Source organism: Cervus elaphus, chromosome 2 (genome assembly GCF_910594005.1).
Source record: "Cervus elaphus chromosome 2, mCerEla1.1, whole genome shotgun sequence".
Lineage (NCBI taxonomy): Eukaryota > Metazoa > Chordata > Mammalia > Artiodactyla > Cervidae > Cervus > Cervus elaphus.
The window spans coordinates 35,996,619-36,573,334 of NC_057816.1; the positions used below are offsets into that span (position 1 = coordinate 35,996,619).

Genomic DNA, 576,716 nt, shown 5'->3' on the forward strand with positions numbered 1-576,716 from the left:
TTTATACACACCTGACCCCAGGGATATCGTGGAGCAGGGGCAGACTAGGATTGTAAAGCATTGAGCAAGTTATACAGGGGTGGGATGTATCATCAGGCCACCCAAGATGGCTGTTCTCTTGCTCACACATCCCCTGCTCCACCAGGGCCTGCTTCACCTATACTCACCTTACAGAGCTCCCTACACACTTGACTCCGGCTCCAGCTAGTGTTTGCTCTGATCTTTGGATCAGAACGTCTCCACCATGAGAGTTTACCAAAGAGGTGGTGAGGACCATATCCCTCTGCTAGTTTCCCTGGTAACCAGTGAGCCAACCTGATGTCAGTTCCCCATATGACTGATAACTTCCCTCGTCCCCCTGGGGGTGAAGGCTGCTTCCATGTCCTGCTCCTGATCCACCATATGTGTTGGGTGGTCACTTCAGGACTTTGTTTCAGATGTATAAGCTCTTGCATTAAACCATTGATGTCTCTGTTGCTGACTCTGGGCTCTCTCTTCGGTCCTGAAACTGAATGTGTACAAGCCTTGCAGGCCTGTGGGATGTAGCCCAATGATATCAAATAAAATAACATTTTGAGACTAATGGTTGCTTTGTTATGAGAATTACATAAATAGTAACTTGTTTGAGAAGGCTAACAAGTGATGGGGTACATTTGATAGTAGTAAGAAAATTCCAGAACATTATAGCTTTGATAGAAAGATGGTAGTTGGAAAATCCAGAATGTTATATAGCTTGAACAACATGATTAAAGTAAAGGCTGACACATGTTTGAGAAGGATTGCCCAGAATGAATGGAGCTTAGAGTGCATTGGGGTCTGTGGGAGGAGATATGTGGAAAGAAAGATGGTGAACTTTTTTGAAGGAACCTGTATGCCAAGTAAGAGAACATACACTTTGCTCTGTATGTATTGAACAATTAAGAAGGTGGTAAAAGTGATATGTCATGATTAGAGCTACTCCTATCAGAATGTGGACTTAAATGATGCATAAATTGGTACAGAGAAAACTCATGGAGAGAAATTGGTTAGGCTCCTGTTCTAATGACACATGGGAGAGAAGAAATGGTCATCCATGAGTCTGAAATGAAAATGGGTAGTTGGGAGTAGAAAGTCTGCATGAGGTGCTGGAACTTGGTGAACAGATTGGAAGTGAAGCACAAGGGATAAGAAAGAGGCAAAGATGATTAAGGTTGGTATCTGAGTACTGAGCTTTGATTAGGAAAAGAACATCTTCCTTTCTGATGAAACTAGGTCCACGTAGCCTCTTTAGTGGAATAATGAAAATGTTCTAGAATAATTTGTATTGGATGCTTACAAAGAACCATTTCATACACATTATCGCATCTTAGCCTTATAAAAACCTGACAAACTTAATATTGCTCTTCTCATTTAAGGTATTAAAAGGGTGAGTGGTGTAATAACTTTCTCAAGAATATGCAATAACAAGGTCTGACTGTAGTCTAGAATTACTTGATGTTAGAACTTAATATTCTTTCTAATACTCAATTGTGCATCTCAAAGAATAAAGTGTAGCATTTTACAGGTAAGTGTTTCCCTGCAGGTCTGGGTGAATATATTGAGGAGATTATCCTAAGGACAAAGGGAGTCATAATTTTCTATGATATGTTAAGTTTAAGTTCCCCCAAAGCACTAACATAATTTTAATAACTCCTATACTGATATAACATTTTGTAGTTTAAAAGATTGTTTACACTTATAAAATCAATATATTCTAATAATAGTCCTGTTAGATAAGCAAAGCAGGTAGTATTATCAACATTTTGCAGGGGGTGATGCTGGGGCTTGTAGAGAGATGACAAATAACATCCAAGCTCGTGCATTCAGAAAATAGTAATGTTGAATCTAGAAGCCAGTCTCTAAACCACTCCCAATGCTGTTTCCTGTATTTCAAATTGTTGTAAGTAAAAGACAGTAACTTATCATGTCACAAAAAAAAAATCCAATAAAAGAATTAATATCAGAAAGAATTTGTAGTTGTTCAGCCACTAAGTTGTGTCTGACTCTTTGCAATCCCATGGCCTGGAGCATGCCAGGCTCCCCTGTCCTCCACTATTTCCCAGGATTTGCTCAGATTCATGTCCATTGAGTCAGTGATGTTATCTAACCATCTCATCCTCTGTTGCCCCCTTCTCCTTTTGCCTGCAATCTTTCTCAGCATCAGGGTTGGAAAGCGTAGATATTCTTTATACATAGCATTTTGACAGTAAGTTGAAGGAGGGGATATGGCATGAGACATTTTTCCTTTCTGTGTTGCAGTAGTCAGACTCCGTACAAAGTGTTCTTGGCATCAGTGGTCACTACCATTATATTAATACTTTCCTGGGGGAGATTTCTCCTCCAGTTAAAATAGGGTAACAAAATTAGATTTATCTTTCTTCTTGGAACAATAAACACATTTTCCGAACACTGGAAATAAGACAGAGAAGGATAGTGATATCTGAGAAACGGAAACAAATGATATGAGTTCAGCTTAAAGTCTTGAGATAATTGTTAAGCTGCTGAGTAGTGAAAGGATACTGAGGCATAGCCGAGGAGACTCTGTGAGTTCAGGAGATTGGAATAAGGGTGTAAATTCACAGGATAAAGTATGAAAGAGGAAAAAACTTCAGAATGAGAAATACAGATTTCTTACAAGGTAACTCACAAGAAATCAATTGCATACTGATTAGGGCATAAGTTGGGGAAAAAATACACAAAACTGGGAAAAATTATCCAAAATCTTAGTGCCTGGCATTGACAGAGAACCAGGAATAATGCCAGTTCCCATCAGACTCATTTGGTTTGGGGCGGAGTACGCAAATGAGACTTGGCTGAGTAGAAGGGAGAAATTAGCTGTAGGATTGGCACTGTTTCAGTCCTACCTAAAGTGCAACAGCAAGATGTGAAAGGGTAAAACTACTAACAACCTAATGAGATGTGTTCCAGAACAAAGCTCAGAATATCCATATGACTATGTAAATTATCCAGGACCAAAAAGGTAAAATCGCATCCAATTAAAAATTATCAGTTGTGCAAAAGAAGCAGAAAAATAGAAGCTTTCATGAATAACCAAGTCAACCATAACTGACATAACTATTAGAATTAAGGCAGAAGGAAACTCAAGAGAGTTTTATAATTACATTACAAACATAAGTTTGGAAACTTAAGAGACTTAGATAAAGATGACCAAGGTTGAACTCTGGTTATGAAAAACCTGCAGTGTCTGAGATGGAAATCTCATGTATAAGATTAATGGCAGGTTAACATTAAAGAAAAGATGAGTGAACTTAGAGACATAAAAACAAACTATCCAAAATAGAGAAAAAGGAATAATAAAAGCAAATGAGCAGACCATCACTTAGCTGTAGGATGATATGAAGTAGCCTAATACACGTGCAATTAGAATCTCTTATGGGAATGCCAAAAGATACTTGAAAATATAATGGTCAAAAATTATACACCCATGAATGCAAAAAACTCAACCTCAAACACAAGAATATTAGGAAAAAATTTTACCAAAATATATCATAATCAAATTAATCAAACCCAGTGATAAAAAGAAATCTTTAAAAAGAGCTTAAAGAATATATTGAAGTATAGAGGAACCAAAATCACGATTATAGAGTTACAGCGTATTTTCTTATCAGAAATAGTGAAAGTGATAGAGAGTGGAGCAAATCTTTGTAAAGTATTAATATAAAAAATAACTTCTGAAAGTTCTAGCCATTTAGTAAATATATTTTAAAAGGCATACAAATTGAAGTAGAATTGAAAACGCTTTATTCACAGATGACATCAGTGTTTATGTAAGGAATCCAATATAAGCCAAAAAAATCTAGTAGACCTAAAAAAATCAGTCTAGCAAGGTTGCAGGATATAAGATCAATATTAAAAACTCAGGTGTATTTCTGTATAGTAGCAAAAATAATTAGCTGAATTTTTAAAATACAATTTGCAACAGTATTGAAAATTTGGAACACTTATAGATAAACATGATGAAAGATATGAAAAACCTTTTCAAGTGAATTCTATAAAACTTTGTTAAGAGAAGCTGAATAAGATACAAGTTGAAGCAGAGCTATATCATTTTCATGGGCTTAAAGACTCAGTATTGTTAAGATGTTAGCTTCCCCTAAATTGATCTGAAGATTCTATGCAAGACGAATCAAAACTCTAGTACTTTCTTAGAAATTTGTAAACTAATTTTAAAATTCATATGAAGATGCAGAGGACCTAAATTAGTCAAAACAACACTACAGTCAAAACAAGAGTCCATACATAGTCTCACTTAAATGTGTAACATAGTTTCAAGGAAATTTTGGCAGTGGTAGTATGTTCATCACATTAGTTATCATGATGGTTTTCTCAATGTCAGATTTATCAAATCAAACAATTAGTTATACACAACCTACTTTTTCGATTATACCTCAACAAGCTGTTAAAAGTGTATGTCTTTCTGTACATAAAAAAACAACACAAACGGTAATTTCATGTCCGAATCTATTTTTCTGTGTTTCTCCCTCTAGGCCTCCTCCCTCCTTTCTTCTTTTCAATCCTTCATCCTCCACTGAAGCTTCTTTTTCTCCATTCTATAGCTTCTGAAAAAGATGAGAAGATTTCATTTGATTCCTTCCTATTGCCGCTATAAGTGATTGTTCCCAGAGCCCACAAGGCCAAATGCAATAAGCACAGGCTTTGGGATTTGGATGGCACTGAACTCAAACCCCTGCCTTGTCTCTTCCATCTGTGTGATTTGAAGCAAGTCACTTATTCTCAATTAACCTCATCTGCAAAAGAATATTTATAGATATTCTGTGAGGATGATATATGGTTTACACCTAGATATTATGTCCCTTGAAGATTCTTTATCTCCTTGAGCCTCAGTTTCCTAATCTGGGGGAAAATCAAGGACATAGGGGAAAGTCCAGCTATTCTCTTAAAGACAATATAGGGATTAAATACAGATAATGCATGGTAATGTTTCTGTCTCTTAATTCTAAATATCATAACTTATCTTCTTTTTAAAGAAGAGTCTCTCCATTGCATCTCTCCAAGAAGATATGGCACTAGTGTTCTCTTTTGTGCAAAAGTAGAGTTGAGTTGAAAGTTACCTTAAAGATAATTTGGTCTCAAAACTCATATTTCCATGATGGTAAAATGCTACAGTGCACAAACCCCCAAAAAAGGAATTGGGTAATTCAAGCCTGCCTGGAAATTTCTGTGGCTCTCAAACCATTATTCTTTGTGCCATGAATTGTGTATTGCATTGGCCAAAAACTTCATTGAGGTTTTTTCCATAAGATGTTACAGAAAAACCCAAAGGAACTTTTTGGCCAACCTGATATAATTAGTAGAAACCTCCTTTGCTCTCCAAGAGTTCAACTGTGCTAATTCTTCAGGAAAGCTGTTTATGACTATTCCTAGGCTATTTCATTATTGTTCCTTGCCTTAAGAAGCCAATTCTTCTCCCCTGCTGCTCTTTTCCAGTCTGACTGCTCAGAGTAATGAGGTCCAACTGGAAGCCCCAAGTTTTTCCTGTCATTGTAACTTTTTATTTGAGTCTTTGCCTGAGCTACCTTTTGTCAATAGAAATCAAGTTGAGAGCCATCGTTTCTAAGCAGCCCAGCTAGGCTCTACACTTTTAACGACATCATTTCACCAGGAATTGAACAGATTCCTGATTGAGCTGGATAAATTGTCGAAATAGAGTTGAACTTTTGTCACAAGCTGATGCAACCTGCTGGGGCACTCATGAGGGGGAGAACAGTGACTCTGCTTCCTACAGGGATCCAGAGTTAGGGCTATAGAAGAGCAGGCCTTGGTCTCCCTTCTCCTGGAGTTAGGATCTGCATAACCCCCTGGGGCCTCTCACCACCTGGAATTACATCGGCATCTTCAGCTCTGCACAGCCTAAAGAAAGCATGTATCTTCCCCTTCAAACTTGTTCTCTGACATCTCATTACCACTATCTCAAGTCCTGTTACAGGACTTGAAGAGACACTGAAGTCTGTGTGGGCAAATATAAGGGGAAGAAATCATGGAAGGGAAAAGTGAAAGGGTCTTGTCTGAATTAAGACTGGTCAGGAGACTTAACAATTACGATATCCTTTAATCATCGAACAATCCTTTGCGATAGCATTATTCCTATTCCTCAGAGAAGGAAACTGAGTTTTAGAGCAGGAGCCCCCAAACCCTAGGGTTTAATGCCTGATGATTTGAGGTGCAGCTTATGTAATAATAATTGAAATAAAATGCACAGGAGTTGTATGTGCTTAAATCGTCTTGAAACCATCCCCAGTCCGTGGAAAAAATGTCTTCCATGAAATCGGTCCCTGATGTCGAAAAGGTTGGGGATTGCAGTTTTAGAAAACTTCTGTGACTCAGTGAAAGGCACAGACCACATGAAAGTAGAAACATTTGAGTTTTCATCTCATGAATGACAGTGTAAATATATATTCATTGCCAAATACATATTTATTCATATGTACATTAGGAAGCATTGTTAAACACAGTGAAGGACAAATGGTAGCATGAAGTTCTTCTACATGTAAATTATCTTTCTAGACATGATCATTATAAGGTCTTTAACACCCTAGCAACTTGACTTTTTTTTTTTAATCCATTTAGTATTCAAGCAGTTCCATTTAAGGTTTTTCATGTCCCTTTCATGTCCCAAGCTTTAGACTTCCAGTTGCTTCAAAACTTCAAAACAATATCAAAGTTGAGTTCAGGGACTAACAGGGAGGACTATAATGCATAATTCAGAATAAAAATTCTTCTTAATTGAAATGACCAACATTTATGTAGTACATTACAAATTATCAAAACTACCCTTTTAGATGACTTTATTCATCCTTAGAAAAGAAATTCTATAGAAGAATATGTTTTTTTCTGGTTAAGCTGAAGCTTTAGAAGAGGAAAAGTGCCTTCTAATATATCTAACCCTTACTTTTAACAAACTGATATTGGGTACTTACAGAATTTAGTCACTCAGCCAATAGACAACTAGGCAAGACACCTGCTGGCTTGATCTGACTCTATCCATGTTCTTTCTGCTAAAACATTTTGCCTCTTTTAAAGTAATCAATTGACTAATACATCACTATTAATTTCTGAGCTCTCTACAAGCTTCATAAAACCTGGACTATACCCCCTTTGGATTCCTTTCATCATTGGAAGCATTCTTGCCCCTTAAATTTAGCTAATATCAGTAGCTGACATATTTCAATTACAATCAACATAGTTTGATCAATTTGTAATAGAGGTTATAGTAAGACTGCAGAAATAGCCACAGATTATCCCTTAGCTTCCATGGCCTTTGAAAATGCCCTCTCACATTGATACTGGGATGGCCTTGTCACCTGTTTTGTCCAGCAGGACATTACTAGAGTGAGCAAACAGACTTACAAAGCACTCATATGTGAGGCTTACTGCTGTGGGAACTCTGCCACTACCACAGTATGAAGGAGACTTAGCCTGTGAATTATCCCAGGAGGCTCTTTCATCCTGAGTGTCTGAGTACCAGACTGAAGTGAGGTCATCCTTGATCACCTAGCCACCAGCCAACTGCCAGTTGCCTTGAAATAGATGAGTAAGTCCAAACGAGATCTGCCAACTCAGACCAGAACTGCCACACGTCCCACAGATCATGCTTTGTCTAAATGGTAGTTGTTTCAGCCGCTGAATTCAAGAGTGTGTGTTAAATATCAGAAGTGAACTAATATGAAATGTCTCTACTTACAACCCCATACGTATTTGCTACTAAAGCGTGCTACATTTTGAAGCCCTCTCAAGTTTGAAGCACAGGCTAAGTGGGTCACTGGTCTCCTCCTTCTAACATTCTTCTTAGAATTCTTCAAGTAGAATATAAATCTGTTGATTCCAGCCCTCATCTATTTTCTTTGTCACAGAAAACTAGACTGTGCTATGTTGATCTAAACCTTGCTACAGTGTCCTTAATTGTTGATTTTGCTATTGTATGGTGTTTCTTTGTATCTCACCTCAAAGCTTTTGACTTCAAATAATATGTACTCATACAGGTATATAAATTGCTCTTTATGTGTTATGTGAAAATATATAAGTTTGTTTTGGGAGGTCAGTCCAACATGTCTCAAAAGTCAGTAGTTTTCCTCTATCAACTTATTTGCATGGGTACTATGGGGTGACTCAAACCACAGGTCATCTCTTGGAAAAGTTGCTACTTCTTACATAGGGCACCCTGTATAGTTTGCTCCATGATGACTTTTAGCAGTTATTTATGTTTGGGCAGGCCAGTTAATATATTCTGAATCTACTTTCAACTCTAGACTAATGTCTTTATTCTCAAAACTCAGTAAGCAGCATGAAACATCATCAGCAGCCTAGCATTGTGCTTAAGGAGGTGAGACTTATGTCTGCCTAAGATCAAGTGAGTCATCACCTCCCTGGAGATTTACTTAATATTTTATGTTAATAACTATCCTTTAGTGCTGTTGTGAGTGCTAAGTCAGACAGTGATTATAAGTTGCATAGTCTGCATCTAACATAAAGTAAACCTGGGCTAGTGGCTCAGAGGGTAGAGAATCCTCTTTTCAGTTCAGTTTCTCAGTCATGTCCGACTCTGTGATCCCATGGACTGCAGCACGCCAGGCTTCCCGGTCCATTACCAACCCATGGAGCCTAATCAAACTCATGCCCACCACATCAGTGATGCCATCTAACCATCTCATCCTCTGTCCTCTTCTCCTCCAGCCTTCAATCTTTCCCAGCATCCGGGTCTTTTCAAATGACAGTTCTTTATATCACATGGTCAAAGTATTGGAGTTTCAGCTTCAGCATCAGGCCTTCCAATGAATATTCAGGACTGGTCTCTTTTAGGATGGACTGGTTGGATCTACTTGCAGTCCAAGGGACTCTCAAAAATCTTCTCTAACACCACAGTTCAAAAGCATCAGTTCTTTGGCGCTCGGCTTTCTTTATAGTCGAACTCTCACGTCCATACATGACTACTGGAAAAACCATAGCTTTGACTAGACAAACCTTTGTTGGTAAAGTAATGTCTCTACTTTTTAATATGCTGTCTAGGTTAGTCATAGCTTTTCTTCCAAAGAGCAAGCTTCTTTTAATTTCTTGGCTGCAGTCACCATTTGCAGTCATTTTGGAGTCAAAAAAATAAAATCTCTCACTGTTTCCATTGTTTCCCCATCTATTTGCCATGAAGTGATGGGACTTTATTGACTATGCCAAAGCCTTCGACTGTGTGGATCACAATAAACTGTGGAAAATTCTGAAGGAGATGGGAATACCAGACCACCTGACCTGCCGCCTGAGAAACCTGTATGCAGGTCAGGAAGCAACAGTTAGAACTGAACATGGAACAGCAGACTGGTTCCAAATGGGAAAAGGAGTATGTCAAGGCTGTATATTGTCACCCTGCTTATTTAACTTAGATGCAGAGTACATCATGAGAAATGCTGGGCTGGAAGAAGCACAAGCTGGAATCAAGATTGCTGGGAGAAATATCAATAACCTCAGATATGCAGATGACACCACCCTTATGGCAGAAAGTGAAGAGGAAATAAAAAGCCTCTTGATGAAAGTGAAAGAGGAGAGTAAAAAAGTTGGCTTAAAGCTTAACATTCAGAAAACTAAGATCATGGCATCTGGTTCCATCACCTCATGGGAAATAGATGGGGAGACAGTGGAAACAGTGGCAGACTTTATTTTTTTGGACTCCAAAATCACTGCAGATGGTGACCACAGCGATGAAATTAAAAGACGCTTACTCCTTGGCAGGAAAGTTATGACCAACCTAGATAGCATATTAAAAAGCAGAGACATTACTTTGCCAACAAAGGTCCATCTGGTCAAGGCTATGGTTTTTCCAGTGGTCATGTATGGATGTGAAAGTTGGACTGTGAAGAAAGCTGAGCACCAAAAAATTGATGCTTTTGAACTGTGGTGTTGGAGAAGACTCTTGAGAGTCCCTTGGACTGCAAGGAGATCAACCAGTCCATCCTAAAGGAGATCAGTCCTGAGTGTTCATTGGAAGGCCTGATGCTGAAGCTGAAACTCCAATATTTTGGCCACCTCATGTGAAGAGTTGACTCGTTGAAAAGACCCTGATGCTGGGAGGGATTGGGGGCAGGAGGAGAAGGGGACCACAGAGGATGAGATGGCTGGATGGCATCACCGACTCGATGGGCATGATTTTGAGTAAACTCCGGGAGTTTGTGATGGACAGGGAGGCCTGGCGTGCTGTGATTCATGGGGTCACAAAGAGTCGGACACGACTGAGTGACTGAACTGAACTGAACTGATGGGACTGGATGCCATAAATTTAGTTTTCTGAATGTTGAGTTTTAAGCCAACTTTTTCACTCTCCTCTTTCACTTTCATCAAGAAGCTCTTTAGTTACTCTTCACGTTCTGCCATAAGGGTTGTGTCATCTGCATATCTGAGATTATTGATATTTTTCTGGAAATCTTGATTCCAGCTTCTGTTTCATCCAGCCCTGCATTTCATATGATGTACTCTGCATAGAAGTTAGTTAAGCAGGGTGACAATATACAGCTGTAAGTACTCCTTTTTCCATTTGGAACCAGTCCATTGTTCCATGCCTGGTTCTAACTGTTGCTTCTTGACATGCACACAGATTTCTCAAGAGGCATCTAAGGTGGTCTGGTATTCCCACCTCTTTAAGAATTTTCAACAGTTTCCTGTGGTCCACAGAGTCAAAGGCTTTGGCATAGTCAATAAAGCAGAAGTAGATGTTTTTCTGGAACTCTCTTGCATTTTCTGTGATCCAGCAGATGTTGGCAATTTGATCTCTGGTTTTTCTGCCATTTCTAAATTCAGCTTAAACAACTGGAAGTTCTTTGTTCATGTACTGTTGAAGCCTGGCTTGGAGAACTTTGAGCATTACTCTGCTAGTGTGTGAGATGAGTGCAATTGTACAGTATTTTGAACATTCTTTGGCAATGCCTTTCTTTGGGATTGGAATGAAAACTGACTCTTCCAGTTCTGTGGTCACTGCTAAGTTTTCCAAATTTGTTGGCATATTGAGTGCAGCACTTTCACAGCATCATCTTTTATGATTTGAAATAGCTCAACTGGAATTCCATCATCTCCACCAGCTTTGGGGTTTATAGTGATGCTTCCTATGGCCAACTTGACATCAGACTCTAGGATGTGTGACTCTAGGTGAGTGATCACATCATTGTGGTTATCTTGGTCATAAAGATCTTTTTTGTATAGTTCTTCTGTGTATTCTTGCCATCTCTTCTTAATATCTTCTGCTTCTGTTAGGTCCATACCATTTCTGTCCTTTATTGTGCCCATCTTTACATGAAATGTTCCCTTGGTATCTCTAACTTTCTTGAAGAGATCTCTAGTCTTTCCCACTCTAATGTTTTCCTACATTTCTTTGCACTGATCACTGAGGAAAGCTCTTATCTCTCCATACTATTCTTTGAAACTTTGCATTAAGATGGGTATTTCTTTCTTTTTCTCCTTTGCCTTTAACTTCTCTTTTTTTCTCAGCTACTTGTAAGGCCTCCTCAGACAGCCATTTTACCTTTTTGTATTTCTTTTTCTTTGGGATGGTCTTAATCATTGCCTCCTCTACATTGTCATGAACCTCTGTGCATAGTTCTTCAGGCATTCTGTCTATCAGATCTAATCCCTTGAATCTGTATGTCACTTCCAGTGTATAATCATAAGAGATTTGATTTAGGTCATACCTGAATGGTCTAGTGGTTTTCCCTACTTTCTTCAGTTTCAGCCTGAATTGGCAGTAAGGAGTTCATCATCTGAGCCATAGTCAGCTCCCGCTCTTGTTTGTGTTGACTGTTTAGAGCTTCTCCATCTTTGGCTGCAAAGAATATAATCAGTCTGATTTTGGTATTGACCATCTGGTGATGTCCATGTGTAGAGTTCTCTCTCATGTTGTTGGAAGAGGGTGTTTGCTATGACCAGGGTGTTCTCTTGGCAAATCTAACTTAGCCTTTGCCCTGCTTCATTTTCTACTCCAAGGCCAGACTTGCTTGTTATTCCAGATATTTCTTGACTTCCCGTTTTTCCATTCCAGTCCCCTATGATAAAAAGGCCATATTTGTTTGGTATTAGTTCTAGGAGGTCTTGTAGGTCCTCATAGAACCGTTCAGCTTCAGCTTCTTCGACATTAGTGATTGGGGCATAGACTTTGATTACTGTGATATTGAAGGGTTTGCCTTGTAAATGAGTAGAGATCGTTCTGTCATTTTTGAGATTGTACCCAAGTACCTCATTTAAGACTCTTTTGTTGACTATGAGGGCTGCTCCATTTCTTCTAAGGGATTCTTGCCCACAGTATTAGATATAATGGTCATCTGAATTAATTTGCCCATTCTTGTCCATTTTAGTTCATTGATTCCTAAAATGTCGATGTTCACTCTTACCATCCCCTGTTTGAGCACTTCCAATTTGCCTTGATTCATGGACCTAACATTCCAGGTTCCTATGCAATAGTGCTCTTTATAGCATCGGACCTTGCTTCTATCACCAGTCCCATCCAAAACTGGGCATTGTTTTCACTTTGGCTCTGTCTCTTCATTCTTTCTGGAGTTATTTCTCCACTGATCTCCAGTAGCATATTAGTCACCTACGGACCTGGGGAATTCATCTTTCAGTGTCCCATCTTTTTGCCTTTTCATACTGTTTATACAGTTTTCAAGGCAAGAATACTGAAGTGCTTTGCCATTCCCTTCTCTCATGGACCACATTTTGTCAGAACTCTCCACCATGACCTGTCCGTCTTGGGTTGCCCTACACAGCATGGTTCATAGCTTCATTGAGTTGGACAAGGCTGTGGCCCGTGTGATCAAATTGGTTAGTTTTCTGTGATTGTGGTTTTCATTCTGTCTGCCCTCTGATGAATAAGGATAAGAGGCTTATGGAAACTTCCTGATGGGAGAGACTGACTGTGGGGAAACTGCAGCTTGTTTTGATGGGCAGGGCCATGCTGAGTTCAGTTCTCTTCAGTCGCTCAGTCGTGTCCACTCTTGTGACCCCATGGACCATAGCACGCCGGGCTTCCCTGTCCATCACCAACTCCCAGGGACTGCTCAAACTCATGTCCATTGAGTCGGTGATCCCATCCAGCCATCTCATCCTCTGTTGTCCCCTTCTCCTCCTGCCCTCAAGCTTTCCCAGCATCAGGGTCTTTCCCAGTGAGTCAGTTCTTCGCATCAGGTGGCCAAATTATTGGAGCTTCAGCGTCAGTCCTTCCAATGAATATTCAGAACTGATTTCTTTCAGGGTTGGCTGGTTGGATCTCCTTGCAGTCCAAGGAACTCGCAAGAGTCTTCTCCAACACCACAGTTCAAAAGCATCAATTCTTTGGTGCTCAACTTTCTTTATGGGCCATGCTCCGTAAATCTTCAGTCCAGTTTTCTGTTGATGGGCAAGGCTGTGTTCTGTCCTTGTTTTTGGCCCAAGGCCAAACTGTCGACCCATGCCTCCATAAGAGACTCTTGGACACTCACAGGCAAGTCTGGCTCAGTCTCCCACTGGCCTCCAAATTCAAATTATCTGGGGTTCTCAATCCCTGTGCTGGACCCCAGTTTGGAAAATCTATTGTGGGTCCTAGAACTCTCTTAACAATGTGAGAATTTCTTTGGTATAATTGTTCTGCAGATTGTGGGTCATCTGCTCGGTGGGGCTAATGGCAACCTCTTCCCAGAGGGCTTATGACCCAGGTCTGCTGCAGACAGAGCCCCTGTCCCTGCAGCATGCCACTGCCAACCTGTGCCTCTGCAAGAGACACTCAAACACTCAAAGGCAGGTCTGGCTCGGTCTCTGTGAGGCCTCTGGGTCCTGGGGTGCATTAGTTGGATTAGTGATGCATTAGTTGGATTTATTATCTATTCTGTAGTTGAGGATATTGAAAGAAAGTAAATCAGTTGAAAGGATGATCTGAAGCATTCTTTCAGGAGGAATCTCAATTCCTTTTTATCCCACCTATCAGACAAAACTCCAGTTTTGGCTCATATTTAGTCTGTTGTCTCTCTGGCTCATCTTTAGTCTATAGTCTCTGACCAGAGTCTAACCCTCAATGTGAATTGGTCAGTATAGGGTAGAGATTAACACCATAGGCTCTGAAGTCAGACCACTTGGGTTTAAATATTGACTCAAGCAGTTAGTCATTATTAACTCTGGGAAAATTAAAATATCTGTGATAATTTCTTTGTCCATAAAATGGAGATATAATAGTATGTTTTTCATGTTATTCTTGTGAAAATTAAGTGAAAATATAAATGAAAATATAAATGTGAAGTGTTAAAATCAGTACTTGACACATAATTAAGCACTCAGTTTCTATGACTGTGATTAGACCCAGGTTGCTGATGCTACTGATAAAATTAACTAAAATATCACAAACTGTTGCAGAGCCAAGCATTCCAAATTCATTTGGATGGAATGATTCTTCCATTTTACTTAATTTTCTCTAATTTTCTAAGGATTAATCCAATAGCATCATGAAAAAAATATGGATTAGTCAGCTAGCCATGGGTTTATTTATATCCAAGCTCTCTCATTTTGCTGGATGTGTAAGTTTGAACAATGTAACCTCCGTGTGTCCTACTTTATTCATCTGTAAAACTGAGTGGTAAAATCAAAGTCCTTGGATTGTCATTAAATGAAACGTATATAAAATATCTGGCACAGATATTCTTAACAAATATAATGCCTTCAATTTTAGTTAGATCTTCTTTTGATAGTCAACAAGTTAAAAATTTAATAAAGTGGTAAAAATTTGATAAAGCTTTATTTTAATAATAAACTCTTCACAAGTTTGTGGAAAATGGCTTTCTATTAGTGCGAATCAGATTGGTAGTATTAGTGACTAGTGTCATAGTAACCATAGCCTAGCAACAAGAAAAAGAGATGAGAATACCTGTTGTGCCATCATGATGCTGCTACATTTATATTTTCACTCAGTAATATTTCAAGATTTCTGTTAACTAGATCAAAGTGGTGGTTAGAATTAAGATAATGCTGCTTTTTAGGCACAATGAATTGCTCTATTGTCTATAACCCTCCACTGCCCCTGATTTTATTTTAGTAAAAGTAGCTATTCTCTAACTCCTTCTATAGTGCTAGTGCTCAAAGCCCCTTTCCAGAAATGCCTGAATATTCTGTGTCACATTAAGAGTGCTGAGCTCTGGGGACAGGTAGCAATTTCTATAAATGTAAATATCAGGGCAGTAGGGGCCAAAGGTAACTGAAAAATCTATGAGGTCTTTTGATCAGCAAGGGAAAAAGAATGTTGCTATCTAAAAATTATTAAGAGGCATAAAAGGCATGCTTTTCCTGCTTGAAATATATCCATTTTCATACTTGTCACACGTAGTTACATGGGCTCCAATATCTAACAAAGTCTTTGATCTTAGGCATTCATTTATTCACTCTCACTGGAATCTACTATTTTGCAGACACTTAGCTGGGCTTGTATTAAAAAGAGATTGATAAAAAATATTCAAATTATAATTCTGTCATTCTTTAACAAATTAAATAATCAGGAAACTAAGAAGTATCATTTTTTTTCAGTTGTAAAAGAGCATGTATCACTATAAATATTCAAATAAACACATATAATAACTAATACTATTGTGTGCACTGATGATAAGTACTCTTCTAAGCACCTTGATAAGTAACCCATTAATCCTTCTAAAGATTATGAAATGGATACTATTTATCCCTGCTGCTGCTGCTAAGTCACTTCAGTCGTGTCTGACTCTGTGCGACCCCATAGATGGCAGCCCACCAGGCTCCCCCATCCCTGGGATTCTCCAGGCAAGAACACTGGAGTGGGTTGCCATTTCCTTCTCCAATGCATGAAAGTGAAAAGTGAAAGGGAAGTCACTCAGTCATGTCCAATTCTCTGCGACCACATAGACTGCAGCCTACCAGGCTCCTCCATCCATGGGATTTTCCAGGCAAGATACTGGAGTGGGGTGCCATTGCCTTCTCCAATCCCTACTTTATAGAATTATGAATATTATAACTAGTCCCATTTTGCAGGTGAGAAAAGCAGAGAGCTTAGATAACTTACCCAGAGTTACACATCTAGTAAAATAGTGAAACCAAGTTAGTAACCCAGGTGGTCTGACTATAAGGTTCACATGCTTCTTCTTAGTCAATATAGACCTTAGAATATAGGAGTTACTGAATCAATGGCCCTCATCCCCTAGTTTAATGCCTAATGATCCATGGTTGATTATCTCTAGTTACACAGAAGCATTTATTTTCAAACAGGAAAAAGCCCAAGGAACACCCAGTCTTACTTGTTTATTGTACACATGAAGCAACTGAGACACCAACAAATGTGGTTTTCTCAGTCACGACGTGGGGGCAGAACTATAGCCCCAATTCTGGTCTCTAGACACCCAGAATGGATGGTTTCTGTTATATAATACCCAACTGCTACACTCAATCATATCACTTGTTTTAATACATACAATTCAGCAAAAGTCATGAGTCCAGAACAGGGGATACAACATTTTCAATCTTACTTTGTCCGTATATTTATCCTCACAAATGCATTCAGTGCTATATCTCAGCTGCCAAGTTCATTGCTTTTGAGTGGTGCTGATTTCAACCTGGATCAAATTTAGTGGCATTATCTGCAAACCAAGAAAATAAATTATATCAAAGGGAATGACCACTGGATCCTTAACCACAACACAGCCTCCAAATACCCCTGTGTGTCAGACTTCTGAGCACACCCTGAGTTTGATTCATCCATCAATGGAATGCACATTCATCACAGTTGCCATTCTAAGGCTCTTTATTATACTACTGCTTTCTTGTTTTTGCTTTCATTTTGATTTGAGAAGGTACTTTATTCTTCTCCCATTCTGCCTTTATAGGACCTTCACCTTCTGTGCAACTAGCTCAAAACTGGAAATCCCTATGGTCTTTATTTGCCCTCCTCCTAGGATACCAATAAATTCTCAATCTGCATTTTAAAAATTAATATTGGTATGCAGATTGAGTGTAAAAATGTTTCTAAGCAAGTTTAAAATAAGCCTTAGTGATTCCATTAAATCTGCTTAACAACCCCGTCAAGCCAAACCACATGTTCTCAAAAAAGATGACCTACAGTATTTTTCCCAAATAAATATTTGATTTTTTAAGGAAATAATATAAAGCTAAAAAATTAGACCATTACTTTAAGACCAAATTATTTAAGATAAACTGGCTCAGTTTCTTTGTGTAAGCATTTAATTCATGTGAATATTTTAACATAGAATAAGGAACCTAACTTTGGAGACTTGTTCTGCAAATCATTGATTCACAAAAGAACTCTGTTTCCTGGCTCAAGAGGGATCTTTAAAAGTTGCAAGTTGGAAAGAAGTGATAATCTGGAGTTTGAATTCTGCTGTCTTGTGATTGTAATCAAAATCCTTGAACAGAACTGTCAAGAATCTATAGACATCTGAAGGGCTAAGAATCTTCATGGATTATTCATGATTTTTCTACAATGGGTACATCTAATCAATGGATGAATTGAACCTTCCTTATCTGGGTTTTAGTATGTGAGATATTTTAAATAGACTTTTATAGAAAGTTTTAATATGTGGAATATTTCAAATATACTTTTATAAAAAGTCATCAGCAATTCACCCATGTAATTTGAGGTAGTAAGCGTAAACTTGGTTTTACCCAGTGAATATTTCAGAGTAAAATGTGAAGATGGACCCAAAGAGAAGTGATGATAACTGGAGGAAGATGTAGAACTAACTCTAAAATTTCTGATTTTCCTTTCATGAGGATATGGAAGATTTTTTCTAATTAGAAGCAAAAACATTGAAATGCTGTGTGTAAAAATGGAGAAAAGATGAAATAAAGAACATAGAAACTAGAGTGGAGAAGGCTGAGTATAGATCAGTTCAAGAAAAATTTACTTGGCATTTATATTGCACCTGGCATAATCCTCTGTGTTAGGCATAGAGAATGTACAGGTACTGAGGGCAACAGAAATGTAAATAATTATGATCCAGTATGACCAGTACTATAATAAAAATGTATATAAAATGCTGAGGGAACACATAAAGAAAGGGACTCACTCTACCATGATAGAGCTCATGAGAAGAGGTAATATTTTAGATTCTCTTTAAAAACATATTTTTACTTTTAACAAAACCTTTAGTTACCATCCCTACTTTGAAATTCTATTTCTAGGGATTTTCAAACCTTTCAACAGTTTCCTCTGTTCCTAATTTCATTATTCTAAATACCACTGTGTGTGTGTGCACATTTTTTTTAATTTTCAGTATTACAAATTGAAAGATTTCTGTTCATACCCTTCTGCCTATTTTATTTTATGTAGGTAAAACACATTTTTATGACTCTAAATGTCTGAAAGATACTGAAGAATCCAATTGAAAACTGATGAAATTGAATTTCTTTTCTTTTTTGGGGTTAATCTTTCATTGAAAATGCTTATCTAGATTTTGCACTTCTTTTGTTTGTTTTATACTTATCAAGTTATAAAATTCTTTGAAATGTCCCTTAAGAACTGTAAAACATTTGTTAACATTATTTTCTAAATATTCTAATTCCTCAGGTACACTACCAGATTTTTGTTGTTGTCATTGTTGTGTTTGTTGAATTGAGTTTGTCTCTTTGCTTATTGCCTATAATTCTCCCCAAATTCTCTCTCCTCCTGCTCCAATATAGACTTCCTGCTGGGTAGAGAGCCATTCTTCTGATTTTCTCTTTAACTTCGCCCTAAGACTCCTCTTCTCTGCTTCCTAATATTAATCTCCATGTGTAGTGAACATTTGTGATTCTTCTGGGTGCTAGAATCTAAACCTTTCCTATGTAGGTGAAGTTATACACTGTTTGAGCCAGACTCTCATTATAGAAGTTGAAATTGGTGGATAAAGAAGTCTTTAGCCTCCTTTGCAACAAGGATATGATCACTTCACCTGGTTTCCTGAATCAGATCCACCTCTTTTGGACCTTGAATTGCAAGCTTTGACCCAAATAGACAGGAACCAGTTAGTTCAGTCCAATGGTGCCGGTGGCAGCAATGGCAGGGGTTGTGTGATAACTATCGCAAAATGTGTCTGTTGCTGATTGTCTTGGCAGTACCAGCTGCAGTGTTTATATGCCCAGCTAGCTGAAGCATTGTATCATCACAGATCAGCTTGGAGGACTGGTCATAGGCATTATTTTTCACTTGTGCTTACCTTTCTGGAACTTCTGTTAGTATAATGGTGAGTCACCTAATTTTCTTTCTGTCCAATTTTTGGTATTTTTTCTTAAGGTTGGGGAGGTTCTACTTTCATAGATTTTTCTCAGCTTCATCCTGCAACCTTTCTATGATTTCTTCTTTAACTTTCACCACTTTTATTTTTTATCTTCAAACAATGCTTTTTGGTTTCCCATTGTTCTTTATGACTAATACCTTGGTGTTGGTACCATGGTATTGGTTTATGTACATGATTTCTTCCTTTAACCCTCTAATAAATGTCTTAGCTATAGTTTCTTTCATTTAAATTTTTTCTGCTCCCCTACATTGCAGGTGAGTGACCTTGTACCAGGGTCCATGGGTGGGCTCAGCATTCGGGTCTGCAAGCTAGCAGGTCTAGGTTCACAGACCCTGGCAGGCCTGGAAAGAGGGACTGTAGTGAAGTCTGACAATCACTTGGTTGTCTTTCCTTCATAAGAGAACTTCGGGGCTGAGGGGCTCTCTCTTGGTCCTGTAATGCATAGGCTTGGAGGAAGGGCGATGCAGATTAAGTAGAACTGGGTTCCTCCTCTCTCCAACATGTCTTTTCTCATTTCTGTGCTGTTTTCAAATGCCGTAATCTCTCATGTGGATTTTGGTGCTCTAGTGAAAGTATTTGCTCTATGAATGGTTGTTAAATTGGTTTCTTAAGGACAATGAGGCCTGGAATATCCTATCCCACTATCTTACTGACATCACTAGCTGATCCACTTCTATATTGTTACCTTATTTAAGTATTTCATAACTTACCTTTCACCTTTCTTCCCACCTTTCTCATCTTCAGATATCATATATCATTACTTACATTAGAAAAATAAACAAAACATAAATGTGTGTATATATATGTATGCATGGGCTTCCCTGGTGGCTCAGACAATAAAGATTCTGCCGACAATGCAGGAGACCCGGGTTCAGTCCCTGGGTCATGAAGATCTTCTGGAGAAGGGAATGGCAACCCACTCCTGTATTCTTGCCTGGGAAACCCCATGGACAGAGGAGCCTGTTGGGCTACAGTCCATGGGGTCACAAAGAGACATGACTGGGTGACTAACACTTTCACTTTCATATATGTATGCATATGTATACATATATACATATACATACATACATACATACATATATATATTTATATATTGTCTTTGTCATCCTCTTTGTACAAACCTTCAAAATATTGAGTTTCTAAATGCTAATCTCTCTTTTCACTCCTACACTATCTAGATTTTCTGTTTAGTATGGTCATCAGCAGTTACAGGAAGTTAACTTTTAACTAAAGAAAGTTAAAAATAAAGTTCCTCAGCCACATTAGATATATTTTATGGACTCAAAAGCCACATGTAGCCAATAACTACTGTTTTAAACGGCAGAGGCACAGAACAATTTAAGCATTGCAGAAGGTTTATTCAAAAGCACTGATCTAGATGCATGAATCTCATTCACTCCTATAACTTTAAATATCATATGCAGAAGATACCCAAATCTGCTTCCACAGTTATAGCAGGTTGTATAGGTAGGCTAATCAACTCAAAATTCCATTTCCTTTCTATCCTGTCTAGCTCTGTTTTAGAGGCTATAGAAGCAAATATTTACTTTCCAACCCCCGATTCAACTAAAGAAATGGGGAAGACAATATGCTACAGTTTTGGCCAATGGGAAAAACCAAATGCACCCTACCCCCTTCCCTTTCCCCCCCCCTGCTTTGTCAGTAGGTCATGGCTAGAACTGGGTCCATCATCTGATATTCAGGAAGAAAGATAATAAGTCACATAGATGCAGACCCTGAACCAGAGCTGAGACTTAACTACTCACATCGTTTTGTTATATGAGAAATAAGCCACTATTTAGGCACTGTAGTTTTGTTATTCCATTGTCTGAAGCCAAAGAACATTTCCAATACATATTCCAGCTAAATCTGCTATATAGTAATAGATATTTTTCAGGGGAAAAAAAACTATTTCTCAATCCTACTACCTAAAAATATTTTCCTACACCACCTCAGTGATAATCAGTCATAGAACTGGCACTGTTTCTGTCCTCTCTGGAATGTAGGCTGCATGACCTGACCTGTTTTCTCCATCTCTGTATATGCAGTGTCTAGAATAATGTCTAGTAGGTAGTACTCAATAAATATACCTTTAATAAAACATAAATAAGACGTATATTCTTAGGAGGCAAAATAAATCCAGACATAAAGACCCTGAGGAAAACAGACTGTGAAATTAACCTCAGAAGAGTCACTCAGCTAAAACCACTTCAAAGAAAGTGGAAATGTCCTGTCCCCTTTAGGCTGGGAGATGGTGGTTGTACCTATGAAGGACAGTGGTGAAATGGTCTTCTTCCATGCCTTTGTAAATTTCAGGAGACGTTCTTTTGTTTTACTGTTTTAAATTTGTTTGACCTAACTGTATGGTGGAAATAACAGAGGTTGTTCTAAAAATGATAATGTCTAGTAGAATCTCTGCCCTATAAATGCTCCAACTCTACCTGCCATAACATTTTGACTATGATTAAAACAGTAATTTTCCTCATTTCATAAGTATACCGACGTGTTGAGAATTTGTGCACTATTTATGTACAGTAATATTTACAGCCCTTTAGAGTCTGTGCCAATCCTGGGACAAATCATTGCCCAGAGGAAGCAGTTTTATTAGTCTCATGACATCAAAATATGCATTGCAAATTGTTCTTTATGACTATAGTAAATTCACATCTTTCCTCAGAGGCTGAAATATTTTGAAGATCAGTGCTAGAGAGACACACAGTTGAAAATGTTTGTCCTGTTGTACTCTGATTTATAGTAAATTATTATAGTTTGCCAGGTAGTCATAATTTTGCAATTTGTATGATATAGTGAAACTATTTAGTTCTCTGTGATGGGGAACTGATCTATTGCCAAACGTTAGCTGTCACCTGAGTTTCCCAGTTTATCTGTCATTATTAGTCATCCTGTTTGTGTTGGCACATGGCTCAAAATCTAGTACACACAAAATTTTAAATTACTTCTTAGACAGTAACCTTATTGTGTATTGCTTTTAAATGTATTATGTGTACCTTTTAATTTATCTACCTGTCTATCAAGATAAAAAGACATATAATTCAATGGAAATACAATTAATTCAGTACTTGCCATGAAAGATCCTCTAAAAAATGTTGCAACAGGAAACCAAAATTTAGTAATTGCTCTCTACCCCCTTCCAGCAGAAGGAATTAGGCATAGAGGAACAAATAAAACTATGCTACAATGTAGAATTGTATAGCCAAATAAATATAATAATTTATTTCTATTGTATTAAAATAATAGATATGATTTCTCATCCATAAAAACTTTTGATGGTTTATTTTGAATGAAATTTTGAAAGAAATACACCTGTGTATGTATTAATGTGTATATCTATATACATACCTACATATAGATACAGATACATTTCCCAGATGGATATTACAGGTTTGCCATCTGGGGAGCATTTTTCAAAGGTTTCATGGGAGAGAAACTGTAAAAGTAGGCATTAAAAGATATGACACATAAAATTGTAACAGAGAAATAATAGAGAAGGGTATAGCCCTTGTAGATAAACAGCTTTGGGTTTAAATGTAACACCAGCCTCTTTGGGTTGTGAGATTTGGGTACAACACTTGATCTCTGTGAGGTTGTTTCTTTACCTTGCAAAACGGGAGATAATATTTGTCAAACAAAGTAGTAAATAGGTTAAATTGTGAGAAATGTATAACACAGGTCATAACATTGTCATTTTCAATAATTGGTTAAAAAAAAGGCTATTTACAGAGGAATATTGGGCAGAGATAAAAGTTTGCAAAAAATGACATGTCATTTTATTCAGATTTGTTGCTGGTTCTAAAATTATATGAAAAAGTACATATTTCATTGTATAAATAAAATGCAGATTATTGATCTAGTCCACTTGAGTTGTTTTCAGCTTTTTGCTATAGCAGATATTGGTGCTCTGAACATGAACTTCTGGTGCACATATCCTAGTGTTTTGCTAAGAGGGGAACTGCATGGTCATTGGAAATGCATATCTTTAACTTCGCAAGATAACACCTAATTGATTTCAAAGTGGTTTAATGATTTGTGTTTCTGTCATTAGTGTCTAAAGTTTGTTTTGTTTCTTAGTTTCACAAGTGTCTGGTTTTTGTCTTGCTTCTTAATTTTGGCCACTCAGGAGGGTAGAAAGTGCTATTACATTTGATTTTCATTTTTATTTTTTTGATTACTGTTACATAAAAGTATTTCATTTATTGAATATCAAGGCTTCTCCTTCTGTGAAAAACACTGTGTGTGACCTTTGGCTGTTTTTCTATGAGGTTATTTTGCCCCTTTCTGAAAACTGACATGTAGAAGATAGGTATGTATCTAAATATGAATCCTTTGACAGTTCTATTTCTATAGACTGAAAATGTGTGTCCCCCTCAATGTTCTTATTTGAAACCTTATATCCAGTGCGACCTTGATTGGTGATGGGACTTTGGGAGTTGATTGGAGAGCATGGGTGGAGCCCTCCTGAATGAGGTCAGTGCCCTTATGAAGCAGACCCAGAGGGATCTCTCCTCCTTTCTGCCACAGTGAGAAGATAGTCATCTGTGAAGCAGGGAACATGCAGGCAGCAGCCACTGAATCCATCAGTGCTTTCATCTTGGAATTTCCAGTCTCTTGAACTGCGAGGAATACATTTTTATTGTTTTAAGTCATTTAGTCTATGGCATTTTGTTATAGCAGCACAAATGGACTGAGACACATATATTGCAAATATCTAACTATAAAGTAAATTCTACAAGGGGGAAAAAAAAAGTTTTGTTCATTGATGTGTCCATAGCCTCTAGTACAATGACTGGAACACAGAGTACTCAAGGAAAATTTGTTGAGTTAATAAACAGAATTTTACATTTATTGCATCCCTTCATAGGTTGCACATTTTAAATCTTATAATGAGAAGTTCTTCATTAGCCTGAGGTCATAAAAATAGTTACATATATTCTCTTCAAAAAAGTTTACTTTTCCTGTTCACATAAGTTATTTTCTTTCATCTACCTAGAATTGAATCATGTACATGATAATTAATTGTCCAAGCATAATTAATTTATAAGCCTATCATTCCCCAGTGATTGGCAAAACAAGACTTTTTTTATATATCAAGCTTTTATATAATGCTGAAAATATTCTTGTGTTCTCTACTATTTTACATGGCTCTTTTCTCTTCCCAAGCTACTTATTTCTAATTCTTAAGTAATATTTTAGTTACTGTAATTTTTTTATTTATTTTTGATACCATGCTGGATATATATCTTCCACTTTCTTCTTCATTTCCTTCAGAAATGTTTGATGTTTCTAGCATCATTCTTATTATATAATCCTTAAATAGCCCTCAAGTTTCTTTTAAAGAAAAACTTTGGGAGTGTTATTAGAATTTTATTGAAACTAATGATTCTGGATGTAAAGAAAAAAATCTACAGAATATTAAGTCATTTTATCCAAGAGTAAAGTATATTTCCACACCTCTTTTGGTCTCTTCATAAATACCCTTCAATATTTGTTTTTCAATTTTGAGGTTCAATCTTGTACTTCCTTCATTAATTATATTGCTATGAATCTCACATTTTGTTACCATTTTGTAAATTGTATCATTTTACAAACAACAGTTTGCATTTGTGGCTGCTGTGTAAAATTTCCAATGATTTTTATATATTGGTTATATATCTAGCTACCTTGGCAAACATTCTTCTTCATTCTAATAACTTGCAGATTCTTTGAAGTGTTTATTTTAGATAATTTTATCTGCAGATATGCTTGTGTTTCTTGTTTCATGATCTGTAAACATTTAACTAAGTTTTTCCCTTATGCATACTCCAATGAAAAGAATCTCAGTCCAACAGAAACCATTCATGAGCATCTTCTTTATTTTAGTAACCAACTTTGCTGTAGGATTTTGTTAAATAATATCTAGAAGACTGAGGAAATTCTTTCTATTTTCATTGTTAATAACTAAGCATCTTGAATGAATGTTGATTATTATCAGATACTTTTCTCTGCATTATGGAAAAAAATCTTTTTTTCCCTCTTTCAATCACTTAATGTGACAATCTTCATCATTAGATTTTTCACTGTTAAACCTACCTTGCTTGTCACAGATAAGCTTTACTTGCTCATGAGTTATGATCTCTTTTATATATTGCTGAATTTAGCTGGCTCATATTTTACTGAAGGTTTTACAAATTTATTCATGAGGTGATTTACTTGTAACATTCCTCTTTTATACTACCATGACAAAGTTTGTTTATCAATATTATATTGGCTTCATAGATTTAATTGAAGAGAGTCCTTTTTTTCTATACCTTAGGAGATTTGTTTAAAATTTCAATGATTTGTTGTATTAATGTTTTGTCATATAGTCCTTTAAATCATAAAGCTTGGTGTTTCTGTTTGGAGAATATTTTGAACGTCTATAAGAAACTTAATTTCCCTGATGGAATTTTGGTTTTCACCTTTTTCAAGAGAATTTCAAGAAATTTGTTGTGTGTGTGTGTGTGTATATGTACACACATATACACATATATATTGATACATATATATAGTATGTGAATGTGGTCCATTGTAGAAAGGGATGGCAAACCACTTCAGTATTCTTGCCTTGAGAACCCCATGAACAGTATGAAAAGGCAAAATGATAGGATACTGAAAGAGGAACTCCCCAGGTTGGTAGGTACCCAATATGCTACTGGAGATCAGTGCAGAAATAGCTCCAGAAAGAATGAAGGGATGGAGCCAAAGCAAAAACAATAGCCAGTTGTGGATGTGACTGGTGATAGAAGCAAGGTCCAATGCTGTAAAGAGCAATATTGCATAGGAACCTGGAATGTTAAGTCCATGAATCAAGGCAAATTGGAAGTGGTCAAACAGGAGATGGCAAGAGTGAACATTGACATTCTAGGAATCAGCGAACTAAAATGGACTGGAATGGGTGAATTTAACTCAGATGACCATTATATCTACTACTGTGGGCAGGAATCCCTTAGAAGAAATGGAGTAGCCATCATGGTCAACAAAAGAGTCCAAAATGCAGTACTTAGATGCAATCTCAAAAATGACAGAATGATCTCTGTTTGTTTCCAAGGCAAAGCATTCAATATCACGGTAATCCAAGCCTATGCCCCAACCAGTAACGCTGAAGAAGCTGAAGTTGAGTGGTTCTATGAAGACCTACAAGACCTTCTAGAACTAACACCCAAAAAAGATGTCCTTTTCATTATAGGTAACTGGAATGGAAAAGTAGGAAGTCAAGAAACACCTGGAGTAACAGGCAAATTTGGCCTTGGAGTACAGAATGAAGCAGGGCAAAGGCTAATAGAGTTTTACCAAGAGAATGCACTGGTCATAGCAAACACCCTCTTCCAACAACACAAGAGAAGACTCTACACATGGACATCACCAGATGGTCAACACCGAAATCAGATTGATTATATTCTTTGCAGCCAAAGATGGAGAACTCTATACAGTCAGCAAAAACAAGATCAGGAGCTGACTGTGGCTCAGATCATGAATTCTTTATTGCTAAATTCAGATTTAAATAAAAGAATATAGGGAAAACCACTAGACCATTCAGGTAGGACCTAAATCAAATCCCTTATGATTATACAATGGAAGTGAGAAATAGATTTAAGGGACTAGATCTGATAGACAGAGCGCCTGATGATCTATGGACGGAGGTTTGTGACATTGTACAGGAGACAGGGATCAAGGCCATCCCCATAGAAAAGAAATGCAAAAAAGCAAAATGGCTATCTGGGGAGGGCTTACAAAAAGCTGTGAAAAGAAGAAAAGCGAGAAGCAAAGGAGAAAAGGAAAGATATTCCCATTTGAATGCAAGGTTCCAAAGAATAGTAAGAAGAGATAAGCAAGCCTTCCTCAGAGATCAATGCAAAGAAATAGAGGAAGACAACAGAATGGGAAAGACTAGAGATCTTTTCAAGAAAATTAGAGATACCAAGGGAACATTTCATGCAAAGATGGGCTCGATGAAGGACAGAAATGGAATGGAGCTAACAGAAGCAGAAGGTATTAAGAAGAGGTGGCAAGAATACACAGAAGGACTGTACCAAAAAGATCTTCACGAACCAGATAATCACGATGGAGTCATCACTCACCTAGAGCCAGACATCCTGGAATGTGAAGTCAAGTGGGCCTTATAAAGCATCACTACAAGCAAAGCTAATGGATAAGATGGAATTCCAGTTGAGCTATTTCAAACCCTGAAAGATGATGCTGTGAAAGTGCTGCACTCAATATGCCAGCAAATTTGGAAAACTCAGCAGTGGCCACAGGACTGGAAAAGGTCAGTTTTCATTCCAATCCCAAAGAAAGGCAATGCCAAAGAATGCTCAAACTACCACACAAATGCATTCATCTCACACGCTAATAAAGTAATACTCAAAATTCTCCAAGCCAGGCTTCAGCAACACATGAAGTGTGAACTTCCAGTTGTTCAAGCTGGTTTTAGAAAAGGCAGAGGAACCAGAAATCAAATTGCAAACATCTGCTATATCATCGAAAAAGCAAGAGTGTTCCAGAAAAACATCCATTTCTTCTTTATTGACTCTGCCAAAGCCTTTGACCATGTGGATCACAATAAACTGTGGAAAATTCTGAAAGAGATGGGAATACCAGACCACCTGACCTGCCTCTTGATAAACCTGTATGCAGGTCAGGAAGCAACAGTTAGAACTGGATATGGAACAACAGACTGGTTCCAATATATACATATTATTTTATATATGCATATGTCTATAAAATATGCATTATAAGTGTATTAGACCTATGTATATTATATATACTAGAAGTAGTATTTATAAATATGTAAATAAATTTACTTATTTGATCCTATTTTATTAGGTTCATAAAAGGGAATACTTGTTTATTCATCCTGGCAATTGAAATTGCTATTTTTTCATATAAATTTGTTAGTTCCTAGTGATGTTTCTTCTAAATAAGTATTATTGTACAACAATTTTAGATATCCAGAAAAATTATGAAGATGATATGAGTTCCTATATTCTATATCTAGATTCTCTTATTATTAAAATATTGCAGTAGTGTGGTATATTTTTATAATTAATGATCCAGTATTTATACAATATTATTATCTGAATTTCATTCTTTTTCAGAGTTCCTTAGAGTTTACCTAATGTATTTTTTCCCCCTGTTCCAGGATCCCATCAAATATACTATATTAGGCTACTCTTAGCAGTGACATTCAGTTTTCTTTGTTTGTGATGACCTTGACACATTTGAGGAATTCTTATCAGATATTTTGGGCCTGTTGGAATTTGTTGATGTTTTCCCATCAAATGAATAGACTAGGGTTATGAGTGACTGGGAGGAAGACCAGAGATAGAAATGCTATCTTCATCATATTGTTCTCATGGGTACATACTATCAAAACAGCATATTACTGTTGACCTTGGTTACCTGGATGAGGTTGTATTTATCAGTTTTCTCCATTTTAAAAGTACTTTCCTCTGCACTTTCCTTCTGTTGCTGAGTCATTCAGTCATGTCCAACTCTTTGCAGCCCCATGGATTGTAGCACACCAGGCTTCCCTGTCCTTCACCATCTCCTGGAGCTTGCTCAAACTCAAGTCCATTAAGTCGGTGATGCCGTCCAACAATCTCATCTTCTGTTGACCCCATCGCCTCCTGCCTTCTATCTTTCCCAGCCTCAGGGTCTTTTCCAGTGAGTCAGCTCTTTCCATCAGATGGCCAAAGTATTGGAGTTTCAGCTTCACCATCAGTCCTTCCACTGAATATTCAGGGTTGATTTCCTTTAGGATTGACTGCTTTGATCTCCTTGCAGTCCAAGAGACTCTCAAGAGACTTCTCCAACACCACAGTTCAAAAGTATCAATTCTTTGGCACTCTGCCTTCTTTATGGTCCAACTCTCACAACCATACATGACTACTGGAAAAACCATAGCTTTGACTAGATGGACCTTTGTCTGCAAAGTAATGTCTCTGCTTTTTAATATACTGTCCAGGTTGGTCATAGCTTTTCTTCCAAGAAGCAAGCATCTTATAATTGTGTGGCTGCAGTCATCATCTGCAGTGATTTTGCAGCCCAAGAAAAGAAAGTCTGTTACTGTTTCCATTGTTTCCCCATCTATTTGCTGTGAAGTGATGGGACCGGATGCCATGATCTTAGTTTATTGAATGTTGAGTTTTAAGCCAGCTTTTTCACTCTTCTCTTTCACCTTCATCAAGAGGCTCTTTAGTTCCTCCTTGCTTTCTGTCATAAGGGTGGTGTCATCTGCATATCTGAGGTTACTGATATTTCTCCCGGCAATCTTGATTCCAGCTTGTGTTTCTTCCAGCCGTTTCCATAGTGTCCTCTTTGAAAGGAAATCATTTTGTGCATCCAAAGGAGATATGCTCCACCTTTTTAAGGGAAAAGTATCTATATAAATTATTTGGAACATAAACAGATTTGTGCCTACTCTCTCACTTCTTTAATTACTCATGTTTATATTAGTATGTAATCTGGATATTTATTTTATACTTTGGGATATAATTCAATACGGCTTTACTAGAAATATTTGCTCAATTTTTTTTTTCAACCTTGACTTTTGGAAGCTCTTTCAGTTATCTCCTGTGTCTTTTGGACATACCTTTTGGACATTGTGGATATTTTTTGTTTGATTAAATTTATTTTTGAATGCTTCCCTACTTTATTACATCTGAAAATGTGCCTGGCTCATATACATATTTTTGCCCCAGTCCTAATATCAGACTTTTTCCCAAGCATCCCTCTTTCCTTTTATAGAGGAATGATATTAGATATCAGGATCTTTACTTCTTAGTGTCTCTGCTGTAGTCCTCTGAAGTGACAGAGTAAGGGACTCCATGCTTGTCCTAACCAGTGAATATATACATGCCTATACATATTTCTGCTTCCCAAGTAGCTCAGTAGTAAAGAATCTGCCTGCCAATGCAGGAGATGTGGGTTTGATCCCTGGGTCAGGAAGATCCCTTGGAGAAGGAAATGGCAACCCACTCCAGTATTCTTGCCTGGAACATCCCAAGGACAGAAGAGCCTGGCAGATTATAGTCCATGGGGTTGCAAAAGTGTTGGACATGACTTCAGAAACAAATCCATATTTCTATATATAACTATTAAGCTAAATGTGAGCTTATACCACTGTCTCTAATCCACTTCCATGTTGATCACTGTATCCTCTTCCTTTATTTTAACATCCTACTCCAACGATGGGAATCCTGACTCAGTCATGAATTATCCACTTACCTAATTGTCCAGTCCAAGGATACATGAATAGTAATATTAAAATAGTTAATTCATACCTCCAACCTCATACAATTATATCTATGTACAATTTCTTATTCTACTTTAATAGACTTCACACATTGCCCAATCTGCTTAGTTCAGCATTTCTTCCCAGCCCCTTCTGTGAGATGCTAAATATATTTGTAATACAATTTGATTATTTGTCATCGTCTGCTCCCCATGCTTGTATCCACTAACCTCCTAAATGATACTTATAAAAGTGCATAACTAAGGGTTCACACTTTAGTAAGTTTTGTGAATTTTTGAAAATACGTAGTGTGAGATATCCACCATTATGTCATGTGTAATAGTCTCACCGCCCTAAAATTCCCCTGTGTCCCTCATATTCAGTTCAGTTCAAAGAGGAGAAGTGTGCAGGTAAGTGACTGCAGTGACTACAAATGGAATTTAAGTCTGTTTCTAGCTTCTCACACATATTTTGAATTTTATATATTTTAATTTTTTAAATATTTTAAACTTTGTTATTGTATATTCTACGTCTGATCATTTAATGTCTGTAATCATTGGTGATCTAAAACAGCTATTTGCTGTTTCTACTCACTCCTATTCAGAATAGTTTATTTCCTCATGAATAAAGTAATTATTATTATTTTGTATTGTTATAGTTAACTTGTTTTATTTGTGGGGTCCTGAGGAGCTTGAGTTGCAGATCCCTTCCTCCTGAGAATTCTGCATTTATTTGCTTTGCCAGCAGATGCTACATGACTAGAACTTATTTAATATGATGAATATGTTGGAGATTTCCCAGACTTCATGGGCTGTGCATGTTTGAATTCCATATCTGATTAGACCAGGTCAATGATTGCAGTTCTCCACAGGTGATACTTACTATATCATGAACTATTCACTTCTCTCATTTTGTTAAGATTCCTTTTGGAGGGAACACTTGGGCTTTTTCTTATTTTGTTCATCACAAACAAATGATTTTAGTGTTTTTTGGGCAGATTTTTTGTCATTTATATAGGATCAAATTATACTAAATTACAGGAGATAGATACCTAGAATATTTTTAATGACATATTTCCAGAAGATATCCCATTAGTTCAGTTTTAGTCATGTGGGTGATAACGAAGCCATGGAACATTTAAGCTGGCTTATCTAGTAGGCATAACAAGATAAAAATCAGCCTGAAGCTCTAATTTTGAGAGTAATAGCCACATAGATGAGAATTGGATTATACAGTTCAAAGTGACCACTCAAGGGGCATTCAAACTACAGGGAAGTGTGGAGGCTGTTCAGTGTCACATATACAACTAAGTATATGTGCTAGGTGAAATGGGGACATAAAGTGTGTTTATCCTTTTTCCCAGGGTGAACAAATCTTTTTTGTGTTTGTTTTGTTTGATTTTTATTAGATGACAACGAATCTCTATCAGAGTATATGTCAGTTAACAATGCTTATTTCCAAGAGGGCATGTTGTGATAATAGTCCTCAAACTGTCATAAAACTATGTGCATCTTTTAAGTTTTGTATGACTTTTAACATTACTTCTAAGAAAATATTAATTTTAACGTTGAAAAAGACCCATGTTGTCTTCCATATTAAGTTTTTTGGTTTTTTTGGCCCCTTGTATGGTTCCGGCCTTAATGATTTTCTTTTACTAGTTTTCCCTTTACCAGAATGCTTCATGCATTCATTTGTCCTTGGATATTTGGGATTGTTCTTCTTACATATGTATCTGAGTATTCTGACCCATCCTACAGATATAAACCCTCAATATCCTCTCAGGTAGCAAGTTTCCACATTCCCTTTGCTTACTTGCATTGTATTTTACATGAATAAATTCTATTCTGTTTGTATGTTATCTGCTCTGTGAATTTATTCTTCAATGGCCAGGACAGTGTATAGGAATGATACTAAGCAATAAATACTTGTGGGTTAGAATGAATGAATGGATATATATATATATGATTAAACTTTGATCATACCACTTAACCTGTAGTGCTTAAGAAGCTCAGGATAAAATCAAGGCAGTTAATATTGGGTTGAACTATACAGAGTGACATCAAGCACTTGGTGGGCCAGAAAGTGTCAGTATCTGAACACCAAGTGTGATTCCAGTGACAATAGGAGATAGGTATATTTAGGAGGTCATGTCTCAAGGGGCTGTATTAGAGACTGCTTTCAGGAAAGTAACCATGGAAAGAACTGATGTCCTGAAACTGGGAAAACAGCCTATGTGCTAACACTTGCAGCCGTGAGTAGCATTTGTTGGCAATTTAGGTAGACACAGTTTATCTGACTGTGGAATATTTTTAAAGGGCTCTGTTTTCTCACTAGTTTGAGCTGCATCTCATCTAAAATGTTCCACATAGTGCCTGACATAACCTCACTGTCATAGTTTCCCCAGTGGTATAATAAGAACTTCTCCCAAAGGAGAAAGAACTTAATATTCAGTTATAGTAAATACTTCTTGAGCAGCCAGCTTTAATGAATGAATCCAGATGATAAGAGCATTTTGAAAAGGAAAAAATATATTTATTGCTTTGTATGAGTCACTATGATGCTCACATCAGTAGAACAGATATTTGAATAGAAGTAAAGCATGGTGTTTAACTTGTTAACAGACCAGGACCTATTGAGAGATGCTGTTACCCTGCACAATCCTACCCTGGGAAACATATCTCACATTTACTTAATTCTCTACACCACAAGATGGTTCTAAACACTGTTTTTAATCTACCAGGAAATAAATCTTAGACAGTTAGGATACACACTTGCAAGTAACTTAAATTAAAATCAATTATGTGTATTTTTTCCAAAGCCCATGAGCATTTTTGCAAATGTTGACAGTCCAGTTGCTGCTGAGAGATAAAGGTAGGAACTAAGAAGGAGGTCAATGCATTGAGTGATCAGAAGTCCTCTAGACACCTTTTGAGATCCTAGTTATACCACTAGGAAAGGATATTAAAACATTTCCAAAGTATTATAGACTGTTTTGTGGAAAGAAATTATCCCTGGCCCAAATATATAATAATGATGTCACCTCTTACAGCATTTGAAATCCTTTTTATTTTATTTATTTATTTTTTTTGAGAAAAGATTTCATTGTTTTAGAAACCACTAGAGCACTATCCCGAAACCAAGCGATTTGTTTAACACTTTTAGACATCCAGAAAAAGCATGCAGATGTTAAAAGTGTCCAACAAGGAGATTGTGGCCCTCAAATCTGGCCTTGGGTCTAAGGTTTGAACTCTGAAGTCATTAGGCATGAAAAAACCAGCCTGATAAATGGTAAAACAGGCTACTTATGCTATGAAGACAGCCTGGGTCTTGAAAGGTTTGTAGATCCAAGAATATGCAAGAGAGTGCTTCATATTGTTTATAGAAGAAGTAAACCATCAAATGAGAAAAACAATCATAGACCATATCATTAAAAATGGTAACCCTGGAGACCAAATGGGAAATGATTCATGTGTCATCTCTGCAGAATCAGATCGAATCTGACAAGTGGAAGACAGATGTCTTAAACTTTCATTCATCCATAGATATCTGACCTGCTTCTGTCTCCTACGCCAGAGCTGTAGTCTGGTCTCCAGATAGCTTATGCAGAATTAAAGCAGCTTTTTTTTTGTTTGTTTTTTTTTATCTACTCTGGTGACAGTTGTAAGCTGCTCTCTCACTGTGTTTTATGAATTTTCTTTCTGCCATTGCTGTACATGATCACTGGAATCAGAATACTAAAGTTTTATGTGGTATGTGAGCTATGGCAAGTTCCTTCTTTTATGTCATCTATCAAATGGAGATCGTGGCAGATACTGTGCCCAACATGTAATACATGCTTGATAAATATTCTTGAATGGCTTCATGAAATCACTTATGAAAGTATCCATTCAAAGATATTTATCAGGCATGTATCCCATGTTGGGCATGGTATCTGTCATGATCTCTATTTGATAGCCAAAATGGATCAAATTAAATGTAAAATCTTTTGCACAGCAAAAGAAACCATAAACAAAACAAAAAGACAGCCCTCAGAATAAAGTATTTGTAAATGAAGCAAGTGATGAGAGATTAATCTCCGGAATTTACAAACAGCTCATGCAGCTCAATATTAAAAAAAAAAAACCCAATCAAAAAATGGACTTCAGATTTAAATAGTCATTTCTCCAAATAAGACAAAAAGCACAACAAAAGATGCTGAGCATCTCTAATTATTAGAGAAATGCAAATCAAAATTACTGTGAGGAATCACCTCACACTGGTCAAAATGGTCATCATCAAAAAATCTACACACAGTAAATACTGGAGAACCCTCCAGCAGAAGAAAGGAAACCCTCCTACACTCTTGGTTGGAATGTAAATTGGTACAACCACTATGGAGAACAATATAGAGATTCCTTAAAATACTAAAAATAAGACCATCAAGTGACCCAGCAATCCCACTCTTGGGCATAAACCTAGAGAAAACTGTAATTCAAAAAGACACACACACCTCAATGTTTACTATTTACAAGCACACTATTTAATGCAGCACTATTGGTAACAGTCAGGACATGGAAGCAACCTAAATATCCATCAGCAAGGGAATGGATAAAGAAGAGGTTGTACATATAGACAATGGAATATTGTTGTTGTTATTCAGTTGCCAAATCTTGTCTGACTCTCTGTAACCCCATGAACTGCAGCACATCAGGTTTTTCTCTCTTTAACTATCGCCTTGAGTTTGCTCAAAATCATGTCAGTGATGCCATCCAGCCATCTTATCCTCTGTAACCCGTTCTCCTCTTGCCCTCAGTCTTTCCCAGCGTCAGGGTCTTTTCCAAAGAATCGGCTCTTCACATCTGGTGGCCAAAGTATTGGAGCTTCAGCTTCAGGATCAGTCTTTTCAATGAATATTCAGGGTTGATTTCCTTTAGGATTGACTGGTTGGGTCTCCTTGCTGTCCAAAGGACTCTCAAGAGTCTTCCCCAGCATCACAGTTCAAAAGCATCAATTCTTTGGCACTCAGCTTTGTTTATGGTTCAGCTTTTCACTGGAAAAACCATAGCTTTGACTATAAAGACCTTTGTTGGTAAAATGATGACTCTGCTTTTTAATATGCTGTCTATGTTTGCCATAGCTTTTCTTCCAGGGAGCAAACATCTTTTAATTTCATGGTTGCAGTCACTGTCCACAGTGATTTTGTAGCCCAAGAAAATAAAATCTGTTACTGTTTCCACTCCCCCGCCCCATCTGTTTGCCATGAAGCAATAGTACCAGATGCCATGATCTTAGTTTTTTGAATGTTGGAATATTACTTGGCCACAAAAAGAATGAAATAATTCCATTTGTTGCAATGTGGATGAACCTAAAAATTGGCATACTGAGTTAACTAAGTCAGACACAGAAAGATAAATATCATATGATATTGTTTATATGTGAAATATTAGAAGAGGTATAATTGAACTTATTTATGGAACAAGCATAGAGTCACAGAAGTAGAAAACAAACATGGTTACCAGGTGATGAGGGGAGAGGGATAAATTGGGTGATTGATATTGATATATACACACTACTATGTATAAAATAGGTAACCAATAGGAACCTGCTGTAAAGCCCAGAGAACTCTACTCAATATTCTGTAATGGGCTATATGGGAAAAGAATCTTAAAAAAAAGAAAAAAAAAGAGTGGCTATATTAATATGTATAATTGATTCAGTGAAAGGAGACACAAGAGACACGGATTTGATCCCTGGGTCAGGAAGATCTCCTGGAGGAGGAAATGGCAACCCACTCCAGTATTCTTGCCTGGAGTATCCCATGGACGGAGGAGCCTGGAAGAACCAGAGTAGTCCTTAGGGTCATTAAGAGTCAGATATGACTGAGCACGCACATAGCTTATTCACTTTAATGTACACCTGAAACTAACACAACATTGTAAATAAACTCTACTCCAATCAGATGTTTAAAAAGTAGCATACATGGCTGCTTCATGTCAATGTATGGCAAAAACCACTACTATATATATATATATGTATATATATATATATAAAGTTTTTCATAAGAAAAAAAATAAAAAGCAGAGATATTACTTTGCCAACAAAATAAATAAATAAATAAGTAAATAAAAAGTAGCATAAAGTGAGTAATACAATGTCTTGTGCTTATTAAGTGCTCCAAATGATAGTTTGTTAGTGTTAATAGTTTAAATATAGTAATGCAGTAAGAGAAACGACATTATGACAAAACCTCCTCATTCAGTAGTTTTAAAAATGATAAAAAGATGAGGACATAGTTATACATATAAGAAACGAGAAAGGAAGAAGTTTCATCAACATCTGATTTTTCATCCAAAATAGGCTGTTCTTTCCTCTATAATTTTTATAGATAATGACTGTAGCCACATACTCTAACTCTCCCATATATCAGGGAAACTTGCAGTTCAAAGGAAGCTAGGAAATAGATAGTCAGGTATAGTATCCTTCATATAGCCCAAGAAGAAATGGGGACCCTAAGACACTGAATAATGTTCCTCATGATACATCGCCAGTTAAGAGTTTTCTCCTGAATACTTAAGTCTGGTGCAGCTTACTGCTGCTGTCTAAGCTTGTCTTGTTGATAAGATTTTTCAACTTTCAAATATCCCCATCCAGTGAAACTGCCATTAATTCAATGGTCTTAAAATCAACTGAGGCTATCTCTGGCCTATGCTTTGATGAATACAGCATGCAGCATTTTCAAAGTGATTCTTCTCCTTGATTATGTTTTTGGAGATTATTTTGGATATATAACTCCATTCTCTCAAAGAGAGGGAGATTGCATTATGCAGTTGACTGACAAGAAATGATTTCAAATTGCTTCATAACAAGCAATTTCAAAGGAGTATTTTGAATACAATGAGCTTTTCAATAAGGGTTCGGTGATATAGAATGAAAAGAGAAGCCGTAAATTGATTATATATAGGATAAAGACAAATCAGGTATGAAAAACATATCTGATATTCTTGAATCATCTTATTTTAAAAATACTATTTTGTTGATGTTTTTAATATGAAAGTCACTCAAATATCTGTAATTAAGTGATCTACATAAACAACCCTAAGGGGCACTATGTTAATATTTTTATTGTTGTTTCTCCCACCAGCTCCCACCACCAAACTTGTAATATGTATTTTCCCTGGATTTCTTAAGAAAGCAAAGTATAGTTCAATGACTAGAGTCTTATATGTAATAAATAGAAGAAAAGAAAAAAGGATTCTAGATGGAGATAATCTGAATTTGTGCCCCAGAATTGCCATTTTCTCTCTCTCTTTTTTTGTTAAAGGTTATAGTAAACCTATAACCTTGTTTTGGGTATACTGTATAATGATTGGATATTTATGTATATTGCAAAAATGATCACCACAAGTTGCTATTAACCAAGTCAGAAAATGAAAAGTAAAACAGAAGTGGGGGAAAAATTAATTTGAAAGCATTTTGTATTTGAAGAGCTTGGGACATTTGGGTGACATATAAAATGGAAAACTTAAAATTATCAGTGCAGCATAAATTTGTGACCACTAAAATTGAACAAATGGAAGTCATGATCAGATTTGCATTTTAATTCCTGGGTACTTGGGAGAGACTAAACTGGCAGCAGAATTCAGGAGGCAGAGATGGTTGGCATCCTCCAGATGATTGAAGCAAGTGGCTTCAGTGTGGTAGTAGTGACAGAGATGGAGGAAAAAACGTGGAAGTTATTAAGATGTCATTTAATATTAAGATAAAGTGTTATAGATGAAGATGTTACAGTCACGTTTCAGTAACAAAGGCAAACAAAAGGGAGAGGAATGGCCTGTCTGCAAATTGCTACTTTAGAAGGCTGGGCAGGGATGGTATTGTAAAAGAAGGCAAGATAGGAGAGGGAGAATCAATTAATCAGAATATGTAGTTACACATGCAGAAATCTCCCTTCAAACTAGCTTATACACATACACAAATAAGATAATTCATTGGAAATGTACTGAAGTCTTTCACAAAACCAAAGGAAAAGCTATGGGAAACATGGTATCTCAAGATACTTCAAAGATTAGAACTGGAGATTCAGACCCTGTCATCTCAACTTGATTCCTTCTTTATTTGCTTCTATTGAATATGTTTTTTTTTTTTTAATGTGATTAAAAGCATAGATCCTGGAACGTCAGGTTCAGATATACTTCCTTCCATGATTCGATGGGGCAAGGAATTTTCCTCTCCCAGTTTGTAGGTGAACCAGCCTTGCTCATATGCCTGCTCTTTGAACACATTTCTGAAACAAAGGATAATTATGAATAGTGAGTGCTATATGGGCTGAATGGCCCACACTTCTAGTGGGGTTGAGGGGCCTGTGGTCCAAAGGGAGTAAGTGCTGGACAGACAAAACAAAGATTGTCCACTGCAAGGTTTGTGAAATAGAGATCATGAATTCTGACTGAGAAATACTGAGACTAAGGGAGCAGTGAGATAACTGAGTAGATTTGTGCAATGGTAGTGGAATCAGGAGGAAGTAAATGTTGGCCTTGCACTCTGGAAAGAAACTGACATAAGATGTAGTCCCCTGGATGCACTAATGGTATCCTTGATGATTTCTGTGTAGCAAACCGCTTGACAAAACTTTGCATTAAGAACGTGGACCTCTGTGTTAGGTGTTAAAAAGGTTATATGAGGGAATGAATGGAGGCAATTGAGGAAGAGTTAGAAGGCCATCAGTGGTGTTTTTTAGCAGGCAGTGTGCTGATTTAGCAAATTCATTATCTTCAAAGCATCTCATTAAAGTCCTATCCCCAAATGGAAAGGCCCATGCAGATAACTTTTGAAACCTGCTTGCAGGAAATCTGTGTTGTTTCCACATCTCATGAAGCAAGGAACAGCAGACCTGTCCTTTGTGAAGATGTTGTACTAAAGCAGTGCTAAATTTTGCTTGAAATTTGACAAGTTATTCCACTTTTATTTTCAGGACCCTCAATTCATCATTTGTAACAGATATCTTTTACTCTTTATTTTATCCCTATTTTTTTTTTTTAGTTGAGCTCTAGACCAGATTGCAAATTCACTGTCTGTCTCACACATTACTAAGAATGTTATTTCTACACAGTTGCTGCTCTTTCAATGGTATTGTTTAAATACTAGGGTCGTAGAATTTTTAACTCTATCACTGAATTCTTTCATAAAATTCTGTTCTCTATTCAAAACAAAAGATTTGAAAGCATAGCAGTATTGGACTAGAGGACTTGTTAACTAACTCTGTTCAATGAATGAAGTGTCTCCTTTTATGATAGATGTTGTGTGAGAAACATCCCATAAATGTGTGAGAAAATGAATGACTTGCCCTGTATGAAAATATGTGTAGTACTATTTCAGCCTGCCAACCAAATTCTAGCCAGTTTCCTATTGTGGACAAGTATCTTGGTACTTGGAACACAGGGAAAAATTACTATAGTGATCTTTTTATGTCCTTTTATATTTTCCATACATCAGTCTGCTGAAGACTCGAGACCAGCACACACTTGATCATCTTGAAAATGCAGCACATATTTGAGGAAAGACTCTTGCATCAAAATAATGGAATAACAACAAAAAGAAGGAATGTAGGAACGAGAGAGATAGCCACAACCAAAGAATTACTCAGACATTAGGAAAGAGGTAAATAATGAGACCCATACCTTAAGAGACATGGGAAATTTTGAGAGAACTCAGAGTATAGAGTATAGCAAACCAAAATCACAATAAATTAAATATTTTATTGATACCATTCTAAAACTCTATGAAATGGAGTAATACTAATTAGATTTCCTATACTGTTGTCTTTTCAAAATATTTTTTATTCAGTATTCATGGATTTATTTATAGGCTTCATATGTTTGAAGCAAAATCTCCTGAGATGTAATGTTAAAAATGATAATAATAACATCCTAAATAACATAAAGGAGATGGTGATAGTTTCTGAAGCACCATTATTGGAAAACAACTGACTTCTTTCTAGGCATGCAAGAATATGGAAAAACTCAACAGTAATTTTCCAAATGCTGACTGCAATCTAAAAAGTAAAAGCTGTTTTACCTAAACTGATACATATTCTTATTTCTTTGCAGACCTAAATATCTATCCCATGGTTAATACCATATTTATAATTAACTTGAAAGTAATAAAAATGTACACTTGTGTGAAGAAGATACCATTTTGTGATAGAAGAGGTCATTTAAAGCCTCCAGATACTATGTGACTCTCTTTAAGCCCATTAAAAAATTAAATCAATAAATCATGTTGTCATTCCCAATCATAATAATTATATGATATAACAAAAAGTCTTTTTTAAATTCTGAGAAAATTAATAATTTATGTCTTAATTCATATTGTGTTAAATTTTGTTCTTCACTAAGTTCTGGTTTGTAAGTATATTTGTTTACTTAAATTGAAGATAACTTTTTGGTGTTAGATTTTTACCCAAAGAGAAAAGATTTAAAGAGGACAATGCAGGATATTCCAATGTTAAAATCATATTAGATTTCAAAAATCTCTGTAATTTTAAAAAATTATAGTAAAACTTTTAGTATTTAAACATTGATGTTTCAAGATAAACTTATTTTTTAATTGAAGTGTATTTGATTTATGTTGTGTTAGTGTGAAGTGTGTAGCAGAGCAAATCAGTTTTATATATACATACTTTTAATATCTATAAATATGTATGCTTTTCAGATTCTTTTCCCTTATAGATTATTACAAAATGCTGACTATAGTTCCTAGTGCTATATAGTCAGTCCTTGTTATTTGACTATTTTATATATAGTAGTATGTACATGTTAATCCCAAATTCCTAATTTATCCCCCCTTCCCTTTTCCCTTTGGTAGCCATAAGTTTGTTTTCTATGTCTGTGAGTCTGTTTCTGTTTTGTAAATAAGTTCATTTGTATCATTTTTTTTTGATTCCACATAAAAGTGATATATGATACTTGTCTTTCTCTGTGTGATCTACTTCACTTAGTATAATAATCTCTAGGTCCATCCAGGTTGCTGCAAGTGGCACTTTTTACAGTTGAGTAATATTTCATTGCTTATATATGCACACCACATCTCCTTTATCCACTCATCTGTTGATGGACATTTAGGGTACTTGCACATCTTGACTATTTTAAATAGTTCCACTGTGAATATTGAGGTGCATGTATATTATTTTAACCCCTGTCCCATCCAGACCAGCACATAAACTAAGCAGAGTTCCATATGCTATACTATAGGTTTTTATTGGTTATTCATTTTAAAAATAGCAGTGTGTACATGACCTTGCAAAAGTCTTTAACTATCCCTGCTGCCCAGTCACCATGAGTTGATTTTCTAAGTCTGAGTCTCTTTCCGTTTTGTAAGTAAGTTCATTTGTATCATATCTTTGTAGAGTCCAGATATGAGGGATGTAGTATATTTCTCCTTCTCTGTCTGACTTCCTTCACTCAGCGTGACACTCTCTTGATCCACCATGTTGCTGCAAATGGCCCTATTTCATTCTTTTGAATGGCTGAGTGATATCCCATTGTATGTATGTGCCATATCTTCTTTATCCATTCCTCTGTCGATGGCCATTTAGGCTGTTTCCATGTCTTGGCTATTGTAAACAGTGCTGCAAAGAACGTTGGCATACATGTATCTTCCATGACGTGTTTTTCCTTGGATATATGCCCAGGAGTGTAATTGCAGGGTCATATGTTAGCTCTATTTTTAGTTTTTTTTTTTTAAAGGCCCTACATACTGTTCTCCATAATGGGTATACAAATTAAATTCTCACTGACAGTTCAGGAGGGTTCCCTTTTCTGCAGCATTTGTTGTTTGTGGATTTTTTGATGATAGGCATTCTGACTGGCTTGAGGTGATTTTCTCATTGTAGTTTTGATTTGCATTTCCCTAATAACTAATGATGTTGAACATCTTTTCATGTGCCTGTTGGCCATCTGTATGTCCTCTTTAGAGAAATGTCTATTTAGGTCCTCTGCCCATTTATGGAGTGGGTTTTTTTTTTTTTTATGATGCTATTAATTGTCATAAGCTGTTGGTAAATTTCAGAGACATCCCTTATCAGTCATATTACTTGAAAATATTTTCTCCCAATCTGCGGGTTGTTGTTTCATTTTGTTTATTTATTTATTTTTTACTTAATTTTTTTCTTTCTAAGATTTATTTATTTTAATTGGAGGATAAATTACTTTACAGTATTGTGATGGTTTTTTCATGCATCAGCATGAATTGGCCACAGGTAAACATGTGTCCCCCCGTCTGACCCCCCTACCACCTCCCTCCCTACCCTGTCCCTCTGGGTCATCCCAGAGCACTGGCTTTGGGTGCCCTGCTTCATGCATCAAACTTGCTCTGGCCATCTATTCTACACATAGTAATGTACAGACTTCCATGCTGTTCTCTCAAATCATCCTACCCTTGCCTTCTCCCACTGAGTCAAAAAGTCTGTTCTTTACATCTGTGTTTCCTTTGCATCCCTGCATGTAGGATCATCATCACCCTCTTTCTAAATTCCATATACATGTGGTAATATTCAGTACTTGTCTTTCTCTTTCTGAATTACTTCACTCTGTATAATAGGCTCCAGTTTCATCCACCTGATTAGAACTGACTCAACTGTGTTTCTTTTTATAGCTGAGTAATATTCCATTGTGTGTATGTACCACACCTTCCTTATTCATTCATCTGCCAATGGACATCTAGGTTGCTTTGATGTCCTAGCTGCTGTAAATAGTGCTTCAGTGAACATTGGTGTACATATGTCTCTTTGTTTTGTTTATTGTTTCCTTTGCTGTGCAAAAGCTTTTCAGTTTAAGTAGGTCCCTTTTGGTTATTTTTTCTTTTATTTCCATCATCCTGGAAAATGGATTGAAAAAGATGTTGCCGTGATTTTTGTCAGAGTGTTCTGGCTATGTTTTCCTCTAATAGTTTTATAGTGTCCAATCTAACATTTAGGTATTTAATCCATGTTGAGCCTATTTTTGTGTATGCAGTTAAGAAATGATCTAATTTCATTTTGTTACATGTGGCTGTACAGTTTTCCCAGCACCTTTTGTTGAATAGACTGTCTTTCCAACATTATGTAGTCTTGCCTCCTTTGTCATAGATTAATTGACTATAGGTAAATGCACCTATTTCTGGGTTTTCTGTCCTGTTCCATTTATTTATATTTCTATTTTTGTGCCAGTACCATGCTGCTTTGATGACTATAGCTTTTTCATGTAATCTGAAGTCAAGGGGCCTGATTCCTCCAGCTCCAATTTTCTTGTTCAAGATTGCTTTGGGTCTTCAGGACTTTTGTGTCACCATCCAAATTTTGAGAATTTTTTTGTTGTAGCTTTGTGGAAAATGTCATTGGTAATTTTATAGGGATTGCATTGAATTTGTAGACTGCCTTGGCTTGGGCAGCATGCCATTTTGACAATACTGAATCTTCCAATCCACAAACATGGTATGTTTTTCAAACTATTTAAACCTTCTTTGGTTTTTTTCATCAGCATCTTATAGTTTTCATATGTCTCCTTCAGTAGGTTTATTCCTAGGTATTTTATTCTTTTTGATGCAATAGTAAGTGTAATTGCTTCTTGAATTGTCTTTCTGATCTTTAACTGTTACTGTGTAGAAATGCAACAAATTTCTGCGTGTGAACTTTGCAACCTGCAACTTCACCAAATTCACTGAGATCTAGTAGTTTTCTGGTAGCATCTTTAGGATCTTTTGTGTATAGTATCATGTCATCTGGAAACAGTGACAGTTTAACTTCTTCTTTTCCAATTTGAATTTCCTTTACTTCTTTTTCTTCTCTGATTGCAGTAGCTAGGACTTCCAAACCTATTTTGAATAAGAGTGGTGAAAGTGGACGTCCTTGTCTTGTTCCTGATCTTAGAGGGAATGCTCTTATATTTTCACAATTGAGTATGATGCTAGCTGTAGGTTGTCATATATAGCCTTTATTATATTGAGGTATGTATCCTCTATGACCACATTATGGAGAGTTTTTATCATAAATGGGAGCTGAATTTTGTCAAAAGCCTTTTCTGCATCTGTTGAGATGATCAGATGGTTTTTTATTCTGCAGTTTGTTGATATGGTGTGTCACATTGATTGACTTGGGAATGTTGAAAAATCCTTGCATCCCTGGGATAAATCCCACTTGATCATGGTGTATGATCTTTTTAACATATTGTTGGTTACAGATTCATAGTATTTTGTGGAGGATTTTTGCATCTGTGTTCATCAGTGATATTGGACTGTAATTTTCTTTTTTTGTGGTATATTTATCTGGTATATTTATTTGGTATCAGGGTGAAGGTGGTCTCATAAAATGAGCTGGAAGTTTTTCTTCCTCTGTGATGTTTTAGAACAGTTTCAGAAGGATAGGTGTTAACTTACTGTGAATGTTTGATAAGATTCACCTTTGAAGCCATCAGGTCCCAGACTTTTGTTTGTTGGGAGGTTTTTAATCCCAGTTTCAATTTCAGTGCTTGTGATTGGTCTGTTCATATTTTCTCCCTTGTTCGTTCTAGGGAGACTGTACCTTTCTGAGAAGTTGTCCATTTCTTCCAGGTTGCCCATTTTACTGGCATACAGTTGTTCAGAATAGTCTTATAATTCTTGGTATTTCTGTGGAGTCAGTTGTAACTTCTCCTTTTTCATTTCCAATTTGACTGATTTGAGTCCTCTAACTTTTTTTCTTGATGAGCCTGCCTAATGGTTTATCAGTCTTGTTTATCTTTTCAAAGAACCAGCTTTTAGTTTAATTGATCTTTGCTATTGTTTTCTTTGTCTCTATTTCATTTCTTTCTGCTCTGATCTTTATGATTTCCTTCCTTCTACTAACTTTAGGTGTTGTTTGTTCTTCTTTCTCTAGTTGTTTTCAGTGTAAGTTTAGGTTGTGTGAGATTTTTCTTGTTTCTTGACATAAGATTGTATTGCTATAAACTTCCCTGTTAGAACTGCTTTGCTACATCCTAAAAGTTTTGGACCATTGTGCTTTCATTTTCATTTGTCTCAAGGTATTTTTTAAATTTCATCTTTGATTTCTTCAGTGATCCAATGGTTGTTTAGTAGCATATTGTTTAGTCACCACATGTTTGTGTTTCTTAGGTTTTTTTTTTTTAATTTGGAGTTTATTTATAAACTCATATCATTGTGATCAGAAAAGATATTTGCTATTATTTTGATTTTCTAAAATTTACCAAGGCTCACCTTGTCGCCCAGCATTTGGTCAGTCCTGGAGAATATTCCACGTGCACTTGAGAAAAATATGTAGTCTGCTGCTTTAAGATGGAATACTCTATAAATATCAATTAAGTCCAACTCATCTAAAATGTCATTTAAGGCCTGCGTTTCCTTAATGGGTTTTCTGTCTGGATGATCTATTGATGAAGTGGAGTAGTGTCGTTCTTTGTCTGTATAACAGCCTTTGTTTTGAAAGTCTGCTCTGTCTGATAGTACTATTGCTGCTCCATCTTTCTTGTGATTTCCATTTGTGTGAAATACCTTCTCCCATCCCCTTATTTTCAGTCTGTAAGTGTCGGTAGATATGAAGTGAGTCTCCTGTAGACAACATATATATGGGTCTTATTTTTGTATCAAAGCAGCCAGCCTATGTCTTTTGGTTGGTGCATTTAATCCATTTACATTTAAGGTAATTATGAATATTATTATTATAATTAATAATATCAATATCAATATAATTAATAATATCAATAATATTATTATTTTGTTGATTGTTTTGGGTTTATTTTTTGTCAGATCTTTTCCTTCTCTTGTATTTCCTGCCTAGAGAACTTCCTTTAGTATTTGTTGTAAAGCTGGTTTGGTGGCGTTGGATTGTCTTAACTTTTACTTGTCAGGAAAGCTTTTGATTTCTCTATCACATCTGAATGAGAGTCCTGCTGAGTAGAGTATTCTTGGTTGTAGCTTCTTCCCTTTCATCATTTAGAATATATCATGCCATTCCCTTCGGGCTTGTAGAGTTTGTTTTTTTTTTTTGAGAAATCAGCCTGATGGGAGTTCCTTTGTATATTATTTGTATTTTTTCCCTTGTTGCTTTTAATAATTTATCTTTGTCTTTAATTTTTGTCAGTTTGATTACTACGTGTCTCAGTGTGTTCCTCCTGCCTGGCACTCTATGTGCTTCCTGGATGTGGTTGAATATTTCCTTTTCCATGATAGGGATGTTTTCAGCTATTATATCTTCAAGTATTTTCTTGGGTCCTCTCTCTTTCTCTTCTCATTCTTAGATACCTATGATGTGAATATTGGTGCATTTAATGTTGTTCCAGAGGCCTGTTAGGCTGTCTTCATTTCTTTTCATTCTTTTTTCTATATTCTGTTTTGTACCATTGATTTCCACCTTTATGTCTTCTAGGTCACTTATCTGTTCTTCTACCTCTTCTATCTTATTCTGATACTGATTCCTTCTAGTGTCCTGTTCACTTCTATTTTTTTTTTGTTCTTTAGTTCTTCTAGGTCCTAGGTAAACACTTCTTGCATCTTCTCAAGTTTTGCCTGCATTCTTTTTTCAAGATCCTGAATCATCTTCACTATCATTATTCTGAACTCTCTTTCTGGGAAGTTGCCAATCACTTCTTTAGTTGTTTTTCTGTGGTTTTATCTTTTTCCTTGATCTGGGACATAATCCTATTTCTTTTCATTTTGGATAGATTTCTGTAATTGTGGTATTAGTTCTGGAGGTTGATGGGATTGTAATTCTTATTTCTTCTGTCTGCCCTCTGATGGATGAGAATAAGAGGCTTGTGCTAGCTTCCTGATGGGAGGGGCTGGCTGTGGGAAAAACTGGGTCTTGCTCCGGTGGGCAGGGCTGTGCTCAGTAAAACATTAATCCAATTGTCTGCTTATGGATGGGGCTGTGCTCCCTTCCTGTCAGTTGTTTGGCCTGGAGTTCAAAATGCATATGTGGGTGCAATCTCAAAAATGACAGAGTGATCTCCGTTCATTTCCAAGGCAAACCATTCAAAGAGTAATCCAAGTCTATGCCCCAACTACTAATGGTGAAGAATCTGAAGTTGAATGGTTCTATGAAGACCTACAAGACCTTCTAGAACTAACACCAAAAAGAGATTTCCTTTCATCACAGGGGACTGGAATGCAAAAGTAGAAATCAAGACATACCTGGAGTAACAGGTAAGTTAGGCCTTGGAGTACAAAATGAAGCAGGGCAAATGCGAACAGAGTTTTGCCAAGAGAACACACTGGTCATAGCAAACACCCCCTTCCAACAATACAGTGTGTATGGATGACTCTACACATGGACATCACCAGATGGTCAATACTGAAATTAGATTGATTATATTATTTGCAGCCGAAGATGGAGAAGCTATATACAGTCATCAAAAAAGAATGCCAGGAGCTGCCTGTGGCTCAGATCATGAACTCCTTATTGTAAAATTCAGACTGAAATTGAAGAAAGTAGGGAAAACCATTAGGCCATTCACGTATGACCTAAATCAAATCCCTTAAGATTATACAGTGGAAGTGACAAATAGATTCAAGGCATTAGATCTGATACAGAATGCCTGAAGAACTATGGACTGAGATTTGTGACACTGTACAGGAGGCAGTGATCAAGACCATCCTCAAGAAAAAGAAATGGAAGAAGGCAAAATGGTTGTCTGAGGAGGCCTTACAAATAGCTGAAAAAAGAAAAGGCACTAAAGGCAAAGGAGAAAAGGAAAGATATACCCATTTGAATGCATAGTTCCAAAGGATAGCAAGGAGAGAAAAGAAAGCCTTCCTCAGTGATCAATGCAAAGAAGTAGAGGAAAACAACAGAATGGGAAAGACTAGAGATCTCTTCAAGAAAATTAGAGATACCAAGGGAAAATTTTATGCAAAGATGGGCTCAATAAAGGACAGAAATGCTATGGACCTAACACATGCAGAAGAGATTAAGAAGAGGTGGAAAGAATACACAGAAAAGCTCTTAATGACCCAGATAATCACAATGATGTGATCACTCACCTAGATCCATACATTCTGGAGTCCAAAGTCAAGTGGGCCTTAGGAAGCATCACTACAAACAAAGCTAGTGGAGGTGATGGAATTCCAATTGAACTATTTCAAGTCCTAAAAGATGATGCTGTGAAAGTGCTGCATTCAATATGCCAGCAAATTTGGAAAGCTTGGTAGTGGCCACAGGACTGGAAAGGTCAGTTTTCACTCCAATTAGAAAGAAAGGCAATGCCAAAGAATGTTCAAACTACCACACCATTGCATTCATCTCACACTCAAGCAAAGTAATGGTCAAAATTCTCCAAGTGAGGCTTCAACAGTATGTGACTGAAAATTCCAGATGTTCAAGCTGGACTTAGAAAAGGAAACAGAGGAAACAGAGAGGAAATTGCTAATGTCCACTGAAGCAAGAGAGCTTGAAAAAACATCTACGTCTGCTTTATTGACTATGTCAAAGTCTTTGACTGTGTAGATCACAATAAACTGTGGAAAATTCTTAAAGATTTGGGAATACCAGACCACTTCACCTGCCTTCTGAGAAATCTTTATGCAGGTCAAGAACCAACAGTTAGAACTAGGCATGGAACAATGGACTGGTTCCAAATGGGAAAGGAGTTAATCAAGTCTGTATATCGTCACCCTGTTTATTTAAATTCTATGCAGAATACATGATGCTAAATGCCAGGCTGCATGAAGCATAAACTGGAATCAAGTTTGTGGGAGAAATAGCTCCCACAGATAATCAGATAATAATTAGATAATAATCAGATAATAATAACCTCAGATAATCAGATTACACCACCCTTATGGCAGAAAGCGAACAGGAACTAAAGAGCCTCTAGATGAAAGTGAAAGAGGAGAGTGAAAAAGCTGGCTTAAAACTCAAAATTCAAAAAACTAAAATCTTGGCATCCAGTCCCATCACTTCATGGCAAATAGATGGGCAAACAATGGAAATAGTGACAGACTTTATTTTGGGGGCCTCCAGAATCACTGTAGATGGTGACTGCACCATGAAATTAAAAAGACGCTCCTTAGAAGAAAAGTGATGACCAACCTAGACAGCATATTAAAAAACAGAAGCATTACTTTACCAACAAAGGTCCATCTAGTCAAAGCTATGGTTTTTCCAGTAGTCAGGTTTGGATGTGAGAGTTGGACCATAAAGAAAGGTGAGCACTGAAGAATTGATGCTTTTGAACTGCGGTGTTGGAGAAGACTCTTGAGAGTCCTTTGGACTGCAAGGAGATCTAACCAGTCCACCCTAAAGGAGATCAGTCCTGGATGTTCATTGGAAGGAGTGATGTTGAAGCTGCAACTCCAATACTTTGGGCACCCTGATGTGAAGAACTGACTCGTTGGGAAAGACCCTGATGCTGGGAACTATTGAAGGCAGGATGAGAAGGGGATGACAGAGGATGAGATGGTTGGATGGCATCACTGACTTGATGGACATGAGTTTGAGAAATTTCTGGGATTTGGTCATGGACTTGGAAGCCTGGTGTCCTGTAGTTCATTGGGTCACGAAGAGTCAGACACAGCTGAGTGACTGAATGGAACTGACTGAGAGTTGTCTTTTTTTTTAATGGTTTCCCTTTTTGTGAAAATTTTTAATGAGGTCCATTTTTTAAAATTTTGTTTTTATTTTCATTGCTCTAGAAGACAAATCATAAATAATATTGCTATGATTTATATCAAAGAATGTTCTCCCTATATTTCCAAGCATTTTATGGTATTAGGTCTTATATTTTGGTCTTTCATACATTTTGAGTTTATTTTTGTATGTGTAATTAGAGAATATTTTAGTTTCATTCTTTTACATGTGGCTGTTCAGTTTTCCAAGCATCATTTATTTAAAACACCATCTTTTCTCTGTTGTATGTTCCTGACTTCTTTGTTGTAGATTAGTTAACCATAACTGCATGGATTTATTTCTGAGTTTTCTGTGTCTATGTTAGTAATACCATACTATTTTGATTACTGTAGATTTGTAGTATTGCCTGAAGTCAGTGAGCCTGATTTTTCCTGCTCCTGACTTTCTTTCTCAGAATTGCTTTGGCTATTTTGGGTTTTTTGTTTTACCATACAGATTTTAAAAATTTTTGTCTAGTTCTGTGAAAAATGCCATTGGCAACTTAATAGGGGTTGCATTGACTCTTTTGACTGCCTTGGGTAGTATGTTCATCTGAACAATAGTGATTCTTCCAATCCAAGAACACTGTATATATTTTCTTCCATTTGTGTGGTCTTCAATTTCTTTCATCAGTGTCTTGTAGTTTTCCAAATTTAGTCTTTTGTCTCCTAAGGTAGGTTTATTCTTAGGCATTTTATTCTTTCTGATACAGAATAATTTATTCTAAACGTGTAAAAATTTTTTAGTCATAGGAAATAATGATCATCATACATTAAATTTTCAAAAAGCTTTACACTTTTCAAAGGACTGAGGAACATTTTCCATTGTTCTCAGGAATGTCATTTATTTATAAATGTTCTTAGATCTGGCAGGAATAGATATTTTTCAGGTGAGGAAAGAGCTTGTATTGGTTATCTGACAAACCAAGATGCAGATAAGTTTTACAACTCTGTATTATCATTTCCTTATACTATATGTTTAGATATCTTTTGATTTTTAAAAAACGTTTGATCTGAATTATATTGGTTAAGATGCAATGCATTTTTTGTTATCCTGAACATTATTTTTAAAAGATTGTAAAATATTTCCTGTCTCAAAAACATGGACATTTCCTCTGTTGTCTCCCTCCAAAATCTTTACTTTGTGGCCACATTCAAATTGGATAATAATTAGTTGTTTACACAGTTTCTCTCTTGCTAAAAGTAAGATATAAAAGATGCAGCCAGATTCCTACTGATGTCATTGGATATGTGATAAACAGGAAAATGCCACCTATACTTAAAAAACAAAACAAAACAGTTGATAGTACTCAAACCTGAGGTGACCTTGATATTACAACAATAGACATGGATTTAGAAACAGGTATCTTTGATGTCTCAGTGGTAAAGAATCTGCATGCCAATGCAGGAGACATGGGTTTGATCCCTGTGTTTGGAAGATCCTCTGGAGAAAGAAATGGCAACCCACTCCAGTATCCTTGCCTGGGAAATCCGACAGAGGAGCCTGGCAGACTACAGTACGTGGGATCACAAAGAGTTGGACATGACTTAGTGACTAAGCAACAACATCAATTATAAATATAGTCATAAACTTAAATAAACAGAATGAGTTAATGTATAGGTAATTTCAGCATAGAAATAGAAACCATAGAGAAGGCAAATAGAAAATCTAGAACTTGGAGGGACACAACAACTGAAAAATAAATCACTTGTTAAGAGTTAATGGAAGACAGAAGAAAGTATACTTGAAAATGTGTGCTTGGGTGCTAAGTCGCTTTAGTCATTTCTGACTCTTTGCAGCACAATGGACTGAACTGTAGCCTGCCAGGCTCCTCTGTCAGTGGGATTTTCTGGGCAATAATACTGGTGTGGGCTGCCATGACCTTCTTCAGGGGATTTTACCAACCTAGAGATCGAACCTGTATCTCTTGCATCTCCTGCATTGGCAGGCGGGTTCTTTACCACTAGTGCCACCTATTGAAAATAGGCCCATAGAAAATTATAAATCCGAGCAAAACAAAGAGGAAAATAGTAAACAATGAGCAGAGTCTCAAACATGGGGCATGATATCATGTAAATTAACATAAATCATATAGAGAAGAAAAACATTGAAAAAATAAAGGCCCTATATTTTTTTAATTTTGAGAAAGGAATCAATTTCCAGATACAAAAACCTAGATGATAGCTAAGAAGAAAGAAAGAAACACACATACACACACTCAGGCACATTATATACAAATTATGATTTTAATAGTGCAAGTTGCTCAGTCATGTCTGACACTTTGCAACCCCATCGACTGTAGTCTATGAGGCTCCTATGTCTGTGAAATTCTCCAGGCAAGAATACCGGAGTGAGTTGTTATCAGTTGGCTATTGTTATTGATAGCTAGATGAGGTCATTATAGAACTGTAAGACAATAGAATGGTATTTAAAAGTCTATTATTGACCTAACATAAAGCCAACATGAGTTCAGTGGTAGAGTGTAAAATAAATGTATCAAAAAGAGAGAGAGAAAAGGACATATCAGACACGACTAATTTAAGAAGAAAGAAATGTTAAAATAGGGAATTAGGCCCTTAAAATCACCTCAAGGCTTGGAGGCATATACCCAGGGAAAACCCAGTGGATGCCACAAAGCATCAGAGTTAACATATAGTGTTGACAGTGCTTTCCTAAAGTCAGATCTCAAGAGAATCCAGGTTATATTAATACAATAAAAACGCTCAACAAGTTAGTCAACTATTCCCTATGATAGGAAGCTTATTCACTTAGATTGGATTATGGCATTCTCACTACTGTGATGGAAAAATAAACTCAACTTCATTAATTAGTATGTTAATTCCTACTTGTCATAAGAACACACTGGGGGAGGCAATATAGTGATGGGTTAAAGTACAATTTTTGGTTATAGACAATAGATTTAAACCTCAATAATATCACTCCCAGCCCAGTGATGTGGTACCACAAAAACACCATAACATTATAGAAAATAATAATCTTTCTTGAGTAAGGCACTGTTCTTTTTTATTTAATAATTTTAGTTTTGTTTATTTTTTGACTGCACGGGGGTCTTCATTGCTTCACAAGTTTTTCCTAGTTGTGGTGAGTAGGGGCTACTCTCTGGTTGCAGTGTGTGGGCTTCTCATTGTGGTGGCTTCTCTTGTTGTGGAAAAGGGCTCTGGGGCACGCGGGCCTCAGTAATTGTGGCCACTGGGCTCTAGGGCACAGGCGCAATAGTTGTAGCGCGTGGACCTACTTGTTCCATGGCAAGTGGGATCCTCCTGATTCAAGGATTGAACCTGTGTCTCCTCAGTTGGCAGGCAGACTCTTTAACACTGAGTCACCTGGAGAGCCACTAAGGCATTGTTCTAAGTATTTACGTATACCATTTTATTTTATTTTGTCAGGGAGAGGGAAATTCTCCACCTCTACCCATCCTGTGGTTAGACTGATAATAAAATTTGATACAAGACAGATTAACAGGAGAAAAAAAGTTTAATTTGTGTACACAAAGGTCTCATGGAAAAAAGACCTAAGTGGCCAATGGAGGCAACTTTATATTTCTTAGACAAACAATAAATTTGAGACAAATTGAAAAGACAAACAATTCTGGGTGCTCGGTTAGTAAGGAATTTAAGCAAAGTTTGGGCTTGGGTTGAAAATTAGTAGAGAACTAACGAGGTTTGTTTATATAGGTCTCTCAGCCCTGCTTTCTCTCTTTCTGATGATGCCTTTCTACCTCCCAATAAAGGAAGGGCACCTTTCACGACAGAGATATATTTTTTTGCTTTCAGAGAGATAGCAGAGTCAAATGTCCCTTTTTCATCAGTCACTTCTTAAGTAATTTTAATTCAAAATAATCAATATGTATTGAAGCATATTTTGAAGTGGCTGCCCTTGGCCCAGTCAGTTTTCATAAAAATCGAATGAGATTTTTTTGTCCTCAGAGTATTTTTGTTATTTTCATTTTGCTGTTGGAAGACAGACAATTTAAAATTAATTCCATTAAATTTAGGGCCCTTTATCGATCATTTCAACAACAAGGTTGACATTAGGGAAACATGAGGTATTACCACCAATATTACTGCCACCAGCCTGCCTATATGCTTTAGTAATACTCCTCTGACTTAGTGACTCAGCAGTAACGACTACTACTTTTTACTATAACTACTACAACAATCACTGTACTTACCATGTGCTAGGCATTGTTACACACACTTTTATAGCAATTTCAATCATTTAGTCTTTATAAAAACTCAATACATAAGTTCTATTGTTGTTCTCATTTTATAATTCAAGACCTGACTTTGTAATTCCTCGATGTTCTACAGATAACAAGTGCTAGAGTCAGGGTTAAACCTCTGTATAAATTCACCTAGTATTTTATTAATGAAGGGTCTCTGTGGTGATGAGAATGATGATGATAATGAAGATGAGGATGAACATTGTGGAAGCTTTTTACTGATGATGGAATTTTGCTGCTTCACTTACTGACCTTAAAGTCAGGAACCTAACAATTACACCCATCCAGTATGGAATTAATAGTTGAGATATTAATTTTAAAAAGTAATGAAATCCATGCCATAACTTTTAAATACTTTTGTCAAACTGCATTCAATGCTTATTTACTGCATATTATTCTAACAAACTGAATTATGACATTTCTCTATACACAAAATGGATTAAATTAGTACTTTGTATTGGAGGAATACATGGCTTCCCTAGTGACTCGGTGGTGAAGAATTTGCCTGCCAATGCAGGGACACAGGTTCAAACCCTGGGTTGAGGGAACCCACTCCAGTATTTTTGCCTGGAAAAAAATTTTTGCCATGGACAGAGGAGCCTGGCTGGCTATAATTGAGGGAGTTGCAGAGTCAGGCACAACTTAGCTACTAAACAACAACATTGAAGCAGTTATTGTAATGTCAATAGGAAAAGAAAATGGCAATCTCACAGACAGGAAATAAAATATAGTTGCCAAAATTTATAATGCATCACAATGTATAAGCAAATACCTTCAATTAATTCAGCCATCAGTGAGGTCATCACAGTAAACCAATGGACATGCATAGTGTCCAAGGTGAGCCTTCCCAGAATAGTCTAAACTATGTCTTGAACACATTTTTAAAGACTACAACTTACATAAAACACTCAAAGATTTATTTTTCCATTGGCTAATTATCTTAACATTAAATCTTAACACAGTTTTAATACAGATAGCGTGAGTCTCGGTCTACACTTTCATCTTTGCTGACAACTATTACTATATGCTCAGGGTTTGTTCTCAGTTGCTCAGTCTTGTCCAACTCTTTTGTAACCCTTTGGGCTGTAGCTCACCAAGCTCATCTGTTCATGGAATTTTTCAGGCAAGAACACTTTAGTGGTTTGCCATTTCCTACTCCAGGGGATCTTCCCAACTCAGGGATTGAACTCCCATCTCCTGCATTGGCCCTCAGATTCTTTACTACTGTGCTACCCATGAAGCCCCAACTATTACTATAACTTTAGCCATAATACTTTAGCAATCTTGGGTATAGATTAAACTCACTCTAAAACATCTTCTGTCTCTGATACTTTATATTTCTATTGGACTTTTAGAAAATGGATAGAGATAGGAGACTTTATTTAAAGCTTGTTAGATAAATTAAGATTCTGTGTGTAAGATAATGGCCATACTCTAATGTATCACTATTGTGGATACAATAAAATAATTTGATATATTTCCAGTTATTCATCCATAAAAATTTACAGATACAGCAAATAACATTTTAGGAATCACTTCAGAAGAGGGGATTAAAAATACATTTCTTCAACCTTAATGCCTTTGAACATTATGCCTTAATCTCGAGGTTGTTGTGATTATCTACCTCCCTACTTATCTATTTATTTACTTATTTATCTGCTGTTTTCTTTGTAAACATGGGCCTGTTGCATAGCCTCCATACTCATTTATAGAAAAAATTAAAACTATAAATCATCACAACTCATAAGCTGCCTTCTTAGAGCTGAATAGCCAGCAGAGCACCAGAACTGATGGAGATTTATGAATCTCAGACAGCTGCTCTCACCCCACTTCAAGAAGATAAAGGGAAAGGAAAGATATCGAATTAATTTGGTGTCCATAGATAACACTTATATAAACAGATGGGATCAGCTACCTGGAGGGCAAAACCTCCAGGAAAAGGAGGATACATGAAGGGAGTGTGTATTGACCCTTGTCTGTTTCTACATGTTGAAATCCCAGCTCTGTATGAGACCTAATGAAGACACTTGCTTTTTGGGGTTTTATCCAACCAGGTCCCTGGTGGTTCAGTGGTAAAGAATCTGCCTGCCAGTGGAGGATATCTGGGTTTGATCCCTAGGTCTGGAAGGTCCTGGAGAAGGAGATGGCAACCCATTTTAGTATTTTTGCCTGGAAAATTCCACCGAGGCTGGCGGGCTACATTCCATGGGGTCGCAAAAGAGTCAGACGTGACTTAACAACTAAACAAGAAAACCAGCCAGTAATAATTTTCTATTTTTCTAATCTCTAGTAGGTATTATGCCTTATACTATACCCAGGCATATATAACTGCTGTTTCAGTCAGGTCGTACATTTTGGTGATTAAATAAAATTTCAAGCCTTTTAGAAAGAATTAGGAGTTTTACTTTAATCACCTAGCACACAGTATCTAGTTGTTCCAACATTTTTTAAACTTGCTGAGTCTTGCAGAGATAAGATGACTTTTAAAAACAAGTCACTCAATGGTTTTCTATTGCGTAGAAAAGTGATTTAGATTTTTTTCCTTAAGTGTGTATTTTTTCTCTAAAATATCCCTCAGAAAACATTGATTATATGAAGTAGATAAAATTATACTAAAATAAATAAACATAAAGTTTAAAAACACTCAATGCCTACATTTGTATTCATGCAATCTGTAAAGAGACAGAAAAGAGAGATGGTCTTCATCAGCAGTTGATCAGAGCTTCTTAAGTTTATGTAAAACAAAGAATTTAGTTCAAGGTAGAGAAGCAAAAAGAAAATGAAATAACAAGTTGATTTAGGTTGAAAATGAAATAACAAGTTAGTGTTAAGTCATAAAACAGGCATAAATTATGAGCTATACTATTTACCACATTTATTACATTTATTACCAAACATGTCTTGTGTTTGTTTACCTATGTGCTTATACAAATATATATCTTTTTAATCAAGGTGGTAAAAAACAAAATAAAAACAAATTAGAAACAGAAGAATTGTTGTCATTTTATAATAGATATTGAGAAAGAAAATACAAGACCTATTAATCATTGTAGAATAAATATTATAATTTAATAATTTTGCTTCAACTTGCTTCTAGCTTTGTCCTACTGGCTTAGAAATATTCTGCAGTTTTCAATATTGCTAACAACAGAAAACAAATGTATGACAAGGTATTTGAGAAAGCAAAATATATCTTAAGGTCGTGGATACTATAGATGGGATTAGATATTTTAGAGGAAAATTTATGATATCTGGTCATGATGACCAGATGATGAACAAAAAAAAGGTTGCCAAATAATCTGCTATTATTTCTAAGGGTGCATGAAATTGGCTTCCCTATTGAAAGTAACAATTAAAAGCAGTTAGAGTTTTAGTAAAAACATGATGAGGAAAACAAATGTCCTTCCCCAGGCCAGAGTAAGAGAATGCCACAGACTCCTACCCTAAATGATATGCTTTCTCAGGTGTAAAAATGAAGTGTGAGATAAACCTTCATGGAAGAATCTTAGCATAACATGGATATAAAATGTGGCACTATAAGATGTTAATCCATATTACAGAATTTAGCTCACATCATATTCACAGTATTGTTCAATAGTGTCTCCTAGTATAATGTAATAAGCACAAACAATCATCTGTGGCACATTCTTGCCAAAATGTTTATCATGAGTCTGTTCAGAAGGAAGCATCGGACAGATCCAGAATTTGCCAAGATAACTACAGTAATATGACATGAGCCAAGATAAGCAATAGGACTGATTTAAAAAGCTGAATTCATTAGAACTTAGGGGCATAATAACTAAATGCAAATGGGTACACACTGATTAGATTCTAGATTTTTTTTAAGGGTTATGAAAGATATCTTTGAGAGCATGGCAAAATAAGAAGCTTTCAGAAATGGATTTCATTTAGATAGTACTATCAAATTGTTAATTTTCTCAGGTCTGGTTATGATAGTGTGGCTATGTAGGAGAACACTTTTATTGTTAAAATATGTGTTTTGAAGTATTTAGTGATGAAGTGTTATGAAATTTGAAATTCTGAATGGTTTAGAGCAAAAAATGAGAGAGGAGAGTGGAGGGAAGACAGAAAGAATATGAAAAGGATGAATGGGAAAACAGAGAAAACACGTGGAAGTGTAGAATTTGCTCATTGGTAAATCTAAGTAAATGTATATATTGATGATCATTTAAATTTCCTTTCTATATTCTTCTACATTTGAAGAATTTGCCAAATTAGATGAGATTAGATATTTTAGAGGAAAATTGATCACATCTGGTCATCCTGATTTTAAAAAACATAGGTAGCAAAATAATCTGTGTAAATGTGATATGAAAGTTTGTGAAATTACTGTTTTCCTAATAAAAAATGAGTGTTTTATTTATAAGTGAATTTCTCAGCTCAATAGTGTTAAATATGCCTCTTTGTTTTTAAGGGCAAGAATGGGTGGAGTAGAGAAACTTGGAGTTAAATACCTCAGTGGTGACTTTTAATAATGAAAATTAATATTTACTATGTACTTATTTTGTGCTTATAATAAGGGTTTTGTACAGATTTGGTACCAGAAATGGCTCTTAAGAAACATAATTTCAGGGTGAGTCTCCTGAATTTGTTCTAGTTGCTATGGAATTGAATCTCAAATGTGACTTGATTTAAAGATGCCAGTGATTGTATTTCCAGTAGTAAAGAGAGCATGGTAGTCCAGAGAGTGATCTGGCAGTAAAACTATGAAAAATATCACCATCATTTACTCCTAATCAACCACTTACAAGATGCAAATAGCCGAGTAATTGTAAATATATTTTTGAACATTTTATCAAACTGATGAATATAATGAGATTGGATGTGGCTGGTAAAATCGCTGGACAGTGTGGGAAAAGGAAAGGATGAAATCAGGGATTTGACTTCCTAGCTCAAACACTGCACTAGTGACCTACAGTCTTCTGTATGTCTAGAAGGATAACCTGTCTCTTGTAGCCAACGAGCCAAGACTGCTGAAAATCAAGCTGAGAATCTCATCCTGTCACTGGCTGAATATCAATGCAACTAGAACTCCCAGCCTTTCAGGGTGTCTACAGTAAAGTGAGGCCATTGACTAGGAAGCAATGGGACCCTGAAAGCTGTAATGAGATGTGTGGAAAGACCCTAATGAAGCTGGGGACACTGATCCTCTGATTTCTGCAGTCTTTTTTTGTGAGTGAAAGTGGCCTTTCCACCTCATGTGGAAGTCTGGTTCTGTTTCTCTGAGAAGCCCTGGCTGATACAGTTTCAAAAATTTTTATTGAATTCAGTGGAATACTTTTCTTAACTTCTGTAGAAATGATGAAATAGTTTTCCACATGTAACTCAGATGTTAGGTAGATTTCCTTGATTTGGGGAGATGTGGTTAAAATTGACCAGTGACCCAACTCTATGCTTTCAAGGTTCACTTCTCTTTATTTCTGTCTCCCTCCTTGCTTCAGTTTTTTTCTCACAGTATCTTAATTTGGATCTGTGACAACCCAAATGCAAAATTCAGTACATTTGCTTTTTTGTAAGAAATTTTACTATTACTTAGTAATTAAAGAGTTAAAGTAAGGTTACAGAGAAATGAAATAGATTTCCTAACACATCTACCATCTTTTGTGCTTTCCTTATGTTCCTTTCAATTTATTTCTTATTCTGTTCCACCCCAGTTGGTCCTAGGGACTACACAAATAAAAATCTCCCCCATGAATAAAGATTGCGTCTTTCTTCTTTAGAAACTTTGGCATGAATATCTTTCCATGCACCAGAGGAATCACTTCCCAGTCAAAGCATCTTTTAACAAAAGAAGCTGTCATTGCTGTGGTTCAGTTGCTAAGTCTTATCTGGCTCATTGCAACCCCAAGGACTGCAACAAGCCAGGTTTCTCCACTATCTCATGGAGTTTGCTCAAATTTATGTCTATTGAGTCAGTGAGGCTAGCTAAGCATCTCATCCTCTGCCACCCCCATCTTCTGCCTTCAATCTCTCCCAGCATCAGGGTCTTTTCCAATGAGCTGGCCCTTCATAGCAGGTGGACAAAGTATTCGAGCTTTAGCATCAGTCCTTCCAATGAATATTCAAGGTTGATTTCCTTTAAAATAGACTGGTTTTATCTCCTTTCTGTCCAAGAGGCTCTCAAGAATCCTCTCCAGCACCACAATTTGAAAGCATTAATTCTTTGGCACTCAGCATTCTTTATGATCCAACTCTCACTTTATGATCCAACTCTCACATCTGTACATGATTACTGGAAAAATCACAGCTTTGACTAGAAGGACCTTTGTGAGCAAAGTGATGTCCTGTTTTTTAAAGCACTATTTCGGTTTGTTAGGTTTTAGTTGGTGATGGATAGGGAGGCCTGGCGTGCTGCAGGTCATGGGGTCGCAGGGAGTTGGACACAACTGAGTGACTGAACTGAACTGATTTAGGTTTGTTATAGCTTTCCTTCCAAGGAACAAGAGTCTTTTAATTTCATGGCTACAGCCACCATATGCAGTGATTTTGGAGCCCAAGAAAAGAAAATCTGTCACTGCTTCCACTTTTTCTCCATCTATCTGCCATGAAGTGATGGGACTGGATGCCATGATTTTAGTTTTTTAATGTTGAGTTTTAAGCCAGCTTTTTCATTCTCCTCTTTCACCCTCATCAAAAGGATCTTTAGTTCCTCTCCACTTTCTGCCATTAGAGTGATATCATCTGCATTGTGGTTCAGTCACCCAGTCATGTCTGACTCTTTGTGACCCCATGGACTGCAGCATGCCAGGCCTCCCTGTCCCTCACCATCTCCCGAATTTTGCCCAAGATCATGTCCATTGCATCAGTGATGCCATCCTGCCATTTCATCCTCTGATGCCCTTTTTTCCTTCTGCCCTCAATCTTTCCCAGCATCAGGGACTTTTCCAGTGAGTCAGCTGTTTTCATCAGATGACTAAAATACTGGAGTTTCAGCTTCAGCATCAGTCCTTCCAATAAGTATTCAGACTTGATTTCCCTTAAGATTGACTGGTTTTATCTCCTTGCTGTCCAAGGGACTCTCAGGAGTCTTTTCCAGCACCACAGTTCAAAGGTATCAATTTTTCTACACTCCACCTTCTTTACAGTCTGGCTCTCACAACAGTACATGACCACTGGAAAGACCATAGCCTGACCATACCGACCTCTGTTGGCAGAGTAATGTCTCTGCTTTCAACACACTGTCTAGGTTTGTCATAGCTTTCCTGTCAAGAAGCAAACATCTTCTGATCTCATGGCTACAGTCACCTCCACAGGGATTTTAGAGCCCAAGAAAAGGAAATCTGTCACTACTTTCACTTTCCCCTCCTCCATTTGCCATGAAGAAATGCACCCAGATTCCATGATCTTAGTGTTTTTTAATATCTAGTTTTATGCCAGCTCTTTCACTCTCCTCCTTCACTGTCCTCAAGAGGCTCTTTAGTTGATCTTCGCTTTCTGCCATTAGCATGGTATCATCCGCACACCTGAGGTTGTTGATGTTTCTCCTGCCTATCTTGATTCCGGCTTGTAACTCATCCAGGCCGACATTTCTCTTGATGTGCTCAGCGTGTAGGTTAAACAAACAGGGTAACAGTAGACAGCTCTGTTGTACTCCTTTCTCGATCTTGAACCAGTCCGTTGTTCCATACAGGGTTCTAACTATTGCTTCTTGACCCACATACAGGTTTCTCAGGAGACAGGTAAGATGGTCTGGTATTCTCATCTCTTTAAGAGCTTTCCACAGTTTATTATGATCCACACAGTCAAAGGCTTTGGCATAGTCAGTGAAACAGAAGTACATGTTTTTCTGAAATTTCCTTGCTTTCTCTATCATCCAGCGAATGTTGGCAATTTGATCTCTGGTTCCTTTTCTTTTTCTAAACCGAGCTTAGACATCTGGAAGTTCTTGGTTCACATCTTCCCATCTCTTTTTGATCTCTTCAGCATCTACTAGGTCTCTACCATTTCTGTCCTTTATTGTGCCCATCTTTGGGCAAAATATTTTCTTGATGTTTACAATTTTCCTGAAGAGCTCTCTAGTCTTTCCCCTTCTGTTGTTTTCTTCTAGTTTTATACATTATTCATTGAAGAAGACCTTCTTGTCTCTCATCTGCATATCTGAGGTTATTGATATTTCTCCCGGCAATGTTGATTCCAGCTTGTGCTTCATCCAGCCTGGCATTTCACACGATGTACTCTGCACAGAAGTTGAATAAACAAGGTGACAATATATAGCCTTGTCATACTCCTTTCCCAAGTGTGAACAAATCAGTTGTTCCATGTCTGGTTCTCCTTCTCCCCAAAAAGAATTCTGCTACCAGGGATTAAAGTATAATAATGGTAATGCCAGTTCATAGTTTATTTTTGATGTATTAATATGAATTGTTGTGTTAATAGATAGTCTCAAATTTACCATTCATTCTTCGCTGGGATAAGCTCTTTTTCCCTGTCTATTAATTTTTCAGCTTAGAGTTGAACTATACTCAGTGGTTTTTATTGAAGATATTTGATGTTGATTGGCTGGAACATTTACCCATTTACATTTAAAGTTATTATTATTATGTATGTTCCTATTGCCAGTTTCTTAATTGTTTTGGGTTTGTTTTTGTAGGTCTTTTTTCTTCCCTTCCTCTTCTGTTGTCTTTTCTTGTGCCTCTCACCTATGATATGCTTCCCAAATGATATAGAGAAGCTCCTATATAATTTGCTATAAAACTGGTTTGGTGGTACTGAATTCTCTTAGCTTTTGCTTGTCTGTAAAACTTTTCATTTCTCTGTTGAATCTGAATGAGAGTCTTGCTATATTGAGTATTCTTGGTTGTAGTGTTTTTTCCCTTTCATCACTTGAAATGTATCACACCACTGCCTTCTGGCCTGCAGAGTTTCTGCTGAAAACTCAGCAGATAGCTTTATGGGTATTCCCTGTGTATTATTTGTTGCTTTCCCCTTGTTGCTTCTAATATTTTTTCTTTGTATTTAATTTTTATTTGTTTGATTAATGTGTATCTTGGCATGTTTCTCTTTGGGTTTATCCTGTATGGAACTCTCTGTGCTTCCTGGGCCTGGCTCACTATTTACTTTCCCTTGTTAGGGAAGTTTCTGACTATAATCTTGTCAAATATTTTCTCAGACACTTTCTCTTCTTCTTCTGGAACCCCTATAATTTTGAATGTTGGTGTTTAATGTTGTCCCAAAAGCCTCTGAAACTGCCATCATTTCTCTTCATTCTTCTTTCTTTATTCTGTTTTGCAACAGTGTGTTCCACCATCCTATCTTCCACTCATGTATCCATTCTTCTGCCTCAGTTACTCTGCTATTAATTCCATCTAGTATATTTTTCATTTATTGCACATCACTGTTTGTCCATTAGCTCTTCTAGGTCCTTGTTAAGCATTTCTTGTAACTTCTCGACTGGCTGGGGCCCACTTGCTCGCTCTGGGGGGAGGGCAGTAAGGTGCAGTGAGTGGGGGCAGGAGTGCTTCCTCCGGGAGGAGCCCCTCCTGGAGCCTGCAGAGGCAGGCGCTGGAGCGTGGAGAGAGGTTGTGGCTGTGACCTCACCCTCTGCGCATCACTCAACAGTGCTGACTCACTGCTGTGGCCATCCAGGCTTCTTTGGGGAGCATTCCTGGTTGCCAGGTTCCTCACTCCCTTACCCTCAGGCCATCTCTGCACAGCCAACAGCAGTCCTTTCCCTAGGCCCACTCTCCTCACCCCCTGTTCCGGCACCCAGCCCCTGCCGGCACTGATGGACCCCCAGCTCGGGCTTGGGCACGCAGGGCTGTGTGATGGACGGTCTGTGTAAGTCTCACTCTGCCCTGCCTGCCACAGACCGTTGGCTGCGCTTTCCTCTGAGAGCCCCCGAGGCTCCCCTTCTGTCTCAGCTGATCTCCCTGCCAGTGAGGCGGCCTCCCGGGTGCTATTAACCTTTTTTTTTATTAACCTCTTTTTCATTCGCGCACCAGGGCTGAGAGTCCTATCCCATTTCCTCTTTTCTTTTTCTTCCCTTTCTCTTACTTGTCGTACCCAGTTACACAAGGATCTTTTCTTGTCCTGGGAGGTGTCTAAGGTCCTCTGCTAGTGTTCAGTAGGTACTCTGTGCAAACTGTTCCGTTTGTAGACGTATTCTTGAGGTACCTGTGGGGAGAGGTGAGCTCCAAGTACTCATAGTATGCTGTCTTGACCCCCACCCAAGTAATTCTAGTCTGTGTTTCTATTTGTTCTACCCTCCTAATTTGTTATTCGGTTTTGCCTTACTTTTTTTTTCTTTTTTTTTTCATTTATTTTTATTAGTTGGAGGCTAATTACTTTACAATATTGTAGTGGTTTTTGTCATACATTGACATGAATCAACCATGGATTTACATGTATTCCCCATCCTGAACCCCCCTCCCACCTCCCTCTCCACCTGATTCCTCTGGGTCCTCCCAGTGCACCAGGCCCGAGCACTTGTCTCGTGCATGGAAGCAACCTAAATGCCTATCTGCAGACGAATGGATAAGGAAGCTGTGGTACATATACACCATGGAATATTACTCAGCCATTAAAAAGAATTCATTTGAAGCAGTTCTGATGAGATGGATGAAACTGGAGCCCATTATACCCATTATGCTTTACTTTTTTTCTTATGGTTCTTTTACTAATTTCTTACAATGTATACTTAGTTTTTTTTTTAATACTTACTTTTTATTAACGGCGGTGTTTGGGGCTAAACATTTTCTTCTCAGAATAGTTTTTTCTGCATCCTGAAGGTTTTTATATTAAGCACTCTAATTTTTGTCTTGTTTTTACATGATACCATTCTCTTTGAACCAGACTTTACAGTAGTTATCTTATTTTTGTCAACTTTTTATAATGTATTTCTTATTTTATTGAACAATACTAGTAGAAACCACACACACTTTGTAGATGACTTAGTCCCTTTTGCATGAGTTCAGGGATCATCTACAGATAACACTAAATGTATGTTTCTATTCCTTTTTCCTTTTTAGAAATAGGCCAGTGGTTACAATCTGCAAAATGAGGTATTTCCTCAACAGCTATGACTATCCTTCTCCATGACAGACTGGGATGTCTCACAAATGGAAGTGGAATGGTGTCTGGAGTCCTATGACTGCTGTGTTGGTGCAAGAAAGTTACCAGGCTTCTGCGGCAGCCCTCCGTCTTTGTTCTCCTGGCCCCTTGCATTCTCTTTCCCTCAAGGCCACTGAGACCCATTGTGCTCATTCTGCAGTTTCTTTTCTTTTGAGAGTCAGGACAAACTGGCATAGTCAGGCAAGTTTGATGAACTTGAATCCTGGAAGCTTTCAGAAATTTTTAAGGTACAGCTTTATTTCCATATTTATTGCCATGGAGCTAATCTTCTATCTCTTGCCTGGTCCTAGATCATTTGTTTTTACCAAGACCCCAGCAAAGCCTCATTGTATATACACACAAACTGTATATCTGCCCATGGCTGCCAAGAATACCTTTACAAATGGAAGCAAATAATTTGAGATTGGGTTGAAAGGTAGCAAAGACATTAAATGTATCTGTTTTTCTTTTGTTTTTGTTTCATTGATAATTTTTAGGGTCAATATTAAGATCTTTATAATGTTTATACTATTTTTCCTTTGACAAATTTTCTTTTACCTTTTCCTTGTTGTTCAGTCACTCAGTCTTGTCCAACTCTTTGTGACCTGATAGACTGCAGCATGCCAGGCTTCCCTGTCCTTCACTGTCTCTCAGAATTTGCACAAACTCATGTCCATCAAGCCAGTAATGCCATCCAACCATCTCATCCTCTGTCGCCCTCTTCTCCTCTTGCCCTCAATCTTCCCCAGCATCAGGATGTTTTCCAGGGTTGGCTGTTTGCATCAGGTGGCCAAACTATTGGAGCTTCAGCTTCAGCATTAGTCCTTCCAATGAATATTCAGGGTTGATTTCCTTTAGGATTGACTGGTTTGATTTCCTTGCAGTCCAAGGGACTCAAGAGTCTTCTCCAGCACCGCAGCTCAAAACCATCAATTATTCAGCACTCAATCTTCATTATGATCCAACTCTCACATTTGTATATGACAAATGAAAAAGCTGTAGCTTTGACTATATGGACATTTGTTGGCAAAATGATATCTCTGCTTTTTAATATGCTATATAGGTTTGTCATACCTTTTCTTTCAAGGATCAAACATCTTTTAATTTCATGGCTGCAGTCACCACCTGCAGTGATTTTGGAGCCCAAGAAAATGAAGTCTGTCACTGTTTCCATTATTTCCTCGTCTATTTGCCATGAAGAGATGGGGCTGAATGCCATGATCTTCGTTTTTTGAATGTTGAGCTTTAAGCCAGCTTTTTCACTCTCCTCTTTAACCTTCATCAAGAGGCTCTTTAGTTCCTCTTTGCTTTCTGCCATTAGAGTGATGTCATCTGCATATCTCAGATTATTGATATTTCTCCTGGTAATCTTTATTCCAGCTTGAGCTTCATCCAGCCTAGCATTTTGCCTGATGTACTCTGCATATAAGTTAAATAGGCAGGATAACAATATACAGTCTTGTCATACTCCTTTCCCAATTTAGAGCCAGTCTATTGTTCCAGCTATTGTCTGGTTCTAATTGCTTCTTGACCTGCATACAGGTTTCTCAGGAGGCAGGTCATGTGGTCTGGTAATCCCATTTCTTTAAGAATGTTCCCAGTTTGTTGTGATCCACACCCTTAAAGGCTTTAGTCAATGAAGAAGAAGTGGGTGTCTTTCTGGAATTCTTTTGTTTTTTGTATGATCCAACAGATGTTGGCAATTTGATTTCTGGTTCCCTTGCCTTTTCTAAATCCAGCTTGTACATCTGGAATTTCTCGGTTCACATACTGTTGAAGACTGTTGGAGGACTTTGAGCATTGCCTTCCTAGCATGTGAAATAAGTGCAAATGAAAGATAGTTTGAACATTCTTTGGCATTTCCGTTCTTTGGGATTGGGATGAAAACTAACCTTTCCCAGTCCTGTGGCCGCTGCTGAGTTTTCCAGATTTCCTGGCAATTAAGTACAGCACTTTAACAGTATCATCTTTTAGGATTTGAAATAGCTCAGCTGTAATTCCACCTGGGCTTCCCAGGTGGCGCTAGTGGTAAAGAACCCACCTGCCAATGCAGGAGACAAGAGAGGTGGGTTCATCCCTGGGTTGGGAAGTTCCCCTGGATAAGGGCATGGCAACCTGCTCTAGTATGCATGCCTGGAGAATTCCATAGACAGAGGAGGCTGGTAGGCTACAATTCATAGGGTCTCAGTGAGTTGGACATAACTGATGCGACTTGGCATTTAAGGAATTCCATCACCTCCATTAGTTTTGTTCATAATGCTTCCTAAGGGCCACTTGACTTCACACTCCAGCATGTCTTGCTCCAGGGGAGTGATCATGACATTGTGTTTTTCCAGGTCACTAAGACTTTTTGTGCAGTTCTGCTGTGTATTCATGCCACCTCTTCTTAACATCATCTGCTTCTGTTAGGTTCATACTATTTCTGTCCTTTATTGTGCCTATCTTTGCATGGAATGTTCCCTCATTATCCCTAATTTCCTTGAAGAGATCACTAGTTTTTCCCATTCTGTTATTTCCCTCTATTTCTGTGCATTGTTCACTTAATAAGACTCTCTTATCTCTTCTTGCTATGCTTTGGAACTCTGCATTTGGATGGGTATATTTTCCTTTTCTCCTTTGCCTTTCAAAACTTTTACTGAACTTTTACTGAATTACTAATACTTTAAATTTTCTCTTGGGCACCTTTGTTTTAAAGAAAATTGTTTTGAGCATTAGTTTACTTCTTTATTTTTCAATAAAAATAAAAACCTCTTATCAAATAACTGGCATAGTCTGTTACAATATATTGTTCATTTTTAACACGTTTCTTTACAGTAATTTTGTGTGTTGTTTTCAATTTTAATGTTGATACATTTTAGTATAAACACTGCTAATAATTCCTAGTTTTATAGTCAAATATAGTTTTCACATCTTAGGATTGTGGGTCCTTTTGGCTAATTAGGGATGAAAATGAAAGTGTTAGTTGCCTAGTCCTGACTCTGTGACTCCATGGAATGTAGCCTTCTAGCCTCCTCTGTCCGAGAATCTCTCCAGGTAAGAATACTAGAGTGGGAAGCCATTCCCTTCTCCAGGGATCTTCCTGACCCAGGATCTAACCCAGGTCTCCTGCTTTGCAGTTAGATTCTTTACCGTCTGCACCACCAGGGAAGCCCAGTTAGGGATAACATTTCCCCCACAAATTGCACACCTATTTAAAATGAGGGGATAACCCTGTAAAAGCTTTGCCTCATTCATATTTTTCCTGCGTGTGTGCTTGAATGTGTTTAGTCACTCAGTTGTATCTGACTCTGCAATCATATGGACTGTAGCCTGCCAGTCTCCTGTGTCAAGGGGATTTTTTAGGCAAGAATATTGCAGTGGGTTGCCATTTCCTCCTCCAGGGGATCTTCTTGACCCAGGGATCGAACCTATGTCTCATGTGTCTCCTGTGTTGCAGGCAGATTCTTTAATGGCTGCCTCTTCAGGGAAGGTGATTGATGCATGTTAAATATTAATGTACTTATACAATATTATAAATATCTATATGTTTATTTTGGGCTTCCCTGGGGGCTCAGATGGTAAAGAATCCACCTCCAGTGTGGGAGCCCTGGGTTCAGTCCCTGGGTTGGGAAGATCCCCTGGAGGAGGGCATGGGATCCCCCAGCAGGATTCTTGCCTGGAGAATCCCCATGGACAGAGGAGCCTGGCGGGCCACAGTCCATGTGGCAGCAAAGAGTCAGACACGACTGAGCAATAAGCACACAGCACGTGTTTATTGGTATAATTTTCCCCTATGAATTTATTGCTTTATTTCTTAGCTTTTATTTTGTATACTTTGATATTACATATTTAATGTACAAGGATTTAATACCATTTAGTTTGCACTATTGAGTGCCAATTTTAGAATTATAAAATGATCCTATTTATCTCAGCTAATGCTCTTTGCCTTAAATATTTCCTTGTTTGCTGCTAGCATTTCCATGCTCAATTACTTTCTTTTGTCCATGAATGATAAACTTTATGCATCCTTTTACTTGAAATCTTTGTATGTCATTTTCTGTAGGTTTTAAAATTTGATTTAGTTTTGTTATTCTTCCTGAAAACATTTCCTTCCTAATAACAAAATAGTTTAAGGCAATTTCCTTTACTGTTTTCACTGTTATATGCAGCCTTAATTCTGTCAGTTTGTTTTATGTTCTCAGTTTTGTTTTTTAATATTTTTTCGTCTTTGCTTCTTGTGATTTGTCATGTAGAATCTATATTTGCTTTTTACCTTCCATAGTGATGTGAAAGGTAATTATCATTTTTTAATTCACTGGTGGGTTTTTATGCTTTTCAAAATAACATTTGACTTATTTTGTAACATAAAAATGAAGACTAACATCACACTTAAAAAGTTACAAGTCCAACCTTTTGCAAAATTAATTCCTATTTATAGAATGTTCTTTCTTGTTAGCATTAGAGGGGAGGAAGAGATTTTCTGCTGTCCTTTTAACTTCTTTTGGTCATCTAATAATTAAATTTACGTGAGACAGATTAACAGGAGAAACTCAAAGTTTGATAACAGGTATATATGGGAGAGACTCAGAAAAACTGAGTAACCAAAATGGCTGAAGTTCTCACTTTCAGTCCTATCTTCAGCTAAAGAAACAGATGATATTTGGAAGCAGTGGTTTGGGACTTTAAAGAAGAGGATTCACATGGATATGGAGGAGCCAGTGTTTAGTATACAAATGTTTACTGGGTCACAGAGAGACTCTGGGACTCAGAGATCTCTAGAGATCTCCCCACCACACCAAGCTCATATTCTTCATAGATAATGTCTGATAGCTATATTGTGAGAACAGTCCCATTATATAAATTCTTTCAGGCAGTTAAGAAGAAGGACAAGAAAAACTTCTTGAATTTTCTGTTTATTAAAAAAATTCAGCCTCAATTAATATTCATGAGGCGTTTGGGGTGGCAAATATTACTTCCCTGCAGTGTCAATATTGTATGTTATTTACTACATTTATATTCAACTTTATGATTTCCCCTTTGTTGTTGTTCAGTCACTAAGTTGTATCTGACTCTTTGCGACCCCATGGACTGCCACAGCATGCCAGGCTCCTCTGTCCTCCACTGTCTCCCAGAGTTTGCTCAAATTCATGTCCATTGGGTTGCAGATGCTATTTAGCCATCTCATCTTCTCTATCATCCCCTTCTCTTCCTGCCCTCACTCTTTCCCAGCATCACGGTCTTTTCCAGTGAGTCATCTCTGCAACAAGTGGCCAAAGTGTTGGAGCTTCAGCTTTAGCATCAGTCCTTCCAATGAATATTCAGGGTTGATTTCCTTTAGGATTGACTGGTTTGATCGCCTTGCTGTCCAAGGGACCCTCGAGTCTTCTCCAGCACCACAGTTCAAAAGCATCAATTCTTGGGCGCTCAACCTTGTTGATGGTCCAACTCACATCCATACATGACCACTGGAAAAACCATAGCTTTGACTATAGGAAGCTTTGTCTCTGCTTTTTAATACACAGTCTAGGTTTGTCATAGCTTTTCTTCCAAGGAGCAAGCATCTTTTAATAGCTGCAGTCATCATCCTCAATGACTTTGGAGCCCAAGAAAATAAAGTCTGTCACTGTTTCCACTTTTTCCCCTTGTATTTACCATGAAGTTATGTGACTGAATGCCATATTAGTTTTTGAATGTTGAGCTTTAAGCCAGCTTTTTCACTCTCCTCTCTCACTTTCATCAAGAAGCTCTTTAGTTCCTCTTTGCTTGCTGCCATTAGAGTGATGTCATCTGCATATCTGAGGTAGAATCTTGATTCTAGCTTCTGATTCATTCAGCCTGACATTTCATATGATGTGCTCTGAATATAAGTTAAAGAAGCAGGGTGATAGTATAGGGCCTTGATGTATTCCTTTTGAATTTTGAACCAGTCTGTTGTTCCATGTCCAGTTCTAACTGTTGCTTCTTGACCTGCATAAGGGTTTCTTAGGAGGCTTTATAATTTATGATGATCTTTCATACAGAGATATAGCTAGGCTGTGTTTTTTTTTTAATTAATTTTGATTTATATATCATTAGCCTATATTATTTATGTATATATTGGCTCAACTATGTATTCAGTGTGTTTTTGTTTCTCAGAAGTGTACACTGGTGGCACATTTTTGGAAATTTCACATATTTGAAAGTAGCTCCTAGTGTTACATGTGAAAGAATTTTAGTCCTAGATAGAATTCTTTAGAAACCACATTTTTTCCCAGAAGTCACTAGAAACTGCTCTATTACCACTTTTCACACACTACGGTAAAAAATTCTTTCATGAGAACACTACATGGCAGAAACCAACACAACATTGTAATTATCCTCCAATTAAAAATAGGGAGGTGGGAGGGGGGATTGGGATGGGGAATACATGTAAATCCATGGCTGATTCAAGTCAATGTATGACAAAAACCACTACAATATTGTAAAGTAATTAGCCTCCAACTAATAAAAATAAATGAAAAAAAAAAGAAAAAAAGTCAACACAATGATATCTACCTTTTAAACAAATTTTTAAGTACACGATACTGCATTGTTAAAGGGACTATGTTGTATAGAGTATCTGCAGAATTTATTCATTTGGCAGTAACTTTACATCCATTCTTTTCCTCATCCACCAGTCTGTGGCACTGTAATTCTACACTCTTGACGCTATGAGTTTGACCTTTTTAGATGGCTCATATAGGTGGACCCAAGCAACAACTGTTACTGGCTTATTTCATTTAGACTAGGATCCTTCAAGTCTACTTTATTGTCACAAATGGCAATATTTTAATGTATGCATATGCAGCATCTCCTTATCCATTCATCTGTTGATAGACACTTGGATCGCTTCGTTATCTTGCTTATTGTGAATGATGCTGCAATGAACACAGGAATGCAAGTATTTCTTTGAGATGGTGATATCAGTTATTTTGGATATATACTCAGATGGAAATGTTCGATAATATGGTAGGTTTTTTTTTTTTTTTTTGAAAGATCTCCATGATGTTCTCCACAGTTACTGCGTTATTGTTATTTTACACTTCTACCAACAGTGCGTGGGCACAATTTTTTCCATATCCTCTCTGATAGTTACTGTCTTTGTTTTTTTCCCTTTGTTGTTGTTTTTTTTTTCTTTTTTGGTAATAGTATCCTAAGAAGTTTGAAGCTGTATCACATTGTTTGGATTTGCATTTTCCTGATGATTAGTCAAGTGACTTTTCCTATACCTTTTGGCGGTTCATGTGTTTTCTTTGGAAAGATGGCTAATCAGTGTTCTTTGCCTGTTTTCCAATATGGGCTTTTTTTTTTTTTTTGCTATTGAGCTGTAGTTCAATCAAAAAATTCAACAAAGTTGAGTTGATGAATTGAAAAGACAATGTGCAGAATGGGAAAAATATTTGTGATCTCTATGTCTAATAAGGGATTAATAGCTTCTAGTATTCTTAAAATTTTTCCTTCCTAGATCTCCACCATTGTAGGTATTTACTAGTATCTAATGGGAGAGGGAAACAGGGGATGTTAAAAGTTATTATGATTTTAAGCTCCTATCCATGAATGACAATGTCATTATTTTCTCCTGTTACTAGCTGCTACTGATTCCTTGTCTCTGTTCTTCTTTGAAGCATTTCCCACTATAGCAACTTTCCTCTAGATAATCCTTTCCTGCTGCTGTACTCCCAAATGTAACCCTAATTCAAATATAATTGCTGTTCATGGAAAGCAGCATCTTCCTGGCATATTATAGCCAAAGAGTGTTCCTTCACTAGATACGTTTTGTGGAGAAGGATACACCATCAATCAGGGCCAGGTTTACACACGTGCTCAGTCATGTATGACTCTTTGTGACCCTGTTATGTGCTATCACCGGCCACGCTCCCCTGTCCATGGGATTCTCCAGCCAAGAATCCTGGAGTGGATTATCATTTCCTTCTCCAGGGGATATTCCTGACCCAGGGATTGAACCCACATCTCCTGTGTCCCCTGCATTGACAGGCAGATTCTTGAACACTGTGCCACCTGGACCAAGTATATGAAACATCTCAAATGCTAGGATGCTTTCCTATTTTAAGTACATTTATGGAGTAAGGAATAGAATATTTCTTAAAAGAATGGATGAGTGAATAGCAGGAGCCAGATATAAGTGTAGAGGAATAAGTGGGTATATTGGGAGATATAAGATACAAGTGTAGATATAAGTGTGGAGGAATATATCTATTCCTCAGATATAAGTGTAGAGGAGTAAGTGGGTATTTTGGGAGAGGCATAATGCTAGAGATGGATTGTTAGCCTAAGGGCTTGAAGAAGGGAGCTTTGTTATTTAAATGTCGAAGATCCTTTCCTAATGACCATTCAGTTCTTAATCCTGGCAGTCAAATAACAATAAACAGAATCAACAGCATAAGCACATGTTAACAATGCTGTCAAAGGAAAGCCAAATATACTAACTTACAGGAGATACTAATGGTGTGAGTGTGTTTCTTAATTGCTTATGAATTCCAAGATGCTTGGAGGAATTTACCTTATCCTCTAGTATATGGCTCAGATGGTAAAGAAGTCTGCCTGCAGTGTGGAAGACCCGGGTTTAACCCCTGTGTCGGGAAGATCCCCTGGAGAAGGAAATAGCAACCCACTGGAGTATTCTTGCCTGGAGAATCCCATGGCCGGAGGAGCCTCTGAGGCTACAGTCTATGGGGTTGCAAAGAGTCAGACATGACTGAGCAACTTCACTTTCACTTTCACTAGTATATACTCATCCTCTGGTATAAGGTAAATCCCTCCAAGTGACAGGGAAGCCTGGAGTGCTACAGTCCATGGGGTCACAGAGTTGGATGTGTCTTAGCGACTGAACAATAACAATTAGTATGGTTTTGACTTGTGAATTATTCTTTTAGCAATAATACTGAATAGCAATGATCTATGAGCTGTGCACTCTGTGCATGGTTGTATATATGTCCTTATGCGTTATTTTACAGGAAGAACATTAGGCACTAGCTGAGATAGAAATGTAGAGGCTACCAGTTCTAACTGATAGATCATTGTGACCGATTATAAGAAATAACAAAACATGAAAGTCACATGTGTCTCTATGGTTCTGATTGGGCTTCTGAAACCATAATGCACAACTAAATACAGTAAAATGAGTCAGGAGAGAAAGTAGGTTTATGGAAAATGACAGTCTAGACTGAGAGCTTTTCTAATCACCACATGTAATTTATGTCATTATTACTTCAAAAGAAGTTCTCTTAGTCACATCTCCCTTTAATACATCCATCAGAATAATTGCTCTGTCCATAAAGAATTTGACAGATACCCAAACCCACTCAGTGTGTGTAACAGCAGATTACTCTCCAGTTCACCCCCATACTTCTCCCAACACGAAAGTCAAACAAGCAGTTTCAGGTGAGAGTTGTTTTTGTTTCCAATTTCACTGTTGCCACTTGTACTCACTATTAAGTAATAACATTAAAATATGGGTGCAGAAATAGAAATATTATCTGTATATCAATGGATGACCTAGATGAAATAAAATTAAGCAACTAAAATGCTGGGGAGTATGTTGTGGAGATATTTATTTAAAATCTTTATTCTGCATTTAGATTTATTATATACCGTGCATGCTCTCACTCCAGTTGTCTTACACTGTGGTATCATTTTAAAGAATTGAAATGAAACTAGACAAGATCCACAGGCAAAAAAACAGACTGAGTTCCAATTATATGATCCATATTTAATAAAAAGTCCTTAGCCTTATAGTAATCAAAAAGTGTGACTAAAAGTGCATTTATATATTTTAAGGTAAATTTTTTTGTGTTCTGTATCATAGAATGTCATTGCTCATTTATTTGGTCTTTTCAATTAATGGACCAAGTACTGTGCCTTATCATAGTGAATAGAAGGTCTTCCATGTTATTAAGTCATCTTTGTTTGAGGAAATGGTTGCCCAGACTCACTCTGCCTCAGGAATGACTTATTCCCTTCTTGTCAGCTCCAGTTTTGTTTTTCATGTGAAGAAGATTTCTAACCTCTGAATTGTTTTTCTCTAAGTCACATTACATGGTGGAAAGTGTTGGCAAAAGGAAAGTCGCAAGTCTGCTCCTAACTCCCCTTCCCCATGCCCCCCAACTGGGTACCACAGTTCACTGTGTTGTTTTCAACAAATTTAGAGTGAAGGTATAAGATATAACCTCAAAATCAAAAACACTGCTCTGACTCATAATAGTACTGAGATGGGTAGCAATATTGAAAGCTGTTGGTGAACTGTCATCTATAGCATAAAATCTAATTCCTTTTATCTTTTATGTGTGTGTGTGTGTGTACATTAGTTGCTTTATGCACTACTGTGTCAATTTCCACTGTGTAGTAAAGTGAATCAGCCATACCTATAAATAAATCTGTTCTTTTTTGGATATCCTCTCCGTTTAGGTCACCGCAGAGCGCTGAGTCGAGTTCCCTATGGTATACAGTAGTTTCTCATTAGCTATCTATTTTATACATAATTGTATATATATATATGTCAATCCCAGTCTCCTAATTTATCGCCTTGGTTTCCGTACATCTGTTCTCTACATCTGTGTCTCTGTTTCTGCTTTGCAAATATGATCATCTTTACCATTTTTATAGATTCAACATATATGCATTTATAGATATGTATTTTTTTCTTCTTCTGATTTACTTCACTCTGTATGACAATCTCTAGATCAATCCACATCTCTGCACATGACAGAATTTTGTTCCTTTTTATGGCTGAGTAATACTCCATCATAGGTATGTGCTACATCTTCTTTACCCATCCTTTTGTTGATGGACATTGGGATTGCTTCCATGTCTATTGTAAATAGTACTGCAGTGAACCCTGGGGTGCATGTATCTTTTTGAATTTTGGTTTTTGCTGGGTATGTGCCCAGTAGTAGGACTGCTGGGTCATACTGCGGTTTTATTTTTAATTTTTTAAGGACCCTCCATATGTTTCTCCATATCAATTTACATTCCCACCAACAGGATAAGAGGGTGACCTTTTCTCTATCACCTCTCCAGCATTTAGTGTTTGTAGATTTATTGATGATGGGCATTTTGACTGATGTGAGGTGATAGCTCATTGTAGTTGTGATTTGCATTTCTCTAATAATTAGCTATGTTGATCATCCTTTCATATGTTTTTTGGCTATCTGTGTGTCTTCTTTGGAGAAATGTCTATTTAGGTCTTCCACCCATTTTCTGATTGGGGTGTTGTTGTTTTATTATATTGAGCTACATGGGCCATTTTTATGTTTTAGAGATTAATCCTTTGTCAGTTTTTTCATTTACAAATATTTTATTCTATTATGAAGATTGTCTTTTTGTCTTCTCTATGGTTCCTTTTGCTGTGCAAAAGCTTTTAAGTTTAATTAGGTCCCATTTGTTTATTTTTGTTTTCATTTTCATTACTGTAGGAGGTAGATCAAAAAAGAATGTGCTACAATTTTTTTCCCATTTATTTTTATTAGTTGGAGGCTAATTACTTTACAATATTGTAGTGGTTTTTGTCATACATTGACATGAATCAGCCATGGATTTACATGTATTCCCCATCCCGGTCCCCCCTCCCACCTCCCTCTCTACCCGATCCCTCTGGGTCTTCCCAATGCACCAGGCCCGAGCACAATTTATGTCAAAGAGTTTTCTGCCTATGTTTTCTTCTAAGACCTTTATAGTGTCTAGCCGTGTGTTTAGGTCTGTAATCCATTTTGTATTTGTTTATGTGTATGGTGTTAAGGAGTGGTCTAATTTCATTTTTTTTACACATATCCATCCAGCTTTCCCAGCACCTGCTCATTGACGAGATCTTCTTGTCCTCATTGTGTATTTTTGCTTCCGTCATCATGGATTAGATGACCGAGAGTGCATGGATTTACCTCGGGGATTTCTGTCCTGCTCCATGGATCTGCATTTCTGTTTTTGTGCTAGTACCATACTGTCTCGATTACTGGAGGTATACGGTACAGCCTGAAGTCTGGGAGCCTGAATCCTCCCACTTTGTGTTTCTTTCTTAAGACTGCTTTGGCTATTTGGGATTTTGGTTTCCGTACACTAAATTTTTTGTTCTAATTCCTTGAAAACTGCCATTGGTAATTTGATAGGAATTGCACTGAATCTGTAGACTGCTTTGGGTAGTATTTATTCTTCCAATCCAAGATTATGGTATGTATCTCTCTATCTGTTTTTACCTTTGATTTCTTTTATCAGTATCTTACAGTTTTCTACAAGCACGTTTCTTCCTTCTATAGGTAGGTTTTTCCTGGGTATTTTATTCTTTTTGTGACAATGGTAAATGGGATCATTTCTTTAAATTTTCTTCCTGATTTTCATTATTAGTGTATAGGAATTCAAGAGATTTCTGTGTATTAAGTTTGTATCCTGTGACTTTACTAAATTCATTGATTAACTCTAGTAGTTTCCTGGTGACATCTTTGGGATTTTCTATGTATATCATGTCATCTGCAAACAATGACAGTTTTACTTCTGCTTTTCCAACTTTGATTTCTTTTCTTTTTCTTCTCTGTCGTGGCCAGAACTTCCAAAACTGTATTGAATAATAGTGGCAAGGGTGAGCACCCTTGTGTTGCTCCTGATCTTAGAGGAAATGCTTTAAGTTTTTCACCATTGAGAATGATGTTTGCTCTGGGTTTATCATATGTTGCTTTTGTTAATGATGAGGTAGGTTTCTTCTATGCCCTTTTTTGGGAGAGTTGTTTATTATTATTATTATTATTATCATAAAAGGGTGTTGAATTTTGTCAAAAGATTTTTCTTCATCTATTGAGATGATAATAGTTTTTATTCTTAAATTTGTTAAAATAGTATATCACATTGATTGACTTGCATATATTAAAGAATCCTTGCATCCCTGGGATAAATCCCACTTGATCATGGTGTATGATCCTTTCAATGTGTTGCTGGATTCAGTTTGCTAGTATTTTCTTAAGGATTTTTGCATTTTATGTTCATCAGTGATATTGGCCTGTAATTTTCTTTTTGGTGATATTTTTGTCTGGTCTTCATACCAGGGTGATGGTGGCCTTGTAGAATGAGTTTGGGAGTGTTCCTCTCTCTCCATTTTTTTTTTTCCAAAGAGTTTGAGAAGAATAGGTCTTAACTCTTTTCTAAATGTATGATAGCATTTGCCTCTGAATCCATCTGCACTTCTGTTTGTTGGAAGATTTTTAATTAAATTTTCAGTTTTATTATTTGTGATTGGTCTGTTTCTTCCTGATTCAGTCTTGGAAGGTTGTGCTTTTTTAAAAGTTTTTTCTTCCAGTTTGTCTATTTTACTGGCATATAATTGCTCATAGTAATTAATTATCATCCTTTGTATCTCATGGTATCAGTTGTAACTTCTCTTTCATTTCTAATTTTATTGAGTCCTCTCCCTTTTTTTCTTATTGAGTCTTGTTAAAGGTTTATCAGTTTTGTTTATCTTCTCAAAAAAGTAGCTTTTAGTTTCATTGATCTTTGCTATATTTTCTTCATTTCTACTTCATTTATTTCTTCACTGGTTTTCATGATTTATTTCCTACTAACTTTGTTTTTGTTGTTCTCAATTCTATATTTGCTTTAGGTATAAGGTTAGGATAGTAATTTGTAATTTCTCTTGTTTCTTGAGGTAGGATTTTGTTGCTATGGACTTCCCTCTTAGACCTGTATAGCTTTCTTTATTTTTAATTGGGGGACAATTGTTTTTCAATGTTATGTTTCTTTCTTCCACACAACAACATGAATCAGCCATAGGTATATATATTCCCTCCCTCTTGAACCTCCTTCACACCCCCACCCTATCCCACCATCTAGGTTGTCACAGAGCACCAGGCTGAGCACCCTGTGTTATATAGAAACTTCCCACTAGCTCTCTGTTTTACAAATGGTAATGTATATGTTTCAGAGCTACTCTCTCCACCTGTCCCACCCTCACCTTCCCCTGCTGTGGCCACAAGTCTGTTCTCTAGGTCTGCTTCTCTATGCATGCCTTGCAAATATGTTAATCAGTACCATTTTTCTAGATTCCCTGTATGTATTAATACACAATACATGCTTCTCTCTCTGATTTCTTCACTTTGTATAATAGGCTCTAGGTTCATCCACCTCACTAGAACTGACTCAAATTTGTTCCTTTTAAGGCTGAGTAATATTCCATTACTGTGGTATATATGTACCATGACTTCTTTATTCATTCATCTGTCAGTGGACATCTAGATTGCTTCCATGTCTTGGCTATTACAGATAGCACTTCAGTGAACATTGGGGTACGTGTGTCTTAGACCTGCTTTTGTTGCATAACTTAGGCTTGAGGCCATTGTGTTTTCATTGTCATTTGTTTCTCAGTATGTGCCTCCGTTCTATTTTCCAGATTTTGGATCATCTTTTTATCATCACTCTGAGTTCTTTCTCAGGTAGATTGCCGATTTCCTCTTCATTTATTTGGTATTGTGGGATTTTACCTTCTTCCTTCTTTAGCAACATATTTCTCTCTTTCTTCAATTTGACTCATTTACTGTGTTTATGGTCTCCTTTCCACAGACTGCAGGATGATAGTTCCTTTTACTTTTGTTGTCTGCCCCCTGGCAAATGAGGTTGGTCCAGAGACTTGTGCAGGCTTCTTGGTGAGAAAGAATGGTGTCTGTGCTCTAGTTGGTGGAGCTGAATCTTTTTCCCTGTGATGAGCTGGACTGCATTAGCTGGTATGCTTTGGGAGTCTGTGAGCTTAGGATGACTTTAGGCTGCCTGTCTGCGGATGGATGGGGCTGTGTTCCTATCTTGCTGGTTGTTTGGCATGAGATGTCCAGCACGGGGGCTGTAGGCAGTTGGGTGGAGCCTGGTCTTGGTGTTGAGAAAGATACCTCCAGGAAAGCATATCCTGATTAATATTCTCTGGTCCTGGGAATTCTCTGGTGGTCCAGTGTCCTGGACTCAATGCTGCCACCTCAGAGACCCAAGTCTGATCTTTGGTCTGGGAGCCAAGATCCTGTAAGCCACACAGTGTGACCAGACAAAAAAAGAAAGAAAGGGAAAAGAAGAAAAAAGAAAACACAAAACCCAAGACAAAGAGCAAAAACAAAATAAACAGTACCACCAACGACAAACACACACATACCCAAAATAAGAATAAAGTAAATAAATAGACAAATCAAAGCCAAGACAGATGATAAATAAACAAAACAGAAGCAAACAAAAAAAAAGAGAACAATAAAAGAACTTAAAATAGAAAGCAATAAGGACTACACTAACAGAAAACAATAAGAAATGAAACAGAAAGCAAGCTAAAACAAAAGCAAAGAAAACATAAACACAAAAAAATGATTTTAAAAGTAAAAAAAACAAGCAAACACATAAAACAACAAAAAGTAAAAATAGAAAAACTTTAAAACATATATTAAAAAAAAAAATAACAGCACCATCAACAACTAAACAAAATGAAACAAACCAAAAAGAACAATAGTAATAAGAATATTTACTGTGCCACCATTTTCAGTCCCCTTCGTGGATCACAGTCTTGTCATGGCAAAGGGGCTTTCGCAGTGAATCTGTGAACCATACCATGCAGGACCCCCAAAGATGGACGGGTCATACTGAAGAGTTTTGACAAAATGTTCCCTGGAGGAGGAAACGGCAACATACTCCAGTATTCTTGCCTGGAGAACACACAAACAATATGAAAAGGCAAAAAGATGCGACACCACTAGATGAGCAGGCAGAGAAGGCAATGGCAATCCACTCCAGTACTCTCACCTGGAAAATCCCATGGATGGAGAAGCCTGATGGGCTGCCGTCTATGGGGTCGCACAGAGTCAGACACGGCTGAAGTGACTTAGCAGCAGCAGATGAGCAGGTCAGAAGGTGTCTAATATGCTACTGGAGTAAGAGTGGAGGGGAATTACTAATAAGTCCAGAAAGAATGAAGAGACTGACCAAGGCAGAAATGACATTCAGTTGTGTATGTGCCTTGTGAAGAAAGTCAAGTCTGATGCTGTAAAGAACAATATTGCATAGGCACCTGGAACGTTAGGTCCATGAATCAAGGTAAATTATACATGGTCGAGCAGGAGATGAAAAGGGTGGACACATCTATATCTTAGAAATTAGTGAACTGAAATGGATGGGAATGGGTGTGTTTAATTCAGATGACCATTATAACTACACTACTGTGGGCAAGAATCCTTTAGAAGAAATGGAGTAGCGCTCATAGTCAGGAAGAGTCTGAAATACAGTATTTGGGTGCGATCTCAAAAATGACAGAAAGATTGTAGTTCATTTCCAAGGCAAGCAATTCAACATCACAGTAATCAAGTCTATGCCCCAACCACTGATGCCGAAGAATCTGAAGTTGACCAGTTCTATGAAGACCTATAAGACCTTTTAGAACTAACACCAAAAAAAATTGTTGTTTTCATCATAGGGGATTAGAATGCAAAAGGGGGAAGTCAAGAGATACCCAGAACAACAGGCAAGTTTGGCCTTGGAGTACAAAAAAAAAAAAAAAAGCAGGGCAAAGGCAAACAGAGTTTTGCCAAGAGAATATGCTGGTCATAGCAAATATACTTTCCCAAAACTCAAGAGATGACTCTACACATGGATATCACCAAATGGTCAATACCAAAATCAGATTGATGATGTTCTTTGCAGCAAATGGTGGAGAAGAAGCTCTATGCAGTCGGCAAAAACGAGACCTGAAGTTGACTGTGGCTCAAATCATGAGCTCCTTATTGCAAAATTAAGTTTTAAGTTGAAGGAAGTAGTGGAAGTCACTATGCCATTCAGGTATGACCTAAATCAAATCCCTTTGATTATACACAGGAGGTAATGAATAGATTAAAAGGATTAGATATGGTAAAACAAATCCCTGAAGAACAATAGAGGGAGGTTCATAATATTATACAGGAGGCAGTGACCACAACCATCCTAAACATTAAGAAATGCAAAAAGGAGAATTGTTTGACAAGGCTTTACAAATAGCTGAGGAAAGAAGAGAAGTGAAAAGCAAAGGAGAAAGGGAAAGATATATCCAACTGGATGCAGAGTTCCAGAGAATAGCAGAGAGATAAGAAGGCCTTCTTCAATGGTCAGTGAAAATAAGAAGAGGAAAACAACAGAATGGGAAAATCTAGAGATCTCTTCAGGAAAATTGGAGATACCAAAGGAAAATTTCATGTAAGGGTGGGCACAACAAAGGACAGAAATGATAAGGACCTAACAAGCAACAAGAGATTAAGAAGAGGTAGTAAGAATAACTAAACGTGGCAAGAAGTATATAGAACTACACAAAAAAGGTCTTTATGAGCCAGACCTTGATAGTGTCGTCACTCACCTAGAGCCAGGCATCCTGAAGTATAGTCAAGTGGCCTTTAGGAAGCATTATTATGAACAAAGCCAGTGGAGGTGATGGAATTCCAGCCGAGCTATTTAAAATCCTAAAAATGATGCTGTTAAAGTGCTTCCCTGAATATCTCAGAAAATTTGGAAAATTCAGCAGTGACCACAGGTTTGGAAAAGGTCAGTTTTCATTCAAATCCCAAAGGGCAATGGCAGAGAATGTTCAAACTACCATACAATTGTGCTCATTTCACATGCTAGCAAGGATATGCTCAAAATGCTTCAAGCTAGGCTTCAGCAGTACGTGAACCTAGAACTTCCAGCTGTACAATCTGGGTTTAGAAAAGGCAGGGGAACCAGCAGTCAAATTGCCAACATTTGCTGGATCATAGAGAAAGCAAGGGAATTCCAGAAAAACATCTACTTCTGCTTTATTGACTATGCCAAAGCCTTTGACTGTGTGGATCACAACAAACTGTGGAAAATTCTTAAAGAGATGGGAATACCAGATCACCTGACATGCCTCCTGAGAAATCTGTATCAGGTCAAGAAGCAACAGTTAGAACTGGAACAACAGACTGGTTCCAAATAGGAAAAGGAATACGGCAAGGCTGTATATTGTCACCGTTCTTATTTAACTTATCTACAGAATACATCATGAGAAATGCTGGATTGGATGAAGCACAAGTTGGCGTCAAGATTGCCGGGATAAATATCAATAACCTCAGATATGCAAATAACACCACCCTTATGGGAGAAAGTGAAGAGGAACTAAAGAGCCTCTTGATGAAGGTGAAAGAGGACAGTGAAAAAGTTGGCTTGAAACTCAACATTAAATAAAACGAAGATTGTGGCATATACTCCCATCACTTCATGGGAAACAGAAGGAGAAAAAGTAGAAGCAGTGACAGGTTTTATTTTCTTGGGCTCCCAAATCACTGCAGACAGTGACTACAGCCATGAAATTAAAAGATGCTTGCTCCTTGGAAGGAAAGCTATTTCAAATCTAGAGAGTATATTACAAAGCAGAGACATCATTTTTCTGACAAAGGTCCATATAAGTCATGGTATGGTTTTTCCACTAGTCATGTAAGGATTTGAGAGTTGGACCATAAAGAAACCTGAACGCCAAAGAATTGATGTTTTCAAATTATGCTGGAGAAGATGCTTGAGTTTCTTGGGTGGCAAGGAGATCAAACAACTCAATCCTAAAGGAAATCAACCTTGACGATTCATTGGAAAGACTGATGCTTAAGCTGCAATACTTTGGTTACCTCATGTGAATTGCTTACTCATGGGGAAGACCCTGATGCTAGGAGAAATGGAAGTAAAAAGGAGTGGCAGAGGATGAGATGGTTAGATAGCATCACCGAGTCAATGGACATGAATTTGAGCAAACTTGGGTAGACAGTAGAGGACTGTGGAGGTATGCTGCAGTCCACGGGGTCAAAAAAAGTCAGACGTAACTCAGTGACTGAACACCAACATTCTCATGTCCCACAGTGAGCCACAGCCAAACCCGCCTCTCCAGGAGGCCCTCCAATACCTCTAGATAGGTCTGTAGACCTACTGTGGGACCAGCTCAGAGTCTGGCCAATCTCCCACATGGACTTGGCCCCAAAGTCCACCGCTGGTCAAACTAAACTTGTCTCAGTTGTGGTAAGCCTCAACTCCACAGACGCGGGATTCACTACGCCAGTTCCAAGCATTTAATCTGTAGCCTATGCAGCTGCAGGAAGAGATTTCTGTTCTCTTCCTTTGCCCCACCGCCGCTGGGCCTTGGCTTCGGCCTGGGCACTGTTTCTGCGTGGGCACCGCTCAGGTGTCTGTTGCTAGCCAGGTGAAAGGGCGTGAAAGCAGTGGCTGCCTGGGCCCACTTCCCGACCCAGGCTGGATAGGGGGATGGCAGACCCAGCTTTGGTGCGGCTGAAATGGCTATAGCTTCAGAGACCAGCAGGCACTTTCCACAGCCTGGGACAAGCTCATTCTGGGGAGAGTCCCTCCCCATGCCCTCAGAGGTAGGAGCTGGTGTGTGGGGGTGATGGCGCCTCCACCTTCGCACACCCCTCGACACTGGCGCCTCACTTGCCAGGTAAACTACCTTCCCTCTGGGGCATTCCTGGCCATGGAGCCCCTCACCCTGGGCCCCGCTGCTGTATGCACAGCCAACAGCAGTCCTTTGCCTGGGTCTGCTTAACCCCATGCCTTAGCGCTCAGCTCCTACCAGCACTGGGGGATTCCTGTCTCAGGCAGGGGTGCTCAGGGCTGATTGTTGAGGAAGCTTTGGGATGGATGCCAGTCAGGACCTCAGAGTTTATGCAGGCGGATGAGGCCTGAGCTTGAGTGCCCTTCCCGGGGCCTGAGGAAGCCGAAGCTGGTTGGTGGGGAAGGGGGTTACAACGGTTGTCCACGCCCTTTGCATGCCACTCAGCGATGATGTCTTCCTTCTATGGTGTCCTGGGCTTTTTCCACAAACCTTCCTGGTTGCAGAGCTCCTTCCTCCTTTCCCTTCAGGCTGTCTTTCAGCAGCCAACAGCTGTCCCCTCCCTAGGTCCATGCTCCAAACCCCACCTTTCAGCACTCAGCCCCCCTCCACAGCAGGAGACACAAGACTCGGGCTGGGGCAGCACAGAACCGCGACGCAAACCACGTACACATTCCTTATTTCGTCCTGCTTCATAGGCCTTCCACCATGTTCCCCTCTGATCCCTGAAAATCCCTTCCTGTGCCAGCAGACATCCCCACTGTAAGGTTTTTTTTCTTTTTTTCTGATTGTAGGACTCCCTCCTCCCCTTCAGCTTTTCACCAGAATTGCTGGTTTCTTTTTTTGATGTCTCTTTTCTTTTTATCTTTCCTTCATCCAAGTGGCTGCAAGGGGATCTTTCTTACCCTTTTAGGTATCTGAAGCCTTCCACTAGTGTTCAGCAGGTGATCTTTGAGAATGGTTCCGTCTGTAGATGTATTCCTGATGTACTTGTGAGAGACCATTTTGGTAATCCTCCTTTTCTGCCATATTGACTCCTCCCCCTGAAATCTAATTTCTTGATCTGAACTGCTTTTAATACTAAATCTCACATTTGAAAAAAGGATATTTTCTTGTGCCCCCAAACATTCACTAATTTTCTTTTTGGCTACTAAAAAGACAGAACTAAAGAAAAGCTCAACAATTGGTACTGGTGTTTGGACGTTAAAATTTGGTCATCGTGCTTGAAAAAGATAATGCTTTCTAAACATCCAAGAAAATTTATTTCATTTTTTAAATTTCCACTTCATTTTAAGGAACAACAAGTAAAAGGAAACTGTATTCTTTGCAGAATTTGAGAATCTGAGAATTTGAAAGATCTTATTTTTTTAGGTATCTTTTACATTCACTGATAGCTCAGATCCTAAATGTATTCTTTAATCAGGTTCAATGAATGATGGGAAGACACATCAATTTCATTTTGATGAATAATATGAAGACACATAACATTTCACATGCCTCTTCCTAGACAATCCTCCTCCTAGAAAGACTAGTAATATGATTTCTTTCCCCATAAACCAATTTTGCCTATTCTTCAATTTGATATTTATGGGAAAATATAGCATGCATATTTTTGTGTTCTCGTTTGCTCAGTATATTTTGAAGTTTCATTCATGTTTTGTCATTAATCAGAAGTATGTTCCCTTTTATAAATTCTTATACATCACTTCTTTTCTTCATTCTCTTGTAGACATTTGAGATCTTTCAAGTTTAGAGCTTGTATGAACAACATTTTGTGAACTTTTTTGTATGTTTTTGTGTGTGTGTGAATGTGTGTTTCTCTTTCTTTGATTATGTACATAGAAACAGGATTTCTAGGTAATAAGGCATATATGTATTTAACTTTTTAAGAAGATAAGTAAAATCTCTGAATTGATTGTACCTTTTGTGTTAGGATAGAAAAGAGCCTGTTCAGTTCTAGAACCAACCCTGAGAACTTGTGAATAAGTAACCTCATATGGCAAATGTAACTTTGCCAATGTGATTAGGTTAAATATATTGAGATGGAGAGATTTCTCAGTGTTATCATAGTGGTTCAAACATAGTCATATGAAATCTTGAAAATGAAAGAGGATGGCAGAGAGTGGGTCAGAAGTGCCATTGGAAATAGAGGCAGGAAAGATTACAAGTATGAGAGGAACTTGATCTACTTTTGCTGGATTTGAGATGAAAGGGTTCACAAGGCAAAAACTATGAGCTGCTTCTAGAAGCTGGGAATAGCTCTCAGTTCACATTCAGCAAGGAAATGGTGACCTCAGTCATAAACCACAAGAAACTGAATTCTTCCAACAACCTAAATAAGAAGTGAAATGGATTCTCATTTAGGTGCCCCTTAAAGTAACAGAGGCCTGCTAACCATATCAGACTTCTAACCTACAAAAATGGAAGATAATAAATTTGTGTTATTTTAAGCCCAAAATGTATAGTAATTTGTTACAGAAAAAAATAGAAAAATATTAGACCATTTTCAAAATCCCACCAGTAATATATAAGTCCAGTTGCTACAGATTTGATCCAGTAGTGTCTTTCTATTCCTTTTAACTCTTCTAATGAATTTATACTGGCATCTCATTTGACTTTAATTTGCATTTTCCTTATGTCTAATAATTTTGATAATACTTTCATGTGCTTATTTGGCGTTTGTCTTTTTTGTGAGATGTGCTCAAAAGTTTTGCTTGTCTTTATTGCATGATTCTTTTTTTTTTTTTTTTAATTGAGGTATAGTTCTGTAAGGGCTTCCCTGGTGGCTCAGTGGCAAAGAATCTACCTGCCAATGCAAGAGACACAGGTTGAATCTCTGGGTCAAGGAGATCCTTTGGAGAAAGTGAAAGTGAAATCACTCAGTCGTGTCCAACTCTTTTCGACCCCATGGGCTGTAGCCTACCAGGCTTCTCTGTCCCTGGGAAATTTCCCAGATTTCCCTGGGAAATCCCATGGACAAAGGAGCCCGGTGGGCTACTGTCCATGAGATCACAAAGAGTTAGACATTACTTAGCAACTAAAGAACAACAACAACAACAAAGTTCTGTAAATACTGTGGAATCACGTTCTTTATCAGATATGCTTTCCAAAAGCTTTTCCCAGTCTGTGAGTTATCTTTCATTTCTACAACAGAATCTTTAGAAGAGTAGTGACGCTTTAAAACAAATCTGGATTTAAAGTAAGACAAGCTTCATTTCCCTATTGTAATAGGGAAAAGACTGGAAATCTGCAAAGAACTCAAAATCAAGAAGAAAAATGGTTTTTCCTTTATACAGTGGTGATAAGTGAGGGAGGGGAAATGAGACAAAGGAGAGAAAATGATCAGCAGTACATGACAGGGAATGTGTCTTGGCTGTAATCAGCCAATAATTGGGATAGCTATTAATAATAAGGGGCTACATTCTCTTTTTAATATTTTCTCAGACTTAGGACAATCAGAGTTCAGGGAAGTAAAAGGAAGAAAAAAAGTCTAAGTGAAGTTTGGTTTTGAAAAGAAAAGGGTAAAAAATGGTCATTTGTGAACACTTGACCAGGATAAGCTTCCATAAGGCTCTTATCCTTATCCGTCAAGGGCAGACAGAATGAAAACCACAATCACAGAAAACTAAACAAACTAATCAGATGGACCACAGCCTTGTCTAACTCAGTGAAACTATGAACCATGCCTTGTAGGACTACCCAAGATGGACGGGTCGTGGTGAAGAGTTCTGACAGACTGTGGTCTACTGGAGAAGGGAATGGCAAACCACTTAAGTATTCTTGCCTTGAGAACCCTGTGAACAGTATGAAAAGGCGAAAAAATATGACACTGAAAGATAAACTCCCCAGGTCGGTAGGTGCCCAGTATGCTACTGGAGACCAGTGGAGAAATAACTCCAGAAAGAATGAAGAGATGGAGCCAAAATGAAAACATCACCCAGTTGTGGATGTGACTGGTGATAGAAGTAAGGTCTGATGCTGTAAAGAGCAATATGGCATAGGAACCTGGAATGTTAGGTCCATGAATCAAGGTAAATTAGAAGTGGTCAAACAGGAGATGGCAAGAGTAAACATCAACATTTTAGGAATCCATGAATTAAAATGGACAGGAATGGGTGATTTTAATTCAGATGATCATTATATCTACTACTGTGGGCAAGAATCCCTTAGAAGAAATGGAGTAGCTCTCACACTCAACAAAAGAGTACAAAATGCAATACTTGGGTGCAATCTCAAAAAAGACAGAATGATCTCTCTTCATTTCCAAGGCAAACCATACAATATCACAGTAATCCTAGTCTATGCACCAACCAGTAATGATGAAGAAGCGTAATGTTGAATGGTTCTATAAAGAACTACAAGGTCTTCTAGAACTAACACCCACAAAAGGTGTCCTTTTCATCCTAGGGAACTAGAATTCAAAAGAAGGAAGTCAAGAGCTACCTAGAGTAATAGGCAAATTTGGCTTTGGGGTACAAAATGAAGTAGGGCAAAGGCTAATAGAGTTTTGCCAAGAGAACACACTGGTCATAGCAAACAGACTCTTCCAACAAGACAAGAAACAGCCCTACACATGGACATCAACAGATGACCAACACCGAAATCAGATTAATTATATTCTTTGCAGCCAAAGATGGAGAAGCTCTATAACAGTCAGCAAAAACAAGACCGGGAACTGACTGTGACTCAGATCATGAACTCCTTATTGTAAAATTCAGACTTAAATTGAAGAAAGCAGAGAAAACCACTAGACCATTCAGGTAGGACCTAAATCAAATCTCTTACAATTATACAGTAGAAGTGACAAATAGATTCAAGGGGTTAGATCTGATAGACAGAGTTCCTGAACAACTGTGGATGGAGGTTTGTGACATTGTACAAGAGGCAGAGATCAAGACCATCCCCAAGAAAAAGGAATGCAAAAAGGCAAAATGGTTGCCTGATGAGGCCTTACAAATAGTTGAGAAAAGAAGAGAAGCTAAAGGCAAAGGAGAAAAGGAAAGATATACCCATTTGAATGCAAATTTCCAAAGAAAAGCAAGGAGATATAAGCAAGCCTTCCTCAGTGATCAATGCAAAGAAATCAAGGAAAACAATAGAATGGGAAAGAATAGAGATCTCTTCAAGAAAATTAGAGATACTGAGGGAACATTTCATGCAAAGATGATCACAGTAAAGGACGGAAACAGTAAGGACCTAACAGAAGCAGAAGATATTAAGAATAGGTGGCAAGAATACACAGAAAAACTATACATAAAAGATCTTAGAGACCGAGATAACCCCAATGGTGTGATCACTCACCTAGAGTAAGACATCCTGGAATGTGAAGTCAAGTGCCTTAGGAAGCATCACTGTGAACAAAGCTAGTGGAGGTGATGGAATTCCACTTGAGCTATTTCAAATCCTAAAAGATGATGCTGTGAAAGTGCTGCACTCAATATGCCAGCAAATCCAGAGAACTCAGCAGTGGCCACAGGACTGGAAAAGGTCAGATTTCATTCCAATCCCAAAGAAGGGCAATGCCAAAGAATGCTCAAACTACCACACAATTGTATTCATCTCACACACTAGCAAAGTAATGCTCAAAATTCTCCAAGCCAGGATTCAAAAGTACATGAACTTCCAGATTCAAGCTGGATTTCAAAATGGCAGAGTAACCAGAGATCAAATTGCCAACATCCATTGGATTATAGAAAAAGCAAGAGAATTCCTGAAAAATATCTACTTCTGTTTTATTGACTATGCCAAAGCCTTTGACTATGTGGATCACAATAAACTGTGGAAAATTCTGGAAGAGATGGGAATACCAGACCACCACCTTACCTGCCCCCTGAGAAATCTTTATGAGGTCAAGAAGCAACAGCTAGAACTGGATATGGAACAACAGACTGGTTCCAAAATCAGGAAAGGAGTACGTCAGGGCTGTATATTGTCACCCTGCTTATTTATCTTATATGCAGAGTACATCATGAGAAATGCTGGACTGGATGAAGCACAAGCTGGAATCAAGATTGCTGGAAAAAATATCAATAATCTCAGATACACAGATGACACCACCCTAATGGCAGAAAGTGAAGAGGAACTAAAGAGCCTCTTGATGAATGTGAAAGAGGAGAGTGAAAAAGATGGCTTAAAACTCCACATTCAAAATATGAAGATCATGATATCCAGTCCCATCACTTCATGGCAAATAGATGGGGAAACAATGAAAATAGTGACAGACTTGATTTTTGGGGGGCTCCAAAATCACTGCAGATGGTGACTGCAGCCATGAAATTAAAAGATAGTTGCTCCTTGGAAGAAAAGTCATGACCAACCTAGACAGTATATTAAAAACAGAGACTTGACTTTGCCAGCAAAGGTCCATCTAGTCAAAGCTATGGTTTTTCCAGTAGTCTATGTACATGAGAGTTGGACCATAAAGAAAGCTGAGCACTGAAGAAATGATGCTTTTGAACTGTGGTGTTGAAGAAGACTCTTGAGAGTCCCTTGGACTGCAAGGCGATCCAACCAGTCCGTCCTAAAGGAGATCAGTCCTGGGTGTTCATTGGAAGGACTGATGCTGAAGCTGATGCTCCAATACTTTGGTCACCTGATGTGAAGAGCTGACTCATTGGAAAGGGCCCTGGTGCTAGGAAAGATTGAGCGCAGGAGAAGAAGGGGATGACAGAGGATGAGATGGTTGGATGGCATCACTGACTTGATAAACATGAATTTGAGCAAGTTCTGGGAGTTGGTGATAGACAGGGAAGCCTTGCATGGTACAGTCCATGCAGTCACAAAAAGTTGGACATGACTGAACGACTGAACTGAAGATGTAAGAGTTCCAATTTATTAATTTTCCTTCTTCAATAATGTATCTTCTATTTCCTCTAAGACATATTTGTCTACCCTAACATAGTGATAGAGCCTCCTAAAATTTCTTCTACTGACATTGTTTGATTTTTCACACTTAACATCTGTGATCTGTCTTAGAATGATGACATGAACTTTTAGTTACTGGTCAACTTTCCTTTAGTCCACAGAAATAGCCAGCTTTGGTGCCACCAGTTGGTGAAAGTTCTCTTTTTTGCATTACTTTGGGAATCTTTTCAAAAATACTGATCATATTTGTGCTGATAAATTATAGACTCTTTATTATGTTTCACTGATTTTTCCCCCATCCTTTCACCAATATTACAAAGTATTGCTATAGCTTTAAAATAAATCTTGATGTAAGTAAGTAGTTGGTGTAACTCTTAATGTTAGGCTAGATTTGAAGAAATGATGTTTCTTTCTTTTAAAGATATTTTAGCTAGTCTAAGTTCTTTGCTTCTCCAAACAAATTTTCCAGTGAGCTTGTAAATGTCTACTTGCTGATATTTTTTATTGAGATTGTACCAAATCTATAGATGAATTTGAGGAAATTTGACCTTTCATCACACTGAGTGTTCTGATCAGAGGTCTGTTTTATAACTTAAAATCTTTTTAGATCTTATTTTGATCTTGTCCACAATTGAGGAAGAAATTTAACTTTTCATGATAAGTCTATGATATCAACATTAGGTTTTTCCATTATTTATCAGATTGAGAAAGTGTCTTTCCATTAAGGTTTACTGGAAGTTTTAAACCAAGAACGTTCAGTGTTTCTTGCCAAATGCTTTCTCTGCAAATTTTAAAAGTGTGTGTGTTTTCCCCTTTTCTCTCTTAATGTGGTAAATAAGATGGATTTTATTTCTTATATAAGCCAACCTTGAATTCCTAGAGTAAAACCCACTTGATCAGTATTTATTCTTTTTGTTCACTGTGGGATTTGATTTGGTAATATTATACATCATGAAAAGTATTAAGTTTTATAATTTTCTTCTATTGTATTATAATATTTTTATTTGCTTTTGGCATCAGGATAAGTGACTCAATAAAATGAGTTGAGGTATATTCTTTTCTCAGCTGGCATTGTAGTCTTCTTACATGCTTGATGGAATTAATCAGCAAAGTCATTTGGGCCTGGAGTTATCTTTGTGAAAACTTGTTACACTAACAGTTCATTTTCTTTTCTGGATGTTCTCTATTAACTACTCTATTTCTTGATGGTAGATCACATCTAACTCTTTGTGTGTAGTGTTTTGTTGTTGTTGTTATTGTTGTTTGGTTAATAATGCCAGCCATGAGCAGGAGACTGTGGCGGTTAATATTTAAGTCCTGAAACGTGCATGCTTCCACCCTTTTTTTTTGGTGAGCCCATGGGGAATGGGAGTTTAGTCCATTTATTTTACACTTAACCTGGGTTCCATCTTTGTTATCGTTTTGGTTACATTCAGTGCTTCAAATTGCTCCTGTGATAGACTACTTAGTATAAGGCCTGCAGTACTGAAGAGTTTCTCAAGGTCCTGCTTTATCTTAGAAAATCAAGAGGCTTTCCCTATCTGTAAAGGATCTCTTGGTACTGACACCCTTTTCCACACTGGGAGTCATCTCTTGCCTGGTACTAGATGCGAGGATATGAAGTCTTAAGTATCAGAGATTTAGAGACGGTTTTTTCTTAATTTCCTGTTCATGTCTTTTATTGAGTTGGGTTCTATGTGCCTTTACCTCAGGGGTCAGGATCTTTCAAAATCCCTGCCTGTGCTCCAGTAGTAGATGATCCCTGCTTATACGCAGGTGAGCCTTCAGGGAGTGGGCCGTTATTCTGCTCCTTTTCCAAAAGCAAACTCCCTCTGACTGCAAGTCGGGGTAGGGTCCAGACGAGCAGTACTTTTTTCATGTTTCCCCAGAGGGAGATGATCAATAGTCTGTATGTATGCAGCGCCCTGCAAGTTTCTGTTGATCTTCCTGCTTCACCCTCAAAGTTTGGAAGCACTGCCGTGCTTGTAGCAAAGATGGGGGGGTCCTCTCATATTAGACATATGACACTTTTTCTTATGCCAGGTTGTAATAGATTTTTACTGTGTTTGGGAATCCAAAGAATTCCAAATGGTCACACCAGCCATACTTGTTTAGTAATCTGCGGAGGTTGTAGGTGCTTTTTTTCTTACCCACTTTTATGTTCACTACCACTGTTCTGTAAAAGAGGGATCACTTTGTGTGTACCGCTCTCCATTGGAGGCCCTCAAAACTCTGGATATGTCTCGTTACCTTTCCACCTCAGGCTTCTGATGGACTCTAAAAGATATCATTTTGTAGACTATTTGCCATCTTCTTGTTAAAAACCAAGCTATGTACTCCTGAGACTTAATATTTTAAACTGGAACCTTGTGATGATCATAAACTTTTATATAGTTCAAATCTATTTTATTGCAGGACATGAAGCCAAAAGAGTATATGACCTGCTCCTAGACACATAATGTGTCCCTAAGAGCTTATTTCAACACCCAGACACTCAAATTCCAACTCAGTATTCTTTTTCTTAAATCTGACTTACCTAAAGATCCTGTTCTTGTTTTGTTTTCTGTTCTTCCTCCAAGCTTTATGCCTTTGTATGCAAAATCCATTTCCCTTCCTGAGCATTCATAACTACAGAGAAATCACAGCACCAGAAACCTGGGTTTTAACTCCTCACTTCCCTCTAAGCAAACCAGCGTACATATAGGAAAAAGTTTCAAGCAACCAGGAAGGGATTGTCTGTGAAAACCATGTTTCCTCTATGAATAGAGGATGCATTGCATTTTTCAAAGACTGCTGCTTTAAACCCAAAGTAACTAGTAATAAATTGCTTATATGATCATGATCTCTCAGTAATATTATGGATCTTTCTTGTACTAAATGTAATTAAACCAGTTTAAAAGCTATCAGTGCTATTATTTATTTCCCTAGAAAGCTATTTCACTTTTCATTTTAATAAATATTGCCTTAGAATTAGAAATATGAAAATATAATATATAAAAAGTATAGTAATCTCCTAAAAAAAACAAATGTTATTTGAAACAAATATATATATGTAACATTTAACTTGAAAGACAGAATAACATATTTAATCATTCTGTACTTGAATAGTTTTTTTTTATTCTCTACATCTTGTATCATAGGCTTACAACCCACTCAGTAGCATAGACAACTTAGACTTGCCAAATTAAAATATTTATTTCCAGTTTAATCACTGTCCCTTTTAGTTAAAATATTTTGTCACTTTGAATTTCATCTACTTATTAGTCTTGGCTTAAATCTTTGGTATGACTCAGTCTTTTAATTAAACTATAAGTCTTTTAAATTTTCCACATCTCGTCAATCTCTTCCTCAAGTTTGTGTCAGTACAGAGGAAGCAGAATTCTTTCTTTCTCTATGACAGTAGGGAAGAAGGATTCTTTAGATTTACTTGGTTAGAGGAAACAAAAAATTGAGAATGAAAGAAAAGGCAAAATATAGGATTAGCATTATAAATGAGTACAGATAGATCTACTTATCTGAGTCATGCAGAAGGCATTACCACAATATGATGCCCTTAAATTGTGAAGCTGGAAATCACCAAGGAGAATACACATTAACCTGATGCCATCGAATGGACAAAAGTGTACAAATAGTGCAAATGCTACTATGGAAATACTGTTAATGGAAAACATTGATAAAATGCTTGTTTTTCAAGTGAAAAGGCAATGAGCTTTCTGGTTTCACCTCTACCATGTGTAGGGCTCGAGAGTCAACATTACATTCTTACAACAGTTAAAAACGGAAGACACTGAAATCAGTGACTTTTTGTGAACCTATCAAAAAACTGACATTGCAGGGAAAACTGTCACAGGAGAATCTGGAGAAGTCACTGGAGACAAACTGAGAGGAGTTCTTAAATGGCAAATCTGACAAATAGCTATTATCTGGGTATGGACTGCATGAGAAACTCTTGGAGGCTTTAGTCTTAAAGGGACCTTACATGTTCATGGCTTTTATTTGCAGGAAGCTCACGAGATACAGTAAGAAACACCTTGTGAGGGAGAAGGAAAGAATCCTTACAGATTACCTCCAAACCATTCTCCATTGAAAAATAAAATAGGTTTATTTTTTAGAGAAAAAGATTTATTATAGGCTTTTCCTAAAGCCATAGAAGAAGGGAATCTATTTTATTCCAGTCATTCTAGCAAGTCTGGGTCAGCTAAGGAGAGGAGAGGGATAGTTGAGAAATGCCTGTTAAGATCACAGTCCTGCTCCACAGCACAAGTGAAAGACTGAGATTAAATCATAAGATTATAGAACAGTTTCCCTCTCCCATGTTTTGACACCACCATACAATAGCAGTAGATTACAGCTAAAAGAGCTGCAGGATGCAGAGTCTATTTCAGGAGTAGTTCTTAGGGAAATCCAAAGACGACAGCAAAGATAAAAACTGACATTACAAGAATTTGAAGCCTCTGGCATAGAGTTACAGGAAATATAAAATAAAACTCAAAGCATAGCCAGGTTAACATATAACCTGACAACTAGAGATCTATTAGCTCAGTTTTTATTATTCAAGTACACCATGCATGGCTTTCAACAAAAAAGTTGCAAAGCATGCTAAAAGGAGGGAAAAAAAATCACTTTCTGAAGAGGCAAAGCAAACATCACAGACTCAGCTATAACACAGAGAGCTTAAAATAAAAGACTTATAATATATTGATAAAAGCTATAAGCAAAATACTTGTCAGATGAGTAACATAATCAGAGAGATGGAAGTACAGTAGATAATCATAAGAAAATTGTGGGAATCCAAAGCATGTTAACATAAATGAAGACACAATTTCTTTCTTATTCATAATTGATCTATAGATAATTGATGTTAAAGTAATAACTGGCACAATATATTTGGTGGTTATAGCAGATAGATAAATGAATAACAGATTTCACAGGGACAGAGGGAGGAGCTGGAGATGGTCTGTCATGAGGTACCTCCATTCCTTCCACTATACTGCATAAATTGTATTTTAGGTAGTGGACACAGGTTTATCAAAAATTTTTATTATGAACTTTAGGACAACCACAAAAATCATTCAAAATAAGTGTAACTGATAGGCTAAAAGAGTAGATAAAATATATACAATGTTCATTTAAAACTAGAGAAGGGAAAAAGGAAGAAAAAATGCAGTGACTAGAACATACTTATGATAGTGCTAATCCAGCTACATCAACAATCAGTTTAATGTGACTGATATAAACACAAGTTAAAAGAAATTTGTCAAAGTGGATGAGAAAGAACAAAGCCTCATTATAGGTTCACTATAAGAAACTCACCTTAAATATAAAGACTCATAGGTTAAAAGTAAGATGATGGAGACAGATATACCATGCTAACAATAATAGAAAGCTGCAGCAGCTCTACTAAATTTAGGTACTGCAGGCTTCAAACCAAGGAAAATCAGGGGGAAATGCATTACATAATGATAAACAGTTCCACTTTCCACAAAGACATAATAATCAGCCTAAATGTCTATGGACCTAAGAATAGTACATAAAATTATGTGCAACTAGAACTCAAAGAACTGAAAGGAGAAATAGACTGCTGCTAAGTCGCTTCAGTCATGTCCGACTCTGTGCGACCCCATAGACGGCAGCCCACCAGGCTCCACAGTCCCTGGGATTCTCCAGGCGAGAACACTGGAGTGGGTGGCCATTTCCTTCTCCAATGCAGGAAAGTAAAAAGTGAAAGTGAAGCCTCTCAGTCGTGTCCGACTCTTAGCGACCCCATGGACTGCAGCCCACCAGGCTCCTCCGTCCATGGGCTTTTCCAGGCAAGAGTACTGGAGTGGGGTGCCATTGCCTTCTCCAAGACAAATCCACTATCATTGTCAAATACACTATCATTGTCAAAACCTCAACACTCCTTTGTCATTTAACTGATAGATCAAATCAGCTAAAACCACTGAGGATGTAATTCACTTCAACAACTTAATCAGCTTGACTAATTTTCATTTATAGAGCTATCTGCAAGAGCAAAATATATATTCTTTGTAAGCTCCCATGAAATGTTCATCAAGATAGACCACATTCTGAGTCTTAAAAACCTAAGTTCATAAAAATAGAAATTAGGCAAATTATATTCTCAGACAATAATGAAATTAAACTATAAACTGATAAAATTAGCTCAAAATCTCCAGCTAATCTGGTGATTAAAGAACACACTCTAAGTAACACACCACAAGATGTGTCAAGAGAACATAAAAACTTTAAATAAATGAACACTAAAAACAGCTTATGAAAATTTGAGGGATGCAACCTAAACAGTGTTTGGATGGAAATTTATAGTTTGAAATGTACATCTTAGATAAAAGTAAAGATCAAAAGTCAGTGAGATAAACTTCCACCATAATAAACCACAGAAAGAAAAAATAAGCTTGAAGTAGATGAAAAGAAATAGTAAAAATTATAGCAGATAGCAATAATTTTGAAAATAGAAAACTGAAAAATTCACAAATCAGTAGCTGCATCTTTGGAAAAATAACAATAAATTTTGTAAATATCTCACCCAACTAATAAAGAAAAAAGAAAAAAGAAATGCTATCAATATCAGGAATCACAGTCATGATTATTGATCATGTGTATCTTAAAAGGATAATTAAGAAATACTATACATAATGTTATACTCATAAATTTATAACTTAAATGTACCAAAGCATTGAAAGATATAAATAACCACATCTCGTACAAATACATAATCTAAATAGGTCTATATCTATTAAGTAAAATGAATCAGTACTTTTTTACATGTGTATTTATCCTTTTTAAGATTCTTTTCCATTATAGGTTATAACAAGATAGTATAGTTGTATGCTATACAGTAGGTCCTTGTTGCTTACCTATTTTATATCAAGTAGTGTATATGTCATATACAGTGAATATTTTATATACAGTGTGTGTACGTTAATCCAAAACCCCTAATTTACCAGCCCTCCTTGCTATTTTCTTTAGTAACCATAAGTTTGTTTTCTATGTCTACAGGTCTATTTCTGTTTTTTAAATAAGCTCCTTTGTTTCATGTTTTCAGATTCCACATATAAGCAACATCATATGATATTTGTCTTTCTCTCTCTGACTTACTTCAGAGATATGATAATCTCTAGGTCTATCCATGTTGCTGCAGATGGCATTATTTCTTTCTTTCTTACGCTGAATAGTATTCCGTTGTGTATATATAGCACATCTCCTTTATCTGTTTCTCTGTTGATAGACATGTAGGTTGTACTGGCTATTGTAAATAGTGTTGCTGTGTGCATTGGGGTGCTTGTATCTTTTCTAATTATAGCTTTCTCTGGATATATGCCCAGGGTGGGACTGCAGGATCATCTGGTAGCTCTATTTTTAGTTTCTTTTAACATCTAAAATATAAAATGAATCAATAATTAATAATCTAAAAAAGAAAGCACTAGGACCAGATAGTTCTGTTGGTGAATTCTACCAAATATTTAGGGAAAAATGATATCAATTCCACAGAAACCCTTCTAAAAAATTAGAGCAAGAGAAGACTTTCTTTTTCATTCTGTGAGGCCTATGCATGTGTGTGTATGTGTGTGTGTGTGTGTATTAGTCCACCTCTTTGCAAACCCATGGACTGTAGCCTGACCGGCTCCTCTGTACATGGAATTCTCCAGGCAAGAATACTGGAGTGGGTAGCCATTCCCTTCTCCAGGAGATCAGCCCGACCCAGGTATCTACCAGGTCTCCTGAATTGCAGGCAGATTTTTTACCAGCTGAGCTACCCTGCAATGCCTCAGACCTGGGTTAGATCCCTGGCTTGGGAAGATCCCTTGGAGAAAGGAATGACTACCCACTTCAGCATTCTGGTCTGGAGAGTTCCGTGAATTGTATAGTCCATGGGGTTGCAGAGTCAGACCTGACTGAGCGACTTTCACTTTCATTTGGAAGACAATTGGCAGTTGTTTACAAAGCTTAATATAGTCTAACCATATAATTCAGAAATCATGTCCCTAGGTATTTACCCAAACACATTTAAAACTATATTCATACAATGTTTATTATAGCTTTATTCGTACATTGGAAACTGGAGGCAAACAAAATGTACTTCACAGGTGAACAGGTAAACGAACTATGGCATATCTATACAATGGGATCTATTCAGTGATTAAAATAAATGACTAAGCCATAAAAAGACATGGAGAAAACTTAAATCTATATTGCTAAGTGAGAGAAGCCAGCCTGAAAAGGCTGCTTACCACAAAGTTGAATTCATACCACCATTCATTTTTAATACCTATGAACTATACAGCCCAAAGGAAAGGCCTTAACTTAGGCAAATTTTTAAAAAGTCATTTAGGGTGTCAAGATACCCCAGGATAAAATTAATAATGTGAAAACTATCTAAATGAATTTTTTAAAATTGTGAAACAACCTCACTGAAGGGGATGAAGTAAAAATTGCTGTTCCAACTACTTTTGGAAAAGAATCTGTAAGACTAAAGGCAAACAAAGTACTCTAGTGGATAAAGCTATTTTCCAAGAAAATATTGATTAATAATTATTTTTAAGAATTTTAATTATTTATATTTTTTGGCTACATTGTGTCTTAGTTGCTGTGTGTGGGGTTTTTCTAGTTGTGGCAAATGGGGGCTAGTCTCTAGGTACAGTGTGTAGGCTTCTCCTTGGGGTGGCTTCTATTTCAGAGCATGGACCCTAAGCATGTGGTGTGGGCTTTAGTAGTTGTAGGAAGCAGGCTCAGTAGTTCTTCTAAAACTAAAAGGTTATTTGGCAATACAGCAATGAAGCCTGTTGTACTATAGACATGCAGTGTATAGTAATTTAGTGGCAAGATCCCTGGACTAGGAGTGAGGAGACTTGTGGAGTTATCCCTATCATGCAGTGATTTCTCTGTGTAACCTTGAGCATGTCACTTAACATCTCTGGGCTTTTGATTTCTCACCTGCAAAAATATGAGTTTTGTAATAAAAGGTTTCTCTTCTTTTTAAATTATGTTTCTAATCTAACAACTCAGTTCAATAAACCTTTATACTACTTGTTTTGATTTTTTTCAAGAGGATTTGTGTCAGGAAGAAAATTCCATTACCTCTGTTTCATATGTAGGGTTCTCTTTCTATATATAAATAATATACAATGACAAGGCAATTTCAACCCAATTTCACTGTTTCTGAAAGTGTTCATAGGAACCCAAAATGTGAAGCATGTTACCAACTGGACATCTTTAAATAATTTTTAATTCTTTAATATTTTAATACCCTTTTAAAAATTATTATTCTCAGTAAATTTGTGACAATAGGTCATGGAGCCTTCAATTACTCTGAAAGATAGCTTTACAAGTATAATTTTATTATATTTCCAAATTAAGAGGTTTTTAACAAATTTATTTTATATTTGATATTCACAACACAGTAACCATCATTTTGTAGAGAAGAAAATGGAAGCAGAGAATGGCTCTATAACTATGAATCAGTTCACAGCAAGTGAGAGGTACAGTTATAATCAGGCCTCAGGCTCCTTACTCCAAGTGGGGAGATATAATAATTCTATTCAGATCACAAAATTCCAGTTAGCATAAGACTTGGCACGTGGTGGGGGCTCAAAAATATTTGTAGCATAAATAATTGATGCCACTTCTCTTCCCATTTAGGATATGGGCAAGTAGAAAGGAATATTCCTCCCAAAGGAGGAATGATGGACTAGCCAGACAATGTACAAAATCGTTGTTTTAAGTCATCAGAGATCTGAGATTATAAGACAGCCAGGGTTCTAAAATATGGCAGTTCTCTTTGAGGACAGACAAGACCCACAAACTGACTTTGTCTTCAGTGGAACTTGAAAAGATGGCAGTCACAAAAGGAGTAAGAAGAACATTGAAATTTAAACAAATTCCTGAAGTGCCAATGCTGGCTTAGTGTGCCAGTTCAGAATCCCTAGAGCCCCAGACAGACTGCATCCTCTCAACCTTTCCTTTTCATGGATCTCCAAAAATGCCCACCGAAAAAGACTGGAAGAAAAGAGGAGTGAGAAGGTCCCCCCAGGTGCAGAGGCTCAGCACACTGCCAGTTCCTGTGTTTCTTCTCTAACATACTTCACAAGCTTCTCAACCCGATTTAAGGACATCTGCAAAAATCCGACAGCTTACATCACACTTAACGGACAAAGACTGAATCCTTCCTCCTACAATTAGGGATAAAGCCAGGATGTCTACTCCTTAAACCTTTGTTCAACATTGTACTGGGCTCCTAGCAAGAAAAAGTAATATAGTACAGGGGGACTGGAAAGAAAGAAGTAAAGCTGTCTTTCTCTGAAGTTCACGTGACCCCATCTATATAATAAATACTAAAATATTTTCAAAGATTGATATAACAAATGTTATCAATGTTTCAGAACACACTTTATTTCTATACTACTAATCAACCATTGGAAATTAAAAAAAAACACCATTTACCTAAGTGCAGGGAAAGGCTTTTAAACTAAGATTCAAAATCCAGATGCAATACAATTAAATACAGATACATTTGACACAGTAAAAATTTAAAAATAAAAACTTCTGTGGTTAAAAACAAAATTAAAACACAATTAACATCTACAACATATTTCTAATATGTATCACATGTTAAAATCTAATGACACTAATATATAAACTAAGGAAATAATACAGATACAATAGAAAAATTGGCAAAAACACATGATCAGACATTAAAGGGGTATAAAAGTGAATTTTAATATTTTATAATCTCTCTGGCAAGTAGGCAAATGCAAATAAAATTAGACTAAAATGTAATTTTTTTCTACTTAGATTGTTAAAATTTTAAAAGTGGTGAATGGTGAAATGGGTGCTCTTATGCATGGCTAAGAATAACGCAAACTGCACAAAGGCCATGGAGTGATAAAAACAAACTTACATGTACATTTTTAACAAAAATATAGTTTTAATTTTAAAATTGTTCTATAATGTCTGAATAATTGTGAAGATAGTACAGGTTTTACATACTCAAATGCAGGTTCCCACATTATTAGTAGGTGTCATTATTGTGGTGCATTTATCACAAATAATGAAGCAATTTCTGACTCTTTGCAACCCCATGGACTACACAGTCCGTGGAATTCTCCAGGCCAGAGTACTGGAGTGGGTAGCCATTCCCTTCTCCAGGGGATCTTCCCAACCCAGGGATCGAACCCAGGTCTCCCGCATTACAGGTGGATTCTTTACCAGCTAAGCCACCAGGGAAGATTCTGTAGGCTGTGACAGTTTCATAGACTTTCCTTGTCTTTGATAACCTTGACAGTTTTGAAGATATCAGTCAGGAATTTATAAACTGTCTCTCAATTGAGATTTGTCTGATGTCATGTCATGATTAGAGTGGAGTTATGGGTTTAGGGCGAAGGCCACAGAAATAAAGTGTTATTCTTATCATACACATCAAGGGTGTATACTGTCAACATGACTTATGACCATTGATGTTAGTCCGGATCACCTGGCTGAGGTAGCGTTTTTCAGATTTCACCCAAGTGTGGTACCTCTTTTCCTCTCTCTGTATTGTTCACTTTGAAAGGAAGTCTTCATGTACAGCATACATGTAGGAGTGGTGAGCTATAGTCCACTTCCTGAAAAACAGAATTAAATTAATAGGACTTTTCTGAAAAGTTGGGTCTCATTCTCCCACTTTTATTTATTTATTCAATCATTTATTTATATTAGTATGGACTAATGGATGTTCATTTTACACTTTGAGTTATATCCAATGCTACTTTCTATTGTTGCTTAAAGTTTCTCCTCTATGGTCATTAGGAACTGTTATATTAGGAAATTTTACTCTTAACTAGTTTCTGAGTTCCTTTGAAATATTCCATCATTGTGTGTGTGTGTGTGTGTGTGTCTGTGTGTGTGTGTGTCTGTGTGTGTGTGTGTGTCTGTGTGTGTGTGTGTCTGTGTGTGTGTGTGTGTGTGTGTGTGTCTGTGTGTGTGTGTCTGTGTCTGTGTCTGTGTGTGTGTGTGTGTGTGTGTGTGTGTGTGTTGAGCAGTTCCCTATTTTGCTTTAGGCTCATCCCGTATATTCCCTTCCCGAGTCTTAGAGTCAGCCACTTCTCCAAGGAGCCCTGTCTGTTTTTACTGGAGAATGATGTCAGAAACTAAGATCGTAGTATTATATGTCTTTAACTTAGCCTGGAGCACCATTACTTCTAGGCACCACCAGTTGAAAGAATAAGTAAATATTTGTGTATATTTATACATGTGTATCCTTACATTCACGCATCTATAAATATTTATGTGACCAACTACATCTGTATTGAGCTAAAATGTAAGTTCACACTGACACCTCCATCTCGAATCCATTATGGCATAGTCACTCTAGCCTTCTCCCCTTCCTTATCTATAAAAATTGTTGCTCTCAAACTGCGAACTTTTGCTGCCAGAAGCCACCATGTTCTTACTTAATTTTTTATTTTCAGTATAGTAGTTCCAAATTGTTAACACGTACCCCTCTGCGTAAATTTCAGTAACTGGAGTACAGTCCTGATGTACAGTTCCTTTTGCTTTTAGTTTTACAGAGTCCTTTCATTGCCAAATGTAATTGGACAACATCTTTTCCTCCATCCACTCAAGTTCTTCATGCATTTACAATTCATTTAGATTTTTCTGTCACCTTCTGTATCACATTTTGTGATCCCTCTGTCTTCTAATGTTTTGGTTTTTTTTTGCTTTGCAAATATTAAGATCCACATTTTTGTACAATAAATTCTATGTGTTTTGAGAAATTTATAAAGTCTCATATCCACTATTACAGGATCAAAATTTGCAACCCTAAAAATTCCCCTGTGCTTCAGTCCTTCCTCTTGCACTCCCCCACCCAACCTCAATCCCCTAGCAATCATTCATCTATTTACTGTCTCTGGACTTTTGTCTGTTCCATTTTGTCATATACATGGAATTATAGAGCATGTAGCTTCTTAAGACACACTTTTATTACATGTGCCTAAGATTCATTGGAAGGAGTGTTCATTGGAAGGACTGATGCTGAAGCTGAAACTCCAATACTTTGGCCACCTGACACAAAGAGCTGACTTATTTGAAAAGACCCTGATGCTGGGAAAGATTGAGGGCGGGAGGAGAAGGGGAAGACAAAGGATGAGATGGTTGGATGGCATCACCGACTCAAAACTCTGAGAGTTGGTGATGGACAGGGAAGCCTGGCGTGCTGCAGTCCATGGGGTCGCAAAGAGTCAGACACGACTGAGCGACTGAATTGAAGATTCATTGACACCCATGTGCCTAGATGGCTTTTTCCATTATTCAATGACAATGATATCATTGAATGTATGTACCACAGATTTTTTTTCATTCACCTACTGAAGGACATCTTGGTTGCTTTCAGTTTATGGCAATTATGAAAAAAGATTCTATAAATATGAGATTGCACGTTTTTGTGTGGCCATAACTTTTCCAGTCATTTGAATAAATCCTAGGGTGTGGCTGTGGGATTATTTGGTAAGATTATGTTTAGTTTTGTAGGAAACTGCCAAGCTTTTTTCCAGGTGGGTGCTCCCAGCAGGAGGAAGGAAAGATCCTCCTTCTTTACATTTTTGTCAGCAAATGACATTGTCAGTTTTTTCAATTAATTTTAGCCATTCTAGAAAGTATATAATATGGCATTCCATTATTGTAATAGTATGTATTTCCCTAATTAAAAATGATGTTTTATTATGTTTTCATATGCTCACTTGACATTGGTGTATTTTCTTTGATGAGGTGTCTTTCAAATCTTTGCTTATTTAAAAAATGTATTCTTTCTTTTTTCTCCAGTTTTATGGAAACATGTTTGATAAATATGACTGACAAATATGGTTGAACTGGATATATTAAGGTTTTGCAAGGTAATTTTTAAGGCATATAATGTGATGATTTAATATATATGTATATTGTAAATGATTATCAAAATCAGGTTAGTTAAGATATCCATCAACTCGTACGGTTACCATTTCTTTGTGTATACTTAAGAGCACTTAAAATCTACTCCCTTAGTATTCGATATGATGCTATTAATTATAATGGTAATGTACATTAGATTGGCAGAATCTATTCATCTTATAATTGAAAGTTTGTAACTTTGACCAACATTTCCCCAATATCCCCAACTTGTTTGACCAACATCTCCCCAGTTTCCTCAATTCCAATCCCTGGTAACCATGTTCTACTCTTTAATTCTATGAGTTTAACTTTTACAGATGCAACTACAAGTGATATCAATACAGTATTTGCCTTGCTATGTATAACTATTCTACTTTGCATAATGTCCTCCACGTTCCTCCATGTTGCTGCAAATTACAGGATTTCCTTCTTTTTAATGGATTAAAAATACTCCATTATATGTATTGGAGTTTAAATTATACATCACATTTTCTTTATCCATTGATCTGTCATGAAATCTTAGGTCGTTTCCCTATCTTACCTACTATGAATAATGCTATTATGAATACAAGATTGAATATATTTCTGAGAGTTTCAGATTTCATTTCATTAATTTCATTCAATCCAGAAGTAGGATTGTTGAATCATAGAACAATTCTATTTCTATTTTTTAAGAAAACTTGATACCGTCTTCCAGAATGGCTGTACTAATTTATATACTTAACAGTAGTAAGTACCCTTATCTCTACTCTCACCAATACTTATTTTCCTTTGCCTTTTTGATGACAACCATTCTAGTTAAGTGTGAAGTGATCTTTCGTTAAGGTTTTAATTTTCATTTCCTTGGCAATTAGTAATTTTGAGCACTTTTTCATATACCCATTGGACATATGTATGTCTTCTCTGAATAAATGTCTATTAAAATGCTTTGCCTATTTTAAAAATCAGATTTTTTTTTTTTGGTATTGAGTTGTATGGATTCTTAATATATTTTGGATACTAACCACTCATCAGATATATGGTAATATTTTCCCATTCCATAGTTTGCTTTTTCATTTTTTCTTTAGATATGCAGAATCCCTTTAGCTTGATGAAGTCTCACTTGTTTATCTTTGCTTTTGTTGCTGTACTTTTTGGTGTCATATTGAAAAATAAACATAGTCAAGACAAATACAAAGAGCTTTCCACCTGTTTTCTTCTAGGAGTTTTTACAGTTTCATGTATTACATTTAAGCCTTTAAAATATTTATAGACAATCTTTATGTGTGGTGCAAGACAAAGATCCAACTTAATTCTTTTGCCTGTATATATCCAGTTTTCCCAACATCATTTATTAGAGACTATACTTCCCTCTTTGTATATCTTTGTCATTCTTCTCAAAAATTGGTTGGCTGAGTAAGTATGGGTTTATTTCTGAGCTCTCAATTTTGTTTCATTGATCTATGCCAGTAGTAGTATTGTTGTTTAGTCACTAAGTCGATTCCGACTCTTTGCAACTCCGTGGTCTGTAGCCCACCAGCCTCTTCTGTCAATGGGATTTTCCAGCAAGAATACTGTAGTGGGTTGCTGTTTCCTTTTGATTTTTATACCTTTTCAATATAGTTTGAAATCAATTAGTGTGGCACATCCCAAATTGTTCTTTTTTTCAAGATTGTTTTAGTTCTTCAAGGCACTCTGTGGTTCTAAGAATTTTAGGATTGCTTTTACTATTTCTTTGAAAATGCCATGGAATTTTAGTAGGGATTGTATTGAATCTCTTGGGCTTGAATCCTTGAATTCTTATATTGAATCCCTGGTGGACCAGACAGTAAAGAATTGGTAGATTTGTTTGGGTAATATGGATATTGTAACAGTATCAATTCTTCCAAATCATGAATATATAAATGTTTCCATTTATTTAAGTCTTTTTCAATGTCTTTCATCAATGTCTTATAGTTTTAATATACAGATCTTATACCTCCTTATTTAAATTTGTTACTAAATATTTTATTCTTTTTAATGCTATTGTAAGTTGTATTGTTTCCTTAATTTATTTTTCAGAAAGTTTGTTGTCAGTATATAGAAATAAAAAAGGTTTTTGAATATTGATTGTGCATCCTGCAACTCTCCTGAATACGTTTATTAGGCATCAGTTTTTGGTGAAGTCTTTAGGGTTTTTTACGTATAAAATGATAAACAGAAACAATTTAACTTCTTCTTTTCCAATTTGGATGGGTTTTATTTCTTTTCCTTGCATAATAGCTCTGCCTAGGACTTCCTGAACTATTTTCAATAGAAGTAGAAAAAGTGGCCACCTTTGCTTTACTTTGATCTTAGAGAAAATGTTTGCTCTTTTTCAGTGTTGAGTATAATGTAGCTGTGGGCTTGTCATATATGGCTTTTATCATATTGAAAAATATTCCTTCTATACCTAATTTGTTGAGAGTTCTTATCATGAAAGTATATTGAATTTTGTCAAAACTTTTTTCTGCATCTTTTGAAATGATCTTGTTTTGTCTTTCATACTGCTTAAGTGGTATATGAAGTCCCCCACTATTATTGTAATAATTATCCATCTAATTATTATTATCCATCTGTCTAATTATCCATCAGTTTTCTAATTATTTGATTTACATATTTAGGTGCTCTGATGTTGAATGCCTAGCCTATATATTTACCTTTTTATATCCTTTGGACAGTTGACTCCTTTATCATTATTTAGTGGTGTTCTTTGTCCTTTGTGTCAGATTTTCATAGAAAGTTTATTTTTCCTATTTATAAATACAGCTACCCTGCTTTCTTTTCATTACCAAAGGGGTATCTTTTACCATTTCTTTACTTTTAGCATATATGTGTTTTTAAGACCAAAACGAGTCTCTAGTAGATTAGATTCTTTTTTTTATTGTTCCAGTTGAGCCACTCTGTGGATTTTGCTTGGTGAATTATTCCATTTATATATAATGTAACTGATAGGTAAGGAATTACTACTGTCAGTTCAGTTCAGTCACTCAGTCATATCCAACTATTTATGACCCCATGGACTGCAGCAAGCCAGGCCTCCCTTCATTAACCTAGCTAGCATTTTATCTATTTTATTGATCTGTTTGTTCTACAAATAAATGAAATAATAATAAGTGAAAAATTCTACAAATAAGTGAACTGCTTTGTAGGTGGTCAACAAATTGACATGCCAAACCCTAGAAATTTTATACTTTTAATCTAAGTGAGACATCAAGGGAACGTGATAAACAATTGTGATGACTATAGAAAGTAAGATTTTTAAAATTTTTGTAGGCATTGAAAGCAAAATTTTATTTGACAATTTCACTTTTGTTTTATTTTTAGAGATGTTTATTCAGTATCTACTGTCCTCATGAATAATGGTAGCATCTTTGAATAATATGAGTAAAGGTCAGTGAATATATAACTACCCAGTACCAGACCGTGTTTTAATCATTTTATAGACTTTTCATTTCCTCCTCAGAAAATCCAAAATTTAACAGAAAAGAAAAACAAACGACAGAACAGTGAAATAGTATTTTTTAAAATGTGGTGGATAATGAATGGAGGATCTTGGGTTCTAACTCATATCTTTCTATTTCAAATCTTTGTTTTGTTTTGTTTTTCATTTACTTTTATTAGTTGGAGGCTAATTATTTTACAATATTGTAGTGGTTTTTTGCCATACATTGACATGAATCAGCTATGGATTTACATGTGTTCCCCATCCTGAACCCCCATCCCATCACTCTGGGGCTTCCCAGTGCACCAGCCCTGAGCACTTGTCTCATGCATCCAACCTGGACTGGTGATCTGTTTCACACTTGATAATATATATATTTCAATGCTATTCTCTCAGATCATCCCATACTTGCCTTCTCCCATACAGTCCAAAAGTCTGTTCTATACATCTGTGTCGCTTTTTCTGTCTTGCATATAGGGTTATCGTTACCATCTTTTAAAATTCCATATTATATGTGTTAGTATACTGTATTGGTGTTTATCTTTCTGGCTTACTTCACTCTGTATAATGGGCTCCAGTTTCATCCATATCATTAGAACTGATTCAAATGTATTCTTTATAATGGCTGAGTAATATTCCATAGTGTATATGTACCATGGCTTCCTTATCTGTTCGTCTGCTGATGGGCATCTAAGTTGCTTCCATGTCCTGGCTATTATAAACAGTGCTGCAATGAACATTGGGGTACACGTGTCTCTTTCAGATCTGGTTTCCTCAGTGTGTATGCCCAGGAGTGGGATTGCTGGGTCATATGGCAGTTCTAATTCCAGTTTTTAAAGGAATCTCCACACTGTTCTCCATAGTGGCTATAATAGTTTGCATTCCCACCAACGGTGTAAGAGAGTTCCCTTTTCTCCACCCCTCTCCAGCATTCATTGCTTGTAGACTTTTGGATAGCAGCCATCCTGACTGGCGTGTAATGGTACCTCATTGTGGTTTTGATTTGCATTTCTCTGATAATGAGTGATGTTAAGCATCTTTTCATGTGTTTGTTAGCCATCTGTATGTCTTCTTTGGAGAAATGTCTGTTTAGTTCTTTGGCCCATTTTTTGATTGGGTCATTTATTTTTCTGGAATTGAGCTGCAGGAATTGCTTGTTTATTTTTGAGATTAATCCCTTGTCACTTTGTTTGCTATTATTTTCTCCCATTCTGAAGGCTGTCTTTTCACCTTGCTTATAGTTTCCTTTGTTGTGCAAAAGCTTTTAAGTTTAATTAAGTCCCATTTGTTTAGTTTTGCTTTTATTTCCAATATTCTGGGAGGTGGGTCATAGAGGATCTTGCCATGATTTATATCGGAGAGTGATTTGCCTATGTTCTCTCCTCTAGGAGTTTTATAGTTTCTGGTCTTACATTTAGATCTTTAATCCATTTTGAGTTTATTTTTGTGTATGGTGTTAGAAAGTGTTCTAGTTTCATTCTTTTACAAGTGGTTGACCAGTTTTCCCAGCACCACTTGGACTTGGTAAATTCAAAAAAATTGAAATCATTCCAGTCGTCTTTTCTGACCACAATACAGTAAGATTAGATCTCAATTGCAGGAAGAAAACTTAAAAATTCAAATATATGGAGGCTAAATAACACACTTCTGAATAACCAACAAATCATAGAAGAAATCAAAATATGCATAGAAATGAATGAAAATGAAGACACAACAATCCCAAACCTATGGGATACTATAAAAGAAGTGCTAAGGGGAAGGTTCATAGCATTACAGGCTTACCTCAAGAAACAAGAAAAAAGTCAAATAAATAACCTAACTCGATACCTAAAGTAACTAGAGAAGGAAGAAATGAAGAACCCCAGGGTTAGTAGAAGGAAAGAAATCTTAAAAATTAGGGCAGAAATAAATGCAAAAGAAATAAAAGAGACCATAGCAAAAATCAACAAAGCTAAAAGCTGGTTTTTTGAAAAGGTAAATAAAGTTGACAAACTGCTAGCCAGACTCATCAAGAAACAAAGGGAGAAGAACCAAATCAACAAAATCAGAAATGAAAATGGAGAGATCACAGCAGACAGCACTGAAATACAATGGATCATAAGAGACTACTACCAGCAGCTCTATGCCAATAAAATGGACAACTTGGAAGAAATGGACAAATTCTTGGAAAAGTATAACTTTCCAAAACTGAACCAGGAAGAAAGAGAAGATCTTAACAGACCCATCACAAGCAAGGAAATCGAAACTGTAATCAGAAATCTTCCAGCAAACAAAAGCCCAGGACCAGATGGCTTCACAGCTGAATTCTACCAAAAATTTAGAGAAGAGCTAACACCTATCTTACTCAAACTCTTCCAGAAAACTGAAGAAGAAGGTAAACTTCCAAACTCATTCTATGAGGCCACCATCACCCTAATTCCAAAACCAGACAAAGATGCCACAAAAAAAGAAAACTACAGGCCAATATCACTGATGAACATAGATGCAAAAATCCTTAACAAAATTCTAGCAAACAGAATCCAACAACATATTAAAAAATCATACATCATGACCAAGTGGGCTTTATCCCAGGAATGCAAGGATTCTTTAATATCCACAAATCAATCAATGTAATACACCACATTAACAAATTGAAAGATAAAACCCATATGATTATCTCAATAGATGCAGAAAAAGCCTTTGACAAAATTCAGCATCCATTTATGATTAAAAACTCTCCAGAAAGCAGGAATAGAAGGAACATACCTCAACATAATAAAAGCTATATATGACAAACCCACAGAAAGCATTACCCTCAATGGTGAAAAATTGAAAGCATTTCCGCTGAAATCAGGAACAAGACAAGGGTGCCCACTCTCACCACTACTATTCAACATAGTTTTGGAAGTTTTAGCCACAGCAATCAGAGCAGAAAAAGAAGTAAAAGGAATCCAGATAGGAAAAGAAGAAGTGAAACTCTCACTGTTTGCAGATGACCTGATCCTCTACATAGAAAACCCTAAAGACTCTACCAGAAAATTACTAGAGTTAATCAATGAATATAATAAAGTTGCAGGATATAAAATTAACACACAGAAATCCATTGCACTCCTATACACTAACAATGAGAAAACAGAAAAGAGAAATTAAGGAAACAATACCATTCACCATTGCAACAAAAAGAATAAAATAATCAGAAATCTGATTAAACAAAAAACAAAAGACCTATAAATAGAAAACTATAAAACACTGATGAAAGAAATCAAAGAGGACACAAATAGATGGAGAAATACAACGTGTTCATGGATTGGAAGAATCAATATTGTGAAAATGACTATACTACCCAAAGCAATCTATAGATTCAATGCAATCCCTACCAAGCTACCAACGATATTTTTCACAGAACTAGAACAAATAATTTCACAATTTGTATGGAAATACAAAAAACCTTGAACAGTCAAAGCAATCTTGAGAAAGAAGAATGGACCTGGAGGAATCAACCTGCCTGACTTCAGGCTCTACTACAAAGCCATAGTCATCAAGACAGTATGGTACTGGCACAAAGACAGAAATATAGATCAATGGAGCAAAATAGAAAGCCCCGAGATAAATCCACATACCTATGAACACCTTATCTTCAACAACGTAAGCAAGATTATACAATGGAAAAAAGACAAATCTTTGTTATTTCTAACGACTTTCTAATGACGTTTCAATCATTTAGAGGAGAAATAATAAAAAGTTAGTATATTTATGGCAATATGAAGGTAACATAAGATATTGATGAGACTCAGGTTTGTTGGGCTCTCAAGGAGAGCTCAAATTTGGTTGAAAACTTATGGGTAAAAAATCTTTATACAGGAGATGATATTGAGATATTTAACAGTAACTTAGGAAAGATGGAAAATCTAGGAAATATAAATAACTGAATATTTTCTCAACATCAGAAATCGGGCCTTAGAAATCAATGATGGTAATTTTAATAATCACATCATCAGAGAGAAGGAAAAATGATAGTGTATACATGTTCTTCATTGAAATAAGGATGGTGCACCAAACATCTTGCATTTGGCTCTCAAGATCTGCTCTCCTCTCTTATGTTGCCACCTACTCCATGTTTCTCTGCCTTCCAGATGGATTTATCTAAGCCGATGATTTTATATGGCTCTCTTTCTGAATATTGGTACCAATAACTTACACTTACCCCTTTAGGCCCAAAGTTGGTAAATCCTTTGTGCTACAATATTTTTGCAGTATTCCCAACACTCAAATCCTGTAAATAATCCCCTTTAAATAAACACTCCTCAAATAATCCAATTTCAAGTGTGCCATCTGTTTCTCTTTGGAACCTTTCTTGACACAGATGGCTTTATGGGAAAAATATCCAATTTGAAGAAAGTGCAGAATTCAATAAATTGGTGTAAGAAGAGGAAAGTCCACATATGAATGTATAACCAGGGCCATAAAAAATGTGACATAGTAAGAGAACTTTGAAAACTAAAATTATTATGCAAACAATAAAGAAAGAAGATGGTCGTGACAACATTGATGACGGGAACTATCTTGAGTTGCCCAAGGCTATGATTTGGTACGAGTTTGGAACCAGAAAAGGAACAGGAATTAAAATAGGGGCCTTGAGAAAGATGATAGAAGGTTACTGATAAAAAAAAGTGTCATAAAACCAAGAGGGAATATTCTTAGTAGCTGACATAGGGGAAATATTTCTGGGTAGGAGGTATGAAATAAAATTCATATTTTATGGCAAGACAAAAAATGTTTAAACATAAAAATTTTTCTGTGCCCCTTTTCCTCCTTTCCCCCATCTAGTCTGCACTGTGTAGCTGAATTACGCATCATCCAAACCACCCATATTAGGAAAAAATACCTGCTCAACCATAAAGAAAAATATTATCTTAAGACCAATAAAACAACTCCCTTAAAGATAAGATTCCTTCTTGATCCTTTAAGTGATGCTTATATCTGGGCCATATAAACTGTCATAAACATCATCTAATGACAACGTTTAGTCTCAAAAAACTTATTTAACTGTGTGTTGCTTCTAATGGCTGGAACAGTTCTCAGAGCTTTCTGAGATGTTTCCAGTTTATAATCCTCACTTTGGCTCTAATAAAATTTTCCATTTTGTTCTTAAATTGCTTAATTTTTTTGTCAACAGAGGTTAGTATTTCATACTGACTTTTTACAAATTCTTCTGAGATTGGGCTTCCTGTAAGCTCGGGCCTGCTGTCACCTTAGTAATTCATTCTGTTTTATGGCACAGAATGGTGGTGGTAAAAGCTGAATGGGAGAGAATAACTGTGATACTGTGGTAGGATGGGGTGGATAGTGGTGGTACAATTCAGAATGTTGGTAGAGAAAGCTGTTGTGTCAGGGATGAAAGGTATGGTAAGACTGGGAGAAGTAGGAGAGGTATTCAGGTAGCTAATGTGGAACCAAGTTATAGAACCCCCACCCCCAAAATGTACTTAAGTCATTTCTATTTCTTTATAATTATAAAATCATAGAAATACAAGTTGAGTATTGTTGAAAATGTACAGTACATTGAAACTGATGAATACAGTGACACTTAACTAAGAATATAGCCATCACTAAAGTGAAAAGGCTTATATGATACAATTCCCAACACCTCATCATCTTATCTGGGTCTATAATTTCCTGCCTCTTCACTCAAAGTGGTAAGACACATCACACACTGCATTAATACTACTGAATGTGCTCTTTTCTGTTCAGCTGATTCAGTAGCTCAAACAACTTTTACTCTCTCTAGCTATGACTTGCTCAAAGAAACTAAGACCTCCTTGGAAGAATTTGTTTTTGAACATAAAATTCACAGCCTTATTCAAAATTACCAAGAGTTTCAGCTAGGTTTTAACGGTGGCATTTTTATAAGGTGACAGTTTAGAGTTGGAAACACAATTTTCTCCAAAAAAGAGAAATAAAATTAGCATTTAGCACTTACAGTATGCATTGGTCTGAGCTATTGACACTACTGGTATTATTTTAAACTTTTTAATACTTTGTTGTTGTGCAGTTGCTTGGTCATGTCTGACTTTATGACCCCATGAATTGCAGTGTGACAGGCTTCCCTGTCCTTCACTATCTCCCGAAGTTTCTTCAAATTCATATCCATTGAGTCACTGATGCCATCCAAGCATCTCATTCTCTGTCGTCTCCTTCTCCTCTTGCCCTCAATCTTTCCCAGCATCAGAGTCTTCCAAAGAGTTGGCTCTTTGCATCAGGTGGCCAAACTACTAGAACTTCAGCTTTGGCATCAGTCCTTCCAATGAATATTCAGGGTTGGTTTCCTTTAGGATTGACTGGTTTGATCTCCTTGCTGTCCAAGGGACTCTCAAGAGTCTCCAGTACTACAGTTCAAAGGCATCAATTCTTGGACTCTCAGCCTTCTTTATAGTCCAACTCTCACATCTATACATGATGACTGGAAAAACCATAGCTTTGACTAGATGGACCTTTGCTGGCAAAGTAATGTCTCTGCTTTTTAATATGCTGTCTAGGTTGGTCATGACTTTTCTTCCAAGGAGCAAGCCTCTATTAATTTCATGGCTGCAGTCACCATCTGCAGTGATTTTGGAACCCAAGTAAATAAAGCCTTTCATGGTTTTCACTGATTCCCATCTATCTGTCATGAAGTGATGGGACTGGATGCCGTGATCTTCGGTTTTTGAATGTTGAGTTTTAAACCAGCTTTTTCACTCTCCTCTTTCACTTTCATCGAGAGGATCTTTAGTTCCTCTTCACTTTCTGCCATAAGGGTGGTGTCATCTGCATATCTGAAGTTAGTGATATTTCTCCTGGCAGTCTTGATTCCAGCTTGTGCTTCATCCAGCCTAGCATTCCGCATGATGTACTTTGCATATAAGTTAAATAAGAAGGGTGACAACATGCAGCCTTGACTTCTTTCCCAATTATGAACCAGTCCTGTTGTTCCACACCTGGTTCTAATGGTTGTTTCTTGACCTGCCTACAGGTTTTTCAGGAGGCAGGTAAGGTGGTCTGGTATTCCCATCTCTTGAATTTTCCACTGTTTGTTGTGATCTACACAGTCAAAGGCTTTAGCATAGTCAATGAAGCAGAAGCAGATGTTTTTTGGGGAAATTCTCTTGTTTTTCTATGATACAGCTGCTGTTGCTACTAACTCGCCTCAGTTGTGTCCGACTCTGTGCGACCCCATAGACGGCAGCCCACCAGGCTCCCCTGTCCCTGGGATTCACCAGACAAGAACACTGGAGTGGGTTGCCATTTCCTTCTCCAGTGCATGAAAGTGAAAAGTGAAAGTGAAGTCACTCAGTCATGTCCGACTCTTTGCGACCCCATGGACCACAGCCTACCAGGCTCCTCCATCCATGGGGTTTTCCAGGCAAGAGTACTGGAGTGGGGTGCCATTGCCTTCTCCTTATGATACAGCAGGTGTTTGCAATTTGATCTCTGGTTCCCCTGTCTTTTCTCAATCCAGCTTGAATATTTGGAAGTTCTCAGTTCATGTACTGCTGAAGCCTAGCTTGAAGGATTTTAAGCATAATCTTTCTAGCGTGTGAAGTGAATGTAACTATACAGTAATTTGAACATTCTGTGACATTGCCTTTCTTTGGGTTTGGTATCAAAACTGACCTTTTCTAGTCCTGTGGCCACTGCTGAGTTTTCCAAATTTGCTGGCATATTGAGTGCAGCACTTTTAGGATTTGAAATAGCTCAGCTGGAATTTCATCACCTCCACTAGCTTTGTTCATAGTAATGCTTCCTAAGGTCCACTTGACTTCACACTCTAGGATGTCTTGCTCTAGACACATGACTGACCACACCATTGTGGTTATCTGGGTCATTAAGACATTTTTGTACAGTTCTGTGTATTCTTATCACTTCTTCTTAATCTCTTATGCTTCTGTTGGGTCCTTGCCATTTCTGTCCTTTATTGTGCCCACCTTTGCATGAAATATTTTAATATTTAAATCATGTAATATTCATCAATAGGGCAGCCATTCAAATTGGATAATGTCCATACTGCCCTGGCCATTAAAACACTTGACTATTAACTGAAGCCTTTGGAGATAGATATTAGCTTCATCTTATTATAATAATAGTAAATTACAGAGAAGCTTAAAAATATATACTAGTCATACAGGGAAAGGTTTGTGATTGAAGTAATCAGTGAACATTCAAGCCAGCCCACAAAACCTTATGTATCCCGTAGCATGGCTGAAATGTTCTCTTTAGTTTAAACATTAGTCTTTTACTCTGTTTCAAACACAATCCTAGGTGGGATAAATAGAGGTGAGAGAGAAACTCTGGCCATGGAAAATATAAAGTCATTAAAAGCAAAAACAATTATATAATTTTCAGCTGTAGAATGGATTAAATAGGCTTTAGAGTCTAGCTTGGAATAGTTATCCAATATCTCAGATTTTTTTTTTTCTAATTTCAGGTAGCCTTTCAAGAGAGGAAATGACTAGGAAAACAACATTTACTAACTGTGGCACATGCTTTTATAATTTTATAATCACTAGAATTGGACAAAGAATAAGTCAGGACAGTGCTTGTCAAGCATGTTCACATTGTGGCACATAGGAAAAAACAATATTTATGTAACATATTTGAGAAAACTGGAAGGAGTTTGAGGGCGTCTACATGGGACTTGATTTTTTAACAGGAACAGAAAATAAAATATAAAAAATTAGATATTAAACCTCAACAGTTTTCACATTTTGATTAAAAACTTGAATACATTATTGTGTACATAACTGTAGGAGGTATTTATATGTATAAAGTTCTATAACTTTTTAAAAATAATTTATGCATTAAATGGCTACATAAAATTTCAGATCAAACTATTTAAAATTAACCTTCTAAAAACCTAAAGTATGTACTTGTAAATCAAATGATGCAAATGGTTATAGAATATACAATTGTTTTCGAACCTCTATCTTCCTAACACTCTGATTAGCTCTGCCAAAGTCAAGCTCTTTCAATTCTTTTAAAGTAATGTGCTTGTGTGCTCATTCACTTCAGTTGTGTCTGACTCTCTGCTACCCCATGGACTCTAGCCCACCAGGCTCCTCTGTTCGTGGGATTTTTCAGGCAATAATACTGGAGTGGGTTGCAATGCCCTCCTCCAGGAGATCTTCCTGACCCAGGGACTGAACGCATATCTCCTGCATTGCAGGCGGATTCTTTACACACTCAGACTTTAGATATTATCTTTTGAACTCCTATTAAAGTAAATGTGAATTTATCTGTCTTAAAACTGAATCCTTTTTGTTTCCCCTCTCCATTGTCCAAATATCATTATAATTTTTTTAATTTATATCATTTAGGTGGTATTTACAAGGTTATGGAGGATTATTCATAAATTGAGCAATGTAGTTTCTTTGATTATTTTTCCTTTTTGTTTTGGGGAAAGCAAGTACTTGTCTTCTTATTTACTTGCCTATTTTGTTTGTCCTCCTTCTATGTGTACTAAAGCCTCTCAGTACAATTTTCTACTCAGTCAATCTTATTATGCAATCTGTCATTTCCTATTTTCTATTGGAGACTTTCCTCTTGAAGATTCTCTTCTCAGGAGCAGGTGCTCACTAAGCCTGTTGCACAGCCTGGCTGTCTTTTGATCACACTGACGCTGTCTGCTCTGGCCTCAGTTTGCATCAAGCTTGTGTTTATTGCTTGTCTTATGCAATTACTATCAAGTAGGACATTATGATGAGTTCCTGTGTGCCGTCACTTGCTTCCTTGTTTATGTGTATCATGTCTTTTTCTTTCTGTGCTTATATTGCTTTCCTCCTGAACTTTTTAAAGACAAAATAATGAAATCTCTATTTCAATGTTTGATATCAAAACAATTTTAGGTTCTTTAGATTCAAAATATTTATTTCTATTGGGATTAAAAAACACATGACATAAAAGGTAACATCTTAATAACTTTGAGTGAACAGTACAGTAGTGTTCCAATATGCACACTGTTGTATAACAGGTCTGTAGAATTTTTTCATGTTGCAGAACTGAAATTCTATACCCATTGAACAAAACTTCCCTTTTTATCTTCCCCCAGCTACTGGAAACCATTATACTTTCCCTTTCTGAGATTATGGTTTCTCTAAGACCCTCATAAAATTGGAATCATGCAGTATTTGTCTTTTTTGTGACTGGCTTATTTCACTTAGCATAATTGACTCAAGCTTCATGAATATAGCATATGACTAGTTTACGTTGTAAAGTTAAATAATATACCATTGTATGATACACCATATTTTCTTTAATCTTTTTTCCATAGATGGACAATTATTTTGCTTTCATCTCACCATTATTATTAATCATGTGTTACTAAGTCCAAGCCCCTACTGTTCCCTACCCTACACAATAAGCTAGGTAAAGCAAGTTTATTTGGAAAGCCAGCCACGTGAGAAGATGGTGGACCAGTGTCCCAAGAATCATCTTGCCAGAGTTTGGATGATAGTTTCTATTATAAAGGGCTTCCCTGATAGCTCAGTTGGTAAAGATATGCCTGCAATGCAGGAGACCCTGGTTTGATTCCTGGGTTGGGAAGATCCGCTGGAGTAGGGATAGGCTACCTTCTCCAGTATTCTTGGGCTTCCCTTGTGGCTCAGCTGGTAAAGAATCCACCTGCAATGCAGAAGACCTGGGTTGGGAACATCCCCTGGAGAAGGGAATGGCTACCCACTCTAGTATTCTGGCCTGGAGAATTCCATGGACCGTATAGTGCATGGGGTGGCAAAGAGTCGGACATGGCTGAGCGACTTTCACTTTCATTTTCCTTTTTTTCCCTTATAATCAGAGAAGTGGGAGATGAGGAGAAGAAGTTAAAAAGGCCTTAAATTATTGAAAATTGTTGTAACAGTTTTTGAGTATAAGCTTTGCTGGTTCTGGCCAGTCTCTCAAGGGCTTATGTTAATTTCTTCTTTCTTGCAGCCATTCTTATGTGGGCCTGGTCATGATGTTTCCTGTGAGCTTAAACAAAGGTATTTTACTTTAACACTCAGGCAATATCTGTTTAGTGATTAACTTGTAGCAGAAACAATAGAATACATCAGTTACACGCCAGGCTTCCCTGTCCATCACCAACTCCTGGAGCTTACACAAACTCATGTCCATTGAGTAGGCGATGACATCCAACCATCTCATCCTCTGTTGTCCCCTTCTCCTCCCACCTTCAATCTTTCCCAGCATCAGGGTTTTTTCAAATGAGTCAGTTCTTCCCATCAGGTGGCCAGAGTATTGGAGTTTCAGCTACTGTATCAGTCCTTCCAATGAACATTCAGGACTGACTTCCTTTAGGATGGACTGGTTGGATCTCCTTGCTGCCCAAGGGATGCTCAAAAGTCTTCTCCAACACCACAGTTCAAAAGCATCAATTCTTCAGTGCTCAGATTTCTTTATGGTCCAACTCTCACATCCATACATGACTACTGGAAAAACCATAACTTTGACTAGACAGACCTTTGCTGGCAAAGTAATGTCTCTGCTTTTTAATATACTATCTAGGTTGGTCATGACTTTTCTTCTGAGGAGCAAGCATCTCTTAATTTCATGGCTGCAGTCACCATCTGCAGTGATTTTGGAAACCAAAAAAATCATCTCTCACTGTTTCCATTGTTTCCCATCTATTTGCCATGAACTGATGGGACCAGATGCCATGATCTTAGTTTTCTGAATGTTGAGGTTTAAGCCAACTTTTTCACTCTCTCACTTTCATCAAGAGACTCTTTAGTTCTTCACTTTCTGCCATAAGAGTGGTGTCATCTGCATATCTGAGGTTATTGAAATTTCTCCCAGCAGTCTTGATTCCAGCTTGTGTTCATTCAGTCCAGCATTTCTCATGATGTACTCTGCATATAAGTTAAATAAGCAGGGTGACAATATACAGTCTTGTCATATTCCTTTCCTGATTTAGAACCAGTTTGTTGTTCCATGTCCAGTTCTAACTGTTGCTTCTTGACCTGAATACAGATTTCTCAGGAAGGAGTTCAGGTGGTCTGCTATTCCCATCTCTTTAAGAATTTTCCAGAGTTTGTTGTGGCCCATGCAGTCAAAGGCTTTGGCATAGTCAATAAAGCCGAAATAGATGTTTTTCTGAAACTCTCTTGCTTTTTTGATGATCCAATGGATATTGGCAATTTGATCTCTGGTTGCTCTGCGTTTTCTAAATCCATCTTGAACATCTGGAAGCTCATGGTTCATGTACTATTGAAGCCTGGCTTGGAGAATTTAGAGCATTACTTTGCTTCCGTGTGAGATTAGTGCAATTGTGCGGTGTGAGTATTCTTTGGCATTGCCTTTCTTTGGGATTGGGATGAAAACTGACCTTTTCCAGTCCTGTGGCCACTGCTGAGTCTTCCAAATTTGCTGGCATCTTGAGTGCAGCACTTTCACAGCATCATCGTTTAGGATTTGAAATACCTCAACACCGCCACTAGCTTTGTTCGTAGTGATGCTTCCTAAAGTCCACTTGACTTTGCATTCCAGGATGTCTGGCTCTGGGTGAGTGATCACACCACCATGATTACCCAGGTCATGAAGATATTTTTTGTATAGTTCTTCTGTGTATTCTTGCCATCTCTTAATATCTTCTGCTTCTGTTAGGTTCATACCATTTCTATCCTTTATTGTGCCCATCTTTGCATGAAATGTTCCCTTGGTATCTCTAACTTTCTTGAAGAGATCTCTAGTCTTTCCCATTCTATTGTTTTCCTCTATATCTTTGCATTGATCACTGAGGAAGTCTTTCTTATCTCTCCTATAGTAAAAGAAATAGATCCAATATAGTCACTTTTTTTCTATTACACATACTAGATTGAACATGGATAAGCAAATATCTCTTTAAGATCCTCTTTTCAATTCTTTTGAATGTGTACTGGAAAGTGGGATTTTTTGCCATATGGTAGTTCTATTTTATTTTTCGTAGGAACATACGTATTGTTTCTCATAATGGTTGCACCATTTAAAATCCCACTGCCACCATACAAGGGTTCCAATTTCTCTCCATCCTTGTCAACATGTACTTTCTTTCATAATGGCCATCTTAAAAGTATAGGTTTTTGTCTCATTGTGGTTTTGAGATGCATTTTCCTAATGATTAATACTGTTGAGTATCTTTTCATATATTCATTGGCCATATCATCTTTCAGGTAATGTCTAATCAAGCCTTTTGCCTATTTTTCAATCAGATTATTTTGTTGTTGTTGAGTTGTAAGTGTTCTTTATGAGTTCTGTATATTAACCCCTGTATCATATATACAACTTACTAATATTTCCTAAAGTGTCATAAGCTGTCTTTTTATTCTGTTGTTTCCCTTTCTGTGCAGCTTTTAATTTGATAAAATCTCATTAGTCTGCTTTGTTTTATTGCCTGTGTGTTCGTGTTGTATCCAAGAAATCAATGTCAAATTTAATGTCAGGAAGCCTCTCCCTCTGTTACATTCTAAGAGTTGTATGTTAGTATCACTCATTTGTTTCCAACTCTTTATGATCCCGTGGACTATAGCCCACCAGGCTCATCTGTCCATGGAATTATCCAGGCAAGAATACTGGAGTGGATAGCCATTCCCTTCTCCAGGGGATCTTCCTGACCCAGAGATTGAACCTGAGTCTCCTCCATTGCAGGCAGATTCATTACAATCTGTCCCACCTTTACATTTAGGTCTCATCCATCTTGAGTGAACATTTTTATCCAGTAAAGATCCAGTATCATTCTTTTGTAATTAGAGAGAGACTGTCCTTTCCCCAGTGTGTAGCCTTGGTACTCTTTACAAAAATCATTTGAACATTTGATCATTTGGGGTCTTATTTATGGGCTCTCTATTCTAATCGATTAATCAATACATTTGTCTTTATCCAGTACCATACTGTTATTTTTTATTGAGGTAAGTGCTTAGTTGCTCAGTCATGTCCAACTCATTGTGACCCCATGGACTGTAGCCTGCCAGGCTCCTCTGTCTATGGGGATTCCCCAGGCAAGAATACTGGAGTGGGTTGCCATGCTCTCTTTCAGGGGAACTGCTCAACCCAGGAATAGAACTGGGATCTCCTGCATTGCAGGCAGATTCTTTACCAGCTGAGTTACCAGGGAAGTCCTGTTGAAGTATAGTTGATTTAAAATGTTGTGTTAGTTACTGATGTACAACGAATTATACCACATATATTTTCATGTTTATAGACAGTAGTTTGTATCTGTAATCTCACATTTCTCCTTTATCCTTCCCTCTGCTTTCCCCTTTTCTAACCATAAGTTTGTTTTCTCTGTGGGTCTGTTTAGTATATAAGATCATTTGTATCATAATTTTCAGATTCCACATATAGGCAATATCATATATTTGTCTCTGTCAGACTTACTTAATAAGTAATCTCTTGGACTATCCATGTTGCTTCAAATGGCATTATTTCTTTCCTTTTAATGGCTGATTAATATTCCACTGTGTAAATGTACACATCTTCTTTATCCACAAATCTGTCAACAGATACTTAGGTTTCTTCCATGTCTTGACTATTATAAATAGTCCTGTAGTGAACATTGGAGTGCAGTATCTCTTCAAATTATACTTTTCTCTGGATATATATATATGGAGTGGGATGGCTAGGTAATAGCTTTTCTCTGTTTTTAGTTTTTTAAGGAACCTCCTCCATACTGTTTCCCATAGGGGCTGTATTCCCACCAACAATGTAGGAGGGTTCTCTTTTCTCCACACCCTCCCCAGAAATTATTTGTAGACTTTTTGATGATGGCCATTCTGACCAGTTTCAGGTGATACCTCATTGTAATGTTGATTTGCATTTCTCTAATAGTTATTGATGTTGGGCTTATTTTCTTGTTCCTATTGGCCATCTACATGTTGTCTTTGGAGAAATGTCTATTTAGGTCTTCATTAGGTGAATTTTTTGACTGGATTCCTACTTTGTTGGATTTTTGTGTGTTTTTGTTTTGTTTGATACTGAACTGTGAGCTGTTTGTATAAAATTAAGCCATTGTCAGTTACATTGTTTGAAAATGTTTTCTTTCATTCCATAAATTGTCTTTTCATATTATTTATGATTTCCTTTGTTATGTAGAAGTTTGTAAGTTTGATAATGTCCCATTTTTAAAATTTTTGCTTTTATTTCTATTGGGAGACTTATTTAAGAAAACATTGCTACAATTTATGTCACAGAATGTTTTGTCTGTTTTCTTCTAGGAATTTTTAATGTTTATGGCAAAGTATTGATATATAATTTGACAGGGATTGCATTAAATCTGTAGATATCTTTGGGTAATATGGCCATTCTAACAATATTAATTCTTCCAATCCAACAGCATGAGATATCTTTCCATTTCTTTGGATTATCTTCAATTTCCTTTATCAATGTTTTATAGTCTTGAGTAGTTAAGTCGTCACCTCCTTGGTCAGATTTATTCTAAGTATTTTATTCCTTGATATGATGTTAAAGGAATTTTTATTTCCCTTTCTGATATATTATTGTATTATAAAGAAATGCAACCAGTTTCTGTATGTTAATCTGGTATCCTGTTACCTTGCTGAATTCATTTATCAGTTCTGGTAGTTTTTGTGTGGAGTCTTTAGGGTTTTCTATGTCATGTCATCTGCATATAATGACAATATCACCTCTTCTCTTCCGATTTAGATATGTTTTCTTTGTCTTGCCTGAATGTTGTGGCTAGGACTTCCAATATTATGTTGAATAGATGTGGCAAAAGTGGGCCTCTTTGTCTTGTTTTAGATTTAATGCTTTCAGTTTTTCACCGTTGAGTATTATGTTGGCCATGGGTTTGTTATAAATAGCTTTTATTATGTTGAGCCTTGTCCCCTCTATACCCACTTTGGTAAGAGTTTTTATCATGAATGGATGTTGAATGGATGTTGAATTTTATCAAATCCTTATTCTGTATTTATTGAGGTGATCATGAAGTTTTTGTCTTTTGTTGATGTGGGCATCAGGTTACTTGGCACGCATTGAATCATCTTTGTGACTCTGGGATGAATTCAGCATGATCATGGTGTATGATCCATTTTATTTTTGTTGTATTTGGTTTGCTAATATTTTGTTGAGGATTTTTGCATCTACAAATATCAAAGACATTAACTTGCAACTTTCTTTTTTGGTAGTGTCTTTGTCTGACTTTGGTATCAGCATGATGGTGGTTTCATAGAATGACTTTGGGAATGTTCTCTCCTCCTCACTCTTTTGGAAGAGTTTAACAAGGATTGATTCAAGTTCTTTGTATGTTTGGTAGAATTCACCCCTGAAGTCATTTGGCCCTGGATTTGTTTGCTGGGAGGTTTTATTATTATTAGAGATTCTATTTCACTTGCAGTGATTGATCTAGTCAAATTATTTCTTCTTGATTCAGTTTCGATGACCTGTATTTTTCTAGATACTTGTCCATTCTTCTAGATTGTCCATTCTGTTGGTATATAAATGTTCATAGTACTCTTCATGATTTGTTGTATTTCAGCAGTATCAGTTCTTATTCTCCTCTTTTTTTTTTTTACTTTATGTGGATTCTCGGTGAGCCTAGCTAGAGGTTTTGTTTATCCTTTGAAAAAAACAGCTGTTGATTTATTGGTTTCTAAATTGCTTTTTAATCTCAATTTTATTTCCTCTCAGATCTTTATCATTTCCTTCCTTCTGACATTAGGTTTTGTTTGTTGTTGTTGTTTTCTAATTATTCTAAGTGGTAGGTTAGGTTGTTTATTTGAGATATTTATTCTTTTTTGAGGAAGACTTATACAGGCATTTAGGTTTGAAATTTTTCATGATAATTTTGGTACCAAAACTATTAATACTTATATCAAGTGGCTCTGCCATTCTTTAAGTCAGGGTGTCAAAGGCCAATTTCTTCTATCACCTGCTTTTAGATGACTGATGACCTAAAAGTGGGTTTTATCTCTTTAAGTAGTTGAAAAAATATCAAAATGAGAATAACTTGCTGATTAAATGATGACATTCATATTTTAATTTTGATAAAGCTTCACTAGAAAACCTATTTGTTACATATTTTCTGTGCTTTTATGCTAAGGAGAGAGTTTAGTCATTATGACAGATTGTCTGACCCTCAAATCCTAAAATATTTCTATTTGGTCCTTTACAAAAAGTACTTATTAGTCATTACCTTAATGATTCAGAGTTTTAGAGATTCAGGAGTTAGCCTAGAGCTGCTCAATTTCAGATTAAATTTGGATGATCAAGTCCTCACAATATCCACCTAATAAAGGAAGAGAAAAATATTTTGGGGAAAGATAGTTGCTCTTTCACTTCCCAGGAAACCTTGGCCTCTTTATGCTAATCAATGCATTTCCTTCTAAATGACTATTTTCAGAACAGAGAGTTTAGGCAACAGAAGCCAACTTTAAGTCACAAAGTGTAATTTTTCTCTAATCAATCTCAAGGCAGCTTATTTACCTAAGGGGTTTATTTTCTGAGGAATGAAATCTGCATTAGTAAGAAACATGCTTTATGCAGGCGTGTTATTCTCCTTGGGCAAGTCAAATTGACTGATAGGTCTTGATAAATATATGTTTGATAGAATTGAGCAATCCTTTGAAGAATATAAGGGAGATTTTATATATATGTATGTGTGTATATATATATATATATATTTATATATATACACACACACACCACACCCATATATGTATATATACCCATTTCATTCTACTTTCTTAAATAAGAATATAAATACTTATGAAGACCAAACTGCTGTGTCTAACCAAGCAGCAAATCATCAACTAAGCTGAGAGGCTGTATGAAATACTTAAGTGAGTTAGACCTCATAGAAATTGAGGAAAACTAATGCATTGAAAGAGTTTAGACTCTGGATTCAGATGGGTCTGAATTCCAACCTTGCCTCTGATTTAATATATAGCTTTGGACTGATTTCTTAAAATCTCTAAACTTAATTTCTTTGTCAAAAGAACAAAGTTCTTGGCTTTCTTTAGAGCTACTGTGAGGGATAAATGAAATTATGAAAATGTATAACACAGTACTTAGCACTTAACACATGTTTAATTTTTTTTCACTTCCCCTTCCATGGGCTGTAACCTATTTCCATCTGCCTTTAGCCCTGTAATTATTTTCATGAATCATAACAGAAGTCTTAAATTGGTCAAATCCCTGAAATAGCCACACAATTGGAAAAGAAATGGAATCTCACGAAATGAATCTCAGATGCTAAAAAGAAACTTTCTGGATTCTAACTCATCCAGGATGAATAGTCAGGACACAAGGGTGATAGTAGCCCATAAATATACACAAAATTAGGGCCAAGACAAGACCGGCACTTTGGTTCAAAAGTTCCAAAAGTTTGAATAGCTGCCCTAGAGGAACCAGAGTAATTGGAAGTAAATTTGACAGGAAGCTTGTGGAACAAGCCTTTTTTTAGGCAGGTATGTTAAAGAATCCCTTGTGAGAACCAACTACCTCTATGCTTATAGGTTTCAGAATTTAACCAACACCTCTGACAGGTTCTGTGACATGCAAAATCTCTCCAGGCCAAGAAAAGTTGCTGGACTTTTTCTTCCTCTTAATTGTACAGTCTCATATTTTTACTCTTAAATGACAATATTTTTATAAAATTCAACTGAACAGTCTATAGCTCTAGAAAAAGTATTGAAAACAGAAAAGATCATCAAATAAAATATTAAAATATTATGAATTATTATTTGTGCAGAGCAATACAATTCACAAAACATGTCCCATATTTAGAATCTATATCTTGGAAAGGATACAATAGCCACATTAAGTATCATTGTCTTAATTTATATTTTAAGTAAGGAGACTGAAACTTAGAGAAGTTGAAGAAATTGCCACACTAGTAAGTGACAACTGTGACTCAAACAAAATCTAATTAACTCTGACTTCGGAATCTTTTACTTTGTCCATTTAACTATCAATTCAGTAAATTTATTGATATTCAACAATGTCCCAGGTTCTGTGGTGGGTTTTTGGAATATACAAATCAAAAAGACATAGTCTTGCTTTTCAAAGAACTCATATTTTATTATGGAGATAGAATTGATAGTTCCAATAATGTATGATAGATTAAATAGAAGATTAGGTAATTGAGAAATGAAATGAATTAAATGAAAATAAATAACTTTACTTAGAATATCAAAAACAATAGTTTATTTTTAATAATGGATGTTTAATACAATGTAGAGTTCTTTACAGGCATTGTTGTTGTTCAGTCACTAAGTCATGTCCGACTCTTTGCAGCCCCATGGACTGTAGCTTGCCAGGCTTCCCTGTCCTTCACTATCTCCCTGAGATTGCTCAAACTCATGTCCATCGAGATGGTGATGCCATCCAACAATCTCATCCTTTGTTGTTCCTTTCTCCCCCTGTCCTCAATCTTCCCTAGCATCAGGGTCGTTTCCAATGAGTCAGCTTTCTATATCAGGTGGCCAAAGTACTGGAGCTTCAGCTTCAGCATAAATCTTTCCAATGAATATTCAGTATTAATTTCCTTTAGTATTGACTGATTTTATCTCCTTGCTATCCAAGGGACTCTCAAGAGTCTGCTCCAGCATAACAGTTCAAAAGCATTATGAGGACCATCTGAGAGTATTTCATCTGTGCAAGGTGGCTCCTTGCTGTTGCTGATCTAATATCTATGGAAAGACCTTAGAGCATTAGCTCTTACCTCTGGGAAGTCCAAAAAGAGAAAAAAAAAAAAAAAAAGCATCAGTTCTTTGGCGTTCAGCTTTCTTTATGGTCCAACTCTCACATCTGTACATGACTGCTTGAAAAACAGTAGCTTTGACTATATGGACCTTTGTCGGCAAAGCAATATTTCTGCTTTTTAAGATGCTGTTCAGGTTTGTCATAGCTTTCCTTCCAAGGGTTAAGTACCTTTTAATTTCATAGTTGCAGTCACCATCTGCAGTGATTTTCAAGCCCAAGAAATTAAAATCTGCCACTGTTTCCACTTTTTCCCCATCTGTTTGCCATGAAGTAAAGGAACCAGTTACCATGACCTTACTTTTTTGAATGTTGAGTTTTAAGTCAGCTCTTTCATGCTCCTCTTTCACTTTCATCAAGAGGCTCTTTCATCATCCTCTTTCTGTCATTAGAGTGGTCTTATCTGCATATCTGAGGTTGCTGATATTTCTCTCTTGATTCCATTTTGTGATTCATCCAGCCTGGCATTTCTCATTATGTACTCTGCATATAAGTTTAAAAAGCAGGGTGACAATATATAACCTTGCCATACTCCTTTCCCAATTTGGAACCAGTTCATAGTTCCCTGTCCAGTTCTAACGGTTGCTTCTTGATCTGAATACAGGTTTCTCAGGAGGCATGTCAGGTGGTCTGGTATTCCCATCTCTTTAAGAATTTCCCACTGTTCGTTGTGATCTACATTGTCAAAGGCTTTAGTGTAGTCATTATTTCATATAATCCTAACTATATCCTATATATTAAGGACTCTTTACATTTTTAGAAATGATCAAGAGAAGTGAAAATCAGCCCATGTTTGTACAATTAGTAAGTAATGGGGACCATATCTATTTGTATCCAAACCTCCATCCCATAACCATTATATACATTATCTCTAAGATAACTTACCAGGAAGCGATGTTCCATCTTGGTGCTCAAGACTGTAGGTGTTCGTCCATTAGACAACCTGGGAAGCTATTTCTGAAGAAAAGAAGAGCCAGCATCAAAGCCTTACAGGTACGAAACCAGATGTTGAGCCAAGGGAACCATGTGTAACTCAGTGTTAGTTGTACAATGTCAACTTTGGAGAGGGCGAAGTTGTGAGGCTGAAAAGAGGGCTACTGAGCACAGTCTGTCCTGGGTACGCGGCTCGGGAAGATCAGTGTGTGCTCAGCTGTGTCTGACTCTGTGCGGCCCCATGGATTGTGGCCCACCAGGTTCCTCTGCCCATGGAATCTTCCAGGCAAGAATACTGGAGCGGGCTTCCATTTCCTATTCCAGAGGATCATTCCAACCCAGGAGTCAAAGCAGCATCTCTTGTGTCTCCTGCAAAGCAAATTATTCATTACTAGCACCACCTGGGAAGCCCAGGGAGGGTAGCAATTCATAATCACTGAAGAAGGTCCAGCCACAAAATTCTTACATAGTTTAGATTGGCACTTTGGAAGAATGAAAGTATAACTGTGGTCCATTTTGCCATTCTGTAGCTAACCAAAAATTTATCTAACTAAGTATGCATTCCTACATTTCTTAAAATATGTACAGAGTTGAGTAGAACAGAACTTTAGTGGGAGGAGGAGAAGCCAGGCTTAGGTTTCAGATAGGGAAGACATTTTACCTCCTCTAATCTGTTTCCTCCAGTGTGCAACGTGGGTAATGAATACGATGTGCACTGCTTAAAAGCAACCATGAGGATCACATGTGGCTTCATTTCTTAAAGTACTTTATTGAAATATAGTTCACATAAAATACAATTTGCTCATTTAAAGTGTACAATGCAGTGGATGTTAGTATATTCACATAGTACTGCGACCATCAAAAGCTTGTTTTTACTTTCAGAAATACTTTGAAGAATGACTATTATTGTTATAATAGCTTTACCAAGCCAACAGAGTCCAGGAATGTTAAATGACTTACATAAGAACAAAAGCCTTTCCGAAGTAGAACCACAATTTAATCTTAGATTTTCTTGTTGCAAAGCTTTGTCTTGTGGACCAAAAAATTCTAAACGTGATTGACTTCGTTGTTCAGTTGCTCTGCCATGCTGACTCTTTGCCAAGTGTCATGTCTGATTTCTTTGCCACCCCATGGACTGCAGCACGCCAGGCTTCCCTGTCCATCACCATCTCCCAGAGCTTGCTCAAATTCATGTCCATTGAGTTGGTGATGCCATCCAATCATCTCATCTTCTGTTTTCCCCTTCTCCTCCTGCTTTCTATCTTTACCAGCATCAGGGTTTTTTCCAATCACTGGTTCTTTGCATCAGGGGCCAAAGTATTGGAGTTTCAGCTTCAGCATCAGTCTTTCCAATGAACACCCAGGACTGATCTCCTTGAGGATGGACTGGTTGGATCTCCTTGCTGTCCAAAGTACTCTCAAGAGTCTTCTCCAACACCACAGTTCAAAAGCATCAGTTCTTTGGCGCTCAGGTTTCTTTATAGTCCAACTCTCACATCCATACGTGACTACTGGAAAAACCCTAGCTTTGACTATAAGGACCTTTGTTGGCAAAGTAATGTCTCTGCTTTTTAATACCCTGTCATGGTTTGTCATCTCTTTTCTTCCAAAAAGCAAGCATCTTTTAATTTCACTGTCGGCAGTCACCATCTGCAGTGATTTTGGAGCCCCCCAAAATAAAGTCTGTCACTATTTCCACTGTTTCCCCATCTATTTGCCATGAAGTGATGGGACCGGATGCCATGATCTTAGTTTTCTGAATGTTGAGCTTTAAGCCAACTTTTTCACTCTCCTCTTTCACTTTCATCAAGAGGCTCTTTAGTTCTTTTTCTGATATCATATTTTCATACAAATTTGACATGATTGTTCATAGTAGCATTAATCATAATAGCTAAAATCTAGAACATACTCTCTTTTTTTTACTGACACTTCATGACATGTGAGATCTTAGTTTCCCAACCAGAGATCAAACAGGTGCCCCTTGTGGTGAAAGCATGGATTCTTAACCACTGGATTGCCAGGATAGTCACAAGTATTCTTAGTTGCAGGTTTTCCCCTTCTATCTCTTTAAATATGTCATGCCACTCCCTTCTGTCTTGCAGAATTTCTGCTGAACAATTAGCTGATAATCTTATGGGATTTCCTTTGTATGTTATTTGTTGCTTTTTCCTTAATGCTTTTAGTATTCTCTTTTTGTCATTTTGATTACAGTGTGACTGGTGAATTCTTCTTTAGTCTAATCCTGTATGAGACTCCACACTTGCTGAACTTGGATGACTCTCTTCTTTTCCAGGTTAGGGAAGTTTCAGCTACTGTCTTCAAATATTTTCTCAGGCCCTTTCTCTTTCTCTTCTCCTTCTGGGTCCCCTATAATGTAAATATTAGTTGGCTTGACATTGTACCAGAGGTGTCTGTCCTGATTTCTTTTCATTCTTTCTTTTCTGCTCAGTGGCGGTGATTTCCACTACTGTGTTCCAGCTCACCAATCTGTTCTTCTGAATCACTTAGTCTGCTATTGATTCCTTCTAATATATTTTTCATTTCAGTTACTGCATTTTTTTAATGTTTTGCTGTTCTTTATGTTTTCTAACTCTTTGTTAAAAGCTTCTAACTTCTTACTCTGTGCATCCATACTTTTCCCAGTTTTTTGATCATCTTTAAGATCATTACTTATTTATACTCTTCTTTGGAAGGACTGATGTTGAAGCTGAAACTCCAATACTTTGGCCACCTGATGTGAAGAACTGACTCATTTGAAAAGACCCTGATGCTGGGAAAGATTGAGGGCAGGAGAAGAAGGGGACGACAGAGGATGAGATGGTTGGATGGCATCACTGACTCAATGGACATGGGTTTGGGTGGACTCTGGGAGTTGATGATGGACAGGGAGGCCTGGTGTGCTAAGGTTCATGGGGTCACAAAGAGTCAGACATGACTGAGTGACTGAACTGAACTGAACTGAACTGAAAGATCATTACTCTGAACTCTGGATAGATTGCCTATCTCCACTTCACTTAGTTCTTTTTCTAGGTTTTTAATCTTGTTCCTTCATCTGGAAAATATTCCTCTACTTCCTCCTTTTGTCTAAGTTACTTATATTTGTATTTTTATGTCTGTGGTAGGTTAGTTACATTCTCAACCTTGGAGAAGTGGCCCTCTGTAGGATGTATCTTATGTATCCCAGCGGTGTATTCCCCTCTCATCACCTAAACTATATGCTCTAGGGGTTCCCCTTAAGAGAGCTGCAAGGGTCGTGCTACTGTGGTGGGCTGACTCTGTAGGTGGCTTGGTAGGCTTGTCTGCATAGTCAGGACCCTGGTTGGTTGCCACACCCTGACTTTTATGAATGCTACTGGCTGCTGTCCACTGGGCCTGTTCTGAGGTGGCTGGATGCCAAATCCTAGGGGTTCCTGAGATTCGTGCTAGCTCACTGGTAGGTAGAATGAGGATTCTGAAGACTCGGGCTGTTGCCTGCCTACTGCCCACCCACTGGAGTGAGATACTGAGGTTAGTACTAGTCTACCGGCAGGCAGAGCTGGTTCCTAGAATCTTACTGAGGACCCAGGGATCCCAGAGCTTGTTTCAGATCACTGTTGTAGGCAGCAGTTCCCATCACAGTTGGGTATGTGGTCTGGAGTGTCCCAAAGGTTGCATTGTCCTGTGAGGGCCAGAGCCCAGCTGGTCCCAGAATAGTGTCTGGCCTGTGTTGTGGGATCATAGTTTTCTTGCTTCTGCTATCTGCCTCCTCCTGGGTAAGGTTTGTCTAGAGGCTTGTTTAGACTTCCTGGTGGGAAGGACGTTTGCCTGTCTACAGGTAAGTGAAGCTAGGTCTGGGCTAGGCTATGTCTGAGTGAGTCCAAGCCCAGAGACAGCTGTGGGCTCTTCAGGCAGCTTGTCTGCTGACGGGTTGGGCTGTATCCCTGCCCAATGCATTATTTGGCCTGAAGTGTCCCAGTACTGTCACTTGCAGGCTGTTGGGTAAATTCAGGTCTGGAGCTAATGAGCTAAGATGTCACCTGCCAACAGCAGCATTCACATGGCTGAATGTCTGACATCAGTCTCTGTGCCACCAGAGTGAGCCACAGCTGTCCCCTGCTTCTTCAGGAGCCTCTCTAAGACCAGCTGGTAGATCTGGCCTACACGCCTATCAAAGTACTACTTTTGCCCTGGTTCTGATACACCTGAGATTTTGTGTGAGTTACTTAAGAGTGAAGTCTCTATTTCCTGCCCACCCCCCCACCATTCTGAGGCTCCTACAGTTAAGCCCCACTAACTTCAGAAAACTAAGATCATGGCATCCAGTTCCATCACTTCATGACAAACAGACGGGGAAACAGTGGAAACAGTGTCAGACTTTATTTTTGGGGGGCTCCAAAATCACTGCAGATGGTGATTGCAGCCATGAAATTAAAAGATGCCTACTCCTTGGAAGGAAAGTTCTGACCAACCTAGACAGCATATTAAAAAGCAGAGACATTACTTTGCCAACAAAGGTCCATCTAGTCAAGGCTATGGTTTTCCAGTGGTCATGTATGGATGTGAGAGTTGGACTGTGAAGAAAACTGAGTGCCGAAAAATTGATGCTTTTGAACTGTGGTGTTGGAGAAGATGCCTGAGAGTCCCTTGGACTGCAAGGAGATCCAATCAGTCCATCCTGAAGGAGATAAGTCCTGGGTGTTCATTGGAAGGACTGATGCTGAAGCTGAAACTCCAGTACTTTGGCCACCTCATGCAAAGAGCTGACTCATTGGAAAAGACCCTGATGCTGGGAGGGATTGGGGGCAGGAGGAGAAGGGGACAACAGAGGATGAGATGGCTGGATGGCATCACCGACTCGATGGACATGAGTTTGAGTAGACTCCAGGAGTTGGTGATAGATAGGGAGGCCTGGCATGCTGCGATTCATGGGGTCGCAAAGAGTCAGACACGACTGAGCGACTGAACTGAACTGAGCCTTCAAAGTCAAATGCTCTGGGGGCTCATCTTCCAGGTGCTGGACCCTGGGGCTTGAGAGCCTGATGTGGGGCTTAGAACTCTCACTCTGGTGGGAGAACCTCTGCAATATTACTGTTCTCCAGTTTGTGGGTTACCCATCTGGGGCATATGGGATTTGATTCTATCACAGTTCTGCCTTTCCTACTTGTCTCATTGTGGTTCCTTGTTTATGTCTTTAGTTGTAGAAAATCTTTTCTGGTAGTTCCAGTTTTGTTTTGTTTTTTTATCAATGGCTGCTTTGCAGAGAGCTGTGATTTTTATGTGCTCATGAGAGGAGGTGAGCTCAGGGTCTTTCTACTCCACCGTCATAGTTACTGTCTTCCATTATGCTCTTGGGTGGAGAACTGTGTTTTCCACATGCTATAAACTGAATGTTTATGTCTTTTCAAAATTCATGTGTTGAAAAATAACCCCAATAACCAACCTTCTGTTGGCATTAGGAGGTGGGACCTTTGCGGTGATTAAGTCATAAGAGTGAAGCACTCATGAATGGGATTATACCCTTTTCCAAGAGACCCCTCCTCCCTTCTGCCATAGAATACCATGAAAATAGTCATTTATGAGTCAGGAAATATGCCAGCACTAGACACTGAATCTGCCAGTGACTTCCTGTTGGACTTTCTAGCCTCCAGATTTGTGAGAAAAAAGTTCTGTTATTTATAAGCCACCAAGTCTTTTTGATACTTTCTGTTATAGTGGCCTGAATGGACTAAGACACATTTATGCCAAAGTTATCCACGAGGACATACAGGTAACACAGATGTGGTCTACCTAGAGTAAAGAATGAGCCAACTATGAGATGTTCAAACCCATTTTCTCAGACTCCTTGCTGCTCCCAGCTGTGACAGCATAGGCAGAAGGTTCAAGAATCTGAGAAGACAAAAAGGATGAAATGAAGCTTAACCAAGGTCCATTTCTAAACCACGCTTGTAGTGTTTTTAAACAGTCACACACACACATATAGAAAAATGATACTTAGTTGTTTGATTTACAAGTGACTCAAACAGTAAGTGCTGTACATGTAGAAAGGAAAATCAGAGAGGCTTAATCCTGGAATGTTGCAACCAGATGATTGACTGTAATAAATGACAGTGGGAAGCATTAAGGGTGAAATTCACATATTGATTTACAATGCTGTGTTAATTCCAGATATACAGTAAGGTGATCCAGTTATACATATATAAATACATTCATTCTTTTTCAGATTCTTATATAGGTTATCACAGAATATTGATTCGCATTTCCTGTGATATATAGTAGGTCGTTGTTGGTTATCTATCTTATATATAGTAGTGTGTGTATGTTCATCCCAAGCTCCTGATTTATCCCTCCCCTTCACATGTCCCTTTGGTGACCATAAGTTTGTTTTGATAACTGTAAGGCTCTGTTTTGTAAATAAGCTCATTTGTATCACTTAAAAAATAAGATTCCACATATGAGTGATAGCATATGACATTTTTGTTTCTCTGTTTGACTTACTTCAATTAGTATGATAATCTGTAGGTCTATCCATGTTGCTGTAAATGGCATTGTTTCATTTTTTATGAATAATATTCCATTGTGTATATGTACCACATCTTCTTTATACATTCCTCTGTCAATGGACATCTTGGTTGCTTCCATATCCTGGCCATTATAAATAGAGCTGCAAAGGACATTGGCTACATGTATTGTTTTGAATTACGGTTTTCACAGCGTATATGCTTAGGAGTGTGACTGCTGGATCATATGGTAGCTCTATTTTTAATTTTTTCAGGAGCCTCCGTATTGTTTTCCATAGTCATTGTACCAATTTATATTCCCACCAACAGTGTAGGAGGGTTACCTTTTCTCTACACCCTCTCCAGCATTTATTGTTTTTACACTTTTTGATGATGGCCATTCTGACTGATGTGAGCTGATAACTCATTGCCATTTTGATTTGCTTATCTCTAATATTTAGCAATGCTGGACATTTTTTAATTTGCCTATTGGCCATCTGTATGTCTTCTTTTTTGATATAGAGCTTCATGTGCTGTTTGTATATTTTGGAGATTAATCCCTTGTCAGTAGCTTTATTTGCAAATATTTCCTTCCATTCCATGGGTGGTCTTTTTGTTTTGCTCATGGTTCCTTTGCTGTGAAGATTTAAAGTTTAATTTGGCCCAGTTTGCTTATTTTTGCTTTTATTATCATTAGTCTAGGAGGTGGATCAAAAAAGATACGGCAGTTAATCGCAAAAAGATATGTGGTTTATGTGACAGAGTGTTCTGCCTATGTTTTCCTCTAGGTGTTTTAGTGTCTGGCCTTATATTTAGGTGTCTTATCCATTTTGAGTTTATTTTTTGTATGGTGCTAAAGAACGTTCTAATTTTATGTTTTTTACATGTATCTGTCCAATTTTCCTAGCACTACTTATTGAAGAGACTCTTTTCTCCATTGTCTATTCTTGCCTCCTTTGTCACAGATTAATTGACCATAGGTGCGTGGGCCTATTTCTGAGTTTTCTAACCTGTTCCATGATCTACATTTCTGTTTTGTGCTAGTATCATATGTTTAGATGACTGTAGTATTGTATGAAGTCAGGGAGCCTGATTCCTCAAGCTCTCTTCCTCAGGCTTGCTTTGGCTATTCAGGGTTTTTGTGTTTCCATACAGATTTAAAATTTTTTTGTTCTAGCTCTGTGAAAAATGCCATTGGTAACTGATAGGGATTGCAAGGCAATCTACAGACTCAATGTAATCCCTATCAAATCCTTAAATTTGTATGAAAAAAATAAAATAATTGTTCTAAACTCTCAAGAACCCCCAGGCAGTGGTGGTGGGTACACTAGTGGTAAATTGGTGGCAGTCTCAGATGATCTGAACGATCTTTATGGGTCATCCTCTCACCATACAAAGTTGAATATCTCCCTTGAATCTGGGCAACAATTGCTTCATCTAACAGATAAAGTTACGACACATCGACACCTCTCTGTCATCCACGAGGTGAACACTGTGTAAATATTTAGTCCTTTTGTCTTGGCTCTATGGCCTATATCATTGGAAAATTTAGGAGTTTGGATCGTTTTTAACTATTGATCATCAGTATATTCTGCTAAGACTCCTAACCCTTGCTCCTGTCTTCCTCTGCAGCTTCTTTTCCCTTTTTCTATACACAGAACTACTCATTCAAATCAAAACTTACATTCACTCCACTGTGCCATAGTTTCTTTTCGTCTCTGGAATTCTCCTTCCTTTTTGCCTTACTGGCTCCTAAGTTTTTTTTCAAGTTACAACTCAAATATCCACTATTCTGTGAAACTTGGTCTAACTCATTTACCATTTTTAGTAATTTATTCATTCTTTTTACAAAACAGGTATATGTTTGTGCCTTTCGCCTGTTATCCAACCTATGATGGAGCATTCATCATTGAATTCATCCTTCCCAACTTGTGAGCTCATTAAAGAAATACCTCATGCCTTATTTATACAAGTGAATAAATGCCAATGAACAAATAAAAAAGTGATAATTGATAATTACCTTAATCATTGAATAAATAACTTAAAAATGATATTAAGTGGGCCTATCTACTTCTTGGTCACAGTTTAGCAACTTTCATATCTTTCAATTTTCCCCTAGATGTCAATTTTATTGTTGTGATAACCTCATGCATCTGAAATGAAAAAAACAATAATGATGGGACTTTTTAATAAATGTGACTTGTCCAGAACATGTTTTTGTTCTCCCTGGATTTTTAAAGTGGGTGGCATACTTTCAGCAAAATATGATAAACTGCAAGATCTTTAAGATTCCATTCACATGTACCTTATAACTAGATTTCTTCTTGATCATGCAGACTCATTTAAGGACTTTTTCCCTAAGTGCTAGGATAAACATGTTTCTTGTGTTGGGGCCAGGCTATAGAGGAATTGTTGAATCACATTTTGTCTTCTTGTCTGTCTCTCTTCCTTTTTTGTTATTAAATTAGAGTTGATTTACAATATTGTGTTAGCTTCAGGTGCGAAGCAAAGTGACTCAGTTATACAAGCATATCTGTTTTTCTCAGATTCTTTTTCCTTATAGGTTTTTATAAAATACTGAGTATAGTCCCCTGTGCTATGTAGTTGATCCTTGTTGGTTATCTGCCTTATGTTTTGAATTATACTGTACTTTTTTTTTTTTCCCTTTTACACATTTTCATTGTTAACATTTTCAAGTATCTATCAGCTCCTCTTGGCTACTGACTCTTGCTTCCTCTGCCAATTTTGGCAGTACTCATTCTAGATGTGTCTAAAAGTTTGTAGTCTTACTTCCATGCACTTATCTATGGTACTTCAATAGGTACAACCTGCTCTGCTGTGGGTTCATGAATACGTGTTGTCCTGAAAGATCTAAGAGAACTCATTATGCTCATTTTGATTTCTTACTCACCAAATAGACTTCTGTTTCACTCTAGCTTCCGTTCTTATGTCTGTCTGCATGGGCAAGTGCCCATTCATGCTGACCTCTTTACTTTGATTTTTATATGGGATTATGAGCTTAGTGACTGGGAATCAGTCCCAGTGGGATGGCTTTGTTCACGGTGTGCTGGCAAAAGCAGTATTCTGAGCCTAGAAGATAACAGAGAGAACACAGTGAATTTTCACCTAACCATGTTGAAGTATATATTCATATTAGAGTAAGTTTTTGAAAAATAATACTAATTTTGTGGTTAAACTAGAAAATCAGTATGAACTCATGATCTTAATGATCACTGTTTTCTAGAACTCTCAGTAATGCCTGGCATATGTAGAATAGAGTACATTTTTATAGTATCCTGAAATTGATCTTTAAAAGTATATTCCATTCAAAGGAATTGAGACTTTTTGGAGATGATCTCTTCCATTGAAATAGGGGAAAAAATTGAGATGAAATAGCTTGTTGTTGTCAGAAATCAAAGGTGCTTTTAAAATTTTCTGAGTGGTATCTTAAAAGGCAAAGGATGTAACTAAATGTGGTTTCTAATAGATACACTGTAATAATTTGTATGTCTAAAAAATAGTTATAATTAATAAAATTGAATTGCATATGTGAAAAAACATGAGATTGTAATTAAGTATATAAACTTTAAGATAAAATTTAGAGTGTGAAAATTTAAGTAAGGTGAGTATACTAAACCATGATAAGTATTTAATGAGGCTCATAAATAGGGAAATGGTGATTTCATGTAAATACATGTCATATTTAAAAATTACTGTATGCATTTTTATATGTTTAACCAAAGGGGTGATTTCAGAGAACAGTGAGTAAGTCACATAGAATCCAACAACCTGTGACAAAATGATAGATGATGCGCGTAACCCTAATGGAAAGTTGTGTATATAAACTCAGTCCCTAATCTCCTGAGGCATGAAACTTCTGGATATCCTACTAATCATGAAATGATAATAGGGCACATTCAAGTAAAAAGAATTGGAGGTGGATCACTCTGTAACCAATATATCAAATGGCATGGGAGCAAAGCTCGATCAGTACCACACTCTAAAGTGTAAACTTGGAAAGTACAATGCCTCTTATTTAACACGTAAATTTTCATCTGAGAAGAGACCCAGCCCAATAAACCCTGACTTAGGTTTCAATCTACTAGATGTAACCAGATCCCTTGACACAATGAGGAATGAATAGGTTGATGAAATAAAATCTGAAGTATCAGCTAGTTTATGTTTGATTTTCAGGCTGATAAAATTACTGTGCATAAATGAATAAAACCATAACCCCAGGAATATATAAAATCATATGAGTATATAGATAATAGACCCACAGGATTAATGTTTTGAAGTAGATATGCTAATAATTTTTAATAACTGTAATGTTTGGTGTAAATAAGGTATTTTGAGCATTTAAAATAATTTGATATGCTAGATTTATGACTTTATTGAATTATTTTGAGATCTAATTTTATATTTAATATCTAAATGTTTAAGGGATTTTGATTTATACAGTTGATATTTAAACTTATGAATTATATGAAGAATAACATTGCTCACTAGATACACTATCTTTAAAAAGGATTCAATAAAGAATGCATAGAAAAGTGTCCTTCTTTAGCCACTGAGCCCCTTAAGCTTCTAAGATTCTACCCTGAGTGCACTGACAGATGAACCAAGCCTGAGTGATCTTTATAATACCCGGAGCTACTTTTAGGCCACTTATCCTCTCTGGTTGGCGAGGTAGCTGGGACATGGAAATATAATTTAGGACTATAGCCCACCAGGCTCCTCTGTCCATGGAATTTCCCAGGCAAGAATACCGGAGTGGGTTGCCATTTCCTTCTCCAGAGGATCTTCCTGACCCAGGGATCAAAAGAACTCGGGTCTCCTGTATTGCAGGTGGATTCTTTACCAACTGAGCCACCATGGAAACTCTAAATAATTAAGTCTGACTATTAAATAATTAGAAGCTACCTCTTAAACATACAGATTTCCCCTATGTGGTCATTTCAGTGAATTTTTGTTTGGATTTTTATCCAGTCAAAGTGATAATCATTTATTTCTCGGACAAAAGGAGACTAGTAAAATATGAAACTTTATACTTCCACCCTTGGCGACATAGATAAAAGATTAAGCAAAATTTGCAGTCCCCTAACCCAGAATCCCTCGCGCTGCACCACAGGTTCGTCCAGTGAATGGCCAGTCTTCTGTATAGCCTGTTAACGGGCTTCCCTGGTGCCTCAAATGGTAAATAATCTACCCACAGTGTGGGAGACCTGGATTTTATCCCTGTGTTGGGAAGATCCCCTGGAGAAGGAAATGCAACCCACTCCAGTATTCTTGCCTAGAGATTCCAATGGACAGAGGAGCCTACAGTCCATGGGGTCACGAAGAGTCAGACATGGCCAAGCAACTAACACGTTCATAGCCTATTAAGACAATCTCCTATGATCCTGTGTCCACATGACCCAGACTGATTAGTTAACTTCCATCAAGCCAGTAAAACTAAGACATGTAAGTTATGTAGACCAACCATATTCCCTCTTGGACATCTCTTGTAGTTCATGGACCCCAAGATGTGAAAGGTATTGGGGTTTTCAACCCTCCCCTAATTTGTTTGCACTCAGTTGACTCAATCTTATTTTAACCATATCCATCTCTTTCCATCTCCCCCACATCATGCTCACTCCCAGTCCCACAGTTTTGCTCTTACTTGTCCACCCTTAATTCTCTCTTTATAAATTTTCCCACTTCAAGTTCTTCTCCTTTGTAAAATTTTCCATGCCTACTCCAACTCTTGCTCTTTTTTAACTTCCTAAAAAGTAACAGTTTTCACAAAACAATTCTATGAGGGTAAGCAGGCAATTTTCAAATCATTAAAGACTAACAACTAGGAAGCATTTCAGCCTCAGAAATATGTCATAAGCTTTAAAGTCCCAATAATCCTAAACCTTTCCCATTGTTTCACAAGTCTTAGAGGTGGTAGTTGCCTCATTCATTTATTACCTCTATGTTATCTCATGAAAAGGCATTTAGAAAACAGAAAACTGGAAGCTGATTCAAAGAGGTAATGGATGTAGGCTGTTTTTATGACCTGTACAAAGTAAGAGGTATTCATGTGTGGACTCCCAGAAACATAAATAAAGATTTCAGATACTTAATACATAAGAAGCCAATAAGCAGCCCTCCAACGAGAACAGAGTAGCTATTAATACTTTCTTTTCAAAGATCAAAAAATTGGGGCTTGGACAAACCTCAGTTTTCCCTAGTATGTGTTCCATTTTTGCCCTGTTAGTTTACCATACTAGTCTATCCAATTGTATATGTTAAAATTTCTCTGCTAAAATAACTTGTTTGGTATAACCTGTCTGGATCCTAACTGATATATAAAGTATTTGGAATAGCAGATGAAGCCAATATAGATGTTGTCCCAATCTTGTCCATTTCAAGGGGACTCATTATTTGTGGAATTAACTTTTAACCTAATTGTGGAGACTTTAACCATACAGTCTTGAGGAAGAATAAAAGCTTACTAAACTTTCACTTTCACATTGTTTTCTTAGGGAATTTATGTGCATCTAAGGAAGACATTTTTAAATTTTGTAAATTCAAGCTTCAATCTCTATCACAAGACTGAAATAACACATCTCAAACATGTAATGACCAAGATATAGTTAAGATCATCTTGTCAATGAGCCATCCAAATTTCTCTCAGAACCAAGTGATAACTATGGAAGAGAGGAATTAAATTCCATAATTTTTTTATGTTAAAATTAAACAAGGGCAACTTCTCATACCTGGATATGTTCCCATTTGGGCATACTCCCAACACTTATAAATAATTTATGCACACTATTTCATTTAATATTGGTGAAAACTCTTGAAAGCTAAATACTATCAGAGGTTTATGGATAAGAAAACTGCACAACAATTGATTCAGCAAGTGATCCCAAACTTTACAGTTAGTAAATGCCAGAACCAAAGGTCTGATGAGGTCTGCCCTATTTCCAGTATTTTACTTTGCACCATTTTGATGAACCACAGGCTTGGGAGTAGGAATAAAGAAGGAATGGTTCATTCAGATCTAGAGAAGAGATTAGCAGTCTAGTTGACTGCTACCCTGAGGAATAAAAGAATACAAAGTCATCTGAATTAATAAAGGGAGCCATAAAAAGTAAATGTAATTACAAAGGGCCATGAAATTGCCATTCCCATTGAACAGCCTGGTATAATATAATAGGCCTGAACTTCGGCTTCAGAAAAACTTGAATTCAAATTCACCCATCAAATGTATATGTCTTACTTTAGAAGAGTCACCTAATCTTTGATAGTCATTCAATTGTGTCAAACTTTTTGTGACCTCATGGACTACAACCTGCCAGGTGCCTCTGTCCATGGGATTCTCCAGGCAAGAATGCTGGAGTGAGTTACCATTCCCTTCTCCAGGGTATCTTCCCAACCCAGGGATTGAACCCAGGTCTCCTGCATTGCAGGCAGATTCTTTACCAGCTGAGCCACTAGTAAAGAGCTAGAAAGTGAAAGTGAAAGTGAAGTGGCTCAGTCGTGTCTGACTCTTTGCGACCCCATGGACTGTAGCCTACCAGGCTCCTCTGTCCATGGGATTTTCCAGACAATAGTATTGGAGTGGGTAGCCATTTCCTTCTCCAGGGGATCTTCCCGACCCAGGGATCAAACCTGGGTCTCCTGCATTGTAGACAAACGCTTTACCATCTGAGCCATCAAGGAAGAGTTAAAAGAGGCCCACATATGGTAGATACTCAATAAATGTCAAATCTCTTCTGACTTTATAAACTCGTGTTTACTGCTTCCTTCATTTATCACCACTTGTACCTCTGTCATGACTAGTAACAGAATATCTTTAAAATTAAATGAGCCTATCTGAAATAAGACTAAAGAGGGGCTTTGAGCATTCTTTGCAATATTTTATAAACAACTATTGGTAAAGAAACACTCAAAAGGACAGAAAATTAAAAGCAGATTCAAAATTGTAATAAACATAGGCTAGGCAGTATCTAAAGGAAGATGTATTCTTAGGCTTCCTGTACTGGTTTCAGAGTCTGGATACAAAAGAAACAATGAGCAGTGATCTAGCAATTCTCCCATTGGTAAAAGGTGACTATTACTTTCATTTTTTTCATAGATGAGTAAGCAGGCTTAGACAAGCCAGAGTATCCCATAGCTCATTTAGGTTAGAAAGCTAATCTGAGCCCAGGTATTCTAGTTCCAAGTCAAATGCTGTTTCCAATATGGTGCAACATTATAAATCAATTTAATTCCCTATATTTCTATTCCTGCTTGTGGAGTTGTAAGTTTTCCCATTTAATAAAGGGAAAAATGCTGCCCTTAGAGAAATTAAGAAGCAGCAAGGAGACATGTACACCACCAGTGTCTCTCTTCCACATAATCTCTTCTAGAGGTTCCCCAGTTAGAAATCCAGTGGTCAGAGTATCATTGCTTGCCTAGGGTGCAGTGATCTCCAAATGCAAACTCCATCTAATAGGCATTCTGGATGCTCTTTGTCAAGCACTCTTATTTCTGGAACATAATTGCTTTATTCAATCAAAGTGTCCCAACCGCTGTGGATGGGAGACCTCATGATTTAGTTGCTATCAAAACAATTCTGCCCCAAGTGGAGAAGCTTGCCTGATTTAAATGAATATCAACAAAAATGATGATTTTACACTTTTCAGGGAAACAACAGTCCCAAAAGTTCTCGTGTATTTCCAGGGACCTTAACGGAGGCTAACAGATTTATGGTCTCATTATTGCCTGAAGCAATAAGTCTTCCAATAGGTAATTTTTATGCTGTGGGACAGCAGAACATATGGGAATAAATGTTCTCAAATAACGGAACTGGCTGTCAGGGTTTTCAAATACAGCCGTTACTAAAACAATAGATTTTCACAAAGAAGTGAGTTTCTTTTCTCCTTAGCTTCTCACTTATGTTTCACCATTAATCCCATCAGAAATGCTTGTCTCTTTAACTAGTGGAAAATATCACATAAAGAATTGGAAAGCAATAATACAAACCTGTAACATCATTTCAATTAGAATTTTAATAATATAATACTTTATGTTCATAATACAGTATACATTCTAATAATAATATATTAATACTATATCCTACTTCAATTAATAAGAATTCTAATCTATATGATGCTTTGCCTATTTCTAGTCTCAAACAAGACTCAATGGACCACTAATAGAAGTTATAAGAAATGTGGTTTCTTTTATCAGTACATATATTAAAACAGATTGAATGGCTATGAGTGAGCATGATTTTGGAATTAAAAGGATTTTTAGGATGGATTCGTGTGTTAGATAGGGGTTGTCATTATATATCACAGAATGTTAGGGACCTGTGAAAATGAATGAATAAAAAATGTTAGAGACCCATGAAATTTAAGGACGTACAATGAAGGAAACGAATCTTTGTCATATATTTGTTTCATGCTAGGCATTTTGCCAGTTACAGTTTTCCAAAAGTATAAATAGGAAATCTGAGAGTTTTAATAGAAGAGTTTTAATGGGAACGAGACGATCAATCTTAGAGAATGTTTTAAGTGCACTTTCCTAATCCTATATAGAAATGTCAATAAACAACAATTTAAAAAAATCTAACACTATGCCAGCATTCAGCTTTAATAAGTTAAAGGGAATAAAAGATTTAATTAACAAACAACAATGAAAATTTTTCCAAAGATTAACTTTAGGTTACACTACAGTATTGTCAGTACCTGAGGGTAGTATTCTAGCTCTGCTTCTAGGCTATCTCTATCACATCACCCTGCTACAGTGTTCACATAGCACTTATCACTACATGGAATTATCTTTTTATTTTGCTACATATTCACTGTTGCTTCTTTACTTCTACTTTGATGCTCCAAGTGCTAAAGATAAGAGTTTCCAAATGGAGTTATTTATGCTAAAACCCATGTTACCAAGCCAAGACTCAATTACAGTTTCAGCAGTCCCAGAAGTGGAATCTTACCAGTCAATCAGAAATCTCGTGATTAGCCATGGTTAGGTAATCTGCCTGATACACCTGTCCCATCCTCTGTAAGGAAAGTGACTCTGCAATAATCCCTCTGCTTTCACCTAGTTCTCTTCCTTTTTCCTCTCCCCTCTGCCTGTAAAATGCCTTGCCTTGTACCTCTCTTCTGAGTTCCCTTCTATCTGCTAGACTGTATGCTGCCTAATTCATGAATCACTGAATGAAGCCAATGTGATCTTTACATTTTACTCAGTTGCATTTTGTTTTTCAACAGAAGCAAAACAGACTTTTTTCTTTGTTCACTGCTATAGCCTCAACATCTAAACTAGCAGCTGGCACAGAATGAAGCCCCAGTGAATATTTGCTGAGTCAAAGGTAGTTTTACCACAATAGAGTTAATGTAGATGTCCCACATTAAAAAGGGTACTAATTTATGAAAGAGGCTTTCCAGGTGGAGGTGGTACAATGGTCAAGGATTTACCTGCCAATGCAGGAGATGCAAGAGACATGGGTTCAATCCCTGGGTTAGGAAGATCCCCTGGAGGAGGGGCATGGCAACCCACTCCAGTATGCTTGCCTGAGAAATCCCATGGACAGAGGAACCTGGCGGGCTACAGTCCATGGGGTCACAAAGAATCAGACACGACTGAGCATACGGGAACAGCTAACAGCTAAATCTATGAAAAAGGCAAGACCGCACAGTGGAAGGAAGGCGTGTCTGAAGTCGGTTCACTCACTGGTGCCAAGTCCATTGCCTGATCTCATCTTCACATCTTCAGAGTGAGGTAGACGGGGTTACCATTCTGAGTGTAAGGACAAAGACAAGACACCTAGAGAATTAGAGTGAATTTTACAAAAATAAGTAAAAAGTGGAACTAAGACACTTGAGTCTGAAGGTCAGGAGAGCTGTTTACCTTTACTTTTTTGCTATATTAAACCAAACAAAATAGCATAGGAAGAGGACTAAAAATGTAACAAGAAACACAAAAATTATAAAAGAAATCATGAGAGTGTTCAACCGATAGTGGAGAGAACATTTCAAGGAACACTGAAAAGTGTGGCTAAGTAGGAAAGTGGTGATAGCTAATGGAGAATTACATATATATAGGGATAAAATAATTATCCCTAATATTTGATATTATACAAATATATAAATATCCATATTTATGTATGACTAATAAGAGTTTTTGAGTTGGGAATCTTGACATTTCTCTTACCTTGAATCTTTATAGGGCAAATTTAATGTAAAAAATGGAAACTGAGGTAATCAACTTTTTTTCTTTTTTGTTAAACTTGGTATGATATGGTGTGGTGTGGCATAGTGTGTATGTGTGTGTTGTACATGTGTGTATGCACATGCATGGGTTGAAAAGAACTGAAAGATTGGTTTTATACCTTCATTCAGCTCAAGCTGCAAATTCCCAAATATAGGATATTTTTCTGAAAGTCCTCCATACAGTTCAGTTCAGTTCAGTCGCTCAGTCGTGTCTGACTCTTTGCGACCCCATGAATCGCAGCACGCCAGGCCTCCCTGTCCATCACAAACTCCCAGAGTTCACTCAGACTCATGCCCATTGAGTGGGTGATGCCATCCAGCCATCTCATCCTCTGTCGTCCCCTTCTCCTCCTGCCCCCAATCCCTCCCAGCACCAGGGTCTTTTCCAACAAGTCAACTCTTTGCATGAGGTGGCCAAAGTACTGGAGTTTCAGCTTCAGCATCAGTCCTTCCAGTGAATACCCAGGACTGATCTTTAGGATGGACTGATTGGATCTCCTTGCAGTCCAAGGGACTCTCAAGAGTCTTCTCCAACACCACAGTTCAAAAGCATCAATCCTTTGGTGCTTAGTTTTCTTCACAGTCCAACTCTCACATCCATACATGACCACTGGAAAAACCGTAGCCTTGACCAGACGGACCTTTGTTGGCAAAGTAATGTCTCTGCTTTTTAATATGCTGTCTAGGTTGGTCATAACTTTCCTTCCAAGGAATAAGCGTCTTTTAATTTCATGGCTGCAGTCACCATCTGCAGTGATTTTGGAGCCCAAAAAAATAAAGTCTGACACTGTTTCCACTGTCTCCCCATCTATTTCCCATGAGGTGATGGGACCAGATGCCATGATCTTAATTTTCTGAATGTTGAGCTTTAAGCCAACTTTTTCACTCTCCTCTTTCACTTTCATCAAGAGGCTTTTTAGTTCCTCTTCACTTTCTGCCATAAGGGTGGTGAAAGGTTGTTGCTGAATGATAAGACCCTGGGATTCTTGGCCTCCGGAGGAGACAAATTCAATCCGGGGCCAGAGATGAGGCTGGATCGCTCAGAGCTTTTGTGTAATAAAGTTTTATTAAAGTATAAAGGAGATAGAGAAAGCTTCTGACATAGGCATCAGAAGGGGGCAGAAATAATATCCCCCCTGCTAGTCTTTAGCTGTAAGTTATATAGTCACTCACAGTCTGTTAATGAAAAGAAAGGAATGTCTTAGAATTTAGAATGGCACCAGATAATTCATCCCTGGCCATAAAATGATTGACTTGAATCTTGTAGAAGAGCAGATTACCAAAAAATAGTTTCATTTACATAGATTAGGGGAACAATATCTGAGTAAGTAGGTTAGGCCATTTGGTGGAATTTAGAGTCCGGGGTAAATGCATAGCACATTAACATAGCTTAAGACAACATTTCCATAAGAAAAAGAAGTGTATTGGTTAACTTAAGGTTTGAGAGTAGTTAGCTTCAGGTGAAACCAGGTGTCATGGCAACACAGCATTTTAAGAGAAACCTTCTTTTAAATTTGTATAGAGAAGGGAAAAAAAAATATCCCTGGTTTGTTTCCTCCTGCTGCTTAAAAGAGGTAAAAATGTCTGGCACTTGCAGCCTATTCCCTCCATTTGGAGGCCCCTGGCCTTCCTGCCTGTTACCCTCTCAGTGGTGTCCTCTGCATATCTGGGTTATTGATATTTCTCCCAGCAATCTTGATTCCAGCTTGTTCTTCTTCCAGCCCAGCGTTTCTTGTGATGTACTCTGCATATAAGTTAAATAAGCAGGGTGACAATATACAGCCTTGACGTACTCCTTTTCCTATTTGGAACCAGTCTGTTGTTCCATGTCCAGTTCTAACTGTTGCTTCCTGACATGCATACAGGTTTCTCAAGAGGCAGGTCAGGTGGTCTGGTATTCCCGTCTCCTTCAGAATTTTCCACAGTTTATTGTGATCCACACAGTCGAAGGCTTTGGCGTAGTCAATAAAGCAGAAATAAATGTTTTCCTGGAACTCTCTTGCTTTTTTGATGATCCAGCGGATATTGGCAATTTGCTCTGGTTCCTCTGCCTTTTCTAAAACCAGCTTGAACATCTGGAAGTTCTCAGTTCACGTATAGCTGAAGCCTGGCTTGGAGAATTTTGAGCATTACCTTACTAGCGTGTGAGATGAGTGCAATTGTGTGGTAGTTTGAGCATTCTTTGGGATTGCCTTTCTTAGGGATTGGAATGAAAACTGACCTTTTCCAGTCCTGTGGCCGCTGCGGAGTTTTCCAAATTTGCTGGCATATTGAGTGCAGCACTTTCACAGCATCATCTTTCAGGATTTGAAATAGCTCAACTGGAATTCCATCACATCCACTAGCTTTCTTCGTAGTGATGCTTTCTAAGGCCCACTTGACTTCACATTCCAGGATGTCTGGCTCTAGGTGAATGATCTCACCATTGTGATTATCTGGGTCATGAAGATCTTTTTTGTGTAGTTCTTCTGTGTATTCTTGCCACCTCTTCTTAATATCTTATGCTTCTGTTAGTTCCATACCATTTCTGTCCTTTATTGTGCACATCTTTGCATGAAATGTTCCCTTGGTATCTCTAATTTTCTTGAAGAGATCTCTAGTCTTTCCCATTCTGTTGTTTTCCTCTATTTCTTTGCATTGATCGCTGAGGAAGGCTTTCTTATCTCTCCTGGCTATTCTTTGGAACTTTGCATTCAAATGGGAATATCTTTCCTTTTTTCCTTTGCTTTTCGCTTCTCTTTGTTTCACAGCTTTTTGTAAGGCCTCCTCAGACAACCATTTTGCCTTTTGCATTTCTTTTCCATGGGGATGGCCCTGATCCCTGTCTCCTCTACAATGTCACGAACCTCCGTCCATAGTTCATCAGGCTCTCTGTCTATCAGATCTAGTCCCTTAAATCTATTTCTCACTTCCATTTCGCAAAAAAAGGTTGATGGTCAAATAAAATATGAAGGAAATGGAGGAAAAAAAGAATAGGAAGGAAATTAGGTAAAATGAAAAAAAATGGAAACAATTATTTGCCATCAAGAAGGAAATGCAGTCTTTAATGTTATGTGTAAAAAAGTGTGGCCATGACCTCTGCTATGGTTAAACACATGGAGATAAACCTGAGCCAAACCACTCTAAAGGTTACTGTAGACTCCTAACAGGAAATTGGCATGTAAAATTAGGAAAGACAAAAGACTATACGAGCACAGTTAGGGCACAAAACCAAGAGTGATTTATTCTATTCTGTCAATCTGTAATAGTCAGTTGGAATTATCATTATTATATCAGTTTTGAAGGGGGAAATTTTACTTTCTAAGGATTTTCATTAATTTTTGTTCATTATTTTTGAATGCCTAAAATATTCATCTTTTTAAAATTTCATAGAGATACAATGCATATAAGTTTCTCCAATTTTAAGTGTATAATTCAATGAGTTTTGACAGATGTATACAGTTACAGTGGCAGAATCACCAAGACAATCATGGTATAGAATATTTCTATTGCCCTAAAACATACCCTCCTGCCCCCCCCCCCCCATTTTTTGAGATAAAATTGATATATTTTTTCAGGTGTACAGCGTAATAATTCAATAGGTCAATTATATTTTGATATTAGATGTTTAAAAGATATATTTCAGTGTGGTCCAGATTAGAGTTTATCAGCTGTTTCAGCTGTAAATTGTGGTGCTCACCATCTAACAGAGTAATTCAAACAACAGAGCTACAGCTCCTAAACCTGTGTTATTAGGAATTTTGTGGAAGGAAAACTCAAGTTATAATGCTGATAGAATCTATGAGGAAGCTAATTGCTAAAAATTAATGCCAAACACACACACACATTCAAAATTGCATCATGGTAATTAATTATTTTAATAGAAGCTAAACCAATTACACATAATTACTTACAAACTTGAGGTTAAAAATATTGATGCAAAAACTCTGTAGCTATGTAAATGCACTAATATAATGTTTTAATTATATCCACACATCTATTTAAATCAGATAATTCCCTTTTATCCACAAAGCAGTTACCTTTGTGTTTGAGCCCAAATCATATGCTCTTGTTTACTGAAAATTTTTAAAATAAGAGCATCTATTGACAAAATAAAGTTGTGATTGAAAACCACTCCAATGTATTCAAATTTATTTAAATCCAATTTATTCAAATCAGTGAGGGAAAAAGTCAAGCTGGTTATTTGCTATCATGGAGAAAAACAAAACACATTGATTGACAGGATGATTTTTGAGATAAAATAGCTACATTTTGTTGAAAACATGTAAAGATTCTGAGTTTTATATCTAATGCCTACCTTAGTATAGAAGAAAGAGCATTGACTATATGAAACATCTAGGTTCAAAGTCAACCTAATGAATATACTAGACTTTTCTGAAAAAATACATATTTATCTGGTAAATCCAGTATTAGACAACTTATTGAAAAATAGTAGTTAATACACAAAAGGTGTGGATCTAGGTGCAGGTAGAAGTGTGTGCATGCTAAGTCACTTCAGTCATGTCCACCTCTTTGTGGCCCTATAGTTTTAAAGTTACTTTCCAGATTCATAGGATTATAAACAGATCCTGCTTTGTATATTGTAAAGCACTTCACAAAATGTACTATTGCAGTAATTTGTTCCTGCCATGCGTCAGTCTCAAAAGTGACACATACCATCTCCAGATGATTCTCCCTCAAATGTGCTGTGTCTTGATTTGTCACCTAAATGATCAGGCATTCCAGAGACTTCCACACATCTCCCAAGGACTTAGCACCTGTTAGGTTCACCAGGGAGATTGTGTTAGGAGAGTACTGGGGATTCTCAGATGTACCCTTTGCCTTCCAACTTCATGATCTTTCCTTATCAGGGTCTCAAAGACCTTCCACCTGCTGACCCCGAGTTAGGAATGACTCCAAACTTTGAAAACAGGACTCAGCTGAGGACAGAAGCCAGTTGCCAAAAACAATATATCCAAGTCTCTTTCCTGTGCAATGGCATATTACAGTGTGGGGTGTGTTATTGTTTGAAGTAGAATGCTATCTCTCCCTGCTCCTTTGATTTCTATCAAGTCCTGTAAGATTGGAGGACAGATAACAACCAAGGTCCGACTGTAGAGCTCAGGGAACTACATTCAATATCTTATAAAAACCTCTAATGAAAAAGAATCTGAAAAAGAATATCAATATATATATAATCACTTTGCTGTATGCCTGAAACTAATACAACACTGTAAATTAGCTATATTTCATTTTTTTAAAAAAAAGATTAGAGGACAGATTCCATATTAAATAATAATTCTAGGTTTATTCCAAAATGGGTCTAGCCTAGACTCGCTGAATTGTGAGAACATATGTTTAGTGAGAAATAAGGAAGATTTCTATAAAATATAAGTGAAAGGAAAACATGTTTTAGCCTCAGCAAAATATCCCCACATTTTCAGAAAGTGTGAAATTTTCACTTCAAATGTACATGAAACTATCATAAAATATCCCAGAATATGTTGAAATCTTTGCCTCAGTTCCTAAGCACCTTCTCTTTTCGACACCTAGTATAACCCTGTAATCTCTCTGCCAAAGCAAACTATTTTGTAAGAAGTGTGATACAATTTCATATTTGACTTGTAAGCCATTTTCATAACTAAATGTTTCTAAAATATGATAGATTCATATAAATTAAAGCAAATATATATTTCAAACTCCCTTAAGTTTCTTACCTAAATAGTAGTAATGGCAAAGGGATAATTACCTTGACATATATTCATATATTTTAATCATTTTCTTAATCACATCTATTTTTAATACTCTGCAATAGATATCTTTCTGGAATAAAAGGGATTTTTTTTCTTTTTAATTGGACGATAACTGCTTTACAATGTTAGTTGGTTTCTGCCACACAACAGTGCGAATCAGCCCTTGGTACACACGTGTCCCCTCTCTCTTGAGACTCCCTCCCTTCCCCCACATCATCTCGCCCTTAAGGTTGTCACAGCTCAGGTTGAGCGCCTTGTGTTATACGGCAGCCTCCCACTAGCTATTTATTTTAGATATGGTAATAACATATGTTTCAGTGCTACTGAGAGAATGCTTTTTAATAAGATAATCTTATTAATTGAAACTTTGTCATAAACTTTCCTACAATCTTTATCATTGCATTTTATAGTATTTCAACTTATGTTAATATTTTTGTTTAAATATTAATATAACATTATGTTTATTTAACATTTATCTATTTATAATATAACAAATTTCATTGAAAAATATTCTTTCTGTGGGTGCCAAGTTACACAGTCAACTGAAAGAAAGTTCTGCTAAGTAGATGTTCTAGTTTTAAAATTTTGCTAATTGAAATGTATAAATATATTTGCTCAAATATATTCAGTTATTTTTGCCTCCACTTAAAGACTTTGTACTGTCATAGTTACAAGAAAAACATCACCATATAAGTAATCTTTATAATTGTTTTTAATGTTTTGTCAAATTTAAACCTTTAAATTTTAGGCTTTTTTTTTTATCTTTCTTACATTCTAGCCAAAAGTATAAACATACACAGTTAAAATAGGATATTCAATTTAAAAAACAAACGTCCCCTCAAGTTTTTATATTTCCGACTTAATTCCAACTTAAGTTTTATAATTCCAACTTAATATAAAATTATCATTGTTGATTTATATGTAAACATTTTAAGTTTTGACACCCCCAGTTTATACTTTTATCAGCTTTTTTTAATCTGATCAAGCTGCCATATTTACAAAAGTTTAAATACTTCAACATTGTGATGTACATAGTATCGCTTTCTAACAAAAGCTGACAAATTGTGTACCAACACCAGTTGTGAGTACATACCTTTTTCCTTAAGGTTTTAAATTTAATAATTTAGTGACCATTGGAATCTAGTCCCCAGGTTTACGAACTTAGTAGTTTAGTGATGCTCAAAGGAACTTTATACGAAACATCACTGCAGAAAAATTTTTATCTTCATGTTTAACTTCTTAACTGAATTTATAGAAAAATTCAAAATAATAGCAGGAATTTCCCTTTTAATAGAATTAATTTCTAAAACATTGTGTTAGTTCCATAACTGGATAAAAAATTATGGTTGGTAACAGATTGATTAATTTTCTATTTGAAACCTTGGACACAACTGATATAAGATGACATCATGTTTAACTATGTATGAAGTTCTTCTGCAAACAGAACCAATGGATTACTAGCTCTTACTACACCTTATATACATCCACAAGAATACTGAAAACAAAAATGAGCAAAATTAATTTAGAAAAACAATTGAGGTCACTGAGAGTTATACCTCACAGAGTGATATGTAAAGGCACCTTCTGCCACTGTCTGTATTAAACTGGTGTTTTCGAACAAAAAACAAATTTCAAAAAAAATTTCTAAACTAAAAAAAAATTGTAAAGTAAATGCTAACACTTCTTTAGCAGTGCTAGCTAGGTCTTCTGGCTTTCATGTGGCCATTGGTATTATTACTACAACCCTATGGTAGCAATTTAGGACCTCAAAATATTTTGTCAAAATTATATTTCATTATCAGGTTTTGAAAGAAATTTTAAATTCTTAACACAAATTATTTTGCCTTTTCAAGCTAATTACTGCTGAAAAGATTTATTTAAAATTGTGATAGTGCTATCAAGTAATAAAATGGTTACAAACATAAGTCATTCGATGAAGGACAAAATCACTGTAACAGGAACATCTAGGTAAATCTCTGTAGCAGCATGGCTCAGCCTTAATTTCCTGACATATTTAACTTTTATTAACCTGTATTTTTCTCATATTTCTCAGTTAAGCTATTAATTGGTAGCCTTTGACTTTCATGATCCCTGGTCCCGGACATCAATGTGTCCATCAAAGTCGGAACCAGCTGGCTGTCTTCAGTGTCTGCTTTTTTAGTGTGCATCATTTTTATCCACTTTTGGTCTGCTTACTGTCCTTTAAAATTACCCTGTATCTAGAAAGGTTCAGGAAAAGAAAGGCTATTTGGGGTCATATTTCAAATTTAATCATGTGTTAGGGTGAGAACTCCATATGCTGTCCATGTATTTTATACACCATTATATCATATCATGGCAGGGCTCTGAACTAACAAGTCAAAGGCTAGCCAATCATCCTGGGTAATTTTAATGCAGCCTCTATGGTGATGCTTTGTTGAAATAAATTAACGACCTGAGAAAAAGGCTAGGCTGAATATCCAAATACTAGATGCAAGAAGGGGCTGACCTATGCAACTAAGATTTTTATGACTCCACCTAAATGACGATACTGAGCTCTAAGTGTTGTATAATGCTTTTATGGGAGTTAGGCCTATGTCAGTCAGAGTTTAAGTTTTACAAAAAGTTTTTTCTTTAAAAGGTTATACTCCATTTATGATTATTATAAAACATTAGCTATATTCCCTGTGCTGTCCAATATACCCTTGTATTACTAACTTATTTATACAAAGTCATTGCACCTCTTAATCCCCTAGCCCTCACTGGCTCCCCTCACCCCTTCTCTCTCCCCACTGGTAATTACTAGTTTGTTCTCTGTATCTGTGAGTCTTTTCTTCTTCTTTATACTTACTAGTTTGTTTTATTTTTCTGGATATACATATTATACAGTATTTGTCTTTCTCTGTCTGATTTATTTCACTAAGCATAATACCCTCCAAGTCCATCCATGTTGTTGGCAGATTCCTTCTTTTTGATTCCTGAGTAGTAGTCTAAGAAGTCTTAGAGCAATTTGTCATAGAGTTAATAGTATAAGTTTCAGAGTCAGAACTTTTGCATCCAAATTCCAGCCTACCGCCTTCCAGCTGTGTAACTTTGGACAATTTATTCACTCTCTACTCTACTAACCCTGTCTACACTCTAGGGAGAAAAATAATATTGACCTTAATATTTTGTTATGAGGATCAAATAATATATGCAAAGTGGTTAGAATAGTACTTAACAAGCAGTAAGAACTCAAAAACACTAGCTGTTTTCATTATTACCATAGCATATTGAAATGATCAGTTTATATCACCCTTCCCCATTAAACCATAAGCACTGCAAGGATAGACTGTATCTTACTAATTTTTACTGAGACAACACCCAGCTGGGCTAAGTGCATATGTGTTGAACAAATTTGAAAAAAAAATGAACTGCTTCTTCTGTAGCACTTAACCTATTGTGTTATAGCTGATTGTTTACTTTTTTTTGAACCCCACTACATAGTGAGAACCATAATGTAAGTGGTCTTATTGAATTCTTCTTGTATACGTAGTGCTCTGTATGTAGCAGGGGCTCAATTAACATTTAGTGAAAGATGAGAGAGTTCTAGCTTCCTGTCTTCCAGTTCAATAATATTTGGAAAGTCATTTCTGTATCTCAGTTTCTTCATCTTCAACACATTAGTACTGTGGGGGATGGTTTGGAATAGGAGGAGAAAAGAACCGCATCAGTCTATTTTAATAGATTAGGACAGCATGTTCCTAAGTCACCACAGAATGGGGACTTCTCCTGTGTGAAGCCACAGGCCCTCCAGAATGATGAAAAGCTAATGGTAGAGATGTTGTTTAAGTCACTTGTCCCTGACATTGCTTTATTCCCCTGGAGGAGGAGGTGATCTTGCTATTACCTGGATTATTTATGAACTAGGACAGTCTGAGGTTTGTACACATTCCCATACACTAAAGTTCATAAATTAATTGGTTACGTTCTTCAAGAATGGTAACACTGATTTAGAGAATTAAAAAGTGCGGCCCCGGAACGCATGCCCTTTCAGACCTGAGGAAGTGCTGCCCTTCTTGGGTGGTGTCATAGGCCGTAGGTCTCCCACTGCAGGCCTGCCCTTTCTCTCTCCTCTCCACCTTCTTAAAGACCAAGAGAAGTTGTGCCGAGACATGCAAATTAGCTGTTAGGTGTGTATATCATGTTTCTGATAAATCTCTGTATTCTTGGTAAAATTCAGGAAGTTAAGAGTGCGGAATGTTCATACCTAATATATACATGTTCTCCAAGTTTCCATAGTCAAATATTGATACATTTGGGAAACCCAGGTTTCAGCAAGGTTAAAATGCCTGTGTATGTTTAACTGCAGAAAAATGCAAAACCTTTATTATGCTAATATGTGCTGTGAATCTCCACTAAGGAAATAGAACTTGCAGTATTTCCCAGACTTATCTGATCACGGAAAATTCTCTAGGCCTAGTATAATATGAAATGCACACTGAGAAAAACTGAGCTAATCAAGATATAATCAGAGCCTGAAACATAGTGTTTGCAGCACTTAAGATTTAGAACTAAATATTCTCCCCCTATTGTGAGGCTTCATTTTGTCCCAAGTTAGGTGCAGATCTTTTAAAGTTCATTTAGATACTTGCAGTTTCTTGCATTTAGATGCAAGTTACTTGCATTTAGATATTTGCAGTTTCTTTTTGGATAGATACCCACAGAAACATACACATGTGTGTGTGTGTGTGTGTGTGTGTGTGTGTGTATGACATATACATATAAAGAAATGATTATAAGAAATTTGGAAAAATAATAGTTGACTGGTGAAAAAGTATTTCATATTCATCCTAGTCATCCTTTAAAATATAATTCCTGTTACACATCTTTGCACTTCATTTTAGTGTTTTTGTTTTGTTTTACATATTGGAGTTTAAATATTTGATTTTAATGGTTGCATAATGTGCCAATCCTGCAATTAACATGTTGGATCAAAGAGCTTTAACATGTGTCAGATTAATTCCTTGGGATATGTTTCAGCAATGGAATTGTTGAAACTAAAAGTCTGAAAATATGGGGGCTTTTGTCATGTATAATTTCATCATTTTACCTGAGGATAGAGGGGTGAGGCGAGGTTAGTACTTGCAAAGTGAATCAACTTGTAGGATTCACAGTTGTAAAGCCTGTTGTGGTTGAAGAATGGCTTATTATATAAAATAATAACTAATGTAGTGGTATTATCATTAATGTAGCAACACTGAGTTCTTAATATGTACTAGAAACTATACTAAGTACTTTACATTTATTATCTCAGTCTTCAAGAAACTCACAGGTACTTCTCTCATTATTCTCATTTTAAAGATTAGGATTTGGGGCACAGAGATGTTAAGTAATATACCCAAATTCACTCGGCTAGCCAGAAACAGAGTCCACAAACAAATTCAGGCAGTCAAACTTCAGAGATTCCTTTCTTAACCATTACTTTTTAGCAGTTGACAGAAAATATATACATACACACAGCTCAACCACAAGTGGTTACCAACAACAAGCTCTGAAATGAACCATCCTCCTTGCATTATCAGAGTGTGAAAGAGCCTCAGGATTGTTGGGAATGGTTCATAGATGCCTTGTCCATTTCTTTCTCAGTTGTATTCATTATCATTCATTCTGCAATCTACATTACTTACTTTGGGATTATATCTCTGGCTAGATATCTTCCTGGTATCTCTGTTAATATTGTCAAGTTAGAAGCCAACATTATTTTTATAAATATGAGATCTCAGGGTAGATATCAAATAAGAGTTACAGGGGAATTAATTATACTTTCAATGGACATATTATTGGAAAACACAGAGTCACATGCACATGTCTACATAAATTTTTCCTGTTCATGGCTCTCACTATCCAGTCAAAGTGGCAAGTAACGCTCACAGGCAAGCAGGAGTTTTCATCATTGTTTGAGTGGAAAATCTCTCAAAAGTTCCAATTCTGTCTCTTTTATCCAAATCCTAGCAGCTTGCCTAGGTGACAATTATATTTCCTGGACCTAAATAATCCATTTTCCCAACCTTTAGCTTTCTTTCCATTTTGAAATATTAGAATGGGTTCAGCATTTCACTAAGGGCCAAACAGATATTTCTAATTTTTTTTTCTGGCAATATTTAGGAAATACAGTTATTCTTAATTTACTTTAAGAACTGATCAGTGTAGGATAGGATCTGGCATATCCATCTTATTTATAGAATAAAACAATCAAGTAAAATTATAAATATTACTCATACCCATAATGACTTCATAACTTCATAATCCAAGGAGAGCTCTGAATTCCTGAAATAGGTCCCCCATAAATTCCTGCCTTAGCTATGTAAAACTTTCCTTTTGCTAATTTTGCCTAAATATTCAGAATTAAAGAACTTAAAAAATAAGTTCACTTATTTTATAATTCTTTGTAGCATTTAGTGTAGTAAGTGTCTGGCACATAGTGCTTCAAAAATTTTGCACTGAAATTCAGTATCAATGAGGAAGGAGTTATATATTATTCCATAAAAATTATATAGGGGCCTGAAAACTACATCAATTATTGCCTTTTTTGTGTCACACTTGATACATTCCCAAAATTATTCCTCCCCAGTTTCACTCTTGGTCAGTCCCTAGAATCACAATTTTAAGACTAATATGATCTTTTCACTTTTGTTCACGTATTCAAAGGGCTAGCAGTGCAAAGCTCATTTATAGTAGGATACCTTGTCTTGAGATTTAGAACACTCTAGCTTTGGTCCCAGTTTACCAACTACTTCACAGAATTTATTTAACTTCTTATTCTTGGTTTCCTAGTGTATTCAATATATTCAACTGGAAGAATAGTATGATCTATTTTTAATCAAGGATAGCTTTGAGATATCTAATGAAATACGTTAAAGGAAAGGTTTAAAGTTTGTAAGATGCTCAGAAAATGTAAATAATTATGAGGGCAAAAAGCTGAAACTTAATACTCAGTATTTTGTCCAGATTTTTCCTGAATTATCCTGCTCTATAGCTGTGTGTGTGTGTTTCTTTTAAAACTAATAATCCAAATTTCTAATAGTCATATATATAAGAACAGTAGTGGCTAGCGTAGAGTACTTACCATTTAACAGACACTGGTTAAGGTACTTAATTCTTACAATTATGTGAGGTAGATTCTAATTTATCTACATAATAGACAGGGGGAAATTGAAGCTTAGAAACTTGTCCAAAGACAAATAATTATTATGTGTGGGAATCCATATTCAAAGCTAGGAATGAATGACCTCAAAGTTCATTTGATTAACCCATTTGCTACCACGCCCCCTTCCATCAACATGCACATCCTCCTTTCCTCCTCTCTCTGCATCTGCCAGTATGAAAGTGGCAGGTGTGAAAGCTTATGGGACCTCTTCGTCTGAGCAATTGAGAACTCAGAGAGAAATGAAAATTAGGCCACAAATTTAATGTAAAACAGAGGTCAGACTTGAGAGGCCTTATCTACTGAATAGCAGCCGTTTAAATAGCTTGAAAGTCCCTTCTCACCCAGAATAATCTCTGCAAATTCAATTCAGTTACATCAATATGATTATGAACTATGTAATGACTTATGGAAATTTAAATTTAGGAGCAAACAGATTGATTTGTGCTTTGCTGACCAGAGCTTATTCAGTAGAGACGGGCACAAATTTTATTTTTATGTAAATCACCTCAAAAGCAGTTCTTTCTTCTAAATTATATGAAACTGGCATTTACCCATGTGCATTATTTCCTGGGCAGCAGGAACCTTGGCTGGCACCTGAAAGCCCCATGGAAATCCAAATGTGGATGTGAGGGAAAAGTATCAGGGACAGAAGCAGTTTTCATTGTCAGTATCAGAAACTGACACATGCTTTGAGGTTTGATGTCCATTTAGTGTGATCACAGATGGTAAAGAATCTGGGTTTGATCCCTGGTTTGGGAAGATCCCCTGGAGGAGGGCACGGCAACCCATTCGGGGATCCTAGCCTGGAGAATCCCATGGACAGAGGAACCTGGCGGGCTACAGTCCATGGGGTCGCAGAGTCAGACACGACTGACATGATTCAGCACAGCACAACAACAGGAAAGTCTGGAGTTAGAGAGAAATGGGTTCTCATTTGATATGGGTGATTTTTGCCTTCTATGAATTTGGCCTCTCTCACCTCTTGTGTCTATATCTTTTTCACTTTTTCAGCAAATATTTATTAACAACTTCCTACATGTTAGTCACCTGGGTAAGACTGTGGGAGATGAGCTCCATAGAATTCCTTCCCAACACAGTTCCTACTTTAAAGACAGGATAATAGTTTGCATTCCCACCAACAGTATAAGAGGATTCCCTTTTCTTCACACCCTCTCCAGCATTTATTGCTTGTAGACTTTTGGATAGCAGCTGTAAATCCATGACTGATTCATGTCAATGTATGACAAAAACCACTACAATATTGTAAAGTAATTAGCCTCCAACTAATAAAAATAAATGAAAAAAAAAAAAGACAGGATAATATAAATTTCAGTAAAGGTCATAAGCTCTCCCATACTGGAGTAAAATGGTGTGGAGGTGAAAGGAGAATCATTAAAAAGAATCATCAGTTTTACTTCAGTAGAAGAGGCTTCTGAAAAAAAAAAAAAAAAAAAGGTAATGCTTGAGAAATGCATCTTTATAAATGGTAAATAAAGATAAAAATATGCATTTAAAGGACTGTTGTTAAGAATAAGTACAACAGTATATGGGAGGACTGATCCTAATTGTCTACATCTAAATGCTAGTTTTCTTTTTTAATATAGTATTACACAAGTGTAAAACCAGGAATTAGCTCATACTTTTCAAAACCTACTCTCTGCTGTGTTTAAACAAACAGATCAGTTATTATCAGAGTTGGCCTTATTTTGTACCCATAACTGATTCTCACCAGTCTGGAACTCCCATAAAAGGCACAAAAGCATTCCGGACACTATATCCCAATCTAAAAGGTACATTTTATCTCTTTGTTGTTGCTGTTCAGTCATGTCTGACTCTTTGCGACCTCATGGACTACAGCAATATATCTCTATTTTATTTTATCTGTATTTTATTTTATCTCTAGCAATATAAATACAGTTGAGCCATTCATTTGTACTTGCCACAACCGAAAAAAGCAAGTACCAGAGTTAGATCAGGGCACAAGAAAACTGCCCATGTACTCTTGGATCAATTATTCTGATCCTCACCTCCCCCTACCCCCCAAGCCCCCATGCACAGGCGCCTGCTTCTCCACTCAGTTCTGTTTTTGTCTCCTTGTTTTGCAAAATGTTAGAATCATTGCATCTAAAGCTGTTTGCTCTGGACACACATATTTACCAGATGTATTTTTAATTTAAATGAGTATGAATATTACTAAAGCTTAAGAGAAATAGCTCTAGTCTGTGCTTCTTCCCACCCATTTCCCAGGTATGTAGGCCCTTCAAACCTTTAAGAATATAATCGATACAGAAAAGGAAAATAAATCATAAAGGTAGAGTTTGATGAATTTTCACAATATGAGCATATGTCCACATAAACTTTATACACATCACAGATAAAATACTGAAAACACCTCAAGAGTATGCTATCCTCCTTCTCAAAAGTAATCACTATTCTAATACCTAACACAATAGACAAACTGTGCTGTTATTTAAATATATAAAAATGAGATTATGCAATTATATAATATATATATATATATACTCTTTTACTTCTGCTATCTTATACTCAATATTATGAGGTCCATCCCTTTTGTAAAATGAGGCAGTGTATTCATTCTCATTAGTGCATATTACTTCACTGTAAGACTACACCAGTATTTTATTTATGAGTTCTATTAGTAGATATGTGTTATTTCCAGATTTTGTTTTTACAAATAATACTATCATGAATATTTTGTACATATTTTGTGAACTTTTGAAAATATACCTAGAATGTGAATTGGTGGACTCTTGGATAGACATCTTCAACTTAAATAAATACAGATAGTAGTGTTCCAAAATGGTCCTACAATCATACAGACTCACAAACACTGGATCAGAGTTTTGGTTGTATTCTCAGCAACACAATACTTTTGGTCTTTTTAATATTAATCATTCTGATGGGTGTAGAGTAGCATTGATTTATGATTTTAATTTGCATTTTCCTTATCACTAAAGAGAATGATTCATTTTTCATACATTAAGTAACTATTGGGGTATCTTTACTTGTGAGGCTCCTGTTCAAATCACTGTCTCATTTTTCTAACTGGGTTGACTGTTGTGACAGGCAGAGAAAGGGACTCCAAAATGACTTCATCTTGCTGTCAGAACTTGTAAATATGTTACCTTACATGGAAAAAACAGACGTGCTTAAGGTTAAGGACCTTGAGATGGGAAAGGTATCCTGAATTATTTTTGTGGGTCCAGGTTAAGAGCTCATTGTTATTGTCGTTCAGTTTCTTAGTCATGTCTGACTCTCTGCGGCCCCATGGACTGTAGCCCACCAGGCTCCTCTGTCCATGGGATTCTCCAGGCAAGAGTACTAGAGTGGGTTGCCATTTCCTTCTCCAGGGGATCTTCCCGACCCAGAGACTGAACTTGTGTCTCCTGCATTGGCAGGCAGATTCTTTACCACTGAGACACCTGGGAAGCCCTGAGATCTCATATGAAATCTAAAAAGTGTGAGTAAAAGGAACATAAGTCAAGTCAGAGTGGTGACAATGTTAGAATGAGTTGCCATTTTGTTGCTGATTCTGAGAGCTGCCTCTAGGAGCTGAGGGCAGGCTCCAGTGGACAGCAATGATGAGGCAATCTTAGCCCTACAACTGCATGGATCTGAATTCCAACATCTGAAGGGCAAGGAAATAGATTTGTCCCTGGGGCCTGCAGAAAGGAATGCAACCCCCTAACACTTTGGTTTTAGCCCTCTCAGACCTGTAACAGACTTCCTACTTGCAGAACTGCAGCATAATATGATACTGTTGTTTTAAACCCTTAAGTTTGTGGCAAGCTGTTACGGTCATGAAAGAAAACTAATACAACAGTCTTTTCTTATTAATTTGCATAAGTTCTTTGTGATTTTGAATAGAAATTAAACATTGCAAAGGCTGTATGCCAATGGGTGATTTTCCTTTTCTTAATGGAATATTTTGATAAAAAGAAGTTCTTAATTTTAATGTAGTTCAATTTATCAATCTCTCCTGTATGGTTCATTATGTGTCTTATTTGAGATTTATCTGGCTGTCCCAAGCTACTGAAGGTATTCTTTAATCCACTTAGACATATCTTTGCATACGGCATGACATGAATCCACTTTCATTTCATGTGGGTGTCCAAATGGACACTTCACCATTTATTGATAAAGCTACTCCCCCTCCATCTCTTTTCCAGTTTACCTTTGTCATATATCAAATGTTTCTATATGTCTCTTTTTGAACTCCCTTTTCTTTGCTATTTTTACTTGCTTTGTGCCAATCCTATACAATTTAAATCAATAGTACTTTTTAAAGTCTTGATAAGTGATAATAAAAGTCATCCAAATTTGTTCATTTCCAAGTCTACAAGGAGTTTTTTTCCCGGCCTTCTGCATTTTCATTTACATGTTAGAATTCTCTCTTCCCCTACACACACACACAGATTCCTGCTAGGATTTTAACTCAGATTTCATCAAGCACATAAGTAAATTAGGGCAGACTGGTATTTTTATGGTGTGATACGCCAGTCTACCAAAATGGAATTTGCTCCTTTCTTTTCTATTCGGCCTTCTCTCAACCATGCCTTTTAGGCCTTTTCTATTTTCTTTCAATTATATGTAGTGATCTATGAAACTAGTTTGCGTGTTATTTATTAGCTTTATGAGTGTACATTTGATATTTTGTATTAAAACCTGTATCTTACATTTTATTTTCTAATTGTTCATTGCATATAAAAATTGAAAGATATTATAAGAGACTTGCTGATAAAGATTTTTCCAAGTCACTTGGATATCTATAAACTATATTTTGTTTCCCACATATATAATGATAGCATTTTTGAATGACAAGAGTTTTATCTACTTCTCCCTTTATAATTATTTACCTTTTAGTTACTTTTTAATCTTAGTTCTGGATAGGCTATCCTGTATCCTATTGAGTAGAAATGGAAATAGTGAACTTTCACACGTTATTATTGATCCAAGGGAGAAAATGTCAGTATTTTATTATTAAGTACAACATTTACTGTTAGAGTTTTTTCTATAGATACCTGATATAAAAATTTTTTTAATTATCTACTTATTTACATTTTCTTAATAATTTCTTTTATGAACATGAGTTAACTTTTAGCAACTGCTTTTCTGGTATCTATTGAGGTACAGTAATCAAAACCTTTTCTCCTTTATTCTGGTAATGTGGTAAATTACTTTGAATGACTTTCAACTGTTAAACTAATCTTGTATTCCTGGGAAAAAAACAAACTTCATCATAATAATTCAGCATTATTCTTTTACTTATTGATGAATTTGGCTAATACTAGTATATTTATAATTTATATATATATATGTTAATGGGTTAGATTAGACAACTGATAACACAGCTTTGAAATACACAGGAACAAACTTGACAGAACTACAAGGAGAAACAATATGATCATCTCAATAGATGCAGAAAATATATTTGCAAAATCCATCATCTACTCCTAATAATGCCTCATTGAACTATGACTACAATGGAGCTTCCTTAACTTCCTAAAAGGAATCTATTAAAAAAAAAACAAAAAAAACCTACAACCAAAGACTGAGTCAGCCTTCTCTCCCAAAGTCAATAATGCTTGTCCTCACCACTTCTACTTATTCAAATTTGTACTAAATGTTAGCCAATGCTAATAGGCAAGGAAATAAATACAAATACTACCCAGATTGTAAAGAAAGATGGCATAATCACTATGTGTATAATCCTATGAAATTTACAGGAAAACCTTCTAAAAGATGTTACAGAGTTGCAAAATATAAGAACAATTTATGTCAATTATATTTCTGTATACTAGCAGTGAACAATCACAATTAAAAAACAACACCAGCTATAATATCACATTATGAAATGTATAGGGGTGATTCTATCAAAAGATATACAAACTACATAGAACTTGTACTCTGGGTGGTAATGTGTCTTATCTGATTGCTATCTATTGAACATTGGAAAAGAGTTGTTTGAGCTTATGTTTCTCCCTCGGTAAACATGGAGTGAATTTTTCACATTCTCAGTGATAATGTAAAGATTGAGATGTAGTATATGAGAGTCATTAGCATAATTCCACATAGAGGGACTTTAATACATAACAATTGTTATTTGAGACTTAAGTTTCAAACTGAATTTCACTTAAAAGGATCTCTTTGGAGAAAATTTAATGAAGAAACAATTTACAGAGGAATGCTCGGGGCTTGGAGGGGTCAATCTTGTGAAAGAGGTTTGATGTCCAATGGGCAAGAAAAGGAAACAGTCTTTCTGGAGCTCAGTGAGTGCTCTTACCACAGCGCAGGAGGGGGCCAGCAAAAACACTCAGGACTGACTCAGCCACTGCCCCAAGTGTGAGACGAGTCAGGCACGGAATTGGGGGAGAAACGCTAATGGAGCATTATGATGATTACAAATCATCAGTACTGTAGTATTAGTCGCTCATTCATCTCCGACTCTTTGTGACCCCATGGACTGTAGCCCACCAGGCTCCTCTGTCAGTGGGATTCTCCAGGCAAGAATACTGGAGTGGGTTGCCATGCCCTTCTCCAGAGGATCCCAACGCAGGGACCAAAGCCAGGTCTCCTGAATTGCAGGCAGATTCTTTACTGTCTGAGCCACCAGGGGAAGACCCATACCCATCAATACAGGCAAGTGGTTCAATGGAAAAATTGCAGATGAATAAAACACAACCCATTCTGCATGATGGTACCCGACTGGAACATGTGGCTGAGCTGATCAAACAGTGATCCAAGTTACTCTTATTTACACATGTCCCTTCAAGTGGGTGCTTTTGCACACACTTCTATTTACAGCACTATTTGCTCTCTTTGGTTCCTATTGAAAACGTATCCATCCATCCACCCTTCACAGACTGACTTAATGGATACATAGGTGTATGTAGACTTTTCCAATTTCCCAACTAAAATGACACCTTGTCCCTTAGGAGTGCACTTTACACTGATCCTCTTTTGCATGGTTTTCCATCTTATCAGTAACCCCATTCTATCAACTACATTCCTCTATTTCATAGATTCTTTCCTATTCCTTCCCTCTGTCTATAACTTAAATCTGCCAACACAATCTCTACTCTGGACTCTTCAATATACAGTCATCAATAAAATTCGACTTACGATATTTTGACTTTATGATAGTGTAAAAAACAGTGCGCTTTCAGTAGAAACCATGCTTCACAGGTTTTGAATTTGGATCTTTCTCCAGGCTACCAACATGCAGTACCGCACTCTCCCATGATGGTGGGCAGTGATGGCAGCCACAGCGCCCCGTCACACAATCACGCCAGGAAACATCCAACACACTTACAACCACTCTGTACCCATATAACAATGCTATTTTTCACATTCAGTACAGTAGTCAATAAATTACACAACATATTCAACCCTTTATTGTGACATACATAGTCTTTGTATTAGGTAATTTTGCCCAACCACAGAATATTGTGTTCTGAGTATGTTTAAGGTAGCCCGGGCTAAGCTATCATGTTTGGCAGGGTAGGTGTCTTAAATGAGTTTTTAACTTACTATATTTACAACTTTCGATGAGTTTATTAGGATGTGACTCCATCTTAAGCTGAGGAAGTTCTGTATTCTTAACTGGTCTTGATCTCCTCATTCACATCTATTTTCAACAGCAGACAGACTTTCCTAAAAACAGCAATTAAACAACATCCAAAACTTCCCAGCTGCAAATCCTTTGTTTATTTCATTAGGAAGAGATTCAAAGTCTTTCAAGAACCATCCCTAACTTCATCGCCTGCCACCTTCCAGAAGCTCTTGAACTTCATGATGGAAGCTACAGTATTTAGTCCTCAATCAGTCAGGTTTTTCTTAGTCCAGGGTTTCCCTGGTGACTCAACAGTAAAGAATCTGTCTTCAAGGCAGGGGGTCCAGGTTCGACCCCCAGGGTCAGGAAAATCCCGTAGAGAATGGAATGGCAACCCATTCCAGTATTCTTGCCTGGGAAATCGCATGGACACAAGAGCCTAATAGGCTATAGTCTGTGGAATCACAAAAGAATCAAACAAGACTTAGGAACTGAACAACATTTGTTAAAATAATATGTATCTATGTGTAGATGCTTAACTCATTTTGTTTTTACAATAGTGCCCTATGTCAGGCAGTGAGGCAAACCACTTTTCTTTAAAGGAATTATCATTCAGAGAAGATAGGAAATCTGCCTGCCCTTAATCACACTGCCTACCAGAGGCAGGTTTCAAATTCAACTGTAATTTAAGACTCATCTTATTCACCTCATATATGTATCGCAAATAACAACAAAAAAGCAACAATTTTAAAAAAATCATAACATATTTGTGTGAATAGAAGAGACATTTGGAATTCAAAATGTTCATTTTAGTTTCATCTAGCTTCCACTGAGAGATTCAAATAGAATTTGCAACTCCTTATATAAAAAAATCCTACAAACTAAACACTATAAATTGTTCTTATAGCAACCAATAAAAGTAGATAATTTTGCTATCATCCCCATTTCATTGTAAAATAAACCCAGAAAAAATGAAATGACTTGCCCAGTGTCACACAGCCAGTATATGGCACAAGCATCTAACTTCTAAAGGCAGTGTTCTTTCTCCAATATAGTCTATCATGGTTTCTTCTTTTAATTGTGTAATGTATAAATGTCTACCCTTTTCAAATATTTTAAGCAAAACACTTTTTAAAAGATACATCTTTCAGTTATATAGTTAGCTATAAAGTAATTTTTGTTTTTTCTTTCTATTGGCAAGCAAAAGATCCTCAGCTCATATAACAGTTGTTAGCCTTAAAATATGTAATGACTTCCAAATTATCTAGCCAAATGAGTTCAGCAACAAACGCCCTGATGGTCATAACATTAATATAATCATAAAAGTACCATTACATTAATTAGAACTTTGTAAATGCTGTAATTAAGATATTCCGTGACAGCTGTCTTTCCTGTCCCTGAGCGTTCCCAAGAAATCTCCCAATACCACTTATTTCTGAACCATCATCTGTCTAGAGTTGGGAGAAGCCATCTGTTAGTGTATTTGAAATGTTAAGTGACAAAGGGGTTTCAAACCATTATATCCCTTAGAATCCTTAATGGGGGGGGGGGGAGCGGAAGGAGAAATACTTAGGAACCATTTCAAAGTGATTTTTTGCTAGACCTGGAAGGGAGGCCAACTGAATTTACTTATTTTTAATCTTGCATGAGGATTAAATAGTGGAGACATTCTGGAGTTCTGAGTCAGGTAGATCTGACTTTGCTAAGGCAAGTTTCTTAAACTCTCTGAGCCTCAGTTTCTTCCTCATTATGATAGAGAAACATCAGAAATGAGAGCAGGCTTGTCTATTTTTATCACTGTGAAGAATATAAAAGGATAAATGTCATGTCTGGAGTCTTATAAAATTGTCCCTGAAGGCTAATTGTATCTCAAAATATCATTAGAACGACTTTAACAGTGATACACTGCTGGTCTTTTTCTAGCTATTTTATGCAGCTTTGGAAAATGTGATTACTTTAGTCCTCAAAACTACTTTTTAGGGTGGTTATACTTATTTTTTACTAAAACTAAGAGGTTGCATAGAGAGTCTTAAAGTGTGACAAAAAGGTGTTCAATGTCTACTATAATCCACCACTCATTTGATGTTAAGCAAATCAGTTCACTGGACCCCAGGGTAGAAAATGAAGGGAAAATTAGGGATAACGTATAGTTTTACTGTTAGGAACATAAATTAAAAGAGGAATACTAATATATGACATTTCCCCCTTTTTAATCTCATCCTTTGTATTGTTGTTAGTCTGATTTTCATGAGTGTTCTGTAGGGCAGCACGGCCCATACCAGGCTAACTTTACTTTACTTACTGGTAAAGTAAAACTTACTTTGCTCCTAGTAAAGTACGCCTTCCTCCTCCGAAGCAGTTCTGTGAAGTGAGTACTGTCATTGAGACCATTTTGGGAAACAAGGAGACTGCGTCTATGGTTAAGCAACTCGTTCAAAATGTCATACAGTTAATACGACAGAACCTAGACAAAAAATCCTAAAACTAGCGCATACTGAAGTATATGTTTTTAAAACTTTTCTGCTAGTGATTTGCAATTTTGGAAAACACTACCTAAGTGACAAATATTAGTTTTATAAGATAAGAAATCAATGATCTGATTGATACTTTTTATCTCTGCCTAGGATAGAAAGGAATTTCTCACTGTTAGGAAAAATTAGTAAAGATTTAAGGAAGACCTACGATGTGTTTCACAAAAATTCACTCCATCTTCCTGATGCAACAAGGTAGTTATTGTGATTCTCCTCATTTTTATAAAAGAGGGAGAAAGTTTGAGTGTCTTGCCCAAAGTCACACTATTACATGGGAAAGTGGGTTCTGATTCAAGTGGTCTGAACTGCACCATGTTGCCTTAAGAATCACGCAGATATGTCTTCTCTCTGCTGCTTTTTATTAAAGTAAGAACCTACTCTGTGTGCCAGTCTCTTTACACATACAACTTCCAATGACCGCTATCCTAAAATCTGCATTATTTCTCTTTCCCTCCTATGTCCTCCCTCCTCCTCTCTCTCATCTTCTTTCTCCTCCATTTTCCTTCTTGTTCTACGATGCAAAGTAACTAAGTCTCAGAGATGTTCCATGGTTTGACCAAGACTTCAGAGCTAATAAATAGAAGTTCAAAAATCTCAAAAAATAGATAAATAGCAGAAGTCTTATTTGAACCTATCTTAACATAATCTGAATGCTTCTAAAGTCTGAATTCTTTCTGCTACATCATACTGCTTATAATTCAGAGATTTCCTAGATTTTAAAAGTAGCTATGAAAAGTAGCCATTTCTCAAGATAGTAACTAAGTTCTAATTGACAAAAGGATGAATATTTTGTGATAAGACTTATGTAGTAAAGACAATTGAAATCTACCTTTAGGAGAATTTTAGAAAAAACACATTATTTCCTTTTTCTTGCATAAGAGATCTTATGAGATTGTAACTGTAGGATATAAATGTAGATTTGGTATCAAGGGATTTTTGACAACCATCTCCCTTAAGGAAATAGACACTATCATTTTAGGTGGACTAATTATGTGAGTTTAGGCAAAATTGGACTTCCCTTGTGGCTCAGCTGATAAAGAATCAGCCTACAATGTGGGAGACTGGGGTTTGATTCCTGGGTTGGGAAGATCCCCTGAAGAAGGGAAAGGCTACCCATTCCAGTATTCTGGCCTGGAGAATTCCATGGACTCTATAGGCCATGGGGTTGCAAAGAGTCAGACACAACTGAGTGACTTTCACTTTCAGGCAAAACTGAAAACTTTGTCTCATCTGTGTGTCTGCAACTTAGCCATGAGGACAAAGGCCACAGTCAATTAACTTATGTACATTTCAATAGCTGTTATCTCTAAAACATATGGTAGAGTGTTCTACTTGAGGGAAAACAACTTTAGATAAGTCTTGTCAACAATATTTACATTATTTTTGAAGGGCGATCTACTTAATAATAATCACAAAGGAAGACACTTATAATTGAAAAAGCAACAAAGGTAGCAGTGAAAGTCTTAAGTGCTTACTGTTACATACTCATAGAAGAGTTATCTTCCAGAACTACTATTCAAGAGATAATTCATTGTTTAATCTTTTCCACATCTCTACCTTCAACTTAGTAGACAAATCTCAGATTGACAGTTAATGCTAGAGGCATCACTAGATGCTTACTGTTAACACTAGAGTTTATTTTTAATTATGTCCTTTAACTAACACTGTTTGACTACCTAAAGCTCTTCTGTATCAGTTCAGTTCAGTTACTCGGTCGTGTCTGACTCTTTGCGACCCCATGAATCGCAACACGCCAGGCCTCCCTGTCCATCACCAACTCCCAGCGTTTACTCAGACTCATGTCCATCGAGTCAGTGATGCCATCCAGCCATCTCACCCTCTGTCGTCCCCTTCTCCTCCTGCCCCCAATCCCTCCAAGCATTAGGGTCTTTTCCAATGAGTCAACTCTTTGCATGAGGTGGCCAAAGCATTGGAGTTTCAGCTTCAGCATCAGTCCTTCCAATGAACACCCAGGACTGATCTCCTTTAGGATGGACTGGTTGGATCTCCTTGCAGTCCAAGGGACTCTCAAGAGTCTTCTCCAACACCACAGTTCAAAAGCATCAATTTTTCGGTGCTCAGCTTTCTTCACAGTCCAACTCTCACATCCATACATGACCACTGGAAAAACCATAGCCTTGACTAGATGGACCTTTGTTGGCAAAGTCATGTCTCTGCTTTTTAATATGCTATCTAGGTTGGTCATAACTTTCCTTCCAAGAAGTAAGCGTCTTTTAATTTCATGGCTGCAGTGATTTTGGAGCCCAAAAAAATAAAGTCTGACACTGTTTCCACATCTATTTCCCATGAAGTGATGGGACCAGAAGCCATGATCTTAGTTTTCTGAATGTTGAGCTTTAAGCCAACTTTTTCACTCTTCTCTTTCACTTTCATCAAGAGGCTTTTTAGTTCCTCTTCACTTTCTGCCATAAGGGTGGTGTCATCTGCATATCTGAGGTTATTGATATTTCTCCCAGCAATCTTGATTCCAGCTTTGCTTCTTCCAGCCCAGAGTTTCTCTGGGTACTCTGCATATAAGTTAAATAAGCAGGGTGACAATATACAGCCTTGACGTACTCCTTTTCCTATTTGGAACCAGTCTGTTGTTCCATGTCCAGTTCTAACTGTTGCTTCCTGACCTGCATACAGGTTTCTCAAGAGGCAGGTCAGGTGGTCTGGTATTCCCATCTCTTGCAGAATTTTCCACATTTCCGTAAAGAGATACCCCACATCCAAGGTAAGAGAAATCCAACTTACACGGTAGGTATTGCGAGGGGGCATCAGAGGGCAAGTACACTAAAACCATAATCACAGAAAACTAGCCAATCTTATCACAGGACCACAGTCTTGTCTAACTCAATGAAACTAAGCCATGCTGTGTAGGGCCACCCAAGACGGACGGTCACGGTGGAGAGGTGTGACAGAATGTGGTCCACTGGAGAAGGGAATGGCAAACCACTTCAGCATTCTTGCCTTGAGAACCCCATGAACAGTATGAAAAGGCAAAATGATAGGATACTGAAAGAGGTAGGTGCCCAATATGCTCCTGGAGATTAGTGGAGAAATAACTCCAGAAAGAATGAACGGATGGAGCCAAAGCAAAAACAATACCCAGTTGTGGATGGGACTGGTGATAGAAGCAAGGTCCAATGCTGTAAAGAGCAATATTGCATAGGAACCTGGAATGTTAGGTCCGTGAATCAAGGCAAATTGGAAGTGGTCAAACAGGAGATGGCAAGAGTGAATGTCGACATTCTAGGAATCAGCGAACTAAAATGGATTGGAATGGGTGAATTTAACTCAGATGACCATTATATCTGCTACTGTGGGCAGGAATCCCTTAGAAGAAATGGAGTAGCCATCATGGTCAACAAGAGAGTCCAAAATGCAGTACTTGGATGCAATCTCAAAAACGACAGAATGATCTCTGTTCGTTTCCAAGGCAAACCATTCAATATCATAGTAATCCAAGCCTATGCCCCAACCAGTAACGCTGAAGAAGCTGAAGTTGAACGGCTCTATGAAGAACTACAAGACCTTTTAGAACTAACACCCAAAAAGATGTCCTTTTCATTACAGGGGACTGGAATGCAAAAGTAGGAAGTCAAGAAACACCTGGAGTAACAGGCAAATTTGGCCTTGGAGTATGGAATGAAGCAGGGCAAAGGCTAATAGAGTTTTGCCAAGAGAACGCACCGGTCATAGCAAACACCCTCTTCCAACAACACAAGAGAAGACTCTACACATGGACATCACCAGATGGTCAACACTGAAATCAGATTGATTATATTCTCTTCTGTATAGAACACATTAAACTTGGGGCTAGAAGCCCTATGTCTTTACTTATCACTCATCTTTATACTTGAGAATGGGATATTATCAACACAAACATGGGGTCAAGGGCAACTTACAAAGTTCATGTTTTGTCAAACCTAGGTCTATAGGGACATCTATTTGGGACTGTATTTGCTTGCTCTTGAGTTATATGTAACTAGTGAAAAAAAGAAGTGTAAATAAAGAGAAAGCAAATAGCCTACAGGTTCAGATGAAAAACAGATCATTGAAAGTTATTTATTACAACTAGAACATACAGAAATTCATAAGCAAATAGAAAGCTTAATTTTAAAATTCAGCAGCTTGAGGTGAAAGGGGATATGAAAAGATTAAAAGGATGAATAGGAAATTTTCAAAAGTCAAACTCAAATATGAAAATCTGCATTAAAGTTAGTAAATACCAAAGGTAATTGGGTTGAAAATTAAATCAGAATGTGAAGGATAGATTTAATACTTATAATAAACTCACAAAATGATTAAGAGTATGAAAATAAAAAAGAACAATGAAAAAACTGAAAATTAAGAGCCAACATAAGAATGGAAACAAGAATCATTGTAACAGAAACAAAAGTTAAAAACATAATGAAATAAAACTTTACTTAATAAATATACATGCAGATAAAATGGAAGGGCTCTCCAAAAGCTAAAAAAACCTAATTGTTCTTTTTATTAAATTTACACATAGTTGGCAACTATATTGCCCAAATTCAAGAGAGTATAAATACCTCAGGACTATATTGGAAGAATCTCGAAACTAAAATGAGACAATGCAGGAAAAGGAAGAGAGAAAAGGTATGATCTAGAAAATTAGACCACTGCTTATTTTTAACCAGAACTGTAATGATAATTATTTGTTTACCTTTTAAAAAGTAATCTATCACTTCATGGCAAATAGACGGGGAAACAATAGAAATAGTGACAGACTTTTTTTTTGTGGGCTCTAAAATCACTGCAAATGGTGACTTCAGCCATGAAATTAAAAGATGCTTGCTCCTTGGATTAAAAGCTATGACAAACCTAAACAGGATATCAAAAATCAGAGATACTACTTTGCCAACAAAGGTCCTTCTAGTCAAAGCTATGGTTTTTCCAGTAGTCATGTATGGATGTGAGAGTCAGAGTATAAAGAAAGCTCAGTGCTGAAGAATTGATGCTTTTGATCTGTGGTGTTGGAGAAGGCTCTTGAGAGTATCTTGGACTGCAAGGAGATCCAACCAGCCCATCCTAAAGGAAATCAATTCTGAATATTCATTGGAAGGACTGATGCTGAAGCTGAAACTCCAATACTTTGGCCACCTGATGCCAAAAGCTGACTCATTTGAAAAGACCCTGATGCTGGGAAAGATTAAAGGCAGGAGGAGAAGGGGATGACAGAGGATGAAATGACTGGATGGCATCACCAACTCAATGGAGATGAGTTTGAGTAAACTCCGGGAGTTGATGATGGACAGGGAAGCCTGGCATGCTGCAGTCCATGGGGTCACAAAGAGTCAGACACAGCTGAGCAACTGAACTGAACTGATCCTGAATACACCCCACAGAGGGTCTAAGTTTGTCAATCATCTGAGCAAGTGCTCAATTACTATAGGTGTTTTGTTTTTTTTTCCCCCATACATAACCCTGTTTGGGGAATGACAATTAAGAATATGACAATAATATCATAATTGGATGCCTCTTATATGGTAGGTGTCCTATATTAATTATCACTTTAAACCTTTACAACTGTACATTATATAGTAATCACTCTTATTTTATGGATGAGAGAGCTGATCCTCAATGAAGTTAAAAATTTTATATAGTATATCCAAAGACTTTACTGAATGTACCCAAAACCTGTTTTGAAATAGATATTATTCCTCTCACAGATAAGAGGTTAAACAATACCTCCAAGATCATCAAGTATGTACATATTGGAGCCAGTATGCAAAGATTTTTGATATTTAATTACATCTGCAGAGTCAAGACAAGGATTTAAGCTGTAGTTCTTCCTACTCAAAAAACTTCACTTCACCTTTTCAGTAAACTATTCGGGAAGTGAGACGGCAATCTTGAGAAGTTTAGTTTCACCAAGCATAGATAGCCCAAAAGACTGTGGCTAACGCTACCATATGCCAAAGAGCGAGGTTACAAACTGATATTTTAGGAGCTGCAGGTCTTTTCATGTTTGTAGATAGAGCAACCATATTTTGTCCTTTATTCCTCAAAGTTCAAGTCACTTTTTATCATTTTCTTTCATTTACTTATTATCTTCTCAATGAATATCAGAAATAGATGTGGGAATTTTTTTTATCTCTTTTAATTATAAAGGAACTGTAAGGAATGACTTTACTTATCCGTGTACTTCAGTGAACTAATAACTATGTTAATTATGAAGTGGTTAGAATATGCCAGGAAGCTCTCTAAATATTTAAAAGATAATAGAAATAGTAGGAAGAAAAATACTGGAAAAAGTACTGGAATTGGTTTCAGAAGACTGAGTTTTTAATCTCAAGTGTTACAAACTACAGAAATATAACTGAATCTCTGACCATTGGGTTCCTTATTCATAAAGTGGAGTAAAAAAATTGACCTCACAGGGTTGGTATGAAATAGGGAGCAGTCCAGTTGTTTATTTCTTTCAATAGATTGTTTACCTCTTTCAAAAAGAGACTGTTTCTCTCTTTCCATTTCAATTCTCTCTCTCAGTGTTTTGGGAATATCCAGTCTGAGCGAGAATGTGATAGAGTTAACTGACTTCAATCACTATTCATTCTTTGAGTTCAATTTGCATTCATTGTGTCTCTCCTGTGATAAAGGGAATCCCCCATGATGTACAATATGCTTGGCTAAACAATTTATCTGCAAAGTGTCCCTAAGCTTTCAAAAGTGTTCCTCATTAAGAAGGGCTTCTTAACACTGAGCCCATTTCTACCCTGGACATCATAGGATGTGTTTTTATGGAAACAAGAGATGAAAGTTTGCTTCCAGCATTCCTACCAGAGTTGAGACATTTGCAAATTTTGTTACAGAAAAAAAAAAGATCCTGAACATCTACACAATAACTTCACATCTCAGAAAGGACTAGTATCTACAAAAGAATTAACTCTTCCAAAGTCATGTACATATGGCTGGATCACAAAATTAAACCAGTATCTCCTCTCTTTTAGTTCATGTGTTTGTCCATACTGCAAGAGTTGAAATCGATCGGTAAAAAATGACAAGCTATGATGCTACTTATTTGAAAGTCCTACTCTACTTGATTTTCATAATTGATTTGAGAGTTTAAGTGCAAAAAATTCAAACTTCTTGAATAAATTCTGGAATATCTCTTGGATCCCTCAAGCTCACATGCTTGCAAACCTTTATAGGCTAGCCTTTATCTTTAACACATCCTTTAACACTCCTCCCAAGAACTTAAGGAATTATGCCAAGTCACTGCATTTGCATTTATAATTCAGATATCTTAAGTGTAAATTATATTTGCCCTTTCTGTCACCAATCATTGCTCAGTTTTTAATAACTCATTGGATATTGATCAATGTCAAGGTCATCCACCTTGAATAATTAGGCAGTTGCCATCAGATCTCTGAATTTTATCAACAAAAATAGCTTATGTTCAAGCACGTAAAATGCGGTTGAAAAGAAGGACAAAGGATTTTGTGCCTCAGAACATCCAAACATGAATATTCCCACACTGATGGATGATGAATTTCAGCACAATGTATTTTCTGCCTTGAGTCAGTGGACTGGATAAGAATTCAGGAATTTTTGGTAGAATCAGTCAAAAACCCTGTAACCTCTGATTTCACTCCAATATCTTTAGAATGATATCACTCTTTATCCATGCATCTCACCAGCTGATGAAGGAAGTTGATAGGAGATAGTGGCGTTTCACTTAAAACCTGTAAGTAATGGCTTATGGCTAAAGGTAAAGCCAGTGGAAATATTGCCTACTTTTTTCAACAGCTGTAGATGTATAGTAATAATATAGTGTGTGTATATGCATGTGCGCTCAGTAGTGTCTGGCTCTCTGTGACCCCATGGACTGTAGCCTGCGAGGCTCCTCTGTCCACGGGATTTCCCAGGCAAAATCATGGGAGTGGAGTGCCATTTCCTCCTCCACAGGACCTTCCCGACCCAGGGATCGAACCTGTGACTCCTGTATTGGCAGGAGGATTCTTTACCTGGGAAGCCCATAATATTCAGTTCAGTTGCATTGGTCACCATTTATTAGTAATCAACAATATAGTTTACTTACTTGACATGTAGGTCAGAGCTCATGATTGTGAAGTCACACAGCACTAAGGTCTCATCCCGACTCTGCCACTTGCTGTTTATATCTGGGAAGGTCACCTAACCATTCTACATTTCTGTTTACATACCTTTAAAATGTGAATAATACCAAATTCATGAGATTGTTGTGAAGATTAAATATAGAAGTGTTGTCCAAGCTCTAATTATAAGAGCATAAATATTTCTTTATTGCTAATTATTTTTATTTGCAAACTGGTCTGAAGATTACCATCATCCTACCCTCGGAGAGATTAATTTATTGTCTCCATATTGCACAGTTAGTAAGTGGCTAAATCACAGTATTGTGGGAACTTCCCTTGTGTTAAAAAAACAAAACCGTGTGTTTTTGTCTTCATATTGACACAAAAGCAATATGACATAAAATGTAACCATCTTCTTCAAAAGATAAGCATCAAGTTGGAAAAATAATTAACCTGCATTTATTCTAATAATCACTGCATCATTCGTGTGTCAAATAATGTTGACAAGTAGACAATTTGATGTATTTTGTTCAGATTTTGTAGGGTCCCTCAAATGATAATCTGCTTCTCTCTACATGCCCCAAATCTCACAATGACTTTCACTGAGCAATACACTGAATTTGTTATAAATAAATAAAACTGAAAAAGATACGTTGCCTACCCTCAAGGACCAACATTCTAGTGATAAAGAATGGCAGTTAAATAATTCCATAAACACAGCAAGTTTTATGGTAACAAAATGCACAGGGTAAATGAAAGGACAGAGAGAGACTTAAGTCACTCTTAGGTGGCAAGGTTACACAAGGAAGAGGGTTACCAAGAAAAAAGGATCCTAAGAAGAGGTACTGACTTTTAAAAGCAGAAAAAGGGAAGGGAAAAACTAAAGTTCCCCTCTCCGGTATCACCCAGTTAGCAGAAGAAATGCTTAATCATTTGGGATGGTTCACAATGACTGAAAGTCAAACAGTCTGGACATTGAAAACAGCTACAGTTCACGTAATGCCAGCACAAAGACAGCGTAGTAATATCGCCCTTGCATATTTCAGCAGTTTAATAATTCTGTTCAATTTTCTTAACTTGGTCTTTATTGGTGTAGGGCAGCTGGCTTAGCATGTGGTGGTAGGTGCTAGTAAATTGTAAAATACATTACAGAGCAACACCTTAAAAAATCAATAAGGTTATTGTATATCCTGACTCATCGTGTCCTTGTTTAGATTAGCAATGCATATTTTTACATATATTACAAGAATATCTGGGAACGTAAAACCATGGAATCAGACAGTATGGACATGGACAAATGTAATGTAAAATCGACAGAAATCACTAGGTGAACAAATTCTATGGGTCACATTTGAGTCATATTTCTAACATATATCACACGAACAAAGTATCTCATCATAAACCCTTAATATTTCATAGCCTTTGAAAGCTAATGTACTTTCACAGATTAATCTTCTTTAAGTCGTCCACCTGGTGGCGCTAGTGGTAAAGAATCCGCCTGTCAATGCAAGAGATGAGCGTTCCATCTCTGGGTGGGGACGATCCCCTGGAGAAGGAAACGGCAACAACCCACCCCTGTGTTCTTGCCTGAAAAATCCCATGGAGAGAGGAGCCTGGCGAACCACAGTCCATGCGGTCGCAGAGCTGGAAACAAGTGAGCGCACACATACACATCATATAAGGTACATAAAACCTTATAAAAGATGTCTCATCTCCTGTTGGTATGATAGCAATATACAGATTATGTACCTGATAAGTACCACGTTATTTAAAATAACATATCGTTGAACCATGTTATTCTTCCCAGGGGTTGAATTCCAACCACCAACAGAGATGTAATAGGGTGACGTCAGCCTAGGAAGTCACTTTAATACACTTTAGGAACATTTTGACAAAAAAAAGGCGGGGGGTGGGGGGGGGGGGGGACTCATTCGTGCAACAAGGATTTACTAAATATATACTGCAGTACAAAAAGAGGCTAGTTGTCAGAAATACAACAATAAAAATACAGGCATGGTCCCTCAAAGAGTTTACATGTTACTTGGGGGATGAAGCAATAGAAATAGGTGAGGAAATATAGGATACTCTGACAGCACACAGAAGAGAGACAAAAATGATTTTAATTCCTCTTAAAATGCTTACATTTTATTAAGACAACATAAAGCTCTTTGAAGGACTTTTGCAGAAAAGTAACAAAAACACTTGTTTCTAGAAAGGCCATCAAAGCTCCACAAACTGATAACACTTTTAAATGGTTAAGGAAGAGTATTCAACAGGACTTCCTTAGTTGATGGTGTGAAAGTTTATAGGGAAGAGGGGAGAGTAAGGTGACCCTCAAGTTTTCCAGCTTGTAGGCCTGAATGAAAGGTGATTTTATTTTCTAAAAAAAGAGGGACTACCTCTACTACTTTGTCAGTAAAATTTAAAAAGTGCTCTTTTACATAGAATTGTTTAAACTGTTATTACCTTACTGATACTTGTTTTTTTTTTCCTCCTTCATTTTGAGATTAGGGGCTTTTCATGAATTTTAGTAGCCCCAGAATTAGGCTGATAGTCAATAAATGTGATAGGATAAATGAAAGAATTGATAAATGAGTTAATGATAAATTGCTGGATATTACCTCATTTGACATTTACATCATCTGTCAGGAGAAGGAAAAGTAGAGGTTTTTCTATTTTATGGATAAGAAATATAATATAGGATGCATTGTAGAAACTGGTTAAGGTTACCTAGCAGGTAAGCACAGAAGCACTGGCTGAAATACAGTTCCTTTCACTCACATTCCAGTGCTCCTTTCACTGCATCAGCCTACTTCTTACTTATTACCTGCTTTTTCATTGTCTCAGTCCTAATGAAGAAGTCCACATGAGTTATGTGGTCTCCATTTCCAAATTAACCAAGAAGAAGTGCACAGAATTTCCCCTTAAAAAATGACTATATATCATGAGGCATCTCATAATCTACCAAATTACCATAATTAATGAGGGCAGGTAGTTGGTGAGTGGAGTCATCAAGCTGTTCCAAAGTTTTGCACAGCAGGTAAAAGATCAGATGCAGAGACTAATTATCAGTATCCCATGGCCAGTTTGAGAGAAACACACATACGCACACACACAGATACACACACAGCAGAGGGCAAAACCAAAATGCTCTCCTTCAATTAAAAAAAAAAAAAAAAAACACCTATGATCATTGTATTGGGTGAATGTGATTGACAGAATAAAGGCATTGCTCCCATACAGTTAAACCCAGGAGGCAAATTCAGAGTCATAGGAATTTTGTACAGAGTTCCTGAAATCTCTGTAAATAGTTTTCACAGGGCACTTGGAGAAATTAACTAAGGAAAAATGAGCATTCCAAATTTTTCAAATGATATAATGAACAGGAAAGCAATGGTTTCTAAAACATTTTCAGACTAACCACTCTTAGGAGATTCACCTTAGCCTTTCAGGAGCTTTGGAAACATTGTTCAGTTTGAAAAGTTATTAAACCCAAACTAAGTTTTGACTATCTAGGAGCTTACGGAATAATACAGAAGATGGGAGAGAAATCACATAATTAAAATGCATTTGATACTAATAGAGGTGTCCCAGTTAATGTGAAACAGGGTCAAATCAGAAAGGTGACCGTGTGAATCCTGGCCAAGCCATTATGAAGTTTTGTAGACTAAAGAAGTCATAAACCTTTTTGAGTCATACTGCCCACATCTGCTGAAAGAAAACAGTCATAGATTTTATTTGACATGTCATTAAAGAAGGAGTTATTTACTGTTGTGGAGGAATCTGCCACAGTTTGAGACTGTAGATGAGGTCTTAGCAAGTGTGGGGGAATTACATCACAATCTCTCAAGCAGCTACAAGGGAACATTTGAGATAAAGGGCACAGTGATGTACAAATTGATGACAGTGTCTGTCAACCAGTAGAGAGTCAAGTAATTCAGCAGATGCTCTGTCCCCCCTCGCCCCCCAACTCCATCTTAGCTCCTCCTCTCCTGCCCCAGGAAACCAAACTATCAATCAATGACCGAGGAGGGAATCTGTGATGTCTGCTGTCTCCCTGCCTCTTATTGTATACTCCACCATTCACGCTATCCATGCCATCAAACAAAGACAAACACCCCAGAAGAAATTTCCCTTCTCTCTGAGCCTCAGTTTACTCATGCTGAAGGTCCACATATGCTTAAAAACATTCCTGGGATACAAACTCTGGTCAAAAAGCCTGAAGCCCTGTCAGCTGTCCGGTTATTCCCTTTCCATTCTAATCTTCCTCAAACTAGCAGGCATGTTGCAGAAGGCAGTCAAAGACAGACATCAGAGAAATATGCAAAGAATAGCCATTCCTAAATACTGTGCATTTTCTAGATTAGTACAATGCTAAATGAGAAAAGAAAAGAGTACAATAGAAATACTGGTCTCTTTGATTAAGATAGGTATCTTCTGAACTTTAAAATAGTGTTTAAAAATGTCAGTGAGTGAGTCTGAAAGCACTCTGCTGTTAATGTACACAGTCTTAATGCCAATCACAGAGAAGTAAAAGCAAGCAAACAAATCAGCTTAGAAAATGAGACAGAAATAATGCAATAAATGAGGAATAAAGCAAACTGATAAGCAAGAATAATCACGACCTCAGCAATCTTATACATATGTATATTCATAGATCATATATATAATATGCACACATATATAGTGTGTTGACACGTGCATTAATTATGTATTAAAAAGAGCTTATAATACCATAAGAAGAGAGTATAAAATCACAGTGAATTCACACATGAATAAAATGCTGCACTAATTCTATAGAATCATATGTCCTTGGAGAAGACATGGAAATAGTGGTGCTGAAAGTACAGTCAAAATGACTTCTTCACATATCTGCTTATTTATACAAAATAAATACAGAAAGGATAGGCCAGAAACTAATGAGATTGGTTACTTACAGGAGGTATGTTAGGAATAGGATGAAAAGGGTACACAACAGAGGGCAGGAGAGTGGCCTGGCTCTGAGTATACGCCTCATTGTACAGTTACAACTTTTGGCACTAGGCTAAGATTTCCCATCATCTGATCAATTATTCAATCAATCAAATCAAGGAGGAGGTAAACTTTAAAATAGCGTCCAAACATAAACCTTGCATATTGTAAATCAGTGACTGCATTACAAAGGTAAAAAATGATAAAAGAAAAGAAAAAAGTGATTACTTTTTTTGTACCCAGTATTTTGATTTTATACCCTCAGGCTGAAGGCAAAAAGAACTGTAAATAAATTGTGAATGCTTGTTGGAGTTGTTTTTCTCAGCGGTATGTGTAAGCAATTCTGAAACTACTTTTTGTGTATTCAGGACTGATAAAATAAGAAATTTTCTCGTAACAAGTATAGCTGTAGGTTTTCACTGCTGGAGAAAGGTGTTACAATTTGAAAGGGAGAAGAGAACAATGAACTCTGTGGTGTTGGAATGGAATTGGAGGTACCAGCATAGGCAGTATCAAAATGTAGAAAGGTAAAGAGATCCACAGATAGATGCACAGAAATGTGTGTGTGCATGTATGTGTGTACTTCTATGCTTGTCTGTTTGTTGAACTGGGGAGCAGTGGCAACATAACAGTGAGACCACCAGATACAAAATCATGATTTCTGATCTAAAATCTCTGTTAAAAATTAAACACAAAAACAAAGATTCTGGAGAAATAGTTAATTCCAGAACTGAGACTGAAAAACAACGAGTCGTGATCATCTTGTGGGTAAAAGAAAATCTTCAAATAATCAGAGAGACGTATCTAAAAGAAATAAGAGCCAGATTGAAGAAGCTCCCACTAGCCAAATCTGCAACAGCCTGAGCATCCCAAATCTGAGTGTACAATCTAGGGAATATATAAGAATGCAAGAGCAGAAACAGATGTAAGTAAATGAATAAGTAGGTAAATGAGAAAAGAGGCAAATACCAACTGCTAATTGAGCAAAGAATGATGAAATTAGAAAATGACCAAATAGCAACAATCATAGTAATAACTGATTCCGCTATAAATCATCACAGGATGCTAACACTAGTGAATTAGAGTTTGAAGAGTAACAGGATATTCAGAGTCACAAAGGATCTCCTCATAAGTTACCCATCACCAAGAAGAAAAAAAATACAAAGTTAAAATTGAGGAATATAAAAGACACCACATTAAATAGGTGATCATTGTTAACGTCAACAGCAATCATACAAATTAACACATTATATCTGCTATTATAATGCTAGAAGAAGGAGAAAGAGGGACAAGAGGAAGGGAAAAACTTCTATGGTACTTCTGCCAGATAATATAAAATTAACAGTTAACCATAAACCCAAACTGAGGACTATTTAACAAAATATGTGCCTTGCACTCTTCAAAAATGTCAAGGTCAAAAAAGGCAAAAGAAAAAACTATTCCAGGTTAAAAGAAACTAAAAAAATTGTGACAACTAATTACAATATATGATACAAGATTAGACCTTAAACAAGGGGAAAATAAAATGTACATACACACACATTCATACATGCATGTATATAGAGGACATTCCTAGAATAATTGCTACACCTAAATAAGGTCTATGGCATTAATTTTAATTTCTTGATTAGATGATTGTCCCATGAGCACGTAGATCATGTTTTTAAGAATCACATACTAAAAAATTCAGGGGTAAAGAAGCATCATGTATCTAAGTTGCCCTCAAACAGTTCATGTCTGTGTACACATACAAGATGAGCAGCCACACTCCTATGATCTGCAGTGAATTGAGCTCAAAGGGGCCAAATGGAGAGAGTGTATTGACACACACAAAGAAAATGACTAGTGACGCGGATTATTCAAACACATCATCGTCCTAAAGGAGATGGGTCTAGACCAAGGATAGAAGAGTAAGTCAGCACCTGAGCAACAGCTCCTGAACAGACTTCCTGGAACAGGGTCTATCTATCCTGCACTAGGTTTTTATACAGTTCATTTAGTTTATTTTCTTGAACAGGAAGACACCATTTAAAGTACCTCTCCATAGAAGCTGGACAGCCATGTGTAAGATCTATGACCTTAGAACACATCATCACACCATACACAAAAATCACCTGAAAATGGCTTAATACTTAAATATAAGACATGATCCCATAAAACTCCTAGAGTAGAACATAGGCAAAACAGTCTCTGACATAAATTTCTTAGGTCAGTCTCCCAAGGCAATATAAATAAAAGCAAAAATAAACAAATGGAACCTTATCAAACAACAAACTTGTACAGCAAAGGAAACCCTAAGTAAACTAGAAAGACAATCCATAGAATGGGAGAAAATGTTTGCAAAAGATGTGACCAATAAGTATTAATTCCTGAAATATACAAATAACTCTTACAGCTCAGTTACAAAAAAGATGAACAATCCAAATGAAACATAGAATCCAAAGAAGACATGCATATGGCCTATAAACACATAAACAAATGCTCAACATCACTAATTATAGAGAAATGGAAATCAAAACTACAATGAGGTATACCTCACACCAGTCAGAATGACCACCATCAAAAAAATCTACAAACAGTAAATTCTGGAGAGGGTGTGGAGAAAAGGGAACCCTCTTGCAATGCCGGTGGGAATGTCAATTGATACAGTCACTAGAGAGGCCAAGGGATTCCCAGGTGGCACCCAGTGGTAAAGAATCTGCCTGCTAATGCAGGAGACATAAGAGATATGGGTTCCATCCCTGGGTTGGGAAGATCCCCGGAGAAGGGAATGGCATCCCACTCCAGTATTCTTGCCTGGAGAATCCAATGGACAGAGGAGCCTGGTGGGTTACAGTCGATGGGGTCACAAAGATTTGGACATGACTGAAGTGACTCAGCTTGCACTATAGAGGACAGTATGGACATTTCCTAAAAAACTAGGACTACATCTACCATATGACCCAGCAACCCCACTACTGGGCATGTACCCTTAGAAAGCCACAATTGTAAAAGACACATGTACAGAACATGGAAGCAAGCTAGATGTCCATTAACGGATGGATGGATAAACAAGATGTGGTACGTATATACAATGGAATATTACACAGCCATGAAAAGAACGAATTTGAGTCAGTTCTAGTGAGGTGGATGAACCCAGAGCCTGTTATACAGAGTGGAGTCAGTCAGTCAGTTAGAGAAAAATTAATATAGTATATTAGCACATACATATGGAATCCTGCCATTGGGCTTCCCAGGGGACACCAGTGGTAAAGAACCCACCTGCCAGTGTAGGAGACACAAGAGATGCAGCTTCGATCCCTGGGTTGGGAAGATCCCCTGAAGGAGGGCATGGCTTCCCACTCCAGTATTCTTGCCTGGAGAATCCCAGGGACAGAAGAGCCTAGCAGGCTACACAGAGTCAGACACGACTGAAGAAACTGGCATGCACACATATGGAATGTGGGAGAATGGTATTGATGAACGTATTTGCAGGGGAGGAGTGGAGACACAGATGTAGAAAACTGACTAGTGGACACCTGGGGAGGGAGAGAGTGGGGTGGATGGAGAAAGCTGCATCCACATCCGCACATCATCATGTGTAAGGTGGGTGGCTGGTAAGTTCCGTGAAGCACAAGGAGCCCAGTCTGGCAGTCTGTGATGACCTGGAGGGGTGGGATGGGGGAGCAGAGGGGAGGGGTGTGTGTATCATTATGGCTATTTCATGTTGTTGTATGGAAGAAACACACACAATGTTGCAAAAATTAAAAAACGAAAAAGAAAGGGATAGAAAACCCTAAATAAACATTTCTGCAAAGAAGACATACAGATGACCAATAAACACGTGAAAAGATGCCCAACCTTGCTATTATAGAAATGCAAATCAAAACTACGATGAGAGGACTTCCTGATGGGCCAGCGGTTAAGAATCTGCCTGCCAATGCAGGTAACACAGGTTGGATCTCTGGTCCAGGAGGATCCCACATGGCACGAAGCAACTAAGCCTGTGTACCACAAGTACTAAGGCTGTGCTCGAGAGGCCACAGCCACAGCCGCTGAAGCTCAAGCATGCTAGAGCCTGGCCGCACGGCAAGACAAGCTGCTGCGATGAGGAGCCTGCGCGCCGCAGCTAGAGGGGGGCCCCTGCTCACAGCGACTGGAGAAAGCCCACACGCAGCAAAGACGACCCAGTGCAGCCAAATAGCTATTTAAAGAAACAGTGAGATACCACCTCACACTGGTCAAAATGGGCATCATTGAAAATTCTATGAACAATAAGTGCTAGAGAGGGTGTGGAGAAATGGGAATCCTCCCACACTGTCAGTGAGAATGTAAATTGGGACAGCTATTATGAGAAGCAGCACAGAGGTTCCTCAAGAAACTAAAAATAAAGCTGACATGATCCTGCAATTCCATTCCTGGGCCTATATCCAGACAAACTATAATTTGAAAAGATACATCCACCCTAATGTTCATGGCAGAAATGTTTACAATAGCCAAGATATGGAAGCGACACAAATTTCCATCAATAGATGAATGGATAAAGGAGATGATGTACATATGTACAATGGAATATTACTCCACCATCAAAAGAATAGAATAATGCCATATGCAGGAACATGGATAGACTTGGAGATTATTAAGTGAATCTGAGAAAGACAGATATCATATGATTTCACTTCTACGTGGGATCTAAAATATGACACAAATGAACTTATCTACAGAGCTGAAACAGACCCACAGACATAGAGAAGAGTCTTGTGATTATCAAGAGGGAAGGGAGGCTGGGGCGAGATGGATTGAGAGTTTTCAATTAACAGATGTAAACTATATACACAGAATGGATAAACAACAAGGCCCTACTGTATAGCACAGGGAACTATATTCAATATCCTGTGATAAACTGTAATGGAAAAGATAATGAAAAATAATGTATACATATATATATTTAACTGAATCACTTTTCTGTACAACAGAAATTGACACAACATTGTAAATCAACTATACTTCAATAAAAAAAAATTTTAAATAAAGTACCTCTCCCTGGCCAAAATTTGTTATTTGTAGACTTCTTTCCTTTGTCTATTATTATTATTGTTATCATTATTATTATTTTTTTTTACAGTAGGTCCTTGTTGATTATTTTAAGTATAGCAGTGTGGAGACTTCCCTGGTGGTCCGGTGGTTAAAAATCCACCTGCCAATGCAGGGACACAGGTTCGATCACTGGTCCAGGAAGTACCCACATGCCTCAGGGCAACCAAACCCTGTACCACAACTACTTGGCCCACATGCCACAACTACCAACCTTGCGAGCCAAAACTACTGGGCCTGCATGCTGCAATTAATAAAGCCTGTGTGCCCGAGACCCCTGCTCCACAACAGGACAAGGCACTGCAAAGAAAAGCTCATGCTGGAACTAAAGAGTAGCCCCGCCCACCACAACTAGAGAACTAGCTTGTACACAGCAATGATGACCCAGTGCAGCCAAAAATAAAAAAACAATATATATATACACACACACACATAGATATTTATATATATAGCAGTATGTACATGTCAATATCAAACTCCCAATCTATCCCTCCCTTCCCACCCCACATAACTACAAATTCATTCTTTAAGCCTGTGTTTCTGTTTCTATTGTTTCTGTTTTTTAAAAAGTTCATTTGTATCTTTCTTTAGAGTCAATATATAAGAAATGTCATATTTATCATTGTCTGTCTGACTTACTCCAACTAGTATGACGATCTCCAGGTCCCTCCATGTTGCTGCAAGTGGTACTATTTTTTTTTCAAGGTTGAGTAATATTCTCTCGGATATATGTATCACATCTTCTTTATCCATTCATCTCTTGATGTAAATTTAGGTTGCGTCCACATCTTAGCTGTTGTAAAAGTGCTGCAATGAACGCTGGGATGTACACATCCTTCCAAATCATGTTTTTCTCAGGATATATGCCAGGAGTGGGTTGATGGATCATATGGTAGCTCTATTTTTACTTTTTTAAAGAACCTCCGTACTATTCTCTATAATGACTGTACCAGCTTACCTTCCCACTAACAGTGTAACAGGGTTCCCTTTTCTCCACACCATCTCCAACATCTATTGTTGGTAGATTTTTTGATGATGGTCATTCTGACTGGTGTGAGCTGATATCTCACTGTAGTTTTGATTTGCATTTCTCTAATAATTAGTGACATTGAGCATCTTTTCATGTGCCACTTGGCCATCTGTACATCTTCTTTGGAAAAATGTCTATTTAGGTCATCTGCTCATTTTTTAAGTGGGGTATTTGTTTTTTATATGAAGTTGTATGAACTATTTATATATTTAGATATCAACTTGTTCTTCATATTATTTGTAAATATATTCTCTCATTCCATAGGTTGTCTTTGATGTGTAAAAGCCTTGTTTAATGAGGTCCCATTTGTCAATCTTTGCATTCATTTCTTTTGCCTTCAGAGACATGCACAGATCAATATTGTAGAGAAGTATTGTGGAGAAAGTGTACCACTTGTACACTCTTAGTGGGAGGGTAAATTTGGTGCAGCCACTATAGAAAATAGTATGGCAGTTTCTCAAAAATCTGAAAATGGAACTACCGTATGACTCAGCACACCTGCTCCAGGGTACACTAATTCAAAAAGATACACATACCCCAATGTTCATAGCAGCAATGTTTACAGTAGCCAAGATATAGAAACAACCTAAATGTTTATCAAAAGCCAAATGGATAAAGAAGACACACACACACACACAATGAACTATTGCTCGGCCATAAAAAAGAATGGGCCTAGAGAATATAATCCTTAGTGAAATAAGTCAAACAAAGACAAATACTGTATGTCTTCTTTGGAGAAATGTCTGTTTAGTTCTTTGGCCCATTTTTTGATTGGGTCATTTATTTTTCTGGAATTGAGCTGCAGGAGTTGCTTGTATATTTTTGAGATTAATCCTTTGTCTGTTGCTTCATTTGCTATTATTTTCTCCCAATCTGAGGGCTGTCTTTTCACCTTACTTATAGTTTCCTTTGTAGTGCAAAAGCTTTTAAGTTTCATTAGGTCCCATTTGTTTAGTTTTGCTTTTATTTCCAATATTCTGGGAGGTGGGTCATAGAGGAGCCTGCTGTGATTTATGTCGGAGAGTGTTTTGCCTATGTTCTCCTCTAGGAGTTTTATAGTTTCTGGTCTTACATTTAGATCTTTAATCCATTTTGAGTTTATTTTTGTGTATGGTGTTAGAAAGTGTTCTAGTTTCATTCTTTTACAAGTGGTTGACCAGTTTTCCCAGCACCACTTGTTAAAGAGGTTGTCTTTTTTCCATTGTATATCCTTGCCTCCTTTGTCAAAGATAAGGTGTCCATAGGTTCGTGGATTTATCTCTGGGCTTTCTATTCTGTTCCATTGATCTATATTTCTGTCTTTGTGCCAGTACCATACTGTCTTGATGACTGTGGCTTTGTAGTAGAGTCTGAAGTCAGGCAGGTTGATTCCTCCAGTTCCACATACAGATGGCTAACAAACACATGAAAAGATGCTCAACATCACTCATTATTAGAGAAATGCAAATCAAAACCACAATGAGGTAACATTACACGCCAGTCAGGATGGCTGCTATCCAAAAGTCTACAAGCAATAAATGCTGGAGAGGGTGTGGAGAAAAGGGAACCCTCTTACACTGTTGGTGGGAATGCAAACTAGTACAGCCGCTATGGAAAACAGTGTGGAGATTCCTTAAAAAACTGGAAATAGAACTGCCATATGACCCAGCAATCCCACTTCTGGGCATACACACTGAGGAAACCAGATCTGAAAGAGATACGTGCACCCCAATGTTCATCGCAGCACTGTTTATAATAGCCAGGACGTGGAAGCAACCTAGATGCCCATCAGCAGATGAATGGATAAGGAAGCTGTGGTACATATACACCATGGAATATTACTCAGCCGTTAAAAAGAATTCATTTGAACCAGTCCTAATGAGATGGATGAAACTGGAGCCCCTTATACAGAGTGAAGTAAGCCAGAAAGATAAAGAACATTACAGCATACTAACACATATATATGGAATTTAGAAAGATGGTAATGACAACCCTATATGCAAAACAGAAAAAGAGACACAGAAATACAGAACAGACTTTTGAACTCTGTGGGAGAATGTGAGGGTGGGATATTTCAAAAGAACAGCATGTATACTATCTATGGTGAAACAGATCACCAGCCCAGGTTGGATGCATGAGACAAGTGCTCGGGCCTGGTGCACTGGGAAGACCCAGAGGAATCGGGTGGAGAGGGAGGTGGGAGGGGGGATCGGGATGGGGAATACATGTAACTCCATGGCTGATTCATGTCAATGTATGACAAAACCCAAAAAAAAAAAAAAAAAAAGACAAATACTGTGAGATCATTTAAATTTGGAATCTAAAAAAATAATACAAACAAATGTACATAATAAGAAACAGGCACAGTGATTAAAAAAACAAGCCAGTGGTTACTAGTGGTGAAAAGGAAGGGAGGAGGGTATTGGGATTAAGAGATACAAACTACTGTGCATAAAGTGGATAATCAACAAGGATATATTATGTAGCACGGGGAATTATATCCATTATCATGTAGTAGCTTTTAATGGAGTATACACTGTAAAAAAACACCAAATCAGCATGCTATACACCTGAAACTAATATAATATTGTAAATCCACTATATTTCAATAATAAATGATAAATGTTTTTAAAATGAACAAAACAAAATGTCTTCTTCCCTGAAATAGGATTTTCCCTGTGAAAATCACACTATGGCATGTTCTGAGGGAGAGGGCAGGTTTCCACGCATTTCCACCAGCTTTACATTTCCTAGTATTAGATCAGGTACTAGAGTGGTCCAAGGAATGGTGTTAAATTTAGCACTGATTTCCCGTCTGGAATCGCTGGAGATCACCGGGACAGAGGATGGAGAAAGGGTTCCCCTTGAGTTTGATTAATTCAAAAGTGATGGAAAGAAAACTGGCATGAAATAGGAAAGACAGTTGGATTTGGGAGATGATGCCTTGGACCACTTTGATTATCCTCAAGGATGCCACACTGTAGCCCACAGGCAGGCACATTCTCAATAGTGGTAGCAAGAGAATCCATGGCTGCAAAAAGCATCTGCTTCTAATGGAGATATTTTCACATGGGATGGAGTTAGCATTGTAGTCACCAACCCAAAAGGGAAACCACGGAAAGTCTCTCAGAAACTAGAACATAGAAATGCTATTTTTCCTATTTTCTTTTCCAGACAGGTAGAGGTGAGCTGTGAAAAACTGGCTGTTTAGGATTTGACCTTGTGAGAGAGCACTTGTTATGGATTATATGTAGAATTGTGCATCTGTGGAAGCTCTTTAGTGGGGCAGGCAAGGAGATAAGGCATCAGATTGTATTATCAACATTTAACGTTTTAGGGAGTCCTTACATCTTGATCAGCCTGTTTGATGTTCTATGAAGTTTTGATCTATCTTTCCATGTTAAGTTGACTTTTTTAAAAATTCCATTCTGCCTTTAAATTAAGTGGGACCAAAAAAAGAATTCAGTCACCTTGCCAATAAGAAGACTATAGAGCAATGCAACTTTCTGAAATTTAGCAGTTCTAATGTGACATTTATTCATTGATATTTTGTCAGTAAAATAGTTAATAAATGTTATTATTATGCTATTAATGGCCTTGAAAGGGTGCTGTAAAAACTTTTAACCAAAAGATTGAAATTTAGGATGATATTTGTTGTAAATATACAATTCTTAAAAACTTCTAGAAAGCAGTATAAATATTTTTCTCAGATATTTTCTCATTGCTGAAATAGAAGTATAGTGCACTAAAATGTAACTTAAATGTGTCTTGCAATTCTCAGCCTCATTACTATAATTAAAAAGGGAAAGGAGAAAGAAAGAGAATAAAAATTTCTTGATGTGCGTAAAAATACTTATAGAACCAGAGAGGTGAAGCAGCTCATAGTTTGCTTATGATCGTAAAATAAGTCAGCAATGTGACTAGGAAGAAAATACACTCCCCTGGCCCTGATTTGAATAATCTAAAACATACTCCATTCATAAAAAAGTAACAAAATGTCACTAAAAATAATATTTTTGAATCCTATTAGAAGTAGTTTTTGTCATTTAGTAATTTCTTCAAACAAAAAAAATCTGTAAAAACAACAAAGAATCCTACCCATTTTCAAAGAGACCGAGAAATCCTTATAAAAGGTTTCTTGTGTGCACGTCGTCTGATGGACATGTTTTTAAGAGTCTCAGAAAGAGGATAAAATCAATGAAATAAATATTTACAAAGGATTAAGTCCTGCAAATCATGTCGCTTCCTTAGAACAGCTTTCCTGGCAGACTTTGGTGCCATGGATTGGTGCAGTCTTTACTTCTTTGGATTTATAGTCTTCTTACACAGAATCAAAGCCATAAAGAGCTTAAGAAGTTTACATTCCATATCAACTCCCATTTATTGACTACAGTCATTGAGATACTGATCTGAGTGTTTTTATGTGTATTACCTGATTAAAAATTTGCATATTGCCTCTATGTGGAAATAAGTCATTCATTCATTCACTCAGCAATAGTTGGTGGCTCAGACAGTAAAGACTCTGCCTGCAATGTGGGAGACCTGGGTTCAATTCTGGGGTTGGGAAGATCCCCTGGAGAAGGGAAAGACTACTCATTCCAGTATTCTTGCCTGGAGAATTTCACAGACAGAGGAGTCTGGCAGGCTATAGCCCATGGGGTCATAAAGAGTCACACAAGACTGAGCAAAGGATCTTCTTCAAGTTGATTAAGCACTACTGTGGGGCACTGTCCAAGGTACTGGATCCAGAGATTAAGTTCCCTTAGCCCTCAAGAAATCTACTTGTGAGGAGGAGGCAGACTAGTAAACAGGTTATTTCAAAACAGCAAAACAAAACTCTTCAGAAGGAAGCCCAGAACTCTGCAAAGGTAAATAGGAGTAACACATAAGCTAGGCACAGGAAAATCAGGGGCTTCCAAGGAAATCTTGCTGAGCTGAAGGATAAGATTACCAAAGTAAAAGAGTGCAAGAAGATATTAATATTTGTATGTGCACTTTCACTTGAGTAACCAAACTTGGAGGATTGAATAAATTTCTTAAGGTCACATAGTGATTATATGCATATATGTTAACTGCTAATAAATTTATATGCTAATACAATATCCAAAGTATGTGTTTGCCTGGTATGAACTAACGTGAATCCTTTAGCTGTCTTTAACCTTTAATTGAGGCTGTTTTATATGTTACTTTTACATCTACTCAATTTTTGAGTGGAGAAATGCTTCAACATCCTTCTGATAATGTGCTATTATCTCTTCTATTGCATTAATCAGGGTTCTCTGGAGAATAGAATCAATAGGTGATATGTGTGGAAATTTATTATAGGAATTTTCTCACTCACTAATGGAGAATGAGAAGTTCCACAATTTGCCCTCAGCAAGCTGGAGAACCAGGTAAATTGATAATGTAATTTAGTATGTGTAAGAAAGCCTAAGAACCAGGGGAGACAATGGTGTAACTCACAATCTGGGGCCAAGGCCTGAAAACCAGGAGTTCCAATGTCCAAGGGCAGGTAAAGATGGCTCAGTTCAAGAAGATGGAGAGGGGAAATTTGCCTTTTCTTTGCCTTTTTGTTCTACCTGGACCTTCAACAGATTACATGATACCTGCCCACATTGTTGAGGAAGATCTCTTTACTCAGTCAACTGAATCAAATGCTGAATCTCTTTCCAAAAAAAAAAAAAACCCTCAAAGATGCACCCAGAAATTTTTTTTTTTTTTACCAACTACATAGGCATCCCTTAGCCTGGTCAAGCTGACAAATTAGCTATCACAACTGTCTTTTTCCTTTCTGGATTCTATGAGAACTGAGAAAAATAAAGATTAGACCAGTGCATTATTCTAGTGGATGCATTAAAAATGAAAGAGTAGAACATCACTCTTCCCAGTGAGGCAATACATATATGAAAAACATGAGCTGTGTTTCAGATTCCTAGGAATAAATGAAAACACACATACGTTTAGGAGTAAATACTGAAAATAGCTAAATGCTACATTTTAAAGCAGAAATCTCACGCTGTCTTCCCAAACAACTCTGCTGCTTTTCTGAATATTCTTTTACAGAGAACGTCAACAGCTCCCTACTGGTCCTTCTGATCCAGCCATGTCCATACTCAGGATAGCATTAGGGAGTCACTGAGAATCATAGCACTGACTTCACAACAGCGTGTGCATGCATACATATGCATATGCATGCACACACATATACGGTTCTCTTGTTTCTCAACTCTTCGTGGCATAAAACATTAAATCTGTGCTTTGGACTACAGACCTCTGTGTGATCTGCCCCCTACTTCCTCCTCCAAACTCAACTCAGATTAATTTGTTTCCTGAAGTGTCAAGCTTTTATCAGCCTCAGGTTGTGAACATGTTGGTTTGTTGTTTTCTCTTTCTTTCTCTTTCTTTTTTTTTTTTTTCTTCTAGCTGCTAATATAACTGACTCATTCATTCTTGAAGTGTCAGCTTACATGCTGAGAGAGACCTTCTTAATTGCCTTGGTCTTAATTTTGCCCTCTTACTCTATTCCAAATAATACTCCTTTCTTTTTAGAACTTTGTGTGTATATTATCTATTTCTTGGTGATCTATAATCTTAAATATGTGTGTATTGTATAAGTTTCTTGAGGGCAAGATGCGTGTTTCTTTGGGGATTCAACACTCAGGATTCACGTCATAATTTGTGGTGTCAAATGCAAAATGAAAATGTAGTCCCTTATGCAAAATGTATTAAGGATCTCAAGCATTCAACACTGAAATAAGCATGGCATCCTTTGGGGACAGGACCCTGTGTGATGGGCACAGGCCACAAAGAACATGAAGCTAGCCCTCTTGTCACTTTACGTCCAGGGTCTACCACAATACCTGGTAAAGAAGAACTCAGTAAACACGTACTTCATGTAATAAATCAGTTACTTGTGGATGCAAATATAGTGACATATCGTCATAGTAGTATGTGAATAAATTATTCAGGATCTTCCCAAGGAACACATTTTGAGGAGAAAAGTGAACAGAACATAAAGCACAGTGAACCAAAGAAAAACAAATGAAAAACAGGAAGCCAGAGGCACAAAAATTCATCTTCAAAGTTTTCCTTGACATCATTTTTCCTCTATTAAAAAAGCTGAAAAAGATTCTCAGAAAGTAAAATAGGAATTTGACTTTTTAGATAAAAAGAAAATAACATTTTGAACACATAAGAAGGATTATTTCCCATATATAATTTCATTTTACCTTTCTCAACAACTATCAAAGTTTTTTTTTTTTCTTTCCTTACCTGTATTGAAGAAATCTATAGTTCAGAGAGGTAAGACACTTTACCTAATTTCACAAAGTAGATTATTTTGAGGGCTGGAATATTACTACCCTGAACAATATTGCCATTCTGGTCTCACAATTGGGGTGCCTTCCTTGAAATTCTCTAGATCCTACTTTTGGCTGTAAGACCAGCTGGGGCTGGCAGTGCCATCAGCGTAGAACACCATGAGCCTGGGACCACTTGATCCCAAGGTTTCTCCTCTGACTTTCTACGCATAGGGTCAATCAGTTTTGAAAAGTCAACAACTGAAAAAGAGATGCAATATAATGCCCAACCCTTTTGATCCAGCAATCCCTTTCCTTGTGATGTAGCCAAAGGAAATGACTCCACAGTGGAAAATGAATCCAGACTTCCTAGTCCTTGTAATATCTTCTATAAGTGTGAGAGAACATGTTTTATCTGTCTCATTGTCTGCCACTGATTTGGTGAGAAGTTCAGGCAAATGGAAATTACAGAAAGGAAATGAATAAATGCTAAACCAGTAAGCGCTAAAAGACAGTACTTCCCAAAGTGTGGTCTAAAGACCTCCTATTTCAGAAACACCTGCTTATTCAGCATGCAGATTCCCAGGTCCCATCTCATGGTCCACATGAGGCCCTTGACCTTGATCGAGCCCCCGTGTTGTGTAGGACTGTCTCAGCAGTCTGAATTCCGACTGCAGCGTTGCCCCTGGTCTATAGCAACCAGCAGTGGCAGGCATGGCATCCAGGATTCCTTTCACCTTGCGCGTGCCCTGCCATAGGCCCCCAGGGTGGTCCCCATGCACCCTCAGTAGGCTCCAGGCCACGTGTCTATCAGGTTTCTGAAGATAACTCCACCTATCTCAGCAGAGTCAATTGGCTCTTCTGATGAACATTCTCTCTTCCTTCTAATTTATTCTGTGGGGGACTGCTCTCCCAATTTGGTCTTATGCTTTGTCAAATGAGGGAGCAGCAGATAGTTCTGGCTTAGTTAGGACCACTTTTCTCGTTCTCCTGCAGACTCTTGCCTATCTGCCCCACTGGCATCTGTATGCAGAAAGTAGCATTACAGTTAACACTGAACGACACAGTGAATGAAAATGAAAGTTGCTTAGGTCATGTCCAACTCTTTGGGACCCCATGGACTATAGAGTCCTTGGAATTCTCCAGGCCAGAATACTGGAGTGGGTAGCCTTTCCCTTCTCCAGGGGATCTTTGCAACCCAGGGATCAAACCCAGGTCTCCTGCATTGCAGAAGGATTCTTTACCATCTGAGCCACAAGGGCAGCCTGAGAATACTGGAGTGGGCAGCCTGTCCCTTCTCCAGCAGATCTTCCCGACCCAGGAACTGAACAGGGTCTCTGGTTTTATTGCATTGCAGGTGGATTCTTTACCAACTGAGCTATCAGAACACAATCTGTATAAGATTCCAGTAAAATCAGAGTTCAGCTGGATACACAATTGGAAGAATTTTCTCTACAGTTATACTATAAAGTACCAAATGATATGCTTAACTTGATCAGGAAACTAATTATGACTCACAGGCACTGTATACTCTGGGTAAGACTTGCACTTGTGTTCACCATCAATGAGGCACAGAAGCAATTTTTGAGAGGCTCAAGGCCAGTATTTACAGGCAGCACAATGAGTAATGAATGTGCTAGATGATGCAGCATAATGAATAATGGTGCAACCAATACCAAATAAGAGGAATTAGGGGGATTTTCCTGGTGGTCGCAGGCGGCACTAGTGGTAAAGAATCAGTCTGCCAGTGCAGGAGACTTGAGAGATGCAGGTTCGATCCCTGGGTCGGGAAGATCCCCTGGAGGTGAAAATGGCAACCCACTCCAGTATTATTGCCTGGAGAATCCCATGGACAGAAGAGCCTGGCAGGCTATGGTCCACAGGGCCACAAAGAGTCGGACACGACTGAGTGACTTCACACACATGTACCCTGGTAGTTCAGTGCCTAAGACTCCAGGTTCCCAATGCAAGGGGCCTGGGTTCAATCCCTGGGCAGGGAACTAGATCCCACATGCTACAGCTAAAGATTCTGCAACTGAAAGATCCCACATGTCACAACTAAGACATGGTGCAGACAAATTTTTTTTTTTAAGGAATTAGGGAACTGAAAAGCAAATTAGATCTACATTATTTTAAGAAAATAAGTCCTGAAGAGCCATGACATTTTGAGTAATTATAGCATTGCTACCATTTTCTTGTGGTAAGAGATGAAATTAGCCAGGGATGATACATTTGACAATAAAAAACAGAAAGATGGTTCCTGGACCCGAATAGGAAGGTCTGCTGGAACTGTGAAGAATCTTCAAATGCACTCAATGGACAATAAAAAATATGTATAAGTACCTCTTCTCTACACATTCATGTTCACTTTTAATTGATAAATCTCTATATTCCACATGCTCCTAAGAATTTTGTATTATATGTTTAAATCACACTGTTTATATTAACAGAACTAGGCCTCATAAAAATATTTTGGGGGCCATACATACCCTGTCCAATAGGTATAAACCCAGCCCTTTTAGAGAAGCAGCCATACTCCTTACAGCCTATAAAGTCACCAACACAGCAGAGAAAGTAACACACATTTGACTTCTGAATGCCTGGGGAAACATGTGTTCTCCAATGTGAAAGGAGAAAATCAAGCACAATATTTATTGAACAATAAAAGGAAGCTTTTTGTGAGGGAAACTGAATTACCTTTAACCAGCAAACTGTGTTTAATATCACAGAAGATAAATCTTTGGCTTAAAAATAAGAGACAGGCTATCTAGAGGCACCCAACTGTGTGGATAATTACAACAGAGAGTTATGGTTATTAACTGGGTAGTTTGGACCAGTGCTCCATAGCGTCAAAGTTAAAAGGAGGAGCAGTTGCTGTGTGGAGGTTTGTTCCCTGGGTCAAGAGGTGTTGATGATTAGGCCCCACTAGTTTTGAGAAGCATTTCAAAAGCCATTACGCAGTGACTTGGCATTAAATGTATTCTCCCACGGCCAGCATGTGGCCATGCACAAAGTCATCCAACACCTTTGAGCCTCACTTGGCTTATTTGCCAAATGGAGGGAATGAAGCTCGCAGAGTCGAATCACTGCAGAGAGCCTTGAGCTGGTACTTAGTGGGCACTAACAGCCTTTATAGCTAGCCTTTCACTATAACCAGAGTCCAAACTGTTTAATGTCCTCTCTAACTTCTTTTTAAACCTCCAGACCATACTTCTTAAGTCCTCTGAAAAATCTGGTTTTAGGCACAATTAGGTGGCAAAATGTTTCATTGCAGCTGTTGTTTTAGATTCTTCCTCCACCCTAGAATCCCAGAGGCATCAAGAGACTTATATAATGTCTGCTTGGAAAAAAAAAGAAAAGGTTTACAAGTTATCCCTTGTGAAAGTTTTGGAGTCTATTCCAATGGTATTTATTACTGTGTGCTGGATTTAGCCTGGATATCTTTCAGAGACTACCAGGTTATCTGTAGCCCTCACCATCTAAGTTTCTTTGGGACAGGAAACTGAATAATACTTCCATCCATTCAACACCTACCCCTTTCCACCATGAAAAGAAAGCTATTTTCAGGCTCAGGAAACAGGCCTATTGTCCAGGTTTTAGAACTCCTCCACTGACACTTCTACTCTTTTCAAAAGAAGATTTTGTGAAATGATTGACAAGATTCAAAACTTTGCTTGCCCTCTAAGATAGAAGATAGAGAAAGAGGAAGAATGAATGACTTAACTTTGCTTGTCTTTCTGAAATAGCAAGAATAAGCACAAGTTAACGCTTCCCTTAAAGAACCGGAAGCCCAGCATGTAATCTGTAACTCCATCTTCCTCACCTCCAACACTCATTCAAACACCACATCCTACAGATTCCACTCCCCCAGTAAGTCCCAACTCCTCCCACTCCTCCCCAGCCTCCCCAGTCATATCCAAGGTCAGGCAGCCACCAAACCTAACCTGGGCGATTGCCACAGTCTGGTAAATGGTCTCCCACCCCACCATTAATCTGATCAGATTGCATCTCCAAAGGACACTGAAAATGATCTCTCCAGGACATTAATCTGTATATGTTGACAGCCCTGTTTAAAAAATTGTTGCTTCTTGTCCTTCAGATGAAATGCAAGCCCCTTTCCGTGGCCTTTCTTGATCAGATCCTATTCCATTCAGTGTTCTGTCTTACTGCTCAAGTTCCTTCAACCAAACAGAAATGCTTTCATTCTTTCAGCTACAGTGGACCCCTTCTCCTCTCAGACTCTGTCAGAGTTGTTCTGCAGGCCACGTTATACTCTCTGCCTAGATAATTTCTCCCTAGTTCTTCAGTCATCAGCTCCCCTATCACTTCATCTGAAAGAATGTTTGGGACTATGTAGTGAGGTGCATGTTGTGTCAGTTATTCTGTAGTGCCAAATATTCTCTTCACCTTTTACAATTACTTGTTTAACATCAATCTTCTTCATTAGATTATAAATGTTATGAAAAAAGGTACCGTTCAGTCTTATATGTCTACTTTAGTTCTTAACATTGTGAGTATTACAGAAATATCCATTTAATGAATACATAAAGGAACAAGTAGTAGAATTCTTGATATCCTAATTATGGCCTTGGAGGTGTTATAGCCAATAGTCAACTTGAAGTCTGTTGTGACTTGTCCATTTATTTTAATAGTGTTTCAGTTTCTGAGTTAAACTACTGAAGCTGAAAAAATCATTAGAGTTTTCGGTCAAGAAGAAACAAAAGACAAATATTCTGTACTCTTTTTTAATATATTTTTTTGAGTTTTTTTGAAAATTAAGTAGACATATCAGACTCGAACAGCCCTGTTATATGGACAACTGTGTCAAAGAATAGGCTGTAAAAATGGAAACATATAAGGATCCCAGCTGTATGGAGATGAAGCCTTTGACCAAATAGTGAGACAAACCTGGAATGAGTTTGATATAAGCTACTTAAGAAACCAAAAATTGAAAAAGTGACTTAAACTGTCAGGAGCCAACACAATTCACAAGCCTTCTGCTCCCGTAGTCTCTCCCTTTGGGAAGGAAGTTATTCAATGGTTGAAAATAAAGCAAGATTTAGTATAACTTGTAACATTATCAATAAATGTAAAGGACATATTTTATCAATATCATTATCCAGCATGATTGTGTAAAACTTTCAATAAGAATTGACTCACTGAGTGAGTGAGAAACTAAAGTTAATGGAAATTTTGTAATGAAATCCATAAATTATAATATAGCGAGCACTAAAAAAACAGCGCTTCCCAGAATTTCATCTGCAGACCTCTTATTTCAGAAGCACCTGCTTGTTAAATATGCAGATTTATGGGTCCTAATGCACAACTACTGAAATAGAATCTCTGAAGACAAAAAGTGTTTTTCTTAATGTGAAACTCATTTTTCTTAATTATTATGGAAACAATATTTGAAACAACTATTTTAGTATAATATGAACAAAATACTATAAAAACTAACTAAAGACTTGATTCTGGTCTTCACAGATGTATGAATAGAATTGATAAGATAAAATTCTCTTTTGAATCTTATCTGGTACAAAGCTACAGTGAAACATTCTGAAATATGGAAACAAAGGCATGAGTTTTAGGGACTTTGGGGTGGATATGTACACACTGCTATATTAAAAACGGATAACCTACTGTGTAGCACAGGGAACTCTGTGCAACATTATATGGCAGCCTGGATGGGAGGGGAGTTTGGCGAAGAATGGATACATGTATAGGTATGGGTGAACACTTTGCTGTCCACCTAAAGCTATCACAACATTATCAGTTGACTATAGTTACTAGTGTTAGTTGCTCAGCTATGTCCAACTCTTTGTGACCCTATGGGCTATAGCCTATCAGGCTCTTCTGTCCATGGAATTCTCCAGGCAAGAACAGTGAAATGGGTATCCATTCCCTTGTCCAGGGGATCTTCCCAACCAGGGATGAAACCCAGGTTGCCTGCATTGCAGGCTGATTCCTTACCATCTGAGCCATCAGTTCAGTCACTCAGTCATGTCCGACTCTTTGTGACCCCATGGACCGCAACACACCAGGCTTCCCTGTCCATTACTAACTCCTGGAGCTTGCTCAAACTCATGTCCATTGAGTTGGTGATGCCATCCAACCATCTCATCCTCTGTCGTCCCCTTCTCCTCCCGCCTTCAATCTTTCCCAGCATCAGGGTCTTTTCAAATGAGTCAGTTCTTCACATCAGGTCGTCAAAGTATTGGAGTTTCAGCTTCAGTATCAGTCCCTCCAATGAACACCCAGGACTGATCTCCTTTAGGGTGGACTGGTTAGATCTCCTTGCAGTCCCAGGGACTCTCAAGAGTCTTCTCCAACACTGCAGTTCAAAAGCATCAATTCTTTGGTGCTCAGCTTTCTTTATAGTCCAATTCTCACATCCATACATGACTACTGGAAAAATCATAGCTTTGACTAGACAGACCTTTGTTGGCAAAGTGATGTCTCTGCTTTTTAATATGCTGTCTAGGTTCATCATAGTTTTTCTTCCAAGGAGTAAGAGTCTTAATTTCATGGCTGCAGTCACCATCTGCAGTGATTTTGGAGCCCCAAAAATAAAGTCTGTCACTGTTACCGTTGTTTCCCCATCTATTTCCCATGAAGTGATGGGACTGGATGTCATGATCTTAGTTTTCTGAATGTTGAGTTTTAAGCCAACTTTGTCACTCTCCTCTTTCACTTTCATCAAGAGGCTGTTTAGTTCCTCTTCACTTTCTGCCATAAGGGTGGTGTCATCTGCATATCTGAGGTTATTGATATTTCTCCTGGCATCTTGATTCCAGCTTGTGCTTCATCCAGCCTGGCATTTCACATGATGTACTCTGCATATAAGTTAAATAAGCAGGGTGACAATATACAGCCTTGAGTACTCCTTTCCTGATTCAGGACCAGTCTGTTGTTCCATGTCCAGTTCTAACTGTTGCTTCTTGACCTGCATACAGGTTTCTCAGGCGGCAGGTCAGGTGGTCTGGTATTCCCATCTCTGAAAGAATTTTCCACAGTTTGTTGTGATCCACACAGTCAAAAACTTTGGCATAGTCGATAAAGCAGAAGTAAATGTTTTTCTGGAACTCTTGCTTTCTTGATGATCCAACAGATGTTGGCAATTTTATCACTGGTTCCTTTGCCTTTTCTAAGTCCAGCTTGAACATCTGGAATTTCAAGCTTCACATACTGTTGAAGCCTGGCTTGGAGAATTTTGAGCATTACTTTGCTAGCATGTGAGATGAGCATCTGAGCCACCAGGAAGCCCTAACTGGCTATACCCCAGTATAAAGTAAAAAGTTTTTAAAAAGACACAAAGTTTAATCAATTCTAAATCACTTATGTTTAAGTGTGACCTTAGAGTTTTTACATCACTTCTGATCTTCAGAAGCCACAAGCACAAAATAAGGGGAATAAATTCACCTCACTTTTCATAAGATAATGTATCTATAGAAGAAATGTACAGATAGTAATTGAATGGAAGAATCTATCCAAGGCTCTGAGAGACATCTGTGCTTGAGTATTAGATCTCATTTAATAGTTATGCTACTTCAACATCTTTCATTCTATTATAAAATTAGGTCCAATGTTATCTAACTTATAAGCCTATCTGATTAATTACATGAAATGACATTAGTACAGTTACTTGGTGAATGTTAGGTATTATCTTTCTGAAAATGGAAGGAATTCCTTTATCCTCAGCCTTGCACACTTAAGATTCAAGGACAGGAAACCAGAGGCTCAGATTTAGCTGACATTAAGGATACTAGGCCTTCTAATTACATCATATTGAGCATTCATTCTAATGCTTTATTCTAAAATATTTACATCTTAAAAGAAGAAAATGATATCTATTTTCCTCTGATGCCATGAATATTTTCAAATGTTTTTTTCACAGTACTTTGCCCTTTGGAAAGCCTTCATCATGCTTTTCTTTAGAGCAAAGAATGAATTTTAAAAAAACACCTTTTTTAAGGTTTTCTTAAGCTGAACTGTTTTAAACTTATCTATCTAGATGTAAGTTGTGTTTTAATTTGTAAATTAGATGATACACATCAGGGATGTAGCACTTGTGGCCAAATCCTTCAAAGAGTAATTGTGAACCCTAATTGGTCAAAGTCAAAGCAACATAGGATGTAGACATAATACCACCTAGTTATGCTGACATTTTTTCAAGAAAAAGCTCTTTGTTGGCAAATTATTACATATAGAATGGATAAACAACAAAGTCCTATTGTATGGCACAGGGGACTGTATTCAATATTCTGTAATAAACCATAATGGAAAAGAATTTTTCCCTTCAGAATTTTGCCTCATATTTCTTTCATTTTTAATTTTTAATTTGTTTATTTTTAAGTTGAGGGATAATTGCTTTACGGAACTTTGTTGGTTTCTGCCAAACATCAACATGAATCAGCCATTGGTATACATAAAAGCTCTTGGTTTGTCCACTGTTCATGAGAAGCTTGAGTAAAACCCAAATAATACAGTTAAGAGATTCATTGTAGAGGCTCCTCGGTAGGCTGCTACTGATGCCCATGATTCTTATATGAAAAGGACCACATTATATTTAGAAGGACTCTGTATGTGACCTGATAATTGAGAATGTCCAGAGAAGGGACAAATTTTGCACACGATCGAACAAATCTTTTCAGCAACACACACTTCTGGCTATGGGTTTGTATTCCTTCAATGAATTCACTTAAAAATTATATCTTCAGTGTCCATATATCTATCTTCTTATTAGAGAACTTGCATTCTAGAAGACTTTATTTTAATGCTTTGATAAGTGTTTCAAAGAAAATGTACAGGGTGACATCACAGAGAGTAAAAGGAACATGGAAGGTAGTATCTCAGAAAGATTGGTCAGGAAAAGGCTCTTGGAAAAGAGTGTATTTTAGCTAACACCTAAATTTGAGAAGAAACTATGTAAATAACTAGGGAAAAGAATCTTCCAGGCAGCAGGGCACTCAAGTGAAAGAGATCTGAGGCAGGAACACAATGGAGTAGAAGGGAAGAAAATTGCCAGTGAGGTCAGAAAAATATCACTGCTTGAAAAGCATAACAAACTCCCACCCATTACTGGTGGGAACGCAAAGTGATAGAATCCCCTTGGAAGACAGTTCGGCAGTGTCTTACAAAACTAATCTTACTATACAATCTAGCAATCACACTCCTCAGTATTAACCCAAGACAGCTAAAATCCTGTCTGTACAAAAACCTGCACATGGATATTTATAGTACATTTATTCATAATTGCCAAAACTTGTAAGTGGTCAAGATGTCCTTTAGTAGATAAAAGAATCAACAAATAGTGGTGGATGGGATATTATTCAGCACTGAAAAGAAATGAGCTATCAAACCATGAAAAGATACCAAGGAAATTTAAAGCATTTTACAAAATGAAAGACGTTGACATGAAAAGGCTACATATTGTATAAATACACTACACAGCATTTTGGAAAAGAAAACTATGAACAGTTTAAGAAAGAAGATCAGGCGTTAGGGATGAGGTAGGTATGAATATGCAGGTTACAGAGGATCTTTAGGGCAGTGAAACTTTTCTGTATAGTTCTACAATTATGGATAGATGTCATAAAACATTAATCAAAACTCATAGAATGAAAAATACCAAGAGTGAACCCTAATGTAATCTATGGATTTTAGGTGATTATGATGTGTCAGTGTACGTTCATCTATTATAACAAATGTATCATTCTGGTGGCGGATGTTGATAGTGATGGAGTGTGTGTGTGTGTGTGCGTGCATGTGTGTGTGCAGGGGGAGTGTCAAGAGGATATAGAAGAAGTCATTTTACTCTCAATCTTTTTGTGAGCTGAAAACTAGTCTTATAAAGTCTATTAAAAGTGAAAAAAATTATCAAGCCATCTGGATGATAGACCTGGTGTTATTATCCCCACTTGGGGTGATGTGAGAGCACAAAATCATACAGCTAAGAGGTGGTATAGCTGAATTAGAGCTAAAGGCCTGTGACTTCTGAGCAACTCCTCTTTCCACACACACACACACACACAATCTATGCCCCCCAAATTAATAGATATCCTTTACTGTCTAGCGGAAGACCCACATTCCCAGTTGAACTATTTAAAATTTCATGAACAGTAATAGAGTATTAAGGGCTTCCCTGGAGGCTTAGCATTAAAGAACCTGCCTGCCAATGCAGGAGATTCAGGTTTGATCCTTGGTTGGGAAGATCCCCTGGAGAAGGAAATGGCAACTCACTCCGGTACTCTTGCCTGGGAAATCCCATGGACAGCAGAGCCTGGTGGGCTACAGTCCATGGGATCACAAAGAGTTGGGAACGACTTAGCGACTAAACAGCAATAGAGTGTTAATAGAGTCTAGAAACATGGGAAACCTGGGAGCTAGATAACTTTTTTTTTTTTAGAGTGGCCAAAGGGATTTGGCAGGGACAAACTTCCATCTAACGTACTTCCTCATCAAATGAAAGGCCTGTATTTCCCACCCTGCTTTGTACTGGGTTCGTCAAAATTTCGTTTGGGTTTTTCTGTAAGATGGTGTGGAAAAACCCAAATGAACATTTTTGCCAACCCAATAGCTCAGTGGGACCATGTGATCAATTACTAGTCAGTGGAATGTGAAAGTGAGGTATTTTACTAACACACCCTGATCCTGAAAGTCTTTTCTGTGACTCTCAAATTCACTAGCCATTGCCTGCAATCAACATTTAATCCAGTGGAGGATGCTGAACCCTGGTAGATTAGGAAAGCTACTATATTGAGGATACCTGGGCCTGCAAGACATTGTGAGGAAGACTACTCACCAAACCCCTCAGTGAATGGGACCTGAATGAGGATTGGACCTTAACTGGTTAAACAATGGAGATCTGGAGTTTTCTTACAATAGTTGACTCACCATCCAGGGATTATGAGATAACCATATGTGTTGCTGCCTTCAGATTCAAAGATAGTAATATTGATCCTGCACTGGATGGTTAACCAACCATTTTGTTTTCCACTTCAATCTTCAGAATACTTTTAAAGTGGCAAAGGGATTTCTTTACATGGATCGTGGTTCAGTACTCACTACTGTGCTTTCACATAAATGCTCAATACATGAAGTGGTATAAAATGGAATTTGTTGAATTAAATATCCGAGAAATTTGCACAGGCAAATGGACCATTTGGAAAAGAAAAACACAGACTTGGTATCTAGTTTGAACACGCTCTATGTGACTTCAGATCAACTGGAAATTTCGCTGGGCGGGTTTGGACTAAGAGGCACTGCTAGTTCTGAAACAAATATATGATGGCAATCAAAGGCCGCTTTGTTCCACTCTGAAAACTTTCATCTCAAGTTTGTCATTGCTTCTAAAAATACTTTTCATTAGAATTTTAAAGCACTCTGAGCACCTGTTATTCCCAGCCTGTGTGTGAGCCAATCATATGCCATAGATATCATTTTGCCTTTTCAGGTCACGATTAATTCATTATCATGGTGAACACAGAAGGCTCTGACTTTCTCTCACTAGCTTCTCCTGAGATTTATAATGGAAGGCATTTTTTAGAATAAATTCCTTAACATCTGCCTAAATTTAGTATATACAATCATTAGCTGTCATTATAGCTAATCAACATCTAATCCTTATTAAAATAACACATTAATGAGATAAAATGGGAGTAAAAACCCAGTAATGTTTAATGTTCACTTCCTTTGAATAATCTTTAAGCAGCAGAAAATTTTCAGCCTCTTGAAGCATGGCTCTAAAAGAATGTGGCCAGCCTGTTAATTTTAAGACCCACCTTGAGCTTTTCATTAGTAATCACTGGTGACTCAGATGGTAAAGAATCTGCCTGCAATGAGGGAGACCTGAGTTCGATCCCTGGGTTGGGAAGATCCCCTGGAGAAGGAAATGGCAATCCACTCCCATATTCTTGCCTGGAGAACTCCATGGATAGAGGAGACTGGTGGGCTACAGTCCATGGGCTCACAGAGAGCTGGACATGACTGAGCTAACACTTGCACTTTCCACAATAAACAGGCCCCTTGAGTCCCAACTACAGCACAGTTACATAGTATTCACCCAGGTGTCGACGTGTAGAATGAATCTGTCTGTCCTCGGTCAAGCAAATTGGTACCTTACAAACAATAATATTTTATTATTTCAGCCTTTAAAAGCAGTATTTTTACATTATTCTTGATGGCTCGTATGTGTGGAAATTAGCTAATCATTTCTGTTTAGTCACAATTTTAAAGGGTGTAATTTCCATTAGTACCTAGGATCTGTATGTTTCTGAAACTGAATGATTTTTTTTTTATATTATGAATAGAAACTCTGAATATCTAAACAATTTCTGCAGTTTACAGAAGACACAGAAATAATCTTAACTATGTTTATAACACTTATTTTCTCTCATCAATGTTCCAGTTATAATGACCAAATAACATAAAAACATGCAGAAGTAATTACTCTCTGCATCAAATTTCTTCCCAAATTATATAACATCCTTGGTTCAAGACAGGTAGATACAGTGGATGTGACAAATAGATTCAAGGGATTAGATCTGATAGACAGAGTGCCTGAAGAACTATAGATGGAGGTTTGTGACACTGTACCAGAGGCAGTGAAGAAGACCATCCCCAAGAAAAAGAAAGGCAAACTGGTTGTCTGAGGAGGCCTTACAAAAAGCTGAGAAAAGAAGAGCTGCTGCTGCTGCTGCTAAGTCGCTTCAGTCGTATCCGACTCTGTGCGACCCCACAGACAGCAGCCCACGAGGCTCCCCCGTCCCTGAGATTCCAGGCAAGAACACTGGAGTGGGTTGCCATTTCCTTCTTCAACGCATGAAAGTGAAAAGTGAAAGTGAAGTTGCTCAGTCGTGTCCAACTCTTTGCGACCCCATGGACTGCAGCCCACCAGGCTCCTCCGTCCATGGGATTCTCCAGGCAGGAGCACTGGAGTGGGGTGCCATTTTCATTGCCTTCTCCGGAAAAGAAGAGCAGCTAAAGGCAAAGGAGAGAAGGAAATATATACCCATTTGAATGCAGAGTTCCAAAGAATAGCATGGGGAGATTAAGAAAGCCTCAATGATCAAGGCAAAGAAATAGGGGGAAACAATAGAATAGGAAGGACTAGGGATCTCCAAGAAAATCAGTGATACTGAGGGAACATTTCATGCAAAGATGGGCTCAATAAAGGACAGAAATGGTATGGACCTAATAGAAGAAGAAGATATTAAGAAGAGGTGGCAAGAAACACAGAAGAACTATACAAAAAAGCTCTAAATGACCTAGATAATCATGATGGTGTGAGCACTCACTTAGAGCCAGATAGCCTGGAATGTGAAGTCAAGTGGGCCTTAGGAAGCATCACTACAAACAAAGCTAGTAGAGGTGATGGAATCCCAGTTGAGCTATTTCAAATCCTAAAAGATGATGCTGTGAAAGTGCTGCACTCAATATGCCAGCAAATTTGGAAAACTCAGCAGTGGCCACAGGACTGGAAAAGGTCAGCTTTCATTCAAATCCCAAAGAAAGGCAATGCCAAAAAATGTTCAAAATACTACACAATTGCACTCATCTCACACGCTAGTAAAGTAATGCTCAAAATTCTCCAAGCAAGGCATCAACAGTACGTAAACCATGAAATTCCAGATGTTCAAACTGGGTTTAGAAAAGGCAGAGAAACCAGAGATCAAATTGCCAACATACATTGGATCATCAAAAAAGCAAAAAAGTTCCAGAAAATCATCTACTTCTGCTTTATTGACTACGCCAAAGCCTTTGACTGTGTGGATCACAACAGATGTGGCAAATTCTTAAAGAGAGGGGAATACCAGACCACCTGACCTGCCTCTTGAGAAACCTGTATGCAGGTCAGGAAGCAACAGTTAGAACTGGACATGGAACAGCAGACTGATTCCAAAGGAATACGTCAAGGTTGTGTATTGTCACCCTGCTTATTTGACTTATATGCATAGTATATAATGTGAAATGCTGGGCTGGATGAAGCACACGCTGGAATCAAAATTGCCAGGAGAAATATCAATAACCTCAGATTCGCAGATGACACTACCCTTATGGCAGAAAGTGAAGAACAACTAAAGAGCCTTTTGATGAAAGTGAATGAGGAGAGTGAAAAAGTTGGCTTAAAACTCAACATTCAGAAAACTAAAATCATGGCATCCAGTCCCATTACATCATGGCAAATAGATGGAGAAACAATAGAAACAATGAGAGACTTTATTTTTGGGGCTCCAAAATCACTGCAATGGTGACTGCAGCTATGAAGTTAAAAGACACTTGCTCTTGGAAGAAAAGCTATGACCAACCTAGACAGCATATTAAAAAGCAGAGACATTACTTTGCCAACAAAGGTCCGTCTAGTCAAGGCTATGGTTTTTCCAGTAGTCATGTGTGGATGTGAGAGTTGGACTATAAAGAGCACTGAGCACTGAAGAACTGATGCTTTTGGACTGTGGTGGTGGAGAAGACTCTTGAGAGTCCAACCAGTCCATCCTAAAGGAAATCAGTCCTGAATATTCATTGGAAGGACTGATGCTGAAGCTGAAACTCCAATACTTTAGCCACTTGATGCAAAGAGCTGACTCATTGAAAAAGACCCTGATGCTGGGAAAGATTGGAGGCGGAATAAGGGGAAAACAGGGGATGAGATGGTTGGATGGTATCACCGACTCAATGGAATGAGTTTGGGCAAGCTTCAGGAGTTGGTGATGGACTGGGAGGCCTGGCGTGCTGCAGTCCATGGGTTCGCAAAGAGTCGGACATGACTGAGCAACTGAACTGAGATCTCTCCCTCAGAATCACTTTCTCTGTTTGCCCCTTATCCCATGTTTCTTTCTTTGGATCTTTCTTCAGGCCTCCCACTGTACAACCCTCATTCAATTTACATCTTCTTTCAAAAATTATATATATATTTTTCACCTGCTTACCCACAAATGTCTGTTCCTCTCATATTTTAAAGGAGGAAACTATTATTATGGTATTTTTCCACTTACGAAAAGCTAAGAAAAGACTAAACTTCTACAAAGTAGGAAAATAAAGATTATGCTATATACTTTTGCTGAAAATTGTTTTATTTACAAGGGAAAATGGTCTTAACTTTTGACCATATATATAAAGAAGCATTTTACTCACCCAGACTTTCACAAATTTGAAATATTCATTGGAGTTAAAAAATTTTATTGCCATAAAATAACTGTTGAAAGCATTTGGCAGAGCATGTTTCTGAAATGAACTTCATATACACTGATATTGTTATTCAGAGAAGCCTTTTAGAGAGAGAGCAGATGGATGGAGAGAGAGAAGTTGGTTCAATAGAATGTATGGGGCTCAGAATTAAACACATTGGCATTGTTATAAACACAGATTAACATACAATCACTTAAACAAGCTAAAGTAAAAGTCGCTCAGTCATGTCCAACTCTTTGTGACCCAATACAGTCCATGGAATTCTCCAGGTCAGAATACTGGAGTGGGTAGCTTTTCCCTTCTTCAGGGTATCTTTCCAACCCATGGATTGAACCCAGGTCTCCCGCATGCAGGCACATTCTTTAACAGCTGAGCCAGAAGGGAAGCCCAGGAATACTGGAGTGGGTAGCCTATCCCTTCTCCAGCGGATCTTCCCAACCCAGGAATCAAACCAGGGTCTCCTGCATTGCAGGTGGATTCTTTACCAGCTGAGCTATAAGGGAAGCTGTAAATATGCTAAGCATCAGTTAAATAAGGAAACTAGAGTAAAACACTCTAATGCCTCTTAAAATTTTAAATTCCCAAATAACAACCATGAGTTTACCTTTAGTTGGTGTTACAGACACGATATATGCAAATTATTGTAATTATACTTGTTGCATATAAACAGCCTCTACATGTGAGATATTACAAAAATAATATCTTATCAGGTAGCATCATTATTCTTGGTTGTGAGCTAAATGGCTGGTTGTTCTGTGTACTTCATGGCCACAAATTATTCACATTCCTCCTATGTGTAAAGAATACTCGCTCCTATTCCAGGACCTCAAAAAGTCATTTCCCATTTCTACATCAGAATTGAAATCTAGAATCTAATCCTCTCAATCTAGATGTATAAAGGATTCTAACATTTCATCCCTGTGGTCATAGTTTCTATGAACCAGAGACCTTAAAGTTAAAAGAGCAAGTTATATGATATACAAACAGCATACTTTGGTAAGACAGTGGCAGATAATGATAATAGGCGTGCTCATTTAAAAGTAGAAGCATAACAAGCATATGAAAATCACTGGTTCATGGAATTTCTGAACTCCACCTGGACACATTACTGGGTCACCCTCTTCTACAAGTAGAAAATGTTACTGGATTAGGACCTTGTTCTGCTGCTTAGCAATACCCCCTAGTCCATCGTTCTCCAATATTCTTGATTTTACCCTCTAACATATTCTTTCTTTACTGTAAGAAATGGCCTATGATTGCCACTAAGTAGTTTTCTCAGTCTGCTTCATTCCACAGAAAATTGGGAGTCCAGAGACCTCCATGTAATTTGAACTATCTCAGCACCCTTTAGTCTGGGCCAGTAAGTCTTTGTGGGTTTTCTATCTATCAGATTATACTCCTCTATTAAAGTATTATGTTATCTCTAGACTTACTCATAGTTAGCGATAAAATTTCTAGGGCCATGACCTTGAAGTCTTTAAACATCTTTTTGTTCCACTGAGATTTTCTAAATACCATCTGAAAGGCCCCAAAGAGTCCTATACCCACCCTTGACTTATCTTTACCCTGAGATTAAGTCATATGCAAAAGGTGAAGAAACCACAGAAACACAGGAGAATTAAGAGGAGGCACATCTCTGATGGGCTTCGGTATAAAACAAACTGAGACATCATGTCACAGAAAATAATAATGAACCTCAAACTGAGAAATCCTCTGAGAAAGGGTAATTATGCAGATTTTGCAGAATATGCAAAGTTTTCTCAATTTATATGACCAAGGAGAACAAATTTTTGTCACTAATGTTAATTAATGAAATTTCATAGAAACAACTGTTTTTCATTCATAAAATCTTACCCTGGCAGAGAGTAGTTTTCCATCTAGAAAGACTCCTTCAAACACAATAGATAGGAATGCTATATTTTGTAATTTGAGGACAACAAGCAGACGTATAGATACACTACTACCTCTGCACATACTCCAATACATGTTTATTCATCCTCATTAAGTATTTAATTGCTTTTTCAGGGATTCAAGTCTTCTGTTTGTGACACATTAAAGTATAATACTGAAGTATATACTGAAAGTATAATACTGAAATGAGTGATTATCTGACAAGCAGAAGAACCAGAGTTCTTTATAATTTTTTGTGAAATGCAATTTCATCCTTGTGTCATAAATTGTGTTCTGTGAACCAACAGCATCAGTATCACCTAAATGCTTATAAGAAAGTATACAGACTCAAATCTCAACCCACTGAATTAGACTTTCCATTTTAATAGTATCCATAATATCCCAGGTGACTTTATGATTTTATTTCATTTATTTTGAAGATTTGAGAGGCACTATTCTGGACACTGAAAATAGTAATACAAAGGAACTAATATGTAACACCTGTTCATATTCATACCTTACCTGAACTCAGATTTTGATGGAAGTAAGTTAAGGGAGAGGAAAGAGGATAACTATTACTTTAAATGTCATCCATGCTTATTACCTACTGCTTATTACAAAGAAAAGAATATAGACATAAGTACATAGACAAGAGAGAGACAACAGAGCTGCAGAATCATCTAGCTATTTCCATTCACAAGTGAAGAGGGAAGTTTGCTTTTTGAGGCATCTTTACGGATGAAAAACCCTAACAAAACAATGATAAAAGTTTGCTGATCTCCCCCAGCTGACTCTGAGATGTATGGGAAATAAATACTTATTTTTGAAACCCACTGAGATATATAACTACTTCCTATGTGGCAACTGCTGACAGATCAAGCACAAAGATGGAGACAGAATACTAAGGACCACGAGACAAAATGATGACGTTCCAGAGAATATTTCTCAGAAAAAGAAGAGCATAAAGTGACCAGAAAGAGAACGCACTCTCACACAGACTCAATATTCATCAATAGTTAAGAATTCTTACCTCTTCACACAGAAGACCACAGGCATTCATTTCAGAACCCACCATTTATCTTGTATTTCATTGTATGAACATGTGTATAAATAAATTGTGCTCATTTCTTCAGTTACAGGGAGGGCTCAGCCACTGTTAATCTACCCTAGTTACCTTCATAAAACCCCAACTTAAGAACCTCTCCAAATTTACACCACTATAAAATGAATATATAGAAGAAGGGTATGGAAACCCACTCCAGTATTCTTGCCTGGAGAATCCCCACAGACAGAAGAGCCTGGCAGGCCACAGTCCACGGGGTCACAAAGAGTCGGACACGACTGAACCACTAAGCACATACAATGAATGAGCCTTTCCTGAAGATTAGGGGTGAGATTCTGGTATTCAGAGATCGGGTATACAGCCCTTCTGACAGATAGGACCTTCACTGGGATTATCTCATGCTACACCAGACCTTTCTAAATTTTCTGAGAAATCTCTCTATTGTGTCTGAACCCGGTGCTACACTTACGGGTATTATAAACACAGTTCCAAAACAGTTGACCATCATTCACAAAAATTATGTTCACCATGGTTCTCAGCTCACATTTGTCAACATTTCATCTCTCTCTTCCTGGGCATTCCCCAGAGCGCTACCCTTGAGATGCAGGTGATGTCTTGCTTGGAGGTGCCTGAAGTTTATGCCACACAGCCTTCCTTAACCAAAATGATCAATGATCAGCCTAATTAAGGATACCAAAAAAGACCCCAAAAATCTTTCTTTCCTCTAAGCAAATCAACACGCAACAAAAACAAAGAACCCTCTGTGGTTCAATATATGTTGCAGAACTCAGAGCTTTGCTTCTTTGCCTCCCCTAACCGGCCTCCCTCACTTCCTTAATTTCTTGTGAGACGCTGCCTGATAAATTACTTGTACAAGAAAATCTTCTGATTCTACTACTAGAGACTAAATCTAGGAGACTTTAATCCTAGGAAACCAGCTTTGAGGAAGAGAACATGGAACTGGATCACTCACTGGCTGAACAGCAGTAAAGTCTACTGCTGGGAATAGAGAAAGTATGGAGTAAATCCTCGCATATTCTAGAAGTTCTATCATTGAGATTTTCGCCTCAGGTGAACTGGAATGGAATACTGGTGGAGGAGATGTTATGGTTTATGATATATAAGTGACATTTAAAGGTGTGGGAAAAATAGCATTTATATCTGTATTGATCCATTAAAAGGAGAATATCATAGGCTAAAGCTAATATTTTCAAGTTTAATCAAGGACTCCACAGGGTAGAGAAAAAAAAAAATACAGTATTATGCTGAGGCCTTGGGACCTAGGCAGAGATCTTCAAATATTTTCATGGCTGGATTTTAAAATTGTTTTCCATCAATGACTCCTTTGTGTTTTCCCTTTTGAAGCAGAAATATTCAGAGCGATTAGGCCTCCTCTATCACTCTGGGTTGAGGAGGGATAGATAACTAGTTTGATCTTACATCTTCCCTAAAACCAACTCATGAAACTACATTTCCATCTCAATGCTACATAGGATATTCTGTTCTACCAACCTTGGAGTAATCATAGACTTCTGAAACTTAACCATAGCTTACTTCTAACTGAATACTGTACCATCTTGAGCCTCAAATATGTTTCTCAGAACTATTCTGTTCATTAGGGCTAACATCACACCATAGCCATGTTACCTATGAAGTTAAATTGAGCAGAGTTACCCTCACAGATAAAGTGTACTCCTGGTTAGGTATACATGGAAACCATGGTTATTTCATACCTGCTAGATGAGACCAATATGCCTCTGGAGGCTTTTGGAATTTCTTTTTAATTTAGAGTTTTATCCAAACATTTTTATTTTAAGTAAATTGTTCTCAAATTGAAACTGAGAAGAGCGAATCTGACTCGATGTTGGATCTGTTCCTTTTACTTTAAACTTTGTGCTCTGTGGCCTGTGCTTAGTCATGCTGGCTCTACACATTTTGTAAAAAAATGTTGTATATAGCCTGAAATCCACAGGATAGCCCATTATCAGGGCTCTGACTTTTAAAAATCCATTTAGAGAGAAATAAAAAGTTTCAGAACAGAAAAAAAACAAAACAAAACACTTGTCTTGTTGGAGGTTTATAGCAACATAAGTTGCACAGCTTTAAGAACAAAGGATCCATGCACTAAGAAATTTGCAATGATCAACCACCTCCCCTCCCCTTTTTAGTAGAAAAGAAGCCTAAATTCTGACTAGGGTAAGACAGTTCTTTGGGACACTAGTCTGCCATCTTCTTAGTCTACTGAATTTCTGAATAAAGTCCTTATTCCCTCCCCCAACATCTCCCAATTTACTAGGCTTTGTGCAGGGGTCAGAAACAAGTTTGGACTTTGCAACAAAGTCAGAACCAAAAGTCCATTCTGCATTTTTTTCTTCATTCTTTCATAATACTCAGTTTTCTCCCTAGGTAAGTCAGTCCTCTGTCTTGTTAATATGAGTCACCCATTAAGACGGTCATCTTAGTAACAAAAGTGAATTCATTTGTGGCCCTGTTCCCAAGGATTTCTCAACAATCAACATGCAAAATCAATCTAGTCTTATGTTCAAGCACATGCTACATTTGTCTATGAATATCCTCTTCAGGTGAGTTTTCTTGTTAAACTTGGTAATACTTGAATGCATTCATTATATGATTTCTCCAGGCGATTAATTTCATGAAATGTAAAATCACAACATCCAAATCTTCCTTCACTAGCACTTAGGCGAATATCTAAAGACTAGGATAAGCAACTTGTATGCAGTTACATTTTAAAATGTTAGGGAAATTTAATAAGCCGATATGGACACAACTATACCAAACACTAGTTTGGTTGTCTAAATTCTATAACGAAATTTAAAATCTTTGAGTAAACTTTATTCATATACCCATTCCCACCTGTAAACTCTAGTACTTCATTCTTTTCCTGCACAGAATGAAACCGTCTGTTTAACATATAGCCCCCATCACACAATGGTTTCATATTTATCCTATGAAATTATAAGCTGTTAGCCACCTTCTAAATATCATGAAGAGGGTAATCCTCATCAATTGCCTACTCTCATCATTTGACTTGATTTCAGATCCCTGAAATTTCTACTAATTTCAGCAGATTGGAATGGAACACAGATCATTTTGTTGACAATTGCCTTATCTTTCTTCTTATTCCTCATCTCAACATTTTTACCTGCTCCCTTTCTCTTTACCCTTCCGAGGGGCACTTTTACTTTTTCTTCTTCCAGACTCCAAGATGTTTCTACTGGTAGCTCCTCTTATTCTAATAAAACATGTTGCAGAGTTGTTTGGTCAATCTAGACGGACAACGCTATGTGGAAGGTAAAAACAGCTTCAAAATTTCAGAGGCTTATGGCAACAAAATTTGGTCTATCATTTCTGCTACCTGCCCAACATAAGCCATTATAGTCACTCAAGGATCAGAGTTGACAGTAGCTTGATTTTAACCTTTATCCAAGATCACTATTAAAACAGGAAGAGTTGGAGAAGGAAATGGCAACCCACTCCAGTATTCTTGCCTGGAAAATCCATGGACAGAGGAGTCTGGCGGGCTGAAGTCCATGGGATTGCGTGACTGAGCATGTGTGTACGAGGATGGAGGGAGATGGGTTGGTAGCAATAAACTGGTAGAACTAAAAAAAAAAACAAAACAGGAAGACTATGCCCCAGGGAAATGAACAAGTTTCCACCACTCTGTAGTGACATGTGCCCCAGTTGCTTGCATTTCCTTGACTGAACAAGTCATGTGTCTAGGCCTAATTCAAATAAATCAGGGCAATTCTGGGCTCTAGGAAAATGATTATATTGTGAATGGCTAATGATGATCATAGGGATTAAGTGATAGACTCTGAAATCAAACAATGTGGTTTCAAAATTCAGCTGCAGCAATTGTTATTTTTGTGATCTTAAAGATATTACCTAAAACTTTCATGCCACAATTTCTTAATCTAAGAGTACGTAAGAGTAGTTAAGTAGATAAGAGTATCTACATCAAAGGTCATTTAAAACAAAATTCAGCTAGTAAATTTGAAGATCAAATTGGTTTTATTCAACAATTCGTGAATCTGGAAGTATCCCACCTAGCAAATAAAAAAAGAGCTCTAAGGAGCCATACAGAATGGAAAGTTTTTATAGATGGAAGCTAGCAGGGATAAGAAAAAGGTGGATTACCTCATCCTTCTTTGGGGGATGAAAGGGGTCAGTCAGGCAGATTACTTCACTACTGCTGACCAGGAAATTTCAGACTGACTGTTTAAGCTGCATCCCCAAAACAGGTTGAAACTGAAACTAGGTTTGGTATTAAATTTTGATTTGCTGCTGTGCCACTTTAGCACAAGTGACCCCATTTGGGGCCTGTTACTTCTTTTCAACAAAGCCATCATGAGAAGTCAGTGATGTAACACAGTGTCTAACTTAAACTGTACATAATAGTTATTAACATCCCTGATGACACATTCTCACAGCACAGCCACAGAAAACCTATAGCTTAACTGTCAGTATACCACCAAAGTCAAGAAGGAGTTGTTAATACTAAAGCATCTTGTTATATGTCCTAAAGCACAACACTTCAATAAACTCAGGTGTGTGATAAGTTTGTTCTTCAGCAAAAGATAACTACAAAATTAACAAAAAACATTCACTTGGTCATTTATTCTTCTAATTAGAATAAGATTTTTAATGAGGGTAAATAATCTAAGAATGGTTCTGTTTCACAAGAGTCTCTCTACAGAAATAAAGTAAATTTTACGAATAGGAGATTTTGCTCCCAAGGTGTTGGGTATTTGGTGGCACATATCACAACTTTCTCTGATGGGATACATTTCTGGGTAAATGCAAAATTCTCAGATAGTGAACTCCAGTCTTCACAGTGGGAATAAATGGGTTAGTAACCAAATTAAGACAAAATTTTGAAGATATCCTATGTTTTCTCTGCTTTCAGTACACTTCTTTGTGAGAACTGGGGGAGAAAATTCACTTTTCCAAAGATATTATTTTCTCTGTAGGTATGTATGTTTTCTTTGGAGAATATTCTACTCAAGTTCACTATCCATTTTTTTAAACTGGGTTATTTGTTTTTCTGCTATTGAGTTGTAGAAGCTCTTTATATATCATGGATATTAGCCACTGTAGCCTATAGCTTCCTTTATTCACATGAAAGAGTAGAAAGAGGCATCTGGCTGGGATACACAGGTTTCTAGATACTGACATTTTTGCTTGTAGATTACACGTATACCTTCCTGCCAAATAATGCTTCTTTCTATTTTCTTCTTTATCCTATCTCTCTTTTTCCTTCCATCCTTTCTTTTTTCTTATCCTTTTCTGAACCCTTCTATCTTCTGTTCCTGTATCTTTTTTTCCCTTCCTTCTGTCATCCCCTCATCCCTCCCAGCTTTCCTTCTTCCAGTGTTTATGCAATTTCCCAGGTAATGACTCATTTCAATGCCATGTTTTTAAGTCTCAGCTTATAAATAAGTCTTATTATAGGGATTTGCCACACACAAAAAAAGCCCTTAAGTATGTAACATATCTAAAAACAGTGAAAAACAAAAACTAAGGTGAGGTCTCAACCAAATTGAGACTAAACATTATTATACTAAATAGGAAATAACTAAACGTTGCTAGTTTTTTCTTGTTACTAGGAACACAACTATTTCCATGACAAGTAACTCAAGGTGTACACACACACAAACTACTAAATTCATCAGAAAAGTTAAAACATTGGAAAATACAATTATAACTCTAATGGAGCAGGATCCTATATGGCCTTCCCAGGACAGACCACCCATCCACATGGCCTCTGCCGGCCTCTTGTTTTAGAAAAACTTTAGCTTCCTAGGCCTTCCTGAAGTTCTAAAGAATAAATTTAATCAGAGAATTTAGAAAATGCAGAAAGAAAGGAAAACAGTCAAGCAAGACAAAACAATAATAGTTTAGCCATTTAACCAAGTCAGGACCTTTAGTTCCTCCTCAAGGGGCTTCCCCAGAGAAGACAATGGCACCCCACTCCAGTACTCTTGCCTGGAAAATCCCATGGACGGAGGAGCCTGCATGGTGGGCTGCAGTCCATGGGGTCACGAAGAGTCGGACACGACTGAGCGACTTCACTTTCACTTTTGTGCATTGGAGAAGGATATGGCAACCCACTCCAGTGTTCTTGCCTGGAAAATCCCAGGGACCGGGGAGCCTGGTGGGCTGCCGTCTATGGGGTCGCACAGAGTTGGACATGACTGAAGCGACTTAGCAGCAGCAGCCTCAAGGGGCTTCCCAGGCGGCGCTAGTGGTAAAGCAGCAATCTGCCAATGCAGGAGACATAGAGACCCTGGTTTGATCCCTGGGTTGGGAAGATGTCCTGGAGGAGAGCTTGACAACCCACTCCAGTATTCTTGCCTGGAGAACCCCAATGGACAGAGGCGCCTGGTGGTCTATGGTCCATAGACTCGCACAGAGTTAGAAATGACTGAAGTGACTTGGTACAAGGGCTATAGACAATATTCTGAGTTATAGCCTTTGAGCTGTTTTGCAGATACTGAAACCTTCACCAGGTGGAAGAAGTTAACTGTGTGCTGTCCACAAGCATGTAGATCCCAGACTGGATGGAAGCAGAAGGTTAATGATGTTGACTCCCCATTACCTCACTACCAACCAATTGGACAAATGGCCATGAGCTGATCACACACCCCACAACCCTTTCCCTCACCTTTCCCTGAAATGCATCGGGGAGTTTGAGTCTTTTAGTCCACTGGGGAACTGGACCCCTTGCTTGGCATCCTTCAGTAAACACTGCACTTTCCTTCACCATGACCTGGTATCAGTAGAGTAGCTTTACTACTCATGGGCAAACAGAGCCAAGTCTTGTTTGGTAACATAATTAACTATGAATATAGACATAATGATAATTGCATACTTGCAACTCTTAGTCTAATTATACATTATAAAGTCCTCCAATCTACTCTGAATGATAAATCTGATCTGTTTGGAAGATTTTGTTATTCTTGTTGTTCTATTTTGTTCTTGTTTTATATCATGCATCTCTTATTTTTTTAATATGCCTAAGAATGCCACAGGAAAAAGTTTAGTTTCTGCATGAATGTGCCCACCTCACTATACTCACAGGAGGTTTTCTTAATCTTTGTTTTGATTCTTAAGATCTCAGCGCCAAAAAACACTTTAGAAATAATGGCATCTTGGTCCCTCAGTTTTCAGAGGATGATAGTGAGATTGAGAAAGTGGGAAAAATTTTTTTCTGCCAGAAAAATGACTGGAAGTGACAGAGCTAAAACTAGCACCGGGTATTCCAATTCTGAGTTTAATGATTTTTCTTGTAACACATAAAGCTTTTTTATGAATGGGTGTGGATCCTGAGATTGGCTAGAAAGGTATGTCCTACGTAAGTCAAGATATTTGTACTGATGTCATGACTTGGTCTCTATTTCATAAAGTCACACAGTATATAAATGAGGGATAGTAGTATTCCTTGTTTTTTCTAGAAATCAAGGGAAATTTCTTATCACAAGAATATATTGCTATTTAATAAAAACAATATGTTGAAGTTATTAAAATGTCTCATTTGTCTTTGAAAGATCATCTTGTCTATATCAGTTAGAACACTGCTTTTCACAGAAAAGGTTGATTGTATTAAATTGTGTTAGCTGAAAAATAATAACACTTGCCAAAATGTGACCAAACTTTTCATTGGAAGGAATGTAGTCCTCCTTGGAAATACTGATCTTAATCATAAACACCATGTGTTCACTTAAAACACTAATCAAATGAATTGTCTATTCTTACAACTAGGTTACTACAATGAGGTTTCCTTATATTGCTTATCATAAGGAAAGTAATGTGGGTAGAAGAAGACTCTAGCTTTGGATAAATCTGATTTTGAATCCCAGAACTACTTATAGGTTGTCTTTGGAAAATTGCCTAATCCCTCTGAGACTTAGTTTTTCTATCTATAAACCAAGATAATAATTCCTACTTTCTAAACTCAGATGAGATAGTCTATGGAAATCTCTGGACAACATAGATGCTTCCCCTGCCCTTCTGAATGCAAGTTCTTGCTCTGTGTCACTTCTGTAAATCATATTTGAGATCAATGAGTCTATTATTATATAACATATCTGTATAAGGGCTTCCCTAGTGGTTCAGACAGTAAAGCATCTGCCTGCAATGCCGGAGACCCAGGTTCAATCCCTGGGTCAGGAAGATCCCCTCGAGAAGGAAATAGCAACCCACTCCAGTATATAACATATCTGTATAAGGGCTTCCCTAGTGGTTCAGACAGTAAAGCATCTGCCTGCAATGCCGGAGACCCAGGTTCAATCCCTGGGTCAGGAAGATCCCCTCGAGAAGGAAATAGCAACCCACTCCAGTATATAACATATCTGTATAAGGGCTTCCCTAGTGGTTCAGACAGTAAAGCATCTGTCTGCAATGCCGGAGACCCAGGTTCAATCCCTGGGTCAGGAAGATCCCCTCGAGAAAGAAATAGCAACCCACTCCAGTATTCTTGTTTGGAAAATCCCATGGATGGAGGAGCCTGGTGGGCTACAGTCCATGGGGTTGCAAAGAGTTGGACACGACTGAGTGACTTCACTTTTCACATAGCTGTATAATGGGAACACAGTAAAAGCTACTATTATAAATCAGGACGTACTCTGACATAAATAAATTGTTTCCTTAACCATTCCCTGTATCTGTCCCATGGTCTCTTTTTTCCTTTTACTATTAATAGGTTCCTATTTTGCTGAATTTTGTCATTTCCTGAAGTCAAGTTACAGCAGAACCTCTCTTGTCACCATGGCTACATCTAAATCCTGTTCTTTGAGAGATTATGTCGATTTATTAGGCTGCACATGATTTGATACATTCCCTTATCCTTAGAAGAATTTTTATTATTAAAAAACTACTAATTGTTAAAAATCACCCATTAGAAGGGACACAGAAATATGATGAGATTTAATTAAGCTGAGTAAATGAAAGGAAGATTTTCAATAAAGAAGAATTAGCTATTTCTCTGTTTATTTAACAGGAAAGAACTTTTGCAAAAAAAAAATCTTTTAACTGTGATTGGATTTTATCAATTAATCTAATATAGCCATCCAAAGGAACCTATAAAAATTGTGTAGCTCCTCTTTTTATATCTACCTGTTCCTACATTGTGTGAGACCAGATAAAGCAGTATAGTTATGACTGTGCATGTGCTTGATTAATAAGTAAAACATAGGAATAATAATCATTTACATTTTACTAAACTTTACCATTTTTAAGGAACTTTTAACTGAATTACTACATTGAGTAGCATAACAAATCTAAGATAAGTAATACTACCCTCACGTAACAGATAAGAAAATGAGTATCAGAGGTTAAGTGGCTAGCCTTTGTAATTCGTCTTTCTGACTCTGTGATTTTAAAGTAAGTACATCAGATAGCGCACTGCAAACATCATTTTCTATTTTTCCGCCCTCGAGAACTTAAACTGCATCGGACAAAACTCAGTTTCATACTCAGTCCTGTAAACCTTAGTGCCTCATTTAATGCCAAATACACAGTAAATATTCAATCATTTATTTAGGAGATTTGGTTGTTGCTCTGTGCTGTGCCTAGTCGCTCAGTCATGTCCGACTCTTTGTGACCCCATGGACTGTAGCCCACCAGGCTCCTCTGTCCATGGGGAGTCTCCAGGCAAGAATACTGGAGTGGGTTGCCAAGCTCTCCTCCAGGGGATCTTCCCAACCCAGGGATCGAACCCAGGTCTCCCGAGTTGCAGGCGGATTCTTTACCATCTGAGCCACCAGGGAAGCCCCCGTTGTTGCTCTAGTTCTCATCTTTAGTCACTCCAGTCACTCAGCCTCTTTAAGCCTCAGTTTCCCCATTTATAAAATGATGAGATGTAGGGACTTCCCTGGTGGTCCAGTGGTTAGGAATCCACCTTGCATTGCAGGGGATGGGGGCTCGATACCTGGACAGGGAACTAAGATTCCGCATGAGGCAGTGGGAAGGGGGCAACTGAGTCCACATGCATAAATACTGAGCCCATAAAGGCTGGAGCCCCTGTGCCACCCTAGACAGTCTGCACCACAACAAAAAGATCCTGCCTGTGGCGAAGATCCTGCCTGAGGCGAAGATCCCACATGCTGCAACTGGGAGCTGACACAGCCAAACACATAAGCAAACATAAAAACAAAATATTGAGATTTAGATAGTATAATCTCTGAGAAACTTGCCAGCTCAAATACCACACTACTCTCTATCTTGGAGGTTAAAACAGCAGTTTTCTAAGTCTCAGCACAGGAGATAAAATCCCTGCAGTAGAATCATCAGAGTCCAATGAGCACTGATTTCAGGATTCATTGGAAGGCCTGTACTTGATATGGTGGATGCTTTCCTCATCAAGGTACTACTAACACCTAACTCCCATATAAATAATGGAAGCACGTTTTATAAATTAGAGAAGAATGATAATGGGAGAGACAAAAGAAAGCAAATGTTTCCTTTACATAAATAAATATTTAATCCAAGTAGAAAAGACTTTGGCAGAAGGGGCATTACAGGTGGGATTGTCAGCTGTCTAGAAAAAAAAAATTTGAAATTTGTTTGGTCATGAAAAAGTTTGTCCTTTAAAATTGTATATCAAAAGATTTCTATCTCCTTGTCCCTAACGTATCACATTGTATTCCCTAAAAGACAACCTCATCAGAAGGTATCTCTTTGTTTAAAAAAAATAGATGGGAAATTCAGGACCCATGGAAGGTATTAGGGGGAAGAGGAAAAGCTGGACCACTGCAGGGATGATAGAAACTCTTATGAAATCTCTCAAAGGCTGAAAAAGCAAAGATGAAGAGAAACATCTTGAAAACAGCAAAAACAAAATGGTTTCTCATATAAAACATGAATAGCAATACAATTAATGGCAGAATTCTCATCAATTTAATGAAAGTCAGAGACAGCAGAATGGCTCTGCTGTTTGGTCACTAAGTCCTGTCCAACTCTTCTGTGACCTCACAGACTGTAGCCCGCCAGACCCCTGTTTCTCCTGCATTGCAGGCAGATTCTATACTACTGAGCCACGAGGGGAGTCCCCAATTAATGGCAGAATTCTCATTAAAATAATGGAAGCCAGAGACAGCAGAATGGTGTACAAACAGAAATGGCGTACAAAATGGAGCAAAATATTGTCAACTAATCAACCTGTTAGACTATAATAATTAGTATATCCACTAATACTGTCAGTTTGAAGGACAGACGAAATAAAAATATTCCTAGATGAGCAGAAGCTCGGAGAATTTTACTTAGCAGAATTTTCCTATGAGGAACACTAAAGGAGGACCTTTAAGTTTAAAGGAAATCATAGAAGATCATAAGCAGGGTGAAGAAAAGAGAATGGAGAATAGTGGAAATGATAAATATATAGATTAATATAAAATGCACTTAGATATTTTCCTCATTTTCTTAAATCCTTTAAAAATATAATTATAAAATTCCATACTTGCATTTATAACATGTATGAAATACATGTGAAACAGTACAAAAGGAGAAAAGAAGACTTATATGAGAAAAGTTGGCTTCCCAGGAGGTGCAAGTGGAAAAGAACCTGCATGCCAATACAGGAGACATAAAGAGGCAGGTTTGATTCCTGGGTAAGGAAGACCCCTGAAGGAGGGCATGGCAGCCCACTCCAGTATTCTTGCCTAGAGAATCCCATGGACAGAGGAGCCTGGCGGGCTACAGTCCATGGGGTCAGACAGAGTCAGACACTATTGAAGCGACTCAATACACATGCATATGAGAAATGTAGCTACATTTTTTTCAAAATCAAGCCAGTATTAATTTGAATTAGAATGTGAAGATATATGCATATTTTCATACCTGTACCAACCACTATGCATTTCATAATATATAGGTAAAAATTCAACAGAAAAATTAAAATAGCATATTAAAAATATTGATTGAAAAGAAAAAAGTAAAAAAGAAAGCCAGAGAAACCCTCCTCCTCAAAAAGTAAAACACACACATACACACAGACACATATGTATGGAAAACAAAGCAAAAGGAAGGGGTAAATCCTAACATAACAATTATTATGTCACATACCGGTAAAAGGAGACTTTTATAGGGGCTTCCCTCATAGCTCAGCTGGTAAAGAATCCGCCTGCAGTGCAGGAGACCCCAGTTCGATTGCTGGGTCGGAAAGACCCCTGGAGAAGGGTTAGGCTACCCACTCCAGCATTATTGGGCTTCCCCTGTGGCTCAGCTGGTAAAGAACCCGCCTGCAAAGCAGGAGACCTGGGTTCGATCCCTGGGTTGGGAAGATCCCTGGAGAAGGGAAAGGCTACCCACTCCAGTATTCTGGACTGGAGAATAACATGGAATGTAAGTACATGGGGTGGCAAGGAGTCAGATGCGACTGAGCAACTTTCACTTTTCAGACTTTTATAGATAGAGCAAGGGGGTTACAACACTAGACAAAACACGCTTGACTGTGAAACAAATTTCAGATTTAAAGACAGTAGATTTTAAATATGGTAATAAAAAGATACATCACAAAAACAATCAAAAGACAGCTGGAGTAGCTGTATAAATATAAAACAAAATAGATTTTAAGACAAGAAATATTATTAAAGACAAAGAATAATGTTTACAATGATGAAAAGGCAAATATACCAGAATGATATAATACAAATAAAAATGTACCCAAGAGCAGGGCTCAAAATACACAAAAAATTTAATAACTAAATTTAAATGAAAAATAGACTATTTGATCATTATAACTGGAGGTTTGATACTCCTCTCTTAGTAAATGAAGATATACAGTTCAAAAAGAACAAAGAAGAATGAAACAAAACAAAACAAACATAAAAAAGGAAACATCTAACTTTACCTGAAAAATGTTTATGTTAATGTATAACACCATACCCGACAATAGCAGAATACACATTATTTCCAAATACACATGTACTATTCTCTAGGATAAACCATATGCTAAGTTATATTCTCAGTACATTTAACAAGACAAATGAGGAAACAATAAAAATGTGCTCTGACTACATTAGAACTGATATAGAAATCAGTGACAGAAATTCATATATAGAATTCAGTGACAGAAATTCAGGAAATTCCAAAATGTTTGGTAATTGAACATGCTTCTAAATAACTCAGAACTTATAAACAATATATCACAAGGAAATTTTTTAACAATACAACTGAACTAAATAAAAATGAAAATATAACATTCAAAGTTTGTAGGCTGCAGCTAAACCTTTAAGCAAGGCTTAGATGGAAATGTATAGATTTAAACCAGTGTTAGAAAAGAATAAAAATCTAAGTCAATATTCTGAACTTTTACTCAAGAAGCTAGAAAACTAGAGCAAATCAATCTTAAAGTAAGTTGGAGGAAAGAAATAATAGTAAGGGTGGAAATAATTATGAGAACTATTAATTTAGAAGTTATTATTAGAAATAATAACAACAGGGGATAGTAATAAACTAGAAACCAGAAAAACTTCCAAGAAAATTAATGAAACCAAAATCTCACTCTTGAAAATGTCAAGAACCTATGGCTACTTTCATACTTAATTGTAATTGACTATTGTTTTCTCTCTAAGATCAGGATCAGGGCAAAGATGCCTGTTTTTACTGTTTCAATTAAATGCCTTTCCAGGGGGTCAAGCCATTGCCAAAGCTAATCAATAGCACTAAGATTGGAAAGGGATAAGTAAAATGCCTTCATCCACTGTTGAAATAATCTCATATGCAAAAAATTCTAAGGAATCGACCAAAATTCAAAATCCTGCTGAAACAAATAAGCTTAGTAAGGTCACAGAATATACAATCAATACTCAAGAAAACTGATTCCATTCTAAACGCTACCATGAAAAATTCAAAAGTCAAATTATCACTTGACATGTTGTCTATAACTAACAAAGAAAGTGAAATACTTGCACATTTAAAAATTCAAAACATCGATTAAGAAATTAAATGGGCATTAAAAACCAAAGCAGAATACTATCTGTGGAGATTTCATAATTTTAATATGTTCTTGTCTCCAAACAGATATGTAGATTCAACATAATCTCTATCAAAATTTCAGTGGCAAAAGTGATTACCTCTTCTTAAAGTATAAATAGCAAAGGGATTCAAATAGCTAAAACATTTTTGAAAAAGAGGACTATAATTATAGGAAGCATACTATTATTAGATCTAAATGTAAAATTATTAATCTTTCTGAAGAAAACATAGGAGAAAATCTCCATTACTTAGAGTCATATTAAGTGCTTTCAGACATGACACCAAAAGCAAAATACAGAAAATATCAATAAGTAGGAATTTATCAAAATTAAAATATATACTGGATAGAAAAATAGTTTAAGAGAAAGAAAGAATTAGTCAACCACTGAGAGAAAATATTTGCATATCACATGGCCAACAATGGGATTGTATCGAGATTATATAAAGAAGTCTGTAATTGCAACAGTAAGAAAATACACAATTCAATTAGAAAATGAGCAAAATACTTAATAGACATTTCACCAAAAAAGTACATATGGACCACAAATAAATACGTGAAAATATGATCAACACCATATCAACATTAAGCACTAAAGAAATAGAAACCAAGCTTAAAGAGATACCACTACATCTCATTTATAGAACTGCTGCAATAAAAATTCTTACTAAGTGCTGTTGAGAATCTGGAGCAACTGGATCTCTGATATACTGCTGAGGAGGATGTAAAATGTAACAGTCACTCTGGAAAACAGTTTGGTTGTTTCTTACAAAATCAAACATGCATATGTCACATAATCCAGCAACCCACTCTCGGGTGTTTACTCCAGAGCAGAGGCTGGCAAACTTTTTCTGTAAAATGCCAGGCAGTAAGTATTTTCAGTTTTATAAGCCAAATTCCAACTCTATCACCCATTCTTCATTGTATTTTTTTCAACCCTTTAAAAATGGTAAAACAATTTAACATTGTATGAGCATATGTTTTCATTTAATGTGGGTAAATATCTGGAAGTGAAATTGGTAAATCACATGGTAAATGTGTATTAAAGAGACTGTCAGATGGATTCCAAAATAGTCCCACTTGACATTCCCATCGGTAAGTAACATTTGCAAAGTATGACGGCTCTAGTTTCTCTTGAATACCTTCAATACTTGGCACTGTTGTTTTCCATTACAGATATACTATGGAGTGTCAGTATCACAAACCTCATGGGTTTTACAAAAACAGGCCATGGATAAGATTCTCCCTGCAGGGCACACTGTGTTGACTCATGCCGTAGAGAAAGAAAAGCTGACATTCACATAAAATTTTATACATAAATATTTACCAGCTTTATTTATAGAGCCAAAATCTGAAACCAGCTCAAATGTTCTGCAATGTTTTCATGCTTAATTGTGATGTATTCATAAATGGAGTGAGAAGAAGAAAAATATAGAACCACTGATATGCAGAACAACCTACATAGATACCAAGAGCCTTCTGTTGAGTGAAAAAGACCTATTCAATGGCTCAGATGGTAAAGCATCTGCCTGCAATCGGGAAACCCAGGTTTGATTCCTGGGTCAGGAAGATCCCCTGGAGAAGGAAATGGCAACCCACTCCAGTACTCTTGCCTGGAAAATTCCATGGACAGAGGAGCCTGGTAGGTTACAGTCCATGAGATTGCAGAGTCGGACACGACTTCACTTTCACGGTGTATGATTCTGTTTACATAACATTTATGAAGTGGCAGAATTACAGTGATGAAGACCAGATCACTGGTTTCCAATGGTTAGGGTTATTTGGAAATATAAGAGAGTAAAATGATAGAGTATCTTTGGGGTGATGGAATAGTTCTGCCTTATGATTATAGTGATGATTATATCAGTTTCCAGTTGTGATAAAATTTTACAGAACAACATTCTAAAAAAGAGTGCATATAAACCTGGTAATATTCAAATAAGATGTGTAGATTAGGTAATCATATTGTGCCAATGTCCTTCATAGTTGAGACATAGTTTTGTATGGTATTTTATTTGAGGAGGTTAAGTTCACATTTTTTGTAATGTCTACGTTTTCCTAAAATCAGTAAAATAAAAAACATTTAAAAGTGAAAAATAATAACATTCCATACACATTCAGTAGAATGTCTATATTCAAAAAGATTCTCAATGCCATTCTAGAGTTACAGAATGGCATAATTCTAATTCTATTTAGGAGAAACTAGAACCTTCATACTTATATTACTCATGAGGATGTAAAATGAGACAACCACTTACGAATCAATTTGTCATTTTCTTAAACAAACATATATTTACCATAAGACATATGAATTCCACTTCTAGATATTTACCCAAATTAAAAGAAAACATGCTTACACAGGAATATGTATGCATGCTAAGTCGCTTCAGTAGTGTCTGACTCTTCGCGACCCTACGGACTATGTATAGCCTGTCAGCTCCTCTGTCCATGGGATTTCCCAGGCAAGAATACTGGAGTGGGTTGCCATGCCCTTGTCCAGGGGATCACCACAGGAATATACATAACATACACAAATATATATCATCCAAAACCTGAAAACAATAGCAATCCAAATGTGAAACAATAAATGAATAAGCAACATGACATATCTATACATCGGAATGGGGCTTCCCTGGTGGTTCAGATGGTAAAGTGTCTGCCTGCAGCGTGGGAGACTGGGGTTCGATCCCTGGGTTGGGTAGATCCCCTGGAGAAGGGAATGGCAACCCATTCCAGTGCTATTGCCTGGAAAAATCCATGGATGGAGGAGCCTGGTGGGCTACAGTCCATGGGGTGGCAAAGAGTCGGACATGACTAAGTGATTTCACTTTCTAAGAGGAGAGTGAAACAGCTTAACACTTTTGGCTTAACACTCAATACTCAATAATATATACACTGGAATACTATTCTTCAATATAAAGAAACTCCAGATGCATACACTAATGTAATCAAATAGCCAACCATCATACACAGTGAAAGAAACTAGATACACATATTTTATAATTCTTTTTAAATAAGATTTTTAAAAAAGGAAAATCTATTAGGACAGAAAGTAGATAGGCATTTTGTTGGAGAGAGTCAGCCACAGATAGAAATGAGGACAACTTTATAATAATGCAAATGTTCTAAAACTGGACTGGGGTAATGGTTACACAGATGTATACATGTACAAAACCTCAACAGACTGTACATTTTCAATAGGTATGTTTTATGATATGTAAATTATATAGCAGTAGAGCTGTAAAATAAATAAATAAATAAAAGTCAAACGCCTAGATTCAGAGAATAGATTGGTTGGCTGCCAGAGGCAAGGGATGAGGGACAAGCAAAATGAGTGAAAGGGGTCAAAAGAGAAAAACTTCTAGTTACAAAATAAATAAATCATGAAGATGTAATGTACAGCATGGTGACTGTGGTTAAAAACATGTATTCCATATTTAATGTTGCTGAGAGTAAATCTTAAAAGTTCTCATCACAAGGAAAAAAATTATAACTATGTGGGAATGGATAATAATGACATTGTGGCCATTGTTACCCAACATATACAATTATCAAATCACTATGTTTTACACCCGAAACTACTATAATGGTATATGTCAATTATATCTGAATTTTAAAAAAGGAAAATAATCTGTTCATATAAAACTTTTCATTTTGACAAAAGAAAAATATATCGATAGATACTGAGAAAGAAAATTAATACCATTCCATACTATTCATGATTTTAAAAGGTAGTTTTAATAAACCAGGAATAGAAGAAATCTTCCTTGATATATTTTACTGTATCTACAAGCTCTTATGAAAAAATATTTGGGGAATTCTCTTTAAAAAAAAAAAAAGACACACTATCACCTCTAAAAACATCAGGTTGAAGGTCATAGGAAAATAGGTATGAGTAACACAGCAATAGAGCTGTTTTTTCACCCATAAACCCAGTTTACTATGCAGCATCTATTCCTCCACCATTTCCTCCCCAGTCTCCTCTCTTTGTCCTGGTTTTCAAATCTCTGTCTATATTCAGATTCTTTACTGCAAGTGACCAAAAAAAAAAAAAATCCAATTAAAATAAGGCTAAAAAATATGTGTATGTGTATATATGTGTGTGTGTATGTTTATATATATACACATATACATAATATATGGTATATATATATATATATAGTGCTTTACTTCTAATATGTGAATATGTGGATTTTACATGTTTGAAATTTGATTCTATGAACCAGTCAGGTCTCTGATATTTCTGTTTATTACTAATTATTCAGCAAGAAGCTTTTGCAGTAACCTCAAATAAAAATATTATTGCAAAGCGCAGAGTGTCTTGACTATTTTCACCCCATTTTACAAACTCAGGCTAATAATAGACATTAAATAATTTCCTAAGACCTCCTGCTGCATTTCTAAGGTCACTCAGGTAAGAACCGTGGCCAGGATGAGGGCCTACCTTCAACAGCTCTTTTCTACCCAGTAGAACCAGGCCGGTCCTCCAAGTGCATAGTCACTTCGGTAGTGTCCAACTCTTTGAGATGCTATGAACCGTAGCTTTCCAGGTTTCCTTGTCCAAGGGATTTTCCAGGCAAGAATACTAGAGTGGCCGCCATGCCCTCCTCCAGGGGATCTTCCCAATCCGGGCATCAAGCTCACATCTCTTTTGATTCTTGCATTGGCAGGCAAACTCTAGTGCCACCTGGGAAGCTCCAAATACCCAAAGAGAATTAAAGCTCCTTTTAAACCATCCATATAGATCTGAACCTGTCTACACTAATACTAGACATAGAAAGATTAATCAACATTAGTTTCATGAACTTTGCTGCCTGTTGGGACATTGCATACCCACCCTTGGAAAGAATAGGCCTTCAAACAGCTTTTCTATTACCTAGGAGTCAGTATAAATAACGACAGTATAAAATGTCAGAATTTAAATTTACAGAGAAGAAATGGCCTAATTTGCAATTTCTTCATCTCAGATATCATGATGCATCAGTGCACCCATAATTGGTTTGACATTGAATTTCATAACAGAAAGCATCTGGGCTCACTCCCATGGTGACCAATGAGAGCAATTTCTGAAGCTGGGACAAATTACCCCCTTTAAGAACAACAGCAGCTGTCTCAGTGATCTATAAATGTGTCTTCCCCTTTAGCCTGAGAGAATATTCATGTTGCCAGAAAGCAGGAGCAAGGGCATCATGGGAGGGATGGATCTGGTGGAAAACCAACTGTTCCCCATTTGCTTTTTGGTGGCCAGTGAACCTTTATTCACCACATAACTGCTCCTTTCCATCCTCCTGATTAGACACACCTGCCTGTTGTATACATGCCTGATCATTAGATACATTTATCAGTATGTGAGAAGTTCCCTTTCACATTGCATCTCTGTAGCCTGAAGGGTCGGAGAAGGCAATGGCACCCCACTCCAGTACTCTCGCCTGGAAAATCCCATGGACGGAGGAGCCTGGTAGGCTGCGGTCCATGGGGTTGCTAAGAGTTGGACACGACTGAGCAACTTCACTTTCACTTTTCACTTTCACACATTGGAGAAGGAAATGGCAACCCACTCCAGTGTTCTTGCCTGGAGAATCCCAGGGAAGCGGGAGCCTGGTGGGCTGCCGTCTATGGGATCACACGGAGTCAGACACCACTGAAGTGACTTAGCGGCAGCAGCCTGAAGGATAAACCCTTCTCAGAGACTCAGTATAAGGCCAAATGCTTCAGTAAATGACATGAGAGTCAGGAAGAAAAATGCCTGGACCTCAGCCTCCTTTTTGTGTTATAATCTAAGACTAAAAGCTTAGAAGGAGAGGGATTATCTGAATGATTTTACCACTCTAAATTCTCTTTTGTTCCTCTTAATTTTATACTGATAAGAGCAAAGACCATAGTAAACTATAACTATCAGAAACATCCCATTATATTTAACAAAACATTTAAAAAATGTAAATGTCTCTGAAATATGACTGTGGCTCACATCTCTCATGGGAAATTGTAGAAGAATTCTCCAAATTTCCTATAAGAGTTATAACATCATGCCCTTGAACTTCACAAATATACCATAAAATATCTTTCCCCACAAATATTGTGCTTTCAAGTCAGTGTACTTTCAATGTTTTCTTTTCCCCCCTAAATTTAACAAATCGCTGAATTAAACTATTGCTACTTTTCCAGCACCAAGATGGTTATTTTGGTAGATAAGGAATAACAATTGGTAATTGCTCTCTTTTTTTGAATTTACCTATGAAAATCTGAGTTCTTGAAAACAAAAATATCGCCTCCTTCAATCCCCTGCATCAACACTATGGCTCATGTCAACTCAGGTGTATAGACGTAAGGTTCACAGTTTTTCTCACTTCTGTGTCTACTAAATTGGTGGGGAATTCAAGATATGTGTCAAAATTAAATCTTAAAGATTGTAGACAGTAGGAACTAGACATACGACCCTCAAGAGACTAATTTATAATCAATTTGTGATTTTGTATATAATTTGATGAATTTGGACAAATGTGTAGAGTAGGGAACCACCACCATGATGAAGATACAGACCCTTCCATCACCCCAAAAAGCTTCCCTGTGAGCCTTTCCAGTCAGTTCCTTCCTTTCACCTCCTGCCCGTGGAAATTGTTGATCCCCTTCTTCATCTACAGTTCTTACTTACATAGAACTTCATACGAATGCATTTTTTGATGTTTGACGTTACACTTTTAAGATTTATTAATGTCCCTGCCCATGTCAGTAGTTCATTCAACTTTATTTCTAAGAAATATTCTATTTATGGATAATACCACACTTAGTCTATACATTCACCATTTGATTGATGGACATTTGGATCATTGTCCAGTGTGGTGATATTATAAAATTTCTATGAATTATAGAATGCAAGTCTTTGTGTTAAGATATATTTTCATTCATCTTCAGTAAATACCTAGGAGTGGAATTGCTGGGTCATATTGAAAGTACATGCTTATCTATAAGGGCCTGCCAAATTGTTTCCCAAGGAGGCCATAGACTTTTGCATTCTCACCAGCAAGTATGGTATCCAGTTGCTTTATGAACATGCCAACATTTGGTGTTATCTATTGTTGCTATCCTCATGGTATTAAAAAAACACGTTGTATTTTAATTTTAATTTCTATGATAACTAATAATATCAACCTTCTTTTAAGATTTTTGCCATTCCTACATCTCCTGTGTTGAAATATCTCTTCAAAATCCTTGCCAATTTTTCAAGTGGATATTTGTTTTCTTATCACTGTTTTTTCCCTTAATGTCTGAAAAATGTTTCTGCAGTCATACACAAAAATGTGCTATTTTTGGATGATAGGCACACATTCTTCACTTTATAAGATAGTGCCAAATTGTCTTTTTCACTTGTTTTAATAATTAATAGATGTTTAACTGAAAATATTAACATAACATATTAAAATATAGAGTCTGATAAGTTTTGAAATATGTACACACCCTTAAATCATCACCACAATCCAACTAATGAACACATTCAAATTCATGAAAGAGTTCCCTTGTCTACATCTGTAATTTCTCCAAATTCTCCCCAACTATCCACACTCCCCATTCAGAGGCAGCCATTGGTTTTCTTTCTGTAACTATAGCTTTAGTTTTCTTTTTTAGTTTTAGTTTGTTTTCTTTCAAACTATAGTTTGCATATTTCAGAATTTTATATAAATGGAATAATATATATACATACATGTGTTATATACACACCCACATACACACACATACACGTGGTTATTAGCATAAATGATAATATCTTTGGCGGTTCCAGTTCCTGTCTTTGTTACAGTTCTATCTTAGGTTGACCCTATCCAGTACTGTGCTGTAAATGGCTTCTCTGTAATCAAAGACTTTGTCATTAATACATGTTACTAGGCAGTTTACTTTGCCTAAAACTAATAAGTAGTCTGAGGGGAGATATTTAACGACAATGAAAATGACTTTCGCTTCATCAAAATTTCCCCCTAAATTTACCAATAGGCCCTCTGCATTCTAATGTAAACAAGAGGCATCCGATCTTTTTTTTTTTTTAATGTATATGTTGATTTCTTATTTGTTTGAGCTCAAAATTTCTTATTTTCTATTGTCTTATGTTTCATTATGGTACTTAATTATTTTGATACACAAATTGTGATTTGATCAAAGGAAATATTTTCAAATTGGTTTCTGTGTTCTTCTGACTCATCTCCATTCGTTTTTCAAGTACTTTCTTCTTGGACTAACAATAAGTTCCAAAATTATCTTTTACCAACCCTGCCACAGTATTAGAATCAGTCATTTATCTAAGGAGCCTTGGCTCTTATTAGTGGAGATGACTTGAGCATCACATGTTCTTTGCTATTTTGGCTGTCATTACTTCATAGACCTGTCATAGAGAAATGCTAGGAAATATATGTATGTATATACACATATACATATGTATATATATATATGTGTATATATATATACACATATACATATGTATATATATATATGTGTATATATATATACACACATACATAATATTTACCTACATGTATATGTGTCTATATGTATATAGACATGTGTATATATGTGTGTGTGTGTATATATGCAGACATGTACAAGTATTCATACTTATAAATGTGTCCATGCAATAAATATAATGGGAATGCATATATTTTAGAAATCCTGACTTCACAACTATATTTTGATTTTGAGGCTGTCCTTACAGGCTTCTTTTTTGCTTTTCTATATTCTATATTTCTATCTTTCTGTTTCCTAAGGGAAACCTTAGGTCTGAATTAATACACTGACTCAAGAGTTCAACACTCCTCCACTCATTATGACCAGCGGGTTCTGTTCAGGTTCTTTCTCACATCACTGCAGTCTGAAAATTCATCTTCTGAAATAAGGAAGGACAATCTTAGGGTTCACTTCAGGTTTATTCCTCCTTTTTTATGCAGGCTTTTCTATTGTTTCATATACTTATTTAAAGGGGTAGAGGAAATTTCATTCCTACTACCACATAATGAATAGAAGTAAATGTGTCCTGCAGAAATTAACACAACATTGTAAATCAACTATATGTCAATAAAAAAGAAAAGAATATTTGTCATTTATACTTGAAAAATAAGTGAATGTGTCCAATAGATTTTTAAATCAAATGCCTATGGGATGGACAAATCTGTGTCTTTATTAATAAACTCATAAACCATTGATCAAAGTTGAAACCTGATTGCTATCCTATCTCGTGAGGAGATTAACAAGTTCTGTTCAGAGTATCTTGGGCATATTCCTATATCCAACATCTTCATCCCTTTCCTAATTGCTAAACTGTTATTCATGGTCTTATAACCCCTCTCCTTGTATTATAAAGGGGCCTATTAGCCAGTTCCCCAATCTCTTATTGGTATACTTAGTCGCTCAGTTGTGTCCAAGTCTTTGAGACCCCATGGACTGCAGCCCACCAGGCTCCTCTGTCCATGGTGATTCTCCAGGCAAGAACACTGGAGTCGGTTGCCATGCCATGCCCTCTTCCAGGGCATCTTTCCAACCCAGGGATCAAACCCAGGGCTTCCTGCATTGCAGGCAGATTCTTTACTGACTGAGCCAGAAGGGAAGCCCAAGAATACTGGAAGCCTAACCCTTCTCCAGGGGATCTTCCTGACCCAGGAATCAAACCAGGGTCTCCCGCATTGCAGGAGGATTCTTTACCAGCTGAGCTACCAGGGAAGCCCAAATCCATCTACCACAGTGAAACTTAAGACTCAGTTTTGAACATGCAACTTTCACTAGGCAAACATCTTTGGTGGTTTCATCCTGCTAATGTGATGAATTTTACTTTTATATCAAAGTATACATGGAGCACAGAACTTTATTATTTCTTTCCCTCTTTCATGCATTCACCCAAGACTCAAGCAGTATAAGATTTGGGTGTTTACTGATACCTAAATGTGTAAAATATATTCACAAGTGCTCAAGAGCACAAAATTTCACATCAAATCGGCTTTCCTGCTTGATTAAATCTAGACAAGCCTCCAGCATCCATGAAAGTCACTTCCTTTTCTATAACATAAAAGTAATAATAGTAATTATCTCACACTTATTTCTCAAGAATCAAATAATATGTTTCGATCAGTAAGAAAACAGTAAAAATTTCCTATGATAATGTTGATGATAATGATAGTGATGATGAAAATATATATGTTGTTCCAATCACTTTAAATGTTTAATTCTTCTCCAAGCCTAGAAGTCCAATGTATTCTCTAAGATACGTTTCTTATTCACTTACACATATAATCTAATCAGTTTCACTACTCCTGGAAGGTGATCTTGCTTGAAGAATGGAGAAATTATTGGATTTGCTCAGCATTAACCAGTCAAGGCTTGAAGGAAAGTCTACGTAGCACGGGGTATGGTGGCAATACTCTACAGAGGCAACTGCACCACCATTGGCTCATGTTTGAAGAAATATCTGAAGCATTGTCACTATTATGTGTATAGTTTAGGAGTGAGAAGATCCCCTGGAGGAGGGCAAGGCATCTGACTCCAGTTTTCTTGCCTGGAGAATCCCATGCACAGAGGAGCCTGGTGGGCTACAGTCCATGGGGTCACAAAGAGTCAGACACGACTAAAGCGACTGAGCACACACACAAGCACAATGGACCCAAATGGGCAAAAAGGTAATGTCCATGTCTGTTTTCTATGTAATTCCTTCTGTTGTGGTTACCAAAGAGGAAACTGGTTGAGGGGTAAATTAGGATGTTGGGATTAATAAACACACACTACTATATAAAACTTCAATAACAAGCACTTACTGTATAGCACAGGGAAATATACTGAATATTTTGTAATAATCTCTAAAGGAAAAGAACGTGAAAAAGAGTGTATATAAAACTGAATCAATGTGCTGCACACCTAGAACTAACACAACATTGTAAATCACCTGTATTTCCATTTAAAAAAGCAAAGAAGTAAATACATAGGAAACAAAAGAAAAAGAAAGAAAATATTCAGCAGTTCAACATGAATTATACTCAAGCGGAATACAGAAAATTGAAGCACCTTTACATGCCCAGGCCAAAGGTGTGATAAACAAGAAGCAATATGTCTTATTCTCAAGGAAGCTTTAGTCAGCAAGAACAAAGCAAATAATTAAATACAATGTGGGTTGAGCTGTTAGCATCTGGGGGGTTTGCTTTAGAAGAATGAAGAAGTTTCTAGAAGTTGACTCTAGGTGTCAGATGAAGGAGCAATTTAGCATCAGGGAGTTCTAGCAAAGGTAATAAAGTAATACTAAAGGCAAGCACATACCAGTCATTTAAAGTAGGCCCTTAACTCCAGATTTCATTATCTCTTTAGAGAAAATCAGCATCTCTTTTTATTTTTTATATTTTTTTTTTGCTTTTGTATTTACATTTAAACTGGCCTTTTTATCTTCCATCTTAAACTAGTAGTTGACCATAAAGAAAATCTGGAAAACAAAGCTTGAAAGACAAGATCTATAAGCCATGATTCTACTTCTAACACAATCACTACAGTTCCAACACCTTTTCTTGGCATAATTCTATTTGCTCAATGGTTTTTCTAGGTATCATGTATTAATTTATTTTCACACTTGTAACCATCCTTTAGACCAATGAAAATGACGCCCCTTTCCCTTGGCAACATAATTCTCCTAAAAGAAAAGGGGCGGGGGGAGGCGGATGAGAGTAATTTCCTAGGCAGGTTGATAAGAAGTCTAGGGGTCCCCAAGAAGAGAGAGGTCTGGAATATTCAAGGAGGAAGAAAGGACAAACTTTTTACTCTTTTTCCTCTACATTCCTTAGGATTATATAACAATAATGTATCCTGCCTGAGGATAGTCTTTGGATTAAACCTTCTGGCCAATTCTGTTATCTTAAAACATAAATTATGGGAGTAGGTCTGGTCTTTACAAAGATGTATCCTGCCTGAGGACAGTCTTTGGATTAAACCTTCTGGCCAAGTCTGTTATCTTAAAATGTAAATTATGGGAGTAGCTCTGGTGAGGTCTTTACAACCTCTAGACATTCTTTGGATTCATTGGAGAGTATATAACTCCATTGCTAACACTAGCAAAGGGGTACTCTTTCTACCCTCTTCTGATGTCTATGTCAGAAGCTTTCTCTATCTCCTTTATACTTTAATAAAACTTTATTGCACACACACACACACAAAAGTAGCTTTCAAAATATGGTCTTGAGGCCAGCAGCAGGGGTATCACCTAGAAACTTACTAGAAATGCAAATTTTGGGGCACCATTCCAGACCCACTGAAATATAAACTGATGCTGAGACTCAGAAACTTGTGTTTAATAAGCCCCCCAGGTAACATGATGCACACTGAAGTGTAAAAACCACTTTATATTCAAGAACTATTTTATATCCTATAGTTTGCCCTCAAAATCATCATATTCATACATTCTATATGATGATTAACAAAATAATTTCAGTAACTGCTTGGGATTTACAATCCTGGAATTATAATTTATATGTATAATCCTGGAGTAGATAATTAATTTTTAACAGAGGTCCATTTCTCCATTTATTTTGTAATATATACTGTGTATGTTCTACATAACATAGTGTTCTATCTGTATTCTAGGTGTTTTGGATATAATGCCAGAATGAAGAATATTCTACTTAATTATTGCTAACTTTGGTTATTTCCAATTTTTACCATTAAAATTAATGCTGAAGCTAAATATCTTTTTTTTAGTGTAAAGGCTTCCCCTGCCTGTTTATTTTAGAAAGAAGAAATGAAGGAATATCTAAATTAGTATGACTTTGCGAATATGTGCATGCTAAGTTGCTTCAGTCAGGTCCAACTCTTTGGGACCCTAGGGACTATAACCTGCCAGGCTCCTCTGCCCATGGGATTCTCCAGGAAAGAATACTGGAGTGGGTTGCCATGCCTTCCTCCAGGGGATCTTCCCAACCCAGGGACTGAATGCTTTTATGTCTCTTGCATTGGCAGGCAGGCAGGCAGGTTCTTTACCACTAGCGCTGCTTGAGAAGCCCTGGCATGAGTTTTGAGGTCCCCATATTTTCATCAAAATAATACCTTTTACTTTTCCATAATTTTCTTCCCTTTATTAAAACAAAAAATAGTGTGTCTTCTCAGGAAGCCCAATAGTCCAATTCTGGTTTTCCCTGCTTCTCAGAGAGATGCTTTAGAAACTCCACCTAATTCTGAGAAGGAATCCATTGTCTGCTATTATTATTGAAAACACATGGTCCCAACTATTTGATACAATTCTTGTCTCATTCAATCATGGTTAAAGCATTTTCAACACTGCTGGCTAGCAACAATCTTTTATTTCTAAGTGAGAATTATCTAATTAAGCAATGATCTTTTATTTCTAATTATTTCATATCATTCTCTAATGCTCTTGTCCACTGTGATCCCCAGTGCGTGTTTAGGCTCTCCACATGTCCATTAATTTGTATGTCTTCACACACTGTCCTCATGACTGGATATGAAGACATCTTATAAGCCTGAGATGGTTCCAGGAGAATAATAATTCTCTCAGACCCTTTAGAATGAGGTTGAACATGTCTTCCTTTCTGTGAATTTCTATCCCTTCTCTTCCAGCTGGTTGATCTAAGATAGGACTAACTTGGCCATCAAAGATATATAGCAATGTTAGATCCCCAAATGGAACCAGTTCAATCCAGTTCACTCTCTTCCTAAAGATTTATCTGCCCTTTTGACATAAAAATAAATTATGTCAAATCTATTAAGCAAAAAGCAAGTAAATATATGTCTATCTGCTCAAATACTGAGGATTAATTACAGCCACAAAACTGAAAAGGGGCATTCTAAACTTAACAGCCTATTATCCAGGATTATTAGATATCTGCTTCAATAAATATAAACACTTTTAAATATTTTCAATGCCTTAACAAATATGTGTCTAGCATCTAGCCACTAAATCATTCATCATACCAAAGCAGGCAAAAAGCCATTTTGGAGCTTAGTGCTCATGGAAAACACGGACACAAACCAACTGAAGCGAGTCACTGAAGTCTCAAAAAGAAGAGTGATTTGGAGAAAAAAAGTAGGGAACAAGAGGGAGCCAGTTGTGTTTTTCAATATGATCCTCTGGAAAGGTTTTCCTAAGAGGTGACATGTGATCTAAGTCCCAAAGGAGTTGAGAGTGCAACCCGGTGGTTACTGGGAAAAGCAAATGTAGGATCACCTTCCGCCCACACCCGGAACTCTACTGGGGAGCCTCAGGCTGAAGCGGGGGTGGGAGTCGGCAGACTTAAGGAAGGACTTCCTGTGGAGGAATTGTGGGGATCTGGGTTTGTGGATCACATGACCTGCTCGCCCATGTGTGTCTGGGGCTCCATGAAGTTCTTGAGGTTGGAAGAGAGGAAAGGCCTGATATGTGGGAGAGAAGGAAGGAAGCTGAAGTGGGGTCCCACCCCCAAATCCGTCTCTGTGGTCATTCTCTACTGCATCTAGAGTTTGAGGTATAAGTGATTTTGATGTGTTTAGTAAATCCTAGGCTCCTTGCATCTGAGGCAAAGCTGCACATGGCAAAATATTAAATTTAGAAATTTGTTACACCCTGAAGACTCAAAACAATAATTTCAAGTATAAAAATATAAAAAGAAATGAATGTTTCAGCCATAATCTTTTTATTGATTACATGCTAAAATTATAATATTTGGAATAAGACATTCAATAAATATTCATTTTAATAATGTTAATTTTATTAACATTAATAAAATTTATTTCCTTAAATTTTTAAATTACGTTACCCATTTTTTTTTTACTGTGTCTAATGTGGCTTTAGAAAATTTTAAATTATATTAATTTCTGTGGATAGAGTTGTTAGCTAATGGCAACTATACTGCAATATATAAATGTATCAGATCAACACAAATACCTTAAGCTTATATATATGTCCAATATGTCTCAAAAAATAAATTTAAAATGTTTTATGGTTCAAATTATACTTCTAATGAATAGCACTGTTTTAAAAGCTGACTAATAGGCACCTTTGAATGAAAGGGAGGGGGATATATATATACTTGTGGCTGATTCATGTTGAGGTTTGACAGAAAAAAATTAAACTCTGTAAAGCAATTATCCTTCAAAAAAAAAATAAAAAAAATAATAGGCCCCTCTCACTCGAGATCATCCCCATTTTGTTGAATGTGTCTCTCTAAATAACTTTGGTTTCACTTTAAAAAAAAAAAAAAACCTTAATTTATTTTTAAATATTCACTACTTTTAACAATTTTATTTTTAAAATAAATGTAGATTTATCGGAAGTTGCAAAAATAGTACAGAGGAGTTCAGTATACCTTTCACCCAATCTTGCTTACATAAATATAGTAAAATATCAAAACCAAAAAACTGACATTGGTAGGATGTTTGCATGTTTTAGTTCTATGCCATTTCCTAATGGCTCAGTGAGTAAACAATCCACCCGCAAAGCTAGAGACAAGAGTCGAGATTCCTTAAAAAACTGGAAATAGAACTGCCATATGACCCAGCAATCCCACTGCTGGGCATACACACTGAGGAAACCAGAATTCAAAGAGACGAGTGTACCCCAATGTTCATTGCAGCACTGTTTATAATAGCTAGGACATGGAAGCAACCTAGATGTCCATCGGCAGATGAATGGCTAAGAAAGTAGTGGTACATATACACCATGGAATATTACTCAGCCATTAAAAAGAATTCATTTGAATCAGTTCTAATGAGGTGGATGAAACTAGAGCCTATTATATAGAGTGAAGTAAGTCAGAAAGAAAATAACCAATACAGTATACTAACGCATATACATGGAATTTAGAAAGATGGTAACGATGACCCTATATGCGAGATAGCAAAAGAGCCACACATGTAAAGAACAGACTTTTGGACTCTGTGGGAGAAGGCAAGGGTGAGATTATTTGAGAGGGTAGCATTGAAACGTGTATATTATCATATGTGAAGCAGATCACCAGTCCAAGTTTGATGCCTGAGACAGGGTGTTCAGGGCTGGTGCACTGGGATGACCCTGGGGGATGGGATGGGGGGGGCGGGGGAGGCGGGAGGGGGTTCTGAATGGGGAACACATGTGCACCATGGCTGATTCATTTCAATGTTTGGCCAAAACCACTATAATATTGTATAGTAATTAGCCTCCAATTAAAATAAATTAATTAATTTTGAAAAAAGAGTCACAGGTTCCATCCCTGGAGGAGGAAACAGTGCCCCACTCTAGCATTCTTGCCTGAAAAATCCCATGGACAGAGGAGCCTGGTGGGCTACAGTCCACAGGGTTGCAAAGAGCTGGGCAGGAATGAATGACTAAGCACACACACAGATTTGTGCAACTACTATCAAAATCAAGATACAGAACCATTCTGTGACACAAAGGCCTCTCTCATGTTAAACTTTTATAGTCATATCCAATCCCTCATCACACCCTGGCCCCTGGCAATCACTAATCTGTTCTCCATTCTCATAACTGTGTCTTTTTGAGAATATTACATAATGGAATCACACAGCATGTGCCTTTTCTAGCGTGCTAAGACTTCACTCAGTATGCCATCATTTTTATTTCTCTTATTTTTGGTTATGTGTTTGCTAGAAAAAAATTCTTTATTGATATACAGTAGCTTTTAAATCTTTATATTTAGCCAACCATATTGATTAGTTTTCCTTTGATGAAGTTCTGCTGTTTTAAAGATGAGAAAGCCCTTGCACCTCCAGAGTTTCAGTAAAAATACTCTTTTATTTTCTTCAAGCTATATTATAGTTATTTCTTTGTTGTTTCATGTAACTCAAGACAATTTGAGACTTATTTTAGTTACTGTGGCTTTTTTTTTTCCAATAAATAAATTGTTGCAAAACTTCGCTTTTAAAAAAAGAAGTTTTCTGTTACTCATTTGTTTTTAATGCTTCCTGAAATACTAAAGGCCCTCAGTAAATGCCTTCACCATAACCTGGGCTTGATTTTGGAAACAAAAAGTTGACCACATGGAGGCTGAAATTACAGACCATTGGAAGGGATTTCACTGTAACATTCATGTCCATCAAGTTTTGTCTCTAAATTTGCCTCTCTTTGTAATCCTACTAGTCAAGCATGTAGGGTATTGAATGCAAGACAGAGCTACTTTGGGTCACAATCCAGGACAGCAACAAACACCAAGACACAAAATACCTGAGGACTGAGCCAGAAATACTGTCAAAAATTCCTCCTGCAAATTCAGGAGGAATCTTCTTGCCAACCACTGAAATTGGGAGGAAAAGTCTATACCTATTAGAAGGAGATTACCTTCCCATCTGAAGCATTTCAGATTTCAATTATTTAAATAAAATTAAATATTTAAAGAAACACAAAGAAGAAAATAAATTACCCTTATTGCAATATTTATTTTCTTGGGCTCAAAAATCACTGCAGATGGTGACTGTAGCCATGAAATTAAAAGACGCTTGATAGTATACTTGTTTCAATGCTATTCTCTCTGAACATCCCACCCTCGCCTTCTCCCACAGAGTCCAAAAGTCTGTTCTGTACATCTGTCTCTTTTTCTGTTTTGCATATAGGGTTATCATTACCATCTTTTTAAATTCCATATATATGCATTAGTGTACTGTATTGGTCTTTCTCTTTCTGGCTTACTTCACTCTGTATAATGGGCTCCAGTTTCATCCATCTCATTAGAACTGATTCAAATGAATTCTTTTTAATGGCTGAGTAATATTCCATGGTGTATATGTACCACAGCTTCCTTATCCATTCGTCTGCTGATGTATACTATCAAGGGTGAAACAGATCACCAGCCCAGGTTGGATGCATGAGATGGGTGCTCAGGGCTGGTGCACTGGGAAGACCCAGAGGGATGGGATAGAGAGGGAGGCGGGAGGAGGATCGGAATGGGGAACACATGTAAATCCATGGCTGATTCATGTCAATGTATGGCAAAAACCACTACAATATTGTAAAGTAATTAGACTCCTATGAATAAAAATAAATGGAAAAAAAAAGAAATTAAAAGACGCTTGCTCCTTGATAAAAAAATCTATGACCAACCTAGACAGCATATTAAAAAGCAGAAACATTACTTTACCAACAAAGGTCCATCTAGTCAAAGCTATGGTTTTTCCAATAGTTATGTATGGATGTGAGAGTTGGACCATAAAGAAAGCTGAGCACTGAAGAATTGATGCTTTTGAACTTACTCATTGGAAAAGACCCTGATGCTGAGAAAGATTGACGGCAGGAGGAGAAGGGGATAACAGAGGATGAGATGGTTGGATGGCCTCACTGACATGAGTTTGAGCAAGCTCCAGGAGTTGGTGATGGATGGTGAAGCCTGGCGTGCTGCTGTCCGTGGGGTCACAAACAGTCGGACACAACTAAGCAACTGAACTGACAGTAAGATCTGTGAATTGTCAGGTCAGTCTGTCCTATAACTCTTAAAATCTTTGATGGGCTACCTAGGTCAGCAGATAAGAGGAGATACCAGGGGCTGAGGTAGGGAAACTTACTATGAGAAAGGGGCAAGTATATATATACCATGACCTAGGATGTCAGAGGAAAGAATTAACTCTTGATATAGTTTGTAATTTGTGCAGATGCTTTGGCCCAGGGGGAAGAGAGAAAGGCTGTGTAAACAAAGGTGAGCACAGTATTACAGATTTAATGAATGAGGCTGGGTACGGACAAATGATCACTGAGTTCATTTCCAATGTCCAGTTCCAGACATATTATTGATCTTCCCTTGGTGAGCTTGACCATGTGAAAATTACAAGCATTCTATATTTGAGCCTTTAGAACAATAGCAACTACTTTGCCAGTGAAATGAAGGTCTTCCCAGTGGCTCAGCAATAAAGAATCTGCTTTCAATGCAGGTGATGCAGGTTTGATCCCTGGGTCAGGAAGATACCCTGAAGAAGGAAATGGCAATCCACTCCAGTATTATTGCCTGGGAAATCTCATGGATAGAGGAGCCTGGCAGTCTACAGTCAAAGTGCTGCAAGAGCTGGACAACAGAAATGGTATGACCTAACAAAAGCAGAAGATATTAAGAAGAGGTGCCAAGGATACACAGAAGAACTATACAAAAAAATCTTCACGACCCAGATAATCACGATGGTGTGATCACTCACCTAGAGCCAGACATCCTGGAATGTGAAGTCAAGTGAGCCACAGGAAGCATCACTATGATGGAGTGGAGGCGATGGAATTCCAGTTGAGCTATTTCAAATCTTAAAAGATGATGTTGTTAAAGTGCTGCACTCAATATGCCAGCAAATTTGGAAAAACTCAGTAGTGGCCACAGGACCAGAAAAGGTCAGTTTTCATTCCAACCCCAAAGAAAGGCAATGCCAAAGAATGTTCAGACTACCACACAATTACGCTCATATTACACACCAGCAAAGTAATGCTCAAAATTCTCCAAGCCAGGCTTCAACAGTACATGAACTGTGAACTTCCAGATGCTCAAGCTGGTTCTAGAAAAGACACAGGAACCAGACATCAAATTGCCAACATCCATTCTTTCATCAAAAAAGGAAGAAAGTTCCAGAAAAACATCTACTTCTGGTTTACTGGCTACACCAAAGCCTTTGACTGTGTAGAAAGTGTAGAGAATTCTTATAGAGATGGGAATACCAGACCACCTTACCTGCCTCCTGAGAAATCTGTATGCAGGTCAAGAGGCAACAGTTAGAACTGGACATGGAACAACAGACTGTTTCCAAATAGGGAAAGGAGTATGTCAAAGTTGTATATCGTCACCCTGCTTATTTGACTTATATACACAGTTTATCCTGAAATGCCAAACTGGATGAAGCACAAGCTGGAATCAAAATTGCCAGGAGAAATATCAATAACATCAGATGACACCACCCTTATGGAAGAAAGTGAAGAACTAAAGAACCTCTTGATGAAAGTAAAAGAGGAAAGTGAAAAAGTTGGCTTAAAGCTCAACATTCAGAAAACTAAGATCATGGCATCTGGTCCCATCGCTTCATGGGAAATAGATGGGGAGACAGTGGAAACAGTAACAGACATTTCTGGGGGAGGCGGGGGGGGGGCTCCAAAATCACTGCAGATGGTGACTGTACCATGAAATTAAAAGATATTTGCTCCTTGGAATAAAACCTGTGACCAACCTAGACAGGATATTAAAAAGCAGAGACAATACTTTGCCAACAAAGGCCCATATGTCATGTATGGATATGAGAGCTGGACTATAAAGAAAGGTGAGTGCCAAAGAATTGATGCTTTTTAAAAAATTTTTTTATTTAATTAATTAATTTTAATTGGAGACTAATTACTTTACAATGTTGTGGTGGTTTTTGCCATACATTGACATGAATCAACCACGATATGCCTTTGAACTGTGGTGTTGGAGAAGACTCTTGAGAGTCCCTTGGACAGCAAGGAGATCCAACCAGTCCATCCTAAAGGAAATCAGTCCTTAATATTCATTGGAAGGACTGATGCTGAAGCTGAAACTCCAATACTTTGGCCAACTGGTGTGAAGAACTGACTCATTGAAAAAGATACTGATGCTGGGAAAGATTGAAGGCAGGAGGAAGAGGGGACAACAGAGGATGATATGGTTGGATGGCATCACCGACTTGATGGACATGAATTTGAGCAAGCTCCAGGAGTTGGTGATGGACAGGGAAGCCTGGTGTGCTACAGTCCATGGGTCACAAATAGTTGGACATGACTGAGTGACTGAACTAACTAAGACCTAAAAACTTTTCTAAGCACTTATCAGTCTTAATTTCCTCATTTTAATAGAAGAATAATGATAGTACTCATTTAGGAGCGATGCTAGAAGTATTTGTCAAAATAATGTATAACATGTTTAAACATAATGTCTAGCATATAGTATATATTCAGTGGTTGTGGTGGTTTAGTCACTAAGTCATGTCCAATTCTTGTGTAAATATTTGTAATTCTTTAGGTAAATGGAAAATAAGATAGTAAATGCCTATTAGTAAGTACAAGTTTTAAGTGGAGATTCAATTTAATTAGAGTAAGTAGACAATCACTGTAAAGTTATCACTGTAACTTTAAACTCAGGAAACAACTGAGTAATTTATTCACTTGGAGATGAAGAGCAGTATTTAAGTGAATTCTAAAGTCAGCCTCTGGAGAATTGATTGTGAACTTCACTCTTGACATGATTGCTAAATAAACAATTACTTATTAACTGCTGCCTGGAGGTTCACATTTTAATCCCCTGAACCCATGATAAAGTGAAGATTTGATGTGGAGGTTTAAAATCAGGCTGCAGATAATTTGCAGCGAACGTGAGCAAATAACAAGAAGCAGGGAGGCTTAGGTCAAATGGCAAAAACACAGTTGAGTTGTTGACCAAGGAGATAGGCTGAGGAGGCATTTTTGAGGCTAAGATCACTTGGGCACTTGGGACAATTTACAGACGGATGATTGTAACATGCCTCAGTAGCATTTAATGATTCATCCCCTGACGGCACTGCCCTTCACTGCACTGCCTTCCCCTGATTTGTCCTTTCCTTTCCATTGTGGGAAAGAGAGGATGAGACGGTTGGATGGCATCACCGGCTCAATGGATATGAGTTTGAGTAAACTCCAGGAGTTGGTGATGGACAGGGAGGCCTGGCGTGCTGCAGCCCATGGGGTCGCAAAGAGTTGGACACGACTGAGCGACTGAACTGAACTGAACTTCCATTGTGGGAGCAGTACCACAATTACTTGTGTTTTAATGTTGACAATGTACAGCTTACTCAATTGATACTTTTATGAGGGCTGTGGAAAAGGAATGTTTTGAGACCACAAGCACTGCACATGTTGTGAAGAGAAAATGCTGACAGAAAACAAACAAAAACCAAAAACTCCTCAAGTATCAGGTCCAAGCTGGTAATAGGGTAAAATCAGATGGTGTGAGGTCTGTACTTGGTCACAACTGCAGTTGATCCTTGAAAAACAATGGTTTGAATTGCACAGGGGTTTTTCAAATTTTTGCAAAACTAAATACCATAGTACTTCATAGTCTGTAGTTAGTTGAATGTCTAGAAGGAGAATTGATCCAGGGGTCAACTATAAATTGTACTTGGCTAAAGTAAAGTGAAAGTGAAAGCCTGGAGAAGGAAATGGCAACCCACTCCAGTATCCTTGCCTGGAAAATCCCATGGACGGAGAAGCCTGGTAGGCCCCAGTTCATGGGGTCGCAAAGAGTCGGAAACGACTGAGCGACTTCACTTTCACTTTTCACTTTCAAATGTCACATTGTTTAAGGGTCAATTGTGGTAGGATAACTTTGGACATGTTCCTTCACCCCCATCACACCCAATTTCTTTATTTATAAGTTGGGAATAAGAGCATCAACCTCTAGAGGATATAAGTAGTCAGGATAGGGGTAGGAGATGAAGTCTTTTTTTGTATCTGTGCTTATTACTCCATTTAGAATTCATGCTCCATCAATCTCCAAGAATTGGCAATACAAATAGTACTTAGCAAGGACAGTTTTAATATGAACCCCTCAAGAATGTCCAGGATCTTAAAGGAATATTTCTTACAGTCTTTTTGTGATCTTTCTATTAAGTCCTTAGAAGCACAATTGTATCACATAAGTTCATTTGTGCAGTTGCCCGTTCCAAAGGTGCCCCCACCTCAACAACAATTCCTATCAAGAGCTGGTGGAAATGCCAGAGATATCCTAAAGCACTCTATCACTGCCTTTGCTTTGTTTTCCTCAGCTATTAGTTTCCGATGAGTCCTTTCCATTAAATCTGACAGTGTCGTTGTTTTTGTACTCCGCCGCCATCAGAGGGCGTTGACCCCAAAGTCTCCATGATGCCTGTCCAAAAAACATTTCTTGACTTTAAAACAAATAAAAAGTGTTTAGAACCTATTCTGCAAGCCAGTGTCTTTCTGCCAAATTGTCTAGGGCATTTTGAATCTTTGTTCATTTGTTCAACATCAGATAAGGCACATTCATCCTGCCACAATCACTGATATTTGAGGAATATAAGATTTAAAATCTTATAAGATTAGTTAAGATTTTCTCAATATCCCTTAATTTTTATCTTTCTGGCAAAGTGATTCTCCCAGGGTGCTCATGGAAAGTTACAGTGCAAGTGGAGAAGGCTCCATATTTTTTTTTTTCCCCCAGCACTGCTTCACTTGTACAGAGTCAAAGACACCACTGTGGAGAAAGAATGCCTTACTACATATCACACTAAATAGATTAGCTTTCCTTTCAAGTTCTACTCCCCTTTTCTGGGGTCAGGAAATTACAATGGCAAACATAAATGTCTGTCAGCTCCATGCCCATATGCATGTGCAATAGAAAGCATGCCCTTCTAAGACATATCTATGTGCAGAGCCAACACAAAAGGAGTGCCTAAAAGTTGCTCTCCAACTGTCAGGACTGGTAATCAACTCATGGGAAGGACTAGATTTGATCCTAAACAAAGCATCTCTGTCAATTAGCCACAGGTACTGCATCTCAGCCTTTCTTTCTACTTCTGGGAACCTCAGCATCAACATGAGGTTCTCTTGTTATCTTGGCTCTAGGTTTTGAGGACTAAGGCACATCACAGCATGAATAAAAAACATGAGTAAAGTTTTTACTGGAAATATTCTAACATAAACATAATGTTAGAATTATTTCTCTCCTCTCTGCCAAACAATCAAAAAGTTAACTTACTAGTTCTCTGTGTTCTGTGACCTCATGTTATTCAGATTAAAACAAACCACTAGTAAAACACCAGGACTTATTCATTCTGTCATTCTGTGACCTTGAGGTCAGCATTTCAAAACTTGCCTTATGTTTCAGTTTTGCCAATGTTGTCAATGTTGTTTTTTTTTTTTTTTTCAACTTTTTCCTTCATGTTCCACCCGTGATTCAATAATTCTTATCTTTCAGTAGCTGGCAATATTAAAAATGTGGAAGCGGGTGTTGCCCTGTCACTTGTACTGGGACGTCATACAAAAGCCTGGATCTGAACATCCCCAAAGATCAGTCCATTTGGGTACTCCTATTATAATGATTCCTATTACAATAATCCCATTGCTTATGAATCTACCTTCCATCTTCAGAAACAACCTGTCTTTCCTTTAAAGTTTTTTGCCCAGAACCATCTATAGGCCACCTAACACTGGGGTCTTATGGGAAGTCAGGCACCAAATCTGACAACCCACACGATCTCCTTCAAATACTAACCCATACAGAGGCCTCGTACATTCTTGGGCTCATGTCTCTTTTTTCCATCTTTAAAAGGCAGCAGTAGAACATCTTCAAATCCCTTTCTCTTTCCCTCTGTTACTATCTTGAGCATCACACTATCTTCTGTCAAGCTCTAACTACTCCTGCATACCTCTTGCAGGATAACCTTTGGATTATATCATGCCCACCTAGAAAATTTATGATAATCTCTCTATTTCAATATCCTTAACTTGGTCACACCTGAAAAGTCCTTTTTTTCTTTTTTGCTGTAAAAGGCATAACAGTATTTGCAGGTGCTGGGGATTAGGAGGTAGACATCTCTTAGGGGGCACTACTGAGTTCATCATAGACAACTATGTCCTTCCCAGGGCTATTTCTCACTTCACTGACAAAATTTCCAGTAGTCATATATGCATGTGCAAGTTGTTCCATACAGAAGGCTGAGTGCTGAAGAATTGGAAATCAACCCTGAATATTCATTGGAAAGACTGATGCTGGAGCTCCAATACTTTGGCCACCTGATGCAAAGAGCTGACTCACTGGAAAAGACACTGATGCTGGGAAAGATTGAGGGAAGGAGGAGAAGGAGATGACACAACATGAGATGACTGGATGGCATCACCGACTCAATGGATATGAGTTTGAGCAAACTCCAGGATATAGTCAGGGACAGGAAAGCCTGGCGTGCTGCAGGCCATGGGGTCACAAAGATACACGACTGAATGACTGACCAACAGCAACAAACTAGTCACTCCTAAAGGAAATCAGCCCTGAATATACAGCAGAAGGACTGTTGCTCAAGCTAAAGCACCAATATTTTGGCCACCCGATACAGAGCCAACTCACTGGAAAAAATCCTGATGCTGGGAAAGATTAAAGGCAAAAGGGAAGCAGGCAGCAGAAGATGAGATGGTTGGATGGCATCACTGACTCAATGGACATGAATTTGAGCGAGCTCTGCTAGATAGTGGAAGACAGAAGAGCCTGGTGTGCTACAGTCCACGGGGCAGCAAAAAGTCGGACAACACTTAGTGAGTGAACAATAACAAATGAGTATATAATCAGGAGAGGAATTCACAGCAACTTTCATCATCATCGCTTGGACTCCATACCCCTTCCTACCAAATAAGAAAAACAAAGCAATACTGCACCAACAGGGAGAAGGCCATTACATAAACTGCCAGTATCCTTCTTTTCAAAAAGGTAGAGAGTTACCGATCTTCATCATTAACTCATTTAACTCTCCTATTGGACTAAAGCAGGGAAAAAAAATCTGAGAAAACGATAGTAGACATTTTTATGCTTAATCAAGGAGGAAAGCCAATTCTTACAACAGTTAATATCTGATCTTACTAGCGAGCAAATTCAACCCCTAATAACTGATATATCGTTAAACCTGGAAAATGAAAATGTTCCTTAGTTGTTAATTCTTTCTTTCTTTCCTCCCTTTTTCCTTCCTTCCTCCTTTTCCTCCTTTCTTTTGTAAAAATGAAAACAACATGCACTTTTGTCTGAGCAACAAAATTATAGCTGTGGCGTATGTTCACTAACCTAGGCCACTCTGTATCCGTATACATTTGGTCTTTGGTAAAATGTCTGTGTGTGTCATTTCAGAAAGACACCATGCCATGCCTCTGCAGTTAGGACAATTAGAGTCTGGGACACATAACCCAGTCCCATCCAGGGTGTTTTTACCTGAGATTCTGAATATTAGTCACGCACTCATTCATGACTCAAAACTGGGGTTTAGATTCAGAGACAAAGTTAACACAAAGGAGATGGCAACATTAAATAAGCAAGTGTGAAATAAATATTATTGAGAAAGCCCCCAAATTTTAATAACATGTGCAGAAGTTTAACAAGGATACAAAAAGATGGGAGTGAGAGCATATAGTTGGCAGGGTGAGCAAATATTCATTACTAATGGGTTTCTTTATATACTTGAAAAAATCCCAATCTATTTTCCTATACCCCGTGCTTCTGACTGTCCTGCAAGTCCTGTCCATAGCAACGTGACACAATACTCATCTCAGTCATTTTAACTGAAAAGACCTTTTAAAGTTTAAGAGATTTGCAGAGAATGGATGTTTTTACAATCTGCATATTTTGTGGCATTTGATTTAATTTACAGCTCAATGAACTTGTCTCTGACTGTCTGAAACTGACACTTTATATTTACTTCTTTTTCCTCTCTGCTTCCTATTAATGATCTTGAACAGTAATAAAGTTTTACAAGAGTTGTGACTTCCTGACCAAGCACGACGTTGTTCGCCAGTAATAAAGCAGAAGGGGAGTTCTCTACCTCAAGACCACACTGAATTTTGTAGAAGCAACATGTATTTTAGTTTCCATTTCTTTCCATTATTTTCAACCCATTGTTAATATTTTAACAAGTACAAATAATTTCAACTACATATTCATAACATTCTAACTATAGATTCATGTTCTGAAATCAAGTTATCACCCTTAGGCAGGCCCAGGTATATAACCCACGATGAGTCAAATAGATAAAGAAAAGCAAGATATAAAAGGAAGATAGAATAAAAGCAAAAATACTTTCTTGATGGGATTTAGATCAATGATTTAAAAGGAAAAAAGTGAGGAGGGGAAGAGGAGACAAGAGACAGAGATAGAATAAGAGAGAGAAAAATAGGATTATCAGATCATTAAATTTTATTCTGTTGGGACTTTGACACATTCTCTGGATAATACAAAAAGTACACCCAGGCAGATGGATGCTTTTACTCTTTAACATCTTGCTGGGGATACAGCTTCAATGCATTTTCCAGGTAGGATAGTCTAAGCCATTGATTACCTATAAAGACACATTTTATATCCTTTCCTAAGGCTAACTTCAAAGTCAGCATAGTTATTGGTTCTTTCTATCTAAACCATCCCATTTTGTGCCTTTGGTATCTTATCACTCAGCAGGAGAGAGTTAGAAAAACAAACACTCTGCCTGGAGCATGCAAGAGAGGACCAATTCTAAGAGCTTAATATTTATACTCAAAACCCTGTTCACATTTTCCCCAGTTAACCACAGCTTCAGTTCTAGCACTAGGGACAGTGAAGGTATTTGCCTTTGTATCTAGCCCACCCTTTCAGGAAAGGGGTGTGTGAGTGTGTGTGTGTACGCACAGGCATGCATGCACATGCACATCAAAATGGAAAGCTCAGAGGTGTCACTGGAGGAGTAGGACCAGACTATCATGGAAACGATGGTTACACTAGGTTCAACACAGCATAAACGAAAAGCAGGCATTGAAGACAGCAGAATCTTCTGCAATGCAATACATACAAGTGTAACATTCCTTAAAAAATAAAAAACTACAAATTCAGAATTGTGTAAACCTACAATGTCCAGCCTGTCCCTCCTACCAGGAAGATTCCAGAAGCCTCTTATTCTTATCCATCAGAGGGCAGACTGAATGAAAACCAAAGTCAGAGAAAACTACCTAAACTGATCACATGGATCACAGCCTTGTCTAACTCAATGAAACTATGAGCCATGATGGGTAGGGCCACCTAAGACGGATGGGTCATGGTGGAGAGTTTTGACAAAATATGGTCCACTGGAGAAGGGAATGGCAAACCATTTCAGCATTCTTGCCTTGAGAACCCCATGAATAGTATGAAAAGGCAAAAAGATACAACACTGAAAGATGAACTTCCCAGGTCAGCAGGTGCCCAATATGCTACTGGAGAAAAGCAGAGAAAAAGTTACATAAGGAATGAAGAGGCTGAGCCAAAGCGAAAACAATGTCCAGTTGTGGATGTGTCTGGGGGTGAAAGTAAAGCCCAATACTGTTGAAGAACAACATCACATAGGAACCCGGACAGTTAGGTCCATGAATGAAGGTAAATTGGAAGTGGTCAAACAGGAGATGGCAAGACGTTTTAGGAATCAGTGAACTAAAATGGACTGGAATGGGCAAATTTAATTCAGATGACTATTATATCTACTACTGTGGGCAAGAATCCCTTAGGAGAAATGGGGTAACTCTCATAGTCAACAAAAAATAACAAAATACATTACTTGGGTACAATCTCAAAAACAACAGAATGATATCTGTTCGTTTCCAAGGCAAACCATTTAATGTCAGAGTAATTCAAGTGAATGCCCCAACATTAATGGCGAAGAAGCTGAAGTTGAAGGGTTCTATGAAGACCTACAAGACCTTCTAGAACTCACACAAAAAGAGATGTCCTTTCATCACAAGGGACTGGAATGCAAACGTAGAAATCAAGAAACACCTGGAGTAACAGGCAAATTTGGCCTTGGAGTACAGAATGAAGCAAGGCAAAGGCTAATAAAGTTTTGCCAAGAGAACGCACTGGCCATAGCAAATACCCTCTTCCAACAACACAAGAGACAATTCTACACATGGACATCATCAGATGGTCAATATTGAAGTCAGATCAATTATATTTTTTGCAGCCAAAGATGGAGAAGTGCTACACAATCTGCAAAAAAAAAAAAAGACTGGAAGCTAACTATGGCTCAGATCATGAACACCCTCCTGCAAAATTCAAACTTAAATTGAAGAAAGTAGGGAAAACCACTAGACCATAAATATATGACCTAAATCAAATCACTTAAGCAGTGAAAGTGACAAAAATATATAAGGGATTAGATCTGATAGAATGCCTGAAGAACTATGGATGGAGGTTCATGACATTGTACAGGAGGCGGTGATCAATACCAGCCCAAAGAAGAAGAAATGCAAAAAGGAAAAATGGTTGTCTGAGGAGGCCTTACAAATAGCTGATAAAAGAAAAGATGCTAAAGGCAAAAGGGACTGAATGCAGAGTTCCAAAGAATAGCAAAGAGAGATAAGAAAGCCTTCCTCAGAGATCAGTACAAAGAAATAGAGGAAAACAATAGAATGGGAAAGACTAGAGATCTCTTCAAGAAAATAAGAGATACCAAGGGAACATTTCATGCAAAGATGGTCACAAGAAAGGACAGAAACAGTAAGGACCTAACAGAAGCAGAAGATGTTAAGAAGAGGTGACAAGAATACACAGGAGAACTATACAAACAAACAAACAAGCAAACCTTAATAACCCAGATAACCATGATGGTGTGATCACTCATCTAGAGCCAGATACCTTGGAATGAGAAGTCAAGTGTGCCTTAGGAAGCATCACTATGAACAAAGTTAGTGGAGGTAATGGAATTCCAGCTGAGCTATTTCAAATCCTAAAAGATGATTCTGTGAAATATCTTTTTCAATATGATTTGGCACTCAATATGCCAACAAATTTGGAAAACTTAGCAGTGGCCACAGGACTGGAAAAGGTCAGTTTTTGTTTGAATCCCAAAGAAGGACAGTGTCAAAGAATGTTTAGACTACTGCACAACTATATTCATTTCACATGCTAGCAAATTAGTGCTCAAAATTCTCCAAGCTAGGCTTCAACAGATTGTGAGCTGAGAACTTCCAGATATTCATGCTGGATTTAGAAAAGGCATAGTAACAAGAGATCAAATTGCCAGCATCCGCTGGATCATAGAAAAAGCAAGTGAATTCCAAATAAACATCTACTTCTGCTTTAACGACTATGCTAAAGCCTTTGACTGTGTGGATAGCAACAAATTGTGGAAATTTTTAAAAAGATGGGAATATCAGACCATCTTACCTGCCACTTAAGAAACTTGTATGCAGATCAGGAAACAACAGTTAGAACCAGACATGGAACAATAGAATGGTTCCAAATTAGGAAAGGAATACGTCAAGGCTGTATATTATTACCCTACTTATATAACTTATATGCAGAGTACATCATGTGAAATGCCAGGCTGGATGAAGCACTAGCTGGAATCAAGATTGCCGGGAGAAATGTCAATAACCTCAGATATGCAGATGACACCATCCTTATGGCAGAAAGTGAAGAACTAAAGAGCCTCTTGATGAAAGTGAAAGAGAAGAGTGAACAAGTTGGCTTAAAGCTCAACATACAGAAAACTAAGACCATGGCATCTGGTCCCATCACTTCATGGGAAATAGGTGGGGAAACAATGGAAACAGTGACAGACTTTATTTTGGGGGCCCCAAAATCACTGCAGATGGTGTCTGCAGCCATGAAATTAAAAGATGCTTGCTCCTTGGAAGAAAAGTTATGACTAACCTAGACAGAATATTCAAAAGCAGAGATATTACTTTGCCAGCCAAGGTCCGTCTAGTCAAAGCTATGGTTTTTCCAGTAGCCATGTATGGATGTGAGAGTTGGCCTATAAAGAAAGCTGAGCGCAGAAGAATTGATGCTTTTGAACTGTGGTTTGGGGGAAGATTCTTGAGAGTCCCTTGGACTGCAAGGAGATCCAACCAGTCCATCCTAAAGGAGATCAGTCCTGAATATTCATTGGAAGGACTGATACTGAAGCTGAAACTCCAAAACTTTGGCCATCTGATGCGAAGAACTGACTCATTGGAAAAGACCCTGATGCTGGGAAAGATTGAGGACAGGAGGAGAAGGGGATGACGGAGGATAAGATGGTTGGATGGCATCACCAACTCAATGGACATGAGTTTGAGCAGGCTCTGGGAGCTGATGACAGACAGGGAGGCCTGGCGTTTTGCAGTCCATGAGGTGGCAGAGAGTCGGACATGTGCAACTGAACTGAACTGAGTGACTGAACTGAACAGAACTGATACGGTAATTGTCAACTATGAGGCACTATTTTAATTATATATATTAAGCAATACAATATTGACAATAACTCTATGATAAAGGGAATATTATCATTTTTGTTTTATATAGATAATAATAGACAATAAAGGTTATATCAAGAGTGGAAGAACCATGAATTGATGTCAGTGTCCCTATTCTGTCATCTTGAACAATTGTCAGTGAAGGCCTGTGAACCAATTTGTAGAACTATATTTAATTACTTGTGGTAAATTGATTACATCTACAGCTGTAATACTCTCACTGAATTCACAACAACTGCTATGGAAGTAGAGCCCTGCTAGTCTGACAAGACATGTAACTTGTTCTGGCCATTGAGTTTTAGGTTTGAAAAATGCTTGTGTTATTGGGTTTGCCAGAGCAGCTCTGGCAGAATCCATTTTTTTGTACATTGGTGTTCCAGGTTTGAGAACAGGATTTTCTGGCAACACGCTATTCATTTGTTGCTGTTCAGTCACTAAGTCATGTCCGACTCTTTGCAGTCCCATGGACTGCAGCACACCAGGCTTCCCTGTCCTTCAGTATCTCCTGGAGTTTGCTCAAACTCATGTCCATTGAGTTGGTAACGCCATCCAACCATCTCATCATCTGTTGCCACCTTCTCCTCTTGTCCTCAGTCTTTTCCAGAATCAGGGTCTTTTCCAATGAGTCAGCTCTTTGCATCATTGGCGAAAGTATTGGAGCTTCAGCATCAGTTCTTCCAAGGGATATTCAGGGATGCTTTCCTTTAGGATTGGCTGGTTTGATCTCTTTGCTACCCAAGGGACTCTCAAGAGTCTTTTTTCCAGAACCACAGCTTGAAAGCATCAATTCTTCGGTGCTCAGCCTTCTTTATAGTCCAACTCTCACATCTGCACACGACTATTGGTAAAACCATAGCTTTGACTATATAGACCTTTGTTGGCAAAGTGATGTCTCTGCTCTTTCATACACTGTCTAGGTTTGTCATTGCTTTTCCTCCAAGGAGCAAGCATCATTTAATTTTGTGGCTGCAGTCATAATCCACAGTGATTTTGGAAACCAAGAAAATAAAATCTATTACTGTTTCTACTTTTTCCCCATCTATTTGCCATGAAGTGATGGAGCCAGATACCATGATCTTAGTTTTTTGAATGTTGAGTTCATTCATAGACAGATGATAGGTAAATAGGCAGACAGGTAGGTAGATGGAAGGATGGATGGATAGACAGATAGATCAATAGTCTTGCTTAATCCCATCAATTCTCAGATGGCACAGAGTTCAGGTGGCAGAGGAGGGAAACAATATGTACTAAGCACCTACGTACTATTTGTTGATTATTTTTAATATATTGTTCCTTTTAATTTTACCACCCTGGGAGATACAAGATAGTCATTTTTTTTTTTTTTTTTTTCTGGCCATGGCCATGCAGCATGCAACTAATCTTAGTTCCCTGACCAGAGATCAAACCCATGCCTCTTGCATTGAGAGCACAGAGTATCAACAACTGAATCACCAGGGAAGTCCCCATCTAAATGTACTTTAAAAATTAAGTGCTTTGTGTTCACACAGCTAGCATGAGACAGAATTGTCACTGTTTTTTTCTTTTTTAGCACTTCTATTACACCAAGGGAAAGTGATTTCCTTCCATTTCCACATCAAGTTCCACATCAAGAACTAAAGGAAATCAGTCCTGAATATTCATTGGAAGGACTGATACTGAAGCTGAAACTCCAATACTTTGGCCACCTGATGTGAAGAACTGACTCCTTGGAAAAGACCCTGATGCTTGGAAAGATTGACGACAGGAGGAGATGGGGACGACAGAGGATGAGATGGTTGGATGGCATCACCAACTCAATGGACATGAGTTTGAGTAAGCTCCGGGAGTTGGTGATGGACAAAGAAGCCTGGTGTGCTGCAGCCCATGGGGTCGCAAAGAGTCAGACACGACTGAGTGGCTGAACTGAACCACATAAAGTTGAATTTAAGAATCACAATTAAGGAACTGATGTCTCAAGGCTCCATGTGTAGAGGTTGTTCTGTATTTTACAAATGAATTCCAGATAAATGGTGAAATGAATGTGGGGCCTGCAGAGACATGAAAACACGTAACAGAAACAACTGGAAACCAATTAAAAGCACTGATTTCAAAACACCTCTTAATATATAGGAAGATAAATAGCATAATAAATGCTAACATATTGCCAGCTTCTTCTTTGTTAACCACAACTACTAGTGAATTCCACTCAATAAGATTTTAGAGTCATTAATTCAACAACAGACTTATCCTAAATCACAATGAGAAGCCATAGTTCTCTTATAGTCTCAGCAAGCCCCAGCCAGGTAAACATAGATAAAGGAGCACAGAAAAATAACAACAACATAAAAAGCATAATTACAAAAACAAAACACTTAAATATGGATCATATGCCAAGTACAGGGCTATTATATTTATGTATAATTTTATTTGAACTTAATCACAACTCCTTAAGGTAAATTTATTAGTTCTGTTTTGTGTATATGAGGAAACTTCATCAAAGTACAAAACTAGTCAATGTGAGTCCATAACTTGGCTCTAAAACATCCTTTTATTAGCTCTGAACCTGGTTAAATTACTTAATTCTTCTGAACTAAATTCCAGATTTCAAAAAACAACGTATTACTTAACCTTAAGTGTTTCTTTGGAGGATTAAGCGATATAGATCAAGTATGTATTCTAGTCCCCAGCAAATAAAAGGAACAGAAAACAAGAGTAAGTTGCTAGTAATGATATTGTCGTTTTTCATCAGTATTGTTTGAATCCCTGAATAAATTTTATAATTCCTCTAAAGCCGTTTATTTTTATCCACTTACTCTCACTTGCTCTCCTCCCACCTCTGCTTTCCCCACTCGTCCAGCTCTGCCCTGGTTCCCGGTTCCTTAGTTTGGGACACTCTCTCACTCTGGCCCCACCTGCCTTCTTCCTGGGGCCTTGTGTTGAATTCACACACTTCATGCTCCATCACCAAGAGCATCTGTCAAGAGTCTATTTGTCATTGTTGTGAAGGTCACGCCTAGTAGCCTGAGGTTCACGGAGAAGAACGTGAGCTCTAGAATCAGGGCATCCGTGGTGGTGACTAGCAAGCACTCTAGAGAACTCCAATTCTTGACCGTCTGACAGAGACTGAAGACCCACTGAACAAGAATCAGGCACTAAAGCTAACCTCAAACCAGTGAGTAGAGCTTCAGCTAAAAGCTAAGAAGCACTTGATTGTCGGAACTAGTATACTGATGGGAGGCAGACTAGGACAAAGGCTATTTCGCATTCACTCCAAGAATGGTTTTCTTGGAGCTTTTTAAATCTGTTTCTAGGATTGGCCATAGGTTTTGAGCTGATTCTAAGCTAAGAGTGTTTTAAAATGCATTCACATATAAGGAAGAACTTAAGACAAGCAGGGCCTCACTCCATATTGCCTTTTTGCTCCAATTTCTCCATTTGGGAATATGTCCCCTGCCCATCTCAAGGTATACAGAAAGATCATGTCACACACTATGTATGAGGAAGGGCTATATAAAGTCTAAAATTTGCATCTTAATTGCCTTTTTTTTTTTCACAGCACTTATAGACTTCCAAAAATCTTTGCATTCTGCTTATAAATTATGTTGATTCATTAGTTTCCACACCTCCTTACCAGATTCTGAGGTCCTGCAAGGTAGGAGTCTGCATTTGTTTTGTTCATTGACCTGTCCCAAATATATATCAATAAAGAATGTTTAGTATATGTTGTATAAAAATAAACAATTGTTAAATGAACAAATAGGTTAATGTTTATTATCTTAATTGTATTGGTTAAGATACTATCCATTTCAGTTGATGAAGTTGTTTCTATAGTAACTTTCTAGAGACATAACTTGATCTGGGACTTCCCTGGTGGTTCACTGGTTAAGACTTAGCCTTCCAATGCAGAGGGTGCAGGTTTAATCCCTCAGTGGGAAGTAAAGATCCCACATGCCTCGAGGCAAAAAACAAACAAACAAACATAAAACAGAAGCAATGTTGTGACAAATTCAATAAAGATTTTTAAAAAATAGTCCACATCAAAAAATATTTTTAAAAAAATCTGACCTGATCTGATGCTGGAGAGAGACTTGTTTCTGGACTGGTAAACCCATAGAATTTGTCAAATTACGTTAAGTGGACAACAACTTATCCACCTAAGAGGCTCGCTGGCCTCCGTTACAGCAAAAAATACAGAATTTCCAGGGTCCAAATGACTTCATCTTTATTCCTAAATCCAGTGACAGCATGTACACACAATTTCACTTAACTGAAATAATTTTAAACATGATTAAATTCAGCCAAACAAATGTCTATATTGGGCCAATAACACCAATTCCCTGAATCAGCTCTTTCCAGCTGGTCGATTTGGCTGCACACAATTACAGACTGGAGGAGATTTGGATGGGAAATTAGCATGTCATTGCTCCAATCTCACTGTTTAGGATTGGGCTTTCAATTCCCTCCCTTGTGGGTTACAATCTGCATTTGAAACAAGTACAAATAGATGTTTTTTCAAGAAGACAATAAAGCACATAATTTGACTGTTTAAGGATTAATTAAATGAGAGTAATAGAGATCACATGCATAAGCACTTCATCCATCCATGTATCCATCCACCCAATATTAGCGGTGAGTTCACAAAGAGATAGATCTATGACAATAAATAGCCTGGAGTCACGAATGACTTCTATGAAAAAGTGGTACCTTAAAGGTATCTTAAATGATGAAGAGTGAACTTGATGAAGAGAGAACAAGAGTTTTCCAGCAAAGATAACAGTATGTGCAAAGGCCCAGAGGTGTCAGAAAGACTATTACAGATCCAGGGAAACACAGGTGTTCATCGTGGCGACAGAAGAGGTGCATGCCAGCTAAAGTAGGACTTGACTGTCATTGAGAGGCACTGCCAGCTATCTTAGGGAGCTTCACTGTTTCTGAGAACATGACAAACCCTAAGGTGCTAGTTAAAACAAAAATAGCTGATACTGACTGAGGATGGACTGTGCCCTAACGCAGAGGGTGAGTAGCTTGCCCCAAGGTTACACAGCAAAGTGATGAAGCCAGGATGAAACTCAGTAGGTCTGGCTACAGAGGCCACATTCCCATCAGGCACACACTGTCAGAGGCCCCAAACCTGAAGCCTGTGAAGGATCCCTGCCGTAGTGGAAAGGCATCTCCCTGGGGATATTCTCAGTGTTCATCTCTTGCATGGGTGGAAATGCGATATATTCTCTTCCCCCAAAGGGCAGAGTGCATTGTTGTCTCTGTGGGCATGTGGCTGCATCTAAAGCCTTCCCAGTGGCTGAGCAGATGTCCTGCCAGATGGTGGCCACTTGGACCTGAGCCCGACTGTGGCAAGCGGCCAGGACAGTCGCCTTGTAATGGTTGTAAATGTCACCATTCTCACAGACCGGACAGCTGGACAGAATGTCCAAAGAAAAGCAGGTGGTGACCATATAGTATATGCTTTTGCTGCCCAAAGAGAAGAAAATCACCGTGTTCCTATGTACCTCCCAGACTATGCCTTTAGAATAGTTTTTCTTACTGCGTCGAACAACAGGCTCCATTGTATGTGGGAAGTCAAAGAAACATCAAGGGAAAACATTATTATTCACAAACATTTCTGGTGACATCAGCCCCTTGATTATTCAAGCTTTCCTGATTTACCTCCTGCCTCTATTCATCCTTATCCTTCTATGTTCAACTTTGGTATGTCTTCCTCTATGAAGGCTTCCCTGGCCTTGTCTAAAGTTAACTAATAAACAGCCTTGTCTTCTGGGTACTCAGACTGGGAGGGGAAAAAAAGACGCAAGCTACAAACACAAAGTAGGATGTGGAAAGTCCTGCATGGCCCAATGGAGAAAATGACAACTTCCACAGCAGATTCGCAAAAAGCTTCCCTAAGGAAGAAATGCTTGATTTGGGTCTCAAGCTTATAAGAAAGAATTCAGTAGGCAGATAAGAAACTAAAGGGAATCGAAGTAAAGAATTACCAGAGCAGAGGTTTATGGTTTTGAGTAGCACTGAGCAGTTAAATTAGGCCAGCAGGTGGAGAGTTTTACGGAAAATGTATCAGTTTACTTTTGCTGTGTAACAAAACCCAAAACTCAGAGGCATACAACAATAAGTTGCAGGACTCTGGTTGTGTCCTCTGGGCTTGCTCACTCATTTGCAGAGGCCTCTGCTCTTGTCAGTGCCTGGCTGAAGCCATTTCGCTGGAAAAGCTCTGTTCCATTTGTTCCTCATCCTTTCCCAGGACCAGCAGGAGAGGCTAGGCATCCCCTTCTCATGGTGATGGCAAAAGTGCAACAGCAAATCAGGCCAGCCATTCAAGCAGTTTTCAAGATACTGCTTACATCACATATATAATATCTCTTTAGTCAAACATGTCACGTGATGGACATAGACTCAAGGAGTAGTGAATGCTCAGTAGGGAGATACTTTTATTGCTTGAGTACAGAAAGCATAACAGCATGGAGAACCAACCAACGGGAAATAACCAAGTGATGGGCCTGGGGAGGCAGGTATGAACTAAATCACAGGATACACAATAGAGTGTCTTAATAGGATTTTCCTGTAATCTCATCTTGTAGACAAGGGACACATTAAAGTATTTTAAATAAAGAAATGACATGATGATATATGTATTTGAAGATGATCCCTTTCATCTCTATGTGGAAGAGACTTTGAACGATATTAAAAATAGAGACAGAGAAGCTAAGAGTCTTAAAGTGAAGGCTTTAAGTAAGGCAGTGGTAGGGGACATGGTGATAAGGAGACTGAGGTGGTAAATAAAAAAGCTGGTGCAACATGTGGTATTCACAGACGGGTAATAAAGGCAGTGGGGACGGAAAGAGGGGAGCTTGGGAGTCCAATCTTATCTGCTCTGGCTAAAGATGTTGTTCTTGCTTAGTCACTAAACTGTGTCCAACTTTTTTGAGACCCCATGGACTGTAGCCCACCAGGCTCCTCTGTCCATGGGATTTCCGAGATAGGAATACTGGGGTGGGTTGCCATCTCCTTCTCCAAGGGATCTTTCTGACCCAGGGATTGCACACCCGTCTCCTGAATTGGCAGATGGATTCTATATCACTGAGCTACCAGGGAAGCCCTGGCTAAGGATAGCCCTATTCAAAATAATCAGAGGAGGCAAAAAGAAAATGTTATGGGAGGCAAACTGTAGGGCAGTAAGTCAGGCAAGAACATGAGAAGGCTGGGAGACTCCTAGGAGGAAGACATTCTGTAGGTATTTGAAGTTAAGTAGAAGAGAATTCTAACAGGAAAATACAATTTAAGACTGAATGGTATTTACATGGTGTTGAATGTTGTAAGCATGATGGTGACTGCTCTGAGAAAAGTAATATAGTGGAATGAAAACTACAGGAGTTCAAATTTGTTACTAGAGAATATGTTTGGATCTCTTTGAGGTTCTGAAGCAAGTCGTGAATTCTCTTCCAGAAAAACTACATAGGCACACATAAATAAATTTGTGCACACAATTCCAGGTAGCATGTAGGTTTCATGAAGTCTATCCAGAGATCCTTAAAGGACTATAGAAGCCAGATTACAAAGCCCTCACTTAAAGGATGAGTGGGAGAAAATGGCAAATTAAAGATATGAAAAGGAAGAGGAGATCTGATCAGAGAAGAGAGACAAGATCTCCTGGGTCCTGAACTAGAGTTCACTGAGTGCTAAAGTGCTAGTCACACTGAAAAGTTTAGAACAGACCTTCAGTAAAGAAAAAAGAAAAAAAAAAAGAGTGGAGGGCAAAGAGCTGAAGACAAAAGACAAAATTAACAAGACAGTGGAAAACAATATGATTTTTTTGGGCAGCACCCAACGCCACCTCAGGCACGTGTGTGTGTGTTAGTTACTTAGTTGTGTCCGACTCTTTGCAACCCCATGGACTGTAGCCCACCAGGTTCCTCCGTCCATGGGATTTCCCAGGCAAGAATACTGCAGTGGGTTGCCATTTCCTTCTCCGAGGGATCTTCCCGACCCAGGGATCAAACCCGGGTCTCCTGCATCACAGGCAGATTCCTTACTGTCTGGGCCACATGTGGGCATGAGAGTGACTGTACCACCTGCCTTGGTAGCACCAGCACAGAACGCAGCTCTGAAACCCACCAGGAGGAGTCACATGTCAGTAAATCGGGGCCGTCTGAAGAGACAGGGCCAGGCCAAGGCCAAAAACAGCGACTTGGTGCAGGGTGTTTAAAACCGTCAGTAGTCACACTTACCAGGGATTCCTGTGGGGGAAGCTGGACGCAGAAGTTTGCACAATAATCTTATCGGGACTGAAAGAGTCAATTAAACCCCTAATTTCTTAGAGGGCAAGAAATAGTTCTTGCTTACGGGTACCCAGCACCTGGAACACGATCTGGCAAACGGTACGAGTGAATACGGGTCACATGAATGAATAAGGACAACTCTTTCCAGGTGGCGCTAGTGGTAAAGAGCCCACCTGCCAATGCAGGAGACGCAGGAGACTCAGGTTCAATCCCTGGGTCGGGAAGATCCCCTGGAGGAGGAAATGGCAACCCACTCCAATATTCTTGCCTGGAAAATCCCATGGACAGAGGAGCCTGGAGGACCACAGTCCATAGATTGCAGAGTCAGACAGGACTGAAGCAACTGAGCATGCAGACCATGAAGCACCCAAGCATTCCCACTCTTCACGTCTACAAACGCCACTCTTCTGAAACACGTCGGCTGCCCTTATGATCAGCCTGTTGTCTTTCTAGGAAAATACTCAGTCCTCTCTTCTCATTAACCCATTTTACTGTTTGTAGTTCACCCCAAATGTGAGACAATTCAAAAACTCGGATACAACGCAAAGTGTTTTATTATTATTTTTCAGTTCTCTGAAAAATAATGGCTCTAAACAAAAGCTCATAAACCCTGATTTTAAAGCTATAATGCCTCTAGTGTGCGCGCTAGAAGTACAACAAGATGATGCAATACCTCAAGGCCCTGTTTTAGTTAAAAGTCATGCTAATGATTTCATCCTTCATAGTGCCCAAAGAACCCTGAGAAAGAAACCTTCAACTCTTACATCGTTTTCTGTCTTAAGGGTAATGAACCATATGTGTAGACAGCTGCACTGTCTGTAAACTATGGTCATTAATTAGACAGGAGACAGGACACTTCCAGGGAGAGGCGGGTGAAGGGAAAAGAGTGAGACTTCGAAAAGTCACAGTGATTATTAATAACAGAAAGGGCAGGGAAAAGGGTAAAATGCTTGTTCTCCATATTTCAAATATATTACTTTGCCCATAGCAATGAAGCAGCGGAAAGGTCTGGAAAGCACAGTGAGAGTTTGGGAACTATGCCTGAGTCCAAAGTTAACCAAAACAGGTTCTACAGGCAAAAATCCATGGAGTCATCTATGGAATTCCAAAGAAACTGCCAAATCAGTGAAGCTTATGCCCACATGAAGCTTATGAGCCTAATGGTGCACTGGTGAAGAATCTGTCTCTCAATGCCGGAGACACTGGTGATGCGGGTTCAATCCCTGGGTTGGGAAGATCCCCTGGAGTGGGAAATGGCAACCTATTCCAGTATTCTTGCCTGGGAAACCCCATGGACATAGGAGCCTGGCTGTCTACAGTACATGAAGTTGCAAAGAGTTGGACACGACTGAGTATACATGCACCTGCCCAAGGAAAAAATGATAATTTAGTCTTAAGCAGATACAATTATATTGTATAAAGCAAGCCAATGAAATAAATGAGTTTTCCCCTGAGCATCAGGTGTGAATCCCTCATCAAGATGTACATCCCTAACTGGGATGATTGGGACCACAAAGTATGTGGCAAGAGTTCAATTTATGCCAGGGCAAGCAAGAATGAAGGCTATGACCACACAGACCCTGTAGCTTCCCAGATCCAGCCTACGGAGACGTGGTGTGTACCGAGAGTCCCACGATTTTAGCAGATACATTGGATATCTCTGAAAACACGCCATGAAACAGAGAATATCTGGAAGGTGTGTAAGCACTCCTGTTTCTTGAATCTTTAGCAATTATTACTAATTACTATACTAATTCTGGCAGAGGCTCAGGTCTGTGATAAAGAACTAGTACACAAGCACTCACGGTTGTAATTTTTAGAAAAAGGACAGATTTAATGAACTAAAAGAACTAAAGCATATATGTAATGTAAAAGACCTATCTATAAAAGACCCCAGAAAAGTATCAAAGAGAGAATGCTAAACTAAAAGGTCAGGTACAATTCAGTGATGATGATATATCAATATAGGTTTAAGAATTGTAACAAATGAACCACTGGTGAGGGATGTTGATAATGGAGGAGGCTATGGGTATTTGGGAAAGGGGTCTAGGGGAAACTTATGTACTTCTGCTCAATTTTTTGTTGTCAACCTATAACTGCTCTAAAAAGTGAAGTCAATTAAAAAAAATTCAGAGAGGCATGGGTGAGAGTGATGAAAGCCTGATTTTTGCTTCTGCTCTTCAGAATGGCGATACCAAGAAAGCTTATCAGTGCAGAAGAGAGCACTAGCCTAGGAGGACCAGATACACCAACAAAAAGGAGGACCATTTAAAGGCCAGTGAAGAAGTCTGTGCAGGAGAGTGGTGTGATCAGATACATGGGATAAGGATTCCTCTGGCAGTTGTAGCATGGTTGGTTTAGCTGATGTGTTGTGTGTTACACTGTGCTCAGTCGTGTCTGACTCTTTGTGACCCCGTGGACTGTAGCCCATCACGCTCCTCTGTCCATGGGATTCTCCAAGCAAATACTGGAGTGGGTTGCCATTCCCTTCTCCAGAGGCTCTTCCCAACCCAGGAATTGAACTCAGGTCTCCTGTACTCCAGGCAGATTCTTTACCTTCTAAGCCACCACAGAAGCACACCAGGGTTTAGTTGGTAGAATAAGTCAAAGTAGGAAGACCATTAAGACAATCTGTACTCAGCTAGATATAAGATAGTATTGATATGTACATGACTTAGGATTGTGAGAATAAAGGAGAGGGGACAGATATTGATATCTCATACTGGTCAAAGTGATCTGACTTTGTGACACTTTTGGTTAAGAGGATAAGGAGGAGAAAAATCTAGGGCAGTTTCCAAGTTGCTGGTTTCATAACTACAAAAGTTATTTTCTTAAATAAAATATTTATAAATGTTTCATGAATGAGCAAACAAACATGCACATTCTTGAAATTATTATCATAAAAACTGTGGTGATACAATAGCCAAGATATGGGAAAAAACTAAATGTCCACTGACAGATGAATAGATATAAAAGATGTGGTACATATATGCAATGGAATATTACTTAGCTATACAAAAGAATGAAGTAATGCCATTTGTAGCAACATGGATGGACTGAGAGACTGTCATACTAAATCAGAGAAAGGCAAATATTATATGGTAACACGCACATGTGGAATCTAAAATATGACACATATGAACTTATCTATGAAACACAGACAGACTCACAGACATAGGGAAGAGACTTGTGGTTGCCAGGGGGAGGTCACATTGCGGGAGAGGGATGGATTGGGAGTCGGGGATCAGCAGATGCAAACTATCATGTATAGAACGGATAAACAACAACAGCCTACTGCATAGCACGGGGAACTACATTCACTGTCCTGTGATAAACCATAATGGAACACATTATGGAAAAGAATGTACATAAATGCATAACTGAATCACTTTCCTGTATAGCGGGAACCACATCACTGCTGAGTGAACTGTTGAACGAGGTTGAAAAATAAATGAAAGGGAAGGAGAAAGCACTGTGTAGATGATAAGCATGTGCTGCACTTGGGGGACTGCTCTATTTTAAACTTTTCTGTCCCAGTTTTTCCAAGGGGATTAGGACCTGTCAGACATAGTCCTAATTTTGGTTCAAAAAACACCGACCCTGTGATGGTGAACAGCAGTTCTCAACCGTCTGATTGAACAGGCCTCACAGGCTCCTGTGCGAATGAATCTGGATCCTTGCCCCTTCTGAAGCACCAAGGATGCAGGCTGGGTTATCAGTGTTGGAAATCCCTTTCACCAACACATGGCAGACTGCCCCTTAGATTTACCTCCAAATTAAATCCCATTGAGAACATCGAATCGTGTCTTTCCTCTTTTATGTCACTTACTATTATCTGTATCTTAGTAATCTCTAATTATGTCTTAACATCCTTTAATAGAATGAAAGATCATATGGAACCTTTAATATCATCTATTTAACATTTCCCTCCCCCCTTTTAATACATGAACTCCTTACACCTCATTTTTCAATCTTAAGTTTCAGCCGTTTGAGAAAATTGTATGCTCATGAAAATAGAGGAATCATCCTACTATTAAAATTATCCCAATAGATTCTTCAACAATTCTGCTCTTTAACTGCACCTTAAGTAAAGCACTTGAACATTAACAACTTTACTTAACATTTATAGAATCTGTTCTTTAAAGTCCAGCATAGTTAAATAAGCATGCATTGAACATTTATTATAGGGACTCAGGCGCTGTGTACTGTGGCTTTGAGAATGATTAAAGAATGGATGGGTTACCAAATTTTGTCGGAGAAAAGAAACGTAAATAAGCAATGTGTAAACTGACAATACAATGAATTAAACATATGCAATTTACATGCAATTTATAGGTAAAGCACACATGTGGAGGGAAATGTCATCAGACTTAGACTTTGAAAGTGAAATGGAAATCTGTGGCAGGTCATTCCAGAAAGAGAGAAATAGTCATGCAAAGAATCAATGTGGTAAACATAAGATAGGATTTAAAAATAGGGTCTATCAAAAGGAGAAATAATGAAGAAAACACTTTTTTAGACATGCAGAAAGCCATCCTTATTAATCAGATCAGGATTCAGAGTATCAAATATTTTCCTGTGCACTCAGATATGTGAAGATTCCAATATCTGGGTTTGTAAAGAAAAGATGATTCTTTATGGTGGTCTTTCCTGGTTGTAAATGATCAGAAGTTACAAAGTATAATAGTCACATATTAAAAACAAAGTACCTATTTGAGAGCTAAACCCATGCATAATCAGCCAAGACTAGAATTATGCTTGAGAGAGATTAGATTTCAACAAAAGCTAGAATAAGAATGTTAGGTCAAATTTATTGAACACTTACTGGATGACAAGCCTTGTTCTGGGGCTTCCCTGGTGGCTCAGATGGTAAAGAATCTACCTGCAATGTGGGAGAACCAGGTTTGATCCCTGGGTCAGGAAGATCCCCTGGAAAAGGGAATGGCTACCCACTCCAGTATTCTTGCCTGGAAAGTTTCATGGCTAGAGGTTACAGTCCATAGGGTAACAAAGAACTAGCCACCACTGAGCGACTAACACTTTCACTTTCAAGCCTTGTTCTAAGCATGTTGTTACATAAATGGACTCACAGAATATAGAAACCAGAGAAAATGCTGAAGATTCCTACTGTTATCCCATTTTTGAAAGAAATGGAGACAGGTTAAGTAATTTGTCCTAGTTCAAAGAAAACAGAGCAAAATCAAAATCTTACAGACGTTGTCTGTAAGGGTAGGGAGGTGGTACTGGTAGTTTTTTCATCATTAAATAAGATAGAAATTCTAGGACTTGGTAGAAGATAGTCTTTGGAATGGATGGTTTATGAGCAGGTTATTAATACATATGAGTTTTTGCAGTAGCTATTGGAAATGAACAACTGGATGTCAAAGAGAGGGTTCTACATGTGGGAGGTTCTGGGACAAAGGGAGTGAAACGGGCTGCCTGGAAATCTTTTGAAGAGTTATTTAAGCCATGGGGAGGAACACTCACAGAAAGCACATGTGTTTAACAGTTACTCTATGACAGGGCCATGGTTCAGCTTGGGGAAATAAGAGTGAATAATGCAGAGATACGAAAAACCTTTAAAATGCTCCATCCAGGACGAAAATGGTATAAAATAATGATGAACAAAATGATGAGTGAGTTTGGCTAAAACAGCAGCTCACACAGTGCTTATGATGTAACCTATGCCCTCCTGAGGGTTTTCCAAGTATTAACTCCTCAATCCTCACAACCCTAGGACAGAGGGACTACCATTACATCCACATTCTACAGGTGAGGAAACTGTAGCCTAAAGAGATGGAGAAATTTGCTGATGGTCTTACAACTTGTAAATGACAAACCTGATATCAGAAGACAGGCCAGCTAGCTCTTAAGGATTACATTAAGGACTCTCCCTATGGGTGGTGAAGGGTAAGAGATGATAAAGAGATTGTAAGCATAGATTATTCATCTATGTTTTTCATTCATTCAGCAAAACACTTATTGAGCACCTATTATGTGCCAGACACTATTCTAGGCAGCATGGGTATAGCAGTGAACAAATAAGACACTTCCTTGCACTTAAGGCACTTACATTCATGAAGAACTGCTGCGGCAAATTAAGAAAAGTGCTTAAGAAATAGAGACGCAGACATAGAGAACAAACGTATGGATAACAGGGGAGGAGAAGGGGTGAGATGAATTGGGAGACTGGGATAGACATATATATACTCCTGTGTATAAAATCGGTAACTAATGAGAATCTACTCAGCGCTGTGTAGTGACCTCAGTGGAAGGAAATCCAAGAAACAGTGGATATAGGTGTAGGTATACGTATGGGTGATTCACAGTGCTGTAGAGTAGAAATTAACACAACATTGTAAAAACAATGATACTCTGATAATTGTTTTAAGTGCTTAAATGTGTCAGGCACCATATATAGCCCTTTATAGCCCATATCTAATTTAACCCTCACAACCCTTTGAAATCTATACTACCATCATCCTCATTTTACAGATAAAGAACTAAGTCTTGAGAGCATTAAATAAAGTCACAGAGATTGTTAAGGACCGATGTAGAAACTCAGACCTAGATCTCCCAGATTCCAAAGCTTATACTTAAACCAGCTTACTTTAGCATTTAAAGAAGAAATAGAATCAAAGGAAGTATTTTTATGATGTAGGATATGAGAATCATTTTCAGCCTTAAGAATGGGCAGGAAGACCAGGAACAATAATTCAAATGAAAAGATTGGAGAGTAAAAAAAAAAAAAATTTGATGATACAGATGACATTTTAACTGCAGGGCAAGAAAATTATAAAAGATCATCAGCATGTTTTAAGCTGGACTTTCTCAAATGCTTGATCATAAAGGATTCAAGGCCATAAATGAAAATTGCTGCCATGTGTATTTACTTCTTCAAACCAAAGTTTTCCAATACTGACGTCATCCCAGAACCCTCATAACCCCATAGCCAAGGACTTAAAACTTACAAAATGTGTTTTATCCAATGAAAAAAAAACAGCAAATCTCTGGTGATTCAACTTACAGAAGATAATTTTTTTCCTGGAAGAAATAGAAGCAGGATAAGACTAGGCTGAGCTATCTTTGAAGGATCCGCCTTTTCTCCTTTTGAGTGGGGCTCTTTCTCTCCCCACCCCTCTGTACCAGAAGGATGCCTTTGTATCATCTGTTATCAAGAGAGCCCATGCTGTTTCAAAGGCACATGATGTGTCAAAAATACCTGCTGGATGTCCCAATTCGGCTCTGAATTCCAGCTGCTGCACAGTCTTTATTCTAGGCAGAGAGAATACTCAGCACTGGATTAATGGTAATGTGATCATTTAAAAATATTATCCATCCCTGTGATAACGTCTTTTGGGCTGTTGCCATGTCAAGGTGATGGGTCAATGCTATTCTGATCAGTAGTGCCACCCCCACTCAAAAGGGATTTAAAACTTGGCATTTAAAAATAAGCAGACAAGCTTGTGAATCCACAACCTATTGCTATTCTGTGCCTTTTTCTTTTTCTGTGCTATTCTGTGCCATTTCTGTGAAATGTCTTCAAGTCTTCACAACTATCTCTTCATACCCAGCAAGGGTACAACTGCTTTTCATAAGTCAGATCTTAATTATAGCATAGTAATCAACCACTTACCCAAGGAGTGGAGTTTTCTAACTGAAGGAAAAATAAAATCTTATGTTTTTCAAGCTTCTTAAACACTTTCAAAGTTTGAAATACTCTTTTATCTATGTCACATTTGATCATCAAAGCAATCCTATATGAAAGGCAAGGAGAATGCTATTATCCACATTTCAATATATGGAAACTGAGACTCAGAACAAGGATGGGAATCAGTCTAATCAAAAATAATAAGACAGTGACAGAGCTTAGGTTTCGATGCAATGTTCCCCTTCCTTCTTTTTTTTTTTTTCCTGAAGTCAAATTTAGTCCTGTGTTGACACCATGGAAAAAGTATATATAACAAAGCATGAAAACTTAGGGAGAAAAGTTTAAGAAAAATCACCATCAGGCACAGTCTCTCTCTCTCTCTCATAAATACAACATGTGGTTACATAAAAGCCTAACTGTTTGCAGCATCTCACTCAAGTACATTTCATATCTGAGAGTCAGATCTTAATGATAGGGCTACAGAGAGAAATGGCCCTGTAACCTGGATCAGCCTGAAGTTGAAGACTTTTGGACAGACACAGATTTCTCCACACCTAGGCAATTTCACACATATCTTTTCCTTGGACTCTTTTTTGAAACCATGCTTATTGGTATTTGTTCCATTTTATTTTTAGGAAATCCTATGGTCCTATGCACATGAATTTTCATCACATCCTAAATGTGATGTTTGTTTTCCTCTGATGGATTCTCCTGATAGGACAGTCTTGAGTAAGACAATGGATTTCAGACAAATTCAGTAGCCCTTTTCATTTTCTCAGTCGCACTGAGGCACAAAGAAGAAGTCTTCTCCAAGATTCCTTGTCAAAAAAAGTCTTTATGAATGGGACACAGATTATATGCCACAATCCACTGATTTACACATACTAACAGAATTCTTTGTGAAACATAAACTTACAAATTCTTTTACCAGGCCAGAATATAACAAAATACTTCATTTGTTGTCAAAATAATGTGCATTCACAAATGATGTTCTATTTTAATCTACCTGATTAACAATTTAAAAAAAAGAATTAATTTTGCCAATTGTGGCATAAAATGTGCATTAACAGAGAGAGTGTAAATCTTTACAACATATGGAGAAGTATTTTGGAATATGTATTTAGATCCTTTAACAAATTCATATAATAATTAGCTTGCAATTTCTTCTCTAGAAATAATTTCACACTGAATACCAGATAAAAATTAGACTAACATTTATCTGCCAATACATTTACTGAATAGCCATTTATGTTGCAGATATGTTACAAATAAATAGGAAATGCTTTAAACTTTTCCAAAATAGAAGAATGATTAAAATAAAATATGGTATATCTGTGTTAGAATATGATACACAGCTCATGTTTTCAAATAATGTTTCAAGATATAAGAAAAAGATCATAGTAAACTTTTAGGAGAAAAAGCAGCCAGATACCAAGTTATCAAGTAAAAACACAAATGCAAGTGAGAATCTGAGCTTGGATAAGGAAATGACAGAAGAGCCTGAGTTCTAAACCTGGGTGGACATGACAGAGACCATGTCCAGAGTGAAGAGAGACTGTATAAAGTAAACTGGTTCAAAGAAGGAAGAAACTCAGCTCTCGAGTTTGATTACATAAGAACTCCTGGAACGTCTCAAATTTTATGCTGACCCTTCGTCTTTCAACAGTATGTAAAATCAGAGACTGAGACTGTTCTACCTAGATACAAAGGGAAAGAAAAAGACATCTGGCATCTGAATGTGTTGATGTTAGTTTGCTTACTTTGGGGGTTTTTCCTTTGCAATAAAAGCAGAAGTAGAATAATTTTACTACCTGCCATACTCCGGTGTTCTGTGACATTTTCAAATGATGACATTTCATAATTTAGTTATGACCTGATAGATTGCATTTACTGATTCATTCTTTCATTCAAATCATTAAGCATTCATGTGGTCCTATACCAACCATTAAAGTTATGAAAAGCTCAAATTTTGAGAGATTTATAAACACAGAAAATTATGTATTTTAGAATCAATAAAATTACTTGAAATATGTTTTGTACTATTACCAAATATAAAAGGAAGCTATGAATATTTTGTAATTCACAGAAAATTGAAGCTTCTGCTTTGAGTCATTTGGCTATGTCATTTGGAGCAACCCTTCCACTGAAATATTGCTCAAAGGTGAATGAAATAAAAAGCACACCTTTTATTAAAGTATCGAGAAGCTAAACAAACACTGTGCAATTGGTAAGGTCAAGACCCAGGAGACACCACAATCCCAAGAGGAGGAGTCGGACTCTGAGCGCCACTTTAGTCCTCAAAGCATTTGGTTATTACTGTGACATTATTATCATCTGTGGGGTTGGTCTGTGCTCTGGGGCGGCCTGCAGTGGCCAGGGGGACAGAAACTGACATCTCAGCCCTGACATAGGTATGTATGTATGTGAAGTTGCTCAGTCGTGTCCGACTCTTTGCGACCCCGTGGACTGTAGCCCACCAGGCTCCTCCGTCCATGGGATTCTCCAGGCAAGAGTACTGGGGTGGGTTGCCATTTCCTTCTCCAGGACAAAGGTATAGAGCCTGATAAAGAATCTAGGTTTCATTATGGGACCAGAAAAGACTCTGTGCCTGGCCAGTAAAGATAAACAAACAAACAAAAAAACAAACAGGAAAACCCACACATTCTACCCCTTTTGTTCATATTATCTAAATCATGAGAAAAACCTTAAAAGCTGTAACTTGGAAACATGGTTTGCACACTACCCTTGTCTTCAGGCACCCTGTGAACTTAAATACGATATAACCCCTCTTTTCTGGAGGAGGAGAATATCAAACTGCGCTCAAATTAATTTTCGAGTAAATTTTCAAATACAAGATCAAAGTCAATCATGCAAGCTGGGTAACAGGTAACTGGAGGTAAAATCAGCATGGGAAATGTAAACAAGTAACATAAATAGACTCGGATATTGTAATTAGAAGATATAGTTCATGAAACTTTTAGGCATGTAATGCTCAAGGAGTTAAAAACAAACATAACAACTTCAGAAGGTAGCTAGAAATTATATATAATGACAAGGTGTCAGAAAAAGGGAACACATGAAATGTGCGAACAGAAAATATATGGCTACTGAAACAAAGAACTCAACGGGTAAATTAAAGCAGAGTTAATGTAACAGGGAAAAAAAAGAATTATTGTACTGATCTGCATGTTTTCCCATTATTTTCCTTCTATGCATATCTCTCCCTGGGTCCAAATTTCCTCTTTTAATAAAGACATCAGTTATATTGGATTAGAGCCCACTCTCATAACCTTATTTTCTTAGCTAATTACATCTGAAACAACCTGATTTCCAAACAGCTACATTTTTAGGCACTTGGGGTTAGAACTTCAACATTTCCATTTTTGGAGGATGCACTTTAATCCATGCCCATAACCACTTCCCCATGTCTGCCTAAGAAAGTGTAGAAAATCATTGGTCCTCAGTGTCTTCTATCTTTAACATGATTTTTCTATACCGCTGTCAATCAGCTCCAGTCTAAAAGCTTTATAAACGTCACCCTCAGGAAAGATTATTCTTTAAGAACTACATAGCAGAACCTTTCATGAATGCTTGATCCCTCTCTCATTCCCTCAGTATATTCCCCTATAGCTTGCATTTTTACACCCTAAAGCTATCATAGCTAATTCAATATATGCAAAATTTTACACATCCTCTATAATTAAGTCCATTTTCTTATGTATTCTTGTAATGTTTCTTGAAAAATCTTCCCTGAAACATATTTCTTTCCATCTCACTTTGTCTGTGCTTGTAGCAAGGATTGGCATTCCATGACTTTCAAGATGCTGATGAAAAGCTGTTATGAAAAGACAGAGCAGCCTTAGATGAGAATGTGACAGATCAAATTCCCCACAATCTCAGATCAAATATTTATTTTTTTGGCTGTCCAGGTGGCATGTAGGATCCTAGTTCCCCAACCAGGGATCAAACCTGTGTCCCCTGCATTGGGAGTGCAGAATCTTAAACGCTGAACCAAAGAAGTCCCTCAGATCAAATATTTCTAAAGATGAGTCTGGATCATAAAAATAAAATTGTGTAAATTGTGCCTTTGGAGTCAGACAAAGCTGAGTTACTCACCTTGGAGATGGAGTTTAGAATCTTTCTTACTCACAGAATGAGAATAATTAGATCTATTTCAGAAGAGTTTTGAATGCATTGCATGGAATAGTGAAGCATAAGTGAGTATCTGACAGACAGCAGATATTCAATAAATGATCTTTCCTTCTCCTTGTGTGTGACTTCTCCTCAATACTAAGTCATGTCTGACTCTGCAAACCCATGGACCATGGCCTGCCAGGTTCCTCTGTCCATGGGATTCTCCAGGTAAGAATGCTGGAGTAGATTACATTTCCTCCTCCAGGGGATCTTCCCCATCCAGGGATCGAAACCATGTGTCTCCTGCATTGGCAGGCAGATTCTTTATCACTCAACCACCTGGGAAGCCCTAATTACACATATGAATCAATTTCTAATTTAGGGAAAGGAAGTGTGTGCTCAGTCATGTCTGACTTTTCGAGACCCCATGGGCTGTAGCCCAATAGGCTCCTCTGTCCATGGAATTTTCCAGGCAAGAATACTGGAGTGGGTTGCCATTTCCTACTCCAGGGGATCTTCCCCTCCCAGGGATTGAATTCGCATCTCTTGAGTCTCCTGCATTGGCAGGCAGATTCTTTTACCACTGAGCTACTTGGGACTAAAAGTCCACAGAAATGAAATGAACACCTGATTATATCTGTTTTGGAATGTTCTCCTGTTTGTGGAGACTTGCAGCGCACCTCAAAATCAGACTCTGATCACAACCCATGTCTGTCATCCCAGCTGTAGTTTTCATCAATTGTGATGGGTGTCAGGATGTAAACTTTCTAGTTATATACTAATAGTTCACCAGGAGTACATGCTTAGGCATACTGTTTGATCATTATTGCTTATGAATAATTAAAAATCAAAGCCAGTAGGTCTTTCTACTTACTTTTTTCATTTAAATAGGAGCTGTTTTCATTTTTCAACATGATTTATGATATTTGGGAGTCAACATTGTTTTCTCCTTCCAGGAGAATATAACTCCAAATTCATAATATCCTGGGTAACAAACCAGAATTGTCTGTACAACAAGCATTGGCCCCGCTTTCTTTCACAACAGAAGCCTGAGTTTATTTTCTCTTACAAAGGACACATCCTTCATGGAGGGCAAGATACCTGCTAGCCCCAGAGTGTGAATCTTCATCATTCAAGTCAAACATGCTAAACTCACTGTCCTTGCCAGCTGATCTGCTGAAGCAGAAAAGACTGACTTTCATGGGCATATTTAGAAGGGCCTCATGCTTGGTTTGGGCTTCCCAGGTGATGCTAGTGGTAAGGAACCAGCCTACCAATGCAGGAGACATAAGAGACACGGGTTCAATCCCTGGGTCAAGAAGAGTCCCTGGAGGAGGAAATGGCAACCCTCTCCAGTATTCTTGCCTGGAGAATCCCATGGACAGAGAAGCCTGGCGGGCTATAGTTCATGGGATCAGAGAGAGTTGGACACGACTGAAATGAACTGGCATGCACGCACACAAGCTTGGTCTAGTCCTTTGTCATCTTCATCTTGAAATTTTAACTTTCAGCAAGGAGTCCTGAACTTTCATTTTGTCTTTGGCCTTGCAAATTAAAGAACTGGTCCTGCAGGCACAGGCTTGTGACCCAATGCTGGGTCGTGAGACTTGATGGGAAGACTGCTGGGACACTGGATAGGGGGTGATAATTCTCAGCTCTTAAATAGAGCAAACATCTTTTTCCTCTGGACATGGAAGTCTGCACATGAAGTCTGGAAATGAAACCCTGTGGAGAACTGTCCAAGTGAATATGCCAACATTGAGGATAACACAGCCATACTGAACTCTAAACTGCCATGTCTGACTCTTTGCGACCCCATGGACTATACAGTCCATGGAATTCTCCAGACCAGAATATAGGAGTGAGTAGCCGTTCCATTCTCTAGGGGAATCTTCCCAATCCAGGGATTGAATCCAGGTCTCCCACATTGCAGGCGGATTCTTTACCAGCTGAGCCATGAGGGAAGCCTAAACTACCATACTGATATTTATTTATTGATACCTGAAATACAAAAATAGTATACTGCTGGATTCACTTTTAATTAGATTTCCTGCTATTTGCAGACAAAAATATCAGTTTATTGTAAACTTTTTCATTTTTCATGTAAAATCCATCTCTTCTCTTTCCTTAGTAGGATGATTCATTTTATTTGAGTCTGGGGTGTGTCTAGTTATTAAATTTATCAGCCTCTCTTACCACTGCTGTTGAACATGACAAGTTATAGCCAATGATACATGAATAAAAGAGTTGTATGGAATTTCCAGGAAGATCGTTTAAAGGGAAATGATTCAGCTGTAGGAAATGCCGTCTGCCTTTCCTTTCTCACTTATTCTGTTCAGAGGACGTGTGCCTTGTCTTCAGAGTTTTATGTTGCCTTCTCTATCTCTTACCTGGCATGGCCTCCATGTTAGAGCTTTTGGTTGTGACTGGAGAGTTTCTATGGAGATAGAGTCAAGGAATAATGGAAGATCATGAAAGACAGTCTTTAAGTCAGAGAGCTTCTGGACTGGGGAGCCACTGATGCTAAACTCCAGGGATTGGCTGTCTCTGCAAATTAGTCTGAGAGTTCTGCAGTGGGGTTGTAGGTTGAAAGGTTGAAAAGGCTGGAGCTCCAGTAGCCATAATGAAACATGAAGTATTCCTAGTTTTGAAGGTAAGCACCAGGGTAGTTGGGCAGAAAAACAGGAGACTGGGGCCCTGATGACTGCAGCTGCTATAACAACATTAACCTACAAGGCTCTGGACTTATTTTATGTGAGAGAATAAATTCCCATCTTTTTTGTATTGACTTTTCTGTTTTGTATTATCAGAACTCATCCTAAATGATATACTATATCCTTTATTTCAAAATACAGATATTGACTTAACTGTCAAACTATATCTACCCAAAATAAATTCAGATTTTTAAGGAATACATCTACTTTTAATAGTATATACATGGAAAAAGTATAATGCCACTTTCTCTCTCTCTCTCTGAACTCTCACTGCAGCGTTATCCCATGTACATTCATGCACAGATTAGGGCATTTTAGATTCGTAACCTTAGTTTGAAGACAGTGTTTGGCATCTATACAAAATAGGTCAGAGTAGGAAGAAATGTGATCCAGAAAACTGGTTTTCAACAGAGGTAGCCAAAAATCTTTGGATTTCAAACCTGGTCTGAAATTGTACGGAAGACTGAATTTCTCTTTTTTACACATGGATTTTTCCTCTTGAGAAATCTTTATTGTAAATAAATACAATATTTATTATTCCTCTCAAAGTAAATTGAGAGATCCAAGTGAACAGTCACAAAGTGAGGCAGATGTTTGAGAAAAGGCAGACAAATTCACATCTACTCTACTACATAATGGGCTTCCCAGTGGCTCAGGCAGTAAAGAATATGCCTGCCAAGTCAGGAGACACAGGAGATGTGCATTTGACCCCTGGGTCGGGAAGATCCCCTGGAGGAGGAAATGGCAACCCGCTCTAGTACTCTGGCCTGGGAAATCCCATGGTCCGAGGAGCCTGGCCACAGTCCATGCGGTTTCAGAGTCAGAGGCTGAATGACAGAGCATGCACACCCTAATACATGATAGTAGATCAAAAAATACTCTGAGACTGATCCCATTGTTAACTTGCCAATCTAACCACTATCTTAAACTAACTCCTCTAAAGCCAAGTGCACAAATACCAATATTCTTCCTTTATATAAACTATGAAATGAAATGTCATGAAAGTTCTATATACTAAAGTTCTCCCTCAAACTGTGGATTGGTCCAAATTACAAATATAACCAGCCCTATTCAATCTGGTCCCATCTCTTACTAGTTCCATATGTCTAATTTTTTCCATATACAATGGAATATTCTTCTGTATTCTTACAGCTTCTATCACTGACACAAGAGCACTTATTATTCAATACAGAATTGCTGATTTACAACCTTTTCTTGATAATCAGACAATGACCTCTGTGAGGATAAGGAGTTTGCTTTTTTTTTTTAATTCACTATTATTGATTAAGGTGTAGCACAGTGCCTGACAAAACAGACAATATTTGTTAATGGAAAAATAAATAATTTAAAGAATAATTAAGGCAATCCAATGTTTCATTGTATCTGTCTATATATTATCTCTGTTTAAATCTAAACCTGCCAATACATCTTGTACATTGTAGGACACTAATACTATAAAACCTTGGTAACAGGCTCAGAAATATTATATATTAAAATGGTATATGATGGGCAATTTAGCTCCTCTGCCCAGCTCCCATTCTTAAATAGTGGTAGGCTAATATTTTCATCTTCAGAGATAGGAATGGAGGAAAAGCCTTAGAGGAAAAGGCCAGGCAGGAAGGTGGGTCCCCATATTCCCAATTTTCTTGTGCCTCCACTTCCCCAGATTAGGATGGAGAAACTGTGCCAACTACCTATGAGATCCCTGAAGTTTGCTCCCTCCATTCTAGAAATACCAGCAGCCAGGAGACCCAGCATCTTCCCAATAAACATTTAAGCTTGAATGAACAAGTACAACCCAGCTGCAAGATACTGTTGAAGACTAAACATGAATTTGGATAACACACAGACATCACCAAACTCCTGGTCTAGTGGCATCACAGACCTAGCTTATTCATGTCATTAACCTTGCGATGCTATGAGTTCACATTTTATGCAATTCAATTATTTTGACTCTGATTATCATGTTACAGTGGGTTTACATATTAATTAAACTTACAAGATGAATATAAAATAGAATTAAAGAGTCACATAATTAATTAAACCCACAAATCCATGGCTGGCTCTGAAAATACTTCTAGATACAGTTGGAACTATGTAAACAAGTTCAGAAATAACAAATTTTGCTCATAGGGCTAAATTTTAGAAGACAAATATCTTAGTTTCTATCACCAGGAAAATATAAAAATCTACATAATCTAGGTAATATAATGTTTTCCAGCTATTTTCTCAACAATGTGCTTTATGAATACAAGATGATAATTGTTCATTAAAACATATTTTTAAAGTTCAACAATGGGGGACTAGGAAGAGTGCCAACTAACCAGCCATTAAATTATAGCCCATGCATTTTCATAAATCTATCTGTATTCAAAATATCAGAGCTATTCAATGAATCATAAATTAATTGTGTGTGGAAGAGAATTTTGCCTACTATAAATTTGGAACCATTGTTAAAAATGTTCTCTGGTTTTAAATATAGAAATATTAACCTTTTCTAATTTAACAACATAATTATAAATTTCATAATGACAAGGAGATGAAGATATATACTTCACTTTTCTTGGTTTTTTAAAGGATGAAAGATGAAAGAATATTTAAAGTATCCCTTTAGGAACGTAACTGAATAAAATCAGGAATTTGATATCTTCAAACAAAGTGCAAACCATGCCACGAATGTAATTCAAATACAATAAAGTCTGAGCCCATATACATCTAGAATGTAAATTGACTAAAACACTATAGGTTTTTATTTTAAAAATAATAATATCCATTAATAATAATGTAAAACTCTCAAAAAGCATGAAAAATATAAGGACTCTGAAGAAGAAAACACTTGTAATTTTCCAAAGTTATTGCACTTTGGAGTATTTTCTTCTGATTTTTTATGTACTTTACACATAGTTACAAATATTTTAAATCCATTCTTTTGTCCCAGCTTTACTGTTACTAGTATATTAGTTATTTTCCATGCTAATGAACTCTTATCGAACTAAGTCATTTTCCAATATCCTTCATTAAAATTCAAGATGGTTGATACCAAAGATTGTTTTATCTTTATATCATTAAAATTCAACAGTTTTTGACCAATGTTAGGAACTCAATATATGTTTATCAATTAACCAACTAGACTCATTTTCCATCAAAATATTGATTTGCTAAATTTGTTATGGGTTAGATTCCTATTAATAATACTGAAACATAATAATAACCACAAATATTATCAAATACTGATCTCTTACTATGCTGCCGGTATTAGACTAGGGACTTCATTCTTTCATTCCTGGTGCATTTATCCATGCGGGCCTTCAACAAATATTGGAGTGACATGGGAGTGAAACTGATGCTGCTTTTGCCCACACGGCGCTTTTAGTTCAGTCATGGGTGCAGATGAGTTTCACATATCACAAATCAATACTATAAAATACAACTATTTTGCAGTAGTGATTTATGCAAAATAGGACAAACTCCTCAGGAAGCGGACTTTGACAGAGAGACTGGCATTACTGGGAAATTCATTAGGATGAATCCTTGGGATCAACACCTTTGAAGACGGAAGTTACTAGGACTGAGCACGGAACAAAGCTACAATACAGTTACAATTAAAGTCTCAGCTGATCTTATAAAAAGTTCTGGAGCCAGCACGGCCCTGCCTTCCAGAACCATTCAGCCTTGAGCAAAACTGATCAGGATGCTACACACTTAGGTTAACCAGTCAGTGAAGGCAGACTGCTCTTGGGGAAAAAGTGACATTGGGCAAAACTGCTCCATTTAGTGAAGATAAATTCATAAGAGGGACGCAGCTATGAGCGGCCACCATCTTCTCTGCAGCAGGGGTAAATCAGAGTCCTGAAGGGTGACACAACATACCAACATCTACAGTCTAGCTCTTGTGCCATTTGGACACATGTGCTTTATATGATAATTTCTGGAAAAAATTCTTCCCAGATTCTGGTTGGTCTCTTGCCCTGGAGAAAATGTTTCCTTAGGAGAAATACTAGTGAGACAATCTGCACCACTGCAGCTGGTCTTGAGTCTGCATTGACACTCATAAGCTTCTCCCTCTGTTACTCACTAATACCTCTACTGGTCCAAATGGCTTACCTGGTACAGAGACCCTTCATCCTTGAGAATTCTTAACCCTCGGTGATCATGCCCTTCTCAGACTCTGGGCACCATCCTTGGTTAAAACTGTGTAAAAGATTCCCCAAAGATGCCTCAGTGGATCGTCTCCATGTCAAATATATTAACTTTTGTTCTCACCATGTATCAGTAGCCCTAACTATTTCCAATAGGGGAGTCATTACCATGTACCCATATCATAGTGTTTCAGGATCTTTCTTCCTGGAAGCTATACCTCTTCTGTGGTCTGGGACATTCAAGTCTGAACTATCTCAGATCCAAAAACTAAGCAGGAGAAAACAACCTATCACTGATGCATCTGCCCTCAGCATCCTGATCATCCAACCTTGCTACACTTTGATTATATAACTTGAGCATAACTGTTTCAACTTTTAATCTACCTTGCCCCTAAGGGTGCTGTGTTCTATTAGCCATCTCCATATCTCTTCAACAGTCAGTGTTCCAAACCCTGCAGCTACCACGACAATCTTAGCATTCATGAGAGTAATCACAGCCACTTTGCTAAACCCGGCCACCAAGCCTCCATTATTTCAGGATTTTGTCACTGTCATTCCTATCAAGAATCCCAGTTCTACCAAGTCCTACTATTAACCCTGGCTTACAACAGACAGGAGGCTTCCCAGGTGGCATCAGAGGTAAAGAACCCACCTGCCAGTGAAGGAGACATAAGAGACATGAGTTTGATCCCTGGGTTGGGAAGATCCCCTGGAGTAGGAGATGGCAACCCATTCCAGATTCTTGCCTGGAGAATCCCACGGACAGAGCAGCCAGGCGGGCTACAGTCCAGAGCGTCACAAAAAGTCGGACATGACTGAAGTGACTTAGCACACACGTGCAATAGACAGATGGCCACCTCTGACTTCTGAGTGTCACTGTGCTGCTCTGGCAAGCAGAATGCATCTGCGTGCTCAGTCGTGTACGACCTTGCCCTCCAATGGACTGTAGTCCACCAGGATCCTCCGTTCATGGTATTTTCCAGGCAAGAATACCAGAGTAGGTTGCTATTTCCTACTGCAGGGGATATTTCCCACCCAGGGAATGGAATCCGTGTCTCCTACATTGGAAGGCGCGTTCTTTACCACTGCACCACCTGGGATGCTCTAAAGATGCATCTGTGTGTGTGTGTGCGTGCATGCATGTACTGAGTCACTCAGTTCAGCTGAGTCGCTTAGTCATGTCCAACTCTTTGCAGCCCCATGGACTGCAGTCCACCAGGCTCTTCTGTGCATGGAATTTTCCAGGCAAAAATACTGGAGTTGCCATTTCCTTCTCCAAGCAACCTTCCTGGCCCAGGGACTGAACCTGCACCTCCTGTGTCTCCTACATTGCAGGCAGATTCTTTCCCACTGAGCCACTGTGGAAGCCCAAGGGTGCAGCTAGGCTTTCCCAAAGAACACAGAACACTCAAGGGTTACATCTGCTCTGGCATAAAACTTACTTCTCTTCACCTTTTGATCTTTTTTCATAGAACAGAATAGAATCACTGTGGCACTTGTGTTTCATTTCTATGGGCCATCACTTTCTCCAAACTTCTAAGAGTCATCCTAGCAATGGGTAAATATCCCCTTCCTAGGTCTTGCCTAGCATTTTAAATAATGTAGCTTGGAAAAGTATTCCCGTGAGCAATTTTTCTGTAACTCTCCCTCATTCCAATGTATTATTCCATCTCCAAACCCAGCCGTCTCAGAATACAAGAATCAATATACCCCTGGATCTTGCTAATAGGAGTTAACGAGGCTCAGCAAACTCTCGTCCCTTTCCTCCATCATGGGTCCAGCACTTTCCTGGATTTGGTGGTGACTTGACTGTCGTCTTGTCGTCAGAGGAGAACACATGTAGACTTGAAAGATGAAGGTGTCAGCATTGTTCGCAAGCCAGGAAGGACTAGCATCTAACAGCGAATAACTTCCACGGGCGTAGAGTTCAGAGTGATGTGGCGTTTCTCGATTCTCAAGTACATGCACTGTATAATCTCACCCTAAGTCTCAGCACCCCACATCTTTTATCCGGGGCTGTGACTCCGAAACAGTAAACTTGCTGGGACTAAAATTTCAACCCTTTTGGAGTTCTGTCACTCTCATAATTAATTCCCTCACCTGCCCCTTAGCTTTTTTTGGACTTCAATAGATAAAAGTCACTTATATGTTATTTAAGAGGCCCTCTGGCTTTCGCCCTTTGTCTTCAGTTGGAGATTAATCACCCACACTCCTTCATTTAGTTTCTCCAATGCATCAACATCACTCAGCAGGAGCCGTATAAATTCCATTCCCTGAATCTTCTTTCAGCTTTCTAGGGCAATTATATACCTTCTGCCAGAAGGAACTTGAGGGTAAATGCTTGCTACTGAGTTTTCACTCTAACTGAAGATTATGCCAGAAGCTTATCACCAACCCGCTTAAAGACAAGGAGTTTTTATCTCCTTCACTTTCTCTTTTCTGTTTGAGTTCTCCCATCTCCCCTTGTTCAATGCCCATATCCCATTCTTTAGATTCTTTTCACTTACCTAATTGTTAGTAGCATGTAAGAATGAAGTATTGGGCAAAGAGAGTTTGGGGGTTCATCTCTATCCTCACTAAAACCTTTCTGCCTCTAAGCATATCTCTAACCATTTCCCAACCTAAGACTTTCCCCTAGACTTCTACTCTATAACCCCAAATAATTAATTGATCATACCTGAGGTTATGATTCCTTTACTGGGAAGACTTTCATGATTAGGGACTCAACATAATCATTCAGATAGAGAAGAATGAAACATTAATAATAGAATTCACAATCAAAAGCATATGTGTTTCCGCTCCCCCACTGAGCAGAAAATCATTCACCTAGCAGGAATTATTAGCAAAACCAACACACACCTTGGGGGCATAGCCTCTGTTCTAGGGGTATGCTTTCTTATGCTAAGCAAAGTTATATCCAGGATAACTTTCTAGTCTAACTTTCTAGTTTTTTACCTCACAAATGAAGGAAGGAGAAGCTCTTTTTTAATATGATATTTTCAATATCCAGTTATTGAATTCTGCTCAAGGTACACTTTGAACCTTTTGCTCATGTTCAATAATCTCTTTTGACTTTTGGAAGAACAAAAGCAGATGGTATTATTTCCATTTTGCAAGTGAAAGAAAAACTGAATTCTACAAAGTTTGATTTTGACTTCTCATTTACTATCTGTCCTTTCTTTAGACTATCTACTCCAAAATGGCAAGGTTTGGGTGTGTCTCATGAACATGATTCCTGATACACAGAGGCATTCAATGCATACTTCTGGAATAGCCAAATGAATGAATACATCTAGATAGTCCCTGGGAAGGAAGAATTGAGCAAACAAATTATTGGTAAGAATATTTTTTAAAGTGCATTGGTTCATTATAACCATAAAGCTTTATGCAAATTATTACTGTGAACCATTCTTTGAAAATATTAACTCTTATCATGCATGTGTGTGTATATATATGTGTGTGTATATAATATGGCTAATATCTACATGTATACATAAAGTATATTACGTAAACTCCTGTAAAAAGACCAACATGTTAGCATAGGACATTTCCTTGACTTTAAATCTAAAATGAGAGTTACTACTACAAAGCCACAGTCATCAAGACAGTATGGTACTGGCACAAAGACAGAAATATAGATCAATGGAACAGAATAGAAAGCCCAGAGATAAATCCACGAACCTATGGACACCTTATCTTTGACAAAGGAGGCAAGGATATACAATGGAAAAAAGACAACCTCTTTAACAAGTGGTGCTGGGAAAACTGGTCAACCACTTGTAAAAGAATGAAACTAGAACACTTTCTAACACCATACACAAAAATAAACTCAAAATGGATTAAAGATCTAAATGTAAGACCAGAAACTATAAAACTCCTAGAGGAGAACATAGGCAAAACACTCTCTGACATAAATCACAACAAGATCCTCTATGACCCACCTCCCAGAATATTGGAAATAAAAGCAAAACTAAACAAATGGGACCTAATGAAACTTAAAAGCTTTTGCACTACAAAGGAAACTATAAGTAAGGTGAAAAGACAGCCCTCAGATTGGGAGAAAATAATAGCAAATGAAGAAACAGACAAAGGATTAATCTCAAAAATATACAAGCAACTCCTGAAGCTCAGTTCCAGAAAAATAAATGACCCAATCAAAAAATGGGCCAAAGAACTCAATAGACATTTCTCCAAAGAAGACATTCAGATGGCTAACAAACACATGAAAAGATGCTCAACATCACTCATTATTAGAGAAGTGCAAATCAAAACCACAATGAGGTACCATTACACGCCAGTCAGGATGGCTGCTATCCAAAAGTCTACAAGCAATAAATGCTGGAGAGGGTGTGGAGAAAAGGGAACCCTCTTACACTGTTGGTGGGAATGCAAACTAGTACAGCCGCTATGGAAAACAGTGTGGAGATTTCTTAAAAAACTGGAAATAGAACTGCCATATGACCCAGCAATACCACTTCTGGGCATACACACTGAGGAAACCAGATCTGAAAGAGACACGTGCACCCCAATGTTCATCGCAGCACTGTTTATAATAGCCAGGACATGGAAGCAACCTAGATGCCCATCCGCAGATGAATGGATAAGGAAGCTGTGGTACATATACACCATGGAATATTACTCAGCCGTTAAAAAGAATTCATTTGAATCAGTCCTAATGAGATGGATGAAACTGGACCCCATTATACAGAGTGAAGTAAGCCAGAAAGATAAAGAACATTACAGCATACTAACACATATATATGGAATTTAGAAAGATGGTAACAATAACCCTATATGCAAAACAGAAAAAGAGACACAGAAATACAGAACAGACTTTTGAACTCTGTGGGAGAAGGTGAGGGTGGGATGTTTTGAAAGAACAGCATGTATATTATCTGGGGTGAAACAGATCACCAGCCCAGGTGGGATGCATGAGACAAGTGCTCCGGCCTGGTGCACTGGGAAGACCCAGAGGAATCGGGTGGAGAGGGAGGTGGGAGGGGGTATCAGGATGGGGAATACGTGTAAATCTATGGCTGATTCATATCAATGTATGACAAAACCCACTGAAATGTTGTGAAGTAATTAGCCTCCAACTAATAAAAAAATAAATAAATAAAAAGAAAGAAAATTAAAAATAAATAAATAAAATGAGAGTTAATGCACAGCATCAAAAAGTGCATTTAATTAAAGCACCAAGAGAGAGAGAATGAGCCTCACTTTATTTTCTTGAAATCTGTATTTTGTAGAAGCTCTCATTTCTGAATTAAAATAAAAACAGAAGCTAACACTTCAAAGGTCTTGTATAAACAACGCACTTCAAAAAGCCAAATGTGTGTAAGCTCCGCTATAAACCTGCTCCTTAATTATGTCCCACTTTGTATTCAAAGCCATACTTGTGTCACTTCAGTTCAGTTTCTTTCACCCTTTTAGAAGTATTATCCTCAAGTTTATTTTCAGGCTTTCATGACTGATGACATTTTTTGATCAATGAAAAGGTTGGTGTTGTTTCCGAAAGTAATGGTATGTAATAAAACTGTTCTAGTTCAACAATTAAAAACATTTTATTATGTAATAAAATAGATCCCTTTTCTCTAGCTCTAGCTACACAACATTAATTCAGACACTAATTTGCACATGATATATTATTGCTAGTGCTATAGAAGCATTTATTAGTAATATGTATACATACACATATACATATTAGATTATATATAGATGATATGCATATCCAGTCTCAGCAAGTTTTTATTTCATTTCAATATACAGAGAATTTTTTTTTTCCTTTTGTAGGGGTAAGCAGGTATAAGTCCAAAATCAGAAAAATGACTTAAGGTAATTTCACAGGGTGAAAGTATTTTGGAAAAAATTATGTAAGCCAAAGTTGAACAAGACAACTTGGACATCTCATCTATAGAACCTAGTGCTCAAAAGTTTTGTTAGTCGAGATATAAACACAAAGTATTATTTATAAGTTTTCACGCACAATTCAAAGCACTGAACTAGGAGCTAAAACACTTGGGGTTAATCCTAGCTCTGACAAAATGTAACCATTGCTCAACCCTGGGAAAGTCGTTTCTCTTTAGAAAATTTCCTCCACTGTTCAATGACAGGTTTGGGCTCAAAAGCTTCTTTTGGCAATGAGATCCTCTCAATCTCAGAGAACCTGAGAGTTAGCTGGTTATTCTTTATTAGAGGTCTTCCTGGTCACATGCATCACTGATCAGAGTTGAAAGCTAATCCTTCTGCCTTATGGTTATCAGACTGAATTGTCCTGTTCTCTTATGTGAAATCTACAAGTTGAAATGTAAAGGACTCCTCATGACACGCCGAGTGTTCGTGACCCGACGGATGCCTGATCCTGCAGCTCCCTTTCATGCCCTCCATCCCTGCGGCCCCGCGCTACACTTGTGTTCTGTGCTCCAATTCACCAAATCTGTCAAATTAGTTCCTGCTGCGGTTCCTTTGCACTCATTAACTCTCCTTGCATGACTTTCTTTCCATTTACCGTCTCCTTCATATCCATTCTTCAGTCAAGACTTCAGTTATTCATGATAACATTTATTTCACCATGTATAGACATGTGAGCAATATTCATATTGCTGTTGACAATCTCTAGGTCGTGTCCAACTCTTTTGGGACCCCATAGACTGTGGCCCACCAGGCTCCTCTGTCCATGGGATTTCCCAGGCAAGAATACTAGAGTGAGCTGTCATTTCCTTCTCCAGGGGATCTTGCCAACCTAGGGATCAAACCCATGTCTCCAGTAATGGCAGGCGGTTCTTTAGCACTGAGCCCCCAGAGAAGCCCCAGTATGCAGTACAGCGAAACTGACAACAAAACCACCTGAAGAGTTGTTGAAAATGTAGACACATAAACCCATCTTGACGTCCCAAAATAAACTCAGACTAGGACCCGAGAATCGTATGTTACCAGTGTCCCCGTTAGTCTTAATACAACTATTCAATTAAGGACCCTTTAAGAAATACTGGCTATGACCACCCAGTCCATGGTATTTTGAGTTATGACAGCATGAGCAGACTAGTGCACTAAAAAATTGGTGAGCAGAGTCTTAAAGTAATATGTTGTCATGTTAAATCCCTTACCTGTAATAACGGGGTATCAAAAAATAGTTTGCATTTGCTACTGTTGTGATGGTAACTACCATAAAAACTAAAGTAGAAAACATTAAAAGAGATTGGGGACAGTATATGGTGAAATTTTTACTTTCATTTTTCATCCTTATACAAAAAGTGAAAGTGAAAGTCGCTCAGTGGTGTCTGACTCTCAGTCCGTGGAATTCTCCAGGCCAGAATACTGGAGTGAGTAGCCTTTCCCTTCTCCATGGGGTCTTCCCAACCCAGGGATCGAACCCAGGTCTTCCGTATTGGAGGCGGATTCTTTACCAGCTGAGCCACCAGGGAAGCCCAAGAATACTGGAGTGGATAGCTTACCCCTTCTCCAATGGATCTTCCTGACCCAGGAATCGAACCTGGGTCTCCTGCACTGCAGGCAGTTTCTTTCCCAACTGAGCTACAAGAGATGCCCGTATGTCTTGTGACTATTTTGAAACTCTGTTCTTCCTTTACCACCTTCTTTTGCATTAAATGAATATTATTTTGTACACTACTTTAAGCCCTTTAACAAATTTTAGCTAAGTTTTAAGTTATTTTCTTAACAATTTCTCTAGACCTTATAATATACATCACAGCAGCATCAACTTCAAATTCACACTAACTCCAGTAAGGTGTAGAAACATTACTTACACAGAGGTCCTATGCCATCATTATAACAATACATATGAATCTTATATATCTTAAAAACACCCCAAATATGCTGTTTAAGTATTGTTTTATATAATCACGCATTTTAAAGAGGCTAAGAGAACAAAGGAGGACTCAACAATATTTATAGACTTCTTTTGAAACAAAGATTAACCTTCTTATGTATCATCTGCAGTTCTCTTTATTTACCCCTGTGGATTTGAGTTACCATCTGTTGCTATTTCCTTGTTCCAACATAAGCTTCATCCCATTCAATCCTTTCTGTGCTGTTATTATCAAGTATATTAATATTCCTATATGTCTAAAGTCCAAACAATGTAATTTTGTAGATATTGTTTTATGTGATTTTTTTCCTAAAAACTGTACACTGGGAATACATTTATGCAAATTTTATTGAAAAAGGAGACTAGATAGGTAACTATGCACCTTTACCAGACCTCTTCGGATTTTTATACAGATTTGAATAGTTGACCGATGTCACTTCAGATATTTTCCCTTTGTTTTTATCCTTAGCATGGCTGCCTAGGAGTCACCTGGGTTCAGTATATACCATTTATGCTTATACAACAAGGTTGTGCTTAAGCCATCTGAGCCAGTAAGATTTTCAGCCTTATTAAATCTCTAGGGGATTTGGAAATGGTTTCACAGCTCAGGGAGTTTACCTTTTGCTTGCATTCAGCCAAAGTCTAACAGTTTAGTAGTTCCCTAAACTAATGGTTCAGGAGTCTGGCTGTTCCAGGGAGGATTCAGCTTTGGGCTTATGCATGGCCTTCTGGCCGTCAGCATATGCATCAGTAATAAGTTCAATTGTTTGTTAAATTCTTGTTTAAATGTGTGCCTTTATTTTTAATATTTATTTATTTCTCTACACTGGGTCTTCATTGTGGCATGTGGGATCTAGCTCCCTGATCAGGGATTGAACCCAGGCTCCCTTTTTGGGAGCGTGGAGTCTTAGCCACTGAACCATCAAGGAAGACCCCAGTTTTATTTTTGAACCTGGCTTCCTTAAAGTCATCTTTGAGCCAGTGTTTAGTTGTTCAGTCATGTCCAACTCTTTGTGATCTCATGGACTGTAGCCTGCCAGATTTGCCTGTCCCTGAGATTTTCCAGGCAAGAATACTGGAGTGGGTTGCCATTTCCTTCTCCAGGGGATCTTCCCAACCCAGGGATCGAACCTGTGTCTCTGGCACTGGCAGATGGAGTCTTTACCACTGAGCCACCTGGGAAGTCCCTCCTTGAGTCAAAGCAACTTACTATATATACATCCTACATTTGATCAAAGGTGGTGCTTCGATCCCTTAAGATAGTAAGACTTCTGCTCTCCGCTCATGAATTTGTTGTGAATGCCTTCAGCTCTTCCTGCTCTGATTATCCCAGCCTTCCAGATCACCAGGCAAGAATGCGACTCCAGGAGAGCCTTTCTCAGACACGTCTTCCCCTGGCTTAGGCCTGAACTTCTCCATGCCCTGTTCCAAGTGAAGCCCAGGCTTCCAGGCAGAACTGTGCACTCAGTAGTCCTTAAGACCTGCCCCTTACTGTGGTTAGAACCTCAGCACAGGTCTTCAGGCTGGAGGCAGGGACAGCAACCTGCTTGTGCTGGAGTGAGACCTCTACTCTCTGAGTGGACACTGGAGGAAACAGGAGCCTCTGGTCTTCTCATGTGGCCCCTCTTGGCATGAAACGTCAACCTTTAAAGCAACCAAGGGGAGGAAATCTCAAGATCTCAATAGTCTTAGCCTGTTGTATCTAGGGTGTACCCTTCCGTTAATATTGCGAGCTGATGGGGGAAGAAACCCTGGTTGTCCCGGCTACTCACACCCCAGTCCAGAGCATCTATAATATGGAGATGGGCACAGAGAGAATGAGATGTGCAGGTGAACCGCAATTCCCAGGACAAGAGTCGTACCCTTAGACAGAGAGCTGAAGGGAGATCGAGCCCCATTTCCTTGGCCACACTATTTGTGGTAATGTTTCCAGAATAGAAAGCTGAGGGTTGGCCTGAGAGGTAGGTGCAGAGTATAGTTCAAATGACCCAGACTCGCTGTTTTTCTTGTATTACTGTTTCTCTGTTTGATGTACATTCTTTAGGTCAATTTCCAAAGTCTTACATGGGCGAATGTAATTTTCACCAGTAAAATGACTGTTTTGATGACCAGAAGGTCTACCAAGATACTTACACAGCCACTGTAAAAGTCCCACTCACAAAGAAATCAGAAGTAGACAATCAAAAAGAAAGGAAAATTTCAACAAGAACATGAGAATATAAGGTATTAAAAAGTCATTGGAAGAGAGAATTTAAAGAAGGGTGTGCCAAACAGGGTTAAAATCTTCCTCAAAATCTAGAGCCATGTATTGAGCACACGTACTGGATTTAATGGAAAGAATGATGGTGATTTTGATGTGCAGTGGTATGAAAGAAAGCCACATTAAAGGGATGGAACGTGTAGTTGATGAGGAAATGGAGCCCTAAATGCATGAATGTGGTCTGTAAAGTCTAGGAGCTATCTGGGGTAGTGAATCCAGGGGAGTTTTATATTGTTTAAATAGTCTGAAATAATTGAGAGAGATGTAGATATGGGACCTAGAGATTATCATACAGAGGGAAGGAAGAAAGTGAAAAACAAACATTGTATAATATCACTTATAGGTGGAAGCTAGGAAATTGATACAAACTTATTTGCAAAGCAGAAATAGAGACACAGACATAGGGAACAAGCGTATGCACACCCAGGAGGGAAGGGAAGGTGGGATGAACTGGGAGATTGGAATTAATATACACACAGTACTAAGTGTAAAACAGATAACTAACGAGAGCCCTCTATACAGTGCAGGGAACTCTCCTCTGTTCTGCGGTGACTTAAACGGAATGCAAATCCAAAAAAGAGGGAGAGAGAGTGTGTGTGTGTGTGTGTGTGTAGTGGATTCACTTTATTGTGTTTCAGAAACTAACATTGTTTTAAGCAACTATACTTCAATACACATTCATTTTAAAATTTATATATAAGTAGACAGGATCCTGCAAAGAGAGGATGGGTGAAGTCAATGGAATATCAAAGAATCTAGAATAAAGATTTCTGAGAAAATTGGAAGGAAAGGAACTAGAGTCCAGGTAGGGGGGATTAGCACTATAAAACAGGAAAATTCCTCTGTTCTAGCAGGAGGCAGAAGGTGGATGGAGCTCACTGGCTCTCCATCTTTAGTGCTTCTGAACATTCTCCCCAGTCATCCACACTGGGCTCAGAGGTAGAAACACCCTACAATATGAGAGCAATATGAGAGCTGAACAATGGGAAACTGAAGGCAGGGAAGAAAATAAAACATATTATATCTGAAGGTATATTATGAGCTTCCTTGGAATTAAAAACTCATAAATACGGATATTAAAATGTCTTGACTAGCTAATCTAGGAAGCTCATGACTTTTAGCTGAGAACACTGAGTTGCTTGCCTGACACTCACAGTCACTGAGAGGTAAGAGTCAGGTCTCCCGACCCCCACTTCGTGACTGTCCTACCACAGCTTTGCTTCTTGTTCTATTTTGCAAAGAAAAGTCACAAGGAATCTGCTAATATTGTGATATCTGCAATTACTCTAGCCTTCTTTAATTTGGTATGTATTGTTGCCCTGCTGAGGGTCTTAAAGATGTATAAAATCACCAACAGCTCAAAATTCAGAGGCTCTCATCCAAAAACCCAGAGTTGGAGAACTTTTGAAAAACTGAAAGTTCAACAAGACTGGTTCCCCTTAGCAGTAACTGGCATAAACTGAGTATCGATTTCTCCCTTTATAAAGGGCCATATCCTCCAACTCCCCATAATTAACACTGCTGCAATTTTTTTCTACATTGGATTGATTTCATCCACTTAGGGATACATGACTAGTCCCAATTAAGATTTGCATTTGTGTCTAAAGACATATCTTACAGAAGAAGCTAGGAATAAAACACAACAAAAAGAGTGAAAGACAGCCTTGCTCAAAGGCACAGTCTTAAAGCTGCTGTTCTAGTCCTCCTGGAATGGCTCTCCTTCTCATCCACCCTTTCTCTACACTCCCCATCTTCTCCTTCTGGATAAGTTCCACTAATTTATCCGTCATCTCAGCAATCCTTTTGTGCAGGAAAACATCTCTAAATACCCAGAAGGTATTCAGGTTTAGACAGGTGCCCTTCTTGTGCTCCAATAGCATGCTATGTTCCCTAGAAGATGGTACCTCTATCTTACGATATAACCTCTTTATAATCACCTGCATATGTGCCCACGTCCTCACTACATCAGAGACCACAATTCATCTCCGCATCCATCAAAACATATAGCTGGCGTGTGTTAGACTCTAAGTAAAGGTTAATCAATGAATCTTGCTGAACTCAAGAGTTCACATCTCTGGACTACAGAAAATGGAGCAGGGAGGACATGAGGGCTTGTTAGTTCTAATCTGCACTCTGTAATGAACTCTTTGAGTGACCTTGGGCAAATCATATTTTCTCTCTGGGCTTCAGTTTCTCATATGGCAAATGGATAAATTTACTAGACTTACATTCTCTTTAGGGTCACAGTCTGTGATTCATCAAAGATGCTCAAGAATCAATGATGCTCCTCATCAGGAGGTACTTAATGCTATAAACTGATAGGGATTTCTTTAAAGGTCTCTCAAGATGATTCCAGCTACAGAACTATATTGCCAAGTGTTCCATCAGAAACAGCACTATACTGAAGCGGGTCATGATTGTCTATGGGTGGTTAAAATAATGCATAAGCGTCAAAGTAGACTTTTTGTTCGCACCAGTTTCAATGTGCACATAATCCTTTAAGAGGGCGAATTCTAAGCAAAGATAAACTAAGCACAGAGCCGCCCACTTGCAAATTAGCCCATCAGCGACCTCTAGAGGCCATTCTATTTTTTACAGCAATATGAGAAATGAAGAAAACATTCAAAATCTATACATTCATTCTAGTGGAAGGTTTCTAATTAAGTTTTCCATTTAGAGAAAGGGAAATTGATAGTCTATACTTACACAAATTTCACATAGGGTAAAAAATAATCTGACGTTTTCTTAGGTTAGACTTTTAATCAGCTCTGCCTAGGTTGAAAACGAGGTAAGATATACAACTTTGCTCCATTAGTTCAGTAAAAAAAATTTAAATAGTGCAGGCAGTATGACTTGAGGGATTTTCTAAAGTCTCTCACCTATCACCTCCAACTGCACACCTCCAGGGTTGTCCTTGTATCCTCACATAGTTTTGTAAATATCTCTGTGTTATCTTCTCTAGACATTTTTTTTTTCCTTCTGGGTTTCCTCCGGCTTCCTGTCTCTTTCCACTTTTGTTGGCTCTCCACATTGCTTCAAAATATATTTTTTAAACTTTTTATTTTATATGGGAGGATAGCCAATTAACAATGTTGTTACAGTTTCAGGTGGACAGCCAATTAACTCAGCCATATATATACACGTATCCATTCTCCCCCAAGCCCCGCTCCCATCCGGTCTGAGCCAGCTCCATGTGCTATGCGGCAGGGCCTTGTTGGTTATCCATTCTAAATATAGCAGTGTGTGCCTGTTGATCCCAAAGCCCCTAACTATCCTTTCCTCGCATCATTCCCCACTGGCAACCGTAAGTTCATTCTCTAAGTCGGTGAGTCTGTTTCTGTTTTGCAAATAAGTTCATTTGTATCATTTCTTTTTAGATTTCACATATAAGGAATGTCACAGGATATTTCTGCTTTCTCCCTCTAGACTTTCAACTATTGAACAGTAGGTATTAGCTCCTCAACTCCAGTGCCAAACACCGTGCTTGTCTTAGAGGAGATTTTTTAAAAAGAGTGACAATTCCCGTTCCAGAAGTCTGCCATGAGAATAGCACTGAGGCGCTGCACGTGAGGCAGCTCATCACGTGAAGCGCCTCTGCCAGGTGCCGTCCAAGTGCCACCGCGTGTCACCGTCTATCCAGCCTGGCGCACTCCGGGAAATAGGGGCGCCTCACCAAGGCCATCGGCAGTGGCTGTGGAAGCAGCCTCTTGCGTGGTGCTGAGCTGATCTGAAAAATGTACCGCTGGCTGTAGTCAGAGGTCAGGTTGGGCAGATAGGATGCCAATGGTGTCAAAAGAAAAATGGAGCTGGAGAAACCATGACACTGATTAGAAAGGATTTGTCTTCTGTTTGGGTTTTAGAAGCTCCATAAATGATGGATCTCTCCTACCGTCAGAAGTCTTCATGAAGTTAGAATGTCTACTTGAGATGTTGTTAGAGTTTTGCATTTATAGCTTGTGAAACTCAAGCAGCACCTCATTAAATTCAGCATTGGGCACTGAGAATCCGCTAACAGACTTCTGTGTAAACAGAATTGTTTAGAAAAAGGTAATCAAGAGCAACCAGATTAGGATCGAATACAAAGGCATGAGGGAACCATTTCTCAGTATGCACACTCATGGCTTACATCTTCTAACTCTGGATTTCAAAACCCTTTCTGAACATTTCAACTTGAATGCTCCACACACATTCCACACTGGCCACATCTAGTATGGAGGCATCATTAACCAAAACCAGCTTTTGTTCTGGAATGTCCTGCTTCACATGCTGAGCTGGCAGCAAAGTCAGAAACATGAGTCATCTTCATTTCCCCTTTACATGTGACATGAAAACTTCTTGCACTCATTCCCATTTCACCACCATATTTTTAGCTGAGGTCCTCCTCACTTCTCCTCTGGATTACTGACAGTCTTCTAGTTGTTTTTAATTGTTTGCAATATCTAGCTGCCCACCCCTTTTGATCCACCTACTCAACTGCTGCCAGAGCAATAGTCTGAGAAACCATATTTGCTCATTTCTGTCTCCTAAATATCCTTCAAAGTCTCATAACAGCTTACAGGACTACTCACAAATGGCTTAGCTGAGTGTATAAGCATTTTGTAATTTGAACTTTTTCTCATCTCTCACCATGCCCTGATAAGGATCTGTTTTTTCCCCTCTTCCAAAGATCTGTCCAGTGTTCCCTTTGCTGTTTTATGGCTCTTTGCCTACAAACACATTCTATTCTTTGTTTATAATGTCCTCCCTCCCTCCTTTTCCTTAATAATTTGCATTTTCCTTGCACATACACTGTGAGTTACTCCCTCTTCAATGTCATCCTTGACCTCTCACCCCATGAGACTGTTCTAAATCTCCCATCTCTGTGTTTCTTTAGCATGTCTTTTAAACCTCTACCATCACATGTCACATCACACATGTGTGCATGCATGCTCAGTCGTGTCCAACTCCGTGACCACACAGAGTGTAACCCACCAGGCTCCTCAGTCCATGGAATTTTCCAGGCAAGAATACTGGAATGCATTGCCATTTCTTCCAGGGGTCTTCAACACATTTTCTGACATATCACATATCACTTATCTTGCAACTAGTTAACGGCCTGCTACTCATTCTCTTTCAGAAGTGGTTGATTTTTTACAAGGCACTTTATGGATGACTCCCTGATGTCCTCAGAATAAAAATTTTAAAGAAACCTTAATCCATTTTTGGACTTCCCATTCAGATCACCACAAAGGGAGGGGGTGTGTGTCTGTGAATGGCTGATAAGGACAGGGAAGCCTGGCGTGCTGCAGTCCCTGGGGTCACAAAGAGTTAGACACAACTGAGCGACTGAACAACAACAATGCTATACATTTTGCTATACAGTAGAAATTAACTCCACATTGTAAAGCAACTATAGTATATTACAATAAAATAGTTAAAAATAATCTCTAGGATGAGACATCTTAGCACCACCTAACAAGTCCTCTATAATCAGTCTCTACCCCCAGGTTATTCAAACCCTATCCCCCAGGTCTAGTGAAACATACTCAGTTCCGGAAACAGTATGTCACTCTGCACATTCTCTTAACTCTGCCAGGAACAGCATTTTCTGATTCTCTCTATTCAGTTTTGAAGATTTTGCTCAATGGCTTGCCAAGAATCTTTTCCTCTCCTGTACCCCAAATCAACAGCCCTCCCACCAACCATGGTTCTCACTCCACTGTATAGAAATCATCGGTTTCTCTGTCTGGCCCAGTGACCCTGAAGGCGCTCCTGGGAGGAACTGGCTGCTTTGAGGTCAGGATCCCCAGCACCTACTCCCAGCACTGCTGGCCAGGGAGCCCAGTGGTTAAAAGCTCTAAGCCATAGGTTTTGGAGTTCAACAATGTCCAAGTTCTTCTCTGGCACTACCTAATCATGTGATCTTAGTGGATAACTGGGGTAAAAATGTGTATCTCATAATACTTTTTAAAGAATAAACAAACTATGGTTTATTAATTAGTAAACAAAACCAAGGCGTGATTCTTGCACCTGGCACATACCAAGTACTAACCAAAAGATAGCATGCGTTATGACGGGCATTCAGGGACATCACTGAATGAATGAAAGACTGAGTGAGCTGTAAGAACAGATGGTGACTGGTCAGCTGTGTGTCCAAGTCCAGAAAAGAAGGGGGAAAGATACTCCAGATGAGAAAAGCACATGTGTGAAGGCAGGTCATACAGAGAGACAGAGACAGCTGGAAAGGTGGAGTAAGCACTGATCTGAATGCGTGATACTGATGACAACCTCACCTTACTCTTCAAATGCAGGCTGGGTGCTGGACCACACCAGGGGTCTGGATGACTCCCCAAGCTTATTGATACTGAAAATCTAAATGCTCATTCACAATGCTACCAGATTATTGTTTTCTGATCACTCCAGAATAATTAATAGCTGCTCCTCAATTTTCCTTCTTTTACTTTTCACTTCAGTCCCAGGAGGACACTCTCATGGATTGGCTGGGTTCCCGTGGTTAGGATCACCTATTGCTCACTCCCCTGACTGCAGCGGTACTTCCCATACCCTCCATGGGACAGACAGAAAAAAAGGTAGTTAAACGGAATGATGCTGTTTTGCAGAGGTGGTGTCTAAGGAAGAGGTACTCCTGGCCATAAACATCTTATATCTGTATCCTGAATGTCAGTTTTGAAGAAGAAAAAAACTCAGCAGGCTCCAAAGATTCTTATTTAGCTACTGGGCATCCCCAGGGTCAATCACTTGGGTATATTTTTCTCTTTCTCCTCTTTCACTTCTTTTTCTATCCTTTATGTAGTTTCATCCTTTATAAATTGATAGGATTTGCTTTGCTATCGATTGCCTGCTGTTTTCAGAGTTCTGTAGACCCGTCTCTCCTGTTTTTCATGGTTACATCAGCAGTATAGAAATTAGAAGTGGAGCACAATATTACAACCCAGCACACACACATATACACACACGTGTGTGTGCACATGCCCAGGGATGCTCAAACCTGTACACACTTTCAGAATCTATTGCTAGTTTGAAATACCGATCTTACTGAAAAGCTGAAAATGGACTGAACTGAAACATTAGAGATTCACCCACACAAAAAGTACATGAAGGATCTGTGGAAAATGAATGGTCTTTTTCCTGTTTCTTATATACTGGACCCTGTGGAAGATGACAAAAACTTGTATCCTGACCTCATCTACCCCTATTGCTTGGAAGATGCCAAGTCAGCTCCTTCCTCAGAGTTGTGTGAACCAGCTGAACAAGGGAGTTATTTTTTCCAAGCATAAAGGCATGAAGTGTCCATGTTTCCAGGAAAACATACTTTTCTTGGTCCCCAGGACTCTAGACCTCAACTTATATGAATGTCAGGATCTAATATTTTTCATAATACATACTTTTTAAAATATATTTATACACCTTTCCACCCCAGACAGTGAATTCTCTGTGGACAAAACAATCTCATTTTATCCCTATTCTTTTTAATTTATCAAACAGTTTCCTTGTATGCATGATGAGTCAGGCACTACACCAAGTGCTTTCCAAACACTGTAATCCATTTATCCTCATAACACCCTTATGATTTATAAACTTTTATTATCTCTACTTTTCAGAATAAGAATTTAAGACACATAGAGACTAAAGTAATTTGCCCAGGGTAATGAGCTCATAAAAGAGGGTGGATCATATGGCAGTTCTATTTCCAGTTTTTTAAGAAATCTCCACACTGTTCTCCATAGCGGCTGTACTAGTTTGCATTCCCACCAACAGTGTAAGAGGGTTCCCTTTTCTCCACACCCTCTCCAGCATTTATTGCTTGTAGACTTTTGGATAGCAGCCATCCTGACTGGCGTGTAATGGTACCTCATTGTGGTTTTGATTTGCATTTCTCTGGTGCACTGAGAAGACCCAGAGGAATCAGGTGGAGAGGGAGGTGGGAGGGGGGATCGGGATGGGGAATACATGTAACTCCATGACTGATTCATGTCAATGTATGACAAAAACCACTGCAATGTTGTGAAGTAATTAGCCTCCAACTAATAAAAATAAATGAAAAAAAAAAAAGAAGGTGGAAATGAAAACTAGATGGTGAGGTTCCATGGCCTCTGCTTTGAAGAACTTTTCTTTGCTTTCTTTAATGATTATCACTTACACCCTAAGTGATTGCAGCAAGGACTTCACATATCAGGTGCTCAGTAAATGTTCATGGAGTGAATAATGTATCTGTTCTGATCTTTAAGTTTCTGATGATTTAAATGTTTGTATGTTTATCATATGTCTCTCACTAATCTCTGAGCTCTCAGAGGACAGGCATCTTGCCTGATTTACAGCTATAATCTCAGCTTCTGAAATTGTGCCTGGAGAAGCACTCAACAGCTATTTGTTCAATAATGAGCAATGAATGAATGAACGAGTCAGTGATTGCTTTAAAGATTTTTTTTTTTTAACGTGGATCAATTTTAAAGTCTGTATTGAATTTTTTACAATAGTGCTTCTGTTTTATGCTTTGGTTTTTTTGGCCCCAAGGTATGTGGGGATCTTAACTCGCTGACCATGGATCAAACCCACACCCCTTCCAGTGGAGGGTGAAGTCTTAACTATGTACCACTAGGGAAGTCCTGAGTCAGTGACCTTTCCATTAAAAACACAAATTTCCATGGGTAGAAAATATGCCACCATACCCTTTTGTTCTGGTTTTCTATTGCTGTTGTAACAGATTACCAAAAACTTAGTGGCTTAAGAAAAAATATATCTTATAGTTCTGAATGTTAGAAGTACAACATGGATCTCACCAAACTCAAGTAAAAAAGCTGGCCTGACTGTGTAGCTTTCTGGAGGCCCAGAGAAACACCTGTTTCCATACTCTTTTCAGTTTCTAGAGGTCACCTAGATTTGTTTAGATTGTGGCCCAGTTCAATCTTCAAACCTGGCAATACTGTACCTTCCTGTACCTATTACTATAGTCACATCTTTCTCTGGCTAATTCTCCTCTCCTGCCTCCCGTTTCCACGTTTAAGAGCCCCAGTGATTACATCGAGTCCATTTGATAACCCGGGATAGTCATTTGAAGATCAGCTGATTAGCAACCCTAATTCCATCTGCAACCTGAATTCCCTTTTGTCATTCAAAGCTAACATTTTTATAGATCAGAGAAATCAGGACGTGGACCTCTTTGGATGGCCATATTCTGCTTTCCATATCTTTCCTCCATTACAAATTTCTCTGATTCAAAATGTCTATCCCCCTACACTTCGTCTACAAATAAATTCTTCTCCTCAATTTTTCTTAACCTCTGCATGGTACTGATCTTTTTCCAAATTGTATTATTCCTGTGTTCATATATATTATTCCCCAACAACAGAAATGGATTTTTGCTGGAAGATATTCTTGCTTGGACAATTCCGTGGACAGAGAAGCCTGGTGGGCTACAGTCTATGGGGTCACAAAGAGGTGGACACAACTGAGCACACACATACACATTATAAAATTCATTGTTTTAAAATATAAAATCCAATGTTTTTCAGTATGTTCACTAGTTTTGCAACCATCACCATGAATTTTGAAACACTTTTATTACCCCCAAAGAAACTCCATACTCATTACCAATCATTCCGCATTCACTGCCCAAACTATCACCTTCTCCCACCCCACCCAAGCCATAACCATCCACTAATCTAACATATGTCTAGATATGCCTGTGTGCTACATCACTTCAGTCCTGTCTGACTCTTTGCAACTCTACGGACTGTAGGCTCCTCTGTCCATGGGATTCTCCAGGCAAGAGTACTGGGATGCCATTTCTTCCTCTAGGGGATCTCCCACACCCGGGGGTCAAAACCGTGTCTCTTAGGTCTTCTGCACTGGCAGGCGGGTTCTTTATGACTAGCACCACCTGGGAAGCCACCTATATATGCCTGGTCTGGATATTTATAATGAATGGAATCGTACAATACATTGTCTTTGAAAGCTGAATTTTTCACAGGTAGGTTTTCAGTGTTTTCAAGGTCCACCTATGCTGCTTTATATATCAGTATTTCATTCTCTCTTATTGCCCTCAAATATTTCATTAAGTGAAGGAGGTAGGTAAGAGAAGGAAGATGAAAGAAAGATAAAGATGAAGAGAGGGGAAGACAAGGGGAGGGAGGGCTTCTCTCATGCAAAAGAGGCAATATAAGATGCGATTACAGATAGAGGTGAGTGAGGAAAGTGACTGAAATACAGGAATTTAGTCCTGAATAGGTGCAGAGAGAGAGAGAGAGAAACAGCTCATCTAACTAGAGAAAAGTAGGTAAGAATTGTGGTGGAAGCAAGATGAGTTTGGCAGCAAAGGAATTTAGTGGAATATCAGCTGCCTGGTTCTTAATTTTCCTAATGAGACACATATAAAGGAATTGAACTTATTCAACTCTACAAGTGTATATTGTTGACTTATACCATGTCTAGATCTATTTGAAACATTGTGAAGGATCCCTAAGAAGTGAAGTCTATGGCCCATGATATTTAACAGCATGTAGAATCATTAATCTTGTTTTCTTTTTTCCTGAAGAATTTGTATTTTAGGACTTATACAGAATCAGAAATTCAGTCTTGGAGTCTAACTTTCCTGTACACATATATGTGTTCCCTTCTACATAATGCCTAGCGAGTAGGTTTTCAATTTTTGCTTGAATATTTTTAGAGAGAGCAACTCTCTCCTTCCTAGGACAACTATCATAGGTGCTGGGGGAACAGGTTTTGAAGCCATAATTTATCTGTGTTCAAATGCTGTTTCAACCACTTAAAAGCTACGTGACTTTGGGAATCTTTCTGTGCTTAATTTTCTCATCTATGAAGCAGGAATAATGAGTATACTGAGCTCAGAGGACTGCTGTAAGGATGCTTTAAGTTAATATGTGTGAATAGTTTAGAATAGCCTGACATACATGGTGTGTTTTGTAAATGATAGCTCTAGCTATAAAACAGCAGAATCTATCTTTAAGTTCTTTCTGATCTAGAACAAAATGTTGATCTATGTGGCTTCTATCCACAGGTTCTAGTTCTAACTCTTCCTTCCTTGGCCCTGAAAGATCTTAAATTTCTGCTTTATGTACACATATGAACTCTAAGAATCACAGTGTTTCCTCTAATCTAGAATACCCTAATCTCCAACACTGACTTGGTGAAATGAGTTTATACTATTCATTCTTATACCCATTGAGTAACACTATAGAATTCCCAAACAGAATATTTTAATAACTGCAGAGTATTTACACATGTGAAGTGAAGTCACTCAGTCGTGTCCGACTCTTTGTGACCCTGTGAACTGTAGCCTACCAGGCTCCTCCATCCAAGGGATTTTCCAAGCAAGAGTATTGGAGTGGGTTGCCATTTCCTTCTCCTGACCCAGGGATCAAACCCAGGTCTCCCGCATTGCAGGCAGACGCTTTGCCATCTGAGCCACTAGGGAAGTCCTTTACACGTGTAGCTTTACCTTAACTTATGTGGCACTTTTTATTTTGGGGAACATAGTTTTTCACTTTTATTATAAATAAAGTCATTATTTAAAGGTTTGGCTGTATCTCTGATTATTTTACCAGACCCAATTGCTATAAACAAAATTATTGTCTAGGGAGGATACAAAATTATTTTCTGTTCTGCCATCACATTCTTACACACAGTGAGTTTTTTACAGTTCAGTGGCTCAGTCATGGCCGAGTCTTTGTGGTCCCATGGACTGCAGCATGTCAGGCTTCCCTGTCCATCACAAACTCCTGGAGCTTGCTCAAACTCATGTCCATCGAGTCAGTGATGCCATCCAACCATCTCATCCTCTTCATACTGTTCATGGGGCTCTCAAGGCAAGAATACTGAAGTGGTCTGCCATTCCCTGCCCTGAGTTTTGGTACTCTTCACTTATTTGAAGGAAATTTTAAATGATATTTTTATGTCTTTAAATTATGTATTTAAAAAATTGACCCAAATTTTTCTGTACAGTTCCTCTCAGAGCTTCACTATGTACATTAGCAATATTAAAAGGGCAAGGGTTATATTTCTATGTCCAGTGCAGCTGCCCATGAAACTGCCTTTTCTGCATATGGAACATATTTCAAGGAATTCAGTATCAGAGCATTGAAATAATTCTCCAGGTGCAAATAGCAGTTACTTTTTTTATTCCTGTGTGTGACATCATTTCCTAGGGGATCCTCAGATAAAATTTTAAGTTGTACAACAAAAAATGATGTTTCCTGCATGATAATGAAAACAAAACAATTTAACACCTCAGAGAAAAAAAGGTGGGAGGGATTTACCAGAAGATCTATGCTAATAAACACTTAAGGAAGTAAAAATTAACATATGCTGGAACAATTATGTCTTCATTAAATGCTTTCCACAGACCACATGGGAACTCAACAGCATGAGAATATTAATAATCAGAAAACATGAGCACATTTAACTAGAATATAACAAAATTTTAAGGCAGACATTAAGAATACTGCAATTAAATGGTCTCTGTAATCATCTCGCTAGAGTTGAAGAAATTTCACATATAAGACTATATTCTGAATAACCACAGACAAATAGTATGGAATTTATGAAAAACCAGAACAGGTGTGGTTAACCTTTTAGTTTAGCCACTAGTCCTGGTAGTTCAATGATAAAGAAATCCACCTGCCAATGCAGTAGACATGCATTTGATCCTTGATCTAGGAAGATCCCCTGGTGAAGGAAACGGCAACCCACTTCAATATTTTTGCCTGAGCAATCCCATGGACAGAATGCCTGACAGGCTAAAATCTTTGGGGTCACAGAGTCGGACACTACTTAGTGATTGAACAACAACTGCTGCTGTGACCCTGGGCAAGTCTTTATAGGCTGTTTCCTCTTTTATAAAAAGGGCATTATAATAGTGCACGATGCCTTAGAAGACGCATGAAAAAGTATGTCACATACAACTGCAAATTTGAGTAATTGCTATTATTTTCTGATTACACATGGAAAAAACTGGAAGAAAGTAAAGACTTTTTCTGCATATTCAAAAAGAATATAATTCAAACAGAAATAATGTCTTCATACTATTTTTATTCTCTCCTTACTGGACCAAAGCAGTATTTGCTCATCTGTATAAACTCAATTATGGAAGCATTTCTTGAACATGTTCTATGCGTTCAAATCTGGATTAACAGCTGTCAAATAATATGAAAATTCTGTGACTAGTATCAAAAAAATACAGATCTGACTCCTTTCCTTGATCTTTTGGGGCTTCCAGGTGGTGCTAGTGGTAAAGAACCCATCTGCAAATGCAGGAGATGCAAGAGACTAGGGTCTGATCCCTGGGTCAGGAACATTCCCTAGAGGAGGAATTAGCAACCCACTCCAAAGCAACTTAGCACTAGCACTTGCTCTTTTAAGAACTAAAGAGATTTGGACAAGTCACTTTGTTTCTCAGATACTCCATTTGACTAACCAATAAAAATAATTTTAATAACAAATGTTTCGTCTCAGTCTTCTTCAAGGGACAAATCAGATAATGTACAAGAAGACATTTCATAAACTACATGATATTTTCAAATGTAAGTGATCATTCCAGGAAATTTAGAAAAAAAAGACTTGAGTTTTGGTTCTAACATGGTCACAAAGTTCCTTTGTAATGAAATTGCTTAAAAACTAATTGGGAAATATTTTTCCTCCTGTTCCTAGAAGATGTTCACCCAAGCACGCAGTCCTTAGATAAGCCCTCACTGCTCCTTTTCCAGTCTGACTCAAATCTTTCTTGCTTCTTCTTTCATATCCATGAATCAACAATGTGCCACCTCCTGTCTAATTTCTTCACTGAGTGATGCTGTTAATTGCTGTCATTATACAATATGTCATCCATGATGAAACTTTCCCCAGTGTCCCTGGATTGGAGCAGTATCTACAGTGTTTGCACTGCGGCTTTGAAGTACCACTCAGACAAGGTGTAGAATATAGTCCCTCAACCCGTTAATGTTGAACTTAAACCATGTAACTTGCTTAGACTAATGACATGAGGAAGTTTCAAGATACCAAGTCTAGCCAAGGTCTCAAAAGACAGCATGTGTTCTTATTGTTTTCATTTGGGTTCTGTGATCCTCCACCAGAAAAACATGCCCTAGGTACCTCTATTCCAAAGAGCACATGGAGGCCTACAGAGGATGTTAGGAGTATATTTAAATTTTAAGAAACTGTTGAACTTTTCTATAATGGCCACACTTTTATATTTCCATCAGCAATAGATGAGCATTTCAGTTGCTTCATATTGTAGATATATAATTTTACATCTTTTTAAATTTTAGTCATTCTAATGAGTGTATAATAGTAGCTCATTTGTGATTTAAATTTTCATTTTCCTGATGACAAGATGTATGAAGTGAAGTAAAAGTGAAAGTCGCTCAGTTGTGTCCAACTCTTTGCGACCCCGTGGACTGTATAGTATATGGAATTCTCCAGGCCAGAATACTGGAGTGGGTAGCCTTTCCCTTGTCCAGAGGACCTTCCCAACTCAGGGATCAAACCCAGGTCTCCCACAGTGTAGGCAGATTCTTTACCAGCTGAGCCACAAGGAAAGCCCAAGAATACTGGAGTGGGTAGCCTATCCCTTCTCCAGCGGATCTTCCAGACCCAGGAATCGAACTGGGATCACCTGCATTGCAGGCGGATTCTTTACCAACTGAACTATGAGGGAAGTGTATAGTCCACAGGGTTGCAAAGAGTTGAACAAGACGTATAGCAAATTCAAATACACTTATTGGTCCTTTACAAATCCTCTTTTGTATGGTATCCGTGCAAATCTTCTGCCTGTTTTTCCTTATTTTTGTCTTCTTCTTATTGAGTTATATTTTAACTTATTCTAGGTACAGTCCTTTATCAGATATCGATTAAACACACACACACACACACACACAGATGAGACACGTAAGTTGGACTCTACAGTCACAGATATCTGAACCTCTGCTCTTTCTCTCAATTTGCTTTCTTTTCTTCAGATTGCTTGCATTCAATACATTATTTTCATGTTCACTAATTCTCCCATCTTCAAGTTTTTGAGCTATCTGATTTTTTAAAATTTTAGTTATTGTACCTTTCAGTCTAGGATTTCTTATTTCCTTTTTTAACAGTTTCCAGCTATCTGTTAAGATTTCCTATTTGCTCAACAAAACCATTTTTAACTCTTTATACTTATATTCTTTTAATTATTAACCATCTTTGCAATAGATGTCGAAGTCTATCAATGCAACATCTGTAACCCATCTGAGTCATTTCATAAAGTAGCAAACTTATAAGTCTCCATTTAAAACAGCTGTCTTTCAAGGTCAGAGTCCTTTCTCATCTCTGCCTGATTTATGCTGGGACCCTAGTTTCCCCTTCATTTGCATATTATAATGAAAGCAAGAGATTTAGGCAACATTTGTGCACAGATTTGGATTTTTCCCTCCTTTTATATTTCTCTTATTTCTAAGGCATCATCCACTCCTGATCTCTGTCCTTGTCAACTCAAGCTCATTGAGCTGCGGTTTTCTGCTGCCATGATCAAGAGACTGTGTAACACTCTTAGTCCTTAACTGTTGCAGCTGAAGTTTTTCAAGAGTAAATGCTTTTCCTGGTTCTATCTGCTTTTTTATATTCCAGTGGTTAAATTTTTTTCCATTATAGAAGTATAGTTGATTTATAATATTGCATTAGTTTCAGGCATATAGCAAAGTGACTTATATAGATTTTTTTCAGATTTTTTTCCATTATAGCTTACTAGAAGATAATGAACACAGTTGCTCAGTTGTGTCTGACTCTTTGTGACTCCATGGACTGTAGCCTGTCAGGCTCCTCTATCGATGGGATGGGATTATCTCAGCAAGAGTACTGGAGTGGGTTGTCATTTCCTCCTCCAGGGGATCTTCCCAACCCAGGGATTGAACCCACATCTCCTATGGCTCCTGCAGTGGCAGGCGGATTCTTTTACCACTGAGCCAGCTGGAAAGTCTATAGTTTCCTGTGCTGTACAGTAAATCCTGTCGTTTATCTCTTTTATATACAGTGATGTGTATCTGTTAATCCCATATTCCTAATTTATTCTCACTCCATTTACTTGCAGCAAATAAATATATAAACTAGAGACTGGTCAATTAGCACCATGAGTTGGAAGAGTTTGGTCATTCATCAGGGTGTTTTACAGAGGATACACAGATAGATGGTTAGCTGAGTGGGCTACTTAACTGGAGGTCTATTAATAGATATCCATTTTATTACTCCCTCCATTTTATCTGAAGAATATAAGGTTTGGAGTGACAGTTACCCCAAGTTCATACAAGTGGCCTGTGCCCACATGACATAGAAACCCATGTCCTCTTTCTGATCCTGAGCTTCTTATATAAACAATATTTTATTGAAAGACTATTTTGTATTCTGTGTCTCTTTTAGGGCACAAAAATAGTTTTTTCTAAGTCACTATAGAAAAACATGTCTGAGAAAATTCAAAAGGTGATTTTTTTTTAATATCTGGTGTTCAATTAGTAAACAGATGAAGTCAATATATGGTAAATTAGATAAAAAATGCACCAGGGACCCTTGTAATGCAGCTGAAAATTGCATTTACCTCCATGAAGCAATTGACTGAATGATATGTTTTTCAACATAATATAGTTAAATCAAAATTATACCTTACAGACATTGGCCTTTCTATTTCTTTTGCTATAATGAAAGTCAGCCAACTCATTCATTTCCTCTCCTACTAAAACATGTATCTAAATGACTAAATACACACTGCATTTGACTGGATAATTATATGAATTTGACTTTAGAAAATTTAATACCAGCAAAAACATCCTCCTGAGTTACAAACTTTGCATTCATCTCTAAAGTCTATAATAGTAAAAAGGTATGTACTTCTACCTGTATCTATCTATCTAAATATCAGTATATTAAAACCAATCAATCCTAAAGGTAATCGACCCTGAATATTCATTGGAAGGACTGATGCTGAAGCTGAAGCTCCAATACTTTGACCACCTGATGCGAAGAGCCACCTCATTGAAAAAGACCCTGATGCTGGGAAAGATCGAAAACAAAAGAAGAAGAGGGCAGCAGAGGATGAGATAGTGAGATAACATCACCGACTCAATGCACGTGAATTTGAGCAAACTCCGGGAGGTAGTGAAGGACAGAGAAGCCTGGCATGCTGCAGTTTATGGGATCGCACAGTTGGACATGACTTAGCAGCTGAACAATGACAAAATTTTTACTTTATTTTTGTACAGTGACTTTGGAAACTAGTTTATGACACATAAGATTGACAATTCTCTTCAACAAATTTTTTTTCATTCTACAATTTTCACTTACGGTAAGGTTCCAAGATTAATAAATACTTAAAATTAGAAGATATTTCAAATAACAGCCAGTCCATTTGTTTCTAGTCTTGGAATCCTATTTTTCTAGTGATCTTTTAGTTAGTACTTGTATTCTGGAATTGATTTTCAAATTTTCAAAAGAAATCTTGAAAATACCATATTTATTTCATTTACTGTCCATAAGATAGAAAAAAATAATCAAAAGAAAGTGAAAAGTGTTAGTCGCTCAGTTGTGGCTGATTCTTTGTGACCCCATGAACTGTAACCTGCCAGCCTCCTCTGTCCATGAAATTTCCAGGCAAGTATACTGGAGGGGGTTGCCATTCCCTTCTCCAGGGGATCTTGCTGACCCAGGGATCAAAGCTGGGTCTCCTGCATTGCAGATGGATTCTTTACCATTAAAGAATACTGATCTAATTCCCTTATATCACTGTCAATTTTACAGATATAAACAGTAAGATAACTACCTTCTCAAAGACTTTTAAAAAAAAAGGCATTTCAAAATCTGGAGCTGCTATATTTGACATATTACCTGAAACTGTAATTGATTATCAGCAATTACTCTCTATAAGTACTAAAAAACTCACAAGTGGGCAGTGAACCTATTAGGTGTCATGTATATGAGAAGGCTCAAAAGATTTTTGAGACATACATGTGCTGGCTTCCTAGATAACATGATATGAATTGAAGTGGTGATCTACCATCCTTTAGTCTAAACTCGTATTTTTTGTCACTCATCTATTCCAACTAGTTTTAAGGATCATGTTGAGACCATACAATAAAAATGTCAAAACACCAATCCTAGAGGAGATGTTCACACATTTCTTATTCATCTAGGGAGATTATCCCCTGCTTGCTTTATTTAACTTCTGTTATAGAGTTACTCATAGTCCATAATTTATGGCATATTATAACCACTGCGCTCAGTATGACCTTAAATTGCATTTTCTTTACTTAAAATCCCAGGTTTCCATACATATATCCCCTCTCACCACTTTAAAGTGCTAGTAATAGCTTACACATATAAATGTATCTATATACCTTACATATTGCTGACAGCAGTATATGCATATTAATTATAAAATATTCTTTGCTTAAAAATAAATTACATAAAGTATCAAGTCATGATGGAATTATCACAAAACACAGTCATGTAATTACTTTTACTATACAGCTCTTGAAACAGAACATTACTAGCAGTCCAAATATCCCCTAATTCTCTCTTCTGATTTATACCTCATTTACTTCTCCCCAAACCACCACTATCCTGAATTAAATCACAGTTTCATACATTCATATGGATTGGAATTTTCCAAGAGAAAAATTTCCTAATTATACTTATAATTTATTTAATATTTATAGGACTATCCAGACTTTTTTTTTTTTGTAACTTTATGTCAGTTTGAAGAATTGTGCTTTTCTCAGAATTTATCCAGCTTATATAAATTTTATCTGAATGTAATACTTTATTCACGATATATAATTATTATTTTAATGCCTATGAGTTCTGTAGGAATACTCACTTTTCTGGAATGATGTTCACTTTTAATTTCTGATGTTGTTTTTAATCTTCTCTTCTTTATTTATTAATTCTTCTTTGCCCAGAAGTTAATAATTTATTTTGGTCTTCTCAAAGAATCAACTTCAGATTTAGTTAATTTTCTATACTCTTAATAAATTTGTGTTTTTAGTTTCACTTAATTCTTTTTCCTTTGCTTTTTTTATTTTTATTATCCTTTTGATAATTCCTTGCAATGATACTTAGATAATTGATTCTCAACCTTTTTCATTTCGTCACATTTTAAACTCCCTCTTTTTTTTTTACTTTTACCCTATAAGTTTTTGATATGAATGTTTTAATCAACATTCAATTGAAACTATTCTCTTATTTCTACTTTAAGTGAACTACAAGTTATTTAGACACTTAATTGACAAATGCTTAGGAATTTTTATCTTCTCAATATTGATCATAAACTTATTTGTACTGTGATCAATGAATACTCTGTAGGATTTCAATACACAGAATTTGCTGATATTTGCTTTGTGGTCCAGGATATGGTAGATTTTGATAAATATTTCACAAGCATCTGAAATATATATATATATATGGTAGAATTACAGATTTGAGATGGAGCATTCTCTCTCTCTCTCTCTCTCTGTATGTATCTATGTATGTGTATATATATATATCAATTAGTATGGCTTTAAATCACAGTTACCATATTCTATATTCAAACTGATGTTTTTGCTTATTTTATCAGTTATGAAAAACATATGATTAACTCTACAATACTACTCTGGACTTATTTTAATTATATCCCCATCAATTTCTCATTTTATATTTAAACGTATGTTATTACACCTACTCAAAAGTATAATTGCTGTATCTACCTGAAAATTGATTCTTTATAAAAGATTCCTTTTAACCACAATAGTTTGCTTTGTATATTAAATACATTTTTTAATATATAGCAAAATCAGATTTCTTTTGATTAATGCTCACATAGTATAACTTTCCATATCCTTTCGCCTTTCTGTAACTTTATGCAAGGTATATTTTTAGTAGGGGCTTCCCAGATGGCTGTATGGGTAAAGAATCCATCTGCCAATGCAGGAGACTCAAGAGACATGGGTTTAATCCCTGGGTTGGGAAGGTCCCCTGGAGCAGGAAATGGCAACCCACTCCAGTATTCTTGCCCTGGGAAATCCCATGGACAGAGGAGCAGTTGTGAACATCTTTGCATTAACACCCATTAATGGATCATTTTCAAATAAAAAATTACCAGTATATTTACTTTAAATACATTATCAAACTATTTTCTTTCTATTCATTACTCCTACTTCATGTTTTTCTTTCTCCTTGAATTATAATTTCATTTATCTTAAATCATATTATATAAGAGATATTTGAGAATTTTTAAATTATTTTAGTTTTTATCCTAGAGTTTGGAACATACATTCTTGATATATTAAAATATAATCTAATTTAGATAAGAATCTTAGAATATGATGTCAATTATCTTCCTCCCAATGTGCTTTCTTTTGGTATAGGTCAATTCCATATATATATTAATATATTTTTTAAATCTCACATTTATTTAGCTTCACTCACATAATCACCTTTTCTGATGGTCTTCATTTTCTACTACATCTCTGAACATGCATAAAAGATCATTATACCCTTACCTGAAAAAACACCTTTTAATAGTGTTTTATGCAGTTCTACTCATGATTAATTCTGCCATATTTTGTTTGACTAAAATATGATTTTGCATTAGTTTATATATAATATAACTGATGAGCATAGATTTATACATAGGCAGTTACTTTCTTTATTACTTTAAATATACTATTCCATTTTTTACTGGCATTCATTGCTCTTTGTGGGAATTAAGCTCTATGTTTTATATTATTCTATTAAAAATATTTATATTTGTTTTAAAATGTTTTCTTTTTGCTTTTTTTTCAAAACAACATACATATCAGTTTTTCATTTATCTTGATTTAAATTAATAGTAGTTTTTAGGTGTGCATTTTGATGCCCTTTCTAGTTTAGGAAATGAACAGCCTTTGTTACTTCAAACAAAAGAACTAAAAAGGATTATAAGAGAGTACTCTAAAATCATATGCCAATAGTTTGGATAACCTGTTGATAGATGAAATAGACAAATGCCAAGGAGCACAAAAAACTTACCAAAACTAAATCACAAAGAAATAGAATATCTAAATAAGCATACATCAGTTACATTCAAGTAAGGAGATTCAATTAGTAATGAAAAGAAATCTCCCAACAAAGAAAATTCTTAAATCTGATTACATGATAGGGAATTGTATCATGCATTTAAAGAACTAAAATCAATTCTCATTTAACTTTAAACAAAACTGAGGGTCCATTTTCTTACTTATTCTTTGAAAACAGAATTACTCTGATACCAAAGTCAGATAAACTAACCATTAGAAAAGAAACTACAGAGCAATATACTTTATGAATATTGATACAAAACTCCTCAACAAAATTCTAGCAAGCCAAATTTAGTTGCATATTAAAATGGTTACACAGTGACCAAGAAGGATTTATTTCTGCAATGCAAGGACAATTCAACACAGAAAAATCAATCAAGGTAATTCACATTAACAGAACAAAAGGAAAAAATACATGAATATCTCAACTGATGCAGAAAAAAACATTAGACAAAATTGAAATCCTTTTCATGATTAAGAAAGTCAACAAACTAATAAGACTGGAAGGAAGCCACCTTAACATAGTTTTTTTTGTTTGTTTGTTTTTGTAATGTATAAAAGTCCACAGCTAACCGTGTCCTCGATAATGAATGACTTAAAATTTATCCTCTAAGATCAGGAACAAGGCATATATACCTACTCCTACAATTTCTTTTCAACATATAGCAGTGGAAATTCTAGCCAGAACAAGTAGGGAAAGAAAGAGAGAGAATGAAAGAAAGAGTATCCCAATCAGAAAGGAACAGCTAAAATTATTTGTTCACAGATGACATGATTTTATACGTGGAAAATTCAGTGCTTTACTAAAAATCTATTAGGTAACAGGTGAATTCAACACACTGGTAGGATACAAATCAACATATAAAAAATCAGTAATGTTTTCATATGTTAACAATAAACTATCAGAAGAAGAGATTACAAAAACAATCCCATTTACAATAGCATCACAAAGGATAAAATACTTAGGCATAAACCTAACTAAGGAAGTGAAAGATTTGTACATTGAAATCTATATAACATCGACTAGAGAAATAAGATGCAAACGGAAAGATACCCAAGTTCATGGATTGGGAGACTTCACATTGTTAAAATTATCATACTATCCAAAACTATCTGTAGGTTCAACATAGTCCCTATCAAAATCATAATTTCATTTTTTATAAATAGGAAAAAATCCCAAAATTCATCTGAAATTCTTAAATTCAAATTCATATTGAATTTGTTATCTAGATACCAAAATAATCTTGAGAAATAAAAATAAAGCTGAAGGCCTCGCACTTGCCAGTTTCAAAACATTACAAACTGCAGTAACCAAACAGTATGGTACTAGCACACAGAGTGAAAAATATCAGAGAACAGAGCACAGAAAGAAAACTTACCGTCAGATGAGCTTAGTCGAGGGTCCTAAACTACACAGTGGGGAATGTACAACAAATGGTGCTGAGAAACTAGACATCTACCTGCAAAAGACAAAGTTTGATTGACCCTTTACTTATACTGTATAAAAATTAACTTAAAATCAATTAAAGATTTAAATGTAAGACCTGAACATATAAAATGTCCAAAAGAAAACTTAGGGGGAAAGTGTCATGACATCACAACATTAGATTTGGAAATGAGCTCTAGGACGTGACACGAAAGCATAGGAGAAAAAAGTAAAAATAGGACTACACTAGACTTAAAAACTTCTAGGTAGCAAAGGAAACAATCAACGGGATGAAAAGGAGAAAATAATAGCAAACGAAGCAACTGACAAAGAATTGATCTCAAAAATATACAAGCAGCTCCTGAAGCTCAATTCCAGAAAAATAAATGACCCAATCAAAAAATGGGCCAAAGAACTAAACAGACATTTCTCCAAAGAAGGCATCCAGATGGCTAACAAACACATGAAAAGATGCTCAACATCACTCATCATCAGAGAAATGCAAACCAAAACCACAATGAGGTACCATCTCACGCCAGTCAGGATGGCTGCTATCCAAAAGTCTATAAGCAATAAATGCTGGAAAGGGTGCAGAAAAAAGGGAAACCTCTTGCACTGTTCGTGGGAACGCAAACTAGTACAGCCACTATGGAAAACAGTGTGGAGATTTCTTAAAAAACTGGAAATAGAACTGCCATATGACCCAGCAATACCACTTCTGGGCCTACACACTGAGGAAGCCAGAACTGAGAGACACGTGCACCCCAATGTTCATCGCAGCACTGTTTATAATAGCCAGGACATGGAAGCAACCTAGATGCCCATCAGCAGACGAATGGATAAGGAAGCTGTGGTACATATACACCATGGAGTATTACTCAGCCATTAAAAAGAATGCATTTGAATCAGTTCTAATGAGGTGGATGAAACTGGAGCCTATTATACAGAGTGAAGTAAGCCAGAAAGATAAACATCAATACAGTATACTAATGCATATATATGGAATTTAGAAAGATGGTAACAATAACCCTATATTTGAGACAGCAAAAGAGACACAGATGTATAGAACAGTCTTTTGGACTCTGTGGGAGAGGGCGAGGGTGGGAAGATTTGAGAGAATAGCATTGAAACATGTATATTACCATATGTGAAACAGATTGCCAGTCCAGGTTTGATGCATGAGACAGGGTGCTCGGGGCTGGTGCACTGGGATGACCCTGAGGGATGGGATGGGGAGGGAGGTGGGAGGGGGTCAGGATGGGGGACACATGTACACCCATGGCTGATTCATGTCAATGTATGGGAAAACCACTACAATATTGTAAAGTAATTAGCATCCAATTAAAATAAATAAATTTATATTAAAAAAAGAAAGAAAAGGAAAGCTACAGAATGTGAGAAAATATTTGGCAATCATATACCTAATAAAAAGTTAAACTAGAATACAAAAAGAACTATAACTCAGCAAAAAACAAATAACTCAGTTTTTTAAAATGGGCAAAGAACTTGAATAGGCATTTCTCCTGGAGGGCTACAGTCCATGCCGTCACAAAGAGCTGGACATGATGGAAGCGACTGAGAACAGCACAATGAAGATATACAAATGATCAACCAGCATGTGCAAAGATACTCAACATCACTAATCATTTGGGAAATGCACATCAAACTTAGAATCACATATCATATTGTCTCATTATTATCCTTTTATGGTGACCAGTATCAAAATAGAAAAAGACAGTAAGTGTTGGCAAGCATGTGGGAAAACTGGAATTCTTGCACATTGTTAATGGGAATGTAAAATGGTACACCACTATCACTTCAGTTCAGTTGCTCAGTCGTGTCCGACTCTGTGACCCCATGGACTGCAGCACACCAGGCCTCCCTGTCCATCACCAACTCCCAGAGCTTGCTCAAATTCATGTCCATCGAATCAGAGATGCCATCCAGCCATCTCATCCTCTGCTGTCTCCTTCTCCTCCTGCCTTCAATGTTTCCCAGCATCAGGGTCTTTTTTAATAGGTCAGTTCTTCGAATCAGGTGGCCAAAGTAGCGGAGTTTCAGCTTCAGCATCAGTCCCTCCAATGAATATTCAGGACTGATCTCCTTTAGGATGGACTGGTTTGATCTCCTTGCAGTCCAAGGGACTCTCAAGAGTCTTCTCCAACACCACAGTTTAAAAGCATCAATTCGTCAGCACTCAGCTTTCTTTAAGGTACAACTCTCACATGCATACATGACTACTGGAAAAATCAAAGCTTTGACTAGATGGACCTTTATTGACCTCTACAGCAAACAATATAGAGGCTCTAAAATTTTAAAAAGAGAACTACCATATGCTCCATCAATATTACTTCTAGCTATATATCCAAAAGAATTGAAAATAGAATTTCAAAAAAATATTTACATACCCATGTTCAATGCAGTATTATTTAATAATACCAAGAGGTGGAAACAATCTAAATGTCCAGTGATGGATGAATGGATAAAGAAACCATGGTATATACATGCAATGAAATACTATTTATCCTGAAAAAAGAAGGAAATGCTGTCATATACAACATGGTTCAAACTTGAAGACATTATGCTAAAAGAAATAAGTTAGTCACAAAAACACAAATATTGCATGACTCCATTTTAAATGTCTCTATACCAGTAAAACTCCAAATCAGAAAGTAGTATGGTGGTTACCAGGGACTGGTTGGCGGGGGGCGGGGGGGTGGTGACAAGTGGGAGTTATTCATTGGGTATATATTGTAGTTTTGAAAGACAAAAGTTTCCATAGACCTCTTGCCCAACAACGTGAATATTTGTTGTTCAGTTACTGAGTCATGTCCGACTCTTTGCAACCCCATGAATTGCAGCACACCAGGCTTCCCTGTCCTTCACTATCTCCCTGAGTTTGCTCACATTCATGTCCACTATTACATTATACACCCAAAATGGTCAAGATGGTACATTTTATGGTGAATTTTTTACCAGAGTAAATGTTTAAAAAGCAGATGACTGGTTGCCAAGAGATGGGTTGAGAAGAAAGGAAAGAAAGGCACACAAGGAAATGTCCAATATATACATCAAGTCACTTAGCAGAGGACTTTCCTGGTTGCTCAACATTAAAGAATCTGCCTGCAAGGCAGGAGATGTGAGTTTGAGACGCTGGTTCAATCCATGTGTCAGGAAAATCCCCTGGCGAAGGAAATGGCAACCCACTCCAGTATTCTTGCTTGGGAAATCCCATGGCCAGAGGAGCCTGGCAGGCTACAGTCAAATCTCCACCACCACACAGCAGAATTTACTTGAAACATATCACTTTAAAATATTTTTTCAAATAAAGGTATCAAAGTATTAGAAGAAAACTTGGGGAAATTCTTTTATCTTCTTGAAACGGAGGACTACTTTCTAGATAAGTCTCTTAGCTAATAAACTATAAATAAAGACTGATAATTAAACTACCTGATATTCTTTTCAATTACATGAACAAAAATGCCATAACCAAAGTCCAAAGACAATTTATAAACTGGGGGAAATGCCTGAAATTCCTATCACAGAAAAAAAAAATGCTCTCCTAATATACAAACAGCTTCCAGAAATCTAGAAGAAAAGAACAACCCACTGAAAACAGCTCAAGAGACAAACAGGCAGTTTACATAAAAATAAATACCAATGACCATTAGTCAGATAAAGAGGAGTTCAACCCCACTCAGGATAAAAGATGTGAAATAGAAATACTATTTTTCACCCTCAAATTAACAAAAATTGAAGAGTACCAACACATTGTTAGCAATGCTGGGAGACAAAGGAGTCAAGATATTACTTGATTTGGGGAATATACAAATGGAACATATTCTATGCAAGGAAAATTGACAATAGCTTTCAAATAACACTTGAATTTACCCTTTGGCAATGGCACTTCTTGAAATGTATTCTAAAGATATGACTGCTCATAAACAAAATATATGTATGAGGTTATATATGGTAGTATTGTTTATAATAGCAAAAGGCTAGAAATATCCCAGTGTTTAGAAAGAGATAAAATAAACTATTCACCTCTCCTCCAAGATACACACACACACACACACACACACACACACACACACACACACACACACACACACACACACACACACACACATCATACTTTACAGGTCAGTTCCACTGCATCACCTTGAATTCCATGCTGTGGCCTTATACTTCACACTTAACCACATCTCTGAGTCTTTATGCTTCCTGTTTGTTTCCTTCATCATATAGGTCTAACTTTTCTCTTTTTAAACCCTGTATAAAACTCCTGTTTACCCTGATCAGATATTGTATCTCTTGAGACACCTTTCATAATTTCACAAATAGGGTATCCCTCATTTTTCAGAAAATGGCTGTTAATAAGACCAATATAAGTTAAGACTTTCCTTAGCTTACTTTCAGCATGATATTTCATTCAAAGTGAAATAAGAAGTCAAAAGTAGAGTCAAAGCAATTCACATATTTACTCTCATCTCTTAGAAATATGAGATTCATGAACACGGAGATTCACTAACAACGTAGCATTATCTTGTTTATTTACTCTTCTGTAGGAACACTTAACATTAGAGCTACCTTCTTAACAAAAGTTTAAATATACTTTACTTACATTAACTACAGGTACAATACTGTATAGCCTATCTCTAAAGCTTATAAATTTGCTTCACTGAAACCCACTGATTTGGTAACTCCCTATTTTCCCTTCTTTTTAGGCTCTATTAATCACCTCTCTGCTCTTTGATTCTATGGATTTGATACTTTAGATACATGATACAAGATGTATGAATTTGTGCAGAATTTGTCTTTCCAAGACTGGCTTATTTCACTTAGCATAACATCCTCAAGGTTTACCCATGTTGCCACACACTGCAGAATTTTCTTCTTTTTTAGAGGCTTAATAGAGCTCCAGTGCATGTATATACTACATTTGCTTTCTGCTGATAGACACTACTGGGTATTTATACAAAAGAACTGAAATCAAGATCTCAAAGAAATATTAGCACTCCTATAGTAATTGAAGCATCATTCACAACAGCCAAGATATGGAAACAACTCAGCAGTAAATCTCAAAATTTGTTAAGACGATGAAGAAAAGTAGAGTAAGTTCAGAGAAAAGAGAATAATCAGGATTGTAGACTGGGAGACCTTTTCAGGCAAGGTTGACTACCAAGACTATTTCTATACTGTTCCTTCTTTTGAGAGTAAAACAAACAGAAGATAGTAAAAATCCTTCCCAGTTCTCTATTCCTCAAGCTTTCCAAGTATCCTTTCATGTGTCAAAAATCTCTCTGATTCCCCTTATCTTTTGCCCCTGCCACAGAGACCACTCAAGTTTCTGCTTCCACCCATGCCCTAGCAACTGTGCTTCTGGTATCATTACTAGACCTTGGCTTTATGTTTTCTGGTTTCCCTCTGCAATGAACTGTGGGGAAACATCTAGGAATCCCTCATTATCATTTCTATAGACAATAAAAGTGCTTACCTGATTATCTTCACACGATATGGCATCTATACCCTGTCAGTCACCATTGATAACAATAGTTTACCACTGATTCAATAGTTGCTCATTGAACACAAAGTCCCTGTCACATTTGTCTATATATCCTACTATTAATACAGTAGTCTGTACAAAGCAGAAACTTAAATTTCAACAAAAAACCAACTTAATAAAAATGGAAGACAGAGAGCAGAACAAAACCATGAGATTAATTTGAGTGACAGGTACATTTCAGTGTGGTGGCAGAGAGGAAATATGATGAGTTATCAGAAAACTGCTTTCCAAAACATTATGGTTCAAGAGAGGATCCATGGGCACATTTTAGGAATAGGATAGATTGAAACATTCATCTTCGAATAATTACTTGCCTTAGGGACAGGGATCTAAAATGGCTTTTGGAAGGGATCATTTCACTCCAAAGCGCAAGGCCGGTTCATACCTCCACTTCCTTCTCCATTTTGTCTATTTCTACATATATCAGGTCATTCTTCCTGTGATCTTAGCTCCTAGACATACTGGCAAACTCAATGACATAGACTTGTGGTTACAAAAAAAAAAAAAACATAATGGAAACATGCAGACATGACTGGGCAATCTGACAAGGCTTTACAGTTAGTTCTAGAGAAAGGATGATAATAATTATATATTCAGTTTCCCCAAACACTGAATCTGTTAAACATTTGGTTATAAATTCTAACATTAAAATTGTTAAAAAGCAGTGAGGAAAAAAATCATAGAAGGGTCTAGTGATATTTGTTATATTCAAATGTGTCCTTAACAAAAACTAAAACATTATTTAACATTGGTTTTGTTTCATTATTACTCACTAGATTAGCTACCAAAAATTAGTCCATTTGTTTTACCCTTGTAAATTCTGAGAAATCTTTTCCGTATATAAAGTGCACCAAAAGAAAGGAGAAAATTGCATTCGTGGTGGCTCAGACAGTAAAGAATCTGCCTGCAGTGCAGGAGACCTGGGTCCAATCCCTGGGTCAGGAAGATCTCCTGGAGAAGAGAATGGCTACCCACTCCAGTATTCTTGCCTGGGAAATCCCATGGACAGAGGAGCCTTGTGGGCTAAAGTCCACGGGATGGCCAAGAGTCAGACACGACTGAGCGACTAACACTTTCACTTTTTTTTTCATGCAACATTTTTTAACTGAGAATGCCCAATATTCTGTATGTTCAAGGTAACTCAAGAAGGTATTAATTCTTGTTTATAACTAGGTAAGATGAATAGAAACAAAGTAGTAATTTGAAGTGAAAAGTGCTAGAACAGTGTGATCAAAAAACAAATTAACTGGATATGACAATGTATGCCTACTATTCATGTGAATGTTTCGGGATAAAATGTACTGACCTAATTATTTTGAGGAATACAGTGCTGATTCAATAAAGGTAAAATAGTAAAAGAAGACAGCCTAATTTTCAGCAGCGGTTTCTCTCACATTTGTATTTTAAGATACCTTCATGTGTTTTATGTCTTTGATTATCCCAGCAACAGCAGGTAGTAATGATCATAAGCTTCCCTGCTTTACATGAATTGTATTAACACTTACAGAAGTGAAAGTAACTAATATTAACGGTAGCCATTCAAATTATAAGCCACTTCTGACAATAAAGCGTTTCCAGCACACTTTCTTGTTTTGTTTCACTTGAGTAAATTAACTTTGAGCCAAGAACTGACTAAAAGACTCTGATTACCCACCACATTCTATATGTCTCATCATTTTTTCATATGAGTATTTTTTCAGAAAAATTAACAGAGTTGCAGATATTGTTATGTGTTTCCTTTGCCTTTAAGTGTATGTAGGAGATCAAACTTAGGGGGGCATTGTGCATAGTCCTTTTTACATTATACATTTATATCTGCATTTGTTACATTGTACATTCTATTTCATAGAATTACTGAACATCTAATATATACCTAATACCATATAGATGGTATCCACATAAAGACGCAAATATGAGACAATCTTGCTCCCTTGGGGCTCAAAATATGATGGAGGGTAACAGGTCCAGGAATATCTAAATTCATCAAAGCAGAATGGAGGTGGAAGTGAATAAAGGGAGGAAATTCATTCTTTTAATACCTGGGAGGAAACAGAAATAACTAAACTTTGAAGACTGAGAGAAATTTCAGTAGACGAAGAAGTTCAAGGGCATTTTAGGAGAAGAAATGACAGAAACAAAGGTATTGAGCAGGATCAAAGCTTAAGATGAATATTTTTTTCTATCTATGGCATAAATGGCACAGAAGGCTGTTTTATAATCATAATTGCTATTCCTTAGTAGCTGTCTTTCATAAGTGTTAATTTTACTCTCAAATTTCCTTGTTGAATCATGCAGTCTTTCAAAACTCCACAGCCAATATCTTGCTCCAAATTGAATGGCATATGAAGAGAATTGCATTCATCTGTTTGAAGTCCAACTTAACAGAAAGTATTATTTAATGATGGAGCTGAGCATAAATCTTGATTGGAGGTGGGGAGGCAGTACTAATAGCTCTGTTCTAAAAGTTTTCACTGATGTTGGAAATTAGTATTTAGCTATCCGCTGATAGAGAAATGGAAGCTGAATAAGACGAGTAAGTTAAAAGGATATTAATTTAATCTGTATATTTGAGAAAAAGGATGTGGGGCTTTCATTTAAAATCAATTTGTCCTGATTTCAATTTTTCATGAGTAAAATGCTCAGCCTTTTTTTTTTTTTTTTTTCATTTATTTTTATTAGTTGGAGGCTAATTACTTTACAATATTCTTCTTTTTTTTTTTTTGTCATACATTGATATGAATCAGCCATAGATTTACACATATTCCCCATCCCGATCCCCCCTCCCATCTCCCTCTCCACCCGATTCCTCTGGGTCTTCCCAGTGCACCAGGCCGGAGCACTTGTCTCATGCATCCCACCTGGGCTGGTGATCTGTTTCACCATAGATAGTATACATGCTGTTCTTTTGAAATATCCCACCCTCACATTCTCCCACAGAGTTCAAAAGTCTGTTCTGTATTTCTGTGTCTCTTTTTCTGTTTTGCATATAGGGTTATCGTTACCATCTTTCTAAATTCCATATATATGTGTTAGTATGCTGTAATGTTCTTTATCTTTCTGGAGCCATTTTTATGAATGCAAATCTTAGGAAAGTTTTTAAATTTGCCCTAGATTTTTTTTTTTTTAATGTACCACTAACAACAGAGAAATAGAAGAGAGAAATCTCAGGGATTAGATCTCTACACTAGTGATAAGCAAATGAGCTTCAATATTGGGGAAAAAACATGAACTAACAGAAGTAAGTAAACAACCAAAAACAATGTATCTTTGGTGGAGGAATTAATTACAAAGTCTTGCCAGGGATATGAACGAAGTTAGACATGTGTATAAAGTATATGCAGTGCATTGAAACAAGAATACTATGGTTTGAAAACCAAGAATTTTGATTCTTTTGAACAGGGATTGATCACAACATGATGGGCCACTTCATTTCACCCTCCTCTGCAATATACCAAACAGGGTTTGACAATTTGAATATCACACTGTCAGAGAGATAAAAATGAAATAAAAGAGTTCAAAGATCTGTAAGGGAAACCTACTGAACGGAGTGCAGCAAAAGAGAGATGATAAATAATAAGAATACTTGATTTTTTACATTATGTAACAAATTGGCACAAATATTGCAAAACCCATTTATTATCTCGCTATCTCTGTAGATCTGAAGTCTACACAGCAGAACTGAATTCTCTGCTTAGGGAATCACAAAAATGAAATCAAAATGGCAGCTGAGATTACATTTACTTTTGGAGGTTGGGAGTTTGCTTTCAAGCTCATTCAGGTGTTGGCAGAATTCAGCTCCTTGCAGTTGTCTGACTAAAGTTCCCATTTTCCTGCTGGCTGCTGGCCAGAAATTACTCTTCGCTCCTAGAGGACACCCACAGGTCCTAGCCACATGACCAATTCACAACATGGCAGCTAACTTTTTCAAAGCCAGCAAAAGAATCGCATTCTAGTGGCCAAGGTCAGTCATATATAATGTAACCTAATCAATGGGGTGATTATCCCATCATATTCATAGGTTCTGACCACACTCAAGAAGAAGGAATTCCATAGGACCTAAACACATGGACTGAGAGTCTTAGAAGCAGTCTGTATGTTTGGTTTCATTAAACAACAACATCAAAAAAAAAAAGCCAAAACTTTTCCCAAACTCAGTGTACCATTATATATAAGCAATTTAAGTATTGATGGGTATTGAGTTTTGTTTTGGAATCATTTTTTTTTCAAGTTGAGCCACTCTAGTGGGTGTGAAGCACCATCACACTGAACCTTGATTTGCATTCCCCCACTGGGAGGACTGCTGCTGAGGCTGGAACTCCAGTACTGTGGCCACCGCATGCGAACAGCGACTCATTGGAAAAGACCCTGATGCTGGGAGGGGTTGGGGGCAGGAGGAGAAGGGGACGACAGAGGATGAGATGGCTGGATGGCATCACCAACTCGATGGACATGGGTTTGAGTAGACTCCGGGAGTTGGTGATGGACAGGGAGGCCTGGCGTGCTGCAATTCATGGGGTCGCAAAGAGTCAGACACGACTGAGCGACTGAACTGAACTGAACTGAATGATGAATTATGAGAATTTTAAAGGGATTACTGGCCATTCATATATCTTCTATTGTAGTTTACAAGTATCTGTTCAAGTTAGATGCTTATTTTTCAATTGGATTATTTGTCTTTTATTACTGAGTTAAAGAAATCCTTTATGTATTTTGTATAAAAACTTTTGCCAAATATATTATTTATAAATATGCTATTCTAGTTTGTGCCTTGCCTCTTTATTTTTAATGGTGTATTTCATGAACATACACTTTTAATTTTGATGAAATCCACTTTATGAATTTCTTCTTTTATGGTTATTGAAGTCCTTTACTTTTTAAGAAATCTTTAACTATCCACAGATTGTAAAGTTATTTTCCTATATTTTGTCCCAAAAGCTTGATGGTCTTGGCTTTTATGCTTTTTCTTTTTTCAGGTTTACCTAGGTAAAGTTGAGACACAAAAATTGCATATATTTACAGTGTACAATATGTTTTAATACACATATATATATAGTGAAAAATTGCTACAATCAAACTAACTAACATATTTATCCCTTCATATAGTTTACATTCCCACCAACATTATACAAAGGTCCCCTTTTCTGTACACACTTTCCAGCATTTATCATCTTTCTTTGTAATAGCCATTCAACTGGTGTGAGGTGTGTGTTGGATTTGATCTGCAATCCCCTATTGATTACTGATGTTGAGAATCCTTTCATATATTTGTTGATCATGTGTTTATCTTTTTTGGAGAAATTTCTACTTAGTCATTTTCTAATTTTTAGAATCAGGTTATCAGCTTTCTTGCTATTAAAAGCCTTTTTTTTTTTTTTTGGTTATTAACCCATAGTAAAAAACATGTGGTTAACAGATGTGTTTTTTTTTGCCATTCCACGGGTTCTCTCTTCACTCTGTTGAGTGTTTCCTTTGCTGTCCAAGCTTTTTGCTATGATGTGATTGCATTTGTCTGTTTTTCTATTTTGTTAAGTGTGCTTTGGGGTCATATGTAAAAAAAATCATGCCGAAGTCAATGTCAAAAAGCTTTTGCATTTTGTTTATTTTGACTAGTTTGGGGTGTTCATTGGAAGGACTGATGTTGAAGCTGAAGCTCCAATACTTTGGCCACCTGATGCGAAGAGCTGACTCATTGGAAAAGACCCTGATGCTGGGAAAGACTGAGGGCAGGAGGAGAAGGGGACGACAGAGGATGAGATGGTTGGATGGCATCATCTACTCGATGGACATGGGTTTGGGTGGACTCCGGGAGTTGATGACGGAAAGGGAGGCCTGAAGTGCTGCGGTTCATGGGGTCACAAAGAGTCGGAGAGGACTGAGCGACTGAACTGAATACAAACAGGTCTTACATTTAAGTCCTGAGTTCATTTTGAGTTAATGTTTGTATATGGTATCAGACTAGGTTCCAGCTTCCTTTCTCCGCATTTGGATATCCAGTTTTCTGAGTATCATTTAACAAAGAGAATATCCTTTCACATATGTATTCCCAGAAACTTTGTCAAAGATCAGTTGATTGTATGTGTTTATTTCTGGGTTCCCTATTATGTTCTGTTGGTCTATGTCTGTTTTTAATGCCACTAATACACTGTTCTCATTAGGACAGCTTCATGGTATATTTTAAAAGCAGACAGTATAATGACTCCAGCTTTGTTCTTCTTAATCAAAATTGTCTTAGTTACTCAGGGTCTTTTGCTAAAACTCCATATGAGTTTTAGAACTTTTTTTCCTATTTCTGGGAAAATTACCATTACAATTTTGATACGGATTGCATTGAATCTATAGATTACTTTCAGTAGTATGGATATTTTAATAATATTAATTTTTTTATTCCATGAATAAGGGATATATTTTCATTTATCTGTCTTTTTCAATTTCTTTCAATAGTTTATAGTTTTCAGTGCACATATCTTTCAACTCCTTTGTTAAATTTATTCATAAGTATTTCACTTATTAAATATTTTTAATGCTTTATAAATGGGATTTAATGCATGAATATATATATAAATGGTTTTAATGCTATATAAATGGGATTGTTTTCTTAATTTCTTTTTCAAACAGTTCATTGTAAGTGTATAGAAATGTAACACATTTTTGCATGTTGATTTTATATACTAAAATTTTACTGAATTTATTAGTTCTAACAGTTTTTTGGTAGTCTTCAGTGTTTTCTATACATAGTATAATGACATTTGCATAAAGATAAATTTTACTTCTTCATTTGAAATTTTTATATCTTTTATTTCTCTTTTTTGCCTAATTATCCTGGCTAAGGCTTCCAGTACTATGTTGAATAGAAACAGTGAGAGCAGGCATCTTTGCTTATTCCTGATCTTACAGGAAAGCTTTTAGCTTCTCACCACTGAGTTAGTTGTAGGCTTGTCATGTGGTTTTTACTATGTTGGGGTACATTCTTTCAATAAATAAATAACTTAGATTTTTTTATTATGAAGGGATGCTGTATTTTGTTAGATGCTTTTTGTGCATCTATTGTGATAATTATACAATTTTTGTCCAGTGTAGTATACACTGATTGACTTGCCAATGGGAGCTGTTCTAGCGTCTCAGGAGTAAATCCAACTTGATCACAGTATACGATGCTTTTAATATGCTGTTGAATTTGGACTGCTGCTGTTTTGTTGAAGATGTTTGCATCCGTGTTCATCACGCATCTCAGCCTACGTGTTCTTTTCCTGTAGTACCCTTGTCTGGCTTTGGTATCAGGGTATGCTGGCCTCATAAAGTTTGGAAGTGTTCCTTTCTCTTCAGTATTTTGGAAGGGTATGAAGATTGGTATTAATTCTGTTTTAAATGTTGGACAGAATTCACCAGTTACGCCATCTGGTCCTGGGCTTTTCTTTATTAGAAAGGACAGATCCATTTCATCTATGTTGTTATCCAAGTCCTCTGTTTCCTTACTGATTGTCTGTCATGATAATCTATCCATTATAGAAAGGGAGGTATTAAAGTGCCCTACTATTATTGTATTGGTATCTATTTCTTTCTTTAGCTCTATCAACGTTTGTTTAATATATTTTGGTACTATGATGTTGAGTACCTATATTTATAATTGCTATGTCCCCTTGATGAAGTGACTCCTTTTGGATTACGTAATGACCTTCTTTGTCTCATGTGATAGTTTTTGACTTAAAGTTTATTTTGTCTGAGAAAAATACAGTTATTCCTGCCCTCTTTTGGTTACTATATGCATGGATTATCCTGTTTTCATTCCCCTCACCTTCAGCCTATGTGTGTCTTTAAAACTAAAGTGAATCTCTTGTGGGCAGTATACTATTGGATTTTTTTTTCTAATCCATTCACCCACTTTGGTTAGAGAAATTTAATTCATTTAAATTTAAAGTAATTATTGATATGTAGGGATTTACTCTTGCCATTTTGTTGCTTTCCTAGCTGTTTTGCTGATTCCCAGAAGAAAGAGTATATGGAGTGTTGGCTGCATGTGTGTGCTTTTGGGAGGACCTGCAGGTTAAGTATCCTGTAAGGTTCATGAGTGAGCCTCTTGCTTCAGTTTGCGAGGTGTTTAATAGAAATGCATCCAGTTTTTGAGTTCCCAAACCTGGATTCTGTGAGTCCCGCACATTTTTCATGATTCTAGATAGCTCAAAGTATTTAAGTATGCTAATCCTCTCAGTGATGAGTCTACAAAAATGGACCTCTTCAGCCACGTCCCACACAGCTGGGGAAGCTAGGAGCTCACTAAACCCTCATGTGCCCCTTGGGAAATATCACAGGCTGAGGTCTCCCTTGGCACTGTGCCCTGCAGCCTTCAGGAAGGGGGGATGCAGGCAAAAGGAAATTGTTCTTCTCAACTTCTTTAATATGCCTACTCTCAGATTTTGTGCTTCAATAGGTTACTGAAATCCCTCCACTAGACTCCCAGGCTCCCATAAAAGCACGCTCGTCCATGGGTGGCTGTCAAAAATAGTTTTTTGGGGTGGGGAGGAATAATGGCCACAAATGCCTGGCCCACCATCCCGTGCTGACATCTCTGTGGATCTCTTTCTCCTCCTCTCCTAGCTTTAATGGGGTATAATTGACATGCAACCACTGTATCTGTTTTTTCGGCTTTGTTTATGGTAGAAGGGAGAGATTGAAGTTCATTTTTTTCTCATATAGATATCCAGCTGTTTCTGAACCATTTGTTGAAAATAGCTTCTTTCCTTTGTCTAACTGCTTCTGTGTATTTGTGAAAAATCAGCTAAACAACTTATTATGAGTGTGTTCTGTAAACCAAAATCTATCCCATTAATCTAAATATCTATCTTTTATACCTGTATGACAGTGTATTGATTACTGTAGATTTATACTATGTCATAAAGTTAGACAGTTTGAGTTCTCCATCTTTGCTATTTTTCATGATGATCTTGGCTAGTCTAGCTTTTGGCTTTTGCTTCTTTTGCATTTCAATACAAATATTAGAATCATAAGAGCCATCACAGACTGCTTTGGGCTGCTTTCCAATGCTTTCAGAGAGGGTTTTTAGAATAAATTTTAACCCAGGGTTTATAATTATTATGTGCAAGAAATTAATCTAATACAAGTTACTCTGCAATTACAAGAAACAGAAATTCCTCCTCTTGATTTTGTTTTTTTGTTTTATTTTTTGACTAGGACTCTGTCACAGACGTATCTCTAACCAGCCACTCTCACAGCAATTGAAAAAATAATAATAATCCAACAAATAAATTATTTATGTTTCCTTTCAAAAGTATTGCCCCCTCCCTTGAGAACTTCTATTTAATACAGTAACATAAGCAGGACGCAACCCAGCTTTACTGTTCTTTTTAGAACTGCACTAAGATCTAACCATTCTTTTCCAGCCTCCAAATACCCTTTTCTTTTATTAGTCCCCTTTCCATTATGCCTTACAACCAATCTTGCCCAAGTTATAAAAGCAATCATCAAAAGCCATGCAGTTTGATATAACTACTTAAACTATTATCTCCTCATGCTTAGCAAATTTTTGTCACCAATAATAAAATACCTATATACATATATATAGTATAATATATATGGTAATTTATATTACTATATTATTTACTGAACTGCACAATCCACTGAGGAAATCAGTCTACAATTTTCTCAATTCTTACCATTCCCTGTTATCTCTTTCCTTTATTTTGCTTGCTCTGTTGACATGACACATACTGTTTTCAAGTGTAATCCGACAGCTCTCCTCCCATATCTGCCTCTTAATATGTATGGGTAATTCTTCTACAAATTGCTTTGCATAGAGCTCTTTTTGTTCCACTCTGTATTTAGCCTTCAACCTAAGTACAGATTCTGCTAACATTTATTCTCAATCTAAGTCCTCTCTTCTCCAGGCTTGTCTTACTCTTGGGAGGACAATCTTGACAGGAGCCACCATTTCTACTTTTCCTCTCAACTTCTGCACTGGAAAAAATAGCATGTATAACATGTATGGCTATACCAATGGGTCTCAAACTAGTTGACATTCAGATTCCCAGGTTCATCCCTGAAATTCAATAACTCTGAGAAATCAGTAAGTCTAGGTAAAGTCCGGCGACTGTTTTACAGGAGGAAGTGTGTCGTTTTACTCCTGAGTCACCAACTCAAACTGTATACATCTGATACAAATTAGACCTTTAGTCATTATTTATTAAGTTAAATGATATTAAATAATTATGGTCCATGATTTAGAAAATATACTTCTCTTTGTTCCAATCATTAGTAAGCGCTGTTAGTTGTACTTCGAAAATGTGTTACCTCTATTTTGGATTTCAACAACATCAGATAAAGCCATGATTATCTTCTACCTAGACTATGTCAATAATCGCCTAACTATTCTCCTTACTCATGCCTTCCAATAGCTAGAGGAATGTTTTCCAGTAAGTAAATCAGATGATGTTACCCACATGCTTAAAACACTCAAATGCTTCCAAGCAATGACTTGTGTATTTCCTATATTCCTGATCTCACCTCTGATCAATCTCCTCTCCTCACCCAATGGCCTGCAGTCACTCTGGCCTTGCAAGGATTCCTGGACACATCCTCTCCTCCCATAAGATGTCTGCACTTGCTGCTCCCAGAATTTGAACAGACTGATCTCTGCATCATTAACCCCACTTATCATTCAAGTCTCAATTTAAGTTTTACTCCTTAGAAGAGCTCTTCACCCAGACTAAGGGGGCTGCCCCCACTCCCACTTCTCTGCTATATGGTAGTCCATAGGATTTTTTCTTTCCAAAACTTATTAGAACTTAAAATTGCATTTGTTTATTTACCTCTTTTCCATAAACCTCAACAGAGTGCAAGCAACATTAAAGCATCAGCCTTGTCTGTTTTCTGCATCACTGAAGTCCCAGGGCCTAGAACAACTGAACAATTCCTGTCAGAGTAGGCACACAGAAAGCAAGTTTGCTCAGTAAGTAGAATGGAGCAAAATAAGGGGAGGGAGGGAGAGAAGGAGGGAGGGAAGGGCTGGGGAAGACACAGAGAGAGAGCGAAACAGACATGAGAGAGAGAATGATCGAGAGTTTATCAAAATCAAATGTGTTCTTAAACCACAGCAGAGCAACCAAGGAAGAAACATTATCCATTTGTGTCTTGTAATTTGTGGCCATTCAACCAATTTATGAGAATAGGCCTATTTGCAAATATAACCAGCTAAGCATTGCATCTTCGCTGTGGTGCCATGTTTTCTAATAATGAAAAAGAAAAATAAATATCACCATTTGTAAAGACTGCCTGTACCAAATAAAATATGGAGAAAGTGCAGTGGTGAGAAAAAAGGATAAGATTTCAGATATGGATAGAACTGAGTTTGAATAAAACATTATTGAGGTTGTACTAACAAGTTTAAAGGCTCTTGTGTCTACATTACATTGAGTGTAATTTTTTTATTTCACAAGGTGGTTATGGGAATCAGATGGGACAAGCTAATTTGAGAACACACATGAGAACCTGGCACCTGGTAGGACTAATAAAGAAGAGCTGCTTCCCTCCCTCACTTAGTCCTATTGTACATTATTACCCTCCTGATATGCAGATGGTATCACCCTAATGGCAGAAAGTGAAGAGAAACTAAAGAGACTCTTGATAAAGGTGAAAGAGGAGAGTGAAAAAGCTGGCTTAAAACTCAATATTAAAAATATTAAGATCATGGCATCTGGTCCCATCACTTCATGGCAAACACTGGCAGACTGCATTTTCTTGGGCTCCAAACACTGAAGACAGAGACTGCAGACATGAAATTAAAAGATGCTTGCTCCTTGGAAGAAAAGCTGTGACAAACCTAGACAGCATGTTAAAAAGCAGAGACATTACTTTGCTGACAAAGGTCCATCTAGTCAAAGCTATAGTTTTTCCAGTAGTCATGTATGGATGTGAGAGTTGGACCATAAAGAAGGCTGAGCTCCAAAGAATTGATGCTTTCAAACTATGGTGTTGGAGGAGACTCTTGAGAGTCCCTTGGACAGCAAGGAGATCAAACCAGTCAATCCTTAAGGAAATCAGTCCTGAATATTCATTGGAAGACTGATGCTGAAGCTGAAACTCCAATACTATGGCCAACTGATGCGAAGAGTCAACTCACTGGAAAAGACCCTGATGCTGGGAAAGACTGAAGGCAAAGGTAGAAGGATGTGACAGAGGATAAGTTGGTTGGATGGCATCACTGACTCAGTGGATATGAGTTTGAGCAAGCTCCAGGAGATAGTGAAGAACAGGGAAACCTATCTTGCTGCTGTCTATGGGGTCACAAAGAGTCACACATGACAGTGACTGAACCACAACAAATGTTCTGCTGAGTAAAGAGTTCCTCCTCAAATGACACATATAAAACCTTGATGCTCAATTTGTTGGAACATCACTTCAACAATGAGAATGATATAATCAAAGATGCACATCCTATCTAGGAAGCAGTGTGACTTAGTGGAAGTAATCAAGTTTAAAGAGTACATTTGTACATTCAGGTTTCTCTGTGGATCTAATTCTTAATATCAGACTACACCTAGACACCATGTGGCTCTAGGTTACCAAAAGGAAAATTTATCATTCCAACCGCCTGTAATTGAAACAAGTGAGAATTTATTAAGAGTTTTACTATTAATTAAAGACACTGTAAAAAGTAACACCATGCAGACATCATGGTAATATAGGTTCCAACTTTTCATGGCTTTACCACACTAGCAATACCTTACATAATACAGACTTCCTTCTTGTTAATTCTATATAAATAAAAGTGATACAGTAAGAAAAAGAGTGCATTACCATGGCAGATACAACAGCTTTTCTAATTTTCTTTTCTAATTTTCTCCCAGCATGTATTAGTTCTGCTTGCACTATATAAATAAAATCTGAGAGTATGTTCTCTTTCGTATGTGATGTGACATCCTCAGCATAATGCCTATGAGATTCTGTTGTGTTTCTCTAACTGCTGAATGCTATTCCATGTTATGAATATAGGAGGTGTTTTTCAATTTTCCTATTAATAGACATGCTTACACTTTGGGTTGTTTTCAATATCATTTTTCTCACTGAATTGCTTTTTTTTTTTTTATTGAATTGCTTTTAATTGTTCATTTGACATCAATCAATGGATAAGATTTGGCAACTGAACAACAAACCAAGTAAATGTTAGTCTATTTCTTTCCACGAAATGCTATATTAAATGGATTTTTAAAAATTTTTGTTTCCCAAGTTATTACAAGTCCACAGAAACACATTTTTTAATAATAACCTCAAATCTTGAGAACTTGTTAAATTTACTTGTCAGGACTTGTTTTGTATTCCTTTAGAATTTTCTACATAAAAATTATATCATTTCTGAATACAGATAGTTTTCCTTTTTCATTGTTCATATTTTGGCCTCTTATACCTTGCCTTATTGTAATGGTTAAGCTTCCAGTACAATGTTGAATGGGAATGGTAGAGCCTTCTTGCCTTGAAAGTATCTCTGGGACAAAGTGTTCAACATTTCCCTGTTAAGTATAAAGAACAGTTTTGGGGTTTTTTTGTTTGTTTGTTTTCTGTCTAGATGTTCCTTACCAGGTTGAGAAAGTTTTCTGGTATTCCTAGATTACTCCGATTTTTATCATACAGGCATTGAATTTTGTTAAACACCCTTTTTGCATCTAATGGCATGATGATATTTTTTCCTTTGTTGTTAATAAAGTACATTATACTGACTAATTTCCAAATGTGAAATCAGACCTGCATCCCCAGGGCAAGTTTTCATGGCCAAAAGAGGCTATGGAATCTAAGTTGTTAACATTATACCATGGGTCTTTGCATCTACATGTATGAGAAGTATTTTTCTCTAAAAATATATTTTGTTCTACTGTATTTTTCAGGCTTTGGTATCACAGTTATGTTTGCCTTAAATAGAAAGTTGAGATGTTTTCCTTCCTACTATATTTCTGAAGGAATATTAGCAGCATTGTTATTTTTTCCTCCTCACATGTGGAATAGAATTTCCCAGTGAAGATGGTTTACACCTAGAGTTTTCTTTATGTCATGGACTTTGATAAATAATTTGACTCATATTTTCTATTTTATCACGTATAAATTCTGGAGAGTTGGTTTTTCAGGAAATAGAAACATTTTATTGAAGTTATCTAAGTTTTTATATTTTAAAGTTGGTAGGATCTCTAATGTAACTCTCCCTTTCATTCCAGATATTGGCAACCCTGATGCTTCCCCTTTCATTCCCAATCCTTTGTGAGGGAGTTTTATTGCTATCTTGATTTTTTTCAAGGAACTAAATTTGGGGTTTATTAATTTTCTTTATGTTTTTGTGCTTTTATTTCATTGATTTCTGCTCTTATTTTTCTTGCATTTACTTCTCTTTACTTACCTAGGCCTAATGTTTTCCATTAACTTAGATGGAAAATTATATCAGCTTGTTTAAGCACTTATTAATTTTTCAATCTTTTTCCCTTTATTCTTTAGAATGAATATTTTCTATTGATCTATTATCAAATTCACTAACCCTTCTTTATGACTTATTCAATGTGACAGAAAAACTATAGCCAGGTGACATCAGCCAGTCTTTATGGACTCATGGTGTCATGATTCGAGTGAGCATAGTATCAGGGATAAAGACAGGTATGGATTCAAGAATGACTCTCACTTGCCCAGGCTGATCTTGCAACTAACCTTGTCAAATATCCAAACTGCCATCAACCAACTAATGCTGAATTCCCAGGATGGTTACATGCCTCAAGGAGATCAACCACTTAGTCACAAATTCATTATACTGGGCTCCATCTAAACTGGACTAAGCAGAAATTCACTATAACTAGAATCAAAACATATAAGGGGTATAGTTTTGCTTTTCTTGCCAAAAGTGTCTCAGCCAGCACTTCTATTCAAGGGTTCACACATAACATGCAAGTGATCTAACAACAGGACTTTGCATAATATTACATCATAAGGGGTTCACTTTACATCAAAAGAGACAGGGTAGAGGGCTCCATTTAGATCCAATGGATCCACTATTCCATCATCTGCCATAAACCCTGAAGCTAGCTGGCTGACCAAGCAAGATAACAGCGTTTTGAAAGTGTGAAAGTGTCAGTCGCTCAGTTGTATCCAACTCTCTGTGACCACATGGACTGTAGCCCACCAGGCTCCTCGTCCATGGAATTCTCCAGGTAAGAATATTGGAGTGGGTAGCCATTCCCTTCTGCAGGGGATCTTCCTGGAATAGTTGAGGTCATAGCTTGAAATAATGGGACTCTAGCCTTTGAGGTGCAGAATATACCCTAAACAAATACTTATTATACAGTGTTATATCTCTAATAAGTAGAATATAGGTCTAGGAGCCAAACAATGGGATCAGAAGAGGTCATTCCTAATAATATATTGGTAAATATATACTGACCACTCCTGCATTTCTAATTTCTGTGGATCTATAGGTCCTGGTTCCAAGAGGAAGATTCACCTCATTATCATTTTCCTTGGGCTCCAAAATCAATGTGGATGGTGACTGTAGTCACAAAATTAAAATATGCTTGCTCCTTGGAAGAATAGCTATGACACACCTAGCAGTATATTAAAAAGCTAAGACATCACTTTGCCAACAAAGGTCCTTTTAGTCAAAGCTATGGTTTTTTCAGTAGTCATGTATGGATGTTAGAGTTGGACTATAAAGAAAACTGAGTGCCGAAGAATTGATGCTTTTGAACTGAGGTGTTGGAGAAGACTCTTGAGAGTCCCTTGGACTGCAAGGAGATCAAACCAGGAAATCCTAAAGGAAATCAAACCTGAATATTCATTGGAAGGACTGATGCTGAAGCTGAAGCCCCAATACTTTGGTCACCTGATGTGAAGAGCTGACTCACAGGAAAAGACCCTGATGCTGGGAAAGATTGAGGGCACCTCTCTGTGCCAAGAGACCAGAAGTCCAGAAAGGGAAGTTACTATCCTGGAAGGTGTAATTAACACCTATACTCAGAAGGAAGTTAGTCTGCTGTTAAACAATGTGGGAGAAAATAAAACACTGGACACCCAAGTGATCAAGTGGACTTCCTCCTAGTGGCCTTCTGCCCAATTCTGATAGAATATCAACAAGTGAAGAAGCTATAACCTGAATAAGACACAATAATCAGGAGCTCAAAATCCCTCAGAGATGGATGTCTTGGAGATACCACCATAAGAGAGGCTAATTGAGGGGCAGAGAAATCTAAAAGTATAATGAGGGGAAATGATAACTATCAATTGTAGCCAGAGAGTATCTGCAGCAGCAGAGGCTATATTTCATCCCACCAACCTTCCTCTAGTAAGGTTTTGGGTTCTCCAGGAAGTGATCAAACAGAATCTAGGCAAACCTGTTTCTAGATGGTGTAAGTTTATAATAGGAAGCAAGTGGATCCAAATGGTACAAGGGATAGATTATTCAGAACCAAGAGATTCACCACCTGGCTGCCAAATATGTGGTCCGCTTATAGCTCACAGTTTAGTCCCTCCCTAGAAACTGCTCTTGTCCCAAAGAAGTGGCCTTACCCAGAGGTATACCCTCAAAGGCAGTCTGCATTCAGTGACCTACAGATGCAGTTGGACCAAGACCCAGATCCCTTGCTCCAATGTGAGACACCTTTGAAATGTGAGGCACTTGTGAAAAGCCATATTTGTGTGACAGCATTCCACAGGATCATCTGATGTGGCTATTGCAACTACACTGTAGATCAACATGCTATCCTGATAATCCCACTTATCTTACAGGTGGTATACATAAGACCATTCCCCAATAAGCCATCTGCACTCAAAGATCCATCTTAGATTTTGTTTCTAGGACAGTTCTATATTTCTAGAGAAGTGCTTAATGATTGCTTTTCAGATTAACAAAGATGGGCACAATAAAGGACAGAAATAGTATGAACTTAACAGAAGCAGAAGGCATTAAGAAGAGGTGGCAAGAATATACAGAAGAACTATACAAAAAAGATCTTGATGACCCAGATAACCACAATGGTGTGATCACTCACCTAGAGCCATACATCCTGGAATGCAAAGTCAAGTGGGCCTTAGGAACCATCACCATGAACGAAGCTATTAGAGGTGATGGAATTCCAGTTGTGCTATTTCAAATCCTAAAAGATGATGCTGTGAAAGTGCTTCACTCAATATGCCAGCAAATCTGGAAAATTCAGCAGTGGCCAGAGGACTGGAAAAGGTCAGTTTTCATTCCAATCCCAAAGAAAGGTAATGCCAAACAATGCTCAAACTACCACACAATTGCACTCATCTCACATAAAGTAATACTCTAAATTCTCCAAACCAGGCTTCAACAGCATGTGAACCGTGAACTTCCAGATGTTCAAGCTGGATTTAGAAAAGGCAGAGGAACGGCACTAGAGTTCCAGAAAAACATCTAGTTTTGCTTTATTGACTACAGCAAAGCTTTTGACTGTGTGGATCACAACAAACTGTGGAAAATTCTGAAAGATATGGGAATACTAGACCACCTGACCTGCCTCCTGAGAAATCTGTATGTAGGTCAAGAAGCGATAGTCAGAACTGGACATAGAACAACAGACTGGTTCCAAATAGGAAAAGGAGTACGTCAAGGCTGTATATTGTCACCCTGCTTATTTAACTTATAGGCAGAGTACATCATGTGAAATGCCAGGCTGGATGAAGCACAAGCTGGAGTCAAGATTGCTGGGAGAAATATCAATAACCTCAGATATGCAGATGACACCACTCATATGGCAGAAAGTGAAGAGGAACTAAAGAGCATCTTGATGAAAGTGAAAGAGGAGAGTGAAAAAGTTGGCTTAAAACTCAACATTTAATAAGCTACCATTATGGCATCAATTCCTATCACTTCATGGCAAAGAGATGGGAAAACAATGGAAGCACTGAGAGACTTTATTTTTGGGGGCTCCAAAATCACTGCAGATGGTGATTGTGGCCATGAAATTAAAAGATGCTTGCTCCTTGAAAGAAAAGCTATGACCAACCTAGACAGCATATTAAAAAAGCAGAAACATTACTTTGCTGACAAAGGTCCATCTAGTCAAAGCTATGGTTTTTCCAGTAGTCATGCATGGATGTGAGATTTGGATTACAAAGAAAGCTGAGTGCCTAAGAATTGATGTTTTTGAATTATGGTGTTGCAGAAGACTCTTGTGAGTCCCTTAGACTGCAAGGAGATCCAACCAGTCATCCTAAAGGAGATCAGTCCTGAATATTCATTGCAAGGACTGAGGCTAAAGCTAAAGCTCCAATACTTTGGCCACCTGATGCAAAGAACTGACTCATTAGAAAAGACCCTGATGCTGGGAAAGATTGGAGGCAGCAGGAGAAGGAGATGACAGAGGATAAGATGGTTGGATGGCATCACTGACTCAATGGACATGAGTTTCAGCAAGCTCCGGGAGTTGGTGATGGACAAGGAAGCCTGGCATGCTGGACTCCATGGGGTCACAAAGAGTCGGACACGACTGAGTGACTGAACTGAACTGAATAAATTCGTGTTAATGGCTGTTACTACAAATGATTAAAGGAAGAGAAGAATGTCTAACTTTTCTCTTAGCCCAGTCCCTTACTCCACTGTAGCTACTTTCTCCAAAAACACTTCCCAGTAAATGACCTGAATATACATTCGGTCCCAGATTTTTTCCTGGGAAACCTTATCTAAGGCAAGCCCGAAATATACATTATTCCCATTTTACTCATTAGTGAATTGAGACTCAGGTAGGTGAAGGAATTTGCTCAATGAATACATAGCAGTAATTGACAGGGCCACTAACTCTAACCCAGGTCTGTTTGATTCCAAAGCCCTATTCCTTGAACTATATCATACCTGCTACCCTCTCTTCCCCAACTGGATATTACTTTTTTAATAAAAGAATCTGCAGTCTTTTCTGTTTGCCTTAAAGTAAAACATCTCAAGCTGACAGGTCTATCAGAACTTGTCACTTACAGTTTAATGCCATGCAGCCTGGTTGCTGCTTGTCAGACTGACAGTGAAGCCCGAATGGATACTACGCCATTATGCATTTAATGGACTGCCCTCATGGAGCCAACCACCACGTTAAATACTTAATGCCAGTCAAATTTATTTACAGGATCAACTCTCTCCCCTTCAGATATTGCCATTTATCCTTTAGGCTAAAGCCTCTGGGGCACTTTGGGAGCTGCTTGGCACTTTGTCCGCCTGGGAGAATCCATCGCCAATGGTGACATTTTCCAGTCTAGGGTGAAAACTATTTAGGAAGAAAAATAGATCCCAAGGAACTTCAGGTTGAGAGAAAAGAGATGAGATACCAAAAAAGATATTGTTATAATGTAGAGCTTGTAGAAATAGATAAAAGAGCTCTTTTGTCCTGTCTCTTTTGTCCCACATCAAAATGCTATTTCTGCTGCCCAAAGCCATATAAAGACTGATTCCAAATCTATCAGCTTTGCTCCTTTTTCACCTTTTAAAATACTGCTGATAGGAGGAAGGGAAGTAGAGAAGCTTACAGGATAGCATCTGTCTTACAGCCTAGTAGGATTTCTGGGATTACTCCAATAACTCTTCACTAGCCTGATATTTTTTGTAGAACTTCAGCTGAAACTTCCTCCACCCCCTGTTGGGGACTTGCGGACATTGTTTTTCCTCCTAACACACCTGCATGACTTACCTCTGTGCTGCTGTGTCCTTAGGAGCACATGGAAAGGAGACAAAGACAAGCTGGAACGTGGCCAAAGGAGAACAGAAAGAGGGGTGAGAGTTTTGGGGTTCCTATCATGTGAGAAAAGGCTCAAGGACCCAGACATATAAGGCGAGAAGATTAAGAGAGGTCAGCAATGCACTATTGTGGGGAAGGGTAACTATTCTAGTCCTAACCCTGCGCTCATCCTGCTCATTCAAATCTTCTCACATATCACTCCCTGTCCAGAAAAGCTAGTTTTTCATCATCCCTACTCCTCACTCTTGTTAAAAACAACTCATACGGTCTTCCCTGTAGTCCAGTGATTAAGAATCTGCCTGCCAATGCAGGGGACATGGGTTCGATCCCTGATCTGGGGAGATCCCGCGCGCCACGAGGCAACTAAGCCCGTAGACTGCAACGACCAAGTCCACACTGGAGAGCTCACGTGCCGCAACCACTGAGCCATGTGCCTGGAGCCCAGGCAACACAAGAGAACACTCTGCAAGGAGAAGCCCGAGCGCGGCAGCTGGAGAGCGCCCGGCTCACCACAACTAGAGAAAGCCCGCCCACAGCAATGAAAACCCAACGTGCCATAAAATTAAAAATAAATCTAAAAACAACTCCCTCTTTACTTCCCAATTCAAATATCATTTCTTCAGGAAGTGTCTTGTCCACCAGCACGACTTTGATGATTACTACAACCACCAGAATTGGCTATTTTTTTTTTTCTGTTATATGATATCACAAAACTCCTCTAATTTAACTTTATAGCACTTGCTACAATTTGAAACTTTATACCTATTATGTGATTCTGCAATCACTATTGATTCACCCGATATATTTCACATTCTATGTCAGCATAAAAAAAGTACTATGCTGTTTTCTATTGCATCCTTGGGTTTAGGAGGGGAGTTTGGACAGAATGGGAACTTGACAAATTGTGCAAGGAAAAAAAACACATCATGCATACATGAATGAATGACTTAGTATAAAGAAATAGAGCTTAGAAATAGAAATTAAGGACAGTCACATGACATTCCAACAAAAGATAAAATTTTAGCGTAATCAGAGTTATTCAGCAGTGAATCTGTCTACATATGTGAGCTTAGCTCCCTGCCAGGGAAAGTACTCAAGAGCAGAGACCCAAAATTGTTTTTAAAGTGCATGTATTAGTTGGAGGCTAATTACTTTACAATATTGTAGTGGTTTTTATCATACATTGACATGATCCAACTAATAATAATAAATGGAAAAAAAAATAAAGTGCATGTTTATATTAATTAAACTTGGACCCCAGTAACTACTACTTAACATTCTAGAGTTTTAAGATTCTATTAATGTTTTCCTCTTTCCTTTTGCTTCTCTATAAGTTCATTCATTTGTATTAAATTTTGATTGACAAGTTCAATGACTACCTTACAAATCCCTCAGCTCTCATAGTTGTGGCAAAACAAACTTGCAGATCCCATCAGGAAACAGCAGAAAAGGTGGTTTGCTCTTTGGAAGTCTAATCTTTGGGGATTCATTTATGAAAGAGTAATTTCCTATGTCCTGTCCATCAATCCTGTTTCTTCTGGGTATAGCAGATGGCTTTGTATATTGAATATTTAAAACACATTTTTCGATGATTTTTTTCCACTCCCCTGAGAATGGTTCACATAGTTATTAAAGTGAAAAATACAAAAAGCAAACTCAACAGGCAATCAAGAGTGATTTCTGGGGGGAACTCTATTTCCAAGCCAGGTTTGCCTAATGCACACATAATGAATAAAAAAGAGGTAACAACAACAACAACCAAAAAAAAACTAGGTGGAAAGGAATTTTTAAGTATACTAATAAAAATATAACTAAAAAAAATTTTATAATCAGGGAGGCAGATTTTGACCCACTGTGAAAAAATACTTTGTAAATATTAAGCAATGACTTTCCTGATGCTAAGAGTGTTTCCATGGAGGCTGATGGACATTTGGCAGAGATGTTTCAGCTGGGATTCATATAGTGGATTGAATTTGAGTTAAAATACTGTTTAAATATCTTTCCAATTCTGAGATTCTAGGATTGGTACCTTAGTTTGAAGAAAAGATAGATAAACAATTTGGAACTAAGACTGGATCTATATCAAACAACCCATCAACTCAATTATTCTATCCAGTAAAGGATATGGTCATTCAGAGGAAATGATCTGCCTGCTGGTCTAGTTTAGAAATACTATTTTCTATTTAATAGATGAGGAAGCTGCTTCACAGACAAAACAAAACAAAAAAATTTTCCAAGGGGATATAGGTAATAAAATTCTAAAATTTTAACTCATGTGTTTCTGACTACGAAGAATAATGCTCTTTCCATTACCTTTAACTGAGTTTAGAAAGAAAATCAGAACTGGTAACAGAGGCAAATGAGTAGCAGTGTCTTATTTATAGGGTTATTTATGTTATAGGGTTATTTATGTTATAGGGTTATAAATGTGTTATTTATAGGGTATCAGACGTGTCCAAAGCCTTTGACCGTGTGGATCACAACAAACTCTGGAAAATTCTTAAAGAGATGGGAATACCAGACCACCTGACCTGCCTCCTGAGAAACCTGTATGCAGGTCAGGAAGTGATAGTTAGAACGGGACATGGAACAACAGACAGGTTCCAAATAGGAAAAGGAGTACGTCAAGACTGTATATTGTCACCCTGCTTATTTAACTTATATGCAGAGTACATCATGAGAAACACTGGGCTGGATGAAGCACAAGCTGGAGTCAAGATTGCCGGGAGAAATAGCAATAACCTCAGATATGCAGATGACACCACCCTTATGGCAGAAAATGAAGAATTAAAGAGTCTATTGATGAAAGTGAAAGAGGAGAGTTAAAAAGTTGGCTTAAAGCTGAACATTCAGAAAACTAAGATCATGGCATTCAGTCCCATCATTTCATGGCAAATAGACAGGAAAACATTGGAAACAGTGTCAGACTTTATTTTTGGGGACTCCAAAATCACTGCAGATGGTGACTGTGGCCATGAAATTAAAAGACTCTTGCTGCTTGGAAGAAAAGCTATGACCAACCTAGACAGCATAGTAAAAAGCAGAGACATTACTTTATGAACAAAGGTCCGTCTAGTCAAAGTTATGGTTTTCCCAGTAGTCATGTATGGATGTGAGAGTTGGACTATAAAGAAAACTGAGAGCTGAAGAATTGATGCTTTTGAACTGTGGTGTTGGAGAAGACTCTTGAGAGTCCCTTGGACTGCAAGGAGATCCAGTCAGTCAATCCTAAAGGAAATCAAACCTGAATATTCATTGGAAGGACTGATGCTGAAGTGAAGCTCCAATACTTTGGCCACCTGATGCGAAGAACCAACTCATTTGAAAAGACCCTGATGCTGGGAATGATTGAAGGCGGGAGGAGAAGGGGACAACAGAGGATGAAATGGTTGGATGGCATCATTGACTCAATGGACATGAGTTTGGCTAAACTCCAGGAGTTGGTGATGGACAGGGAGGCCTGGTATGCTGCAGTTCATGGAGTCGCAGGGAGTCAGACACAACTGAGCAACTGAACTGAACTGAACTGAGACATGTATAACATAGACTGGGGAGGGAAGGGAAGTGATTTGAGAGCAGGATCCAAGGTCATGAGAGAGATCTCTTGAGGAAGGCAGGCATCCTTGACTCTGAGGCTTGGTAGGGAGGGATCCTGTATGACTGTTCTTCCTTTCTGCAAATCAGGGAGGAAGGTTCCATAGACCTGGCCAGGTGGTAATTAGATCAGGGTATTGCCATCTGCAGCAAAGCAGAGTCAAGAGATAGTCACTAACCCTAAGGGTAACTCTTGAGTCATCATCCCAAATAGGGTGGGTAAACCCTAACAGTCAGAACCCAAAGCCACATGAAAGGAGGTTCGAAGTAGATGGTGGAGACAAAAGTAGGGTTGATTCTGTAGCACGTGCAGGCTCCAGCAGTGGGACTCAGCTCTAGTTCCCATAGCCACAGACATGCCTATGTGGGGAAGGAAGGCAAGAGACACTGCTGGGGAGCGCTAGGCAGAGTAGCCAAGGCAGGAGGTAACTTGCATGGGACAAATGGTGGCACAAAGGGGAGTCATAGATGGTTTACAAAAACCAACTTTCTTTGTCACTATGATCATGTCCCTTGAAACTTATGTTACCAAAAATCTGGGCAATACCAAAATTCCATATTCTATCATAAGAAAGGCCTGAGGCTGCTGAGCAAGTGACAAATCTACTTCCACACTGATCAGGACCCATTCAAGAACAAGATAAGCTGGATTTGCAGGGGGAGTTAGCAACGATTCCAGGTGGGGACCACTGGGAAAGTCAGCAGCCATTTCCTAATGGAATAAAGGTAGATTTATATACATTTAAATTATCATTTCTATGATCAACCTCAACAATTAAGACATTTATTACATTATAATAATACTAAGAAATATCATTGTAAGGCTGTGCATGTTTGTTTTCTTCTTGTTCAGTGATACTGTTTTTTTAAGAGTAATACAAAGGAGAACCATGGCAGTTCATTCCAGGCCAGGAGAGAAACGTTTTCTTCCAATCCTGGTACCGTATAACAGTGCTTTTGTTTGTTTGTCTATCTGTTTGGATTTATTTTGTGAGTCTGAACGTACATTTTCTACTTGATTAACTGTGCTGTGATTCTCCTGCAGCTGGAATAGGGATTGTGATGCCATAAAACATGCCAAAATCAGAAAAGAAGAAAACAATGAATAAGCAAACAAACTCCGCTCGGAATCTGAAAGGAGGCATTATTAGTCACTAAAGATTGCCTGCTACATCTGCGCTTGTTTGTATGGGAAAAAGACTTTGTGTCCAGACAGAGATTCCAAACTATTGTCTCCAAATCAGCACTGGCTCGGCTTCACTGCCAGAATGCAAATTATGTTATTTGCCGCCATTGTGTGTCAATTAAAGATAAAATGTGAATTCCTAGTGCAATATGCTCCAACTGGCTTAACATCTGGGTTTACCTAAAATTCAGGGACTGGTTTCCAAAGATGCTCACTGCTTGGATGCAGAAGGTAGGAAGCGTTGGCTTCTCAGCGAAGCTGTAGAACATCTCTGGCAACAACTGAAGCATGGCTACTGGTGTGTGTTCCAAACGTGTTTTCTAAAAGAGAACTTGTCTCTACTTTTCCCTTGGTCTTCCTGTGGAATCTATGCTAATACCACTACTGTCTCCCTAATCACCAAGATTCATAGCTTAACACAAAGTCTGCTATTTCTCTCACTCCCTGTCCTGTCACTCTTTTGTCTGATAAAACATCTCATGGATTCCATTTTGCTGTATCTGTTACCTAACCTTACTTCACCATTCCCACAGATCCTGTCTGGGTACATATCTTCTATACCCACTGGCCTAAAATATCTTAATAAACTCCTAAGATATCCTGTGACAGTTTTTCCTCTGGCATATCCTGTGACAGTTTTTCCCTAATATATCTGTATCTTCCCCTGGAAATGACCTTCTGATCACAGCCGGCTCCTTCCCCCAAGCTTCCTATGGCTTCCCAAATTAAAGATACAATGCCATGAGCAGACTGTCTGAGATTCTATGTCTCTCCTTGCTGTCCACTCTTGAATCTTACCTTCCCTCTACAACTTCATTCTTTCTAGTAGTTGCTACTCATTTTTCAACACAGCTCAATTATTTCCTCATCTCTGAAGCATCCCCCTAAACATTCAAGAAGAACCATGTCCTGTTTGTGTCATTTATTTCATTTATACTAGCTATCTCTGTTGTTTCTTCTGTCTCCTACTTCTCCACTGTTTCTTTCCACATTCATTTACAAATCATTATCACACTGTGTTTTTGAAAATAATTGGTTCTCCAATTTTAATCTCTATCCTCAGGACTTAGTACATAAACAGGCATCCAATAAATGTTTTTGTAATGAATGAATGGTAAATCAGTCATTAGGTGTATACGTAAGCAAACTTTGGGCGCTAAAGAAAACCACTATTGCCGCTAAAATATTTAGTTGACTATAATAATTCTTAAAAATAACTTTACAGCAAATTCTACTGAGCTGCCTTAATCTTAGTCATAAAGCTGTATCTTACTGATGAAGAAAATAATGTGTATTTGGGATAATTTGTAAGCTTTCATAGTTTTATGCAAGCAAATAAATGATATTATTCTCAGTATGTCCCTTAATGGAAAAAGTGAAATATAGAGTCTTATAAATTTCTGTTCTCCTTCAATGAGGTAATTTTGTGATGTTTTCACTCGCTCTCTGACCATGCAATTTTACTTGGATAGAGTAACTGCTATACAAATCAGCTCTTGACGATTTAAAATACTATAGTAAAAGGCTGTCCTAATAGTGTTCATACATCAGCATTTATTGGATACCTACTATGGAGACAACAGCTAGACTCTGAAGAAAAAATACAGGAAGTTTTGGGTTTAATCCTTGAGAATACAGTCCACTGGGGTAGACTGACTTTTAATTCAATACCTACAATAGCAGAAAATGAGACATCTACCGAAGAGATGGAGAGCTTACTCAAGGAGCACACGAGTGGTGAGATCAAGTCAAGCTGATGGTTCTGGAATGAAGGCCTAGGACATAGGTTTTCAGGAATAAATAGAAGTTTGACAAGCAGAATGGGGGGAATTTACATTTCAGGAACAAATTACCATCTTGGAAGTCAAAGGCATATGCATAAGCCCTACTTGAGCTCCCAGCTAAAGTCAGCCTCAAACACCAGACAAGGGTTTGAGCCACTGTGGAATTCCAGTCCAATGCAGCTGATGGTTATACACTGTGAAGTAGCAAAATTAGAATATGAATACAGGTCTCATGACTCTAAATCCAGCACTTCATACTTTACTCCACTGCTGCCCATCAAATGGAACTAGATAATATCTAGCACAGAATTTCAGGCCAGTACAATAGAGTAGTTAAGAGTTTGTAATAAGTCACCCAAGCTAGTACAATAAAGTAGTTAAGACCTTGTAATAAGTCATCCAAGCTGGAATTAGAGCCTCAGCTCTGCCATTTATCAGTTGTGTGAACTTAGATAAGCTCATCACTACTAACAGACTTCAGTTTCTCCATTTAAAAATAGCATTAACAACAGTCTCTATTCACCCTATAGGGTCATTATGAAGGATACTCCTGGCACAGAATAAATATTCAATAATATAAAGCTATTATAAAAATTAGTACCATCTTACGATTTTTTGCCTTTAAACTCTATAAACGTTGTCTCTGGTTCATTTTTCACCACTATGGTCTCAAAGAACATAAAGGCCTTCCCTTATAAATGGACTGAAATGTTTCCTTTGTTCCTTGAACATACTGCCAGCAAGCATCTCACAGCCAAATGTATGAAGCTGACTATAGTAAAATATTCCAATGTTATACAAATTTCAAGAGACTGAAAATTCATCTAGATAATACAAAACCAATGTTCATTAGAGTTTTAATTAAATTCCATTGTGGTGTTTTATCTACCCATTTATCTGTCTTTGAAGTCTCCTGTAAGGTCAGAAACTTTATCTGGCCATAAAAACTAAATAGATTTGGATGACTCTATCAGAAAACACTAATGCCATTTCCTTATCTCTGTGAAATAGTCTTTTCTCTATACACACCTCTAACAACTACAGGAAGCAACCTTGGTTGTATTATCCTCAATTTGCTTTGAGCACTTTCTCTTTTTTTTTTTTTTTTTGGTCAATTTTTCTGTTAAAAATTTAATTTTGCCCTTTTAGTAAATATATATATATTTTTTAAAAAAAAACATCAGTGCAAATCTTTGTATTTCCTCATTCTTTTGGATATTGCATGAAATGTTATTTGTACTTAGAATGCTTCCTCTACTTGTGATATTTAATATTACCATCTGAAAACTTCTTCTGAGAACTAGGTAAAGGGTACAATGTACATTTAAGCATACAACATATTTCATATATCTGAGGAAGACACTGAAAAGCAATGACTTTTCCACCCACAATTTGCGTAAGTCAAGACTAGGCGCAAAGCATCATTGTCCGTATCTGGAACCTCAATAATGTAAAAATACGTAAAGTAATGTGAAATCCACCTCCTATTTGCTGAGACTTCAGTCTAGAGGGCTGAGCCTCCGCTTTTCATATATCCAAATCCTGTTCTTCTCCAAAGCCCAGGTAGAGACCTACCGTTGCTGAAACCCTTCCCTTCCTCTTTGAACTATAGCAGCACTGCTCACAGGTAGCACTCCTTGCTATTTGCTGCCTTGGACTGTACTTGGCCAGATTTTTGCCAAAAATCAACTGTCCTTTAAGAAGTTTCCACAGTACTATATGTGTATAAGCAGATGGTTCCTTTGAATTTTGAGAATGGACCTTATTTGAAAAGCATTAGCTAGTTAGTCATGGTAAAAAGAATATGAACTTTGGCATTACCTAGAACTTCAGCTCAAAGCTAGCACTAAAAATGTGCAAATTTTTAATTTGAGAAACGCAATTAACAGACAAAGTGAATGTAACTTGCCTATGTTCATCCCAGTTGGGTCTGGGTTCTAAGATCAAGTATATCTAATCACAAAGGTTTCTCACTTTTCACATATTACTAAGGAATCAGATGATAATAATAGTAAATGACATTTTCATATCCTTGTTCCTAGATTTAATATCATTCCTAAAATACAGCTGGGCTTTCCTGGTGGCTCAGCAGTAAAGAATCTGCCTGCCATTGTAGGAGACGCAGGTTCAATCACTGGGTCTGCAAGATCCCCTAGAGAAGGAAATGGCAATCCACTCCAGTATTCTTGCCTGGAGAATTCCAGACAAGGAGCCTGGTGGAGGAGCCTGGTGGGCTACAATCTATGGGATCACTAAAAGTTGGACACGACCTAGGGACTAAAACAACAACAAAATCCAGCTACTTTCTCCAAGTTTTACCAGCATATCTTGTCAAACTTAGCATCTCTGACATTAAGTTTCATTGATCCTTCAAACTAATCTTTCTCCTGGGTGTACCACAAATCACAAGACAAATATCTGCCCAGTCACTCCAACTCAGGACATATTTGATATTTCCGTTTCCCTTACAATCTTCCACCTAAACCAATCAGCCATCAATTTATTAATAACTGTCACACTTATTGCTAAAGAGACTTGCAAAACTACCTGAGTCTTGTGACTGCTCTGTTAAGCCGTCATTACCTGGAGTCCTGATTATGGTGAGAGTCTTGTAACCACCTTTTGACCTCCGTCCAATGCATCCTTCACATGGTGGTCCGTGTTACATTCATAAAATAATAATCCGGCTACATCAGGTTTCATGTTGCAATTATTCCCTTTCTACTGCTTTCAGAATAAAATCTAAATTATACAGAATTCAAGTTCATTCACAAACCTCTTTCCTAGCGTCTTTTCCCCTCACACATATACCCACACTTTCATACTGAAACAACCAGCCCTTTCATAAAAACACCTTATAGTTTCATATATTTCTGCCTTTGCAAACGCTATTCCTTCTTCCTGGAAGCTGCCGACACTGCATGGAAGCCACATAATTATCCTTCAGAATCCATCTCCTATGCCACTTCTACTCAGAAGCTTTGCACAACTCGTCTTCTGGACAGAAAAAAATACCACTTATTCTATTTACCCAATGCATATTTTTCAAACTACATACAAAAAAAAAGCTCAAGATGGATTAACGACTAAATTTAAGACTGGAAACTATAAAACACCTAAAAGAAAACATAGGCAGAATACTTTTTGACACAAGACACACCAATAATTTTTTCTGGATCTGTCTCCTGAGACAAGTGAAACCAAAGCAAAAATAAACAAATGGGACCTAATTAAACCTGAAAGCTTTTGCAAAGCAAAGGAAATCATTGACAAAATGAAAAGAAAATCTACTGAATAGGAAAAAATATTTTCAAATGATATGATCAAAAAGGGGTTAATATCCAGCATATTTAAGCAGCTCATACAATGCATCACCAAAAGAAAAATAAAACAACCCAATTAAAAAATGGAAAGGATTAAATAGACATTTTTCCAAAGAGGACATGCAGATGGCCAGCAGGAAAACATGCTCAACGTTACTATCATCAGGGAAATGCAAATCAAGATCACAGTGAGATATCACCTCACCCCTGCCAGCCTGACTATCATCAAAAAGAACATAAATAAAAATTACAGTGAGAGTGTGGAGAAAAGGGAACCTTCCTACACTGTTGGTGGGGATGTAAACTGGTACAGTCACTGTGGAAAATATTATGTAGTTTTCTCAAAAAACTGAAGCTAGAACTACCATTTGGGGCTTCCCTGGTGGCTCAGTGGTAAAGAATCAGCTTCCCAGTGCAGGAGACATGGGTTCAAACCCTGATCCGAGAAGATTTCGGACCAGCTAAACCCATGCACCACAACTATTGAGCCTGTGCTTTAGAGTCCAGGAGCCCCAGCTACTGAGCCGGTGTCCCGCAGTCGCTGAAGCCTGCCTGCCCTAGAACTCATGCTCTGCAACAAGAGAAGCCGCCTCGGTGAGAAGCCCACGCAGCGCAACTAGAGAAGAGTCCCCCCTCTGCACTCGCTCGCCACAACTAGAGAAAAGCCCACACAGCAACGAAGACCCAGCACAGTCAAAAATAAATAAAGAAATAAATAAAACATATATTAAAAAAAAAACTATCATATGAGGCAGGACTTCCATTACTAGGTATATAACCAAAAAATACAAAAATACTAATTAAAAAACACACATGCACCCCAATATTCATAGCAGCATCATTTATAACTGCCGAAATATAGAAGCACCCTAAGTGTCTATCACCAGACAAACAGATAAAGAAGATGTGGTACACACACACACACACACACACACACGCACACACACACCCATACATAATGGAATATTAGCCATAAAAAAAGAATAAAGTTTCATCACTTGCAACAATAATGGATGGACCTGGAGGGTATTATGCTCAGTGAAATAAGTCAGAAAAAGACGAGTACTATCTGTGATCACTTGTATGTGGAATATAAAAAATAAAACCAAACAGAAACAGACTCACAGATACAGTGAACAAATGTGTGGTCACCAGAGGGGAAATGGAAGTGGGAAGGGGCATGATGAATGGGGTAGGGGATTAAGAGATACCAACTAATATGCATAAAATAAATAAGCTACAAGGTTACACTGTACACATAGGGGATATAGTCAATATTTTATAACTTTAAATGGAATATAATTTATGAAAATTTTGAATCAAAATGGAATATAATTTATAAAAATCCTAGGTTTCAAGGAACAGGATATAGCTATCTTTAGGGGAAGGGCATTATTGTTTTGCCTCCCAAGTACTCAAAGAATAGGAATTACACGTTGACCCATCTTTTCAGTTGTTGGAAAATGTAAGCAACATTTAGCTATTGATCTGCTTTCCTCTGATGGTGCTTAATAAGATTATCTAGGAAACTGCCAGATGAAGCAGGAAAAATTTTCTAAAAATAAAAGTCTATTATCTTGTTTTCAGATAGAGTTAGATTCTAGATGGATGAGAAAAGCAGATTTTGGCAATATAAATAGATAGGTAAAAGTGTAAAATAAACTGTAACATCTATACAGCCTGTATTCTTCACCCCACCCCAGCTTTCCTTTTTGTGATCTGTTGCACCCAATCATGAAGATGACTTAAATCTATCCTGACCGTGCAACTGACAAATCTCTTTCATCAATACTACTACTACATCCTCAAAAAAGCCTGAAAAGCAAGAATTTTTTTAATGAATTTTACTTCAACCACAGCACCTTAAGTTGTGTAATCAAAATCCAAAGCCTCTGTTTTCTGCACTATGTTGTGTTCCCAAGATAAACACTTTCATCTTTCTTCCATCTTCTTACATGTCTTTTGAAGCCTGAAAGTGAAATTCCACTTGTGGGAAGATGAAATAGGTATTTGTGTTATTTCAAGCCTTTGTATAATCTCAAGCCTTATCTAAAAATCAAATCAAAATGCAGCATTAACCATAAATGGAAGGCATAAAAACCAAACTTAAAGAAAAAATAAAATCTTCAAAACTGAGAGCAAGATATGAAGTTCTAGGCAAAGAATTCTTGCACTTTCTATCAAAAGCACAGTCTATAACAGGAAATAAATAACTAGACATCATCAAAATGAAAATCTCTTGTGAAAAATTTTATTAAGAGGCTTAAAATAAAAGTTACTGACTGGGAGAAAATATTTGCAAGCCACATATTTTAAAAGGATCTCTCTGTTTAGTCACTCAGTAGTGTCCGACTCTTTGCGACCCCATAGACTGTAGCCCACCAGGCTCTTCTGTCCATGGGATTCTCCAGGTAAGAAGACTGGAGTGGGTTGCCATGCCCCCCTCCAGAGGATAGAACCTAGATATATAGAGACCACTCAAAACTCAACAGTATTTTAAAAAAAAAGTTAGATAAGGAAATAGGCAAAATGACATGTACAGATATTTCAACAAAGTGAACATACAGGTGGCAAAAAAGCATATGAATGATGTTCAACATTAGAGAAGTGCAAATTAAAACCAGAATGAAATGGCACTATGTAAATATCAGGAGAGCTAGAACAGAAAACAGTGACAATAGCAAACACTGGTAGGCATTGCAGAGAGACTGGATTACTGAGACATGCTGATGAGAACGTGAAACAGTTTAGCCATTGTGGGAGAGTCCCATTTGTATATTTTGGATTCTGCTGCCTTTGCTTTTGGTGTTATATCAGATGAAATAACTGCTAAGGCAAGTGTCATGGGGAGAGGGGAGAAATGAGCATGATGTCTCAATTTTGCAAGATGAGTAAGTTCTAGAAACCTGCTATACTATCAATAATACATTGTACCTAGAATTCACAATATTGTATTATACACTTAAAGATTTGTTAAGGTGATAGATTTCATGATAAGGGTTCTTACCAATAATTTTTTACAACTGAAATCACATGTCACTTTGCTTTCTCTCAATGTCTCCAACTTATACAACATAACACATATTCTATTAGAGGAAATATTTTCTTTAATGAAACTGAAAACCTACTATTTTGTGGTGAGAGGCTTTATAAATGAAAAAGTCATAATGAGAATTGTTATGAATGACTCTTCCATGGATATATCATCTTAAAAGTAAGATTTTACTGCCTGAAACTTAATAAGACTGTATTTTCCAATTACAAAGTAATATATTTGAATCAAATTATATTTCCTAATAATTATATAATGAGCGACTGGGACATCTTGGCTTCATGTAATTTTGATTACCTATGGAGAGTCTATTTCCCAGAATATCTTTCCACTTAACATTTCTTGGTAATAATAGAAATGTCACATTTTCTGTTAAATATATCAACCAATGTTAGGCAAGAACATTAGGAGAGAACAGAAGACCAAAATTTCAAATCCATAATCAGTTACAGTCACACACACAGTTTCCCAGGCCCATGGCTTTTATCTTACTTCTTTAACCAAGAAAGACATATCAATAGAATTTTATGGAAACAACCCTCCTTATTATTAACATCTAGCCATTCATTAATTAAGTAATCACTGATTTCTATGTGCCTAACTAAGCACTACAGGTTTCTCTGGTGTCTCAGATGGTAAAGAATCTGGCTGCAATGTGATTCCTGGGTCAGCCCTGGAGAAGGGAATGGCAACCCACCCCAGTATTCTTGCCTGGGAAATTCGGTGGACAGTAGAACCTGGCGGGCTACAGTCCATGGGGTCACAAAGAGTCAGACACGACTGAGCGACTAACACTTTCACACAACAAAGAATTAAAAGCTGAAGAAATTATAAAGTTCAAAAGAAATCCCCAGTGCTGCTTGAGTTGGTACCAGCCTAGAGTATGTCACTGAAATAGCTCTTCTCCAGACACATATATCTGTCCTTGGCATCATCTCTACACTTCTAAACTCTTACTGGCCGCAGATGGAAACCTGGAAAAGTTTTCTTCCCAGATTCTACTGCCAGCATTGATTGCATGATTAAATTCTAGCCATGCAGAAGGTTTAACTTTGTTTATCTACTGTGGGTTTTATTTTTTTAATCTCAACTTTTTAACTTTTTATTTTATATTGAACTATAGTTGATTTACACTGTTGTGTTAGTTTCAGGGATACAGCAGAGTGCTTCAGTTATACATAAACATTTTGTGTTTTACATTTCATTGATTTCTGCTCTTACATTTATTACTTCCTTCTCCTTACCTATTTGGAGTTTACTTTGCCCTTTTTTTTCCTAGCTGAAGGTAGAACTTTAGATCTTTTATTGTATAACTTTCTTGGAATACATAAGCATTTAAAATTATAAATTTCTCTCCAAATTGCTAACATAAACATTTAAAATTCTCTCTAAAGTCTGATTGGTTACAAACCACAGAACTTGGTATACTGTGTCTTTACTACCATACAGTTTAAACTTTTTTCTCGTTTCCCTTCTGATTTCTTTAGTCCATGAATTATTTAAAACAACATTGGTTAATATGTGAATACTTGGGAATTTTCAGAATATCTATTTGCTTTGATGCAATTTATTTTATAGTATTTATATTTTCAATATTTTTAGATGTATTGAGACTTTTTATGGCCTATCATAAGGTCCATTTTGGTGTATGGACTACTGGCTATTCTGTATATTTATTCAGCTGCTGAGGACAGTGTTCTGGTATATGTCTGCTTTTGGTTGGTCTCAAGTTCCTTTGTATCTTTTTTTTTGTCTTGTTTTAATTTTTTTTCAGAGTTAATAGTAGTCATTTGTAGAAGGGTACAAATGTACTGGCTTTACCAGAATTGTGCATAATATGTGAACAGCAGGATCAGAGCTAGAGTTATTATTTGTTCTTAAAATATATTTCAAGTTATTATTGCTTTGTAACAAAATCCTCAAAAGCTCAATGGCTACCATCAGAAGAGACCTATATCCACTTCTTTGGCTAAATATCCAAATATCTGGCAAAACCCAGAGAAGAAATTGTCAGGTACTATAGTATATTTTAGGCCAATAGTGCCTGGACACTCAAGTGCCATCATTATTGTTAAGCTTTTTCTACTGTGATCTCATGGGCAACTTGTTTTGAGTAGACAAAAAATGAGTGTCTGTTAATTTGCCTTTCTTACAGTAGACCCTGGATGCTATCTTGAGAGTCATCATACTTATACTCTGGAACCTTCGTGAACTCCTAAATTTATAAGTGGAGTATTTTCAGGTTTTCTCCTTTACCTCAGATTACATTTCTGTTGAGAGTAATGAGTTCCCTAGCACAGCTTCAAATTTTAACCACAGATCTCAACATTTACTAAAGTTTTATCTCTCCCTTTTCAGCAATATTTCATTAAACAAAATATGTTTACAAACTTAGGAGAATTTATAAGTATGTAAGGAGAAGGAGAGAACAACCCAGCAGCAGTGGGATGTGATAGAATAACATCATTCACTGCCTGAGTAACTCACAGCTCAGTGTTCGGGTTTGTGCTTCAGCAAGGGAACAAACTGTTACGGGAGCACTCATCAAGCACTGTAATTAGATTATTTCTTTTTTGTATCTTCTACTGGATCATAAACTAAATTGTCATTTCATCACCCAGTACCTACCACAGTAGGCCTTCATTAACATTTGTTGAATGAATTAATGGAAAGATAAAACTAACAACAATAAAGCTTTACTGAATTTACATGATAAAAAAAAAACCTCTGCTTTTCAACATTAGTGCCCATTATGAGAATATATATATATATATATATGTGTGTGTGTGTGTATAAATGAAGGTGGGTGGGTATGTGTGGGTATGAGTGTGTGGTTATGGATATGATGATTATTAATATATAGGCATATCTGAGAGATATTGGGTGTTCGGTTCCAGATCACTGCAATAAAGTGCATATTGTAGTAAGGAGAATCACATGAATTTTTTTGGTTTCCCAGCACATATAACAGTTACATTTACACTATACTGAAGTCTATTAAGTGTGCAATTGCATCATGTCTAAAAAACCATCTATACCTTCATTAAAAAATAAGAATTGCTAAAAAATGCTAACCTGCTTCTGAGCCTTCAGTAAATTGTAATATTTTTCAATAGCAGCATCAAATATCACTGATCAAAGATCATCATAACAAACAATAATAGTGAAAAAGTTAGGAATACTGTGAGAATTAACAAAATGTGGTAGAGAGACACAGAGCAAGCCAATGCTTTTGGGAAAATGGTGCCAAAAAGCTTGTTGACTCAGGACTGCCACAAACTTGCAATTTGTAAAAAACACTCTATCTGTGAAGTGCAAGAAAAAAAGCACAATAAAATGAAGTATGTCTGGAAAACATTTTACAAGAATAATTTTATAAGCCATCAATATCTTAGATGACTACATTTTCTGAGGCATGAATTATTTACACCTTTATAAACACTTCTGTCTATGTGATAATCTACAATGTTTTCCTGCTATGCCCACCTTCTGGCTTTTTTTTTTTTGGATGAAACCTAGACAAAGGAAGATACTCCAAGGCTGGATATTACAGAAAATTCATTGAACTCTAACATACTCTGAGGGCTAATCTCAGACATCTTATGAAAATTATTCTACTGACTAAAGACATATCATCCATCAGTCATGAACACTTTTCCTCAAGGGCAGCTCCCATCATATCACTTTCTTGCTTAGGACATTCATTTTGTGCCCCTCTGATACACACAACAGGGAGGCCTGGCGTGCTGTGATTCATGGGGTCACAAAGAGTCGGACACGACTGAGCAACTGAACTGAACTGATACACACAATCCAAACTTCTTAAATATCCATTGTCTCTTGGCTCAGTCTTCTACTATAAGCTATTCACTAGCTAAGTGACCTTGAAAATGCTACTTCTCCAAACTTCAGTCTCCACTTTTATAAATAGAAAGAGTATATCTATGAATATAAGCAATATGAAACACAGTAGGTAGTTAATCAACGATAGCTATTAATTTGTTTTCCAGATGGCTCAGTGGTAAAGAATCCACCTGCCAATACAGCAGATGCAGGTTTGATCCCTGGGTCGGGAAAATCCCCCCAGAGAAGGAATGGCAACCCACTCTAGCATTCTTGCCAGGGAAATCCCATGGACAGAGGAGCCTGGAAGGTGATAGTCCATGGAGTTATAAGAGAGTTAGACACAACTTAGAAACAAAACAATAAGAAGCTATTAATTTATTATAATTTATCTCATTTTTCTTCTCATAAAGATAACTGAATTATGAGCCATTCCTCCAAAATGTATCCTCTGCCACTAGCACAATTATTAAAAGTTCATGTCATCTGACCATATTTTCTGTGATGTTAGAAATGCTCTATCTATACATACGTATCATATCATACATTGTTCAGTATGATAGCCATATAGCTATGGAGTATTGAGAATGTAACTTGTGTTACTGAGAAAGTGAGTTTTTAATTTTATTTAATGTCAATGCATTTCAATTTAAATAAACACACGTGGTCATTGGCCACCACATTCGATAGCACAAATCTATATTTTCCTTGAAATTCTATGTGATTCCCTCTCAAGAAATGTGATTCCTTCTTGAGATGTCCTATTTCCTTAACCCTAGTGTACTAGTTGATCACTTCCACAAAAAAGCCTTAATTTTGTTTGTTTGTATGTATGTGTTTGTGTGTGTCTGTGTGTGACATTGTCCATCTCTCTTCTTCTCCAATGCATTGAATTATTTTCTCACGCTCAGATATTTTGTAGATATCTCTGTCTTTTGAACTGTGTTAAATTATTTACTTACATGAATTCTCATTGAAATTTTTGCAGATAAGGTTTTTTATTTTTTTCTATTTCTAGTGTTAAAAAAAAAAAAAAGGCCTACATATAATAGAAACCCAACAAAGATAGGTGAAAAGGAAGATTTTAACATGTAGGAGGGAGGAAGGAAGTAAAAGGGAGTTTAAGGTAGGCAGACATAGGAAATGTATCATGGAAGGTGCCCTTACAACTACACTGAATCAATAATGCTACTTGGGTCCCAATTTTGAACAATCACAATATGTTCCCTGAAAGCTGCTCAGTCATGTCCAACTCTTTGTGACCCCATGGACTGTATAGTCCAAGGAATTCGCCAGGCCAGAATACTGGAGTGGGTAGCCTTTCCCTTCTCCAGGGGATCTTCCCAACCCAGGAATCAAACTGGGGTCTCCAGCATTGCAGGCGAATTCTTTACCAACTGAACTCTCAGTTCAGCTCAGTTCAGCTGCTAAGTCGTATCCAACTCTTTGCAACCCCATGGACTGCAGTTGCCAGACTTCCCTGTCCATCACCAACTCCCAGAGTTGACTCAAACTCATGTCCATAGAGTCGATGATGCCATCCAACCATCTCATCCTCTGCCATCCCCTTCTCCTCCTGCCTTCAGTCTTTCCCAGCATCAGGGTCCTTTGTTCTCTGAAGGTTTCATCTAAATAATAATACAGTCAAGTTCTCCACCAAACAACTCAAACCCTTGGTTTGAGAGAGAGCTTGACTGTAAGGAAACAAGTGACCAAAAGGAAATAAACACTTATCAGTGATCTTTAAAAGCTTCTGCTCGTATCACAGATAACATCTGATAAATCTCAGGAGGCCCTTAGTCACCTCTGGCTGTCACCAGAGGATCACTGACACAGGAGACACAGCCTGCAAGACCCTTTACAATTGCACCTTTTTTACTTGTACTCTATGGAATTATGAGCCAACTCATTCCACCATTGAATTATACCAATCTACAAAGCAGTTCTCCCACCAAAGGAAATGCTAGGGTTAACGGACTTTCTCTTGCAATCCAATCAATAGTTGTCTTATAACATGTAACTTCTATGTTCTCATTGTTAGGGTTCTCACTGAACCCTAACCCCAAGCAATAGCTATAAAGCTTTTCCAGAAATCTCCATAGCAATGAGCGCACTTAATGAAGTTTAGGTATAGGTATATACCTAATACCAATATGCCAAGAAGAGTTACCGATATGCAAAACTGGCTGGAAGGATTTACTGCTTGGTCAATAATTGATTAGATACTTGCCCTAAAGAATGGCAGAGTGGGACATTTATATATTAAATATTTGTATCCGTTATCTACTATGTTCAGGCTTAGACTAAACATGGGGCACAAAAAGGAGAACAAGACCCGATTCTTAACCTTAAAGACTTCACAGGTTAGTATGGAAATAAAATATACCATTTAAATGCACTATAATAAATATACCCATGTAGTGTGAGGTATTACCTGAAATAGGGTAGGAAGTGGTAATGGTAGAGGGTTTTGAATAGAGTGTTCTATTCAGAGGGGAAAATATGTGCAAAGTTTTAGAAAGTAATACTCAACATGAGTAAGAGAAAAAGATACTGTTCTTAGGGAACTCCTAGTCACTGTCCTCTCTATAAATGGATGAACTAAACCATGTTGAGTTAATTTCTATAAGAAAAGGTGAATAAAATTCAAGAGGTCTTACACTCCTTGGACTGCAAGGAGATCAAGCCAGTCAATCCTAAAGGAAATCACCCCTGAATATTCATTGGAAAAACTTATGATGAAGCTGAAGCTCCAATACTTTGGCCACCTGATGCAAAGAGCTGATTCATTAGAGAAGACCCTGATGCTGGGAAAGATTGAAGGCAGGAGGAAAAGGGGATGACAGAGGATGAGATGGTTGAATGGCATCACCGACTTGATGGACATGAGTTTGAGCAAGCTCTGGGAGTTGGTGGTGGACAGGGAGGCCTGGCGTGCTGCAGTCCATGGGGTTGCAAAGAGTCGGACACGACTGAGTGACTGAACTGAACTGCTGAACACTCCTTGGCAAGTCAAGAAAAGTTTTATAAAAGAAGACAATAATGTTTGACCTTGATCTTCAAACTTCAGATGTCCTGTTCCCAAGTGGGTTATTTTAGAAGCTAGGCAAGACCTTAATGTTTCTAGCAAAAGTATCCTAAAATAGCTTCAGAGTAATATAAAAATGAGCATGAGCATGGGCACTTTCTAGAGTATGCTGAAAACGGGAATAAAGAAGAGGTCACTGTTGAACCAACAGAGTGAGAAGGAAGCATTTCTGTTGATGTCTGGGTCAAAGATGAGAGTTTGTGGAAACATATAAATATCAAATGCCATCGGATCAGAAGTCAAATAAGAACTCAATCCATTTGTTGAGTCATCAACTTATATTTCATGCATGCCTACTCCATCATAGGAATTTTGGACAAAGGGATACAGACATATAGATTAGAAAGACAGCACCTTCTCTCCAGGCAGACATAGCTAGTAGAGGGAGTCATGGAAACACATAAAATACAATGTGATGAGTAAGTGCCATGATAAGATATACACAGGAGACTTAGAGGCAATTAAGCTTCCTGGGGGGAGAGTGGAGGAGTTGGGCAATTAGGTCAGAGAAGGTTTTCTGCAGGAGATAATACTATAAAGGAACTTGGGGTTCTGCGATAGCAGTTGACCAAAATTGAAGCTATCAAATAAATTCATCCCTTAATACAGTTAACATTCCTATATGGTGTTAATATGAAGTCAGGAAGTCAGTGATTAAGACCCAAGTATGTGTTAATATAGGTAAGGTTCTGCCTGAAGCCGGTGTCTTTTGACGTTCCTTCTCTTGAAGAAAATGATGTAGAAGTTTATTCTGATAGTCAGTGACAGGCAGTGAAAGCCAACCTTAGCAAAGGAATTCAAATCATATTTATGTGGCGGAAAAAGCCCCTCCATGTACTGTCTCTAGAGAATCTTAGAGAAATGACAACTAAAGACGTTTTAATTTCTGGTGTTCAACGTTTTCAGTAGGCAAACTATGGAAGAAGAGACTGCTTAATTGGAGGTGTCTAAGGTATTCATGTAAGTGTAATTGGAAATATGAAATTTTATCTGTGGTATCCCCCCTAATTCTGTGCTAGAGACCAAGCACAAAATGAAATGACTGCAAATTGGTATTTACTCAACATAAATGTTTCACTACAGGACTGCTCTGTGCTAATGTAAGAATATGGCAAGACTTTGACTTTCTGTTGAACCACAGGCTGAACTTAACCTTTTAACATAGAGAAAATTGATCTTTTCAAACAATATCTCATTTAAACTGAACATAATTAAATACAAACTTACATAACAAGAAACCAAAATTTTCAGTTGTACACTTATGTTCACATATATCTTCAAAACCATTCTATGACATAGATATTATGTAAATAAGAAGAATAAGCCTCTGATAGATTAAATGACTTGTAAAAGAACATGCAAATGTGAAATGACAAAAAAAGAGATTTAAATTGAGACTGGTCCCTAGCCAGTCCTCTTCAGTCCTGGTCCATTCTGCCCTAATCTCCTTACTTTGATCCCCTCTGCCTCTTCCTGATCCTAAAGTGCAAGTACTCCCCTTAATTTTCCTTTGACCTATTGCTCATTTTACCAAGTAAGATTTTGTTAGCTAACCTCTACCATCAATGTTTTAACATTAAATGACACGCTATTGTAATCCAAATTCCTATCTCCACCTTAGTGCTAGACTTTCAGTTCCTCTAACTCACCTATTGTCCTTTTCTCAGTGCAACATTATGTTCTTAGGTAAAACACAGCAGGTTGAGAATTCCAACTGGGAATCCTAAGACCACACTGGATTATTGATAGGTGACGGCAAAGCCAAGAAACCAGATAGATCAAGTATGAGTGCTGGAGGTGAGGGCCGCCATTGTTAATTCAGTGAGTCTAGACAGATATGGAAGAGTTTGAATGTGTTTCTTTCAACTGCCCACTTCTTAGTCATTTACCCGTCTTTAGCTGGGGCTTGTCTATTTTAAAGCATGAGCAATGGTTTCTAAGTGATCCCTTATCTCCCCTTAGATCTGTGAAAATCAAAGCAAAATGCAGCTGTCGAGCAAATTTCCCTTCGCTTAGCCTATGTCTCTAATTCCCCATTCTCATTTTTCAGCAAACCAATTTTCTTTTTACCGTCTGTCTCCTACAAATACATTTGAGGAATCTTTTCTTGCTGATTGAATTAGGCCCTGCAAATTAATACTCTATGTTCTACTTTCTTTCACTTCCACTTATCTCTTGAAAATTTGTTCAGCTTACTTGCCTTTGAATCTTCCCAATTCTTCCCATGACTGAAGAGCTGTGGTTTTCTTTTAAGGCATCCTATTTTCTAAGGCTTCTTTGTGGGGAGTATCAGAGAGAAAGTGGTCTCTTAAACTGTTTTATCAGCAAATATTAATATGCTTTTAACTAAAGTTCATAAACTTTGAACTTTCATTTCAGTGCCTTCAGCCTTACCATAGTTTAATAAATATCCTACTCATATTTGTTCATTTATTCACTCAAAAACCATTCATTTAACCTATAATGTGCTAGAAACTGAATTAGATCTTAGAGAGGTTAAGATGAACTACACAGGAAAACTTCCTCAAGAGACCTAGGATCTTGAGAAAAAATATGCATAGAGATACTGTATAATAAACATACTTAATAAAAAAATTTTGTAGGTGATCACTTGAGAGTATAACTATGAGAAACAGTTGGACAGAGATGATAGCTTAGAAGTAAAGTTTGATGTGGCGTCTTCTGTGAAGATCAAACGTAAAACTGCATTCAAGATAGTGGAAGCAGCATTCTAAGGTCATACATGTTGACAGTGGACTCTCTTCAGGTGCCTGGAAAGCTCACAACAATCCACTCTTGTCTAGGAAATATCTCTCCTTGATCTGGAATATTTACACAGATATGGTTGGACCCCTGGAGCCAAGTTTAGACTTCATGATCCACACCACACTTCTGGCCACAGCTTCTTGGGCCAGAAATTCACATTTAAGTTACACAATTTCTTTTCCACATATTTTTTAAAAATATTTACATGTTTGTTTTATGCCTGAATACTACCATTAAGCTAAAATAATTTATGCAACTAACAAACATTAAAATATTATTACCCATGGATGTAATTCAAGCAAGGATCACCTGTCAGTTGGGCCTTATGAAAACAAATTGTAATTAAGACAAACTTAGATTGATTTAATTTCTTTAAAATTTGTTCTTTTCCAAATAATTTTGATACAGGACCTTAGAAAAGGCCTATCACTCTTTTTATATAACTGGAACATTAGCACATGAAGTCAGCAGTTCTGAAATAGAAACTCTGTCCCTCCATGTGATCTGAGGTCACAATGGGAGAAAAAAAAATGAATTAGACATGGAGAATAAAGCAGAATAGAGATGAGGGACCCTTACTGCATTCTAAATATTAATTCCAGTCCTTTGGGGACAGAGATATATTCTAGCTCAAAGATTCTAGGAGATGCTCCTATAATAAATTTCTTCCTTCTGGTTTAGGCAGACCCAAGTCGGTTTCATTACTGATAGAAAATCAGTCTTTACAATCTAGGTACTCAAAAGTCTGAGCCAACCATTTCAAGCTCCCAGTGGCCAAAGCTGGAACACATTGAGCAACAAAATAAATAATACAGTACTGGATTATAATCCAAAGTAGAAAATGAATATACAGAAGCTCATGCTGATATAAATACAAGATTGCTTAAATAAATGAATAAAGGAAATAAATTGCATTTACAGAGGAATTTCAAATAAAATATGTTATACTGTTCCCTGGAGTGTGGGCTGACTTAGTGACTTATAAAGAATCCTGTATAAAAAGAGGAAATTAGTAATGCAACAGTGGAGAATCCTGGCAAACCATATCTTAACCAAGAGGCCAAGGTTAACAGCACAGTGATAAGTCATGTTAATAGCATGTTCCCCTTGATATAATGTGATGAGCAGGGCATGTCACCTCTGTGGTATGCTTCACAAAAACCTGTGACTCAAGTCTAACCAAGAAGAAAAACATCAAATAAACCCAATCTGACAGACATTCTAAAAAACACCAGCATTCCGCAAAATTCTCAAGATCATAAAACACAAGAAAGAAATCTGAGAAATAGTTACTTACCAGAGGAGACTAAGCAGATGTCATGATTAAATGCAATGTGGTATCTTCAATAGGATCCTAGAAGAGAAAAAGGACGTTAGTAGAGAAATGGCTGCAACTCTCTACGTGAAGCACAGAGTTTATCCGTAACTTACTAACATTTGTTTTTTGATTTTGACGGATATACCATGGTAGTGTAACATGTTAAGTAGGGGTATATGTAGACTCTATTCTGTGTTTGCAAAGTTTCTGTAAATCTAAAAAGTAAAGACAAAAATATTATTCCAAAGCAAAACAATTTATGTATGGCTACAGTGCAGGATTCATGTAAGGGTATGGCAACAGACATTGAGATCAAAGAAGTGAATGAAGACCAAACTGTAAAGCATTGTTTTCCTATAGAAGATAATGAAAGCTCCACAAAGGAGTGGAACCATCAAACCTGTTTTAGAAACAGTATTCTGGCATCTTTGCAGAAGCTATGTTTCTAAGGAGGCAAGGCTTGGAGAAGGAAGTATAGTTGCAGAGCCATTACAAAGTCCAGGCAAAAATTTCAAGGGCCTAAATTAAGATATCTTTGTTGATATGGTACTACTGATTGAAACCAAGTCTCAGATAAAAGTCCATTCACTCAACTCGGCACACAAAGTCACAAAAAGCAATTTTTCAGAGTACTGAGCAGAGTTCCCAGTGCTATACAGTAGATCCTTATTAGTTATCTAAAATAGATAACTATATAGATAATAGATAACTACTATATTTGCATATAGTAGTATGCAAATGACCTGTACGGGAAAAGAATCTGGAAAAAATACAGGAAAGAATCTGGAAAAAAAAGAGTTGATTATGTACAATTGAGTCATTTTGCTGTAGAGCAGAAACTAACACAACATTGTAAGTCAACTATACCCTGATAAAAATTGAAAAAAAATACTTTTAAAAAAGTGATTTTTCAAAAGCCAGAGAGCCATCTGATGTATTTAGGCAGCCTCTGGTTCTGAGACTGTATTACTGGTCTAAGATCATTAAAGAGGTTTAATTTTCTTTATTGATTTTAAAGAAGCACTTCAATTCACCTTTAAATATTCTTCCTCTCTTCCCCTTTACATTATAAAATTTCCATCAAAGATCCTTAGGGCTTTCCACACGTTCCTACAAAATCAACTTCCTTTAATGTTTCTTCCTCTTAGCATTTAAAGTCTAATAATTCTGCGGTCACTGCCATTCCCCAAAGTCTAACCCATTATAATAGCTGGCTTTTTCCCTAGGATGCACTTAGAATAGCAACTGCCCACAGCCTAGGAAAAGCAGTCAGTTCTCCCAGCATGCATCGAAGAATCCAGCCCTCTTCTCAAACTCTGCCTTCTGTAGTTGATTTCCAGGTGTTTTGATCAATATCTGAGTAATTAAAATTTCTCATGATCAAAGTTCTGACCTTCACATTGGCCCTGCTTATCAGTAAAAACATGTCTTGATCTTGTCACTGGCTGCCTAGAGAGTCATACAGAATACCTCTAAGCCCCTGCCTCTCTTCCTGTCCTTGACTTTGGTTCAGGCTGTGTCTGCTGAGTCAGCCAAAATCATGCCCTTGGCTGCCTTAGGAAATCCTCACCCAGTGCCAGTTGCCTTCCTTCTTCTGTAATGTCCCTCATACATTTTTCTCAACCACTATTCTAAATCATCTGATATTTTGCTGGTTCAGCCCTGTATCTGGTTAGTTTTCATTTTATAAAATCATAAAAACATGGAATTCAAATCCAGTAATCCAATTTTGTATGCTCTGGGTATTTGTAAAGAAATATATTCTCCACTTTGCCAACAGAGATAGAGAGAGTCCTCTCTGTTTCAGGAAGTACTATCACCACTCTAAGCCTCCATTTTCCAGCCCGTAAATAAGTAAAGGCTCTCTTCAATGCTGAAATCTCTCTGACCCCTGAGTAGGGTTATTAAATAATCTTATTTTACATTTACCCACCAGCTGCTTACTGAGCAACTCTACCACTATGGAAGGTGCCTAGAATAAAGCAAGAAATCAGAGATATATGGTCGCTGCCATTATGGGTCTTAAATTAGTAAGTGGGCAATTGTAATGAAAGTTGCCGTTTAAACAGAAGATTATCTGCAGCTGTGTACTGGTATATAAGGACTGTCCACCCAAGACAGAAAATTAGAGCCTTAGAGAAAGGTAAAGATTGAGCCAAGTTCAGGAAAGTCACTCCTATCCTGAGGTCAAAGATAGCCAGTCACTCAACAAGGGTCTGAGGGTCCCCTTTCCCAGGTCTCGGGTGTATTGACATCATCTCCACATTATAGTCCACTTTCTACATTGGATTTTTGTGTAAAAAAATCAAAAACCATTTTTCTGGCCACTTTCTCAATCCAAGACATAAAAGAAATATGAAGCCCATCAGCAGATCAAACGTTCTTAGAGAATTAAAATCTCCATGTGGACTCAGTCAGTCAGTCAGTTCAGTCGCTCAGTCATGTCTGACTCTTTGCAACCTCATGGACTGCAGCACACCAGGCTTCCCTGTCCACCATCAACTTCTGGAGCCTGCTCAAACTCCTGTCCATCAAGTCGGTGATGCCATCCAACCGTCTCACCCTCTGTCATCCCCTTCTCCTCCTGCCTTCTGTCTTTCTCAGCATCAGGGCCTTTTCCAAGGAGTCAGTTCTTTGAGTCAGGTGGCCAAAGTATTGGAGCTTTAGCATCAGTCCTTCCAATGAATATTCAGGGTTGATTTCCTTTAGGATTGACTGGTTTGATCTCCTTGCAGTCCAAGGGACTCTCAGGAGTCTTCTCCAGGACCACAGTTTGAAAGCATCAATTCTTCAGCACTCAGCTTTCTTTATGGTCCAACTCTCACACCCATACATGACTACTGGACTAGATACTGCCAAAATTCACTTCTAAGTATCAAGTGCTAGGGTAGTGTAACTATCTGGTTTCAACCCAAGTTATCTCAGACAGATTGGCAAGAGCTGCTCCAGGCAACAGTGGTCTTCCCCAATCATCAACTCATTTGGTCTTCCAATATACTTTTATTGACCATCTATTGAGTAGTAAGAGCAATGAGGTTAAGTAAACTTCTGAATCTGTCCATATAAAATGGCCAGCTTGATAACTCAGGACAATCCAAAAATTTTCATTAAAAAAGAACTAATGGATATGGTTTTAACTAAGTGTGGTCCACATGAGGATATTGTAGAAAGAGCAGGCCTTACAGTTTATCATTCCTCTATCTAGCCTAGAGAAGAGAAAGCTGAGACCAAAGAATTTAACCAACATGCTCAGTGTTGCATAGTTAATAAGAAAGCTCAGGCTGAAATAATTATATCCTTGAATCTATGTTTCTAAAGGACAATAAAAACCTTACAAGACTAGCCATTGCCAACATTTATGGAATGCTTTCTAGGTTCAAGATACTATCCTAAGGCTGCCCCTCCCTACTTTATTGTGCTGTGATGGATATTAAATGTAATAATGTATGTGAGGAGCAGTATAAACTCTTCAGCACTTAACAATTATAATAGTAATTGTAATATTTGAAACATTACATGCTCCCCCATTTCCATTAAGGTGAGATAAAACTAAATCCCCTGAAGATATTTATTAGCTGAAGGAACTAGTAAAACAGTAAGAGGAACACAAAACTTTATCATAGAAATAATTTTGAGTTGTCTATTTATATCTTTTAATTTTGTTTGCCCTCTTACTTCACTGTAATTGAGTAGACATTTTATTCACCTTCCTCGCTCAGCATGAAGCAGCACCCTGGAGCATCATAAATAATACGTAGCAATATAATCATATCAAAGAAGAGTATACATCAAAGCCTAAAGAAAGAACTGTTGAGAATTGTGCATAATCAGATGCATCAGAGGAAAAGAATATGGAATAACTATGCTGGGAAAGGAACTATGTTTGTTCATACAGTGTATTATTCTATATGCTAATTATGTATTTTATGTGGAATAAAATCACAGCATGTGAGATTTAGAAACATGATGATAAATCATGTGAACCAATCCCATCACTTTTTAAGATGGGATTTGGAGAAGTGTAGTTCCTGTCTTCAAAAGGATATCAAATCAGTTATCCAAGAGTGAACTCAAGTCAGACAGACTGACTTCAAAAAATAGTGCTCAAGGATACTACCAGGTTATAAAAAAGAAAGAAAAGATAGCACTAAGTCGTGTCCAACTCTTGCAACCCACGGACTGTAGCCTGCCAGGCTCCTCTGTCCATGGAATTCTCCAGGCAAGAAACTGTCGTGGGTTGCCGATTCCAGGTCTCCTGCATTGCAGGCAGATTCTTTATTGACAGCTATGTGGGAAGCCCCTACCAGGCTGTGGTTGTGTTCACATCATCACAATTTTGTACAAGTCAAGAGGGTCCTTGCTGTGGCATCCAGGAGTGTAAAGGCTAGATTGGGAAATCCATCATAAAAAGGCAAAAATAAATATCTACTTAAAATGGTAAAGCTTAATAACAATGGCGAACATTTATTGTGCTTCCCTCTGTGCAAATACTAATCCATGTCTTTTACAAGGTAATAACTCAGCTAATATTCACATTAGCTCAATAAAATGGGTAAATTAACATTGGCATATTGTATCTGATGCAACTACATGACACAGAGGTTAAATAACTTGGCTAAAATCAAGCCTGCAAAAAACTGGCTAGAGAGTGCCATATTTATTGTATGAATTGCAATACCTTTGAAGCCAACTTCTTGGCTCCAGAGTCATTGTTAGATTAATAAGGTCTACTGTTTATTGGCAATTAGTTCATGACATTATTGTCTTCTTTCTTCCTTCTACACTTGAAGAGGAGAGCCTCTTCATGAAGACTAGCATCTCTTCCTCTACCAAAGTCCAACCAATTCTACCTCCACAAATATGCCAGTCTACTCATTCTCTGCTCCATTTCCTGCCTCGGTATTCTCTCTCATATTGGTCCTTTAAATCAACATTTGAACATACTCAGTATATTCCCCAAAGCCTCCTTCAACTCACATCCTTTTCCATTCTCCCAAATACAAAATCTCCATGTCTCCTTCACAGGTAATTATTTAAAGTATTTCTGTTTATGCAGGCTGTTTCCTCCTTATCAATTGCCCATTAATGGGGAACCCACTGAACTTCACCTTAGTCATATTTATATACTGATCATTCCTCACACTTCAAGTCTATACCTAGAACCTCTTTCCTAAGCTCTAAACCTATAGATCAAATCAATTTAACTGGCTCCTCCACTGGGGTGCCTCAGGTATCTCTGACTCAGCACATATAAAACTAAAATTCTCTTCTCCTTAAGTGGCCAATCATAATGAACGACACCACCATGAAGGCAATCTAGGCCTTTCTTACGTGCACCTCAAAACCCTTCCTACCTTTACCCATTACCCAGTTCCAAATCCACTTTCATGTTTTTGGTGGGTTTTTTTTGCTACTTGATACAGCAGCACCCCACAAAGAGAACAAACTTTGAATCCTCTCACCCTTTCTGCTTTCTCAGTACCTCTCACACATTTTATGCCTATCACCAAATCTGACCAATTCCAGTTCCTAAGTATCTTTCCAATCAGCCCACATTCCCCCATTTAGGTACTAGTAGCCTTGTTTTCAGCTTGCCAGGTGACACTAGAGATAAAGAACCCACCTGCCAATGCAGGAGACATAAGAGACACGGGTTCGATCCCTGGCTGGGAAGATTCCCTGGAGAAGAGCATAGCAACCCACACCAGTTTCTTGCCTGGAGAACCCCATGGACAGAGAAGCCTGGTGGGCTACAGTCCACAGGGTCACAGAGAGTCAGACATGACCGATGGAACCTGAAACGGCATACAGTGTTGTTTAAGCTGCCATCTATTTGTGCCCGTGTATGAGTTTCCTATGATTGACATAATAAACTACCACAAACTTAGTAGCTTAAAGTAACATGAATTTCTTTTCTTACTATTCTATAGGTCAGAAGTCTGACATGGGTTCCACTGGACTCAAATCAAGGGATCAGCAGAGGTGTGTTTCTTTCAGTAGGCTCTAGGCAAGAATCCATTTATTTTCCTCTTTCTCTTTCTAGAGATCATTCCCATTCTTAGGCTTGCTGTCTCCTTCTTCTATCTTCAGAGCTAGTAATCTAGTATCTCTCTGACCAGTTCAAGTTCAGTTCAGTTCAGTCGCTCAGTCATGTCCGACTCTTTGCAACCCCATGGACTGCAGCACGCCAGGCCTCTATGTCCATCACCAACTCCTGGAGTTTACTCAAACTCATGTCCATTGAGTCAGTGATGCCATCCAACCATCTCATCCTCTGTCGTCCCCTTCTCCTCCCACCTTCAATCTTTCCCGCATCAGGGTCTTTTCAAATGAGTCAACTCTTCTCATCTGGTGGCCAAAGTATTGGAGCTTCAGCATCAGTCCTTCCAATGAATATTCAGGACTGATCTCCTTTAGGATGGACTGGTTGGATCTCCTTGCAGTCCAAGGGACTCTCAAGAGTCTTCTCCAACACCACAGTTCAAAAGCACCAATTCTTTGGCGCTCAGCTTTCTTTATAGTCCAACTCTGACATCCATACATGACTACTGGGAAAACCATAGCCTTGACTAGACTGACCTTTGTTGGCAAAGTAATACCTCTGTTTTTTAACATGCTATCTAGGTTGGTCACAGCTTTTCTTCCAAGGAGCAAGCGTCTTTCAATTTCATGGCTGCAGTCACCATCTGCAGTGATTTTGGAGCCCCCCAAAATAAAGTCTGTCACTGTTTCCTCTCCCCCAATATCTTTCTCTAAAATAAACCAGGAAAACCTTTCTATTTTAAAGGCCCATGTAACTAGATAGGGCCATTTGGATAATCATGGTTAATCTCCACATTCCAAGGTCCTTAATCATTTTCTTCAAAGTCTCTTTTGCCATGTAAGATAACATTCACAGTTTCAGTATTAGAATTTGGATAACGTTGAGGCCATTATTCTGCCTACCACTCTCCTGGTTACTCAATTAGGCTTCTAAGTGATATTTCCACATGTACACTTGCTAGCTCTAAAGTATCCCCAATGTGCCACCAAAATACTCTCCTACCGTGCAGACGCCTTTCTTAAACATTGTTTAATAACTTCCCACTAGTCTCAGCCTGAGCACCCAGTTATGTTGGTGAGTCCAATATAGCAAAAGGGGCTCAGGTAAGACAGCCATTTGTTCAGCCATTGTGCACATTCGTTTATGACCTCACATTGCTTTTAATCACCAAATGAGATTATCAGTTGTATTTTTATAAGATTATTACTCTGTGAGTGTAAACATTTTAAAGAGAATAAAAATTCAAGTATAAATGGCCTTAATTCAACACAGCTCAAAATCTTGGACTGAGCACTGTGGTGCTGAGAGAGCTCCAGGAAAAGTCCTCTAGCTCGAGGAGAAAGAGCTGGAGGGGAATCTTAACACAGAGGAAGAGTGCAAAAACCCCTCACGTTTTTCTTTTTTCCCTCCATTGTCTTGTAACCCAGTTCCCAAGCAAGCTTGTGGGGGAGGGGATGGGGGTAGAAGACAAGCAATAATGGAAACTCACAGGACCCAAGATTTTAAAGGAAAGTAAATTTCCTTCCCCTTCAGTACAGCTGCAGTTCCAACAGGATGGTACCCATACCTAAAGGAGGGCAATGGGGAACCGAAAAGTACTGAGAAGGTTACAGAAACAGAGGTGCTTGGAGAATTGACCCCATAAAGTTATTTATGATCTCTGGGCTCAAATCCATGCCACAGATGTGTGAATCTGATACAAATCAATAGCATACTTAAGACTTTGAGAACTGAACTAATGGACAGATCACTGCCCAGGTCCCAGGCTGTCCACTGGGTGGTGCGCACAGGAAATAGATGCAAAGCTTTCTATAGTGGTTTTGAAATCGAAATTGACTTTGAAATTTCAGCCCACAGAAGGAGATTTGGAAGTTGCAGCATGAACCCTTTATCAACTAAATTACCTGCTAAACAACTAAATTACCTGCTAAAACAAAAACATCAATATTTCCCATTGACTTTAAACAAGACTCACAGTCTCAGAACATATATTTTCAATGTCCAGAATTCATTTGAAAATTCTATGGCATTGGAAGACCCTAAGAAAAGACAATCTACTTATATCCATGTTAAGATGACACAAACACTGCAATTATCATTAAATGATTTTAAAGTATCTACTATAAAAATGACTAACTGTAAACATTCTTGAAATAAATTTTAAAGTAGAAAAAATTATCAAAGAAAGGTATTTAAAGCCAAACTGATGGAAATTTGAGAACTGAAAGATGCAAATACTGAAATTAAAGAAAAACCCCATTGGGTGAACTCCATAGCAGAATGACAGTTACAGTAAAAAGAGTAGGCAAACCTAAGGATAAATTAATAGATGTTACTGATGGAACCAAGAGGTTTTTTAAAAGACCTTTAAAAACAAACAGTCTCAGGAACTTGAGAGACAATAACAAAGGTCTAGTATCGGTGTCACTGAAGTTACAGAAAAAGAGAATATGGCGTAGAAAAACTACGTGAAGGAAGAGTGACTAAAAACTTAGAAGATGAATAAGGTAGAAATCCATGCATCTATACTGATGAAAGAAAGAGGGAGGGAGACAGACAAAGAGACAGAGAGAGAGAGACAGAGAGAGAGAGAGAGAAAACATGAGAACGTTCTTCTGTAGAAGGCAAAATACTATGTGTAGAAGGAATGATGGCTTTCAATAATCAGCAAGTGCTAACACTAATAAGAAAAAAGCTTAATAAGGAATCATTACCTCCAAAACCTCCTTACAAAATACTTGTTTAATTACAAAGAAAATAATGCCAACTTTACAGTGGAGAAATTCGATAGACAACTTCTTAACCAAGTGATTAATTTAATATCACCATAACTGGCATAATTATGACAAAGAAAAATTAAGAGAGAAAAACACCATTATCTATGGCAAGTGTTCATCAGATCATTGCAAGACAATAACCCACACAGGATATCTAGATGTTCTTCCCTTTTATCGCTCTTCACTTGGCAAAAAAACAAAAAAGAACATTCTTATAGAGATAAAAAAAAGGTGTTCTTTCAAGGAACAGCAGAAGTGCCTCTTGTCAGCAGCTCTTAGATAAAATGCAAAATGAAGCTGAATGGAAAGAATTAGAATCAAGGAGACCAGGTTTATATTTTAACTCAGTTACACAGTAGCTTTGTGGTTTGGGAAAAGTAAGTGAACTTCTCAGAACTTCACTGTTTACATTATGAAGTGACTGACACAGTAATTTTTGAGAAACTAATGAAGTAAAATATGTAAAACTGCCAAACACATCACCTTTCATAAAGTTGAGAAAGTAACTGAATTAGTTGGATATGGATACCATGAACTATTTCCTCCATAGGGATGAGAAGAAACTCATTTTGGAGGACTTGGGAAAGTTTCCAACAGTCATGAAGGAGGTCTTCTCTGGCCTTGGGCAAGACAATGTACTAACTAATTAAAGAGCAAGTACATGAGTGTGTGTGCTCAGTCTTGTCTGACTCTGTGATCCCATGGACTGTAGCCCACCAGGCTCCTTTGTCAATGGAATTTTTCAGGGGATCTTCCCAACCTAGGGATCAAACCCATGGTTCCTGCCATGTCTCCTGCATTGCAGGCAGATTCTTTATGATGAGCCACTGGAGAAGCCCTAAAGAGCAAAAGTATGGGGGGAATAATGATTTCCAGAACTTCAAGAATGAAGTCATTTCTAAAGACTGCAGTTCTAAAGCCTGTATTAATCTCTGTTCCCTCTTAAAACTCTACTAAAGTAAGGGTAAAGAAATGTTTTTGAAGACATCCAACCATGAGAATAAAGATGTCAGGGGACCCGAGAACAATAAAACTATGAAATCTGAAAAACAGATGAGCAAGGTAATATTGGCAGCAAACCAGAGAAAGCTACCTCCTGAGTTGAAAGTAGGCTAAATATAGAAGCAACTTAATTTCCCTTTCAGGACTCACTGAGGGCTCAAAATTTGGTGGCCCTATTATCTCTAGAAATAAAGAAAAAAACAGGGCTGAAATCACCCAAATTGTCTGAAAATATATTTGATAAATTCAACTCCAAATCTCATCTCTTATTCTCCACAGTGAGAAAACCATTTATTTCCATCCCAACAAACTGGCATTCTTCTGAAAATATGATACAATAGGTTTCCAAACTGGGGGAAATCAAGCACAATTTAGGCTTGATTTCAGTAGAGAGAGTACTAAGTGAAAATCCCCATACTAGATTTTGATAACCGTGCCTTCTTGTCTCATTCGACTCCCAGAATTCTGGCAGCAAGGTTATGTTCTATAAATAAGAATAAGCCAAGCTAGTCTGTGGAACATCACTGGAGATATGTTAACATCAGAGTTCACCCAACTAATCAGAGTATAAAGGTCACTTTATTATGAATTCCAGAGAAGCCAAGCTTGATTCATTCAAACAGAGTTCAATCATTTCTCTGAGGGTTCCAATTATCCCAAAGAACAACATGGAGCACACAAATAATGAAGTTTAAAAATGTTTGGTTATTTTACCAAGAAGACTGAAAAGTCAAGAATATTTGTAAGGGAGCATTTACTGTGTTGGATGGTGAAAACCAAATTGCTCAAAATGGAAGTTAAAAAGTGAAAGGGTGGTACATAAGAAGATGGAATAGACTGAATAAGGTAGAAGTCTCTAAGTGGCAAAATCATATTAGAGTGAGTATATTGAAAGAAAGAAGCTCGAAAGGCAGGATACAGTAGAGAATAAGATTCTTAAAATTTTGCTTTGGGAAGTATTGTTGAGGGTGGTGGCATGTGATATGGCCATCACCGTGGTGAAGCTGGATTTCATGGGAAAGGGGAAACTATGGTTGTAGTTGATGAGGTCATGTTGCATGTGACAGACATTTAACTATCTTAAGCAAACCCAAACTATTTTAAGCAAAATACAGGTCATATCGCCTCATACTAAGAAGCTCATGAATGCAACTAATATCTGGGAAGTGTCCAATAAATGACATTAAATTCAGACACACTCTGCTCTGCTTTCCTCTTGCTGGATTCATTCTCAGGCAGCCTACTCTCAGTAAACATGTATTGATTCAATGGATAAAAAATAAATTGTATCAACTCTCTTCCCTTTATTTCAAAATGTCTTTTTCTTACTCTAGTGCTTTCTCTATTTATCAAAGAAATGGTGTACATCCCTTTTTCTTTCTAAGCTTAAATTCTACATGTGTAATATAAAGTCTCATTTCTTCCCAGAACCTCCAAAGCTACCTTCTGTAAATCACCCACTACAATCTAAGCATAACCCCCTCTACTTGATCCTTCCTTGTAGAAACACACAAAATTTTATACTTTCCTATCCTAAAAACAAAAACAATTTTAAAAGCTTCTCTCAAGGCTGCTACTCCTTCCCACTCCCATTCTCTCTTTTTCCTTGTCAAATTTCTGCTAAATTCAGTCTATATTAAACACTTTTCCCTATTTTATATTTTCCCAAAACCTCTTGCAATTCAACTCTTAATCCCAAAAGAGTCATGAAATTGCTATTTGAAAAGTCAATTATGATTTTCCACACGTATTCTATAGTCCAAGTCTGATCTTAGCTTTCATTTCATGACCCCAACCAGGCTTATTAAGCTTCTTTCAAAATTTTATCCTTAATATCCTCACAAATCCATCTCCATATTAACTCACTGATTTCTGTCAGTGGTCCGCTCAATTTCCCAAGAACACAGATGGAAAGTCCAGAGTCAAATGGGAAGAAACCTTTGTCTTCCTCCCTCTCCACAACTTACCAGTCACTAAACCATCTCATTTTTTTGTCTTTTTGTCTCTTGCTGTCCCTCATTTTCCTTTATCATTCCCAATGATTTACTTAAAACTCCTTGTGTAGCAACCAAACAATTTTATTTACCACACTTTTCCAGATCGAATTCTCTTTTCAATGCATCCTTCACAATGCCACAGATCTACATCCTTAAGGACAGTCAATATTATATCACTCTTCTTTATAAACATCTTCCTTGGCTACTTGTTTCCTAAAAAGCAAAATTTTCAAACTCTAGCGGATAGTGTTTATATTGTAATGGATTTTCCTCAGCTGCCATAGTGAAATGAAAAGATTATACAAAGTGGAGTCAGAAGACCCAGTCTCAAATCCAACTCTAACATTTTCTTTTCAATAATACTTTAAAAATTAACATTGTATACATAGAATATCTATAAAATAGGCATGCAAAGAGTTGACTCATTGGAAAAGACCCTGATGCTGGGAGGGATGGGGGCAGGGGGAGAAGGGGACGACAGAGGATGAGATGGCTGGATAGCATCACCAACTTGATGGACATGAGTTTGAGTAAACTCCGGGAGTTGGTGATGGACAGGGAAGCCTGGCGTGCTGCGATTCATGGGGTCGCAAAGAGTCAGACATGACTGAGCGACTGAACTGAACTGAACCGAACATAGAATATCTATAAAATATGCATAAGGTTTGTAGCTCAGCTGATAAAGAATCTGCCTGCAATGTGGGAGAGGAACTCTGGTTTCATCCCTGGTTTGGGAAGATCCCCTGGAGAAGAGAAAGACTACCCACTCCAGTATTCTGGCCTGAAGAATTCCATGGACTGTATAGTCCATGGGGTCGCAATGAGTCGGACATGACTGAGAGACCTTCACTTTCACTTTCAAGAAAGACAATTGAGAGCTGAGGGTTAACTTGCCAATATCGAGCACTTAGAGGCCCACTTGCCAGCAAAAGAGCTGGTCTTCTGCCAAGTTCCACAGAAGCTGACATGACCAGGTGCTTAAAATAACCAGTCTTGGTCAATAACAAGCCTTATCGGTAACTCATCAAGTGAGGTGAGATGCTCGAGCTCTCCCAAACATGAATACTTAGATAACAGGATAAGGCTGGAGACAAGGTTACACAGCATCACATCCTTATTATATCTCAGCTTCTGTTCACTCTACAGAAAAGGACCAGGAATTCCCTAATAATGTGGCTTCAAAGCATCATCACCGAGGGTCAAGGTCCCTCTCCTGCAATCTGATGTCTGGTCCTGCCAGACGGCTCTGCACTGCCTACAATGTAACGGGAACCGTGGGACAGGCACACTTTCTACTCTTCTGTCAGCATGACTCTTCCCAATAAAAACTGCCTCAGCAAGTCTGATATACACTGCTTAGGCATCTGTCCCGATTGCCTGAAAGCCATGCCATAAATACTTATATACTCCCAATTCTGTTCTACTGCCTTCCAGTTGGAATACTTCTGAATGTCACATAACATCTTTGGACTTCAATTTCCTTACCACAGTAGAATAAAAATACATTTTTTAATAGAATCAACTAGATTCAAAATATTGTGTTAGTTTAAAGTGTACAGTACAGTGACTGAGTTATTTTTATTCTGATTATATCCCATTATAGGTTATTACAAAATATTGAATATAATTCCCTGTGCGGTACAGTAAGACCTCGTTGCTTATCTATTTAGCACATAGCACTTTGCATCTGTTAATCCCATGCTTCTGGTTTATCCCTCCCTCTCTCCCTCTCCTCTTTGGTAACCAGAAGCTTGTTTTCTATGTCTGCCAGTCTACTTCTATTAATAAATTAATTTGTGTTATTTTCTAGATTCTACACATAAGTGATACTGTATGATATTTGTCTTTCTCTGTCTGACTTAATATGATATCTCTAGGTCTATCCATGTTGCTGCAAATGGCAATATTTCATTCTTTTCTGTGACCGAGTAATATCCCCTTATGTGTGTTTGCATACATACATGTATTACGTCTTCTTAAGCTACTCACCTGTTGATGGGCACTTGGATTGTTTCCATGTCTTAGCTACTATAACTAGTGCTGCTGTGCCCATTGGGAGGCATATATCTTTTCTAATTAGAGTTTTCATTTTTTTTCTTGATACATACACAGGAGTGAGATTTACATATATACAATGTATCTATTTTTAGTTTTTAAAAGAACCTCCATACTGTTTTCCATATTGGTTGCACCAATTTACATTCCCACCAACAGTGTAGGAGGGTTCCCTTTTCTCCACACCTTCTCCAGCAGTTATTATCTGTAGACATTTTGATGATAACCTTTCTGTCATAATAAGGTATCATCACATACCACTGTGAAGTGATGTTTCATTGTGGTTTTGATTTACGTTTCTCTAATAATCAGTGATGTTGAGCACCTTTTAACGTGCCTATTGGCCATCTGTATGTATGTTTGCTTTGGAAAAATGTCTCTCTAGATCTTCTGCTCATTTTTTATTGGATTGTTGGTTTTATTCAATATTGAGTTTTAGAATTAAAATGCTTTCGTGACTAAAAATTATAATGTATGAAAGTGTCAATTTTAGTACTCATTACAAAGTTAGATTCAAAATGATTTTTGAATTGAATAAAATTTAATTCTATAAAATATTTTAGGCTATCAATAAGGGAAATAGAGTTTAATCAAGAAAATTAATGGACTTTTTAAATACAGAAGGTCAGAGCACACCACATTAATCAAAGGCAAAGAACATTATCTATAAAGGTTCTTACTTTCACTGACATTAATATAAAAAAAACAAGGAATTACTTGTACTTATGCACAAGAGACATAATGAAAAGCTTTCTTTAAAACATACTAGAAGGTCATAACAGGCGTTTATGTTACATGCATTGCTCCATGTTCAGAGTTCTTATCTTCTCTAAGCATTGTTAAACCAAAGTGTCAAAATCATATGCTACCTGAATTAAAGAGCTACTTTTTTAAGAAATAAACTTTTTTTTCCATTAAGAACTACTGTCTGCATTGCCTGGGAAAAGGATTATGAGGGATACAGATATATGACAAAGCTAAAATGAGTCATGCTCATGAAAAAAATAGCATGGTTTTCCAACTTGATTTATAGACTCAAATGTAATCCTAATTAAAATCCCAACTGGTTATTTTGTGGATATTGACAATCTGCTTTTAAAGTTTATATGGAGAGGCCAAAAATAAATAAATAAACCTTCCAGAATTGCCCCAGGATAGCCATGACAATATTGAAGGAGAAGAACAAAGTTGGAGGACTGATACTACCCAATTTCAAAACCTACTGGGAAACCACAGTAATCAAGACAGTATGACATTGGACAAAGAATAAACAAATAGATCAGTAGAAGAGAACCGGGAGCCAAGAAATAGACCCCATAAATATAACCAACTATATCAGACAAAGGAGCAAGAGCAATACAAGGGAGAAAAGCTAGCATTTTCAACAAATGGGGCTAGAACAACGGGACACGCACATGCAAAATAAACAAATAAATAAATCCAGAGAGAGAACCCACAACTGTCATAAAAATTAACTGAAAACAGATCACAGACCCAAATGTACAAGGCAAAGTGATAAAACTAAAAGATACACATAAGAGAAAACCTAAATAACTTTGGATATGACAATGCCTTTTTATATACAACACAAAGACATGATCCATGAAAAAAAAATTAAAAACAAGCAGAATTTAAGTAAAATTTAAAACTTCTGAAAAGACAATGTCAAGAGAGCAAGCCATATACTGGAAGAAAATATTTATATAAGACATATCTGACAAGGGACTATTATCCAAATTACATAAAAAAAGAACACTTAAAACTCAACACTAAGAAAAAAATTCAAATAAAATGGATCAAAAGCCCTAACACAAACCTCACCAAAGAAGATCTATAAATAGAAAATAAACATACAAGAAGAGGTTCCACAGCATATATTATCTGTCAAATACAAATGAAAACAATGATGATATACCACTGTGCACCTATTAGAATACCCAAAATCCATTAGCACTAACAACATCAAAGCTGACCCAACATTTAGGGAAAAGGGTATGGTCATCCTTCAATTCCTCTTTCATTCTTTCTCACTGCCCATGATGTCACAGCTGAAAAGCGGGGAAAGAATTTGTTTTGTTGGTGGTTTCGTGTTTTTTCTTCCATGTTGACTCACCTCCCGAGTTACCACTAACTAGCCATCAATGCCTGGTGTGTGTAGGTATTCAAGTTTGATCCTTTCACAGTCCTTAGGTGGGTTCTTTGTGGGGTCTCTGTGGACCTCTGACCTAGATATCTATTTTACAGAGTATTTCGTGTTGCATCTGGATTATTTGCAAGAGCACATTCAGGATGTCTCTAGCCTAACTAGTTTTCACGATGCTCACTTATCCCATGGAAAATGTCCCGCTGTTTACCATTCTGATCTGTAGTGACACAGACAGACTCAACAATGCTGACAATTAAGGCTACCTCCAAAAGTCTCTACCTAAAGAATTCTCTAAATTGGCTTCTCCGGGTATTTATATGTGTCCCCTAATCCAAACAGCATATATTAACCTCTCTCTAGACAAATTTCCAATCATGTCCCAAAGAGAAGAACTACAGGGCTCTATTCATTAGCATCAAGCTATATAGTGAGAGGTCAATCATCCACTTTTTGCAGCTATTTACAACTTCTCTGAGTGGAATTCTTGAAAGACTTCTTACTTAGCTTTGGAAGAATATAAATATAAAGGATTTTCTCCATCCCATTAATATATTCAAATTTCTAATCACCTCATATGATCTAATGGGGATACTGTGGATGAAATTCATAAAAGTCTTATATTATATACTAGTGAATTATGTAAGGTATTATCTGAAAAATATGTATTATCTTTATAATGTGGTGGTACACTAATGGAGTGTACATTAGGGGAAGTACACTAATATTACCTTGAGTTTTACATTTGAAATTTCACCTAAAATTCTGCAATCAAGAAAATTTGCATTCTACAGGTTTTTTTGGTTTATGAATAAGAACATCAAGGATTAGATTTAATAACTGAAACCACAGTATAGACAAAAAATGGATACTTTATGATGAGGTTAACTTGAATACAATTACAAAATATACATTGTGCACTCCTGGTATTAATTTCCAGCTCTTTCACACTGAGAACAAACACAAACATATCCAAGTATAGTTAAGGGAACTCTCAATCCAGGTCTTTATCTTCTTCGGTAGCTACTATTTTGTACTCTAAATCATCACACAATGCACTCTATTTCCTCAAAAGAATTGCTTCTACTTAGTAACCAGAGAATGATAGTACTAATGAAAAATTACCACATCTAATTATTCTTGAATCAAGCTGTCTCTGTATCAAACATAAATTATGTTGTTTTTCTCTAGTGCACCTAATATATTGCATATTCAATTCAAAAAAGAAAAAAAAAGACAACCCACTGTCAATTTGTCTGGCTTTCTTATTACCCTGGTCTGAGAATGGTATTTCTTTCTTATGTGACTCTTTTCTTCCAAAATATTTACTATAGATCTTCTCAGCACTGTATCTTTCCATTTTGTCTGAGTTTGAGGCATGGTCTTAGTCAGTTTATGCTGCTATAGGAAAGGTACCATAGAATGAGTGGTTCATAAACAACAGAAATTTAATCCTCAAAATTCTAGAGGCTGGCTGAGACTTCTAAGGTCAAGGCACCAGCACATTCAGTGTCTGATGAGAGCCTTTTTCCTCTCTCACAGATCGCTATCTTCTCGTTTGTGCACATAAGGCAGAAAGGGAAGGGAGCCCTCCAGTGTCTCTTTTATAATGGCTCTAATCTTGTTCAGGAGAGCTCTACCCTCATGACCTAAAAGCTTACTATAAGCTCTGCACATCCAAATACCATCAAAATGAGGGGTTAGGACTTCAATATTTTAGGATGACACAAACCTTCAGTCTATGGAAGGTATCTTTCACTCTGATTTTTGGTAGGAAAATAGCTTCCATTTTGGGGCCTCCAAGGTGGCACTAGAGGTTAGGAATCCTGCAGGAGATGAAGGAGATGCAGGTTCAATCCCTGGGGTGGGAAGAGCCCCTGGAGGAGGAAATGAAACTCCACTCCAGTGTTCTTGCCAGGAGTATTCTATGGACAGAGGAGTCTGGTGGGCTACAGCCTGTGGGGTTGCAAAGAGTTGGCCACACAGGAGCATCCTAGCACACATACGGATCCCATCTAGACCTTACATGAAAGTATCTCCTCATCTCTGAATTTCATTTCAATACCTCCTTCTTAAATGGATCATTTTTCTTCATCCATTTGAGTTTTCCTAACTCGTAAAAGCCAAGCTTATTATTTTAACTACTCAAGAACTTTATAATATAATTCAGTTTATAAGATATAAAAACATGTGGAGTCTGTGGTAGATTGCATAAATTTGAATTATTTGCCACAATTTCCTACATATACATTCTTTTGCAATAAGACTTTGAAGCTCTCTTCATCAAAAGGTGGTACCCATTTCTCTAATCCTTTAATCTGGTTATGCTGGTCACTTGTTCTAGCCATTAGAATTCTGCAAAAATGATGTTGTGCCAGTTCTGAGTCTATGAGGCTATGCATACAACTGCACTCTTTCTTACAAACCTACTGTACCGATTAAGCTGCTTTGTGATGAGACATGGTAGTCCAGTCAGCTCCACAGGCACAGATGAGAGCAAGGCAATTAGAAGGTAAAGGAGATCATCTTACACCCATGAGCCTAGCACTAGTCTGGCAGTTGAAAAATTACTAAATAATTACTAAAAAATTATTGAATCTTGATGAGACCAGAAGAATCCAGATTAGGAAAAAGCTCAGCATAAAGCTCAAACTGCCCAATCATAGAATCTTGAGCAAAATAAATCATTGCTTATTTTAAGATACTAATTTTTGGTATGTGCTGTGCTATGCTTAGTCACTCAGTTGTGTCCGGCTCTTAGCAACCCCATGGACGGCAGCCCACCAGGCTCCTCTGTCCATTCAGATTCTCCAGGCAAGAATACTGGAGTGGGTTGCCAAGCCCTCCTCCAGGGGATCTTCCCAACCCAGCAATGCAACTTTACTGACTTTTACTAACTGAGCCACCAGGGAAGCTCCAACAACATTCAAATAACCCATAGGAAGGCAGGGAAATTAAAACAAAGAAAGCAAAATGGTAACAACCAAAAAATACATAAAATAAAATGGAACAAATAGAGAAACCAGAAATAGACCCACAGAAATATACATAACTGATTTTTTTACAAAGGTACAAGAGCAATTCAATGGAGGAACAGTAGCCTTTTCAACAAATTATGCCAGAACAATTAGACATCTACAGTAGGAAAAAAGAAAAAAGTCCTACACATTTTCCTGTAATTAATTTAAAATGAATCATGGGATTAAATGTTAAAGGTATAATTATACAACTTTTTTTTAATCACAGAAAGTCCTTGGGATCTGAGGTTAGAAAAGGAATTCTTAGACTTGACACCAAAAGTACAAATCATAAAAGAAAAAACTATCAACTGGATTCATCAAAATTATCATCTTTTGCTCCAAGAAATACTAAGCTAAGAGGATGAAAAGACAACAATAGGAGAAACATTTGCAAGATGCTACCACTGAAAGAGATCGGGTAAAGGGCACACGAGATCTCTCTGAATTATTTCTCACAGTTGGATGTCATCTACAATTAGCTCAAGAGAAAAGTTGTAATTTTTTAAAAGTTATATAAGTATTAGAAATTGCAATATAGATATATTATTATATTACAGGAAATTATATCTATATTACAGGAAAATCTATTGTTATGGCAACCAGTTGATTTTGTGGCTCCTTTTAAGACCCCCATGCTCTCTGTATTTGAACCTGCTTCTTTCATAGAAAGAGCTTGATCAACTAAAACTGTCCTTCTCAAACTCCTGCTGACTATATACTCTGTCACCTCTGTTCTCTTTGTTTGTATGAGTTGCTGAAGATAATTAGAAACTTCAGTGGCCTCTGTGAGAAAACTAATAGCTCCCCAAACTAGTTCCTCTAAGAACATTCCCTTCCTGTTGCTTCTGCTCCTCCTTCTTTTGTTGATCAACTTTTATCTTCCCTTCATCTCTGAATCTGTAGATTTGTCCCCTGGTCTGGGACGTGCTTCAGGAGCCAGAGGAAAGAAGAGGGGTAGAGTTAGGGAAGGCTTCAGAGAAGTAGGATCTGATCTGCCTTTTGAAGAAAGGAAATCTGTGAGAAGAAGTGCCTCATCCAACATGGAGAGTCAATCTTATTGGAGAAGAGAATTTGTACAAGAAGGTAGACTAATAAATTTAATTTCTTCGAAGCCTCATCTTTTGTCATATCTTTTCTTTGTACCTCAAACTCCCTCATATATTTCTCTCATCTTCCCACCCCCTTCCCCTCTGACAACCACCCATTTGCTCTTTTCCTCTTTGTATATTCTTGCCTCTTTTGTTGTAGATTACTTGACCATATAAATGTAGGTTCATTCTTGGGCTTTCTATTCTGTTGCATTGATCTATGTTTCTGCTTTTCTGTCAGTACCATGCTATTTTTTGGTTATTATTTTAGCTTTGCAGTAAAACTTGAAATCAGGGAACATGATAATTACATCTTTGTTCTTTCTAAAGATTGTTTTGGCTATTTGGGGTCTTTTGTGCTCTCATACAAATTTTAGAATTATTTGTTATATTATTATAGGAAATGTCATTAGTATTTTGACAGAGATTGTACTGAATCTGTAGATTGCCTTGGGTAAACTTAACAAGATAATTTTTCCAACCCATGAGCATAGTATATATCTTTCCATTTGTTTGTGTCATCTTCCATTTCTTTCATCATTGTCTTTTAGTTTTCTGAGTACAGGTCTTTTACCTTCTGAGTCAGATCTACTTCTAGGTATTTATTGTAAGGACTTAGATATGTGATATATTACACTCTTTAATTTCTCTGCTTATGATACAATCAATTGTTCACTCTTATTGACAAGGTCATTTCTATAATTGTCCTCTCTTAAAGTGAAAGTGAAGTCCCTCGGTCATGTCCATCTCTTTGTGACCGCATGGACTGTAGCCTGCCAAGATCCTCCATCCATGGGATTTTCCAGGCAAGAATACTGGAGTGGGTTGCCATTTCCTTCTTAAAACAAGAGTAAATACTGTATAGGCTTAGAGGGAACATATTTTTTTCAATAATATATTCAGCAAGTGCAATGTGAATAGAATTATCATAGCAAGAGGAAAAATATCTGTAAACACGTGAGTAAATAATGATTACTTATGAAGAATTACCAAGTAATTCATAACATTTCCATTTAAATTTCCAAAAATCAGAGTATTTAAATTTCACTAAGAAAGTTAAATAAGACACAAAATCAATCAATGAAGGCAGTAAGTAAGCACATGGAGAGATATATAATAATGTGAAATAAAAATATCCTGAACCCAACCAGTTAGGAGGCAGTTCAAATTAATGAAGAAGTATGTGTTTTTAGAGAAAATAATTAAACAAGATTTCCCTTTTAATAGTTCTTATACAAATTATTTAACTACTGACCTCCAGTTTTCTAATCCACAACATGGGGATGGGTTTAGGGAAGAATAAAAATGGTGCACATAGTTGCTAGTACATAGTAATTGCCCAATAAATAAATCTCCTTTTCCCTAAAATGCTCTGAAGTTATGGTGCATCTTTAACCTAATTCAACAAATATTTATTTGACCATGAGTATCTGTAAAGCAATGTATTCAATGTTTTTCATATTATAAGGAAACTGCTATAAATCATGCCTTTAAGATTTTTGCATTGAGATAAAGATGGCACATTTATATTTCTGTGATTTCATATAAAAGTTCAAACAAGTTCTAGGAGTTGATTCATTCTGCCATTTCAGCCTTTTTATAGCTTCCAGTCTTGTATTATAGAGATGAGAAAAACAAACATTTCTCAGACTCAGCTTCAGCAACAGTTACAGTACAGCAGATAACTTAGTTTCCACCAGTAAGACACACACTGCCATCATTTGGATGCAAAAATTACCAAGCTGAAGGAATTGGTATTTGCTGATAATCATGTTTGGAGAAGGAAATGGCAACCAACTCTAGTACTCTTGCCTGGAGAATTCTATAGATGGAGGAACGTCGTAGGCTACAGTCCGTGGAGTCACAAAGATTTGGATCATGGTAAGGCTTTTTAGATGGCAAATACTGAAAGACATTTAGTGTATCTGGGATGACTAAAGTTGAGTCCTAGGATCTATTTATCCTATCATAGATGAGATTACAAGTGACTGCAGCCACAGTCAAGTATTGTTCTTGACTTCCCTGGTTCCAGCTGCTTATTTTTCTTGGCCCATTTTAGGATTCTGTAAGCTATTTAACATCCTTTAATATGAAATCTAGTGTTGTCTGTCATCCACAGGTTAGAAGCCTGACAAATACAAATATGGTGTGTTTTATTGTTTCTTGCCTTTACTTAAAGCTCTTAGGTAATTACACGTGTGCTATGGACATTCAGAGGAAGCCAATATGAATTACTGTGCAATTCTATGTTCCCTTGTTTTCTAGATTCAGTACATTCTCCATGATATGGAATGTGGAGAGACTAAATTAGGCACAAAGCTACAATTGCCAAACAATATTCAGTGGTAAAAAGCAGAAAATGGTCCTATGGAACATTTTCAGAGTACGAGCGGGAAGTGAATATTATCACTGGAAGAGCTTTGAAGTACTCTCCTCTCAATGCTCTGAAACTCAGAACCAGGGTTATGACTGAGAAATTCAAAGATAAACAGAAAGAGATGTAGAGGAAGTAGAAAAGCATATCCAGACCTGATTTCAAAGCTCCACCACACTTACTGTCTGGTCATCCTTAGGAAAGATAGCTTACCTTTCTGGACCTCAGTTTCATCATCTTTAAAACTAAGATAAAGATGATGGTAATAAGGCCTATCTTTGATTAAATGTAATAATACATACAAAATATTTTTTACAAAGGCTGCCAAGTTTTATCATCTCATTAATATTATTATTCTTATAACCACAAATTTTTAATAACTATTGCTATTCAAGGTACAAAGACAGGTGTAAAAACTAAAATTATTTTCCATCACAGTTTCTTTTTTTTGACTGTAAATTGCTGTGTTTATTTATTATTTGTTATTTTTACCTGCTTAATTTTTTTATTTTAACTGGAAGCTAATTACTTTACAATTTTGTGGCTGTTTTTGCCAAACATTGACATGAATCAGTCATGGGTGTACATGTGCCCCCCTGTCCCAACCCCCCCCAACCACCTTCCTGCCCATCCCATCCCTCTGGGTTGTCCCAGTGCACCAGCTTTGAATGCCCTGTTTCATGCATTGAACTTGGACTGGTCATCTATTTCACATATGGTAATATATATGTTTCAATGCTATTCTCTCAAATAACCCCACCCTTGCCTTCTCCTACAAGTCCAAAAGTCTTTTTTATATCTGTGTCTCTTTTGCTGTCTCACATATAGGGTCAAAATTATCATCTTTCTAAATTCCATATACGTGCATCAATATACTGTATTGGTGTTTTTTGTTTTTTAATTTTCTTTTTTAATTAATTATTTTTAATTGGAGGCTAATTACTTTACAATATTGTAGTGGTTTTTGCCATACATTCACATGAATCAACCGTGGATGTATATGTGTTCCCCATCCTGAACCCCCCTCCCACCTCCCTCCCCATCCCATCCCTCAGGGTCATCCCAGTGCACCAGCCCTGAGCACCCTGTCTCATGCATCAAATCTGGACTGGCAATCTGTTTCACATATGATAATATACATGTCTCAATGCTATTCTTTCAAATCATCCCACCCTCACCTTCTCCCACAGAGTCCAAAAGTGTGTTCTTTGCATCTGTGTCTCTTTTGCTATCTCGTATATAGTGTCATCATTATCATCATTCTAAATTCCATATATATGCATTAATGTACTGTATTGGTGTTTTTCTTTCTGACTTACTTCACTCTGTATAATAGGCTCCAGTTTCATCCACCTCATTAGAACTGATTTAAATACATTCTTTTTAAAGCTGTGTAATATTCCACTGTGTATATGTACCACAGCTTTCTTATCCATTTTTCTGCTGATGAACATCTAAGTTGCTTCCATGTCCTAGCGACTGCAAACAGTGCTGCAATGAACCTTGGGGTACAAGTGTCTCTTTCAATTCTGGTTTCCTCAGTGTCTGTGCCCAGGAGTAGGATTGCTGGGTCGTATGGCAGTTCTATTTCCAGGTTTTTAAGGAATCTCCAAACTGATCTCCATAGTGGTTGTACTAGTGTGCATTCCCACCAACAGTGTAAGAGGGTTCCCTTTTCTCCACACCCTCTCCAGCATTTATTATTTGTAGGCTTTTTGAAGGCAACCATTCTGACCGGCATGAGATGGTACCTTATTGTGGTTTTGATTTGCATTTCTCTGATAATGAGTGATGTTGCACATCTTTTCATGTGTTTGTTGCCATCTGTATGTCTTCTTTGGAGAAATGTCTGTTTAGTTCTTTGGCACATGTTTTGATTGGGCCATTTATTTTTCTGGTATTGAGCTGCATGAGCTGTTTGTATATTTTTGAGATCAATTCTTTGTCAGTTGCTTCGTTTGCTATTATTTTCTCCCATTCTGAAGTCTGGTTTTTCATCTTGCTTATAGTTTCCTTCGTTGTGCAAAATCTTGTAAGTTTAATCAGATCCCACTTGTTTATTCTTGTTTTTATTTCTATTACTCTGGGAATTGGTAAAGGATCTTGCTGTGATTTATGTCAGTGTTCTGCCTATGTTTTCCTCTAGGGGTTTTATATTTTCTGGTCCTATATTTAGATCTTTAATCCATTTTGAGTTTATTTTTGTTTATGGTGTTAGAAAGTGTTCTCTTTTCATTCTTTTACAGGTGGTTGACCTTTCCCAGCACCACTTGTTAAACAGATTGTTTTTTCTCCATTGTATATTCTTGCCTCCTTTGTCAAAGATAAGGTGTCCATACATGCATGGATTTATCTCTGGGCTTTCTATTTTGTTTCACTGATCTATATTTCTGTTTTTGTTCCAGTGCCATACTGTCCTGATGACTGTAGCTTTGTAGTATAGCCTGAAGTCAGGCAGGTTGATTCCTCCAGTTCCATTCTTCTTTCTCAAGATTGCTTTGGCTATTCGAGGTTTTTTTGTGTTTCCATACAAACTGTGAAATTATTTGTTTCAGTTCTGTGCAAAATACTGTTGGTAGCTTGACAGGGATTGCACTGACTCTATAGATTGCTTTGGGGGGTATACTCATTTTCACTATATTGATTCTTCCGATCCATGAACATGGATCCATATTTCTCCATCTATTTGTGTCATCTTTGATTTCTTTCATTAGTATTTTATAGTTTTCTATGTCTAGGTCTTCTGTTTCTTTAGGTAAATTTATTCCTAAGTATTTTATTTTTTTTCATTGCAATGGTGAATGGGATTATTTCCTTAATTTCTCTTTCTGTTTTTTTCATTGTTAGTGTATAGGAATGCAAAAGATTTCTGTGTATTAATTTTATATCCTGAAACTTTACTACATTCATTAATTAGCTCCAGTAATTTTCTGGTGGTGTCTTTAGGGTTTTCTATGTAGAGGATCATGTCATCTCCACACTTCAAGAAGAGTTTTACTTCTTCTTTTCCAATCTGGATTCCCTTTATTTCTTTTTCTTCTCTGATTGCTGTGGCTAAAACTTCTAAAACTATGTTGAATAGTATGGTAAGAGTGGCCTGTTTGCTGTGGGTTTATCATATATGGCTTTTATTGTGTTGAGGTATGTTCCTTCTATGCCTGCTTTCTGGAGAGTTTCTGTTATAAATGGGTGTTAAATTTTATCAAAGGCTTTCTCTGCATCTATTGAGATAATCATAAACCAGCTTTTCTATTTACTAGCTGTGTGCTTTGTGGCAAATTAATTTCTGTGGTTCAATTGCCTGTAAAATGGGAATAATGATAATACCAATGTAAAGTCTACAGTGAGAAAACACAAAAATGCCAGCACATAGTTCCAACTCAACAGCATTAGCATTAAGACCATTTCATAATCTTCTGTACAACAGAGATATACATTATCCCCTCAGTTGTCTTAACTTGTGAAATGAATATCATTGTCCTTGTTTACTAATTACCAGAAACAGACTTTGAGCAAGTATAAATTATTTGCACTAGGTCACTCAGTCAGTAAGAGGGAGTATACGATGTAAATCCAGGTCTCTAAAATACTCTTTGCACTCTAACCCAATGCAAATAATTATAATACTTTTAGACGGGATAAATATAGACCTGATTTTCTGCCTAGAAATCAAAGTTAATAGGCTCAACCTAAAATATTTTAAAAATCTGACTTTTTATGAATTATCCGTGTCCAAGAGTCTAATCACACCATCTTTACCTCACATTTTCCCTAGAAATCTCATTTAATCTTTATTAAAGCTCTTTGAGTTAGGTGCAACTGATATTATTTTACAGATTAGATAACATAGTTTTATAAGGGATTATCTATGATCACATAGCAGGCAATGATGGAGTAAGTATATGCATGTTTGCAAAGCTAACATTCTTTCCAATCCACAGTGATGCTTCAAGAGAGAGGATGATAACTTATATACAGAGGATGGTGTAACAGAAGGCTATCAAGGTGGGATGGGCTTTCCAGGTGGCTCTAGTGGTAAAAACCTGCCTGTCAATGCAGGAGACATAAGCGATGTGGGTTCTATCCCTGGGTCGGGAAGATACCCTGGAGGAGGTAATGGAAACCCACTCCAGTATTCTCGCCTGCAGAATCCCATGGACAGAGGAACCTGGTGGGCTGCAGTTCATAGGGTCACATAAAGTCAGACACGACTGAAGTGCCAGACAGCACATCAAGGTGGGAAACCAGCAAAGAGTCTACAATGTGAATACTCGGTTTGGCAATAAGCCAGAAACCCAGAGTTTTAAGAGATTAACTTCCTTGTACAACAGAAACCCAGACAAAATGGTAAAGCAATTATGCTGCAATTAAAAAAACAAAGTAGCACTCGTACAGAAACGAGTTCTTAATAAGTCAGCAGACTTTTGAATGTGATAGAGATTCCTGAGACGACTCCTTGCCTAAAGCCAAAACTGTCCCTAGAAACTTGGAAAAAACTTTTAAGAGTTGTAGATAGTGGTTCAAAATGTTGTGGGAGTGTAGAGAGGCAAACTGTTGTATCAGACCATCAGCAGGTCATTTGTGGCCTCACAGCTTCTTCCAATTTGTTATTCCAATTGTTTTATTATCCCTGATTCCCCAGGGATTGGGGAACTAGCCTATAATATACCCAGCACTACATCAAGTGGTACTAAGGAGACATACATAGAATTAAAACATAAGACATTCATAGAATAAAACAGAAACTCTGTTCCAAGGAATGTTTAAATCCAATGTGAGAAAAAGACTACACACATGAAATGATCAGACATGAAAAATATAGTTAAGGTACAAAAGCTTATAGAACAGATTATAAGCCTCTGGGGAACCAGATCAACAACCAACCAGATTGTTCTATAACTGCTGGACATGTTGAAAGGTTTTAAACAGATGATTGAGAAAATCATATTAATATTTCAAATAATTAAAACCAAATTTAATTAAAAAGTTATGTAGTTTGTTTTAAAGTTGAGTTCAAATATCATGATGACATTTTTGGCTTTGATGTGAACTGCCATTTTAAAACAGAAAAGGAACATAAACCTTTGAAATAAAATTCAATATTTCTCATTATTATTACTATTAAGTTTTTACTGTTCCCTTATTTTCTTTGCAGTCATGAGGGTATGCTAAGCTGCTTCAGTCCTGTCCAACTCTTTGTGACCCCATGGACTGTAGCCTGCCAAGATCCTCCATCCATGGGATTTTCCAGGCAAGAATACTGGAGTGGGTTGCCTTGCCCTCCTCCAGGAGATCTTCCTGATCCAGGGATCAAACCTGCATCTCATGTCTCTTGCATTGGCAGGCAGGATTTAAAGATGATGCTATTAACTAGTTTTCAAAACACTTTTATACATTAACTTAATGCTTTTTTACTAAAACCCTGAACTTGGGTAAGATACCCAACCTTGAGAGTCCCTTGGGCTGCAAGGAGATCCAACCAGTTCATCCTAAAGGAAATCAGTCCTGAATATTCATTGGAAGAACTGATGCTGAAGCTGAAACTTCAATACTTTGGCCAACTGATGTGTAGAACTGACTCATTTGAAAAGACCCTGATGCTGGGAAAGATTGAAGGCAGGAGGAGAAGGGGACAACAGAGGATGAGATGGTTGGATGGCATCACTGGCTCAATGGACATGAGTGTTGGTGATGGACAGGGAAGCCTGGCATGCAGCAGTCCATGGGGTGGCAAAGAGTCGGACATGACTGAGGACTGAACTGAATGACCCAACCCCTCAGGCTTAGGTTGCCTACCATACTCTGAATGAAGGGGTTAACAATAAAAGACAGACATTACTGTTGATATTAACTATACAGTTAATACATACATACAGAATAAAGTTCTCATCTCTCACATGGTAAGTAATTAGTAAACAGTAGCTGACCCTAAATCTGAATTCTCAGTACTCCATTTTTGGAGCTGAGGCTTTAATTGGCTCAGTATCCTGACTTCTTTTCCAGAACCTCTTTCTTTACAGTACACTTGTCTGACAATCATATACCAAGAAAGAACTGCTCCTCAAACAACTGCTCAGCATAAGTCGGGATGCCCCAGTGCAGATGTAAAGAGGGAACAGGCAAAAAATGCTTAAAAAGTCTTTTCTGATTTTCAGTCTCAAGTGGGATACTAAATTATTTTACTTTGCATTTATTTGATTCCTAAGATAGTTGGTCATTTTTTCAAAAAATTTACTACTCACTTTTACTTCCTATTTGGATAATTACTGGGGTTAGCTTTTTAGTTGTGAAGGAAGCACCATAATTTAATAACAGTACTAAACAGAAGTGCTTCAAGGAATGTCATAAGAATAGATTCATGAAAGATGCTTGGGATTTGAACATGCACAGAAGACAATGGAAATATAGTTTTATTTTTCCTTTCCTGTTCTTTGTTTTCATCATATCTGACGTGCATAGTTTCCTTATTTCCACTTCTCTTTTTTTCCACAGGTAACCAGCCTGTCTTCTATTTGTAGGCTAATATTTTTTGGACTTTATTAAGATGCATTGTAATTGCAGTCTCCTTAATTGCTGCCTAATTGGTTCCTTCCTCCCCTTGGTGTATTTTTCATGCATTATTAAATTCCAACTGGCTTTCCGGAATTCATTTCGCATTCCTTCCAGACAGCTCTTCCAAAGTGAAGCTGTGTGTGTCTTCGTCCCTCGGTCACCCAGGAAAGAGCACTGGGGGAATTGAGAGGATCCTTGGAAACTGCATGCTTCCTGCAACAGTATCTAGCATCCCAGTCCTTCACTGCCATTCACAAGTACCCTAACCAGTAGCAACTCAGTCAGTCAGTTTCTTAAAGCAGGTGCTATTATTCCCATTCATCAAAAGAGGCATCTAAGGATCAAGGAGGTTAAATATCTTTCCCAGAGTCGAAAAGCTGTTTGGGGATTCACACCTAAGTCTCCGACGTCCTGTGCTCATCCCACCATCACTAGCTGCTTGTGTACAAAACCAAGTGGCAGGCCTATACCCAATTAACCTCGTTAGCTCTTCTACATATTGCTCATATGATTTTTCTTTTCTATCTATGAAGTCTTTCAACAGGGAAAATGGATCACAGAAAGATTAATTCATCTGAAGTCAGAAGGTCTGATTTTTTTAGTCTAACCAGCTGCAAAAGCCACTAAACACAGCTGATCTTCAGTTCCCCCATCTGTAAAGCTAATTCTTAAGATTTATTATGTCTCCAATATGTGTGAGTTACATTTACAAAAACGGTATTGCTAAGAAGTAAGAGGTCATCAGGCTATATGACTTATAAGGCTCAGTGCTAATCTGGGTTTTATTAATCTCCAAGTATCTTAAAATGGAGTGCCAGCAGACTCTCTAAAGACTTAATGCCTGAAGCTTTTCAGCCGGAACCGCCATCTTTCAGTAACTCGCCCAAATGACCAACACAAAGGGAAAGAGGAGGGGCACCGGCTACATGTTCTCCAGGCCTTTTAGAAAACATGGAGTTGTTCCTTTGGCCACATACATGCGAATCTACAGGAAGGGTGATATTGTGGATATCAAGGGAATGGGTACTGTTCACAAAGGAATGCCCCACAAACGCTATGATGGCAAAACTGGGACAGTCCACACTGTTACCCAGCATGCTGTTGGCTTTGCTGTAAACAAACAAGTTAAGGGCAAGATTCTCGCCAAGAGAATTAATGTGTCTATCGAGCGTATTAAGCACTCTAAGAGCCGAGATAGCTTCCTGAAATATGTGAAGGAAAATGAACAGAAAAAAAAGGAAGCCAAAGAGAAAGGAACTTGGGTTCAGCTGAAGTGCCAGCCTGCTCCACCCAGAGAAGCACATTTCGTGAGGACCAATGGAAAGGAACCCGAACTGTTGGCGCCCATTCCCTATGAATTCATGGTCTGATGGGTGTAAAAATAAAGACCTGGACCGCACAAGTATTTCTCTTAATTGAGTAGAGGTGTTGTGTCCAAATTCAGTGGGTGATGTCTTTTCAAATTTAGTGTTTTTTCTTCCTGAAAGATGTAACATAGTTTGTTGTGCAGTATGCTCCATTTTTTAATAAACTGCCAGATATTATTTATTTTAAAAAAAGACTTAATGCCTGAAATACTTTCTGAAAAAAAATGGTAGAATTAATAAACTAATAAGAATCTCAAGCCAGCCAATAAACAATAATCAAGATCCATTCTGGAGCTCTGGGGAATTTCAAATTCTAAGGCCACTTATTGTTTATTGTACTCATATATATAGGTGCTTGCCAGGTGGCCCAATGGTAAAGAATGCATTCCAGTGCAGGAGACACAGTTCAATGCTGGGGAAGATCCCCTGGAGAAAGAAACGGCAACCCACTCCAGTATTCTTGCCTGAGAAATCCCAAGGACAGAAGAGCCTGGCAGGCTACAGTCCATGGAGTCACAAAAGAGTTTCACATGACTTAGTGACTAAACAACAAGAATTCATATATACATTAGTATATATTACATGAATAAGTCCAAAATGCCATTAAACTCTTGTACTTTAGAATTCTAAAACTACATCAAAACAAATCTGAATCTATTAGTAATTCTTAGTTTTGCCAAGTCATGAATTTAAATTGCACATATGCTCACCCAACTGTGAAAGCAAGTTACTTAGGTAGCATGTTTAACCCCACTCTCATCTAAAATCAACTTTTTTTGCATATGTAAATAAGAGCTTCTTTATAAGGAAAACCATATTCTAAGCTGGTATTGAAAAATTTACAGCTATCTAAGAATATATCTGGTGCTATTGTAGAGTTCCATTTATTGAGTAAATTTTACCACTGCCTTTTCCATGATATGGAAAAGAAAAGAAATAGGAAGCTATACCAAGACTAACAAATATGGAGGATCCATACAGATATGCTACAAAATTTCTTATTAGGAAGGTTAGTGCTAGTGACGGTAAGAATAACAGCTATCCCCCCCAGAGGAAAGAAAAATATGTTAGAGGTTCAAATGTAAATATGCCTCTTCATATTGAAATTCACTCAATTATCTACCACCTTCCATGCTCTCCATGTCTCTTGTTGATAAGATCCTCTCTCTCTCTCTCTTTCTCTATACATTCTCCATTTATTTCTCTAAATACCATTTTTCCACTGTTTAAAAAAAATGTTCTGAATTCATCCTTCTTTACAGGCATTACACCTATTTCACCCTTAACTTCCTAGTTAACCTTCTGGCTCCAGCTAATCTGAGAACTTAAACTTTGTGTTCTCCAGAGAAAATGACTGAATCAATTACCAAACCAACATGAGTTTAAGAGGGATTTGGTACACTCCTGATTACCCATGGCCATTTCCAGATCATTGTTATTCCACCTTTCAGTCAAACTCATTGTCCGTTGAAACTAATGACATCTCCCCTCACCCTGCACTCACCATCAACTTACACCATCTTAAGAATTCCTTAATTCAATGAAGTCTCTAGATTATTTGGTGCAGTTTTTCCTTCTACCCTAATTCTTGCTTTCATCTTTGGAGATAAAATTAAAGTAACTGGATCAAGAAAGCTGCAGCTTTAACCTTAAGCCTCCTTCACCCCTATATATTCATCTCTTCTGAACTTCAGCTGCCAATGCAGAGGGGCATGTAATAAATAATATCATCTGTAGATCTGTTCCATCTTAGAAGCCAAACTGTTTTGTTACTGTGAAGTAACTGTGAGCATGACTTCCTAGCCTCCCATCTCTCTCACCCTCATTTCCCTTCCCCTACGCTTTCAAAGGATTAGATCTGATAGACAGCATGCCTGAAAAACTATGTTTGGAGGTTCATAACATTGTACAGGAGGCAGTGATCAAAACCATCCCCAAGAAAAAGAAATGCAAAAAAGCAAAATGGTTATCTGAGGAAGCTGACAAATAGCTGAAAAAGGAAAAGAAGCAAAAGACAAAGGAGAAAAGGAAAGATATACCATCTGAATGCAGAGTTCCAAAGAATAGCAAGGAGAGATAAGAAAGCCTTCCTCAGTGATCAATGCAAAGAAATAGAGGAAAACAATAGAATGGGAAAGACTAGAGATCTCCTCAAGAAAATTAGAGATACCAAGGGAATATTTCTTGCAAAGATGGGCTCAATAAGGACAGAAACAGTTATGGACCTAACAGAAGCAGAAGATATTAAGAAGAGGTGGTAAGAATACACAGAAGAACTATATTAAAAAGATCTTAACCAGATAACCACAATCGTTAACATCACTCACCTAGAGCCAGACATCCTGGAGTGCAAAGTCAAGTGGGCCTTAGGAAGCATCATTATGAACAAACCTAGTGGAGGTGATGGAATCCAGGTGAGCTACTTTAAATCCTGAAAGATGATGCTGTGAAAGTGCTGCACTCAATATGCCAGCAAATTTAAAAAACTCAGCAGTGGCCACAGGACTGGGAAAGGTCAGTTTTCATTCCAATCCCAAAGAAAGGCAATGCCAAAAAAATGTTCAAACTACCACACAATTGCACTCATTTTACTAGGAAGGTCATGCTCAAAATTTTCCAAGCTAGGCTTCAAGAGTATGTGAACTGAGAACTTCCTGGTGTAAAAGCTGGATTTAGAAAAGGCACAGGCACCAGGAGTCTAACTGCCAACATCTGTTGGATCACAGAAAGAACAAGGGGATTCTAGGAAAACATCTACTTCTGCTTCACTGACTATGCTAAAGGCTTTGACCGCATGGATCACAACAAACTGTGGAAAATTCTTAAAGAGACCAGAATACCAGACCACCTTACCTGCCTCCTGAGAAACCTGTATGCAGGTCAAGAAGCAACAGTTAGAACAGACATGGAACAACGAACTGGTTCCAAATTGGGAAAGGAGTACCTCAAGGCTGTATATTGTCACTCTGCTTATTTAACTTTATGCAGTGTACATCATGCGAAATGCTGGACTGGATGAAGCACAAGCTGGAATCAACACTGCCAGGAAAAATATCAATAAACTCAGCTATGCAGATGACACCACCCTTATGGCAGAAAGCAAAGAGGAACTAAAGAACCTCTTGATGAAGATGAAAGAAGAGAGTAAAAGCTGGCTTAAAACTCAACATTCAAAAAACTAAGATCATAGCATCCAGTCCCATCACTTCATGGCAAATAGATGGGGAAATGATGGAAACAATGACAGACTTGTTTTCTTGGGATCCAAAATCACCGCAGATGGTGATTGCAGCCATAAAATTAAAAGATGCTTGCTCCTTGGAAGAAGAGCTATAACAAACCCAGACAGTGTGTTAAAAATCAGAGACAAAGCTTTGCCAACAAATGTTGATATAGTCAAAGCTATGGTTTTTCCAGTAGTCATGTATGGATGTGAGAGTTGGACCATAAAGAAGGTTGAGTGCCGAAAAACTGATGCTTTTGAACTGTGGTGTTGAAGAAAACTTTTGAGAGTCCCTTGGACTGCAAGGAGACCAAGCTAGTCAATCCTAAAGGAAATCAACCCTGAATATTCACTGGAAGGACTGATGCTCTAGCTGAAGCTCCAATACTTTGGGCACCTGCTGTGAAGAGTCAACTCACTGGAAAAGACCTTGATGCTGAGAAAGATTTAAGGCAGGAGGAGAAGGGGACAACAGAAGATCAGATGTTTGGATGGCATCACTGACTCAACAGATATGCGTTTGAGTAAACTCCACAAGATGGTGAAGGACAGGGAAGCCTGGTGAGCTACAGTCCATGGGGTCACAGAGTCAAACATGACTGAGTGACTGAACAACACTTTCAATTCAGATAGATGTCAAGTCTATTGACTCTGCCCTTTTTTACCCATTGGTCTCTGCCAGGCATCTTTCCTGGAACCTGTAAGATTTTATTTCAACTATCATTACATGCACCTACATTTTCTTACACCCCTTTCTATTATTCAAAAGCTTTCACTGTGGGTACCTAGTAAAATTTATTTTGTATTGTCATTAATTTTCTAAAAGTAAATGAATCATTAGTACTGTTTAATATCCCATATTCCTGATTTAGCTAAATGCTTTCCTTTGGTTTATAACTTTTTCTCTTCTCACTCCCATTTCACTGGTAGTTAGATCTATTAGACTGATGGACTTAGGTTTTTTTGCAAGAATACCTCATACCTTATAAGTATACTGTATACCTTCTATACATAATGTTTGGAAGCATATCATCCTTGTTTATTTTAGAGGTCTTAAGCAGAAGATATTAAGAAGAGGAGGCAAGAATACACAGAACTGTACAAAAAAGATCTTCAAGACCCAGATAATCATGATGGTGTGATCACTCACCTAGAGCCAGACATCCTGGAATGTGAAGTCAAGTGAGCCTTAGGAAGCATCACTATGAACAAAGCTTAATGGAGGTGATAGAATTCCAGTTGAGCTATTTCAAATCCTAAAAGATGATGCTGTGAAAGTGCTGTACCCAATATGCCAGCAAATTTGGAAAACTCAGCAGTGACCACAGGACCAGAAAAGGTCAGTTTTCATTCCAATCCCTAAGAAAGGCAATGCCAAAGAATGCTCAAACTACTGCACAATTGTACTCATCTCACATGCTAGTAAAGTAATGCTCAAAATCCTCCAAGCCAGGCTTCAATAGTACATGAACCATGAACTTCAGATGTTCAAGCTGGTTTTAGAAAAGGCAGAGGAACCAGAGATCAAATTGCCAACATCCACCGGATCATCAAAAAAGCAAGAGAGTTCCAGAAAAACATCTATTTCTGCTTTATTGACTATGCCAAAGCCTTTGACTCTGTGATCACAATAAACTGGAAAATTCTGAAAGAGATGGGAATACCAGACCACCTGACCTGCCTCTTGAGAAACCTGTATGCAGGTCAGGAAGCAATAGTTAGAACTGGACATGGAGCAACAGGCTGGTTCCAAATAGGAAAAGGAATACATCAAGGTTGTATATTGTCACCTTGCTTATATAACTTATATGCAGAGTGCATCATGAGAAACGCTGGTCTGGATGAAGCACAAGCTGGAATCAAGATTGCCAGGAGAAATATCAATAACCTCAGATATGCAGATGACACCACCCTTATGGCAGAAAGCGAAGAAGAACTAAAGAGCCTCTTGATGAAAGTGAAAGAGGAAAGTGAAAAGGTGGACTTAAAGCTCAACATTCAGAAAACTAAGGTCATGGCATCTGGTCCTGTCACTTCATGACAAATAGATGGGGAAACAATGAAAACACTGACAGACTTTATTTGGGGGAGGGCTCCAAAATCACTGCAGATGGTGATTGCAGCCATGAAATTAAAAGATGCTTATTCCTTGGCAGGAAAGTTATGACAAATCTAGACAGCCTATTAAAAAGCAGAGACATTACTTTACCAAGAAAGGTTCATCTAGTCAAGGCTATGGTTTTTCTGGTAGTCATGTATGGATGGGAGAGTTGGCCTATAAAGAGAGCTGAGCGCCGAAGAATTGATCCTTTTGAACTGTGGTGTTGGAGAAGACTCTTGAGAGTCCCTTGGAATGCAAGAAAATCCAACCAGTCCATCCTAAAGGAGATCAGTCCTGAGTGTTCATTGAAAGAACTGATGTTGAAGCTGAAACTCCAATACTTTGGCCACCTGATGTGAAAAGCTGACTCATATGAAAAGACCCTGATGCTGGGAAAGATCAAAGGCAGGAGGAGAAGGGGATGACAGAGGATGAGATGGTTGGATGGCATCACTGACTCAATGGACATGAATTTGGGTAAGCTCTGGGAGTTGGTGATGGATAGGGAAGCCTGGTGTGCTGCAGTCTGTGAGGTCGCAAAGAGTCAGACACGACTGAGCGACTGAACTGAACTGAAGACTAATTACTTGGCTCAGGCTTTGTGAGTGTGATCTATGCATTATAACATTTACTTCACTTATTGGTTTTAATACTCCTTGTTAATCTTTGCATAAAATTGCTCTTTCCCATTGGGGATTTCAAATGACAATTTTCTCAATTAATCATTTATTAGTAATAGTTGTTCTACAAATTAGAATATTTTCTCCTCACCTTTTCATTTGCTGTATATTCCATCGGAAATCGTTTTTACTACAATTAGATAGGGACCTGCTAAATGTAGCTAGGGCTGATACACAGGAATCACTTGGACCACTTACATAATGGTCTTTTCAGTCTCCCAGTTCAAAGAGTAGTACTTATGCTGAAAAGTGAAAACAACAGTCAAAGTAGCTTCACTGTATCATAAAATCACAACTCCTAGTCCTTTCTCTGTGTCTTTACTCACACTGGAACCCCTTCTACTGCTTTCTTTCTGTGCCCAGGTGTTTAAGATCTTGTCAAAATGTGACTATGTTCCCTCAGAGTGGGGAGTAAGGTAATCTGTTATGATTATCAGTGATTAATATCTTATCCTTCATTGGCAAGTAAATAGCAAGTCTTAGTCGGTCAAAGTATACAAAATGGTTAAGTTTTGACCAGGAGGAGAGAGACCATTCTGAATAACTGAAATTATAGTCAGGGTAATCACTGCAATAATAACCTTAAGATAACATTTACAAACTATGTCTATGTTTCAGATTCCGGTATAAGCATATTACAGACATTAATTTACTGGGTTGGCCAAAAATTTTGTTCAGTTAGTGAACACACTGTTCAATAAAGCTCTTGGTAACAATGAATAATGTGTCTTTTATTTTTACTTAAAACCTAATGAACTTTTGGTCAACTCAATATTTAATCACAAAGACTCTGTGAAGTAAGTTTGATTATAATCCACAATGAAGGGTGAAGACAGAGGTCCTATAACGAGTGGTAGAGCTGGGAAGATGCAGACAGTGGGGAGCTCTGAGCATTCAGCCACAGTCTAGGAACCCCACCTAATCATCTAATAGAAGAAGGAACCTGGAGGCAGTAAAGATGAAAGTAACTTCTCTTTCAGCTAAGTTTAACTTTTTGCCAATTTAACAAACCTGCCACCAAAGCCTAGACTGTTAGCTAAAAGAAGACTGGATAATTTGTCTCCTCGAGAGAGCTGTTATAAACTGAGGTTCCGGGAGGGGACATTACTTGTCACTGAGAGCTGGATCAGTCCCAGAACCAGAACACAGCTGCAGCGAGTCCCCAGGCTTTGTATGTTGTACTTTCTACACTCTTGTACCCACTTTCCCAACTTTTGACATGCAATTTCCCTGTCACTCTTCTCCAGTTCTTCTAACTAAGATTTATAATTCCAATGACTAGTATGGTAGGAAGAACAAGTCAATTAAGGCTAAGCAGACTCATATAAGTCTAAGCAGATTCATATCATAAGGCTAAGCAGATTCATGGAGAATGGCATGGCAACCCACTCCAGTATTCTTGCCTGGAGAACCCCAAGGATGGAGGGGCCTGGTGGGCTATGATCCATGGGACTGCAAAGAGTCAGACATGACTGAAGCAACTTAGCACACACAGACTTATATTTGTATGCCACACACGCAACCTTTTCGGATGTCCCTTTTCTCATCCAGACACAATGAGTTCCATCGGAGGGTTATGAGATTTTAAGGTATCTATATGGCTAGCATCTAGTTGGAACTCAATTAATGCTTTTTAACTTATCCCTTCAAATCTCAAGTTTTTCAATGAAATGAAAATTTTAACAACATATCCTCCAGATAATTCCTAAAGTGAGAGAGAGACAGACCTGAAGCATGATATTTATTCTCTCCTGCTCCCCGCTTAATATCTTTTGCATCTGGGAAGACGTATGTTCCTGTCATTACCTGTATCTTATTATCCAGACTCATCTTTTGAAACGTCTTGGTGTTTATCTACCAGGAGAATTCCTTAACGCATGATACATTGATTGATGTCAAGTCTGCCATCCTAGTTTTGATTTGTAAATTGCTCCTTTATTTTCTTTGGAAGAGTTTAAGAACAGTAACAAAAAGTATTCTTCCTCAATTTGATTTTGTCATGAAATAAAGTTCCATGCAAAATTCTAATTTGCTGAGGAAGATGATTTGACTTAAGGAGCCAAACTATCTCCCTTTCTGCCCAGTGCTTAGATCTGAAGCAGCCCCCCAACCCTGGGCCAGGCACTCATGACACATCACAAATCACTTGTGAACCAGTTCATCACTCTTGTTCCAGTCACTTCAGCCTGTTCTCCTTCTCCAAGCTTTGGGTCTGTTTGTTCTCCTTACACTCAGCACTATTTCCCCAACTACATGTGACCTTGCCTTCTTCTTTGCCCACATTTCATGTTCTGCCTTGAATGGCAGTGTAGACAAGCCATTTTAATGCCTTTGCTTGGGACACTTCAATTGAAGCAGAAAAAATAATGCATTTATGTAAAATTAACATAGATGAACTGAATTTCTTAGAGATCATTGCCCATGACACCTAGTTGCAGACCTCAGTTATATTTCATTTATGCTCCTCTCCTAATTTGGAATGCCCTTCCTTCGTTCCTTTTTATTTACCTCACCAAAATTATTCATCACTGAAGATTAGGATGAATAATATCTTCTACAAAACCTTCCCCAAATTCCCCTACTCCTACAGAGTATATTAGGTAACCCACCTTTATACTTCATTAACATCTTGTTCATAATTATATTATGGAATGTAACATAATTCATTGTAATTATGCTTTCATATAATTAACATAATAGTCATCACATTTCTTACACTAGACTGTGAACTCATTCAGGATAGAGACTTATTCTTTTTCACACCCTTCCATTTTTACCACATGACCCCGCACAAAGCAAATACTCAATTTATCAACTTGACTCAACTCTGAGGAAAGGTTCATGTGGAGAACTGAGACAACAGGAAGGAGTCCCACAAATACACCAAATGGAAACAGAGATTTCCAAACTACGCAAAGACATTACTTGATTGAAAAGTAAAACTTAAGAGAATGCTGGGCATGTCTCATTTTCTTCATCTGTAAAATGGTTACAGCGGTGAATACCTTGTACCCACGTTAATGCGACTAAGCAAACCATAAGAAAGTAGAGTACATGGCACAGAGTAAGTGCTCTGTGGTAGAAAATAACTGCGAACTGTTGTTGAAGCTAGAATTTCTCCTATAATTTGTATTAAAACAGATAAAAATAGAAAACAAAAGTTGATATCTTTAAAATATATAAAAGTTTTATGAGGCTATTTTATTCCCCTTTTACAGCTTTACTGAGTTATAACTGATATACAACATTATATAAGTTTAAGATGTACATGATGATTTGATACATGGACATATTGCAAAATGATTAACACACTAAAATTACTTAACACCTCCATTACTTTGCATAGTTACCACGTGTGTGTGTGTGTGTTGAAAACATTGAAGATCTACTCTCTTTTTATGGTTGAATAATATTCTGTTGTATGTATGTATGTGTATACCACATTTTATATATGCCTTCATCCATCAATGGACACTGACGTTGTTTTTAACTTTTGACTATTGTGAATAATGCTGCAGTGAACATGGGTGTGCAGCTATCTCTTCAAGATCCTGATTTCACGTCCTTTGGATATTCACCAAGAAGTGGAATTGTTAGATTATATGGTAGTTCTATTTTTAGCTTTTGAGAAACCCTCAACTGTTTGAAAGTTGATATTTCTTGATCAAAAATTTATTTAACATATTTTGATCACCTATGGGTGAAACTACTACACAAATCACATGATCTAATCTGTATCTCCTCAATGAACTCCTATCCTGAGCTCCAGAATCATTCATTTATTTCCTTCCAGATATCTAAAGGTAACTTAAGCCATGACCAAGAGGGAATTTATCATTTTCTCTAAAATATTTCCTACTGTAGTATTCATCTCGGTAGTAACATCAATAAATCACCGAGACCCAGACTCTTCTCATGTATATCCTTTGTGTCCAATTATCCTTCAGACCTTACCTTTTTAATATTCATTAATTCCAACAAGTAATTAAATTCTTGTGCAAAGAACTATATTAGGCATTAAGTCTACAGTCGTGGTCAAAATAAATAAATCTAACAGATTTTACCTTCTGGAAATCTTGATAGGTGAGTTAAATGCATGCATATATATACATATATGCATATATTCTGTTAGGGGATGAATAGCAATGAAGAAAAATAAATTAAGGTTAAAGGGTGGAGAAAACTGGAGAAAGTTGCTGTTTGAGCCAAGTGGCCAAAGAATTGCTCTCTGCTAAAATAACATTTGACTGCTGTGAGCTACTAGTAGCTGGTGTCTGACTCTCTGTGACCCTATGGACTATAGCCCACCAGGCTCCTCTGTCCTTGGGGATTCTCCAGGCAAGATTCTCCAGGCAAGAATACTGGAGTGGGTTGCCATGCCCTCCTCCAGCGGATCTTCCCAACCCAGGGATCGAACCCAGGTGTCCCACATTGCAGGCAGATTCTTTACCATCTGAGCCAACCAAGGAAGCCCAAGAACACTGGAGTGGGTAGCCTATCCCTTCTCCAGGGGATCTTCCTGACCTAGGAATCGAACTGGAGTCTCCTGCATTGCAGGTGGATTCTTACCAGCTGAGCTCCCAGGGAAGCCCTAACATTTGATAGAGACCTAAATGAATTGAGAAGGAAAGCCAGTATGGCTAGAACAAGTGGGTTGAAGGGAAATGGCACTCAATGAAATCAGAGGGGTAATGGCGACGGGATTATGGGAGCTTTATCAACCACGGTCAAGACTTAGAAGCTTTTGTGACATTGCTGACAACAAGGATCCTGAGCTGACTTAAATTTTAAAAGAATCTCTCCTGTTCTAAGCTCTTTTTGAGGCTAACTTCTATATAAAATATCCAACCTGAGAGTGAGCATCTTCACTCGAATATCTAATAGTAATAATACACTTAACTCTTGATTTCCTATACTCCAAACTGTTTTCTTCCTCATTATTCTCTACTTCACGCAAAAGTATATGGTTACTCAACACTCAAACCAGAAATCATTCTTAATCCCTATATTCTTCTCCCCCCCAATCCCAGTATCAGCAAATCATGTTAATGCCACCTCCAAGATGAATCACAAATCTGAATATTTCTACTGCTTTCCTAGGTTTAAAGTCACCACAATTGCCAAAACTACTGCCTATTACTACACCCTCTTGTCTTATCTCCCTGCTCTCTTGTCCACTTATGATTCATTATCCACACAGGAAGAATTATCTTTATAAAATGTATATTGGATCATGTCATTTCCTTGCTTAAAACTGCTTGGCAAGGTTTTCTATTGAACTTAATATCGAACTTCTCTTTGACTAACCAGGTCCTGTATGTCTCAGTTTCAAAAAGCACCTTTCAAATAAGGTGCTACTATAACAAGTACCTAACAATTTGGTAGTGGTTTTGGGCTTCCCTGGTGGCTCAGACGGTAAAGAAGCCACCCACAGTGCAGAAGATCTGGGTTCGATCCCTGGGTTGGGAAGATCCCCTGGAGGAGGGCATGGCAACCCACTCCAGTATTCTTGCCTGGAGAATCCCCACGAACAGAGGAGCCTGGCCTGCTATAGTCCATGGGGTACCAAAGAGTCAGACACAACTGAGTGACCAAGCACAGCACATGTTTGGAATTCAGCAATGGGCAGATGATGGAAGCTATTTAGCATCCTTTAATATGACTGTTGGTAGTAACACAGATTTTAAAGACAGTGGCAATGAGGGCTCGGAAGAAATGAGGCTAGAACGTAAAGCCTGTTGAGTCTTAGAGAATAACTGAATAGTCATAAATAGACTGTTCATAGGAATATGAACACTAAAGAAGATACTGCCAGGGAGTCAGACGGAAATTCAGTTCAGTTCAGTCACTCAGTCGTGTCCGACTCTTTGCAACCCCACAGACTGCAGCACACCAGGCTTCCCTGTCCATCACCAACTCCTGGAGCTTACTCAAACTCATGTCCATCACATCAGTGACGCCATCCAACTACCTCATCCTCTGCAGTGATTTTGGAGCCAGGAAAATATGGTGGAGGAATAGGAAGGGGAGACCACCTTCTCCCCCACAAATTCATCAAAAGATCATTTGAGTGCTGAGCAACTTCCACAAAACAACTTCTGAACACTGGTGGAGGACATCAGGCACCCAGAAAGGCAGCCCATTCTCTTTGAAAGGAGGTAGGGCAAAATATAAAAGACAAAAAGAGAAACAAAAGAGTTAGGGACAGAGACCAGAAGGAAATTAGGGACTTGTTATTAGAAATTGGAGGAAAAGGATCCTTGTTATCAACTGGAAAAATAAAAAAACCCTCAGTATTTCCTACAGTTATGTGGAAAGCAGAACTTACAAGCATATGTGCTGGTTCTGAGTTTCAGATCATTGAGAGGAGAGTATTTCAAGGCTCTTGCAGAGATAATATTCACTTCCCACTTGTACTCTGAATATGGTCCACAGGACCATTTTCTGCTTTTTACCACTGAATATTGTTTGACATCTGTACCTTGGTGCCTAATTTAGTCTCTCCACATTCCATATCATGGAGAATGTACTGAATCTAGAAAACAAGGGAAAGTGGAATTGCAAAGTAATTCATATTGGCTTCTTTACTTATGAGCCTTAGGTAAAAGCAAGAAACAATAAAACACACCATTTTTGTATTTGTCAGACTTCTTACCCGTGGATGACAGACAACACTAGATCTCATATTAAAGGATGCTGAATAGCTTACAGAATCCTAAAACAATCCGAAAAAGGAGCACACTTTGATATCTAGCTGATGAGGTTTCACAGCAAATTGGTAAAGATGCAGCTGCAAGTTGCAGCCTGGTTTCTTCTTGCCACCCAATGTAAAATGTGAAGTCAGAGATATAAATTGAGAGAGAGAGTGCTGAGCAAAAAGGAACCAGCTCCAGATGATCTGAAAAACTCTCAGCCTATCCAGATTTCAAAAGATGTCAAAATTAGTAGATTCATTGTCAGGGAAACATGCTCTGGGGAGAAAATCAAGGATGTGTCTGGATATTTTGGTAGTTTGGTGGTTTGAAATCCTCAAAGCCCAGAGTATTCAATCACACAGAGAGCTCTTTAAAGAAATTAAGCATGTGACTCATGGATCCCCTCAGCATCTAATAAGAAGCTATGAAAAAACACAGGGCTATTCAGGAAATACTTATGGAAGAGCCTCTTGTCTAATGAAATAAATCCCTGAGCAATACATGAGAGACATACAAGGCTTTTGAGAGTATTCTACCAGCAGAAATAGTGCCATCTTAGACTAAAAGGACAGAGAAGAATGAAATGAAAAAAGGTTGTTAGATTCTCTACAAACATAAAACACGCTGATGAACCTACTCAAGTGCAAATATTTACTAACTTTTGTGAAAAAATGATTACTTAGAGGGCAGAGCCAGCAGCCCAGAAGACAAAACTGCCAGGTCCAGAGAATAGAGCTATGGGCCAAGAGTTTGTGATAAAATTTAGTACAGCAGAAACAGGAATCGAATACCAAGTCAAGAACTGAAATGATTTTATGCATTCATTTGTCCAGTATCAGATTCCTTCTTCTCTTAGAAAGTAAGTTCCATGAGAATCAAAGACCTTGCAGGTCTTATTCATTGCTATATCTCCAGGATCTAGAACAATGTTTAATATATTGTATTATTAAAAATATTTGTCAAATAAATGAATTATATATTAACAAGTTGCATATTCATCATGTAGCTAAAGTTCCATGCAATTCCCAGATCTAATACTCAGCATATTTCCTCATTTTTATAAAGTATAGCAAAAGGTACCACTAATATAGGAATACATATGAAACTAAATAATTTAAGAGAAATAAGTCATGTGCAGGTGTTAATATTTAACCATAAAAAAGTACAAGTGTATTTTTGATATACTTTACAATGATCTGGACACACTAGTGTACTACAACACCAAATTTTAGTGAAATATAAATTTCACATCTGAGTTGATCTCAAAAGTCATGGGCTTTCTGTAGTCGTTACCTATCGTTGAACCAACTATTTCAACAGAAAGAAAAAGGTTTTTGACAGAACTCTGCTTTTGCTCAAAAATCCTGATGGCATTTACTGTTGAGCTGTGGCCTTCCTTGCAGATTCTATCAGAGGCAAATTTAAAGGTTGGTGTGTCCCACTGTAAAAGAACCCAGAGGTAATCTGGAAGTTGGATCATTTTAAAACTCTGTATAACTTCCACACAATACAATTAAACTGGGTTCTCCTAAACCCAATTTTATTTTCCAAATCCAGTAGCTCCCTCTGTGGACCATTGTTGAAATCTGCTGCTACAGTTTTGTTCACTGAAATCATACCAGCTGATACCAAAACCAAGCCCAAGAGTCATGTATATATTTTTTCTATAAATGTTGGTTCATATAAAAGGGCTCAAAATACACCTGAAACAAGGGTTGAGTCTCAAATGGCATGTTCACCCCTGCAGAAAATCATTTGACTGTGAAAATAATCTAACTGAATATTCCATTAATTTATGATGTGCATGGGACAATTTACTAAGTAGGTTGAGAAAGGTGAACTTTAATAAGGAACTGGTTTTGATTTCTAATTGTATTTTGGATCACTCAGACTTCTTTACTAGGAACAGAAAAAATGAACAGAAATAGCATTCGTAAGTATTTAGAAAGGTTTCTTCCTAGCATTCTCAGATACTTTCATACTAATTCTTATGGTTATTGTTCCTATTCTTTGAAAAGTGCTCATTGAGTACCTATCAAGTATCCTGGACTTAGAAATTCCAGATTAAAACCCAAGAAGCCTAGGCTTTCTTCATCCTCTATCTCTCAATGGCATCACTGTATTCAGCAATAAATCCTCACTAAAATTCCAGTAGAAAGAAAAAGGAGTTCCTCTCAGACATTGATTTAAATTGCAGACTACACAACAATGGTTCTTGTGTTGATTATCTATGGCTATGTGACAAACTGCTTCCACATTTAAAACAGTAAACACTTATTATCTCATTTCTTTTCTGTGGTTCAGAGATCCAGATGTGACTTACATGAGCACTCTGACTCACAGTCTCTCATAAGACTGCAGTCAACTTGTTCACAACTTGCTCACCTGACTAGAGCAAGCCCAAACCCCCTTGGTAGGTATAAGTCTGCAATAGCTATTGAGTGGAGAAATCAATTCCATACCACAAAAGCTTCTCTATGAGACAACCCACAACACAGAAGCTATTTCCCTCAAGAGTAAACAGGCAAAAGAAAAACATGTACATGTACAATGGAAATCACAGTCTCTTTGCAACTTGATGTCTGAGGTGACATCCTATCACTTTCGCATTATTCTGTGTATTAGAATAGGTTCAGTCCACACTCAGAGGAAGAGTTTTACACCAGGTCATGAATAACAAGAGGTAGGAATCATTGGAGAGCACTATAGAGACTGCCTACCACACAATCCTACTCAGAGATTTGAGATTCTCATATTATGATGGTTCATTTTACGTGTCAACTTGATTCAGTGATAGTGACTAGCTGTCAAACAAGCACTAGTCTAGAGGTTGCTGTAAAGGTACTTTTAAAATGTTATTAACATTTACAATTTTTTGACTTTAAGTAAAGCAGATTACCCACCCCCACCCCCACATAAGATATATAGGCCTCATCCAATCTGCTGATGGCCTCGAGAGCAACGATAGAGAAAAAAAAGGAATTGTGCAACCAGCCTGTGCCATAGAAACCCTGCCTGAATTTCCAGCTTTCAGACTCAAAATTATAATATCAGCTCTCACCTGAATCATCAGCCTGTTGTTGCCTTGCCCTACAGAATTTTGACTTACCAGACTCCATGATTATGGTAACTAACTTATTAAAAATATCTTTATTTCTCTATCATCCCCTCCATCCTTCTCTCTCTGCCTTCCTGTCTCTTCCCCGAGTATATGTACACAAAAGTCATACATACACACATATAGATATGTACACATATATATATATATATATATATGTTCCATTGGTTCTATTTCTCTGTAGGGTCATGACTAATACATATGCAATATGAAAATAATAGCACCTCATCCAATTATCACTCAAGGTTCTTGTGAAGCTGAAACATAGTAATATAGTATTAAAAGAATATTGACTTTAGATTCAGTGACACAGACCTGTGCTCAAAATCCAGCTCTCTACATAAACGTCTTTTGACCTTGCACAAACTATTACTGAATTTGTATAATGCCCTGAAATAAAGATAATGGTACTTACACTGTAGAATGAAAATGAAATCATACAGGGAAAAGACAGCTTAAATATAAGTCACGTGACCAAAATTAGTTATAAACATTTTGTGTTACCAAATGTAAACTACATAACTAATATTTTAATATAACTATTGTTACTATTATCATCAGAGTTTGCTATACTCAAATAGTAAAGACACCACGTGGATAAAAGAAGTTAACATCAGTTCTCTTTTCACTGTTTATGAGTTTCCTACCAACTGGAAACAAAGAAACAAAAAAATAGCAGCAAATAGGGCATTTACAGGTAGAAGGAATAAATCACAGTTTAAAACAGTCAGTTAATCAGCTCATTTTCCTTGAAATCAATATGTTCTCACATTTGCCAGTGTGTTAATTATTGTGGCAGGGTTTTTCAAAGTTGCTTAGTAAATTCAGCCATATTTCAGCCCAGATGTGTGTTTGCCATAATATGTTTTATATGTAAATATTGACAATATTCCTTTGTGGACTTTTGGCTGTGTAATGATTCTGTTCAGTTTAACAGAGTATTTGGTCATTTTCCAGAGTGGATGTAAGCATTAGCTTGTAAATCATGACACGGTGTGACAAAAATCATAGATTGGGCGGAGAAGTGAGATGAAGAGTTCTTCACTTAGTCTATTTAACAATGGTGAACATTCTACTTGGAGAATATAGTCATGATCCTGCCTTAATGAGTATAGACTCCAAGTCTTCTATTTGATATCTGTTGTCCATTAATACACATGATTCTTTATATTGTCCTCAGCATTTCTGGTAGTATACATGTATGGAAGATCAATGCAGTATTGCATGGTGCAAACTGCAGTGTGTTGAGGCTCAAACAAGGATTGTACTAGTTTTCCGCTTGTAATCATGTGATTTTGAAGAAGTCATTTAACCTTTCAGAGCTTTAGTTTTCTCATCTATATAGTGAGCCAGTCAGAAGACAATTCTTCCATGAGGCTAATTAAGGATATTATAAAATTTCAAATTCTTCTATTTGGGTAAAATAGGAATTTTGTTTACATTCCAAAACAAATGATATTACTCCTTGCTTCATTTATCCATAAGTCAATAATGACTCTAAGTTGAACAATGAATGGTTGTTTTTTTTTTTAAACCAACTCTCAAGTTGGACTCTAGCAAAGCTCCAAGGAAATGAAAAACTAGACATTTAAATGTAAAGGATGAATATAAAGGATGAATCAGGAAAATGCCAAATAAATTAACAGGTAATACAGTTCAATAATAAAGTATATATTTAATCAATAATTATTTTATTATTATCATTAATATTTCATTCATCTCAAGACTAAAATAATTTAATTAAGGTATCTTCATTTGCTCTTCCATCTCCCCTTATGGCAGTGAGGTTTTCTTTTCATTTTTTTAATTGAAGTATAGTTGATGTACAATATTATACATGTTTCAGGTGAACAACATAGTGATTCACAATTTTTAAAAGCTACATTCCACTTATAGTTATTATAAAATATTTGCTCTATCCCCTATGCTATACAATATGTAACTTATTTATTTTATACATAGTAGTTTGTGCCTCTCCATCTCAGACCCCTATCTTGGCCCTTCCCTCTTTCCTCCTCCCACTGGATATATGAAATGACTGGATGAAAACAAATAAGAGAAGAGAGTCTTCAGTCCCACACTCAAGAACTGGAACTAAACAGAACTCTGTTTGAGGACTGTCCTTCTTCTCCATCAGCTGTCATAGAGACCAGAGTGTGGCTAGAAGGCAGCTGCTATGGCAACATCAGAGATGCAGGAGACAAAGGACTCAGCAGAAACATACAGTCTTGAAATGCAAATCTGACAATGTGAAGCACGGGATAAAAATCCATACAAACATATTAAAAAATGCTGTATTGGAATGATTTCCAAAACATGTTTCATAACTAATTAGTCTTAAGAACTAAAAAAAAAAAGACAAAAATGTATTAGAAAGTCTCAGTCCCATTAAGCCTCTCAGGGCATCAATTGAACATAATCCACAGCAGCTTAAAAATCTCCTGCAACACTGAGATTTTTTCCTGCCTTCTCACATACTATCCCCAGACATAGTATGTGTCTTCTTTCCCTAGATAAAGAAACCATCCTCAATATTCTGATGCAGAGTATCCATCATGAAAAAGGATTAAAGCTTATCATAGGTGTATCCAGGGATATCTCCAAAAAACATTGGTAATATTACCAGGTAGAATCTAATCACTTGCTGGACCACTGAAAGGTTAATATACACCTTGAAGTTTGCAGAGGGAGAGGGGAAGGGAGGGAGGAAAAGGGGCAAGAAAAATAGAGGGAAAAAAAATAGAGGAAGGGAAGGGAAGAAGAAACGGAGTGGGAAGGAAGAGAGGAGAGAAGAAAAGGAGGGGTGGAAGGGAGAAAAATGAAGAAAATGCAAGTTATATTTTCTGTATGTCTTGCTTCCACACAGTCAGCACAAATGGGCAGTAAGCCCATAGGGCCTTGAATATTCATTCTCTCTGTTCTAGACACCAGACTGTGTCACCGAGTCAAGTCAGCTCTACTGTTGGCATTCAACCTCATAAATCACGAATGGCCAAACAAGAGGAGAGAGCCTTGGATGTCTCCCAGCTTAGGGGTGTTCTGTAGTAGAGATCCCCAGAGAGTCCTGATTTGAGACTGCACTTTTCTTCTCTATTATAAAGTGAGACTTCTCTATTTGGCTCTGGTTTTTCTGGTGTATACTTATTTGGCAGGAAACTAAAATGGGAGGCAGTAAGAGGTACAGAATTTTGGCACCAATTCTTCATCCTGTACCTTTAAAATATCACTCAAACTTCCATAATACTGTCAAGAGACACTTATTATATATCTTTTTTTAACCTTGTATTATAGATGTTTATAAAAGAGACTTAATCTAAATACTAAGGTTGCTTCTTGCTACTATACTGGGCTTCAGTGAGCCCTACAACTAGATGCTGACATTTAAAAGTGAATTAATTACAATTAAATATATTTCCTGAATATGCCCAATCCTCTGTACAACTCGTTTACATTATTAACAGTAAACAGTGTCTCTAGGATGTTATTCAACCTTGTAGGCAGAATGGTAGGTGCTTCTGACTCAATCCTTTGCTTACATTCTTCAAAATAATAGGTAAATCAGTTGTCTCTTAATTTTAAATGTAAAATACAAACAACAACAATATTATACTAATTTGTTTAATGTTTTAGAGTAGTCATTCCCAATCACTAGGCAAAAGACAAATGACTGTCTTTATCAAATTTTCAAATACTGAAAATTGAATTTTCAAATATTCAACTTATTAAAGGAGAAAAAATAAAACCAGAACAAGGTGGTTTCCATTTTGGGTTAGGATGCAGAAGACTGAGAGACCTTTTCTCATATTATAATAATAAGGAAACACTGAATAAGATAGAAAAAAAATCAGTGTTTGTTTTTTATTATACCATTAGAGCAATGATGTTAAAAAGTATAAATGAGCTAAATTCCATAAATGTATAATCCCTTTCAAGGGAATTCTTTACATTGTATATAGGGAACATGCTGATATAAGGAGAAACTTTTAATGGCAATGCATGGGTCAGCATGTTATATATGAAATCTAAGGAGTTCCAGATTCAAAAAATCTATACGTGATTACAAATTATTTCCCAAGGGGCCATGACCAAATGCACGGTGGCATATCAAACACTAAGAAAGATAAGAAGGGAGAGAGAGAAATTTCCCAAGGCTTAGAAATTCATGAGCAAAGTTAAAGAGCAAAGAGCCCTTCAGCAGCCAGCAGAGTGGCAGGTGAACGGTACAGCAGACAGAACCACAATCTTCCTGCTGTTTATATTCCAAGCCCTGCTAATGTGGGAATCCTGAAAATGCCTCCAAAACATGTATAATCAGTAATGAACTGAAGCTTATTAAAGTTGGAACTCATCCCAGACTCCGCTCGGTATTAGATTAGATCAAAGGAATTAGCCCTTTAACCTAGCAGCCTCAGAGAGAAAAGAGAAATCCTTTATCTGGAAGTAAATATTAGATACTTCCATCTCTATCATTTATTTTTTAAATGATGTCTGGCATACAATTAGAATAATGAGATATAAAAAGAAGGAAAATGTGACCCAAAATCAATATAAAATACTGTGAGTAGAAGCATAATCACAGATGAACCATATATTGAAATTAGCAGAAAAGGACTTTAAAATTAGTATTATAAACACAATAGATTTACCAAGAGGTGGACCAAAATACATGAACACATAAGAAATTTCACTGGAGACATAATAACCTTAAAATAAAACAAAAATTTTGATAAATGCAAGAAAACTAGAATTTGAAACACCTGGGACCTGCTACAACAAACATTAAAAACAGCCCATGTCCTAGCCAGATTAACATGAAATCCCACTTTAAGAGCCTATTTACCTCAGTTTATATACACAATACATAACATATGGTTATCAACAAAAAATTGCAAAGCAAGCATAAACACATGACACAAAGAACTAGAATCAAATAGGACACACATGTTGAGAAAATCAGGCAGGGAATTTTAACTATGATAAATATATTAAAAGGTCAAAGGTAAAAGGTAGAAACCATACAAGTCTAGACAGGTGGTGCAATTTGAGAAATGAGAACTATAAGAAAGAATCAAGAGGAAATTCAACAAATCAAAACCAGTGTTCTAACAGAAGTGAAGAATGCCTTTCATGGTCTCATCATTATCCTGGATAAGGCAGAAGAAAGAGTTAGTGAGCATGAAGATAGGTCAATGGAAACTCAGACAAAGAGAATGGATTAAAGAAAAAAAAAAAAGACATTCAAAACTTAAGAGACCATTTCAAATAGTTTAACTTATATATAACTGGAATACCAGAAGGGCAAGAAAGAGATAAAGGAGAATCCTTTTTGGAGAAAAAGTTACTGATAATTTGAAAAGCATTGAGACATTCTATGACAGATTCAGGAAGCTCAGAAAACATTAAGCGTAAAAGAATGCCAATGAAAACTGTACTTGGTCATATCATATTCCAACTGCAGAAAACCAAAAACAATAAGAAAATACTGAAAGAAAGCAGGAAGAGGACCAAAAAAAGGACTTACAGAGGATCAACAAAAAGAATTACAGTAGAAATCTCACAAGGAACCATTCAAGCAAGAGGAGATAAATGAAACATTGAAGATGGTATAAGAAAAAATATCAATCTAGAATTCAATATCCAAAAAGTTAATCTTCAAATTGAAAGAGAATGGCTTTCTCAAAGAAAAATGAGAAATCCATCACCAGAATGCCTGTTGCATAAGAAATGTTAAACAGAGTACTTCAGAGAAAAGGAAAATAAAATAGACCATAATTTAAGGCCCATATAAAGAAAGGAAAAGAATCAAGGAATAAATGTAAAATAAAATATTTTATTTTCCCTTTCTTAACGTAAAGGTAACAGTTAAAACTAATAACAATAACAATGAATTACTGGGTAATTACAGCACACAAATAAGTGAAATTAAGGACAGCAGTGTCATAAAGCATGGGAAGGAGGAATTCAGAATTCATTGCACAAACTACCTTCACGACTATTCACATGATGTGGTATGATGTTATTTAAAGGTAAACTTACATTAGTTAAAAATATATACTGCAAAATCCACAGCAAACACCAAGAAAAAAACTTAAAAGTAATAATTCATATACTAAGAGAAGACAGAAAATGAAATTACATAAAATGCTCAATTGCAACCAGAGAAGGTAGGATAAAAAAGGCAAAAATAATTTTTTAGAAATTAACATAATAAAAATAAAGCAGCCACACAGATGGTAGATATTAACTATGTCAGTAATCTAATTAAATATGAATGGCCTAAATTAACCAATTAAAAGAGATTATCAGAGTGGAAAAAATAAAGCAAGACCTACCTGGATTCTGTGTACTTTAAATGGTAAGATTCAGATAGAGTAAGGAGGCATACTATGCTAACACTAATTAAAAGGAAGCTGGAATACCTATATTAATTTCAGATAAAACAGGCTTGAAAATGAAGAAAAATATTAGGGATAGACACATTATGTAATGATAGAAAGATTAATCACCCAAAAGACATTGAAGTACTAACCATGTAAGTAGCTAACAACAGAGCATCAAAAATGCTATAGAACCAAAAGGAAAAATAGACAAATCCACTATTACAGTTGGATACTTCAACACCCTTCTCTCAGTAACTGATATATCAAGCAGGCAGAAAAGCAGTAATACTATAGCTGACTTGAACAGAAACAATAAATTTGATCTAATTTATATTCATGAAATGCTCATATTACTAGAACAAAATACACATTGTTCTCAAGCTCACATTGAACATTCACACCAAGATAGACCAAAACTCTGGACCATGAAACACACCTTGAAAAACTTAAGGAAATAAAACCATATAAATTATTTTTTGGATAATAATGGAACTAAAAGAGAAATCAATAACATAAATTAGCTGGCAAATCTGAAATACATAGAAATAAAACAGCACATTTTTGCTAAACCATGGGTGAAAGAAGTCTGAAGAGAAATTATTAATATTTAAGTAAATTAAAACCAAAAGACAACATCAACATTTGTGCTTAGAGATCAATTCACAGCTTTATGTATACATATTAGAAAATAAGATCTAAAATCAGTTATCTGAACTTCAACCTGATGAAAATACAGAATAAAAAATTAAGCCTAAATAGCAAACAAATAAATAGCTAAATGAAACTGAAAAGGGGGGGGGCGGGATAGAAGCAAAGATATTACTTTGAAAAGATGCAAATTGATAAACTTCTAGCCATGCTAACCAAAGAGAGAACGAGAGAAGACACAAATCATCAATATGAGAAATAAAAGAGGGATAGTACTACTAATTCTATTGACATTTAAAGGATTCTAAAAGAAGGAATTCTATGAACAAACCTAGCAACATAGATTTTATAACTTGGAAGACTGGACAAATTATTTTAAAGACACAAACTACCAAAAATCATTCATGCAGAAATAATCTGAATAGTTTATAACTCTTAAATAAATTGAATGAGTTATAAATAAGTCTCCAAAAAAGAAAAGGCCAATCACCATCGCAGATAGTTCACTGACTAATTCTGCCATACATTTAAGGAAAAGGATGATAGCAATCCTCCACAATATCTTTCATAAAATAGAAGAGGAGGGAATATTTTCGAACTCATTCTATGAAGTCAGCATTACTGTAATGCTAAACCAAGGAAAGACACTGAAAAAAAAAACAACAAACAGAAAACTACAGACTAATATCTCTCATGAACATAGATGTGAAAACCCTCAACAAAATATTAGCAAATCAATTACAAAAAATTAAAAAGGAATTATATGCTTTAATAAGTGGGATTTTTTTGTAAAAGCTTTCAAACAAAAAAAAAGAAGGAAACTTCTTTGCTTGATAAAGAGTATCTACAACAACCCTACAGCTAACGTTATATTTAGCAATGAGCACATGGATCTATTCCCATTGTGAATGGCAAAAGGACAAGGTACTCCCATCATTCTTATTTGACACTGTATTGGAAGTCCTAACTAGTGCAATAAAACAAGAAGACAAAAAGGGAACTAAATACATACACAATTGAGAAGGGAGAAATGAAACTGTCTTTTTCTCACAGGTGACACCATCACCTACATAGAAAATTCCAAAGAACTGACCAAAAAATTCTTGGAATTAAGCCAGTATAGCAAATTTGCAGGATACAAGGGGAATATATGTAAGTCATTTGCTCATCTATATAACAGTTATGAACAAATGGGATTTTAAACTTAAAAAAGAGTACTACTTCAAAAGAAGAGAAATACTTAGCTATAAATCTAATAAAATATATATCATCTAAGTGTGAAAACTAAAAAAAAACAATGAAAGAAATCAAAGATCTATATAAATGAAGAAACAGTCCATGTTCATGGATTGGACCTCAATATTGTTATATGTCAAATCATTCCAAAATGATCTGTAGAAGCAATGAAATCTCAGTCAGACTCCCAGAAAGCTATTTTTATAGATACCTACAAACTAATGCTAAAGTTAGTATATAAAAGCAAGATAAATAGAATTGCCAAAACATTGCTAAAGAACAAAAAGTTTGGAGGACTCATACTCCTTGATCTTAAGACAATTATAAAATCACAGTAATCAGACAGTGTGATATTGGCCAAAGAATATACAATGGTGCAGAATAGACATAGATCAATAGTGCAGAATAGACACACCAGAAGCAGACGCCCATGGGATTCTCCAGCCAAGAACACTGGATCGGGCATTCCCTTCTCCAGGGTATCTTCCCGATCCAGGGATGCAACCCATGTCTCCTGCATTGATAGATGGATTCTTTACCATCAAAGCCACTAGGGAAGCCCGAGAAGTAGACCCCGCACAAGTATAATTATCTGATTCTTGACATAGGATCAATGGTAATTCAATATAGGTAGTCTTCAAAAACTTGTTCTGAAGCAATTGGAAGTTCAACAAGTAAACAAACAAAATCTCACAAGAACACACCTTGACATAAACCTTTCACTTTTCACAGTAACTAACTTAAAATGAATCACAAGTCTGTATGTAAAATTCAAAACTGTAAAATTTATAGATGAAAACATAGGAGAAAGTCTAGATAAACGGGTTTGGCAACACGTCTTCAGATATTAACATTAAAGTCACAATTCATTAAAAAATTACTAAGTTGCAATTTGTTAAAATTTAAGAATTCTCTGAAAAATATACACTTAAAATCAAAAGATAAATCATAGATAAGAAGAAAACATTGGCAAAATGCATATCTGATAAAGAACTGGCTTCCAAAATATACAAAGAACTTTTAAAACCCAGCAATAAGTGAGCAAACCACCCATTTAAAATGGACAAATGACCTGAAAATTACTTCAATGAAGAAAATAAATCTATGAAAAATAAGCACATTAAAAAAATGCTCCACATCAGTCATCACTAGGGAAGTGCAAATTAAAATAACAATTTGATATCACTACACACATATCAAAATGCCTAAAATTTTTTCACAAACTGACAATAGCAATTGCTAGTAAGTATGCAGAGAAGTCAGAGCTCTCGGTCATTGTTGGTGAGAATTCAAAATTGTTCAGCCACTTTGGAAGATGTTTTTCTAGTTTTTTAACAAAGTTAAACACAGTCTTACCTATGATCCAGCCATCATTCTCCTAGGCATCCACCTGACTCAAAAACCATGTTCACACAAAATCCGGCATGTAAATCATTATAGCTGTTTTATCTATAATAGCCAGAAAATGGAAGCAATCAAGACATCCTTTAACAGGTAAATGGGTAAACAAACTATAGTATATCTATACAATTGAATTTTATTCAGTAACAAAAAGAAATGAACTACCAAGCCACAAGACATGGAGAAAGAATTATATTCTAGCTGATAATGTGTTCTTACAGAAGTATGGATCACCAATTCTAATACCACTATAGATGAATACTGAATTGAATGCAGGTGGTAATATCCAGGCTCCTTAGTGCCATAGAAATTTAGATAAGCAAAAGAAGAGGCTAGAATTATCCATGTGGTAATAAATTAGAACTGGAGACATGAGTATGAACTCATGCTTAGCTTCATGTAGATGCACATGACTCTGCATATAAATATTCATAGATACATCTGTATAAATAGTTTTATACACATATGAGTCTGTTACTATACATATTTCCTTCCTGTGTCAGCTGTGTCTTTAGAGATACATATATAATGTTAAATATATATATATGTATGTTTGTTACTATACATATATTTCCTTCCTATGTCAGCTAAGAGAGCTAGAAGCAGCAACACTCTAAAAACAGAAACATGTCTAGCAGTCAGCTCTTGGACTGTAATATCATTCTTCAATAAAAGGAACCAGAGGTATTTAAGGAACTGTTGCTTCTAGAATGTGGGGCAAAAATACACAAGATGAACTTGGAGCATCTTGTAGTGTCAACAAATGCTCAAAAATGTACACACACATACACAGTCACCCGCACAAACAAGTGGATATGTCAAAGGAACACAAGAATCAAGTATAAGAGCTGCTAGGTCTAATTATGGGCTTCCCTAGGGGCTCAGATAGTGAAGAATCTGCCTGCAATGCAAGGTACCCGGGTTTGATCCATGGGTGGGGAAGATTCGCTGGAGAAGGAAATTGCAAGCCACTCTGGTGTTCTCGCCTGGTCCCATGGACACAGAAGCCTGGCGGGCTGCAGCTCATATCACACAGTCAGACACGACCGAAGCAACTTAGCACACATGCACACACAAACACACTGATCTAATTATGGGAAAAAATGCGGCAAATTTCAATGGACAGTTCTGCAAAATACATCTCGAAACTTTCAATGTCATCAAATGCAAGGGAAATCTGAGAAACCTTCACAGTCAAAGGGAGACTCGGAGACCTGATGACAAAATGTATGGTATCCTGGATAGGATCCAGGATCATAGAAAGGACATGTGGTAAAAACTAAGGAAATCTAAGTCAAGTATCGATGAGTTACAACATAGCAATACTGGCTCATCAGCTGTAACAATGTGCCATTCCAATGTAAGGTGTTAATAATAGAGAAAACTGGCTGTGGAAACAAACTCACAAGTTTTCGGCGGCCAGAGCGAAAAGAGCGAGTCGCGGGGAGCGCCGGCGCCAGCGGCTGCAGGGCCAAGGGGACGCGCGGGCGGTGGCGTCGCCACGTCGCACGGCCACAGCCACGGCGGGGGCGGCTGCCGCTGCGCCGCCGAACGGGAGGAGCCGCCCGAGCAGCGCGGCCTGGCCTACGGCCTGTACCTGCGCATCGACCTGGAGCGGCTGCAGTGCCTCAACGAGAGCCGAGAGGGCAGCGGCCGCGGCGTCTTCAAGCCGTGGGAGGAGCGGACGGACCGCTCCAAGTTTGTTGAAAGTGATGCTGATGAAGAGCTTCTGTTTAATATTCCATTTACAGGCAATGTCAAGCTAAAAGGCATCATTATAATGGGAGAAGATGATGACTCACACCCCTCTGAGATGAGACTGTACAAGAACATTCCACAGATGTCCTTTGATGATACAGACAGGGAGCCAGATCAGACCTTTAGTCTGAACCGGGATCTTACAGGGGAATTAGAGTATGCTACGAAAATTTCTCGTTTTTCAAATGTCTATCATCTCTCAATTCATATTTCAAAAAACTTTGGAGCCGATACCACAAAGGTCTTTTATATTGGCCTGAGAGGAGAATGGACTGAGCTTCGCCGACATGAGGTGACCATCTGCAGTTATGAAGCATCAGCCAACCCAGCTAACCACAAGGTCCATCAGGTTACCCCACAGACACACTTTATTTCCTAAGGGCTGGCCAAGACTCCCACAGAGGTGTTGTGTTGGTGAAGAAGTATGACATCCTGTTGGGAAGGACAAAGAGAGATGGGGCTCCAAAGAGAGTTGGCTGCCACAGCCTCTGCCAAGCTGTCTTTGGGGCTTGCTGCAGAAACCTGGCCTATGGAAGACCCCACACCCCAGGAAGGGTTGTGTGGGTGCCAAGGGACAATCGTGGTTCTCTAGGACCCTACAGAAATTGGGTCTTGGGCTGGTCAGTACCTGGCAGCCGTGGATAATGCCTGCCTTCCCAGTTTATGTGGCCATGGGATCCCAAGTGTCTTGTTGCTTTGTGGCAGGATTATTGTGTGACTTGTTTTTAAAATGGAAACTATTCCTGGGCTGCAGTAAACTTTCTGAAGCCTCAGCATTGTGTTTGTATTAACCATCAGGAGGGTCTCCAGCTAGAAATACTTGTCCCTGCTTGCTCCTTCTCCCTGTCATCTTTCAACATTCTTGTCAAGTTGCCCAGCTTGGAGTTGTCTGTCATGCACCAGTGTCCCATGTTATAGCTTGAAGAGCAGAAATCTGATGTTGCTTAATAGCTTGAGAGGGTCTTTTTTTCCTGTTGCCCAGGTAAGCAGTCTGAGGAGAGCATTGTTGCTGTGTTTGTGGGTATCCTGGTCGGGGTAAGATTGGGACTTTGATATGCTTCTCTTTGGGACATCCTTAATGTTTGTCAGCTTTTAACTAGTGTTGTAAGCCCAATGGCAGAATTTGGAGATCTCAGTTCTTCTGTTCATGGCTTTTTATTCACTGTGACTAATCAGCTTCCTAATAAATCCTTGCCAGACTTAAAAAAAAAAAACTCACAAGTTTTCTATAAATCTAAAACTGTTGTAAAATCGAAAGTATTTAAAAAGGTAAATAAACCATTAATACCATGTAATTTCCTAAATTTTTGTCTCCTTATCTTTTTCTGACTTATGATATAAGCAAACCTGGGACTTCCATTTGAGACTATTAAGACCTCATATAAGCACTAACAATTCTGATGCTCATAATAGTTCTCTGACATAATTAAAATAGCTATTATTGTTATTCTAATTGTATAGGCTAGGAAAATAAAATCAAGACATACGTGCTTTTCTTACTGGTATTTGCAAGGAGTTATAAAGATAGATTTCTGACTTTATCCATTCTCCCCTCAATTACACCATTCTGTTAAATATTTACCCTCACACCAAATTACTGATATGTTCCTATACTTATCATCACTACCTTACACAGGCTCTGATTAATAACAGACTCAGTAAAGAATATGTACAATAATAAATGCTTCACATTTAAAGAAATTTATCAGTGGAAGAAAATTCAGGGATCATCTTTCCAGCTCAAGCTCTTTCATTTTGAGATGAGGAAAATGAATGAAACTCAGAAAGGTGAATTAACACGCCCAAGTTCATTGTTCAGCTGTCTAGTATCTGTATGCATGCTGTCTAGTATCTGTATGCATGCTCAGTCGCTAGGTTGAGTCAGACTCTGCCACGCCATGGACTGCGGCCCACCAGACTCCTCTGCCCATGAAATTTTCCAGGCAAAAATACTGGAGTTGGTTGCCATTTCCTACTTACGGGGATCTTCCCAACCCAGGGATCGAACTCACATATCCTATGTCCCCTTCATTGGCAGCTAGATTCTTTACCACTGAGTCACCTGGGAAGCCCCAGTTAATATCTGCACCAGAGCTGAAATCCAGTTCTACCTGATCCTAGATCCTAATTACTGCAACAGTATGCTACTTAATAGACTGTGGTACTAGAACTTTTTTTTTTTTCCATCTATGGCAGAACACTTCTGAAGCAAACTGCTGGAAGGATCGTAATGTTCCTAAAAGTTCAAGGAAACATCTAAGCAGATGTTCCCTAAAGAGCAAGAAAACAAAAATTAATATAAACCAAGAAAGAACAGCTGTAGACAAATACTCCAGGGCATTAGGCTGAGCCATATGAAGTGGCTGATTTTAAACCTTTTCATGTGTAAAAATATCAGTTTCATCCAGTTTAAGAGTTCCTGAAAAGTGGATTAACAGAATAATATAATAAATAATTATAATAAAGGCCAAAGGTAAATCTGCCTATCATATTGGTATGCAAGTTAAATGGTACCAAAAATGTATTAAAAATAACATTTACTCATCCATTCATTTAGTAAATATTTACTGAACATTTTCTGAGTAAGGCATCGAGTTTCATGTTGATAGGATTTAAAAGGTATACAAGGTAAAATTGAGCTGGAAAAGAGAGTTAATCTAGTTTTAGGACTAAAACATGGACATCATATAAAACAATAGCTCCTCTTCATTAATCAAAATGTAAGAGGAGCTATATTATCTCCTTATGCAGATATCTCATTTTAATTTTCTAACAATCTTCAGGTTAGACAAATATCATTTAATTTTCCAAGTAAGGAATCTTAAGTTTAGAAAAGTAAAGACTCAAGTAAATCACAGAGCTCATAAATGCCAGAGCCAGTATCTGAACTCAGGTCTACCTGCCTCCAAAACCTATGTTAATTCTAATAAATCACATTGATTTTGTCAAAAAGATGTAGAAGGGAGGCTGTTGACAAATGCTTTCACACTACTGAGACGGATATAAATTAAAAACCTGTTGGTAATATTTATTCAATCTGCCCGTATTATATTCTATGACCCGAAAGTGTACATTTTTCATAACCAACTTTACCATAGGTTTGTGTAACTTTTGTAAACCTTTTCAAAGAACCAATCTTTGACTTTGCTTATCCTCTTTAAGTTTTCTTTATTTTCTCATTACATTAACTTCTATTTTTGTCTTTATTACTTTACTTTTGGGGGATTGGTCTGTTATGCTTTTATAAATGTCTTTAATTGAATGCTTGATTAAAATTTTCAGTTTTTCTTCTTGGGTTAATATAAACATTTATGGATAAAATTTTTCCTTAAAGTAATATTTTGATTGTATCCACAAGTACTATTGTTAATGTTCAGTTCTAAATATCTTCTAATTTTATTTGAGATTTCTTCTTTGACTTTGGATTAATATAGTACTGTGTTTTTAAACCTCTACCTGTTTGGGGATTTTTACTTAAATTGTTACTGATTTTAAAGCTAATTTCATCATGGTCAAAGAATACAGTCTAAATGGAAAATCTGATACTGGAGAAGTAAGAAATCCATGTCAGTGACCACATTTGGCTGACTAGCATCATGAGGAAAGAATGGCCATCTCAAAAACAAAACAAAAAAACAAAGAGGCATTAAGCTACAGAGAAGCAACCTAAGTGTCCACAGACAGATGAATAGATAAAGAAAATGTTTTATATAGACTGATGTAGCTATATAGTGAACATTCAGTTCAGTCACTCAGTTGTGTCTGACTCTTTGTGACCCCATGAATCACAGCACACCAGGCCTCCTTGTCCATCACCAACTCCCGGAGTTCACCCAAACTCATGCCCATCAAGTCGGTGATGCCATCCAGCCATCTCATCCTCTGTCGTCCCCTCCTCCTCCTGCCCTCAATCCCTCCCAGCATCAGGGTCTTTTCCAATGAGTCAACTCTTCACATGAGGTGGCCAAAGTACTGGAGTTTCAGCTTCAGCATCAGTCCTTCCAATGAACACCCAGGACTGATATGCTTTAGGATGGACTGGTTGGATCTCCTTGCAGTCCAAGGGACTCTCAAGAGTCTTCATCCTTAAACAATAAGGATATCCTGCCATTTGTGACAACATGAATGAATCTGGAGGAAACTTTGCCAAGTGAAATAAGCCAATCACATAAACAAACATATATGATATAATTTATACAGCAAATCTAAAGGATGTCCAACTCATAAAACCAGAGAGTAGAGTGGTAGTTGCCAAGGGATGAGGATAGGGAAAATAGGGAAGTGTTACTCAAAGAGTATAAATTTTCAGTTATAAGATGAATAAGTTCTGGAGAGCTAATGCAGGGATTAGTGATTACTATTACAAATATTGTATATTTGAAATTTGCTCAGACAGTAGATCTTCAGTGGTCTTATCATACATACACACACACACGCACGTGAAGTTACTATGTGAGGTGATGGATATATTAATTAACTTGATTGTAGTAATCACTGTGATACACTGCGCTACAATGTATACGCACATTAAATCACCATATTGTGCACCTTTAAAAATTACATTGTATAGCAGAAACTGACATAGTAGTGTAAAGCAACTATATTCTAATAAAAAATATGTTTTACAACTTAAATATACAGAATTTTTGTCAATCATACCTCAATAAACCTGAAGCAAAACAAATATATAAACAAACAAACAAGAATCCTTTGCTGGAAAACTGTTACAGAATTGTCTGAATTGTCTGCCCCAGTAGACTATGGGAAGCATTTATCCATTGCCTGTACCCACCATGGTCAAGGGTAGCCCCAACGGCAGTGCTCCCCACACTTTCAATTTGCATGTGCATGGACGCAAAAGAGACTACAGGCTGTCAGAGGAGCAAGTGAAAGACACAGGTTCAGGCCTGAGCCAAGGTACTGGCCCATTTCACCTGCAAAAGTCTGGGCAATAAAACCTCAAGATACCAGGGTAAGAGGCGTGGCTGAGAGGATGCTGAAGTGCCACAGCACAGACGCCTAACATGCTTCAAATATTAAGTAAATTTCACTCCACTTTCCTCGGTCTTCTTTGGGCTTATGATTTCCATGCTTCCTTAGGAGGAAAAAGACTGGTTAGGCCAAAGGGTTCAAGGATTCCTAGGTCCTCTGGCTAGTTACCTCTTAGAAATCCAGCTGGAACCATGCCACCTCCCCACTTTAAACCATTCAGTGGCTTTCCATTAACCTTAGGATAAAGACCAGAGCCATTTAGAGCCTTCCTATCTTGGCCAAGCCTCATTTTGTGCCAGTCTTCCCTTCTCTCTGTGTTATAGGGACACTGGTCTTCCTTCTCATCAAGAGCCATACTTCTTTCTCCTCAAGGCCTTGATACACACTGTTTTGCCTTCCCCTTCGCCAGGTTAACCTCATTCATCTTTCAAATCTTATCTCAAACATCCAAGAATTCATTTCCATTTTTTCAGATGTTCCTAGGTCCTCCTATTGTTGCATGCATTCAACACAACTTAACACTATGTGTTTAGGTCCATGCTTATGTGACCCGTGGCTATCTCATTCATTAAACTGTACACCCAGGAAAGGAAGTGGGTTTATAATTCATCATAATATTGCAAGTGCCTGGAACTAACTTGTATGCACATCAAAGAAATAGAAATATTCATAGAATCAAAAATTTTTCAGAAAATCAAAGTCCTTCCCATGCTTACTGGATATAATCTGAAGCCCTCGACCCTTATCATTCAGTAGTCCTTTCTAGGAAATTTCATGTATTTAGACTGCTTTCATTTTGGATCCCTACAACACACTATTAATTATCTCCTACCTTTAAATCTTTCTATGTTTCCTCCATAGTTGGAATGCCCTTCTAAGGTCTACCCATCATGATTCTTGCATACTTTGTGATCAGGTCCATGTTCCTCCCAACAGGCTCACATTAGAAATCTTCCCAAAGATGCTGACATCACTTTTCTCTCTTCTGTTTTTTGCTGCACCTCTGGATCATCAGTTCTTGTGTTTAGTGACCACATTTTAGTTTAGGACCTACACCAGAGGTCTACAGTCCTCAGTCTGCAGACTGGAGCAAGTCCATTTTATCTTTTCTTGAACCCAGAAAAAACACTCTATTGACAAATGCCAATAATGAATAAAAATTGGCAGAAATACCTAACATAGAAAAATGAAGGTTAAATCAAACATGATTTACTTATTTAAATTGTATAAAATAAAATCAGCATAGCAGAAAATTAGCCAGAGTCTCCAACACACAAAAACACATGCAGATCCCAAAGCCTCTCAGTTGTAGATAACATCTGTATGAGCAAGAATCACGTCAGAACCCTTGAAAGCATAGCAGTCACCTTTACACATAAACTAATCTGCATATGGACCCAAGACAACCTCATCTTCGTCTGTAGCACCTATCAGTCACAAAGCTTTGCAATTCACAACATAAACTTGGGTTATACAATAAAGAGCCAAGCTCTCAAGTATCAAGTTCATACCCTCCAGGCTAAATCAAGACTGATCTGGTAACATTCCAGAAGTCAGTGCTGCAGAACAAGGAATCAATTTGGCAGACGTCTTTGGGGGAATGAAAACAATCTCTACTCATTCTGAATGTCCATATATATATATTACTTTGGGGGGGGTTATTATTGTCCTTTTAGTTTCTAACACCTAGAAGTAAGAGACAACACACAAAAATTTAGATTTTCTGTTTCTCTTAACAATTCTGAAGGCAGCAGTGACTGGATAAGCTTCCCTGAATGATACAAAGTAGCAACAGTCCTTTTTAAAAGAAAAAAAATGCATTCTCTGATCAATCTTATTTCCCACCATCTGCTACGACTTTTCCATGAACAGCTGCATTAATTTCTATTACCTATAGGCAATACAAATGCTTTTAAAAAAAAAATAAAATTCTGATCTAGACTGTAAGCTCTCTGTAGGCAGGGACCTTGCCTCACTGAGTTCAACTTTTTCCATGTCATTTAACACACAGTATTACCTATAAGCACTGGAAAAAGTAGACTCGAGGTAAAAGCAGTGGACCGAGTTCAAATCCACTTGGCAGTTTTAAGGTCAGGGGACAGTTTCTTTATTTGTCAAGTAGAAACATCTGTAACACCCATTTGATAGGGATACTGTGAATTAGATAACATTATGCAAAGAATCAGGAATAGAGTAGGCGCTCAGTAGATGCTCATTTATCATTTTTATTTTTACTTGATTGATCATGGAAAACATGCAAAGAAAAGTGAACATTAGATCATCAGGCCAGCAAGAAACACATTAAACAGATGGCAAGGCAACAAGGAGATGCGGTGCAAGAGAGCAATTTGAAGAAGTGAGGCATGGTGAGTTTAATCAGTATGGAAATGCAAGCACAAAAGGGCCTGGACAATGCTGAATACATTTTCTTCTCCAATAACGAGGGCACAGCAGCCCCAGCAGGCTATGCAGATCTCCCAGTTTATTATGCCAGGGTTGATCTTGCCCTGTGCGATCCTGTAATGTACGCGGCAAATGGAAGTGGAGTCTGAGACAGGGACACAGAGACTGCTAAGGCTGATGGGCTGTCATAGGGAGGCCGACCCACCTGCAACATAAAGTATCAGTAATAGACTCACACCCTTCATTCTGCTCCCAGGAGGACAATTAGTGAAAACACAATAATTATATTTCTTTAGTTATTATCACTCTATGCACCGCTTATGCTAAATTATACTGAGAACTTGCTATGAGCTAGCCTTTATGCTAAATGCTTTACATATTTTGCTACAAATAATTCTCAATATGACTCTATAGAATAAGTTGGAATGTATACTATTATTAGACTCCATCTATAAATAAGGAATTTGTTTCATGGAAATTAACGAAAATTCTCCTATGGCTGGTAAGTGTTAGAGCTATGACTTGAACCAACATCTGTCTGATTTTAGATCCCTTGCTCTTAAATTATCAACAAAAACAAAAAAAAAGGGAAAGAAAGAAAAAAGAAAATAAATTCTTCACTGCCTGGGAGAAAGATCCAGGGCACCCAAAGGCTAATTCTAGCTATCTATGAGTCATTTAACTTAAATTTACTAATTTTCAAGACTAGATATTTATCATGTATAGATAATTTTTTCAACTTTTTAATAAATTTATTTTAATTGGAGGATAATTACTCTACAATATTGTGATGGTTTTTGCCGTACATCAACAAGAATCAGCCATAGGTAAAACATGTGTCCCCCCCTCAACCTGAACCTCCCCGCCTCCTCCCTCCCCACCCTATCCCTCGAGGTTGTCCCAGAGTACTGGCTTTGGGTGCTCTGCTTCATGCATCAAACACACACAAACCTTGCAATCACTGATAGCATTGATGTCATGCCATCATTACTGCTCACTTAGTAAATTTATTCACTAAATTGGTTTGTGATTTTCTAACAGAGAAAAAGCATGACTATAAGGAAATGGCTATATGACTATATTGTCTTCCATCAGTGTTAATGGATATATTGGTTTTGGTATCTTTTCTGTACCCTTTCCCCTAAAAATACTGGTAACAAATCAGTTAACCTAAGGCCATCTGAAATAAAAATCCAGTTCTTTTGCCCATCTCTGCAACACTACCACCAATGTTCCTCCAACTGTAACATCAACAGAGACTATACCACCTTCTAAGGCTAGCTAGCCCTGGAAAGCTCCGACTTCTACAAAGTATTTTATAAATTTGAGACAGAATTTTTTCCACATATCCTAACCTTTATTCTCTTTTCTAGGGTCTCACAAATCAACTTTCACTGTACTGAGATAGAAGGAAAAGAAAATAAGTAAGCAGAATAAACAAAATGGAAAAGGAAAACACGCGGGTGCAGAAACTAGAACAATCCCTCCAAAATTACTATCTTTGACAAATCAACCAAGAGTATGGCATTAATGTATCACTGGCCTTCTCAGATATTCTGTAGGAACAAGCAAATAGTTATTTGGATAACCACTTTGAATTGTTCAATTTTGAAGACTTATTTAGCCTATCAAAACCATGTTTACAATTCGACTGCATTCCCTGACTTTTGCAATTTTTCCCAAGTACTAGTACCAATGCCTTCAATATATCATTATTCCTTTCCTTTCCTGAGTCAATCTTGTATTAAACTCAGCAGTAGACATTCAGTTATTATCAAATATTTTTTGAGCACTGATAAATGCCGGGTACTATGATGAGGGTCAACAATGAAGCAGTTAAAAAAAAATAAAATTATTATATTGGAGTATACATTCTAGAGGGCCAGACTAAAATTAAGAATACATATTTAATTTGATAGGTACAACAAAGAAAAATAAAGTATGAAAAGAGATTGAGAATGAATGAAATGGGAATGCCATTTTATTGTGGTTTAAACAGGAACTTCCCTTTGATGAGAGAATATTTGGGCAAAGACTTGCAGAAAGTAAGAGAGGAAAGTACTGTGTAACTCCAGGCAGATGTATGAAAGATGAAGTGAGTACTCAATTAAGAGAAAGAAGGAGTCAGCCACAAAGGAAGTGGTGACAGATACCTGAGTCAGGATAGGAAGAAGTGGGGACAAATTACAATGTTGTTCAGTTGCTCAGTCATGTCTGACTCTCTGCAACCCCATGAACTGCACCACACCAGGCTTCCCTGTCCTTCATCATCTCCCGGAGTTTGCTCAAATTCATGTTCACTGAGTCGGTGATGCCATCCAAATATCTTATCCTCTGTCGTCCCCTTCTCCTACCCTCAATCTTTCCCAGTATCAGGGTCTTTTCCGATGAATCAGTTCTTTGCATCAGGTGGCCAAAGTATTGGAGCTTCAGCTTCAGCATCAGTCCATCCAATGAATATTCAAGGTTTATTTCCTTTAGGATTGACTAGTTTGATTTCCTTGCTAATTCAGAGGAAGAATTTTTTATTTTATTCTGGGAAGCCATGAGAAGTTTTTGATGAACTACTGTGGCTACTGGAAAGAAATAATTTAAAACAGAAAGAAAATAGGGTTTCAGTTGAGATGGTACTCCAGTTCAGTTCAGTCAATCAGTCATGTCTGACTCTTTGCGACCCCATGGACTGTAGCACACTGGGCCACCCTGTCCATCACCAACTCCCAGAGTTTACCAAAACTCATGTCCATTGAGTCAGCGATGCCATCCAACCATCTCATCCTCTGTCATCACCTTCTCCTCCCGCTTTCAATCTTTCCCAGCATCAGAGTCTTTTCAAATGAGTCAGCTCTTTGCATCAGGTGGCCAAAGTATTGGAATTTCAGCTTCAGCATCAGTCCATCCAATGAATATTCAGGACTGATCTCCTTTAGGATGGACTGGTTGGATCTCCTTGCAATCCAAGGGACTCTCAAGAGTCTTCTCCAATACCACAGTTCAAAAGCATCAACTCTTCTGCGCTCAGCGTTCTTTATAGTCCAACTCTCACATCCATACATGACTAGTGGAAAAACCATAGCTTTGACTAGACAGACCTTTGTTGGCAAAGAAATGTCACTGCTTTTACTTTCCTTCCAAGGAGTAAGCGTCTTTTAATTTTATGGCTGCAATCACCATCTGCAGTGACTTTGAAGCCCAAAAATATGAAGTCTACCACTGCTTCCACTGTTTCCCCCTCTATTTCCCATGAAGTGATGGGACCAGATGCCATGATCTTAGTTTTCTGAATGTTGAGCTTTAAGCCAACTTTTTCTCTCTCCTCTTTCACTTTCATTAAGAGGCTCTTTAGTTCTTCTTCACTTTCTGCCATAAGGATGGTGTCATCTGCATATCTGAGGTTATTGATATTTCTCCTGGACATCTTGATTCCAGTGTGTGCTTCTTCCAGTCTAGCATTTCTCATGATGTACTCTGCATAGAAGTTAATAAGTAGGATGACAATGTACAGCCTTGACGTACTCCTTTTCCTATTTGGAACCAGTCTGTTGTTCCATGTCCAGTTTTAACTGTTGCTTCCTGACCTGCATACAGATTTCTCAGGAGTCAGGTCAGGTGGTCTGGTATTCCCATCTCTTTCAGAATTTTCCACAGTTTGTTGTCATCCACACAGTCAAAGGCTTTGGCATAGTCAATAAAGCAGAAATAGATGTGTTTCTGGAACTCTCTTGCTTTTTTGATGATCCAACGCATGTTGGCAATTTGATCTCTGGTTCCTCTGCCTTTTCCAAAACCAGCTTGAACATCTGGAAGTTCACGGTTCATGTATTGCTGAAGCCTGGCTTGGAGAATTTTGAGCATTACTTTACTAGCGTGTGAGATGCGTGCAACTGTGCAGTAGTTTGAGCGTTCTTTGGGATTGCCTTTCTTCAGGACTGGAATGAAAACTGACCTTTACCAGTCCTGTGGCCACCACTGAGTTTTCCAAATTTGCTGGCATATTGAGTGCAGCACTTTCACAGCATCATCTTTCAGGATTTGAAATAGCTCAACTGCCATCCGATCCACTAGCTTTGTTTGTAGTGATGCTTCCTAAGGCCCCCTTGACTTCACATTCTAGGATATCTGGCTCTAGGTGAGTGATCACACCATCATGAGTATCTTGGCCATACGATCTTTTTTGTTCAGTTCTTCTGTGTTATTCAAGTTATCAAAAAATTTGTAGTGACTTTGGAATAGAGGAACATAGGAGGTGGTAGAAAATGATCAGATTTGGGTTACATGTTTTCAATTAAAATCAAGAGAATTTGCTGATGGGTTAGATATCATATTTGTTTTCCAGGGCTGCCACAACAAAATACCACACATTGGGTGGCTTAAATAACAGACATTTATTTCTCATAGTTCTGGGGGCTGGAAGTCCACGATTAAGGTGTCAGCAGGATTCATTTCTTCTGAGGCCTCTCTTCTAGGCTTGTAGATGGCTATCTTCTCTGTGTCTTCATAGTCTTTCCTCTGTGTGTGCTGCTGCTGCTAAGTCACTTCAGTCGTGTCCGACTCTGTGCGACCCCATAGACGGCAGCCCACTGGGCTCCTCCATCCACGGGATTCTCCAGGCAAGAACACTGGAGTGGGTTGCCATTGCCTTCTCCACCTCCGTGTGTGACTGTGTCCTAATCTCCCATTCTTGTAAGGATCCCAACCATGTTGAATTAGAACCCATCCACATGGCCTCTTTTTACCTTAATTACCTCTTTAAAGAAGGCTCTATCCCCAAATATAGTCACATTTCAAGGCACCAATGGATTAGGGCTTCAAAAGATGAATTTTGCAAGGACATGATTCAGCCCATAACAGATATAGAACATCAGAGAAAAAAAGGATGCCAGAATGACCTTACATTTTTTTTCCATTCTTAGCACTAAGATTAAAGTTATAATTTACTGATAAAAGGACACAAGGTGAAAAGCAGGTTTGAAGGTAAACTCCATCCAGGTAGCATGTTGAATAAGCAGTTGGATATGAAAGGAGAATCTAAGGAAAGGTCAAGGATAAAGACATGCTGGGATGCTTGTCAGTGAACACACAGTATTTAAAAGCATGGGATGGTTGAAATTGCCTAGAGAATACATTTTGTTAGAGAATAAAATAAACATGCAGATGGAGACCTATGCCATTGCAATATTAAAAAGTCCAATAAAAACTGTTCTAAAACAATATAGGAGACAGAGGAGGAATGACCACTGAGCTAGAAGGAGGACCTGAAAATGTGCCCGAGAAGTACAGTGAACAAAACGTTTCAAGAAGCAGGAAAGGATCAAATGCATCAAGGTATGAAAATAAGATAGTAACACAAGGTCTGAGAGTAAATCACTGACATCTTCCACCCAAAGGTTATGAATGAGTTTGGCAAAAGCAATACTGGTGACGTGATAGAGATGAAATCTTAATTCCCCACATAACATAGGTGGTTTCTGCAATGACTTCTTCTACTTCACTCCTGGTGTCCAGAGTACTTAGGGTTGACAACAATCACCTGCATGTCTACATGGACCGAGTTATCTTCTGACTTCATTGTGATAGGGCACTTCATTCGACCAAGGACCTGGTAGCTCACCTATCTCTTGCCACTTGATTCTTGCCATGAAATGAAGTCAGCTGCTGCTTGGTGCCAGGTGGTGCCAGTGGTAAAGAACTTGTCCGTCAATGCAACAGATGTAAGAGACACGGGTCCGATCCCTGGGTGGGGAAGACCCCCTGGAGGCGGGCATAGCAATCCACTTCAGTATTCTTACTTGGAGAATTCCATGGCCAGAGGAGCCTGGACAGCTACAGTCCATGGGGTCCCACAGACTCAGACATGACTGAGTGACTTAGAATGGAGGACGATGCTTGGGGTTCTGCTCCAAATCATATGAGCCACAATTTATCCTCCCACTTGGAGCAAGCATCCCAGCTGTTTACCTAGAAACACCTGTTCTCCTTGTTAACACTCTCTACCAGCGAGTGGGTATCAGTGAGCTGATACTTCTGGAGAATTAGCTCAAAGTCACGCATCCAGAAAACGACTCTAGATATAACAGAAGTTTACATTTCTAGGAGGATGAGACATTTCCAACTGAATAGTCTCCTAAAAGAGATATTTGCACTGTGTGGTATATGAAAATAGTTAGATGGATTTGGTGGGGTGGTGACATGTACATACAACCCGGTGGCTCAGTGGCCTGCAATGCGGGAGCCGCAGGAGACTTGGGTTCAATCCCTGGGTCAGGAAGATCCCCTGGAGGAGGAAATGGCTACCCATTTCAGTATTCTTGCCTGGAGAATCCCATGGACACAGGAGCCTGGCGGGCTATGGTCCCTAGGGTCACAAAGAGTCGCACATGACTGAAGCAACTTAGCACACACACACACACACACATTTATGAAAATAGAACCACCAGGCTGTGAATAACCCATCGGTGATGGCATGGGGGTTAACAATTACATGGGTATGGTGACGTGGGGACATGTACACACTACTGTATTTAAAATCGATAACCAAGGAGGACCTACCACATAGCACAGGGAACTCAACTCAATATTCTACAATAGCTTACACAGGAAAAGAATTTGAAAAGGAATGGATACTTACATGGGTATAACTGAATCAGCTTGTTGTACGCCTGTAACTAATATGTTGTTGTTAATCAAATACACTCCAATATAAAATAAAAATTTTTAAAAAGAGATCATAGCAATGACTTCACACTAACACACTGGTGGCTGGCAATTGTTAGTCATTTTATATTTTGTCCAGTAAACTCTATTTTAGAAAATAAATTGCAATGATTTGTTAGATACAATATAATTATATATAAATGATATGAATTTTGAACAAGTTAGGCCTACAGAATGCATTCAGAGGGAAAAAAGTGTTATCCTTTTCTTCCCCATTTCCCATTCATACATACAGGCCTATGTCGTAACTGCTCCATGGATGCTGTTTCTAAATCATAAAGCAGTCATCACTTAGCAGTTCCTCATCCAAATGTGCAGGAATAAAATAAATAAAATCCAGGCTTCATTTGGAGTTAAAATGTCTGCCCATTCCCAGCCTAGACCTGCTTTAAAGGTTTGTGTTTGGTTTACTTTCTACTTCTCTGCTTCTATTCATCTTCTTCTCCTATTGACCAGGTTGCTTCTGAAGGCAGGGGATGTACAAGAGGTTTGGAGGCAGGTCTGGAGTCAAGACATTTGACTGGCATGCCATATGCTCATATCAGGGCTCTCTGGACTTGAGATTTTCAAGTTGATCATTCTCTTGGGGTGCTTTCATGGATTCTGTGGAGAAGCCCCCTCAATCGAGTGTTGCAATTTTCCTACATTCCCTAATATGGATAATACACCTCCTTTCAACCTCTGGTTGTATGTGGAAATTTTCACATATAATCTCTTTTATTGATTCTCGGTGTCTCAGCATCTCTCCAGGCACCCTGCCTGGACAAAATCCCTTTAATATGGTCTCAGGTGTTCCTTCTCCCTCTGCCTTTCCCTCTCCTTCTCTCTCCCGTCTTTTCTCTCTTCCATCCTTTCTGCCTCTTTCTCTCCATCCTTCCCTCTATCCCTCCTCCCCCCCTGATAACACATACACACAGACTTCTGATCCTCAGGAACCCCATCACTGCTAAGAGAATAGCACAAGTACTTCTGAAATGCAGCAACCACCCTCCACTTTGTCAGACAGGCCACTGCCTTCACTTTCAGACCTCCTGGCCTAGGTCCGGTACCAGACTCTGCAACTGGACAGACTCCAGGCGCAAACAATCAAGTTCTCAAGTGGCCTTCTGGAGCCCTTGGAGTTTCATCTGGCATAAAGAGAGGGGAGAATTTTCAACTCCACTGCCCCATGAGTCCACAGGACTACCAAACACCACTCTTGAACAAGCTGCAGCTCGAATTCCCAACCACTCTCTTCGTCTCTCCAACATCTTTCAGATAATTGAGGTCACTAGTGAACAAAAAGTGGAAAAAAACAGTTCTTGATCACCTACTTTGTAAGTTCCATTCAGGTAGATTTGCACCTCAGTTTGAAATGTGGGTTTATTTGCCGTCTATTTCATCTATTTTCTTGAGGTTTTAGCTAATAATGACCAATGAACTTTAATATCTTGCTACACTAGCATTTGAATATATTGCATAATCAAAGCATTCTGTTGGGGAATTGATATTAAGAATATTAGGGGCTTCCCTGGGGGCTCAGATGGTAAACAGTCTGCCTGCAATGCTGAGGGCCTGGGTTCAATCCCTGAGTCAGGAAGATCCCCTGGAGAAGGAAATGGCAACCCAATATGGTGTTCTTGCCTGGAAAATTCCATGGACGGAAGATCATGGTGGGCTACAGTCCATGAGGTCACAAGAAAACTCTTTTTAAAATGTTCAGTCTAAATGGATCAGGTCATTGACAGTTTATGTAAAGAAACTTGTACTGGATTTTAAAATACAGCCTACTTATACAATGAAATACTAGACAGCAAATAGAAAATAAACAAACTGGTGATACACACAACATGGATGAGTCTCAAAAGCTCTACACTGAGCAAAGAAAGGCAGACATAAAACAGTACATATTGATGATTATATTTACATGAAACTCTAGAAACAAATCTAAACCTTTAGAGATGGAAAGCACATGATTGGTGGTTTAGAAGGTGTGAGGGAGACTAAGGACACAAGAATTTGGGGGGAGACAAATGCTTCTGGTGAATACATGCATATAGGAGTATACAAATTTGTCAAAACTCATCAAAAGGTACACTTTAAATAACAAGCTAAAATTTTTTAAATATATACATATACAGGTGTGCATATATTTAAAAACTTTTAAACTGTCATTTAAAGTGAACCTAATTTACATATATACATGGGCTTCCCTGGTGACTCAGATGATAAAGACTCTACCTGCAATGAGGGTGACCTGGGTTCGATCCCTGGGTTGGGAAGAACCCCTGGAGGAGGGCATGGCAACCCACTCCAGTATTCTTGCCTGGAGAATCCCCATGGACAGAGGAGCCTGGTGGGCTACAGTCCATGGGGTCGCAGAGTTGGACATGACTGAAAGACTAATAACACATGTATACATACATATATATATAGACGTGTGTATATATACATACAGAGACTAATAGCATATATACATATATGTGCATATGTATATGTGTATGTACACACATACATATATATATATTCCTAAATTACGTATGGGAGCTAAACACCTGGACTGCATCATATCTGCCCTTGCAGAATTGCTTTCACTGAATTATACAGTAAAAAAGAGTAGCCTTAATACAGGCTGTATTTTCTGGAGAGATGCTTTTTAGTGTGTTCTTCACCATGTTATATATAATATCTTTTCTATAAGGAAAAACAAGAGAAATTTCAGTAACGTGAGCTACCTGCAAACCATGTTTTTACCCTGTGGACACGAAATTGCACAAAGAATCATTTTTTCCTCTCTTAGGTTACTCCTGCCAAATTCAGAGCTTTGAAACTTCTGGGTTTCGTGGCACCCATTCTGTATAGCAATGCAATGTTTTAGTTCTCTAATTTTTTTCTCATTAAGATTCAAGTCTCCTGAATTGGCATTGATTTATTATTGCAGAAAGGAATAAAGAAAGTAAGTAAAAAGCAAATTCTTGAAAACATCTGTCAACCAAAGAGAAAGACTATCAGTTCAGTTCAGTTCAGTTGCTCAGTTGTGTCCGACTCAGCGACCCCATGAACCGCAGCACGCCAGGCCTCCCTGTCCATCACCAACTCCCAGAGTTTACTCAAACTCATGTCCATCAAGTTAGTGATGTCATCCAGCCGTCTCATCCTCTGTCGACCCCTTCTCCTCCTGGCCCCAATCCCTCCCAGCATAAAGGTCTTTTCCAATGAGTCAACTCCTCGCATGAAGTGGCCAAAGTATTGGGGTTTCAGCTTCAGCATCAGTCCTTCCAATGAACACCCAATAACAGACTTTAAAAGCAACCAGACTAATAATTAAATTCCAAATGCTAAAGACCTACCCAATCCCTCTTGTATACATGTAAGACACAAAAATTCATCATAGAATCCAGGTATATTTAAGGTAGAATCTGTTTCATGCCATGATCATTGCTGAGAAATCTGAGCTGTGGCTCAAGAGGAGACAATCTAAGGAAATAATGCTACTGGGAAGACTCTGAACTTGTCTTACAAATCAAAGGAAAGAATTTTAAGAAAGTAAGTTCAATTCTATTAACTGGGAAAAAGGAGAATTAAAAAGTACTCATTTCACTGTGCTGTTTAAAGTATTAATAAAAATAATGTATATAAGAGAACCAGCTAGTGTAGGAGTTTTTCTTAAGTTAATAAAATTTAAATTATACAAACAGAATCTAAGAAAAATAGTTGTTGGCTTGTCAGTGAGGAAAGAGAAAGTAGAGTGTATGTGCCACACACAGCTGCTTCTCAGACAATAGGGCTTGAGATGAAAAACAACATACAACTAATTCAGTATTTTCTCCTCCTGGCAATTTCTGATTGTTATTGTTCTGTGCTCATTCCTTTCGCAGCTGTTCTCAAGTTCACTAGTCACCTCGTTGTGTTTTATCCTGTCAACATGTTTCTCACATCTTCTTCCATTTACCCTTCTCAGCATTCCCAGTAGAATCCCATATACACAAGAAGCATTCTCTTCACATTTTCCTTTTATTTCTAGTTTGCTCCCAGCATGTCTTCACAGAAAGGCGTCCAGCATTGCCAAGACTCTCTCCAGCTTGAGGGAGGAAAACTGTGAAGCATGCTCCAATTTTTCTCTCTCCAGGCCACAGGAGGTAATCTGTTCATCTACTGGCTCATTTGACAAGGAATAATTCAACACCTTCTATGCGCTAACTGCTGTGTAACCAATGGCTGCAAAGTGAGCTCACAAACACTACCTGGACAACCCTCAGCGTCATCTTGATGCCTTATTCTTGTCTCCCTCTCACAAAGGGAAAGCTAACAGACTAAACATGGGGGGGTGACCCTCCCAACCTGTACATAAGGCACATATCAGCCACTCTCTGCAGTAGGGCAGTTTCAAAGAAACATTCCCCCCCACCACTACCCATGACAATATAGCTAATTCCTGAATGTATTGAAAGAAACTTTATAAAAAAAATTGCAAATGCATAAGGAAGTAAGAGGGACAAAGAAGGAAAGAATGAAAGAAGAAAGAAAGGGAGAACAGCAGCAGCAACAGGGAGCTAAAACAAGATTTGAGGAAGGCTGGCTGAAAGAAAACATGGAAACCAGGTTATCTCAGGATAAATGCCTATTATCCGGTTGTGCTCTTTCGAGCCCGCATGAACAGGCGGCGCTAGTGGTAAAGAACCTGCCTGCCAGTGCAGGAGACACAAGAGATGTCAGTTCGAACCGTGGGTTGGGAAGATCCCCTGGCAGACAGAGGGGCATAGCAACCCACTCCAGTATTCTTGCCTGGAGAATCCCACGGACAGAGGAGCCTGGTGGGCTATAGTCCATGGGGTCGCAAAGAGTCAGACATGACTAAAGCAACTTAGCCCAGCAGAGAGGTTGGAGAGAAGTCCCCTACTTTAAGCCCAGATCCTCAAAGAGGACCAATGTGGTACTACATCAGCAATGCCCATCAGTTCCCAACAGAAACAAACGAAACCTCTAAAGGAAAGCATCATCAATTCATGCCATGAGGGTACATTCAGATTACACTGAACCAATAAAATATTAACAAAAAAGGAAACAGTCTACCATACTACTCAACACACAAGATAAAGAATACATTTCTTTAAATGACCCAAGGTCTCAGATATCTATATCTCATTTTTATTTTACAAAAATATTTTATTTTGATATAGAATTTGTCAACAGCTTTTTTCACCATTGTGATGATGTCATTCCACTGTCTTTTGTGATTCAATTTTTCTTATGACAGTTCAACTTTGTTGTCCCCTTATGGGTATAAAGTGTTTTTCCCCCCTCTGAATATCTTTGAGATACATTCTCTATCTTTGACTTTAAACTAGTTAGTTATTACATGGTTTTATTTGCGCTATCCTGCTCTATTTGTGCTTCACTGGTTTTTTTATTTTGATCAAATTTGAAAAATGTCTGGTGAATGATTTTTCAAGTAAACTGCCCTAGTAAATCTACTTTTAGGTAATAACCCAAGGGAAATGATAACATAGCTCCACAAAAAAATCATGTAAGAAGCATTATAATAACAAAGATCTGAAAATAATCCAGATGTCAGGTAAATAGATAAACACATTGTTGTTGCATACTCAAACAATGGAATGCTACTCAAAACAAAAATGAATGAAGTACTAACAGACAGAATAATATACATGAATTTGAAAACTACAATGCTGAGAGTAAGTAGCCAGATATAAAATAATATACTCAGTATGATACCATTTATATAAAATTTTAGAGCAGAAGAGACAAAACTAAGCTTTGGTTGTCAATATTAGAACAGTGTGGCCTGGTGAGGAGATTAAAGACTTGAAAGAGACATGAAGGAATTTAGAATTTACTGAGGTATGGAAATGTTTTAGATTCTAATTGCAGTGGTGATTACACAAAAGCATACATCTGGCCAAACTCATCCAATCATTCTTAACGTCTTTGCTTTATATCCTAAGGTACTTATACGCATCCCACATCCAAATCAATGGGAAGGTTGAACAACTGTTTAAACATATATAAAGACAGAATTTGAGAAATGGAAACCAGATCAGAAATTACACAAAGTGAAGCATAGAGCAAGAAAAGGAAACTATAAAAGAAAGTTAAGAAACATAGAAATATTTTCTCTTTCTGTTAATTTTATAGGTCATGTATTTGTATCAACTTTCTGCTAACAAATAATTAAAGATTCAGGTTAAAATATTTTATGAATCTTCCTAAATCGAGTTGACAACAGACTTAGGAATTACTGCACCAAAATCTATGCAAAGGCAGGACTCCAAGGAGATGAGTAGTGGGCTGACACCGCTTTAGATCTGATGGGTTTTGATGAACCTGTGAAAGGCTTAGATTTTGAGTCTCCCAGGGTTTAAAGCAGAGTGATAAAAGCTCAGGAGCAATTAAATATGTGCCTTAAAGGGCAATTCTCCCAGGTAGGAATGACCTAAACAAACCCATACAATCCTGTCCCAGTCCCAGGCAAATGCAAGGAAATTTGCCTTGACTCTGATGTTGATGAAGATGGAAGCTGTGTGGAAATGATTCTGCAAGAACTTTAGGCCAATAGGCAAACCTCAAGTTTTGTTGTTCAGTCGCTGTCATGTCTGACTCTTTGTAACCCCAGGGACTGCAGCACGCCAGGCTCCTCTGTCCTCCTCTATATCCCAGAGTTTGCTCACTTTCACTTCCAATGAGTTGGTGATGCTATCTAACCATCTTATCTTCTGGCCCCTTCTTTTGCCTTCAATCTTTGCCCACATCAGGATCTTTTCCAATGAGTTGACTCTTCACACCAGGGGACCAAAGTACTGGAGCTTCAGCTTCAGCACCAGTCCTTCCCATGAGTATTTAGGGTTGATTTCCTTTAGGATTGACTGGTCTGATCTTAAGCTTATTTATGGCTAAAATTCATATCATCTTTGCAAATCAAAATCTCAAGTAGAGGCAAGATAAAAGATAAGAAGGGCCCCTTGGTGCCTAGAATTAGCAAATTGAAAGGCTGTGAAGATAAAAGCAACTCATCCTAAGTCTCAAAGAATGCTCATAAATATTCCAGATGTTACACAAAAACTCAGATGAACCTTTTGGCCCACCAAATACTTTTCTATGGACATTAAGCATTTCATAGCCAAAAATGACTCCCAGGAGGAAACAAAGCACAATAAGGAGAATTATCAAAAAAGAAAAAAAAAAAAGATAAATCAGCAGAAACAAATTTATACAAACTTCAAAAACTTTTTATAATTTTGTCATTATCAAATGTAAATTTTTTTAAACATATTTTGTGGTGTTTAAGAAAATAAGAGGAAAACTTTATAATAACTACAAGGAAAAAATAAACTGACTAGAAATTCTGGAAATGAAATTTACATATCCCAAAGAAAAAAATCAATGTACAGACTTTATAGCATGTTTGTCACAACTAAAAATAGAAATAGTTCAAATGAAATTATTCAGAAAGATTAAAGAAGTGATGGAATATACAAGAGAGTAAATAAGAGACATGGAGGAGAGGAAGAGAAAGTGTAATGGGTGTCTATTTTAAGTTATATAATGAAAAGATAGATACAATGGAACACAGGCAATATCTGAAGAGACAGTATCTGAAATTTCCAAAATAGATAAAAATACAGTTTCTCAGATTCAAGAAGCCCATGGAGTATGGAAGAAGAGCTAAAGAAACCCACTCCTACATATATTTCATGACATTGAAACACTAAAGATGAAGAAAAGATATTGAGAAAGAGAGAAAGAGAGAAAATAGATTACCTTCAAAGAAGCATCTATTAGACTGACCACTGACTTACCAAGAGCCACTTCAGAAGCTAGACTACAGTGTGCTTTATCTTCAGTAGTCTGAAAGGCTACATTTGCAACCTAGAATTCTATATACCACAAAAATATCTTCCAGATCTTTAAAGGAATTAAAAATATTTGAAACAAACACATAAGTATATTTTTAAAGTCTGGCAACATAGACCCTCAAAAAGGAAGTTCTATGGCATGTGATCCAAATGAAAGGTCTGAGTTACAAGAAAGAAGGAGAAGAAAAATAAGTTGTAAATATAGGTAAATCTAAAAGAAGACTGACTACATAAAATAATTTTGTTTTATAGAATAAATTAATTGAATTAAATATACAAATATACAAGTTGGAAGAAGAGAAATGAAGATAAAGTGGTCTGAGACCCAATGTTGTACAGAAGACTGGTAAAGTTTTTGATTCACTTAAGATTTTTTAAGTGAAGGACACATGTGGTAACTCTCAGGAGGACCAGTAGAAAATAAGAACAGGGAGTATAAATTATCAGTTCGGTTCAGAGGCTCAGTCTGTCCGACTCTTTGCGACCCCATGAATCGCAGCATGCCAGGCATCCCTGTCCGTCACCAACTCCCGGAGTTTATTCAAACTCATGTCCATCGAGTCTGTGATGCCATCTAGACATCTCATACTCTGTCGTCCCCTTCTCCTGCCCCCAGTCCCTCCCAGCATCAGGGTCTTTTCCAAAGAGTCAACTCTTTGCATGAGGTAGCCAAAGTATTGGAGTTTCAGCTTCAGCATCAGTCCTTCCAATGAACACCCAGGACTGATCTCCTTTAGGATGGACTGGTTGGATCTCCTTGCAATCCAAGGGACTCTCAAGAGTCTTCTCCAACACAACAGTTCAAAAGCATCAATTTTTCTGCGCTCAGCTTTCTTCACAGTCCAACTCTCACATCCATACATGACCACTGGAAAAACCATAGCCTTGACTAGATGGACCTTTGTTGGCAATGTAATGTCTCTGCTTTTTTTTGTGTGTGTGTGTGTGTCTCTGCTTTTTAATATGCTGTCTAGGTTGGTCATAACTTTCCTTCCAAGGAGTAAGCGTCTTTTAATTTCATGGCTGCAGTCACCATCTGCAGTGATTTTGGAGCCCAAAAAATTACGTCTGACACTGTTTCACTGTCTCCCCATCTATTTGCCATGAAGTGATGTGACCAGATGCCATGATCTTAGTTTTCTGAATGTTGAGCTTTAAGTCCACGTTTTCACTCTCCTCTTTCACTTTCATCAAGAGGCTCTTTAGTTCTTCTTCACTTTCTGCCATAAGGGTGGTGTCATCTGCATATCTGAGGTTATTGATATTTCTCCCAGCAATCTTGATTCCACCTTGTGCTTCTTCCAGCCCAGCGTTTCTCATGATGTACTCTGCATAGAAGTTAAATAAGCAGGGTGACAATATATAGCCTTGACGTACTCCTTTTCCTATTTGGAACCAGTCTGTTGTTCCATGTCCAGTTTTAACTGTTGCTTCCTGACCTGCATACAGGTTTCTCAAGAGGCAGGTCAGGTGGTCTGGTATTCCCATCTCTTTCAGAATTTTCCACAGTTTATTGTGATCCACACAGTCGAAGGCTTTGGCACAGTCAATAAAGCAGAAATAGATGTGTTTCTGGAACTTTGTTGCTTTTTCGATAATCCAGCAGATGTTGGCAATTTGATCTCTGGTTCCTCTGCCCTTTCTAAAACCAGCTTGAACATCTGGAAGTTCACGGTTCACATATTGCTGAAGCCTGGCTTGGAGAATTTTGAGCATTACTTTACTAGTGTGTGAGATGAGTGCAATTGTGCTGTAGTTTGAACATTCTTTGGGATTGCCTTTCTTCAGGACTGGAATGAAAACTGACCTTTTCCAGTCCTCTGGCCACTGCTGAGTTTTGCAAATTTGCTGGCATATTGAGTGCAGCACCTTCACAGCATCATCTTTCAGGATTTGAAATAGCTCAACTGGAATTCCATCACCTCCACTAGCTTTGTTTGTAGTGATGTTTTCTAAGGCCCACTTGGCTTGGCATCCAGGATGTCTGGCTCTAGGTGAGTGATCACACCATCATGATTATCTGGGTCATGAAGATGTTTTTTGTACAGTTCTTCTATGTATTCTTGCCACCTCTTCTTAATATCTTCTGCTTCTGTTAGGTCCATACCATTCCTGGCCTTTATCGAACCCATCTTTGTATGGAATGTTCCCTTGGTATCTATGATTTTCTTGAAGAGATCTCTAGTCTTTCCCATTCTGTTGTTTTCCTCTATTTCTTTGCATTGATCGCTGAGGAAGGCTTTCTTATCTCTCTTTGCTCTTCCTTGGAACTCTGCATTCAAATGAGTATATCTTTCCTTTTCTCCTTTGCTTTTTGCTTCTCTTCTTTTCACAGCTATTTGTAAGGCCTCCTCAGACAACCATTTTGCCTTTTTGCATTTCTTTTCCACGGGGATGGTCTTGCTCCCTGTCTCCTGTACAATGTCACAAACCTCCGTCCATAGTTCATCAGGTTCTCTATCAGATCGAGTCCCTTAAATCTATTTCTCACTTCCACTCTATAGTCATAAGGGATTTGATTTAGGTCATACCTGAATGGTCTAGTGGTTTTCCCTACTTTCTTCAATTTAAGTCTGAATTTGGCAATAGGAGTTCATTATCTGAGACACAGTCAGCTCCCGGTCTTGTTTTTGCTGACTGTATAGAGCTTCTCCATCTTTGGCTGCAAAGAATATAATCAATCTGATTCCGGTGTTGGCTATCTGGTGATGTCCATGCGTAGAGTGTTCTTTTGTGTTGTTGGAAGAGCATGTCTGCTATGACCAGTGCGTTCTCTTGGCAAAACTTTATTAGACTTTGCCCTGCTTCATTCTGTACTCCAAGGCCAAATTTGTCTGTTACTCCAGGTGTGTCTTGACTTCCTACTTTTGCATTCCAGCCCCCTATAATGAAAAAGACATCTTTTTTGGGTGTTCGTTCTAAAAGGTCTTGTAGGTCTTCACAGAACCATTCAACTTCAGCTTCTTCAGCGTTACTGGTTGGGGCATAGACTTGGATTACCATGATATTGAATGGTTTGCCTTGGAAACGAACAGAGATCATTCTGTCATTTTTGAGATTGCATCCAAGTACTGCATTTCATACTTTCGTTGACCATGATGGCCACTCCATTTCTTCTAAGGGATTCAGATTTCTGGATTCCAGAAATGTAAGAATAAATTAATTTTTTTCTTAAGTCACTAAATCTGTGGTCATTTCCTTTGACAGCAAAGGGAAATAATACATATAGAAAACATGAAGTGATACAAGTTATTCAACCAAAAAAGAAGCAAAATAACAGAGAGGAGGAACCCATACAAATGGTGGAACAAAGAGAAAGGATAAAAAATGTAGATACAATCTCACATATATCTATTATTATATTAAGTATTAATGAACTTTGCTCTTAAAGAAAAAAGATGAAGAATGTCAGATAATTTGAAATTATATCCACAATGAAATACAAGAATAGAAATGTCTGAAAAGTAAAGCATTGAGGAAGATATAGCATGAAAATATAAACTAAAGTAAATATTTAGCTATAGACCAAATAGCAGAAACTTTGCTAGAGATGAAGACAACCATTCCACTGTGATAAAACACAATTCATCAGAAAGAAGCACATTAAAAGATACTCAACATTGTCATTCATGGATATGCAAGTCAAAAACCAAGAAACCACGATGAGATACCATTTCACACACAATAGGATGACTATAACACAAACAAGAAAATACATAAAACTGTTGGCAAAACAGTGGAGAAAATGTGGAGAAATTAAAACACTCACACATTCTAAGTGGAAATGTAAAACGGTGAAGTTGATGTGTAAAAGTTTGGTAGCTCCTCAGTAAATTTAACATAGAATTACCAGGTGACCCGGTAATTCTTCTTCTAGGTGTACCCAAAAGAATGGAAAACAAGGACTCAGATATTTTAATGCCAATGTTCACTGCAACATATTGATAAAATCCAAAAGCTAGAAACAACCCAAGTGTCCATCAACAGATGAATGAATAGACAAAATGTGGCATTATTTAGACAAAATGGGGTATTATTTAGTCACAGTAGGGAATGGAGTTTTGACACCTGCTAGGACACATATGAGGGCTTCCCTGGTGGCTCAGAGGGTAAAGCATCTGCCTGCAATGCGGGAGACTCGGGTTCAATCCCTGGGTCGGGAAGATCTCCTGGAGAAGGAAATGGAAACCCACTCCAGTACTCTTGCTTGGAAAATCCCATGGACAGAGAAGCCTGGTAGGCTATGGTCCATGGGGTCGCAAAGAGTCGGACACGACTGAGAGACTTCACTTTCACTTTAATGACACACATGAACTTTGAAAACATTATGCTAAGTGAAATTAGACAGACACAGAAGGACAAACATTATATGACTTTACTATTATATGAAATATCAAGTAGGCAAATTCATAGCAGCAGAATGTAGATTAGAGTTTAGCAGAGTCTGGAGTTATTGCTTAATAGGTACAGAGTTTATATTTGTAGTGATGAAAAAATTTTACAGATAGCAGTGATGGTAGCACAGAATTGTGGATGTCATTCATGGCCATAGAAATGTATATTTTAATAGTTAAAGCAGCAAATTTTGTGATTATATTTATATATATAATCACAATAATACAAAAGCAATTCTGAGGAAAAGACCAGAAAAGACAATGAAAAAAGTATAGTGTCATAGAAATCAAAGGCAGTATAAAAGTTTCCCACAAAAAAAAAAGATGTGATAAATACTGCTAAGATTGACAGGGATTTAAACTAATACACTCTCGAGTAACACATTGGGATATGAAGAGAAACTCATAGTACTTGTCACCATTGACCCACAGAGAGATGAAACATGGCTCCCTCAAACACTGCATCACAGTTACGGCTGTGCTAGCTTAAAGCTGTGGGAAATCCTGTTTCACCTGCTTAACCAACTCCTCTTCCTTTGAAGTCCACTCCAGCCTACCAGGCTACCATATATACAGGGTATCTTTATCCTCCATGATACCTCAGTGATTGATGTGATAGTCAAAATAAAGACTTCTGAGAAAGATCTAAAATTCAATTCCAAATATGCCACATTTTAGGTTTGGGTTACTGACCCAATCAACTAATTTTTCTTAGATTCGGCTTTCCAATCTGTTAAATAGCAGTATCATCTATCTACCTTGAAGGAACTAATGATAGTTAGGGATAATATATGTGCCAGATAATATATCTTCCAAGAACCAAACCTAATATTGTATAGGCATGGAATAAATCATAACATCTAATATATACTACTTGCTTATATGTTGTTTTTCTTGGCAATCATAGAGTATCCCTATAATTCTATTTCTAGTTTCTAACATGTATATCTGAAATATAGCAGGTTTAACTGTAAGTCTGCAACTATTAATAGGGATCTTAAAACCCTGTTTTAAGATCTGTTTTTTAATCTCAGTTTCTGTAGGTCAAGAATCTAGGTGCAACTCAGCTGGGTCTTCTGGCTCAGGATTTCTCACAAGGCTGTAATCAGGCTATAATGCAGTGATCGCAAAACTTGACTTGAGAAGGATTAATTTATAAGCTCATTGACTCCTACAACTCAATAACAACAACAGCAAAAATAATCTGGTTTTTAAAATGGGCAAAAGACCTGAATAGACATTTCTCCAAAGAGCATATACAAATGTTCAACCGGTGTGAAGATGTTCCAAATGACTAATTTTAGGGAAATACAAATCAAAACCACAATGAGATATCATCTCACACCTATTAGGATGGCTATTATCCAAAAACCAAAGAACAAGTGTGGTGAAGGATATGAAGAAAAGACATCCCTTTTACACTGCTGGTGGAAATATAAATTGGTGCAGGCAGTATGCAAATCAATATGAAGTTTCCTCAAAAAATTAAAAACAGAATTACCATTTGATCCAGCAATCTCACTTCTGGGTATATATCCAAAAGAACTCAATCCAGATTTCAAAGAGATATCTAATTTTAAATGTATCCCATACCTTCTCACCTATTCCATATCTACATTTTGTTTATTTATTTGGATAATAGCAAAGAGTCTAATTTATTAAGTTGGGATTCATATATCTCCCTCCCTCATTCTCACCCAGAAGCAATAATAAATACAATACTTAATAAGAAGTCACTTAATTGGAAGTAATAATACAAGCATGGATTTACATAACATTATCAGAATAATGCAAACCACACTGAATGCTGATGTTTCTTTAATATGTCAGCTCTTATATTTAATTTGAAGCTTTTTTCCTTCTTTTTCCCTCATAGTGTGGAATTTTATTTTAATTAATTTATTTATTTTAATTGGAGGATAATTACTTTACAATATTGTAATGGTTTTTGCCATACATCAACATCAATAAAAGCGTAAGGAATTTTCAACTCAAATATATTTTGTTGAATTTCTTTAATCAACAGAATTTAGCAAAACATAGGTCCTTTCAGTTTGCAGGGGGCAGGGGGAAGCCTAGGCATTGATCATTACTCAGTTCAGTTCAGTAGCTCAGTCGTGTCCGACTCTTCACAACCCCATGGACTGCAGATCATTACTCTATCTGTACTTATATACTTATAAAGCTATTCAGTTTTAATTGTGATAACAGCTGCCTATTTGCCATGTAAGAATGCTGTAAATGCATAGAGATCTAATGGAATTTAACCATAACCAAAAAATAAGAGCTAAATAATTTTACTATAAAAAAATAAATGAGGGTTATCTGTACCCCCATGTTCACTGCAGTATTAGTCACAAGAAATTTATGGAAACAATCTAAATGTCTATCAGTGACCAAATGGATAAAGAAAATGTGGCATATATACCTATATACATATATGTGTGTGTGTGTGTGTGTGTGTGTGTGTGTGTGTATACACATACATACATACATGCAGGGAAATATAAGTCATCTGTAAAAAAACAAGGAAGTCCTGCTATTTGCAACAATATAGTATGGCATGGACCCAGAGGACATTATGCTAAATGAAAAAAGAGCAGACAAAGAAAGACAAACACTACACAATCTCATGTATATGTAGAATCTGATATAGTTCCCTCAATTTTAATTGCAGTGCTCAAGCATTTTTATCACAAGCAATGTGCTTCCTCATATCATTGACATTCTACCCTTATCAAATTACCAGGAGAACAGAAAGTTCAATGTGGGAGACCTGGGTTGGATCCCTGGGTTGGCAAGATCCCCTGGAAGAGAGCATGGCAAACAACTCAGTATCCCTGCCTGGAGAATCCCCATGGACAGAGGAGCCTGGCGGCCTACAGTCCATGGGGTCGCAAAGAGTCAGACATGACTGAGCGACTAAGCACCGCACAGCATGGCCTGGTAACAGCCAGAAATAGACATATATACGGCATGGTCCCTGACTCTATAAACCAATGTGCTCATACTTACTGAACTTCTTTTATCTGCTAGACATTATGTTTGTAGTTAAAGAGAAAAAGATAAGTGAGAGACAGTCTCTGTACTCAAGGTATTTATGAACACATGGAAGTAGACCTAAAAACCATGACATTCAAGGCAGAAAGTGGCAGCGATGAGGCAGAAGAGGCAAAAAGGGACCAAATAACAGAGGGCTTTGTAAATCATGCTAAGGAGCTGATGGGAAGTCACTGAAGGTTTTCATTAGGGCAGTGATATTAGAAATATAATCCTTGCTGCTGTGTGGAAGATGGTACAAGAGAAGTGAGGCGGAAATGTTACGTCTTTGCAGAGAGGAAAAGGATCTGAATTAAAGCAAGGACAGGAGAAGGAGTACTTTACTTCAGCCTCTGTTCACTGAGACATGTAAGTCAATCTACCTGTGCCTGCAATCACTCATTACAAACAAGCATCACTGCCTCGGCCATCCCCATGCTGCCCTTATCTCTACTTCCCATTGACGGCAAGGTCCCATCCCATGATTCATCCAGGTAGACTCTGCCCAGTGCCTGGTAAACAGACAATACCCAAGACATTTGCTTCTGTGTGACCACGTGAATCAGGGAACTTGCTACAGAGTGGACACATGCCTTGCCTCCTGTTTTGTTGGCTTGCTCCAAACTTGGCACAAGTCTATGGCCCTGAAAAGAAGGGACTTGGGCTAAAAAACACCGAGGAGCATCTGTGCTCTGTGTAGGCAGCACTGTTTTGAAATCCCCTGTCCCTGCTTCAAGAGCTTGACAGAAGCCAGAACCAACTGTTTGGTTAATGAAACCACAAAGGCTAAAGCAAAAAGAAACCAAACAACCTATAATTTCCTTTTGGAATATTCAGTGTTCAAATGGAACTGCATTGCTCAGAAATCCTTTCATTAGACTGTTATTTCAGTACCTACTGTGTACCAGGTACTGTAAGGTCAAAGAAGAAAAAATCAGATGCAGGTCCTACCTTACATAAAATAAAATGACACAGCCTGGAAATTAAAAAACACTTGTTCTTTGGAAGAAAAGTTATGAGAAATCTAGACCATGTGTTACAAAGCAGAGACATCACTTTGCCAACGAAGGTCCATATAGCCAAAGCTTCCCTGGTGCTCAGTTGGTAAATAATCAGCTTGCAGTGCAGGAGACCTGGGTTTGATCCCTGGGTCAGGAAGATCCCCTGGAGAAGGGAATGGCAACCCACTCCAGTATTCTGGCCTGGAGAATTCCATGGACAGAGGAACCTGGCAGACTACAGTCCATGGGGTCACAAAGAGTCAGACACAACTGAGCTACTATCACTTTCACTTTCAAGGTTTTTCCAATAGTCATGTATGGATGCAAGAGTTGGACCATAAAGAAGACTGGGCAATGAAGCATTGATGCTTTCAAACTGTGGTGCTGGAGAAGACCCTTGAGAGTCCCTTGGACTGCAAGGAGATCAAACCAGTCCATCCTAAAGGAAGTCAATGCTGAATATTCATTGGAAGGACTTATACTGAAGCTGAAGCTCCAATACTTTGGCCATCTGATGCAAAGAGCCGACTCATTGGAAAAGACCCTGATGCTGGGAAAGATTGAAGGCAGGAGGAGAAGGGGACGACAGAGGATGAGGTGGTTAGATGGCATCATCGACTCAATGGACGTGCGTTTGAACAAACTCTGGTAGATAGCGAAGGGCAGGAGAGGCTGGTGCGCTGCAGTCCATGGGGTCACAAAAAGTTGGACCCGACCTAGCGACTGAACAACAACCCACCAACAAACTTACATGAGCTCACATTTCAATAAGGACAAAAGATATGATAAATAGATGATAAATGATGATGGATAGATAGACTAGATAAGACGAGAGAGAGAGAGAAACTGGTCTACATAGCAGGTTCTAAAATAAGAATAAAAAGAACTCTGTCAGAGGCTACATCATCAACTTGGCATGGGGCACAAGGAGAGCCTTCTTGGAGCAGGGGCCGTCCGAGTTGAGTGTTTGAGCATGAAGAGGAGTGTAACAGAGGAGAGCGTGAGAGGAAACCCCAAACTTGCTTACTAAAAGGCAACACAGTATACAAGTGTACAAGAAACACAACTGGAATCAAGGAAACTGCAGGCCCGATTGTGGGAGATGATGGATTAACCAAGATAATGCCCTCCTGTCTGAGAGCCCAGAGGCCTTTCCACGTGCTTTTATTAAGATACTGGTGTGGGTGTGCATATTTCATTTATAATCAGCCAGTGCCTAAATTGGGCTCCCCTGGGGCTCAGATGGTAAAGAATCTACTTGGAATGCGGGAGACTCAGGTTCAACCCCTGGGTCGGGAAGATCCCTCGGAAAGGAAAAAGGCAGCTCCCTCCAGTATCGTTGCCTGGAAAATCCCATGGACAGAGCAGCCTGGAGACCTACAGTCCATGGAATTGCAAAGAATCAAACACAACTGAGCAACGAACATACATGGTGTCTAAATTATGAAGCACAATGGCCTTGGTCTTGATTGTTCCTGTATTTTCATCCCATTTCTGGGTCTTCATACTATTTGTTGGCTACTCAGAGTTCCCTAGAGAAAAGAATGAAAAACAGTGGCTGAGAAACACAGTATCTTTTTTCAGAGAAAATAAAGCCTGGTTGTTTTAGGTGAATAGTGCATTCAATGGGGAGGGAACATAAGAAGTTATCATCACAAACTCAGATAAAACCTTTTGCTTTTCATTCATGCCATGAGCAACATTTCTTGATCCCTGAGTTGGAAGTTGTAATCAAATCTATGGCACAAATCTGGCAAACACAGCAAGGCCCCTACTGTGTGGGCGGTTCGGGACCGGCAACATGCGCCTCCAAACAGGTCTTTGAGTCAAGCCACAGATGGTGTGACAGCTCCAGCGCCGTCAACTGACCGGCCGTGCGCCGAACGTAAAATGCAAATAACCGTCTCTGTGATGACCACAGAGTCCTTCTTTGGAATTCAAATGTACTGCAGCTCACTTAGCAATATGGCCATCAGTGCTTCCTAAGATAACAGAAGCCTTTTGTGATTGAAAAGTTCCAAATCAGTAGACATTATTTTACTACTACGAAAACAACTGAAAATTGTTCCAATGACTTGGAAAGCAGGAAAAAAGTCAAGAGGGTCAAGCATCTCACACCCTGAAGTGAAGTGACAGGACACAGTGAGATGTTACAGAACCAGCCTGACAGCACTGGCCCCTCACTCACACGCAAGACGCACAGGGAAAGGGAAGGACTATCTGGAAGGCTCTGAAGGTCCTCCGGCCTTGGGGCATTTTCCCCAATGGAAACTGTGAAAATGTGCCTAGGCCAGTTGGCAGAAGGTACCCTGCACTGCCACTGATCACGTTCTCTGATGTATCTGGGGTTATCACCCACTGGGAGGGTCAAATGGGTGATGACTGATCTCTACAAGAGAAAGTGTAAGGAAAAAGAAACAATTAAGTTAGTGGTCATAAAAAAAAACAAACAAACCAGAATCACTCTAAAAAAATACAAGGAATATGTGTGGGTATTCAAGTTGGTAAAGCCATGGGCTCCATCTGGAGAGTTGAGAGAAGAAAATAAAAATTGGGGCTTTCAACTACAGTGACATGAAGGTGAGACAGTGACAATGGGAGTGCATGGGAAGGATATCCTTTCATAAAGTTACCAACATGTGGCTTCTCCTTCATCCCATTATTGCTTAAGGCCTCTGAAGTCGAGAAAATTCCAGGGCCCAAGTGCCTGCACACCCCTTTAGGGAAATGGTGAACTGCACCTGCAGGCCATGCTATGAGATGAGGAAATAAGTTCTCATCCATCACACACATCCAAGCTGAGTCATGGTGAATGGCGACATTGAGGAGAAGATGAACAAGTGAGTAAGTGTTTGGAGAGCATTATCAGTGTACCAGGACCTGACTCCAGCCTGAAAAGTCTGAAGGAGACAGGCAATGGCTAAAAGATGATCTATATTTTCCTAGAAATGTAGAATCAGGGATCCCTCTGGAAGGAGGACAGAGGATCTATGTTACCACTGAAAGTGGAGCAAAGGTTTCAGATGAGAGTCGGGCTTGAGCATCCCCAGTGCAGCCAGAGGAGAGATGGGCCACAGCAGGACAGTAAAACGCTGAAAGGCAGAGTCCACTGGGAAGTCATGAACAACCAGCATGAAGAGGCAAGAGACAGCAGGAGGGACTCTCCAGAGAACACACAAAACGCATCACGAGAAAAATCAGCAGTCAGCATCTTCTGTTCATGCATCCCACAATCAGTGCATCAGCTCTCAGTTCACTGCCTCTCAGCTGCCGAGTGCACCCTTTAATACAGGCTCTGGGATGAACAAGGAGATCCCTTTAAGCATTTCTCCTCTAAGATGAGAATGATGTTAAACTTTCTCAACACAGGGTGCTGGGCGGACACGGCAGAAGGGGGACGTTGTCCTGCAGTTCCCACCACGGGTCGGGGTGGGAGGCATAGGTGTCAGGTCAGCTGGTCGAGCACCGGCCCCAGTCGTGGGCCCTGAGGGCAGTCCCTCTGCAATCTTGTTCCCTTAGCAGGAGATCAGCTCTCTGCAGCCCTCCAGACCTGCAAGATGGAGTCTCATTCAGCCCACACACTCTCAATGACCTAGATTTGGGAGGGAACTTCCACAACAAGCCCTCACCCCCACTGCCATCTCCTGCCATCCAGTCTGCACTCCAGAACGTTGCCTATTGCTTGCGAGCAACTCCCAACCCGGATCTAAACTTGACCAACAGGAAACTTTTTTTTTGCCATTCAATGGACTAAAACATTTCTGCTCCTGCAGGAAAGTCCAAAGTCTTCAATGTTCATCCTTTTTTGGGTACTCTCCCTAAGCCCTAAGGTACTATATAATTACCTTTCATCTTCTACTGACACTTTTATCATATTCAATAGTTTTTTATATGGATTCAATTCAATATACCCATTAAATTATCTTACTCAGAGATGCAGATTTCACAGAACTGTTAGAATTGTACTCTGCTAACCTGTAAGCTACGTGTGTTATTTTTACCACTACATCATTTCAACAGTTAGCAAAGAAGATTGCCAATCCCTCAGTAACACATATTTTAATATTTTTGAGAGAACTTTTATAGTCAAGGACCAAAGAAAGTAGAAAGAAAAGATAACCTATATTTAGTCAGAAAAGAGAAAACTTAGCCAGAAGTAGGAAGGGTCTTAAAATGATCTGAATTCAAGTGAATTTTTTAATTCAATCCCAAAGTGAAATTATTACAAATATGTATTTTTCAGAGTAAAACATTTTTTAAGCAGAGGGTATCTCCTGACAAAGAACAACAAAATTAGGCTATCCTCTGGTCCTTAACCCTTTCCCTAAAATTTAAATATCCTTTGCAGCATCCCTGTAGCTTCTTTTTAAATAACCAAGAATAGGGAACCCATCCCTCCCAGAGGGAGATCAACCCAATTTCAGAGATCAAAAATGTTCAGAAAAAGCTTCCCTTAATTGAATCAGGAAAAGCACAAAAAGGTAAAGGCCCTTTTCCGAGTGACAGCTTTTGAAATACCTAAAGGTGATTCTTATATCCCTGGAGATTTTCTTTTCTCTAAGCTAAATAGTCAAGGCTTTATTTTCCATATAGCTTAGAGTTTTGTCACTGTCCTAGTCACTGTCCTCTGAATGCATAGCACTTATAATGTCTTTTTCCTATTTTCTTTACACATTTCCCTCTGTATGCAATGAGAAACTTATACTGTTCGGCATGCTATATGGGCCACAGGGCAGGACAGAGCCAATCTGTCACCTACCAGGCTCAGTAAGTCTGCACTTCAGTGAGAGGAACCGAATCACTGCTTGTACTCTACTCATGTTCCCTGGGCAAGCGCATCAGTTTTGGGCGGTTTTAACCACCACAAACATGATCGCCTAGTGCCTGGTCCATATCACCAGCTCAGGCTTCCCCAGTCTCCTGATGGCACCCTACTACCTGCTCATCATCACTCCTGGATATCCCAGAAATGCTTCAACCTCAATGGGCTGAACCCTAAAATCTCCGTTTTATCCTATAAGTGTGCTCCTCCCATGTTCTCTACCTTCAGTGAAGAGCACCATCACTGACCCAGACATACAAGCTAGAATGCATGACGCAGAGCAAACATTAATCCTGTATTTTCTCCTTGTCACTCTCTAAATATCTCTAATAAATATGCTTTTTCACACTCCCACACTGCTTCATGATATTGTTGCCCTGGTCTCTCCTATTAATCCCCCATCTCATTATTTCCTATTCCTCATTCCGTCATTAACCAGGGCATCATCACCCTCAGGAAGCTCAGAAGAGAACAAAGTCAAGACCTTGTCAAAGCCTAAAATACAAATATGGATAACTTGGTGGTTTTCCTGCTACATTCCCCCATAAACCATCCTCCCCTAAAATAAATGCACAATACCCACTTCTCTCACCTCACCCTAAAATGTAGTTGATTTCTTCTTTGATCTTAGACTATTTTTTCTTTTCTTTTTCAAATATTTCCTAAGATTTTTTTACTTTAAAAAGCATTTCAAGCATTTCCTTATTACTTGAAAATGAGATATCCACACTTACTTCACAAAGCCTGTCTCCTACCGATTTTCTTGAATCAGAGAAACTGGCAACTTTCAGGACATGGAAGCAACATAAATGTTCATCAACAGAGGAATGGATAGAGAAGATGGGGTACATATGTACCATGTAATATTACACGGCCACAAAAACGAACAAAACTGGGTAATTTGTAGAGACATAGATGGACACAGAAACTGTCATACAAAGTGAAGTCAGAAAGAAAAAAACAAATGCCGTATATTAATGCATATATGTGGAATCTATAAAAATGGTATAGATGATCTTACTTGCAAAACAGAAACAGATGCAGAGAACGTATGTACACCTAGTGGGGAGGGGGAAGTGGGCTGAATTGGGAGACTGGGGCTGACATATACACATAGAGCTGATCCACCTTGTTATACAGAAGAAACTAACATGACACCATAAAACAACTATACTGCAACAAAAAAAAGTTAAAATAACAAAACAAAGAAACTGGAACTTTTGACAACCATATTCTCAGCAAATATCAGGCAGAAAGGGTTCCTTTCTCATATTACAGGAACTGAAGTCCTGGATTCCAGAGATTTTATAACACCATCATATGCATCAGCTCACCTGGGCATCAAAGAAAGATTTTAAAATAATTCAGAGACACATAGCCAGTAGATAGAAAGCCCTTAGAGATTAGTGATCCCAACACAGACCCTCTCCTAACATCTGAAGTCAAAATTCAGACTTCAGCATGACCTTAACTGTGTTAGAGTACTGGGTTCATTACTTATGACTGTTCCTAGGCAAGGGTGCTAATTTCCATTTCTTCATGTATAAAATTAGGATAGTAATATTTCCTATCTCATAAGATGTTTTAATTGAAGTATAGTTAATGTACAATGTTGTATTAATTTATACTGAACCAAGTGATTCAATTTTATATGTATAAATATTTGTGTGTGTATACACACACATCCTTTTTTAAATTATTTTGCATTATGGTTTATCACCAGATATTGAATATAGTCCCCTGTGCTATACAGTAGGACCTTGTTGATCCGTTCTACATGTAAATAGCTTACATCTGCAAACGCCAATCTCCCATCCATCCTTCCCTCACCGAGCCCCTCCTTGGTAATCACAAGTCTGCTCTCTATGTCTGTGATTCTGTTTCCGTTTCATAGGCAGCTTCATTTGTGTCATATTTTAGGCTCCACATATAAGGGACATATAGTGTTTTATGAGGATTAAGTGAGACATAAAGTATCAGTGAGAACTCAAAAGTGTTAACCACCCAGAACACTGAAGATCAAGGAACTAGTCAAGCATTTAACTGGGACTTCATCTCAAATCTCTCTATATCATATCCACGCTATCTTTAGAAGTGCATAGTCTATCTTAAGAAACAAGATATACAGTCAAAAAACGACTTTGGCCTGTTTTGTTTTTTCCTTTTCTTGATTGTTTCCGCTACAATTTAAAAGACTTATCAAAATTTCCCAAGGAAATTGCCCAGTTAGAAACATGGTGTTGGGCTAAAAAATACGGCATATACACTCTATCAAACTCTGAAATGGAATGACTCTTTAATGAAAATAAGCCTTCCTTCCTCCACCTTGGCCTCTGTCAGATGCAACTGTTAGAACAAAACCCTGCTAACTTAGACCTTTCCTTATTTTAGATGACTTCATATGTTTTGTCTCACATGAAAAATCAGGTTCTGCATAATAGTCTCATATTTTTCACTAAAATATAGTTGATTTATACAAGAATCAACTTTAAGAATACATGTAAGTATGTATATATATATATATATTCTTTTTTCATATTCTTTTCCATTATGGTTTATTACCAGATATTGAATATAATTCCCTGTGCTATAAAATAGGACCTCATTGTTTATGTTTTATATATAGTAGTTTGTATCTGCTAATCGCAGATTCCAAATTTATCCCTCCCCACTCCTCTTTGGTAGCCATAAGTTTGTTTTCTATGTCTGTAAGTCTTTTTCTGTTTTGTAAATAAGTTCATTTGTATCACATTTAGATTCCATATATAAGTGATATGATATTTGTCTTTCTCTTGTTGACTTCACTTAGTATGATAATCTCTAGGTCCCTCCATATTGCTGAAAATGCTATTATTTCATTCTTTCAATGGCTGACTAATATTCCACTCCGTGTGTGTGTGTGTGTGTGTGTGTGTGTGTGTGTGTGTGTGTGTGTGTGTGTGTGTGTGTGTGTGTGTGTGTGTGTGTGTACATACTGTATCTTTTTTATCCATCAGTTGATGGACATTTTAGGTTGCTTCCATGTCTTAGCTATTGTAAATGGTGCTGCTATGAACACTGGGGTTCAGGTATCTTTTCAAATTGGAGTTTTCTCCAGATATATGCCCAGGAATGGGATTATAGGATCATATGGTAGCTCTATTTTTAGTTTTTAAAGGAACTTCCATACTGTTCTACATAGTGGTTGCATCAATTTACATTTCCACCAACAGTGCAGAAAGGTTGCCTTTTCTCCACAAACTCTCCAGCATGTATTATTTGCAGACTTTTTAATGATGGCCATTCTGACCAGTGTGAGCTGGTACCTCATAGTTTTGATTTGCATTTCTCTAGTAAATAGCTATGTTGAGATCTTTGCATGTGTTTACTGGCTCTATATATGTCTTATTTGAAGAAATGTCTATTTAGGACTTCTATTTTTAATTGAGTTGTATTTTTGTTATTGAATTGTATCAGCTCTTTGAAATTTTGGAAATTAAGCCCCTGCCATTTGCATTGTCTGTTAATATTTCTCCCAGTCTATAACTTGCCTTTTTCATTTTGTTTATGTTTTCATTTCTTGTGTAAAAGCTTATAAGTTTGATTAGGTGCAATTTGTTTATTTTTGCTTTTATTTCTATTAAATTGGGAGAATAACCTAAGAAATTTATGTCCGAGAATGTTTTGCCTATCTTCTCTTCTAAAAATTTTATGGGGTCAAGTCTTATATTTATGGGTTCCCCATGTGGCACAATGGTAAAGAATCTGCTTGCCAATGCAGGAGATGCAAGAAATGCAGGTTTGACTCCTGGGTCAGCAAGATTCCCTGGAGGAAGAAATGCCATTCCCTTCTCCAAGGAATCTTTCCTACCCAGGGATCAAACCTGGGTCCCCTGCATAGCAGGCAGATTCTTTACCATCTGAGCCACCAAGGAACCCATTGCTACACTATAGCTTTTAATTTAAAAACTGCATACAACTTTTGAAATGTGCCATCTGATCTATTTCAATTCCATAAACATTTGAACCCCCCATTGTGTGCAGTGACCTGTGTTAGTGCTGCACTTCTTTCTTGAGCCTGTATATTACTTGGTACAAAGGCAGGCTGAATGTGCTTCTGTTGATGTGATTAACACATAATAAACCTCAATAATAATAATATGATTAAATAATATAAGAGAGATTCAGCTTGCACTCAAAACTTTTTCAATATAATGATGGAGAAGAAGACACACAAATAACAGTTAAATAAGATAAACTTACAAAGGTGCTATATTATGACATATGCAAGTAGCTATGAAAAGAAAACCAATGAATTTCATTTAAATGGTCAAGAAAGCCACCCTAAATCAAGTGATATTTGAAATTGGCCTCAAAGTTGAAAAAAATAAATAAGCTGATGAAAGTTAAAGCTCCTAAGCAAAAGGAACAAAAGTAATGCAAGCTCATGAACTTGAAAGTATTTGAGACTATTAGATGAACTAGTAGGAGGACTAGTAGATGAACTAGTAGTAGGAGGAGACAGCCAGATCCCAGAGTTTAATATCATAGATCTATATTCTATTTGAGTACCTGAAACTTCTCATATATCTAGCACTTGCCCCACAGTAAATGGTGAAGGGAAGTAAGCAAGAGAGAGGGGCAGAGAAAGAGAAGGAAGTACAGAGAGAGAGAAAATATTGATAGTAAGCACCAATCAGAAGAGATATCTTACAAATGGGAATTTTGTTTGAATCCTGGTTCAACCAGATCAGCTTGCAAAAGAAAAAAGAAAAGGAATATCTAAGAAATACTGTTGTTATTCAGTCACGATGTTGTGTTTGACTCTTTGTGATCTCAAGGACTGTAGCACACCAGGCTCATCTGTTCTCCACAATCTCCCAGAGTTTGCTCAAATTCATGACCGATGAGTCAGAGATGCTTATTTAACCATCTAATCCTCTTCCACCCTTTTGTCCTTCTGCCTTCAACCTTTCCCAGCATCTGGGTCTTTTCCAATGAGTGGACTCTTCACTCAGATGGCCAGGGTTTGGAGCTTTAAGCATCAGTCCTTCTTATGAATATTCAGGGTTGATTTCCTTTAGGATGGACTGATTTGATCTCCTTGCAGTCCAAGGGACTCTCAAGTATCTTCTCCAGGACCACAAGACAAAAGCATCCATTCTTTAGTGCTCAGCCTTCCTGATGGAAAAATTCTCACATTCATACATGACTACTGGAAAAAAATTACAGCTTTGACTCTACAGACCTTTGTTGGCAAAGTGATGTCTCTGCTTTTTAATACACTGTCTAGGTAGGTCATAGCTTTCTTTCTGAGGAATGAGTTCTTTTAATTTCATGACTTCAGTCACCATCCACAGTAATTTTGGAGCCAAAGAAAATAAAATATGCCACTGCTTTCACTTTTCCCCTGCTATTTGCCATAAAGTGCTGGGATCGGATGCCATGATCTTAGTTTTTTGCCTGTTGAGTTTCAAGCCAGCCTTTTCACTCTCCTCTTTCACCTTCATCAAGAGGCTCTTTAGTTCCTCTCCACTTTCTGCCAGTAGAGTGGTGTCATCTGCATATCTAAGGTGGTTGATATTGCTCCAGCTTGTGAATCTTGATCCCAACTTGTGATTCATCCAGACTTGCATTTTGCATGATTTACCCTGCATGTTGTTGTTCAGTCGCTCAGTCGTGTCCGACTCTTTGCAACCCTATGGACTGCAGCACGCCAGGCTTTCCTGTTCTTCACCATCTCCCGGAGCTTGCTCAAACTTATGTCCATTGAGGCAGTGATGCCATCTAACCATCTCATCCTCTGCTGTCTCTTTCTCCTCCTGTCTTCAATCTTTTCCAGCATCAGGGTCTTTTCCAGTGAGTCAGCGTATTCTGCATAGAAGTTACATAAGCAGGGTGACGACATACAACCTTGACATACTCCTTTCCAAATTTTGAACCAATCAGTTGTTCCATGTCCAGTTCTAACTGCTGCTTCTTGACCTGCATACAGGTTTCTCAGGAGACAGGTAAGGTGGTCTGGTATTCCTCTCCACTTTCTTCCATTAGAGTAGTATCATCTGCATACCTAAAGCTGTTGATATTGCTCCCAGCAATCTTAATTTCGGCTTGTGCTTCATCCAGCCCATCATTTCTCATGATGTACTCTGCGTATAAATTTAACAAGCAGGGTGACAAGATACAGCCTTGACGTACTCCTTTTCCAATTAGGAACCAGTCCATTGTTCCAAGTCTGGTTCTAACTGTTACTTTTTAACCTGCATACAAGTTTATCAGGGTAGTCCCATCTTGAATTTTCCACAATTTGTTGGCTTTAGTGTAGTCAATGAAGCAGAAGTAGATGTTTCTCTTGAATTCCCATGCTTTTTCCACAACCCAATGAATGTTGGCAATTTGATCTCTGGTTCCCCTACCTCTTGGAAACTTAGCTTGTACATGTGGAAGTTCTCAGTTCATATACTGCTGAAGCCTTGCTTGAAGGATTTTGAGCATAACTTTGCTAGCACATGAAATGAGTGAAACTATGTGGTAGTTTGAACATTCTTTAGCATAGCCCTCCTTTGGGATTAAATGAAAACTGACCATTTTTAGTCCTGTGACCAGTGCTGAATTTTCAAAATTTCCTGACATTTTGTATGCATCACTTTAACATCATCTTTTCAGATTTTAAATATTACAAACAAAGCGACTGACAAAGAGCTAATCTCCAAAATAAATAAGCTGCTCATACAGCTCAATATGGGCAGAAGACCTAAAGATACATTTCTCCAAGAAAGCATACAAGTGGCCAATAAACATAAAAAGGTGCTCAACATCAGTCATTATTAGAGAAATGCAAATCAAAACTACAGTGAGGTATCACCCCACAGCAGTCAGAATGGCCATCATCAAAAAATCTACACACAATAAATGCTGGAGAGCCTGTGGAGAAAAGGAAAACCTCCTGCACTGTTGGTGGGAATCTAAACTGATATTGCCATTATGGAAAACCATATGGAGATTCCTTTAAAAACTAGGAATGAATCTATTGTATGACCCAGCAATCTGACTACTGGGCATATACTCTGTGAAAACCACAATTTTAAAAGACACATTTACCCCAATGTTTACTGCATCAATATTTAAAATAGCCAGGACATGGAAGCAACCCAGAAGTCTATCAACAGACTATGAATGGATAAAGAAGCTATGGCACATTTATACAATGGAACATCACTCAGCCATAAAAAGAACAAATTTGGCTGATTCATGTCAATGTATGGTAAAAACCACTACAATATTGTAAAGTAATTAGCCTCCAACTAATAAAAATAAAAGAAAAAAAAAAAGAACAAATTTGAGTCAGTTGTAGTAAGGTGAAGCCTTTTACACAGAGTAAAGTAAGTCAGAAAGAGAAAAACGAGTATCATCTATTAATGCATAAATATGGAATCTAGCTGGAGAAGGAAATGGTAACCACTCCAGTACTCTTGCCTGGAAAATCTCATGGAAGGAGGAGCCTGGTAGGCTACAGTCCCATGGGGTCACGAAGAGTCAGACACGATTGAGTGACTTCACTTTCACTTTCACACATTGGAGAAGGAAATGGCAACCCACTCCAGTGTTCTTACCTGGAGAATCCCAGGGACAGAGGGGCCTGGCGGACTGCTGTCTATGGGGTTGCACAGAGTCAGACACGACTGAAGCGACTTAGCAGTAGCAGCATGGAATCTAGAAAAATGGTACCGATGTTCCTAGTAGACAGAGACTTGTGGACACAGCAGGGGAAGGTGAGGGTGGGAGGAGTTGAGAAAGTACCATTGACATGTGTACACTATCGTGTGTAAAACAGATGGAGAGTGGTAAGTTGCTAAATAACACAGGGAGCCCAGCTTGGGACTCTGTGATGACCTAGAGAGGTGGGGTAGGGAGAAGGGAGACAGAGGGAAGAAATATATTAATATATATGATTGATCCACGTTGTGGTATGGCAGAAACCAACACAAAATTGTAAAGTAGCTTTCTACCAATTAAAAAATCTTTTTAAAAAATAAAATTTAAAAAAACATAAAGATCTGCTGGATTCTGTCACTCCACTAGCTTTGTTGGTAGTAATGCTTCCTAAGGCCTACTGACTATATATAATTTCTTAAATTGCTAATTTTTATGACGATAATAGTATTGTGGTTATGTTTTAAAAGTCCCTATTTTAAGGAGATTCTTGTTGAAGTATCCGTAGGTGAAATAATACAATGTTGGGTAGTACTTCAAAATAATCCAGTGATGGAGGGTAAACGGGATGGGAGAATAAATGAAACTCTATTGGCCATGTGTCAATGATTATTGAAAATGACTGATGGACACATGGAAGTTCACAACCTGTTTTCATATGTATAAATTTGAAATTTCATAAACAAATATTAACAAAAATAATAAATGTCTCTAGAAGATTTTTTACTTAAAAAGTTCTACAAGTTCTATACTAAAGAATTTCATTATGAAAAACTATTTATTATACAAATGACTTTATCCTTACCTGCAGTATTTTATCTTTATAGCAATATTTTCATGTATTTTTACATAATAAACATTTTAGAAAATAAAATATCTAAACTGAAGTTAATTATTATATCACCTTTTCTCCAAAATATTCTTCTACCTTCCTTATATATATTTTAAATTCATAACTAAGTTATGCTGGCCATAAGCAATTTTATATTATATTATATTCTGGCCATAAACAATAGCATTTACTTAATATTTATTCAACTTGCTAAGTATTTGTATGATTTATGAATAACACATAGCTCCTACCCTTAAAGAATCCATCACACAATGGAAGTGCTTAGTGTTTATTGGAAAATTATAGATTTGCTTATTTTAAGGACTAGATTGAATATGCCCCTAGATTCTTGCCAGTCTAACATGATAATCTGAATTAACCAAGGTTAATCATTAGAATCAAATGTCATCTTTTAGTGAAACTCATGGATAGCAGTCAATCATTTATCTAGGTAAACATTCTGAAAGCATATAGAAAGTAATTTTAACCTATAAAGTAAATTATACATTAAGAGATATTTTAGAAACTTTTAGGATATTTCTTAGTTTGCTTTTATGTAAAAGGTAATATTTTACATCCAGCCAACTCAGACATACAAGGACCAAAAATTAAACAGTGAAGAATGCTACTTTCCTAATTTAATTCTAACAGCTTTGGAAAATTTCAGTTTTAGTTCAAGTACAATTAAGAGGAATTTTTTCACAATCTTTCTAAAAAAAAAAAAAGAAGAAGAAAAACAAAGCCTATTTAACCTTTATTGTTCTAGTTACTCCAAATTCTATATACAGAATTTAACAGTATGTCCCTGGCTCCCTGTCATTGCTCCCACCTTAGGAGAAAATAACCAGGGGTATTTTAGGTTTAAAAAAAAAATGTCCTTCAGCTTGTTAATCTGCAGGCACCACAATTCAAAGTGATTCATTGCAGCCGTGAATAAGGAATGTCACCAAAATAGTGAGATGGCCTGAACCACTTTAGAATTAATGGACTGACTGTAATATACTGGTGCCTCTTTCATGCATCTATAATTGGAGTGCCAATTTATTTCTAATCATTTCAAGCACTGTAATTAGAGAGCATCATCGTTGCCTGTTTAACATTCATATGGGAAGCTGTCACATGAATGCTGGCCAGGGACCAATATTTTACTACTGAGATACATGAACAAAATATAAGGAAACAGAAAGAGGTCTGGTTTGTTTTTAAGGTCCAAGCCTTGGCCAAGGTGGGCAGAATTAAATAAGGCAGCAGAGCGGCTGATGGATTTTCAAATCACAAAAGTTTCTTTTATAAATATCATCATTCAACATGTGGTGAGAAAAAAAAAAGAATGACAACAGGCAACTGTTGTTGCACAGATTCAACGATGACATTTCAATAGGCATCCTCTGAGCAACTGCTATGTGCCAGGCATTCTGCTAGACACGGGAGATATTGAGATAAAATGGAACAACGCCCATTGACACACACATTCAGAAAGATGTTAACAGCGTGAGAGGTGGTTATACACTGCCCATCAGGAGGGTCCTTTGGAAATGGGAACTGCTGGATACTATTGTTTTCAAGTCTGTTGATGCAAAGGCGTGTTCTGCATAAAATTTTACTAAAATTGTGTCATGATTCTGGAAACCAAATCTGTTTTGAACTTCAAGTTTAAACAAAGTTTTAGCAAAAGAAATACTGAGACCTACCTACAAGCACTGCTGCCGGCTTAAGTGTCCCTTCATCTATTTCTGTAATCACACCCTGACTCAACCTCTATTAAAACACTTATATCATCATATTACCTCCACCTCATATAAAGCAAGGCAAGAAACATGTCTTAATCTCAATGCCAATCAGAGCTCTAGGCTGATACCAGGGACTCAATAATTGTCTTTTCCAAAAATAGAATTAATAAGGGCATGAATGAAATTCCCTTTCAGAACATCAACCACATGGATCAGTTCCTTTCCACCCCATTTAGGCAAGATCTTCAGCCTCACTGCCCTCTTGCCCTCTGTTCTCTACCTTGACCTTAGTCATAGATTAAATCTTTCCAAACACCTTTGTGCATGCCACAAAACTTTCTCCACATCTCTCGATGATTCTTCATTGTATGAAAAGTGAAATGTCATCTCCTTAGCCTGGAACTGAGCCCTCCACCACCTTGTATAAATCTCCCTCTGCAGGCTTATTCCTAATGTTACAGAATAAATGTTTTATAAAAAGAAATCAATGTGTTATTTTTGAGTTACAATATTTGCAAACTTTAAACTTCAATTCATCAAATATTTAGTACCAATCTAAGTGCCAGTTTTTATACTCATTATGAAGTTGTAATTATGGGAATTTTATGGGTACATAAAAATTTTAATAATGATAGCTACTTGAACAGTGAGTTAGAAAATAATTCTATGTTATTAAATCAATAAGGGGAAAAGCTTACAGGAGAGGGTATGAAATAGAGTTTGCCAGAGGATAAGCAGAATGGGGGAAAACAGAATTTCAACCAAACTTTATAATCAAAGCTCTCATTTCTTCTTAGAAAACAGTAAAATTGACTACATGCTCTGGGCCCAATCATGGCTACTGAGAAGACAATAAACATTTCTTTTGCACGTGAAAGGTAATCATCAATTGTGTTAGTTTTTCAGAGCCAAGCCATTAACATTGACTAGGTAGTGGTAGATTTAGATAAGTAATTGAAATAGTGATTATTGACATGAATTTATATGAGGCATTTTATTATTGCCATTAATAAAGCACAATAGTAATTATGAAATATGATTAATATGAATAAAACTATTATTGAACTAATACCAATGATCTAATTAGAAAAGCAAGTCTGAAGTTATGCATTTGCTATGAGAAGGGAAAGAAAGGAAAACAACAGTTAGTTAGCCTACAGTTGCGTTGTTTAGTCTCTAAGACATGTACGGACTCTTTGTGACCCCATGGACTGTAGCTCACCAGGTAGGTTCCTCTGTTCATGGGCTTTCCCAGGTAAGAATGCTGAAACGGGTTGCCATTTCCTTCTCCAGGATCTTCCTGATGCAGGATTGAACCTGTGTCTCCTGCACTAGCAGGCGGATTCTTTACCACTGCTCCACTTGGGACGTCCCTTAATTCATAATGTGTGTCCCCAGTTCTGTTAGATACCTTGTACACATTACTTTATCTCACAAAATCCCTAAAATCAGTAATTATCAGAGATGAGTAAAAGCTAAATAATTTACCCAAGGTCAGTCTGCTAGTAGAGTCAAAGCTTGGATTTGAATTCAAGTATCTCAGAATTCAGTTATGTGTCTCTCATTTCACTGAAACTGGGAGAAAATGAAAAACAACTGAGGAAAGAATTATAAAGTAGAAGGTGAACATCTCACATCTCATGCAACAGTAAGTTCCATGAGGTAAGTATTTTCTAGAGTAACCTTCATGTGGATTGTGTATCCACTGACACCATCACTGAAGTTTCCACCTGTTCCACAGACAACGCCAAGCCACTCTAAATGAATGGTGGTAAAGAAGAACTATAAGTGAATAAAGGGCATTGTGTGATTAGATGTGGACATGAGTGTGAATGCACCTCTGAATGCATGTGTGTGTGCATGCTCAATCGTGTTCAACTATTCTGCGACTCCATGGACTATAACCCACCAGGCTCCTCTGTCCATGGCATTTCCCAGGCAAGCATACTGGAATGGGTTGCCATTTCCTCCCCCAGGGGATCTTCCCCACCCAGGGACTGAACCCACATCTCCTGCATCTCCTGCATTGGCAGGCAGATTCTTTACAACTGAGCCACCTGGGAAGCCCACCACCTGTGGATAAAAGCAAATTAAAAACAAAAAACAAAACAGACAAAAGAAAAACCCCAACTGTCTAAAATAAGAGTTCTAAATACTAGGCCATCTTCTTCAAAGTTTTGAATTCCTTAAAAAAAAATAGATCTTTACATTTTTACTTGACACATACACATTGTTCTAAACTTCTAAACACAGACAAATAGAGCACAGAATGTCTTTGACATAGACTGTGTGAAGAAAAGAAAAAGCAATTAGTAATCATTTGTATTTTGAAAAACTATGTAAACATGGTTGCCCCTGCATTCACTAGAAAAAAATTTTATTTGAAATGACCCTTATTTTGAAAGTGCCATGAACTCAGAAACAGGAAATACCTTTAGCTGATACCTACCAATATGTTATTAAGACTCCCATGCCATATTGTTAATATGGTAGTATCAGTGAATGAATGAAGAAAGAACCCATTTAGAGTGCAAATTAACATATTTGTACTTAAGAAGACTACAAATATGTCTGGTTCTTTGCTGGTCATCTTTTTAAAAATCCATCACTGGAAGAAAACTCCTGAAGACAAGATTATCAAATCAAATTAAAAGAATGCTACTGGGGACAATAGAATTAAACATCTCAGCAGCCATGTAAAATGGGCCAAATTACTGTGATGAAATTTAATGAAGATAAAAATAAACAATCCACTGAGACTCTGAAAATAAAATACACAAGTGCATGATGATTAAGATATTAATTGCCATTTATGTAAAAAAAGGCTTAGACAGAAGTTCAACATGAGTCAATATTGTGACATCAAAATACCTACTTTAGTCTCAGACTTTAGTACTGGAAGTGTAATATCCAAACAAGAGATGAAAACCCGCCTATGCTTTGGGCTGATCACATATTAAGCACTGCTTACACTTACAGACAAAAGACTGAGGCATATTGAAAAACAACACCTAGAGACAAGGTCAAAGGGCAAATAACTGAAAATGCCCAAGAAAAATACTAAAGCTGTTCTCATGTATTCAATATACTGTAACATAGATGCTAGTTACTCAAAACCAGAAAGCAGCGAGCATGCATGCTCGGTCATTCAGTCATGTTCGACTCTCTGCGACCCCATGGACTGCGCCCACCAGGCTCCTCTTTCCATGGGATTCTCCAGGCAAGAATACTGGAGTAAGAATACTGGAGTGGGTATTCCCTTCTCCAGGGGAGCTTCCTGACTCAGGGATAGAACCCAGGTCTCTTGCATTGCAGGCAGATTCTTCACTTTTTTAACCACCAGGGAAGCCCCAACAGAAAGCAGACCTAAGATTAAAGAAGATAAAACACTAAAGTGAAATTTGGACATCTCAACTTCTCATGTAATAGCAAATTTGAGACGCAAAGTATTTTTTATAGATAGGAATCTTGAAAGGAACAACTCCATGAGAACCTTGCATCAGCTGACACCAGCAATACAAGGGAACCCAATTTCACCAGACTCTACCCCCAAAAGTGAACTCCCAGAAATTAGCACAACAGGATAACCCTTGGTTTCCTTCACATGGTCAGTCAGCTGACCTCATCGTGGAGAACAGTCCTGAGTAAACCATTTCTGCAGGCAGACCTGTGCATTCTGCAGCTTCTTTACCCCATTTTTCAGCCCTGTTCTAACATCCTAGCTTCTCAGTACTGCTTCTAGTACTACTTTCAGTTCAGTTGCTCAGTCGTGTCTGACTCTTTTCAACCCCTTGAACCGCAGCACACCAGGCCTCCCTGTCCATCACCAACTGCCAGAGTCTACCCAAACCCATGTCCATTGAGTCAGTGATACCATCCAACCATCTCACCCTCTGCCATCCCCTTCTCCTCCTGCCCTCAATCTTTCCCAGCATCAGGGTCTTTTCAAATGAGTCACCTCTTCACATCAAGTAGCCAAAGTATCAGAGTTTCAGCTTTAACATCAGTCCTTCCAATGAACACCCAGGACTGATCTTTATTAGGATGGACTGGTTGAATCTCCTTGCAATCCAAGGGACTCTCAAGAGTCTTCTCTAACACCACAGTTCAAAAGCATCAATTCTTCGGTGCTCAACTTTCTTTATAGTCCAACTCTCACACCCATACATAACTATTGGAAAAACCATAGCCTTGACTAGATGGACCTTTGTAGACAAAGTAATGTCTCTGCTTTTTAATATGCTATCTAGGTTGGTCATAACTTTCCTTCCAAGGAGTAAGTGTCTTTTAATTTCATGGCTGCAATCACCACCTGCAGTGATTTTAGAGCCCCAAAAAATAAATCAGCCACTGTTTCCCCATCTACTTGCCATGAAGTGATGGCATGATCTTAGTTTACCAGACCTTAAACTACTGGAGGTTTATCAAAGCCTAACTGACAGGAGGAAAAAGAAATACCCAACTCCAGGCAACTCTGGCCATTCTGACCCAACTAAGTGGGGGGAGAGGGGGGTGGGAACAAGTTTACATATCAAGAGCACAGGCTCATTAAAAGACTGAGACTTATTCACAGGACTACGGATTGCTTCTCCTTCCCCTGTACCTAACCCCAACATGACTAAAGGTCAATATTCTACAAGTCCTTTCACCCCATACCTTAGGCTTGGCTTTTAACAAAAAATTACAAAGCATACTAAAAGGCAAAAAGGCACAGTTTGAAGAGAAAGAGCAAACATCAGAACCACAAACAGATATGGCAGGGATGCTGGAATTATTAGACCAGAATTTTAAAACTGTAATTTAAATAATAATGGCTTTAATGAATAAAGCTGACAAAGTGCAATGAGAGAATGACAGTTTAAGCAGACAAATGAAATTTTTATGATGAAAAAAAATTCTGGAGATCAAAAACAACACTGTAACAGAAATAAAGAGTAACTTTGATGAGCTCATTAATAGACTGGGCACGGTAAAGATTCTCTTCCTTGAGAATGTCAATAGAGACTTCCAAAACAGGAAAGCAAAGGAAAAAAGGACAGAATATTCTAAAACTATGGGACAAGGATAAAAGGTATAACATATAAATAATGAAAAATAGAGATGTAAAATAAATATTGAAGTAATAATGAATGAGAATCCCCCCTGGAAATCAATGTCAGACACCAAACTAAAGATGAAGAAGATTGGAGAGCATCAAGTAGGGAAAACGCAAAACAAACAAACAAACACTACAACGAAGCATAGTACACTCAGACTGAAGAAACTCTAAGATAAAGAAAAAATCTTTGGAGAAACCAAAGGGAAAAAAACATCTCATCTATTGAGAAGTAAAGATAATAATTATATCCAATTTCTCCTCGGAAACTCTGCAAGCAAGAAAAGCAAAGTGAAACATTCAAAGTTTTGAGAGAAAAAAACAACCTAGAATTATGTATCCTATGATATTATCCTTCAAAAGTAAAAAAATGAAATAAAAACTTTCTCAGAAAAACAAAATTTGGAGGAATCTGTTGCCAGTGGATCTGCCTCACAGAAAATGTTAAAAGAAGTTCTTTAGAGAGGAGAAAAATAATATAGTTCAGAAATTTGGGTGTATATAAAGGAAGAGCACTGGGGAAGGAGTAACTGAAGATAAAATAATAGCTTTTCTTTTTTATTATTATTTGATGTAAACAGATAACAGTTTGTTCAAAATAATAACAGCAACAATATATTAGAAATATATATATATACACACATAGATTTGCTTATGTATAAGTAAAATAAATGACAGCAATGACATGGGAATAGGAGGGGAGAATTAGAAATATTTTGTTACTACAATGTACTACTTGCAAAGCAGTAGAGTGTTATTTATTAAAAGGGAACTTGGATTATTTGTAAATGTATTTTGGAAAACTCAAAGCAACCATTTAAAAAGCATAATTGATATGAAAAGACAAGAGAGAAAGTTAAAATATACTAAACCTCTATTAAAGCCACAAAAGAGTAGAAAACAAAACAGGAACAAAGAAGAGCAATGAATAGAGGAGCAAATATGGCTGCTGTTGATTCAGGTAATCAGTAATTACTCTAAATGTCAATGATCCTAATACACCAATGAAAAAAGACAGTCTGTCAGAGTGGATCAAACAACAAGACCCAAATATAAGTCATCTGCAGGAAATCCTTTTTAAACAAAAAGAAGCAGGTCAAAAGTAAAAAGAAAGATATACTACGTGAACACTAATCAAAAGAAAGCTAGAGTAACTAACTTCAGACAACACATACTTTAGAGTAAAGAAAGCTATCAGGGACAAAGAAGGTTATTATATAACAATAAAAAAGGCCAATTCTCCTAAAAATTACAAGTCTTTATATATATATATGTGTGTGTGTGTGTGTGTGTGTGTGTGTGTGTGTATACACCCAACAACAAAGCATCAAAACACAAGAGGCAAAATCTAATAGAACTGCAAAGAGAAATAGATGAATCCATGACTATAGTTGGAAATGTCACCCCGCATTAGAAATGTGCAGATTCATTAGAAAATCAGTAAAGATGTAGTTAAATTCAACAGCATCCTTAGTCAACTAAATATCATTGACATCTACAGACTATTTCATTCAGCAATAGCAAAATAAACATTCTTCTCATTCTCCAGGTTACAAGGAACATCACCAAGACAGACCACGTTCTGAGTTATAAAATGCACCTTAACACGATTAAAAGAATAGAAATCAGACAATATATGCTCTCAGACCATAGTAGAATTAAGCTAGAAATAAATAACAGAAATATATAAATACAGATTTAAAAATAAATAGCAGAAAGATAACTGAAAAGTTCCAAAAATACTTGGAGATTAAATAACACACTTCTAAACAATGAATCAAGAAAAATTAAGAAATATTTGAACTAAATGAAAAAAAAAAAAAGAAATATTTGAACTAAATGAAAATGAGAATACAATATATCAAAATTAGTGAGATGCAGTGAAAGCAGGGCTTAAGCAATAACTTAAAGTATTGAAAGTCTATATTAGAAAAGAAGAAAGATCTAAAATTAGCCATCTAAGCTTCTAACTTAGGAAACTAGAAAAGAAGAGCAAATTAAACCCAAATGAAGAAAGAAAGAAATATGTAAGTTAAATTTTAAAAAAATCAATGAATTTGAACACAGGAAATAAACAGGAAAAAAAAAATCACAATGAATCCAAAAGCTTGGTCTTTGAAATATCCATGAAATTGACATTTCTAGCCAGGGTAACCTTTTTAAACAAAGGAGAAAAAATACATATTACTATTATCAGAAATAAAAGATGTAACATCATTACAGATCTCATGGACATTAAAAGGATAAACAGTAAGCATTATGAGTAACTCTTGGCCTCAAACTTGATAACATAGATAAAATAGACCAATCTCTAAAAAGACACAATTTGTCAAACTCACACAAAAAGAAATAGACAATCTGAATAGGTCTTTACTCATTAACGAAACTGTATCAATCATTAACAATCTTACAAAACAGAAAGCACCACATGGGTTTGCTGGTGAACTGTACCAAACATTTAAGGAAAAAAATATATCAGTTTTTCTACAATCTCTCTCAGAAGATAGGAGAAGAAATATTTCCTAATTTGATTTATGAAGCCAGCATTAGCCTATATCAAACCCAAAGATATTACAAAAAAAACCTTATAGATCAGTACTTCTCATAAATATAGAAGCAAAAATCCTCAAGCAAAATATTATCAAATAAAATCCAACAATGTATAATAAGAATTATACAATACAACCAAGTAGGATATATCCCAGTTATGCTAGGTTGGTTCAACACTTGAAAACTGGTATATTCCATCACATCAAAAGACTAAAGAAGAAAAATCACATGATTATATCAACAGATAAGAAAAGCAAAGCATTTGACAGAATCCAGCATGGCAACCCACTCCAGTATTCTTGCCTGGAGAATCCCACGGACAGCGGAGCCTGGCGGGCTGAGTCTGCAGGGCTGCAAAGAGTCGGACACGGCGGAAGTGATGGAGCATGGCGCAGCAGCACCCATCCAAGACAAAGACCGTAAACATCTTCCTCAACTTGACAAGGGATATCAGCAAAAATCCCAGGATCAAATCCATATCTCTTGTGTCTCCTACATGGGCAGGCGGATTCTTTACCACTACGCCATGTGGGAAGCCCATCCTATAAGATTAGAATGGCTAAAATCCAAAACACTGACAATAGCAACTGCTGATGAGTGTGTGGGGCAGCAGGGACTTTCATTGATTGCTCGTGGGAATGTAAAATGGTGTAATCACTTTGGAAGACAGTCTGGCAATTTCCTACAAAAGCAAGCACACTTTTACCATACGGTACTGCAATTGTGCTTCTTGGTATTTACCCAAATGAGCTGAAAACTAATGTCAACACAAAAACCTGCACAGAAAATATTTATATCAATATCCTTCACAACTGCCAAAACTAAGAAGCAATCAAGAATATCCTCCAGTAGGTTAATGGATTAAAAAACTGTGGTACCTCCAGACAGTGAAACATTATTCATCACTAAAATGAAATGAGCTATCAAGCCATGAAAAGACTCAATGCATATTACTGAGTGAAAGAAACCAATCTGAAAAGGTTACAAACCATATGATTCCAAAGAGATGAAATTCTAGAAAAGACTGTCAGGGTCTAGGGAAGAAGGATGGATGTGAATAGGCAGAGGTCAGAGGATTTGCGGGGCAATTAAACAAATCTGTATGATCTTATAATGGTGGATATATGTCATTCATTTGTCAAAGCCCATAGAATGAACACCAAGGATGAACTCTGGTGTGACCTATGGACTTTATGTGATAATCATGTATCCATGTAGGTTCACGGATTGTTAACAAATGTACCTTTGTAGTGCAAGACCTTGACACTACAGGAGGCTGTGCATGTGAAAGATCAAAACTCTGGACTTGCTGCTCAGTTTTGCTAAAAACCTAAAACTTCTCTAAAAAATAAAATTTATTTTTAAAAACTAAGCTAAGAGTACTTTTTTCTTTAGGTTGCTATGAGAATTAGATCTACTATACATCAAGTATCAAGAGCAGGGTCTTGCTGGCACATCATAGCTGAAAGATATGAGTATTAAATCAATCTTCAAACACCTTCTTTTGCCTCTGGATTCATATTTTACAGATAAAAGTCAAATTCCCTTAAGAAAGTTTTCTCTGGACTCCAAGTGTCCCCCTAGCTAACGAGTATCCAATAGAAATTACCTCAAGACATGATACTGGTTCTTTTCCATCTTTATTAATGGATCCCAGTGGTAGTAAAAGCCCACAGCTGGACCCCTAACTGCAGAAGTCGCTTTTGTCTAGAATCTCTGCTTGAGAATTAGAAATTTTTTTATCAGAATCTTGAAACCTTAGTTATCACTGATTAAAACAACTAGATGCATTTTCCAGCAACCCCTCTAAGACCCTTGGCAGGTTATTAAACTCTAAACCTCCCTATACTCTGTTCTCCCCTTTTGAAATGAAGTCGTGAAAATACTCTCAAGAATAAAAAACAAAGAGAGCACTAGGACATTAACTCCCTATGAGACTCTGGAAGAAAGACTGAGAAAGTATCAGCCAGGCCTGGTAACCCTAAGAGCTTAGCGGCCTAGTATAACATCTCCATGATGGCATAACTTTCCCTACAGTAACATCTCCCACTGCTTGTCTCTCTGTAGGGTTTAGTAGCCCAGTGCAGTGAAAAGATCATGTCCTTTCAAGTTGACAGACGCGTCCATTTCTGTGTGACCGTGGGTACACAAATTCTTTAAGCATTGGGTTCTGTATTTGCCAGCTGATGATAACACCTACTCTATTAGGTGTCTGTGAACACTAAAGAAAAAATAATGTGGTTAAGTTACAGTCAATATCCAATATTTTTTTCCTGGATAATTAAAATCAGAGAATCTTCAGGTATGTTGCTCTATTTTTTTCAAAGAGATAAAAAGGAGGGAACCAAACGTTTATCACTAAGACTGCAGTCAAGAGAAGACATTAAAAAAAAAAAAAACAGTGACTCCATTTCTGTATGAACTTTTTGGCCAACCCAAGACATTTATAGCCTTAAAAGATCGTGAACTCTGGCTTGATCATGCCGATTTCTCAGAGCAGAAGGAATGTTCTCAACTGGCAACCAAGTGTGGAGTAAGAGACCCTGTAAAGACAGGAGATGATGGTCTGTAAAGTTAGCCTGTGGTATGTAATTGATTTCATTTGTTATTTTAGCTGGAGCTTAATTTGAATTGTCTACATCAATAGAAGAGTTCATATTGATTTCTTTAAAATGTAAATGAACCTCCTGTGTACCTTCCAGGTTTTTTTAAAGTTAAGATGAATATTGGTTTTTTATGTTTGCAATGAAAGGTACAAACAGTGAATTTGGGATTTATAGCTTGAGGTTAAAATATAGTTTGCATGTGCAAATATTAGAAGCTAGTTAAATGTATTCACTTTTCCTCAGCACAATACTTGTAAGTTACAACTGCTTTGCACCAGCATGCAAGGCCTCTCATCATTTGAAAGATACCTCATATCTCCTCCTGCTTGGAATCCTATACCCTAACTTTTCTAAAAAGTTGAAGTTTCTCAATTGTATCTCACATTTCTCACTTTCCTGTCTGCAAATCCCATGCTTCCTCCTTGGAAAGTTTTCTCTTCCTTCCCTCAACCCCTCATTATTAGGACAAAGGATGCCTATTCATTCCTTAGGCTCCAAACCTAAAGTGCCGCCAACTTGATGAAGCTCCTATGAACTCTAGCTCAATATTTCCTCGTTTGTATCTCACTGTGCATCACACACAATGCTGACTTCTGCTTTTCTTCCACTTAGTGCTGTGGATTGTCAAAACACCACTAGCCAATAGAAGAGGCAGAGAAAGAAGTCTAAAACGAAGGTGGCCAAGTGTAGGAGTGAGCCATGTTATGCTTAGGGTCTTTTAGAAAAAATGCATTTAATGAAGAATCATGCTAGTTGGCCCAGCAATGCATGTACTTGATCCCTTGATTCATGTAGTCCACTATTCTTCCAGTATCCTTGTTTGTTCTCTTACTCCATAAGTTTTTACTAATATCTACATTTCTCTTTTGCTTTAGATTTACTAACAATTCGTTTATGTCTGCTAACACTGACAGCTGACCCATCTCCTATAAAATAGTTTCCCACTGAATTCTTCCGTTGATCAGTACTATATACTCAACATGTTTCTAAATCTTACATAGGTTTCAAAGTTTTTCACCTTAATAAAAACACTATGTCATTACTTTCCAAATCTGTATGCTGTCATCAGAATTCCTCTCATTTCTCATTTGACCATTATTTCTGATTAATAACCTGTTGGTCTAAAATTCAGCTTAAAACTCACAGAATTTAAGTTGGTCCATAAATGGCATGTTTACGCACGATATTGGAAAAGCAATCTTTAGCTCATCTGTGTTAACATTCCTATTTCTGCTTTATCATGAATTCATGGAGCATTAACAAGATTCAGTTTAATTCTATTGACCGTAATTGTCATTTCCTGTTTTCAAAATTATTATTATTTGGCCACTAGGATCATGTGGCAATTCTGTTTTTAATTTTCTGAGAAACCTCCATACTGTTTTCCACAGTGGCTGCGCCAATTTACATTCCCACCAGTAACATTCAAGGGTTCCCTTTCCTCCACACCCCAGCCAGCATCTGCTGTGTTCTTTGTCATGATGGGCGTCCTGACAGGTGTGAGGTGATATATCATTGTGAGTTTGATTTGCACTGCCCTGATGACTAGTGATGTTGAGCATCTTCAGTCTAACACTCTCCCACTGAGCTATTTCGGCCACACGTCAATGTTGAACATCTTTCATGTTCCTATTGGCCATAAACATGTCCTCTTTGAAAAAGAGTTTATTCAGTTCTTTTGCCCGTTTTTAAATTGGATTAGTTGCTGTTTTGTTTTGACATTCAGTTGCATGAGCTGTTTACATATGTTGGGTATTAATCCCTTATTGGTCACATCATCTGCAAATATCTTCTCCCATTAAACAGGCTGATTTTGTTTTGTCAATGGTTTCTTTTGCTATGCAGTCATTTTTAACATTGATTCCCATTTCAGAGGCATTGAGAACCACAATATCTAGTATCTGCAATGTTGCAAAATTATAATTTCTTTGACAGAGAGTGTGAATCATCAGCAAAACTAAGACCACAAAACAAGGGAAATTTTTTAAATGTCAACAGTTTAGAGGTTAATGAAGTAGGTTAACAAAAGCTCTGACTTTGTTGATTATTTTCCAAAAGATGCCTTTTAAAGCTGGTTCCAAGTCAAGATTTAACTGTTAATATTTTGTCATAAAATGTGTCTGTGTTAAATCTCTCTCCTTCCAGGCAACAAGAAGCCTTGCAGTCCTCATTTGTACAAACACTGGAAACTAGTTGGATTTTTTAAAAAAATATTGTTTAGTGGCTCCATAGTTGAATTAAGTGGGAACATAGCACTGTCACTGATAAGCTGTTAAATATCATTTAACTGAACTTTGTTTATAAAGGTGTGTGGTTGCTGTGGTCTAGCTAGTGGTTGCACATGTGAACATTTTTTAAATTAAGAGATTTATTGTTTCTAAGAAAGCTCATACTTCCCTAAAATACTAAATTGAGAGGATCTTGGTATAATGAGGATATTATTATATACCGTGCGCTATTTGATGTCACAGTATTTTATTAATATGTTTCAAGCACACATTTGTATTATGAATAACAAACCTGCTGAATCAGAGCTAAGAGAGAGGAGGAGGAGTGGATAGACAAGAAGAACAATAATTATCAGGGTTCTTTTTCTCAAAACTAAAATTCTGGAAGAAAAAAAATTACCTCTGGGATAATTTTAGAGTTCATCTGTGAAGTTGTGATGCCAGCTCCCCTGGGGCCCCTTGCTCTCTTTGTCACCCCGAACTCCTTCATGAAGTCCAGTAGTCCCAAGTCAGGGAGGCAGGGCTCAAGGAATCTGCCAGAACATCTACCTTATGGCTTATAGACTATCTCCCTGCTCTCATGGACACTGTCTGGGATGGTGTCAGCTGGTTTTTCACCCTGGGTTGATGACTACACTCAGAGAAGGTCAAGACTAACAGGTGTATATACTTCCTGGCCATGAAAACTTCCATAAAAATCATCCTCCCCTCCAGGGATGCTCCTTTCCAGTTGGTCCTCCTATGCTTTCTCTTAGACTCAGCACAAGATCTTCTTGAAACTAGTGATGTGGATACTGGGCTTACAAAGATGCTGTCAGTACAGTCACCCCTGGCTTTCTTGTCTTCTAGTAATTTTTGACTCATTCTAATTATCATATTGCCCAAACCTTGCAGACAAATCCTGTTAACTTGCTGCCACCTCTCCTTCCCCATGCTTTTCCATGTATGAGACTCTTCATGTGCTACAAGTAATTACAAATCTATTCGTTGAATTAACTCTTTGCCGGTCTCTTTATTGACATGAAAGCTACATGCATTTCCAAAACCAAATCTGTATTAAATCAAACATATATGGCTTGAGAGAGACTATTCCTATGAGAATTCCAGATGGATTCATCCCTGAAATACCTGCATGCAAGCTAATTGTATCTCTGGCAGCTCCTGTTAGTTGAGCTGGGATAATAATCTCTCCTCAGCGGTCAGCTCACACCCTACTCAAACACCAAGTCACGTATGCCATTATCTAGTCATACATCCCCATTCAGATGATTTCAGTTTATAAGGACCAACGTAAGGGACAACAGGGCCAATAAAAGCCTGCTGATATCAATTATTTCCCAAACAAATTATACAGAAGTAACATCAAGAACTGTTTAGGCTCTTTATATTCTCAAGTCCATTCCAGGTACCAACCCCAATGGAAGGGATAGACAAGAACACATCAATATATATTTTCTCTGACTTACTGACTCTCCATGTAACCAAATCATCAGGAGGAACTAAAAGCAGGCACTATTTACAGAGGCCCTCCAGTCAGACAAGTTAACCTTTTCGTGTATCATTCACATTATCCACTACCTATGCTCCGTGGCAAGTTTCTCCTAAATCTGTTCTTACTTTTTATCAAAACAAAGTTTTCTTTAGCACATGGCTACACTCTCTTGCATTCTTCACTGGCATCTCATCTGTCTTATTATAAGATTATCATCATAAATTGGAGGACCCAGGGCCAGGGCAATCGTGAATGGTTGTAAAGGAGAACAAAGCTGACTCCATACTAGATATTTCTTTTACTTTAGCTTTTGCGCTCTATTGCTTTTGCTTAGAGTTAAGAATGTTGCCTATAGCTTGAAATGTACAGGACAGCCCATTCTCAAGGCTCTGACCTTTAAATGTAGGACACTTTTCCATCCATATAAAGATAAAAAGTTGCAGAACAGAGAACATTTGTCTTGTTAGAGTTTTACAGGAAAATTGTGGTCTGACCTCTATGGATAACTATAGAAACAAAGGATTCCCACACCAAGAAGTTCCCAACAACCAACCACACCACTCCCTCACCTTGCCTTGAAAAAACGCTTTCTTGAAACCCTTCAGAGAGTTCAGGATTTGAGGGGGAAGCATGAGCCAATGTCTCCTTGCACGGCTCTGCAATAAACCCTTTTCTGCTCCAAACTCTAGTGTTTGAATTGGTTTGGCCTCACTGTTGTTTGGCCTGGCCTCACCAGGCCCAGGAATTTACACTGGGTAACACGGTGTATGATAATTCAGAGATTATGGAATTCTTAATTCTAGTCATTAAAACTCTATGACCCCGTTCCCTTCATTCATACAGTTTGAAGAAAGTAAGACATCCTTCTAGCTTTGTTTTTATCTTTCTACCAGGTCTTATAAGCCTGTTCATTTTTCTTATTACTTTAATTCAATTTGTTTCTACTGGATAAATTCAATGCCCTCCTTTCCTACTACAAAAGAGATTCCCTCTCCAAATTTCCTCACTGATCAATATAGTACAGCCAACTTCTGTCCTCAACTGGGCATCTGTTACAATTTCTGTGTCTGTCACTGGTCTAGGAACCACTTGAAAAGAAGAATCATGCCTTATTCTTTTTTCTACAAATAGAATAATTTTCAAAACAGATAATTTTAATGTATTAATTAATTAAATGGCCAATTTTCTAGAACTGTGGGAATGGTACCAAAAGATCCTAATGTGAAATTTATGCAATGTATAATATTTTCATAGTCCATAAATTCAGGAATGCAAAAAAATTAAACTTTACTTTTCTGTTTCAGACCCTGAATTTTACCTCAAAGACACATTTGACTGAAGATAAAGAATGACTTTGGTCCAGTTCTTCTTGTTTTTCCCTCCAATGAATTCAGAATTTGAATGACAAGACTTCCTTCAATTCATTGAGTTGCATGTAAGTTGTGGAAGGAAAGCATGAGTCACTTTCAAATTAAGGCACTGGAGGCGAACACTGACTGGACCTGAAAATATTCTGCACACACGGATGTTCACTGAGAGGTAGATAATGTGATTTTTTTTTTGCCTCTTGTCAGCTGTTCACTCCGGCATCTGCACACAAGCGCGCATTTGCATCTGCTCAATGGTTTTTAAGTTGACGCTTTGCTTCATCCTGACCGAGAACTCTCTAAGGCCACCAAAGCGTAGTAGCCCACGTCTGCTCTACCCAGAGCTATAGAAGGTGGGGAAGGATTGGAAGGGACATCCGTGTGCAAGTCCCTTTTATATGGAGACAGATACCAGCCCCTAATGATATTCCTTTTTCCTTAGGAGGAAGAGAAAGAATAGGAGATGACAGTAGGCATTTCAAGGGAAAAACCATCTTCTCTGTGCAAATAAATTTGTCGGCTTAAACTTTAAACAAAACTGAACAAATTTTCCTTACTGTGACATTGCTTAGAAGCTTTTCGATGCTGGTGTACATGATGAATCTCCCAAGAGGGGATGGATCAATGCAGCAAGTATCTAGTTTATTTGAGAAGCTCCCCTGAAACAAACAGTCCCTAGAAATCTATTTGGGAAACAATGCTCCAAAATGTCCTGCCGTCACTGGCCTGTATTGTTATTCAGTCACCAACACGACTCAGGGTACAGACCAGGGTATGAGGTAGTGTGACTCTGTCTGAGAATCTAGCCTTTTATTTCAATTCAAAAGTCTCCTTTATACCACCTCAAACAATACACACGTGGGAACCTCCAGGGATAAATAAATGGGAATAGAGAAGATTGAGCAATGTCCAACTTCTTCCCTCTTCTCCTTTTCTGACTAACTGCTCATGTCAAGATGGAGTACCAGCAATAAGGTTGGAAGCAGGGTGTATGGGCAAGAGTCCTGGACATGAAGTGGAGTAACCAATCCTGGTTTCTGTCACTAATTGTGTGGCTCTGGTCAATAATGTACTTCACCTTTCTGGGCCTCCATTTCCTCATTTTGTACTGAGGACTTTTGAGTAAAGAAGAGAGAGGCTGGGTTTAACTTTCCATTCTAATGATCCTCTGTCTAGTGACCATCATCACTGTCTGGTGGATCTACCTAGAAGGCTGTCAGATAAGAATCATTCTTCATACCACATCCGTAGCAGGAGGAATTAATATTGACAACTCCATGTGTTTACACTGCACTTTACAGTTATTTAATCCCTTCACCACCATTAATTCATCTGATCCTTAGAATAGCTGATATAGAACAGGGATTACTATTCTCACAAACAAGGAAACCAAGCTTCAGATATTTATCCAATGTCATCTAACTGTTAGGCCTTCGCAGGTGGTGCCATGGTAAAGAATCCACCTGCCAATGCAAGAGACATGGGTTCGATCCCTAGGCCGGGTCAAGAAGATCCCCTGGAGCAGGAAATGGCAACCCACTTCAGTATTCTTGCCTGGAAAATTCCATTGACAGAGGAGCCTTGTGGCTTACAGTTCATGGGGTTGCAAAGAGCTGGACAAGACAGAGCAACTGAGCACACACACACATTTAACTGTTAACTGACAGAACTGAGCTTGAACTCTGACCTTTCCACTTAGAGTCCCGTGAGTATTTAATGATGTGGTGTTTCCTTTCCATTCTGAAACTCCAACAGCAAGTAATTTGCTCCATCCTCCATTGCTGCCAGACAATCACTCCAGGGAAAGTGATACTCATTATTTTTTTGAAGGGAAAACACAATGTTAATTCAGACAACATAATAATTTTATGGTCTGAACGAAAATAAATTTTTGCTCCTGTCAAATTCAATTTATATCATAAGACTAAATAAAAATTTTATGCACTGGGTGAAGGAAAAAGAGAGAGAAAATGTCCTCGGTGGTCAGGCTTAAATTATCTCCCATTTGAATGAGTTCATTTCCCAGAGAGTTTCATCAGCCTTTTTAATTAAGAGCAAAGTGTTCATCTAGAGTCAGTAATTTGCCAGTGACCTCTTCTTAACACTCTGGTCTAAGGTGACATAAATGACAATGGGATTTTCAAATAAAAAACATCAAGCTCTTGCAAATACTGGGCCCTTCAGTTCAGTAACCGGGTCAGGGAAAGGAGGTGACCTAGGCGAAACATTGATATTTTAGCCAAATTTCTCCCCTAAGTGTAAAGGTCTGAAGTTTGACAGAAAATGACACTTGAGATTGAAGACATCTGGCCACGTGTAATCAAGAATATGTATGCAAATATACTTATATATATATATAGATATAGATATATGTGTATATAGATAGATATATACACATGTGAGTTTATATAACATGAGCATAAATCCAAAATCCAAAAGATACTTTCTAAGTTGTTAATATGATGTTATACAAGTAGTTGAAAGTTAGGTGGAGGGAAGGGAATGTGGGAAAAGGAGAGGAGAGCAAAAGAAAAAAAAAAAGAATTGAACCCCAAAGACAAAGCATGGATATGTAACTTTTATTCATTTAGTACATTTTATATAAGTGTGTATGAATCAAAATTTAAGGAAAATAATACAGCAGGAGATTGATGAGATACTAAAGCATTCGAGAGCTCTGAAGAACAAACACATGTCAGGTGGTTGCAGAAGATGGAGCTGGAGAGCTGGGCAGAGGCCTGAGCAAGGAAGGCTAAATGAAGACTGTGAAGGAGCCAAGACTTCCTCCTGAAGTCAAGGGAGGGCCTCCAGGAGAGTGACTGGTTCAAACTCAGATTTTAGACCTGTCATTCTGTCAGTGGTGTCCTTAGATAGGGTGGGGAGGAGGGAACTAATGATGTAAGTGAGAGGTGGTGAGTTCCTAGACCAGGGCAGTGGTAATGGGATTGGTTGGAAGTATAGAATTCAGAAAAAAAAAAAAAAAAGATGCTACAACCATCATTATTTCACCTAGTAATGCTTTACACATTTACTCCTATTACTACATTATTACTACCACTATAACTTAACTGCTACTATCTAATCATACTGTGTACTAAGCCCTGTATCAAGTACTATATTTTTTGTTATTTTACAACTTTAGCAGTAAACTTGCAAGACAGGAACTAGACTGCTGATGATTTTTTTAAGTTTTAAATAACATATTTTAATTACTCAATTACTAAATTAGAAACCAGATCCCAATGATAACTAACAAAGGCTGGGTAAAGTGTGGGGAAACGGAGACTCACAAGACAGTGTAAATTTGTACACATTTTTCTGTAGATCACTTTGGCAATATGTACCAAGTCTCAAACTATAAATTTCATTTACCAATAATTCTAGTTTTAAGATGTTTTAAGGATATCACTAGTAGGCTGCCCATTATTACACAAAGAATCACTTGAGGCATGAGAAAGTGACCCTGGCAAAGAAAAGAATCAAACAGAAACCACAGTTTTCCAGACAAACATGGCTTGCAAACCAAGCCATGATGAGGAACAGAACCTACCTACACTCAAATTACTTTAACACGAACTCATTCATACCCAAATATTCCCCCAAAAGATCACTGTTTCTACAGCAAATTCCCCAAAATTCATATATTCCCAAGGGAAGATCCCAAGTTCTTCTAGCAACTCACTTAGTTTACAAATTCTAACCCTGTCCAGATATACATATTAGTTTATACCCTAAAACCTCTCCAAGACCAACTCCAGCCTCTAAACTCCTCTAAGTCCCATCACTAATCATTAGAGAAATTCAAATCAAGCCACTGTAAGATATCACCTCACACCAACTACAGTGACTATTATTAAAAAAACAGAAAATAATAAGTGTTGGTGAGAATGTGGAGAATATGGGACTCTTATGCACTGTTGGTGGGAATGGAAAATGGTATGACCACTATGGAAAACAGTATGGTGGTTCCTCAAAAAATTAAAAAGAGAATTACTGCATGATCCAAAAATCCCAGTTCTGGGTATGTATCCAGAAAAACTGAAGGCAGGATTTTTGAAGAGATATTTGTACACACATATTCATAGCAGCACTATTCACAATAGCAAGAAGTAACCCAACTGCCCATCTACAGATGAGTAAATAAACTGGAATATAATACATATACAATGGAATATTATTCAGCCTTAAAAAAGAAAGGGAATCCTAGCACATGCTACAACATGAATGAACCTCAAAGACATTATGCTAAATGACAAAAGCCAGTCATTAAAAAAAAAATTGTCATATGATTCACTTATATAAGATATCTAGAGTAGTCAAATTCACACAAACAGAAAGGAGAATTGGTGGTTACCAGGGCCTGGGCGACCCACTCCAGTATTCTTGCCTGGAAAATCCCATGGACAGAGGAGCCTCGTGGGCTACAGTCCATGGGGTCGTGAAGAGTCAGACATGACTGAGCGACTTTACTTTCACTTTTCACTTTCATGCATTGGAGAAGGAAATGGCAACCCACTCCAGTGTTCTTGCCTGGAGAATCCCAGGGACGGGGGAGCCTGGTGGGCTGCCGTCTATGGGGTCGCACAGAGTCGGACAAGACTGAAGCGACTTAGCAGCAGCAGCAGGGCCTGGGGGAGAGAAGAATGGAGAGCTTCCGTGACATATGTACAGAAGTTTAATTTTGCAAGGTGAAGAAGTTCTGGATATCTCTTGAGCAATGTGAGTGTACTTAACACCACTAAACTACACACTTCAAAGGGGGTGACATGGTACACTTCATGTTATGTGTTCTTTGCTACAATTAAAAATTCAAAACACACTCTAAGCCCCTTTCTGTAACCTCCCTCTTTAGAGACACTTACTGGAACTACCAAGACAGTGCTGTCTCACTCAGAACAAGCTCATAAGCCCAGTTCTTTATTATCAGTGGCCCTCCCTAATAGTCTCAGAGGGGCTTTGACAGTGTGCTGAGCGCAGTAGGCAGGTCACGAGTTCTCAAATGGCAGAGGTCAAGAACATGGGTTTTGGAATTGTAGCTTGCTGCTCCACTTACTATGAAATTTGGGGAAATATATGAAATTCTCTGATCCTCATTTTTTTCACATAGGGGCGGGGAATAAGAGTGTTTACTGCATGAGGCCATCAGGAGTACTAAAAAGGATGAATGAAAATGTCTGGCATGGTGCCGAGCACCCAGTAAGTAGGTGCTTAATTAATGTAGCAGGTGCTATTGCTCCATGCCCACAATTTCCACCCCCTCTCTACTTCCATCATCCTGAATGAAAACTGGGAAGTGTCCCTGCCCCCTGAGACTGATGTCTCCTTCCTGTTTGTTTCCTTAACCACCATTTATTAAGCTCCTACTAAGTGTCAGGCTCTGAACTAGGTGTTGGGAATGTGATGAAGAGGTGCTCCATACAGAGAAGAGGGGAGCACGCCACCAAACAACACAAAGAAGATGAGGTGGGAGAGGAAGTGCTGTGAGCAGAGACCATCCACCTTCAGGGCTCCAAATTAAAACACCAGACTTATGGACCTGTTATTACATGACATCTGCAGAAAAAATAATGTAACGATAATAAAAATAAATTGCTTTCATTCTGGGAGCTTGAAAATAAGCTGGATAAAGGAACCAGAAACAGAATCTATCAGTTTTGCTTCCTTTTTACAAGCCCATTTTGCTTTAAAAAATAGTTCCACCACATATATACGTGTGTGTGTGTACATATGGGTAATATTCCAGTATATACACAGGATATATATATATATACACACAACATGTATTCATATATTGTGTGTATATACAACAGAATATCACTCAGCCCTAAAAAGGAATGAAATAATGTTATTTTCAGCAACATGTATGGACCTAGAGATTACCATACTAAGTGAAGTAAGTCAGACAAAGACAAAAATCATATGATATCACTTATTTGTGGAATCAAAAAAAAATTATACAAATGAGTTTATTCACAAAATAGCAATTGACTCAGACAAAGGAAACAAACTTATTTTACCAAAAGGGAAAGAGGGGCAGGGATAAATTAGAGGAGTTTGGGATTAACATATACACACTGCTGCTGCTGCTGCTGCTAAGTCGCTCAGTCATGTCCGACTCTGTGCGACCCCAGGGACTGCAGCCTACCAGGCTCCTCCATCCATGGGATTTTCCAGGCAAGAGTACTGGAGTGGATTGCCATTGCCTTCTCCATATACACACTGCTATATATAAAATAGATAAATAACAAGGACCTACTGTATAGCACAGGGAACTATATTATCTTGTAATAATCTACAATGGAAAAGAATCTGAAAAATTATATATATGTGTGTGTGTATATATATATACACACACACATACAGATGTATGCACGTGTATAAAGCTAAATCACTTTAATGTATACCAGAAACTAATAGAACATTGTAAATCAACTATACTCAATTTAAAAATAATAACAATTCCACCAGTTCAAATCCTTGTCAAGAAGACAACCCAGAAACAGAGTGTGATCAGTCTTGAGACTTCCTCTGCCTTCTCCCAAAAGAGGGAAGAAGAAGAAAATGAACTAACGAGATGCACAATGCTAAACACTTTAATATGATCTTCCACTTTTCTTCATAGCACCTCTGCAAATGGAGGTGGTGTTACCACTTTCCAGATGATGGAAAGGAGGCCGAGACATTCTACAATCGGCCCCATGCCACACAGCTGCCCAGTGTAAGAGCTCAGGCTGGTATGACTTGAATCCTGTGTTAATTCTAATCTCTCACCCTCCTAGGACTGTGACAGCTCTTCAGCAACAGGTGTCTTATTATTCTCAAATTCTTCAGGAAAAAAAAAAAAAAGAGTTCCAAGAGTAATGTGTTTTGGAGACACTTTTCTAAATTGGAAAGCAACGACACACAGTGACTGAGAGAATCTTAAATTTGCAAGCATCCCAAGTTTTGTAACCAAATAGATCACAAAAGAAAAGCTATTATAAATATTGCAGCAAGTTAAACTTTCTTTCAAGACAGTTCTGAATTCCATGCCCATGAATATCTAAAACCTGGCAACTGTGAATTGGTATCCATATAATGATGTGTTAACATTCACGGTTCATTCTCCTGCTTCAGTGGTGGAAAAGATTAATATATCATTCAGTTAATACCAAGTATAATTTATTTCCGAAGTGGTATGTTTCCTTTACAACATCAAATCTGGCAGCTCTATGCTGTGCTGTTCTGTCAGCTGGAATAACGCCTTTAATGAACTTGTCTCTGGAACATCAAATATGTAATCTGCTACATGACTTGCAGCTCTACAGCTCAGACCCTCTTCATCTGGCCTCCTGGCTCCCACAATCAAAAGAAAGAATCTCTCCCATGACCCTAACCCTCAATAAGCCACAAAACAGTTACCGGAATATGCAAGGTTAGTTCTAGTCTACTCATGGTACAACCATAAGCACAATAGTGAACACAAACTGGGCAGGAATATCTCACCAGCCATGAAGTGCTCTGCCCTGGACAGACAATATTCTTCAGAACCACTGAATTCACCTCGCCTCCCTTACCCCAAGAAGTTGAGCATGGTCACACGGGATCCTAACACTCTCTCCTAGGGCCCTCATTGGGTGATGCTTGGATGCTCCAAAACCAACACTTTGGCCAGCAACTAGGCTTTGCCATTCTGCCATATTGCCCCCGTCCTTTATGAGAATTTAATCCATCTAGGCATTATGCTTTTAAGAACCAATAAAGGCAAGCCAAAAATATATGCTCCGCCAATAGCAATAATTGCATGTATTCATTCCTGAGCTGCTCTCCATCTGATCCTTTTCTCACTTGAATACCACCAGACCTCAAGATTGACCCGAGGTCCCAGAGCTTGAACTTTGTGTCTGATCTCCCCCAGTGAAAGCTCAGGTTGACTAAGGAACTGTGTAAATTTGGCTCAACCAATTTATATAACAAAAAAGGTTATTGAATACTTGTATGTTCCAGCATGATTCTGGGTTGCAAAGAACAACAAAAAACAGACAGGGAAAAAAGAGCTGTTTATCTCATGGAGTTTTCATTCTGTGGGGTGGAACAGATCATAAACGAAATAATTAAGTTATATAAAGTGATGGATGCTAAACAGAAAAACTAATGTGGGAAAGTGAATGGGGGAAGAGAACTCAACTCCAAAAGATATCCTCAAAGAACACTGTAAAGCAACTATACTCCGAAAAAATCAAATATTAATAAAAAATAAAATAAAATAAGACAGCCTCACTTGGGAAGTGATACTTGAGCAATGACCTAAATGAAATGAAGGAGAGGCTGCTAGTTGAGCTGCCTCAGGTAGGAAAGGAAAAGTCAGATGGAAAAGTCATGGAGAGCAGGAGTCTTTGAGTCACATGTCTCTACCACTGGCTAGTTTAGAGAGGGTCAGCATATCACATATCTTCTCTGAGCCTCCATGCTCTCAACTGAAAAATAGAGACAACAGCAGTTTTCTCAAAGGATTTTTGAGATTTCAATGTGATAATATACAAAACATCTGTCACTTCATAGTAGCTCAATCAGTGTTATAGGTAGATAATTCATAAATAGAGAGATGGGCAGATTTACAATAGGATGTAATACATGAAGATACAATGAGATAGGACAGGATAAGATAGAAGAGGGGAAGACAGGACAAGACCAGATACCCAAAGATGAGCACACAGGTTTCTAGAGAGACAACAGATATCTAGGTCCACAAATTTCTGCTTTATTATTTGGCCTCTCCACAGCTGGGGCACCGAGATATTGTACCCATAATTAGATTTCTGATCTGTTCCCTAGACCTAGTTCTAACTCTAAAAATTAGTGTAACCTTGGACAAATCACTCAGTGTTTCAGGATTTTACTCCCCTCATCATTTAAAGTGAGCAGGGCATACTAAATAATTACTATGCCTTCACCAGATCTCTTAATATATGTTTCAATAAGGTCCAAAATTTGTTTTTATGGGCTTTACTACTTCTAAATAAAGAAGTCATGATTATTTATTCCAAAGGACGAGTGTTTCTCCTTTTCTTAAAAACAGTGAGCTACTTAATGTTTATTGAGCACCAACTATATCTATGACCTCTTTGTAGGATAACAGGAAGAGTTAAAACAAAGAAATACGCAACAGTGAAAACAATTAAAATTTTTTAAACAAATACACATGGTCTAAGACATTTTTGTTGTGTATTTACACTGCTATATTTAAAATGGATAACCAACAAAGACCTATTGAAGAGCACATGGAACTCTGTTCAGTGTTATGTGCCAGGCTGTATAGGAGTGGGGTTTGAGGGAGAATGGATACATATATGTATATGGCTGAGTCCCTTCACTGTTCACCTAAAACTACAACACTGCTAATCAGCTATACCCCAATACAAAATGCTTTTGGTGTTAAAAATATTAAAATTAATAAAATAAAACAAAGTCTATATCCTCACCTCTTGAATTTGCAAATTTTAGCATTTGAAAATATCTTCTATGTCAGTTTTGCATACATGTACAAGTGTAAAGTTACCTTAATTTCAAGTTTTTTACGTTTACACTAGGCAATAAAAATTAATTCCACTTGATTATCTAATAATCACAAAAACCTTTTGAATGACCATCTAAAATATGAAACAAACAAATATGACAAAATACACCAACACATTTCCCTTATCTCCATAAGATGACATACTATAAATTATAAACTTATGACCATTCATTCATTTATATTTGGAAGTAATTATGGAGAGATTTTCAAATATGTCAAAGCTATGGTTTTTCCAGTAGTCATGTATGGATGTGAGAGTTGGACCATAAAAGAAGCTGAGTGCCGAAGAATTGATGTCTTAGAACTGTGGTGCTGGAGAAGACTCTTGAAAGTCCCTTGCACAGCAAGGAGATCAAACCAGTCAATCCTGAAGGAAATCAGGCCTAAATATTCATTGGAAAGACTGATGCTGAAGCTGAAGCTCCAATACTTTGGCCACCTGATGTGAAGAACTGACTCATTTGAAAAGACCCTGATGCTGGGAAAGACTGAAGGCAGGAGGAGAAGGAGATGACAGAGGATGAGATGGTTGGATGGCATTACCAACTCGATAGACATGAGTTTCAGCAAGCTTCAGGAACTGGTGATGGACAGGGAAGCCTGGCGTGCTGCATCCATGGGGTTGCAAAGTGTCAGACACGACTGAGCGACTGAACTGAACTGAGAGACAAACATGTAAGTATCCACCTTCAGGGAACACAAATATGTCAGGACCCTTGCCTTGAGAAAGCACAGTTTAGTAGGAGAGATAAGAGAAAAGAAAAACTGCTAACGTACTCAATGATAAATGCATAACCAATGTGAATATATGGTAAAGGTTTACCATAAAAAAAAAAAAGGTTGATAAATCAGCCCATGGGCAATCAAAGATTTTACAGAAGCAATAAATTCAAGAAATTTTCAAGAATGAGCTTGTCAGAAAGACAGTTTTTCAGCAAACGTGTACTACACTCAAAATTTTTTAAAAAGTGATACTGATTATTTCAAGGTGATGGAAATACAGGTAATTATCTTTTCTTGGTCCTTTTTCCAGATTGTGTCCAAATCATGTTTTATTTCAGTCATCAGAAAGTGATGCTATAATAATGCAAAATGAACTATGTTCTGTTTGTGTTTAAGGTCCTTAATTGTTATATAATTAAAGCTAATTTTTCTCTAATTCATCTGAAGTAATAGCTGTCTGGTGACTAAAAAGGTAGACATGTAATCTTTAGTTTCCAGGTAGAGAAGTAATACAGTACTAGGTACTAGGTACTACCATGTACTAGGTAGAAAGCTGTCCAGAAACTTCTGCAGGTTCCAGTAAGCCTATCCCTTAAAGAAGATGAGACTCACACAGATCTAAGTCTCTCCTCATTCTACACCCCAGGTCTTGCATCTTACCCAGTCCAAGCACCTCACACTTCTATATTCTCTGAATACACCCTGCTGATCAGTGCTCTCTCCTGCAACTGCCTTTTTTAAATTGTTTCCCAAACTTCTACAAATGCTTCAAAACCTACCTTCTTTTGTAATGTCTCCTACTTCTAAAAAGTGAAGTAGGAACAAGACATGTCTATTCACTTTCTTCCCACAAAGAGTATCATAGAGCCTTAAGAAAGGGCCACTCGAGCAGGGCCACCTCAGCTCACTGTCTTGCACTGGTGAGCCCTTTGGACATGTTACTCCTGCAGCTCTGATCCCCAGTGATCCCTCCTAATATATTGTGTGATTCAACTCTTGTCTTCCTCACTTTCTGTTGAGGGTAAGCTGCACTCCTCCTCTGGTCTGGTCTAAGGGATCCCTAAAATACCCACACTCCCTGTGAGAACACAGTCAGTGGGCAACGTGAACATAAGAACACCCATTCTGTGTAGTGATATTGATTCTATCATACTGACGAGAAGCTTTGTCTGGTTAGAGAATAATTTTGTGATTTTACTTCAAGCTTTGTTACACAAGTTCTCAATAAAAATGGAAAAATCATAGTTATGATTCAACAAATACAATTTGTAAAACAAAAAGTCTTTGAAACACAATCTAAATTTTACTGAATTCTTACTACATGCCAGGCATTATACTTCATGGAGTATGTGTTCTGGTGCAGGAAATAGAATAATTATTTACAAATAAAAAGGAGATTAATTATTGGATAAAGAGCTCTCTCTGGCATGAAAAATGAGTACTTGGTATATTCTAGAGAAACTCCTCATGGTTTAATCCATAAATGTCATCCTGACAATACCAGATTTGGCTGAGCATCCCTCTACTATGCTCGCAACATACCCTAACCCTATTAACACATTTCTTGTTATTTTGAAATTACCTATTTATATTTCTATCTCTCCTGATATTGTGAGCGTCTCATAGACAGGAGTCATATCTCATATGATTTTTAGGATTTAACACAAGTTAATCATCCAGCGATAGGTCATTAAAAACAAATACACAGGGTTTCCCTGGTGGCTCAGTGGTAAAGAATCCACCTGCCAATGCAGGAGACATGGGTCCAATCCCTGATCCAGGAAGATCCCACACACAGTGGAGCAACTAGGCCAGTTGGCCACAACTTTGAACCTCTGCTAAGAGCCCAGGAATTGCAACTAGTGAGCCCACGTGTCCTAAAGCCAATGCTCCACAACAAGAGAAGCCACTGCAACAAGAAGCCCACACACCACAACTAGAGAAAAGACCGTGCATCAACGAAGACCAAGAATAGCCAAAAATAAATTATAAAAAACCAAATACAATGACTATAAACTATCAAAACCATTTACAGTAGTAGGATCATGTCCTAACCTCTATAAAATATCCATAAACCTCTACACATATTGATTAAACATGTAGCCTCAATAGACTCTGAAGAAAGTATTTAAACACACACAAAAATGTTGGCAAATATTGACCTACATTATGAGAGCTGAGTAGAGATAAAATCCATCTGGGTCAATTCTCTTTGGTCTTCCTCTTCCATATCAACTTTCAAACTGGGATAGGCTACCTATAAAAATCTATATGAATATGCTCGAGGAATGGAAAAAAAAAACCACAAGGTAAACAGATGATTCACCTATATCAAGAAAGCCATGTTAATTTCAAAATAGGTATGTTTTGAAGATAAACCAAAAACTTCTGAATAATGTCCTGCTTTCATGGGATCATACTGAATAACATCCTCCAAAAACAGGATGGGGAGGGTAGGAGGCAAGAAATCGGGAGGAGCCACACTATACTCTGCCATTAAAGAAAATCTAGTGAAAAAGCTTAAGATCCTCTAGTCAAAATCCATCCCTCATTTGAGAAAGCAGGTACATCATTTTACAATACCATAAATGACAATTATTTGATGGGATGGGATGGGTTTGGGAGGGGGGTTCAGGATAGGGGACACATGTGCACCCATGGCTGATTCATGTCAGTGTATGGCAAAAACCACTACAGTATTGTAAAATAATTAGCCTCCAATTAAAATAAATAAAAATTTTTTAAAAGTCAACTTAAAGCCAAAATAAATAAATAAATAAAATTATGCCAGCTCTAAGTAATATGATTTAAGTTTTTCAATAATAATTTCATTTTTTAGAACATGGAAAGAGCCTCCAAGAGATAATATGGGATAGACCAGTTCTATCAAAAGAGAAATAAGAATAAATAAGTAACAAAGTCAACTTTTTTTTTAATCTTGATACATTTAAAGAGAAACAGCATTCAGAATGATACAATCTGCCCTAACCTGGTACTGAACATTCAAGGTTGTTTTTGTTTTTTTTTTCCATATTTTCAAATATTTAAAGCTCTAACCAAGAAAAAGAATGGCAAGGTTTTGTAGAAAAGTCTCAAGTCTTTTCCTTTTTATCATATATACTATTCTTTTATATTTCACTCCACTTCCCACACAATATAAAAGGAAATCGAGTTTACATATCTCCAAAAAAGTAAGTGGAGGGGTGCATGAAAAGAAAAATATTATTGTTTTTGCTTTGGTAACAAAGGTAAAATATGCATGAATTGAATGTACAACAATTTTGAAAATTTTGAAAATTTTTAATATTTAAAAGAATTTAGCACTTAAAAATAAGAGAAGGAAAACAAAATTTAAATGGTCTAACATTTTTAAATGGCATAAAAAATAATCGATGAAAATATCAGCCTAAAACAATACTGGTCATGCTCTAATAGCAAAGTTTTCTTCCCCAAAGTTTCAGAAGTACCAACTGTCTCCCTGAGTGTGCATGACAAGTCATGTCTGACAAATTATGCTGCCTAACATGGCAGCCAGAATTCTTAGCAGGCCGCTGAGTTAGGGTTGTCAGTACAAACTAAAGTCTGCCAAGTAAAGTCTAAAACCATGCCAATTAAAAGATACTGATACTTAGTCTTTAATTATACATTAAAAAATGAAAGTCATCTGTTCCCAAGAATTTTAAAATGGATTTCATTTTTTTTATTTCAAGCACCTAATACTTAGTTGACCAAGAGACCACAGCAACACTTCAAGTCTCTCTAATATAATCAAAAAAGATCTTTTTAGAGGGATTTTTTCAAACTTACTTTTGTCCTCACTAGTGCTTTTTCCCAACAGTACTTTCTAGAGAACTCAGGAAACCCTGTCTGTCTGTTCAACTATATCCAGCATCATCTGTGTCATTTATGCAGACTACCAATTAAATCAGCAATGGAAGATTAATCAATTAAGACTACCACAGGATAGTCTTACATTTCTCACAAAAAAATTTTTGTAGGATAAATTACATTTCTCACAAAAATTTTATACAGCATTTTTTATAGTCTTCACAATAGTTCAGATTGTAAAGATGAGGAAGTCTACGAGTGAGGATTCTTTACATGGGCACAGTATGGTCAAAAAAGAAGTAGGACTTAGCTATCAAAAATATATTTCAGTGGCTGATAGGTTGCCGAGATAACTCTGTCTTGAAGTCTAACTCAAGACCCCAGGTACCTGTACAAATACTCCTTGCTTATTAACTTATTCCTAAAACCCTCACTGCTAAGTGAAAAGCCATTAAATAAGAGGGGAAAAAAATCCCATTAATTTTAATGTGAAAATGTTGATGTTTCAACTCAACCAAAAATACTGAGACAATTTTCCCAGGTAGGAGATAAATTAATACAACCACTGAGCAATAAAAGCATTAATGTTACATGAAAAATTCTGCCTTTTGTTGATCCCACCCCATTTCTGACTTGTTTCTATCATTATTCAGCTGCTGACATCTTGATTCCTCCCATGTCCTATTTGGCATGAAATTTCAGCTATACCCCTCCTTCCTTGGTTTAGCTCTGGTTTCTAACTGACTGATGATTTTATCTCTCTCTGACCCTTCACATTAGCAGAACTGGTGCTGGTATGAATACTCACTTTTGAATCCCATTCTTCCTTCAAAAAAAACTCATATATTACATCCTCTTTGAACATTTTACAAGCAGTCCTGCATCTGACATATACATCATTCCAAATACAATGATATGCACAACCCTTATATTCCCAGAGAATTATGTGTCTATCGTAGGACTTTTCTCACTTTATTTATGTGGCAGCCTCCATACCCTAGGTTAGGATCTCCTTGAACATAAGAGCAATGTTTTGTTCATTTTTATACCCTCAAACCTTTATACACAACTTTGTTATTTATTATTTACTAAGAGCTTACCATATATTCATACTCTAAACTAGATGCTAGAAATAATACAGACAGCAAAAACATTTATGTGTTTGCTCTCATGAAGCTTACAGTCTGATTGGAAAGAAACATTAATCATATCATCTCAAAATTAATTGTAAGTTGCAACCATGCAGGAGACACACACGAAGACATGCACCTATAATTGAAAGGCCAGACTCCATCAAGATGGCTTATTTGAGGAACTGACATGTCCACAGAGCTCAGAAAGATGAGTTAATTAGGGGAACAGATGAGAAATGAGCATCCCAGGTGGAAAAGGCACAAAGAGTGAACTCGTAACAAGAGAGAGATGACTGCATGTGAGGACTGAAAAAAGTTCAATGAGGCTGGGGTGCTAGTACAAACTGAGGCTAGGGATGTAGGTAAGGGTCAGACATTGTAAGGACTTACAGATATGGAAGGAGTTTTGTCTTTTTTTTTTTTTTTAAGAAAATTGTGAAGTCACTGAAGTTTAGAGGCAGGAAGATAGCATGATTAGATTAGAGGTTCAAATATAATTGATAGATTCTTAGGATGAAAGTGCAATAAGAATGGATAATGGGGTGAAGGTTTATGCATAAGGGGGTATTTCAAGGATGATCCTAGTTTTTTAGCCTCTGCAACTAAAACGTTAGCACTGCCATTAGCTGACACTGAAAATAATAGAATGAGATTTAGAGGAAAATCACGAGTTTAGTTTTAGGCGTGTTGACTTTGAGGTATTTGAGTGATACACAGGAGTTGGAAGTAAATGGTCAACAGATTATGAAGATCCAGAATTCAGATGGATGGTCTTAGCTATAATTAGAAATCTGTCTATCATCTGAAGTCAGAAGGCAATTGAATCTGCACTGTGAACAAGATAAAAAGTACAGAACATGGAGAACAACAAGCCTAAGAATGAGATTACAGGGGCCCTGGTATTTTAGAGTACAGGACATTTTTATTGAAGTTGTTCAGTCGTGACCAACTCTTTGTGTCCCCATGGACTGTAGCCTACTAGGCAGCTCCATCTAAGGAATTTTCCAGGCAAGAGTACTGGAGTGGGTTGCCATTTCCTTCTATGGGACAGGTATATTTAAAATAGTTATTACTGGGAGTATAGGAGCAAGATGACCAGAAAAGAAAAAAATTGCCCTGGAAAGCCAAGGACCCATTTGTCAAGGCTGATGAACTTAAATTTATAAAGAAATAAATCTGTCTCTAGTGGGAATTTCTCTAGGAGCATTAGCTGCTCAGACGTAGGCGTGGAGAAGAAGAAATGATTGGGTTGATGGAGTTTACCCAGGGCTGATGTTCTGCCAATGGGTTGTGATAAAATACAGCAGAGCAAGGACATTTAGGTCATTATCAAAAGTGTTATTTAAATAATGACATCATAGAATCAAGCCTGAATGAGGAAGGAAATGAATAAAGGAAAGGTTTTATGGTTGGATGAAGGCAGAAGGGTCAAGGCAATGCAGATTTTTCTGAAGTTGAAGAATGGTCCTAGGGTGAGGAGGACAGGCTGGAAGCAGATAAGCTTGTGCTTAAAAAGTGGGAAATTTGAACTAACCATGGTTTTAGGTAAGCAATTATAGGTAATAGCAAGGCCCAAATTATTACCTTGTCATCATGGGTGTGAGAGTCCAAAGTGGAACAAAATAGTGGGCCACTGAAGATGAGAAGGTGAGGACAGGTCATCTGCAGAAGGAATGAAGTCACTGAGGATGGTGTTGGGCTTGTGCCAAAGATGTGACAAATGAGAGTGGGGTGAACAGCCTTGCTTTTGACTAAAATTTGAAAGATAAGCCAAACAATGGTTTTAACACTGAATAAAGTGAGACCATGATTTTGAAATTTCTAACATTCAATGTATATCTATCCTGTGAAAATAATATAGTTTTAAATATCACTATTAACCTATTTTTTAAGATAAGAAAACTGGAGTTTCGAGTAACTTGCCCAAGCCACAGATACTCTAAATGAATGGCTGAATTGACAGTCCAACAAATCTCCTATCTCTGGATCCTACAATCCCAAATCTAATTCAAACTTGATAGCCTCTAGACACTTAAAGGTACATGTCTAGCTCATTTAGTTCAACATTAGACTCACCCAGAACAACTGATGAATTTGGCCCCCACATTAGGTGTGATACTTAGAAAAAGCATACAGAGCAAGAATATGAAGTCCTTTCTAAATGAGATGTTCATTTCAATGACTTCACATGTCTTTGAGATGAGTAAGTTTAATAAGCTTGACCTTTCTCCACAGTCCTAGAAAAATTTAGGCCCAGACGTGTCTCCTGAGGTTCTTAATAATACAAGTGATAGTATCACAATGAAATATCCTCATAAAAAGTAAATGTTGTAGAAACTTGTATGTTACTTAATTTTCTGGTTATTCTTTGTCATCACACACTACAGAATTTAATTCTTCATTTAACTATTTTCAAGACTGTAAGTTGAAAAAGAAGAAATTTGATCTTGGTCCATTGACGAAAATGATTCTACACCCAGAATTAGATTCCTCACTTTGCATAAATCCTATTTTGTAAGAGCAAATTAATTATCCATAAAAAGAAATGAGTAGCTTCAGTTCTATATTAAAGCTAGATATATCCTCACCAGAACTGGAAATTGAAAAGATCAATCTTGCAACAAATAGGAAGTTGTCTTCAAGCCATAAAGGAGGTTTTTAGATTGACTGAGTAGCTCAAGGAGGCATAAGAGAGGAAAAAAAAAAAACAAAGAATAAAATTTTGCAGCAAATTGCCACTTGCTTTCTTGAGTCATGGTCTTCTTAGAAAGAAAAAAAAAATTTTTCTTAAAAAAACTTAAAAGTTACCATGGTTCATTTCATTCAAAGTCCTATCTGACACCATGACTTAGCACCTATTGCCCAACTAAACATCAACATTCTAAAGATGTATGCTGGATGAGGAAAACACAAGGATATGTTATTCTAAAATTGTAGTTTCAAGATGCTCAATTATCTTCAAATTTTAATCAGGGTATGCTGTGATTTTGAAGGCCACTTCCCTGTAAAATAAAACTAGGTAGGTGATTTAACCTCAGTTTCATCATCTGCAAAACGGGAATAATAATAGTATTCTTTCATGGAATTATTTTAAATTTTAACATTATATGTTCAACTTCTAGAACACCTAGAACAGACATATTCAATGATCAGTCACTATTATTTCTTTTGGTCTGTATAGCTCCCCCATGTTTTGATTAAATTACTCAAAGGTATCTGCTTCTCTATGCTGGCCCAGAGCCTTGCTCTAACTAGATAGTCATTAATTGTCTACTGAGTGAATGCGTTAGTGAATAGTCTGTACTCTGACAGACTCAGTTCTTTGAGTCTCAAGAGTGTCTTTGTTTGGATGATTGTTGTTGTTCAATCACTAAGTTGTGTCCAACTCTTTGTGACCCCATGGACTGCAGCATGCCAGGCTTCCCTGTCCTTCACTATCTCCCAGAGTTTGCTCAAACTCATGTCCACTGTATCAGTGATGCTATCCAGCCATCTCATCCTCTGTCGCCTGCTTTAGATGGTAAGTTATAGGGTTTCCCTGATAGTTCAGTTGGTAAAGAATCCACCTGCAATGCAGTAACCATAGGATAATCCTATTTATACTATCCTTACTCTCTATTCCTAAGCCAATTTCTCCAGCTTTAATCTATGTAGGCTATCTTTTACCTGGCCTTCCAAGGACAGAAAGGAAACTTAACTAGAAAGAAAACTTAATTATCCTACAAATATTTTTTGTCAAATACAAGCTAGCTTTTAAATTTTGTAAACAGAGGCATATTTAGTGGTAGAAGATCCAGAGCACTGGATTCAGACTCTAAAAGACTTGGAAAGTCCTAGTCCCATAGTTTCCTGTGAGACATTGGGCAGGTCATGAAATTTCATTTTCTTTATTTGTAGTAAAATTAGATTAATAATCCCCAATGATAATTTTAGAGTGTTTAAATGAAATAATGCAAGTGAAAGAGTGCTTTGAAAACCCTCTAACACTGTATCAATAAGTATGAATAGTACTTTGAATTAATATGAGGAAAGGTCTCATTCTCCTTTTCTTTCTACCTTGGATACAGTTGATCAAAAATTTTAATCTTGAATTGTTTCAACAGCTGAAAAAGGGCATGACTGAGTTTTAGATTTTAGTAAGAGTTTTATTATGAAATGGGGGAAAAAAAACAGATGGAGAAAGAGAAATGATTTTCACAAATGCTATTCCCTGGATCTTTCTTCTCTCTAATCCACCAACCGCATCCATCCCCCCAGGTCCATGTGATGTTTTCCTGCACACCACGTAAGGTTTAGATCACCTATCACTCACTACAGAAAAACATCCTTCTTCCTCAGGAAGAGCTAACCACCAGTTCTGTGAAGTCCTCACCGCATGTGGTGCTCTATTTCTATGTTCGTACCTGTTACAGTAAACAGCACTTATTTGATTAGATGCTCATCTCCCCAACTAAGCTATAATCTCCTTGAAATAGGGGACTGTTTATCACTTACCTTTGTATTACCAACAATTCCCATAGACACACACGAAAATAGTCTGGATTCATGTTTACTGAATTGAATGGAATGAGCACTTATTAATCACATAGTGTGGATTAGAAAATATACTGGATGCTTTACATATGTTCTCATTTAATACTTAAAATGACCTATAAAAAATACATAATTTTTACCACTTTAAAACTGAAAAAACTGGGGATAAAACCACCCAAAGTTCATTCCATAATCTTTCAGATGAGCTAAGTTTAAAACCTATGCTCATTATTAAAAATATGAATTATAGAAGTATAATAGCTATTCATTTATCCTTATCACTATGACCTGCATATAACCATGGTGATTGATAAAGACCATTCTCAATCCTCTGAGCATGTCTAGACCTGTTGATTAGCTAGAAAAGAGAACTATCATTTATCAGATTTTGTGACACTAAATGTCTGATCATTCCCAACAGCACTGGAGGAGCAGTTCCTGAAACATTATAGCAAATAAATATAAGTATAGAAGCTCTATCTGAGAAATCTAAAAGCTAGTCATGCCCCTTATCTATGGGAGAAGAGCAGTAGTTAATCAATTTGAGCTAGGAGCTACAGGATCAACGCTTCCCATAAAATAATGGTACCCTACAGTAATCGAACCAAGAATGAAGCATGGGATAGTAAAAGATAAGGAAGACATATTCAAGATAACAGGACTGTAATTATAAATGACTTTTAGCCTCAGTAAAATTAATTGAGATACTCCTGATAGATGGTTAAGACTGAGCCCTAAATGACATTGACTGTGAGTTACAGCTTTCTGCTGAAAACTCTGATTTTCCCTGAAATGAGTCAAAGCTAGATCTTATCCCAGTGACAATGCAGGAGATGGATCGGAAATGTGTCAAATGATGGATCAGATGCTTGACCACAGGGTTGCTGACTATAATTTTTAGAAACTGAAAGCAGTTTTTATAAGAAATTGGGTTCTAAACCTTATCATATAGGGAGGAAAAAGGAAGGTTGCAGAGAATAGATCAATCTCAGTGGGAGGTGATAAATGAGTCTCTGGGTAATTTTTAAATTCTCCCATGATGACCAATCACTAGCTTCTGAACATCACATCCAACCATCACATTGTCACAAGCAATATCATTTTCAAACACAGCGTTGCTCAAAATATTTTAGAGTTCCCAGTTTCCCCCAGGATAAAGTCCAGCCTTCCTTGTGTGTCATATATTATCTTTGACAATGTCGACCAGACTTCACATTTGCAGGGCTAGCTCTTTCATTCCTAAATCATTTTATACTCTTTCACAAATATAGCACCTTTTGCATGATATTCCTGTAACTGAGATGTTCTTTCCCCATTCCTGCTTTGTAGTGAATCCTACATGTTTCTCAAAGCCTCACTCAGGTATTGCCTCCTCTGAGAATTCCTCCTCTGAGTGCTCCTAAATAGGACAGTGACGTCATCTGAACACTCATCTGTATAACATCATCCTGTCACCTTAGAATTATCCACCCCCCCTCCAAATGACAAGCAGAACCATGACTTATGAGCTTTTGCTTATACTTCAGGGTTTAATATTGGGGATTGTGACCATCATTATGTGCTCTAGGCTCCAGAATATGGTACTAAGAAAAACACAGCTTTGCTTAATTTTACAGAGGTAAGGAAGAAGGAAAAGTATAAAGTTAAGCAAATACATGCAAGATGACAATAGCTGCTATGAAGAAAAATAACAGAGGGTAAGGGACAAAAGCAACATGAGTGGGTTGTCAGTTTCATTTACACTGTCAGGAAAGACATTCTGAAAGGTGATATTTGGTATTTATCAGAGTATTTCAGCAGAGACATTGAGAAAGTATGCCGTCATCTGGGCGGTACCCAAATAGGAGAGTATCTGAAGAGAATTATCTAAGCTTCAGAGGAGCAAGAAAAGCTGGATGGAGAAAATAAGCCACATCCTATGATGGGCTGAAGGTCAAAGCTGAGGAATTGGTATAGCATGAGAGACTTGATTCTAAACTTCAGTCACCCAAGCTGGTATCTGTGTTTGCGTGTGTGTGTCTGTCTGTCTGTCTGTGTTTGGAGAGACTGTGAAAAGAGGCTGTAGATACCCCTTGAATTCTGACCTTCCAGGAGTCAAACTCAGAATGCAAACAGATTTGGATAACAAGAGACACTTTCATTTTCCTGTAACCAGGGCCACAGTCAACACCACATGGAGATCTCAGGGTTGAGAATAAGTTAGCAGATCAGGATCCCTGGAGTCAAGGGTTTCTCAAGAGTGGCACTAATGACATTTGGGACCAGATGGCTATTTGCTGTGGGGGGCTGTCCTGTGCACTGTGAGATGATTGGCAGCATCCCTGGACTCCACCAATCTCCAGACATGCTGCAGGTCTCCCGGGGACGGGAGCGGGCAGGACACCCCTCAATTAAGAAACACCGCTGTAGACAAAGGGAGCAGAGAGGAGAGAGGCAGGCAGTGGGAGCCATGAAGACACAATCCCAGATAACTCAGCAAACAGGCTTGCAGAGCTTAAATCAAATTTTTCTTTGAGTTTTCCTTTATGAGATAGCGAAAACCAGAAATATCTTCACAACCCTGATCCTGAACTCTTGAAAACCTTATCTATGAGTCAGCTAGCCATGCCTATTTTACAAACTAAATGAATAAAAATAATTTATTTTAGAAGAATTTTGAACAACCAGGTTTGAAGAGACAGCAAGCATTCACCAAACCCTCCTTTCTGACATATTGCAATTAATTAAGATTGTGCCAAATTATAACAAATCGCAAACTTGTTTTTGTGTTCCCTAAGGACTGGACTCTTTCTGGAAGATGTTGCTTTTATTCCTTGATTAGACAAGCCTATACTGAACGAATACACTGTGTTCCTACATGGTACTCAATAGGAAGAGTTTTTGAACTTCAGGATACATAATGAAAAAGACAGTTGTATATGTAAAGGTATTCTACTTCTGATTAGCTCATAATTTGGGGTGAAACAGCATGGGCTGCGCATGTGCTGTGTGCACTGAGTCACTTCAGTCCTGTATGACTCTTTGCAACTCTACGGACTATAGCCCACTTGGCTCCTCACTCCACGGGATTCTCCAGTCAAGAATACCCGAGTGGGTTGCCATTTCCTACTCCAGGGGATATTTCCGACCCAGGGATCGAACCCATGTGTCCTGTGGCTCTTGCATTTGCAGGCAGATTATTTTACAGCTGAACCACCTGGGAAGCTCACAGAATGGGCTATTGACTCTCTTTCCTGAATCCTAAAGATAACATAGAAATGACAGGGAAGTTGATGGACCCTAGACACTAATCCAAAATCTATGAAAAACTCCTGACTAGACAGAATGGCTACGCTGTTACGGTGTGTGTCTGTCTGTCTGTCTTTGGGAGTGAGGGATAATGAGAGAAATCAAAGTCTAGAGCAAAAATGGGTTGTGTGCAAAAAGATTTCTTCCTCTTTGCAAGCAGACATTCCCTAACAAAGTAGCTAATACCTTCATGGAAAGAGGCACTTTAAAAAATAGATCATAGAACATTTACAGAATACAAAAATTTTAAAAGAAGAACAAAAAAACTGAACAACCTATTATTTGAGCAGTACTAATGAACCAATCAGAGTAACAATTCAAAATAAGCATGATGAATACTCTCAAATATATAAAGGAAGATACTGGGGAAAGCAAACAGGTACAAGAACAATGGACATTCAATTCAGTCACTCAGTTGTGTCCAACTCTTTGTGACCCCATGGACTGCAGCACACCAAGCTTCCCTGTCCATCATCAACTCCCAGAGCTTACTCAAACTCATGTCCATCGAGTCAGTGATGTCATCGAGCCATCTCATCCTGTTGTCCCCTTCTCCTGGAGCCTTCAATCTTTCCCAGCATCAGGGTCTTTCAAATGAGTCAGCTCTTCACAGCAGGCGACCAAAGTATTGGAGCTTCAGCTTCAGCATCAGTCCTTCCAGTGAATATTCAGGACTGATTTCCTTGAAGATTGAGTGGTTCGATCTCCATGCAGTGCAAGGGACCCTCAAGAGTCTTCTCCAACACCACAGTTCAAAAGCATCAATTCTTCAGCACTCACCTTTCTTTACAGTCCAATTCTCACATCCATACATGACCACAGGAAAAACTATAGTTTTGACTGGATGGCCCTTAGTTGGCAAAGGAATGTTTCTGCTTTTTAATATGCCATCTAGGTTGGTCATAGCTTTCTTCCCAGAAGCAAGCATCTTTTAATTTCATGGCTGCAATCACCATCTGCAGTGATTGTAGACCCTAAAAAAATAAAGTTTCTCACTGTTTTCATTGTTTCCCCATCTATTTGCCATGAAGTGATGGGACTGGATGCCATGATCTTAGTTTTCTGAATGTTGAACTTTAAGTCAACTTTTTAACTCTCCTCTTTCACTTTCATCAAGAGGCTCTTTAGTTCTTCTTCACTTTCTGCCATGAGGGTGGTGTCATCTGCATATCTGAGGTTATTGATATTTCTCCCAGCAATCTTGATTCCAGCTTGTGCTTCTTCCAGCCCAGCATGTCTCATGATGTACTCTGCATATAAGTTAAATGAGCAGGGTGACAATATACAGCCTTTGCGTATTCCTTTCCCGATTTGGGACCAGTCTGTTGTTCCATGTCCAGTTCTAACTGTTGCTTCTTGACCTGCATACAGGTTTCACAGGAGGCAGATCAGGTGGTCTGGTATTCCCACCTCTTTAAGAATTTTCCACAGTTTGTTGTGATCCACACAGTCAAACACTTTGCTGTAGTCAATAAAGCAGAAGTAGATGTTTTTCTGGAACTCTCTTGCTTTTTTGATGATCCAACAGATGTTGGCAATTTGATCCCAGTTCCTCTGCCTTTTCTAGATCCAGCTTGAACATCTGGAAGTTCACGGTTCACGTACTGTTGAAGCCTGACTTGGAGGATTTTTGAGCACTACTTTGCTAACGTGTGAGATGAGTGCAATTGTGCAGTAGTTTGAACATTCTTTGGCATTGCCTTTCTTTGGGATTGGAATGAAAACAGCTTTTCCAGTTCTGTGGCCACTGCTGAGTTTTCCAAATTTGCTGGCATATTGAGTACAGCATTTTAATAGCATCATCTTTCAGGATTTGAAATACCTCAACTGGAATTCCATCACCTCCACTAGCTTTGTTCATAGTGATGCTTCCTAAGGCCCACTTGGCTTGGCATTCCAGGATGTCTGACTCTAGGTGAGTGATCACACCACTGTGGTTATCTGGGTCATGAAGATCTTTTTTGTACAGTTCTTCTGTGTATTCTTGCCACCTCTTCTTAGTATCTTCTACTTCTGTTAAGGTCCCTACCATTTCTGTCTTTTATTGTGCCCATCTTTGCATGAACTGTTCCCTTGGTATCTCTAATTTTCTTGAAGAGATCTCTAGTCTTTCCCATTCTATTGTTTTCCTCTATTTTTTGCATTGATCACTGAGGAAGACTTTCTTATCTTTCCTGGCTATTCTTTGGAACTCTGCATTCAAATGGGTATATCTTTCCTTTTCTCCTTTGCTTTTTGCTTCTCTTCTTTTCACAGCTATTTGTAAGGCCTCCTCGACAACCATTTTGCCTTTTTGCATTTTTTTTTCTTGGGGATGGTCTTGATCACTGCCTCCTGTACAATGTCATGAACCTCCCTCCATCTATAGTTCTTCAGGCACTCTGTCTATCAGATCTAATCCCTTGAATCTATTTCTCACTTCCACTGTATAATCATAAGGGATTTGATTTAGGTCATACCAGAATGGTCTAGTGGCTTTTCCCTACTTTCTTCTATTTAAGGACAATAGGAAAACCACAATAGTTGAAATTAAAGTTCAACAGATTGGTTGAATCGCAAAATGGATACAGACAAAGAATTAACTGGGGAACTTGACTATCAGGATGAAGAACTCTTCTCAAGGGCATCTAGATCATTCTTTAGAATTAGCCTCAGAAGGATAGAAAAAACAAAGGAGAAAATATTTTAACTATAAATTAGGATTTGATAGAGTAACAAAAAATAGTTTAAAATGTTGTACTAGTTACAGTAAGATACAGTAAGATAAAATTATAGTTGGAGATTTTAACACACACCTACTTAAAATCTGATAGAATAGTCGGCAAAATTTTTTAAGAAACAACACTTATGGCATTTAAAAGTAACCATAGACTAATGTGTTGAGTATAGATAGCATTTCAGCTTACCGAGAATAAGGAAGAAAACTCAATGGGAAAATAATGAAAGAATAAATATGTAATATTCACAAGAGAAACCTAAAAGGCTATAAGTATATGAAGAGATGCCACAACACAGCAGTGATCAGAGAAATTGTAATGTATTATCTTTCTTCACATTTCTTTCTAAAGCAATAGATTAAGGATATATTCAACAATCTTGATAGACGTTAAAGTCCAAACATACAGTGATAATGTAGGAAGATATATTTTAATACACTGTGAAATACATGAATTTTAAAATGTATAAACAAAATGACACTATATAATGTCCACAAATTATATATAAGGAAATAAATTCACCAGAATAACTGTTTGGTAAAAATTAGCAGTAAGTAAAGAACTAGGCTATAGAATGGAATAATAAAGTGAAATAAAAAGAGAGGACTCAATGATCTGTGGGGACCAAAATGGAAAGAAAATCTAAGAAAGAGAGGATGTGACCACACATACAAAATATATGTATGTATAAGTGATTGACTTTTCTGTGCAGCAGAAGCTAACACAACACTGTCAAGCAACTGCACTCCAATAACAATTAATTTCAAAGAGTAGAGGGCTCTTACATAGGCCAGTGATGATTATAACCCCATGAATGAATGAATATGACTGAATCAACACTATGAACCAGATAAAAATAAATTATACTGTCTTGCAAGGAAAAAAGAAAAGAAAAGAAAACTACTTGTGTGGGAAGTAGTGGTAAATGCTTCCTAGAGGCAAAGACAACTAAACTGAGCCTTTCAAGGAGCATCACCTCCTGTATGATTACAGGAGGTGAAGAATGCAAGGAGGATGTGATTTTAAGGTTAAGAAACCTCATACTCAAAAACACAGTCAAGCAAGAGATCATTATGTTCAGGGGCTACAGCTTGTAAAATTTGGTGGATGAGGGCTGAGAGCTGGAGAGAGAGGAGACGCATGGGTGGCTTAAGGTAAGGAACAGATCGGGTCCAAATTGTGAAAACCCTCATATGTCCTAGGAAACCATTGGAAACCTACAGCAGTGGGAATAAGGGATAGACTGACCCTTGGTCGCTCATGAAAGCTACATGAAGAATTTCCAAGCTGTCACAAACTAGCCGAGCTGTCAAGATTCCTGAACTAGAGAGGAGTAAAGCGGTTAGCTAAAATGAGGCTCCCGTGAAGAATGCCCCTGTCACTCTGTCTGGGGTGGCATCTGCCGTAACTGGAGACTGGCAAGTCAACAGACCCTTTGATCGTCAAATGATTTATGTCAGCAGTCAAGTGTTGAAGTGGCAGCCACACATCTGTCATCAGGACAATGTTGTATAAAAGCGATTTTAATTGCCTCTGGATTATAAATAAAAAGAGCAGAGCGTCACAGAGATAAATTATGCGATCACTGCTAATTTGCAGATTGGGCTGTGAAGGACAAAGTGAACCCCAATGGGCCAGGGGTGAGGGTAGGAAGTTATATCACTGATAGGAGGTGCAGGCAGGAGTGTTTTAATAACAAATGGCAACATTCACTCCATGACAAGAGCCTTGATTCAGAAAAATGTCAAGCTGATGTATTCATTTTCTGTCCTGCATTTAATCAACTGTAGAAGGTATTGATGGAAGATTCAGGCTAGAAAAAAAGGACTTATGAATGTCAAATGTTAAAAGAAAGACTCACATTTTAGGTCATCTCTGCCAATTTGCTATGCATATAAGCCACAATTAATGTCTCCATACCTGCTTTTCCCATGCCTCTCTCTGACATTTCCCTCCCCTTCATCACCTACTGCTTCTTTCCTCATGGAAACCCTTATCTTCTTCTGCCTCACTGCCTCTCTCTCCTGACACTACAGAATGAATCTTCCCAAAGCAGCCTTCAGATCATTCAAGTCCCTTGCTCAGAAACTCCTCGAGGATAACCACTGATATTGATGGAAAATTCAGGCTGGAAAAAAAAGGACTTGTCAATGTCAAATGTTAAAAGATTCACATTTGAGGTCATCTCTTCTAATTTGTTATGCATAATAGCCACAATTAATGTCTCCATATCCACTTTTTGCTTGCCTACAGAATCCAGTTCCTCCTCCTTTTCTTGAGGTCCAGGCCCTTCATGATACCCATTCACTGATTCAATTCTTTCAATAAATATTTGCTGAACACCTACCATTGTTCTGGACATGTGGGACATATTAGTGAACAAATCTGATCAGTACTCCTGCCCTTCTAGAACTTACATTCTATGCGAACCACAACTTAACATTTCAAACCAATTTCCCATCAGACTTCTAAGAAAACACAACCTGGGTTACTCATAACCTAATATCATAAACCCCAAACACTTTTCCAACTTTTTACCTTTGCTTAATCTTTTATTTATGCATTCAATAAATACTTTTCTATGAAATGTGTCTTTGATGCCCATAAACACAATCCTTCTAATTCCTTGAGCTCTCTTTTCCGCAACCTTTACTTCCAATATCCCTTCCTCCTCTTAACCCTCCTACACTGCTGGTAGGAATGTAAACTGGTGCAGCCACTGTGGAAAACAGTATGGAGATTTCCCAAAAAGTTAAACTTGTCATATGATCCAGCAATCCCAGTCTGGGCATATATCCAGACAAAACTGTAATTCAAAAAGACACATGCACCCCCAATGTTCAGAGCAGCACTATTTACAACAGCCAAGACATGAAGCAACCTAAATATCCATCGACAGATGAATGGATAAAGACAATGTGGTACAAATATACAATGGAATGTTACCGAGCCACAGAAAAGAATGAAGTAATGCCATTTGCAGCAACATGGATGAATTTAGAGATTATCATATCAAGTGAATTCAGAAAGAGAAAGACAAATATCATATGATATCACTTACATGTAGAATCTAAAATGACACAAATGAATTTATCTGTGAAACATAAACAGAGTCTCAAACATATAGAACAAATCTCTGGTTGCCAAGAGAGGTGAGAAGTTTGCGGAAGGATGGATTGGGAGTTCGGGATTAGCAGATACAAACTATTATATATAGAATGGATAAATAAGGTCCTACTGTATAGCTCAGGGAACTATATTCAATATCCATAATAAACCAAAATGGGAAAGAAATAAAATTATCTTAAAGTAGTAACAGACAAAGAAACTATGGAGAAAATAAAATCCCATCCTCCTCTCCACCTCAGTTACCACCTCCCATGGTCATTCATGTGACTTCTCAAAACAGTACCCCTCTCAACTCTTGACTCTAAGTATTGCTCTTCTGATGACTACTTTCTAATTTTCCAGCTCTCCTCTCTAGCAATCCAGCTTCAATAACTCTTTGACATAAACACTACTAATATGTTCTTTTTTTATTGTCAATCCTCACCATCATGTCCTCACTGATCTCCTCAGTCAGATTTAAGAACACATTAACACATTTTTATATCACACACTCATGTCTCCATCTCCTCACATGTGTATTTTTGTCACTTTATCCCCAAGACCCAGAACAGTAACCAAAATAATAGCCATGACTAATCTTTTGAATATTCATAATCTGCTAGACTGTTTTAAATGCTTTCATGTGTGAATGTATTTAACAGTGACTTTATGATAGATTCCTTATTTCTCACCTATTTACCAATGAGAAAACTACCATTTTTCAAGTTTCAAATCTTTTAATGGTTTCCTTAGAAATTATAATAAGAGGCCATGAAAAATTAAGTAAACTGCCCAAGTACACACATGTTGCATGTGGCAGAACAAGAATTCAAAATTTAAACACAGAAATCCTAGGTCCAGTCCCATTTAGTTAACTGCCACACTATCATGGAACATTGTAAGTGCTCAGTACATATAGAGAATGAATGAATGAGTGGTTCCCCCAGTTCTAAGTCATACATTCTCTCTGTTTTCTGAAGCCCTTTCAATCAGTCATGCCCCAGGTTGACTGTTGTTATGTTCTTCAGGAAGACTTACTTGGTAAGCCCTCCCTTCCCCCAAATCATAATGGAAAAAATCTTTAACAGCTGATCATAAATATTACTTCATTTGAACCTGGAAAAACATCCTATGAGGTAGATATTATGTCTATTTCTAGATAACAACAACAATAATGGTTAGCAGCAAGCATTTTTGCATACCCACCATATTCTAGCATTAATTAAGTTAGTCCTAAGTGTTCTTGCCTGGAGAATCCCAGAGACAGCAGAGCCTGGTGGGCTGCCGTCTATGGGGTCGCACAGAGTCAGACACAACTGAAGTGACTTGGCAGCAGCAACTTAAATTAAGAGTTCTGTATCTACTGACCCATTTAATACTCATAAATTTAACACTCCTAAATATCTCCCAATATTCCCATTTGATAAGCATTATTATTGTTATCCCCATTTTATACACAATAAAACTAATGGTATCTTCAGAATATGGTGATAAACAAGTCCAGATAAAATTATAACTGAATGTGTGGTTAGTATAATTCAATCCCAATGCAATTGCAAGTCACATCCATTTGTGGACAGTCTTACCCACTCATAGCATTTGTGTTAGTAAGTATCAATATCTTTTGTCCACACCACAATCTTCCTTTGACTTCCGCATAACTGGAACAGGGTTGGCACCAAACCAACCAAATTTTTTTATGAGAAAAAAAATTATCCAAACTCCTTAAATGTAACTTTATGCTGGATCCAGCCCACACCCCAGACTCCTGGCTTATATGTGACAAGGTCACAACTCAGAGACCAAAAATCATGGTCAAAGACTGACCCAGAGAAGGCCCATCCTCCTCTCGGGGGATGGCACTGATAAATACCACAGTGACTTTGGAAATGGACCTCAACTCTTCTAGTAATTCTTGGGTTCCTGGAACTTGGTTTACTAGACAGAGCACATGAAGTCAGAAACCTAGAATTAAAATTCTGGCTCTATTGTTTGTCCTCAGACAAATTCAACAGCATCATTCTTTCCTTCATCTGAAAAAAATGAGATAAATTGTGTCCATCACATAGAGTTACGGTTAGAACTATTTGAGCTGATACGGCAGCACTATAAACCAGGAAATGCTGTCACCGTTTAAGAGATTACCTGACACTGACTTCAAAATTCTAGTCTACAGAAAAAAGTACCTAGCCACTAATCCACCAATGCATAAAAATTCCATTCTTGAGTCTGTAGAATTACTAGGGAATCAGGCTTCTTTTTTCTTTCTGTTCTGCCATATTTTACAAAAAGATTCCATCCTCAAGGTCACAAGATAGTTTCTAAAGTTATAGCAATCATGTTTGTACTTTAGGCAAGAAGAAAAATATCAAAGAAAAAAAAGGAAGGATATGTCTCTCAACTAAAATCAACCTTATTTGAAGTATTTTCTAAAAGACCCTCAAGACAGTTTCTACTGACTTCTTATTATAGAAAGTTGGAAAATACAGAGTTCTAATATGCCCATTGCTACCATGAGAAAGTTCAACTTTGTTAGATGAAGAGAAAAGATTGGTGTTTGTAGCCAACTAGGATTGTTTGCCACAATTTGTATTGAGTTTTAATTTTACAAGGCAATCTGAGGTTAATTTCCCAATTTCATTCTCCTAACAATCTCATCAGATAATTAGGACAAGTATTATTATTCACTTTTTATATATAGGAAAATTAAGGATTATGTTGTATGATGTTTCACAGTAGGCTCTTTAAAAACATATTTATTGTGAAACATGACTCATAAAAGAAGTGCATTTAAAACTGTATCTCAGTGACTTATTAGAATTAAAAATGTAATCACTATCCTAAACAGTGGGGGAAAAAAAATCACTAAAACCTTGCCAGCATTTCAGAAAATTCCTCACTATGTCTCTCACATCCTCAAAGTCAATAACTAACAATTTTCATAGCAATCAATTTCCTACTTTTCTTCACAGTTACTTTTTTCTACAATATACACACCTTTTAAAAGTATAAATTAATCAGCTAGATGTCAGAAGATCCTAGGATGGAATATAGACTGTGAAAAATGAATTTAATTCTACTAAGAATGCATGCCACATCTCACTGAATGAAGTTCAGGGAGGGAGGAAAAGGAGAAAAGTAGCTTCAGAAAACGGAGTTTTGACTGGAAGCTGCAAGGTTAACTGAATAAACTTCTAACTTTAGCTGATAAATTTGTTTCTAATTGGGATCTGGGTTAGCAACTCTGAAACTGCTTTACATTTGTATTAGGATTCAACAAGTAAGTAAGTAAAATACAGATGATGAGAGCAAAATGTTTTTTTTACTGTCAAAGAAAGAAGTTAGAAAGAAACAAGTTGAGAAAGGCCAGAAAGAAACCTGCTGTACCAGATACTCTGAGATACCAGTATGAACTCATGTTCATTTAAGATGGATAAATGATACAGAGAATGTATATATGAGTTAGTATACATATATATAACTCCCCAGGTGCAATAAATATACCCAGCACCTAAGTCTTCGTATCTAACTACTGTTCTACACTGAAAGTAATCAGAGATTCCTGGAAAAGTGGCTAATTCAAGGGCTAATGCAGGGAAAACAAAAGATAAGCCTGGAGCATTTTGTAGTGTCAGAAAGTAAGGAAGTACACACAAAAATGTACAAAACGGGGTCATATCAAAAATATACAAAATCCAACCGAAAAAAATTCTCAGTGAACCAAATCTGGAACAATGTGGGCAACAAAATAAATAATGATGGTACTGGGTTATAAGCAAAAAAAATAAATATCTATAAGTCAATACTGACATAGAGTATTAAATAAATAAATGGGGGGCGGGGGGAGGAACAAACCTACCTTACAGAAGCATTACAAAAAAATAAAGGGAAAGAGGATAATAAAAATTACCAATGGAATACCACGTCAATCATTGTTACAAGTAGGATCCTCTGATGAGGCTTCCCTGTCCATCACCAACTCCCAGGGCTTGCTCAAATTCATGTCCATTGAGCCAGTGATGCCATCCAACCATCTCATCCTCTGTTGACCCCTTCTCTTCCTGCCTTCAATCTTTCCCAGCATCAGGGACTTTTCCAATGAGTCAGTTATTTGCATCAGGTGGCCAAAGTATTGGAGTTTCAGATTCAACATAAGTCCTTCCAACAAATACTCAGGACTGATTTCCTTAAGGATTGACTGGTTGGATCTACTTTCAGTCCAAGGCACTCTCAAGGAACTTCTCCAACACCACAGTTCAAAAGCATCAATTCTTCGGCGCTCAGCTTTATAGTCCAATTCTCACATCTGTACACGACTACTGGAAAAACCATAGTTTTGACTAGACAGATCTTTGTGGGCAAAGTAATGCCTCTGATTTTTAATTTGCTGTCTAGGTTGGTTATAGCTTTTCTTCCCAGGAGCAAGCATCTTTTAATGTCATGGCTGCAGTCACCATCTGCAGTGATTTTGGAGCCCAAGAAAATAAAGTCTATCACTGTTTCCACTGTTTCCCCATCTATTTGCCATGAAGTGATGGGACTGGATGCCATGATCTTAGGTTTTTGAATGTTGAGTTTTAAGCCAAATTTTTCACTCTCCTCTTTCACTTTTATCTAGAGGCTCTCAAGTTCTTCGCTTTCTGCCATAAGGGTGGTGTCATCTGCATATCCGAGGTTATTGATATTTCTCCCAGCAATCTTGATTCCAGCTTGTGCTTCATCCAGCCCAGCGTTTCACATGATGTACTCTGCATATAGTTAAATAATCAGGGTGACAATATACAAGCTTGACATAGTCCTTTCCCAATTTGGAGCCAGTCTGTTGTTCCATGTCCATTTCTAACTGTTGCTTCCTGACCTGCATACAGATTTCTCAGGAGGAAGGTCAGGTGGTCTGGTATTCCTACCTCTTTAAGAATTTTCCACAGTTTGTTGGGATCCACACAATCAAAGGCTTTGGTGTAGTCAGTAAAGCAAAAGTAGATTTTTTCTGGAACTCTCTTGCTTTTTCGATGATCTAACGGATGCTGGAAATTTGCTCTCCAGTTCCTCTGCCTTTTCTAAGTCCAGCTTGAACATGTGCAAGTTCATGGTTCATGTACTGTTGAAGCCTGGCTTGGAGGATTCTGAGCATTACTTTGCTAGCGTGTGAGATGAGCACAATTGTGCAGTAGTATGAACATTCTTTGGCCTTGCCTTTCTTAGGGATTGGAATGAAAATTGACCTTTTCTAGTTCTGTGGTCACTGCCGAGTTTTCCAAATTTGTTGGCATATTGAGTGCAGCACTTCCACAGCATCATCTTTTAGGATTTGAAATACCTCAACTGGAATTCCATCACCTCCACTAGCTTTGTTCATAGTGATGCTTCCTAAGGCCCACTTAACTTCACATTCCAGGATGTCTGGCTCTAGGTGAGTGATCACACCATTACGGATATCTAGGTCATGAAGATCTTTTTTGTATAGTTCTTCTGTGTATTCTTGCCACCTCATCTTAATATCTTTTGCTTCTATTAGGTCCATACCATTTCTGTCCTTTATTGTGCCCATCTTTGCATGAAATGTTCCCTTTTTAATTTTCTTGAAGAGATCTGTAGTTTTTCCCATTCTATTATTTTCCTCTATTTCTTTGCATTGATCACTAAGGAAGACTTTTTTATGTCTCCTTGCTATTCTTTGAAACTCTGCATTCAAATAGGTATATCTTTCCTTTTCTCCTTTGCCTTTAGTTTCTCTTCTTTTCTTGGCTATTTGTAAGGCCTCTTCAGACAACCATTTTGCCTTTTTGCATTTCTTTTTCTTGGGGATGGTTTTGATCTCTGCCTTCTGTACAATGTCATGAACCTCCGTCCACAGTTCTTCAGGCACTCTATCAGATCTAATCCCTTGCATCTATTTGTCACTTCCACTGTATAATCACAATTAATTTGACTTAGTTCACCCTTGAATGGTCTAGTGGTTTTCCCTACTTTCTTCAGTTTAAGTCTGAATTGGGCAATAAGGAGTTCATGATCTGAGCCACAGTCAGCTCCTGGTCTTGTTTTTGCTGACTGTATAGAATTTCTCCATCTTTGACTGCAAAGAATATAATCAGTCTCATTTTGGTATTGACGCCCTGGTGATGTCCATATGTAGAGTATTCTCTCGTGTTGTTGGAAGAGGGTGTTTACTATGAATAGTTCGTTCTCTTGGCAAACTCTGTTAGCCTTTGACCTGCTTTATATTGCACTCCAAGGCCAAATTTGCATGTTACCCCAGGTAGCTCTTGACTTCCTACTTTTGCATTCCAGTCCCCTATAATGAAAAGGACATCTTTTTTGAGTGTTAGTTCTAGAAGGTTTTGTAGATCTTCATAGAACCATTCAACTTCAGCTTCTTCAGCATTACTGGTTAGGGTATAGACTTCGATTACTGTGATATTCAATTGTTTGCTTTGGAAATAACAGATCATTCTGTCGTTTTTGAGACTGCATTTCAGACTCTTTTGTTGACTATGATGGCTACTCCATTTCTTCCAAGGGATTCCTGCCCACATTAGTAGATATGATGGTCATCTGAGTTAAAATCACCCATTCCAGTCCATTTTAGTTCACTGATTACTAGAATGTCGGCATTCACTCTTGCCATCTCCTGTTTGACCACTTCCAATTTGCTTTGATTAATGGACTGGGTGTTGTTTTTGCTTTGGCTCTCTCTCTTCATTCTTTCTGGAGTTATTTCTCCTCTGATCTTCAGTAGCATATTGGGCACCTACCGACCCAGAGTTCATCTTCAATCTCCTATCTTTTTGCCTTCTCATGCTGTTCATGGGGTTCTCAAGGTAGGAATACTGAAGTGGTTTGCCATTCCCTTCTCCAGTGGACCACGTTTTGTCAGAACTCTCCACCATGACCTGTCCGTCTTGTGTGGCCCTACTCGGCATGGCTCGTAGTTTCTTTGAGTTAGAGAAGGTTGTGGTCCATGTGATCAGGTTGGTTAGTTTTCTGTGACTGTGGTATTCAATCTGTCTGCCCTCTGAAGGATAAGGAATAGAGGCTTATGGAAACTTCCTGATGGGAGAGACTGACTGAGGGGGAAACTGGGTCTTGTTCTGATGGGCGGGGCCGTGCTCAGTAAATCTTTAATCCCATTTTTCTGTTGATGGGTGGAGCTGTGTTCCCTCCCCTGTTGTTTGACTTGAGGCCAAACTATGGCGGAGGTAATGAAGATAATGGCGACCTCCTTCAAAAGGTTTGGTGCAAACACTGCCACACTCAAGGGCCCCTGACCCCGCAGCAGGCCACTGTCAACGCACGCCTCTGCCAGAGGGAGACTCCTGGACACTCCCGGGCAAGTCTGGGTCAGTCTCTTGTGGGGTCACTGCTCCTTTCTCCTGGGTTCTGGTGCGCACAAGGTTCTGTTAGTGCCCTCCAAGGGTCTGTTTCCCCAGTCCTGTTTAAGTTCTGGCAGATCCATGGTGGGGTTAACAGAGACCTCTTCCGAGAGGGCTTATGCCACACCCAGGTCTGCTATACCCAAAGCCCCTGCGGCAGGCCGTTGCTGACCCGTACCTTCTAGGAGATGCTCAAACACAGTTCTGGCTCAGTCTCTGTGGGGTCTGTGGGTCCCAGTGCACACAAGGTTTGTTTGAGGCCTCTGAGAATCTCTGGCGGGTAAGGGGTTTGATTTTAAACACGATTTTGCCCCTCCTACCATTTTGCTGGAGCTTCTCCTTTGCCCCTGGATGTGGGGTATCTTTATTGGGTGGAATCCAACATTCTCCAGTTGACGGTTGGTCAGCAGGGTTGTAGTTTTGGAGTTCTCACCGGAGAAGATGAGTGCACGTCCTTCTACTCCACCTTTTTCCAGGTTAGGCTAACATATATGGTTAGTTCTGTGCTTTTGTCAGAGTATATCAGTCATATAGGCACTTTGAATCAGTGGACTTTTAACTTTATAGATTTCTTTTATTTGGAATTTATATAAATGGAATAATATAGTATGAACTCTTTTGTGTTCAGTTTTGTTTATGACACATTAAGTGTGTGAATTTCATGCATGTTTTTGTTGTAGCAATAGTTTGCTTATTCTAATTGCTATATAGTATATCATTGAGAAAATATACCACAATTTAAAGTCGTGGTATACTGTTGTTTGTGGTATACAACTACTGTTGATATACATGAGTTATTTCCAGCTTTTGGCTGGTACAAAAATTGCTTTGAACACTCCTAGTCAGGCCTTTTGATGACCATGTGCACACATTTTTGTTGGGTATATATGGAAGAATGGTATTTCTATTTCTACCTTCTGAAAATAGATACTAAGAACATTAACCCTCAACTTTCTTTTCTATTATGTGCATTTAGAGCCACTACTTCCTCTCAACTCATGGCTTTAGCTGCTGTCTACAAGTTTTGATATGTTTTATTTTTATTATCATTCAGTTCAAAATATTTTCTTCTTTTATTATTTCTTCTTTGACCATGGTTTATTTTGAAAAATATTTCTTGATTTCTACAATATCTAGATTTTTTTATTTCTAGCTTTCATTTCTGTAGAGAAAAACATACTCTAATTTCAATCTTTGAAAATATGTTAAGAATTGTTTTATAGTTCAGTAAAAGGCCAATTTTGTCAAAGTTCTATGGGTAGTAAATATATATACTTTTCAGTGTGCTATATGTCAACTAAGTCATACTTATTCAAATGTAGTTCAAATCTTCTCTATCTGAAGAAATCATTTTTGTCTGTCTGCTCTATCAATTACAGAAGAATTTGAATCTCTCTCCATATGGCTATCAATTTTTTTTTCTTTTAGATTTGCTGGATTTTTCTTTAAATACTCTACATTATTTTATTTAGTGGTGACTCAGACAGTAAAGAATCTGCCTGCAATGCAGGAGACCCAGATTTGATACCTGGGTCAGGAACATCCCCTGGAGAGGGGAATGGCTACCCACTCTAGTATTCTTGCCTGGAGCATTCCATGGATAGAGGAGCCTGGCAGGCTACAGTCCATGTGGTCTCAAAGAACTGGACACAACTGAGTGACTAAGCATGCACACACGCAAATTTAGAATTGTTATTTCATCAAGATGAATTAAAACTTTTCTCATTTTAGAATATCCCTATTTATCTCTTCCCAGGTTTCCCAGGTGGTGTAGTAAAGAATCTGCATGCAATGCAAGAGACACAGGACACACGGGTTCAATTGCTGGGTTGGGAAGATCCTGTGGAGGAGAGCATGGCAACCCACTCCAGTATTCTTGCCTGGAAAATTCCTTGGACAGAGGACTGGTGAGCTACAGTCCAGGGGGTCGCAAAGTTTTGGATACAACTGAGCACACACACACACACATATTTATCTAAGTTTTGCCTTAAGGTTTTCTTTGAATTAATATAGATATAGAAACATTTTTTCACTTAAAGTACTAGTGCATAGTATACATACTTTCATCATTTTACCTCCAATGTTTTTGCCTCCTTGTCTTATAGGATTGCTAAACTTGAACATGTTAAGACTTTTTTTTTTTTTTTTAAATTTGGAAGTCTCTATCTTTTCATCAGGTCACTTAGTCCATTTATTTGAAATTACTGGTGTATGTGGGTCTAAGTCTACATTATCGTTAAGTGATTTCTATTTGTTTTGTTGATTCCATGTCCCCACTTATCTCTTTTTCTTCTGTTAGATTAGCAATTTTATTATTACATTTCCCCCTTACATGTTTCAATTCTGAATTATTTTAGTAGTTATACAAATTATAACAGGCATCCTTAATTTATGAAGCATAATACTAATTAATGTACTATTATAAAACTGGAAAAACAAATGTAGGTACATTATTCTGATGACTTTTACTCAATCCTCAGTTATAGTTTTGAGTTGATATACATGTTTTTCCTGTGTTACTTTGTAATAATTTAATTGAAATAGGAAAAATTAATGTATTAGGCACCAGATCAGGAATTTTCACAAGTTCTGAATCTTTGAAAGGTTCCAACACTGTATTATATATCCTGTTATTCTTATTTAAAGATGAGAAAATGAAAACAGGAAGAGAGAGACAGAAGCTTAGTTTTTCTTTTCCAAGGCCAAGCTTGGTTTTCCTTCTACTTCTCCATAGTCACTGCCCATAAACAGGAGTATGGGGTTGGTAAGTCCCTAAAAAGAATTTGGTGAAAAAGAAGAAAAATGTTGGAGGACTGACCCCACCTGACTTCAAGACTTATTATAAAAGTATGGTAGTAAAGACAGTCGATGGTACAGAATCAAGAACCCAGAAATAGACCCCCGTAAATACAGTTAACTGACCTTTGACAATGAAGCAAAGGCAATACAATGGAGCAAAAACAGCCTTTTCACAAATGGCACTGAACGAACCGAACACTGATACACAAAAAATAAAAAAATCTAGACGCAGATCTTTCATCCATCACAGAATTAACTCAAAATGGATCCGAGACTTAAATGCAAAATGCAAAGCTATAAAACATCTAGGAGAAAACATAGATGGCCTTGGATATCATGATGCTTTTTGACTTATAATATCAAATACCTGATCCATGAGAGAAATAACTGATAAATAAGACTTCATTTAAATTGCAAAAGATAAGAAATAAAAAGAAAATTGGAGGACGAGCCACAGACTGGGAGAAACTATTTACAAAAGACATATCTGATATCATCCAGATATACAAATAATATTTAAAAGTCAGCAATAAAAAAAATTCAACATAAAAAAATGCACAAAGACTTTAACAGATACCTCATCAAAGAAGACATACAGATGGCAAGTAAGCATACGCTCCACATCACATGTCATCAGGGAAAAGCAAATTAAAACAATGAGATTCACTATACACCTATTAGAATGGCTAACATCAATATTAACAAAATCCAGAACACTGACATCACTGAATACTCCTGAACATGAGGAGCCAGCGGAACACTCAGCCACTGCTGAGGGGAATGCAAAATGGCAATCGGGAAGACAAATTTGGTGGTTTCTCTTAAAACTAATTATGCTCTTACCCTATGATACTGCTGTTAGTCCTCCTGCTATTTACCCAAAAGGAGTTAAAAACATACACCCCCTCAAACCCTGCACACACATGTCTATAGCACCTTTATTCATATTTGCTAAAACTTGGAAACAACCAAGCTGTCCTTCAGTAGGTGTATGGATAAATAAACTGGTACATTCAGACAATGGAATACTATTCAGCCCTAAAAAGAAATGAGCTATCGAGCCCTGAATAAACATGGAGAAATCAAATGCATAGCACTAAGTGAAAAAAAAAAAAAAAAACAGTCTGAAAAGGCTACATACTGCATGATTCCAACTAGATGGCATTCTGGAAAGGTAAGACTATGGAGACAGTAAAAAGATCAGTGGTTGCTACCAGGTATGGGAAGGAGATATATATATATATGTGTGTGTGTATGTGTATATGGGGGGGGGGGGGCAGAGCACAGAGGATTTTTAGGGCAGTGGAAAATATCCTGTATGATACTATAATGATGGATATGTCATTCTACATTTTTTTAAGCCCATAGATGTACAACACCAAGAGTGAACTCCAAGGTAACTTAGAGAATTTTAGGTCCATCCTTCATAAAAATAATGTACCATTCTACTGAGTAATGTTGTCTAATGAGGGTGCATGTGTTGGGGGACAGAATCTATGAGGAAAATATCTGTACCTTCCTCTCAGTTTTACTGTGAACCTAAAACTGCTAAAAATTAATGTCTAAAAAAATACATGTATTTGGCTTCTCTAGGTCTTAACAGGTTCATAGACATAGCAAACTTTCCTAGGGAAAAGTGGTCCTAAATAGTAAATGATTAGTCCAAATTACCCATTCTGCCATTACTGGGAACTGAAATCATAAATTGCTTTTTATCACCCAAAATTTTATCTCAAATATATTCTCATATCAATAGCCCAAAGTTAATTGAACTAATGCACCTTCATTGCACACTTATATTGTTTCCTAGTTTTTATTATTCTAAATCCTCTAAAATAATAGCAATAATAATTATAAATATATGTGATTAAAATGATTCATACATTATGCTAAGTTATTTATCTCTATTTTTCCTATTTATTCAAAACAACCTTTTTTTACAGATGAAATACTGAGATTCAGGAGAGGTAAACACACACTAGAAGGTTATAGGGTCAGATTTTTAGCTACCACTGGCTGAGGGACTTGCTGGAAGGAAATGGAGGGCCCTGACAACCAGAATACACATTGGTCATATGGTACCTGATTAAGGGGTAATTGCCACACAGAATAATACAGCAGAAAGAGATCCTCTAAGAAAGGGTCGAAGTAAAAAAAAATGAAAATTTAAGATTAGATATCAATCTAGATATAGATGTAAGTATAGCTACAGAAGAACCTAAGCAGCAGCTAGAGCTAGTAATAAATGGTATCAACTGACACAGATATAAATGTATAGACCAATCTCTTGCAAAAAAATTACACCAAATTTTCTCTGTCCTAGCAGCGTATATAGTGGCTATTTCAACATCTTTCATCAGTTGAATTACCTTCCCTTTTTTTTTTCCAGTAGGAGTCTTCATGTTTCCACACATCTTCATATACATAGTACCTTCCTTGAAGAAATAAAAACTGCTTTTTCACATAAATTGGCCTTTATAAGGGAGCCAACTGGCAGGAGAGATGATGGAAATGAAGAAGCCTAAGAAATGGATGGATCTCAGCCAGAACATAGAAGTTTGAGATAAATCAAATAGCAGATGGCCTCATTTAATGGCAAATAAAAGCGCGTGAGGTTGGGGGAGGGGGAGATTATCCGTCACCAAGGGAGGAGGATAATGAGTTCTATCCTTGAAAAGAAGAAAGTGATGTACTGAGTGGGGAGGGGATACCATGTCATCCAAAAATGGAGAAAGGCAGGAAGCCCATAAGGAAGTAGAGCTAACCCAGTCCCATGTTAAAGATTAGGAATAACATTAGCTCAGTTATTTAACATTCCTTCAACTTTTTAGCAGCTTGAAAGACAAGTGTTTAACCACTACAAAGAAAAAGAAAAAAGATAAAGGCATTGTCTGAAAGACAACGGGAATTCCTATCTTCCTCTTCCAAGGGATAAGAAGAGGAAATGTATTTATTAAAGTGTGTATTTAAAATGATTAAATTGTATTCCATGTAAAGTATCCCTCACAAACCTCATTTAAAAGAGAAGAACTCCAGGGCTTCCCTGGTGACTCACTGGTAAAGAATCTGCCTGCCAGTGCAGGAGACACAGGTTCAGTCCCTGATCCTGGAAGATTCCACACGCGGTGGAGCAACTCAGTCCAAGCGGCGCCCCTGCTGAGCCTGTGCTCTGGAGCCCACGCGTGCAACTACAGAGCCCAGAAGCCTGTGCACCTTAGGGCCTCTGCTCCGCAACCAGAGAAGCCACCGCGAGAAGCCGGCGCAGGGCAACCAGAGTAGCCCCCACTCGCTGCAACTGGAGAAAAGCCCATGCAGCGACCAAGACCCAGAGCAGCCAAAAATAATCTTAGAAAAATTAAAATAAAACTGCAAAAATAAAATTACAAAAATTTAAAAAATTTATACAAAAAAATAAAAGCTTCTATAGCTTCCTATCTCATCCAGAGTGAAACCCCAAATTCAGTTGTCTTCAAGGTTCTAGAAGATCCTATGCCAGCCCCTGTCTTTTACCCTGTCTGGTAATTCTCTCCTGCAGCGCCCCCCAACACTGCATTCCTGCCACGCCAGCTGTCTCCCTAGTTCTTGAACACTTCACCCACCTCCCCGTTCAGGGCCTCTTCACTTCAGCTATTTTCTTCTCCCACAACATCCAAAGACTCACTTTCTCCCCTACTCAGGCCTCTACTTAACTGTTACCTGCACAGTGAGGCCTTCCCTGGTTTCCAAGTAAAATTACCTTCTCCCTGTCCTGCTCCCCAGAACACTTCCCTTTTTCTGTATCAATTTCCTCCTTCAGTCTTGTTATTCATATACTATTATATTTTTTTAATTTTGTTTTTGTCTACAATTCCTTCTAGAATGTAGGTTTTTAGAGCAGTTTTTTTTTTTTTTCTTTTCTGTTTTATATTCAGTGTCCCTGATGCCTGGAGCAATGCCTGGCTTGTAGTAGGCAACAAATAAGCATTTTCTAAATAAATGAGATTAACATTTCTCTTTATTTTTTTCTCCAGGACTTTCCATCAGTTTCTTAAAAATTCAAGATGCACCAACTACTCCTTAATCTCGAGTCAGGATTCTTTCCACAAGACATTAGAATGCCTTCTTTGGACCCCTGCTGAAGGGTCAGCAGTTACTTAGAGAAGATCTCCAGAGAGCAGAGCAAAAGGTCACAAGTCTAAAATCAGAGGTCATTTTCAGTGTCTCCTGTCCTCAACTTTGAGCTTCACTGTTGGCTCAGGCGGTAAAGAATCCACCTGCAATACAGGGGGCCTGGGTTCAATGCCTGGATTGGAAAGACCCCTGGAGAAGGGAATAGCTACCTACTCCAGTTTTCTTACCTGGAGAATCCCATGAACAGAGGAGCCTGATGGGCTACAGTCCATAGGATTGCAAAGAGTCAGACACGACGGAGTGACTAACACATACACACACACACACGTCCTCAACTTTGGATCCTATTGACCGTGTCTCTGGTCCCATCACTTCATGGCAAATAGATGGGGAAACAGTGGCACAGTGGCTGACTTTATTTTTTTGGGCTCCAAAATCTATGCAGATGGTGACTGCAGCCATGAAATTAAAAGATGCTTACTCCTTGGAAGGAAAGTTAAAACCAACCTAGATAGCATATTAAAAAGCAGAGACATTACTTTGCCAACAAAGGTCCCTCTAGTCAAGGCTATGGTTTTTCCAGTGGTCATGTATGGATGTGAGAGTTGGACTATAAAGAAAGCTAAACACCGAAGAATTGATGCTTTTGAACTGTGGTGTTGAAGAAGACTCTTGAGAGTCCCTTGGACTGCAAGGAGATCCAACCAGTCCATCCTAAAGGAGATCAGTCTGGGTTCATTGGAAGGACTGATGCTGAAGCTGAAACTCCAATACTTTGGCCACCTGACGCGAAGAGCTGAGAAGCCCCTGATGCTGGGAAAGATTGAGGGCAGGAGGAGAAGGGGACGACAGAGGATAAGATGGTTGGATGGCATCACCGACTCAATGGACATGAGTTTGGGTAAATTTTGGGAGTTTGTGATGGACAGGGAGGCCTGGCGTGCTGCGGTTCACAGGGCCACAAAGAGTTGGACACGACTGAGAGACTGAACTGAACTGAACTGATTGTGTCTCAGCTCTCACACTTGGTACTTGGCCTTTGAATAGGCCTAAAGTAGGTTCACTTTCTCAGCAGCAACTTCCCTCAATCCAAGGACTGCCTGCCTGCTGAACCTTTGTACTCCTGCCTCTGGGACGCTTCTATCATCTGACAATGACAACATTGACCAGCCCAGAAAAAACACCTGGTGTAAGCCTTTCTTATCCCTCATGTAACATACTGAAGGATTCCTTTAAGACAATCCACAGCTCCAAAAGGATGCCACTTTTTGCTAGAGTACATATATAGGTGTGCTATACATTTATATAGATATGTAAAATGTTGCATAGAACTAAGATATATTAGTCATTTACTACAGCAGGAGCATGTGTGTTTGGGAGAGCATAAGAAGTGACTACCAATGGCTACAGAGGTTTGAGGGGACAGCAATGAAAATGGTCTAAACTGAGGTTGTGGTAAAGGCTGAATGACCCTAAATATATTTTACTAAAAATCACTTTAAATGGATGAATTTTATGGTATGTGAATGATATCTCAATAAAAATGTTTTAATTCACTTTGTTGTTTGGTCTTTCAGTCATGTCTGGCTCTTTGCGATACCATGGACTGTTCCTATGTCTCTTGCATTAGCAGGCAAATTCTTTACCACTGCACCACCAGGGAAGCCCCTTGTCTCCTTGAATATCCGTCAACTACTATTCTGATCTTTAGATCCAAAGTACTTCTTCATTCATTCAGTAAATAGTTAGCAAGGGCCTGTTTCCCGTCAGATACCATGCTAGGTACTAGGCATATAAAGAGAACAAAGAAGCATGACTCTCACTACTACAACTTACAATTTCTTAAGAAATAGATTGGGCAAGTGATCCTAAAGAGAATGAAATGGGTTTCTGAGAGGCAGAATACAGAGGGCTATGCGTAAGCCAACAGTGGTCACTGTAGTAGTGACCATGGTCGTTATCATGGTAGTCACTCAAAGAACCCAGAAAAAATGCTGGCTGTTTTTCTTCTCTTCAGTTCTTGGCACCTCCATACAGACACCTGGACATTGTTTCTGCTGCCAGAGATCCGACATGGCCCACTGTGTGCCCAGAAGATACCCCCAGGCAGTCTTTTCTATGACTGACATATTACCTCCTGGCATCCCACAAAACCTTAGATTTTTCCATGCAAAAGCTCATTATTTAAGAAGAATGTGATTTCAGAGGATGATTCTTTTAAGTTCAGTTCAGTTCTGTCGCTCAGTCATGTCCGATTCTTTGCGACCCCATAGACCACAGCATGCCAGGCTTTCCTGTCCATCACCAACTCCCAGAGCTTGCGCAAACTCATGTCCATCCAGCCGGTGATGCCATCCAACTGTCTCATCTTCTGTCATCCCCTTCTCCTCCTGCCTTCAATCTTTTCCAGCATCAGGGTCTTTTCAAATGAGTCAGTTCTTCACATCAGGTGGCCAAAGTATTTGGAGTTTCAAAAATTACCTCAAAAAATCAAGCTCAGGTAATTCCCTGGCAGGCCAGTGGTGAAGACTCCACACTCACCACAGAGGGCATGGATTTGACCCCTGGTTGGGGAAATAAGATACCACAAGCCACACAGCACAGCCAGAAAAAAAAAAATTAAGCTCAAAATATCCTACATTGCTGTACCAACCAAATCCCCACGATTCGGCATGAGCGATCTCCTCCTGGCATTCTGTTTCAAAACAGCATTGACTTCCTGCTTCGGTGCTGAAAATATATGTTCTCAACACAACCCTCGTCAAACAGAATCTTTCACTTCAAAGAGGATTGAGAGGCCAGGGAATTCAGGAATTGAGTTCTTCCAAAAACAAATGCTACACTTATGAGATTTGAAGCAGTTTTCAAACATGGGCATCAAGGTGCCCTTAAGTGATTTTGTTCCACTCCAGTTTGTGAGGGAAACCAGAATGAAGTCTTGTGTTGCCTCTCCAGCTGTGGTCAGCTGTGTGCCCTTGGTCATGAACCTTTATAGCTGTGGTTTGAGGCATTTTTTTTGTTTATTTCTTCTGTATTGGCTTCTTCTCAGCTGGAGCAAATCAATGAAGAGAGGCTTAACAAAACCCTCAAGAAATTAAACACAGTTCGACTAAGCCACCCTTCTAGTCTGATTTACCCAACAAGAGTATATGATTGTTTAGAGATTAAAGCAAGTTAAAAGAGCCAGCTATATCATAGCAGGAAAACACCTGGAACTAAGGTTAAAAGACCTGTGTTTGAGCCTGACCTGGGCAAAGCACTCTGGGCCTTAGTGCAAGGGTGGAGTAATCTGTAACACACTTGCAAATGCAAGGCTTTAATAATCAAAAATGCTTTGATATTACTTCATGCTGATTTTCCAGCATTTCCATTACATACACAGAGCATCAGTAAATATTCTCTTTTAAAGTTAAGCTCCTGGATCACAAAGTAAAGATTACCCCCTTTTGTGAGCTCCAAACTTGCCTCAGGCTCCTCCTCTACGCTTTTCAATCCAGCATCTTTCCCCACCCAGCCCCACCACCTCCTCTCTTCCACACCCCCAGTGCCCATGTTTGTTCTCATGCTGGTCCCCCTGCCAGCAATGCCTTCCCTCTTCTTGTCACCTATCTTTTCCCCATTTATAACTTCAAGTCCAAACTAGATCATGCCCTATCCATGATACCTTTTCTATCTTCTCCAATAGATGTCATTCTCTTTTTCTAACTTGTTTTGACAAAAATATCACACACAAACACACACACACACACACACACACACAAGCATATCTTCTTAGGTCACCCCCTATTTGTGTCAGGTCCTCCAACTACAGAAGACTAGGCTGCTCCTTGGAGGGAGTGGTGGGCAAGCTTGGGGAGGTCAGCTGGAATGAGACTGAACTCCAGGCATCTCTAAGGGTCTGGGAAAGAGTAATAGATTTTAAGCAGAAGAGTGGCGTGTCAGGGCTGTGTACAGGGGGATCAAAGACTTTAGGGGCCAGCCAGAGGCTACTGCAACAGTCTAGGCAGGAAATGATGAGGACAATGACTAGAAACTTGGCAATGGACGTAAAGAGAGGCTAACGGTGAGAAGGCGAGGCATGGGGCCTGTGACCACATCCAGTGTGGTCCTCATCTCCCCAAGAAACTTGCTCCTGCTGAGGGCTCTCTGTTCAGGAACTTAGGCCATCATCCTCTCAGTCACAGAGGACAGAAGTCCAGGAGGACAGGGAGCTGAGCTCGGGGCTCTGTGATGACCTCGATGGGTGTGATGGGAGGTGGGTCCAAGAGGGGGAGGGTGTATGTATACATACAGCTGGTTCGCTTTGTTGCACAGCAGGAACTAGCAACCCTGTAAAACAATTACGTTCCAGTTAAATTTTAAGACAGAAATCCAGGAGGCCTCCTTCTTCCACACGCCACATTCCATCACATCAGCAAGTTGCGCCAATTCAGCCTTCTAGGTTGCATCCTTCTCTTCTCTCTAACCATTTGCCACCACCAGGACTAGGCCTTCAATATCTGCAACCTAGTCTACTCCTCCCTGGTATCCCCGCTTCAAGTATGCCCCTCCAATCCATCCTCCAAATCTTTTCAATAGATGGATCTACCCAGCTGCCGCTCTGATCCTTTCATTATCATATTTAACAGATCAGTGATGCCTTCCTGTCCAAAACGTTTATTCCAATTACCTTAGTATGGCTGAAACATCCATGTGATCAGGCCCTGTGCCAGCCCCCTTGCCTCTCTATGTTCTAGCCTTCCCTTAACTTTTCACACATCTTAATAGGATCTAATCATGAACACTTTGCTCATGCATTCCTTTTCCCCTTCCTCTTTTTTCTCTCCCCCAAATTATTTTATAATTACCTCACTCTTTATGTATTCAAGAAAGCACTCAACCTTGGCTGGAAACCTCCCATGGCTGTCCCCTGTGTTCCCAGACCACCATGATGATGTCTGTTGACCTCAAAAACCCCATTGTAATTATCTTTATTGTGCTCTACTGGACTCAGTTCCTTGAGGACAAAGACTAGGATTCTCATCTTGTTATCCTCAGTAGTGGTTATGATTTCAAGGCACAGAGCTGACTAGTCATAAATGTTGAACAAATCAACAAATCAGTGATTGTATGACATGGTACACTCCCAAAATAAAGAAAACTGCAAGAGCAGGCAAAGACAGAAGGTCCCAGATATTCATATCCTGACCAAAATCAAGATTCATGCCCTAGTCAGGGCTGGGCCTTCATCCAAGCTAAGAAATCCTGCTGAAACCAGTGACTTGGAAGCACATGAGAGCTGGTATCTATCAAGCTAAGTTTATGAAGTCAGCCGTGCCCTTGATTTTGAAGGAGGAGCCATAGTGCTGAAGTGAGCTTGGCCCACTTGTTACATGGCAGAAAAATCACTGGGCTTATTATCAGAAACCCTCAGTTGACTCCTGATCCTGCCTTGTACTAGCATGTAAATGAAGCTTAGCATTTCTGTGAATAAATTTTATCCTCTTTAAAATGGAGAGGGTAATCATTACTGCCTTACACAACTGACATGACGTTTAAATCAGATACTTATACAAGGTGCCTGGTACAGTGGCTGGCTTCAAATGGAAACTGTAATTACTACTATTATGTCAGAGTTCCAGTCACAATAAATACTTTCCACGTGTTTGTTTTAAAGGAGTGTGAACAGCTCCGAAAAATTAAAGTCTAAATGAACTTGACTCTGCTCAGGCTTAACCCATATTAGAGACTCATCTTGATGGTTGGTGATCACTGTACACTGTGCAAGACAAACAAAGAGGATGGATGATTTCAAAAGCTGGATGCTGCTTCCACCCATACTAGCACCAGTTACAGAGCAATAACTATAGCCAGACACATTGCTTTCAATCTTCTCCACAATGGTAGAAGGTAGATGATATTATCCCCATGTTACAAATGAGGAAAGTGACGTTCCAAAAAGTTAAGTAATGTGCCCAAAGTCACACAAAAGTGGAAAAACCAAGATTTGAAACTGATCTGTTGGCTCCCAAACCCATGTGCCTTCTACTCATGCTGCTTCTTCACTGAGCTTTGTCCTACAGCTTGGAGAGCAAAAAGTATATTTCATACACATCATGTCTTTTGACTTGACTCAGTTCCCTATGAAATAACCAAATAAAGAAATTGAGAGTCAGGACATTTAAGGTGCCTATGCAAAGTCACGAAATCAGTAAACAGCTGCGCAAGAACTCAAACTCCTATCTTGGGACTCTGACTGTTGCACTTTACTACAATGGAGTAACTGCTATTTGTCCAGATTGAAGATATAGAAATAATGAGAGAACTGCTTCTTCTCAAACCTAGTGTTATAACTTTACATAAGACTTTCTCCTGGTGGAGCAGTTAAGCTATACTTATGTGAGAAAAAGATTATAATACAGTACATGTAAATTTCTTCCCAACTTCCTCCTACTATCAGAAGAAATTAACCAATATATGTAAAGCCATGCATTTACCAAAGAGTCCACCTGAGACTGAAGGAATTTGCTCCTAGATCATGAAGCCGTAATATTTTTAAAGTGGTTTTTATTTATGCAGAAGATGGGACTTCTCTAAAAACTACAGAGTTTTGGATGAAAATGTAAACATGTTAAATACGGTTTTAGTGATCCTTCTTATATTAAATGAATTGAAAAAAATCTAATACTCAAACACAGCATCTATTCCATTTGGTTGACAAGTTGATTAAGTATTTATTAAGCTGTCTCTTCATCTCTGGGACACAGAGGTGATTAAAACACAGCTTCACCCTCAAGGAGTTTCTGATCCAATAAGTGAAACTGAACTATAAACAAATGAATATAATAAATTATGTTTTATTAGCCTCCATTATCATACTAGAAAGATGAACACAGTGCATGGAACAGCCAGTTATATGCAAAGATATGAATAGACTCTGAAAATAAGCGACACTTGGAGTGGAATATGTATTACCAGGGGAACAAGGGAATACAAGTGGCTGGGTGAGGGTCAAAGGACACAGAGCCTCTTTTGTCCTGGAAAATTCAAATCATGTCATGAAACTCATGCTTAGGGGACAAGAGAGGCAGACGTGGTAAGACTTAGGATGCAGACCCAGGAAGAGCCTAAACTACGGCAGTAGCAGCGAAGATGAACAGACAATACCCCACAGATGCTAAGGATGTAGAATTTTAGCCCTGCTCATATGTGAAGGGTGAAAGAGAATGTTTTCTGCTTCGGTGGCTTGAGGATGTCAACAGCTGAGATGCAGAATAAAGGAGGAGCATATATATGGGAAAAGACACTGAGTTCTCTCTTTGACAGTGGGCTAGAGAGTCGATGTAACATCCACATGGAGATAGGAAATAAGTAGGCACACAGCTAAATGAGACAGGATTTCAAAAGGTCCAGCATGAAGATAAAGTAAGTTTCAATCATATTTGGGTAGATGACAAAAATCACATGAATGAATGGTTTCATCCAGAGGGGACAGGCAGAGTAAGAAGAGAAAAATAGCTAAGGACAGAGTGTTAGGTGCCGACATACAAGATTTGGTGTAATGGTCAAAAAGATGGAAAACAAACCCCAGGAGAAAAGGAAGATGATAAATCACAAAGGGAAAAAGAAGCTGACAGATGCAACATCACTAATTGTTGGAGAAGCACAAATCAAAATTTCAGTATGGCATCACCCCACACCAGTCAGCATGGCCATCATAAAAAGTCCACAAATAATAAATGCTGGAGAGGATGTGGAGAAAAGGGAACACTCCTACACTCTTAGTGAGAATGTAAACAGGTGCAGTCACTATGGAGAAAAGTATGGAAGTTCTGTAAGAAACTAGACTTGCCATATAATCCAGCAATCCCACTCCTGAGCATAGATACAGAAAAGACAAAATTCTAATTCAAAAAGATATATTCACCCCAATGTTCACAACTGCACAACTGTATAACAACCAAGACATGGAAGCAACCTAAATGCCCATTGGCAAATGAATGGATAAAGAAGATGTGATACATATATACAATGGAATATTACTCAGCCATAAAAAGAATGAAATAATTCCATTTGCAGCAACATAGATGGACTTAGAGATTATCATGCCAAGTGAAGTAAGCCAGACAGAAAGACAAATAGCCTATGATATCACTCACATGTGGAGTCTAAAAGAATTATACAAATGAACTTATTCACAAAATAGAAGTAAACTCACAGACAAAGGAAACACATTTATGGTTACCAAAGAAAAAAGGACTGGGAGGGATAAATTAGGAGTTTGAGATTAAAAGATACATACTACTATATATAAAACAGATAAGCAAGGACCTACTGTATAGCACAGGAAACTATATTCAGTATCTTGTAATAAAGTATCACAGAAAATAATCTGAAAAAGAATATATAGGCACTTTGCTGAACACCTGAAACTAACACAACATAGTTTAAAAAAAAAACAAAGAGAAAGTGATGTCTTAAAAGTCAATGGGAGAAGGCGAGGGTGGGATGATCTGAGAGAAGAGTGTTGAAACACATATATTATCAAGTGTGAAAGAGATCGCCAGTCCAGGTTGGATGCATGAGACAAGTGCTCAGGGCTGGTGCACTGGGAAGACCCAGAGGGATGGGAGGGGGAGGGAGGTGGGAGGGGGGTTCAGGATGGGGAACACATGTAAATCCATGACTGATTCATGTCAATGTATGGCAAAAACCACTACAATATTGTAAAGTAATTAGCCTCCAACTAGTAAAAAATAAAGGAAAAAAAAAGTCAATGGAAGACAATTTAAAGAATAAGAAGGGAGCAGTCAGCAGGTCCAACGTCACAGCAAGCTCAAAGAAGAAAAGAGTGAGCAAGAGAGGGCAAGTCTTCTGCAGAAGAGAATTAAAAATAGCATTCAACAGACAGACAGAAGATGAGGAAGATATACATCACTACAAGAATGAAGGGATGATGAGATGATGATGATGAGAATGCAAGAAATAGAAGAGACCCAAATTCATGGTGTGTCTTCAGTATTTAATGGGTATGAGAGTTATGAAGAGTCCAAAAATCTCCTCTCCAAAATTCCTAGCTTGTGTGACACAACTTATCCAAACAAGGAACACAGAAGGAGTGAGTCTGGTAACAAAAAAACCTGAGCTAAGTTTCGGAGGCTTTGGGTTTTAAGTATCACTGGTACATCCAGTACAGATTCTCTGGAAATAAAAGGAGAAAAAGGCATTAATTCTGTTGAAAAGAAAGTGAGTAGCTAAAAAGATGCACCAGTGGCCTAAGGGAAAAAAGAACTGAAGTCATGAAGAGGAAAATGCCGAAAAAAAATGCAAAGGAAAGAGGGAATGCAGAGCCACAGAGATTATCACAGTTTAACATTTCAGGAGTTGAAGTGGTACCTGCAAAAACTACATTATGACTTTGGTTGTTAAACAGTGGGAATACAGAGAAAATTATTGGAGTCCATGAGGTCAGGGTTGGGAAGATCTCCTGGAAAAAGGAATGGCTACCCACTCCAGTATTCTTGCCTGGAGAATTCCATGAACAAGGAATCTGGCAGGCTATATATCGCCCATGGAGTCACAAAGAGTCGGACACAACTGAGAGACTTTCCCTCACTCATGACATAAGGAGTTGGACCACAGAGAAGGCTGAGCACTGAAGAATTGATGCTTTTGAACTGTAGTGGTGGAGAAGACTGTTGAGAGTCTTATGGGCTGCAAGGATCAAACCAGTCAATCCTAAAGGAAATCAACCCTGACTATTCATTGGAAGGACTGACATTGAATCTTCAGTACTTTGGCCACAATATGAAGAGCCAACTCATTGGAAAAGACCCCAATGCTGGAAAAGACTAAAGGGAGAAGGAGAAGTGGGTGACAGAGAATGAGATGGTTGGATGGCATCACTGAGTCAATGGACATGAGTTTGAGCAAACTCCAGGAGACAGTCAAGGACCAGGAAAGCCTGACATGCTGCAGTCCATGGGGACACAGAGTCAGACATGACTGAGCGACTGAACAGCCACAAGTGAGGTCAGGAAGATTTGAGGCTAATACAGTTCATCCACTTGGGTATGAACATTATCCAAAATGAAAACAGGAGCTAAAAGAGAAATGGAAAACAATGGCCAGGAGCAAAAAAAGTCCTTGATGAAGAGGAAGAAGTAACTAAGAGGTCAGGAAATGGGAGTCATCCAGAACTACAGAAGTGACATAACCCAACACCATGACCCTTACACATAGAGATGTTTTATAAAAGGCAACAAACAGAACAATGGTTTGTACGTCGTAGTGAGAAAAGAGAGGGATGTTGACAACCTCCAGAAACTTTCAGGCACATGACAGAAGACAACAGATAGTCTCCCTAAGGAGGCTGGAGAAAAAAGTGCATCCATGCTGAAAGGCCAGAATTCTGAAAAGAGTTTGAGAGTGAAGATCCCATGGAAAGAACAGGGAGGTAGACCCAGAAAAGAGTAAGTACTGTACAGAAGGAAGATGGCAATATTTGTACAAAGTAGGCTGAAGATAAGGCTCTTGCCCTTTATTCACACATCTCCAGGGATAGGACAAGAACAGCCTTCGTATGGGCATGGGATGTCAGGGGGCTGATGAGGCGGTGGTCTTCATTTTACATGAAGTACTCTTTGCGGCACTGTTTAGGTCCTCCTGAAAGGAGTCCGTAGTGACAAAAAGTACACATTCTCTGGTCCCTGCCTCTGAGAAGCCCATGGAGAAGGAAGAAAGACAGCCTCAGAAGCCAATACCTACTCTTACAGGGCTGCTGCTGCTGCTGTGGAGTCGCTCAGTCGTGTCCGACTCTTTTGCAACCGCATGGACTGTAGCCCTCCAGGCGCCTCTGTTCATGGGATTTCCCTTGCGAGAACACTGGAGTGGGTTGCCATTCCCTTCTCCAGGGCATCTTTCTGACTCAGGCATCGAACCAGGGTCTCCTGCACTGCAGGCGGATTCATTACCACTGAGCTACCAGCGTAGGATGATGTAGTTGCTCTGATAGATTCAGGAATTCTGTCCTCATCTGGTATCTTCTACCATGCTTCAGCACATGGAAATGTTGCCAGTCACAGCTTTCATGAAACCGTCCTCCCTTTTTAAAAGATCGAGTTCATGTGCGTGAGCGATGAGGTAGGTAGCAGGGAGGATGGAGCATCAAGTGACAGAAGCAAGTGACTGGTCATAAAATACAGTTGCTAACACACCGCAGACATTCACCATCCTGGATGTGAGGTCAAGAGTGACAGCAGGAAATGGGACACAGATGAAAATCATGATAAGGTGCAAAAGCCCTTAAGGACCTGAAGTTTGAGAAATTCTGGTTTATCTCCCTTCCTTTGAAAAGAGAAATGGCACTTTTTGAGGGTTACTTTCACAGTAGGGGAGAGGAGGTGGCAGCAGCCAAGACAGATTCAGAGGCTCAGTTTCCTTATTGGAAAAATGAAAAATTATAAATTATGTATCGCAGGGCTGTTTTGAGGATTTGATAATATGTATAAAAATTCTTGCCTTTCTTAGCATGATGCCAAACATGTTGCAGATTATTGAACCTGATGAGGCAGAACATGTATTTTTATGTAACTCTTCTCTTTATAGTTCATTTAAGTCCTACAGATGGGATAGGATCCAAGGACTTGAAATGGTTTTAGTGGAGCTTGATAGTCTACAAGTCACTGCCCATTTAGTTGATATAACCATTCCCAGTTTATCCTTATCTCTCTATGAACTCCAAATCTTTAGTTCTTTCTAGCTAACATTTGTATCATTCATTCCCCAAATTAATACAAAAATGCTAACATGTATAACATAATCCATATGTATATATTAAAATATATGTGCATGTCATGGTAGGAAATTATTTTTCCTTCTATTATCCTAAACTCATTTTTTTGCTTGTTTTCAATTTCCTTTGTTTATTGGATTTTTAAACCAGTCTACTGATGTGTCATCATCATTCTAGAAAGTAAAAGCTTAAAAAAAAACTTTCTCTTAAATGAGAATTAAACTTGCATCAGAAGAAGTATTGTGAAGTTTTTGTGATCTTTGAAGTTTTTTCAAAGGGATCATCAGTTCAGTTCAGTTCAGTCGTTTAGTCGTGTCCAACTCTTTGCGACCCCATGAATCGCAGCACGCCAGGCCTCCCTATCCATCACCAACTCCCAGAGTTTACTCAAACTCATGTCCATTAAGTCGGTGATGCCATCCAGCCATCTCATCCTCTATTGTTCCCTTCTCCTCCTGCCCCCAGTCCCTCCCAGCATCAGGGTCTTTTCCAATGAGTCAATTCTTCGCATGAGGTGGCCAAAGTATTGGAGTTTCAGCTTCAGCATCAGTCCTTCCAATGAACACCCAGAACTAATCTCCTTTAGGATGGACTGATTGGATCTCTTTGCAGTCCAAGGGACTCTCAAGAGTCTTCTCCAACACCACAGTTCAAAAGCATCAATTTTTCAGTGCTCAGCTGTAACTGCATAATTCAATGTTTATCACATGGCTGGACCTCAATATTATTATAAATATAATTACTTTTCCTCTTTACATAGAGGCAGCATAAAGACAGAAGATACAGTATGAGTTTTGACCTCTATAAAACATGAGGTAAAATCAGGCCTCTGTCTTATCAACCACATGACCTTGGCCAAGTTATTCAACATCTCTAAGCCTTCTTCATAGGGTCATTATGCAAATAAAATGAGACATCTGGAAATAGTCTGGAACAGTGCATGATGCATTTAGTTGCTCAATAAAGCTGTTTTTTAAACAACTACACAGATTTCTAACTGCATTTTTTTATAGATTTTTATTCTTCATTTGAACCCTAAAGAACAGCAATTTAATCTTTTTATGATTAGGAGAAACTGGCATTTCTGAGCTGTCACATTTCCAATGTCAGAAAAATTAGAGCCTTCTCAAGGTTTACATTTGTTTGGGGACTTCTGCTATTTCTCAATTCATTTCCCACAACAAAGGAAACAAAAGAAAAAAATTAACAAATTGGATCTTATTAAACTTAAAAGCTTTGGCACAGCAACGCAAGCCATCAACAAAATAAAAAGACAATCTACTGAATGGGAAACGAAATTTGCAAATGACAAGAACAATAAAGAGTTAATATCCAACATATGTAAGCAACACATACATCTCAACACCAAAAAATAAAATTTAAAAAGGGGCAGAACTGAATAGACATTTTTCCAGAAAGGAAGTGCAGATGGCCAACAGGCACTTGAAAAGATGCTTAATATGGCTAACCATAATGAAAATGAAAATCAAAACCACAGTGAGTTATCACCTCACACCTGTCAGAATGACAATTGTCAAAAAGAATACAAACAACAAATGCTGGCAAGAATGTGCAGAAAGGGGGATGTTGGTGGGAAGGTTAAGTTGGTGCAGCACTGTAGAAAACAGTATGGAAATTTCTCAGAAAAACTAAAAATACAACTATCATGACTCAGCATTTCTACTCCTAGGTATATATACAAAAGCACACTAATTTTAAGAGATATATACACCCCAATGTTCATAGCAGCATTATTTATAATTGCCAAAGTATGGAAGCAACCCTAAGTGCCCATCAACAGATGAATGAATAAAGAAGACGTGGCACATATACACAATGGAATACCACTCAAGCACAAAAACGAAGGAAATTCTGCCTTAGTAAGCGGATGAACCTGGCACTATGCAAAGTGAAATAAGTCAGAGAAAGATAAATATTATTTAATATCACTTATATGTGGAATCTAAAAAATACAATAAATGTGAATAAAACAAAAAAAGATCACAGATAAAGGAACAATACAGTAGGGAGAGGAAAGCAAGGAGCAGCAATGTAGGGGTGGGGGGTGGGGAGTGGGGGGCAGTTATACAATCATATGAAACCATGTGTGTGGAAACTTTTGAAAATTGTAAAGTACTATAGAATTTTAAGAAGCTTTCATTCAACTGAAAAAAAAAAAAAAGCCTGCAAGTCTTTATCAATCCTCCCACTTGGCCCCTTTTAATCAATACTAATTCCTTACATCAGTATAGTAATTTTCATGTCTACAAAATGCTTTCAAATCATTCATGTTATAATATTCACAAAATTTCCACTCAGTTGAATCATTATCATCTTCATTCTATAGATGAGGAACTTAGGACCAGAAATGAATTCCTCAAAGCTAAACAGCTGCTAAGCGTCAGAGCTGAGATCTGAATCTGTTCTTTCTAGCTCCAAGGCCCATGCTCTGATCACACAGGAGTTAGAGTGACAGAGCCCAAATTAGAATTCTGTCTCCACATGCTAATTTCACAGATTGCTCTATCAGATCATAGCTGCCTCTCACATCAGTTAACAGTATTTTCAGAGGGCAAACTTTCCCCGTGTAACACCACTGAAATTAACAATCAATCTAAGGCAAGGACAGAGGAGCCTGGTGGGCTACATGCAGTTCATAGGGTCACAAAGAATTGGACATGACTGAGCACGCATGCACGCACGCATTGAGTCACAGAAGGTCAAAAGTGGAAGGGCCCATAAAAAAGCATCTAGTTCCATCTTAGGCCAAGAATTCCAACTCAAGAATGTTTGGAGACTTGTTCAAAACCATCCTTATTAATATCAAGTCGCCATCAATCATGGGTCTCTGACACCTGTCTGACGGCCCTTGCAATCACTCTATACTGAGCTCTCAGAAAAAGACAAGAATGACATCGAATTTCTTTTCATTACTGAACTACTTGTTTGCTTAGGATTCCTGAGAGAATTTTGTCTTCTATTAACTCAAAATTAGATTGTTAGTAGGGAAACCAGAAACTTCATTTAAATTTGTTGAGCATTCTCTTTAAGAACTGTTCAGTATGCGAAGGAGTACTGCTCATTCAAACGTATCACTTTTATTCTGTAAGTCCAGATTTAAGTAAATACCCTGTTTTAATTAAAAGGAGAAAAATGAGAGCAATTCTCTGACATTCCTGAGGTTCAAAAGTATGTGCCTGAAGCAAATTTCACTTCAGAAGTGAAATCTAGAGTACTTTGTCTTGATGCCGCAGTAATGGAAAATTTTCCCAATTATTCTGCCATCACAAATGCGTTAACTAGACACATTTGACACTGTCAAGATATATGATTACAATAGAACTATTAATACATCAGCATCTGTTACAACATTCCCAGATCAGCATTTATTTTATTTTCACCTTTCCATCAAAGCAATAGAACATTAACATAAAAATTCATTCTTTTTCACCTGCATCTTTGAAACACTAGTTTATAGAATTGTCCTTTCTTGTAAAGCTATTTTCTTGTGCTTGCAGAAAGCTTCTGGGACCTGACATATCCCATCCCTCTTCCTTTTGGGCAATTTAAACTTTAGAATTGCCTTAACACAAAACTAAAAGTTACAACTTATAAGTGTATTACTTGCCTAGGAGCTAGGGTAAAAGAAGAAAAGTGTCAGCTTTCAATTCAGATACATAGAGGGTTTAGCCCTCACATACAAACTATGTGACCCTGAATTAGCCTAATTTCTACACTGTCAGACTACAGGTAATAAAACCTATCTTAGATATAAGTTGCAATTATTGAAGGAGATAAGGTTTATATAGAAATTAATGTAATATTTAGTACACATTCATAGCATATGTGCTGCACTCAAGTCGCTTCAGTTGTGTCTGACTCTTTGCAAAGCCCTGGACTGTAGCCCACCAAGCTCCTCTGTCCACAGAATTTTCCAGGCAAGAAGACTGGAGTGGGTTGCCATGTCCTCCTCCAGGGGATCTTCTGGACCCAGGGATCGAAACCTGCATCTCCTGTGTCTCCTGCATTGCAAGCAGGTTCTTTACCACTGAGCCACCAGGAAAGCCCATTCATAGCATACCTTCAAGAAATTTGAAATAAGATAATGGTAATGAAAAACTAACATAACAAAGAAAAGGGTCACTAAATTGGAAACACTGCAGCCAGACTATGCAGTCAATTTGTATTACCTTTTCCTAAGTTGGAGGTAAATCATCCAAAAGAAGGGAGCAAATAACCAGGGATATTTGCTATTCTTTAACTGCTATTCTTTAACCCTATTCTTTAACTGCTCACTCAATAGTGATTTGACAGTAAGACAATTTTGCCATAAAAGATTTACTGATGAAAATAAAAGAGGAACACTAGACAGGACGATTAAGCATGAAAAATAACAGAATATTAAGCTAAAAGATGAAGAATGCTGCTCTTTCTTATTAGAGTAGGTAGTACATATAACAGACAAAACATATCTGGACATTTGAATTTTCCCTCACATTCCCGGTCATTGTATGCTAAGTCACTTCAGTCGCGTCCGACTCTTTGTGATCCAAAGGACAGTAGTCTGCCAGGCTCCTCTGTCCCTGAGATTCTCCAGGCAAAGATACTGGAGTGGGTTGCGATGTCCTCCTCCAGGGGATCTTCCCAACCCAGGGATTGAACCCACATCTCTTAGGTCTCCTGCACTGGGTTCTTTATCACCAGCGCCTTATTTCACTGAATCACCTAAGTCCGATTCTGTCCCAAATACCAAAATTCTGTCTACATCGTGTTCTCTGCTTATTGTTTAGTCACTAAGTCCAACTCTTTGTTACCCCATGGACTGTAGCCTGCCAGGCTCCTCTGTCCATGGGATTTCCCAGGCAAGAATACTGGAGTAGGTTACCACTTCCTTCAGTGTTCTATGCTAGCAAATAGCAAAAAAAAAATTGTACCATTTTTAAGAAACTTATATTCATTAGGAATCATGTAATCCATTTCTTCTGGGGGGAGGGATAGAAGGAACTTGATTCTTTTGCCTCCAACTTCTAATACTGCATGATAAATTTGGTAAAGACAGCTTTAAAGAGCAAGCTGTTGTATCTAAATTAGCTAAAGAATCAACAATTAGTGTTCTCAAAAACTGTTGTGAATTACCAGCTGCCTGTTTTATATTTGCATAACCTGGCACATTTTGAGTTTTGATGTGCCAGAGGGATGATGGTACTGACCAAAGGATTTTGCAGACTGGTTTGTTATCATTTTCTAGTAGAGTTTGCAGTCTGGCTTTACACCTTCTTAATTCACACTTTCAGTAAGTTTTCTTACCATCACATTTTCTATCAAGTCGATATATGTAGATGAAACCGAACTGTCAACCAGTTATTTTATCTCCAAAGGCAAAATTGCCTTGAGACCAATTAGTTGTGCAGCAAAACTGCTTACAGCAAAGATTCTTACGGTGAGAGAATCTAGAACTGGATTTGGGTACAAGTAGTTTATTTGGTATGTGATCACAGGAAACAAGGACAGAGAGGGGGAAGGGAGAAAAGCTAGTAAAGAATGCCTTAAATAATACTGTATTGTAAAGAAATGCAAATCAAAACTACCATGAGATTTCACCTCACACTAGTCAGAATGGCCATCATCAAAAAAAAAAATCTATAAACAATAAATGCTGGTGATGATGTGAAGAAAAGGGAACCCTCGTACACTGTTGGTGGGAATGAAAACTGATACAATCATTATGAAGAACAGTATAAAGGTACCTGAAAAAACTAAAAATGAAGCTACCAAATGACCCAGCAATCCCACTACTGGTCATATATCCTGAGAAAGCCCTAATTCCAAAAGACACATGTACCCCCAAAGTTCATAGCAGCACTAATAACAATAGCAAGGATATGGAAGCAACCTAAATGTCCAACGGATGAATGGATCAAGAAGATGTGGTACCTATATCCAATGGACTATTACTCAGCCATAAGAAGAAGCAAAACTGGGTCATTTGTAGTGATGTGGATGGACCTGGAGTCTGTCACACAGACTGCAGTAAGTCAGAAAAACAAATATCACATATTAACGTATATATGTATAATCTAGAAAAATGGCACAGATGAACCTATTTGCAGGACAATAATGGAACATAAATGTAAAAGAACGGCCATGTGGACACAGAGCGGGGAGGAGAAGGGAAGGTGGGGTGAACGACATATATACACTTGCATGTGTAAAACAAATAGCTAGTCGGAAGCTGCTATGTAGCACAGGGAGCCCAGCTCGGGGTTCTGTGGTGACCTAAAGGGATGGGATGGCGGAGGACAGGTGGGAGGCTGAAGAGGGAGGGGACATGTGTATACTTAAAGCTAATAAGAATGTTTTGGTTGTTGAGAAACTGAAAAAGTAACTCCCATATTTGATGGAAGACCTATAGCTGCCTGTATCACGCACTGTTGGGAAAAACAAGGAAGAAAACACAAAGTCACAAATTTGCATCACAAATGCAAAGGGAGACAGCCATCTCTCCATATTAATGGCAAAGACAAGAAAGGCTGTCTTAAAACTAAAGCACAAGAATGTGAAACTTAAAAAGATGTATGGAAAGAGTAACATGGAAACTTACATCACCATATGTAAAAGAGAGAGCCAACAGGAATTTGCTGTATGTCTCAGGAAACTCAAACAGGGGCTCTGCATAGAGGGGTGGGGTGGGGAGGGAGATGGGAGGGAGGTTCAAAAGGGAGGGGATGTATGTATACCTGTGGCTGAGTCATGTTGAGGTTTAATATAAAACAACCAAATTCTGTAAAGCAATTATCCTTCAATAAAAAAAATAAAGAGAAAAAAAGTAATGAACAACAACAAAAAAGACCATGAAGGATTTATTACCAGTAAGTACCTAGGAAGAAATAGGATGGTAGGAACAAATAGGATGGAAGTAATCTGCCCTGGAAGAGAGAAGCATGGTATCAGCGACAGTATTAGAACTGCTAGTCCATGGCGACAATAAAAAGTAGTTTTATTAAAACTTTGTCAGTTTTGTTACTGTGTATTCTTATTATGTTCGCCTTTTTTGCCTGCACCAGGGGTGGACTGCTCACAGCTATCCTCTGTGGTAGCCAGCTCATTTGCCAGCTCATTCCAGCAAATGGAAGTGTGTAATGCGATGATAATAACTGCTAACCTTTATTAAATGGCTAACTAGATGCCAGAGGCTCTAAGTGTTTTACATTTTTATAAACAACGTCTAATACACTATTTAATTAACTCTTATAATAACAGTAAGCAGTAGATCCTGTATTCTCATTTCATACATGAGAAATCTACAGCTAGGAGAGCTTAAGAAACTGGACCAAATTCACACAACTGCCAAGTGGCAGGACCAGGGATACAAACCCTGGTCTGAGCAACTCCAAAACACAAGATCTAAACCAACATTTATTTGAGAATGATACAGCCTACTTTAACATTCATAGACTAAAAACCGTTTCAACTTTCCACAAGCAAGCCCAATGACTTGGTTACACTGAATGCAGTTGAGACATTCAGCAATCACCGGTCTTGTACCTGAGACCACGTCATTGTTTTCATGAGTAAGCCTGGGCTCAGCCAGCGTCCCCATCTCAAGGACAGGATGGTCAGCTTCGCTCATGATTAATGAGTAAGTCGTGTGAAATAACACCAACTTTTGCTTCTTTGTGGGGGCAAAAAAAAAAAAAAATGGTCTCTCAAAGAAGACAACAGCTACTGTTATTGACAAATGTTAAAAGGAGCTGAAAATATCTAAGTAAGTAATAGTTTACCAGAAAAGGAAAATTTTGAGTAGTTTAAAGAATGTATTGGGTTGGCCAAAAAGTTCATTCATGTTTTCCCGTAAGATGTTGCAGGAAAATCCAAATGCATCTTTTGGCCAACCCAACCCAACACTGCACCTAGCAGTCTTCACATCTGGGGTGGGAACAATTGCAGCCAGCCCCCTGAAATTGAGAGACAGAAAGTAACTCGTCAAAGGCTAAGGAACTGTGAAGCAGCTAATACAATTGTCCAAAGTTCCAGAAACTATACAGGGCCACTGTAAGTTAATAGAGCTACAGCCTGGCAGCAGGCTTTCTACATCTATGAGTAAAACACCACAGGTGGGGGTTAGCCCCTCAGAGGGCTCTGGGTCTCTCTCACACCTCCTCCACACAGTCGCTCGATTAGCTGAGTGCAGCCGAAGTCTACCAGTGTGGCTCAGTGGTAAAGAATCCACCTGGCCGTGTAGGAGACGCGAGTTAGACCCCTGATACGGGAAGACGCCCCTTAGGAGGAACGGTAACCCACTCCAGTATTCGTGCCCGGGAAATCCCATGGACAGAGGAACCTGGCGGGCCATGGGGTCACAAAAGAGTGGGATTAACAGAGCGACTAAAGAGCAGCAACAACAATCTACATCACTCACACACCCACGCAGCCAGCCAGAGGGGTGCTGAGAGCCTGGCTGAGGTCTCACGCTGCAGCTGAACCCCCTACTTAAACATTACCAGAGGTTTACTGAAAGGTCGGGCATGTTGAGGCATGCCCCAGAAAAAGTGCCACAGACGAGTTCCGGAGGCTGGCTAAACTTCCGGGGACCGACCCCCTGCAGCCTGGTCCAATCAGGTACCGACCCGGAGCCCTTGGACACCAACAGCCGCTGTAGCCCGCGCTTTCTTCCTTATATGAAGAGACCTGGGTTGGACTCCGGCCCTGGCTATAAAACCTCTCCCCACCCCTCATACCTCGCAGACTCCCTTTGTCTCCTTGCTCACCCGCCCCCGGGAGTTCTGCCCGAGAGCGACTGCCCAATAAAGGCCTTCATCAATGGTCCTTAGGGGTGGCTCTTTCTTCCCGCGGCGTTTTCTAACATTTACATTAGAGAATCAGGTGCTCCTACAGGTAATGACAAAGCGGCACTTTGCTTCCCAGTCCGCTGTAGTCCCCTGTGTATACAGCCCTCTAGGGAGCCTCACAGGAGGAACTACTAGCAACGCAGGATTTACAGCAATGATACCATCAACATCCACCCCAAATGATGAAGCCAAAGTGACAGGCTGTTTTCCAAGTTACTACCAAATGCCATATGTGAGTTAGTGATAATTACTACTTAGGATAACACCAACGGAAACAATGATAATTACATGGTGAGGCAACCGTGTTATCGCCCATGCACCTGGAATATAACACCTGTCATCACGGTGGCAACAAGAGGGATTAGGTTTCCCTCTGCTCCAAAGCTCTCATGGTGAGGTTTCCATCTACTGGATAACAAGGTTCCCTGTCGTTTTAATAATACAGCTTGATGGGTTGTAAGCGTAATGAAGGAAGATGCTGGGCATTTTTATATCATCCTTTGATTTTATAAAGGTTACAGTGGTTTTCTTTTTTTTTTTTCCTGAAGAGCAAACATAAGGAAACACAAAAATGATGACACCAGGGACACTTTCTGTCTAGTCTCAGGTCTTGGGCAGACTGGTAGTGCACTCGGGCTCTGGATTTCAGGAAAAGGGGCAGGTGTTCGACGTGACCGACTCTTTGAGACCCCATGGACTGTATAGCCTGGCAGGCTCCTCTGTCCACAGAATTATCCAGACAAGAATACTGGAGTGGGTCGCCATTCCCTTCTCCAGGGGATCTTCCCAACCCAGGGACCGAACCCAGGTCTCCCACAATGCAGGCAGATTCTTTACCATCTGAGCCACCTTCAGTGAAATCTACACTCTGTCACCAGCCGGCTGAAAGACCCTGACAGAGAGCTAGTGGCCCTTGACCCCTCATGTCTCCAAGTCTTCTCCCTCAGTTATAAAGGAGACACAACAATAACCACTTTACAAGACTGCTGTGAAGAGTAAATGAGATTAGGCCTCATATAGCAAAGCCTGACACAGAGTGGGTGCTCACAGAATATTAGGTTACTGTTACAACAGCTTTGCTCTAGATCTTAAGGGAAACCCCCATTTCTCCTTTTCCTCAGGGCAATTTTTTCTCGTGTTAGTCGCTGAGTCATATCCAACTTTTTGTGACCCCACCAGCCTCCTCTGTTCATGGAATCCTCCAGGCAAGAATACTAGAGAGGGTAGTCATTTACTTCTCCAGGGGACCTTCTCAACCCAGGCATTGAACCTGCATCTCTTATGTCTCCTGAATTGGCAGGTAGGTTCTTTTCTTTACCACTAGGACCACCTGGGAAGCCCTAGTATTTTCTTAAATTTGTATAAAATCTAAACACCCAAGGAGGTCCATCTGGGGGTTGAGGGGAAAGAGGACTAGAAGGTTGCTTTGTCTGCTCTTTAAAAAGTCCTTTGATCTGCCTCAGCAGCCATGAAAGGATTCCTCACAGGTCTGCATAGTTCAGCTCAGCCCACCAGGAGGAACATGCGTACAGCAACTTGGAACCAAATTGGAGCTAATGATTACAAACATCCCCATCACCAAGCGTTCACTTGCCCCATGCAGCACCTCATCGCCCTGAGCAGGGGATCTGGGATCTCAAGCAACTGACATCCTAAATCACCATCCTCCTGGCAGGTAGTTAGATGTGAGCAGAGAAAAGGGGGCAGGGAATCAGGCATCTTGTAAACAGCCAGAGTTCAGGGGCAAAGAAAAGCAGGACTCTCGAGATGGACAGGAAATCACACATTTTGGAAAATTAGTGTCCTGGAGGCAGACAAAGAAAGGTGAGGAAAGGTGGAAATCTCCTGCATCCAAAGGTAACCATTGTTCATTCTGTTCTCATTGCAATAAAATTAGCCTTGCAGATAAGAAGTTCTCATCATGCACCAAAGCCTTGATACTTCTGACGTAACATGAAAAAGGACAAGATTCCCTCCTCCCCTCAGAAGATGAAGCTGGAATGAAAATCAGGGAATACAACCCCCAACACTCCTCCAGCTCCAGTGAACATTCCACTGCTTCATTGTATGTCCCTCATAACCAGCATTCCTGGTGGCTCAGACGGTAAAGAATCTACCTGCAATTCAGAAGACCTGGGTTTGATCCGTGGGTTGGGAAGGTCCCCTGGAGAAGCGAATGGCTACCCACTACCTACTATAGTATTCCTGCCTGGAGAATTCCATGGACAGAGGAGCCTGGTGGGCTACAGTCCATGGGGTTGCAAAGAGTCAGATATGACTGAGCAACTAACCCTTTCCTTTCCTTTCCTTTTCATAACCAGCTTATCAAGGAAACCCAGGGCAGCCGTTCCTCACCTGTTTACCGGTTCTCCCTCTGACAGCATGTTCTTGCTCAAATAAATTCTCACTTTCCTTACTTAACCTCCTTTCCTCAGCTCTGAATTCTTTCCACAATGTGATAAGAACCTTAAATTCACTGAGAACACTACCAACATAATGCCTTCCTTTATACCTAGTTACAAGACTGACAGTTAAACATTAGGATCCTCCTTTCACAGGGAGAAGGAATCTGAGACTCAGAAAAGTCCTTACACGCCAAAGGTCACATCGTCAAGAAGCTGAGATTCAACCCAGGTCTTCTGTCTACAGTCCCAAGTCCTCCCTTTGCTGCTTGTCCACATGAGATTCACAGCACTGAGGATGATTCATCAACCAATTCAAAGAGACTAGGTAATCTTCAGTAAGAGCAAAGACACAGTTCCCTAAAAAAGCCACTCAAATTCATCATGTTTGTTTCTAATAGTCATCAAACAAAAAAGTTTCAGTAAAGCAGATTCAGGGCTCCCCTGGAGGCTCAGTGGTAAAGAATCTACCTGCCAATGCAGGATACATGGGTTTGACCCCTGGTCCAGGACGATCCCCTGGAAAAGGAAATGGCAACCCACTCCAGTATTCTTGCCTAGAAAAGCCCATGGAGAGAGAAGCCTGGTGGGCTACAGTTCATGGGGTTGCAAAAGAGTTGGATACGGCTTGGCGACCATACTACAACAACAAAGCTTATTTTTAACACCCTCGAGCTAAAACATAGAAACAGCATTTAGCTCAAATAGTTACATCTATATTGGTTCTAGGAAGTCTATTTATGAGCCAAATCAGAGCAGCAGGGCTTGGTGACTGAAGCAGCATAATTGGCCTCCTGTTCCCTTTTCATGGGTTTCCACTTCCCCATCATCCAGCCTGAGCCCATGTCTCCTCGTCCCCAGAGAAGAGAATGATGAGCATTTCAACAAAGACCTTTCATATTTTTGTTATTTCTCCGGGCATTTTCTGTCACTTTTATTGATATATATTATGCACCACTAGAATCAGCAACTCCATAGGTCATAGACACCGTCAAGGGAATGCAATGTTTGCTCAAAAGTGGACCAGATTTATCAGGCTAGCAGGTGTAGATGGAATTATACAATTCTGGAAATGTCCTTAGGTACAGTCTGAATGGTTTTAAAAAGTGATACCATTTTCATTTCCTAATCCTTTCCTGAGCCTCTCTCCTCCAAAGTCAGCTCCCTGACACCCTGCTGACCCCCTGGTCGAAGGGACCATCCTCTTTCAGATAGAGAATTTTCCTGCTCATTTGTCTTATCTGCAGTCAGGCCTCCCACAGTTTGCTTGCCCACAGTAAATGCCCAATAAATGTATGTGAAAAAAATATGGATGTGAATAAACATAGTGGGGGGAAATCAGGTTGAGGAGTGTATATCTGGCAAATATGCTAAAATTTGCTAAGACAGATGTAGGCAGTTTTCAACAGACCCCTGGGCAAGGCTCAAGAATACAAAACTGAGGAAATGACGACAAGCTCCTGACATTGATCTCCAGGTTCACAGATGGTAGAAGTTAGAGGGCAGGAATGGTGACAAAGAGGTGTAAACAAGCATGACAATGTACTAAATGCGATACAGAATGATCTGTAAGACGCCACAGGATTACAAAGAAGCACTTTACCCTCCCCGGGGAGGCCAAGAGAGTCACAGTGGAAGCGAACTGAGTTCAAAAGATTGAATAATATTTCCAAGGCAAAGAAGGAGAGGCAAAGACCCTCTAGGCACATGGTACTCCATATGCAAGGAAGGAGTGGTCCTTAGAAAGAAGAACACACTGTATTTCAGTGAGATTTGAGCATGAGCCACGAGGGGAAGGGAAAGACAGAAGAGAAATAGGTAGGGAGCGATCCATGAGAGAGCTTATATTGGGTTGGCCAAAAAGTTCATTGGGGTTCTGCCATTGGCCATGATGGGAAAACCCGAACAAACTTTTTGGCCAACCCAATATATCATCTAGAAGTTACAACATAATGCAGAGTCCCTGAAAGGGTTCAAAAGTGCTTACCAATTGCTGGTGTGGAGAAGCTGTGTACACACGTTGGGGTGTGGGTACCCAATCTCCCTCAGAAGATAAAGCAGTTCCTATAAGGGCAATGGGTGGAAGACACAAAGAAGCACCATGGATTCAACCTAGTTCACGAAGCTCAGAGGGGAGCCTGTCCTTGAAGGCATGGAATAGCTTTGCAGTCAGACCCTGGAAATGTGCTACAAACAAAGAGGACCAGAGCACTGAGACCCTAGCTGTCATGGAGAGAAGCAGCCTAGGAGAATGGGAATGGGGGACACCCAGGAGCCAAAGATCAAAGCAACACATTAGTCTTCACCCTTCAAAAGCCTATCTTCAAGGTCTCTCAGCCAAGGCTTCCAAGAACATGACTCAAAAGAGGATGCTGCTATTCACCAGCTGGCAACTGCATATAAAACAAGAAAAGGACATCAGAAACTAGAGGGGACCACTGTAGTTCATGTCCAGGATCTCTGTAGCATAGTTCAAATCCAGATCTTAAGAAGTCTGAATTTGTTTTGTAATTCATATCTCAGGTCAAATGTCACCTCCTCGCTGACCCCTCAAAATTTAAAACAGCACCTACTCATCCTCAAGTCCCTTTCTGGGGATTTGGCATCATCTTCATGGTGAGAAATGAAAATATCAAGAAATGAAATTTTCCTGCCATACAAGTAAACAAGGATGTCACAGTCATCAGTGATTACAGCCTTCCAACGTAAGCTGGTGAGCCCTGAGGAAGCTCAGGATGTGAAAATACAGGATACTGGCCCGACCTGGCTGAGGTTCATATCAAGGCAATGATTTCAGTGAACCCAGACTCTTGCATCTTCCTATAAGTAGAAAACCACTAAATTTCTTATCTAACTTGATATATCTGGTTTCCTGGATTAATAGTAATCTATTGATATTCTCAACTACCTGCCTTTTTTTGCAAAACTCCTATCTATCCTACCTCCTCACCTTGCCTCCTTGCAGCAGTTTCTCACAACTATCTGAAGCACTGTCTCCAAGGCTGCAGTCCTTATTCTGCCCAAGTAAAACTTAACTCCCAATTTTCACGTTGTGCAGATTTTTTTTCAACATGAGCACTCATCAGTATCTGAAGTTATTTGTTTTATTTTATTTATGCCTACTTATTTCTGTCTCTCCCCACTAGAATGGTGACCACATCTGTTTGCTAATCCCAGGACTAAGAAAAGTTCATGGCATGTGAAAAGTACTCAATGAATATGGAATTAATTAAGAGTTCGGAAGCACCTTCACTCTGCAGGGATAACTCTGATGAAGCAAAATGACAGACAAGCACTTGATAATGTCAAATTTGCCTTCTACTTGCAGGAAAATTACTTTTACTCAATCTTCTCAAGCTGAAGATAAGACAGCATCTACTTTTACAGCCTCTGCTGATTTTAATACTAAGCATCAAATGAAATAAACATCAGATGAGGAAAACTGCAGCTTTGATTATTTGTTGGAACTGTCAGGGCACTGGACTGTCACAAGATATTTAGCCAAGCTCATTCATTCACTGGGCTTCCCTGGTGGCTCAGTGGTAAAGAATCCAACTGCCAATGCAGGACACGTAGGTTTGATCCTTGAGTCAGGAAGATTCCTTGCAGAAGGGAATGACCACCCACTCCAGCATTCTTGCCTAGGAAATCCCATGGAGTGGGAAGCCTGGTGGACAACACAGCCCATGAGGTCGCAAAAGAGTCTGTCTGGCGACCAGACAACAATAACAACAAATTCATTCACTAACACCAAGAATGATGAGCACTGAGAATATGCTAGCCTCCGGGACACACAGAACAAAGCGTGAATAAATAACTACTGTTGGTGGTGGTGCTTAGTTGCTAAGTTGTGTCCAACTCTTTTGTGACCCCATGGATTGTGTAGCCTGTCAGGCTCCTGTGTCCATGGGATTTCATCCCAGGCAAGAACACTGGAGTGGGCTTCCCTGGTGGTCCAGTGGTTAAGAATCCACTTGCCAATGCAGGGGACATGGGTTCGATCCCTGGTCCTGGAAGACACCATATGCCTTGGGGCAGCTAAGCCTGTGCACCACAACTCCTAAGCCTGCACGCCTAGAGCCCACGCTCTGCAGTGAAGAGAAGCCAGCACAAGGAGAAGCACGTGCACCACAACTAGAGAAGGCCCACGATGAAGACCCAGCACAGCCAAAAATAATAAATAAAATTAAAAAGAAAAAGAATACCGCAGTGGGTTGCCATTTCCTTCTCCAGGGAATCTTCCCAACCCAGGGATCGAACTCTTTATCTCCTGCACTAGCAGGCAGATTCTTTACTACTGAGCTATCTGGGAGGGGCTCAAATAACTACTAAGCGATAACAAAATGTAACAAATGCCAAGGAGATTCAAAGATGGGAAAGGCAACTTCTAGCCACTGGGAAGAATTGAAAGATAGCATTTTCAAGTTGACATTGAAGGATAAGAAAGATTCCACTAGGTGCAGATTCAGTCATGCTTGCTCTCTTTAGACGAACATTTATTATTAATATTTTTCTATGTGTCAGACACTGGCTAGATCCTGGAGAAAAACAGATTTTTTAAAAAATGGTCTTATATTCAATCAGTTCAAAAATTAATGGAGGAAAAAATACCAGAGAAAATTAAAGCAGGATAAGATAAAAGCTACAATAAACAGACAAACAGTAAATCATGGAAACACAAAAAGAGGGTAATGAGCAGGTGATGCTTGATAGAAGGACTTTTTAAGTGAGTCTGAAAGGATGAAGAGCAGTTCGCCTGATAGAGAAGTGATCACGAAGACTGCATCCAGAAGCCTAATGTGGTCCTGTGAGGGGGAAGCTGTGGGGAGTTTAGAATACCTGGAACCAAACTTGTAAGAAGAGTTCCAAAGAGTGAGGCTAGAGGTGTAGGTAGGCCAGATCAAGACAAACCTAGACAGTGTATTAAAAAGCAGAGACATCACTTAGCTGACAAAGGTTCATGTAGTTGAAGCTATGGTTTTTCCAGTAATCATATACAGATGTGAAAGTTGGACCATAATGGAGTCTGGTCCAAAGAATTGATGCTTTTGAACTGTGGTGCTGAAGAAGACTCTTGAGAGACCCTCGGACAGCAAGGAGATCAAACCAGTTAATCCTAAAGGAAATCAACCCTGAGCATTCATTGGAAGGACTGATGCTGAAGCTGAAGCTTCAAAACTTTGGCCACCTGATGCGAAGGGCCTACTCATTGGAAAAAACCATGATGCTGGGAAAGATTGAGGGCAGGAGGAGAAGGGGATGACAGAGGATGAGATGGTTGGATGGCATCGCTGACTCAATGGACGTGAGTTTGAGCAAACTCCGGGAGTTGGTGATGGACAGGGAGGCCTAGCTTGCTGCAGTCCATGGGGTTGCAAAAAAGTCGGACATGACTCAGCGACTGAACAACAACAAAACAGAGTGAGAAGAGAAAACCAGAAATGCAAGAACACATAATCAAAAAGAGACCGAGGGTCTTTAGGAGGAGTAGAGCCATCCTAGTGGGAGCAGCCTGCCATTTTAGGGGAGTCACATCTGGCAGGAGGGTAGAGACTTGATCATGTAGGATGCCAGCCTGCAGAGCACAGGGCTTCTTCACTAAGCAACGTCAGGGAAGCTACTGCAAGTGCGTTCAGCTTTCTAACTGCCCCTGCAGCGGCATGATAACATCAACTGGCTTTATTCATGGCATTGGATATCTCAGTTATTTTGCTTTCCAGATCACTGAGAGGAAAAAAAAAAAAACACAGCTATAGTTTTACAGCCATTTTTTTTTTCAACTGAAATTATCTTCTTGATGTTTTTTCTTTTTCCAAAGGTGAAATATGACAAAAATTTAAACAGTTTTTAGCTCTTCGCATATATAACTGTCTGGGGCTCCTTACCCTCAGCAAGGGAGTACTTATTTCTCTAAATCTTAATTAGCATTGAGATGTAGCATATATCTCTTGCCTGGAAAATCCCATGGATGGAGAAGCCTGGTAGGCTGCAGTCCATGGGGTCGCTAAAAGTTGGACACGACTAAGCGACTTCACTTTCACTTTTCACTTTCATGCATTGGAGAAGGAAATGGCAACCCACTCCAGTGTTCTTGCCTGGAAAATCCCAGGGACAGGGAAGGCTGGTGGGCTGCCGTCTATGGGATCACACAGAGTCGGATACGACTGAAGTGACTTAGCAGCAGAAGTACCATATATGCTTACTTTGTTAAATTAAAAGTTACACTTTATTTTTTTTAAGGGACACTTTAATGATATTTGAACTCATGCTTAGATATTAATGGTAAGAGAATAGATTTTTTCTCAATGTGATGGTATTCAATATTTTCTAAGTGAAGGCATCTTGGTGCTGAGGGAAGGTTATGGACACATTATTCCAGGAAGGAGTCAATGAAAATGGGGGTCACAGGTTGCTACGGTGCCCCCAACCCTGGTTGGTTCCTGCTCCCATGGGCATCAATCACTATGTGTCATGTTAATAAACAAATAAACCAGTGAAACAAATCTGTAGTTAAAAGACCCGGAAATAAAACTTCATTTTCTGTGACTCTGTGCTCTTCAACATATTATTCAACAGGATATTTAGAACAGGGTTTCTCAAACTTAAATGTGCATATGCTTCACCTGAGGGTCCTGTTGCAATTCAGATTCCGACTCTGTGGGTCTGAGGTTGGGCCTGAAAGTGAAAGCAAAAGTCGCTCAGTTGTGTCGACCTCTTTGCAACCCCATGGACTGTAGTCCACAGAATTCTCCAGGCCAGAATACTGGAGTGGGCAGCCTTTCCCTTCTCCAGGTGATCTTCCCAACCCAGGGATCAAACCTAGGTCTCCTGCATTGCAGGCGGATACTTTACCAGCTGAGCCACAAGGGAAGCCCACGAATATTGGAGTGGGTAGCCTATCCCTTCTCCAGCGTATCTTCCTGACTCAGGAATCAAGCCACCTGCATTGCAGGCGGATTCTTTACCAACTGAGCTACCAGGGAAGCCCTGAGATTGGGACTAGGCTTCTGCATTTCTCATAAGCTCCAGATGATGTCAACACTGCTGGTCTGAAGACCCCACGTTGAGGAGGAAGGCTTTAGAAGATCTAGCGAAGTAAATAAGCATTATGTAAGCTGTTAGGTTGGGCTTCAGACTCAGTGGTGACTCAGAAGGTAAAGAACTTGCCTGCAATTCAAGAGACCTGGGTTCAATCCCTGGGTCAGGAAGGTCCCCTGGAGAAGTGAATGGCTGCCCACTCTAGTATTCTTGCCTGGAGAATCCCATGGACAGAGGAGCCTGGCAAGCTACAGTCCAAGGGGTCACAAAGAGTCAGACATGACAGAAGCAACTTTCACAGGAATTCTACAGGAAATAGGAATTATGTAACAGTTGCTGCTACATGGTCAGTTAATAGTTTTATTTTTTTATCAATTATGTTTTCCATATATCCAGCTTTCTATCTTTGCAATATTTCTTTTATTAGATTATGGTTTGCAAAATGTATCTTCCATCCAAAGCTAGCATAATTATTTCATGTCCTTCTAGACTTTTTCTGGCTCTGAAAGAAATATTTAACTCTCTTATCACCCTGAAAATTCTTAGCATATAGAATAAGGAATGAATTCAAGTTTACATAGTTTGTACTGATATTCCAGTGCCCAAAAGTAACTTAATAATCATTTCTTTTCTCATTATTGTAATACTTTGGCTAAATCTTGAGGTCCCAGTCATATAAGTCTCTCTTTGATATGTTTAAACATATACTAAAGTAACAAATCTGTTTCTGAATTTTTCAAAATTTCATCTCCCTATCAGGTAGTTTTGATACCTGTCATTTTCTTTTTTTTTTTTTTTAATTTTTTTTTTTTTTATTAGTTGGAGGCTAATTACTTCACAACATTTCAGTGGGTTTTGTCATTTTCTAGAATGGTTTAAAATCTATCTAGCAAAGACCTTGCTATTGCCTTAAAGTTTTTTCTTAAAAAGCTTTTGGTACTTTTGCCCACCCTTATGTTAAGATTCACATTTCAAAACAAAATGTTTTTTCAGTGTGAAATATCCTTGTGCTTTTGAGTTTTGTCACTCAGTCGCGTCCTACTCTTTGTGACCCTCTGGACTATAGCCCGCCCGCCTCCTCTGTCCATGGGGTTTTACAGGCAAGAATGCTGGAGTGGGTAGCCATGGCCTACTCCAGGGGATCTTGCCAATCCAGGGATCGAACTCACATCTCCCGTGTCTCCTGCATTGAGGCGGATTCTTTACCCGCTGAGCCACTGCAGAAGCCCCATGGAATACCCTGCAAAGATTCTAAAACTGCATGAGGTGTAACACTAAATGAGGAGATATCACCATCTTTATAATAATTAGTTTTATTTGCCAGGAATAGAGCACAGTTCTCTTTTTATTCATATCTTCTTTTGCTTTTCCCACTAAGACAACACAGTTTGTTTCTATAAAAAAAAAAAAAACTATTATGTTTTAGGAATAATATGAAGGATAAATAAACAAAAATATACACATAAAGGGCAATGTGAAAGTATCCTTTCAGTAGTTTCCAGGCTCTACATTAATAGAAGATAAGTAGGAACAGCACTGACTCTTGCATATTTGTTGTATATCTATGTCATTGTTACCAATAATTTTGGTTGAATGTTTAAGGGTATCACCAAGACACCTGCAAAAATGACTCGTTTCCTATAGTCTCTTCTTTCAACCACTGAAAACACTTTTGTTCAGTACCAAGTACGTGCTGGACACAAGGGACACACACTATTCTGTGCTACAAACAAAAGATGCATAAATAACAACAAAAATCAGCCCTGTGAATTGTCCAAAACCTGGAGAGGAAAACACGAAAGCCAGCTAACAGCGCAAAGCACAGGATGGTAAGGAGATTTCATTTTTAAGTACAGGATATATTTTCTGCAGCAAAGAGACAACCAGCATCTTGGGCCAGCATTTGCAGGAGAAAGACTACCAGCTGTCCTAACACCAGTTAACTTCCTATATTAGGCAGTAGCTTCTGAGGCCGACAGCAGTGGGCTACAGGGGTCACTCTGGAAGGCCACCCAGATACTCCTTCAAGCCTGGGACACTCATCTCCCAGCTGCCAGGAGTGCTGGCTACTGAGACCTCAGTGGGGAGTCCCTCCACTAAAGTGAGCTGTCTCTCCCAAGGCTATACCCCCTGTCTGGTTACCCCCCTGCCCAAATGAACAGAGCAGGGTACAAAAGCCACAGTGTGACACATCTCTGAAGGAGCAGTCCAGCTCTACTGCATCCAGTGGGTTTGACCACAGCCTCCATCGTAACAGCCTCCCTGTAATTTCTCCCTCCACTCAGTCCTGCATCCTCACTCCCATACCTGGTCCTCCAGGCAGATCTCCGTCCCAGAGGCCCTTTGCCAAGACTCTGATCTATCTTAGTTCTGTATTTGTTGTTGCTTTGCCTTTTTTTTTTCCTCTTGCTTGCATTTCTGTCTCCCTTCTGGTGTTGGAAGAAGGGCTCATAGCTATCATTACACTTACATACCTCCAAGAAATGATACAGATGAACTTATTTACAAAATATAAACAGACTCACAGACTTAGAAAGTGAATTTATGAAAGGGGGGATGGGGGAAAGGGATAGGGAGTTTAGGATTGGCATGTACACCCACTGCTCTATTCTAAATGAATAACCAACAAAGACCTACTGTATGGCAAGGGAACTGTGCTCAATGGTGGCAGAGGGGAAGGGAGTTTAGAGGAGAATGGATACATGTATATGAACAGCTGAGTCCCTTTACTGTCCACCAGAAACTATGACAACATTGTTAATTGGCTATAATCCAATATAAAATTAAAGTTTTGAAATAAAACACTACTTGGCTTGTGTGTGCATGCTCAGTTGCGTCTGACTTTGCAGGCCCATCAACTGCAGCCCGCCAGGCCCCTCTGTCCGTGGGATTTCCCAGGCAAGAATACTGGAGTTAGTTGCCATTTCCTCCTCCAGGGGATCTTCCTGACCCCGGGATCGAAACTGTGTCTCCTGCATTGCAGGGGGATTCTTTACCACTGAGCCACCAGGGAAGCACGTGGCGTGTAGGTGTGCTCAGTAAACATCTCCTGAGCAAACAGAAGTGGGCCCCTTCTTTGCTCTTTCCAGTCACACCAAAGGCTGGAGCCCTGCCTCCGCACTTCAGAAGGCAGCTACGAGCGGCTGCCTCGCGGATGTCCTGGGTCTGACCGCCTACCCCTCGGTGCGGACCTAGGGACGTGGCCCGCTCCCGCTCCAGACAGCCCTCTGCCTGAGGAAATCATTACTTCCTGTTTGATCTCTCGGCTGCTGACAGCTGTCTGAACCTGAAGTCCGTGCCCTTCTCTCCAATTACCTTCTTTTTCCTCCTGCTTGCATGCCACTCCGTCACCCAGAGTCAATTTCCTCCCGACTTACACCCACCACAGGGTAAGAGACAAGCCAAGGCAAGATTCAGATCCAAAGACATGGGAGTTCAAAATCAGGTTCTGTCTACTTGAACGTGCTGCCATTCAAGATACAGAAACTGCAACTATTCTAAAGCCATGTGTGAGCCACTTTACAGTTTAAAGCGCTTCTATCTTGCAGCGAGGCCAGGGCTGGGGGATATAACTGCACAGCACCCCTTTGATGCCCATGTCACCACGCCTATCCCTCCTGGAAAGAACTCACAGTCCGGAAATCTCTCCTAACTAGAAATGTACTTCAAGATACATATAATTAAAATTCATATATGAAAAGTAGCAATGACCTGACTTTCCTGGTGGTCCAGTGCTTAAGACTTTGCCTTCCACTGTGGAGGGTGTGGGTTCAATTCCTGGTCGGGGAGTTAAGATCCCACATGTCTCACAGCAAAATAAAATAAAATAAAACAATAGCAAGACTATAACAAATCCAGTAAAGATTTTTTAAATGGTCCTCATCAAACAAAAAAATCTTAAAACAAAACAAAACAAAAAAACAACAACCAAGTTGGTAGCATCACACAGACCCCAAAATGCCCCCTGCTGCCTAGTCTTCCATCCACACCTTGTCTTTTCTGGACTCAGGTTGCCAAGGAGACAGGCAGCCTCCTGGGTTCTCTTCCCAGGGCCCCAGTCTTAGACACCATCTAGATTCTTCCTCCCACCAGTGCCCCAGCGGCACACGTGGTTTCCTGGGTCCGTTTTTCAGATTCTGCTTTCTCCCTTCCTGTTCCCCTTGTAAAGGGAACAGGGAGTAACTGCAGCCTTTTCCCTCCTGATGCCAGCCTGTTGTTCCTAGCTCATCATCATCTTCTTCCTCCACAGCTGTTTCACCCTCTCCAGTCAGTCACCTCTGGCGTTCCTTGGCATGGTTTTTCCCAGTGAGAGTCTCAGCCTCGCCATTCACACCTCTGACATTACAGCCATGTTAGTCTCTATATAAGACTCAGGAAAGTCTTCCAAGGTGCCTGGTGCAGCAATTATTGCATATTGATCGGCATTTTCAAGAAGAAAACTAAGTCAGTGATTCACCCAAATTCACATCATCACTAAGGAATGAACAGAAAACAGATCTCTTGGCTCAACCACTGGAACATTCTGATATTTAATAGCAACAATATCAACATCCAGTTGGCACAGTGATATAGAATCTGCCTGCCAATGCAGGAGATGCAAGAGAAGCCGGTATGATCCCTGAGTCGGAAGATCCCCTAGAGGAGGAAATGGCTACCCACCCTAGTATTCTTGCCTGGGAAATCCCATGGGCACAGAAGTCAGGCGGGCTACAGTCCATGGGGTCGCAAAGAGTCAGACACAGCTGAGCAACTAAGCATGCAAGAACAACAGACATTTAAAAAAAATTGCTTCCTATGTACTAAACACTCATCTAAGCTGCCTTCACATGCTTCCTCTTTCAACCCTCAAAACAATCCTACTTCCGTGGAATAGGTAAATGATATTTTATGTATTATCATCCAGTTTTGCCAATGAGGACAGTGAGGTTCAGAGAGGGTTAGACGCACTCTGCAGCCTGGCCACACGTCAGGAAACGTTGGAGCTGAGATCTGACCCAGTCCTATTATGATTCAGAATGCAGCAGTTACTCTAACAGAAGTCTTCCCAGTTGGTTTCATTTGTGACATGATGCCCACAGGATGTGCTGTCCAGGGTCACCATGACTCATGTGGTATTTGCCTCCTGTCCTCACCTGTCATTTTCTGAAACTTCAACTGCTTCATAAAAACACAGCTGCCTCCCTATTCTCACTTGTTTTCTCAAGTAAATATTGAAACATTTATTTCAGACAAATTCTCACTTGAAAACTTACGGATATCCATAAACGTGAGTCATCTGCCATTTCTTCCTATCCAGCATGTTAAAAAGAGGAATGGAGCTAGTATTTACAAGTTATCATAAGCCCATTTTATAGATGAAGAAACAAGGTTCAGAAAATTTAACTCCCCCAAAAATCACACAACAAATGACAAAGATTTCCCATTCAGATCTTCCTGACTTCAAAGCAGAATGAGAAATCAGAGAATTACCTATTAAGCAACAATACAAAATTTCCAGACTGGAGTCTTATGCATTTCATCAGGATTTCCACTTTTTATTTATTTTCCCCAAGACCTCACAGGACCTCTTTTACATTTTTATCCATGAAGCAGAAGCATTCTGAATGTTAATAATTTTTTAAAACTTAAATACACGTAACTCCTAAGTACAAGAAAGCAGACATCTGAAGTCATCAAATTTGTTAAGACTATTTGTTACCTTGTACTGAGAAAATCATGTTTATTGTGTATATTGCTGGGGGGGAAGTAAAAAGATTTTTTTAACTTATTTTTTTATTGAAGGATAATTGCTTTACAGAATTTTGTTGCTTTCTGTCAAACCTCAACATGAATCAGCCACAGGTATACACATATCCCTCCCTTTTGAACCTCCCTCCCATCTCCCTCCCCATCCCACCCCTCTATGATGATACAGAGCCCCTGTTTGAGTTTCCCGAGCCACACAGCAAATTCCCGGTTGGCTATTTTACATATGGTAATATAAGTTTCCATGTTACTCTTTCCGTATATCTCACCCTCTCCTCCCCTCTCCCCATGTCCGTAAGTCTGTTCTCTATGTCTGTTTCTCCAATGCTGCCCTGTAATTAAATTATTCAGTACCATTTTTCTAGATTCCATATATATGCATTAGAATACAATATTTAAACTTTCTCTTTCTGACTTAGGAAGTTAAAATTTCAAAGTTAATTTCCCCTCGTCAATAATACACGGCAAAGTCACACACACACACACATATACACACATACGGCAAAGTCTAACACGCACGCACGTGCGCGCACACACGGCAAAGCCAATAATACACACAAACGCGCGCGCGCACACACTCACACGCACACACACAGGCCTTCCCCTCCGCAGCATCCTTGGCCCGCTGGCGCCACCTGTCGGCCCAGTGCCGCCTGTAGCAGCGCCTGGAGCGGGGAGCTGTGGACGCAGCCACGGTCCCAGCACGCGGCTTGTCTGCTGTGATAACGGCTCTCTGGACCAGAAAAGAATGCAGCTTAATGTCACACCAGATGTCCTTTAAAGGGATTCATTTCAAAAGACTGCTCTTGTTTTTCTTCAGAAAGGATGTCTTGTTCCCAACAGAGTGGCCATAAGGTGGGGAGATCTCTCCACGGAGGCCAAGTACGATGATTATGTGATGCTACCACAGAAACACGAGCAGAAAAAACAGGAGCCAGAAAAGAAGGCTTTGGCCAAGACACTCTATGAAATGAGTAAGAGGGGAAGGAGAAAGCAGGGTTCTGCCACGCAGCCAGCTCGAATAGTAAATCCTGATGGAGAGAAAACTTGTTATCCAGCAGACATATGGGAGCTGTTTGCACATCGTCAGGGCTCTCAATCTCCTTCCTAGACAGGCTTCAGGAGTCCTATGAACTCCCTGAAATTTCATGCAAAAGGACTTTTGGGTGCTTTTTTTGTTTCTCAGTGGCAGATTTATAAAGTTCACTGTGTGTATGCCTCAGTCGTGTACAACTCTCTGCCATCCAGTGGACTGTAGCCCACCAGGCTCCTCTGTCCATGGGACTCTCCAGGCAAGAATACTGAAGCAGGTTGCCATGCCCTCCTCCAGGGGATCTCCCCAACCCCGGGGTCAAACCCATGTCTCTTATGTCTCCTGTGAGTTCTTTACCACCAATGCCACCCGGGAACCCATTCAATTCACTAGTTTATCCAAATTGCAACATATCAAAAGGTTAAGAACTGCCACGGTTGCCATTGAAGCCAGAACCAGGCAGACAGTGTGCCTGGGCCACAGGCGAACCTCCTCTGCCACCTTTTAGCCGTGCGACCTTGAACATGCACACACGGACACACAAATTCTCTGCCTCTCAGTGTCTCCATTTCAGAGAATGCAGATAAAATGCACCTAGTGAAAGGGAAATGACTTGCCAGAGTTTAGATATCAGTGGATGTTGGAGCCAGAGATCCAACCACGTGGTCTTCCCAAGCCTAGCAACTGTTTCACTGGCTTTCATTTCCTTCGATGAGAACCCTGTCCCCCGCTTCCTGGTCCATCGTCAACAGCAAAGGAGTGTTCCTCCAGGAAGATCAGATTCCTGGGCTCATAACCTGCACACTTCTGCAGGGTTCCACGCTCAGAAAGGCCCCTGCACTTGGAGTTCAATCCTCTGTAGTCACCATCTTGAAGTTCTTCATAATTGTGTCTATGTGTGCTTCATAACTGATGTCTGATGAAACAATGGAACGTGGAAGAGGGGAAAGGCCTGGAGCCGGAGATCACACAGCACAGACTCCTGCCTCTTGCCACCTCCCCAGGAGACTTAGGCTTCATGCCCAGAAGCCTCATTTCCACCTCAAACCCCAGCCCCGCTCCCTCCTTTCCTGCCCCAGTTGGCTGCCAACAGACCTCCACTCGGAAACAAACCTCCACCCAGGGCGACAGCCACCACATCTCAAGGCTTCGTTCTTCTGTCCCTTTTCTCCTCCTCTGAGGAGCCTGGGAACAGAGGAGCGGAGGGTACCAGGAGGGGCTGATCTAGGGGTGGGACAAAGCAATGCCCATTCCTGTCACAGGCTACCAGCACCATAGTCAGTTTGAGGGGCACAATTCAAAGAGGGTGTCTCATCCAACCCCAATCTCAGTACCAGGCACTGCATTTTCATTTTGCATTGAGCCCCACAAATCATGTTGCAGCTGTGTCCTTAGAGGAAAATATATGTACATTTTAATATTGAAGAATAAGTGCTAAGAGGCTGCTATTACTTGACCTCATATTTTAAACTTCTTCCTGCTGAATCCTCTATCTGCTGGCATTAGCACTCTGGCTTCACATTTATACATCATCAATTATTTGGGGATGAAAGTACAAACAAATAAAAAATTCAACTGTAGCAGAAAAGAGACTATATATAACACTACATTAAGATGTCCTATCGTATGGAACCATATGGGATTTCTATTTTAAAAACTGAGGGGAGAGAAATGGGCCAGTTGGGATAATGCTAATACTTCTTTCTTGTCCTTGCCTTCTCTTTTCCACCACAGTTCTGTTCTGATAGCACTGACAGGAAGGCCTGCTGGGGATTAGTTCATTTCACAGACTAAAGAGCAAAAAGTCTTTCTTTCTTTCTTGTCCCATTTTTTCTTGAGGAAATTGGCTGCAAGTTGTATTTTATGGTCTCAGCCAGAATGCTCAGTGCATGGTACTTAAGAAATAACATGCATCCATTCACATCACAGGGAAAACTCAAAGATGCACCTACTTTCTTCTTTCTTCCTTTTTCCCAATTCACATCTCAGAGGACTTGTTCAAGCAAAATTAGCAGCACGGGAAGGTGTTTTGATGGCCCCATTCTCCCAGTTCCAAGTCATGCATTTCTATCTCAGATCTTTATCTACATTACTACCCAAGTGACCACTTTAAAGACAAATATAGTCACCTCACTCCTGTGCCTATAAACCCAGTGGGTCTCCCGTGCTTCAAGAATCTGCTACCACTAACAGAACCTTCCTGCCTCAGCCTTTGGGGATTTCTGGAACAACTTACTAGGAGGTAAGCAGAATATAGATTTTATTAATTGCACAGATTCCATAGGAGCTAGACAAGGTCACAGTCCAAACCTAACTCAAAAAGAAAGGCTTTCACAAAGCAAACAATATGCTAATTCTGTGCCTCTCTGGAATCCATCCAACAAAAGGATCAAAAGGAGAGGTCTCTGACCCTATCTTTTCAATATCAGAGACATTAAACACCTTGGCTTTATTTTTCAAAGAGAAGGTAAACAAGTATCTACTGAGTTGGCCAAAAAAGTTTGAGTTTTTTCCGTAACAGCTCATGGAAAAACCCAAATGAACTTTTTGGCCAACCGAGTACTTCAGTGGGGCCTGGTCCCTTGATGGGGATGCTAGAGATAACACAGGCTAATGAAAGCAATGATTAGCTGGAACAGCAGAAGAGCAAAAAGGGGCTTCTGTGCACAAGTCTGGCAGGTTAGCCCTCCAGCCTGTAGTAGGACCAAGAGAGGAGGACAGCAAAGGGATCAGCAGCGATGACGGCCAGCTAGGGACACCCCGAAGGAGATCTCTTTAGCGGCTCCATTATAATGCTCCTCATACTCTATTACACTCACATGTTCAACTGTCCATCACCCCTGCTAGACTTCGGGTTCCTTCAGGGCAGACTGCTTACCTCTTTCTGCCCCGATGCCCATGAGAAGTGTGGGCTCTATTCCCAGCTGTCAGTGGGGGTGGAAAGAGCTTCCTTGGTGGCTCAGACAGGAAAGAATCTGCCTGTGATGCAGGAGACCCGAGTTCCATCCCTGGGTCGGGAAGATACCCTGGAGGAGGGCCTGGCAACCCACTCCAGTATCCTTGCCTGGAGAATCCCCATGGACAGAGGAGCCTGGCAGGCTAACAGTCCATGGGGTCACATAGAGTCGGACACAACTGGAGGAACGTTAGCATGAACGCACACAAGTGGACCTTCGAAGCTTCAACCAATTCCAAGCCCTACCCAAGTATACACCCTCCATCATCGGAAGCCATGTCCCTCCCTGATAAATGAGCTGGTGTATTTCATCAGCAACTGGCCTCTAACAGCCTGATTCCACCTGTGGCAGGCTATTCTGAAGAACAGGATGAATGGGGCTTCAGCGAGGCACTCCTTCCCCATGATTTCTGCCCAAAATACCAATATAGACCAACTGTCCAATTTTCTATGATCCACACCACAACTGGGGAACATTCCACCGCCCATCTGTCACTTTTCTTTCTGTCAGATTTCTTGCAAGGCAAAGGAAACTGATTGTGTTTTTACATATAAATTAAACTGATACCGGTAATAAAAACACCTGACTGAGGCGTGCAGCTTCATAAAGGCAGCCTGTTTGGGATAACTGTGTCTGCAAGAGATGGAGTGGCCGTCATCCATCAGGCATGGCAGGCCCTGCTGCCTGCCTGCTCCCAGCCTGGGGCTGATCTCAGCAACCTTTGGAGCATCTACTGCTCTTTGTCCTACACATCTGCTTCCTCTAGAGTATGGATGTCACGGGGATGCCAAACCTTGTCAAGGGCCCAGCCTCTGTCCAGCAGTGAAGTACAGAGGGGAGAGCACCCACTTTGGGGCCAGGCACAGCTGGGTCCAGATCCCCAGTGTCAAAGAAAAATACATGTGAAAGCTACACATTTTAAGCTTTACTTGGGGTCTTATTGAGATCTGTAGATGGATGGCTCTGAGCAACTGTTCTGAAGACGTAGGCGGTGGAGCCATGGTATATATGAATTTTTTGGCTAGGAAATACATGCAGTCAAGAGTGTGTGTGTGTGTGTGTGTGTGAGTGTGTGTTAGTCACTCAATTGTGTCCGACTCTCTGTGACCCCATGGACTGCAGCCCGCCAGGCTCCTCTGTCCATGGAATTCTCCAGACAAGAATACTGGAGTGGGTTGCCATTTCCCTCTCCAATATGAATATTAGTAGTAGTAGTTTAGTCGCTAAGTCGTGTCCAACTCTTGCGACCCCACAGCCTGTCAGGTTTTTCTGTCCATGGGATTCTCCAGGCAAGAATACTGGAGTGGGTTGCCATTTCCTTCTCCAGCAGTCAAGCATACATCTGGGTAAAAGATTATTGCTAAGCATAAAGAACAGCTATCTCAGGTTGATTTTAGTGCTTTTCCGTGTATGGGAAGATGCAAGAATCTGGGACCACTGAAATTCTTCCCAAGATATGTATCTAACTATCTAGGGGACCGTCTATCCAAAGCACAGAGTGCCTCATTCTGAATTCCTCTCAGGGTGAAGTGTAGGCGGGCGACTGCAGTGGATTGCAACTAAACCCTTGTAGAATTAGACGATGAGTGATACTTTTTATTTATTTTTCTTGTTACTCACAACAACAAAATAGTAAGATGCACTTAGACAAGTCACTGGTCTTCTCTAAGCCTTGGTTTCCTCAATATGTAATTCAAGTTTTGCAGTACCTACCTTTGAAGAATTGTATGGGATTAGAAGTAAGAATACAAAGCCTGTGGCTTGCTATTGGCCATCCGTAAGTGGTAGTCATAGTAGGCTCTAAGAAGTCGTGTGTGTCAAGTTCCACTTAAAAACTAATCTGTATCATCGTTGTTGCTGTTATTTTTAATCATTTTAGTATATCATTTAGTAGTGAAGAGACTCTTCCAGAATAAGATTAGCAGGACTAGAATGTAAGGGTAATAGCCACTTGAAAGCATAAACTAGAGAATCATCACTCAAATATTATTCAAGCAGCCTTTCTCCTACGTTAGCTAGGTTCCTTTCATTCATTCCAGCCACCTTATCTACAAATGGAAATAAGGAAAATGGGAATTTTAACAGTAGAACCAGACCTCACCTAGAGGAGAACCTCGCTAAAAGCCTGAAGGATCATTCAAAATTCAACAGAGCCCAAGCAACCGAGTTCTCCTGCCGCTCCCTCAACAACCAGGTCCACTGACTCCAGGCCTCTGCCATTAGTGACTCAGCACTCCTCGACCCGCTCCTTCTGATCCTGTTGCCTGTCTGCCTTTCTCAAGGTTTCTGCTCACACAGAGCTTCTACTTATTCACGGCTCTGGCTGCTCATGCCTCCACCCATTTCACGAAGCCTGTTTATACATCTCATGATGCCCTCTTGGTGTTCTCTCCTCCACGGACAACTGCTGGTTATACATCTCATGTTTAAGCTCCCCAGTGGAGAGGAACTTTACAGTTCAGTTCATCACTGTCAAAGATAATCACCATCACCCAAGTGGGGAATAGCTTGTATCAGGCTACCTCAAATCAGATAGCTACCAGCCTCAATTCAGATACTTTCCTCTGTCCAGTCAGCTATGGCCAGGACCTCTGAATCAAATTCTACGTATGCATAGGAACCCCTAGGGCTGCTTCCATCCACAGCAGGCTGTGGACTTGGCAGGCAGTCAGCACAACAGATTTCTCTCCAAAACATCTCTTTCCTCAGGCATTTTTATTTCAGAGAGGGCTTGTTACATGAAACAAAGAATTGATTACTGCACCAGAGATGCTACTAATTATACCGGATGACTCGTTTCAGAAATTTCAGAGTAATCAGAACAACAAAACAGCATTCCTAAGCCACGTCCTTTGGAACAGGGAGTTTTTGAATCATAGAAGATTTTGTATTTATTTGCAAATGCAACCAAGTTAATACAAAATCCATTTTCAGAGGTGGGATAGAAGGCTCCTAATATTATCAAGATAACTGGGAAATGTCCAAAACGCTGTGTCACAGCACCACGGTGTGATACCTGACTTACTCTGATTCTCCAGCCTGCTCTGGCAGTTCCTCCATTTAGTAAGTACTTATGGATCAGAGACCAACAAAAAAGCAACTGCTTGCTGTTTCAATACCTATGGATGATGAGGAACAGTCTCAAAACAGCTTTGTGAATGCCAGGTGGTGAGCCTTGCAAAAACTGGTAAAACAATGGCACTTCATGCCTGAAGTTCACACCTCTAACTGTGATGTTCCACTGCTTTATTTCTTGGCAACACATGCTTAACTCATTCCCCTGCAGCACAAAAGACTCCCAATTCAGCAAAGCCAACTCTCATTGCTTGTAATCTGGATGAATTTGTTTTGTTCTGTCAAGAAAGAGGTGTGAGGGAGGGAAGAAGAAGTTGGCCAAACCGCGAGCTTCTTTTTATTAATGTTTGGGAGCATCACATTGCACTTTATGGTAGTTTAAGGCAATTTGCATGACTTATTAAATGATGAAAAGCAAAGTAACATTGTTTCATGAATGATCACAAGGTCAGAAGACTCAAGAGAGGTATATAGCAGCAGAAACAATCTCGCCTGTGAAATGCTGCTGAGGGCCATTACCCAGATGTCACTCTTGCAAAAGAATTAGTCCAACAATTTCATGTCTTACACCGGCTGGACAGACCATATCTGAGCATCCCCAGTGTGGTGCTTTTGTAATATAAAAGTGGTTGAATACCCAGCATGAAGAGGCTTAGTAGGTACTTTCATGGTATCCCAGGCAACACAATCATTTTGCTTAGAAGAATAAATTGAAATGATCTATTTAAGGGGCTGTCACTCCAGTTAGAAGAAGGGAACCTGTCTCTATTGTCTCAGTACCTAGTACAGAGTAGATAGTCAGTGAAATCTTGTTAAATTACATGGGGTAGGGTTCACCCAGTTCAGACAACTCTTAGGAGGGGTTACCAATAATATTTTGAAACAAAAGGGTTAACTAAGCATGACTTACTGTGGTGAGTATATATAAAAGCATTATATATATATATATGTATATATATATATATATACACACACACGATCTTACATATCACATAGGCTTGCTAAGTGGCTTCAGCCATGTCTGACTCTTTTTGACCCTATGGACTTTTGCCCACCAGGCTCCTCTGTCCATGGGGTTCTCCAGGCAAGAATACTGGAGTGGGTTGCCATGACCTCCTCCAGGGGATCTTCCTGGTCCAGGAATCAAAACCGCTTCTTATATCTCCTGCATTGACAGGCAGGTTCTTTACCTCTAGTGCCACCTGGGAAGCCGTTAGGTATCATACACATACGTATATACCACATATGTATTTACATGTATTTATACATACGTATGGTTCCCTTGGTGACTCAGTGGTAAAGAATCTGCCTGCTAATAATGCAGGAGACACAGGTTCAATCCCTAGGTCAGGAAAAATCCCCGGAGAAGTAAATGGCAACCCACTCCAGTATTCTTGTCTGGGAAATCCCGTGGACAGAGGAGCCTGGCGGGCTACAGTCCCTGGGATGGCCAAGAGTCAGACATGCCTTAGGGACTACACAACAACAACAACACAGACACATATCACAGACTATATGGGTTCTCCTACCACCAGAATGATTCAGTCTATTTGAGGGTCAGTCCAAACTGTGTCTCTGCTCATTTATTGTTGATTTCCTCATTATAGACTGTTCTATGCTTGAATTGCCCCCAAACTGGCTTAAAATCTCCACCTTCAGCATTACTGAGGATTGTTCCACTGCCACGACAGTGACACTTTTCACCCTAACCTCTTAGCTCTAGAAGCCAAGAAGCTGGGTCCTTCAACCAGGTCCTCCTGAAAGTACATACGCAAAATGCCGGGTGGATGACTCAGAAGCTGGAATCAAGACTGCCAGGAGAAATGTCAACAACCTCAGATATGCAGATAACACCACTCTAACGGAAGAAAGCAAAGAGAAACTAAACAGCCTCTGAATGAGGGTGGAAGAGGAGAGTGAATAACCTGGTTTGAATAATTCAACATTCAAAAAATGAAGATCATGACATCCGGTCCCATCACCTCATGGCAAATAGATGGGGAAAAAGTGGAAACAGTGCAGATTTTACTTTCTTGGGCTCTAAAGTCACTTTGGACAGTGACTGCAGCCATGAAATTAAAAGATGCTTGCTCCTTGAAAGAAAAGCTATGGCAAACCTAGACAGCGTATTAAAAAGCAGAGAGACATAGAGCTTCCCTGGTGGCCCAGTGGTAAAGAATCAGTCTGTCAATGCAGGAGACACAGGTTTGATCCCTGGGTTAGGAAGGTCCCACATGCTATGGAGCAACTAAGCCTGTGCATCACAACTACTGATCCTGAGCTCCAGACCTGAGAGCTGCCACTGCGGAAGCCACACACCCTAGAGCCCGTACTTCACGAGAGTAGCCACCACGTGCCGCAAGGACAGAAAAGCTTGCACAGCAACCAAGACCCAGCAGCCAAAAGTAAATTAAAAAGTAAAGTTATAAATAATTTTTTAAAAAGCAGAGATATCACTTTGCAGAGAAAAGTCCGTAGAGTCAGAGCTATGGTTTTTCCAGTAGTCAGGCATGGATGTGAGAGTTGAACCATAAAGAAGGCTGAGTGCCAAAGAATTGATGTTTTTAAATTGTTGCTGGAGAAGACTCTTGATAATCCTTTGGAAAGCAAAGAGATCAAACTAATCAATCCTAAAGGAAATCAACCCTGAATATTCATGGGAAGGACTGATGCTAAAGCTGAAGCTCCAATATTTTGGCCACCTGATGCGAAGAACTGACTCATTGGAAAAGACCTTGATGCTGGGAAAAATTGAAGGCAGGAGAAGGGAGCGAGAGAGGATAAGATGGTTGGATGGCATCGTTGACTCAGTGGACACGACTTTGAGCAAACTCCAGGAGACAGTGCAGGACAGAGAAGTCTGGTGTGCAGAAGTCTATGGGGTCACAAGGAGTTGGACATGACTTAGCAACTGGACAAGTCCACTCTAGGAGGTTGTGTAAAGAGTTGGAAAGAACAGGGCCTTGGAAAATACATAGTGAAGGACTTGTGTTCCTAGTTACTTAATTTCTTTACTTTTCTATTTCTTCTTCTCTAAAATAAGCATAATAATAGTAGCCGTCTAGTACGGGTATTGTAGAGATTAAATTAGATGATATGTAAAGTACTGAATGGGGCTTTCCCATGGCTCAGTGGTAAAAGAATCTGCCTGCAATGCAGAAATGTGGCTAGAGCCGCAAGTTTGATCCCCAGGTCTGGAAGATCGCCTGGAGAAGGGAATGCCAACCCACACCAGTATTCTTGCCTAGGAAATCCCATGGACAAAGAAGCCTGGTACACTACAGTCCATGTGGCCTCAAAAAAGTCAGACACAACTTAGCCACTAAAATAACAACAAAGTACTGAATAGAGTTTAGAGCACATAATAAACCATTTAAAAAAGAAAGTGAAACTGAAAGTTGTTCAGTCGTGTCCAAGTCTCTGCGACCCCATGGACTATACTGTCCATGGAATTCTCCAGTCCAGAATACTGGAGTGGGTAGCCTTGCCCTTCTCCAAGGGATCTTCCCAACCCAGGGACTGAACCCAGGTCTCCCACATTGCAGGCAGATTCTTTACTAGTTCAGCCACAAGGAAAGCCCAAACCATTTAAAAGCAGTAGTTATCTTTAATCACCATTTTTTCACATGAT

General features: G+C 38.1%; 2 protein-coding genes and 1 long non-coding RNA gene across 3 annotated transcripts; 2 read left to right on the top strand and 1 right to left on the bottom strand.

The window, feature by feature from the left end:
• Positions 1-134,643: 134,643 nt before the first annotated feature.
• Positions 134,644-368,615, bottom strand: LOC122676486. Its single transcript, XR_006335595.1, has 5 exons — positions 368,557-368,615; positions 319,293-319,373; positions 146,848-146,940; positions 139,058-139,236; positions 134,644-135,535 (listed from the first exon to the last, which is right to left on the bottom strand). It is a non-coding gene; the product is annotated as an uncharacterized LOC122676486 (long non-coding RNA).
• Positions 368,616-398,506: 29,891 nt separating this feature from the next.
• LOC122706447 (60S ribosomal protein L21-like) lies at positions 398,507-398,998 on the top strand. The gene has a single exon (XM_043921574.1). It carries the CDS (start codon positions 398,516-398,518, stop codon positions 398,996-398,998), a length of 483 nt encoding a protein of 160 aa, XP_043777509.1. The 5' UTR covers positions 398,507-398,515.
• Positions 398,999-424,324: 25,326 nt separating this feature from the next.
• On the top strand, positions 424,325-427,449 carry LOC122706456 (PITH domain-containing protein 1-like). Its single transcript, XM_043921583.1, has 2 exons — positions 424,325-424,357; positions 425,856-427,449. Exons 1-2 carry the CDS (start codon positions 424,325-424,327, stop codon positions 426,612-426,614), a joined length of 792 nt encoding a protein of 263 aa, XP_043777518.1. The 3' UTR covers positions 426,615-427,449.
• Positions 427,450-576,716: the final 149,267 nt, after the last annotated feature.

Excerpts from the sequence above, each read along its gene's own strand:
- LOC122706447 (XM_043921574.1), top strand. The coding sequence starts at position 398,516 with ATGACCAACACAAAGGGAAAGAGGAGGGGCACCGGCTACATGTTCTCC.
- LOC122706456 (XM_043921583.1), top strand. The coding sequence starts at position 424,325 with ATGCAGAGAAGTCAGAGCTCTCGGTCATTGTTG. Across the intron at positions 424,358-425,855 it reads AGAGCTCTCGGTCATTGTTG|AGAAAACTGGCTGTGGAAAC; the intron begins GTGAGAATTCAA and ends TGTTAATAATAG.